The 556735-nt window shown below is 49.5% G+C and overlaps 2 long non-coding RNA genes across 2 annotated transcripts; one reads left to right on the forward strand and one right to left on the reverse strand.

Moving 5' to 3' along the window:
• Positions 1-110622: 110622 nt before the first annotated feature.
• Positions 110623-464179, reverse strand: LOC148147704 (uncharacterized). Its single transcript, XR_015759258.1, has 3 exons — positions 464091-464179; positions 111738-111818; positions 110623-110727 (listed from the first exon to the last, which is right to left on the reverse strand). It is a non-coding gene; the product is annotated as an uncharacterized LOC148147704 (long non-coding RNA).
• Positions 464180-519301: 55122 nt separating this feature from the next.
• Positions 519302-524424, forward strand: LOC148147705 (uncharacterized). Its single transcript, XR_015759259.1, has 2 exons — positions 519302-519436; positions 524252-524424. It is a non-coding gene; the product is annotated as an uncharacterized LOC148147705 (long non-coding RNA).
• Positions 524425-556735: the final 32311 nt, after the last annotated feature.

Genomic DNA, 556735 nt, shown 5'->3' on the forward strand with positions numbered 1-556735 from the left:
GCACCCATCTCCAGCTCCTCCAAGACTGTGTTAGGGAACTGGAGCTGGGGTTGGATGAACTTAGGATCATTCGGGAGGCAGAGGGGGTCATAGATCGGAGCTTTAGGGAAGTAGTAACTCCAAAGATTGCAGACAGATGAGTGACAGTGAGGGGGACTGGGAGGAAGCAGCCAGTGCAGGGACCCCCTGCGGCCATTCCCCTCAAGAACAAGTTTCCCGTTTTGGATACTTGTGGGGGGGACGACTTACCAGGGGTAAGCAATGGGGTTCAGGCCTCTGGCACGGAGCCTGTCCCCGTTGTTTAGAAGGGAAGGGTGGAGAAGAGCAGAGCAATAGTTATTGGGGACTCGATAGTTTGGGGTTTTGTGGGGGTGAGAGAGACTCACGTTTGGTATGTTGCCTCCCAGGTGCAAGGGTACGTGATGTCTCTGATCGTGTTTTCTGGGTCCTTAAGGGGGAGCAGCCCAAAGTCGTGGTCCACATTGGCACCAACGACATAGGTAGGAAGAGGGCTGAGGATGTTAGGCAGGCTTTCAGGGAGCTAGGTTGGAAGCTCAGAGTTAGAACAAACAGAGTTGTTGTCTCTGGTTTGTTACCGGTGCCACGTGATAGAGAGTTGAGGAATAGGGAAAGAAAACAGTTAAATGCGTGGCTACAGGGATGGTGCAGGAGGGAGGGATTCTGGTATCTGGATAACTGGGGTTCTTTCTGGGGAAGGTGGGACCTCTATAAACAGGATGGTCCACACCTGAACCTGAGGGGCACCAGTATCCTTGGGGGGAGGTTTGCTAGTGCTCTTGGGGGGAGGTTAAACTAACTCTGCAGGAGCATGGGAACCCAGACTGTAGCTTTAGGGTGCAGGACCTGGAGTATAGGGAGGTTAGGAACATGACATTAATCTCAAAGGAGGGTGCCTGTAAACAGGAAAGTGGCTTGAAGTGTGTATACTTCAATGCAAGAAGTATACGAAATAAGGTAGGTGAACTTGCAGTGTGGGTTGGTACCTGGGACTTCGATGTTGTGGCTATTACGGAGACATGGGTAGAACAGGGACAGGATTGGCTGTTGCAGGTTCCAGGGTTTAAATGTTTTAGTAGGGTCAGAGGTGGGGGTAAAAGAGGGGGAGGTGTGGCATTGCTTGTCAAAGATAGTATTACAGCGGCGGAAAGGACGATGGATGAAGACTCGCCATCTGAGGTAATTTGGGCTGAGGTTAGGAATAGGAAAGGTGAGGTCACCCTGTTAGGAGTTTTCTACAGGCCTCCTAATAGTCCTAGAAACGTAGAAGAAAGGATTGCGAGGATGATTCAGGAGAAGAGTGAAAATAATAGGGTGGTTGTTATGGGGGACTTTAACTTTCCAGATATTGACTGGGAAAGCTATAGCTCGAGTTCGTTAGATGGGTCGGAGTTTGTTCAATGTGTGCAGGAGGGCTTCCTGACACAATATGTAGACAGGCCAACAAGAGGTGAGGCCATATGGATTTGGTTCTGGGTAACGAACCAGACCAGGTGTTAGAATTGGAGGTAGGTGAGCACTTTGGGGACAGTGACCACAATTCGGTGACTTTTACTCTAGTGATGGAGAGGGATAAGTGTGCACTGCAGGGCAAGAGTTATAGCTGAGGGCAGGGAAATTATGATGCGGTGAGGCACGACCTAGGATGCGTGGCTTGGAAAAGTAAGCTTCAAGGGAAGGGCGCAATTGATATGTGGAGCTTGTTCAAGAAGCAACTATTGAGTGTCCTTGATAAGTATGTACCTATCAGGCAGGGAGGAAAGGGTCGTGTGAGGGAGGCATGGTTTAATAAGGAATTGGAATCCCTTGTTAAAGGGAAGAGGGCAGCCTATGTAAAGATGAGGCGTGAAGGTTCAATTGGGGCGATTGAGAATTATAAGGTAGCCAGGAAGGATCTGAAGAGAGAGCTAAGAGCAGCAAGGAGGGGACATGAAAAGACCTTAGGGAAGGTAGGATTAGGGAAAACCCTAAGGCTTTCTACAGGTATGTCAGGAATAAAAGAATGACTAGGGTAGGAATAGGTCCAGTCAAGGATAGTAGTGGAAAGTTGCGTGTGGAGGCTGAAGAGATTGGGGAGACACTGAATGAATACTTTTCGTCAGTATTCACTCAGGAACAGGACATTGTTGCCGATGTGAATACTGAGTCACAATTAATTAGAATGGACGGCTTTGAGGTATGTAGGGAAGAGGTGTTGGAAATTCTGGAAAGGGTGAAAATAGATAAGTCCCCTGGGCCTGATGGCATTTATCCTAGGATTCTCTGGGAAGCAAGGGAGGAGATTGCAGAGCCATTGGCCTTGATTTTTATGTCCTCGTTGTCTATAGGAATAGTGCCAGAAGACTGGAGGATAGCAAATGTGGTTCCCTTGTTCAAGAAGGGGAGTAGGGATAACCCTAGTAACTATAGGCCAGTGACTCTCACTTCTGTTGTGGGCAAAGTCTTAGAGAGAATTGTAAGGGATAGGATTTATGAACATCTGGATAGGAATAATGTGATCAACGATAGTCAGCATGGTTTTGTGAAGGGCAGGTCGTGCCTCACAAACCTTATTGAATTCTTTGAGAAGGTGACTAAGGAGGTGGACGAGGGTAAAGCGGTAGATGTGGTGTATATGGATTTTAGTAAGGCGTTTGATAAGGTTCCCCATGGTAGGCTACTGCAAAAAATACGGAGATATGGCATTGAGGGTGAGTTGGAGGTTTGGATTAGGAATTGGCTGGCTGGAAGAAGACAGAGGGTAGTAGTTGATGGTAAATGTTCATCTTGGAGTGCCGTTACTAGCGGTGTTCCGCAAGGATCTGTTTTGGGACCATTGCTGTTTGTCATTTTTATAAATGACCTGGAGGAGGGGCTAGAAGGTTGGGTGAGCAAGTTTGCGGATGATACGAAAGTCGGAGGAGTTGTAGACTGAGGAAGGATGTGTCAGGTTACAGCGGGATATAGATAAGCTGCAGAGCTGGGCAGAAAGGTGGCAAATGGAGTTCAATGTAGCTAAGTGTGAGGTGATTCACTTTGGTAAGAGTAACAAAAAGATGGGGTACTGAGCTAATGGTCGGATATTTGGTAGTGTGGATGAGCAGAGGGATCTTGGTGTCCATGTACACAGATCCCTGAAAGCTGCCACCCAGGTAAATAGTGTGGTGAAGAAGACAGATGGCATACTGGCTTTTATTGGCAGAGGAATTGAGTTCCGGAGTCCTGAGGTCATGTTGCAGTTGTATAAGACTCTGGTGCGGACGCACCTGGAGTATTGTGTGCAGTTTTGGTCGCCATACTATAGGAAGGATGTGGAGGCACTGGAACGGGTGCAGAGGAGGTTTACCAGGATATTGCCTGGTATGGTAGGAAGATCGTATGAGGAAAGGCTGAGGCACTTGGGGCTGTTTTCATTGGAGAAAAGAAGGTTTAGGGGTGACTTGATAGAGGTGTACAAGATGATTAGGGGTTTAGATAGGGTTGACCATGAGAACCTTTTTCCACGTATGGAGTCAGCTATTACGAGGGGGCATAGCTTTAAATTAAGGGGGCGTAGGTATAGGACAGATGTTAGGGGTAGATTCTTTACTCAGCAAGTCGTGAGTTCATGGAATGCCCTGCCAGTAATAGTGGTGGACTCTCCCTCTTTATGGGCATTTAAACGGGCATTGGATAGGCATATGGAGGATGGTGCGCTGTATTTTTCTGTTTCTATGTTAGTTTCAGAAATCTCCTGCTTCATCTGTTTGCACTGTCCTTCCAGGCAGAGTGGTCCAGATCACAAATGTTTGCTTTGAAAAACATTCCTCCTCATCTCCCCTTCTGCCGATTGTCTCATGTCTGTTAGCAACTCTCAAGATCTTTACTCCAACTGGAAACAGTTTCTCTTTTGTTTACACAATCCAGACCTCTCATGACATTTCAATTCAATTTCCTTTTAACCTTAATTTTAACCTCAGCTCTAAGGAGTGATTCCCAGTTTCGCCACCTTCACTGAAGTCCCACCTCCCTACTATCATTCTGCAAGTCTCCAATACTTAATTTTTTAAAAAATTCACTCATGGGATGTGGGCATCGCTGGGAAGATCAGAATTTATTGTCCATTCCGAGATGCCCTTGACTGAATAAAAATGCTGGAGATCCCAGTGGGTCAGGCAGCACCCGTGGAGAGGGAGCAAGCTAATATTTCGAGTCTAGATGACTCTTCAACAGAGCTGTGACCTAGTTGCCTTTGAACACCGTTGTTTGTAACAGCCATTGCTGTGGGTCTGGAGTCACGTGTAGCTCAGACGTAAAGAAGGCAGATTTGTGTCCCTAAGCCCTGATGAGTATTTACAATTGATGATGGTTCCACAGTCGCCATTGCTGAGGCTAACTTCCAACTCCAGGTTTCTGTCAGTGAATTCTACCCTTCCTGGGATTGAAACCTGTGTTGCCAATAGACCTTTTTCTTGGGTGATGGGCTCAGTGACTCTGACTGGAGTCCTGTACAAGTCTCTTGTATGTGGCCTAGTGGTATCATTACTGAACTTAATCCAGAGGCCCAGGTATTGTGCTGGGGACCTGGGTTCAAATCCCACCACAACAGAAAGTGGAATTTGAATCCAATAAAAATCTGGAATTAAGAGTTTAATGATGACCATGAATCCATTGTCAGGGAGAAACCTATCTGGGTCAGTAATGTCCTTCAGGGAAGAAAACTGCCATCCTTACCTGGCCTGGCCTACATGGGACTCCAGACCCACAGCAATGTGGTTGACTCTTACTGTCCTGTCTTTTATGGATTGGCCAATCAATGAGGCAGGTTTTCCACTCAGGCAGTGGCAAATTGCTGGTTAAGGGGGATTTGTACTTGATAAACATCGTATTAATGGCCCAACTCACCTCATTAATATTCAACTGCCAAATGTGTTGAAAAAGCAAAACATTGAGAATTGTCAATATGTGGGGAAACTTGCAGGAGCAATAGGGTTGTCATTGTAGGGGATTTTAATTTTCCTAACATAGACTGGGACTGCCATAGCGTTAAGGGAGTGGAATTTATTAAGTATGTTCAAGAACATTTCAAGGCAGGAGAGAGAGGGTCCTATTCGGGAAGGGGCAAAACCCGACCTACTCTTGGGAACTGGGGCAGGACAGATGACAGAGGTGACAGTGGGAGAGCACTTTGGGACCAGTGATCATAGTTCTATTAATTTTAAGATAGTTATGGAGAGTGACAAAACCAGTTTACAGGTTCAAGTTCTAAACTGGGGCATGGGGAGTTTTGATGGAATTAGACAGGAGTTTGCAGGGGGTTGTTTGGAGTAGTTTGTTTGCAGGCAAAGGGACCTCTGGCAAGTGGGAGACCTTTAAAAGTGAGATAGCTAGAGTTCAAGGTCTATATGTTCCTGTGAGGGTAAAGGGCAAGATTGGCAGTAATAGGGAACCCTGGATGACAGGAGATATTGAGGCTTTGACCAGAAAAAAGGAGGGGGCATGGCTCAGGTACAGGCAGCTGGGATCAAGGGAATCCTGGATGTATACAGGGAATACAGGAGTTTACTGAAGAAGGTGAAAAGGGGGCACGGGATGGCCTTGGCTGAGAAGATTAGGGGGTATCCAAAGAGGTTCTTTATGTTTACTGAAGGAAACGGTAGCGAATGTTGTGCTGTTGTTCAAGAAGGGCCACAAAGAAAAACCTGGGAACTATAGACCAGTGAGCCTAACAGCTGTAGTAGGTAGGTTATTTGTGAAGATTCTGAGGGATAGGATATACGTGCATTTGGAAAGACAGTGGTTGATTAGGAATAGTCAGCATGGCTTTGTGGGAGATCATACCTCACAAATTTGTTAGAGTTCTTTGATGAAGTGACCAGGAAGGTCGATGAGGGCAGTGTGGTAGATGTAGTCTATATGGATTTCAGTAAGGCCTTTGATAAGGTCCCACATGGTAGGCAGCACTGGAAGGTTAGATCGCATGGAATTCAGAGGAAGCTGGCAAATTGGATACACAATTGACTTGAGGGTAGGAAGCAGAGGGTAACAGTGGAAGGATGCTTGTCGGACTGGAGGCCTGTGACTAGTGCAGTGTCTCAGGGGTCAGTGCTGGGTCCATTGCTGTTTGTTATCGATATCAGTGATTTGGATGAGATTGTCTAAGGCACGATTAGTACGTTTGCAGATGACACTAGAATAGGCAGAATCATGGACAATGAGGAAGGTTCTCAGAAATTGCAGCAGGACCTTGATCAGCTGGGGAAGTGGGCCGAGAAATGGCAAATGGAGTTTAATACAGATAGGTATGAGGTATTTGGAAAGGCAAATCAAGGCAGGAGTTTCATGGTGAATGGTGGGGCCTTAAGGAGTGCAGCAGGACAGAGAGACTTTGGAGCTCAGGTGCATGGTTCTCTGAAAGTGGAGTCCCAGGTAGACAGGGCAGGGAAGGAGGCTTTTGGCACACTGGCCTTCATCAGTCAGGGCATTGAGTAAAGATGTTGGGAAGTTATGTTGCAGTTGTACAGGATGTTGGTGAGGCCGCACTTGGAGGATTGTGTTCAGTTTTGGTCACCTTGCTACAGGAAGGATCTTATTAAACTGGAAAGAGAGTGCAGGAGAAATTTACAAGGATGTTGCCAGGACTCAAGGATCTGAGTTATAGGGAGAGGTTGGACAAGCTAGGAGCCTTTTCTTTAGAGTGTAGGAGACCAAGGGGAGATCATATAGAGAGGTATAAGATCATGAGAAGCATGGACAGGGTGAATGCACTCAGTCTTTTTCCCCAGGGTTGGGGAATCGAGGACGAGAGGGCATCAGTTTAAGGTTAGAGGGGAAAGAATAAAAAGGAACCTGAGGGGCAACATTTTTACCCAGAGGGTGGGACGTATATGGAATGAGCTGCCAGCGGACGTGGTTGAGTTGGTACATTAGCAACATTTAAAGGCATTTGGATAAACACATGGATCGGAAAGCATTAGAAGGATATGGGCCAATTGCAGGGAAATAGAGATGTGTGGATGGACATTTTGGTCGGCATGGACCAGTTTGGGCCAAATGGCTTGTCTCCCTGCTGTTGGACTCCATGATTTTATGGTTTTTAGCTCACTGTGTGGAGCCTCCTTGTGTCACTGCACCAAACACCATCTCTTTGCACAATCCACGGGCACCAGCCACACATACCCCTCAGCCATTGGACACCCAACATTCTCCGACCCCTCATGACCATCCTGGCCTCTGTCCAATAGATAGCCCTGCAGCACAGGCCAACATTGAGACTAGCATTGGAGGGCTGGAGTAGGGACAGGCTCCCAGCTCACGGAGTGGACCAGACTGTGCCTCAGGGCTACCCACTCGCTCTCTGTGTATAGTGGGAAAGAAAATGGCTGCTCCCTCACTAGGATTGGGTAGATTAGATTAGATTAAATTACATTACAGTGTGGAAACAGGCCCTTCGGCCCAACAAGTCCACACTGACCCGCCGAAGCGCAACCCACCCATACCCCTACATTTACCCCTTACCTAACACTACGGGCAATTTAGCATGGCCAATTCACCTGACCTGCACATCTTTGGACTGTGGGAGGAAACCGGAGCAAACCCACGCAGACACGGGGAGAATGTGCAAACTCCACACAGTCAGTTGCCTGAGGCGGGAATTGAACCCGGGTCTCAGGCGCTGTGAGGCAGCAGTGCTAACCACTGTGCCACCGTAGATGTAAGGTCAGAGCATTCAGAAAGACAGTGTAAAACTATGTACAGTACATTGTCTCTGTGTCATTAAGGTGCTCTCAGTAGGTTTTCTCCCTCCTCTTTCTCTCACTATGTCTCAGAGCACTCCCTCTGAGGGGATCATCCTCAGCTATAGGCACCATTGGGCCTGGAGGTCACCCCCAGGGTGTTTGTGCCCTGACGGATCAGACAGGCCAAGGGTCCTCCTCAGCTTGAACTTGCAGATCTGGGAGGGGAGCAGGCAGGATGGTGATAGAGGGCACGGACACCACTGGAGGGTTCTGGGAAGGGACTCCTGAGAGGCCTGTCTGTGGTTCCTCCTCCACTGGGCACCTCCTGACCCCTCTCAGTCTTCCTCTGAGAAAGAGGAACTTGGAGAGAAAGAGTTCACCCTTTTGTCCCCTTACCCTGCCGCCCCCCCCCCCATTCCCCTGCCCCATTCTCCCCCCTCTTCCCCCATTTACCCATCCCATTCCCCTGCCCCCTGTCCCCCTCTGATCCTAATCCCCCGTACCTTGCAACCCCTGCCTCCAGGTTCCCTCTGCCCCCTGTTCTCCTCTGCCCCTCATTCCCCCGCGCCCTGTTCCCCTGCCTCCTGTTCCCCCTGCCCCCTATTCCCCCTGCCCTCTATTCCCTCTGCCCCTGTTCCCTCTGCCCCGTTCCCTCTGCCCCCTGTTCCCCCGTCCCCTATTCCCCCCTGCCCCTGTTCCCCTCTGCCCCCGTTCCCCTACCCACTTTTCCCCCTGCACCCTGTTCCCTCTGCCCCTTGTTTCCTGCCCCCTGTTCCTCTTCCCCCGTTCCCTCTGTCCCCTTCTTCCCCTCTGTCCCCTGATTCCTGCCCCCTGTTCCCTTTGCCCCCGTTCCCCTTCCCCCTGTTCCCTCTGCCCTCTGTTTCCTCTGCCCCCTGTTCCCTCTGCCTCCTGTTCCTCCTGTCCCCCGTTCCCCCGCCCCCCCTTCCCTCTGCCCTCTGTCCATCCTGCCCCCATTCCCTGCCCCCGTTCCTTCTGCATTCTGTTCCCTTCTGCCTCCTGGTCCCCTGCCCCCTGATCCCCCTGTGCCTCCCATGCCCCTGCCCCGTTCCCCTTTTGCCCCTGGCTCCATGGTTTGTTGCTGAGGGCCGGGAGAGTTATAGCGATGGAGGGTTGGTGTGTGCTCTCCCTCCAGCAGACCCTGAAGCTGCTGATCCTGACTCTCTGTGGTATATCCTGTCCGTCTATTTGCTAATCTTCATAGTTAACGCTCAGCTAACAGATGTATTTTCATAGGAGGATGTAAAATCCCACAAAATTACTTCATCCGGTCACTTTATTTCGCAGCTGAACTTTAACGTTCACTCAATAAAGTGACTTTTGACACTGAATCCAGGGACAGCTTCAAAACAAACTGAAGAGTAAATGATAACCCCATGATTTTTGGCATGAGCATTTTTGGAATTATAAACCGAATTGTCTTGGCTACGGAAGAATAATGTTATTGTGTTTGGATGAAGCAGCCGTACTTATGAGTTTAGATTTAGACTAAACCTCCTTCACTGACCTTGTCTTTATTTTAAAATATTAATTCATCCGCTTGGGGAAGATTAAAGACAGACTTCGATGAGTCATTCGTGTTGTCGAGCTCAATAACAGTAATTCAAATCTAGATCATCCCAGATTGGACAAGGGGATCAAGATAAACAAAACAGAAAGGGCTGTATTTGAGCACTCGATGTTACATAGCCTTTATGTAACCAGTCAATGTGGTGCCACAATTATTCAGGAGATGCTGCTTTCTCTCCAAAACCCACTTGCAAGCACGCGCTGAGCCGCATGCGTATCCTAATCTCTGTTTTAGCAACATCCCCAACAGCAACAACTTGCATTTATATACTGCCAGCCCCACAGCCTACCAACCTCCAAGTCTGTAAGGCCATAAGAAGTAGGAACAGGAGTAGGCCATTTGCCCCTTCGAGCCTGCCCTGCCATTCAGTAGGATCATGGCTGGATGGGTACGTGAGTAGGAAGGGTTTAGAAGGATATGGGCCAAATGCTGGCAAATGGGACTAGATTGGGTTGGGATATCTGGTCAGCTTTGACAGGTTGGACCAAAGGGTCTGTTTCCGTGCTGTACATCTCTATAACTCTGTGGCTGATCCCACATTCCTCACCTCCACTTCCCTGCCCTTTCCCCTCAATTCCCCGACTGATCAAGAATCTCTCTTAATTATCCACAAGGATCCTGCCCCCACAGCTCTCTGTGGTAAGGAGTTCCAAAGACTGTCAACTCTCTGAGAGAAGACATTCCTCCCCATCTCAGTCTGAAACTGGTGCCCCTTTATTCTGAGACTGTGCCCTCTGGTCCCAGACCCTCCCATGAGGGGAACCATCCTCTCAGCATTGACCCCGTCAAGCCCCTTAAGAATCCTCAATGTTTCAGTGAGATAGAACATTGAATAGAACAGTACAGCACAGTGCAGGCCCTTCAGCCCTTGATGTTGTTCCGACCATTTATCCTACTCTAAGATCAAACTAACCTACATACCGTACATTTTACTATCATCCATGTGTCTATCCAAGAATCACTTAAATATCCCTAATGTATCTGACTGTACTCCCACCACTGGCAGTGCATTCCACACACCCACCACTCTCTGTGTAAAGAACCTCCCTCGACACGTACCCTCAACCTTCCAGCAATTACCTTAAAATTATGGTCTCTCATGATAGCCATTTCCACCAATGGAAAAAGTCTCTGGCTATCCACTCTATCTCTGCCTCTCATCATCTTGTCCCCCTCTATCAAGTCACCTCTCACCCTTCTTTACTCCAATGAGAAAAGCCCTCGCTCCCTCAACCTTTCTCCATAAGACATGCCCTCCAGTCCAGGCAACATCCTGGGAAATCTCCTCTGCACCCTCTCTAAAGCTTCCACATCTTTCCTATAATGAGGTGACCAGAACTGAGCATAATATTCCAAGTGTGGTCTAATCAGGGCTTTATAGAGCTACAGCATAACCTTGCAGCTCTTAAACTCAATCCCCCTGCTAATGAAAGCCAACTCACCAGATGAGATCACCTCTCATTCTGCTAAACACCAGTGAGTAGAGTCCCAAACTGTTTAAACTTTGCTCATGACCCTCTTTGACCAATCATCTTGTCGGCTGACCCACTATCCCTGTCTGTGTCTCAGTGTCACATTTTGTTGAGTTGCAGTGAAGCGGGGGATTGTGGGGTCCCCCTTTGGGAGAGATTCCATTTTGTCTGTACTCAGCTCTCACCTCACACTCACCCTGCATTGTGATTCAGTTGTCCTGTGGAGGTGGCTCAGTGGTTAGCACTGCTACTTCATAGTACCAGGGACCCTGGTTCAATTCCAACCTTGGATGACTATCTGTGTGGAGTTTGCACATTGTCTGCGTGGGTTTCCTGCGGGTGCTCTGGTTTTTCTCCCACAATCCAGAGATGTGCAGGTTAGGGTGAATAGGGCAGGGTGTGGACTTTGGTGGGATGCTCCTTAGAGGGTCAGAGTGGACTTGATAGGCCGAATGGCCTGCTTCCACACCGTATGGATTCTATGAACAAGTCCAGCTGGCAAAGACCTCCCTGATGCCACTGTCCATCACCTGATCATGCCCTTCAAAATCCCACCAGGCCACCAACCTCAGGTGCAAGGCGACAGAATGAGTTAACCACGTGTGGCATTACACCCTGATCTAGTCTCGCTATTGAGGGAGAGGGACTGCTCCCAGTCCACCTTAAAATTCAACAGCAGAGGTGAAAAATACACTGTTGAGCATTCCAGCAGAATCTCTGTTTCCTGGCTGGCAAGAGGCTAATGAGCTGGATGGAAATCTAAGGGAAAATCTACCGTATCCCATCCAAAAGGAAGGTGTGACAGGAGACAGGGAGCAGTCTAATCAAACTCAGTCTCGGTCACTTCTACTTTATGAGCAAGTCCTCTGGCACTAAACTTAAAAAATCAGAAATCCAATACAGACACAATGGGTCAGATCGTATTCTTCTGCACAACCCTCCAGCTCAGTTTTGATTTAATCCTCACCCTCCCCTTCCACTTTTTTTTCACGGGTGCATTAATCCCTACCAGAATTTGCTTGTCACTAGTTCGCTGACCACATGGAAGTTTCTCCTGGTGGTGGAAATATTGAATAAAGTTATTTGCACAATGGTATCATCACTGAGTCCCTGCACATGCACAGTCTCACACACACAGACACATACGCACACACACACACGTTCACACAGACACAAACACACACTCTCACACACACACGTACACACACAGACACATACGCACACTCACACACACACGTACACACACAGACACAAACGCACACTCTCACACATACACACAGACACATGCACACACTCTTACACACACGTATACGCACAGACACAACCGCACACTCTCACACACACACGTACACACACACACGCAAATGCACACACACACATACATACACATACACACACTCTCACACACACACATGTAAACACACAGACACATACGCACACACTTACACACACACATACACACAGACACATATGCATACTCTCACACACACGTACACACACAGACACAAACGCACTTTCACACACAGACACACACGCACGCACACACGTACACACACAGACACAAATGCACACTCTCACACATGTATGCACACAGACACATACGCACACTCACACACACATGTACACACACAGACACATACGCACACACGTACACACAGACACAAACGCACACTCACACACACGTACACACAGACACATACGCACACTCTCACACAGGTATGCACACAGACACATACGCACACTCACATGCACACGTATACACACAGACACATACGCAGACTCTCACACTCACTCACACACATGTACAAACACAGACACATATGCACACTCTCACATTCACACATGTACACAAACGCACACTCACACACGTACGCACATAGACACAAATGCACACTCTCACACACACACAGACAGACACATATGCATACTCTCACACACGTATGCACACAAACACATACGCACACTCTCACACTCACACGTAACACACTGACACATACACACACTCTCACACACACACGTGTACACAGACACAAACGCACACACACACACACACACACACACACAGGAACATATGCACACACACACACGTACACACACACACGCAAATGCACACACACACATACATACACATACACACACTCACACACACACATGTAAACACACAGACACATACGCACACACTTACACACACACATACACACAGACACATATGCATACTCTCACACACACGTACACACACAGACACAAACGCACTTTCACACACAGACACACACGCACGCACACACGTACACACACAGACACAAATGCACACTCTCACACATGTATGCACACAGACACATACGCACACTCACACACACATGTACACACACAGACACATACGCACACACGTACACACAGACACAAACGCACACTCACACACACGTACACACAGACACATACGCACACTCTCACACAGGTATGCACACAGACACATACGCACACTCACACGCACACGTATACACACAGACACATACGCAGACTCTCACACTCACTCACACACACATGTACAAACACAGACACATATGCACACTCTCACATTCACACATGTACACAAACGCACACTCACACACGTACGCACATAGACACAAATGCACACTCTCACACACACACAGACAGACACATATGCATACTCTCACACACGTATGCACACAAACACATACGCACACTCTCACACTCACACGTAACACACTGACACATACACACACTCTCACACACACACGTGTACACAGACACAAACGCACACACACACATACACACACACACACACACAGGAACATATGCACACTCACACACACACGTACACACACAGACACAAATGCACACTCACACACATGCGCATGCACACAGACACATACGCACACACAGACACATACGCACACTCTAATACACACGTACACAGACACATAGGCACATTCTCACACACACATACACACAGATACATACGCACACTCACACACACACACATAAAAGCACACACACACACAAATACACACAGACACAAATGCACACACACATAACATACGCACACACTCACATGTATATACACAGAGACAAATGCACACACACGTATACACACAGACACAAATGCATACACATACACACAGACACATACGCACACACACATACACGCAGACACATACGCATACTCACACACACATACAGACAGACACAAACGCACACTCTCACACACACGTACGTACACAGACACAAATGCACACTCACACACACGTTTACACACAGACACAAATGCACTTTCACACACACAGACATGTATGCACACACACACACGTACACACATAAACACAAACGCACACTCTCACACACACGTATGCACACAGACACACACGCACACTCTCACACAAGTACACACACAGACACATACGCACACACTCACACACACGTACACACAGACACAAACGCACACTCTCACACACACACGTACACAGACACATGCACACACTCTCACACACATGTATGCACACAGACACATACGCACACTCACACACACACACACGTACACGCACACACTCACACACGTACACGCACACTCTCACACACACGTATGCACACAGACACATACGCACACTCACACGCGCACGTATACACACAGACACATACGCACACTCTCACACTCATGCACACACACTACAAACACAGACACATATGCACACTCTTACACTCACACATGTACACAAACTCACACTCACACACACGTATGAACATAGACACATATGCACACTCACACACACACAGACAGACATAAATGCACACTCTTACACACGTATGCACACAGACGCATACGCACACTCACATACACAATCACATATGCACACTCTCACACTCACACACATAACACACAGACACAAACGCACACTCTCACACACACACGTGTACACAGACACAAACGCACACACACACATACACACACACACACACACACAGGAACATATGCACACTCACACACACACTTACACACACAGACACAAACGCACATTCTCACATACACACATACACACAGACACATACGCACACTTTCACACACGCACGTATGCACACAGACACATACGCACATTCACACACACACGTATACACACAGACACATGTGCACACTCACACACGTACACAAACCTACACTCTCAGACTCAGACTCACTCACACACATAGACACATACGCACACTCACACACACTCACACAGACAGACACAAACGCACTCTTGCACACATATGCACACAGACACATATGCGCACACACACACAATCACATATGCACACTCTCACACTCACACACATAACACGCAGACACATACACACACTCTCACACTCACACTCACTCACACACACCTACACACAGACACAAACGCACACTCACACTCACACGCGTACGCACACAGACACATACGTACACACACACAGACACATAAGCACACTCTCACACACACACGTACACACAGACACATACGCACACTCTCACACACATACACACAGACACATACGCATACTCTCACACACACGCATACACACAGACACAAATGCACACACACGTATACACACAGACACAAACGCGCACTCACACACATACACACACAGACACACACGCACACACTCACTCACACACGTACACACAGACACATGCGCACACTCTCTCACACACATGTATGCACACAGACACATACGCACACGCACACGTATACACACAGATATATTGAATTGAAACCTTATTGAATTCTTTGAAAAGGTGACGAAGGAGGTTGATGAGGGGAAAGCGGTAGATGTGGTATATATGGATTTTAGTAAGGCGTTTGATAAGGTTCCCCATGGTAGGCTACTGCAGAAAATACGGAGATATGGCATTGAGGGCGAGTTGGAGGTTTGGATTAGGAATTGGCTGGATGGAAGAAGACAGAGGGTAGTAGTTGATGGCAAAGTTTCTTCATGGAGTGCCGTCACTAGCGGTGTTCCGCAAGGATCTGTTTTGGGACCATTGCTGTTTGTCATTTTTATAAATGACCTGGAAGAGGGGTTAGAAGGTTGGGTGAGCAAGTTTGCGGATGATACGAAAGTCGGAGGAGTTGTTGACAGTGAGGAAGCATGTGGCAGGTTACAGCAGGATATAGAGAAGCTGCAGAGCTGGGCAGAAAGGTGGCAGATGGAATTCAATGTAGCTAAGTGCGAGGTGATTCACTTTGGGAAGAATAACAAAAAGATGGAGTACTGGGCTAATGGTCGGATACTTGGTAGTGTGGATGAGCAGAGGGATCTTGGTGTCCATGTACACAGATCTCTGAAAGTTGCCACCCAGGTAAATAGTGCGGTGAGGAAGGCATATGGCGTACTGGCTTTTATTGGTAGAGGAATTGAGTTCCGGAGTCCTGAGGTCATGATGCAGTTGTATAAGACTCTGGTACGGCCGCATCTGGAATATTGTGTGCAGTTTTGGTCGCCATACTATAGGAAGGATGTGGAGGCATTGGAACGGGTGCAGAGGAGGTTTACCAGGATGTTGCCTGGTATGGAAGGAAAATCGTATGAGGAAAGACTGAGGCACTTGGGGCTGTTTTCACTAGAGAAAAGAAGGTTTAGGGGTGACTTGATTGAGGTGTACAAGATGATTAGGGGGTTAGATAGGGTCGACAGTATGAACCTTTTCCCGCGTATTGAGTCGGGTATTACAAGGGGGCATAGCTTTAAATTAAGGGGGGGTAGATATAGGACTGATGTTAGGGGTAGGTTCTTCACTCAGCGAGTCGTTAGTTCATGGAATGCCCTGCCAGTAACAGTGGTGGACTCTCCCTCTTTATGGGCATTTAAGAGGGCATTGGATAGGTATATGGAGGATAGTGGGTTAGTGTAGTTTAGGTGGGCTTGGATCGGCGCAACATCGAGGGCCCAAGGGCCTGTACTGCGCTGTATTCTTCTATGTTCTATGTTCTATATACGCACACACTCACACACACACGTACACACACAGACACATATGCACACTCTCACTCACACATGTACACAAACGCACACTCTCACATTCACACACACGTACACACACAGACACAAACGCACACTCTCACACTCACACGTACGCACATAGACACATACGCACACTCACACACAGACACAAACGCACACTCTCACACACGTATGCACACAGGCGCACACACACAGATACAAACGCACACTCTCACACTCACGCATATGCACACAGACACATATGCACACACACACATGTACACACAGACACATACGCACACTCTCACCCTCACACACACGTACGCACACAGACACATACGCACACTCATGCACACAGACACACACACTCTCTCTCACATACACGCACACACACACGCACACATGGGTGCACACACACACCCACACATACACAGACACGTACACACATGCAGACATGCATACGCACGTGCGCACACACACACACACATTCACATACACACACCGGGTGCAGGGTGTGGGAGGATAAGACCCACTGTTGTGTACCAGTAGTGCGGGGTAACCAATCGAGTATCCAGTTCCCTTCCTCATACCATACTATTGCATAACATCAAACCCAGGAGGAGAAAGTGAGGACGGCAGATGCTGGAGATCAGAGATGAGAGTGTGATGCTGGAAAAGCACAGCAGGTCAGGCAGCTTCCGAGGAGCAGGAGAGTCGATGTTTTAGGCATAAGCCCTTCATCAGGAATTCATCATCAAATCCAGTGCTTTAGCAACAATGGGAGGTATGGATGAAATGCTCTTCAGAGGGTCAGTGCAGATCCAATGGACAGAATGTCCTCTATCTTCAATATAGGAATTCTACCTTTCACAAACTGCTCCCAGAACAACTCGGCACTAGTCTGATATCCTGGAATTCACCATGTCCTTCTGCCTGCGCCATCTTTGAAAGCCTGCTCCCAGAAGATTGCTGTCTGAAGTCTGGAGACACCCTGCACAGTGGCTGATAGTTGCCCCAGACATGGCAAACAGGAGGAAATTAATGCCCCAAACCCCCGCCTTCCAGTGTGGGCTGAGAGCTGGAGCCCCTGCTGGATGGGGAGGTGTACAGGCAGGACGTCCTCTTACCCTCATTACCAGCAGATAAAGACACAAATCACACCCGACCCAGTCTGGTCTGAGGTTGCCCGCCTGGGTCAATGCATCTGGAGGGATGCCCAGTGCTGCAGGGAGAAGGTCAGTATCCTTCTCCACACTGCCAGGGTCAGTGCCACCATCTTCTTTCCCACACCTCACTCTCTCCCGATCTCTGTTCCTGTACCCAACTTCCACCAAGGCTCCTGCTCTATCACTCTCACTATTGCTACAGCACCTCCCGCACTCAATTCCCCCCAACGCCTGGCACCACTGACCCCGTGTGCCCCCTGTACTGCCCACTTGAAGACACCTCCCCTCCCGCACCAACAGAGACAGCTGTGCCACCCACTTCCATCTCCTTCAGTACCCGCCTGTCTCTCATTCCAGAAGGAAAACAGCACCCCTTCCTTTGAGAATAAAGAGTCAAGCTGGGTGAAGGGCTATTTGTCATTCAGCTCCTCACCTCGGAGATGGAGAGGATCCTGACTCCGCCCGCCTGGAGTGGCTGACTGACTGTGTCCAAGCCCCTGGACTAGGATCAGAGGCTGCCCTTGTCTCACTGTGCCAGGAGTGAAGGCCTCTGTGAACTGGCCACTGGCCAATTGTAGACTAGGTGCCACCTCAGAGCAGTATCTGTACCCAATGCGGCCAAGCACTGCGGGTCCTGATTGGCCAATCTGTGCTCCCAAGGTGCACTGCCTGCCCATCAGAGAGGGGCCATGATGGTGGCTGACCGGGGGCTGGGTGCCAGTGGGGATGTGAATGTGGGCAGGTGCCTGTGGGTCATACCCTGGACCGTGGATGACTCGGGGGTGGAGTGGGGGGGGGAGCGCGTGATGTTCAGAGGAATCTGCCAGGTATCCACTCTGGATTCCATGTTGGGTTTTCCTAACGGGTAGCGTGTTTGACGATGTTAGTAAGATCTGAAGCAGAACATTAACGGGATGAGTCAGGCCATCATCAAGTTGATCCCGGTCTATGAGCATCTCATTGCTGCCCTGTGAGAATCTCGCCATGCTGACTATGAAAAGCAGGTACTATGGAGCAAGATGAGCTCAAAGTCAAGATATTCCTCACTGGATTTTTATCTGATTTTGCCAGGAATCTCACCGTAGCCCACCTCTGTCAGACCCCAACAACATTCTGCTCAATTCCGTTCAAAATTCCAAGGATCCCACATTAACACAATCCCTTTCCTTAAAGAACTCCAATAAACTTGTCAGATGTGATTTCCCTTTCTTAAAGCCACATTGACTCTGACCGTATGCATTGCAACTGTCTAAGTGTCCCACAATGACCTCCTTAATAATAGATTGTGGCATGGTAGTGAGAGTGATAGAGCAGGAGCCTTGGTGGAAGTTGGGTACAGGAACAGAGATCGGGAGAGAGTGAGGTGTGGGAAAGAAGATGGTGGCACTGACCCTGGCAGTGTGGAGAAGGATACTGACCTTCTCCCTGCAGCACTGGTACATTATATATCTGATTAGATTAGATTACTTACAGTGTGGAAACAGGCCCTTCGGCCCAACAAGTCCACACCGACCCGCCGAAGCGCAACCCACCCATACCCCTACATTTACCCCCTTTAACCTAACACTATGGGCAATTTAGCATGGCCAATTCACCTAACCCGCACATCTTTGTGACTGTGGGAGGAAACCGGACCACCCGGAGGAAACCCACGCAGACACGGGGAGAATGTGCAAACTCCACACAGTCAGTCGCCTGAGTCGGGAATTGAACCCGGGTCTCTGGCGCTGTGAGGCAGCAGTGCTAACCACTGTGCCACCGTGCCACCCACCGTGCCATCTGGTAACAAATTAAGCCAATTCAACATGCATAGAAAGTGGACTAGAGACATAGTGTTATTGGAAGAGGAGGAACAGACAGGAGGTTGTGAATAAAAACTGAGAGAACTGTGGATGCTGTAAATCAGAAACAAAAATCAAAAATTGCTGGAAAAGCTCAGCAGGTCTGGCAGCATCTGTGGAGAGAAATCAGAGTTAATGTTTTGGGTCAAGTGACCCTTCCCCAGGTTGTGAATCTCTTCTTTTCCCAGGGAGGAATGTCATCTGCTAACCGGTGCTCTGTCCGTCCTTGTGAAGGTGCTGGACAGGTTCCTGGTTGGATTGGATCAAAACTAAGTGGCCTCATTCAGGACACAGTCCCCAAATCCTACGTCTCCATTTCCCAGACTTCATCAGCACTGGCTAGAACCCTTCCGACTACTCTGTGACTCTCAGTTTGGATTTTGCCAGGACCACACATGTCAAAACCTCAAGAACAGCCTTAGTCTAAACATAAACAATAGAGCTGAACTCAGACATTGTACACCAAGGCTGCATTCCAGCGAGTCTGGCATCAAGGAGCCCTGGCTAAACTGAGATCAATGGGTATCGGGGGGAATACTCTCTACTGGTTGGAGTCATACCTGGCACAGAGGAAAATGGTTGTGTTTGTTGGATGTCAGCCATCTCAGCTCCAGGACATCTCTGCAAGAGTTCCTCAGGGTACGTCCTAGGCCCAACCATCTTCAGCTGCTTCATCAATGACCTTCCCTCCAGCATAAGGTCAGAAATGGGGATGTTCACCAATGTTCAGCACCATTCGTCATTCCTCAGATACTGACACAGTTCAAGTTCAAATGCAGCAAGGTCAAAGCTCACACGACATCAGGTTACATTTGAAAACATTAGCTTTCAGGGCTCTGAAGCTAGTGTTTCCAAATCAATCAGTTGGACTATAACCCGGTGTCATGTGACTTTTGGCCTTGTCCAACACTGCCACGTCCACATCACAAATGCAACAAGATCTGGGTAAGATTCACACTCCTGCAAACAAGTGGCAAGTAACATTTGCCCCACGTAAATATGGCAAATGGCTACATTCAACAAGAGAGACACTAACCATTGCTCCTTGACATTGAGCCTGACGTCGATGGTGGGCAAGTTGTTGGAGGGAATCCTGAAGAACAGGATGTACATGTATTTGGAAAGGCAAGGACTGATTAGGGATAGTCAACATGGCTTTGTGCGAGGGAAATCATGTCTCACAAACTTCATTGAGTTCTTTGAAGAAGTAACAAAGAGGATTGATGAGGGCAGAGCAGTAGATGTGATCTATATGGACTTCAGTAAGGCATTCGACAAGGTTCCCCATGGGAGACTGATTAGCAAGGTTAGATCTCATGGAATACAGGGAGAAGTAGCCATTTGGATACAGAACTGGCTCAAAGGTAGAAGACAGGGTGGTGGTGGAGGGTTGTTTTTCAGACTGGAGGCCTGTGACCAGTGGAGTGCCACAAGGATCAGTGCTGGGTCTACTTTTTGTTATTTATATAAACGATTTGGATGCAAGCATAAGAGGTACAGTTAGTAAGTTTGCAGATGACACCAAAATTGGAGGTGTAGTGGACAGCGAAGAGGGTTACCTCAGATTACAACAGGATCTTCATTAGATGGGCCAATGGGCTGAGAAGTGGCAGATGGAGCTTAATTCAGATAAATGTGAGGTGCTGCATTTTGGGAAAGCAAATCTTAGCAGGACTTATACATTTAATGGCAAGGTCCTCGGGAGTGTTGCTGAACAAAGAGACCTTGGAGTGCAGGTTCATAGCTCCTTGAAAGTGGAGTCTCAGGTAGATAGGATAGTGAAGAAGGCGTTTGGTATGCTTTCCTTTATTGGTCAGAGTATTGAGTACAGGAGTTGGGAAGTCATGTTGTGATTGTACAGGACATTGGTTAGGCCACTGTTGGAATATTGCGTGCAATTCTGGTCTCCATCCTATCGGAAAGATGCTGTGAAACTTGAAAGGGTTCAGAAAAGATTTACAAGGATGTTGCCAGGGTTTGAGGATCTGAGCTATAGGGAGAGGCTGAACAGGCTGGGGCTATTTTCCCTGGAGGGTCGGAGACTGATGGGTGACCTTATAGAGGTTTACAAAATTATGAGGGGCATGGATAGGATAAATAGACAAAGTCTTTTCCCTGGGGTGAGGGAGTCCAGAACTAGAGGGCATAGGTTTAGGGTGAGAGGGGAAAGATATAAAAGAGACCTAAGGAGCAACTTTTTCACGCAGAGGGTGGTATGTGTATGGAATGAGCTGCCAGAGGAAGTGGTGGAGGCTGGTACAATTGCAACATTTAAGAGGCAATTGGATGGGTATATGAATAGGAAGGGTTTGGAGGGATATGGGCCGGGTGCTGGCAGGTGGGGTTAGATTGGGTTGGGATATCTGGTTGGCATGGACAGGTTGGACCGAACGATTTGTTTCCATGTTGTACATCTCTATGACTCGATTCAATGACATTACTATCTCTGAACCCCCCCCCACTGTCAACATCCTGGGGGCTACCATTGACCAGAAATGGAACTGGACGTTAACAGGACAACTCTTTGCGAGCTCTCTCCAGCAGAAATTATTCTCACATTTCTTACAATCATTCTCCACTTTTTAACCTCAGTTCTAAGTCTGTAAAAATGACTAACAACATTCTCCTAAGTCTCCAGAGAGTTGTGAACACAGCCCAGACCATCACAGAAGCCAACCTCCCATCTGTGGACTCCATTTACCCTTTTTGTTGTCATGGAAAGGCTGCCAACATCACCAAAGGCCCCTCCCACCTGCTAATGCTCTCCTATAACCTCTCCTGTCAAACAGAAGATACAAAAGCTTAAACACACAGACCAACAGCTTCAAGAACAGATATTAGACTTCTGATTGGACCTCTCAGATTTCAAATCTAATGCTGATCTTGCTTTTGGTGCACCTTCTTTGCAGCTGTAACTGTATTTCTCATTCTGTTCAATCATCCTATGACCTTTGTGTCTTTGCATGCAATAATCTACCTGTACTGCATGCAAAATCACTGTACGCAGATGCATGTGACATTAATAAATCAAATCAAAATCTTCGTCATATAGAACAGTGGTTACAAGAGCAGGTCAGAGGAACACTGCGGTGAGTAACTCCCCTCTTGACTCCCCAGAGCCTGTCCACCATCTACAGACACAAGGCAGGAGTGTGATGGAATACTTTCAATTTGCTTGGATGGGGCAAGTCAGCTCATCAATATTTCGTTGCAGATAGGCACGTGGTGAAGGATAGAACTGGTGTGTAATGTTTTATACATTTCTAAATTCTAAACAAAGATATATGTGCATCTCCTAACCCATCAAGATCCACTAGAGTTAAGCAAACTGCTGAAGAAACTCAGCAGGTCTGGCAGCATCTGCAGAGAGAAAATAGAGTTAACGTTTCGAGTCCAATGACCCTTCCTCAGATTTGGAGGAACTGCAAGTGAATTCCCAATTAATTCTCATTACTTGAACACATGAAAACACTATTAATATATACATTGATAACAACCTTTTTCCTAAGGGCAATCACAGACAGGCAATAACTGGTGGTTTTGTCAACAATGTCCTTATCCCTTGAATGAATAAAAATCACTTTGGCCAATTCGAGGTTCTGGACAGTTTTCAATTGCCTGAGGGAGTCGAAAATAAATTTTCCAGAATAGTTTTCACTCTTTTTAACTTTTGGAGTTTCTTTGATATCTTTCTTGTCTCTCCCCCGAGGCACAGGGCTGCCAGAGGAGGGTGGGGTATGCGTGGGTTCAGAGAGTGGGAGTTGTTACAAAGTCACTGAGCAGCTGGCTCAATGCATAAGGATGAACGCGGTGGAGAAGTTGGGATGAGAAATATTCGGCAACACTCTAACTGTCATCGTGTGGGATCAAGTTAATGGATCTGCTCAAGTGTGCTAGCCCACAGAGCGACAATGTTCATATCTGAAAAGATCAGACAGTGCCTCCCCTATCCCCTCCCTCCCCCACCTCCCCTCCAAGCGATCCAGTTGGCTGTCCACAAAATTCCCCTTCCTTTGATTTTCTCTGGTGCCAGCAGTGAAGTTGCCTGATTTACAAACTGGTCTCCACAATTTGCCTTCGGTGGGATTTGACTGTGACTAACTGGGGCAGAGCCAGCATTGCAATAGCACCTTTCACAACCTTAAGCTATCTCAAGACAATAAAGTCCTTATGAAGTATAGCTGCTCCTATCGTGCAGCGAAACAGCAGCCAATTCACGCACAGTAAGATCCCAGGAACAGCACTATGATAATGTCCAGATCCTGTGTATTTGTGAAGTTGGGAAAGGGATAAATATCAGCCAAGATAATCCTCTGAATGTTTGGCCATGGGATCTCTTACATCCACCTGAGTGTGCCTAAGCGGGTTCATTTATCTCCCACCACCTTGAAGATGTTGTAGTCTAGTTACTCCCCTCCTGACTCCCCAAAGCCTGTCCACCATCTACAAGGCAGAAGTCAGGAGTGTGATGGAATACTCCCCACTTGCCCTGGATGGGTGCAAGAAGTCAGCTCATCAATATTCTGTTGCAGATAGGCACGTGGTGAAGGATAGAACTGGAGTGTAATGTTTTATACATTCCTAAATTCTAAACAAAGATACATGTGCATCTCCTAACCCAATCTGCAGCACTAGAGGATGGGCACCAGACTCATGGATTGACTTGAACTTTTCATCATTAACTTTGTAAAATGTCACAAGGTGGAATTATCAAGTGTAATTTCACACTGTGTTACATTAAGAGACATTGATCAACAAATTAGATTATAGGGAGCTCCTTAAAAGGGAACAAAAAGAAAGACCAACATGTTGTTTCGATTTCTCACAGCCATTGGTTGTCCCAAGCTGCTAACTGATGTGTTAAAGGTGTACTCACTGTTGTAATGTGAAAGTCAGTTTGAACACAGTCACAGAGAAACACAGAAACCAGGGGGAGGAGGAGAAACCATTGGCCATTCGAGCCTGGTCCACCATTCAATATGATTGTGGTTGATCCTCCAACCCAATGTTATATTCCCCCTTGCTCTCCCATGAAGCTTTTATAGTCTCCAACCTCTCTCCCTCTTTATTGAATCTATTCAGTGACTTCTCCTTCACAGCCTCCTGTGCTAGAGAATACCACAGACTGACCACCCTCCGAGGGAAGAAATGTTTCCTCATTTCAGTCCGAAATGGTCTCGCCTGTATCCTGAGACTGTGTCTCTTGGTTCTAGACTCCCGCACCCGGGGAACCACCCTCCCTGCATTCAGTCTGTTAGAATTTTATACTTTACGATCAGATCCCCGTCTCATCCTTCTCAAAGGCCCAGTTGAACCATCCTTTCCTCATCCAATAGCCCTTCCAGCCCTGATATCAGCCAAGTGAACCCCTAATGCACTCTCTCTATGGAAATATATCCTTCCTTCGTTCGGGACAGCAAATCTACATGCAATACTGCAACTGTAGTCTCACCCAGGCCCTGTGGAACTGCAATAAGATATCCTTATTTCTGACCTCGAATCCTTTTGCAATGAAAGCAATATACCACTCACCTTCCTAATCGCTAGCTGCAATTCCGTGGAGTACAAGGACACCCAGATCCCTTTGTACACCCACACTTCCCAATCGACCCCCACTTAAATAAAACCCTCCCTTTCAGTTTTTCACATCAAAGTGAATGTCACATCAACGTCACATTTAGATACGTAAGGTCCCACCAGCAGCAGTGTGATAAGAAACAGACAATCCATTGTAATAATTTGAGTCGGAGATAGATGTTGACCTGGACACTAGTTTGAACTCCCCCTTCACACCCCCCACCCTAAACTTGAAACATTGCTGTGGGACGGCAGATGGGACTTTGGTTTAATATCCTAAATGAGAGACACAGTCTCCAACAACACAGGAATTTGTCATTCTTGATCCTCTGTGCCTGTGCCCTGGAATAGGGCTTAGATTCAGTGCCTTGTGTTAAGAAAGCTAACTCTTGGATAGGCTGATGGTGAAATGAAGGGTTATGTTGGTTAGTTTGATCTTAGGGTAGGATAAAAGGCTGGCAAAACATCGAGGGCTGAAGGGCCTGCACTGTTCTATGTTCTAATTAGACTACAGCTGACATCAACTAGAATGAGCTAGGCAGGGAATTCCAGAGTTCAGTGACTCAAATGCTGAAGGTATTGCCTTCACGCTGTTGTTAAAATCAGGGAGGATCCAGAGGCCAGAACTGGTGAGATGCTGAGATCCAGGGGATAGGGGTGTTGGTAAAGCCGGAGGAGGTTTATAGATCATATAAAAAACAACCTGGCTTGTGGCAATCTAACTGAGAATCGGGAGGCAATCACTCGTGATATTATTGCTAGACTACTAATCCAGCGACCCAGCTAATGTTCCGGGGATCCACCAAGGCCAATGGTGGAATTTGAACTCATTAATAGACTAATAATGACCATTGTCAACTGTTGGGGCCTTAACATAGAATTCTCCAGCTTTTAAATCTCCCCAACCAACAGCTCATTCCAAGTTTACTCCTCCCTCTCCGCCCCCTTCCTCCCCCTTGACCTAACCTACCTGACCATCTTCCTTCCCACCTATCCACTCCACCCTTCCCACTGACCAATCACAATCGCCTCCACCCTGCATCCACCTATCGCCATCCCACCTCCCTTAGCCCTAGCCACACCCCCTCCCTATTTAATACTCAGCACCCCCCCCAACCCTCTGCCAAGTCCTGATGAAAGGGTCTGACTTGAAACGTCGATTCCCCTGTTCCTCTGATGCTGCTTGACCTGCTGTGCTTTTTCCAGCTCCACACTTTATCGGGACTGACTTTCCAGCATCTGCAGTCCTCACTATCTCCAAGACTGTTGTGGAGAAGCTTCATTCAGTTCACTCATACTCTTCAGGGAAGGAAATCTGCCTTCCCATACCTGGTCTGGCCTACACAATGCTATAGTGATGTAGTTCCCTCTCACTTGTCCTCTGAAATGACCCAGCAAGCCCCTCAGTTATGCCAACACCTGCCAATCCTGCTGAGTAATCCATACTAACAGCTGGGGGTTAGTGACAAAATTGGGAGAGTTGTCTCACAAATTCCCTCCCCAAAGGCATTGTGGGTCAACCTATAGCAGCACATGTTCAAGAAGGTGGCTCACCCCCTCTTCTGAAGGGGCAACTGAGCCTAGGCAATAATGTTGGCCAGCGAGTGATGCCCATGTCTCTTGACAGCATTTTTTAAAAAGATTCCTCTGGACAGGTGCACCAACGGACAATGGATTAGATTCCCTACAGTGTGGAAACAAGCCCTTTGGCCCAACTTCAGTCCACACCAACCCTCTGAAGAGTAACCCATCCAGACCCTAACAGTACGGGTAATTTAACATGGCCAATTCACCTGACCCGCACATCTTTGAACTGTAGGAAACCCACACAGACACGGGGAGAATGTGCAAACTCCACACAGACAATCGCCCAAGGGTGGAATCATACCTGGGACCCTGGTACTGTGTGGTAGCAGTGCTAACCACTGAGCCACCATGCCACTCCCAAGGCTGAAGCAGCAGCTGTTTTAAACACCCTCCATTTTATTGACAGCACATAGAAGGGGCCATCATCACTTTCAGGCCTGAACCAGGAATTTGACTCTGACAAGGGATTTGTAAACAGGGCTGGTATTCTCTGGAATATAGCAGGCTGTGGGTTAATTTTGTTGTGACTTTTCGGATGTTGTAGTTTGCTAGAGAATGAAGTCAGGAAGGAAGAGGCAGAAGAACCCAATCAGATCAACCACAATCTAAGTGAATGGTGGAGCAGAGTAGAGGGGCTGAATGGCCTCCACCTGTTCTTATTTCCAATGAACAGTCCTCACTTTCTCCCAGGTGATCATTCAAAGAGCTAGCACTGATATGGCAGGCTGAATGGCCACCACTTGTGCTGTAACCATTCGGCATTCAATGTCTTGCTGCCCATACACACTGCCAATGGATCGCAGAAAATCTCAGCTACTTCAGATTTCCATTCCGATTAACAGTCAACACCTGGACCCATGTGGAGGCCAGACCAGGTAAGCATAGCAAATTCCTTCCCTAAAGGGCATTAGTGACCGAGGTAGGTTTTTATGACAACTGATGACAGTTGCCATGGTCACCTTTACCTGAGGCTAATTTTTCATTCCAGATTAATTGAGTTTAAATTCCTCTCGCAGCCCTGGTGTTCCCAAAGGACATTAGTGGATTAGATGGGTTTTCTTGACTATCGGCAATGGATTACTAGGCGAAAGTGAGGACTGCAGATGCTGGGGAGATCAGAGTCAGGAGTGTGGTGCTGGAAAAGCACAGCCTGTCAGGCAGCATCCGAGGAGCAGGAGAATCGACGTTTCAAGCATAAGTTCTTCATCATCACATTCTTGATGAAGGGCTTACGCTTGAAACGTTGACTCTCCTGTTTCTCAGATGCTGCCTGACAGGCTGTGCTTTTCCAGCGGCACACTCTTGACTTTGAATGATCAGTGCACCATGTGCCACTTCTCCCTGTAATTCAATACATTCTTCCTTTTCGGATAGTAATCCCATTGACTCCAGAATCTCTGAATTGAGCCTGCCTCCCAGACAGAGTATTCCAGACCCTAACTGCTTGCTGCGTGAAAAGGATTTTGCCCATCGCTCGTTTTTGCCAATTACCATCAATCTTTCCCCACTCATGGCCAGTGAATGCCGAGCCTGCTTCCTGATCTTGCTGCTGTTTTTATTTCTCTGGTGAGAGTTATTTTGGAGATGGTTATGCCAGGTCACTGCTGTAAGTGTTGGATCCCATGTCGAACATGCCTGAGTCCAAACTGCTGACAGACTGATTCATGGTCTGTGTATCGTGATCTCTCCGAGCTCCACATTTCACCTTCCAGCCAAGTGCAGAAGTGTCAGAAATGGAAGTTGAATGAGGAGGCAGCTGGTGTCACGTCAAACTGTTCCGAAAAAGTTACACCCAATGTGGCATGGTGGCTCAGAGATTAGCACTGCTGCCTCCCAGCACCAGGGATGTGGGGTCAATCCCTACCTCAGGCGACTGTCTGTGTGGAGTTTGCACATTCTCCCTGTGTCTGTGGGTTTTCTCTGGGTGCTCCAGTGTTTCCTCCCACAATTCAAAGATGTGCAGGTCAGGGTGGATTGGTCATGGGACATGCAGGGGTAGGGTAGGTGGGGTGCTTTTGGATGGTTAGTGTGGACTCAATGGGCTGAATGACTTGTTTCCATCCTGTAGGGATTTTATGAAAGCCTGCTTCTGCAGTTTGCCTTAACTGATAATAGACATCAACTATTAAAAGACAGATGCATGTTTTCTTGTGCTGTTTATAACCTCAGATGGCCCACAACACCTGAGAGCCAATGGTATACTCTCTGAAATGTAGGTCTTGTTGTAATGTATTTAATGTGGCAGCCAATTCATACACAGCAGGATCGTATTAACAGCCATGTAGAGTAATCAATGATGCCTGCACCAATAGATAGATCCTATGCCAGTGATACATTTGGGTCCTCTCCTAGTTACAAGCAATCAGATTAATTGTATTCCTTTACCATCAAGGGGTTTGAATGCACAATCTTTTTAAAATCTTTTTCATGGGATATAGGTGTCGGTGGCTGGGCACAGCATTTATTATCTGTAGTTGCCCCTTGAGAAGGTGGGGGTGAGCTGCCTGCTTGACCCGCTGCAGTCCATGTGCTGTAGGTAGACCCACACTGTGCGCTTGGATCGGCGCAACATCGAGGGCTGAAGGGCCTGTACTGCGCTGTATTCTTCTATGTTCTATGTCCTTAGGGAGGGAATTCCAGGATTCTGACCCAGTGACAGTGAAGGAACGTTGATATATTTCCAAGTCAGGATGGTGAATGTCTTGGAGGGGAACTTGCAGGGGATTGTGTTCCCACGTATCTGAAGGTTTCTGAGGAAGGGTCTCTCAACTCGAAATGTTAGTGCTGATTTCTCTCCACAGATGCTGCCAGACCTGCTGAGCTTTTCCAGCAATTCCTGTTTTTGTATCAGCTGCCCTTGTTCTTCTGGATGGAAGTGGCTGTGGGTCTGGAAGGTGCTGTCTGAGGAGTCTGGTGGGTTACTGGTGTTGTCTGAATTTTACTGAATCTCAGGGTTTCTAAACCATTCTTCTGCACCATAAAACCCTTGCAATGGTTCTGTGATGTTTCTGCTCTAGTGCAATGATTGTGTTTAAATTAATATATTGTTTTAAGGTGAGGAGTATGACAGGGTAAGGCAGATGAACTTAGAATTTGGGTTAATACAAATAACTATGATGCTGTAGCTCTTACAACGACTTGGTTGTGATAGGGACAAGACTGGCAGCTTAACATTCCAGGATTTAGGTGTTTCAGGTGAAATGGAGAGAGGTGTAAAAGAGGTGGGGGAGTTGTGTCACTGATTCGGGAGAATATCCCAGCTTTACTGAGGGTGAACACCTTGGAGTGCTCATCCAGTGAGGCCTTATGGGTATAGCACAGGAAGAGGAAAGGTGTAATCACATTGATGGGATTGTCCTACAGGCCTCCCAACAGCCGGTGGGTGATAGAGCAACATACGTGGAGCAGATTATGGAGAAATGTAAAACAAAAGTCAGGGTTGTTGTGGGTGATCTTCATAAAATTCCCAAGGTGTGGAAGTAGGCCATTCAACCCATTGACCCTCCAAAGCGCATCCCATCCCCTACCCCATCCAGTAACCCTGCATTTCCCATGGCTAACCTACCCTAACCTGCACATCTCTGGATTGCGGGTGGAAACCCATGCAGACACAGGGAGGATGTACAAAGTCTCTCACCTGAGGGTGGAATCAAGCCTGGGTCCCTGGCTCTATGAGGCAGCAGTGCTAACCACTGGGCCACCATGCCACCGTTTAACTTCCCCTCTAGTGACTGGTTTAGTGCCTGGAGCTTGGATGGGGGAGAATTTGTTCGATGTGTCCATGATAGTTTTTTTTAAACAATCTTAAATACTCCAACCAGGAAGGAGCCAAATTAGACCTGGAATGATTCTGGGCTGTGATCAAAGTTTCAGTGGGAGAGCATTTCAGGATCAGAAGGACTGGAGATCTGTGTTCACTGAGGAACGGGAGGTGATGAATGCTGAGATTAGAGATAGAAGTTTGTTTACTCTGGATTACGTTGACATAAGGCGGGAAAATGTGTTGGGTAGGCTCAAGGATGTTAAGGTGGATAAATTCCCAGGACTGGATGGGATCTATCCCAGGTTGCTGAGGCAGGCGAGAGAGGAAATAGCTGGGGCCCTGACAGATATATTTGTAGCATGAAAACATGCTCATGTTGTCCCCCTGTACACAAAGGGTAGGGGAGGGTAACTACAGGTAACTACAGACCGGTGAGCCTAACGTCAGTGGTGACAAAGTTGCTGGAGAAGGTACTGAGGGATAATATCTATTTATATTTGGAAAAGAATGGGCTTATCAGTGATAGGCAACATGGTTTTGTGCAGGGGAGATTGTGCCTTATCAATTTATTAGAGTTCTTTGAGGAAGTGACCAAGTTGATTGATGAAGAAAGGGCTGTTGATGTCATACACGTGGACTTTAGTAAGGCGTTTGAGAAGGTTCCCCCTGGTAAATTAATGGAGAAAGTGAAGTCACATGGTGTGCAGGGTGTTCTAGCTAGGTGGATAAAGAACTGGTTGAGCAACAGGAGACAGAGAGTAGTAGTTGAAGGGAGTTTCTCAAAATGGAGAAAGGTGACCAGTGGTGTTCCACAGGGGTCAGTATTGGGGTCACTGTTGTTTGTGATATACATAAATGATCTGGAAGAGGGCACTGTTGGTATGATCAGCAAGTTTGCAGATGACACAAAGATTGACAATAGATAATAGACAATAGGTGCAGGAGTAGGCCATTCTGCCCTTTGAGCCTGCACCACCATTCAATATGATCATGGCTGATCATCCTTAATCAGTATCCTGTTCCTGCCTTATCTCCATAACCCTTGATTCCACAATCCTTGAGAGCTCTATTCAACTCTTTCTTAAATGAATCCAGAGACTGGGCCTCCACTGCCCTCTGGGGCAGAGCATTCCACACAGCCACCACTCGCTGGGTGAAGAAGTTTCTCCTCATCTCTGTCCTAAATGGTCTACCCCGTATTTTTAAGCTGTGTCCTCTGGTTCGGCACTCACCCATCAACGGAAACATGTTTCCTGCCTCCAGCGTGTCCAATCCTTTAATAATCTTATATGTCTCAATCAGATCCCCTCTCAGTCTTCTAAACTCAAGGGTATACAAGTCCAGTTGCTCCAGTCTTTCAGTGTAAGGTAGTCCTGCCATTCTAGGAATTGACCTCGTATACCTACGCTGCACTCCCTCAATAGCCAGAATGTCTTTCCTCAAATTTGGAGACCATAACTGCACACAGTACTCCAGGTGTGGTCTCACCAGGGCCCTATACAGCTGCAGAAGACCCTCTTGGCTTCTACACTCAATCCCTCTTGTTATGAAGGCCAGCATGCTATTAGCCTTCTTCACTACCTGCTGTACCTGCATGCTTACCTTCATTGACTGGTGTACAAGAACACCCAGATCTCTCTGTACTGCCCCTTTACCTCAATTGATTCCATTGAGGTAGTAATCTGCCTTCCTGTTCTTGCCACCAAAGTGGATAACCATACATTTATCCACATTAAACTGCATCTGCCATGCATCTGCCCACTCACCTAACTTGTCCAGGTTACCCTGTAATCTCCTAACATCCTCCTCACATTTCACCCTGCCACCCAGCTTAGTATCATCAGCAAATTTGCTAATGTTATTGCTGATACCATCTTCTATATCATTAACATATATTGTAAAAAGCTGCGGTCCCAGTACTGATCCCTGCGGTACCCCACTGGTCACTGCCTGCCATTCCAAAATGGAACCGTTTATCACTACTCTTTGTTTCCTATCAGCCAACCAACTTTCAATCCAAGTTAGTACTTTGCCCCCAATACCATGCGCCCTAATTTTGCTCACTAACCTCCTATGTGGGACTTTATCAAAAGCTTTCTGAAAGTCCAGGTACACTACATCTACTGGATCTCCCTCATCCATCTTCAGAGGGACATGCTCAAAAAATTCCAGAAGATTAGTCAAGCATGATTTCGCCTTCATAAATCCATGCTGACTCTGTCCTATCCTGCTACTACTACCCAAATGTGTCGTAATTTCATCCTTTAGAATAGACTCCAGCATCTTTCCCATCACTGAGGTCAGACTAACTGGTCTATAATTTCCTGCTTTCTCTCTCCCACCTTTCTTAAAAAGTGGTACAACATTAGCCACCCTCCAATCCGCAGGAACTGATCCCGAATCTATTGAACTCTGGAAAATAATCACCAACGTATCCACGATTTCTCGAGCCACCTCCTTCAGTACCCTGGGATGCAGACCATCAGGCCCCGGGGACTTATCAACCTTCAGACCTAACAGTCTCTCCAACACTAATTCCTGGCAAATATAAATTCCCTTCAGTTCAGGCCCTTCAGCCGCTGTTACCTCAGGGAGATTGCTTGTGTCTTCCCCAGTGAACACAGATCTGAAGTACCAATTCAATTCTTCTGCCATTTCTTTGTTCCCCGTAATATATTCCCCTGTTTCTGTCTTCAAGGGCCCAATTTTAGTCTTAACCATTTTTTTGCCTTTCACATACCTAAAAAAGCTTTTACTATCCTCCTTTATATTTTTGGCCAGTTTACCTTCGTACCTCATTTTTTCTCTGCGTATTTCCTTCTTAGTAATCCTCTGTTGTTCTTTAAAAGCTTCCCTGTCCTCCGTTTTCCCACTTATCTTTGCTATGTTATACTTTTTCTCTTTTAACTTTATATTTTTCTTAACTTCTCTCATCAGCCACGGCCACCCATGCCTCCTCCTAGGACCTTTCTTCCTTTTAGGAATGAACTGATCCTGCATCTTCTGCATTATACACAGAAATATCCGCCATTGTTCCTCCACTGCCATCCCTGCTAAAGTATTGCACCATTGAACTTTGGCCAGCTCCTCCCTCATAGCTCCATAGTTCCCTTTATTCAACTGAAATATTGTCACTTCCGACTGTACCCTCTCCCTCTCAAATTGCAGATTGAAGCTTAATGTATTATGGTCACTACTTCCCAATGGCTCCTTCACTTCGAGGTCCCTGATCAATTCTGGTTCGTTGCACAATACCATATCCAGAATTGCCTTCTCCCTGGTAGGCTCCAGCACAAGCTGTTCTAAGAATCATCTCGGAGGCACTCCACAAACTCCCTTTCTTGAAGTCCAATACCATCCTGATTCTCCCAGTCTACCTGCATGTTGAAATCCCCCATAACAACTGTAGTAACATCTTTGCGACAGGCCAATTTCAGCTCCTGATTCAACTTACATCCGACATCCAGATTACTGTTTGGGGACCTGTAGATAACTCCCAAGAGGGTCTTTTTATCCTTGGTATTTCGAAGCTCTATCTACACTGACTCTACATCTCCTGATTCTAGGTCCCCCCGCGCAAGTGACTGAATATCATCCCTTACCAACATGGCCACCCCACCCCCTCTGCCCGTCAGTCTGTCCTTACGATAACACGTGTATCCTTGAATATTTATTTCCCAGGCCCTGTCCACTTGAAGCCACGTCTCAGTTATCCCCACAATATCGTATCTGCCAATTTCCAAAAGAGCCTCAAGCTCATCCATCTTATTTCTAATGCTTCATGCATTCATGTATAGTATTTTTAATTTGTTACTGCCCTCACCCTTCCCATCAACTCCTATTTCACTCAACTTTACAGCATGATCCCTTTTTGAGTTTTCTGCCTCATTGATACAGTTGTCTTTCTTGACTTCCCTTGTTCTAACTTTCCCTTCAAGGTCCTTCTTAAACATCCAGTTTGTCCCCTCCCCCCCCCGCTACTTAGTTTAAATGTAGCTGTGTTGCAGTAGCAAACCTGCCTGCCAGAATGCTGGTCCCTAACCTATTAATGTGCAAACCGTCTCTCTTGAATAATTTATACTTACCACAAAACATAGAAGAAAGCATACGGGAATGTCAAAGAATACAGGAGAATATAGATAGACTGGAGAGTTGGGCAGAGAAGTGGCAGATGGAGTTCAATCCAGGAAATTTGTGAGATGATGCATTTTGGGAAGTCTAATTCTAGAGCGAATTATACTGTAAATGGAAGAGCCTTGGGAAAAGTTGATGAGCAGAGAGATCTGGGAGTTCAGGTCCATTGTACCCTGAAGGTTGCTGCACAGGTGGATAGAGTGGTCAAGAAGGCATATGGTATACTTGCCTTCATCGGACAGGGTATTGAGTATAAGAGTTGGCAGGTCATATTAAAATTGTACAAGACTTTGGTTTGGCCGCATTTAGAATACTGTGTACAGTTCTGGTCACCACATTACCAAAAGGATGTGGACGCTTTGGAGACGGTGCAGAGAAGGTCTACGAGGATGTTGCCTGGTATGGAAGGTGATAGCTATGAAGAGAGATTGAGTAGGTTCGGATTGTTTTCATTAGAAAAAAGGAGATTGAGGGGGGGACCTGATTGAGGTTTACAAAATCATGAAGGGTATAGACAGGGTGGATAGAGACAAGCTTTTTCCCAGGGTGAGGGATTCAATAACGAGAGGCCACGCTTTCAAGGTGAGAGGTGGAATGTTTAAGGGGGATACACGCAGTAAGTACTTCACACAGAGGGTGGTGGGTGTCTGGAACGTTGCCAGCAGAGGTGGTAGAGGCAGGCACGGTAGATTCATTTAAGATGCGTCTGGACAGATGCATGAGTAGGTGGGGAGCAGAGGGATACAGATCCCGGGACTGCTGAGTACGTGAGGTAATATATTGGGGCAGTTGCTTTAACCTGCACGAGTTGCTTTAACTGAAACACTACTTAGTTAGTGTCTCCCACCCATCCTCCCCCTCCAACCAAAATTAGAAGGTTCAGAGTGCCAGATTGGTAATTAGCTTTTTTTTTAGTCTTAATTTCTCTACAATCTCTTTGGGAATTTAGAACAATGGGAATGGAGGTTAGGGCAGTTGAATGCTTCTCTTGTAGAATGTGGGAGGTAAGAGTCACTTCTAGTGTCCCTGCTGACTACATCTGCGGGAAGTGCACCCAACTCCAGCTCCTTGGAAACCGCCTTAGGGAACTGGAGCTAGATGGACTCAGATCACTCGGGAGGCGGAGGGGGTTATTGAGAGGAGTTACAGGGAGGTAGTCACACCTCAGGTACAGGAAAAAAGGTAGATGGGTTATGGTCAGGGGACAGAAAGGGAACTGGCAGACAGTGCAGGGATCCCCTGTGACCGTTTCCCTCGATAACAAGTTTACCATTTTGGATACTTTTGGGGGTGGGGAGGAGTTTACCAGGAGTAAGCAATTGGGTACAGGTCTCTGGCACAGAGTCTGTCTTTGTTGCTCAGAAGTGAAGGGGGAAGAGGAGCTGAGCTTTAGACATTGGGGACTCCATAGTTAGGGGGACAGATAGGAAGTTCTGTGGGAACGAGAGAGACTCACGGTTGGTGTGTTGCCTCCCAGGTGCCAGGTTCGTGATGTCTCTGATCATGGTTTCAGGATCCTTGAGGGGGAGGGGGAGCAGCCCAAGCCGTGGTCCATATTGGTACTAATGACATTGGTGTGAAAAGGGATGGGGATTTAAGGCCGAAATTCAGAGAGCTAGGGTGGAAGCTTAGTGCTAGAACAAACAGAGTTGTTACCTCTGGCTCATTGCCTGTGTCACGTGCTAGTGAGTCGAGGAATAGGGAGAGAGAGGAGTTGAACACGTGGCTACCGGTATGGTGCAGGAGGGAGGGATTCAGATAGCTGGATAATTGGGGCTCTCTCTGGGGTAGGTGGGACCTCTACAAGCAGGATGGTCTATACCCGAACCAGAGGGGTACCAATATCCTGAGGGGATAATTTGCTAATGCTCTTCAGGAGGGTTTAAACTAATTCAGCAGGTGGATGGGAAACTGAATTATAGTTCCAGTGTCCAGGAGGTTGAGATGAGTGAAGTTAGAAATAAGGTTTCAAGGTCGCAAGAGTGCACCGGCCAGCAGGAAGGTGGTTTGAAATGTGTCTACTTCAACATCAGGAGCATCCGGAATAAGGTGTGTGAACTTGCAGCTTGGGTTTGTACCTGGGACTTCGATGTTGTCACCATTTCAGAGACAGGAATGGTTATTGCAAGTTCCGGGGTTTAGATATTTCAGTAAGATCAGGGAAGGTGGTAAAAGGAGAGAGGGCGTGGTGTAGCATTGTTAGTCAAGGACAGTATTACGGTTGCAGAAAGAGCATTTGAGAACTTGTCTACTGAGGTAGTATAGGCTGAGGTTAGAAACCGGAAAGGAGAGATCACCCTGTTGGGAGTTTTCTATAGGCCTCCGAATAGTTCCAGAGATGTAGAGGAAAGGATAGCAAAGATGATTCTGGATAGGAGCGAGAATAACAGATAGTTGCATGGGGCCTTTAACTTTCCAAATGTTGACTGGAAATACTTTGAGTACGATAGATGGGTCAGTTTCTGTCAAATGTGTGCAGGAGGGTTTCGTGACACAGTACGTAGACAAGCAAACAAGGGGTGGGGCCACATTGGATTTGGTACTGGCTAATGAACCTGGCCAGATGTTAGATTTGGAGGTAGGTGAGTATCTTGGTGATAGTGGCCACAATTCAGTTAGGTTTACTTAAGCAATGGAAAGGGATAGGTAGGGCAAGAGTTATTGCTGGGGGAAAGGCAATTATAATGTGACTAGGCAAGATTTAGGATGCATAGGGTGTGGAAAGAAAGTGCAGGGGATGGGCACAATTGAAATGTGGAACTTATTCAAGGAATAGCTACTGCATGTCCTTGATAAGTATGTACCTGACAGGCAGGGAGGATGTGGTCAAGCAAGAGAGCCGTGGTTTACTAAAGAAGTTGAATCTCTTGTCAAGAAAAGAAGAAGAAAACCTATGTGGGGATGAGATGTGATTGCTTATTTAGGGGGCTTGAGAGTTACAGGTTAGCCAGGAAAGACCAAAAGAGAGAGCTACAAAGAGCCAGGAGGGGACATGAGAAGTCATTGGGGGATGGGATCAAGGAAAACCCTAAAGCTTTCTATAGGTATATCAGGAATAAAAGAATGACTAGAGTAAGATTAGGGCCAATCAAGCACAGTAGTGGGAAGTTGTGCATTGAGTCAGAGGAGAAAGGGGAAGAGCTAAATGAATATTTTTCGTTTGTATTCTCACTGGAAAAAGACAATGTGGTCGAGGAGGATACTGAGGTACAGGCTATTAGACTGGATGGGATTGAGGTTCACAAGGAGGAGGTCTTAGCAATTCTGGAAAGTGGGAAAATAGATAAGTCCCCTGGGACGGATGGGATTTATCCTAGGATTCTCTGGGACGCCAGGGAGGAGATTGCCAAGCCTTTGGCTTTGACCTTTATGTCATCATTGTCTACAGGAATAGTGCCAGAAGACTGGAGGGTAGCAAATGTTGTTACCTTGTTCAAGAAGGGGAGGAGAGACAACCCTGGTAATTATAGACCAGTGAGCCTTACTTCAATTATTGGTAAAGTGTTGGAAAGAGTTATAAGAGATAGGATTTATAATCATCTAGAAAGGAATAAATTGATTAGGGATAGTCAACACGGTTTGTGATATTTAGGTCGTGCCTCACAAACCTTATTGAATTCTGTAAGGTAGTGACCAACAGGTGGATGAGGGTAAAGCGGTTTGTGGTGTATAATATTTCAGTGAGGCATTTGATAAGGTTCCCCATGATAGGCTATTGCACAAAATATAGAGACATGGGATTGAGGGTGATTTAGCAGTTTGGATCAGAAATTGGCTCACTGAAAATAGACACATGGTGGTGGTTGATGGGAAATGCTCATCCTGGAGTTCAGTTACTAGTGGTGTACCGCAAGGATCTGTTTTGGGGCCACTGCTGTTTGTCATTTTTATAAATGACCTAGATGAGGGTGTAGAAGGATGGGTTAGTAAATTAGCGGATGACAGTAAGGTCGGTGGAGTTGTAGATAGTGCTGAAGGATGTTGTAGGTTACAGAGGGACATAGATAAGCTGTAGAGCTGGGCTGAGAGGTGGCTAATGGAGTTTAATGCAGAAAAGTGTGAGGTGATTCACTTTGAAAGGAGTAACAGGAATACAGAGTACTGGGCTCATGGTAAGATTCTTGGTAGTGTAGATGAGCAGAGAGATCTTGGTGTCCATGTACGTTGATCCCTGAAAGTTGTCACCCAGGTTGGTAGGGTTGTTAAGAAGGCACACGGTGTGTTAGCTTTTATTGGTAGAGGGATTGAGTTTCGGAGCCACGAGGTCATGCTGCAGCTGTACAAAACTCTGGTGCAGCCGCACTTGGAGTATTGTGTACAGTTCTGGTCACCGCATTATAGGAAGGATGTGGGAGCTTTGAAAAGGGTTCAGAGGAGATTTACTAGGATGTTGCCTGGTAATGGAGGGAACAATTTATGAGGAAAGGCTGAGGTACCTGAGGCTGTTTTCATTAGAGAGTCGAAGGTTAAGAGGTGTCTTAATTGAGACATATAAGATAATCAGAGGGTTAGATTGGGTTAGATTTCCTCAGATGGTGATGGCTAGCACGAGGGGGCATAGCTTTAAAATTGAGGGGTAATAGATATAGGACAGACGTCAGAGGTAGTTTCTTTACTCAGAGAGTAGTAGGGACGTTGAACACACTGCCTGCGACAGTAGGAGATTCACCAACTTTAAGGGCATTTAAATAGTCATTGGATAAACATATGGATGATAATGGAATAAAGTAGAATAGATGGGCTTCAGATTGGTTCCACAGGTCGGCACAACATTGAGGGCCGATGGGCCTGTACTGCACCATGATGTTCTATGTTCTATGTTCTATGATGTTGTTGTATAGAACTTCAGTATGGCCGCATTTGGAATATTGTCTCCAGTTCTGATCGCCACACTACCAAAGAATGGGGAGGCTTCAGAAACAATTTCCCAGGGTGTTGCCTGGTTTGGAGGGTATTAGCTCTGAGGAGGAATTGCACAAACTTGGTTTGTTTTCACTTCAACATCAGAGGATGAGGGGGGGGGGGGGGCGACTTGATAGAAGTTTACAAAGTTGTGAGAAGCGTGAATCGAATGTTTTTTCCAGGGAAGGAAGGTCAATTACTATGGACATAGATTTAGAACAAAAGGGGAAAAGTTTAAAGGGAATGTGAGAGGCAGGTTTTTTACACAGAGGGTGGTAAGTGCCAGAGGAGATGGTGGAGGTGGACATTTAATAGTGACATCTAAGAGACATCTGGACAGATACATAAATTGACAGTGAATGGTGGGATACGGACTGTGTAGAGGCAAAAGGTTTTTAGTTTCGAAAGGCATCATGTGTTGGCACAGTATTAGTGGGCCGAAGGGCCTGTTTCTGTGCTTCTCCATTGTTCTTTGTTCATTGTTCAATGCATATTGTACGTTAACTGGCTGTCATCGTTGCCTGAAACGTCGATTCTCCTGCCCCTCGGATGCTGCCTGACCTGCTGTGCTTTTCCAGCACCACTCTCATCTAGACTCTGATCTCCAGCATCTGCAGTCCTCACTTTTTGCCCATTTCCATGTTCCAACCTCCACATTCACACCCACCCATGATAAACTCTGACCCCTGCCTAACAGAAAATATCCATCTCCACCTTAAAAATATTCAATGGTTCCACCTCCATCACTATCTGTGGCAGCATCCCAAGGTTAGGTTGTACACAGCACTCTGAAAGAAAAAACACGCTCTTCATCTCTGTCCAAGAGAGACCATCCCAAAACTATGCCCTTTATCTCTGGACTCTACCACAAAAGGAAACATCCTTTCCCACATCTTCCATGTCAACATCAAAATTCAAAAGAGACAATGGGAGGGGAAAGAAATTCAAATTTGGAACAGCAAACAGGTGATGATGGAGCAACAGCGGACTCTGAAATCTCCTGAACAAACAATATTGAGATTGGAATGTTAGATTCCAATGCCCCAGAGCAAATTACTGGAATAAAAATATTCTCTCTCATCTGAAATAAGTCACAAAGAATCAGAGAACTTTCTCCGCCAGGGGCAAAACGGGGTCAACTTTGATGTTTAGAAAGCTTCCTTTGTTAAAGTTCCAGAAGTAAGTCTTGGAAGAGATGTTGGTATCAGCTGAACTATAGTGACCAAAGGGCTGAGACTGGGCATCATGGTGCCTTTGTGTAACTTGTTTGTTCCTGAGCATATTCCTGATGGGCCAGCACTGAAAATGATTCAGGATCATCCAAAATCTGCTGCTTGTGTCCTCCATTCACCCTTCATCTCTTCGGTCATTAAGACACACTGGCTCCTGAGCCAGCTGTACCCCCATTTTAACATTTCCAATTTTTTCCACCAGCCCCTACACCCCCTCCCTATCTTTGTAACCTCCTCCCTATCTCTGTAAGCCCCTCCAGCCTCTACACCTCCTCACTATCTCTGTAACCTCCTTCAGCCCCTACCACCCTCCCTATCTCTAACCTCCTTCAGCCCCTACCTCCCTCTCTATCTCTGTTACCACCTCCAGCCTCTACACCCCCTCCCTATCTCTGTACCTTCTCCAGCCCCTAAATCCTCTCCCTGTCTCTGTAACCTCCTCCAGCCCCTACACCCATCTCTATCTCTGTAACCCTCTCCAGCCCCTAGATCCCTTCCCTATCTCTGTAACCCCCTCCAGCCCCTACACCCTCTCCCTTTCTCTGTAAGCCCCATACACCCCCTCCCTATCTGTGTAACATCCCCGCTCCTACACCTCCTCCTGATCTCTGTAACCCTCTCTAGCCCCTACACCCCTCCCTATCTCTGTAAACCCCATACACCCTCCCTGTCTCTGTAACCTCCTCCAACCTCTACACCCCCTCCCTATCTCTGAAAACCCCCTACACTCTCTCCCTATCTCTGTAACCCCCTCCAACCCCTACACTCCCTCCCTATCTCTGTAAACCCCCTACACCCCTCCCTATCTCTATAACCCCCTCCAACCCCTACACCCCCTCCCTATCTCTGTAACCCCCTACATCTCCTCCCTATCTCTGTAACCCCCTCCAGCCCCTACACCTCCTCCTTATCTCTGTAAATCCCCTACACTCCCTCCCTATCTCTGTAAACCCCCTACACCCCTCCCTATCTCTGTAACCCCCTCCAGCCCTACACCCTCTCCAGCCCCTACACCTCCTCCTTATCTCTGCAGGGCATCCTTGCCTGCAGCATATGAGATACACAACGTTGGCTGAGTCACATGAGTACCTGCCATGGTGGTGGTGTCCCCATGTGTAATGGTGGCATCCATGTCAACACTCTGACACGTCTTGCAGCAGCTGCTGTGACAGGGTTGTATGGAGTCGTGGTCGATGTTGTCCTGAAGGCTGAGCAGTTTCCTGCAAACAATGGTCTGTTTAAGGTTTGGCAGGTGTTTAAAGGATGGCAAGGTGGCTCAGTGGTTAGCCACACAGTGCCAGGGACCTGGTTTCAATTCCAGCCTCAGGTGAGTGTCTGTGAGGAGTTTGCACATTCTCCCTGTGTCTGTGTGGGTTTCCTCCCACTGTCCAAAGATGTGCAGGTCAGGTGAGTTTGCCATGCTAAACTGCCCATAGTGTTAGGTGCATTAATCAGAGGGAAATGAGTCTGGGTGGGTTCACTTCAGAGGGTCGGTGTGAACTGGTTGGACCAAATGGCCTGTTTCCACACAGTAGGGAACCTAATCTAATTGAAGGTGATAAGTGGAGGCACAGGGCAGGTCTTGGCAAGGTGCTCATCCTCATTGATAACGTGTCGCAGGCTGTGAAGAACATGGTGTCGTTTTTCAGCTCCTAGGAAGTACTGGGTAGTTGTGGTCTCAGCACTGATCCCTGCGGAACTCCACTAGTCACCAGCTGCTATCCTGAAAATGGCCCCTTTATCCCCATCGAGATCAGGCTCACCAGCCTATAATTTGCAGTCTTCCTCCTCCCTCCCTTCTTAAACAGGAGTGTTACATTAGCCATTTTCCTGTCCTCTGGGACCGTCCCTGACACCAGTGATTCCTGAAAGATCGCCACCAATGCTCCAATATTGCCTCGGCTATTTTCTTCAGAACCCTAGGTGGTAGTCCATCTGGTACAGGTGATTTTCCAGATGCCAGCGGCAGGTTTTTTACACAGAGAGTGGTAAGGGGGTGGAATGCCCTACCTGCTAATGTAGTTAACTCAGCCACATTAGGGAGATTTAAACAATCCTTGGATAAGCACATGGATGATGATGGGATAGTGTAGGGGGATGGGCTTAGATTAGTTCACAGGTCGGCAAAACATTGAGGGCCGAAGGGCCTGTTCTGCGCTGGATTGTTCTATGTTCTATGTTCAGATCTTTCAGCTTCTCCTTAGTGGTGGCCACTACACTCACCTCTGCCCCGATTCTCTTGAGGTTCAGGTGCTGCTAGTGTCTTCTACCATGAAGGCTGAAACAAAGTACAGCAAACTTTATTTTAACCAACACCTAATGAACTAGCCCTCTCAATAAACCAGCAAAAACCAGCTGCTCTTTCTGCAGTGTTGTGGAGTCAGTGGACTATGTGTATCTGGGGTGTGGTGTCTGCACTCCTTCTTAGTTTCCTTAAGGACTTTTTTTTCCTGATTTTGGTTGCACTTCAGTCTCACGCTCCTGACCTTTGGGGACCTGGTACGGAGGAGGAATGATAGGTTGGAGGATCTCCTCATGGGTCTGCTCCTGGGCCTGGCCAAACTGGCCATCAACAGGTCCAGGCAGCGGGCCGTGGAGGGGGTCGTTAGGGCCGACTGCCTGCCCCTCTTCCGCGGTTACGTTAGGGCCCGGGTGTCCTTGGAGAAGGAGCACACGGTGTCGACCAACACCCTGGAGTTGTTCAGGGAGAGGTGGGCGCCGCAGAGAGTGGAGTGCATTATTTCTTCCTCCAACTCCAGTTTGATTTAATCCCCGCCCTCCCCTTCACTGTTTGATCACACAGCCCTGCCCTTTGATGTGAAGGGCTCTGCTTGTCACTGACCACTCGGGTGTTTCCTCTCTTCCTGGTGGTGGAAATCGAATAAATATTTGTGCATCTTGTGTCTTTATATGTCGCCACTTACAGCACCGTCTCAGGTCCAAAGATACCTGAATGCAGCTTCTTCAGTTCCAAGATCTTAGAAAATAGAGAAATAAAATGCCCAGCATTGCAGAAACAAGTGTCCAGAACAGCCGTCTTCCAACCCATACAAAGCTGGAACCAAACTCTAGTCCGCCTTGGCTCCAGCCCACACCTTGAAAACCCTGAGGATGGGAGATCACTCTGGTATCGCCTCAAGACCAGGAGACCACACTGAGGCCAGGCCAGGCCAAGAAACCACCACGCTGGGAGGCTGCCATTGAGAGGTTGCTATGCTAGGCCGGGAGGCCTCTGCAGGGACCCCCTTGTCGAGTCTGCACTGAGGCTGGAAGGGAGGGAGTCGACCGGAGGCCGGGAGAGAAGAAAGGAAAACACCAAAGGAAAAAGGAGTGAAGGAAAGGGAGAAGGATGGACAGAGTAGACAATCTCTGGCTGAAGCATTTTACTCCCCAGTGCCAGCTGTAGTATTTAAAAAAGATAGCGAGATTAGATTCCCTACAGTATGGAAACAGGCCCTTCGGCCCAACAAGTCCATACCAACTCTCTGAAGAGTAACCCTCACAGACCCATTCCCCTACCCTATATTTACCATTGACTAATGCACCTAACACTATGGACAATTTAGCATGGCCAATTCACCTGACCTGTATATCTTTGGATTGTGGGAGGAAGCCAGAGCACCCGAAGGAAACCCATGCAGACACGGGGAGAATCTTTAAACTCCACACATTCACCCAAGGCAGGAGTCGAACCCAGGTCCCTCATGCTGTGAGGTAGCAGCACTAACTACTGAGCCACTGTGCCACCCATAGACAAGAGGGGCAGGAGTGGACATTAGATTACTGGGAAATGAGGCTGGAGAAGTAGTAATGTGGAACAAAAAAATGGTGGAGGAACTGATTAGGTACAACAAAGTATTTATTAACCAGCCCCTATGGGACCAGGTGTGTACTGGTTGATCAAGTATTCCAGTTGATCAAGAGGTCTATATAATCAATGTAAAAACATGCACTCAGTAATAGAAACGTAGTGCAGGGGTATACACATCACTGTTATTCTTCATTTACAGCATTAATCACTTAAATAATATTGCAACTTTGTCTTCAATAGAACTTACTGCAGAAAGCCTTTTTACTCACACCCTTACCTGATTACCCAGGCATTGCTGAGATCATAATAATAGAGTAAACATACAGTATTTCAGGAATACAATTTTTGCCTTTTTCTAAACATAAACCCCCACACTACCACCTAACAGCGGTAGTGTCTATTTTTCCCCCAGCACCCATGGTGTGTGTGTGTGTAGCTGTAAGACACAGTGAAGGGCAATGAGCACAGAAACCTTTATTCATATTTCACCACCAGGAAGAGAGGAAACACCCGAGTGGCCAGTGACAAGCAGAGCCCTTCACATCAAAGGGCAGGGCTGTGTGGTCAAACAGTGAAGGGGGAGGGTAGGGACTAAATCAAAATAGAGTTGGAGGGAGAAATAATGCACTCCACTCCCTGCGGCGCCCACCTCTCCCTGAACAACTCCAGGGTGTTGGTGGACACCGCGTGCTCCTTCTCCAAGGACACCCGGGCCCTAACGTAACTGCGGAAGAGGGGCAGGCAGTCGGCCCTAACGACCCCCTCCACGGCCTGCTGCCTGGACCTGTTGATGGTGGACAGTGGACGGTGTGCAGCAGCAGCAGAAGATGCAGAGCCCACCATTTTATGTCCTTGAAGTGGCAAGACTAACATTTCGGAGGCGGCTCAGGTTGTGGGGCACAGGTTAACTGCACTCATTGATTATGTATGACAATAAAGCTCATTCAATTCAATTCAATTCATTGCTTACTCTCAAACTTCCTCTTCTTCCTCCTTCTTGCTTTTTTATTTAGCCTGTGCTCGTTTTTAAAGGCTTCCCAAGCCTTTAGCTTCACACGAGTATTCACCACATTGTATGCTTTTCTCTTGTTCCTAGGCTGATCCTTGGTCAGCTATCGTTGCCTCATCCTTCTCTCAGTAGATTCCTCTTCCTTGAGATGAGTTTCTGCTGAGCCTCCTGAATTACCCTCAGAAATTCCTGCCATTGTTGCTCCACTATCTTCCCTGCTGGGTTCCCATTCCGATCAACCCTGGCCAGCTCCTCCCTTGTGTCTCTGTCTTTACCTTTACTCTATTGTAATACTGTTACATCTAATTCGAGCCTCTTCCCCTCAAACTGCAGAGTGAATTCGATCACTTCATGTTTACTGCCCTTCTTGGGATTCCTTCACCTTAAGCTCCCAAATTACACATCGCCAATAGCATGACTCAATAGTTAGTGGCTCAGATAGAAGGTTTGCTGGGAATGAAAGAGACTCACGGTTGGTGCTGCCTCACAGGTGCCACGGTTCGTGATGTCTCAGATCGTGTCTTTGGGGTCCTGAAGGGAGTGGGTGACTGGCCCCAAGTTGTGGTCCACATAGATAATGACATAGGTAGAAAGGGATAGGGATGTAAGGCAGGAGTTCAGGGAGTTAGGGTGGAAGCTGAGAGCTAGAACAATCAGAGTTGTTATCTCTGGTTTGTTACTCATGCCACGTGATAGTGAGGTGAAGAACAGGGAGAGATATCAGCTGAACACGTGGCTGCAGAGATGGTGCAGGAGGGAGGGTTTCAGGGTTATAGATAATTGGGGCCCATTCTGGGGAAGGTGGGACCTGTACAAACAGGACGGTCTTCACTTGAACCAGAGGGGTACTAATATCCTGGGTGGGAAATTTGCTGGTGCTATTCGGGTGGGTTTAAACTAGCTCAGCAGGGGATGACAACCGGAGGTGTAGTTGCAGTGGACAGGAAAATGAGAGTAGGGAGGACAGGGACAGGATTTCAGGGTCACAGGAATGAGCTGGCAGACAGCAAACTGGTTTGAAGTGTGTCTACTTCAACGCCAACAGTATCTGAAATAAGGTAGGTGAGCTTGCTGCATGGATAGGTACCTGGGACTTCAATGTTGTGGCCATTTCGGAGACATGGATAGAGCAGGGTGAGGAATGGATGTTGTAGGTCCCAGGGTTTAGATCTCTCATTCAGAACAGGCAAGGCAGTAAAAGAGGGGGAAGCGTGGCCTTGTCAGTCAAGGATAGTATAACGGTGGCTGAGAGAGCTTTTGATGAGGACCTCTACTGAGGTAGTGTGGGCTGAGGTTAGAAACAGGAGAGGAGAGTTTTTTATAGGCCTCCGCAGAATTCCAGGATTGGCAAAACGATTCTGGGTAGGAGTGAAAGGAACAGGGTGGTCATTATGGGGGACTTTAACTTCTCCAGCATTGACTGGAAATGCTATAACTCTAGTACGCCAGATGGATCAGTTTTTTGTCCAATATGTACAGGAGGGTTTCCTGACACAGTATGTCAAAGGGCCGACAAGAGGAGAGGCCAAACTGGATCTGGTGCTTGATAATGAACCAGGCCAGATCTTTGACTTAGTGGTATAGTGATGGTATATGATGGTATAGTGTAGGGGGAGTGGGCTTAAATTAGTTCACAGGTCAGTGCAACATCGAGGGCCGAAGGGCCTCTACTGCACTGTATTGTTCGATGTTCTACATTCGATATTCTAAATCCAGAACTGCCTGTTCCCTAGTGGGTTCCACCACACGCTGCTCCAAAAATAACTATCTCACAGACATTCCATGAATTCCTTTTCTTGGGATCTGCTCCCAACCTGATTTTCCCAAACCTCCATATTGAGGGCCCTCATGATTATTGAAATAGTGCCTTTCTTACTGGCCTTTTCCGCCTTGCTCCACATCCTGACTCTTGCTAGCAGGCCTGCACACAATTCCCATCTGGGTGTTTTATCTTTTGCAGCTCTTTGATGCCAATAATCTCAGGAAAAAGAGGGGAAAGGCTCTGCTGAAGGAATATAAGGAGTGAAAGGCTAAATTAAAATGCAGAACGAGAAAACCAATACTTTCTGCATTATGGCCTGAGTCATGAGCAAATTGGCACAGGCTCCACAAGATTAAACAGGCCAACTGAAGAGGTATGGCTCACAGAATGCTGTGGGAGAAACAGGTTCACATCCGTTGAAGGTGGAGTCTGTACCGTCAAAACATCTCCCTCCTTCTCCAGTGACCGGGCCCAGTGTCCCAGGATTTCAAACCTGTTTCTCCCACAGCATTCTTTAAGCTACCCCTCTTAAATCTTGTTTAATATGACCTCTTTAATCTGATTGAGCCTGTCCCAATTTCCTCCTGGGTCAGTACGGAATGCAGAGATTATTAGCTTTTTTGGTTATGCTTTTTATTTTAGCCCCCAGATGCTCATTTTCCCTTCAGCAGAACCACTTTCCTCTCCCTATCGATATCGCTGGTACCTTACACAGACCATGGCAACTGGATCACTCCAGCCCCTACACCCCCTCCCTATCTCTGTAACCTCCGACAGCCCCTACATCCCCTCTCTATCTCTGTAACCCCCGCTAGCCCCTACACCCCCTCCCTATCTCTGTAACCCCCGCCAGCCCCTACACCCCCTCCCTATCTCTGTAACCCCCGCCAGCCCCTACACCCCCTCCCTATCTCTGTAACCCCCGCCAGCCCCACCACCCCCTCCCTATCTCTGTAACCCCCTCCAACCCCTACACCCCCTCCATATTTCTGTAATCCCCACCAGACCCTACAACCCCTCCCTATCTCTGTAACCCCCACTCTATCTCTGTAACCCTCTTCAGCCCCTGCACCTCCTCCCGATCTCTGAAAACCCCTCCACCCCCTTCATCCCGTCCCGATCTCTAACCTTCTCCAGCCCCTACACCCCTCCCTTTCTCTGTAACCTCCTCCAGCCCATATGCCCCTCCCTATCTCTGTAACCCCCTCCAATCCTTACAACCCCTCCCTATCTCTGTAACCTCCTCCAGCCCATACGCCCCTCCCTATCTCTGTAACCCCCTCCAACCCTTATACCCCCTCGCTATCTCTGTAGCCCCCTCCAGCCCCTACAACCCTTCCCTATCTCTGTAACCCCCTCCTTATCTCTGTAACCTCGTCCAGCCCCCTCACCCCTCCCTATCTCTGTCACCTCTTCTAGTCCCTGCATTTCTCCCTATCTATGTAACCTCCTTCTGCCCCTTACCCCATGTTATCTCTGTAACCTGGTCCTGCTTCTACACCCTTCCCTATCCCTATAAATCCTCCATCCCCTACAACCCTCCCCATCTCTGTCACCTCCTCCAGCCTCTACTCCCCCTCCCTTTCTCTGAAACCGCTTCCAACCACAACACCCCTCCCTTTCTGAGGAACTCCCTCCAGCGTTTACACCCCCTCCCTATCTCTGTAACCTCCTCCAGACCCTATTCCCCCTCCCTATTTCTGTAAACCCCTCCAGCCTCTACACCCCCTCCTTATCTCTGTCACTTCCTCTGGCCCCTACACCCCCTCCCTATCTCTGTCACCCCCTCCTGCCCCTACACTCCCTCCCTACCCATGTAACCTCCTCCAACCCCTCCCTATCTCTGTAATCTCCTCAGTCCCCCCCTAAACCACCTCTCAACTTTGTTAACCTCCTCTACACTGTCCTCATCAAATCATGCAAGGTTCCCTCACCCTACCATCCCTTCCTTGCCTCAGTGGGACAATCCTGTCCAGCCCTATCAGCAAGTGCTCCCCAAACAACCTCCACATTTCTGTTGTGCATTTCGCTGAGAACATCTGTTCCCAATTTCGGTACCCCAGATCCTGCCTATTAGCATTCTAATTCCCCCTCCCCCAATTAAATACTTTCCCATACCATCTGCTCCTAACCCTCGACATGAGTATAGCAAATATCAGAAAAGCTCTCTCTACATTGTCCCCATCAAACATTCCTAGGACAGAGATAGCATGGGGCTATACACAGAGTAAAGCTCCCTCTACACTGTCCCCCACCAAACACTGCCCAGGACAGGGACAGCACGGGGTTAGATACAGAGTAAAGCTCCCTCTACACTGTACCCCATCAACACTCCCAGGACAGGTACAGTACGGGGTTAGATACAGAGTAAAGCTCCCTCTACACTGTCCCCATCAATCACTCCCAGGACAGGGACAGCACAGGGTTAGATACAGAGTAAAGCTTCCTCTACACTGTCCTTCATCAACACTCCCAGGACAGGGACAGCACGGGGTTAGATACAGAGTAAAGCTCACTCTACACTGTCCCTCATCAAACACTCCCAGGACAGGAATGCCACATGCAAGTTTGTGCAGAGCTTTGATAAACCATGCAATACTCTACCTGTTTTTTTTACTGGGTGCGCTTTTTGAATAAAGCCGGCTCTTCTTGAGCAGTGAACAGGTCAGTCTGCTATCTGTACAGTTGTTGCTGAGCAGATGATATTCTAGTCAGACTGGGGATCAACAAGAAAAAGTGATGGATGGAGAAGTAATGAAAGCATTCAATGACTAACACAGTCTGTAAAACAAAACCTGTTACCAAGCATTTTGAAGGTGTAAGAGCTTCCGGTGATACGGGAAACCTATCGATAGTTTTCTCAATCATCTGTCTGGCCTGCAAAGAGCTCTGAGTGGGACAGAATTTTTGGAGTCTTGGATGAAGGCTAGCCATCGCAGTGAGTGAATGGTTTAACTTTAAAGAGGGAATACAACTGAGCGTGAAGCTGAGGAAAGGACATGAAACCAACTGGGGAATGAGGGCAACAGGGAAGCCATATCGCCCAATTTAGAGTCATAGAGATGTACAGCACGGAAACAGACCCTTCGGTCCAACCCGTCCAGGCTGACCAGATATCCCAACCCAATCTAGTCCCACCTGCCAGCACCTGGCCCATATCCCTCCAAACCCTTCCTATTCACATACCAATCCAAATGCCTTTTAAATGTTGCAATTGTACCAGCCTCCCTCCACCACATCCTCTGGCAGCTCATTCCATACACGTACCACCCTCTGCGTGAAAAAGTTACCCCTTAGGTCTCTTTTATATCTTTCCCCTCTCACCCTAAACCTATGCCCTCTAGTTCTGGACTCCCCCACCCCAGGGAAAAGACTTTGTCTATTTACCCTATCCATGCCCCTCATAATTTTATAAACCTCGACAAGGTCACCCTTCAGCCTCCAACACTCCAGGGAAAACAGCCCCAGCCTGTTCAGCCTCTCCCTATAGCTCAACTCTTCCAACCCTGGCAACATCCTTGTAAATCTTTTCTGAACCCTTTCAAGTTTTACAGCATCTTTCCAATAGGAAGGAGACCAGAATTGTACACAATATTCCAACAGTGGCCCTAACCAATGTCCTGTACAGCTGCAACATGACCTCCCAACCCCTGTACTCAATACTCTGACCAAGAAAGGAAAGCATACCAAACACCTTCTTCACTATCCTATCTACCTGCGACTCCACTTTCAAGGAGCTATGAACCTGCACTCCAAGGTCTCTTTGTTCAGCAACACTCCCTTGTTTGTTAAATTTGTTAAATTTCACAAACAGAAGAAAGCAGAAAGACTGATGTGCAATGACTGGGCGGGCAGAGGTGTACGACACTGAACTGGTTATTGGTGAGCCTTGCATGAAAATAAATAACGGCCCAAAAACTACCCAATCAAACCGGCCATGCTTCTCAGGAAGAAAGGTTACTCTCAGGTTCCATGTCACAAGGTGCCAACATCCATAAAATAGTGAAGGTGAGTGATAGTGAGATACCTTCCTTATTGAGATCCAGGAGCCAAGTAGCAGTGGGGGAGGCAATGTCCTAATAGTATTATTGCTAGATTATTAATCATGAAATTAGGCTGAAGTTCTGGGGACCTGGGTTCAAATCCTGCCACAGCAGATGGTGGAATTTTAATTCAATAAAAGCAAAATCTGGAATTACGAATCAGCGATAACAGTGAAACCATTACCAATTGTTGTAAAAACCCACCTGGCACACTGATGCCCTTCAGAGAAAGAAATCTGCTGTCCTCCCCTGGTCTGGTCTACATGTGACTCCAAACCCACAGCAATGTGGTTGACTCTCAGTTGCCCTCTGACATGGTCTATCAAGCCACTCAGTTGTACCATTTACTTCAAACCCCTTCAAGGACAACTAGGAATGGACAATAACCGGCCAGCAACAGCCACACCAACAAATGAATTCTTTGAGAAAGTGACTGGGTTCCAGAAATCCAATTCTAAAAAAAACCTATTGTAAAATGGGGCGATAGGTGGGGCAGGGCAGCAGTTTCAGTTCTTTCTGCTACTGAACTGTGGTTTGAGAAACATCGCACATAAAACTACATGGTTCAGGAGGTATAGAGCTGAAAATGTGTTGCTGGAAAAGTGCAGCAGGTCAGGCAGCATCCAAGGAGCAGGAGAATCGACATTTCGGGCATGAGCCCTTCTTCAGGAATCCTGAAGAAGGGCTCATGCCCGAAACGTCGATTCTCCTGTTCCTTGGATGCTGCCTGACCTGCTGCGCTTTTTTAGCAACACATTTTCAGCTCTGATCTCCAGCATCTGCAGTCCTCACTTTCTCTCAGGAGGGAAAGAACTCAGGGTAACAGAATACAACAGTATTCAATAGCAAGCAAATTCACTGAAATGTTCGATGTGACAATGACCCACACTCTTAAAAAGGAGAGCTCATGCCAATGTATCTCTGACTTGTAGGGTCAAGGAACTGGAAGGTTGAGGAGAAAGTGAGGTCTGCAGATGCTAGAGATCAGAGCTGAAAATGTGTTGCTGGAAAAGCGCAGCAGGTCAGGCAGCATCCAGGGAACAGGAGAATCGACGTTTCGGGCATAAGCCCTTCTTCAGGAATGAGGAAAGTGTGTCCAGCAGGCTAAGATAAAAGGTAGGGAGGAGGGACTTGGGGGAGGGGCGTCGGAAATGCGATAGGTGGAAAGGGGTCAAGGTGAGGGTGATAGGTCGGACTGGGGTGGGGGCGGAGAGGTCAGGAAGAAGATTGCAGGTTAGGAAGGCGGTGCTGAGTTCGACTGAGACAAGGTGGGGTTCAACACTTCAACTCCGTCGTGTTGTTGTGGTCTGACGATGGAGGAGTCCAAAGACCTGCATATCCTTGGTGGAGTGGGAGGGGGAGTTGAAGTGTTGAACCACGGGGTGGTTGGGTTGGTTGGTCTGGGTGTCCCAGGGGTGTTCTCTGAAACGCTCCGCAAGTAGGCGGTCTGTCTCCCCAATATAGAGGAGGCCACATCCGCCTACTTGCGGAGCGTTTCAGAGAACACCTCTGGGACACCCGGACCAACCAACCCAACCAACCTGTGGCTCAACACTTCAACTCCCCCTCCCACTCCACCAAGGATATGCAGGTCTTTGGACTCCTCCATCGCCAGACCACAACAACACGACGGTTGGAGGAAGAGCGCCTCATCTTCCGCCTAGGAACCCTCCAACCACAAGGGATGAACTCAGATTTCACCAGTTTCCTCATTTCCCCTCCCCCCACCTTGTCTCAGTCAAATCCATCGAACTCAGCACTGCCTTCTGACCTCTTTCCACCTATCGCATTTCCGACGCCCCTCCCCCAAGTCCCTCCTCCCTACCTTTTATCTTAGTCTGCTGGACAAACCTTCCTCATTCCTGAAGAAGGGCTTATGCCCGAAACGTCGATTCTCCTGTTCCCTGGATGCTGCCTGACCTGCTGCGCTTTTCCAGCAACACATTTTCAACTGGAAGGTTGAGCAAAGTCAAACTAAATACTGCAGGACTGAATTCCACAAACTGTAGGGATTCTATCTCTCACAACCGATTGCAAGTGGAGAAATGGTCATGTTGGAATCCTTAAAGATTGGTTTTACAGAACAAACCCAGGACCTCATAGTAATAAAGAGGAAAGAGCTGGAACTAATGCACAGCGAAGAGGGTTACCTCAGATTACAACAGGACCTTGACCAGATGGGCCAATGGGCTGAGAAGTGGCAGATGGAGTTTAATTTAGATAAATGTGAGGTGCTGCATTTTGGGAAAGCAAATCTTAGCAGGACTCATACAGTTAATGGTAAGGTCCAAGGGAGTGTTGCTGGACAAAGAGACCTTGGAATGCAGGTTCATAGCTCCTTGAAAGTAGAGTCTCAGGTCGATAGGATAGTGAAGAAGGTGTTTGGTATGCTTTCCGTTATTGGTCAGGGTATTGAGTACAGGAGTTGGGAGGTCATGCTATGGTTGTACAGGACACTGGTTAGGCCACTGTTGGAATATTGTGTGCAATTCTGGTTGTAATGAGTTTTGAGGAGGTTTGTAGCTCAGGTTGAGGTTCTGGATGTAGGCTTGCTCACTGGGTAACATCTTCAGTGGACCTCCGGGCGAAGCAGTGCTGATGATTCCTTGAAAGGGTTCAGAAAGGGTTTACAAGGATGTTGCCAGTGTTGGAGGATTTGAGCTACAGGGAGAGGCTGAACAGGTTGGGGCTGTTTTCCCTGGAGCATTGGAGGTTGAAGGGTGACCTCATAGAGGTTTATAAAATCATGAGGGGCATGGATAGGATAAATAGACAAAGTCTTTTCCCTGGGGTCGGGGAGTCCAGAACTAGAGGGCATAGTTTTAGGGCGAGAGGGGAAAAGGGATCTGAGGGACAACTTTTTCACACAGAGCGTGGTACGCGTATGGAATGAGCTGCCAGAGGAAGTGGTGGAGGCTGGTACAATTGCAACATTTAAAAGGCATCTGGATGGGTGTATGAATAGGAAGGGTTTGGAGGGATATGGGCCGGGTGCTGGCAGGTGGGATCCGAAGGGTCTGTTTCCCTGCTGTACGCCTCTTCGACTCTATGACTCTAAATTAACATGTCTCCATTGTAATAGGAGCAGATATGCCAAAGCTAATTGTTGGAAGTTAAATGGGAGAATGATTACTTTATTAGGAACATCTAAGGAATCCTCATTAAAGGGGGCATCAGGAATGGAAATATATATTAAAACTGGCCACAACACAGAGAATATGTTTCCTTAGAATGTACTGAGAAGAGAGAGATTACTCAGGACAGTTTGCCTTCTTCAAATATTGACACGGAAAATCAGAGCACTGGAGCTTCTGAGTAGGTTTCCTGAAAAGGGATAGTATTTCCTTTTGCCTTGAATCAAGGAGAGAGAAAGACACAGAGACAGAGACAGAGAGCAGGTCAGGCACTGATGATTGCTTATGGCACTATTTGCTTTCCGTGCTGGTTAATGAGGAGAAAATATTATGTGGAGGTAAAAATGAGGGTTAAACATCAAAATACTGATTTGGATTAAAGAGTGACTTGGTCGATGGAAACGTTGTGGGAGTAAGTGAAAAAAGTTCCTATTGAAGGATTTACTTTATTTTGGAAATTGACGACTAACTGAAAAATATTGATTTCACTGAGGAAAATGAAACAATAAGTTGATTCGGGATAGTCAGCACGGTTTTGTAAAGGGTAGGTCGTACCGCACAAACCTTATTGAGTTCTTTGAGAAGGTGACCAAACAGGTGGATAAGGGTAAAGTGGTTGATGTGGTGTATATGGATTTCAGTAAGGTGTTTGATAAGGTTCCCCACGGTAGGCTATTGCACAAAATATGGAGGCATGGGATTGAGGGTGATTTAACAGTTTGGATCAGAAATTGGCTCGCTGAAAGAAGACAGAAGGTGCTGGTTGATGGGAAATGTTCATCCTGGAGTTTAGTTACCAGTGGTGTATCACAAGTATCTATTTTGGGACCACTGCTGTTTGTCATTTTTATAAATGACCTGGATGAGGGCGTAGAAGGATGGGTTAGTAAATTTGCGGATTGTGCTGAAGGATGTTGTAGGTTACAGAGAGACATAGATAAGCTGCAGAGCTGGGCTGAGAGGTGGCAAATGCAGTTTAATGCGGACAAGTGTGAGGCGATTCACTTTGGAAGGAGTAACAGGAATGCAGAGTATTGGGCTAATGGTAAGATTCTTGGTAGTGTAGATGAGCAGAGAGATCTCGATGTCCATGTACGTAGATCCCTGAAAGTTGCCATCCACGTTGATACGTTTGTTAAGAAGGCATACGGTGTGTTAGCTTTTATTGGTAGAGGGGTCGAGTTGCGGAACCGTGAGGTCATGCTGCAGCTGCACAAAACTCTGGTGCAGCCACATTTGGAGTATTGCATATAGTTCTGGTCACCACATTATAGGAAGGATGTGGAAGCTTTGGAAAGGGTTCAGAGGAGATTTACTCGGATGTTGCTTGGTATGGAGGGAAAGTCTTACGAGGAAAGGTTGAGGGACTTGAGGCTGTTTTCATTAGAGAGAAGAAGGTTGAGAGGTGACTTAATTGAAACATACACGATAATCAGAGGGTTAAATAGGATGGACAATGAGAGCCTTTTTCCTCGGATGGTGATGGCTAGCTTCCATTTGAGGGATGACAGATGTAGAACAGATGTCAGAGGTAGTTTCTTTACTCAGAGAGTAGTAGGGGCATGGAATACACTGCCTGCAACAGTAGCGGACTCACCAACTTTACGGTCAATGGATAGGCATATGGACAAGAATAGAATGGTGTAGGTTCGATAGGTTTCAGATTGGTTTCACAGGGTAGTGCAACATTGAGGGCTGAAGGGCCTGTACAGTGCTGTAATGTTCTATGTTCTAACCCAATGGAGGTAAAATGAACTGAAATGTTATAAGAGAAAAGTCCTGGATTGTTTCCTGACTGTGTTGTGACTAGATCTTAGATCCATAGAATTAGACAGGAAGAAAAGGAGTCTTTGAAAGCAGGAGATCTCTTGAAAATTCAGTCATCTGATCCAATTTTCAGAAAGGTTGATGGAAAATAATGGAAGTAAGAAAAAGAGTTTGGAATATTCTTTAACAGAAATGTAACAAACAGTTCCTTAATTGAGAGAATTGTACCAAACAACTTCCTCAGAAGTTAAATCAAGATCAATACCCGAGTGTTATTATTTGAAGCGACCACCTCAAATGCTGGCCGATGAGCTGTTTCATTTGATGTAGATTCATCGGAGTAACAAATGGCTCACAGAATTTCAACAGCACATCATTTCGGTACTAGGAAGGGAAAGCCTAAAATATTGAATCATTTTTATTTCCTGAATGACATAAGGATGTGGTGAAATTTTGCCACAAATTTCAATCACGCCGCCTGACCCAAATATCAATTAAACTTGAAATTGCTGGAGAAACTCTGCAGGTCTGTGGGTAGAAAGCAATGTTAATGCTTTGAGTCCAGTGACTCTTCATCAAAATTGGTAGCAGCTGGGAAATACATGGTTTTCATGTTGAAGATGAGGTTGGAAAAGCAGGGGGTAAATGGGCAGAGGTGAGCAGATAGGTGAAGATGGAGCCCAGAGAGAGAGAGAGAGAGAGAGAGAGAGAGATGCAAAGGGTATGTAAACAAGGGAATTATGGATAGCAGATAAGCTGAATAAGTGACAATGAGCTGTGAGTAAAAGTGAATGGGCAGTCTGTGTTGAAAACAACCCGTGTACAAGACGACTAGATATGGGGCTGAGTAAACAACAGAGAAGGATGGAATTAGGCTCTAACATTATTGAACTCCATACTGAGTCCTGAAGTCTGCAGGGACTCCAAGCGAAAATAAGGTGCTTTCTTCCAACTTGTGCTGAGCTTCACTGAAGCACTGCAGCAAGCCTGAGACAGAGATCTCGGCCAGGGAACAGGATGGGGGGTTAAAGTGGCAGGAAACTGGAAGCTCAGATTAGGTTAGATTAGATTAGGTTAGATTACTTACAGTCTGGAAACAGGCCCTTCAGCCCAACAAGTCCACACCGCCCCGCCGAAGCGCAACCCACCCATACTCCTACATCTACCCCTTACCTAACACTACGGGCAATTTAGCATGGCCAATTCACCTGACCTGCACAGGTTTGGACTGTGGGAGGAAACCGGAGCACCCGGAGGAAACCCACGCAGACACGGGAGGAACGTACAAACTCCACACAGTCAGTCGCCTGAGGCGGGAACTGAACCCGGGTCTCTGGCGCTGTGAGGCAGCAGCGCTAACCACTGTGCCACCGTGCCGCTCAGGGGCATTTTTGCGGGCAGAACGCAGATGTTCTGTGAAGTAGTCACCCAATTTACATTTTGTTTCCCCAGTGCAGAGGAGACCACATTGTGAGCAGTGAATGCAGGAGTCTAGATTGTGGGAAGTGCAGGTAAAGTGCTGCTTCACCTGGAAGGTGTGTCTGGGTCTTTGGATAGTGAGAGGGGAGGAGGGAAACGGGCAGGTGTTACACCTTCTGTGGTTGCAGGGGAAGGTGCTGTGGGGCTGTGAGGGGGAGGGATGTTGGGAGTGAAGGAGGAGTGGACCAGGGTGTCCCGGGGAAATAGTCCCTGCGGAAGGCGGACAAAGGAGGGGAGGGGAATATGTGTCTGGTGGTGGCATCTCGCTGGAGTGGGAAAGAAATGGTGGCTAATGATCCTCTCGGTGTGGGTGCTGAAAGGATGGTAGGTAAGGACAAGGGGAATGCTTTCGCTGTTACCGGAGGGAAGAGAGGGGGTGAGGGTTGAAGTGCGGGAGATGGGTCAGACCCAGCTGAGGTCCCTGTCTCAATCCCAGTGCTGGGGAGTCCTCAGGTGAGGAAGAAGGTGGACATTTTGGAAGCTCCTTGTTGAAGTTGGCCTCTTTGTAACAGGTGCCATAGTGATGGAGGAACTGGGAGAATGGAATGGAGTCTTTACAGGAAGCAGGGTGTGAGGATGTAGAGTCCACAGAGCTGTGGGAGTGGGTGGGTTTATAGTGGATATCAGTGGCCAGGCTATTCCCAGAAATGGAAACAAAAATGTCGAGGAAGGGAAGGGCGGAGTCAGAGATGGACCAGGTGAAAGTGAAAGTGGGGAGGAAATTGGAAGCTAAATCAATGTACTTTTCCAATTCTGGACAATAGAGGGAAGCAGCACTGATGATATATCGGAGAAGGAGTTGTGGGTGGGGGCCGGAGTAGGACTGGAACAAGGAATGTTCCGCATACCCCACAAAGAGACAGGAATAACCGGGGCCTATGACAGCAGCCATGGCCGTCTCTCAGACCTAAAGGAAATGGGAGGAGTTAAGAGCAATGTTGTTGAGGGTGAGGACGGGCTGGGCTGGGTGGGGGGGGGGGGGGGGGGGTGGAGAAGGTTCAGGTGTTTGCCCCAGGAAGAGGCAGAGAGCCCTGAGACCATCCTGGTGGGGGATAGACCTGGAAAGGGAATGCACATCTGCGGGAAAGGGGAGGCAACTGGAGCCTGCTAACTAGAAATTCTGAAACTAGAGTAAAGTGTCAGAGGAATCACGGATATATGTGGGAAGGGATGGACAAGGGGAGGGAAAACATCTAGTCAAGGTAGGAAAAACTGGAACTGTGGAAGCAGTGGGTCTGCCTGGGCAGTGCTGTCTGTGGGTTTTGGTGAGGAGGGAGAAGCGAACTGTGTGGGGCAGGGCGACTATCAGTTTGGAGACAGTGTGGGGGGGTGGTGGGGGAGGTGGGGGTTGGGAGATCACTGGATGAAATGAGGTTAGTGATTGTAGTTAATACAATGGCCTGATGTTCCATGGTGGGGCGGTTGTCCGGGAGAGATAGGAGGAAGTGTCAGAGTGCTGGTGCCAGCCTCTGCAATGTCCAGGTCAGTCTGCCGGACTAAAACAGCACCACCCTTATCATCAGACTTGATAAAGTCAGGGTTGGATCTGAGAGTCAAGATTAGAGCGGGGCTGGAAAAGCACAGCAGGTTAGGCTGCATCTGAGGAGCAGGAGAATCGACGTTTCGGGCCTGAGCCCTTCATCAGGAATGGAAGGGCAGAATTAATTGCTGATGAAGGACTTTTGCACGAAACATTGATTTTCCTTCTCCCTCAGATGCTGCCTGACCTGCTGTGCTTTTCCAGCACCACTCTAATCTTGACTCTAATCTCCAGCATCTGCAGCCCTCACCTTCGCCTTGGATCTGAGAGTGTAGAGTGAAGTCAGTTCCAAGGGAGAGAGGTTAGAATGCGTGAGGGGGACAGAGAAATGACCACGTCGAGTGCAGTTGAAAGGCCTGAGGGAGGGGTCCAGGTGGAGGGAGAGTGTTGGAGGTGGGTGAAGGGGCTTTCCCACAGAGGAGGTTTCTCTCTACAGTCACCGCCAGACCTGCTGAGTTTCTCTAACAATTTCTGCTTTTCTTTCAGCTCTCCAGCATCCACAGTTCTTGGTTTAGTTATGTCAGTTAACCCTGGATGTCCAATCCCAATGCCAGCTCTGAAGATCCATTTCACTGCGTCTTTACAGACTATGTAGGATCGCTATCCAAAGCCAGGAATGAAAATCAACATCAGTTAACAAATCTCCAACCAGATTCCTGGAAGAAATCTTTAGGGACAATTACTGCAAAAATGCTGGGGGCGACTTTGACAGATTTGTTAGAGAAATGCATGATATTTGAATGGACACAGGAATGTCAAAGTGCCTCTGATGATTTGAAAATTGTGTTGTACGCCGCAGGGATTTTAGCAAAACCTCAATATGAGAAGCATTCAAACCACATGTTGAAGCCAGTGCTGATTCTGTGGGGGCTGTTTTACAGAGGACATGGGCATGAAACTGCTGCCTGTTATTTTCCAAAGGGATTTAATGTATGTCAACAGGAATATTCGACGACGGAGAAAAAAGCTTTGGGCTGAATTTTCCCAAAAATAGATTTAGTGTCAATTTTGGGAAATCCTCCACGGGTTGTGTGGTAGTTCTCCACCACCCTCACAAAGGGATCACCGTTGGGAACCTCACTCCAGCAAGGGGCAGTGCCTCTGTTTGTCAGACCCACATATTCCTCGTCAAATTCAGTGGGCACTCATGAAGTAGCAGCCGCAAAGCCAACAACACTTTGTGTTCCTGGATGCGTTGGGGGTGGCTCCAGTCAGCTGATGTGGGTAATGTCAGAAACAAAGCTCCACCTGATCAGTCAGCAGTCACAGCACTTAGATTATATTGAAGCATCATTCTCCAAACATCGAAAATAGGAACAGGAGTGGGCCACTCAGCCCTTCGAGCATGCTCCACCATTCAATAGGATCCTGGCTGATCTGACATTCCTCACCTTCACTTCCCTGCCCTTTCTCTTATTCCCAACTGATCCAGAATCTCTCTCTCTCTCAGCCTTAAATATCCACACGGACCCTGCCCCCACAGCTCTCGGTGGTAAAGAGTTCCAAAGACTCACAACCCTCTCAGAGAAGACATTCCTCCCCATCTCAGTCTGAAACTGGTGCCCCTTTACTCTGAGACTGTGCCCTCTGGTCCTAGACCCTCCCATGAGGGGAACCATCCTCTCAGCATTGACCCCGTCAAGCCCCTTAAGACTTTGACATGTTTCAGTGAGATCCCCCCTCATTCTGCTAAACTCCAGGGAGTAGAGCCCCAACCTGTTTAACCTTTGCTCATAAGACAATCCCTCCATCCCAGGGATCATCCCAGTGAACCTTCTCAGAACTGCCTCTCAATGAAATGAGAGCTTTCTTTAAATAAGGAACCGAGGTTGCTCACAGCGCTCCAGGTGTGCTCTCCCCAGCACCTTGTACAGTTGCAGTGAGACTTCCCTACTCTTATACTCCAACCTGTTTCAGAAGGGTGGTAAGGACAAGCCAGGGAACCATAGACCGGTGAGCCTGACCTCGGTGGTGGGCAAGTTGTTGGAGGGAATCCGGAGGGACAGAATATACATGTATTTGGAAAGGCAAGGACTGATTAGGGATAGTCAACATGGCTTTGTGCCTGGGAAATCATGTCTCACAAACTTGATTGAGTTTTTTGAGGAAGTAGCAAAGAGGATTGATGAGGGCAGAGCGGTAGATGTGATCTATATGAACTTCAGTAAGACGTTCAACAAAGTTCCCCATGGGAGACTGGTTGGCAAGATTAGATCTCATGGAATACAGGGAGAGCTAGCCATTTGGATACAGAACTGGCTCAAAGGTAGAAGACAGAGGGTGGTGGTGGAGGGTTGTTTTTCAGACTGGAGGCCTGTGACCAGTGGATTGCCTCAAGGATCGGTGCTGCGTCCACTACTTTTAATCATTTTATAAATGATTTGGATGCGAGCATAAGGAGGTACAGTTAGTAAGCTTGCAGATGACACCAAAATTGGAGATGCAGTGGACAGCGAAGAGGGTTACCTCAGATTACAACAGGATCTTGAACAGATGTGCCAATCGGCTGTGAAATGGCAGATGGAGTTTAATTCAGATAAATGTGAGGTGTTGCATTTTGGGAAAGCAAATCTTAGCAGGACTTATACACTTAATGGCAAGGTCCTAGGGAGTGTTGCTGAACAAAGAGACCTTGGAGTGCAGGTTCATAGCTCCTTGAAAGTGGAGTCACAGGTAGATAGGATAGTGAAGAAGGCGTTTGGTATGCTTTCCTTTATTGGTCAGAGTATTGAGTACAGGAGTTGGGAGGTCATGTTGCGGCTGTACAGGACATTGGTTAGGCCACTGTCGGAATATTGCGTGCAATTCTGGTCTCCTTCCTATCGGAAAGATGTTGTGAAACTTGAAAGGGTTCAGAAAAGATTTACAAGGATGTTGCCAGAATTGGAGGATTTGAGCTATAGGGAGAGGCTGAACAGGCTGGGGCTGTTTTCACTGGAGTATCGGAGGCTGAGGGGTGACCTTATAGACGTCATGGATGGGCATGGATTGGGTAAATAGACAAAGTGTTCTCCCTGAGGTGGGGGAGTCCAGAACTAGAGGGCATAGGTTTAGGGTGAGAGGGGAAAGATATGAAAGAGACCCCGGGGCAACTTTTTCACACAGAGGGTGGTACGTGTATGGAATGAGCAGCCAGAGGATGTGGTGGAGGCTGGTACAATTACAACATTTAAAAGACATTTGGATGGGTATATGAATAGGAAGGGTTTGGAGGGATATGGGCCGGGTGCTGGCAGGTGGGATTAGATTGGGTTGGGATATCTGGTCAGCATGGATGGGTTGGACTGAAGGGTCTGTTTCTGTGCTGTACATCTCTATGACTCTATAACCCCCTTGAAATAAGGGCCAACATTCCATGACCCTTCCTGATTACCTGCTTCCCCAGTGTGCTGGCTTTCTGTGATTCGTGCACAAGTACCCCGAAGTCAAATGACTTTGACAGTCTGCTCAGGGAACAACCCGACAGGATCCATCCTCTCCTTACTGCAAGATCTGGAAGATGCTATGTGCTGACCAATTCCTGACGGACCTTGTGGTCAAAGGGGTTTCTCTTTGTGAACTTTTCCACGCCGTGTGGTATAGTCTGGTGTAGCTATTTGGAGCATTCTGCAATAGTGTGGCCAGACCCATCCTTCGCAACAACAAGGACAGGTCGAATCTCAGTACGTTGTGACACTTGGTGTTTGAGTATCGAGAGTTAAAGTTACAAATACTCAGATGCTGGAACCATCGCACCCGCCCTCATTCAACATCTCCATTCGACCATATACCATTCACTACTAGCAGCTTTTACCTTGAACAGATTTTTACATGCAGGAGACAGTTAAAGCATTCCTGTCAATGACCGTGCATGAAAGCTGCAGTCTAAGTCACTATCCTTGTTTTTAAAACAGCAATCCTTACGCCTTTGCGTATTTGAAACGTCAGCTAAACATTTCCAAACCTGATCTGATTGTGTGGCTCTGTCAGTAACAGGTTTGAGCTGCCTGAAGTCTAATGCTCAATTTTCATACATGGATCTGCCGTGGAAAGGCTGCCGCCATCATCAAAGACCCCTCCCACCCCAGGAATGCGCTCCTACAATCTCCTCCACAGGCAGACGATACAGAAACTTAAACACACGCACCAACAGGTTCAGGAACAGCTTCTTCCCCGCTATCATTGGACTCATGAATGGATCTCACTAATTTCCAATAATGTTGATATTGTTTTACACACCTCTTGGTAAAAACAATGACTGCAGATGCTGGAAACCAGATTCTCGATTAGAGTGGTGCTGGAAAAGCACAGCAGGTCAGGCAGAACCCGAGGAGCAGGAAAATCAACGTTTCGGGCAAAAGCCCTTCACCAGGAATAGAGGCAGAGTACTTGCAGGGTGGAGAGATAAATGAGAGGAGGGTGGGGGTGGGGAGAAAGTAGCATAGAGTACAGTAGGTGAGTGGGGGTGGGGATGGAGGTGTTCAGGACAGGGTTGAAGAGCTTCAGGGCAGAGGAAATGACCTGGGAGTTGCAGTGGGAGAGGGACTCCCTGAGATTCTTGTAGAGAGAGGAGGAAAACTTCTTCAAGGTAGGCATCCTTGCAAGAGGAGTCTTGTACAGCTGTAACCCTGTATACCTCACTGTCTCAGCACCCTATGATCTGTATGTCGTTTGCTATGATCTGCCTGTACTGCTCGCAAAACAAACTTTTCACTGTACTTAGGTACATGAGAGTACAGTAAATCAAATCAAATCAAATCAGAGGAAGTGGTGGAGGCTCGTACAATTACATTTAAAAGGCATCTGGATGGGTATATGAATAGAAAGGGTTTAGAGGGATATGGGCCAAATGCTGGCAAATGGGACTAGATCAGATTGGGATGTCCAGTTAGCATGGACAAGTTGGACCAAAGGATTTATTTCCATCCTGTATGAGTCTAAGACCTATGACTAAGTCCGTTTGTGTCGCAGCTTTCTGCATTTTTTGCATTTAAATAATGCTTATTTCCCTTGGAAAATGAACACCCTCACATTTTTCCACATTATAATCCACTTGCTAACTTTTAGCCCACTTACAAGGGGGAGGAGATGACCCAGTGATATCATCGTCTGACTGTTAATCCAGAGAGCCAGGTAATGTCCTGGGGAGCTGGGTAAGAATCTCACCCGTGGCAGATGATGGAATTTGAATTTAATAAAATAAAATAAAAAGTCTAATGGTGACCATGAACCCATTGTCCATTGTCACAAACAAAACCCACCTGGGTCACTAATGTCCTTTAGGGAAGGAAACTGCCATCCTTACCTGGTCTGGCCTACATGTGACTCCAGACCCACAACAATGGGGTCGATTCTTAACTACCCTCTGGGCAATTAGGGATGGACAATAAATGCTGACCCAGCCAGTGATGCCCTCATCCTGTGAATGAGTAAAAAAAAATAACATATGAACATTCCTCCATAAACTATCTGTACCTCTTTCATAACCTGCCTTTCTACCTATTTTTGTGTCGTCTGCAAATTTGGAAACAGTACATTCACTTCCTTCCTTCAAGACAGCTACCATCAAATCTATCTTTACCGCTCATTATCTTATAAACTACTACCAGGTCGCCTCTCAACCTCTTATGCTTCTGTGAAAAAAAGTCCCAGCCTATCCAGCCTTTCTTAAATCTCAAACCTTCCACACCCGGCAACATCCTGGTAAATCTCTTCCGCACCCTCTCCAGCTGGATAGTCTTGTTCCTATAACAAGGCGACCAGACACAGTATTCCAGATGAGGCCTCACCAATATCCTGTACAGCCTCAACATGATGACTTTGCACGTTCTCCCCGTGTCTGTGTGGGTTTCTTCCAGGTGCTCCGATTTCCTCCCACAGTCCATAGATGTGCAGGGTAAGATGGATTGGTCGTGCTAAATTGCCCTGTAGCATCCAGAGATGTGCAGATTAGGTGGGTTAGCCATGGAAAATGCAGTGTTACAGGGATTGGGTGGAGGGAGGGATCTGGGTGGGATGCTCTTCAGAGGATTGGTGTGGACTCAATGGACTGAATGGCCTGTTCCAAACTGTAGAGTCCTAGAGTCAGAGTCCTACAGCATGGAGTCAGTCCCTTTGGCCCAAACTGGTGCACACTGACCAAGATGTCCCTTTTCCCTGCACTTGGCCCATATCCTTATAATCCCTTCCTCTCCATGTATTTGTCCAAATGCCTTTTAAATGTTGTTAATGTACCCGCCTGAACCACTTCTGCTGGCAGCTCATTCCATGTGCGTCCCACCCTCTGTGTAAAAAGTTGTCCCTCAGGGTCCCTTGTATTCTTTCCCCTCTAACCACAAACTGATGCCCTCTAGTCCTCAATTCCCCAACCCTGGGAAAAAGACTGGGTGCATTGACCTTATCCATGCCTCTCATGATCTTATGCACCTCTATAAGATTCCTCCTCAGTCTCCTATGCTCTAAAGAGAAAGGTCCTAGCTTGTCCAACCTCTCCCTATAACTCAGACCATGGCAGCAGGGATTCTATGATTCTCTGCCATCTGCCCTGGCGCCTAGCACAACTGAGCAGCACACCTCCCAGATGGCAGCCCTCCTGGACGTGAGTGTTAGTTCTGAACATGGGCCCCAAAGGATGCTGGTTCCTCAGGAGGACCAACCCGCCTCCTCTCTGAGATGGGAGTTAACCTGTGAAGGTGGTAAAATGTGAGTGTGGGAATAAGGTGTGATTGTCAACCTGAGGGCACAAACAGTGGCCAGGTTCGGTAAGACATGGTAAGGAAACTCGGCTCACCTTGATACAGAATCACTCCAACAAAGCAGACCTGGTTCACACTTTCCCAAAAAAAAGTAAGATTCCTCCATAAGTTTTACTTTCACTTGTGAGATCTGTGAGAAAGGAACAAGGTGTCTGGAAATCAGTTTGTTTATATGTGTTTTAATGAGTTGCTGAAACCCTTCAGGTGAAGCACTTCAGCACAACAGGAAAAAAAAAGGGAGAGTCCTAAAATACTGTGGTTGCCTAGCGACAGAAGGCCATGATCACTGACAAGCAGAAAGACCCAGGAGCAGTAAGACAGTGTACACATTAACTCAGAGAGCAAGAGTCTGTCACAGTGAGAGTGAGAGCGTAGGAAGGAGTCATCTCCTTCTGTCAGGGACAAGAGAGGTGTCTAGAGGCAGAAAGCTGTGCAGCAGATGAGTTTAAGGAGCAATATATGATCATTGAGGTGTGTGAGCAGTTTGTGTAACGGAATCAGGAAGAAACATTTGTTAAAAATAGCATAAGCTGAACTTAGAATTTCCTGAAAAGGCGAGGACTGCAGATGCTGGAGATCAGAGTCGAGAGGGTGATGCTGGAAAAGCACAGCTGGTCTGGCAGCATCCGAGGAGCAGGAGAATCGACGTTTCGGGCAAGAACCCTTCATACTGATGAAGGGCTCCTGCCCAAAACCTTGATTCTCTTCCTGAAAAAGTGCCATCCCAGCAAGAAATTTTAGTAAAACATTAACACTGGAGATTCAGAAAGAGGATTGAGTTCATTGTGGTGAGTAAAAGGGTTAAGATGTTATTTGCCATGTGAACACTGAAAAGAGTTCTTATTTGATGCAAAGCAGCCTATGTTTTACTTGCAATTTGTAAAGAAACTTTTACATTCTTTTGCTGAAAGTACATTGGCAGCCTCTTGTGAACATGTTCAGTCACAGATCTCCACCATAAACAAATCATAAAAACTAAACACACACTCAATCAAGTCAGTGCTGTTTTAGTCCGGCGGACTTACCTGGACATTGCAGAGGCTGAGCACCAGCACTCTGACACTTCCTCCTATCTCTCCCGGACAACCGCCCCACCATGGAACATCAGGCCATTGTATTAACGACAGTCACTGACCTCATTTCATCCAGTGATCTCCCAACCCCCACCTCCCCCCCCCCCCCCCCCACACTGTCTCCAAACTGATAGTCCCCCTGCCCCACACAGCTCACTTCTCCCTCCTCCCCAAAACCCACAGACAGCACTGCCCAGGCAGACCCACTGCTTCCACAGTTCCAGTTTTTCCTACCTTGACTAGATGTTTTCCCACCCCTTGTCCATCCCTTCCCACACATATCCGTGATTCCTCTGACACTTTACTCTAGTTTCAGAATTTCTAGTTAGCGGGCTCCAGTTGCCTCCCCTTCTCAGGGCTCTCTGCCTCTTCCTGGGGCAAACACCTGAACCTTCTCCACCCCCCCCACCCAGCCCAGCCCGTCCTCACCCTCAACAACTTTGCTCTTAACTCCTCCCATTTCCTTTAGGTCTGAGGGACGGCCATGGCTGCTGTCATAGGCCCCGGTTATTCCTGTCTCTTTGTGGGGTACTCGGAACATTCCTTGTTCCAGTCCTACTCCGGCCCCCACCCACAACTCCTTCTCCGATATATCATCGGTGCTGCTTCCCTCTATTGTCCAGAATTGGAAAAGTACATTGATTTAGCTTCCAATTTCCTCCCCACTTTCACTTTCACCTGGTCCATCTCTGACTCCGCCCTTCCCTTCCTCGACATTTCTGTTTCCATTTCTGGGGATAGCCTGCCCACTGATATCCACTATAAACCCACCCACTCCCACAGCTCTGTGGACTCTACATCCTCACACCCTGCTTCCTGTAAAGACTCCATTCCATTCTCCCAGTTCCTCCATCGCTATGGCACCTGTTACAAAGAGGCCAACTTCAACAAGGAGCTTCCAAAATGTCCACCTTCTTCCTCACCTGAGGACTCCCCAGCACTGGGGTTGAGACAGGGTCCTCAGCTGGGTCTGACCCATCTCCCGCACTTCAACCCTCACCCCCTCTCTTCCCTCCAGTAACAGCGAAAGCGTTCTCCTTGTCCTTACCTACCATCCCTCCAGCATCCACACCCAGAGGATCATTAGCCACCATTTCTTTCCCCCTCCAGCGAGATGCCACCACCAGACACATATTCCCCTCCCCTCCTTTGTCCGCCTTCCGCAGGGACTATTTCCCCGGGACACCCTGGTCCACTCCTCCTTCACTCCCAACATCCCTCCCCCTCACAGCCCCACAGCACCTTCCCCTGCAACCACAGAAGGTGTAACACCTGCCCGTTTCCCTCCTCCCCTCTCACTATCCAAAGACCCAGACACACCTTCCAGGTGAAGTAGCACTTTACCTGCACTTCCCACAATCTAGTCTCCTGCATTCACTGCTCACAATGTGGTCTCCTCTACACTGGGGAAGTCAAGCATTACTGGGTGACTGCTTTGCAGAACACCTACATTCTGCCCGCAAAAAAGACCCTGAGCTTCCAGTTTCCTGCCACTTTAACACTCCACTCTGTTCCCTGGCCGAGATCTCTGTCTCAGGCTTGCTGCAGTGCTCCAGTGAAGCTCAACACAAGCTGGAAGAACAGCACCTTATTTTTCACTTTGGGACCCTGCAACCTTCCAGACTCAATATCGAGTTCATAATTTTAGGGCCTGAACTCCCCCATGGCCTAGCCCTCAACCCCAACACCAGGCCTTGTTATCACGCAGACTGCCATTGCACACTACCGATTGTTAGCCACTAACAGTTTCCATTAGCAGCTAGTCACCCTCCCAGCCCGATCCTTATCGACTCCTTTGCCTGTACAACTGTCCTTCTCTCTCTTTGAGCTCTATCCACACCTATCTTCACTCAGCGAGTCGTAAGTTCATGGAATGCCCTGCCAGCAGCAGTGGTGGACTCTCCCTCTTTATGGGCATTTAAGCGGGCATTGGATAGGTATATGGAGGATAGTGGGTTAGTATAGGTTAGGGGGGCTTGGATCGGCGCAACATCGAGGGCCAAAGGGCCTGTACTGCGCTGTATTCTTCTATGTTCTATGTTCTATCGTTTACTTCTCACCCCCTCCCCCCACCCTATCTCCTGCATGACAACCAACATTTCCCCAGCTACCATCCAGTCTGAGGAATGGTGACCAGATCCAAAACATTCATTTTGTTTCTCTCCCACAGATGCTGCCAGATGTCAAGCTTTTGTTTCTCTATCAAGACAGGCTTCATATGGGAATTTGATTTATCCAATATTATCATCAGCTGGAATTATAACATCACATTCTGGGAACAGGGACAGCACAGGGTTAGATACAGAGTAAAGGTCCCTCTACACTGTCCTAATCAAACATTCCAGGACAGGGACAGCACGGGGTTAGACACAGCGTAAAGCTCCCTCTATACTGTCCTAATCAAACATTCCCGGACAGGGACAGCATGGGGTTAGACACAGAGTGAAACCCCCTTGACACCGCGCTGTCCCCATCCTGGGAATGTTTGTTTGGGGCAGTGTTAGATACGAAGTAAAGCTACCTCTACACTGTCACCCCGTCCATGGAGCATAGAGGGCGGTGCTAAGGTGTGGTTTTACAGGAATTCATGGTTGGATGATGAATGTTTTATTGGGGTGTTTGTAAATCAATGGGGTCAATAGTTAATGTTACGCAACACACAACTGAGCGAGTCACCCAACTGTAATTAAATTCTTTAGCAATTACTGCATGTTCTGAACAAGAACCAAACTGAAACTCTCGCTTTGGCCATCAGATAGATGAAGTGATATGATGTCAAAATGTTAAATCTGATGGAAATATGGGTTGTTGATATTTGTTGCTTTATCACACCGTGTAACAGCTTGTACAAGCAATACAGCAAATCAGACCAATCCAATAACCACAAGGGTCACTAGTGCTGGAAAGACACAAAGGTTTCATTGTGTTTTTTTTCTTGCTGCCCCCAATGATGGCAGGGGCTGGACATTACACTCACCACAAATCCTCAGCATGAAGTAACCCCTTGGACTGGCATTGCCAATCTAAGCACCAACTCATTCCCCAATCACCACAATACAAACTCTTCCAAACAGTGTAGCAGGATGGGTTAGGGTTACTGTCAGACATTGAAAGATCTGAGCGTTTTGTTACATTGAGCTCTTTGCTGCCTTGTCTGTTGGAGAATGGAAAAAAAGTTCAGTCACTACCCACTGCCTGTGGCCCAGCATGTTTTTCATTCCTCATTGGGATGTGTGTGGGCCCAGTATTTATTGTCCGTTCCTAGTTGCCCCTTGAGTGGGGGTTGGCTGCCTTCTTGAACCGCTGCAGTCCATGCACTGTACGTAGACCCACAATGCCCTTAGGGAGAGAAATACCCTTAAGGGAGGTGATGGCCTAGTGGCATTATCGTTCATCCAAAGACCCAGCTAATGTTCTGGGAACCCAGCGGATGGTGGTCGTGAATTGAATAAAACAAATCTGGAATTAAGAATGTAATGATGACCATTAATCCACGGCCAATTGTTGGATTAGACCCATCTGGTCCACTAATGCCCTTTAGGAAAGGAAACTGTCATCTTTACTGGGTCTGGTCTGCTTTTGACACCATGTGGTTTACTCTAACTGCCCTCTGGGTAATTAGGGATGGGTAATAAATGCTGGTCCAGCCAGTGACACCCACATCCTGTGAATTAACTTTTTAAAAATTCCAGGATTCTGACCCAGGGACACTGAAGGAATGGAGATATATTTCCAATCAGGATGATGAGGGGCTTGGAGGGGAACTTGCAGGGGGTGGTGTTCCCATGTATCTGCTGCCCTTGTCCTTCCAGATGGAAGTGGTCGTGGGTTTGGAAGGTGCTGCCTGAGGATCTTTGGTGAGTTTCTGCAGTGCACCTTGTAGCTGGTACACACTGCTGTTACTGAGCGTCGGTGGGGGAGGGAGTGGATATTTGTGGTTGTGGTGCCAATCAAGCGGCTGCTTTGTCCTGGATGGTGTCGAGCTTCTTGAATGTTGTTGGAGCTGCAGCCCCAAGTAAGTGGGGAGTATTCCATCACACTCCTGACATGTGCCTTGTAGATGGTGGACAGGCTTTGGGAAGTCAGGAGGGGAGTTACTTATTGCAGTATTCCCAGCCTCTGACCTGTTCTTGAGCCGCTATGTTTCTGTGGTGAGTCCAGTTTCAAGAAATAGTAGTTTCTGTTCAATAGTAAAGCCCAGGATGTCAAGGGATGGTGATGAGATTGTCTCTTATTGGTGATGGTCATAGCCTGATATTTGTGTGGCGTGAATGTGACTTGCCAGTTGTCAGCCCAAGCCTCGATATTATCCAGATCTCGCTGCATTGGACACAGACTGCTTCAATATCTGAGAAGTTTCTACAAATGATTATCTATCCCTGATGAACTTCGAGCTTAATCTTGACTCTCATCTCCAGCAACTGCAGTACCCACTTTCACCTAGCTGAACTTTGACCACTGCCTAATAAGAATCTATCCATCCCAATGACCCCCATCACCACCGCCTTTTAATGCAGGGCGTTTCCAAATCTCACTACTGACTGAGAGAAAGCCAAATGTCCTCACTCTGTCCTGAAAATGGTGACTCCAAATATTGGAGGTGGCACAGTGGCACAGTGGTTAGCACTGCTGCCTCACAGCGCCAGGGACCCGGGTTCAATTCCCACCTCAGGCAACTGTCTGTGTAGAGTTTGCACATTCTCCCCATGTCTGCGTGAGTTTCCTCCGGGTGCTCCGGTTTCCTCCCACAGTCCAAAGATGTGCAGGTTAGGTGAATTGGCCATGCTCAATTGCCCGTAGTGTTCAGTGCATTAGTCAGGGGTGAATGTAGGGGAATGGGTCTGGGTGGGTTGCTCTTCAGAGGGTTGGTGTGGATTTGTTGGGCTGAAGGGCCTGTTTCCACACTGTAGGGAATCTAATCATAAATCAGTGCCCCCGATTCTGCTCTGACCCACAAGAGGAAACAGCCTTTTCACATCCACCTGGTGAAGATTATTCAGGGTCTGACACATTTCCAATCCCTCCAAGGCTTCGTCTTTCTTGTTCTCTGTGATGTCCCCCATTGATCAGTCGGGGAGTCAAGGGTTACGGGGAAAAGGCAGGCAAGTAGATGTGAGGAATGTTGGATTAGAGCAGGGGTGGAATGGTCTATTCCTGTTCCTATTTCCCATGGCTTTATGGTCATCTGCTTAACCTTCCAAGGTATCTGGTCTCCTATTCCACTCTCTGCCATTATTAACAAACAATTTGCATTTATGTAACCCTTATAAAATAACTAAGATCACATGTTCTTTCACAGGAATATTGAGAGACATCAAGCCACATAAGGAGATGTTAGGGACATGTGAACACACATTTGTGGGCAGGTATGAAGGAGCATTTTAAAGGAGTACTAAGAGGTCAGCTGGTTTAGAGACTGAAATTCCAGAGTTTTGGATCCCAGGCAGCTGACAGCATAGCCACTAAGGGAGGAGCAATGGAAATCAGGGATTGATAACGGGCTCAATTTGAGTGTGCTCATGGCTAGGAAGCTTTCAGGGCTGAAGGAGATTGTGGAGGTTGCAATGTCAATTGCCCAGTGACCACGACCTCCATAACCATGAAGTGCTTCAAGAAGTTAGTCATTGTCCACATCAACTGCAGTCTCCCAGTCTGCCTTGATCCCTGCAATTTACCAACCAACATAACAGGCCCACAGCAGACACCATTTTCCTAGCCCTGCACTCATCCCTGGAACACCTGAGTAATAAGGACCCCAACATCAGGCTCCTATTTATTGACTACATCTCTGCCTTCAACACTATAATTCCAACCAAACTTATCTCTAGACTCAGAGACCTAGGTCTCGGATGCACCCTCTGCTATTGGATCCTCAGCTTCCGGGTCCACAGGCCGCAGTCAGTGAAGACAGACAACAGCACCTCCTCCACGACAATCCTCACCACACTGTCACCCCACACTGCTGCATACCTACTCCCCGTACACTCACAACTGTGCAGCCAAATTCTGTCGAAATTCCAACCACGGTGGCACAGTGGTTAGCACTGCTGCCTCACAGCGCCAACGACCTGGGTTCAATTCCTGCCTCAGGCGACTGACTGTGTGGAGTTTGCACATTCTCCCCGTGTCTGCGTGGGTTTCCTCCGGGTGCTCCAGTTTCCTCCCATAGTCCAAAAATTTGCAGGCCAGGTGAATTGGCCGTGCTAAATTGCCCCTAGTGTTAGGTGAAGGGGTAAATGTGGGGGAATGGGTCTGGGTGGGTTGCGCTTCGGAGGGTCAGTGTGGACTTGTTGGGCCGAAGGGCCTGTTTCCACACTGTAAGTAATCAATCAATCAAGTTCACTGATGACATCGCGATTGTAAGCCGGATATCAAACAATGTCGAGACAGAATACAAGAAAGAGATAGAGTGCGAGGAAGCATGGTGTAAAGATAATCTCTCTCTCAATGTCAGCAAAGAATTGATTATTGACCTCAGGAAGCAAGGAGGAGGACATGCCCCTGTCTACATCAATAGAGCTGAGGTAGAGATGGTCGAGAGTGTCAAGTTGCTGGGAGTGACGATCATCCATATTAATGCCACAGTCAAGAAAGCGCAACAACACCTTTACTTCCTCAGGAGGCTAAGGAAATTCACCATGTCCACAAGGACTCTCACCAAGCTTTATAGATATATCATAAAAGGCATTCTGTCCAGATGCATCACAGCTTGGTAAAGTAAGTGGTCTACCCAGGACTGTTACAAACTGCAGAGAGTTGCATGCATGGCCCAGACCATCACAGAAGCCAACCTTCCACCCACGGACTCCATTTACAGTTCCTGCTGCTGTGGAAAGGCAACCAACATCATCAAAGATGAAGGGCTTTTGCTTGAAACGTTGATTTTCCTGCTCCTCGGATGCTGACTGACCAGTTGTGCTTTTCCAGCAGCACTCTATCTTGACCCCAACGTCATCAAAGACCCCTCTGATCCCGGTAATGCTCTCTTCTAACCTTTTCTGTCAGGCAGAAGATACAGAAGCTAAAACACACACACAAACAGGTTCAAGAACAGCTTCTTCCCCACCATTATTAGACTTCTGAATGGATTTCTTTAATTTCAAATTTCATGTTGTGCACCTTCTATGTAGCAGTAACATTGTATTCCTCGCTCTGTTTTACTGCCCTGATGCACTTTGTGTGGAATGATCTGTCTGTACTACACACAAAACAAAACTTTTCACTGCACTTAGGTAAATGTAAGATAAAGTAATAGGATAGGGGAATAGGTCTGGGTGGGATACTCTTCAGAGGGTTGGTATGGACTTGTTGGGCCGAATGGCCTATTTCCACACTGTAAGGATTCTGGGATTCTAACAATAAACCAAATCAAATTGAAACAAGGCTGAGAATTTTAAAATTGAGCTGCAGCTGAAGTGAACACAAGAGGCTACGGAAACATCCAAAATAGGGGCAGGAGGAGGCCATTCAGCGCTTTGAATCCATCCACCATTCAATATGATCATGGATGGTCATCCAACTCTGTTCCTTCTTCTCACTTCCTCTCCAATCCCTCTCAGCTCTTCAGTCTAAAGAACTCGCACTCATACTGTGGGGAGGTTTGTAACTGATTTGGCGGGAAGCAGGGCACAGAGCAGATGTCAAGTTGGGAGGAAGGCCCAATTAGATGTGGAGGAAATGCTAGGACAGTAGGTGGAGAAGTCATGGGCAGGAGAAGGCACACGGGAGATCCAAAGAGCTAAACTGTATCTACTTTATGCATGGAGTTAAAAATCACACAACACCAGGTTATAGTCCAATTGGAAGCACACTAGCTTTCAGACCGATGCTCCTTCATCAGGTGATTGTGCAGGGCTCGATCGTAACACAGAATTTATAGCAAAAATTTGCAGTGTGATGTAACTGAAATTATACATTGAAGAATTGATTGTCTGTTAAGCCTTTCATCTGTTAGAATACAGTGATAGTTTCACTTCTTTCATGTGTAAATCACAAAACCTTCTTTTAAAAGTTGCATTCTCGGGTTAGCTTTTAACAATGGTGATAGCTAGACAATATGTTGAAGGTGTTAGCCCCCTGTGTTCTCTGTCTATGACCTGATGTTTAGATTGATTCAAATCTAAAAAGTGAGGTAACAGAGTTTTACATAAATTCATGCAGTTTTTGAGCTCAGAGTTCTACATGAATGTATGTGGTTTTTGAGCAAAGTGCAATGTAACTCTGCAAATTCACCACACAAAATATATGTGTGCATGTGGGTCTTTGTCTGTCTGTGTGTGTATGTCTGTCTGGGATGGGGGTTGTGAGTGTGAGAAAGTGTGTGTGTGTGTGTGTGTGTGTGTGTGTGTAGTGAGTGCAGAGTGTCTTAAGTCTGTGAGGGGGTGCATGTGTGAGTGTGGGAGTGTGTGTGTCTATAAGGGTGTGTGTGGGTGTCTGTGTGCGTGTCTGTGCATACCTGTGTCCGTGTGTATGTGAGAGTGTGTGTGTAGGAATATCTGTGTGTGTGTAGTGCAATGGTGATCACCTGTAATGTGACATGAACCCAAGGTCCCGGTTGAGGCCCTCCCTATGGGTACCGAACTTAGCTATCAGCCTCTGCTCGGCCACTTTCCTCTGCTGCCTGTCCCGAAGTCCGCCTTGGAGGATGGTCACCTGAAGGTCCGAGGCTGAATGTCCTGGACCAACACTGTGAACAGTTCATCCACTTTACCAACACCTTCCACCCCGACCTCAAATTCACCTGGACCGTCTCAGACTCCTCCCTCCCCTTCCTAGACCTTTCCATTTCTATCTCGGGCGACCAAATCAACACGGACATTTACTATAAACCGACCGACTCCCACAGCTACCTAGACTACACCTCCTCCCACCCTGCCCCCTGTAAAAACGCCATCCCATATTCCCAATCCCTTCGTCTCCGCCGCATCTGCTCCCAGGAGGACCAGTTCCAATACCGTACAACCCAGATGGCCTCCTTCTTCAAAGACCGCAATTTCCCCTCAGACGTGGTTGACGATGCCCTCCACCGCATCTCCTCCACTTCCCGCTTCTCCGCCCTTGAGCCCTGCCCCTCCAACCGCCACCAGGACAGAACCCCACTGGTCCTCACCTACCACCCCACCAATCTCCATGTACAGCGTATCATCCGCCGTCATTTCCGCCACCTCCAAACGGACCCCACCACCAAGGATATATTTCCCTCCCTCCCCTATCAGCGTTCCGAAAAGACCACTCCCTCCGTGACTCCCTCGTCAGATCCACACCCCCCCCCACCAACCCAACCTCCACTCCCGGCATCTTACCCTGCAACCGCAAGAAATGCAAAACTTGTGCTCACATCTCCCCCCTTACTTCCCTCCAAGGCCCCAATGGATCCTTCCATATCCGCCACAAATTCACCTGCACCTCCACACACATCATTTACTGCATCCGCTGCACCCGATGTGGCCTCCTCTATATTGGGGAGACAGGCCGCCTACTTGCGGAACGTTTCAGAGAACACCTCTGGGACACCCGGACCAACCAACCCAACCACCCTGTGGCTCAACACTTCAACTCCCCCTCCCACTCCACCAAGGACATGCAGGTCCTTGGACTCCTCCATCGCCAGACCATAGCAACACGACGGTTGGAGGAAGAGCGCCTCATCTTCCGCCTAGGAACCCTCCAACCACAAGGGATGAACTCAGATTTCTCCAGTTTCCTCATTTCCCCTCCCCCGACCTTGTCTCAGTCAAATCCCTCGAACTCAGCACCGCCTTCCTAACCTGCAATCTTCTTCCCGACCTCTCCGCCCCCACCCCACTCCGACCTATCACCCTCACCTTGACCTCCTTCCACCTATCGCATTCCCAACGCCCCTCCCCCAAGTCCCTCCTCCCTACCTTTTATCTTAGCCTGCTGGACACACTTTCCTCATTCCTGAAGAAGGGCTCATGTCCGAAACATCGATTATCCTGCTCCTTGGATGCTGCCTGACCTGCTGCGCTTTTCCAGCAACACATTTTCAGCTCTGATCTCCAGCATCTGCAGTCCTCACTTTCTCCCCACTGAAGTGTTCCCCAACTGGGAGGGAACCCTCCTGTCTGTTGATTGTTGTGCGGTTGTCCGTTGTCGTAGCCTTTGCTCGGTTTCGACAACAACGGATGAATGGGCACCGCACAACAATCAACAGACAGGAGGGTTCCCTCCCAGTTGGGGAACGCTTCAGTGGTCCAGGACATTCAGCCTTGGACCTTCGGGTGACCATCCTCCAAAGTGGACTTCGGGACAGGCAGCAGAGGAAAGTGGCCGAGCAGAGGCGGATAGTTAAGTTCGGTACCCATAGGGAGGGCCCCAACCGGGACCTTGGGTTCATGTCACATTACAGGTGATCACCATTGCACTATACACACACAGATATTCCTACACACACACACTCTCACATACACACGTACACAGGTACGCATAGACACGCACACAGATACCCACACACACCCTTATAGACACATACACTCCCACACTCACACATGCACCCCCTCACAGACTTAAGACACTCTGCACTCACTACACACACACACACACTTTCTCACACTCACAACCCCCACCCCAGACAGACATACACACACAGACAGACAAAGACCCACATGCACACATATATTTTGTGGGGTGAATTTGTACTTGCAGAGTTACATTGCACTTTGCTCAAAAACTGCATATATTCATGTAGAACTCTGAGCTCAAAAACTGCATGAATTTATGTAAAACTCTGTTATCTCACTTTTTAGATTTGAATCAATCTAAACATCAGGTCATAGACAGAGAACACAGGGGGCTAACACCTTCAATACATTGTCTAGTTATCACCATTGTTAACAGCTAACCCGAGAATGCAACTTTAAAAAAAAGGTTTTGTGATTTACACATGAAAGAAGTGAAACTATCACTGTATTCTAACAGATGAAAGGCTTAACAATCAATTCTTCAATGTATAATTTCAGTTACATCACACTGTAAGGTTTTGCTATAAATTCTGTGTTACGATCGAGCCCTCCACTATCACCTGATGAAGGAGCGTCGCTCCGAAAGCTAGTGTGCTTCCAATTAAACCTGTTGGACTATAACCTGGTGTTGTGTGATTTTTAACTTTGTACACCCCAGTCCAACACTGGCATCTCCGAATCATTAAGGCATGGAGCTTGACTGGTAAGGCAGATGAACCTAGAGCATTGATCAGCACGTAGGGATATGATTTCAATGCAATCACTGAGACATGAGGGAAGAAAGGGCAGGACCTGCAGCCAGCATTCCAGGGCATACAAGGTTCAAGAGGGATAGAGGAGAATACAAGACAGACGCGAGGGCAGTATAGCATTATTGATAAACAAAGCCATCACTGCAGTAATGAGGGAGGATGTCATACAAGGATCATCAAATGATGCCACCTGGGTAGAACCAAGAGAAAAACAACAGGGCGATAACTTTGCTGGGATAGTATCACAGGCCTCCCAACAGTCAGAGGAGGACAGAGCAGCAGGTAGGTAGGAAATCATTGAGAGGAATAGGATTGTAGATCAAAGGGATTTCAACTTTGCTCACATTGACTGGGGTCACCTCAGTGTGAAAGGATGAGACAAGGTGGAATTTCTAAAGTGAGCCCAGGAGAGGATATGTGCCAGTATGCAGAGAGTCCGACTGGAGATGGGACCATACTGGACTTAGTCACAGGGAATGAAGCTGGTCAAGGGTTGAATGTCTAGTAGGTGAACATTTTGGGGATAGTGACCATAACTCTGTAAGTTTCAAAGTCATTGTGGAAAGGGATAGCATAGCGCAGAAATTAGGTGTCTAAACTGGGGGAAGGCTGATTTCAATATCATTCGGCAGGATCTGGGAAACATAGACTGGGAGTAGTCACTCACAGGGCAGCCTCCATTTGGAAATGGGTGTCTCTTAAAAATAGCACAGTCAGAATTCAGGGCCAGCGTGTCCCTCTCAGAGTGAAGGGCAAGGATAGCAGGTCCCAGGAAACTCTGGATGTCAAAGGATGTCGAGAGATTGAGAAAGAAAAAGAAGGAAGCATATGTCAGGTACAGGGCATTAAAAACAGGGGAGACCCTTCAGGAGGATAGAGAGTGTAAGGCGTCATTTAAAAAGGAAATGAGGAGGCAGAGAGGGGCCACGAGGTATCACTGACCAATGGGATCAAGGAAAGCCCCAGGACTTTTACAAGTATATTAAGAATAAGGGGATTACAGGGAAGGAGTGGAATTCATTAGAGGGAGATGCTGTCTGACTAATTTATTTGAACCTTTGAGCAAGTATTTAAATATATCAATGAGGGTGGTGCATTTGATGTGGTTACATGGATTTTCACAAGGCCTTTGACAAGGTCCCACACGGAAGGCTGGTCCAAAAGGCAAGAACACTTGGGTTCCAAGACAAGTTGGCAAACTGAAGGCACAGGGTGATGATGGAGGCATGTGTTTAGGATTGGAAGCCAGTGACCAGCGGTTTATCACAGGGATTGGTGCTGGAACCTTTGATGTTTATATACGTTAACAACTTGGAGGTGTGCAGAAGGTATCATTCGTAAGTTTGTGGATGACACAATAATCAGTGGATGTTGTTGACATAGAGTCATAGAGATGTACAGCATGGAAACAGACCCTTCGGTCCAACCCATCCATGCCAGCCAGATATCCCAACCCAATCTAGTCCCACCCGCCAGCACCTGGTCCATATCCCTCCAAACCCTTCCTATTTGTATTCCCATCCAGATGCCTTTTAAATGTTGTAATTGTACCAGCCTCCACCACTTCCTCTAGGCAGAAGTGGGTACTGCAGATGCTGGAAATCAGAGTCTAGATTAGAGTGGTGCTGGAAAAGGGATGCTGCTTGACCTGCTCTAACACTTCCTCTGGCAGCTCATTCCATACATGCACCACTCTCTGTGTGAAATATTTGCCCTAGGTCCCTTTTATAACTTTCCCCTCTCACCCTAAACCTATGCCCTCTAGTTCTGGACTCCCCCACCCCAGGGAAAAGACTTTGCCTATTTATCCTATCCATGCCCCTCATGATTTTATAAACCTCTATAAGGTCACCCATCAGCCTCCGACGCTCCAGGGAAAACAGCCCCAGCTTATTCAGCCTCTCCCTGTAGCTCAAACCCTCCAACTCTGGCAACATCCTTGTAAATCTTTTCTGAACTCTTTCAAGTTTCACAGATCCTTCCTGTAGGAGAGACACCAGAATTGAACGCAGTATTCCAGTTATGGCCTCACCAATGTCCTATATAGCTGCAACATGTCCTCCCAACTCCTGTACTCATTGCAGTAAAGGCAAGCATACCAAATGCCTTTTCGTGTTTGTTTGTCAGTATAGACATGGTGGGCCAAAGGGCCTGTTTCAATGCTGTTTGACTCTGAACGATATCTAATTGCTTGTGAAAATAGTCAATGTTTTGTCCTCAACCACTTTGCGGCAGTGAATTCCACAGACTCCCCACTCTCTGGGTGAAGATATTTCTCCTTGTTTCAGTCCTAACCAGATGAATGTGACTTGGGGTTGTGTTAGCACACAGGCAGACAAGGTCTGGGGAAAGACGTTTACAGAGAGCGTGGAGCTCACATTCTGCAGAGTTTAATTAGCATGGTTACTTAAACAACATCACCTCAGCAAAAAAAGCCAGAACCCCCTGACTACCCCTCCGCACTGTCCCACAAACACAGACTCACTCACCTCCTTCCTCCTCCCTCACCTCCTTCCTCCTCCCTCACTGCTCTATGTGCCTGTTGACAATTTCAGCAGTGACCATCCCCTGCATAATGGGGTCTCACACTCACTGGCAAGTCAGGAGGCTCATATGCGGGTGACTGGAAACGCATGAGGCCATTTCCACTCCCACACGCTCTACCCCACCCAATCAGCCAGCACCAATCAGCCAGCCCAAATAAGCCAGCGCCAATCAGCCAGCGACAATTAGCCAGTCCCAATCAGCTAGCCTCAATCAGCCAGCCCCAATCAGCCAGCGCCAATCAGCCAGCGCCAATCAGCCAGCCCCAATCAGCCAGCGCCAATCAGCCAGCGCCAATCAGCCAGCACCAATCAGCCAGCCGCAATCAGCCAGCCCCAATCAGCCAGCACCAATCAGCCAGCCGCAATCAGCCAGCACCAATCAGCCAGCCCCAATCAGCCAGCCCCAATCAGCCAGCCCCAATCAGCCAGCGCCAATCAGCCAGCGCCAATCAGCCAGCCCCAATCAGCCAGCCCAATCAGCCACCCCAATCAGCCAGCCCCAATCTGCCAGCCCCAATCAGCCAGCACCAATCAGCCAGCCTCAATCAGCCAGCCCAATCAGCCAGCCCAATCAGCCAGCGCTAATCAGCCAGCCTCAATCAGCCAGCCCCAATCAGCCAGCCCAATCAGCCAGCCTCAATCAGCCAGCGCCAATCAGCCAGCGCCAATCAGCCAGCCCAATCAGCCACCCCAATCAGCCACCCCAATCAGCCAGCGCCAATCAGCCAGCCCCAATCAGCCAGCCCCAATCAGCCAGCCCCAATCAGCCAGCCCCAATCAGCCAGCCCCAATCAGCCAGCCTCAATCAGCCAGCCCAATCAGCCAGCGCCAATCAGCCAGCCCAATCAGCCAGCGCCAATCAGCCAGCCTCAATCAGCCAGCGCCAATCAGCCAGCCCCAATCAGCCAGCACCAATCAGCCAGCCCCAATCAGCCAGCCCCAATCAGCCAGCCCACTCAGCCAGCCTCAATCAGCCAGCGCTAATCAGCCAGCCTCAATCAGCCAGCCCCAATCAGCCAGCCCAATCAGCCAGCCCAATCAGCCAGCTCAATCAGCCAGCCGCAATCAGCCAGCCCACTCAGCCAGCCCAATCAGCCAGCGCTAATCAGCCAGCCTCAATCAGCCAGCCCCAATCAGCCAGCGCCAATCAGCCAGCCCAATCAGCCAGCGCTAATCAGCCAGCCTCAATCAGCCAGCCCCAATCAGCCAGCCCAATCAGCCAGCCCAATCAGCCAGCCGCAATCAGCCAGCCTCAATCAGCCAGCCCAATCAGCCAGCGCTAATCAGCCAGCCTCAATCAGCCAGCCCAATCAGCCAGCCCAATCAGCCAGCCGCAAACAGCCAGCACCAATCAGCCAGCGCCAATCAGCCAGCGCCAATCAGCCAGCACCAATCAGCCAGCCCCAATCAGCCAGCACCAATCATCCAGCACCAATCAGAGAGCACCAATCAGCCAACCCCAAACAGCCAGCCCAATCAGCCAGCCCAATCAGCCAGCCGCAATCAGCCAGCACCAATCAGCCAGCCCCAATCAGCCAGCGCCAATCAGCCAGCGCCAATCAGCCAGCCCCAATCAGCCAGCCCAATCAGCCAGCCCAATCAGCCAGCGCTAATCAGCCAGCCTCAATCAGCCAGCCCCAATCAGCCAGCATCAATCAGACAGCCCCAATAAGCCAGCACCAATCAGCCAGCCCAATCAGCCAGCGCTAATCAGCCAGCCTCAATCAGCCAGCGCCAATCAGCCAGCGCCAATCAGCCAGCCGCAATCAGCCAGCACCAATCAGCCACCCTCAATCAGCCAGTCCCAATCAGCCAGCGCCAATCAGCCAGCACCAATCAGCCAGCCTCAATCAGCCAGCACCAATCAGCCAGCGCCAATCAGCCAGCGCCATTCAGCCAGCGCCGATCAGCCAGCCTCGATCAGCCAGCCCCGATCAGCCAGCCCCGATCAGCCAGCCTCGATCAGCCAGCCCCAATCAGCCAGCGTCAATCAGCCAGCACCAATCAGCCAGCCTCAATCAGCCAGCACCAATCAGCCAGCCCCAATCAGCCAGCCCCAATCAGCCAGCCTCAATCAGCCAGCCCCAATCAGCCAGCCCCAATCAGCCAGCCTCAATCAGACAGCCCTAATCAGCCAGCCCCAATCAGCCAGCGCCAATCAGCCAGCGCCAATCAGCCAGCCTCAATCAGCCAGCCCCAATCAGCCAGCGCCAATCAGCCAGCGCCAATCAGCCAGCACCAATCAGCCAGCACCAATCAGCCAGCCCCAATCTGCCAGCCCCAATCAGCCAGCGCCAATCAGCCAGCCCCAATCAGCCAGCCCCAATCTGCCAGCGCCAATCAGCCAGCGCCAATCAGCCAGCGCCAATCAGCCAGCCCCAATCAGCCAGCCCCAATCAGCCAGCGCCAATCAGCCAGCGCCAATCAGCCAGCCCCAATCAGCCAGCGCCAATCAGCCAGCGCCAATCAGCCAGCACCAATCAGCCAGCGCCAATCAGCCAGCACCAATCAGCCAGCCCAATCAGCCAGCACCAATCAGCCAGCCCCAATCAGCCAGCGCCAATTCAGCCAGCCCCAATCAGCCAGCCCCAATCAGCCAGCACCAATCAGCCAACCTCAATCAGCCAGCACCAATCAGCCAGCCCAATCAGCCAGCGCCAATCAGCCAGCGCCAATCAGCCAGCGCCAATCAGCCAGCCCCAATCAGCCAGCCCCAATCAGCCAGCACCAATCAGCCAGCCCAATCAGCCAGCGCCAATCAGCCAGCGCCAATCAGCCAGCCCCAATCAGCCAGCACCAATCAGCGCCATTCTTCGGGCTTATGCCCGAAACGTCGATTCTCCTGCTCCTTGGATGCTGCCTGACCTGCTGCGCTTTTCCAGCAACACATTTTCAGCTCTGATCTCCAGCATCTGCAGACGTCACTTTCTCCTCACACGCACAGACCCTTACACACTCACTAACACTCTCTCACACTCACAGACCCTTAACACTCTCTCACACACACAGACCCTTGCACACTCACTAACACTCACACACACACAGACCCTTGCACACTCACTAACACTCTCACACACACAGACCCTTACATACTCACTAACACTCTCTCACATGCAGACCCTTACACGCTCATTAACTCTCTCTCACATGCACAGACCCTTACACACTCACTAACACTCTCTCTCACACACAGACCAGACACACTAACACACTTTCTCACAGACCCTTACACACTCAGTAACACTCTCGCACACACAGACCCTTACACACTCAGTAACACTCACGAATACACAAAACCTTACACACTTAATAACACTCTCTTGCACACACAGACCCTTACACACTCAATAACACTCTCTTGCACACACAGACCCTTACAGTCAATAACACTCTCTCTCACACACAGACCCTTATACACGTGCTAACACTCTCTTACACACACAGACCCTTACACACTCACACACCCTCTCTCTCTCTCTCACACACACACACGCTCATACAAAACAAATATATGGTGATTTGCACTTGCCTGGGGCATTTAGTCCAATTACTGCCCCTCACCTAAAGCCTTTACACATTGGGTACAGAGTTTAGCTGGTTACTGCCTCAGTGTTCCATGAAGTAAATACATCAGTGAGTTATTCCAGCCACACATTGATGGGGTCATGCTAATGACCAGCTGTGTTATGTAAGTTCCACAGTGTAAGTTGGCTGGAGATTAGACACAAGCCCATGCTATAAATGTTGCTGATGTAAAATTCTCTGAATGTTAAATATATCTTCCTCCAAAGAGATCACAGTGAGAATTTTTATAAGACTTCACGTCATGGTCCAGAATCTGAGTGAGGCTGCTTTCCAGGATGTAAAGTGAATTGCTCAGGAATGCTCCAACTGTTTGATTACATTTTCTCTCGGTTTCTGCCCATCTTTACTACAGACTCACAGGTCATCCGTACAGTCCCCAATATCACTGTCTCCCTGTCCCCAGTGAAATGATCACCTCAGTAACATCAGAGCAGGAGATTCACAAAGAAAATGAAGAAAGTTTGTCTTACGGGTAAAGGGATAGAATTGAAAAGCAAAGACGTTCTTGAAGCAGTTGGGATGAGGCCAGGTTAACCTCAGAGAATATGAGGTCCCTGATTGGGGCTGTTAATCTGGCCCAATCAGGGACCCCTGCCTGACAGATATAAACAGAAGTGTGAGGAGGGCAGGTCTGAAGACCTCCTCGTGGGTCTGCTCCTGGGCCTGGCCAAACTGGCCATCAACAGGTCCAGGCAGCGGGCCGTGGAGGGGGTCGTTAGGGCCGACTGCCTGCCCCTCTTCCGCGGTTACGTTAGGGCCCGGGTGTCCCTGGAGAAGGAGCACACGGTGTCCACCAACACCCTGGAGTTGTTCAGGGAGAGGTGGGCGCCGCAGGGTGTGGAGTGCATTATTTCTCCCTCCAATTCTATTTTGATTTAGTCCCTACCCTCCCCCTCACTGTTTTGATCACGCAGCACTGCCCTTTGATGTGAAGGACAGTGTTTGACACTGGCCACCCGGGTGTTTTCCTATCTTCCTGGTGGTGGAAATTGAATAAAGATTGGTGCACTTTGTGTCTTCCACTGTGTCTCACACCTGCACACACACACCATGGGTGCTGGGGAAAAAAATAAGCACTACCGCACTTAGGTGGTAGTAAAAAAAAAATAAATAAATAAATAAATAAATAAATAAACCCCCCCCGGTCTCTCTGGGGAGGAGGCACCGGCCCTTGGAGGGGAGGGACTCTCCTGCAGCGCGCCGGCGGTGCTGCCCCTCTCCGGGGGATGAACCAACGGTGCCCCTCGACTGTCCTGCACCGCGGCCCGACTCGCCCAAACCCCCAGGGGCTACAGCAGGGCCTCCTGCTGCTTCGACTCCTCCGGCCCCTGGGGAGGACCTCAATAACCACGAGGGCCGTGGTGCGGGCGACGACGGAGGACCCTCTGCTGGGTCGTCGAGCGGTGGAGGGGAGGAGGGTGTTATCCTCGCTCCTCCCTCCCAGACTGTTAAAAAAAAAGAAAAAAAAGAAAAAAAAAACTGGCCTGTGAGGAGGGCAGGTCTGAAGACCTCCTCGTGGGTCTGCTCCTGGGCCTGGCCAAACTGGCCATCAACAGGTCCAGGCAGCAGGCCGTGGAGGGGGTCGTTAGGGCCGACTGCCTGCCCCTCTTCCGCAGTTACGTTAGAGCCCGGGTGTCCTTGGAGAAGGAGCACGCGGTGTCGACCAACACCCTGGAGCTGTTCAGGGAGAGGTGGGCGCCACAGGGTGTGGAGTGCATCATTTCTTCCTACAACTCTATTTTGATTTAGTCCCTACCCTCCCCTCCACTGTTTTGATCACACAGCACTGCCCTTTGATGTGAAGGACAGTGTTTGTCACTGGCCACCCGGGTGTTTTCCTATCTTCCTGGTGATGGAATTTGAATAAAGATTCGTGCACTTTGTGTCTTTCACTGTGTCTCACACCTGCACACACACACCATGGGTGCTGGGGAAAAAATAAGCGCTACCGCAGTTATGTGGTAGTGTGGGGGTTAATTAAAAAAATATATAAACAGGACTGTGAAAAAAAAAATAAACAGAAGTGTGAGAGGTTCTGCTCACTCAGAGCTGGCTCTGAGGGAGCTGGATCAGTGTCAGGGACTCTCCACATGTATATAAAGGGGGACTTGGTAATGAGATACCAGCCCAGATTTCCAAAAGGCATTGAACAAGGTGTCATACAAAAGGCTGCTGCTTAAGATAAAGATGCAAAGCATTACGAGCAATGTATTAGTGTGGATAGAGGATTGGTTGACTAATAGGAAACAAAGAGTGGGGATAAATGAGTGCTATTCTGGTTGGTAATCAGTAACTAGTGGTGTGCCTCAGGGATCAGTGTTGGGACCGCAATTATTCACAATTTACATAGAGATTTGTAGTTGGAAACCACGTGGAGGGTATCAAAATTTGCAGATGACACTACAATGAGTGGCAGAGCAAAGTATATAGAGGACTGTGAAACTTTACTGAGGAACATAGATACTTTAAGCGAGTGGGCAGATGGAATACAGTGTTAGTAAATGTGAAGTCATCCATTTTGATAAGACTAAGAGTAAAAAGGATTATTACTTGAAGGGTAAAAAGTTGCAGCAGGCTGCTGTGCAGAGGGACCTGGGTGTCCTTGTACATGAATCACAGAAGGTTGGTCTGCAGGTACAACAGGTAATTAGGAAGGCAAATGGAATTTTGTCCTCCATTGCAAAAGGGATGGAGTTTAAAAGCAGAGAGGTTATGTTACAGCTGTACAGGGTGCTGGTGAGGCCACACCTGGAGCGCAGTTTTGGTCTCCTTACTTGAGAAAGGACGTACTGGCTCGGGAGGGAGGGTGCAGAGGGGGGGGTCACTAGGTTGGTTCCGGAGTTGAGGGGGTTGGTTTATGAGAAGACACTGAGTAGACTGGGATTACATTCATTCGAATTTAGAAGAATGAGCAGGGGAATCTTATAAAAACATATAAAATTATGAAGGGAATAGATAAGATGGAAGAAGAGCGGATGTTTCCACTGGTGGGTGAAACTAGGATAAGAGGGGACAGCCTCAAAATTAGGGGGAGCAGATTTAGGACTGAATTGAGAATGAACTTCTTCACCCAGAGGGCTGTGAATCTATGGAATTCCCTGCCCAGTGAAGGAGTATAAGCTTCCTCAGTAAACACTTTAAAAGCTAAGACAGATAATGTTTTGAACAGTAAAGGAATTAAGGGATACAGTGAGAGGGCAGGTAAGTGGAGCTGAGGCCATGGAAAGACCAGCCATGATCTTATTGAATGGTGGAGCAGGCTCCAAGGGGCCAGACGGCCTACTCCTGCTCCTAGTTCTAATGTTCACTGTGGAATTATTTCAGTTCTGTTAAACTTGTATCAAATCTTGGCCACAGTGCCCTTGAAGTCACTGTGAACAGTTCTCCGTTATAAAAGTTATCGCCAGGCACCGGAAACACACACAGACAATTTACATACACAATGACCAAAACTGACGGGCTGTAACCAATAGGGAACATTAAACATGGCAGGTCTCTTGCCTCATTGTAACTTAGAGAATACTGAGAGGCCAAGATAGAGTGGACACGGAGAAGGTGTTTCCACCAGTAGGAGAGACTCGGAGCCGAGGGCACAACCTCAGAGTGAAGGGATCGCCCTTTAGAACTGAGAGGAGAAGACATTCATCAGCCAGAGGGTGGGGAATCTGTAGAACTCATTGCTGCAGAGGGCTGTGGAGGCCAAGGCATTAAGTGTACTTAAGACAGAGATAGATAGGTTCCTGCAAGTTGCCCTCCAAGCCACTCTCCATCTTGACTTGGAAATATATCATTGCTCCTTCACTGTAGCTGGGTCAAAATTCTGGGATTCCTTCCCTAAAGGCATTGAGGTCTATCCACAGCACATGGACTGCAGCAGTTCAAGAACACAGCTCACCCCCACCTTCCCAAGGGGCACCTAGGTACAGTCAATAAATAGTGGCCCAGCCAGCGATGCCAACATCCCATGAGTGAATAAAGTAAACAGTCTCTCCCACATACATACCCTGACCATCCCACACACACTCTTCACACGCACTCTCTTTCACATACTCACTCTGTCACGTACATTCTCTCTCATTCTCCCTCACAAATACTCTCTGTCCTAAACATGTTCTTTATCACTCTCCCACACGTGAACACACACTGTCTCACATTCTCTCTCTCTCTCTCTCACACTCTGATGTGTCTCTGAGTCTCCCACACAGTCTCCTTCCCACATGCACAAACTGTCTCCACATAAAGCCTCACTCTCACACAAACACATTGTCTCCCATATACATTCTCTCTCGGTCTGACACATTGTCTCTCCCACACACAGTCTTTCTCACACAGACACTCACTCACACGCCCTCCCATTGATATGTTCTCTCACTCTGACACACTCTCTCTCTCACACATACACACACATATAGACACATAGACACATATACACACAGACTCATATACACATGCAAACACACAGTAACACACACATAGAACATAGAACAATACAGCACAGAACAGGCCCTTCGGCCCACGATGTTGTGCCGAACTTCTAACCTAGATTAAGTACTCATCCATGTACCTATCCAAATGCCGCTTAAAGGTCGCCAATGATTCCGACTCTACCACTCCCACGGGCAGCGCATTCCATGCCCCCACCACTCTCTGGGTAAAGAACCCACCCCTGACATCTCCCCTATACCTTCCACCCTTCACCTTAAATTTATGTCCCCTTGTAACACTCTGTTGTACCCGGGGAAAAAGTTTCTGACTGTCTACTCTATCTATCCCCCTGATCATCTTATAAACCTCTATCAAGTCACCCCTCATCCTTCGCCGTTCCAACGAGAAAAGGCCGAGAACTCTCAACCTATCCTCGTACGACTTCCTCTCCATTCCAGGCAACATCCTGGTAAATCTTCTCTGCACCCTCTCCAAAGCTTCCACATCTTTCCTAAAGTGAGGCGACCAGAACTGCACACAGTACTCCAACTGTGGCCTAACCAAAGTCCTGTACAGCTGCAACATCACTTCACGACTCTTGAATTCAATCCCTCTGCTAATGAACGATAATACTCCATAGGCCTTCTTACAAACTCTATCCACCTGAGTGGCAACCTTCAAAGATCTATGTACATAGACCCCAAGATCCCTCTGTTCCTCGACCTGACTAAGAACCCTACCATTAACCCTGTATTCCGCATTCTTATTTGTTCTTCCAAAATGGACAACCTCACACTTGGCAGGGTTGAACTCCATCTGCCACTCCTCAGCCCAGCTCTGCATCATATCTAAGTCCCTCTGCAGCCGACAACAGCCCTCCTCACTGTCCACAACTCCACCTATCTTCGTATCATCTGCAAATTTACTGACCCACCCTTCGACTCCCTCATCTAAGTCATTAATAAAAATTACAAACAGCAGAGGACCCAGAACTGATCCCTGCGGAACTCCACTTGTAACTGGGCTCCAGGCTGAATATTTACCATCTACCACCACTCTCTGCCTTCGACCGGTTAGCCAGTTTTCTATCCAATTGGCCAAATTTCCCTCTATCCCATGCCTCCTGACTTTCCGCATAAGCCTACCATTGGGGAACCTTATCAAATGCCTTACTAAAATCCATGTACCCTACATCCACTGCTCTTCCCTCATCCACATGCTTGGTCACCTCCTCGAAGAATTCAATAAGACTTGTAAGGCAAGACCTACCCTTCACAAATCCGTGCTGGCTGTCCCTAATCAAGCAGTGTCTTTCCAGATACTCATAAATCCTATCCCTCAGTACCCTTTCCATTACTTTGCCTACATACAGATACACACATACATATACAAATACATACACACACATACACATAGACGCTCACACACAAACACACACTCTCTCCCTCTCTCTTCCTCGCATACACACACTGTTGTGATAACGGATCATAACTCTGGACTGCTTTCAGACAGACCGAATTACCAATTCCACCACATGCCTTTTTAAAAAAGACCTACCACTAAACGACGATGTAAACTGAGTGTCTGACTGTTAAAGGCCTGAGAGGATTTGTGGAATATTACACCTGAAAAGATGCCAAGGGGACTTCAATCAGCAGCACATCAAAGGAAGAGATGCAAGTCCAAATAAACTGGACTGTGATGTTCTGTGGCTACAGAGATAATGAAGGGCTGCCTACACAACCTCTCAGCAGAAAGCAGTCATTTGTGGGTTACATACCAAACCACAGATATGTTTATGTTTTATCTTTCCAGGAATCTACAAAAAATGAAATTAAAAACCAATGGGAATCTTTGGTTTGTGTGTATCAGTAGGTAGATGTGCTGGTGTGAAATACTGTGCTGTGAAGGTCACAGCTTGAGGACAACCATTAGACACCCCTGCACTCCAAGTAAAGCAAGACTGACACTTGGTCTGGGTGAAGTCACCATTTGGAGAGGGTTCAGAGGAGGTTTACCAGGACGCTGCCTGGACTGGAGGGCTTATCTTATGAAGAGAGGTTGACTGAGCTCAGACTTTTTTCACTGGAGAAAAGGACGAGGAGAGGGGACCTAATTGAGGTGTACAAGATAATGAGAGGCATGGATAGAGTCAATAGCCAGAGACTATTTCCCAGGGCAGAAATGGCTAACACGAGGGGCCATAGTTTTAAGCTGGTTGGAGGAAAGTATAGAGGGGATGTCAGAGGCGGGTTCTTTACGCAGAGAGTTGTGAGAGCATGGAATGCGTTGCCAGCAGCAGCTGTGGAAGCAAGGTCATTGGGGACATTTAAGAGACTACTGGACATGCATATGGTCACAGAAATTTGAGGGTGCATACAACATCGTGGGCTGAAGGGCCTGTTCTGTGCTGTACTGTTCTATGTTCTATGTTCTCGGTGAAAAGGAAATTGTATAAAAACTGTTAGCTGGCTTACTGAGTAAAGAATCTCAAAATCAGCTGCTTCACTATCAATGTCAGTGTAACCAGGCTCATCCAATTTAATCCTAACCTGAACCTTACTGTAATATTCCACCATCTCCACTTCACAAAACCCAGAGATTCAATGAACTTGACAGTAATCCATTTATTACAGACAAAAGTACTCTTCAAACAAACAGCAAACTGGTATTCGGCCAACTTATGCTGGCAATTAAATGACAGTATATCCCCTACATTTGCAAAAAATTTGCACACAGACAGGTGAGACATACGCAGCTCTCCAGAGTAAATGAGATTGAAGAGAAAGGGAAGAGCCTTCGTTCAAACAAGCAGAATTACGTGACTTTCTCATAGTTCCTTTTGTTTCTTGTTGGTGTGTTCACATGGTCTTAGGTCACAAAATGTTGAGAACCTTCTGAACAGATTTAAGATTAAATTGAGAAACAGGAGTCCCAATACAGTGTATTTGAAAATTTTTCAGGGTTTCAAATACTTCCTGGACAGAGGTACAGAGAGTACTACTTGCAGACACAAGCTGACAGTCTCGAGTAGACTGTAAGTGTTGGTACTACTTGTCCTTGCAAGTTTCTCCAGTAACCAGGTGTGCATTGAAAGAAAGTACCCATTACCACAGTACACCCATTACCACAGTACACCCATTAGCACAGTACACTCATTATCACAGTACACCCATTACCACAGTATGCCCATTACCACAGTACACCCAATACCACAGTACACCCATTATCACAGTACACCCATTAGCACAGTACACCCATTATCACAGTACACCCATTAGCACAGTACACCCATTATCACAGTTCACCCATTACCACAGTACACCCATTACCACAGTACACCCATTAGCACAGTACACCCATTATCACAGTACACCCATTACCATAGTACACTCATTATCACAGTACACCCATTACCATAGTACGCCCATTACCACAGTACACCCATTACCACAGTACACCCATTACAACAGTACACCCATTAGCACAGTACACCCATTACCACAGTACACCCATTATCACAGTACACCCATTACCACAGTACGCCCATTAGCACAGTACACCCATTATCACAGTACACCCATTACCATAGTACACTCATTATCACAGTACACCCATTACCATAGTACGCCCATTACCACAGTACACCCATTACCACAGTACACCCATTATCACAGTACACCCATTAGCACAGTACACCCATTATCACAGTACACCCATTACCATAGTACACCCATTACCACAGTACACCCATTAGCACAGTACACCCATTATCACAGTACACCCACTACCATAGTACGCCCATTACCACAGTACACCCATTACCACAGTACACCCATTATCACAGTACACCCATTAGCACAGTACACCCATTATCACAGTACACCCATTACCACAGTACACCCATTACCATAGTACGCCCATTACCACAGTACACCCATTACCACAGTACACCCATTATCACAGTACACCCATTAGCACAGTACACCCATTATCACAGTACACCCATTACCACAGTACACCCATTACCACAGTACACCCATTAGCACAGTACAACCATTACCACAGTACAACCATTACCACAGTACACCCATTACCACAGTACACCCATTAGCACAGTACAACCATTCTTTAGAGACCGCAATTACCATAGTACACTCATTATCACAGTACACCCATTACCATAGTACGCCCATTACCACAGTACACCCATTACCACAGTACACCCATTATCACAGTACACCCATTAGCACAGTACACTCATTATCACAGTATGCATATTACCATAGTACACCCATTACCAGAGTACACCCATTACCATAGTACGAGGTAAAAACAATGAATGCAGATGCTGGAAACCAGATTCTGGATCAATGGTGCTGGAAGAGCACAGCAGTTCAGGCAGCATCGAGGAGCTTCAGCAAAATCGACGTTTCGGGCAAAAGCCCTTCATCAGGAATAAAGGCAGTGAGCCTGAAGCGTGGAGAGATAAGCTAGAGGAGGGTGGGGGTGGGGAGAGAGTAGCATAGAGTACAATGGGTGAGTGGGGGAGGAGATGAAGGTGATAGGTCAGGGAGGAGAGGGTGGAGTGGATAGGTGGAAAAGGAGCTGGGCAGGTAGGACAAGTCCGGACAAGTCAAGGGGACAGTGCTGAGCTGGAAGTTAGGAACTAGGGTGAGGTGGGGGAAGGGGAAATGAGGAAGCTGTTGAAGTCCACATTGATGCCCTGGGGTTGAAGTGTTCCGAGGCGGAAGATGAGGCGTGCTTCCTCCAGGCGTCTGGCGGTGAGGGAGCGGCGGTGGAGTAGGCCCAGGACCTCCATGTCCTCGGCAGAGTGGGAGGGGGAGTTGAAATGTTGGGCCACGGGGTGGTTTGGTTGATTGGTGCGGGTGTCTCGGAGATGTTCCCTAAAGCGCTCTGCTAGGAGGCGCCCAGTCTCCCCAATGTAGAGGAGACCGCATCGGGAGCAACGGATACAATAGATGATATTAGTGGATGTGCAGGTAAAATTTTGATGGATATGGAAGGCTCCTTTAGGGCCTTGGATAGAGGTGAGGGAGGAGGTGTGGGCACAGGTTTTACAGTTCCTGCGGTGGCAGGGGAAAGTGCCAGGATGGAAGGGTGGGTCGTAGGGGGGCGTGGACCTGACCAGGTAGTCACGGAGGGAATGGTCTTTGCGGAAGGCGGAAAGGGGTGGGGAGGGAAATATATCCCTGGTGGTGGGGTCTTTTTGGAGGTGGCGAAAATGTTGGCGGATGATTTGGTTTATGTGAAGTTTGGTAGGGTGGAAGGTGAGCACCAGGGGCGTTCTGTCCTTGTTACGGTTGGAGGGGTGGGGTCCGAGGGCGGAGGTGCAGGATGTGGACGAGATGTGTTGGAGGGCATCTTTAACCATGTGGGAAGGGAAATTGCGGTCTCTAAAGAAGGAGGCCATCTGGTGTGTTCTGTGGTGGAACTGGTCCTCCTGGGAGCAGATACGGCGGAGGCGGAGGAATTGGGAATACGGGATGGCATTTTTGCAAGAGATAGGGTGGGAAGAGATGTAATCCAGGTAGCTGTGGGAGTCAGTGGGTTTGTAAAAAATGTCAGTGTCAAGTCGGTCGTCACTAATGGAGATGGAGAGGTCCAGGAAGGGGAGGGAGGTGTCAGAGATGGTCCAGGTAAATTTAAGGTCAGGGTGGAATGTGTTGGTGAAGTTGATGAATTGCTCAACCTCCTCGCGGGAGCACGAGGTGGCGCCAATGCCATTATCACAGTACACCCATTACCACAGTACACCCATTATCACAGTACACCCATTACCACAGTACACCCATTACCACAGTACACCCATTATCACAGTACACCCATTACCACAGTACACCCATTATCACAGTACACCCATTACCACAGTACACCCATTACCACAGTACACCCATTACCACAGTACACCCATTACCACAGTACAGAGGCTATTGCTAGGCAATGGAAGCATTGTGTTTTACAGGGCTGTTTGCTCAACAATTAGAGCTATAAAATTCTAACTCTATGTCTTTCAAACACTTTTCAAAACTTTGATTTCCAAAGTCACTTGTGTTTTGGTAAACAGTCCAAAGATGTGCAGGTTAGGTGAACTGGCTATGCTAAATTGCCCATAGTATCCAGGTATGTGTAGGTTAGGTGCATTAGTCAGGGGTAAATATAGGGTAGGGAATGGGTCTGGGTGGGTTACTCTTTGGAGGGTTGGTGTGGACTTGTTGGGCTGAAGGGTCTGAGTCCACATGTAGGGATTCTAATTGGAATAAGCAGATAGAGTGGAACAGTATGAAAATCCATAAAGCAGGGGTATGGTTTGAACAGTGATAGACTGGGAGCATGGTTGGACAAAGCGATGTGGGTGTCCTTGTACATCAGTAATGAGAGTAAACAGCCAGCTGCAGCAAGCAATTAAGAAAGTGAATGCTATGTTGCCTTCATTGCAAGAGGATTTGAGTTCACAGAAAGAATGTCTCACAGTGATCACACAGGGCCTTGGTGAGACCACACTTGCGTGTCGTTTTGTTCTACCAGACTCAGGATATAGTTGCCATAAAGCAAGTGCAGTGGTGGGTCACGAGACTGACACCAGGATGACAGGACTGGCCTATGAGGAGAGATTGGGTTACAGATTATATTCAGTAGTGTTTAGAAGGATGAGAGGGATCTGATTGAAACGTGTAAAACTCTAACAGGGGTGGACAGACTAGATGCAGGGAGGAGGTTTCCACTGGGTGGGGGGAGTCTAGAAACCGGGCACACAGTCTCAGGCAGATACAAGGTGGGCCATTTTGGACTGAGATGAAGGAACATTTCTTTGCTCAGAGAGTGGTCCACCTGTCGAATTCTCTACCAGAGGAGGCTGTGGAGGACAAATCACTGAATAGATTCAAAGCACAAAAGGATTTTTAAATTTCAAAGGATAATCGGATAAATTGGGAATATGGCATTGAGATAGAGGATCAGCCATAATCCGATTGAATAGCACAGCAGGCTCGAAGGGCTGAATGGCCTATCCTGCTTCTTGTTCCTGTGTTTCTACTTCATGGAGTGGAGTGCCCTTTCCATCGCGTTGTTCAGCTGTGTGAGGTCCCCACAGATGTGCAGTGAGTCAGTGTGTTTGGGTTGGGGTACAGTGCCTGAGTGGGTCTCCTTGCAGGTGACACTACCCCCTGGCGCAGTTGTGGTTCAGTTTCTTGTCTCTCATTTTCCAACAGCGAGCCTGGACCCTTCCTCGGAGTAAACCAGTCTGGCACCTGGCCAGAGTGTAATATTATAACCCATTTATAACTTCCCCAGACCCATGAATAGATTTGGAAATTCTTACTTGAATTTCTTCAATTTATCCTAACTGTAGGTTCCACCACCTTGTGGATAGGTTAAAAATCCAAACAAGCTGCCCAGCTTCAGAGTGAGTGCTCCTGATCTGGAATAAGGCAAAGATGCAAACCTTCCATTTCATTAAACTGTCAACATCATCTTCCCTTTCACGTGTGACTTCTGGGCCATGGTATCATATTGTGGGAGACAGGACCAAGTCAGGTTTCAGGTCCTGTACTGAAACTGAAAGAATTGACACTCCGATCCTATGTCTAATTTGAACTCAAAAATCACACAACACCAGGTTGTAGTCGAACAGGCTGATTTGAAATCACAAACTTTCAGATCCTCACTCCTTCTTCAGGTTTTACACGGTGTTGTGTGATTTTTGACTTTGTCCACCCCAGTGCAACACTGGTGCCTCTGTATCATAATGTCCCAAGGATGTCACTCCATGGGCATTTGTAGCTGTGGATGCAATGACCTTGTGGCATTATTACTGGACTGTTAATCCAGAGACCCACACAATGTCCTGGGGACCTGGGTTTGAATCCCACCAGACGGTGGAGTTTGATGCAATCAAAAACTGGAATTAAGAGTCTCATGATGACTGTGAATCTGTTGTTGATTGTCAGGAAAATCCCATCTGGGTCACTAATGTCCTTTAGGGAAGGAATCAGCCATCCTTACCTGGTCTGGCCAACATGTGACTCCAGACCCACAGCAATGTGGTTGACCTTTAACTGGGCTGGGTAATAAATATTGACCAAGCTAACAATGTCTTCACCCCATGAATGCATTTTAAATAATCTTACATTCAGTTAGTCTCCCTTTGAACTTTTGAATTTAAGTTGGGAAATACCTGCTGTAGCTTCCTGCTTTAAAATGCTCTTTCCTCTGACAGGAACAGCACCTTGAGCTCTGGGCCCACCCTATTCTCCACACGTCCCTGCTGCTTGATTAACACAAGAACATAACAACTAGGAGAAGGCCATCCGGCCCATCGAGCCTGTTCCGCCATTCAATAAGATCATGGTTGATCTCTTCATGGCCTCAGCTCCACTTACCCGCCCTCTCACCATAACCCTTAATTCCCTTACTGTTCAAAAATCTATCTTTGCTTTAAAAAAATTCATTGATGAAGCCTCAGCTGCTTCCCTGAGCTGGGAATTCCACAGATTCACAACCCTCTGGGTGAAGGGGTTCCTCCTCAGCTCAGCCCGAAATCTGCTCCCCGTTATTCTGAGGCTATGCCCCCTAGTTCTAGTTTCACCAACCAGTGGGAACAACCTCCCTGCTTCTCTCTTATCTATTCCCTTCATAATTTTATGTGTTTCTCTAAGAATCCCCCCCCCATTCTTCTAAATTCCAATCAGTATAGCCCCAGTCTACTCAATCTGTCCTCCATAGACCAGCTCACTCAACTCCAGAACCCAACCTAGTGAACCCCCTCTGCACCCCCTCCAGAGCCAGTACATCCTTTCTCAAGTAAGGAGACCAAAACTGCACACAGTACTCCAGCACCCTGTACAGCTACAACATAACCTCTCTGTTTTTAAACTCCATCCCTCTAGCAATGAAGGACAATGTTCCATTTGCCTTCTGAATTACCTGCTGCAGCTGCAAACCATAGTTTTGTGATTCATGCACAAGGACACCCAAGTCCCTCTGCTTAGTGGCGTGCTGCAATTTTTCACCATTTAACGATTATTAACCAAAGAATCAAACTTCACCACAGCTCCCTGGGTACCCTTGGTATCGTTTCCCAGGTCCATCAGAACCTCTTAAAACCCAAAGTCTGCAAGTGCACTGCTCCTTCATCAGGGTCACCAAAAGGTTGTGATTTCAAATAAACCTGTTGGACTATAACCTGGTGTCTTGTGACTTCTGACTTTATACACCCCAGCCCAACACTGGCATCTCCACATGATGATCTCCCATCAATATTCCCTACGGAGGGTTAGGTGCCCTGATGGAAGTGTCAACATTCAGGTGAACAGTAAAGGGGGCTGTGTACTGTGGATATTAGGGACCTCACAGCATTATTTAGAGTCTCCCTGGTGATCTGGCTAATACAGTATTTACCCTTCAATCAACAACATTTCCATCAATAGATAACCTAGTCATTTTCATCTTTACTGTTTGTATGAGCTTGCTGTGCAAACATTAGCTGTTGTGTTGTCTATGTTACAACAGTGACTGCATATCAATGGTAATATTCTAGGATGCCTATCACTCATGAAAGGTGCTATAAGAATGCAGATCCTTTCTTAATGGGAATGAATGAAATTTACTTTGGTGGTTTCCTCCTGAATAAACTCTTAGCTTTACACACCTCGCTCTGTGATAAATGAGAATCCTCCTGTCTCACTCAGCTTACCATCCAGGCAGCATTAACTTTACAGACAACATGGTATTAAAGGTAATCATCATCTTGTTAAATGATTGAGGTTTGCGTGGTTACAGTGCAGCAACTTGCTGAACAGGCAGAATATGGACTTGAGGAGCATTGACCTTCATGACCTTAAAGCTCAGTGAGTGCATCATAGCCTGAGGAACTCACTGGAGTTTAGCAGATTGAGAGGTGATCCCATTGAAACATTGAAGATTCTTAAGGGGCTTGACAGGGTCAATGCTGAGAGGATGGTTCTCCTCATGGGAGTGCCTGGGACCAGAGGGCACGGTCTCAGAATAAAGGGGCACCAATTTCAGACTGAGATGGCGAGGAACTTCTTTGTTCAGATCTTTGGAACTCCTTGCCACAGAGGCTGTGGGGGCAGGCTCCTTGTGGAGAGAGAGAGAGAGAGAGAGAGAGGTTCTTGATCTGGTCTGACTGTTTTCGAGACTGCTAAACTACAGTGCAGTTGTTACTGATATTTTCCTTTCTGAATGACCTGCTTCAGTCTAAAAGAAACCTGCACATTCACTGATCCTCTGGATGGTTCGGTCTCTCTTTCTGTATGGAAACTGATTTCTAACTCTCTTACTCATAGGACATTGTGCTGCCTCCCCAGCCCTCTTTTACCTGGGTTTTTTTAAAAATACTGAATTATTCACCCCAGGGAAGCAGCTGAGGCTTCAGGCTTAAATGCAGCAACTATAGAACAGGCCATTTTAGACTCGATAATGTACATTGAGAAATGAAGTGTTAGTAATATAGTTGTGTGAGACTTCTTGGGATAATACGATAGAATTCTTTATCAAGGAGGAGAGTGAGGTAATTGATTCTTAGACTAGAGTCCTAAATCTTAATAAGGTAAACTACAATAGTCTGAGACATGAGTTGGCTATGAAGGATTGGGAAATGTCACTGAAAGGAATGACAATGGTTAGGCAATGGCAAACATTCACAGAGAGAATGGATGAACTACAAAAATTCTTTATTCGTGCAAGAGTGCAAAGTGAACAGTGGCCAAACAGTGGACAAGGTTAGAAACTGTATGAAATGTAAAACAAAAGAGGCATACAAATTGGTAGGAAAAGGAGTAGACTTGAAGATTTGGAATATTTAGAAGTCAGCAAATGGGGACTAAGGGATTGGTTAAAAGGAGCAAGAGTATGTGAGGAAACTTGCAGGGAACATAATAACTGACTGCAAACGTTTCCATAGGCACGCAAAGAGAAAAAGATTGATAAAAACTAACGTAGGGTCAAACCAAACAGAAGTGTGGGGGATCTGAGAATGGGGAACAAGGAAATGGCTGACTTACAAATTCATACTTTGCTTGTGTGTTCACAGAGGAGGTTAGGAATCTCGCCCCAGAAATGACAGGGAACACAGGGTTTAGTGAGAGCAGGAAATGTGTCTTAGTAAAGAAAGAGTGTTCAAGATATTGATGGGATTGAAGGCTGATAAATCCCCAGGGCCCGATAATCTACATCCCAGACTATTTAAGGAGGTGAACCTAGAGATAATGGATGCATTGGTTGTCATCTTCCAAGTTTCTTTAGACTCCGGACCTGTTCCTACAGATTAGAGGGGAACTAATATAATTCCACTTACTCATAAAGAGAGATAGAGAGAAACTAGGGAATTATAGGCCAGTCAATCTGATGTCAGTAGTGGGGGGGACGATAGAGTCCATTATCAAGGATTTTAAAACACAGCACTTAAGAAACCATGGTAGAATCAGTCACAGTCAGCAATGATTTACAAAAGGGAAATCATGCTTGACAAATCTATTCAAATTCTTCAGGGATGTAACTAACAGAATTGATTAGAGGGAGGTAGTAGATTCGGTTAATCTGGACTTCCAGAAAATTTTGACAAAGTCTTACATAAGAGATGAATGCGTAAAATTAAAGCACACAGAATTGGGAGTGGTGTATCGAAATAGATGGAAAGCTGGTTAACAGACAGGAAACAAAGTGTAGGAGTGGCAGGTAGTGACTGGTGAGGCACTCTAGGGGTCAGCACTAGGACCCAGCGATTCACAATATATATTAATGATTGAGATGAAGGACTGAAAAGTGATATCTCAAAATTTGTGGATAACACTTCTTCAATAAAGACAATCTAACTACTGCCCACTAAACATTCAATGGTGTTACCATCACTGAATATCCAACAAACAATATCTTGGGGATTATCTTTGACCAGAAACTGAACTGGAGTCATCACATAAACACAATGCAGGTCAGAGACTAGGAATACAGCTAGGAGAAAGTGAGGACAGCAGATGATGGAGAGTCAGAGTTGAAAAGTGTGGTGTTGGAAAAGCGCAGCAGGTCAGGCAGCATCCGTGGAGCAGGAGAATCGACGTTTTGAGCATAAGCCCTTCCTCAGGAATGTGCGTGGTTGGGGGGGATGGTGGGGCCCAAGGTAGCTGAGAGATAAAGGGGAAGGGGGTGGAGTTTAGGAATACTGCGGTGAGTAACTCTCCTCCTGACTCCCCAAAGCCTGTCCACCATCTACAGACACAAGGCAGGAGTGTGATGGAATACTCCCCACTTGCCCTGGATGGGGGCAGCTCCAACAACACTCAAGAAGCTCGACACCATCCAGGACAAAGTCCACTTGACTGGCACCACATCCACAAACATCCACTCCCTCCCCCACCGACGCTCAGTAACAGCAGTGTGTACTATCTGCAAGATGCACTGCAGAAACTCACCAAAGATTCCCAGGCAGCACCTTCCAAACCCACAACCACTTCCATCTAGAAGGACCAAGGGCAGCAGATACATGGGAACACCACCCCCTGCAAATTCCTTTCCAAGACCCTCACCATCCTAACTTCACTGTCGCTGGATTAAAATCCTGGAATTCCCTCCCTAAGGGCATTGTGGGTCAACCCACAGCACATGGACTGTGTATCAAACAGTTCAATAAATGCTGGCCCCAACCAGAGACACCCATGTTCCAAGAATGATTGGTAAAAGCAGAACATACCAGGACCTTACGTAAGCGGAATGCTGGTGTCACTCTGAACAGTAATTTGTCAAATCTGAAATCCCGCAGTCACACAGCATTCTCAAACTGCATCATGTTGACCAGGGCAGATTTCAAACAGTGATTAGTGGGGAAGGAATGACGCAGTATGTCTTACTTAATAGACTCAATCCAGTATTGTCTCTGACCCAGACATTATAGCAATATTCAGCATCCTTCAGTGTCAATTACTGTCTTGGAGAATTAAATCAACTCCTGAAATTACTACGGAACATTCATGCAGATAGTTAGCTAGAATCGATGATGAGAATTGTGGCCAAGTACTGACTGCATTTATGTAATATTTGTTGTTCCATTATTGTCCATGACAAAGCCTTGAACCATGGATAAGATGGGGGAAGGTCAAGGTATTGTTCTTCTGTCACAAACTCACATTATGTCTTCCCGTTCCAATAACATTTCCCAGACATCTTTCTACTCCAGGCTGTCAGGATCAGTCCCTGTCATTCCCGGGACAGGGACAGCACGGTGTTGGATACAGACTAAAGCTCCCTCTACACTGTCCCCCATCAAACACTCCCAGGACAGGAACAGCATGGGGTTAGGTATAGAGTAAAGCTCCCTCTACACTGTCCCCCATCAAACACTCCCAGGGACAGGGACAGTACAGGGTTAGGTACAGAGAAAATCTCCCTCTACACTGTCCCCCATCAAACACTCCCAGGACAAGGACAGCACGGGGTTAGGTATAGAGTAAAGCTCCCTCTACACTGTCCCATATCAAACACTCCCAGGACAGGGACAGCACGGGGTTAGGTATAGAGTAAAGCTCCCTCTACACTGTCCCCCATCAAACACTCCCAGGAGAGGAACAGCATGGGGTTAGGTATAGAGTAAAGCTCCCTCTACACTGTCCCCCATCAAACACTCCCAGGACAGGAACAGCATGGGGTTAGGTATAGAGTAAAGCTCCCTCTACACTGACCCCCATCAAACACTCCCAGGACAGGAACAGCATGGAGTTAGATACAGAGTAAAGCTCCCTCTACACCATCCCAGCAATGTGCATTAATCTCATTTTGCCAATGATTCTCAGTGCCTGCATCCTTGGCTGGATCATGGCTCTCACTTTGAAGCAGAACCAGTAAAACATTGATCCAGTAAATCAATCCGACATCAATCAAATGGGAGGAATTAAACTAGTAAGGTGGGGGGATGGGGTGGGGGGGGGGGGGGGGATGGGGTGGGGGGGGATGGGGTAGGGGGGGTGGGGGGGGATGGGGTGGGGGGGGATGGGGTAGGGGGGGTGGGGGGGGATGGGGGGGGGGGATGGGGTGGGGGGGGAATGGGGTGGGGGGGGTGGGGGGGGATGGGGTGGGGGGGGATGGGGTGGGACCCAGGGAGATAGTGAGGAAAGAGATCAATCTGAGACTGGTACAGTTGAGAACAGAAGCGAGTCAAACAGTCAGAGCAGGCAGGGACAAGGTGGGACTAATAAATGAAACTACATTTATTTCAATGCAAGGGGCCTAACAGGGAAGGCAGATGAACTCAGGGCATGGTTAGGAACATGGGACTGGGATATCATAGCAATTACAGAAACATGGCTCAGGGATGGGCAGGACTGGCAGCTTAATGTTCCAGGATACAAATGCTACAGGAAGGATAGAAAGGGAGGCAAGAGAGGAGGGGGAGTGGCATTTTTGATAAGGGATAGCATTACAGCTGTGCTGAGGGAGGGTATTCCTGGAAATACATCCAGGGAAGTTATTTGGGTGGAACTGAGAAATAAGAAAGGGATGATCACCTTATTGGGATTGTATTATAGACCCCCCTAATAGTCAGAGGGAAATAGAGAAACAAACTTGTAAAGAGATCTCAGCTATTTGCAATAATAAGAGGGTGGTTATGGTAGGTGATTTTAACTTTGCAAACATCGACTGGGACTGCTATAGTGTTAAGGGTTTAGATGGAGAGGAATTTCTTAAGTGTGTACGAGACAATTTTCTGATTCAGTATGTGAATGTACCTACTAGAGAAGGTGCAAAACTTGACCTACTCTTGGGAAATAAGGCAGGGCAGGTGACTGAGGTGTCAGTGGGGGAGCACTTTGGGGCCAGCTACTTAGTTCTATTAGATTTAAAATAGTGATGGAAAAGGAGAGACCAGATCTAAAAGTTGAAGTTTTAAATTGGAGAAAGGCCAATTTTGACGGTATTAGGCAAGAACTTTCGAAAGCTGATTGGCGGCAGATGTTCGCAGGTAAAGGGACGGCTGGAAAATGGGAAGCCTTCAGGAATGAGATAACAAGAATCCAGAGAAAGTATATTCCTGTCAGGGTGAAAGGGAAGGCTGGTAGGTATAGGGAATGCTGGATGACTAAAGAAATTAAGGGTTTGGTTAAGAAAAAGAAGGAAGCATATGTCAGGTATAGACAGGATAGATCGAGTGAATCCTTAGAAGAGTATAAAGGCAGTAGCAGTATATTTAAGAGGGAAATCAGGAGGGCAAAACGGGGATATGAGATAGCTTTGGCAAATAGAATTAAGGAGAATCCAAAGGGTTTTTATAAATATATTAAGGACAAAAATGTAACTAGGGAGAGAATAGGGCCCCTCAAAGATCAGCAAGGAGGCCTTTGTGTGGAGCCACAGAAAATGGGGGAGATACTAAATGAACATTTTGCACCAGTATTTACTGTGGAAAAGGATATGGAAGATATAGACTGTAGGGAAGTAGATGGAGACATCTTGCAAAATGTCCAGGTTACAGAGGAGGAAGTGCTGGATGTTTTGAAACGGGTAAAGGTGGATAAATCCCCAGGACCTGATCAGGTGTACCCGAGAACTCTGTGGGAAGCTAGAGAAGTGATTGCTGGGCCTCTTGCTGAGATATTTGTATCATCGATAGTCACAGGTGAGGTGCCGGAAGACTGGAGGTTGGCAAACGTGGTGCCACTGTTTAAGAATGGTGGTAAAGACAAGCCAGGGAACTAAAGACCAGTGAGCCTGACATCGGTGGTGGGCAAGTTGTTGGAGGGAATCCTGAGGGACAGGATGCCCATGTATTTGGAAAGGCAAGGACTGATTAGGGATAGTCAACATGGCTTTATGTGTGGGAAATCATGTCTCACAAACTTGATCGAGTTATTTGAAGAAGTAACAAAGAGGAATGATGAGGGCAGAGAGTAGATGTAATCTATATGGAGTTCAGTAAGGCATTCGATAAGGTTCCCAATGGGAGACTGATTGGCAAGGTTAGATCTCATGGAAGTCAGGGAGAACTAGCCATTTGGATACAGAACTGGCTCAAAGGTAGAGGACAGAGGGTGGTGGTGGAGGGTTGTTTTTCAGACTGGAGGCCTATGACCAGTGGAGTGCCACAAGGATCGGTGCTGGATCCTCTACTTTTTGTAATTTACATAAAGGATTTGGATGAGAGCATAACGTGGGTTTCCTCCGGGTGCTCCGGTTTCCTCCCATAGTCCAAAGATGTGCAGGTTAGGTGAATTGGCCATGTTAAATTGCCCGTAGTGTTACTTAATGTAGGGTATGGGTGGGTTGCGCTTCGGCGGATCGGTGTGGACTTGTTGGGCCGAAGGGCCTGTTTCCACACTGTAATGTAATCTAATCTAATCTGAATAAGAGGTACAGTTAGTAAGTTTGCAGATGACACCAAAATTGGAGGTGTAGTGGACAGCGAAGAGGGTTACCTCAGATTACAACAGGATCTGGACCAGATGGGCCAATGAGCTGAGAAGTGGCAGATGGACTTTAATTCAGATAAATGTGAGATGCTGCATTTTGGGAAAGCAAATCTTAGCAGGACTTATACACTTAATGGTAAGGTCCTAGGGAGTGTTGCTGAACAAAGAGACCTTGGAGTGCAGGTTCATAGCTCCTTGAAAGTGGAGTCACAGGTAGATAGGATAGTGAAGAAGGCATTTGGTATGCTTTCCTTTATTGGTCAGAGTATTGAGTACAGGAGTTGGGAGGACATTGGTTAGGCCACTGTTGGAATATTGTGTGCAATTCTGGTCTCCTTCCTATCGGAAAGATGTTGTGAAACTTGAAAGGGTTCAGAAAAGATTTACAAGGATGTTGCCAGGGTTGGAGGATTTGAGCTATAGGGAGAGGCTGAACAGGTTGGGGCTGTTTTCCCTGGAGCGTCGGAGGCTGAGGGGTGACCTTATAGAGGTTTACAAAATTATGAGGGTCATGGATAGAGTAAATAGGCAAAGTCTTTTCCCTAGGGTGGGGGAGTCCAGAACTAGAGGGCATAGGTTTAGGGTGAGAGGGGAAAGATATAAAAGAGACCTAAGGGGCAACGTTTTCACACAGAGGGTGGTACGTGTATGAAATGAGCTGCCAGAGGATGTGGTGGAGGCTGGTACAATTGCAACATTTAAGAGGCATTTGGATGGGTATATGAATAGGAAGGGTTTGGAGGGATATGGGCCGGGTGCTGGCAGGTGGGACTAGATTGTATTGGGATATCTGGTCGGCATGGACGGGTTGGACCGAAGGGTCTGATTCCGTGCTGTACATCTCTATGACTCTAATTGATTATTCATTGTGTCAGATTTTATTTGGATAGTGCTGTGCAGGTATTGGATTACACATTTAATGCATCACATCACTCAACACCTCAGAACTCGTTTGTTTTGTTTCCGACATTGTGAGGTTATGAGAGACAGTGTTTCTGGCGCTAGGATGGTGGGATGGGAAGAGTGGCTGTTGCAATCCAGAGGCACAGGGGGATGTTCTGGGAACATCTGTTCAAATCCCTCCACTGTAGCTCATTAATGAATTTGGAAAGTAACGTAAGAGCCAGTGATGGCCACTGATCCTTGTCACAAACTAACTGGTTCAGTTTGGGAGGAATGTGTCCTCTCCTTCTCTAGACTGGCCTGCACGTGACTCCAGTCCTACAGCAACACAAAGATGATGCAGGAAATGTGTCATAAAAGGTGAAGTTGCTGGAGAAACTCAGCAGGTTTTGCAGCCTCTGTGACCTGGCAAAGCCTTGTTGAGCTTCTCCAGCAATTTCTCTTTTTAATTTCAAGGCAATGTGGTTGATCCTGAAATGGCTGAGCAAGGGACAAAACCAGAGGGGCAAATAAGCCCTCACTATGCCCATTGAAGGGGAACGGCAGAAACAAAACATCACAGACGACAGAAAGCTTTCTGCCTCGAAGGGTGAAACACTTAATGTAGGCGAGATTGTCTTTATTTTAAACACCAAGAGAAATCACCTGTTCCTGGTCTGAGTAATTTGTGGGGTCTTTTATACGTACTTGTGAGAGAGAGTTCAGAAAGAAGGTGCCTGTGTTCACAATAACGTGCTGAATCAGCTGAAGATACTGACTGCTGCAGAATCGAATTCTGGCTCAGTGCCTGGACCGAGTCACTGGAAAGTTGCCAGGGTAGGTGGGGACCGCACCCTTGGGTGAGTCAACACTAAAACAAACTACAGGCTCACCATGCCAATGCATCTTTTGTCCCTCAAGCACTGCCTCGTTGGTTGTTGACTATCAACAACATTTTAGCAAATGTATAGGCAGGAGACACAGCAATTAAATCAGATGGAAGGGAGGGTGCTGACATGCCAAAGTGATCCTAGCTGTCTCCCACAGGTTCTCCCATTCTTCACAGCAAGTGCACCAGCAGACCAGCAGAAGCCAGCCCAGAAAGCAGACTGACGACATGCTCTTTCACATCCTTACAAAATGCTAACCAACTTTGCAGCCAAACATGTTCATTTAGAATGCAGACAATGCTTCAAGGTATCGCTATGGTAACTATGGCAAATAACTTGGACAAAGAAACCTTCCACAGCCAGCAATGGGACAAAAACCTAGCAGTGCCACTCCTTACTATCAAAGGTTACATTTGCTGCTCCTCTTTGACTATTAACTATTGGGTATTGTACATCTTTCCGAAGGACAGGCAGTTTCAATCTGAAAATCCAACTGCACTCTCGCAGCACTGACCCTCTGACAGTGCGGCACTCCCTCAGCACTGACCCTCCAACAGTGCGGCACTCCCTCAGCACTGACCCTCCAACAGTGCGGCACTCCCTCAGCACTGACCCTCCAACAGTGCGGCACTCCCTCAGCACTGACCCTCTGACAGTGCCAACTCCCTCAGTACTGACCCTCTGACAGTGCAGCACTCCCTCAGCACTGACCCTCTGACAGTGCAGCACTCCCTCAGCACTGACCCTCTGACAGTGCCAACTCCCTCAGCACTGACCCTCTGACAGTGCAGCACTCCCTCAGCACTGACCCTCTGACAGTGCCAACTCCCTCAGTACTGACCCTCCGACAGTGCTGCACTCCCTCAGCACTGACCCTCTGACAGTGCCGCACTCCCTCAGCACTGACCCTCTGACATTGCCACACTCCCTCAGTACTGACCCTCCAACAGTGCAGTACTCTCTCAGCGCTGACCTCTGACAGTGCGACACTCCCTCGTACTGACCCTCCAACTGTGCCCCTCCCTCAGCGTTGACCCTCTGACAGTGCGGTACTCCCGCAGCACTGACTCTCTGACAGTGCGGCACTCCCTCAGCCCTGACCCTCCGACAGTGCGGCACTCCCTCAGCACTGACCCTCCGACAGTGCGGCACTCCCTCAGCACTGACCCTCTGACAATGTAGACAGTGTGGGAACAGAAGTAGACTATTCAGCCCGTTGGATCTGCTGCACCATTCAGTGTGGTCATAGCTGATCCAATAATCCCCACTCCAATTCCCACCCATTCTCCCCATAACCCTCAATTCCACTATTGTGTAAAAGTCTGTGTGTTCTCAGCAGAGTATATACTTAACCAGCCAGCCTCAACAGCCCACTGCAGTTGAAACTTCCACAGATACACTCCCTTCTGAGAGAAAATCCTCTTTATCTCTGTCTTAAATGGGTGATCCCTCTGGTCCTAGACTCTCTCTGGAGAGGAAGCCACTTCTCCCCATCGCCACATCGCCTGTTCAGGCTCAATTGAGCAGCATGAGACTCAGAGAGGAGACACAGAGAGAATGAGTGGGTGCGTCTCCAGAGTTGACTCCAAAATGGTCTGTTTATTTGTACTTTATTGAAGCAGCTTTGGAAATCTTTAACAAAATTGTGCAATGAAAATATCAGAGCATCAGTAATTGGCAGCTGATGAACAGAGGAAGGAAAGAATCAGTAACCACAAGCTTCAGCACGCTGTTGTCAGTGTGATGTCAACTACACACTCACTATCAAGAAGCACCATGTTGAGGTTATCAATTACCCAGATTCACAACACACAACACAACCTGAATTTAACTGACACAAAGGGATTGCCGCACTGTCGGAGGGTCAGTGTTGAGGGAGTGCCGCACTGTCGGAGGGTCAGTGCTGAGGGAGTGCCGCACTGTCGGAGGGTCAGTGCTGAACTGTCGGAGGGTCAGTGCTGAGGGAGTACCGCACTGTCAGAGGGTTAGTAATGAGGGAGGGCCGCACTGTCAGAGGGACAGTACTGAGGGAGTGCCGCACTGTCGGAGGGTCAGTGCTGATGGAGTGCCGCACTGTCGGAGGGTCAGTGCTGAGGGAGTACCGCACTGTCCTACCTCTGACAGTGCGGCACTCCCTCAGTACTGACCCTCCGACAGTGTGGCACTCCCTCAGCACTGACCCTCTGACAGTGCGGCATTCCTTCAGCAATGACCCTGTGGCACTGGCGGAGGGTCAGTACTGAGGGAGTGCCGCACTCTCAGAGGGTCAGTGATGAGGGAGTGCCGCACTGTCAGAGGGTCAGTACTGAGGGAGTGCCACACTGTCAGAGGGACAGTACTGAGGGAGTGCCGCACTGTCAGAGGGACAGTACTGAGGGAGTGCCACACTGTCAGAGGGTCAGTACTGAGGGAGTGCCGCACTGTCAAAGGGTCAGTGCTGAGGGAGTGCCACACTGTCAGAGGGTCAGTACTGAGGGAGTGCCACACTGTCAGAGGGTCAGTACTGAGGGAGTGCCGCACTGTCAGAGGGTCAGTACTGAGGGAGTGCCGCACTGTCAGAGGGTCAGTGCTGAGGGAGTGCCGCACCGTCAGAGGGTCAGTGCTGAGGGAGTGACGCACTGTCAAAGGGTCAGTACTGAGGGATTGCCACACTGTCAGAGGGTATGTACTGAGGGAGTGCCGCACTGTCAGAGTGTCAGTGCTGAGGGAGTGCTGCACTGTCAGAGGATCTATGAATCACGGGGATCCAAAGGCCTCCAGGTATTTTCACTGGAATATTAATCCAGAAACGGTCTCCGTGGATTGTCACCTTGTCATGGTGGAGAAGCTTGTGTGCGCCTGTGGTCTTGTGAGTGATACCTGGTTGGGTCATCCATGGCGGTAAGGTCAAGGGTCAGGTCCCTGGCAAAAAACAAACCAAACAAGACCTCAATGGGGGAACAGGTGGACGATGTTATTTCAAGCTCAAAGGCTGTGACGGTTGATGTAGGCTGCAACAAATCCATCAGCTCCCATCGTCGTGGCCTCCAAGCCATTGGAATCAGTTGGTTGGTTTGTGAAATATCATGTGCTCCTTGGAGTGCAACATCAAATACACGTTAAACAAATCCACACACAGGCATCTTCATTCTGTGGGCCACTTCTTCAAGTCTTTTGGTGATCGCGGGAGGACAACAGGAGTTGGCGATGTGATGGCTGAAGCTCCGAGTCATGAACCGGTACAATTACGATGAATACTTGGTTCAGTCACTCACCGTTTGGACAGAAGCAGGCGGGTTGTTCAGTAGCCGAATTCACATCTGAGCAGCTCTATTCAGGATCCACTCTGCCCATCCCGAACTGGCAGGGGGCGAGAAAAGGTGCCCTAAAAATAGTCTGCCTCATCCCATCCTGTCTGCAAAGCCACATCCAGAGGAATCACCATTCTGCAGGTGAAAATTATTGAGAAGTGAAACTATGAAATTTGGAATATACAAACTTTGATTGATAACCCAAACTCAAACTGGCCAGAATGGAGAACTACCTTTGTTGCCCAGGAACTCCAAAAATTCAACTTTGACATTGTTGATAAAAGCAAATTACCTTTGATAAAAGGTCAGTTAGACTCAAAACGTCAGCTCTTTTCTCTCCTTGCAGGTGCTGCCAGACTTGCTGAGATTTTCCAGCATTTTCTCTTTTGACATTGTTGACCTGAGTGAGACCTGCAGAGCTGGAGAAGGGCAACTGAAGGAAGTAGCACCTTTTTCTGGAAAGGACTTGCTCCTGAATAACCTGAGGATCCAATGGAGTAGGTTTTGCCATCTGAAACAGCCTACTTCAAAAGCTGACAGAGCGACCGCTGGGAATCAGCGAATGTTTCATGACCCTGCAAATCCAGCTTGTCAAGAACTAGCATGCAACCACCATCAGTGCCTAAGCTCCAACTCTGCACGCTGAAGACAAAACAAAGGAGAACTTCTCCATCCAACTTGACAATGTCCTTTCCTCTGTTCCCAACAATGACAAGATCATTCTCTTGGGAGACTTCAATGCCAGAGTCAAGAAAGAATGTAGGCTCTGGACTGGAATAATGGGCAAGGAAGGAGTTGGCAAGGTCAACGCCAATGGAACACTTCTCCTCACCAAACGTGCTGAACACAATCTGGTGACTACAAACACCTTAGTTCGCCAGAAAAACAGGCATAAAGTTGCCTGGCAGCATCCATGCTCCAAACACTGGCACCTCATCGATTACATCATCACCCACTCTTGGGGCCAACAAGATGTACTGATAACAAGAGCTGTTCCTGGTGCCGACGAGAGCTGGGCACACCAGCGACTCATCTCGTCCATCATGACAATGAAGGTCCAGCCCAAGAGGAAAGACCAAAATCGGAACACTATCAAGAAATTCAATGTTGACATTCTCCAAGACATCAACCACGGAGAGACGTACCCACAAAATCTTCAAGAACAACTGCCTCAACAAATCCGGAGAAGAATGCTGGAATCAATTGAAGAATGCGATCATCACCTCCTGCAAAGAAACAATTGGGTTTAGGACAATAAAAACATCAGGATTGGTTAAATGATAATGACAAACTACTCCAACAGCATATTGACGAAAAGAGAAAAGCTTTCATCACCTTACAAAATGACCAACAATCAGTTACCAAAAGGAAATCTATCAGGAATGCAAGGCTGCAGTGCAGAAGAGCACCTGAAATCTGAAAAATCAATGATGGAGGAAGAAAACTCAGGAAATCCAACAACTAGCAGATGTCAACGACACTCGAGGCTTCTTCAAAGCAACTAAAGCTATTTTTGGCCCATCCACTCACGGTCAAGTCCCTCTCAAAAGCAAAGATGGTTTAACCCCTCATCCCGTGAATGAATAAAAAGACATTGCCCTCAGGGAGGGAAGTTCAGGATTTTGGAATAGGCAGGTGAGATCCCGCGTAAAACCTCATCTGAAAGTATATAATATTATGTCATCTACATCCCTTATTTTGTATCTCCGACCATGAAAAAAACTGGAATGCACAATTGTATAGTGGGAAAATGAGAACACATCAAATACTTCAAATAGGTCATGTAGTGAGGCTATGGGGGTGGAACTCAGGAATAAGAAAGGGCTGATCTCCTTCATGGGATTGAATTACAGTCCCCCCATAGTCAGTGGGAATGTGTAGAGAGATCACAGATATCTATATATATATATATATATATATATATATATATAAATATATATAGATGTAAGCAATATACAAGTTTGCAAAAGTAGGAGATTTTAACTTTCCAAACATAGACTGAGACTGCGATAGTGTTAAGGGTTTGGTTGCTGAGGAATTTGTTAAATTCGTTCAAGAAAATGTTCTTTTTCATTATGTAAATGTACCTCCTGGAGAGGGAGCAAATGTAGACCTTCTCTTGGGAAATGAGGCATGGCAGGTGACTGAGGTGACAGTGGGCGAGCGCTATGGGGCCAGTGACCATAATTCTATTAGTTTTAAAATAGTGATGGAAAAGAATACACCTTGTATAAAAATTAAAGTTCTTAATTGGAATAAGACAAATTTTGACGGTATGAGACAGGAACTTTCAAGAATTAATTGGATGAGACTGTTTGCAGGTAAAGGGACAACTGGCAAGTGGGAGGCTTTGAAAAGTGAGATAATGAGAGTTCAAAGGAAGTATGTTCCTATTTGAGTGAAGGGTAAGGCTGGTAGGATTAGGGAACAATGGATTAATAAAGATATTGAGGTTCTAGTCAAGAATAAGAAGGAGCCATATGTTAGGTATAGACAACTGGGATCAAGTGAATCTCTTGAAGAGTATAAAGGGGGTAGGGGCATTCTTGTGAGGTAAATCAGGCGGGCAAGAAGGGGAATATGAGACAGCCTTGGCAGAAAAGATTAAGGTTAAGAGATTCTATAAGTACATTAAGAGCTAAGGAGCAACTGGGGAGAGAATAAGGCCCCTTAAAGGTCAACAAGGCCATCTTTGTGTTGAACCTCAGGAAATGAGAAATATAAATGAATATTTCATGCCAGGTTTTATGAGGAGAAAGAAATGGAGGCTGGGGAACTCTGGGAATAAATGTTGATGTTTTGAAAACAGTCTGCACTACAGAAGAGCAAGTACTGGAGCTCTTTAAAAAACATAAAGGTGGATATATTGAGTGTAGGAGTTGGGATGTCATGTTGAGGTTGTGTAGGAATTTGATGAGGCCACTTATGGTGTACTGTGTATATATCTAGTCGCCCTGCTATAGGAAGGATACTATTAAATTGGAGACGGTTCAGAAAAGATTTATTAGGATGTTACCAGGACTGAAGGGTTTGAATTATAAGGAGAGGCTGGATAGGCTGAGACATTTTTCACTGCAGCATAGGAGGTTAAGGGGTGGCCTTATAGAAGTTTATAAAATCATGAGGAACATAGATAAGGTGAGTAGCCAAGATCTTTCCTTAGGGTGAGGGAGTTCAAAGCTGGAGGGCATATGTTTGAGGTGAGAGGGGAAAGATTTGAAAGGGACCTGAGCAGCAACTTTTTTACACAGAGGGTAGTACATGCAGGTACAGTCACAACATTTTAAAGAGATTTGAACAGGTACATGAATAGGAGACAGTGAGGACTGCAGATGCTGGAGATCAGAGTCAAGAGTGTGATGCTGGAAAAGCACAGCAGGTCAGGCAGCATCTGTGGAGCAGGAGAATCGACATTTTGAGCAAAAGCCCTTCATCAGGTACACGAATAGGAAAGGTTGAGAGGGAAATGGGCCAAACACAGGCAAATGAGATTAGTTTAGTTTGGGAATGTTGGTTGGCATGGATGAGTTGGACTAAAAGGTCTGTTTCCGTGCTGTATGACTCTATGACTCTGGTTCCACAATATGTGGGACACCTCTGATAAAAAAACACACAGTTTTGTGAAGGGTAGGTCGTGCCTCACAAACCTCATTGAGTTCTTTGAGAAGGTGACGATAAGGTAGATGAGAGTAAACCGGTTGATGTGGTGTATATGGGTTTCAGCAAGGCGTTTGATAAGGTTCCCCACAGTAGGCTATTGTACAAAATACAGAGGAATGGGATTGTGGGCGACATAGCAGTTTGGATCAGTAATTGGCTTGCTGAAAGAAGACAGAGGGCGGTGGTTGATGGGAAATGTTCATCCTGGAGTCCAGTTACTAGTGGGGTACCACAAGGGTCGGTGTTGGGTCCACTGCTGTTCGTCATTTTTATAAATAACCTGGATGAGGGCACAGAAGGGTGGGTTAGTAAATTTGCAGACGACACTAAGGTCGGTGGAGTTGTGGATAGTGACGAAGGATGTTGTAGGTTACAGAGAGACATAGATAAGCTGCAGAGCTGGGCTGAGAGGTGGCAAATGGAGTTTAATGCGGACAAGTGTGAGGTGATTCACTTTGGTCGGAGTAACCGGAATGCAAAGTACTGGGCTAATGGTAAGATTCTTGGTAGTGTAGATGAGCAGAGAGATCTCGGTGTCCAGGTACACAGATCCTTGAAAGTTGCCACCCAGGTTGACAGGGTTGTTAATAAGGCATACAGTGTTTTAGCTTTTATTAATAGCGGGATCGAGTTCCGGAACCATGAGGTTATGGTGCAGCTGTACAAAACTCTGGTGCGGCTGCACTTGGTGTATTGTGTACTGATCTGGTCACCACATTATAAGGAGGATGTGGAAGCTTTGGAAAGGGTGCAGAGGAGATTTACTAGGATGCTGCCTGGTATGGAGGGAAGGTCTTACGAGGAAAGGCTGAGGGACTTGAGGCTGTTTTCGTTAGAGAGAAGAAGGTTGAGAGGTGACTTAATAGAGACATATAAGATAATCAGAGGGCTGGATAGGGTGGACAGAGAGAGTCTTTTTCCAAGCATGGTGACGGTGAGCACGAGGGGGCATAGCTTTAAATTGAGGGGTGATAGATATAGGACAGATGTCAGAGGTAGTTTCTTTACTCAGAGAGTAGTAAGGGTATGGAATGCTTTGCCTGCAACGGTAGTAGATTCGCCAATATTACGTACATTTAAGTCGTCATTGGACAAGCCTATGTACGTACATGGAATAGTGTAGGTTAGATGGGCTTCAGATTGGTATGACAGGTCGGCGCAACATTGAGGGCCGAAGGGCCTGTACTGCGCTGTAATGTTCTATATGTTCAGTGTATCAAGTGGCTGTTATACAGCAAACAAACAGGGCAAGGACAACATAGCTTAGTGAGCTCCAAACAGTCCTCCGTTTAATCTAATTGCTGTTTTCACGCCTGACTAATACAGACATCAAGAAAGAGCGGGATTTACACAGACTTGGTTTAGACTCGTCTGAGAAGGCACCTTTGAACAGGACAGATTAAGAGGAGATTTAATTCAGCTGTTCTAAATGATGTGAGTTTTGACAGAGCAGTAATGGAGCAAATGTTTTCTTTAGAATTTAGAAGGCTAAAGATGATCTGAGCAATGTCTTCATGATATTAACAGGAAATGACATGATAGATGAAGATAAGCTATTCTCACGAGATGGGATTCAATAACAAGGGGACATAGTCTGAGAATGAGGACCAGACCGTTCAGGAGAGATGTTAGGAAGGACTTCACACACACAAAGGGTGGGAGAGGTTTGGAACTCTCTTCCACCAATAGCAGGGGATGATGGATCATCAGCTGGTAATTTTAAATTTGAGGTAGAAACATTTCTGAAGTCACGGATTTGTTCGCTGAGCCGGTGTGTTTTTCTGCAAACGTTTCATCACCTCGCTGGTGATATCACCAGTGCATCTTTGATAAGGTGTCGGTGCTCTGTCCTGGCTGGTATTTATATGTCTTTGTTTGTTGGTATGTCCGGTTCTGTACCTGAGTGCTTTGTATACAGGGACCAGTTCAATGCGTTTATTGATTGAGTCCCGGCTGGAGTGTCAGGCTGCAAAGAATTCAGGAAGAAGGGCTTTTGCCCAAAACGTCGATTCTCCTGTTCCTTTGATGCTGCCTGACCTGCTGCGCTTTTCCAGCAACACATTTTCAGCTCTGATCTCCAGCATCTGCAGTCCTCACTTTCTCCCAATTGAATTTATGTCCTTCATTGTCTGTGTGGTTGGAAATGAGAGAGTGCTGGTTATGTCTGGCAGTGGTGAGCTGATGTTTGTGCACTCGTATGGTCAGTTTTTTTCCTGTTTGTTCGATGTAGTGTGCAAACATTAGCTCACCACTGTCAGACACAAGCAGCACTCTCTCATTTCCAACCACAGACTATGAAGGACACAAATTCAACTGGGACAATGTAAACATCCCAGCATGGACAAAACAGAGACACACCAGAGAATTCCTTGGAGCCTGACACTCCAGCCGGAACTCAATCAATAAACACATTGAACTGGTCCCTGTATACAAAGCACTCAGGTACAGAACCGGACATACCAACAAACAAAGACATATAAATACCAGCTGGGACAGAGCAACGACTTCTGATCAAAGATGCACTGATGATGAAACATCATTTCCAGAAAAACACACCAGCTCAGCGAACAAATCCACGACTTCATCCACAACCTGAGCGAGACATCTGCTCAAGAACTCTAGAAGCATTTTTGTTAAGCAGAGGGATTTGGGCCAAAGGCAGGTGTGTGGAGGGAAGGCAATGGCCTCGTGATGTTATTGCTGGACTGTTGATTCAGAGACTCAGACTGGGGACCTCGGTTTGATTCCCACCACTTCAGTTGGTGGCATTTGAATTCAATAAAAATCTGGAATTAAGAGTCGAATGATGATCATGAATTGATTGTTGGGGAAAACCCATCTGGTTCACAAATATTCTTTCGGGAAGGAAGGAAGGTGCTATCCCCAGCTGGTCTGACCTACATATAACTCCAACAGGCTTTACTTTTAACTGCCTTCTGGGATGGGCAATAAATAGACAATAGGTGCAGGAGTAGGCCATTCTGCCCTTCGAGCCAGCACCACCATTCAATATGATCATGGCTGATCATCCTCAAACAGTATCCTATTCCTGCCTTACCCCCATAACCCTTGATTCCACGATCCTTAAGAGCTCTATCCAACTCTCTCTTGAAAGTGTCCAGAGACTTGGCCTCCACTGCCCTCTGGGGCAGAGCATTCCACACAGCCACCACTCTCTGGGTGAAGAAGTTTCTCCCCAACTCTGTTCTAAGTGGCCTACCCCGTATTTTTAAACTGTGTCCTCTGGTTCGGGACTCACCCATCAGCGGAAACATGCTTCCTGCCTCCAGAGTGTCCAATCCTTTAATGACCAAGCCAGCGAGGCCTTCATCCCATGAGTGGATGTTTTTTAAAAGTATGTATTTCCTATTGCAAGTGGCAGTAATCAGTGGACGCAGATTGAAAATAATTGATGAAAGAATACGTAGAGACAATTTCCCACAAAGAGCAGTGAAGATCTGAAACATGGTGGAGGAATCAGATTCCAATCAAAGTTTGAAAGAACAACTGAACATGTGAAAAGAACATAGAACATAGAAGAATACAGCGCAGTACAGGCCCTTTGGCCCTCGATGTTGCGCCGATCCAAGCCCACCTAACCTACACTAGCCCACTATCCTCCATATGCCTATCCAATGCCCGCTTAAATGCCCGTAAAGAAGGAGAGTCCACCACTGCTACTGGCAGGGGCATTCCATGAACTCACGACTCACTGAGTAAAGAATCTACCCCTAACATCTGTCCTATACCTACCTCCCCTTAATTTAAAGCTATGCGCCCTCGTAATAGCTGACTCCATACGTGGAAAAAGGTTCTCATGGTCAACCCTATCTAACCCCTAATCATCTTGTACACCTCTATCAAGTCACCCCTAAACCTTCTCCAACACGCAGCATTTTCAAATCACACAGGGCAGAATGGTCTCTTGTGCTATAAGGTTTCAGGATTTGATGACGTAGTAGAAAGAGAGGAATTATTTCTGTGGGCGTGTGCGCGTGCATGTACGTGTCTGTGTGCGTGTCTGTGTGTGATAAAGCAAAGAGTACGAGTAATAAATCACAGATAAACTAATCTGCAGGTACAGCAGGTAATAAGGAAGGCAAATGGAATTTTGGCATTTATTGCTAAAAGGAATAAGGTTTAAAACTGAGGAAGTGTTGCTGCAACTGAACAAGGCATTAGTGCAGCCACATCAGCAGCATTGCAGACAGATTTGGTCTCTTTACCTGAGGAGGGGTGTGGTTGTATTGGAGACAGTACAGAGGAGGGTCGCTAGATTGATCCCAGGGATGAAGGGTTTGTCTGATGAAGAGAGATTGAGCAGTTTAGGCCAATATTCCCTGGAGTTTAGAAAAACGAGAGGAGATCTAATTGAACTCTATAAGATGCTAAAGGGGATTGACACATAGAGTCAGAGTCATAGAGATGTACAGCATGGAAACAGACCCTTCGGTCCAACCCGTCCATGCCGACCAGATATCCCAACCCAATCTAGTCCCACCTGCCAGCACCCGGCCCATATCCTTCCAAACTCTTCCTATTCTTATACCCATGTAAATGCCTCTTAAATGTTGCAATTGTACCAGCCTCCATCACATCGTCTGGCAGCTCATTCCATACACGTACCACCCTCTGTGTGAAATAATTACCCCTTAGGTCTCTTTTATATCTTTCCCCTCTCACCCTAAACCTATGCCCTCTAGTTCTGGACTCCCCCACCCCAAGGAAAAGACTTTGCCTATTTATCCTATCCATGACCCTCATAATTTTGTAAACCTCTATAAGGTCACCCCTCAGCCTCCGACGCTCCAGGGAAAACAGCCCCAACCTGTTCAGCCTCTCCCTATAGCTCAAATCCTCCAACCCTGGCAACATCCTTGTCAATCTTTTCTGAACCCTTTCAAGTTTCACAACATCTTTCTGATAGGAAGTAGACCAGAATTGCACGCAATATTCCAACAGTGGCTAACCAATGTCCTCCCAACTCCTGTACTCAATACTCTGGCCAATAAAGGAAAGCATACCAAACACCTTCTTCACTATCCTATCTACCTGAGACTCCACTTTCAAGAAGCTGTGAATCTGCACTCCAAGGTCTCTTTGTTCAGCAACACTCCCTAGGACCTTACTATTAAGTGTATAAGTCCTGCTAAGATTTGCTTTCCCAAAATGCAGCACCTCGCATTTATCTGAATTAAACTCCATCTGCCACTTCTCAGCCCATCTGGTCCAGATCCTGTTGTAATCTGAGGTAACCCTCTTCACTGTCCACTACACCTCCAATTTTGGTGTCATCTGCAAACTTACTAACTGTAAATCTTATGCTCGCATCCAAATCATTTATGTAAATGACAAAAAGTAGAGGGCCCAGCACCGATCCTTGTGGCACTCCACTGGTCACAGGCCTCCAGTCTGAAAAACAACCCTCCACCACCACCCCTCTACCTTTTAGCCAGTTCTGCATCCAAATGGAGACCAGTCCCTGTATTCCATGAGATCTAACCTTGCTAATCAGTCTCCCATGGGGAACCTTGTCAAACGCCTTACTGAAGTCCAAATAGATCACATCTGCCCTTGTCAATCCTCTTTGTTACAGTAGATGTAGAGAGGATGGATCCTCATGTTGGACAATCCAGAACGAGAGGTGATGGTTTTAGGATAAGGGGCAGCAGGTTTAAACCAGAGACAATGGGGAATCCCTTCTCTCAGAGGGACATGGATCTGTGGAATTCACTCCCCCAGAGTGCGGTGGATGCTGGGACACTGAGTAAATGTAAGGAGGAGATAGACAGAATGTTTAATTAGTAACGGGGGGGGGGGTTGTGAAGGGATATGGGGAGCGGCTGGGAAAGTGGAGTAAAGGCTGAGGTGAGATCAGCCCATGATGGTTTTATGGAGCAGGTTCAAGGGGCTGAATGGCCTCCTTCTGCTCCTGGCTCTGATGTCCTGTCCAGATTGGTCTTTGGTGCAGTAAGAATGCATTTCTTCACACAAATGGGAGTGGATTCCCCCTCCCCCAACAGCTGCTCATCCCCCAACCACCAAAAGGCAAAACTGGCAAGGCTGGGGGGTTAACTGTTCACCTCAAAAACTGAGGTTGGTTGGCTTTTGTTGGTTTGTTGGATAATGGTTACGGGTTACAAATCAAGGTAGGAAGAGAGGGTAAAGATACCAATGTAACTAAACAGAAGAAAAGCATCGATGGGCAGAGTGATCTCCTACTGTTTGTATGATTCTGTTTCAAGTATTCAGGGTTTTCAATTACATCACACTTATTGTGGAGGTCGATAACTTGTCTAGAAAGTGCTGGAATCACAGAAGAACAACATGGATGGAGCCCATTTAGAGTCATAGAGTCATAGAAATGTAGAGGGCAGAAACAGACCCTTCGGTCCAACCCGTCCATGCTGACCAGATATCCCAACCTTATCTAGTCCCACCTGCCAGCACCCGGCCCATATCCCTCCAAACCCTTCCTATTCATATACCCATCCAAATGCCTTTTAAATGTTGCAATTGTACCAGCCCCCACCACTTCCTCTGGCACCTCATTCCATACACGTACCACCCTCTGTGTGAAAAAGTTGTCCCTTGGGTCTCTTTTATATCTTTCCCCTCTCACCCTAAACCTATGCTCTCTAGTCCTGGGCTCCCCGACCGCAGGGAAAAGACTTTGCCTATTTGCCCTATCCATGCCCTCTCATGATTTTATAAACCTCTATAAGGTCACCCCTCAGCCTCCGATGCCCCAGGGAAAACAGCCCCAGCCTGTTCAGCCTCTCCCTACAGCTCAAATCCTCCAACCCTGGCAACATCCTTGTAAACCCTTTCTGAACCCTTTCAAGTTTCACAACATCTTTCCGATAGGAAGGAGACCAGAATTACACGCAATATTCCAACAGTGGCCTAACCAATGTCCTGTACAATCACAACACGATCTCCCAACTCCTGTACTCAATATTCTGACCAATAAAGGAAAGCATTTGGCCCATTGAACTCTGCACCGGCTCTTTCATGCAGCAATCCTTGGGCCCAGCCAGCTGACCTATCCTTCATTGGTCTTGAGAAGGTGATGGCAAGCTGGCTTCCTGATCCACTACAGGCCTTGGGCTTTAAGGACATTTCCCTTCAGTGTGGGATTGTGGGCATGGCGGTCTCCGTGCAGTTCCTGTGCAGTCCCAGGTCCCAATCTGCTGAATTGACATGGGGACCTGTACTCCATGGCGCAAACCGTCATCAATTCACCAGCTAAGAGAGAGGGAACCAAGGGTGGGACCTTGACCCCTCTCTCCAGGCGCCCTATCCTTTGGAGAGCTGACAGTGAGGAGGAGAATTCCTGGGAATTCTCACCTCTGCACACTCTAGAAGTGTCCTGCCACGTGACCCTCCCCAACGCTGTAGACCGGGCGGGCCTCCATTAGTTCAGGCTTGTACCCAAGCCCAATGGCCGAGACTCCCTCGAACCCCCGACCACAAGAGAAACCTCGTCAAATTTGATGAGGCAAGTTCCTCGAGCTCAGCAGCAGCTACTCTTGTGACAACACGATATAGAGGGAGGATAAGAGAGATGAATCGATACTGATTGGAATTGGAACAATTGGACGACAATGTGCAAGCACCTTCTGTGCACCGTGGCGTTTGATGCTTGTGGTTCATTTAAAACTGTTTTTTTAAGACACTTTTCCTTGTCAATCACCCGGAGATTAGCCCAGACACTCATTCATGCATCACCTCTCCTGAGCTGAAATCCTGGAAGCTCCTCTCTAACATCCCAAGGACTACATCAGTTCTAGAAGGCAAAAGTGGATACTGCAGATGCTGGAGATCAGAGTCTAGATTAGAGTGGTGCTGGAAACGCACAGCAGGTCAGGCAGCATCTGAGGAGCAGGAAAATCGACATTTCGGGCAAAAGCCCTTCATCAGGAATGACAATGAAGTGTTTTTGCCCAAAAGCTGATTTTCCTGCTCCTCGGATACTGCCTGACCTGCTGTGCTTTTCCAGCATCACTCTAATCGAGACATCGGTTCAAGAAGTCAATCAGCCCATACCCCAAGTACATAATAAGATAAAACTGTGGAGCTACGCAAAGAGCACTTCTGCTAGTCTCTACAAAGTGGGACGTGAAGCGATGACGTTGTGTTTTGTGTCTGATACAGGCTGTCATTATCTCTGATAGATTTGTTTGTTTATTCTCTCACGGGATGAGGGCATCACTGGCTAGACCAGCATTTATCACCCATCCCTAATTGTACAGGGGGAAGTTGAGAGTCAACCAGATCGCTGTGGGTCTGGAGTCATGTGTAGGCTAGACCGGCCATTCCTAAAGACATCAGTGAACCAGATGGGATTTTCCTCAACAATGGATTCATGTTTTTAATGGAATCCAGATTTTTATGGAATTCAAATTCCACTGTCTGTCATAGCAGGATGTGAACCGGTATTCTCAGGACATCGGGGGCGGGCAAGGTGTTGGAGGGAATCCGGAGGGACAGGAGGTACGTGAATTTGGAAAGGCAAGGACTGATTTGGGATAGTCAACATGGCTTTGTGTGTGGGAAATCATGTCTCATGAACTTGAATGAGTTTTTTGAAGAAGTAACAAAGAGGATTGATGAGGGCAGAGCGGTAGATGTGATCTATATGGACTTCAGTAAGGCGTTCGACAAGGTTCCCCATGGGAGACTGATTAGCAAGGTTAGATCTCATGGAATACAGGGAGAACTAGCCATTTAGATACAGAACTGGCTCAAAGGTAGAAGACAGAGGGTGGTGGTGGAGGGTTGTTTTTCAGACTGGAGGCCTGTGACCAGTGGAGTGCCACAAGGATCAGTGCTGGGTCCTCTACTTTTTGTCATTTACGTAAATGATTTGGATGTGAGCATAAGAGGTACAGTTAGTAAGTTTGCAGATGACACCAAAATTGGAGGTGTAGTGGACAGCGAAGAGGGTTACCTCAGATTACAACAGGATATGGACCAGATGGGCCAATGGGCTGAGAAGTGGCAGATGGAGTTTAATTCAGATAAATGTGAAGTGCTGCATTTTGGGAAAGCAAGTCTTAGCAGGACTTATACACTTAATGGTAAGGTCCTGGGGAGTGTTGCTGAACAAAGAGACCTTGCAGTGCAGGTTCATAGCTCCTTGAAAGTGGAGTCACAGGTAGATAGGATAGTGAAGAAGGTGTTTGGTATGCTTTCCTTTATTGGTCAGAGTATTGAGTACAGGAGTGGGGAGGTCATGTTGCGGCTGTACAGGACATTGGTTAGGCCACTGTTGGAATATTGTGTACAATTCTGGTCTCCTTCCTATCGGAAAGATGTTGTGAAACTTGAAAGGGTTCAAGATGGATTTACAAGGATGTTGCCAGGGTTGGAGGATCTGAGCTATAGGGAGAGGCTGAACAGGCTGGAGCTGTTTTCCCTGGAGCGTCAGAGGCTGAGGGGTGACCTTATAGAGCTTTACAAAATTATGAGGGCATGGATAGGGTAAATAGGCAAAGTTTTTTCCCTGGGGTCAGGGAGTCCAGAACTAGAGGGCATAGGTTTAGGGTGAGAGGGGAAAGATATGAAAGAGACCCACGGGGCAACATTTTCACACAGTGGGTGATACGTGTATGGAATGAACTGCCAGAGGATGTGGTGGAGGCTGGTATAATTTGGACCGAAGGGTCTGTTTCCATGCTATACATCTCTATGACTCTATGGCTCTATTACCTGGGTCTCTGGATTAACAGCTCAGCAATAATACCGCTTGGCCATTATCTCCCATTATGGATGCTCCTTGCACTGGGGTCATTAGCTGTACCTTCTGGGGAGAGCTCTATTAACCCCCAAAAAATGAACAGGAACAAGGGACAAACATTGGACACTGGAGAGTCAAGCAGGAGGCAAGGGCTGGGGTAGCTCCTGGGTTGGTGCCCAAACACCTCATTCACCAAGGCCACCATAAACCAAGTATCAATCTGGTGTGATGATGCCAGGGAACACCGTGGGTGGGCCGTCAATGTCCCCTTGTATCTGAGGGAATCCTCCCTTCCCTCTGTGTTTCTGTTTGTGTATTCTGTTTCTCATTGTTAGGTTTGATTCCCTCACTTTGGTGTGTTTCTGCTGCGCACTAAGACATTTACACTGCGCAGACTCTCAGTCCTTACTATGAGGAAACACCACAAGTCGACATGGTTACTGTTAACTTCACTTTCAAATATTTCACCCTCCCTCCCACCCTCAATCTCAATGGCCTCTCCTTTCATTTCCAATTCCCTATGTTCTTTTCCAATCTCTCCTCTGCCCCTTTCCCCATCGCCCTAGATATTCCTGCCCTTACCCCAATCCCATTCCAACTCAGGTCCTGTTCCTTTTGGAAGCAGTTTCACTCTCACACCAACTCCCCTTCACCCTGTCCAGAACAGCTAATTGCCCCATTGTAACCCTCACCCTTAATACACAGCTCCCAACCTTTCATAGCATCATAGAGTCATACAAGGGAGGAGAGGCCCTTTGCACCATCGAGTTGGTACTACAAGCTGCACCAACCCCACTTTCCCACACCAGGCCATAACCCTTGGATGGTACAACATTTCATGTGGCTCATCCAAAACCTTTTTTAAGGTTGTAAGGCTTCCCACTTCAACTCCCCTCCCAGGCAGAGCATTCCAGACACCCATCCCACTGTGGGTGAAAACAAACTTACTTCAAATCCCCTTTAAACCTCCTGCCTTTAATGTTAAATTATCCCCCCTTGTTATTGACCCCTTCACTCAGGGAAACAGGTGCTTTCTCCGCTCCCCGTCCATGCCCCTCATTATTTTATACACCCTAACCTGGTCCTCCCTCATCCTTCTCTCGCTCTATAGATAACAACCTGAGCTAATCCAGCCTCTTTGTCACTGAAATGCTCCATCCCAGGGAACATCCGGGTGAATCCCCTCTGCACTCTCCCCCCACCAGTGTAATCACATCCTTCCTGTACAGCAGTGACGAGAACTGCACACAGGACTCCAGCTGTGGCCTGGCCAGAGTGCTGTACAGCTCCCTGCTCTTCTCACCCATATCCCTGCGGCCTTCAGGGATCAGTTATCTTGCCCCGCCCCCACCCTATCACTGTGACTCTCTGTTTTGTTCGCAGCTTGCTTCCTCCAGTCTCCCAGATTCCCCCATCTCGCTAAAAGCCACACCCTTTAAATTACATTCCAGACAGCCCACTTCATCCTTCCTCTTCACAGTGGCTCAGTGGTAAGCACCGGGTTCGGTCCCAGCATCAGGCGACTGTCTGTGTGGAGTTTGCACATTCTCCCCGTGTCTGTGTGGGTTCCCTCCGGATGCTCCGGTTTCCTCCCACAGTCCAAAGATGTGCAGGTCAGGTGAATTGGCCATGCTAAGTTACCCATAGTGTTAGGAGCGTTAGTCAAAGGGAAATGGGTCTGGGTGGGTTACTCTTCGGAGGGTCGGTGTGGACTGGTTGGGCCGAAGGGCCTGTTTCCACACTGTAGGGAATCTAATCTAATCATATCCCTTTTCCATAGTTCCCACTTGTCTAATTACAGAATCCTTACTGTGTGGAAGTAGGCCATTCAGCTCTTCAAGTCCACACCAAGAACGTCCCACCCAGACCCAACCGGTCTCCATAACCCTGCATTTCCCATGACAAACCCACCTATTCTGCGCATACCTGGACACTATATGTAATTTAGCATGGTCAATCCACCTTAATCAGTGTAGCCCTGGACAGTATGGGGTAATTTCCCATGCCCAATCCACCTGAACCTGCACACCCCAGGACACAATGGGACAATGTCCCATGGCCAATCCACCTGAACCTGCACACCCCAGGACACAATGAGACAATTTCCCATGGCCAACCCACCCTAACCTGCACACCCCAGGACACAATGAGACAATTTCCCATGGCCAACCCACCCTAACCTGCACACCATGGGACAATGTCCTATGGCCAATCCACCCTAACCTGCACACCCCAGGACACAAAGGGACAATGTCCAATGGCCAATCCACCCTAACCTGCACACCCCAGGACACAATGGGACAATTTCCCATGGCCAACCCACCTGAACCTGCACACCCCAGGACACAATGGGACAATGTCCCATGGCCAACCCACCCTAACCTGCACACCCCAGGACACAATGGGACAATTTCCCATGGCCAACCCACCCTAACCTGCACACCCCAGGACACAATGGGACAATTTCCCATGGTCAACCCACCCTAACCTGCACACCCCAGGACACAATGGGACAATGTCCCATGGCCAATCCACCCTAACCTGCACACCCCAGGACACAATGGGACAATTTCCCATGGCCAACCCACCCTAACCTGCACACCCCAGGACACAATGGGACAATTTCCCATGGTCAACCCACCCTAACCTGCACACCCCAGGACACAATGGGACAATGTCCCATGGCCAATCCACCCTAACCTGCACACCCCAGGACACAATGGGACAATGTCCCATGGCCAACCCACCCTAACCTGCACACCCCAGGACACAATGGGACAATTTCCCATGGTCAACCCACCCTAACCTGCACACCCCAGGACACAATGGGACAATGTCCCATGGCCAATCCACCCTAACCTGCACACCCCAGGACACAATGGGACAATTTCCCATGGCCAACCCACCCTAACCTGTACGACTTTGGACTGAGCATCACTAGTTTCCAGATCCCTAAAAATCTTTGAATGGTCAGACCCCGAGCTTTTGCAGTATCCAGTGTTTCTTGATATCATGTGGAGTGAATCGAATTGGCTGAACACCATGATGCTGGCAACCTCAGCAGAAGAGTGACCCCATTTTATAGTCTCAACCTTTGTGTAAGTGAAGTGATCAGTTGGAGGTGGGGCCTGGGAGAGTTGTTGAGTCGACCGTGAGTGGAGGGGGTGATGCTGGCTGAGGTTGGGTGGGGGGGCAGTGAGAACTGCGCAGTGAACATAGAGAAACGTATTTAGACCAAAGGGCGAAATACTACACTTTTCAACCTCACTGCAACAGGAGGTCTCAATGATTTCATTCGGTCACTGTCGGTGGCACCATTAGAAATGAAAGTGAAGACGTTATCGATATGGACAGTGGTGACACTCACATAAAGCTCCATGACAACCAAACTTGCATTAGACTTAGGGACCCAAACATTATCATCTCGTACACCATCGTTTTGGAGACTGTGCCTTGACATCGACCGTGGACATCGTTTTTTAGAGAACATAGAGTATAGGGTATAGAGTATAGAACAGAGAGCATAGAGTATAGGGTATAGAGTATAGAACAGAGAGCATAGAGTATAGGGTATAGAGTATAGAACAGAGAGCATAGAGTATAGGGTATAGAGTATAGAACAGAGAGCATAGAGTACAGGGTACAGACAATAGAACAGAGAGCATAGAGTATAGGGTAAAGAGTAAAGAACAGAGAGTATAGGGTATAGAGTATAGAACAGAGAGCATAGAGTACAGGGTATAGAGTATAGAACAGAGAGCATAGAGTATAGGGTAAAGAGTATAGAACAGAGAGTATAGGTATAGAGTATAGAACAGAGAGCATAGAGTGCAGGGTATAGAGTATAGAACAGAGAGCATAGAGTATAGGGTATAGAGTATAGAACAGAGAGCATAGAGTATAGGGTATAGAGTATAGAACAGAGAGCATAGAGCACAGGGTATAGAGTATAAAACAGAGAGAATAGAGTACAGGGTATAGAGTATAGAACAGAGAGCATAGAGTACAGAGTATAGAGTATAGAACAGAGAACATCGAGTACAGGGTATAGAGTATAGAACAGAGAGCATAGAGTACAGGGAAAAGAGTATAGAACAGAGAGGATAGAGCACAGGGTATAGAGTATAGAACAGAGAGCATAGAGTACAGAGTATAGAGTACAGAACAGAGAGCATAGAGCACAGGGTATAGAGTATAGAACAGAGAGCATCGAGTACAGGGTATAGAGTATAGAACAGAGAGCATCGAGTACAGTGTATAGAGTATAGAACAGAGAACATCGAGTACAGGGTATAGAGTATAGAACAGAGAGCATAGAGTACAGGGTATAGAGTATAAAACAGAGAGCATAGAGAACAGGGTCTAGAATATACAACAGAGAAGACAGAGTACAGGGTATAGTGTATAGAACAGCAAGCATAGAGCACAGAGTATAGAGTATAAAACAGAGAGCATAGAGCACAGAGTATAGAATATAGAACAGAGAGCATCGAGTACAGGGTATAGAGTATAGAACAGAGAGCAGAGATTACAGGATATACAGTATAGAACAGCGAGCATAGAGCACTGAGTCTCGAGTATAGAACAGAGAGTACAGAGCACAAGGTATACAGTGTAGAACTGAGAATATAGAGTACAGTGTATGGAGTATAGAACAGAGAGCATAGAGTACAGGGTATAGAGTATAGAAGAGCAAGCATAGAGCACAGAGTATAGAGTATAGAACAGAGAGCATAGAGCACAGGGTATAGAATATAGCACAGAGAGCATCGAGTACAGGGTATAGAGTATAGAACAGAGAATACAGAGTCCAGGGTATAGAGTATAGAACAGAAAGCAGAGCACAGGGTATAGAGTACAGAACAGAGAGCATAGAGCACAGGGTATAGAATATAGCACAGAGAGCATAGAGTACAGGGCATAGAGTATAGAACAGAGAGCATTGAGTACAGGGTATAGAATATAGCACAGAGAGCATCGAGTACAGGGTATAGAGTATAGAACAGAGAATACAGAGTCCAGGGTATAGAGTATAGAAGAGCAAGCATAGAGCACAGAGTATAGAGTATAGAACAGAGAGCATAGAGCACAGGGTATAGAATATAGCACAGAGAGCATCGAGTACAGGGTATAGAGTATAGAACAGAGAATACAGAGTCCAGGGTATAGAGTATAGAACAGAAAGCAGAGCACAGGGTATAGAGTATAGAACAAAGAGCATAGAGTACAGGGTATAGAGTATAGAACAGAAAGCATAGAGCACAGGGTGTAGAATATAGAACAGAGAATATAGAGTATAGAACAGAGAACATATAGTACAGGGTATAGAGTATGGAACAGAGAGCATAGAGTACCAGGTATAGAGTATAGAAGAGCGAGCATAGAGCACAGAGTATAGAGTACAGAACAGAGAGAATAGAGCACAGGGTGTAGAGTATAGAACAGAGAGTGTCGAGTACAGGGTGTAGAGTATAGAACAGAGAGCATAGAGTAGAGGGTATAGAATATAGCACAGAGAGCATCGAGTACAGGGTATAGAGTATAGAACAGAGAATACAGAGTCCAGGGTATAGAGTATAGAACAGAAAGCAGAGCACAGGGTATAGAGTACAGAACAGAGAGCATAGAGCACAGGGTATAGAATATAGCACAGAGAGCATAGAGTACAGGGCATAGAGTATAGAACAGAGAATATAGAGTACAGGGTATAGAGTATAGAACAGAAAGCAGAGCACAGGGTATAGAGTATAGAACAAAGAGCATAGAGTACAGGGTATAGAGTATAGAACAGAAAGCATAGAGCACAGGGTGTAGAATATAGAACAGAGAATATAGAGTACAGGGTATAGAGTATAGAACAGAGAACATATAGTACAGGGTATAGAGTATAGAACAGAAAGCAGAGCACAGGGTATAGAGTATAGAACAAAGAGCATAGAGTACAGGGTATAGAGTATAGAACAGAAAGCATAGAGCACAGGGTGTAGAATATAGAACAGAGAATATAGAGTACAGGGTATAGAGTATAGAACAGAAAGCAGAGCACAGGGTATAGAGTATAGAACAAAGAGCATAGAGTACAGGGTATAGAGTATAGAACAGAAAGCATAGAGCACAGGGTGTAGAATATAGAACAGAGAATATAGAGTACAGGGTATAGAGTATACAACAGAGAACATATAGTACAGGGTATAGAGTATGGAACAGAGAGCATAGAGTACCAGGTATAGAGTATAGAAGAGCGAGCATAGAGCACAGAGTATAGAGTACAGAACAGAGAGAATAGAGCACAGGGTGTAGAGTATAGAACAGAGAGTGTCGAGTACAGGGTGTAGAGTATAGAACAGAGAGCATAGAGTAGAGGGTATAGAGTATAGAACAGAAAGCATAGAGCACAGGGTATAGAGTATAGAACAGAGAGCATAGAGTACAGAGTATAGAGTATAGAACAGAGAGCATAGAGTACAGAGTATAGAGTACAGAACAGAGAGCATAGAGCACAGGGTATAGAGTATAGAACAGAGAGCATAGAGTATAGGGTATAGAGTATAGAACAGAGAGCATAGAGTATAGGGTATAGAGTATAGAACAGAGAGCATAGAGTATAGGGTATAGAGTATAGAACAGAGAGCATAGAGCACAGGGTAAAGAGTATAGAACAGTGAGTATAGGTATAGAGTATAGAACAGAGAGCATAGAGTGCAGGGTATAGAGTATAGAACAGAGAGCATAGAGTACAGGGTATAGAGTATAGAACAGAGAGCATAGAGTACAGGGTATAGAGTATAGAACAGAGAGCATAGAGTATAGGGTATAGAGTATAGAACAGAGAGCATAGAGTATAGGGTATAGAGTATAGAACAGAGAGCATAGAGCACAGGGTATAGAGTATAAAACAGAGAGAATAGAGTACAGGGTATAGAGTATAGAACAGAGAGCATAGAGTACAGAGTATAGAGTATAGAACAGAGAGCATAGAGTACAGAGTATAGAGTATAGAACAGAGAACATCGAGTACAGGGTATAGAGTATAGAACAGCGAGCATAGAGTACAGGGAAAAGAGTATAGAACAGAGAGGATAGAGCACAGGGTATAGAGTATAGAACAGAGAGCATAGAGTACAGAGTATAGAGTACAGAACAGAGAGCATAGAGCACAGGGTATAGAGTATAGAACAGAGAGCATCGAGTACAGGGTATAGAGTATAGAACAGAGAGCATCGAGTACAGTGTATAGAGTATAGAACAGAGAACATCGAGTACAGGGTATAGAGTATAAAACAGAGAGCATAGAGAACAGGGTCTAGAATATACAACAGAGAAGACAGAGTACAGGGTATAGTGTATAGAACAGCAAGCATAGAGCACAGAGTATAGAGTATAAAACAGAGAGCATAGAGCACAGAGTATAGAATATAGAACAGAGAGCATCGAGTACAGGGTATAGAGTATAGAACAGAGAGCAGAGATTACAGGATATACAGTATAGAACAGCGAGCATAGAGCACTGAGTCTCGAGTATAGAACAGAGAGTACAGAGCACACGGTATACAGTGTAGAACTGAGAATATAGAGTACAGTGTATGGAGTATAGAACAGAGAGCATAGAGTACAGGGTATAGAGTATAGAAGAGCAAGCATAGAGCACAGAGTATAGAGTATAGAACAGAGAGCATAGAGCACAGGGTATAGAATATAGCACAGAGAGCATCGAGTACAGGGTATAGAGTATAGAACAGAGAATACAGAGTCCAGGGTATAGAGTATAGAACAGAAAGCAGAGCACAGGGTATAGAGTACAGAACAGAGAGCATAGAGCACAGGGTATAGAATATAGCACAGAGAGCATAGAGTACAGGGCATAGAGTATAGAACAGAGAATATAGAGTACAGGGTATAGAGTATAGAACAGAAAGCAGAGCACAGGGTATAGAGTATAGAACAAAGAGCATAGAGTACAGGGTATAGAGTATAGAACAGAAAGCATAGAGCACAGGGTGTAGAATATAGAACAGAGAATATAGAGTACAGGGTATAGAGTATAGAACAGAGAACATATAGTACAGGGTATAGAGTATAGAACAGAAAGCAGAGCACAGGGTATAGAGTATAGAACAAAGAGCATAGAGTACAGGGTATAGAGTATAGAACAGAAAGCATAGAGCACAGGGTGTAGAATATAGAACAGAGAATATAGAGTACAGGGTATAGAGTATAGAACAGAAAGCAGAGCACAGGGTATAGAGTATAGAACAAAGAGCATAGAGTACAGGGTATAGAGTATAGAACAGAAAGCATAGAGCACAGGGTGTAGAATATAGAACAGAGAATATAGAGTACAGGGTATAGAGTATAGAACAGAGAACATATAGTACAGGGTATAGAGTATGGAACAGAGAGCATAGAGTACCAGGTATAGAGTATAGAAGAGCGAGCATAGAGCACAGAGTATAGAGTACAGAACAGAGAGAATAGAGCACAGGGTGTAGAGTATAGAACAGAGAGTGTCGAGTACAGGGTGTAGAGTATAGAACAGAAAGCATAGAGTAGAGGGTATAGAGTATAGAACAGAAAGCATAGAGCACAGGGTATAGAGTATAGAACAGAGAGCATAGAGTACAGAGTATAGAGTATAGAACAGAGAGCATAGAGTACAGAGTATAGAGTACAGAACAGAGAGCATAGAGCACAGGGTATAGAGTATAGAACAGAGAGCATAGAGTATAGGGTATAGAGTATAGAACAGAGAGCATAGAGTATAGGGTATAGAGTATAGAACAGAGAGCATAGAGTATAGGGTATAGAGTATAGAACAGAGAGCATAGAGCACAGGGTAAAGAGTATAGAACAGTGAGTATAGGTATAGAGTATAGAACAGAGAGCATAGAGTGCAGGGTATAGAGTATAGAACAGAGAGCATAGAGTACAGGGTATAGAGTATAGAACAGAGAGCATAGAGTACAGGGTATAGAGTATAGAACAGAGAGCATAGAGTATAGGGTATAGAGTATAGAACAGAGAGCATAGAGTATAGGGTATAGAGTATAGAACAGAGAGCATAGAGCACAGGGTATAGAGTATAAAACAGAGAGAATAGAGTACAGGGTATAGAGTATAGAACAGAGAGCATAGAGTACAGAGTATAGAGTATAGAACAGAGAGCATAGAGTACAGAGTATAGAGTATAGAACAGAGAACATCGAGTACAGGGTATAGAGTATAGAACAGAGAGCATAGAGTACAGGGAAAAGAGTATAGAACAGAGAGGATAGAGCACAGGGTATAGAGTATAGAACAGAGAGCATAGAGTACAGGGTATAGAGTATAGAAGAACAAGCATAGAGCACAGAGTATAGAGTATAGTACAGAGAGAATAGAGTACAGGGTATAGAGTATAGAACAGAAAGCATAGAGCACAGGGTGTAGAATATAGAACAGAGAATATAGAGTACAGGGTATAGAGTATAGAACAGAGAACATAGAGCACTGAGTATAAAGTATAGAACAGAGATCATAAAGTAAAGGGTATAGAGTATACAACAGCGAGCATAGAGTACAGGGTATAGAGTATAGAACAGAGAGCATAGAGCACAGGGTATAGATATCGAACAGAGAACACAGAGTACAGGGTATAGAGTATAGAACAGAGAGCATAGAGTTCAGGGTATAGAATATAGAACAGCGAGCATAGAGCACAGGGTATAGAGTATAGAACAGAGAACATAGAGCACAGGGAATAGAGTATAGAACAGAGAACATATAGTACAGGGTATAGAGTATGGAACAGAGAGCATAGAGTACCAGGTATAGAGTATAGAAGAGCGAGCATAGAGCACAGAGTATAGAGTACAGAACAGAGAGAATAGAGCACAGGGTGTAGAGTATAGAACAGAGAGCATAGAGTACAGGGTATAGAGTATAGAACAGAGAGCATAGAGTAGAGGGTATAGAGTATAGAACAGAAAGCATAGAGCACAGGGTATAGAGTATAGAACAGAGAATATAGAGTACAGGGTATAGAGTATAGAACAGAGAACATATAGTACAGGGTATAGAGTATGGAACAGAGAGCATAGAGTACCAGGTATAGAGTATAGAAGAGCGAGCATAGAGCACAGAGTATAGAGTACAGAACAGAGAGAATAGAGCACAGGGTGTAGAGTATAGAACAGAGAGTGTCGGGTACAGGATGTAGAGTATAGAACAGAGAGCATAGAGTAGAGGGTATAGAGTATAGAACAGAAAGCATAGAGCACAGGGTATAGAGTATAGAACAGAGAATGTAGAGTACAGGGTATAGAGTATAAAACAGAAAGCATAGAGCACAGGGTATAGAGTATAGAACAGAGAATGTAGAATACAGGGTATAGAGTACATAACAGAGAACATAGAATACAGGGTAAAGAGGAGAAAAAAACAAGCATAGAGTACAGGGCATCCAGTATAGTTTAGAGTACATAGAGTACAGGGTATAGAGTATAGAACAGAGAGCATTGAGTACAGGGTAAAGAGTATAGAACACCGAGCATAGAGTACAGGGTATAGAGTATAGAACAGAGAACAGAGGGTAGAGGGTAAAGAGTATAGAACAGCGAGCACAGAGTACAGGGTACAGGGTTTCGAATATAGAACAGAGAACGTGGAGGACAGAGTATATAGTATAGAACAGAGAGCATAGAGTCCAGGGTATAGAGTATAGAACAGCCAGCATAGAGCACAGGGTGTTGAGTATAGAACAGAGAGCAGAGAGCACAGGGTATAGATAAAGAACAGAGAACATGTAGTACAGAGTATATAGTATAGAACAGAGAACATAGAATACAGGGTATAGAGTATAGAACAGAGAACATGGAGTACAGGGAATAGATATAGAACAGAGAACATAGAATACAGGGTATAGAGTATAGAACAGAGAACATGGAGTACAGAGTATATAGTATAGAACAGAGAGCATAGAGTCCAGGGTATAGAAGATAGAACAGCCAGCATAGAGCACAGGGTGTTGAGTATAGAACAAAGAGCACAGAGCACAGGGTATAGAGTACAGAACAGAGAGCATCGAGTACAGGGTATAGAGTACAGAACAGAGAGCAATAGAGCACAGGGTGTAGAGTATAGAACAGAAAGCATAGAGCACAGAGTATAGAGCAGAGAGCACAGTGTATAGAGGATAGAACAGCGAGTGTAGAGCACAGAGTATAGAGTATAGAACAGAGAGCACAGAGCACAGGGTATAGAGAATAGAACAGAGCGTAATAGAGCACAGGGTATAGAGTATAGAACAACGAGCATAGAGCACAGAGTATCGAGTATAGAACAGAGTACATAGAGTACAGGGTATAGCGTATAGAACAGAAAGCATAGAGCACAGGGTATAGAGTATAGAATAGCGAGCATAGAGTATAGGGTATAGAGTATAGAACAGAGAGCAATAGAGCACAGGGTGTAGAGTATAGAATAGCAAGCATAGAGCACAGAGTATAGAGTATAGAAAAGCGAGCATAGAGCACAGAGTATAGAGTATAGAACAGGAGCAGAGAGAATAGGGTATAGAGTATAGAACAGCGAGCATAGAGTATCGGGTATTGAGTATAGAATAGCGAGCATAGAGCACAGAGTATCGAGTATAGAACAGAGTACATAGAGTACAGGGTATAGAGTATAGAACAGAAAGCATAGAGTACAGGGTATAGAGTATAGAACAGCGAGCATAGAGTATAGGGTATAGAGTATAGAACAGAGAGCAATAGAGCACAGGGTGTAGAGTATAGAACAGAGAGCATAGAGCACAGAGTATAGAGTATAGAACAGCGAGCATAGAGCACAGGGTATAGAGTATAGAACAGAGTACATAGAGTACAGGGCATAGAGTATAGAACAGAGAGCACAGAGTACAGGGTATAGAGTATAGAACAGAGTACATAGAGTACAGGGTATAGAGTACAGAACAGAAAGCATAGAGCACAGAGTATAGAGTATAGGACAGGAGCAGAGAGTATAGGATATAGAGTATAGAACAGCGAGCAAAGAGAATCGGGTATTGAGTATAGAACAACGAGCATAGAGCACAGGGTATAGAGTATAGAACAGAGTGCATAAGAGCACAGGGCGTAGAGTATAGAACACCGAGCATAGAGCACAGAGTATAGAGTATAGAACAGGAGCATAAAGTATACTGTATAGAGTATAGAACAGCGAGCATAGAGTATAGGGTATAGAATATAGTACAGAGAGCATAAAGCACAGGGTATAGCATCTCGAACAGCAAGCATAGAGCACAGAGTATAGAGTATAGAACAGAGAACATCGAGTACAGGGTATAGAGTATAGAACAGAGAGCATAGAGTACAGGGAAAAGAGGAGAACAGAGAGGATAGAGCACAGGGTATAGAGTATAGAACAGTGAACATAGAGTACTGGGTATAGAGGAGAGAACAGAGAACAGAGAACATAGAGTACATGGTGGAGGAGAAAGTGAGGACTGCAGATGCTGGAGATCAGAGCTGAAAATGTGTTGCTGGAAAAGAGCAGCAGGTCAGGCAGCATCCAGGGAACAGGTTCCGTGCTTTCTGTTCCATGTTCCCTGTTCCATGCTCCCTGTTCCATGCTCTCTGATCCATGCTCTCTGATCCATGCTCTCTGATCCATGTTCCCTGTTTCATGTTCTCTGTTCCATGCTCTCTGTTCCATGCTCTCTGTTCCATCTTCTCTGTTCCATCCTCTCTGTTCCATCCTCTCTGTTCCATCCTCTCTGTTCCATCCTCTCTGCTCCATGCTCTCGGTTCCATGTTCCCTGTTCCATGTTCCCTGTTCCATGTTCTCTGTTCCATCCTCTCTGTTCCATCCTCTCTGTTCCATCCTCTCTGTTCCATGCTCCCTGTTCCATGCTCCCTGTTCCATGCTCCCTGTTCCTTGCTCCCTGTTCCTTGCTCTCTGGTCCTTGCTCTCTGGTCCTTGCTCTCTGTTCCATGCTCTCTGTTCCATGCTCTCTGTTCCATGTTCTCTGTTCCATGTTCTCTGTCTTTGCGCTCTGTTCTATGCTCTCTGTTCTATGCTCTCTGTTCTATGCTCTCTGTTCTATGCTCTCTGTTCTTTGCGCTCTGTTCTATGCTCTCTGTTCCATGCTCTCTGTTCCATGCTCTCTGTTCCATGCTCTCTGTTTTATCCTCTCTGTTCCATGCTCTCTGTTCCATGCTCTCTGTTCCATGCTCTCTGTTCCATGCTCTCTGTTCTTTGCTCTCTGTTCTATGCTCTCTGTTCTATGCTCTCTGTTCTATGCTCTCTGTTCTTTGCGCTCTGTTCTACGCTCTCTGTTCTATGCTCTCTGTTCTATGCTCTCTGTTCTTTACTCCCTGTTCCATGCTCTCTGTTCCATGCTCTCTGTTCTATCCTCTCTGTTCCATCCTCTCTGTTCCATCCTCTCTGTTCCATCCTCTCTGTTCCATCCTCTCCGTTCCATCCTCTGCTCCATGCTCTCTGTTCCATGTTCCCTGTTCCATGTTCCCTGTACCATGTTCCCTGTTCCATGTTCTCTGTTCTATCCTCTCTGTTCCATCCTCTCTGTTCCATCCTCTCTGTTCCATCCTCCCTGTTCCATGCTCCCTGTTCCTTGCTCCCTGTTCCTTGCTCCCTGTTCCTTGCTCTCTGTTCCATGCTCTCTGTTCTATCCTCTCTGTTCCATGCTCTCTGTTCTTTGCGCTCTGTTCTATGCTCTCTGTTCTATGCTCTCTGTTCTATGCGCTCTGTTCTATGCTCTCTGTTCCATGCTCTCTGCTCCATGCTCTCTGTTCCATGCTCTCTGTTCTTTGCGCTCTGTTCTATGCTCTCTGTTCTATGCTCTCTGTTCTTTGCGCTCTGTTCTTTGCTCTCTGTTCTTTGCTCTCTATTCTTTGCTCTCTGTTCTTTGCGCTCTGTTCTTTGCGCTCTGTTCTTTACTCTCTGTTCTATGCTCTCTGTTCTATGCTCTCTGTCCCATGCTCTCTGTTCCATTCTCTCTGTTCGATGTTCTCTGTTCTTTGCGCTCTGTTCTATGCTCTCTGTTCTTTGCTCTCTGTTCTTTGCTCTCTGTTCCATGCTCTCTGTTCCATTCTCTCTGTTCGATGCTCTCTGTTCTTTGCTCTCTGTTCCATGCTCTCTGTTCTTTGCGCTCTGTTCTATGCTCTCTGTTCTATGCTCTCTGTTCTATGCTCTCTGTTCTATGCTCTCTGTTCCATGCTCTCTGTTCCATTCTCTCTGTTCGATGCTCTCTGTTCTTTGCGCTCTGTTCTTTGCGCTCTGTTCTTTGCTCTCTGTTCTTTGCTCTCTGTTCTTTGCGCCTTGTTCTTTGCTCTCTGTTCCTTGCGCTCTGTTCTTTGCGCTCTGTTCTTTGCGCTCTGTTCTTTGCGCTCTGTTCTTTGCGCTCTGTTCTTTGCGCTCTGTTCTTTGCTCTCTGTTCTTTGCTCTCTATTCTTTGCTCTCTATTCTTTGCTCTCTGTTCTATACTCTCTGGTCTTTGCTCTCTGTACTATGCTCTCTGTTCTTTGGTCTCTGTACTTTCCTCTCTGCTCTTTGCGCTCTGTCCTTTGCGCTCTGTTCATTGCGCTCTGTTCATTGCGCTCTGTTCTTTACTCCCTGTTCTTTACTCCCTGTTCCATGCTCCCTGTTCCATGCTCTATGTTCTATGCTCTATGTTCCATGCTCTATGTTCCATGCTCGCTGTTCCATGCTCCCTGTTCTTTGCGCTCTGATCATTGCGCTCTGATCATTGCGCTCTGTTCTTTGCGCTCTGTTCTTTACTCTCCGTTCCATGCTCTCCGTTCCATGCTCTCCGTTCCATGCTCTCCGTTCCTTGCTCTCCGTTCCTTGCTCTCCGTTCCTTGCTCTCCGTTCCTTGCTCTCCGTTCCTTGCTCTCCGTTCCTTGCTCTCCGTTCCTTGCTCTCCGTTCCTTGCTCTCCGTTCCATGCTCTCTGTTCCATGCTCTCTGTTCCATGCTCTCTGTTCCATGCTCTCTGTTCTACGCTCTCTGGTCTTTGCTCTCTGTACTATGCTCTCTGTACTATGCTCTCTGTTCTTTGCTCTCTGTTCTTTGCTCTCTGTTCCATGCTCTCCGTTCCTTGCTCTCCGTTCCATGCTCTCTGTTCCATGCTCTCTGTTCCATGCTCTCTGTTCTATGCTCTCTGTACTATGCTCTCTGTTCTTTGCTCTCTGTTCTTTGCGCTCTGATCCATGCTCCCTGTTCCATGCTCCCTGTTCCATGCTCCCTGTTCCATGCTCCCTGTTCCATGCTCCCTGTTCCATGCTCCCTGTTCTTTGCGCTCTGTTCCATGCTCTCTGTTCCATGCTCCCTGTTCCATGCTCTCTGTTCCATGCTCTCTGTTCCTTGCTCTCCCTTCCTTGCTCTCCCTTCCTTGCTCTCCCTTCCTTGCTCTCCCTTCCTTGCTCTCTGTTCCAGGCTCTCTGTTCCATGCTCTCTGTTCCTTGCTCTCTGTTCCTTGCTCTCTGTTCTTTGCTGTACGCTCAAGGAACAGAGACCATGGAACATAGAGCATTGAACAGAGACCATGGAACAGAGACCATGGAACAGAGAGCATGGAACAGAGAGCATGGAACAGAGAGCATGGAACAGAGAGCATGGAACAGAGACCATGGAACACAGACCATGGAACAGAGAGCATGGAACAGAGAGCATGGAACAGAGAGCATGGAACAGAGAGCATGGAACAGAGAGCATGGAACAGAGAACATGGAACACAGACCATGGAACAGAGACCATGGAACAGAGAGCAAGGAACAGAGACCATGGAACAGAGAGCATGGAACAGAGAGCATGGAACAGAGAGCATGGAACAGAGAGCATGGAACAGGGAACATGGAATGTGGAACAGGGAACGTGGAACAGAGAGCGTGGAACAGAGAGCGTGGAACGGAGAGCGTTGGAACAGAGAGCATGGAACAGAGAGCATGGAACAGAGAGGGCATGGAACAGAGAGCATGGAACAGGGAACAGGGAACGTGGAACAGGGAACGTGGAACAGGGAACGTGGAACAGGGAACGTGGAACAGGGAACATGGAACAGGAAGCATGGAACAGGGAGCATGGAACAGAGAGCATGGAACAGAGCATGAAACAGAGAGCATGGAACAGGGAACATGGAACATGGAACAGGGAACGTGGAACAGGGAACATGGAACAGAGAGCATGGAACAGAGAGCATGGAACAGAGAGCATGGAACAGAGATCAAGGAACAGAGAGCATCGAACAGAGAGCATAGAACAGAGAGCATAGAACAAAGAGCATAGAACAAAGAGCATAGAACAGAGAGCGTGGAACAGAGAGCGTGGAACAGAGAGCATGGAACAGGGAACATGGAACGTGGAACAGGGAACGTGGAACAGAGAGCGTGGAACAGAGAGCGTGGAACAGAGAGCGTGGAACAGAGAGCGTGGAACAGAGAGCGTGGAAAAGACAGCGTGGAACAGAGAGCATGGGACAGAGAGCATGGGACAGAGAGCATGGAACAGGGAGCAAGGAACAGAGAGCATGGAACAGAGAGCGTGGAACAGAGAACGTGGAACAGAGAGCGTGGAACAGAGAGCATGGAACAGAGAGCGTGGAACAGAGAGCGTGGAACAGAGAGCATGGAACAGAGAGCATGGAACAGAGAGCATGGAACAGAGAGCATGGAAAAGAGAGCATGGAACAGAGAACATGGAACAGAGAGCATGGAACAGAGAGCATGGAACAGATAGCATCGAACAGAGAGCAAGGAACAGAGAGCGTGGAACAGAGAGCGTGGAACAGAGAGCGTGGAACAGAGAGCGTGGAACAGAGAACATGGAACAGAGAGCGTGGAACAGAGAATGTGGAACAGAGAGCATGGAACAGAGAGCATGGAACAGAGAGCATGGAACAGAGAGCATGGAACAGAGAGGAAAGAACAGAGAGCAAGGAACAGAGTGCATGGAACAGAGAGCAGGGAACAGAGAACATGGAACAGAGAACATGGAACAGAGACCATGGAACAGAGAGCATGGAACGTGGAACAGGGAACGTGGAACAGAGAGCGTGGAACAGAGAGCGTGGAACAGAGAGCGTGGAACAGAGAGCGTGGAACAGAGAACGTGGAACAGAGAACGTGGAACAGAGAACGTGGAACAGAGAACCGTGGAACAGAGAACGTGGAACAGAGAGCATTGAACAGAGAGAATGGAACAGAGAGCATGGAACAGAGCATGGAACAGAGAGCATGGAACAGAGAGCAGGGAACAGAGAGCATGGAACAGAGAGCATGGAACAGAGAGCATAGAACAGAGAGCATAGAACAGAGAGCATGGAACAGAGAGCATGGAACAGAGAGCTTGGAACAGAAAACATGGAACAGAGAGCATGGAACGTGGAACAGAGAACGTGGAACAGAGAACGTGGAACAGAGAAAGTGGAACAGAGAACGTGGAAAAGAGAACGTGGAACAGAGAACGTGGAACAGAGAACATGCAACAGAGAGCATGGAACAGAGAGCATGGAACAGAGAGCATGGAACAGAGAGCTTCGAACAGAGAGCATGGAACAGAGAGCATGGAACAGAGAGCATGGAACAGAGAGCATGGAACAGAGAGCAGAGAACAGAGAACATAGAACAGAGAGGAAAGAACAGAGAGGAAAGAACAGAGCGCATGGAACAGAGAGCATGGAACGGAGAGCATGGAACAGAGGAGAAAGTGAGGTCTGCAGATGCTGGAGATCAAAGTTGAAACTTTATTGCTGGAACAGCACAGCAGGTCAGGCAGCATCCAGGGAACAGGAGATTCGACGTTTCGGGCACAGGCCCTTCTTCATTCCTGAAGAAGGGCCTGTGCCCGAAACGTCGAATCTCCTGTTTCCTGGATGCTGCCTGACCTGCTGTGCTGTTCCAGCAATAAAGTTTCAGCATGGAACAGAGAGCAAGGAAAAGAGAGCATGGAACAGAGAGCTTGGAACAGAGGCATGGAACAGAGAGCATGGAACAGAGAACATGGAACAGAGAACATGGAACAGAGAGCATGGAACAGAGAGCATGGAAAAGAGAGCATGGAAAAGAGAGCATGGAACAGAGAGCATGGAACAGAGAGCGTGGAAAAGAGAGCGTGGAAAAGAGAGCGTGGAAAAGAGAGCGTGGAACAGAGAGTGTGGAACAGAGAGCGTGGAACAGAGAGTGTGGAACAGAGAGCATGGAAAAGACAGCGTGGAAAAGAGAGCAAGGAACAGAGAGCGTGGAAAAGAGAGCGTGGAACAGAGAGCATGGAACAGAGAGCATGGAACAGAGAACGTGGAACAGAGAGCGTGGAACAGAGAGCGTGGAACAGAGAACGTGGAACAGAGAACGTGGAACAGAGAACGTGGAACAGAGAACGTGGAACAGAGAACGTGGAACAGAGAGCGTGGAACAGAGAGCGTGGAACAGAGAACGTGGAACAGAGAACGTGGAACAGAGAGCGTGGAACAGAGTGCGTGGAAAAGTGAGCGTGGAACAGAGAGCGTGGAAAAGAGAGCGTGGAACAGAGAGCGTGGAACAGAGAGCGTGGAACAGAGAGCGTGGAAAAGAGAGCGTGGAACAGAGAGCGTGGAACAGAGTGCGTGGAATAGAGTGCGTGGAACAGAGTGCGTGGAAAAGAGAGCGTGGAACAGATTGCGTGGAACAGAGTGCGTGGAAAAGTGAGCGTGGAACAGAGAGCGTGGAAAAGAGAGCGTGGAACAGAAAGCGTGGAACAGAGAGCGAGGAACAGAGAGGGTGGAAAAGAGAGCGTGGAACAGAGAGCGTGGAACAGAGAGCGTGGAACAGAGAGCGTGGAACAGAGAGCGTGGAACAGAGAGCGTGGAAAAGAGAGCGTGGAACAGAGAGTGTGGAACAGAGAGCGTGGAACAGAGAGTGTGGAACACAGAGTGTGGAAAAGAGAGCGTGGAACAGAGAGCGTGGAAAAGAGAGCATGGAACAGAGAGCATGGAACAGAGAGCAGGGAACAGAGAGCAGGGAACAGAGAACATGGAACAGAGAGCATGGAACAGAGAGCAGGGAACAGAGAGCATGGAACAGAGAGCAGGGAACAGAGAACATGGAACAGAGACCATGGAATAGAGAGCATGGAACAGAGAGCTTGGAACAGAGAGCATGGAACAGAGAGCATGGAAGAGAGAACATGGAACAGAGAGCAGGGAACAGAGAACATGGAACAGAGAGGAAAGAACAGAGAGCATGGAACAGAGAACATGGAACTGAGAGCAGGGAACAGAGAACATGGAACAGAGAACATGGAACAGAGAACATGGAACAGAGAGCATGGAACAGAGAGGAAAGAACAGAGAGGAAAGAACAGAGAAGAAAGAACAGAGAGCATGGAACAGAGAGCATGGAACAGAGAGCATGGTACAGAGAGCATGGAAGAGAAAACATGGAACAGAGAGCATGGAACAGAGAGGAAAGAACAGAGAGCATGGAACAGAGAGCATGGAGCATGGAGCATGGAACAGAGACCATGGAACAGAGAACATGGAACAGAGAACATGGAACAGAGAACATGGAAAAGAGAGCATAGAGCAGAGACCAGGGAACAGGGAGCAGGGAACAGAGAGGATGGAACAGAGAACATGGAACAGAGAGCATGGAACAGAGAGCGTGGAACAGAGAGCATGGAACAGAGAGCATGGAACAGAGAGCATGGAACAGAGACCAGGGAACAGGGAGCAGGGAACAGAGAACATGGAACAGAGAACATGGAACAGAGAACATGGAACAGAGAGCATGGACCAGAGAGCATGGAGCTTGGAGCATGGAACAGAGACCATGGAACAGAGAACATGGAACAGAGAACATGGAAAAGAGAGCATAGAGCAGAGACCAGGGAACAGGGAGCAGGGAACAGAGAGGATGGAACAGAGAACATGGAACAGAGAGCATGGAACAGAGAGCATGGAACAGAGAGCATGGAACAGAGAGCATGGAACAGAGACCAGGAAACAGAGACCAGGGAACAGGGAGCAGGGAACAGAGAACATGGAACAGAGACCAGGGAACAGAGAACATGGAACAGAGAACATGGAACAGAGAGCATGGAACAGAGAGCTTGGAACAGAGAGCATGGAACAGAGAGCATGGAACAGAGAGCATGGAAGAGAGAACATGGAACAGAGAGCAGGGAACAGAGAACATGGAACAGAGAGGAAAGAACAGAGAGCATGGAACAGAGAACATGGAACCGAGAGCAGGGAACAGAGAACATGGAACAGAGAACATGGAACAGAGAACATGGAACAGAGAGCATGGAACAGAGACCAGAGAACAGGGAGCAGGGAACAGAGAGGATGGAACAGAGAACATGGAACAGAGAGCATGGAACAGAGAGCATGGTGCAGAGAGCATGGAAGAGAAAACATGGAACAGAGAGCATGGAACAGAGAGCATGGAGCATGGAGCATGGAACAGAGACCATGGAACAGAGAACATGGAACAGAGAACATGGAAAAGAGAGCATAGAGCAGAGACCAGAGAACAGGGAGCAGGGAACAGAGAGGATGGAACAGAGAACATGGAACAGAGAGCATGGAACAGAGAGCGTGGAACAGAGAGCATGGAACAGAGACCAGGGAACAGAGACCAGGGAACAGAGACCAGGGAACAGAGACCAGGGAACAGAGACCAGGGAACAGAGACCAGGGAACAGAGAGCATGGAACAGAGAGCATGGAACAGAGAGCATGGAACAGAGTGCGTGGAACAGAGTGCGTGGAAAAGAGAGCGTGGAACAGAGAGCGTGGAAAAGAGAGCGTGGAAAAGAGAGCGTGGAACAGAGAGTGTGGAACAGAGAGTGTGGAACAGAGAGTGTGGAAAAGAGAGCATGGAACAGGGAGCAGGGAACAGAGAGCAGGGAACAGAGAACATGGAACAGAGAGCATGGAACAGAGAGCATGGAACAGAGAGCATGGAACAGAGAGCCGGGAACAGAGAGCAGGGAACAGAGAGCAGGGAACAGAGAGCAGGGAACAGAGAGCAGGGAACAGAGAACATGGAACAGAGAGCATGGATCAGAGAGCATGGATCAGAGAACATCGAACAGAGAGCAGGGAACAGAGAGCGTGGAACAGAGAACGTGGAACAGAGAACATGGAACAGAGAACGTGGAACAGAGACCATGGTACAGAGAGCATGGAAAAGAGAGCATGGAAAAGAGAGCATGGAACAGAGAGCTTGGAACAGAGAGAATGTGGAACAGAGAACGTGGAACAGAGAACGTGGAACAGAGAGCGTAGAACAGAGAGCGTGGAACAGAGAGCGTGGAACAGAGAGCGTGGAACAGAGAGCGTGGAAAAGAGAGCGTGGAAAAGAGTGCGTGGAAAAGAGAGCGTGGAAAAGAGAGCGTGGAACAGAGCGCGTGGAACAGGGCGCGTGGAACAGAGCGCGTGGAACAGAGAGCATGGAACAGAGAGCATGGAACAGAGAGCGTGGAACAGAGAGCGTGGAACAGAGAACGTGGAACAGAGAACGTGGAACAGAGAACGTGGAACAGAGAACGTGGAACAGAGAACGTGGAACAGAGAACATGGAACAGAGAGCATTGAACAGAGAGCATGGAACAGAGAGCATGGAACAGAGAGCATGGAACAGAGAGCATGGAACAGAGAACATGGAACAGAGAGCGTGGAACAGAGAACGTGGAACAGAGAACGTGGAACAGAGAACGTGGAACAGAGAACATGGAACAGAGAACGTGGAACAGAGAACGTGGAACAGAGAACGTGGAACAGAGAGCGTAGAACAGAGAGCGTGGAACAGAGAGCGTGGAACAGAGAGCGTGGAAAAGAGAGCGTGGAAAAGAGAGCGTGGAAAAGAGAGCGTGGAAAAGAGAGCGTGGAACAGAGCGCGTGGAACAGAGCGCGTGGAACAGAGCGCGTGGAACAGAGCGCGTGGAACAGCGAGCATGGAACAGAGAGCATGGAACAGAGAGCGTGGAACAGAGAGCGTGGAACAGAGAACGTGGAACAGAGAACGTGGAACAGAGAACATGGAACAGAGAGCAAGGAACAGAGACCATGGAACAGAGAGCATGGAACAGAGAGCGTGGAACAGAGAGCATGGAACAGAGAGCATGGAACAGAGAGCATGGATCAGAGAACATCGAACAGAGAGCAGGGAACAGAGAGCGTGGAACAGAGAACATGGAACAGAGAGCAAGGAACAGAGAGCATGGAACAGAGAGCATGGAACAGAGAGCATGGAACAGAGAGCATGGATCAGAGAACATCGAACAGAGAGCAGGGAACAGAGAGCGTGGAACAGAGAACGTGGAACAGAGAACGTGGAACAGAGAGCATGGTACAGAGAGCATGGTACAGAGAGCATGGAAAAGAGAGCATGGAAAAGAGAGCATGGAACAGAGAACGTGGAACAGAGAACGTGGAACAGAGAACGTGGAACAGAGAACGTGGCACAGAGAGCGTGGAACAGAGAGCGTGTAACAGAGAGCGTGGAACAGAGAGCGTGGAACAGAGAGCGTGGAAAAGAGAGCGTGGAAAAGAGTGCGTGGAAAAGAGAGCGTGGAAAAGAGAGCGTGGAACAGAGCGCGTGGAACAGGGCGCGTGGAACAGAGCGCGTGGAACAGAGAGCATGGAACAGAGAGCATGGAACAGAGAGCGTGGAACAGAGAGCGTGGAACAGAGAACGTGGAACAGAGAACGTGGAACAGAGAACGTGGAACAGAGAACGTGGAACAGAGAACATGGAACAGAGAGCATTGAACAGAGAGCATGGAACAGAGAGCATGGAACAGAGAGCATGGAACAGAGAGCATGGAACAGAGAACATGGAACAGAGAGCAGGGAACAGAGAGCAGGGAACAGAGAGCGTGGAACAGAGAACGTGGAACAGGGAACGTGGAACAGAGAACATGGAACAGAGAATGTGGAACAGAGAACGTGGAACAGAGAACGTGGAACAGAGAGCGTAGAACAGAGAGCGTGGAACAGAGAGCGTGGAACAGAGAGCGTGGAAAAGGGAGCGTGGAAAAGAGAGCGTGGAAAAGAGAGCGTGGAAAAGAGAGCGTGGAACAGAGAACGTGGAACAGGGAACGTGGAACAGAGAACATGGAACAGAGAATGTGGAACAGAGAACGTGGAACAGAGAACGTGGAACAGAGAGCGTAGAACAGAGAGCGTGGAACAGAGAGCGTGGAACAGAGAGCGTGGAAAAGGGAGCGTGGAAAAGAGAGCGTGGAAAAGAGAGCGTGGAAAAGAGAGCGTGGAACAGAGCGCGTGGAACAGAGCGCGTGGAACAGAGCGCGTGGAACAGAGGGCGTGGAACAGAGAGCATGGAACAGAGAGCATGGAACAGAGAGCGTGGAACAGAGAACGTGGAACAGAGAGCATGGAACAGAGAGCCTCGAACAGAGAGGAAAGACCAGAGAGCATGGAACAGACAGCAAAGAACAGAGAGCATGGAACAGAGAGCATGGAACAGAGAGCATGGAACAGAGAGCATGGAACAGAGAGCATGGAACAGAGAGCATGGAACAGAGAGGAAAGCACAGAGAGGAAAGAACAGAGAGCATGGAACAGCGAGCGTGGAACAGCGAGCGTGGAACAGAGAGCGTGGAACAGAGAGCGTGGAACAGAGAGCATGGAACAGAGAGCATGGAACAGAGAGCATGGAACAGAGAACGTGGAACAGAGAACGTGGAACAGAGAGCATGGAACAGAGAGCGTGGAACAGAGAGCGTGGAAAAGAGAGCGTGGAAAAGAGAGCGTGGAAAAGAGAGCGTGGAAAAGAGCGCGTGGAACAGTGCGCGTGGAACAGTGCGCGTGGAACAGAGCGCGTGGAACAGAGCGCGTGGAACAGAGCGCGTGGAACAGAGAGCATGGAACAGAGAGCATGGAACAGAGAGAGTGGAACAGAGAGCGTGGAACAGAGAGCATGGAACAGAGAGCATGGAACAGAGAGGAAAGCACAGAGAGGAAAGAACAGAGAGCATGGAACAGAGAGCATGGAACAGAGAGCATGGAACAGAGAACGTGGAACAGAGAGCGTGGAACAGAGAGCGTGGAACAGAGAGCGTGGAACAGAGAGCGTGGAACAGAGAGCGTGGAACAGAGAGCGTGGAACAGAGAGGATGGAACAGAGAGCGTGGAACAGAGAGCGTGGAACAGAGAGCGTGGAACAGAGACCAGGGAACAGAGAGCATGGAACAGAGAAGAAAGAACAGAGAGCATGGAACAGAGAGCATGGAACAGAGAGCGTGGAACAGAGAGCGTGGAACAGAGAGCGTGGAAAAGAGAGCATGGAACAGAGAGCGTGGAAAAGAGAGCGTGGAAAAGAGAGCGTGGAAAAGAGAGCGTGGAACAGAGCGCGTGGAACAGAGCGCGTGGAACAGAGCGTGTGGAACAGAGCGCGTGGAACAGAGCGCGTGGAACAGAGAGCGTGTAACAGAGAGCGTGGAACAGAGAGCGTGGAACAGAGAGCGTGGAAAAGAGAGCGTGGAAAAGAGAGCGTGGAAAAGAGAGCGTGGAAAAGAGAGCGTGGAACAGAGCGCGTGGAACAGAGCGCGTGGAACAGAGCGCGTGGAACAGAGCGTGTGGAACAGAGCGCGTGGAACAGAGAGCATGGAACAGAGAGCGTGGAACAGAGAGCGTGGAACAGAGAGCATGGAACAGAGAGCATGGAACAGAGAGCATGGAACAGAGAGGAAAGCACAGAGAGGAAAGAACAGAGAGCATGGAACAGAGAGCATGGAACAGAGAGCATGGAACAGAGAGCATGGAACAGAGAACGTGGAACAGAGAGCGTGGAACAGAGAGCGTGGAACAGAGAGCGTGGAACAGAGAGCGTGGAACAGAGAGCGTGGAACAGAGAGGATGGAACAGAGAGCATGGAACAGAGAGCGTGGAACAGAGAGCGTGGAACAGAGACCAGGGAACAGAGAGCATGGAACAGAGAAGAAAGAACAGAGAGCATGGAACAGAGAGCATGGAACAGAGAGCGTGGAACAGAGAGCGTGGAACAGAGAGCGTGGAACAGAGAGCGTGGAACAGAGAGCGTGGAACAGAGAGCGTGGAACAGAGAGCGTGGAACAGAGAATTTGGAACAAGGAATTTGGAACAGAGAGGATGGAACAGAGAGCGTGGAACAGAGAGCAGGGAACAGAGAGCATGGAACAGAGAGCATGGAACAGAGAACATGGAACAGAGAGCATGGAACAGAGAGCATGGAACAGGGAACATGGAACAGAGAGCATGGAACAGAGAGCGTGGAACAGAGAGCGTGGAACAGAGAGCATGGAACAGAGAGCATCGAACAGAGAGCTTGGAACAGAGAGCTTGGAACAGAGAGCTTGGAACAGGGAGCATGGAACAGAGAGCAAAGAACAGAGAGCATGGAACAGAGAGGAAAGCACAGAGAGGAAAGAACAGAGAGCATGGAACAGAGAGCATGGAACAGAGAGCATGGAACAGAGAGCATGGAGCAGAGAGCATGGAACAGAGAACGTGGAACAGAGAACGTGGAACAGAGAGCGTGGAACAGAGAGCGTGGAACAGAGAGCGTGGAAAAGAGAGCGTGGAAAAGAGAGCGTGGAAAAGAGAGCGTGGAAAAGAGAGCGTGGAACAGAGCGCGTGGAACAGAGCGCGTGGAACAGAGCGCGTGGAACAGAGCGCGTGGAACAGCGAGCATGGAACAGAGAGCATGGAACAGAGAGAGTGGAACAGAGAGCGTGGAACAGAGAACGTGGAACAGAGAACGTGGAACAGAGAACGTGGAACAGAGAACATGGAACAGAGAGCAAGGAACAGAGAGCATGGAACAGAGAGCATGGAACAGAGAGCGTGGAACAGAGAGCATGGAACAGAGAGCATGGAACAGAGAGCATGGATCAGAGAACATCGAACAGAGAGCAGGGAACAGAGAGCGTGGAACAGAGAACATGGAACAGAGAGCAAGGAACAGAGAGGATGGAACAGAGAGCATGGAACAGAGAGCATGGAACAGAGAGCATGGATCAGAGAACATCGAACAGAGAGCAGGGAACAGAGAGCGTGGAACAGAGAACGTGGAACAGAGAACGTGGAACAGAGAGCATGGTACAGAGAGCATGGAAAAGAGAGCATGGAAAAGAGAGCATGGAACAGAGAGCTTGGAACAGAGAGCATGGAACAGAGAGCGTGGAACAGAGAGCATCGAACAGAGAGCATGGAACAGAGAACATGGAACAGAGAACATGGAACAGAGAGCATGGAACAGAGAGCATGGAACAGAGAGCATGGAACAGAGAGCATGGAACAGAGAGCATGGAACGGAGAGCGTGGAACAGAGACCAGGGAACAGAGAGCATGGAACAGAGAGCGTGGAACAGAGAGCGTGGAACAGAGAGCGTGGAACAGAGACCAGGGAACAGAGAGCATGGAACAGAGAAGAAAGAACAGAGAGCATGGAACAGAGAGCATGGAACAGAGAGCGTGGAACAGAGAGCGTGGAACAGAGAGCGTGGAAAAGAGCGTGGAACAGAGAGCGTGGAAAAGAGAGCGTGGAAAAGAGAGCGTGGAAAAGAGAGCGTGGAACAGAGCGCGTGGAACAGAGCGTGTGGAACAGAGCGCGTGGAACAGAGCGCGTGGAACAGAGAGCGTGTAACAGAGAGCGTGGAACAGAGAGCGTGGAACAGAGAGCGTGGAAAAGAGAGCGTGGAAAAGAGAGCGTGGAAAAGAGAGCGTGGAAAAGAGAGCGTGGAACAGAGAGCGTGGAACAGAGACCAGGGAACAGAGAGCATGGAACAGAGAAGAAAGAACAGAGAGCATGGAACAGAGAGCATGGAACAGAGAGCGTGGAACAGAGAAGAAAGAACAGAGAGCATGGAACAGAGAGCATGGAACAGAGAGCGTGGAACAGAGAACGTGGAACAGAGAGCATTGAACAGAGAGCATGGAACAGAGAGCATAGAACAGAGAGCAGGGAACAGAGAGCAGGGAACAGAGAGCATGGAACAGAGAACATGGAACAGAGAACGTGGAACAGAGAGCGTAGAACAGAGAGCGTGGAACAGAGAGCATGGAACAGAGAGCGTGGAAAAGGGAGCGTGGAAAAGAGAGCGTGGAAAAGAGAGCGTGGAAAAGAGAGCGTGGAACAGAGCGCGTGGAACAGAGCGCGTGGAACAGAGCGCGTGGAACAGAGCGCGTGGAACAGAGGGCGTGGAACAGAGAGCATGGAACAGAGAGCATGGAACAGAGAGCAAGGAACAGAGAGCGTGGAACAGAGAACGTGGAACAGAGAGCATGGAACAGAGAGCCTCGAACAGAGAGGAAAGACCAGAGAGCATGGAACAGACAGCAAAGAACAGAGAGCATGGAACAGAGAGCATGGAACAGAGAGCATGGAACAGAGAGCATGGAACAGAGAGCATGGAACAGAGAGGAAAGCACAGAGAGGAAAGAACAGAGAGCATGGAACAGAGAGCATGGAACAGAGAGCATGGAACAGAGAGCATGGAACAGAGAGCGTGGAACAGAGAGCGTGGAACAGAGAATGTGGAACAGAGAACGTGGAACAGAGAGCGTGGAACAGAGAGCGTGGAACAGAGAGGGTGGAACAGAGAGCGTGGAACAGAGAGCGTGGAAAAGAGAGCGTGGAAAAGAGAGCGTGGAACAGAGCGCGTGGAACAGAGCACGTGGAACAGAGCGCGTGGAACAGAGCGCGTGGAACAGAGCGCGTGGAACAGAGCGCGTGGAACAGAGCGCATGGAACAGAGAGCGTGGAACAGAGAGCGTGGAACAGAGAGCATGGAACAGAGAGCATGGAACAGAGAGCATGGAACAGAGAACGTGGAACAGAGAACGTGGAACAGAGAGCATGGAACAGAGAGCGTGGAACAGAGAGAAAAGAACAGAGAGCGTGGAACAGAGAGCGTGGAACAGAGAGCGTGGAAAAGAGAGCGTGGAAAATAGAGCGTGGAAAAGAGAGCGTGGAAAAGTGCGCGTGGAACAGTGCGCGTGGAACAGTGCGCGTGGAACAGAGCGCGTGGAACAGAGCGCGTGGAACAGAGAGCATGGAACAGAGAGCATGGAACAGAGAGCATGGAACAGAGAGCGTGGAACAGAGAGCGTGGAACAGAGAGCATGGAACAGAGAGCATGGAACAGAGAGGAAAGCACAGAGAGGAAAGAACAGAGAGCATGGAACAGAGAGCATGGAACAGAGAGCATGGAACAGAGAGCATGGAACAGAGAACGTGGAACAGAGAGCGTGGAACAGAGAGCGTGGAACAGAGAGCGTGGAACAGAGAGCGTGGAACAGAGAGCGTGGAACAGAGAGCATGGAACAGAGAGCGTGGAACAGAGAGGATGGAACAGAGAGCGTGGAACAGAGAGCGTGGAACAGAGAGCGTGGAACAGAGAGCGTGGAACAGAGACCAGGGAACAGAGAGCATGGAACAGAGAAGAAAGAACAGAGAGCATGGAACAGAGAGCATGGAACAGAGAGCGTGGAACAGAGAGCGTGGAACAGAGAGCGTGGAAAAGAGAGCGTGGAACAGAGAGCGTGGAACAGAGAGCGTGGAAAAGAGAGCGTGGTAAAGAGAGCGTGGAAAAGAGAGCGTGGAACAGAGCGCGTGGAACAGAGCGTGTGGAACAGAGCGCGTGGAACAGAGCGCGTGGAACAGAGAGCGTGTAACAGAGAGCGTGGAACAGAGAGCGTGGAAAAGAGAGCGTGGAAAAGAGAGCGTGGAAAAGAGCGCGTGGAACAGAGAGCGTGGAACAGAGCGCGTGGAACAGAGCGCGTGGAACAGAGCGCGTGGAACAGAGCGTGTGGAACAGAGCGCGTGGAACAGAGAGCATGGAACAGAGAGCATGGAACAGAGAGCGTGGAACAGAGAGCGTGGAACAGAGAGCATGGAACAGAGAGCATGGAACAGAGAGCATGGAACAGAGAGGAAAGCACAGAGAGGAAAGAACAGAGAGCATGGAACAGAGAGCATGGAACAGAGAGCATGGAACAGAGAGCATGGAACAGAGAACGTGGAACAGAGAGCGTGGAACAGAGAGCGTGGAACAGAGAGCGTGGAACAGAGAGCGTGGAACAGAGAGCGTGGAACAGAGAGGATGGAACAGAGAGCGTGGAACAGAGAGCGTGGAACAGCGAGCATGGAACAGAGAGCATCGAACAGAGAGCTTGGAACAGAGAGCTTGGAACAGAGAGCTTGGAACAGGGAGCATGGAACAGAGAGCAAAGAACAGAGAGCATGGAACAGAGAGGAAAGCACAGAGAGGAAAGAACAGAGAGCATGGAACAGAGAGCATGGAACAGAGAGCATGGAACAGAGAGCATGGAGCAGAGAGCATGGAACAGAGAACGTGGAACAGAGAACGTGGAACAGAGAACGTGGAACAGAGAACGTGGAACAGAGAGCGTGGAACAGAGAGCGTGGAACAGAGAGCGTGGAACAGAGAGCGTGGAACAGAGAGCGTGGAAAAGAGAGCGTAGAAAAGAGAGCGTGGAAAAGAGAGCGTGGAAAAGAGAGCGTGGAACAGAGCGCGTGGAACAGAGCGCGTGGAACAGAGCGCGTGGAACAGAGCGCGTGGAACAGCGAGCATGGAACAGAGAGCATGGAACAGAGAGCGTGGAACAGAGAGCGTGGAACAGAGAACGTGGAACAGAGAACGTGGAACAGAGAACGTGGAACAGAGAACATGGAACAGAGAGCAAGGAACAGAGAGCATGGAACAGAGAGCATGGATCAGAGAACATCGAACAGAGAGCAGGGAACAGAGAGCGTGGAACAGAGAACGTGGAACAGAGAACGTGGAACAGAGAGCATGGTACAGAGAGCATGGAAAAGAGAGCATGGAAAAGAGAGCATGGAACAGAGAGCTTGGAACAGAGAGCGTGGAACAGAGAGCGTGGAACAGAGAGCATCGAACAGAGAGCATGGAACAGAGAACATGGAACAGAGAGCATGGAACAGAGAGCATGGAACAGAGAGCATGGAACAGAGAGCATGGAACAGAGAGCATGGAACGGAGAGCGTGGAACAGAGACCAGGGAACAGAGAGCATGGAACAGAGAGCGTGGAACAGAGAGCGTGGAACAGAGAGCGTGGAACAGAGACCAGGGAACAGAGAGCATGGAACAGAGAAGAAAGAACAGAGAGCATGGAACAGAGAGCGTGGAACAGAGAGCGTGGAACAGAGAGCGTGGAACAGAGAGCGTGGAAAAGAGAGCGTGGAACAGAGAGCGTGGAAAAGAGAGCGTGGAAAAGAGAGCGTGGAAAAGAGAGCGTGGAAAAGAGAGCGTGGAACAGAGCGCGTGGAACAGAGCGTGTGGAACAGAGCGCGTGGAACAGAGCGCGTGGAACAGAGAGCATGTAACAGAGAGCGTGGAACAGAGAGCGTGGAACAGAGAGCGTGGAAAAGAGAGCGTGGAAAAGAGAGCGTGGAAAAGAGAGCGTGGAAAAGAGAGCGTGGAACAGAGCGCGTGGAACAGAGCGCGTGGAACAGAGCGCGTGGAACAGAGCGTGTGGAACAGAGCGCGTGGAACAGAGAGCATGGAACAGAGAGCATGGAACAGAGAGCGTGGAACAGAGAGCGTGGAACAGAGAGCATGGAACAGAGAGCATGGAACAGAGAGGAAAGCACAGAGAGGAAAGAACAGAGAGCATGGAACAGAGAGCATGGAACAGAGAGCATGGAACAGAGAGCATGGAACAGAGAACGTGGAACAGAGAGCGTGGAACAGAGAGCGTGGAACAGAGAGCGTGGAACAGAGAGCGTGGAACAGAGAGGATGGAACAGAGAGCGTGGAACAGAGAGCGTGGAACAGAGAGCGTGGAACAGAGACCAGGGAACAGAGAGCATGGAACAGAGAAGAAAGAACAGAGAGCATGGAACAGAGAGCATGGAACAGAGAGCGTGGAACAGAGAGCGTGGAACAGAGAGCGTGGAACAGAGAGCGTGGAACAGAGAGCGTGGAACAGAGAATTTGGAACAGAGAGGATGGAACAGAGAGCGTGGAACAGAGAGCAGGGAACAGAGAGCATGGAACAGAGAGCATGGAACAGAGAACATGGAACAGAGAGCATGGAACAGAGAGCATGGAACAGGGAACATGGAACAGAGAGCATGGAACAGAGAGCGTGGAACAGAGAGCGTGGAACAGAGAGCATGGAACAGAGAGCATCGAACAGAGAGCTTGGAACAGAGAGCTTGGAACAGAGAGCTTGGAACAGGGAGCATGGAACAGGGAGCATGGAACAGAGAGCATGGAACAGAGAGGAAAGCACAGAGAGGAAAGAACAGAGAGCATGGAACAGAGAGCATGGAACAGAGAGCATGGAACAGAGAGCATGGAACAGAGAGCATGGAGCAGAGAGCATGGAACAGAGAACGTGGAACAGAGAACGTGGAACAGAGAACGTGGAACAGAGAGCGTGGAACAGAGAGCGTGTAACAGAGAGCGTGGAACAGAGAGCGTGGAACAGAGAGCGTGGAAAAGAGAGCGTGGAAAAGAGAGCGTGGAAAAGAGAGCGTGGAACAGAGCGCGTGGAACAGAGCGCGTGGAACAGAGCGCGTGGAACAGAGCGCGTGGAACAGCGAGCATGGAACAGAGAGCATGGAACAGAGAGCGTGGAACAGAGAGCGTGGAACAGAGAACGTGGAACAGAGAACGTGGAACAGAGAACGTGGAACAGAGAACATGGAACAGAGAGCAAAGAACAGAGAGCATGGAACAGAGAGCATGGATCAGAGAACATCGAACAGAGAGCAGGGAACAGAGAGCGTGGAACAGAGAACGTGGAACAGAGAACGTGGAACAGAGAACGTGGAACAGAGAGCATGGTACAGAGAGCATGGAAAAGAGAGCATGGAAAAGAGAGCATGGAACAGAGAGCTTGGAACAGAGAGCATGGAACAGAGAGCGTGGAACAGAGAGTATCGAACAGAGAGCATGGAACAGAGAACATGGAACAGAGAGCATGGAACAGAGAGCATGGAACAGAGAGCATGGAACAGAGAGCATGGAACGGAGAGCATCGAACAGAGAGCTTGGAACAGAGAGCTTGGAACAGAGAGCTTGGAACAGAGAGCTTGGAACAGTGAGCATGGAACAGAGAGAAAAGAACAGAGAGCATGGAACAGAGAGCATGGAACAGAGAGCATGGAACAGAGAGCAAAGAACAGAGAGCATGGAACAGAGAGCATGGAACAGAGAGCATGGAACAGAGAGCGTGGAACAGAGAGCGTGGAACAGAGAACGTGGAACAGAGAGCGTGGAACAGAGAGCGTGGAACAGAGAGCGTGGAACAGAGAGCGTGGAACAGAGAGCGTGGAAAAGAGAGCGTGGAAAAGAGTGCGTGGAAAAGAGAGCGTGGAAAAGAGAGCGTGGAACAGAGCGCGTGGAACAGAGCGCGTGGAACAGAGCGCGTGGAACAGAGAGCATGGAACAGAGAGCATGGAACAGAGAGCATGGAACAGAGAGCGTGGAACAGAGAACGTGGAACAGAGAACGTGGAACAGAGAACGTGGAACAGAGAGCATTGAACAGAGAGCATGGAACAGAGAGCATGGAACAGAGAGCAGGGAACAGAGAGCAGGGAACAGAGAGCATGGAACAGAGAACATGGAACAGAGAGCAGGGAACAGAGAGCGTGGAACAGAGAACGTGGAACAGAGAACATGGAACAGAGAATGTGGAACAGAGAACGTGGAACAGAGAACGTGGAACAGAGAGCGTAGAACAGAGAGCGTGGAACAGAGAGCATGGAACAGAGAGCGTGGAAAAGGGAGCGTGGAAAAGAGAGCGTGGAAAAGAGAGCGTGGAAAAGAGAGCGTGGAACAGAGCGCGTGGAACAGAGCGTGTGGAACAGAGGGCGTGGAACAGAGAGCATGGAACAGAGAGCATGGAACAGAGAGCAAGGAACAGAGAGCGTGGAACAGAGAACGTGGAACAGAGAGCATGGAACAGAGAGCCTCGAACAGAGAGGAAAGACCAGAGAGCATGGAACAGACAGCAAAGAACAGAGAGCATGGAACAGAGAGCATGGAACAGAGAGCATGGAACAGAGAGCATGGAACAGAGAGCAGGGAACAGAGAGCATGGAACAGAGAGCATGGAACAGAGAACATGGAACAGAGAGCGTGGAACAGAGAGCGTGGAACAGAGAGCAGGGAACAGAGAGCAGGGAACAGAGAGCAGGGAACAGAGAGCATGGAACAGAGAACATGGAACAGAGAGCATGGAACAGAGAGCATGGAACAGAGAGCGTGGAACAGAGAGCGTGGAACAGAGAGCGTGGAACAGAGAGCGTGGAACAGAGAGCGTGGAACAGAGAGCGTGGAACAGAGAGCGAGGAACAGAGAGCGAGGAACAGAGAGCGTGGAACAGAGAGCGTGGAACAGAGAGCGTGGAACAGAGACCAGGGAACAGAGAGCATGGAACAGAGAAGAAAGAACAGAGAGCATGGAACAGAGAGCATGGAACAGAGAGCGTGGAACAGAGAGCGTGGAACAGAGAGCGTGGAAAAGAGAGCGTGGAACAGAGAGCGTGGAAAAGAGTGCGTGGAAAAGAGACCGTGGAAAAGAGAGCGTGGAACAGAGCGCGTGGAACAGAGCGTGTGGAACAGAGCGCGTGGAACAGAGCGCGTGGAACAGAGAGCGTGTAACAGAGAGCGTGGAACAGAGAGCGTGGAACAGAGAGCGTGGAAAAGAGAGCGTGGAAAAGAGAGCGTGGAAAAGAGAGCGTGGAAAAGAGAGCGTGGAACAGAGCGCGTGGAACAGAGCGCGTAGAACAGAGCGCGTGGAACAGAGCGCGTGGAACAGAGCGTGTGGAACAGAGCGCGTGGAACAGAGAGCATGGAACAGAGAGCATGGAACAGAGAGCATGGAACAGAGAGCGTGGAACAGAGAGCGTGGAACAGAGAGCGTGGAACAGAGAGCGTGGAACAGAGAGCGTGGAACAGAGAGCGAGGAACAGAGAGCGTGGAACAGAGAGCGTGGAACAGAGAGCGTGGAACAGAGAGCGTGGAACAGAGACCAGGGAACAGAGAGCATGGAACAGAGAAGAAAGAACAGAGAGCATGGAACAGAGAGCATGGAACAGAGAGCGTGGAACAGAGAGCGTGGAACAGAGAGCGTGGAACAGAGAGCGTGGAAAAGAGAGCGTGGAACAGAGAGCGTGGAAAAGAGACCGTGGAAAAGAGAGCGTGGAACAGAGCGCGTGGAACAGAGCGTGTGGAACAGAGCGCGTGGAACAGAGCGCGTGGAACAGAGCGCGTGGAACAGAGAGCGTGTAACAGAGAGCGTGGAACAGAGAGCGTGGAACAGAGAGCGTGGAAAAGAGAGCGTGGAAAAGAGAGCGTGGAAAAGAGAGCGTGGAAAAGAGAGCGTGGAACAGAGCGCGTGGAACAGAGCGCGTGGAACAGAGCGCGTGGAACAGAGCGTGTGGAACAGAGCGCGTGGAACAGAGAGCATGGAACAGAGAGCATGGAACAGAGAGCGTGGAACAGAGAGCGTGGAACAGAGAGCATGGAACAGAGAGCATGGAACAGAGAGGAAAGCACAGAGAGGAAAGAACAGAGAGCATGGAACAGAGAGCATGGAACAGAGAGCATGGAACAGAGAGCATGGAACAGAGAACGTGGAACAGAGAGCGTGGAACAGAGAGCGTGGAACAGAGAGCGTGGAACAGAGAGGATGGAACAGAGAGCGTGGAACAGAGAGCGTGGAACAGAGAGCGTGGAACAGAGACCAGGGAACAGAGAGCATGGAACAGAGAAGAAAGAACAGAGAGCATGGAACAGAGAGCATGGAACAGAGAGCGTGGAACAGAGAGCGTGGAACAGAGAGCGTGGAACAGAGAGCGTGGAACAGAGAATTTGGAACAGAGAGGATGGAACAGAGAGCGTGGAACAGAGAGCAGGGAACAGAGAGCATGGAACAGAGAGCATGGAACAGAGAACATGGAACAGAGAGCATGGAACAGAGAGCGTGGAACAGGGAACATGGAACAGAGAGCATGGAACAGAGAGCGTGGAACAGAGAGCGTGGAACAGAGAGCATGGAACAGAGAGCATCGAACAGAGAGCTTGGAACAGAGAGCTTGGAACAGGGAGCATGGAACAGAGAGCAAAGAACAGAGAGCATGGAACAGAGAGGAAAGCACAGAGAGGAAAGAACAGAGAGCATGGAACAGAGAGCATGGAACAGAGAGCATGGAACAGAGAGCATGGAACAGAGAGCATGGAGCAGAGAGCATGGAACAGAGAACGTGGAACAGAGAACGTGGAACAGAGAACGTGGAACAGAGAGCGTGGAACAGAGAGCGTGTAACAGAGAGCGTGGAACAGAGAGCGTGGAACAGAGAGCGTGGAAAAGAGAGCGTGGAAAAGAGAGCGTGGAAAAGAGAGCGTGGAACAGAGCGCTTGGAACAGAGCGCGTGGAACAGAGCGCGTGGAACAGAGCGCGTGGAACAGCGAGCATGGAACAGAGAGCATGGAACAGAGAGCGTGGAACAGAGAGCGTGGAACAGAGAACGTGGAACAGAGAACGTGGAACAGAGAACGTGGAACAGAGAACGTGGAACAGAGAACATGGAACAGAGAGCAAGGAACAGAGAGCATGGAACAGAGAGCATGGATCAGAGAACATCGAACAGAGAGCAGGGAACAGAGAGCGTGGAACAGAGAACGTGGAACAGAGAACGTGGAACAGAGAACGTGGAACAGAGAGCATGGTACAGAGAGCATGGAAAAGAGAGCATGGAAAAGAGAGCATGGAACAGAGAGCTTGGAACAGAGAGCATGGAACAGAGAGCGTGGAACAGAGAGCATGGAACAGAGAGCATGGAACAGAGAACATGGAACAGAGAGCATGGAACAGAGAGCATGGAACAGAGAGCATGGAACAGAGAGCATGGAACAGAGAGCATGGAACGGAGAGCATCGAACAGAGAGCTTGGAACAGAGAGCTTGGAACAGAGAGCTTGGAACAGAGAGATTGGAACAGGGAGCATGGAACAGAGAGAAAAGAACAGAGAGCATGGAACAGAGAGCATGGAACAGAGAGCATGGAACAGAGAGCAAAGAACAGAGAGCATGGAACAGAGAGCATGGAACAGAGAGCATGGAACAGAGAGCATGGAACAGAGAACGTGGAACAGAGAACGAGGAACAGAGAACGTGGAACAGAGAGCGTGGAACAGAGAGCGTGGAACAGAGAGCGTGGAACAGAGAGCGTGGAACAGAGAGCGTGGAAAAGAGAGCGTGGAAAAGAGTGCGTGGAAAAGAGAGCGTGGAAAAGAGAGCGTGGAACAGAGCGCGGGGAACAGAGCGCGTGGAACAGAGCGCGTGGAACAGAGCGCGTGGAACAGAGAGCATGGAACAGAGAGCATGGAACAGAGAGCATGGAACAGAGAGCGTGGAACAGAGAACGTGGAACAGAGAACGTGGAACAGAGAACGTGGAACAGAGAGCATTGAACAGAGAGCATGGAACAGAGAGCATGGAACAGAGAGCAGGGAACAGAGAGCAGGGAACAGAGAGCATGGAACAGAGAACATGGAACAGAAAAAAAGGGAACAGAGAGCGTGGAACAGAGAACGTGGAACAGAGAACATGGAACAGAGAATGTGGAACAGAGAACGTGGAACAGAGAACGTGGAACAGAGAGCGTAGAACAGAGAGCGTGGAACAGAGAGCATGGAACAGAGAGCGTGGAAAAGGGAGCGTGGAAAAGAGAGCGTGGAAAAGAGAGCGTGGAAAAGAGAGCGTGGAACAGAGCGCGTGGAACAGAGCGTGTGGAACAGAGGGCGTGGAACAGAGAGCATGGAACAGAGAGCATGGAACAGAGAGCAAGGAACAGAGAGCGTGGAACAGAGAACGTGGAACAGAGAGCATGGAACAGAGAGCCTCGAACAGAGAGGAAAGACCAGAGAGCATGGAACAGACAGCAAAGAACAGAGAGCATGGAACAGAGAGCATGGAACAGAGAGCATGGAACAGAGAGCATGGAACAGAGAGCGTGGAACAGAGAGCGTGGAACAGAGAGCGTGGAACAGAGAGCGTGGAACAGAGAGCGAGGAACAGAGAGCGAGGAACAGAGAGCGTGGAACAGAGAGCGTGGAAAAGAGAGCGTGGAACAGAGAGCGTGGAAAAGAGAGCGTGGAAAAGAGAGCGTGGAAAAGAGAGCGTGGAAAAGAGAGCGTGGAACAGAGCGCGTGGAACAGAGCGTGTGGAACAGAGCGCGTGGAACAGAGCGCGTGGAACAGAGAGCGTGTAACAGAGAGCGTGGAACAGAGAGCGTGGAACAGAGAGCGTGGAAAAGAGAGCGTGGAAAAGAGAGCGTGGAAAAGAGAGCGTGGAAAAGAGAGCGTGGAACAGAGCGCGTGGAACAGAGCGCGTGGAACAGAGCGCGTGGAACAGAGCGTGTGGAACAGAGCGCGTGGAACAGAGAGCATGGAACAGAGAGCATGGAAGAGAGAGCGTGGAACAGAGAGCGTGGAACAGAGAGCATGGAACAGAGAGCATGGAAAAGAGAGGAAAGCACAGAGAGGAAAGAACAGAGAGCATGGAACAGAGAGCATGGAACAGAGAGCATGGAACAGAGAGCATGGAACAGAGAGCATGGAACAGAGAACGTGGAACAGAGAGCGTGGAACAGAGAGCGTGGAACAGAGAGCGTGGAACAGAGAGCGTGGAACAGAGAGGATGGAACAGAGAGCGTGGAACAGAGAGCGTGGAACAGAGAGCGTGGAACAGAGACCAGGGAACAGAGAGCATGGAACAGAGAAGAAAGAACAGAGAGCATGGAACAGAGAGCATGGAACAGAGAGCGTGGAACAGAGAGCGTGGAACAGAGAGCGTGGAACAGAGAATTTGGAACAGAGAGGATGGAACAGAGAGCGTGGAACAGAGAGCAGGGAACAGAGAGCATGGAACAGAGAGCATGGAACAGAGAACATGGAACAGAGAGCATGGAACAGAGAGCATGGAACAGGGAACATGGAACAGAGAGCATGGAACAGAGAGCGTGGAACAGAGAGCGTGGAACAGAGAGCATGGAACAGAGAGCATCGAACAGAGAGCTTGGAACAGAGAGCTTGGAACAGAGAGCTTGGAACAGGGAGCATGGAACAGGGAGCATGGAACAGAGAGCATGGAACAGAGAGGAAAGCACAGAGAGGAAAGAACAGAGAGCATGGAACAGAGAGCATGGAACAGAGAGCATGGAACAGAGAGCATGGAACAGAGAGCATGGAGCAGAGAGCATGGAACAGAGAACGTGGAACAGAGAACGTGGAACAGAGAACGTGGAACAGAGAGCGTGGAACAGAGAGCGTGTAACAGAGAGCGTGGAACAGAGAGCGTGGAACAGAGAGCGTGGAAAAGAGAGCGTGGAAAAGAGAGCGTGGAAAAGAGAGCGTGGAACAGAGCGCGTGGAACAGAGCGCGTGGAACAGAGCGCGTGGAACAGAGCGCGTGGAACAGCGAGCATGGAACAGAGAGCATGGAACAGAGAGCGTGGAACAGAGAGCGTGGAACAGAGAACGTGGAACAGAGAACGTGGAACAGAGAACGTGGAACAGAGAACATGGAACAGAGAGCAAAGAACAGAGAGCATGGAACAGAGAGCATGGATCAGAGAACATCGAACAGAGAGCAGGGAACAGAGAGCGTGGAACAGAGAACGTGGAACAGAGAACGTGGAACAGAGAACGTGGAACAGAGAGCATGGTACAGAGAGCATGGAAAAGAGAGCATGGAAAAGAGAGCATGGAACAGAGAGCTTGGAACAGAGAGCATGGAACAGAGAGCGTGGAACAGAGAGTATCGAACAGAGAGCATGGAACAGAGAACATGGAACAGAGAGCATGGAACAGAGAGCATGGAACAGAGAGCATGGAACAGAGAGCATGGAACGGAGAGCATCGAACAGAGAGCTTGGAACAGAGAGCTTGGAACAGAGAGCTTGGAACAGAGAGCTTGGAACAGTGAGCATGGAACAGAGAGAAAAGAACAGAGAGCATGGAACAGAGAGCATGGAACAGAGAGCATGGAACAGAGAGCAAAGAACAGAGAGCATGGAACAGAGAGCATGGAACAGAGAGCATGGAACAGAGAGCGTGGAACAGAGAGCGTGGAACAGAGAACGTGGAACAGAGAGCGTGGAACAGAGAGCGTGGAACAGAGAGCGTGGAACAGAGAGCGTGGAACAGAGAGCGTGGAAAAGAGAGCGTGGAAAAGAGTGCGTGGAAAAGAGAGCGTGGAAAAGAGAGCGTGGAACAGAGCGCGTGGAACAGAGCGCGTGGAACAGAGCGCGTGGAACAGAGAGCATGGAACAGAGAGCATGGAACAGAGAGCATGGAACAGAGAGCGTGGAACAGAGAACGTGGAACAGAGAACGTGGAACAGAGAACGTGGAACAGAGAGCATTGAACAGAGAGCATGGAACAGAGAGCATGGAACAGAGAGCAGGGAACAGAGAGCAGGGAACAGAGAGCATGGAACAGAGAACATGGAACAGAGAGCAGGGAACAGAGAGCGTGGAACAGAGAACGTGGAACAGAGAACATGGAACAGAGAATGTGGAACAGAGAACGTGGAACAGAGAACGTGGAACAGAGAGCGTAGAACAGAGAGCGTGGAACAGAGAGCATGGAACAGAGAGCGTGGAAAAGGGAGCGTGGAAAAGAGAGCGTGGAAAAGAGAGCGTGGAAAAGAGAGCGTGGAACAGAGCGCGTGGAACAGAGCGTGTGGAACAGAGGGCGTGGAACAGAGAGCATGGAACAGAGAGCATGGAACAGAGAGCAAGGAACAGAGAGCGTGGAACAGAGAACGTGGAACAGAGAGCATGGAACAGAGAGCCTCGAACAGAGAGGAAAGACCAGAGAGCATGGAACAGACAGCAAAGAACAGAGAGCATGGAACAGAGAGCATGGAACAGAGAGCATGGAACAGAGAGCATGGAACAGAGAGCAGGGAACAGAGAGCATGGAACAGAGAGCATGGAACAGAGAACATGGAACAGAGAGCGTGGAACAGAGAGCGTGGAACAGAGAGCAGGGAACAGAGAGCAGGGAACAGAGAGCAGGGAACAGAGAGCATGGAACAGAGAACATGGAACAGAGAGCATGGAACAGAGAGCATGGAACAGAGAGCGTGGAACAGAGAGCGTGGAACAGAGAGCGTGGAACAGAGAGCGTGGAACAGAGAGCGTGGAACAGAGAGCGTGGAACAGAGAGCGAGGAACAGAGAGCGAGGAACAGAGAGCGTGGAACAGAGAGCGTGGAACAGAGAGCGTGGAACAGAGAGCGTGGAACAGAGACCAGGGAACAGAGAGCATGGAACAGAGAAGAAAGAACAGAGAGCATGGAACAGAGAGCATGGAACAGAGAGCGTGGAACAGAGAGCGTGGAACAGAGAGCGTGGAAAAGAGAGCGTGGAACAGAGAGCGTGGAAAAGAGTGCGTGGAAAAGAGACCGTGGAAAAGAGAGCGTGGAACAGAGCGCGTGGAACAGAGCGCGTGGAACAGAGAGCGTGTAACAGAGAGCGTGGAACAGAGAGCGTGGAACAGAGAGCGTGGAAAAGAGAGCGTGGAAAAGAGAGCGTGGAAAAGAGAGCGTGGAAAAGAGAGCGTGGAACAGAGCGCGTGGAACAGAGCGCGTAGAACAGAGCGCGTGGAACAGAGCGCGTGGAACAGAGCGTGTGGAACAGAGCGCGTGGAACAGAGAGCATGGAACAGAGAGCATGGAACAGAGAGCATGGAACAGAGAGCGTGGAACAGAGAGCGTGGAACAGAGAGCGTGGAACAGAGAGCGTGGAACAGAGAGCGAGGAACAGAGAGCGTGGAACAGAGAGCGTGGAACAGAGAGCGTGGAACAGAGAGCGTGGAACAGAGACCAGGGAACAGAGAGCATGGAACAGAGAAGAAAGAACAGAGAGCATGGAACAGAGAGCATGGAACAGAGAGCGTGGAACAGAGAGCGTGGAACAGAGAGCGTGGAACAGAGAGCGTGGAAAAGAGAGCGTGGAACAGAGAGCGTGGAAAAGAGACCGTGGAAAAGAGAGCGTGGAACAGAGCGCGTGGAACAGAGCGTGTGGAACAGAGCGCGTGGAACAGAGCGCGTGGAACAGAGCGCGTGGAACAGAGAGCGTGGAACAGAGAGCGTGGAACAGAGAGCGTGGAAAAGAGAGCGTGGAAAAGAGAGCGTGGAAAAGAGAGCGTGGAAAAGAGAGCGTGGAACAGAGCGCGTGGAACAGAGCGCGTGGAACAGAGCGTGTGGAACAGAGCGCGTGGAACAGAGAGCATGGAACAGAGAGCATGGAACAGAGAGCGTGGAACAGAGAGCGTGGAACAGAGAGCATGGAACAGAGAGCATGGAACAGAGAGGAAAGCACAGAGAGGAAAGAACAGAGAGCATGGAACAGAGAGCATGGAACAGAGAGCATGGAACAGAGAGCATGGAACAGAGAACGTGGAACAGAGAGCGTGGAACAGAGAGCGTGGAACAGAGAGCGTGGAACAGAGAGGATGGAACAGAGAGCGTGGAACAGAGAGCGTGGAACAGAGAGCGTGGAACAGAGACCAGGGAACAGAGAGCATGGAACAGAGAAGAAAGAACAGAGAGCATGGAACAGAGAGCATGGAACAGAGAGCGTGGAACAGAGAGCGTGGAACAGAGAGCGTGGAACAGAGAGCGTGGAACAGAGAATTTGGAACAGAGAGGATGGAACAGAGAGCGTGGAACAGAGAGCAGGGAACAGAGAGCATGGAACAGAGAGCATGGAACAGAGAACATGGAACAGAGAGCATGGAACAGAGAGCGTGGAACAGGGAACATGGAACAGAGAGCATGGAACAGAGAGCGTGGAACAGAGAGCGTGGAACAGAGAGCATGGAACAGAGAGCATCGAACAGAGAGCTTGGAACAGAGAGCTTGGAACAGGGAGCATGGAACAGAGAGCAAAGAACAGAGAGCATGGAACAGAGAGGAAAGCACAGAGAGGAAAGAACAGAGAGCATGGAACAGAGAGCATGGAACAGAGAGCATGGAACAGAGAGCATGGAACAGAGAGCATGGAGCAGAGAGCATGGAACAGAGAACGTGGAACAGAGAACGTGGAACAGAGAACGTGGAACAGAGAGCGTGGAACAGAGAGCGTGTAACAGAGAGCGTGGAACAGAGAGCGTGGAACAGAGAGCGTGGAAAAGAGAGCGTGGAAAAGAGAGCGTGGAAAAGAGAGCGTGGAACAGAGCGCTTGGAACAGAGCGCGTGGAACAGAGCGCGTGGAACAGAGCGCGTGGAACAGCGAGCATGGAACAGAGAGCATGGAACAGAGAGCGTGGAACAGAGAGCGTGGAACAGAGAGCGTGGAACAGAGAACGTGGAACAGAGAACGTGGAACAGAGAACGTGGAACAGAGAACGTGGAACAGAGAACATGGAACAGAGAGCAAGGAACAGAGAGCATGGAACAGAGAGCATGGATCAGAGAACATCGAACAGAGAGCAGGGAACAGAGAGCGTGGAACAGAGAACGTGGAACAGAGAACGTGGAACAGAGAACGTGGAACAGAGAGCATGGTACAGAGAGCATGGAAAAGAGAGCATGGAAAAGAGAGCATGGAACAGAGAGCTTGGAACAGAGAGCATGGAACAGAGAGCGTGGAACAGAGAGCATGGAACAGAGAGCATGGAACAGAGAACATGGAACAGAGAGCATGGAACAGAGAGCATGGAACAGAGAGCATGGAACAGAGAATGTGGAACAGAGAACGTGGAACAGAGAACGTGGAACAGAGAGCGTAGAACAGAGAGCGTGGAACAGAGAGCATGGAACAGAGAATGTGGAACAGAGAATGTGGAACAGAGAACGTGGAACAGAGAACGTGGAACAGAGAGCGTAGAACAGAGAGCGTGGAACAGAGAGCATGGAACAGAGAGCGTGGAAAAGGGAGCGTGGAAAAGAGAGCGTGGAAAAGAGAGCGTGGAAAAGAGAGCGTGGAACAGAGCGCGTGGAACAGAGCGTGTGGAACAGAGGGCGTGGAACAGAGAGCATGGAACAGAGAGCATGGAACAGAGAGCAAGGAACAGAGAGCGTGGAACAGAGAACGTGGAACAGAGAGCATGGAACAGAGAGCCTCGAACAGAGAGGAAAGACCAGAGAGCATGGAACAGACAGCAAAGAACAGAGAGCATGGAACAGAGAGCATGGAACAGAGAGCATGGAACAGAGAGCATGGAACAGAGAGCAGGGAACAGAGAGCATGGAACAGAGAGCATGGAACAGAGAACATGGAACAGAGAGCGTGGAACAGAGAGCGTGGAACAGAGAGCAGGGAACAGAGAGCAGGGAACAGAGAGCAGGGAACAGAGAGCATGGAACAGAGAACATGGAACAGAGAGCATGGAACAGAGAGCATGGAACAGAGAGCGTGGAACAGAGAGCGTGGAACAGAGAGCGTGGAACAGAGAGCGTGGAACAGAGAGCGTGGAACAGAGAGCGTGGAACAGAGAGCGAGGAACAGAGAGCGAGGAACAGAGAGCGTGGAACAGAGAGCGTGGAACAGAGAGCGTGGAACAGAGACCAGGGAACAGAGAGCATGGAACAGAGAAGAAAGAACAGAGAGCATGGAACAGAGAGCATGGAACAGAGAGCGTGGAACAGAGAGCGTGGAACAGAGAGCGTGGAAAAGAGAGCGTGGAACAGTGAGCGTGGAAAAGAGTGCGTGGAAAAGAGACCGTGGAAAAGAGAGCGTGGAACAGAGCGCGTGGAACAGAGCGCGTGGAACAGAGCGCGTGGAACAGAGCGCGTGGAACAGAGAGCGTGTAACAGAGAGCGTGGAACAGAGAGCGTGGAACAGAGAGCGTGGAAAAGAGAGCGTGGAAAAGAGAGCGTGGAAAAGAGAGCGTGGAAAAGAGAGCGTGGAACAGAGCGCGTGGAACAGAGCGCGTAGAACAGAGCGCGTGGAACAGAGCGCGTGGAACAGAGCGTGTGGAACAGAGCGCGTGGAACAGAGAGCATGGAACAGAGAGCATGGAACAGAGAGCGTGGAACAGAGAGCGTGGAACAGAGAGCGTGGAACAGAGAGCGTGGAACAGAGAGCGTGGAACAGAGAGCGAGGAACAGAGAGCGTGGAACAGAGAGCGTGGAACAGAGAGCGTGGAACAGAGAGCGTGGAACAGAGACCAGGGAACAGAGAGCATGGAACAGAGAAGAAAGAACAGAGAGCATGGAACAGAGAGCATGGAACAGAGAGCGTGGAACAGAGAGCGTGGAACAGAGAGCGTGGAACAGAGAGCGTGGAAAAGAGAGCGTGGAACAGAGAGCGTGGAAAAGAGACCGTGGAAAAGAGAGCGTGGAACAGAGCGCGTGGAACAGAGCGTGTGGAACAGAGCGCGTGGAACAGAGCGCGTGGAACAGAGCGCGTGGAACAGAGAGCGTGTAACAGAGAGCGTGGAACAGAGAGCGTGGAACAGAGAGCGTGGAAAAGAGAGCGTGGAAAAGAGAGCGTGGAAAAGAGAGCGTGGAAAAGAGAGCGTGGAACAGAGCGCGTGGAACAGAGCGCGTGGAACAGAGCGTGTGGAACAGAGCGCGTGGAACAGAGAGCATGGAACAGAGAGCATGGAACAGAGAGCGTGGAACAGAGAGCGTGGAACAGAGAGCATGGAACAGAGAGCATGGAACAGAGAGGAAAGCACAGAGAGGAAAGAACAGAGAGCATGGAACAGAGAGCATGGAACAGAGAGCATGGAACAGAGAGCATGGAACAGAGAACGTGGAACAGAGAGCGTGGAACAGAGAGCGTGGAACAGAGAGCGTGGAACAGAGAGGATGGAACAGAGAGCGTGGAACAGAGAGCGTGGAACAGAGAGCGTGGAACAGAGACCAGGGAACAGAGAGCATGGAACAGAGAAGAAAGAACAGAGAGCATGGAACAGAGAGCATGGAACAGAGAGCGTGGAACAGAGAGCGTGGAACAGAGAGCGTGGAACAGAGAGCGTGGAACAGAGAATTTGGAACAGAGAGGATGGAACAGAGAGCGTGGAACAGAGAGCAGGGAACAGAGAGCATGGAACAGAGAGCATGGAACAGAGAACATGGAACAGAGAGCATGGAACAGAGAGCGTGGAACAGGGAACATGGAACAGAGAGCATGGAACAGAGAGCGTGGAACAGAGAGCGTGGAACAGAGAGCATGGAACAGAGAGCATCGAACAGAGAGCTTGGAACAGAGAGCTTGGAACAGGGAGCATGGAACAGAGAGCAAAGAACAGAGAGCATGGAACAGAGAGGAAAGCACAGAGAGGAAAGAACAGAGAGCATGGAACAGAGAGCATGGAACAGAGAGCATGGAACAGAGAGCATGGAACAGAGAGCATGGAGCAGAGAGCATGGAACAGAGAACGTGGAACAGAGAACGTGGAACAGAGAACGTGGAACAGAGAGCGTGGAACAGAGAGCGTGTAACAGAGAGCGTGGAACAGAGAGCGTGGAACAGAGAGCGTGGAAAAGAGAGCGTGGAAAAGAGAGCGTGGAAAAGAGAGCGTGGAACAGAGCGCTTGGAACAGAGCGCGTGGAACAGAGCGCGTGGAACAGAGCGCGTGGAACAGCGAGCATGGAACAGAGAGCATGGAACAGAGAGCGTGGAACAGAGAGCGTGGAACAGAGAACGTGGAACAGAGAACGTGGAACAGAGAACGTGGAACAGAGAACGTGGAACAGAGAACATGGAACAGAGAGCAAGGAACAGAGAGCATGGAACAGAGAGCATGGATCAGAGAACATCGAACAGAGAGCAGGGAACAGAGAGCGTGGAACAGAGAACGTGGAACAGAGAACGTGGAACAGAGAACGTGGAACAGAGAGCATGGTACAGAGAGCATGGAAAAGAGAGCATGGAAAAGAGAGCATGGAACAGAGAGCTTGGAACAGAGAGCATGGAACAGAGAGCGTGGAACAGAGAGCATGGAACAGAGAGCATGGAACAGAGAACATGGAACAGAGAGCATGGAACAGAGAGCATGGAACAGAGAGCATGGAACAGAGAGCATGGAACAGAGAGCATGGAACGGAGAGCATCGAACAGAGAGCTTGGAACAGAGAGCTTGGAACAGAGAGCTTGGAACAGAGAGATTGGAACAGGGAGCATGGAACAGAGAGAAAAGAACAGAGAGCATGGAACAGAGAGCATGGAACAGAGAGCATGGAACAGAGAGCAAAGAACAGAGAGCATGGAACAGAGAGCATGGAACAGAGAGCATGGAACAGAGAGCATGGAACAGAGAGCATGGAACAGAGAACGTGGAACAGAGAACGAGGAACAGAGAACGTGGAACAGAGAGCGTGGAACAGAGAGCGTGGAACAGAGAGCGTGGAACAGAGAGCGTGGAACAGAGAGCGTGGAAAAGAGAGCGTGGAAAAGAGTGCGTGGAAAAGAGAGCGTGGAAAAGAGAGCGTGGAACAGAGCGCGGGGAACAGAGCGCGTGGAACAGAGCGCGTGGAACAGAGAGCGTGGAACAGAGAGCGTGGAAAAGAGAGCGTGGAACAGAGAGCGTGGAAAAGAGTGCGTGGAAAAGAGACCGTGGAAAAGAGAGCGTGGAACAGAGCGCGTGGAACAGAGCGTGTGGAACAGAGCGCGTGGAACAGAGCGCGTGGAACAGAGAGCGTGTAACAGAGAGCGTGGAACAGAGAGCGTGGAACAGAGAGCGTGGAAAAGAGAGCGTGGAAAAGAGAGCGTGGAAAAGAGAGCGTGGAAAAGAGAGCGTGGAACAGAGCGCGTGGAACAGAGCGCGTAGAACAGAGCGCGTGGAACAGAGCGCGTGGAACAGAGCGTGTGGAACAGAGCGCGTGGAACAGAGAGCATGGAACAGAGAGCATGGAACAGAGAGCATGGAACAGAGAGCGTGGAACAGAGAGCGTGGAACAGAGAGCGTGGAACAGAGAGCGTGGAACAGAGAGCGAGGAACAGAGAGCGTGGAACAGAGAGCGTGGAACAGAGAGCGTGGAACAGAGAGCGTGGAACAGAGACCAGGGAACAGAGAGCATGGAACAGAGAAGAAAGAACAGAGAGCATGGAACAGAGAGCATGGAACAGAGAGCGTGGAACAGAGAGCGTGGAACAGAGAGCGTGGAACAGAGAGCGTGGAAAAGAGAGCGTGGAACAGAGAGCGTGGAAAAGAGACCGTGGAAAAGAGAGCGTGGAACAGAGCGCGTGGAACAGAGCGTGTGGAACAGAGCGCGTGGAACAGAGCGCGTGGAACAGAGCGCGTGGAACAGAGAGCGTGTAACAGAGAGCGTGGAACAGAGAGCGTGGAACAGAGAGCGTGGAAAAGAGAGCGTGGAAAAGAGAGCGTGGAAAAGAGAGCGTGGAAAAGAGAGCGTGGAACAGAGCGCGTGGAACAGAGCGCGTGGAACAGAGCGTGTGGAACAGAGCGCGTGGAACAGAGAGCATGGAACAGAGAGCATGGAACAGAGAGCATGGAACAGAGAGCGTGGAACAGAGAGCGTGGAACAGAGAGCATGGAACAGAGAGCATGGAACAGAGAGGAAAGCACAGAGAGGAAAGAACAGAGAGCATGGAACAGAGAGCATGGAACAGAGAGCATGGAACAGAGAGCATGGAACAGAGAACGTGGAACAGAGAGCGTGGAACAGAGAGCGTGGAACAGAGAGCGTGGAACAGAGAGGATGGAACAGAGAGCGTGGAACAGAGAGCGTGGAACAGAGAGCGTGGAACAGAGACCAGGGAACAGAGAGCATGGAACAGAGAAGAAAGAACAGAGAGCATGGAACAGAGAGCATGGAACAGAGAGCGTGGAACAGAGAGCGTGGAACAGAGAGCGTGGAACAGAGAGCGTGGAACAGAGAATTTGGAACAGAGAGGATGGAACAGAGAGCGTGGAACAGAGAGCAGGGAACAGAGAGCATGGAACAGAGAGCATGGAACAGAGAACATGGAACAGAGAGCATGGAACAGAGAGCGTGGAACAGGGAACATGGAACAGAGAGCATGGAACAGAGAGCGTGGAACAGAGAGCGTGGAACAGAGAGCATGGAACAGAGAGCATCGAACAGAGAGCTTGGAACAGAGAGCTTGGAACAGGGAGCATGGAACAGAGAGCAAAGAACAGAGAGCATGGAACAGAGAGGAAAGCACAGAGAGGAAAGAACAGAGAGCATGGAACAGAGAGCATGGAACAGAGAGCATGGAACAGAGAGCATGGAACAGAGAGCATGGAGCAGAGAGCATGGAACAGAGAACGTGGAACAGAGAACGTGGAACAGAGAACGTGGAACAGAGAGCGTGGAACAGAGAGCGTGTAACAGAGAGCGTGGAACAGAGAGCGTGGAACAGAGAGCGTGGAAAAGAGAGCGTGGAAAAGAGAGCGTGGAAAAGAGAGCGTGGAACAGAGCGCTTGGAACAGAGCGCGTGGAACAGAGCGCGTGGAACAGAGCGCGTGGAACAGCGAGCATGGAACAGAGAGCATGGAACAGAGAGCGTGGAACAGAGAGCGTGGAACAGAGAACGTGGAACAGAGAACGTGGAACAGAGAACGTGGAACAGAGAACGTGGAACAGAGAACATGGAACAGAGAGCAAGGAACAGAGAGCATGGAACAGAGAGCATGGATCAGAGAACATCGAACAGAGAGCAGGGAACAGAGAGCGTGGAACAGAGAACGTGGAACAGAGAACGTGGAACAGAGAACGTGGAACAGAGAGCATGGTACAGAGAGCATGGAAAAGAGAGCATGGAAAAGAGAGCATGGAACAGAGAGCTTGGAACAGAGAGCATGGAACAGAGAGCGTGGAACAGAGAGCATGGAACAGAGAGCATGGAACAGAGAGCATGGAACAGAGAGCATGGAACAGAGAGCATGGAACAGAGAGCATGGAACAGAGAGCATGGAACGGAGAGCATCGAACAGAGAGCTTGGAACAGAGAGCTTGGAACAGAGAGCTTGGAACAGAGAGATTGGAACAGGGAGCATGGAACAGAGAGAAAAGAACAGAGAGCATGGAACAGAGAGCATGGAACAGAGAGCATGGAACAGAGAGCAAAGAACAGAGAGCATGGAACAGAGAGCATGGAACAGAGAGCATGGAACAGAGAGCATGGAACAGAGAGCATGGAACAGAGAACGTGGAACAGAGAACGAGGAACAGAGAACGTGGAACAGAGAGCGTGGAACAGAGAGCGTGGAACAGAGAGCGTGGAACAGAGAGCGTGGAACAGAGAGCGTGGAAAAGAGAGCGTGGAAAAGAGTGCGTGGAAAAGAGAGCGTGGAAAAGAGAGCGTGGAACAGAGCGCGGGGAACAGAGCGCGTGGAACAGAGCGCGTGGAACAGAGCGCGTGGAACAGAGAGCATGGAACAGAGAGCATGGAACAGAGAGCATGGAACAGAGAGCGTGGAACAGAGAACGTGGAACAGAGAACGTGGAACAGAGAACGTGGAACAGAGAGCATTGAACAGAGAGCATGGAACAGAGAGCATGGAACAGAGAGCAGGGAACAGAGAGCAGGGAACAGAGAGCATGGAACAGAGAACATGGAACAGAAAAAAAGGGAACAGAGAGCGTGGAACAGAGAACGTGGAACAGAGAACATGGAACAGAGAATGTGGAACAGAGAACGTGGAACAGAGAACGTGGAACAGAGAGCGTAGAACAGAGAGCGTGGAACAGAGAGCATGGAACAGAGAGCGTGGAAAAGGGAGCGTGGAAAAGAGAGCGTGGAAAAGAGAGCGTGGAAAAGAGAGCGTGGAACAGAGCGCGTGGAACAGAGCGTGTGGAACAGAGGGCGTGGAACAGAGAGCATGGAACAGAGAGCATGGAACAGAGAGCAAGGAACAGAGAGCGTGGAACAGAGAACGTGGAACAGAGAGCATGGAACAGAGAGCCTCGAACAGAGAGGAAAGACCAGAGAGCATGGAACAGACAGCAAAGAACAGAGAGCATGGAACAGAGAGCATGGAACAGAGAGCATGGAACAGAGAGCATGGAACAGAGAGCGTGGAACAGAGAGCGTGGAACAGAGAGCGTGGAACAGAGAGCGTGGAACAGAGAGCGAGGAACAGAGAGCGAGGAACAGAGAGCGTGGAACAGAGAGCGTGGAAAAGAGAGCGTGGAACAGAGAGCGTGGAAAAGAGAGCGTGGAAAAGAGAGCGTGGAAAAGAGAGCGTGGAAAAGAGAGCGTGGAACAGAGCGCGTGGAACAGAGCGTGTGGAACAGAGCGCGTGGAACAGAGCGCGTGGAACAGAGAGCGTGTAACAGAGAGCGTGGAACAGAGAGCGTGGAACAGAGAGCGTGGAAAAGAGAGCGTGGAAAAGAGAGCGTGGAAAAGAGAGCGTGGAAAAGAGAGCGTGGAACAGAGCGCGTGGAACAGAGCGCGTGGAACAGAGCGCGTGGAACAGAGCGTGTGGAACAGAGCGCGTGGAACAGAGAGCATGGAACAGAGAGCATGGAACAGAGAGCGTGGAACAGAGAGCGTGGAACAGAGAGCATGGAACAGAGAGCATGGAAAAGAGAGGAAAGCACAGAGAGGAAAGAACAGAGAGCATGGAACAGAGAGCATGGAACAGAGAGCATGGAACAGAGAGCATGGAACAGAGAACGTGGAACAGAGAGCGTGGAACAGAGAGCGTGGAACAGAGAGCGTGGAACAGAGAGCGTGGAACAGAGAGGATGGAACAGAGAGCGTGGAACAGAGAGCGTGGAACAGAGAGCGTGGAACAGAGACCAGGGAACAGAGAGCATGGAACAGAGAAGAAAGAACAGAGAGCATGGAACAGAGAGCATGGAACAGAGAGCGTGGAACAGAGAGCGTGGAACAGAGAGCGTGGAACAGAGAATTTGGAACAGAGAGGATGGAACAGAGAGCGTGGAACAGAGAGCAGGGAACAGAGAGCATGGAACAGAGAGCATGGAACAGAGAACATGGAACAGAGAGCATGGAACAGAGAGCATGGAACAGGGAACATGGAACAGAGAGCATGGAACAGAGAGCGTGGAACAGAGAGCGTGGAACAGAGAGCATGGAACAGAGAGCATCGAACAGAGAGCTTGGAACAGAGAGCTTGGAACAGAGAGCTTGGAACAGGGAGCATGGAACAGGGAGCATGGAACAGAGAGCATGGAACAGAGAGGAAAGCACAGAGAGGAAAGAACAGAGAGCATGGAACAGAGAGCATGGAACAGAGAGCATGGAACAGAGAGCATGGAACAGAGAGCATGGAGCAGAGAGCATGGAACAGAGAACGTGGAACAGAGAACGTGGAACAGAGAACGTGGAACAGAGAGCGTGGAACAGAGAGCGTGTAACAGAGAGCGTGGAACAGAGAGCGTGGAACAGAGAGCGTGGAAAAGAGAGCGTGGAAAAGAGAGCGTGGAAAAGAGAGCGTGGAACAGAGCGCGTGGAACAGAGCGCGTGGAACAGAGCGCGTGGAACAGAGCGCGTGGAACAGCGAGCATGGAACAGAGAGCATGGAACAGAGAGCGTGGAACAGAGAGCGTGGAACAGAGAACGTGGAACAGAGAACGTGGAACAGAGAACGTGGAACAGAGAACATGGAACAGAGAGCAAAGAACAGAGAGCATGGAACAGAGAGCATGGATCAGAGAACATCGAACAGAGAGCAGGGAACAGAGAGCGTGGAACAGAGAACGTGGAACAGAGAACGTGGAACAGAGAACGTGGAACAGAGAGCATGGTACAGAGAGCATGGAAAAGAGAGCATGGAAAAGAGAGCATGGAACAGAGAGCTTGGAACAGAGAGCATGGAACAGAGAGCGTGGAACAGAGAGTATCGAACAGAGAGCATGGAACAGAGAACATGGAACAGAGAGCATGGAACAGAGAGCATGGAACAGAGAGCATGGAACAGAGAGCATGGAACGGAGAGCATCGAACAGAGAGCTTGGAACAGAGAGCTTGGAACAGAGAGCTTGGAACAGAGAGCTTGGAACAGTGAGCATGGAACAGAGAGAAAAGAACAGAGAGCATGGAACAGAGAGCATGGAACAGAGAGCATGGAACAGAGAGCAAAGAACAGAGAGCATGGAACAGAGAGCATGGAACAGAGAGCATGGAACAGAGAGCGTGGAACAGAGAGCGTGGAACAGAGAACGTGGAACAGAGAGCGTGGAACAGAGAGCGTGGAACAGAGAGCGTGGAACAGAGAGCGTGGAACAGAGAGCGTGGAAAAGAGAGCGTGGAAAAGAGTGCGTGGAAAAGAGAGCGTGGAAAAGAGAGCGTGGAACAGAGCGCGTGGAACAGAGCGCGTGGAACAGAGCGCGTGGAACAGAGAGCATGGAACAGAGAGCATGGAACAGAGAGCATGGAACAGAGAGCGTGGAACAGAGAACGTGGAACAGAGAACGTGGAACAGAGAACGTGGAACAGAGAGCATTGAACAGAGAGCATGGAACAGAGAGCATGGAACAGAGAGCAGGGAACAGAGAGCAGGGAACAGAGAGCATGGAACAGAGAACATGGAACAGAGAGCAGGGAACAGAGAGCGTGGAACAGAGAACGTGGAACAGAGAACATGGAACAGAGAATGTGGAACAGAGAACGTGGAACAGAGAACGTGGAACAGAGAGCGTAGAACAGAGAGCGTGGAACAGAGAGCATGGAACAGAGAGCGTGGAAAAGGGAGCGTGGAAAAGAGAGCGTGGAAAAGAGAGCGTGGAAAAGAGAGCGTGGAACAGAGCGCGTGGAACAGAGCGTGTGGAACAGACGGCGTGGAACAGAGAGCATGGAACAGAGAGCATGGAACAGAGAGCAAGGAACAGAGAGCGTGGAACAGAGAACGTGGAACAGAGAGCATGGAACAGAGAGCCTCGAACAGAGAGGAAAGACCAGAGAGCATGGAACAGACAGCAAAGAACAGAGAGCATGGAACAGAGAGCATGGAACAGAGAGCATGGAACAGAGAGCATGGAACAGAGAGCAGGGAACAGAGAGCATGGAACAGAGAGCATGGAACAGAGAACATGGAACAGAGAGCGTGGAACAGAGAGCGTGGAACAGAGAGCAGGGAACAGAGAGCAGGGAACAGAGAGCAGGGAACAGAGAGCATGGAACAGAGAACATGGAACAGAGAGCATGGAACAGAGAGCATGGAACAGAGAGCGTGGAACAGAGAGCGTGGAACAGAGAGCGTGGAACAGAGAGCGTGGAACAGAGAGCGTGGAACAGAGAGCGTGGAACAGAGAGCGAGGAACAGAGAGCGAGGGACAGAGAGCGTGGAACAGAGAGCGTGGAACAGAGAGCGTGGAACAGAGAGCGTGGAACAGAGACCAGGGAACAGAGAGCATGGAACAGAGAAGAAAGAACAGAGAGCATGGAACAGAGAGCATGGAACAGAGAGCGTGGAACAGAGAGCGTGGAACAGAGAGCGTGGAAAAGAGAGCGTGGAACAGAGAGCGTGGAAAAGAGTGCGTGGAAAAGAGACCGTGGAAAAGAGAGCGTGGAACAGAGCGCGTGGAACAGAGCGTGTGGAACAGAGCGCGTGGAACAGAGCGCGTGGAACAGAGAGCGTGTAACAGAGAGCGTGGAACAGAGAGCGTGGAACAGAGAGCGTGGAAAAGAGAGCGTGGAAAAGAGAGCGTGGAAAAGAGAGCGTGGAAAAGAGAGCGTGGAACAGAGCGCGTGGAACAGAGCGCGTAGAACAGAGCGCGTGGAACAGAGCGCGTGGAACAGAGCGTGTGGAACAGAGCGCGTGGAACAGAGAGCATGGAACAGAGAGCATGGAACAGAGAGCATGGAACAGAGAGCGTGGAACAGAGAGCGTGGAACAGAGAGCGTGGAACAGAGAGCGAGGAACAGAGAGCGTGGAACAGAGAGCGTGGAACAGAGAGCGTGGAACAGAGAGCGTGGAACAGAGACCAGGGAACAGAGAGCATGGAACAGAGAAGAAAGAACAGAGAGCATGGAACAGAGAGCATGGAACAGAGAGCGTGGAACAGAGAGCGTGGAACAGAGAGCGTGGAACAGAGAGCGTGGAAAAGAGAGCGTGGAACAGAGAGCGTGGAAAAGAGACCGTGGAAAAGAGAGCGTGGAACAGAGCGCGTGGAACAGAGCGCGTGGAACAGAGCGCGTGGAACAGAGAGCGTGGAACAGAGAGCGTGGAACAGAGAGCGTGGAAAAGAGAGCGTGGAAAAGAGAGCGTGGAAAAGAGAGCGTGGAAAAGAGAGCGTGGAACAGAGCGCGTGGAACAGAGCGCGTGGAACAGAGCGTGTGGAACAGAGCGCGTGGAACAGAGAGCATGGAACAGAGAGCATGGAACAGAGAGCGTGGAACAGAGAGCGTGGAACAGAGAGCATGGAACAGAGAGCATGGAACAGAGAGGAAAGCACAGAGAGGAAAGAACAGAGAGCATGGAACAGAGAGCATGGAACAGAGAGCATGGAACAGAGAGCATGGAACAGAGAACGTGGAACAGAGAGCGTGGAACAGAGAGCGTGGAACAGAGAGCGTGGAACAGAGAGGATGGAACAGAGAGCGTGGAACAGAGAGCGTGGAACAGAGAGCGTGGAACAGAGACCAGGGAACAGAGAGCATGGAACAGAGAAGAAAGAACAGAGAGCATGGAACAGAGAGCATGGAACAGAGAGCGTGGAACAGAGAGCGTGGAACAGAGAGCGTGGAACAGAGAGCGTGGAACAGAGAGCGTGGAACAGAGAACGTGGAACAGAGAACGTGGAACAGAGAGCGTAGAACAGAGAGCGTGGAACAGAGAGCATGGAACAGAGAGCGTGGAAAAGGGAGCGTGGAAAAGAGAGCGTGGAAAAGAGAGCGTGGAAAAGAGAGCGTGGAACAGAGCGCGTGGAACAGAGCGTGTGGAACAGAGGGCGTGGAACAGAGAGCATGGAACAGAGAGCATGGAACAGAGAGCAAGGAACAGAGAGCGTGGAACAGAGAACGTGGAACAGAGAGCATGGAACAGAGAGCCTCGAACAGAGAGGAAAGACCAGAGAGCATGGAACAGACAGCAAAGAACAGAGAGCATGGAACAGAGAGCATGGAACAGAGAGCATGGAACAGAGAGCATGGAACAGAGAGCAGGGAACAGAGAGCATGGAACAGAGAGCATGGAACAGAGAACATGGAACAGAGAGCGTGGAACAGAGAGCGTGGAACAGAGAGCAGGGAACAGAGAGCAGGGAACAGAGAGCAGGGAACAGAGAGCATGGAACAGAGAACATGGAACAGAGAGCATGGAACAGAGAGCATGGAACAGAGAGCGTGGAACAGAGAGCGTGGAACAGAGAGCGTGGAACAGAGAGCGTGGAACAGAGAGCGTGGAACAGAGAGCGAGGAACAGAGAGCGAGGAACAGAGAGCGTGGAACAGAGAGCGTGGAACAGAGAGCGTGGAACAGAGAGCGTGGAACAGAGACCAGGGAACAGAGAGCATGGAACAGAGAAGAAAGAACAGAGAGCATGGAACAGAGAGCATGGAACAGAGAGCGTGGAACAGAGAGCGTGGAACAGAGAGCGTGGAAAAGAGAGCGTGGAACAGAGAGCGTGGAAAAGAGTGCGTGGAAAAGAGACCGTGGAAAAGAGAGCGTGGAACAGAGCGCGTGGAACAGAGCGTGTGGAACAGAGCGCGTGGAACAGAGCGCGTGGAACAGAGAGCGTGTAACAGAGAGCGTGGAACAGAGAGCGTGGAACAGAGAGCGTGGAAAAGAGAGCGTGGAAAAGAGAGCGTGGAAAAGAGAGCGTGGAAAAGAGAGCGTGGAACAGAGCGCGTGGAACAGAGCGCGTAGAACAGAGCGCGTGGAACAGAGCGCGTGGAACAGAGCGTGTGGAACAGAGCGCGTGGAACAGAGAGCATGGAACAGAGAGCATGGAACAGAGAGCATGGAACAGAGAGCGTGGAACAGAGAGCGTGGAACAGAGAGCGTGGAACAGAGAGCGAGGAACAGAGAGCGTGGAACAGAGAGCGTGGAACAGAGAGCGTGGAACAGAGAGCGTGGAACAGAGACCAGGGAACAGAGAGCATGGAACAGAGAAGAAAGAACAGAGAGCATGGAACAGAGAGCATGGAACAGAGAGCGTGGAACAGAGAGCGTGGAACAGAGAGCGTGGAAAAGAGAGCGTGGAACAGAGAGCGTGGAAAAGAGACCGTGGAAAAGAGAGCGTGGAACAGAGCGCGTGGAACAGAGCGCGTGGAACAGAGCGCGTGGAACAGAGAGCGTGGAACAGAGAGCGTGGAACAGAGAGCGTGGAAAAGAGAGCGTGGAAAAGAGAGCGTGGAAAAGAGAGCGTGGAAAAGAGAGCGTGGAACAGAGCGCGTGGAACAGAGCGCGTGGAACAGAGCGTGTGGAACAGAGCGCGTGGAACAGAGAGCATGGAACAGAGAGCATGGAACAGAGAGCGTGGAACAGAGAGCGTGGAACAGAGAGCATGGAACAGAGAGCATGGAACAGAGAGGAAAGCACAGAGAGGAAAGAACAGAGAGCATGGAACAGAGAGCATGGAACAGAGAGCATGGAACAGAGAGCATGGAACAGAGAACGTGGAACAGAGAGCGTGGAACAGAGAGCGTGGAACAGAGAGCGTGGAACAGAGAGGATGGAACAGAGAGCGTGGAACAGAGAGCGTGGAACAGAGAGCGTGGAACAGAGACCAGGGAACAGAGAGCATGGAACAGAGAAGAAAGAACAGAGAGCATGGAACAGAGAGCATGGAACAGAGAGCGTGGAACAGAGAGCGTGGAACAGAGAGCGTGGAACAGAGAGCGTGGAACAGAGAATTTGGAACAGAGAGGATGGAACAGAGAGCGTGGAACAGAGAGCAGGGAACAGAGAGCATGGAACAGAGAGCATGGAACAGAGAACATGGAACAGAGAGCATGGAACAGAGAGCGTGGAACAGGGAACATGGAACAGAGAGCATGGAACAGAGAGCGTGGAACAGAGAGCGTGGAACAGAGAGCATGGAACAGAGAGCATCGAACAGAGAGCTTGGAACAGAGAGCTTGGAACAGGGAGCATGGAACAGAGAGCAAAGAACAGAGAGCATGGAACAGAGAGGAAAGCACAGAGAGGAAAGAACAGAGAGCATGGAACAGAGAGCATGGAACAGAGAGCATGGAACAGAGAGCATGGAACAGAGAGCATGGAGCAGAGAGCATGGAACAGAGAACGTGGAACAGAGAACGTGGAACAGAGAACGTGGAACAGAGAGCGTGGAACAGAGAGCGTGTAACAGAGAGCGTGGAACAGAGAGCGTGGAACAGAGAGCGTGGAAAAGAGAGCGTGGAAAAGAGAGCGTGGAAAAGAGAGCGTGGAACAGAGCGCTTGGAACAGAGCGCGTGGAACAGAGCGCGTGGAACAGAGCGCGTGGAACAGCGAGCATGGAACAGAGAGCATGGAACAGAGAGCGTGGAACAGAGAGCGTGGAACAGAGAACGTGGAACAGAGAACGTGGAACAGAGAACGTGGAACAGAGAACGTGGAACAGAGAACATGGAACAGAGAGCAAGGAACAGAGAGCATGGAACAGAGAGCATGGATCAGAGAACATCGAACAGAGAGCAGGGAACAGAGAGCGTGGAACAGAGAACGTGGAACAGAGAACGTGGAACAGAGAACGTGGAACAGAGAGCATGGTACAGAGAGCATGGAAAAGAGAGCATGGAAAAGAGAGCATGGAACAGAGAGCTTGGAACAGAGAGCATGGAACAGAGAGCGTGGAACAGAGAGCATGGAACAGAGAGCATGGAACAGAGAACATGGAACAGAGAGCATGGAACAGAGAGCATGGAACAGAGAGCATGGAACAGAGAGCATGGAACAGAGAGCATGGAACGGAGAGCATCGAACAGAGAGCTTGGAACAGAGAGCTTGGAACAGAGAGCTTGGAACAGAGAGATTGGAACAGGGAGCATGGAACAGAGAGAAAAGAACAGAGAGCATGGAACAGAGAGCATGGAACAGAGAGCATGGAACAGAGAGCAAAGAACAGAGAGCATGGAACAGAGAGCATGGAACAGAGAGCATGGAACAGAGAGCATGGAACAGAGAGCATGGAACAGAGAACGTGGAACAGAGAACGAGGAACAGAGAACGTGGAACAGAGAGCGTGGAACAGAGAGCGTGGAACAGAGAGCGTGGAACAGAGAGCGTGGAACAGAGAGCGTGGAAAAGAGAGCGTGGAAAAGAGTGCGTGGAAAAGAGAGCGTGGAAAAGAGAGCGTGGAACAGAGCGCGGGGAACAGAGCGCGTGGAACAGAGCGCGTGGAACAGAGCGCGTGGAACAGAGAGCATGGAACAGAGAGCATGGAACAGAGAGCATGGAACAGAGAGCGTGGAACAGAGAACGTGGAACAGAGAACGTGGAACAGAGAACGTGGAACAGAGAGCATTGAACAGAGAGCATGGAACAGAGAGCATGGAACAGAGAGCAGGGAACAGAGAGCAGGGAACAGAGAGCATGGAACAGAGAACATGGAACAGAAAAAAAGGGAACAGAGAGCGTGGAACAGAGAACGTGGAACAGAGAACATGGAACAGAGAATGTGGAACAGAGAACGTGGAACAGAGAACGTGGAACAGAGAGCGTAGAACAGAGAGCGTGGAACAGAGAGCATGGAACAGAGAGCGTGGAAAAGGGAGCGTGGAAAAGAGAGCGTGGAAAAGAGAGCGTGGAAAAGAGAGCGTGGAACAGAGCGCGTGGAACAGAGCGTGTGGAACAGAGGGCGTGGAACAGAGAGCATGGAACAGAGAGCATGGAACAGAGAGCAAGGAACAGAGAGCGTGGAACAGAGAACGTGGAACAGAGAGCATGGAACAGAGAGCCTCGAACAGAGAGGAAAGACCAGAGAGCATGGAACAGACAGCAAAGAACAGAGAGCATGGAACAGAGAGCATGGAACAGAGAGCATGGAACAGAGAGCATGGAACAGAGAGCATGGAACAGAGAGCGTGGAACAGAGAGCGTGGAACAGAGAGCGTGGAACAGAGAGCGTGGAACAGAGAGCGAGGAACAGAGAGCGAGGAACAGAGAGCGTGGAACAGAGAGCGTGGAACAGAGAACGTGGAACAGAGAACGTGGAACAGAGAACGTGGAACAGAGAGCGTGGAACAGAGAGCGTGGAACAGAGAGCATCGAACAGAGAGCATCGAACAGAGAACATGGAACAGAGAGCATGGAACAGAGAGCATGGAACAGAGAGCATGGTACAGAGAGCATGGAAAAGAGAGCATGGAAAAGAGAGCATGGAAAAGAGAGCATGGAACAGAGAGCTTGGAACAGAGAGCATGGAACAGAGAGCGTGGAACAGAGAGCATCGAACAGAGAGCATGGAACAGAGAACATGGAACAGAGAGCATGGAACAGAGAGCAGGGAACAGAGAGCATGGAACAGAGAGCATCGAACAGAGAGCTTGGAACAGAGAGCATCGAACAGAGAGCTTGGAACAGGGAGCATGGAACAGAGAGCAAAGAACAGAGAGCATGGAACAGAGAGGAAAGCACAGAGAGGAAAGAACAGAGAGCATGGAACAGAGAGCATGGAACAGAGAGCATTGCACAGAGAGCATGGAGCAGAGAGCATGGAACAGAGAACGTGGAACAGAGAACGTGGAACAGAGAACGTGGAACAGAGAGCTTGGAACAGAGAGCGTGTAACAGAGAGCGTGGAACAGAGAGCGTGGAACAGAGAGCGTGGAAAAGAGAGCGTGGAAAAGAGAGCGTGGAAAAGAGAGCGTGGAAAAGAGAGCGTGGAACAGAGCGCGTGGAACAGAGCGCGTGGAACAGAGCGCGTGGAACAGCGAGCATGGAACAGAGAGCATGGAACAGAGAGCATGGAACAGAGAGCGTGGAACAGAGAGCGTGGAACAGAGAACGTGGAACAGAGAACGTGGAACAGAGAACGTGGAACAGAGAACATGGAACAGAGAGCAAGGAACAGAGAGCATGGAACAGAGAGCATGGATCAGAGAACATTGAACAGAGAGCAGGGAACAGAGAGCGTGGAACAGAGAACGTGGAACAGAGAACATGGAACAGAGAACGTGGAACAGAGAGCATGGAACAGAGAACATGGAACAGAAAAAAAGGGAACAGAGAGCGTGGAACAGAGAACGTGGAACAGAGAACATGGAACAGAGAACATGGAACAGAAAAAAAGGGAACAGAGAGCGTGGAACAGAGAACGTGGAACAGAGAACATGGAACAGAGAATGTGGAACAGAGAACGTGGAACAGAGAACGTGGAACAGAGAGCGTAGAACAGAGAGCGTGGAACAGAGAGCATGGAACAGAGAGCGTGGAAAAGGGAGCGTGGAAAAGAGAGCGTGGAAAAGAGAGCGTGGAAAAGAGAGCGTGGAACAGAGCGCGTGGAACAGAGCGTGTGGAACAGAGGGCGTGGAACAGAGAGCATGGAACAGAGAGCATGGAACAGAGAGCAAGGAACAGAGAGCGTGGAACAGAGAACGTGGAACAGAGAGCATGGAACAGAGAGCCTCGAACAGAGAGGAAAGACCAGAGAGCATGGAACAGACAGCAAAGAACAGAGAGCATGGAACAGAGAGCATGGAACAGAGAGCATGGAACAGAGAGCATGGAACAGAGAGCATGGAACAGAGAGCGTGGAACAGAGAGCGTGGAACAGAGAGCGTGGAACAGAGAGCGTGGAACAGAGAGCGAGGAACAGAGAGCGAGGAACAGAGAGCGTGGAACAGAGAGCGTGGAACAGAGAACGTGGAACAGAGAACGTGGAACAGAGAACGTGGAACAGAGAGCGTGGAACAGAGAGCGTGGAACAGAGAGCATCGAACAGAGAGCATCGAACAGAGAACATGGAACAGAGAGCATGGAACAGAGAGCATGGAACAGAGAGCATGGTACAGAGAGCATGGAAAAGAGAGCATGGAAAAGAGAGCATGGAAAAGAGAGCATGGAACAGAGAGCTTGGAACAGAGAGCATGGAACAGAGAGCGTGGAACAGAGAGCATCGAACAGAGAGCATGGAACAGAGAACATGGAACAGAGAGCATGGAACAGAGAGCAGGGAACAGAGAGCATGGAACAGAGAGCATCGAACAGAGAGCTTGGAACAGAGAGCATCGAACAGAGAGCTTGGAACAGGGAGCATGGAACAGAGAGCAAAGAACAGAGAGCATGGAACAGAGAGGAAAGCACAGAGAGGAAAGAACAGAGAGCATGGAACAGAGAGCATGGAACAGAGAGCATTGCACAGAGAGCATGGAGCAGAGAGCATGGAACAGAGAACGTGGAACAGAGAACGTGGAACAGAGAACGTGGAACAGAGAGCTTGGAACAGAGAGCGTGTAACAGAGAGCGTGGAACAGAGAGCGTGGAACAGAGAGCGTGGAAAAGAGAGCGTGGAAAAGAGAGCGTGGAAAAGAGAGCGTGGAAAAGAGAGCGTGGAACAGAGCGCGTGGAACAGAGCGCGTGGAACAGAGCGCGTGGAACAGCGAGCATGGAACAGAGAGCATGGAACAGAGAGCGTGGAACAGAGAGCGTGGAACAGAGAACGTGGAACAGAGAACGTGGAACAGAGAACGTGGAACAGAGAACATGGAACAGAGAGCAAGGAACAGAGAGCAAGGAACAGAGAGCATGGAACAGAGAGCATGGATCAGAGAACATTGAACAGAGAGCAGGGAACAGAGAGCGTGGAACAGAGAACGTGGAACAGAGAACATGGAACAGAGAACGTGGAACAGAGAGCATGGAAAAGAGAGCATGGAAAAGAGAGCATGGAAAAGAGAGCATGGAACAGAGAGCTTGGAACAGAGAGCATGGAACAGAGAGCGTGGAACAGAGAGCATCGAACAGAGAGCATGGAACAGAGAACATGGAACAGAGAGCATGGAACAGAGAGCATGGAACAGAGAGCATGGAACGGAGAGCATGGAACGGAGAGCATCGAACAGAGAGCTTGGAACAGAGAGCTTGGAACAGGGAGCATGGAACAGAGAGAAAAGAACAGAGAGCATGGAACAGAGAGCATGGAACAGAGAGCATGGAACAGAGAGCATGGAACAGAGAGCATGGAACAGAGAGCGTGGAACAGAGAACGTGGAACAGAGAACGTGGAACAGAGAACGTGGAACAGAGAACGTGGAACAGAGAGCGTGGAACAGAGAGCGTGGAAAAGAGAGCGTGGAAAAGAGTGCGTGGAAAAGAGAGCGTGGAAAAGGGCGCGTGGAACAGGGCGCGTGGAACAGAGCGCGTGGAACAGAGAGCATGGAACAGAGAGCATGGAACAGAGAGCGTGGAACAGAGAGCGTGGAACAGAGAGCGTGGAACAGAGAACGTGGAACAGAGAACGTGGAACAGAGAACGTGGAACAGAGAACGTGGAACAGAGAACGTGGAACAGAGAACATGGAACAGAGAGCATGGAACAGAGAGCATTGAACAGAGAGCATGGAACAGAGAGCATGGAACAGAGAGCATGGAACAGAGAGCATGGAACAGAGAACATGGAACAGAGAGCAGGGAACAGAGAGCGTGGAACAGAGAACGTGGAACAGAGAACGTGGAACAGAGAACATGGAACAGAGAATGTGGAACAGAGAACGTGGAACAGAGAACGTGGAACAGAGAGCGTAGAACAGAGAGCGTGGAACAGAGAGCATGGAACAGAGAGCGTGGAAAAGGGAGCGTGGAAAAGAGAGCGTGGAAAAGAGAGCGTGGAAAAGAGAGCGTGGAACAGAGCGCGTGGAACAGAGCGCGTGGAACAGAGGGCGTGGAACAGAGAGCATGGAACAGAGAGCATGGAACAGAGAGCAAGGAACAGAGAGCGTGGAACAGAGAACGTGGAACAGAGAGCATGGAACAGAGAGCCTCGAACAGAGAGGAAAGACCAGAGAGCATGGAACAGACAGCAAAGAACAGAGAGCATGGAACAGAGAGCATGGAACAGAGAGCATGGAACAGAGAGCATGGAACAGAGAGCATGGAACAGAGAGGAAAGCACAGAGAGGAAAGAACAGAGAGCATGGAACAGAGAGCATGGAACAGAGAGCATGGAACAGAGAGCATGGAACAGAGAGCGTGGAACAGAGAGCGTGGAACAGAGAACGTGGAACAGAGAACGTGGAACAGAGAGCATGGAACAGAGAGCGTGGAACAGAGAGCGTGGAACAGAGAGCGTGGAACAGAGAGCGTGGAACAGAGAGCGTGGAAAAGAGAGCGTGGAAAAGAGAGCGTGGAAAAGAGAGCGTGGAACAGAGCGCGTGGAACAGAGCGCGTGGAACAGAGCGCGTGGAACAGAGCGCGTGGAACAGAGAGCGTGGAACAGAGAGCATGGAACAGCGAGCGTGGAACAGCGAGCGTGGAACAGAGAGCGTGGAACAGAGAGCATGGAACAGAGAGCATGGAACAGAGAGCATGGAACAGAGAACGTGGAACAGAGAACGTGGAACAGAGAGCATGGAACAGAGAGCGTGGAACAGAGAGAAAAGAACAGAGAGCGTGGAACAGAGAGCGTGGAACAGAGAGCGTGGAAAAGAGAGCGTGGAAAAGAGAGCGTGGAAAAGAGAGCGTGGAAAAGAGAGCGTGGAACAGAGAGCATGGAACAGAGAGCATGGCACAGTGAGGAAAGCACAGAGAGGAAAGAACAGAGAGCATGGAACAGAGAGCATGGAACAGAGAGCATGGAACAGAGAGCATGGAACAGAGAACGTGGAACAGAGAGCGTGGAACAGAGAGCGTGGAACAGAGAGCGTGGAACAGAGAGCGTGGAACAGAGAGCGTGGAACAGAGTGCGTGGAACAGAGAGGATGGAACAGAGAGCGTGGAACAGAGAGCGTGGAACAGAGAGCGTGGAACAGAGACCAGGGAACAGAGAGCATGGAACAGAGAAGAAAGAACAGAGAGCATGGAACAGAGAGCATGGAACAGAGAGCGTGGAACAGAGAGCGTGGAACAGAGAGCGTGGAAAAGAGAGCGTGGAACAGAGAGCGTGGAAAAGAGAGCGTGGAAAAGAGAGCGTGGAAAAGAGAGCGTGGAACAGAGCGCGTGGAACACAGCGCGTGGAACAGAGCGCGTGGAACAGAGAGCGTGTAACAGAGAGCGTGGAACAGAGAGCGTGGAAAAGAGAGCGTGGAAAAAAGAGCGTGGAAAAGAGAGCGTGGAAAAGAGAGCGTGGAACAGAGCGCGTGGAACAGAGCGCGTGGAACAGAGCGTGTGGAACAGAGCGCGTGGAACAGAGAGCATGGAACAGAGAGCATGGAACAGAGAGCGTGGAACAGAGAGCGTGGAACAGAGAGCATGGAACAGAGAGCATGGAACAGAGAGGAAAGCACAGAGAGGAAAGAACAGAGAGCATGGAACAGAGAGCATGGAACAGAGAGCATGGAACAGAGAGCATGGAACAGCGAACGTGGAACAGAGAACGTGGAACAGAGAACGTGGAACAGAGAGCGTGGAACAGAGAGCGTGGAACAGAGAGCGTGGAACAGAGAGCGTGGAACAGAGAGGATGGAACAGAGAGCGTGGAACAGAGAGCGTGGAACAGAGAGCGTGGAACAGAGACCAGGGAACAGAGAGCATGGAACACAGAAGAAAGAACAGAGAGCATGGAACAGAGAGCATGGAACAGAGAGCGTGGAACAGAGAAGAAAGAACAGAGAGCATGGAACAGAGAGCATGGAACAGAGAGCGTGGAACAGAGAACGTGGAACAGAGAGCATTGAACAGAGAGCATGGAACAGAGAGCATGGAACAGAGAGCAGGGAACAGAGAGCAGGGAACAGAGAGCATGGAACAGAGAACATGGAACAGAGAGCAGGGAGCAGAGAGCGTGGAACAGAGAACGTGGAACAGAGAACATGGAACAGAGAATGTGGAACAGAGAACGTGGAACAGAGAACGTGGAACAGAGAGCGTAGAACAGAGAGCGTGGAACAGAGAGCATGGAACAGAGAGCGTGGAAAAGGGAGCGTGGAAAAGGGAGCGTGGAAAAGAGAGCGTGGAAAAGAGAGCGTGGAAAAGAGAGCGTGGAACAGAGCGCGTGGAACAGAGCGCGTGGAACAGAGGGCGTGGAACAGAGAGCATGGAACAGAGAGCATGGAACAGAGAGCAAGGAACAGAGAGCGTGGAACAGAGAACGTGGAACAGAGAGCATGGAACAGAGAGCCTCGAACAGAGAGGAAAGACCAGAGAGCATGGAACAGACAGCAAAGAACAGAGAGCATGGAACAGAGAGCATGGAACAGAGAGGAAAGCACAGAGAGGAAAGAACAGAGAGCATGGAACAGAGAGCATGGAACAGAGAGCATGGAACAGAGAGCAGGGAACAGAGAGCATGGAACAGAGAGCATGGAACAGAGAACATGGAACAGAGAGCATGGAACAGAGAGCGTGGAACAGAGAGCGTGGAACAGAGAGCGTGGAACAGAGAGCGTGGAACAGAGAGCGTAGAACAGAGAGCGAGGAACAGAGAGCGAGGAACAGAGAGCGTGGAACAGAGAGCGTGGAACAGAGAGCGTGGAACAGAGAACGTGGAACAGAGAACGTGGAACAGAGAACATGGAACAGAGAGCATCGAACAGAGAGCATCGAACAGAGAACATGGAACAGAGAGCATGGAACAGAGAGCATGGAACAGAGAGCATGGTACAGAGAGCATGGAAAAGAGAGCATGGAAAAGAGAGCATGGAACAGAGAGCTTGGAACAGAGAGCATGGAACAGAGAGCGTGGAACAGAGAGCATCGAACAGAGAGCATGGAACAGAGAACATGGAACAGAGAGCATGGAACAGAGAGCAGGGAACAGAGAGCATGGAACAGAGAGCATCGAACAGAGAGCTTGGAACAGAGAGCATGGAACAGAGAGCGTGGAACAGAGAGCATCGAACAGAGAGCATGGAACAGAGAACATGGAACAGAGAGCATGGAACAGAGAGCAGGGAACAGAGAGCATGGAACAGAGAGCATCGAACAGAGAGCTTGGAACAGAGAGCATCGAACAGAGTGCTTGGAACAGGGAGCATGGAACAGAGAGCAAAGAACAGAGAGCATGGAACAGAGAGGAAAGCACAGAGAGGAAAGAACAGAGAGCATGGAACAGAGAGCATGGAACAGAGAGCATGGAACAGAGAGCATGGAGCAGAGAGCATGGAACAGAGAACGTGGAACAGAGAACATGGAACAGAGAACGTGGAACAGAGAGCGTGGAACAGAGAGCGTGTAACAGAGAGCGTGGAACAGAGAGCGTGGAACAGAGAGCGTGGAAAAGAGAGCGTGGAAAAGAGAGCGTGGAAAAGAGAGCGTGGAAAAGAGAGCGTGGAACAGAGCGCGTGGAACAGAGCGCGTGGAACAGAGCGCGTGGAACAGAGAGCATGGAACAGAGAGCATGGAACAGAGAGCGTGGAACAGAGAGGGTGGAACAGAGAACGTGGAACAGAGAACGTGGAACAGAGAACGTGGAACAGAGAACATGGAACAGAGAGCAAGGAACAGAGAGCATGGAACAAAGAGCATGGATCAGAGAACATCGAACAGAGAGCAGGGAACAGAGAGCGTGGAACAGAGAACGTGGAACAGAGAACATGGAACAGAGAACGTGGAACAGAGAGCATGGAAAAGAGAGCATGGAAAAGAGAGCATGGAAAAGAGAGCATGGAAAAGAGAGCATGGAACAGAGAGCTTGGAAAAGAGAGCATGGAAAAGAGAGCATGGAACAGAGAGCGTGGAACAGAGAGCATCGAACAGAGAGCATGGAACAGAGAACATGGAACAGAGAGCATGGAACAGAGAGCATGGAACAGAGAGCATGGAACAGAGAGCATGGAACGGAGAGCATCGAACAGAGAGCTTGGAACAGAGAGCTTGGAACAGAGAGCTTGGAACAGGGAGCATGGAACAGAGAGAAAAGATCAGAGAGCATGGAACAGAGAGCATGGAACAGAGAGCATGGAACAGAGAGCATGGAACAGAGAGCAAAGAACAGAGAGCATGGAACAGAGAGCATGGAACAGAGAGCATGGAACAGAGAGCATGGAACAGAGAGCATGGAACAGAGAACGTGGAACAGAGAACGTGGAACAGAGAACGTGGAACAGAGAACGTGGAACAGAGAGCGTGGAACAGAGAGCGTGTAACAGAGAGCGTGGAACAGAGAGCGTGGAACAGAGAGCGTGGAAAAGAGAGCGTGGAAAAGAGTGCGTGGAAAAGAGAGCGTGGAAAAGAGAGCGTGGAACAGAGCGCGTGGAACAGGGTGCGTGGAACAGAGCGCGTGGAACAGAGAGCATGGAACAGAGAGCGTGGAACAGAGAGCGTGGAACAGAGAACGTGGAACAGAGAACGTGGAACAGAGAGCAAAGAACAGAGAGCATGGAACAGAGAGCATGGAACAGAGAGCATGGAACAGAGAGCATGGAACAGAGAGCAAAGAACAGAGAGCATGGAACAGAGAGCATGGAACAGAGAGCATGGAACAGAGAGCATGGAACAGAGAGCATGGAACAGAGAACGTGGAACAGAGAACGTGGAACAGAGAACGTGGAACAGAGAGCGTGGAACAGAGAGCGTGTAACAGAGAGCGTGGAACAGAGAGCGTGGAACAGAGAGCGTGGAAAAGAGAGCGTGGAAAAGAGTGCGTGGAAAAGAGAGCGTGGAAAAGAGAGCGTGGAACAGAGCGCGTGGAACAGGGCGCGTGGAACAGAGCGCGTGGAACGGAGAGCATGGAACAGAGAACGTGGAACAGAGAACGTGGAACAGAGAGCATGGAACAGAGAGCGTGGAACAGAGAGAAAAGAACAGAGAGCGTGGAACAGAGAGCGTGGAACAGAGAGCGTGGAAAAGAGAGCGTGGAAAAGAGAGCGTGGAAAAGAGAGCGTGGAAAAGAGAGCGTGGAACAGAGAGCATGGAACAGAGAGCATGGCACAGTGAGGAAAGCACAGAGAGGAAAGAACAGAGAGCATGGAACAGAGAGCATGGAACAGAGAGCATGGAACAGAGAGCATGGAACAGAGAACGTGGAACAGAGAGCGTGGAACAGAGAGCGTGGAACAGAGAGCGTGGAACAGAGTGCGTGGAACAGAGAGGATGGAACAGAGAGCGTGGAACAGAGAGCGTGGAACAGAGAGCGTGGAACAGAGACCAGGGAACAGAGAGCATGGAACAGAGAAGAAAGAACAGAGAGCATGGAACAGAGAGCATGGAACAGAGAGCGTGGAACAGAGAGCGTGGAACAGAGAGCGTGGAAAAGAGAGCGTGGAACAGAGAGCGTGGAAAAGAGAGCGTGGAAAAGAGAGCGTGGAAAAGAGAGCGTGGAACAGAGCGCGTGGAACACAGCGCGTGGAACAGAGCGCGTGGAACAGAGAGCGTGTAACAGAGAGCGTGGAACAGAGAGCGTGGAAAAGAGAGCGTGGAAAAAAGAGCGTGGAAAAGAGAGCGTGGAAAAGAGAGCGTGGAACAGAGCGCGTGGAACAGAGCGCGTGGAACAGAGCGTGTGGAACAGAGCGCGTGGAACAGAGAGCATGGAACAGAGAGCATGGAACAGAGAGCGTGGAACAGAGAGCGTGGAACAGAGAGCATGGAACAGAGAGCATGGAACAGAGAGGAAAGCACAGAGAGGAAAGAACAGAGAGCATGGAACAGAGAGCATGGAACAGAGAGCATGGAACAGAGAGCATGGAACAGCGAACGTGGAACAGAGAACGTGGAACAGAGAACGTGGAACAGAGAGCGTGGAACAGAGAGCGTGGAACAGAGAGCGTGGAACAGAGAGCGTGGAACAGAGAGGATGGAACAGAGAGCGTGGAACAGAGAGCGTGGAACAGAGAGCGTGGAACAGAGACCAGGGAACAGAGAGCATGGAACAGAGAAGAAAGAACAGAGAGCATGGAACAGAGAGCATGGAACAGAGAGCGTGGAACAGAGAAGAAAGAACAGAGAGCATGGAACAGAGAGCATGGAACAGAGAGCGTGGAACAAGAACGTGGAACAGAGAGCATTGAACAGAGAGCATGGAACAGAGAGCATGGAACAGAGAGCAGGGAACAGAGAGCAGGGAACAGAGAGCATGGAACAGAGAACATGGAACAGAGAGCAGGGAGCAGAGAGCGTGGAACAGAGAACGTGGAACAGAGAACATGGAACAGAGAATGTGGAACAGAGAACGTGGAACAGAGAACGTGGAACAGAGAGCGTAGAACAGAGAGCGTGGAACAGAGAGCATGGAACAGAGAGCGTGGAAAAGGGAGCGTGGAAAAGGGAGCGTGGAAAAGAGAGCGTGGAAAAGAGAGCGTGGAAAAGAGAGCGTGGAACAGAGCGCGTGGAACAGAGCGCGTGGAACAGAGGGCGTGGAACAGAGAGCATGGAACAGAGAGCATGGAACAGAGAGCAAGGAACAGAGAGCGTGGAACAGAGAACGTGGAACAGAGAGCATGGAACAGAGAGCCTCGAACAGAGAGGAAAGACCAGAGAGCATGGAACAGACAGCAAAGAACAGAGAGCATGGAACAGAGAGCATGGAACAGAGAGGAAAGCACAGAGAGGAAAGAACAGAGAGCATGGAACAGAGAGCATGGAACAGAGAGCATGGAACAGAGAGCAGGGAACAGAGAGCATGGAACAGAGAGCATGGAACAGAGAACATGGAACAGAGAGCATGGAACAGAGAGCGTGGAACAGAGAGCGTGGAACAGAGAGCGTGGAACAGAGAGCGTGGAACAGAGAGCGTAGAACAGAGAGCGAGGAACAGAGAGCGAGGAACAGAGAGCGTGGAACAGAGAGCGTGGAACAGAGAGCGTGGAACAGAGAACGTGGAACAGAGAACGTGGAACAGAGAACATGGAACAGAGAGCATCGAACAGAGAGCATCGAACAGAGAACATGGAACAGAGAGCATGGAACAGAGAGCATGGAACAGAGAGCATGGTACAGAGAGCATGGAAAAGAGAGCATGGAAAAGAGAGCATGGAACAGAGAGCTTGGAACAGAGAGCATGGAACAGAGAGCGTGGAACAGAGAGCATCGAACAGAGAGCATGGAACAGAGAACATGGAACAGAGAGCATGGAACAGAGAGCAGGGAACAGAGAGCATGGAACAGAGAGCATCGAACAGAGAGCTTGGAACAGAGAGCATCGAACAGAGTGCTTGGAACAGGGAGCATGGAACAGAGAGCAAAGAACAGAGAGCATGGAACAGAGAGGAAAGCACAGAGAGGAAAGAACAGAGAGCATGGAACAGAGAGCATGGAACAGAGAGCATGGAACAGAGAGCATGGAGCAGAGAGCATGGAACAGAGAACGTGGAACAGAGAACATGGAACAGAGAACGTGGAACAGAGAGCGTGGAACAGAGAGCGTGTAACAGAGAGCGTGGAACAGAGAGCGTGGAACAGAGAGCGTGGAAAAGAGAGCGTGGAAAAGAGAGCGTGGAAAAGAGAGCGTGGAAAAGAGAGCGTGGAACAGAGCGCGTGGAACAGAGCGCGTGGAACAGAGCGCGTGGAACAGAGAGCATGGAACAGAGAGCATGGAACAGAGAGCGTGGAACAGAGAGCGTGGAACAGAGAACGTGGAACAGAGAACGTGGAACAGAGAACGTGGAACAGAGAACATGGAACAGAGAGCAAGGAACAGAGAGCATGGAACAAAGAGCATGGATCAGAGAACATCGAACAGAGAGCAGGGAACAGAGAGCGTGGAACAGAGAACGTGGAACAGAGAACATGGAACAGAGAACGTGGAACAGAGAGCATGGAAAAGAGAGCATGGAAAAGAGAGCATGGAAAAGAGAGCATGGAAAAGAGAGCATGGAACAGAGAGCTTGGAAAAGAGAGCATGGAAAAGAGAGCATGGAACAGAGAGCGTGGAACAGAGAGCATCGAACAGAGAGCATGGAACAGAGAACATGGAACAGAGAGCATGGAACAGAGAGCATGGAACAGAGAGCATGGAACAGAGAGCATGGAACGGAGAGCATCGAACAGAGAGCTTGGAACAGAGAGCTTGGAACAGGGAGCATGGAACAGAGAGAAAAGATCAGAGAGCATGGAACAGAGAGCATGGAACAGAGAGCATGGAACAGAGAGCATGGAACAGAGAGCAAAGAACAGAGAGCATGGAACAGAGAGCATGGAACAGAGAGCATGGAACAGAGAGCATGGAACAGAGAACGTGGAACAGAGAACGTGGAACAGAGAACGTGGAACAGAGAACGTGGAACAGAGAGCGTGGAACAGAGAGCGTGTAACAGAGAGCGTGGAACAGAGAGCGTGGAACAGAGAGCGTGGAAAAGAGAGCGTGGAAAAGAGTGCGTGGAAAAGAGAGCGTGGAAAAGAGAGCGTGGAACAGAGCGCGTGGAACAGGGTGCGTGGAACAGAGCGCGTGGAACAGAGAGCATGGAACAGAGAGCGTGGAACAGAGAGCGTGGAACAGAGAACGTGGAACAGAGAACGTGGAACAGAGAGCAAAGAACAGAGAGCATGGAACAGAGAGCATGGAACAGAGAGCATGGAACAGAGAGCATGGAACAGAGAGCAAAGAACAGAGAGCATGGAACAGAGAGCATGGAACAGAGAGCATGGAACAGAGAGCATGGAACAGAGAGCATGGAACAGAGAACGTGGAACAGAGAACGTGGAACAGAGAACGTGGAACAGAGAGCGTGGAACAGAGAGCGTGTAACAGAGAGCGTGGAACAGAGAGCGTGGAACAGAGAGCGTGGAAAAGAGAGCGTGGAAAAGAGTGCGTGGAAAAGAGAGCGTGGAAAAGAGAGCGTGGAACAGAGCGCGTGGAACAGGGCGCGTGGAACAGAGCGCGTGGAACGGAGAGCATGGAACAGAGAGCATGGAACAGAGAGCGTGGAACAGAGAGCGTGGAACAGAGAGCGTGGAACAGAGAACGTGGAACAGAGACGAGGAACAGAGAACGTGGAACAGAGAGCATGGAACAGAGAGCATTGAACAGAGAGCATGGAACAGAGAGCATGGAACAGAGAGCATGGAACAGAGAGCATGGAACAGAGAGCATGGAACAGAGAACATGGAACAGAGAGCAGGGAACAGAGAGCGTGGAACAGAGAACGTGGAACAGAGAACGTGGAACAGAGAACATGGAACAGAGAATGTGGAACAGAGAACGTGGAACAGAGAACGTGGAACAGAGAGCGTAGAACAGAGAGCGTGGAACAGAGAGCATGGAACAGAGAGCGTGGAAAAGGGAGCGTGGAAAAGAGAACATGGAAAAGAGAGCGTGGAAAAGAGAGCGTGGAACAGAGCGCGTGGAACAGAGCGCGTGGAACAGAGGGCGTGGAACAGAGAGCATGGAACAGAGAGCATGGAACAGAGAGCAAGGAACAGAGAGCGTGGAACAGAGAACGTGGAACAGAGAGCATGGAACAGAGAGCCTCGAACAGAGAGGAAAGACCAGAGAACATGGAACAGAGAATGTGGAACAGAGAACGTGGAACAGAGAACGTGGAACAGAGAGCGTAGAACAGAGAGCGTGGAACAGAGAGCATGGAACAGAGAGCGTGGAAAAGGGAGCGTGGAAAAGAGAACATGGAAAAGAGAGCGTGGAAAAGAGAGCGTGGAACAGAGCGCGTGGAACAGAGCGCGTGGAACAGAGGGCGTGGAACAGAGAGCATGGAACAGAGAGCATGGAACAGAGAGCAAGGAACAGAGAGCGTGGAACAGAGAACGTGGAACAGAGAGCATGGAACAGAGAGCCTCGAACAGAGAGGAAAGACCAGAGAGCATGGAACAGACAGCAAAGAACAGAGAGCATGGAACAGAGAGCATGGAACAGAGAGCATGGAACAGAGAGCATGGAACAGAGAGCATGGAACAGAGAGGAAAGCACAGAGAGGAAAGAACAGAGAGCATGGAACAGAGAGCATGGAACAGAGAGCATGGAACAGAGAGCATGGAACAGAGAGCGTGGAACAGAGAACGTGGAACAGAGAACGTGGAACAGAGAGCATGGAACAGAGAGCGTGGAACAGAGAGCGTGGAACAGAGAGCGTGGAACAGAGAGCGTGGAAAAGAGAGCGTGGAAAAGAGAGCGTGGAAAAGAGAGCGTGGAACAGAGCGCGTGGAACAGAGCGCGTGGAACAGAGCGCGTGGAACAGAGCGCGTGGAACAGAGAGCGTGTAACAGAGAGCGTGGAACAGAGAGCGTGGAACAGAGAGCGTGGAACAGAGAGCATGGAACAGAGAGCATGGAACAGAGAGCATGGAACAGAGAACGTGGAACAGAGAACGTGGAACAGAGAGCATGGAACAGAGAGCGTGGAACAGAGAGAAAAGAACAGAGAGCGTGGAACAGAGAGCGTGGAAAAGAGAGCGTGGAAAAGAGAGCGTGGAAAAGAGAGCGTGGAAAAGAGAGCGTGGAACAGAGAGCGTGGAACAGAGCGCGTGGAACAGTGCGCGTGGAACAGAGCGCGTGGAACAGAGCGCGTGGAACAGAGTGCATGGAACAGAGAGCATGGAACAGAGAGCGTGGAACAGAGAGCGTGGAACAGAGAGCATGGAACAGAGAGCATGGCACAGTGAGGAAAGCACAGAGAGGAAAGAACAGAGAGCATGGAACAGAGAGCATGGAACAGAGAGCATGGAACAGAGAGCATGGAACAGAGAACGTGGAATAGAGAGCGTGGAACAGAGAGCGTGGAACAGAGAGCGTGGAACAGAGAGCGTGGAACAGAGAGCGTGGAACAGAGAGGATGGAACAGAGAGCGTGGAACAGAGAGCGTGGAACAGAGAGCGTGGAACAGAGACCAGGGAACAGAGAGCATGGAACAGAGAAGAAAGAACAGAGAGCATGGTACAGAGAGCATGGAACAGAGAGCGTGGAACAGAGAGCGTGGAACAGAGAGCGTGGAAAAGAGAGCGTGGAACAGAGAGCGTGGAAAAGAGAGCGTGGAAAAGCGAGCGTGGAAAAGAGAGCGTGGAACAGAGCGCGTGGAACAGAGCGCGTGGAACAGAGCGCGTGGAACAGAGAGCGTGTAACAGAGAGCGTGGAACAGAGAGCGTGGAACAGAGAGCGTGGAAAAGAGAGCGTGGAAAAGAGAGCGTGGAAAAGAGAGCGTGGAAAAGAGAGCGTGGAACAGAGCGCGTGGAACAGAGCGCGTGGAACAGAGCGTGTGGAACAGAGCGCGTGGAACAGAGAGCATGGAACAGAGAGCATGGAACAGAGAGCGTGGAACAGAGAGCGTGGAACAGAGAGCATGGAACAGAGAGGAAAGCACAGAGAGGAAAGAACAGAGAGCATGGAACAGAGAGCATGGAACAGAGAGCATGGAACAGAGAGCATGGAACAGAGAACGTGGAACAGAGAACGTGGAACAGAGAACGTGGAACAGAGAGCGTGGAACAGAGAGCGTGGAACAGAGAGCGTGGAACAGAGAGCGTGGAACAGAGAGGATGGAACAGAGAGCGTGGAACAGAGAGCGTGGAACAGAGAGCGTGGAACAGAGAGCGTGGAACAGAGAGCGTGGAACAGAGACCAGGGAACAGAGAGCATGGAACAGAGAAGAAAGAACAGAGAGCATGGAACAGAGAGCATGGAACAGAGAGCGTGGAACAGAGAAGAAAGAACAGAGAGCATGGAACAGAGAGCATGGAACAGAGAGCGTGGAACAGAGAACGTGGAACAGAGAGCATTGAACAGAGAGCATGGAACAGAGAGCATGGAACAGAGAGCAGGGAACAGAGAGCAGGGAACAGAGAGCATGGAACAGAGAACATGGAACAGAGAGCAGGGAGCAGAGAGCGTGGAACAGAGAACATGGAACAGAGAACATGGAACAGAGAATGTGGAACAGAGAACGTGGAACAGAGAACGTGGAACAGAGAGCGTAGAACAGAGAGCGTGGAACAGAGAGCATGGAACAGAGAGCGTGGAAAAGGGAGCGTGGAAAAGAGAGCGTGGAAAAGAGAGCGTGGAAAAGAGAGCGTGGAACAGAGCGCGTGGAACAGAGCGCGTGGAACAGAGGGCGTGGAACAGAGAGCATGGAACAGAGAGCATGGAACAGAGAGCAAGGAACAGAGAGCGTGGAACAGAGAACGTGGAACAGAGAGCATGGAACAGAGAGCCTCGAACAGAGAGGAAAGACCAGAGAGCATGGAACAGACAGCAAAGAACAGAGAGGAAAGCACAGAGAGGAAAGAACAGAGAGCATGGAACAGAGAGCATGGAACAGAGAGCAGGGAACAGAGAGCATGGAACAGAGAGCATGGAACAGAGAACATGGAACAGAGAGCATGGAACAGAGAGCGTGGAACAGAGAGCGTGGAACAGAGAGTGTGGAACAGAGAGCGTGGAACAGAGAGCGAGGAACAGAGAGCGAGGAACAGAGAGCGTGGAACAGAGAGCGTGGAACAGAGAGCGTGGAACAGAGAGCGTGGAACAGAGAACGTGGAACAGAGAACGTGGAACAGAGAGCGTGGAACAGAGAGCGTGGAACAGAGAGCGTGGAACAGAGAGCATCGAACAGAGAACATGGAACAGAGAGCATGGAACAGAGAGCATGGAACAGAGAGCATGGAACAGAGAGCATGGTACAGAGAGCATGGAAAAGAGAGCATGGAAAAGAGAGCATGGAACAGAGAGCTTGGAACAGAGAGCATGGAACAGAGAGCGTGGAACAGAGAGCATCGAACAGAGAGCATGGAACAGAGAACATGGAACAGAGAGCATGGAACAGAGAGCAGGGAACAGAGAGCATGGAACAGAGAGCATCGAACAGAGAGCTTGGAACAGAGAGCATCGAACAGAGTGCTTGGAACAGGGAGCATGGAACAGAGAGCAAAGAACAGAGAGCATGGAACAGAGAGGAAAGCACAGAGAGGAAAGAACAGAGAGCATGGAACAGAGAGCATGGAACAGAGAGCATGGAACAGAGAGCATGGAGCAGAGAGCATGGAACAGAGAACGTGGAACAGAGAACGTGGAACAGAGAACGTGGAACAGAGAGCGTGGAACAGAGAGCGTGTAACAGAGAGCGTGGAACAGAGAGCGTGGAACAGAGAGCCTGGAACAGAGAGCGTGGAAAAGAGAGCGTGGAAAAGAGAGCGTGGAAAAGAGAGCGTGGAAAAGAGAGCGTGGAACAGAGAGCGTGGAACAGAGAGCGTGGAACAGAGCGCGTGGAACAGAGCGCGTGGAACAGAGCGCGTGGAACAGCGAGCATGGAACAGAGAGCATGGAACAGAGAGCGTGGAACAGAGAGCGTGGAACAGAGAGCGTGGAACAGAGAACGTGGAACAGAGAACGTGGAACAGAGAACGTGGAACAGAGAACATGGAACAGAGAGCAAGGAACAGAGAGCATGGAACAGAGAGCATGGAACAAAGAGCATGGATCAGAGAACATCGAACAGAGAGCAGGGAACAGAGAGCGTGGAACAGAGAACGTGGAACAGAGAACATGGAACACAGAACGTGGAACAGAGAACGTGGAACAGAGAGCATGGAAAAGAGAGCATGGAAAAGAGAGCATGGAAAAGAGAGCATGGAACAGAGAGCTTGGAACAGAGAGCATGGAACAGAGAGCGTGGAACAGAGAGCATCGAACAGAGAGCATGGAACAGAGAGCATGGAACGGAGAGCATCGAACAGAGAGCTTGGAACAGAGAGCTTGGAACAGGGAGCATGGAACAGAGAGAAAAGATCAGAGAGCATGGAACAGAGAGCATGGAACAGAGAGCATGGAACAGAGAGCATGGAACAGAGAGCATGGAACAGAGAGCAAAGAACAGAGAGCATGGAACAGAGAGCATGGAACAGAGAGCATGGAACAGAGAGCATGGAACAGAGAACGTGGAACAGAGAACGTGGAACAGAGAACGTGGAACAGAGAGCGTGGAACAGAGAGCGTGGAACAGAGAGCGTGGAACAGAGAGCGTGGAACAGAGAGCGTGGAAAAGAGAGCGTGGAAAAGAGTGCGTGGAAAAGAGAGCGTGGAAAAGAGAGCGTGGAACAGAGCGCGTGGAACAGGGTGCGTGGAACAGAGCGCGTGGAACGGAGAGCATGGAACAGAGAGCGTGGAACAGAGAGCGTGGAACAGAGAACGTGGAACAGAGAACCTGGAACAGAGAACGTGGAACAGAGAACGTGGAACAGAGAGCATGGAACAGAGAGCATGGAACAGAGAGCATGGAACAGAGAGCATGGAACAGAGAACATGGAGAGAGCAGGGAACAGAGAGCGTGGAACAGAGAACGTGGAACAGAGAACGTGGAACAGAAAACATGGAACAGAGAATGTGGAACAGAGAACGTGGAACAGAGAACGTGGAACAGAGAGCGTAGAACAGAGAGCGTGGAACAGAGAGCATGGAACAGAGAGCATGGAACAGAGAGCGTGGAAAAGGGAGCGTGGAAAAGAGAGCGTGGAAAAGAGAGCGTGGAAAAGAGAGCGTGGAACAGAGCGCGTGGAACAGAGCGCGTGGAACAGAGGGCGTGGAACAGAGAGCATGGAACAGAGAGCATGGAACAGAGAGCAAGGAACAGAGAGCGTGGAACAGAGAACGTGGAACAGAGAGCATGGAACAGAGAGCCTCGAACAGAGAGGAAAGACCAGAGAGCATGGAACAGACAGCAAAGAACAGAGAGCATGGAACAGAGAGCATGGAACAGAGAGCATGGAACAGAGAGCATGGAACAGAGAGCATGGAACAGAGAGGAAAGCACAGAGAGGAAAGAACAGAGAGGAAAGAACAGAGAGCATGGAACAGAGAGCATGGAACAGAGAGCATGGAACAGAGAGCGTGGAACAGAGAGCGTGGAACAGAGAACGTGGAACAGAGAACGTGGAACAGAGAGCATGGAACAGAGAGCGTGGAACAGAGAGCGTGGAACAGAGAGCGTGGAACAGAGAGCGTGGAAAAGAGAGCGTGGAAAAGAGAGCGTGGAAAAGAGAGCGTGGAACAGAGCGCGTGGAACAGAGCGCGTGGAACAGAGCGCGTGGAACAGAGCGCGTGGAACAGAGAGCGTGGAACAGAGAGCATGGAACAGCGAGCGTGGAACAGAGAGCGTGGAACAGAGAGCATGGAACAGAGAGCATGGAACAGAGAGCATGGAACAGAGAGCATGGAACAGAGAACGTGGAACAGAGAACGTGGAACAGAGAGCATGGAACAGAGAGCGTGGAACACAGAGAAAAGAACAGAGAGCGTGGAACAGAGAGCGTGGAACAGAGAGCGTGGAACAGAGAGCGTGGAAAAGAGAGCGTGGAAAAGAGAGCGTGGAAAAGAGAGCGTGGAAAAGAGAGCGTGGAAAAGAGAGCGTGGAAAAGAGAGCGTGGAAAAGAGAGCGTGGAACAGAGCGCGTGGAACAGTGCGCGTGGAACAGAGCGCGTGGAACAGAGCGCGTGGAACAGAGAGCATGGAACAGAGAGCGTGGAACAGAGAGCGTGGAACAGAGAGCATGGAACAGAGAGCATGGAACAGAGAGCATGGAACAGAGAGCATGGAACAGAGAGGAAAGCACAGAGAGGAAAGAACAGAGAGCATGGATCAGAGAGCATGGAACAGGGAGCATGGAACAGAGAGCATGGAACAGAGAACGTGGAACAGAGAGCGTGGAACAGAGAGCGTGGAACAGAGAGCGTGGAACAGAGAGCGTGGAACAGAGAGCGTGGAACAGAGAGCGTGGAACAGAGAGGATGGAACAGAGAGCGTGGAACAGAGAGCGTGGAACAGAGAGCGTGGAACAGAACCAGGGAACAGAGAGCATGGAACAGAGAAGAAAGAACAGAGAGCATGGAACAGAGAGCATGGAACAGAGAGCGTGGAACAGAGAGCGTGGAACAGAGAGCGTGGAACAGAGAGCGTGGAACAGAGAGCGTGGAAAAGAGAGCGTGGAACAGAGCGCGTGGAACAGAGCGCGTGGAACAGAGCGCGTGGAACAGAGCGCGTGGAACAGAGCGCGTGGAACAGAGAGCGTGTAACAGAGCGCGTGGAACAGAGCGTGTGGAACAGAGCGCGTGGAACAGAGAGCATGGAACAGAGAGCATGGAACAGAGAGCGTGGAACAGAGAGCGTGGAACAGAGAGCATGGAACAGAGAGCATGGAACAGAGAGGAAAGCACAGAGAGGAAAGAACAGAGAGCATGGAACAGAGAGCATGGAACAGAGAGCATGGAACAGAGAGCATGGAACAGAGAGCATGGAACAGAGAACGTGGAACAGAGAGCGTGGAACAGAGAGCGTGGAACAGAGAGCGTGGAACAGAGAGCGTGGAACAGAGAGGATGGAACAGAGAGCGTGGAACAGAGAGCGTGGAACAGAGAGCGTGGAACAGAGAGCGTGGAACAGAGACCAGGGAACAGAGAGCATGGAACAGAGAAGAAAGAACAGAGAGCATGGAACAGAGAGCATGGAACAGAGAGCGTGGAACAGAGAGCGTGGAACAGAGAGCGTGGAACAGAGAACATGGAACAGAGAACGTGGAACAGAGAGGATGGAACAGAGAGCGTGGAACAGAGAGCAGGGAACAGAGAGCATGGAACAGAGAGCATGGAACAGAGAGCATGGAACAGGGAACATGGAACAGAGAGCATGGAACAGAGAGCGTGGAACAGAGAGCGTGGAACAGAGAGCGTGGAACAGAGAGCGTGGAACAGAGAGCAGGGAACAGAGAACATGGAACAAAGAGCATGGAACAGACAGCATGGAACAGACAGCATGGAACAGACAGCATGGAACAGAGACCAGGGAACAGAGACCAGGGAACAGAGAGCAGGGAACGGAGAGCAGGGAACAGAGAGCATGGAACAGAGAGCATGGAACAGAGTGCATGGAACAGGGAACATGGAGCGTGGAACAGAGAGCGTGGAACAGAGAACGTGGAACAGAGAACGTGGAACAGAGAACATGGAACAGAGAGCATGGAACAGAGAGCAAGGAACAGAGAACATGGAACAGAGAACATGGAACAGAGCGCAGGGAACCGAGAGCGGGGAACAGAGAGCGTGGAACAGAGAGCGTGGAACAGAGAACGTGGAACAGAGAACGTGGAACAGAGAACGTGGAACAGAGAGCGTGGAACAGAGAGCGTGGAACAGAGAGCGTGGAAAAGAGAGCGTGGAACAGAGCGCGTGGAACAGAGCGCGTGGAACAGAGCGCGTGGAACAGAGCGCGTGGAATAGAGCGCGTGGAACAGAGAGCATGGAACAGAGAGCATAGAACAGAGAGCAAAGAACAGAGAGCATGGTACAGAGAGCATGGAACAGAGAGCATGGAACAGAGAGCATGGAACAGAGAGCATGGAACAGAGAGGAAAGCACAGAGAGGAAAGAACAGAGAGCATGGAACAGAGAGCATGAAACAGAGAGCGTGGAACAGAGAGCGTGGAACAGAGAGCGTGGAACAGAGAGCGTGGAACAGAGAACGTGGAACAGAGAACGTGGAACAGAGAGCGTGGAACAGAGAGCGTGGAACAGAGAACGTGGAACAGAGTGCGTGGAAAAGAGAGCGTGGAACAGAGAGCGTGGAAAAGAGAGCGTGGAACAGAGAGCATGGAACAGAGAGCGTGGAACAGAGTGCGTGGAACAGAGTGCGTGGAACAGAGAGCGTGGAACAGAGAGGGTGGAACAGAGAGCGTGGAACAGAGAGCGTGGAACAGAGAGCGTGGAAAAGAGAGCGTGGAACAGAGAGCGTGGAACAGAGAGCGTGGAACAGAGAGCATGGAACAGAGTGCGTGGAACAGAGTGCGTGGAACAGAGTGCGTGAAAAAGAGAGCGTGGAAAAGAGAGCGTGGAAAAGAGAGCGTGGAACAGAGAGCGTGGAACAGAGAGCGTGGAAAAGAGAGCGTGGAACAGAGAGCGTGGAACAGAGAGTGTGGAACAGAGAGTGTGGAAAAGACAGCGTGGAAAAGAGAGCATGGAACAGGGAGCAGGGAACAGAGAGCAGGGAACAGAGAACATGGAACAGAGAGCATGGAACAGAGAGCATGGAACAGAGAGCATGGAACAGAGTGCGTGGAACAGAGTGCGTGGAACAGAGTGCGTGGAACAGAGTGCGTGGAACAGAGTGCGTGGAAAAGACAGCGTGGAAAAGAGAGCATGGAACAGGGAGCATGGAACAGAGAGCATGGAACAGAGAGCGTGGAACAGAGAGCGTGGAACAGAGAGCGTGGAACAGAGAGCGTGGAAAAGAGAGCGTGGATCAGAGAGCGTGGAACAGAGAGCGTGGAACAGAGAGCGTGGAACAGAGTGCGTGGAACAGAGTGCGTGGAACAGAGAGCGTGGAAGAGAGAGCGTGGAAGAGAGAGCGTGGAAAAGAGAGCGTGGAACAGAGAGCGTGGAACAGAGAGCATGGAACAGAGAGCATGGAACAGAGTCCGTGGAACAGAGAGCATGGAACAGAGAGCATGGTACAGAGAGCATGGAAAAGAGAGCATGGAACAGAGAGCTTGGAACAGAGAGCTTGGAACAGAGAGCATGGAACAGAGAGCATGGAACAGAGAGCGTGGAACAGAGAGCGTGGAAAAGAGAGCGTGGAACAGAGAGCGTGGAACAGAGAGCATGGAACAGAGACCATGGAACAGAGTGCGTGGAACAGAGTGCGTGGAAAAGAGAGCGTGGAAAAGAGAGCGTGGAAAAGAGAGCGTGGAAAAGAGAGCGTGGAACAGAGAGCGTGGAACAGAGAGTGTGGAACAGAGAGCATGGAAAAGACAGCATGGAAAAGAGAGCATGGACCAGGGAGCAGGGAACAGAGAGCAGGGAACAGAGAGCATGGAACAGAGAGCGTGGAACAGAGTGCGTGGAACAGAGTGCGTGGAACAGAGTGCGTGGAACAGAGTGCGTGGAAAAGAGAGCGTGGAACAGAGAGCGTGGAAAAGAGAGCGTGGAAAAGAGAGCGTGGAAAAGAGAGCGTGGAACAGAGAGAGAGTGTGGAACAGAGAGTGTGGAACAGAGAGCATGGAAAAGACAGCGTGGAAAAGAGAGCATGGAACAGGGAGCAGGGAACAGAGAGCAGGGAACAGAGAACATGGAACAGAGAGCATGGAACAGAGAGCATGAAACAGAGAGCGTGGAACAGAGAGCGTGGAACAGAGAGCGTGGAACAGAGAGCGTGGAACAGAGAGCGTGGAACAGAGAACGTGGAACAGAGAACGTGGAACAGAGAACGTGGAACAGAGAACGTGGAACAGAGTGCGTGGAAAAGAGAGCGTGGAACAGAGAGCGTGGAAAAGAGAGCGTGGAACAGAGAGCGTGGAACAGAGTGCGTGGAACAGAGTGCGTGGAACAGAGAGCGTGGAACAGAGAGCGTGGAAAAGAGAGCGTGGAACAGAGAGCGTGGAACAGAGTGCGTGGAACAGAGTGCGTGGAACAGAGAGCGTGGAACAGAGAGCGTGGAACAGAGAGCGTGGAAAAGAGAGCGTGGAACAGAGAGCGTGGAACAGAGAGCGTGGAACAGAGAGCGTGGAACAGAGTGCGTGGAACAGAGTGCGTGGAAAAGAGAGCGTGGAACAGAGAGCGTGGAACAGAGAGCGTGGAAAAGAGAGCGTGGAACAGAGAGCGTGGAACAGGGAGCAGGGAACAGAGAGCAGGGAACAGAGAACATGGAACAGAGAGCATGGAACAGAGAGCATGGAACAGAGAGCGTGGAACAGAGTGCGTGGAACAGAGTGCGTGGAACAGAGTGCGTGGAAAAGACAGCGTGGAAAAGAGAGCATGGAACAGGGAGCATGGAACAGAGAGCATGGAACAGAGAGCATGGAACAGAGAGGAAAGCACAGAGAGGAAAGAACAGAGAGCATGGAACAGAGAGCATGAAACAGAGAGCATGGTACAGAGAGCATGGAACAGAGAGCATGGAACAGAGAGCGTGGAACAGAGAGCGTGGAACAGAGAGCGTGGAACAGAGAGCGTGGAACAGAGAGCGTGGAACAGAGAACGTGGAACAGAGTGCGTGGAAACGAGAGCATGGAACAGAGAGCGTGGAAAAGAGAGCGTGGAACAGAGAGCGTGGAACAGAGAGCGTGGAACAGAGAGCGTGGAGCAGAGAGCGTGGAAAAGAGAGCGTGGATCAGAGAGCGTGGAACAGAGAGCGTGGAACAGAGAGCGTGGAACAGAGTGCGTGGAACAGAGTGCGTGGAACAGAGAGCGTGGAAGAGAGAGCGTGGAAAAGAGAGCGTGGAACAGAGAGCGTGGAACAGAGAGCATGGAACAGAGAGCATGGAACAGAGAGCATGGAACAGAGTGCGTGGAACAGAGAGCATGGAACAGAGAGCATGGTACAGAGAGCATGGAAAAGAGAGCATGGAACAGAGAGCTTGGAACAGAGAGCTTGGAACAGAGAGCATGGAACAGAGAGCGTGGAACAGAGAGCGTGGAAGAGAGAGCGTGGAAAAGAGAGCGTGGAACAGAGAGCGTGGAACAGAGAGCATGGAACAGAGACCATGGAACAGAGTGCGTGGAACAGAGTGCGTGGAAAAGAGAGCGTGGAACAGAGAGCGTGGAAAAGAGAGCGTGGAAAAGAGAGCGTGGAACAGAGAGTGTGGAACAGAGAGTGTGGAACAGAGAGCATGGAAAAGACAGCGTGGAAAAGAGAGCATGGAACAGGGAGCAGGGAAGAGAGAGCAGGGAACAGAGAGCATGGAACAGAGAGCATGGAACAGAGAGCATGGAACAGAGTGCGTGGAACAGAGTGCGTGGAAAAGAGAGCGTGGAACAGAGAGCGTGGAAAAGAGAGCGTGGAAAAGAGAGCGTGGAAAAGAGAGCGTGGAACAGAGAGAGAGTGTGGAACAGAGAGTGTGGAACAGAGAGCATGGAAAAGACAGCGTGGAAAAGAGAGCATGGAACAGGGAGCAGGGAACAGAGAGCAGGGAACAGAGAACATGGAACAGAGAGCATGGAACAGAGAGCATGGAACAGAGAGCAGGGAACAGAGAGCAGGGAACAGAGAGCAGGGAACAGAGAGCAGGGAACAGAGAACATGGAACAGAGAGCATGGAACAGAGAGCATGGAACAGAGAGCAGGGAACAGAGAGCATGGAACAGAGAGCATGGAACAGAGAGCATGGAACAGAGAACGTGGAACAGAGAGCGTGGAACAGAGAGCGTGGAACAGAGAGCGTGGAACAGAGAGCGAGGAACAGAGAAGGTGGAACAGAGAAGGTGGAACAGAGAACGTGGAACAGAGAGCGTGGAACAGAGAACGTGGAACAGAGAGCGTGGAACAGAGAGCGTGGAAAAGAGAGTGTGGAACAGAGAACGTGGAACAGAGAGCATGGAACAGAGTGCATGGAACAGAGTGCATGGAACAGGGAACATGGAGCGTGGAACAGAGAGCATGGAACAGAGTGCATGGAACAGGGAACATGGAGCGTGGAACAGAGAGCGTGGAACAGAGATCGTGGAACAGAGAACGTGGAACAGAGAACGTGGAACAGAGAACATGGAACAGAGAACATGGAACAGAGAGCATGGAACAGAGAGCATGGAACAGAGTGCATGGAACAGAGAACGTGGAACAGAGAACATGGAACAGAGAGCAGGGAACAGAGAGCATGGAACAGAGAGCATGGAACAGAGTGCATGGAACAGGGAACATGGAGCGTGGAACAGAGAGCGTGGAACAGAGAGCGTGGAACAGAGAGCGTGGAACAGAGAGCGTGGAACAGAGTGCGTGGAACAGAGTGCGTGGAACAGAGAGCGTGGAAGAGAGAGCGTGGAAAAGAGAGCGTGGAAAAGAGAGCGTGGAACAGAGAGCGTGGAACAGAGTGCGTGGAACAGAGAGCATGGAACAGAGAGCATGGTACAGAGAGCATGGAAAAGAGAGCATGGAAAAGAGAGCATGGAAAAGAGAGCATGGAACAGAGAGCTTGGAACAGAGAGCATGGAACAGAGAGCGTGGAACAGAGAGCATGGAACAGAGACCATGGAACAGAGTGCGTGGAACAGAGTGCGTGGAAAAGAGAGCGTGGAACAGAGAGCGTGGAACAGAGAGCGTGGAAAAGAGAGCGTGGAAAAGAGAGCGTGGAACAGAGAGTGTGGAACAGAGAGTGTGGAACAGAGAGCATGGAAAAGACAGCGTGGAAAAGAGAGCATGGAACAGGGAGCAGGGAACAGAGAGCATGGAACAGAGAGCATGGAACAGAGAGCATGGAACAGAGAGCATGGAACAGAGTGCGTGGAACAGAGTGCGTGGAACAGAGTGCGTGGAAAAGAGAGCGTGGAACAGAGAGCGTGGAAAAGAGAGCGTGGAAAAGAGAGCGTGGAAAAGAGAGCGTGGAACAGAGAGCGAGGAACAGAGTGCGTGGAACAGAGAACGTGGAACAGAGAACGTGGAACAGAGAGCGTGGAACAGAGAGCGTGGAACAGAGAACGTGGAACAGAGAGCGTGGAACAGAGAGCGTGGAAAAGAGAGTGTGGAACAGAGAACGTGGAACAGAGAGCATGGAACAGAGAGCATGGAACAGAGTGCATGGAACAGGGAACATGGAGCATGGAACAGAGAGCATGGAACAGAGAGCATGGAACAGAGTGCATGGAACAGGGAACATGGAGCGTGGAACAGAGAGCGTGGAACAGAGAACGTGGAACAGAGAACGTGGAACAGAGAACATGGAACAGAGAACATGGAACAGAGAGTGGAACAGAGAGCATGGAACAGAGTGCATGGAACAGAGAACGTGGAACAGAGAACATGGAACAGAGAACATGGAACAGAGAGCATGGAACAGAGAGCATGGAACAGAGTGCATGGAACAGAGTGCATGGAACAGGGAACATGGAGCGTGGAACAGAGAGCGTGGAACAGAGAGCGTGGAACAGAGAACGTGGAACAGAGAAAGTGGAACAGAGAAAGTGGAACAGAGAACATGGAACAGAGAACATGGAACAGAGAACGTGGAACAGAGAGCGTGGAAAAGAGAGCGTGGAAAAGAGCGCGTGGAAAAGAGCGCGTGGAACAGAGAGCGTGGAACAGAGAGCGTGGAACAGAGAGCGTGGAACAGAGAGCGTGGAACAGAGAACATGGAACAGAGAGCGTGGAACAGAGAGCGTGGAACAGAGAGCGTGGAAAAGAGAGTGTGGAAAAGAGAGTGTGGAAAAGAGAGTGTGGAAAAGAGCGCGTGGAAAAAAGCGCGTGGAACAGAGAGCGTGGAAAAGAGAGCGTGGAAAAGAGAGCGTGGAAAAGAGAGCGTGGTACAGAGAGCGTGGAACAGAGAGCATGGAACAGAGAGCGTGGAACAGAGAGCGTGGAACAGAGAGCGTGGAACAGAGAGCGTGGAACAGAGAGCGTGGAACAGAGACCAGGGAACAGAGACCAGGGAACAGAGACCAGGGAACAGGGAGCAGGGAACAGAGAACATGGAACAGAGAACATGGAACAGAGAGCATGGAACAGAGAGCATGGAACAGAGTGCATGGAACAGGGAACATGGAGCGTGGAACAGAGAGCGTGGAACAGAGAGCATGGAACAGAGAGCGTGGAACAGACAGCGTGGAACAGACAGCGTGGAACAGAGAACGTGGAACAGAGAACATGGAACAGAGAACATGGAACAGAGAGCATGGAACAGAGAGCATGGAACAGAGAGCGTGGAACAGAGAACGTGGAACAGAGAACGTGGAACAGAGAACGTGGAACAGAGAGCATGGAACAGAGAGCATGGAACAGAAAGCATGGAACAGAGAGCATGGAACAGAGAGCATGGAACAGAGAGCATGGAACAGAGAACGTGGAACAGAGAACGTGGAACAGAGAGCATGGAACAGAGAGCATGGAACAGAGTGCATGGAACAGGGGACATGGAGCGTGGAACAGAGAGCGTGGAACAGAGAGCGTGGAACAGAGAGCGTGGAACAGAGAGCGTGGAACAGAGAGCGTGGAACAGAGAGCGTGGAACAGAGAGCGTGGAACAGAGAACGTGGAACAGCTAACATGGAACAGAGAACATGGAACAGAGAGCATGGAACAGAGAGCATGGAACAGAGAACGTGGAACAGAGAACGTGGAACTGAGAACGTGGAACAGAGAACGTGGAACAGAGAGCATGGAACAGAGAGCATGGAACAGGGAACATGGAGCGTGGAACAGAGAGCATGGAACAGAGAGCTTGGAACAGAGTGCATGGAACAGGGAACATGGAGCGTGGAACAGAGAGCGTGGAACAGAGAACGTGGAACAGAGAACGTGGAACAGAGAACATGGAACAGAGAACATGGAACAGAGAGCATGGAACAGAGAGCATGGAACAGAGTGCATGGAACAGAGTGCATGGAACAGGGAACATGGAGCGTGGAACAGAGAGCGTGGAACAGAGAGCGTGGAACAGAGAGCGTGGAACAGAGAAAGTGGAACAGAGAACATGGAACAGAGAGCATGGAACAGAGAGCATGGAACAGAGAGCATGGAACAGAAAGCGTGGAACAGAGAGCGTGGAACAGAGAGCGTGGAACAGAGAGCGTGGAACAGAGAACGTGGAACAGAGAGCATGGAACAGAGAGCATGGAACAGGGAACATGGAGCGTGGAACAGAGAGCATGGAACAGAGAGCTTGGAACAGAGTGCATGGAACAGGGAACATGGAGCGTGGAACAGAGAGCGTGGAACAGAGAACGTGGAACAGAGAACGTGGAACAGAGAACATGGAACAGAGAACATGGAACAGAGAGCATGGAACAGAGAACATGGAACAGAGAGCATGGAACAGAGAGCATGGAACAGAGTGCATGGAACAGAGTGCATGGAACAGAGAGCGTGGAACAGAGAGCGTGGAACAGAGAGCGTGGAACAGAGAACGTGGAACAGAGAACATGGAACAGAGAGCGTGGAACAGAGAACGTGGAACAGAGAACGTGGAACAGAGAACATGGAACAGAGAACATGGAACAGAGAGCATGGAACAGAGAGCATGGAACAGAGTGCATGGAACAGGGAACATGGAGCGTGGAACAGAGAGCGTGGAACAGAGAGCGTGGAACAGAGAGCGTGGAACAGAGAAAGTGGAACAGAGAACATGGAACAGAGAGCATGGAACAGAGAGCGTGGAACAGAGAGCGTGGAACAGAGAGCGTGGAACAGAGAGCGTGGAACAGAGAGCGTGGAACAGAGAGCGTGGAACAGAGAACGTGGAACAGAGAACATGGAACAGAGAGCATGGAACAGAGAGCATGGAACAGAGAGCATGGAACAGAGAGCAGGGAACAGAGAGCGTGGAACAGAGAGCGTGGAACAGAGAACGTGGAATAGAGAACGTGGAACAGAGAGCGTGGAAAAGAGAGCGTGGATCAGAGCACGTGGAACAGAGCGCGTGGAACAGAGCGCGTGGAACAGAGAGCATGGAACAGAGAGCATGGAACAGAGAGCATGGAACAGAGAGGAAAGCACAGAGAGGAAAGAACAGAGAGCATGGAACAAAGAGCATGGAACAGAGAGCATGGAACAGAGAACGTGGAACAGAGAGCGTGGAACAGAGAGCGTGGAACAGAGAGCGTGGAACAGAGAGCGTGGAACAGAGAGCGTGGAACAGAGAACGTGGAACAGAGTGCGTGGAACAGAGTGCGTGGAACTGAGAACGTGGAACAGAGTGCGTGGAAAAGAGAGCATGGAACAGAGAGCGTGGAAAAGAGAGCGTGGAAAAGCGAGCGTGGAAAAGAGAGCGTGGTACAGAGAGCGTGGAACAGAGCGCGTGGAACAGAGAGCGTGGAAAAGAGAGCGTGGAACAGAGAGCGTGGAACAGAGAGCGTGGAACAGAGAGCGTGGAACAGAGTGTGTGGAACAGAGAGCGTGGAAAAGACAGCGTGGAACAGAGAGCGTGGAGCAGAGTGCGTGGAACAGAGAGCGTGGAAGAGAGAGCGTGGAACAGAGAGCGTGGAACAGAGAGCGTGGAACAGAGAGCGTGGAACAGAGAGCGTGGAACAGAGTGTGTGGAACAGAGAGCATGGAAAAGACAGCGTGGAACAGAGAGCCTCGAACAGAGAGGAAAGAACAGAGAGCATGGAACAGAGAGCGTGGAACAGAGAGCGTGGAACAGAGAGCGTGGAACAGAGAACGTGGAACAGAGAACGTGGAACAGAGAACGTGGAACAGAGAGCGTGGAACAGAGAGCGTGGAACAGAGAGCGTGGAACAGAGAACGTGGAACGGAGAGGAAAGCACAGAGAGGAAAAAACAGAGAGCATGGAACAGAGAGCATGGAACAGAGAGCATGGAACAGAGAGCATGGAACAGAGAACATGGAACAGAGAACGTGGAACAGAGAGCGTGGAACAGAGAGCGTGGAACAGAGAACGTGGAACAGAGCGCGTGGAAAAGAGAGCGTGGAACAGAGAGCGTGGAAAAGAGAGCGTGGAAAAGAGAGCGTGGAACAGAGAGCATGGAACAGAGAGCGTGGAACAGAGAGCAGGGAACAGAGAGCATGGAACAGAGAGCGTGGAACAGAGAGCAGGGAACAGAGAGCATGGAACAGAGAGCATGGAACAGAGAACATGGAACAGAGAACGTGGAACAGAGAGCGTGGAACAGAGAGCGTGGAACAGAGAGCGTGGAACAGAGAGCGTGGAACAGAGAGCGTGGAACAGAGAGCGTGGAACAGAGAGCGTGGAACAGAGAGGATGGAACAGAGAGCGTGGAGCAGAGAGCGTGGAACAGAGAGCGTGGAACAGAGACCAGGGAACAGAGACCAGGGAACAGAGACCAGGGAACAGGGAGCAGGGAACAGAGAACATGGAACAGAGAACATGGAACAGAGAGCATGGAACAGAGAGCATGGAACAGAGACAAGGGAACAGAGACCAGGGAACAGAGAGCAGGGAACGGAGAGTAGGGAACAGAGAGCAGGGAACAGAGAGCATGGAACAGAGTGCATGGAACAGGGAACATGGAGCGTGGAACAGAGAGCGTGGAACAGAGAACATGGAACAGAGAGCATGGAACAGAGAGCATGGAACAGAGAGCATGGAACAGAGAACATGGAACAGAGAGCAGGGAACAGAGAGCGTGGAACAGAGAACGTGGAACAGAGAACGTGGAACAGAGAACGTGGAACAGAGAGCGTGGAACAGAGAGCGTGGAACAGAGAGCGTGGAACAGAGAGCGTGGAACAGAGAACGTGGAACAGAGAACGTGGAACAGAGAACGTGGAACAGAGAGCGTGAAACAGAGAGCATGGAAAAGACAGCGTGCAAAAGAGAGCATGGAACAGAGAGCATGGAACAGAGAGCAGGGAACAGAGAGCAGGGAACAGAGAGCATGGAACAGAGATCGTGGAACAGAGAGCGTGGAACAGAGAGCGTGGAACAGAGAGCGTGGAACAGAGAGCGTGGAACAGAAAGCGTGGAACAGAAAGCGTAGAACAGAGAGCGTGGAACAGAGAGCGTGGAACAGAGAACGTGGAACAGAGAACGTGGAACAGAGAACGTGGAACAGAAAGCGTGGAACAGAAAGCGTAGAACAGAGAGCGTGGAACAGAGAGCGTGAAACAGAGAGCATGGAAAAGACAGCGTGGAAAAGAGAGCATGGAACAGAGAGCATGGAACAGAGAGCGTGGAACAGAGAGCGTGGAACAGAGAGCGTGGAACAGAGAGCGTGGAACAGAGAACGTGGAACATAGAGCGTGGAACAGAGAGCGTGGAACAGAGAGCATCGAACAGAGAGCATGGAACAGAGAACATGGAACAGAGAGCATGGAACAGAGAGCATGGAACAGAGAGCATGGAACAGAGAGCGTGGAACAGAGAGCGTGGAACAGAGAGCGTGGAACAGAGAGCATGGAACAGAGAACATGGAACAGAGAGCATGGAACAGAGAGCATGGAACAGAGAGCATGGAACAGAGACCTTGGAACAGAGAGCTTGGAACAGGGAGCGTGGAACAGAGAGCAAAGAACAGAGAGCATGGAACAGAGTGCATGGAACAGAGAGCATGGAACAGAGAGCAAAGAACAGAGAGCATGGAACAGAGAGCATGGAACAGAGAGCATGGAACAGAGAGCATGGAACAGAGAACGTGGAACAGAGAGCGTGGAACAGAGAGCGTGGAACAGAGAACGTGGAACAGAGAACGTGGAACAGAGAGCGTGGAACAGAGAGCGTGGAACAGAGAGCGTGGAACAGAGAGCGTGGAAAAGAGAGCGTGGAAAAGAGAGCGTGGAACAGAGAGTGTGGAACAGAGAGTGTGGAAAAGACAGCGTGGAAAAGAGAGCATCGAACAGAGAGCATGGAACAGAGAGCATGGAACAGAAAACATGGAACAGAGAGCATGGAACAGAGAACATGGAACAGAGAGCATGGAACAGGGAGCATGGAACAGAGAGCATGGAACAGAGAGCATGGAAAAGAGCATGGAAAAGAGAGCATGGAACAGAGAGCTTGGAACAGAGAGCGTGGAACAGAGAGCGTGGAACAGAGAGCATCGAACAGAGAGCATGGAACAGAGAGCATGGAACAGAGAACATGGAACAGAGAGCATGGAACAGAGAGCATGGAACAGAGAGCATGGAAAAGAGCATGGAATAGAGAGCATGGAACAGAGAGCTTGGAAGAGAGAGCGTGGAACAGAGAGCGTGGAACAGAGAGCATCGAACAGAGAGCATGGAACAGAGAACATGGAACAGAGAGCATGGAACAGAGAGCATGGAACAGAGAGCTTGGAACAGAGAGCTTGGAACAGAGAGCTTGGAACAGAGAGCTTGGAACAGAGAGCTTGGAACAGGGAGCGTGGAACAGAGAGCAAAGAACAGAGAGCATGGAACAGAGTGCATGGAACAGAGAGCATGGAACAGAGAGCAAAGAACAGAGAGCATGGAACAGAGAGCATGGAACAGGGAGCAGGGAACAGAGAGCAGGGAACAGAGAACATGGAACAGAGAGCATGGAACAGAGAGCATGGAACAGAGAGCATGGAACAGAGAGCATGGAACAGGGAACATGGAGCGTGGAACAGAGAGCGTGGAACAGAGTGCGTGGAACAGAGTGCGTGGAACAGAGTGCGTGGAACAGAGTGCGTGGAAAAGAGAGCGTGGAACAGAGAGCATGGAACAGAGTGCGTGGAACAGAGTGCGTGGAACAGAGTGCGTGGAACAGAGTGCGTGGAACAGAGTGCGTGGAAAAGAGAGCGTGGAAAAGAGAGCGTGGAAAAGAGAGCGTGGAACAGAGAGTGTGGAACAGAGAGTGTGGAACAGAGAGCATGGAAAAGACAGCGTGGAAAAGAGAGCATGGAACAGGGAGCAGGGAACAGAGACCAGGGAACAGAGAACATGGAACAGAGAGCATGGAACAGAGAGCATGGAACAGAGAGCATGGAACAGAGAGCCGGGAACAGAGAGCAGGGAACAGAGAACATGGAACAGAGTGCTTGGAACAGAGAGCATGGAACAGAGAGCATGGAACAGAGAGCAGGGAACAGAGAGCGTGGAACAGAGAGCATGGAACAGAGAACATGGAACAGAGAGCATGGAACAGAGAACATGGAACAGAGAGCATGGAACAGAGAGCGTGGAACAGACAGCGTGGAACAGAGAGCGTGGAACAGAGAGCGAGGAACAGAGAGCGTGGAACAGAGAGCGTGGAAAAGAGAGCGTGGAACAGAGAGCATGGAACACAGTGCGTGGAACAGAGTGCGTGGAACAGAGTACGTGGAACAGAGTGCGTGGAAAAGAGAGCGTGGAACAGAGAGCGTGGAAAAGAGAGTGTGGAACAGAGAGCGTGGAACAGAGAGCATGGAACAGAGAGCGTGGAACAGAGTGCGTGGAACAGAGTGCGTGGAAAAGAGAGCGTGGAATAGACAGCGTGGAAAAGAGAGCGTGGAACAGAGAGTGTGGAACAGAGAGCGTGGAACAGAGAGTGTGGAACAGAGAGCATGGAAAAAACAGCGTGGAAAAGAGAGCATGGAGCAGAGAGCATGGAACAGAGAGCAGGGAACAGAGAGCAGGGAACAGAGAACATGGAGCAAAGAGCATGGAACAGAGAGCAGGGAACAGAGAGCAGTGAACAGAGAACATGGAACAGAGAGCATGGAACAGAGAACATGGAACAGAGAGCATGGAATAGAGAGCATGGAACAGAGAGCAGGGAACAGAGAGCATGGAACAGAGAGCATGGAACAGAGAGCATGGAACAGAGAGCATGGAACAGAGAGCATGGAACAGGGAGCAAAGAACAGAGAGCAAAGAACAGAGACCAGGGAACAGAGACCAGGGAACAGAGAGCATGGAACGGAGAGCAGGGAACAGAGAGCATGGAACAGAGATCATGGAACAGAGTGCATGGAACAGGGATCATGGAGCGTGGAACAGAGAGCGTGGAACAGAGAGTGTGGAACAGAGAACGAGGAACAGAGAATGTGGAACAGAGAAGGTGGAACAGAGAACATGGAACAGAGAACATGGAACAGAGAGCATGGAACAGAGAGCATGGAACAGAGAACATGGAACAGAGAACATGGAACTGAGAGCAGGGAACAGAGAGTGTGGAACAGAGAGCATGGAACAGAGAACGTGGAACAGAGAGCGTGGAACAGAGAGCGTGGAACAGAGAGCGTGGAACAGAGAGCGTGGAACAGAGAGCGTGGAAAAGAGCGCGTGGAAAAGAGCGCGTGGAACAGAGAGCATTGAACAGAGAGCATGGAACAGAGAGCATGGAACAGAGAGCATGGAACAGAGAGCAAGGAACAGAGAGCATGGAACAGAGAGCGTGGAACAGAGAGCGTGGAACAGAGAGCGTGGAACAGAGAGCGTGGAACAGAGAGGATGGAACAGAGAGCGTGGAACAGAGAGCGTGGAACAGAGAGCGTGGAACAGAGAGCAGGGAACAGAGACCAGGGAACAGGGAGCAGGGAACAGAGAACATGGAACAGAGAACATGGAACAGAGAGCATGGAACAGAGAGCATGGGACAGAGTGCATGGAACAGGGAACATGGAGCGTGGAACAGAGAGCGTGGAACAGAGAGCGTGGAACAGAGAGCGTGGAACAGAGAATGTGGAACAGAGAACGTGGAACAGAGAGCATGGAACAGAGAGCATGGAACAGAGAGCATGGAACAGAGAGCATGGAACAGAGAACGTGGAACAGAGAACGTGGAACAGAGAACGTGGAACAGAGAGCATGGAACAGAGAGCATGGAACAGAGAGCATGGAACAGAGAGCATGGAACAGAGAGCATGGAACAGAGAGCATGGAACAGAGAGCATGGAACAGAGAACGTGGAACAGAGAGCATGGAACAGAGAGCATGGAACAGAGTGCATGGAACAGAGTGCATGGACCAGGGAACATGGAGCGTGGAACAGAGAGCATGGAACAGAGAGCATGGAACAGAGAGCATGGAACAGAGAGCATGGAACAGGGAACATGGAGCGTGGAACAGAGAGCGTGGAACAGAGAGCGTGGAACAGAGAGCGTGGAACAGTGAACGTGGAACAGAGAGCATGGAACAGAGTGCATGGAACAGAGTGCATGGAACAGAGTGCATGGAACAGAGAGCGTGGAAAAGAGCGCGTGGAAAAGAGCGCGTGGAACAGAGAGCATTGAACAGAGAGCATGGAACAGAGAGCATGGAACAGAGAGCATGGAACAGAGAGCAAGGAACAGAGAGCATGGAACAGAGAGCGTGGAACAGAGAGCGTGGAACAGAGAGCGTGGAACAGAGAGCGTGGAACAGAGAGCGTGGAACAGAGAGCGTGGAACAGAGAGGATGGAACAGAGAGCGTGGAACAGAGAGCGTGGAACAGAGAGTGTGGAACAGAGAGCATTGAACAGAGAGCAAGGAACAGAGAGCATGGAACAGAGAGCATGGAACAGAGAGCGTGGAACAGAAAGCGTGGAACAGAGAGCGTGGAACAGAGAGCGTGGAACAGAGAGCGTGGAACAGAGAGCGTGGAACAGAGAACGTGGAACAGAGAGCATGGAACAGAGAGCATGGAACAGGGAACATGGAGCGTGGAACAGAGAGCATGGAACAGAGAGCTTGGAACAGAGTGCATGGAACAGGGAACATGGAGCGTGGAACAGAGAGCGTGGAACAGAGAACGTGGAACAGAGAACGTGGAACAGAGAACATGGAACAGAGAACATGGAACAGAGAGCATGGAACAGAGAGCATGGAACAGAGTGCATGGAACAGGGAACATGGAGCGTGGAACAGAGAGCGTGGAACAGAGAGCGTGGAACAGAGAGCGTGGAACAGAGAAAGTGGAACAGAGAACATGGAACAGAGAGCATGGAACAGAGAGCGTGGAACAGAGAGCGTGGAACAGAGAGCGTGGAACAGAGAGCGTGGAACAGAGAGCGTGGAACAGAGAACGTGGAACAGAGAACATGGAACAGAGAGCATGGAACAGAGAGCATGGAACAGAGAGCATGGAACAGAGAGCATGGAACAGAGAGCATGGAACAGAGAGCAGGGAACAGAGAGCGTGGAACAGAGAGCGTGGAACAGAGAACGTGGAATAGAGAACGTGGAACAGAGAGCGTGGAAAAGAGAGCGTGGATCAGAGCGCGTGGAACAGAGCGCGTGGAACAGAGCGCGTGGAACAGAGAGCATGGAACAGAGAGCATGGAACAGAGAGCATGGAACAGAGAGGAAAGCACAGAGAGGAAAGAACAGAGAGCATGGAACAAAGAGCATGGAACAGAGAGCATGGAACAGAGAACGTGGAACAGAGAGCGTGGAACAGAGAGCGTGGAACAGAGAGCGTGGAACAGAGAGCGTGGAACAGAGAGCGTGGAACAGAGAGCGTGGAACAGAGAGCGTGGAACAGAGAACGTGGAACAGAGTGCGTGGAACAGAGTGCGTGGAACTGAGAACGTGGAACAGAGTGCGTGGAAAAGAGAGCATGGAACAGAGAGCGTGGAAAAGAGAGCGTGGAAAAGCGAGCGTGGAAAAGAGAGCGTGGTACAGAGAGCGTGGAACAGAGCGCGTGGAACAGAGACGGTGGAAAAGAGAGCGTGGAACAGAGAGCGTGGAACAGAGAGCGTGGAACAGAGAGCGTGGAACAGAGTGTGTGGAACAGAGAGCGTGGAAAAGACAGCGTGGAACAGAGAGCGTGGAGCAGAGTGCGTGGAACAGAGAGCGTGGAACAGAGAGCGTGGAACAGAGAGCGTGGAACAGAGAGCGTGGAACAGAGAGCGTGGAACAGAGTGTGTGGAACAGAGAGCATGGAAAAGACAGCGTGGAACAGAGAGCCTCGAACAGAGAGGAAAGAACAGAGAGCATGGAACAGAGAGCGTGGAACAGAGAGCGTGGAACAGAGAGCGTGGAACAGAGAACGTGGAACAGAGAACGTGGAACAGAGAACGTGGAACAGAGAGCGTGGAACAGAGAGCGTGGAACAGAGAGCGTGGAACAGAGAACGTGGAACGGAGAGGAAAGCACAGAGAGGAAAAAACAGAGAGCATGGAACAGAGAGCATGGAACAGAGACCATGGAACAGAGAACGTGGAACAGAGAACATGGAACAGAGAACGTGGAACAGAGAGCGTGGAACAGAGAGCGTGGAACAGAGAACGTGGAACAGAGCGCGTGGAAAAGAGAGCGTGGAACAGAGAGCGTGGAAAAGAGAGCGTGGAAAAGAGAGCGTGGAACAGAGAGCATGGAACAGAGAGCGTGGAACAGAGAGCAGGGAACAGAGAGCAGGGAACAGAGAGCATGGAACAGAGAGCGTGGAACAGAGAGCAGGGAACAGAGAGCATGGAACAGAGAGCATGGAACAGAGAACATGGAACAGAGAACATGGAACAGAGAGCGTGGAACAGAGAGCGTGGAACAGATAGCGTGGAACAGAGAGCGTGGAACAGAGAGCGTGGAACAGAGAGCGTGGAACAGAGAGCGTGGAACAGAGAGCGTGGAACAGAGAGGATGGAACAGAGAGCGTGGAGCAGAGAGCGTGGAACAGAGAGCGTGGAACAGAGACCAGGGAACAGAGACCAGGGAACAGAGACCAGGGAACAGGGAGCAGGGAACAGAGAACATGGAACAGAGAACATGGAACAGAGAGCATGGAACAGAGAGCATGGAACAGAGACAAGGGAACAGAGACCAGGGAACAGAGACCAGGGAACAGAGAGCAGGGAACGGAGAGTAGGGAACAGAGAGCAGGGAACAGAGAGCATGGAACAGAGTGCATGGAACAGGGAACATGGAGCGTGGAACAGAGAGCGTGGAACAGAGAACATGGAACAGAGAGCATGGAACAGAGAGCATGGAACAGAGAGCATGGAACAGAGAACATGGAACAGAGAGCAGGGAACAGAGAGCGTGGAACAGAGAACGTGGAACAGAGAACGTGGAACAGAGAACGTGGAACAGAGAGCGTGGAACAGAGAGCGTGGAACAGAGAACGTGGAACAGAGAGCGTGGAACAGAGAGCGTGGAACAGAGAGCATGGAACAGAGAGCGTGGAACAGAAAGCGTGGAACAGAGAGCGTGGAACAGAGAGCGTGGAACAGAGAGCGTGGAACAGAGAACGTGGAACAGAGAGCATGGAACAGAGAGCATGGAACAGGGAACATGGAGCGTGGAACAGAGAGCATGGAACAGAGAGCTTGGAACAGAGTGCATGGAACAGGGAACATGGAGCGTGGAACAGAGAGCGTGGAACAGAGAACGTGGAACAGAGAACGTGGAACAGAGAACATGGAACAGAGAACATGGAACAGAGAGCATGGAACAGAGAGCATGGAACAGAGTGCATGGAACAGGGAACATGGAGCGTGGAACAGAGAGCGTGGAACAGAGAGCGTGGAACAGAGAGCGTGGAACAGAGAAAGTGGAACAGAGAACATGGAACAGAGAGCATGGAACAGAGAGCGTGGAACAGAGAGCGTGGAACAGAGAGCGTGGAACAGAGAGCGTGGAACAGAGAGCGTGGAACAGAGAACGTGGAACAGAGAACATGGAACAGAGAGCATGGAACAGAGAGCATGGAACAGAGAGCATGGAACAGAGAGCATGGAACAGAGAGCAGGGAACAGAGAGCGTGGAACAGAGAGCGTGGAACAGAGAACGTGGAATAGAGAACGTGGAACAGAGAGCGTGGAAAAGAGAGCGTGGATCAGAGCGCGTGGAACAGAGCGCGTGGAACAGAGCGCGTGGAACAGAGAGCATGGAACAGAGAGCATGGAACAGAGAGCATGGAACAGAGAGGAAAGCACAGAGAGGAAAGAACAGAGAGCATGGAACAAAGAGCATGGAACAGAGAGCATGGAACAGAGAACGTGGAACAGAGAGCGTGGAACAGAGAGCGTGGAACAGAGAGCGTGGAACAGAGAGCGTGGAACAGAGAGCGTGGAACAGAGAGCGTGGAACAGAGAGCGTGGAACAGAGAACGTGGAACAGAGTGCGTGGAACAGAGTGCGTGGAACTGAGAACGTGGAACAGAGTGCGTGGAAAAGAGAGCATGGAACAGAGAGCGTGGAAAAGAGAGCGTGGAAAAGCGAGCGTGGAAAAGAGAGCGTGGTACAGAGAGCGTGGAACAGAGCGCGTGGAACAGAGAGCGTGGAACAGAGCGCGTGGAACAGAGAGCGTGGAAAAGAGAGCGTGGAACAGAGAGCGTGGAACAGAGAGCGTGGAACAGAGAGCGTGGAACAGAGTGTGTGGAACAGAGAGCGTGGAAAAGACAGCGTGGAACAGAGAGCGTGGAGCAGAGTGCGTGGAACAGAGAGCGTGGAACAGAGAGCGTGGAACAGAGAGCGTGGAACAGAGAGCGTGGAACAGAGAGCGTGGAACAGAGTGTGTGGAACAGAGAGCATGGAAAAGACAGCGTGGAACAGAGAGCCTCGAACAGAGAGGAAAGAACAGAGAGCATGGAACAGAGAGCGTGGAACAGAGAGCGTGGAACAGAGAGCGTGGAACAGAGAACGTGGAACAGAGAACGTGGAACAGAGAACGTGGAACAGAGAGCGTGGAACAGAGAGCGTGGAACAGAGAGCGTGGAACAGAGAACGTGGAACGGAGAGGAAAGCACAGAGAGGAAAAAACAGAGAGCATGGAACAGAGAGCATGGAACAGAGAGCATGGAACAGAGAACGTGGAACAGAGAACATGGAACAGAGAACGTGGAACAGAGAGCGTGGAACAGAGAGCGTGGAACAGAGAACGTGGAACAGAGCGCGTGGAAAAGAGAGCGTGGAACAGAGAGCGTGGAAAAGAGAGCGTGGAAAAGAGAGCGTGGAACAGAGAGCATGGAACAGAGAGCGTGGAACAGAGAGCAGGGAACAGAGAGCATGGAACAGAGAGCGTGGAACAGAGAGCAGGGAACAGAGAGCATGGAACAGAGAGCATGGAACAGAGAACATGGAACAGAGAACATGGAACAGAGAGCGTGGAACAGAGAGCGTGGAACAGATAGCGTGGAACAGAGAGCGTGGAACAGAGAGCGTGGAACAGAGAGCGTGGAACAGAGAGCGTGGAACAGAGAGCGTGGAACAGAGAGGATGGAACAGAGAGCGTGGAGCAGAGAGCGTGGAACAGAGAGCGTGGAACAGAGACCAGGGAACAGAGACCAGGGAACAGAGACCAGGGAACAGGGAGCAGGGAACAGAGAACATGGAACAGAGAACATGGAACAGAGAGCATGGAACAGAGAGCATGGAACAGAGACAAGGGAACAGAGACCAGGGAACAGAGAGCAGGGAACGGAGAGTAGGGAACAGAGAGCAGGGAACAGAGAGCATGGAACAGAGTGCATGGAACAGGGAACATGGAGCGTGGAACAGAGAGCGTGGAACAGAGAACATGGAACAGAGAGCATGGAACAGAGAGCATGGAACAGAGAGCATGGAACAGAGAACATGGAACAGAGAGCAGGGAACAGAGAGCGTGGAACAGAGAACGTGGAACAGAGAACGTGGAACAGAGAACGTGGAACAGAGAGCGTGGAACAGAGAGCGTGGAACAGAGAGCGTGGAACAGAGAACGTGGAACAGAGAACGTGGAACAGAGAGCGTGAAACAGAGAGCATGGAAAAGACAGCGTGCAAAAGAGAGCATGGAACAGAGAGCATGGAACAGAGAGCAGGGAACAGAGAGCAGGGAACAGAGAGCATGGAACAGAGATCGTGGAACAGAGAGCGTGGAACAGAGAGCGTGGAACAGAGAGCGTGGAACAGAGAGCGTGGAACAGAGAGCGTGGAACAGAGAGCGTGGAACAGAAAGCGTAGAACAGAGAGCGTGGAACAGAGAGCGTGGAACAGAGAACGTGGAACAGAGAACGTGGAACAGAGAACGTGGAACAGAAAGCGTGGAACAGAAAGCGTAGAACAGAGAGCGTGGAACAGAGAGCGTGAAACAGAGAGCATGGAAAAGACAGCGTGGAAAAGAGAGCATGGAACAGAGAGCATGGAACAGAGAGCGTGGAACAGAGAGCGTGGAACAGAGAGCGTGGAACAGAGAGCGTGGAACAGAGAGCGTGGAACAGAGAACGTGGAACAGAGAACGTGGAACATAGAGCGTGGAACAGAGAGCGTGGAACAGAGAGCGTGGAACAGAGAGCATCGAACAGAGAGCATGGAACAGAGAACATGGAACAGAGAGCATGGAACAGAGAGCATGGAACAGAGAGCGTGGAACAGAGAGCGTGGAACAGAGAGCGTGGAACAGAGAGCGGGGAACAGAGAGCATGGAACAGAGAACATGGAACAGAGAGCATGGAACAGAGAGCATGGAACAGAGAGCATGGAACAGAGAGCTTGGAACAGAGAGCTTGGAACAGGGAGCGTGGAACAGAGAGCAAAGAACAGAGAGCATGGAACAGAGTGCATGGAACAGAGAACGTGGAACAGAGAGCAAAGAACAGAGAGCATGGAACAGAGAGCATGGAACAGAGAGCATGGAACAGAGAGCATGGAACAGAGAACGTGGAACAGAGAGCGTGGAACAGAGAGCGTGGAACAGAGAACGTGGAACAGAGAACGTGGAACAGAGAGCGTGGAACAGAGAGCGTGGAACAGAGAGCGTGGAACAGAGAGCGTGGAAAAGAGAGTGTGGAAAAGAGAGCGTGGAACAGAGAGTGTGGAACAGAGAGTGTGGAAAAGACAGCGTGGAAAAGAGAGCATCGAACAGAGAGCATGGAACAGAGAGCATGGAACAGAAAACATGGAACAGAGAGCATGGAACAGAGAACATGGAACAGAGAGCATGGAACAGGGAGCATGGAACAGAGAGCATGGAACAGAGAGCATGGAAAAGAGCATGGAAAAGAGAGCATGGAACAGAGAGCATGGAACAGAGAACATGGAACAGAGAGCATGGAACAGAGAGCATGGAACAGAGAGCATGGAACAGAGAGCATGGAAAAGAGCATGGAATAGAGAGCATGGAACAGAGAGCTTGGAAGAGAGAGCGTGGAACAGAGAGCGTGGAACAGAGAGCATCGAACAGAGAGCATGGAACAGAGAACATGGAACAGAGAGCATGGAACAGAGAGCATGGAACAGAGAGCTTGGAACAGAGAGCTTGGAACAGAGAGCTTGGAACAGAGAGCTTGGAACAGAGAGCTTGGAACAGGGAGCGTGGAACAGAGAGCAAAGAACAGAGAGCATGGAACAGAGTGCATGGAACAGAGAGCATGGAACAGAGAGCAAAGAACAGAGAGCATGGAACAGAGAGCATGGAACAGGGAGCAGGGAACAGAGAGCAGGGAACAGAGAGCAGGGAACAGAGAACATGGAACAGAGAGCATGGAACAGAGAGCATGGAACAGAGAGCATGGAACAGAGAGCATGGAACAGGGAACATGGAGCGTGGAACAGAGAGCGTGGAACAGAGTGCGTGGAACAGAGTGCGTGGAACAGAGTGCGTGGAACAGAGTGCGTGGAAAAGAGAGCGTGGAACAGAGAGCATGGAACAGAGTGCGTGGAACAGAGTGCGTGGAACAGAGTGCGTGGAACAGAGTGCGTGGAAAAGAGAGCGTGGAAAAGAGAGCGTGGAAAAGAGAGCGTGGAAAAGAGAGCGTGGAAAAGAGAGCGTGGAACAGAGAGTGTGGAACAGAGAGTGTGGAACAGAGAGCATGGAAAAGACAGCGTGGAAAAGAGAGCATGGAACAGGGAGCAGGGAACAGAGAGCAGGGAACAGAGAACATGGAACAGAGAGCATGGAACAGAGAGCATGGAACAGAGAGCATGGAACAGAGAGCCGGGAACAGAGAGCAGGGAACAGAGAACATGGAACAGAGTGCTTGGAACAGAGAGCATGGAACAGAGAGCATGGAACAGAGAGCAGGGAACAGAGAGCATGGAACAGAGAGCATGGAACAGAGAACATGGAACAGAGAGCATGGAACAGAGAACATGGAACAGAGAGCATGGAACAGAGAGCGTGGAACAGACAGCGTGGAACAGAGAGCGTGGAACAGAGAGCGAGGAACAGAGAGCGTGGAACAGAGAGCGTGGAAAAGAGAGCGTGGAACAGAGAGCATGGAACACAGTGCGTGGAACAGAGTGCGTGGAACAGAGTACGTGGAACAGAGTGCGTGGAAAAGAGAGCGTGGAACAGAGAGCGTGGAAAAGAGAGTGTGGAACAGAGAGCGTGGAACAGAGAGCATGGAACAGAGAGCGTGGAACAGAGTGCGTGGAACAGAGTGCGTGGAAAAGAGAGCGTGGAATAGACAGCGTGGAAAAGAGAGCGTGGAACAGAGAGTGTGGAACAGAGAGCGTGGAACAGAGAGTGTGGAACAGAGAGCATGGAAAAAACAGCGTGGAAAAGAGAGCATGGAGCAGAGAGCATGGAACAGAGAGCAGGGAACAGAGAGCAGGGAACAGAGAACATGGAGCAAAGAGCATGGAACAGAGAGCAGGGAACAGAGAGCAGTGAACAGAGAACATGGAACAGAGAGCATGGAACAGAGAACATGGAACAGAGAGCATGGAATAGAGAGCATGGAACAGAGAGCAGGGAACAGAGAGCATGGAACAGAGAGCATGGAACAGAGAGCATGGAACAGAGAGCATGGAACAGAGAGCATGGAACAGGGAGCAAAGAACAGAGAGCAAAGAACAGAGACCAGGGAACAGAGACCAGGGAACAGAGAGCATGGAACGGAGAGCAGGGAACAGAGAGCATGGAACAGAGATCATGGAACAGAGTGCATGGAACAGGGATCATGGAGCGTGGAACAGAGAGCGTGGAACAGAGAGTGTGGAACAGAGAACGAGGAACAGAGAATGTGGAACAGAGAAGGTGGAACAGAGAACATGGAACAGAGAACATGGAACAGAGAGCATGGAACAGAGAGCATGGAACAGAGAACATGGAACAGAGAACATGGAACTGAGAGCAGGGAACAGAGAGTGTGGAACAGAGAGCATGGAACAGAGAACGTGGAACAGAGAGCGTGGAACAGAGAGCGTGGAACAGAGAGCGTGGAACAGAGAGCGTGGAACAGAGAGGATGGAACAGAGAGCGTGGAACAGGGAGCATGGAACAGAGAGCAAAGAACAGAGAGCATGGAACAGAGTGCATGGAACAGAGAACGTGGAACAGAGAGCAAAGAACAGAGAGCATGGAACAGAGAGCATGGAACAGAGAGCATGGAACAGAGAACATGGAACAGAGAACATGGAACTGAGAGCAGGGAACAGAGAGTGTGGAACAGATAGCGTGGAACAGAGAGCGTGGAACAGAGAGCGTGGAACAGAGAGCGTGGAACAGAGAGCGTGGAACAGAGAGCGTGGAACAGAGAGGATGGAACAGAGAGCGTGGAGCAGAGAGCGTGGAACAGAGAGCGTGGAACAGAGACCAGGGAACAGAGACCAGGGAACAGAGACCAGGGAACAGGGAGCAGGGAACAGAGAACATGGAACAGAGAACATGGAACAGAGAGCATGGAACAGAGAGCATGGAACAGAGACAAGGGAACAGAGACCAGGGAACAGAGAGCAGGGAACGGAGAGTAGGGAACAGAGAGCAGGGAACAGAGAGCATGGAACAGAGTGCATGGAACAGGGAACATGGAGCGTGGAACAGAGAGCGTGGAACAGAGAACATGGAACAGAGAGCATGGAACAGAGAGCATGGAACAGAGAGCATGGAACAGAGAACATGGAACAGAGAGCAGGGAACAGAGAGCGTGGAACAGAGAACGTGGAACAGAGAACGTGGAACAGAGAACGTGGAACAGAGAGCGTGGAACAGAGAGCGTGGAACAGAGAGCGTGGAACAGAGAACGTGGAACAGAGAACGTGGAACAGAGAACGTGGAACAGAGAGCGTGGAACAGAGAGCGTGGAACAGAGAGCGTGGAACAGAGAACGTGGAACAGAGAACGTGGAACAGAGAACGTGGAACAGAGAGCGTGAAACAGAGAGCATGGAAAAGACAGCGTGCAAAAGAGAGCATGGAACAGAGAGCATGGAACAGAGAGCAGGGAACAGAGAGCAGGGAACAGAGAGCATGGAACAGAGATCGTGGAACAGAGAGCGTGGAACAGAGAGCGTGGAACAGAGAGCGTGGAACAGAGAGCGTGGAACAGAGAGCGTGGAACAGAAAGCGTAGAACAGAGAGCGTGGAACAGAGAGCGTGGAACAGAGAACGTGGAACAGAGAACGTGGAACAGAGAACGTGGAACAGAAAGCGTGGAACAGAAAGCGTAGAACAGAGAGCGTGGAACAGAGAGCGTGAAACAGAGAGCATGGAAAAGACAGCGTGGAAAAGAGAGCATGGAACAGAGAGCATGGAACAGAGAGCGTGGAACAGAGAGCGTGGAACAGAGAGCGTGGAACAGAGAGCGTGGAACAGAGAGCGTGGAACAGAGAACGTGGAACAGAGAACGTGGAACATAGAGCGTGGAACAGAGAGCGTGGAACAGAGAGCGTGGAACAGAGAGCATCGAACAGAGAGCATGGAACAGAGAACATGGAACAGAGAGCATGGAACAGAGAGCATGGAACAGAGAGCGTGGAACAGAGAGCGTGGAACAGAGAGCGTGGAACAGAGAGCGTGGAACAGAGAGCATGGAACAGAGAACATGGAACAGAGAGCATGGAACAGAGAGCATGGAACAGAGAGCATGGAACAGAGAGCTTGGAACAGAGAGCTTGGAACAGGGAGCGTGGAACAGAGAGCAAAGAACAGAGAGCATGGAACAGAGTGCATGGAACAGAGAACGTGGAACAGAGAGCAAAGAACAGAGAGCATGGAACAGAGAGCATGGAACAGAGAGCATGGAACAGAGAGCATGGAACAGAGAACGTGGAACAGAGAGCGTGGAACAGAGAGCGTGGAACAGAGAACGTGGAACAGAGAACGTGGAACAGAGAGCGTGGAACAGAGAGCGTGGAACAGAGAGCGTGGAACAGAGAGCGTGGAAAAGAGAGTGTGGAAAAGAGAGCGTGGAACAGAGAGTGTGGAACAGAGAGTGTGGAAAAGACAGCGTGGAAAAGAGAGCATCGAACAGAGAGCATGGAACAGAGAGCATGGAACAGAAAACATGGAACAGAGAGCATGGAACAGAGAACATGGAACAGAGAGCATGGAACAGGGAGCATGGAACAGAGAGCATGGAACAGAGAGCATGGAAAAGAGCATGGAAAAGAGAGCATGGAACAGAGAGCTTGGAACAGAGAGCGTGGAACAGAGAGCGTGGAACAGAGAGCATCGAACAGAGAGCATGGAACAGAGAGCATGGAACAGAGAACATGGAACAGAGAGCATGGAACAGAGAGCATGGAACAGAGAGCATGGAACAGAGAGCATGGAAAAGAGCATGGAATAGAGAGCATGGAACAGAGAGCTTGGAAGAGAGAGCGTGGAACAGAGAGCGTGGAACAGAGAGCATCGAACAGAGAGCATGGAACAGAGAACATGGAACAGAGAGCATGGAACAGAGAGCATGGAACAGAGAGCTTGGAACAGAGAGCTTGGAACAGAGAGCTTGGAACAGAGAGCTTGGAACAGAGAGCTTGGAACAGGGAGCGTGGAACAGAGAGCAAAGAACAGAGAGCATGGAACAGAGTGCATGGAACAGAGAGCATGGAACAGAGAGCAAAGAACAGAGAGCATGGAACAGAGAGCATGGAACAGGGAGCAGGGAACAGAGAGCAGGGAACAGAGAGCAGGGAACAGAGAACATGGAACAGAGAGCATGGAACAGAGAGCATGGAACAGAGAGCATGGAACAGAGAGCATGGAACAGGGAACATGGAGCGTGGAACAGAGAGCGTGGAACAGAGTGCGTGGAACAGAGTGCGTGGAACAGAGTGCGTGGAACAGAGTGCGTGGAAAAGAGAGCGTGGAACAGAGAGCATGGAACAGAGTGCGTGGAACAGAGTGCGTGGAACAGAGTGCGTGGAACAGAGTGCGTGGAACAGAGTGCGTGGAAAAGAGAGCGTGGAAAAGAGAGCGTGGAAAAGAGAGCGTGGAAAAGAGAGCGTGGAACAGAGAGTGTGGAACAGAGAGTGTGGAACAGAGAGCATGGAAAAGACAGCGTGGAAAAGAGAGCATGGAACAGGGAGCAGGGAACAGAGAGCAGGGAACAGAGAACATGGAACAGAGAGCATGGAACAGAGAGCATGGAACAGAGAGCATGGAACAGAGAGCCGGGAACAGAGAGCAGGGAACAGAGAACATGGAACAGAGTGCTTGGAACAGAGAGCATGGAACAGAGAGCATGGAACAGAGAGCAGGGAACAGAGAGCAGGGAACAGAGAGCATGGAACAGAGAGCATGGAACAGAGAACATGGAACAGAGAGCATGGAACAGAGAACATGGAACAGAGAGCATGGAACAGAGAGCGTGGAACAGACAGCGTGGAACAGAGAGCGTGGAACAGAGAGCGAGGAACAGAGAGCGTGGAACAGAGAGCGTGGAAAAGAGAGCGTGGAACAGAGTGCATGGAACACAGTGCGTGGAACAGAGTGCGTGGAACAGAGTACGTGGAACAGAGTGCGTGGAAAAGAGAGCGTGGAACAGAGAGCGTGGAAAAGAGAGTGTGGAACAGAGAGCGTGGAACAGAGAGCATGGAACAGAGAGCGTGGAACAGAGTGCGTGGAACAGAGTGCGTGGAAAAGAGAGCGTGGAATAGACAGCGTGGAAAAGAGAGCGTGGAACAGAGAGTGTGGAACAGAGAGCGTGGAACAGAGAGTGTGGAACAGAGAGCATGGAAAAAACAGCGTGGAAAAGAGAGCATGGAGCAGAGAGCATGGAACAGAGAGCAGGGAACAGAGAGCAGGGAACAGAGAACATGGAGCAAAGAGCATGGAACAGAGAGCAGGGAACAGAGAGCAGTGAACAGAGAACATGGAACAGAGAGCATGGAACAGAGAACATGGAACAGAGAGCATGGAATAGAGAGCATGGAACAGAGAGCAGGGAACAGAGAGCATGGAACAGAGAGCATGGAACAGAGAGCATGGAACAGAGAGCATGGAACAGAGAGCATGGAACAGGGAGCAAAGAACAGAGAGCAAAGAACAGAGACCAGGGAACAGAGACCAGGGAACAGAGAGCATGGAACGGAGAGCAGGGAACAGAGAGCATGGAACAGAGATCATGGAACAGAGTGCATGGAACAGGGATCATGGAGCGTGGAACAGAGAGCGTGGAACAGAGAGTGTGGAACAGAGAACGAGGAACAGAGAATGTGGAACAGAGAAGGTGGAACAGAGAACATGGAACAGAGAACATGGAACAGAGAGCATGGAACAGAGAGCATGGAACAGAGAACATGGAACAGAGAACATGGAACTGAGAGCAGGGAACAGAGAGTGTGGAACAGAGAGCATGGAACAGAGAACGTGGAACAGAGAGCGTGGAACAGAGAGCGTGGAACAGAGAGCGTGGAACAGAGAGCGTGGAAAAGAGCGCGTGGAAAAGAGCGCGTGGAACAGAGAGCATTGAACAGAGACCATGGAACAGAGAGCATGGAACAGAGAGCATGGAACAGAGAGCAAGGAACAGAGAGCATGGAACAGAGAGCGTGGAACAGAGAGCGTGGAACAGAGAGCGTGGAACAGAGAGCGTGGAACAGAGAGGATGGAACAGAGAGCGTGGAACAGAGAGCGTGGAACAGAGAGCGTGGAACAGAGAGCAGGGAACAGAGACCAGGGAACAGGGAGCAGGGAACAGAGAACATGGAACAGAGAACATGGAACAGAGAGCATGGAACAGAGAGCATGGGACAGAGTGCATGGAACAGGGAACATGGAGCGTGGAACAGAGAGCGTGGAACAGAGAGCGTGGAACAGAGAGCGTGGAACAGAGAATGTGGAACAGAGAACGTGGAACAGAGAGCATGGAACAGAGAGCATGGAACAGAGAGCATGGAACAGAGAGCATGGAACAGAGAACGTGGAACAGAGAACGTGGAACAGAGAGCATGGAACAGAGAGCATGGAACAGAGAGCATGGAACAGAGAGCATGGAACAGAGAGCATGGAACAGAGAGCATGGAACAGAGAGCATGGAACAGAGAACGTGGAACAGAGAGCATGGAACAGAGAGCATGGAACAGAGTGCATGGAACAGAGTGCATGGACCAGGGAACATGGAGCGTGGAACAGAGAGCATGGAACAGAGAGCATGGAACAGAGAGCATGGAACAGAGAGCATGGAACAGGGAACATGGAGCGTGGAACAGAGAGCGTGGAACAGAGAGCGTGGAACAGAGAGCGTGGAACAGTGAACGTGGAACAGAGAGCATGGAACTGAGTGCATGGAACAGAGTGCATGGAACAGACTGCATGGAACAGAGAGCGTGGAAAAGAGCGCGTGGAAAAGAGCGCGTGGAACAGAGAGCATTGAACAGAGAGCATGGAACAGAGAGCATGGAACAGAGAGCATGGAACAGAGAGCATGGAACAGAGAGCAAGGAACAGAGAGCATGGAACAGAGAGCGTGGAACAGAGAGCGTGGAACAGAGAGCGTGGAACAGAGAGCGTGGAACAGAGAGCGTGGAACAGAGAGGATGGAACAGAGAGCGTGGAACAGAGAGCGTGGAACAGAGAGTGTGGAACAGAGAGCAGGGAACAGAGACCAGGGAACAGGGAGCAGGGAACAGAGAACATGGAACAGAGAACATGGAACAGAGAGCATGGAACAGAGAGCATGGGACAGAGTGCATGGAACAGGGAACATGGAGCGTGGAACAGAGAGCGTGGAACAGAGAGCGTGGAACAGAGAGCGTGGAACAGAGAATGTGGAACAGAGAACGTGGAACAGAGAGCATGGAACAGAGAGCATGGAACAGAGAGCATGGAACAGAGAGCATGGAACAGAGAGCATGGAACAGAGAACGTGGAACAGAGAACGTGGAACAGAGAACGTGGAACAGAGAGCATGGAACAGAGAGCATGGAACAGAGAGCATGGAACAGAGAGCATGGAACAGAGAGCATGGAACAGAGAGCATGGAACAGAGAGCATGGAACAGAGAGCATGGAACAGAGAACGTGGAACAGAGAGCATGGAACAGAGAGCATGGAACAGAGTGCATGGAACAGAGTGCATGGACCAGGGAACATGGAGCGTGGAACAGAGAGCATGGAACAGAGAGCATGGAACAGAGAGCATGGAACAGGGAACATGAAGCGTGGAACAGAGAGCGTGGAACAGAGAGCGTGGAACAGAGAGCGTGGAACAGTGAACGTGGAACAGAGAGCATGGAACAGAGTGCATGGAACAGAGTGCATGGAACAGAGTGCATGGAACAGGGAACATGGAGCGTGGAACAGAGAGCGTGGAACAGAGAGCGTGGAACAGAGAACGTGGAACAGAGAAAGTGGAACAGAGAACATGGAACAGAGAACATGGAACAGAGAGCATGGAACAGAGAGCGTGGAACAGAGAGCGTGGAACAGAGAGCGTGGAACAGAGAGCGTGGAACAGAGAACGTGGAACAGAGAACGTGGAACAGAGAGCATGGAACAGAGAGCATGGAACAGAGAGCAGGGAACAGAGAGCGTGGAACAGAGAGCGTGGAACAGAGAACGTGGAACAGAGAACGTGGAACAGAGAACGTGGAACAGAGAGCGTAGAACAGAGAGCGTAGAACAGAGAGCGTGGAACAGAGAGCGTGGAACAGAGAGCGTGTAACAGAGAGCGTGGAAAAGAGAGCGTGGATCAGAGCGCGTGGAACAGAGCGCGTGGAACAGAGCGCGTGGAACAGAGAGCATGGAACAGAGAGCATGGAACAGAGAGCATGGAACAGAGAGCATGGAACAGAGAGGAAAGCACAGAGAGGAAAGAACAGAGAGCATGGAACAAAGAGCATGGAACAGACAGCATGGAACAGAGAACATGGAACAGAGAGCGTGGAACAGAGAGCGTGGAACAGAGAGCGTGGAACAGAGAACGTGGAACAGAGTGCGTGGAAAAGAGAGCGTGGAACAGAGAGCGTGGAACAGAGAACGTGGAACAGAGAACGTGGAACAGAGAGCATGGAACAGAGTGCATGGAACAGGGAACATGGAGCGTGGAACAGAGAGCATGGAACAGAGAGCATGGAACAGAGAGCAAGGAACAGAGAACATGGAGCGTGGAACATGGAGCGTGGAACAGAGAACGTGGAACAGAGAACGTGGAACAGAGAACGTGGAACAGTGAACATGGAACAGAGAGCATGGAAGAGAGAGCATGGAACAGAGTGCATGGAACAGGGAACATGGAGCGTGGAACAGAGAGCGTGGAACAGAGAGCGTGGAACAGAGAACGTGGAACAGAGAGCGTGGAACAGAGAGCGTGGAACAGAGAACGTGGAACAGAGAACGTGGAACAGAGAACATGGAACAGAGAGCATGGAACAGAGAGCATGGAACAGAGAGCATGGAACAGAGAGCATGGAACAGAGAACGTGGAACAGAGAACGTGGAACAGAGAGCATGGAACAGAGAGCATGGAACAGAGAGCATGGAACAGAGTGCATGGAACAGAGTGCATGGACCAGGGAACATGGAGCGTGGAACAGAGAGCATGGAACAGAGAGCATGGAACAGAGAGCATGGAACAGAGAGCATGGAACAGGGAACATGGAGCGTGGAACAGAGAGCGTGGAACAGAGAGCGTGGAACAGAGAGCGTGGAACAGTGAACGTGGAACAGAGAGCATGGAACAGAGTGCATGGAACAGAGTGCATGGAACAGAGTGCATGGAACAGGGAACATGGAGCGTGGAACAGAGAGCGTGGAACAGAGAGCGTGGAACAGAGAACGTGGAACAGAGAAAGTGGAACAGAGAACATGGAACAGAGAACATGGAACAGAGAGCATGGAACAGAGAGCGTGGAACAGAGAGCGTGGAACAGAGAGCGTGGAACAGAGAGCGTGGAACAGAGAACGTGGAACAGAGAACGTGGAACAGAGAGCATGGAACAGAGAGCATGGAACAGAGAGCAGGGAACAGAGAGCGTGGAACAGAGAGCGTGGAACAGAGAACGTGGAACAGAGAACGTGGAACAGAGAACGTGGAACAGAGAGCGTAGAACAGAGAGCGTAGAACAGAGAGCGTGGAACAGAGAGCGTGGAACAGAGAGCGTGTAACAGAGAGCGTGGAAAAGAGAGCGTGGATCAGAGCGCGTGGAACAGAGCGCGTGGAACAGAGCGCGTGGAACAGAGAGCATGGAACAGAGAGCATGGAACAGAGAGCATGGAACAGAGAGCATGGAACAGAGAGGAAAGCACAGACAGGAAAGAACAGAGAGCATGGAACAAAGAGCATGGAACAGACAGCATGGAACAGAGAACATGGAACAGAGAGCGTGGAACAGAGAGCGTGGAACAGAGAGCGTGGAACAGAGAACGTGGAACAGAGTGCATGGAAAAGAGAGCGTGGAACAGAGAGCGTGGAACAGAGAGCGTGGAACAGAGAACGTGGAACAGAGAGCATGGAACAGAGAGCATGGAACAGAGAGCATGGAACAGAGAGCATGGAACAGAGAGCATGGAACAGAGAACGTGGAACAGAGAACGTGGAACAGAGAGCATGGAACAGAGTGCATGGAACAGGGAACATGGAGCGTGGAACAGAGAGCATGGAACAGAGAGCATGGAACAGAGAGCATGGAACAGAGAGCAAGGAACAGAGAACATGGAGCGTGGAACATGGAGCGTGGAACAGAGAACGTGGAACAGAGAAAGTGGAACAGAGAACATGGAACAGAGAACATGGAACAGAGAGCATGGAACAGAGAGCGTGGAACAGAGAGCGTGGAACAGAGAGCGTGGAACAGAGAGCGTGGAACAGAGAACGTGGAACAGAGAACGTGGAACAGAGAGCATGGAACAGAGAGCATGGAACAGAGAGCAGGGAACAGAGAGCGTGGAACAGAGAGCGTGGAACAGAGAACGTGGAACAGAGAACGTGGAACAGAGAACGTGGAACAGAGAGCGTAGAACAGAGAGCGTAGAACAGAGAGCGTGGAACAGAGAGCGTGGAACAGAGAGCGTGTAACAGAGAGCGTGGAAAAGAGAGCGTGGATCAGAGCGCGTGGAACAGAGCGCGTGGAACAGAGCGCGTGGAACAGAGAGCATGGAACAGAGAGCATGGAACAGAGAGCATGGAACAGAGAGCATGGAACAGAGAGGAAAGCACAGAGAGGAAAGAACAGAGAGCATGGAACAAAGAGCATGGAACAGACAGCATGGAACAGAGAACATGGAACAGAGAGCGTGGAACAGAGAGCGTGGAACAGAGAGCGTGGAACAGAGAACGTGGAACAGAGTGCGTGGAAAAGAGAGCGTGGAACAGAGAGCGTGGAACAGAGAACGTGGAACAGAGAACGTGGAACAGAGAGCATGGAACAGAGTGCATGGAACAGGGAACATGGAGCGTGGAACAGAGAGCATGGAACAGAGAGCATGGAACAGAGAGCAAGGAACAGAGAACATGGAGCGTGGAACATGGAGCGTGGAACAGAGAACGTGGAACAGAGAACGTGGAACAGAGAACGTGGAACAGTGAACATGGAACAGAGAGCATGGAAGAGAGAGCATGGAACAGAGTGCATGGAACAGGGAACATGGAGCGTGGAACAGAGAGCGTGGAACAGAGAGCGTGGAACAGAGAACGTGGAACAGAGAGCGTGGAACAGAGAGCGTGGAACAGAGAACGTGGAACAGAGAACGTGGAACAGAGAACATGGAACAGAGAGCATGGAACAGAGAGCATGGAACAGAGAGCATGGAACAGAGAGCATGGAACAGAGAACGTGGAACAGAGAACGTGGAACAGAGAGCATGGAACAGAGAGCATGGAACAGAGAGCATGGAACAGAGTGCATGGAACAGAGTGCATGGACCAGGGAACATGGAGCGTGGAACAGAGAGCATGGAACAGAGAGCATGGAACAGAGAGCATGGAACAGAGAGCATGGAACAGGGAACATGGAGCGTGGAACAGAGAGCGTGGAACAGAGAGCGTGGAACAGAGAGCGTGGAACAGTGAACGTGGAACAGAGAGCATGGAACAGAGTGCATGGAACAGAGTGCATGGAACAGAGTGCATGGAACAGGGAACATGGAGCGTGGAACAGAGAGCGTGGAACAGAGAGCGTGGAACAGAGAACGTGGAACAGAGAAAGTGGAACAGAGAACATGGAACAGAGAACATGGAACAGAGAGCATGGAACAGAGAGCGTGGAACAGAGAGCGTGGAACAGAGAGCGTGGAACAGAGAGCGTGGAACAGAGAACGTGGAACAGAGAACGTGGAACAGAGAGCATGGAACAGAGAGCATGGAACAGAGAGCAGGGAACAGAGAGCGTGGAACAGAGAGCGTGGAACAGAGAACGTGGAACAGAGAACGTGGAACAGAGAACGTGGAACAGAGAGCGTAGAACAGAGAGCGTAGAACAGAGAGCGTGGAACAGAGAGCGTGGAACAGAGAGCGTGTAACAGAGAGCGTGGAAAAGAGAGCGTGGATCAGAGCGCGTGGAACAGAGCGCGTGGAACAGAGCGCGTGGAACAGAGAGCATGGAACAGAGAGCATGGAACAGAGAGCATGGAACAGAGAGCATGGAACAGAGAGGAAAGCACAGACAGGAAAGAACAGAGAGCATGGAACAAAGAGCATGGAACAGACAGCATGGAACAGAGAACATGGAACAGAGAGCGTGGAACAGAGAGCGTGGAACAGAGAGCGTGGAACAGAGAACGTGGAACAGAGTGCATGGAAAAGAGAGCGTGGAACAGAGAGCGTGGAACAGAGAGCGTGGAACAGAGAACGTGGAACAGAGAGCATGGAACAGAGAGCATGGAACAGAGAGCATGGAACAGAGAGCATGGAACAGAGAGCATGGAACAGAGAACGTGGAACAGAGAACGTGGAACAGAGAGCATGGAACAGAGTGCATGGAACAGGGAACATGGAGCGTGGAACAGAGAGCATGGAACAGAGAGCATGGAACAGAGAGCATGGAACAGAGAGCAAGGAACAGAGAACATGGAGCGTGGAACATGGAGCGTGGAACAGAGAACGTGGAACAGAGAACGTGGAACAGAGAACGTGGAACAGTGAACATGGAACAGAGAGCATGGAACAGAGAGCATGGAACAGAGTGCATGGAACAGGGAACATGGAGCGTGGAACAGAGAGCGTGGAACAGAGAACGTGGAACAGAGAGCGTGGAACAGAGAGCGTGGAACAGAGAACGTGGAACAGAGAACGTGGAACAGAGAACATGGAACAGAGAGCATGGAACAGAGAGCATGGAACAGAGAGCATGGAACAGAGAGCATGGAACAGAGAGCGTGGAACAGAGAGCGTGGAACAGAGAGCGTGGAACAGAGAACGTGGAACAGAGAACGTGGAACAGAGAACATGGAACAGAGAGCATGGAACAGAGAGCATGGAACAGAGAGCGTGGAACAGAGAGCGTGGAACAGAGAACGTGGAACAGAGAACGTGGAACAGAGAACGTGGAACAGAGAACGTGGAACAGAGAGCGTAGAACAGAGAGCGTAGAACAGAGAGCGTGGAACAGAGAGCGTGGAACAGAGAGCGTGTAACAGAGAGCGTGGAAAAGAGAGCGTGGATCAGAGCGCGTGGAACAGAGCGCGTGGAACAGAGCGCGTGGAACAGAGAGCGTGGAACAGAGAACGTGGAACAGAGAACGTGGAACAGAGAACGTGGAACAGAGAACGTGGAACAGAGAGCGTAGAACAGAGAGCGTAGAACAGAGAGCGTAGAACAGAGAGCGTGGAACAGAGAGCGTGGAACAGAGAGCGTGTAACAGAGAGCGTGGAAAAGAGAGCGTGGATCAGAGCGCGTGGAACAGAGCGCGTGGAACAGAGCGCGTGGAACAGAGAGCATGGAACAGAGAGCATGGAACAGAGAGCATGGAACAGAGAGCATGGAACAGAGAGGAAAGCACAGAGAGGAAAGAACAGAGAGCATGGAACAAAGAGCATGGAACAGACAGCATGGAACAGAGAACATGGAACAGAGAGCGTGGAACAGAGAGCGTGGAACAGAGAGTGTGGAACAGAGAGCGTGGAACAGAGAACGTGGAACAGAGAACGTGGAACAGAGAGCGTGGAACAGAGAACGTGGAACAGAGTGCGTGGAAAAGAGAGCGTGGAACAGAGAGCGTGGAAAAGAGAGCGTGGAAAAGAGAGCGTGGTACAGAGAGCGTGGAACAGAGCGCGTGGAACAGAGAGCGTGGAGAAGAGATCGTGGATCAGAGAGCGTGGAACAGAGCGCACGGAACAGAGTGCGTGGAGCAGAGTGCGTGGAACAGAGAGCGTGGAAGAGAGAGCGTGGAAAAGAGAGCGTGGAACAGAGAGCGTGGAACAGAGAGCGTGGAACAGAGAGCGTGGAACAGAGAGCGTGGAACAGAGAGCGTGGAACAGAGTGTGTGGAACAGAGAGCATGGAAAAGACAGCGTGGAACAGAGAGCCTCGAACAGAGAGGAAAGAACAGAGAGCATGGAACAGAGAGCATGGAACAGAGAGCATGGAACAGAGAGCATGGAACAGAGAGCATGGAACAGAGAACGTGGAACAGAGAACGTGGAACAGAGAGCATGGAACAGAGTGCATGGAACAGGGAACATGGAGCGTGGAACAGAGAGCATGGAACAGAGAGCATGGAACAGAGAGCAAGGAACAGAGAACATGGAGCGTGGAACATGGAGCGTGGAACAGAGAACGTGGAACAGAGAACGTGGAACAGAGAACGTGGAACAGTGAACATGGAACAGAGAGCATGGAACAGAGAGCATGGAACAGAGTGCATGGAACAGGGAACATGGAGCGTGGAACAGAGAGCGTGGAACAGAGAGCGTGGAACAGAGAACGTGGAACAGAGAGCGTGGAACAGAGAGCGTGGAACAGAGAACGTGGAACAGAGAACGTGGAACAGAGAACGTGGAACAGAGAACATGGAACAGAGAACATGGAACAGAGAGCATGGAACAGAGAGCATGGAACAGAGAGCATGGAACAGAGAGCATGGAACAGAGAGCATGGAACAGAGAACGTGGAACAGAGAGCATGGAACAGAGAGCATGGAACAGAGTGCATGGAACAGAGTGCATGGACCAGGGAACATGGAGCGTGGAACAGAGAGCATGGAACAGAGAGCATGGAACAGAGAGCATGGAACAGAGAGCATGGAACAGAGAGCATGGAACAGGGAACATGGAGCGTGGAACAGAGAGCGTGGAACAGAGAGCGTGGAACAGAGAGCGTGGAACAGTGAACGTGGAACAGAGAGCATGGAACAGAGTGCATGGAACAGAGTGCATGGAACAGAGTGCATGGAACAGGGAACATGGAGCGTGGAACAGAGAGCGTGGAACAGAGAGCGTGGAACAGAGAACGTGGAACAGAGAACGTGGAACAGAGAACATGGAACAGAGAACATGGAACAGAGAGCATGGAACAGAGAGCGTGGAACAGAGAGCGTGGAACAGAGAGCGTGGAACAGAGAGCGTGGAACAGAGAACGTGGAACAGAGAACGTGGAACAGAGAGCATGGAACAGAGAGCATGGAACAGAGAGCAGGGAACAGAGAGCGTGGAACAGAGAGCGTGGAACAGAGAACGTGGAACAGAGAACGTGGAACAGAGAACGTGGAACAGAGAGCGTAGAACAGAGAGCGTGGAACAGAGAGCGTGGAACAGAGAGCGTGTAACAGAGAGCGTGGAAAAGAGAGCGTGGATCAGAGCGCGTGGAACAGAGCGCGTGGAACAGAGCGCGTGGAACAGAGAGCATGGAACAGAGAGCATGGAACAGAGAGCATGGAACAGAGAGCATGGAACAGAGAGGAAAGCACAGAGAGGAAAGAACAGAGAGCATGGAACAAAGTGCATGGAACAGACAGCATGGAACAGAGAACATGGAACAGAGAGCGTGGAACAGAGAGCGTGGAACAGAGAGCGTGGAACAGAGAACGTGGAACAGAGTGCGTGGAAAAGAGAGCGTGGAACAGAGAGCGTGGAACAGAGAGCGTGGAACAGAGAACGTGGAACAGAGAGCATGGAACAGAGAGCATGGAACAGAGAGCATGGAACAGAGAGCATGGAACAGAGAACGTGGAACAGAGAACGTGGAACAGAGAGCATGGAACAGAGTGCATGGAACAGGGAACATGGAGCGTGGAACAGAGAGCATGGAACAGAGAGCATGGAACAGAGAGCATGGAACAGAGAGCAAGGAACAGAGAACATGGAGCGTGGAACATGGAGCGTGGAACAGAGAACGTGGAACAGAGAACGTGGAACAGAGAACGTGGAACAGTGAACATGGAACAGAGAGCATGGAACAGAGAGCATGGAACAGAGTGCATGGAACAGGGAACATGGAGCGTGGAACAGAGAGCGTGGAACAGAGAGCGTGGAACAGAGAACGTGGAACAGAGAGCGTGGAACAGAGAGCGTGGAACAGAGAACGTGGAACAGAGAACGTGGAACAGAGAACATGGAACAGAGAGCATGGAACAGAGAGCATGGAACAGAGAGCATGGAACAGAGAGCGTGGAACAGAGAGCGTGGAACAGAGAGCGTGGAACAGAGAGCGTGGAACAGAGAACGTGGAACAGAGAACGTGGAACAGAGAACATGGAACAGAGAACATGGAACAGAGAGCATGGAACAGAGAGCATGGAACAGAGAGCAGGGAACAGAGAGCGTGGAACAGAGAGCGTGGAACAGAGAACGTGGAACAGAGAACGTGGAACAGAGAACGTGGAACAGAGAGCGTAGAACAGAGAGCGTGGAACAGTGAACGTGGAACAGAGAGCATGGAACAGAGTGCATGGAACAGAGTGCATGGAACAGAGTGCATGGAACAGGGAACATGGAGCGTGGAACAGAGAGCGTGGAACAGAGAGCGTGGAACAGAGAACGTGGAACAGAGAACGTGGAACAGAGAACATGGAACAGAGAACATGGAACAGAGAGCATGGAACAGAGAGCGTGGAACAGAGAGCGTGGAACAGAGAGCGTGGAACAGAGAGCGTGGAACAGAGAGCGTGGAACAGAGAACGTGGAACAGAGAACGTGGAACAGAGAGCATGGAACAGAGAGCATGGAACAGAGAGCAGGGAACAGAGAGCGTGGAACAGAGCGTGGAACAGAGAACGTGGAACAGAGAACGTGGAACAGAGAACGTGGAACAGAGAGCGTAGAACAGAGAGCGTAGAACAGAGAGCGTGGAACAGAGAGCGTGGAACAGAGAGCGTGGAACAGAGAGCGTGTAACAGAGAGCGTGGAAAAGAGAGCGTGGATCAGAGCGCGTGGAACAGAGCGCGTGGAACAGAGCGCGTGGAACAGAGAGCATGGAACAGAGAGCATGGAACAGAGAGCATGGAACAAAGAGCATGGAACAGAGAGGAAAGCACAGAGAGGAAAGAACAGAGAGCATGGAACAAAGTGCATGGAACAGACAGCATGGAACAGAGAACATGGAACAGAGAGCGTGGAACAGAGAGCGTGGAACAGAGAGCGTGGAACAGAGAACGTGGAACAGAGTGCGTGGAAAAGAGAGCGTGGAACAGAGAGCGTGGAACAGAGAGCGTGGAACAGAGAACGTGGAACAGAGAGCATGGAACAGAGAGCATGGAACAGAGAGCATGGAACAGAGAGCATGGAACAGAGAACGTGGAACAGAGAACGTGGAACAGAGAGCATGGAACAGAGTGCATGGAACAGGGAACATGGAGCGTGGAACAGAGAGCATGGAACAGAGAGCATGGAACAGAGAGCATGGAACAGAGAGCAAGGAACAGAGAACATGGAGCGTGGAACATGGAGCGTGGAACAGAGAACGTGGAACAGAGAACGTGGAACAGAGAACGTGGAACAGTGAACATGGAACAGAGAGCATGGAACAGAGAGCATGGAACAGAGTGCATGGAACAGGGAACATGGAGCGTGGAACAGAGAGCGTGGAACAGAGAGCGTGGAACAGAGAACGTGGAACAGAGAGCGTGGAACAGAGAGCGTGGAACAGAGAACGTGGAACAGAGAACGTGGAACAGAGAACATGGAACAGAGAGCATGGAACAGAGAGCATGGAACAGAGAGCATGGAACAGAGAGCGTGGAACAGAGAGCGTGGAACAGAGAGCGTGGAACAGAGAGCGTGGAACAGAGAACGTGGAACAGAGAACGTGGAACAGAGAACGTGGAACAGAGAACATGGAACAGAGAACATGGAACAGAGAGCATGGAACAGAGAGCATGGAACAGAGAGCAGGGAACAGAGAGCGTGGAACAGAGAGCGTGGAACAGAGAACGTGGAACAGAGAACGTGGAACAGAGAACGTGGAACAGAGAGCGTAGAACAGAGAGCGTAGAACAGAGAGCGTGGAACAGAGAGCGTGGAACAGAGAGCGTGTAACAGAGAGCGTGGAAAAGAGAGCGTGGATCAGAGCGCGTGGAACAGAGCGCGTGGAACAGAGCGCGTGGAACAGAGAGCATGGAACAGAGAGCATGGAACAGAGAGCATGGAACAGAGAGCATGGAACAGAGAGGAAAGCACAGAGAGGAAAGAACAGAGAGCATGGAACAAAGAGCATGGAACAGACAGCATGGAACAGAGAACATGGAACAGAGAGCGTGGAACAGAGAGCGTGGAACAGAGAGCGTGGAACAGAGAGTGTGGAACAGAGAGTGTGGAACAGAGAGCGTGGAACAGAGAACGTGGAACAGAGAACGTGGAACAGAGAGCGTGGAACAGAGAACGTGGAACAGAGAGCATGGAACAGAGAGCATGGAACAGGGAACATGGAGCGTGGAACAGAGAGCGTGGAACAGAGAGCATGGAACAGAGAGGAAAGCACAGAGAGGAAAGAACAGAGAGCATGGAACAGAGAGCATGGAACAGAGAGCATGGAACAGAGAGGAAAGCACAGAGAGGAAAGAACAGAGAGCATGGAACAAAGAGCATGGAACAGACAGCATGGAACAGAGAACATGGAACAGAGAGCGTGGAACAGAGAGCGTGGAACAGAGAACATGGAACAGAGAGCATGGAACAGAGAGCATGGAACAGAGAACGTGGAACAGAGAACGTGGAACTGAGAACGTGGAACAGAGAACGTGGAACAGAGAGCATGGAACAGAGAGCATGGAACAGGGAACATGGAGCGTGGAACAGAGAGCGTGGAACAGAGAGCATGGAACAGAGAGCTTGGAACAGAGTGCATGGAACAGGGAACATGGAGCGTGGAACAGAGAGCGTGGAACAGAGAACGTGGAACAGAGAACGTGGAACAGAGAACGTGGAACAGAGAACATGGAACAGAGAACATGGAACAGAGAGCATGGAACAGAGAGCATGGAACAGAGTGCATGGAACAGGGAACATGGAGCGTGGAACAGAGAGCGTGGAACAGAGAGCGTGGAACAGAGAGCGTGGAACAGAGAAAGTGGAACAGAGAACATGGAACAGAGAGCATGGAACAGAGAGCATGGAACAGAGAACATGGAACAGAGAGCGTGGAACAGAGAGCGTGGAACAGAGAGCGTGGAACAGAGAGCGTGGAACAGAGAACGTGGAACAGAGAGCATGGAACAGAGAGCATGGAACAGGGAACATGGAGCGTGGAACAGAGAGCATGGAACAGAGAGCTTGGAACAGAGTGCATGGAACAGGGAACATGGAGCGTGGAACAGAGAGCGTGGAACAGAGAACGTGGAACAGAGAACGTGGAACAGAGAACATGGAACAGAGAACATGGAACAGAGAGCATGGAACAGAGAGCATGGAACAGAGTGCATGGAACAGGGAACATGGAGCGTGGAACAGAGAGCGTGGAACAGAGAGCGTGGAACAGAGAGCGTGGAACAGAGAAAGTGGAACAGAGAACATGGAACAGAGAGCATGGAACAGAGAGCGTGGAACAGAGAGCGTGGAACAGAGAGCGTGGAACAGAGAACGTGGAACAGAGAACATGGAACAGAGAGCATGGAACAGAGAGCATGGAACAGAGAGCATGGAACAGAGAGCATGGAACAGAGAGCAGGGAACAGAGAGCGTGGAACAGAGAGCGTGGAACAGAGAACGTGGAACAGAGAACGTGGAACAGAGAGCGTGGAAAAGAGAGCGTGGATCAGAGCGCGTGGAACAGAGCGCGTGGAACAGAGCGCGTGGAACAGAGAGCATGGAACAGAGAGCATGGAACAGAGAGCATGGAACAGAGAGGAAAGCACAGAGAGGAAAGAACAGAGAGCATGGAACAAAGAGCATGGAACAGAGAGCATGGAACAGAGAACATGGAACAGAGAGCGTGGAACAGAGAGCGTGGAACAGAGAGCGTGGAACAGAGAGCGTGGAACAGAGAGCGTGGAACAGAGAACGTGGAACAGAGTGCGTGGAACAGAGTGCGTGGAACTGAGAACGTGGAACAGAGAGCGTGGAACAGAGAGCGTGGAAAAGAGAGCGTGGAAAAGAGAGCGTGGAACAGAGAACGTGGAACAGAGAGCGTGGAACAGAGAGCATGGAACAGAGAGCGTGGAACAGAGAGCGTGGAACAGAGAGCGTGGAACAGAGAACGTGGAACGGAGAGGAAAGCACAGAGAGGAAAAAACAGAGAGCATGGAACAGAGAGCATGGAACAGAGAGCATGGAACAGAGAACGTGGAACAGAGAACATGGAACAGAGAACGTGGAACAGAGAGCGTGGAACAGAGAGCGTGGAACAGAGAACGTGGAACAGAGCGCGTGGAAAAGAGAGCGTGGAACAGAGAGCGTGGAACAGAGAGCATGGAACAGAGAGCGTGGAACAGAGAGCAGGGAACAGAGAGCATGGAACAGAGAGCGTGGAACAGAGAGCAGGGAACAGAGAGCATGGAACAGAGAGCATGGAACAGAGAACATGGAACAGAGAGCGTGGAACAGAGAGCGTGGAACAGAGAGCGTGGAACAGAGAGCGTGGAACAGAGAGCGTGGAACAGAGAGCGTGGAACAGAGAGGATGGAACAGAGAGCGTGGAGCAGAGAGCGTGGAACAGAGAGCGTGGAACAGAGAGCGTGGAACAGAGACCCGGGAACAGAGACCAGGGAACAGGGAGCAGGGAACAGAGAACATGGAACAGAGAACATGGAACAGAGAGCATGGAACAGAGAGCATGGAACAGAGACAAGGGAACAGAGACCAGGGATCAGAGAGCAGGGAACGGAGAGTAGGGAACAGAGAGCAGGGAACAGAGAGCATGGAACAGAGTGCATGGAACAGGGAACATGGAGCGTGGAACAGAGAGCGTGGAACAGAGAACATGGAACAGAGAGCATGGAACAGAGAACATGGAACAGAGAGCAGGGAACAGAGAGCGTGGAACAGAGAACGTGGAACAGAGAACGTGGAACAGAGAACGTGGAACAGAGAGCGTGGAACAGAGAGCGTGGAACAGAGAGCGTGGAACAGAGAGCGTGGAACAGAGAGCGTGGAACAGAGAGCATGGAACAGAGAACATGGAACAGAGAGCATGGAACAGAGAGCATGGAACAGAGAGCTTGGAACAGGGAGCGTGGAACAGAGAGCAAAGAACAGAGAGCATGGAACAGAGTGCATGGAACAGAGAGCATGGAACAGAGAGCAAAGAACAGAGAGCATGGAACAGAGAGCATGGAACAGAGAGCATGGAACAGAGAGCATGGAACAGAGAACGTGGAACAGAGAGCGTGGAACAGAGAGCGTGGAACAGAGAACGTGGAACAGAGAACGTGGAACAGAGAGCGTGGAACAGAGAGCGTGGAACAGAGAGCGTGGAACAGAGAGCGTGGAACAGAGAGCGTGGAAAAGAGAGCGTGGAAAAGAGAGCGTGGAACAGAGAGTGTGGAACAGAGAGTGTGGAAAAGACAGCGTGGAAAAGAGAGCATCGAACAGAGAGCATGGAACAGAGAGCATGGAACAGAAAACATGGAACAGAGAGCATGGAACAGAGACCATGGAACAGAGAGCATGGAACAGGGAGCATGGAACAGGGAGCATGGAACAGAGAGCATGGAACAGAGAGCATGGAAAAGAGCATGGAAAAGAGAGCATGGAACAGAGAGCTTGGAACAGAGAGCGTGGAACAGAGAGCGTGGAACAGAGAGCATCGAACAGAGAGCATGGAACAGAGAGCATGGAACAGAGAACATGGAACAGAGAGCATGGAACAGAGAGCATGGAACAGAGAGCATGGAACAGAGAGCATGGAAAAGAGCATGGAATAGAGAGCATGGAACAGAGAGCTTGGAAGAGAGAGCGTGGAACAGAGAGCGTGGAACAGAGAGCATCGAACAGAGAGCATGGAACAGAGAACATGGAACAGAGAGCATGGAACAGAGAGCATGGAACAGAGAACTTGGAACAGAGAGCTTGGAACAGAGAGCTTGGAACAGAGAGCTTGGAACAGAGAGCTTGGAACAGGGAGCGTGGAACAGAGAGCAAAGAACAGAGAGCATGGAACAGAGTGCATGGAACAGAGAGCATGGAACAGAGAGCAAAGAACAGAGAGCATGGAACAGAGAGCATGGAACAGGGAGCAGGGAACAGAGAGCAGGGAACAGAGAACATGGAACAGAGAGCATGGAACAGAGAGCATGGAACAGAGAGCATGGAACAGAGAGCATGGAACAGGGAACATGGAGCGTGGAACAGAGAGCGTGGAACAGAGTGCGTGGAACAGAGTGCGTGGAACAGAGTGCGTGGAACAGAGTGCGTGGAACAGAGTGCGTGGAAAAGAGTGCGTGGAACAGAGAGCATGGAACAGAGTGCGTGGAACAGAGTGCGTGGAACAGAGTGCGTGGAACAGAGTGCGTGGAACAGAGTGCGTGGAACAGAGTGCGTGGAACAGAGTGCGTGGAAAAGAGAGCGTGGAAAAGAGAGCGTGGAAAAGAGAGCGTGGAACAGAGAGTGTGGAACAGAGAGTGTGGAACAGAGAGCATGGAAAAGACAGCGTGGAAAAGAGAGCATGGAACAGGGAGCAGGGAACAGAGAGCAGGGAACAGAGAACATGGAACAGAGAGCATGGAACAGAGAGCATGGAACAGAGAGCATGGAACAGAGAGCCGGGAACAGAGAGCAGGGAACAGAGAGCAGGGAACAGAGAACATGGAACAGAGTGCTTGGAACAGAGAGCATGGAACAGAGAGCATGGAACAGAGAGCATGGAACAGAGAACATGGAACAGAGAGCATGGAACAGAGAACATGGAACAGAGAGCATGGAACAGAGAGCGTGGAACAGACAGCGTGGAACAGAGAGCGTGGAACAGAGAGCGAGGAACAGAGAGCGTGGAACAGAGAGCGTGGAAAAGAGAGCGTGGAACAGAGAGCATGGAACACAGTGCGTGGAACAGAGTGCGTGGAACAGAGTACGTGGAACAGAGTGCGTGGAAAAGAGAGCGTGGAACAGAGAGCGTGGAAAAGAGAGTGTGGAACAGAGAGCGTGGAACAGAGAGCATGGAACAGAGAGCGTGGAACAGAGTGCGTGGAACAGAGTGCGTGGAAAAGAGAGCGTGGAATAGACAGCGTGGAAAAGAGAGCGTGGAACAGAGAGTGTGGAACAGAGAGCGTGGAACAGAGAGTGTGGAACAGAGAGCATTGAAAAACCAGCGTGGAAAAGAGAGCATGGAGCAGAGAGCATGGAACAGAGAGCAGGGAACAGAGAGCAGGGAACAGAGAACATGGAGCAAAGAGCATGGAACAGAGAGCAGGGAACAGAGAGCAGTGAACAGAGAACATGGAACAGAGATCATGGAACAGAGTGCATGGAACAGGGATCATGGAGCGTGGAACAGAGAGCGTGGAACAGAGAGTGTGGAACAGAGAACGAGGAACAGAGAATGTGGAACAGAGAAGGTGGAACAGAGAACATGGAACAGAGAACATGGAACAGAGAGCATGGAACAGAGAGCATGGAACAGAGAACATGGAACAGAGAACATGGAACTGAGAGCAGGGAACAGAGAGTGTGGAACAGAGAGCATGGAACAGAGAACGTGGAACAGAGAGCGTGGAACAGAGAGCGTGGAACAGAGAGCGTGGAACAGAGAGCGTGGAACAGAGAGCGTGGAAAAGAGCGCGTGGAAAAGAGCGCGTGGAACAGAGAGCATTGAACAGAGAGCATGGAACAGAGAGCATGGAACAGAGAGCATGGAACAGAGAGCAAGGAACAGAGAGCATCCAACAGAGAGCGTGGAACAGAGAGCGTGGAACAGAGAGGGTGGAACAGAGAGCGTGGAACAGAGAGCGTGGAACAGAGAGGATGGAACAGAGAGCGTGGAACAGAGAGCGTGGAACAGAGAGCGTGGAACAGAGAGCAGGGAACAGAGACCAGGGAACAGGGAGCAGGGAACAGAGAACATGGAACAGAGAACATGGAACAGAGAGCATGGAACAGAGAGCATGGGACAGAGTGCATGGAACAGGGAACATGGAGCGTGGAACAGAGAGCGTGGAACAGAGAGCGTGGAACAGAGAGCGTGGAACAGAGAACGTGGAACAGAGAGCATGGAACAGAGAGCATGGAACAGAGAGCAAAGAACAGAGAGCATGGAACAGAGAGCATGGAACAGAGAGCATGGAACAGAGAGCATGGAACAGAGAACGTGGAACAGAGAACGAGGAACAGAGAACGTGGAACAGAGAGCGTGGAACAGAGAGCGTGGAACAGAGAGCGTGGAACAGAGAGCGTGGAACAGAGAGCGTGGAGCAGAGAGCATGGAACAGAGAACATGGAACAGAGAGCATGGAACAGAGAGCATGGAACAGAGAGCATGGAACAGAGAGCTTGGAACAGGGAGCGTGGAACAGAGAGCAAAGAACAGAGAGCATGGAACAGAGTGCATGGAACAGAGAGCATGGAACAGAGAGCAAAGAACAGAGAGCATGGAACAGAGAGCATGGAACAGAGAGCATGGAACAGAGAGCATGGAACAGAGAACGTGGAACAGAGAGCGTGGAACAGAGAGCGTGGAACAGAGAACGTGGAACAGAGAACGTGGAACAGAGAGCGTGGAACAGAGAGCGTGGAACAGAGAGCGTGGAACAGAGAGCGTGGAACAGAGAGCGTGGAAAAGAGAGTGTGGAACAGAGAGTGTGGAAAAGACAGCGTGGAAAAGAGAGCATCGAACAGAGAGCATGGAACAGAGAGCATGGAACAGAAAACATGGAACAGAGAGCATGGAACAGAGAACATGGAACAGAGAGCATGGAACAGGGAGCATGGAACAGGGAGCATGGAACAGAGAGCATGGAACAGAGAGCATGGAAAAGAGCATGGAAAAGAGAGCATGGAACAGAGAGCTTGGAACAGAGAGCGTGGAACAGAGAGCGTGGAACAGAGAGCATCGAACAGAGAGCATGGAACAGAGAGCATGGAACAGAGAACATGGAACAGAGAGCATGGAACAGAGAGCATGGAACAGAGAGCATGGAACAGAGAGCATGGAAAAGAGCATGGAATAGAGAGCATGGAACAGAGAGCTTGGAAGAGAGAGCGTGGAACAGAGAGCGTGGAACAGAGAGCATCGAACAGAGAGCATGGAACAGAGAACATGGAACAGAGAGCATGGAACAGAGAGCATGGAACAGAGAACTTGGAACAGAGAGCTTGGAACAGAGAGCTTGGAACAGAGAGCTTGGAACAGAGAGCTTGGAACAGGGAGCGTGGAACAGAGAGCAAAGAACAGAGAGCATGGAACAGAGTGCATGGAACAGAGAGCATGGAACAGAGAGCAAAGAACAGAGAGCATGGAACAGAGAGCATGGAACAGGGAGCAGGGAACAGAGAGCAGGGAACAGAGAACATGGAACAGAGAGCATGGAACAGAGAGCATGGAACAGAGAGCATGGAACAGAGAGCATGGAACAGGGAACATGGAGCGTGGAACAGAGAGCGTGGAACAGAGTGCGTGGAACAGAGTGCGTGGAACAGAGTGCGTGGAACAGAGTGCGTGGAACAGAGTGCGTGGAAAAGAGAGCGTGGAACAGAGAGCATGGAACAGAGTGCGTGGAACAGAGTGCGTGGAACAGAGTGCGTGGAACAGAGTGCGTGGAACAGAGTGCGTGGAACAGAGTGCGTGGAAAAGAGAGCGTGGAAAAGAGAGCGTGGAAAAGAGAGCGTGGAACAGAGAGTGTGGAACAGAGAGTGTGGAACAGAGAGCATGGAAAAGACAGCGTGGAAAAGAGAGCATGGAACAGGGAGCAGGGAACAGAGAGCAGGGAACAGAGAACATGGAACAGAGAGCATGGAACAGAGAGCATGGAACAGAGAGCATGGAACAGAGAGCCGGGAACAGAGAGCAGGGAACAGAGAGCAGGGAACAGAGAACATGGAACAGAGTGCTTGGAACAGAGAGCATGGAACAGAGAGCATGGAACAGAGAGCATGGAACAGAGAACATGGAACAGAGAGCATGGAACAGAGAACATGGAACAGAGAGCATGGAACAGAGAGCGTGGAACAGACAGCGTGGAACAGAGAGCGTGGAACAGAGAGCGAGGAACAGAGAGCGTGGAACAGAGAGCGTGGAAAAGAGAGCGTGGAACAGAGAGCATGGAACACAGTGCGTGGAACAGAGTGCGTGGAACAGAGTACGTGGAACAGAGTGCGTGGAAAAGAGAGCGTGGAACAGAGAGCGTGGAAAAGAGAGTGTGGAACAGAGAGCGTGGAACAGAGAGCATGGAACAGAGAGCGTGGAACAGAGTGCGTGGAACAGAGTGCGTGGAAAAGAGAGCGTGGAATAGACAGCGTGGAAAAGAGAGCGTGGAACAGAGAGTGTGGAACAGAGAGCGTGGAACAGAGAGTGTGGAACAGAGAGCATTGAAAAACCAGCGTGGAAAAGAGAGCATGGAGCAGAGAGCATGGAACAGAGAGCAGGGAACAGAGAGCAGGGAACAGAGAACATGGAGCAAAGAGCATGGAACAGAGAGCAGGGAACAGAGAGCAGTGAACAGAGAACATGGAACAGAGATCATGGAACAGAGTGCATGGAACAGGGATCATGGAGCGTGGAACAGAGAGCGTGGAACAGAGAGTGTGGAACAGAGAACGAGGAACAGAGAATGTGGAACAGAGAAGGTGGAACAGAGAACATGGAACAGAGAACATGGAACAGAGAGCATGGAACAGAGAGCATGGAACAGAGAACATGGAACAGAGAACATGGAACTGAGAGCAGGGAACAGAGAGTGTGGAACAGAGAGCATGGAACAGAGAACGTGGAACAGAGAGCGTGGAACAGAGAGCGTGGAACAGAGAGCGTGGAACAGAGAGCGTGGAACAGAGAGCGTGGAAAAGAGCGCGTGGAAAAGAGCGCGTGGAACAGAGAGCATTGAACAGAGAGCATGGAACAGAGAGCATGGAACAGAGAGCATGGAACAGAGAGCAAGGAACAGAGAGCATCCAACAGAGAGCGTGGAACAGAGAGCGTGGAACAGAGAGGGTGGAACAGAGAGCGTGGAACAGAGAGCGTGGAACAGAGAGGATGGAACAGAGAGCGTGGAACAGAGAGCGTGGAACAGAGAGCGTGGAACAGAGAGCAGGGAACAGAGACCAGGGAACAGGGAGCAGGGAACAGAGAACATGGAACAGAGAACATGGAACAGAGAGCATGGAACAGAGAGCATGGGACAGAGTGCATGGAACAGGGAACATGGAGCGTGGAACAGAGAGCGTGGAACAGAGAGCGTGGAACAGAGAGCGTGGAACAGAGAGCGTGGAACAGAGAGCATGGAACAGAGAGCATGGAACAGAGAGCATGGAACAGAGAGCATGGAACAGAGAGCATGGAACAGAGAACGTGGAACAGAGAACGTGGAACAGAGAACGTGGAACAGAGAGCATGGAACAGAGAGCATGGAACAGAGAGCATGGAACAGAGAGCATGGAACAGAGAGCATGGAACAGAGAGCATGGAACAGAGAACGTGGAACAGAGAGCATGGAACAGAGAGCATGGAACAGAGTGCATGGAACAGAGTGCATGGACCAGGGAACATGGAGCGTGGAACAGAGAGCATGGAACAGAGAGCATGGAACAGAGAGCATGGAACAGAGAGCATGGAACAGGGAACATGGAGCGTGGAACAGAGAGCGTGGAACAGAGAGCGTGGAACAGAGAGCGTGGAACAGTGAACGTGGAACAGAGAGCATGGAACAGAGTGCATGGAACAGAGTGCATGGAACAGAGTGCATGGAACAGGGAACATGGAGCGTGGAACAGAGAGCGTGGAACAGAGAACGTGGAACAGAGAACGTGGAACAGAGAAAGTGGAACAGAGAACATGGAACAGAGAACATGGAACAGAGAGCATGGAACAGAGAGCGTGGAACAGAGAGCGTGGAACAGAGAGCGTGGAACAGAGAGCGTGGAACAGAGAGCGTGGAACAGAGAACGTGGAACAGAGAACGTGGAACAGAGAGCATGGAACAGAGAGCATGGAACAGAGAGCATGGAACAGAGAGCAGGGAACAGAGAGCGTGGAACAGAGAGCGTGGAACAGAGAACGTGGAACAGAGAACGTGGAACAGAGAACGTGGAACAGAGAGCGTAGAACAGAGAGCGTAGAACAGAGAGCGTGGAACAGAGAGCGTGGAACAGAGAGCGTGGAACAGAGAGCGTGGAACAGAGAACGTGGAACAGAGAACGTGGAACAGAGAAAGTGGAACAGAGAACATGGAACAGAGAACATGGAACAGAGAGCATGGAACAGAGAGCGTGGAACAGAGAGCGTGGAACAGAGAGCGTGGAACAGAGAGCGTGGAACAGAGAGCGTGGAACAGAGAACGTGGAACAGAGAACGTGGAACAGAGAGCATGGAACAGAGAGCATGGAACAGAGAGCATGGAACAGAGAGCAGGGAACAGAGAGCGTGGAACAGAGAGCGTGGAACAGAGAACGTGGAACAGAGAACGTGGAACAGAGAACGTGGAACAGAGAGCGTAGAACAGAGAGCGTAGAACAGAGAGCGTGGAACAGAGAGCGTGGAACAGAGAGCGTGTAACAGAGAGCGTGGAAAAGAGAGCGTGGATCAGAGCGCGTGGAACAGAGCGCGTGGAACAGAGCGCGTGGAACAGAGAGCATGGAACAGAGAGCATGGAACAGAGAGCATGGAACAGAGAGCATGGAACAGAGAGGAAAGCACAGAGAGGAAAGAACAGAGAGCATGGAACAAAGAGCATGGAACAGACAGCATGGAACAGAGAACATGGAACAGAGAACATGGAACAGAGAGCGTGGAACAGAGAGCGTGGAACAGAGAGCGTGGAACAGAGAACGTGGAACAGAGTGGGTGGAAAAGAGAGCGTGGAACAGAGAGTGTGGAACAGAGAACGTGGAACAGAGAACGTGGAACAGAGAGCATGGAACAGAGAGCATGGAACAGAGAGCATGGAACAGAGAGCATGGAACAGAGAGCATGGAACAGAGAACGTGGAACAGAGAACGTGGAACAGAGAGCATGGAACAGAGTGCATGGAACAGGGAACATGGAGCGTGGAACAGAGAGCATGGAACAGAGAGCATGGAACAGAGAGCAAGGAACAGAGAACATGGAGCGTGGAACATGGAGCGTGGAACAGAGAACGTGGAACAGAGAACGTGGAACAGAGAACGTGGAACAGTGAACATGGAACAGAGAGCATGGAACAGAGAGCATGGAACAGAGTGCATGGAACAGGGAACATAGAGCGTGGAACAGAGAGCGTGGAACAGAGAGCGTGGAACAGAGAGCGTGGAACAGAGAACGTGGAACAGAGAGCGTGGAACAGAGAGCGTGGAACAGAGAGCGTGGAACAGAGAACGTGGAACAGAGAACGTGGAACAGAGAACATGGAACAGAGAGCATGGAACAGAGAGCATGGAACAGAGAGCATGGAACAGAGAGCATGGAACAGAGAGCATGGAACAGAGAACGTGGAACAGAGAGCATGGAACAGAGAGCATGGAACAGAGTGCATGGAACAGAGAGCATGGAACAGAGAGCATGGAACAGAGAGCGTGGAACAGAGAGCGTGGAACAGTGAACGTGGAACAGAGAGCATGGAACAGAGTGCATGGAACAGAGTGCATGGAACAGAGTGCATGGAACAGAGTGCATGGAACAGGGAACATGGAGCGTGGAACAGAGAGCGTGGAACAGAGAGCGTGGAACAGAGAACGTGGAACAGAGAAAGTGGAACAGAGAACATGGAACAGAGAACATGGAACAGAGAGCATGGAACAGAGAGCGTGGAACAGAGAGCGTGGAACAGAGAGCGTGGAACAGAGAGCGTGGAACAGAGAGCGTGGAACAGAGAACGTGGAACAGAGAACGTGGAACAGAGAGCATGGAACAGAGAGCATGGAACAGAGAGCAGGGAACAGAGAGCAGGGAACAGAGAGCGTGGAACAGAGAGCGTGGAACAGAGAACGTGGAACAGAGAACGTGGAACAGAGAACGTGGAACAGAGAGCGTAGAACAGAGAGCGTAGAACAGAGAGCGTGGAACAGAGAGCGTGGAACAGAGAGCGTGTAACAGAGAGCGTGGAAAAGAGAGCGTGGATCAGAGCGCGTGGAACAGAGCGCGTGGAACAGAGCGCGTGGAACAGAGAGCATGGAACAGAGAGCATGGAACAGAGAGCATGGAACAGAGAGCATGGAACAGAGAGGAAAGCACAGAGAGGAAAGAACAGAGAGCATGGAACAAAGAGCATGGAACAGACAGCATGGAACAGAGAACATGGAACAGAGAGCGTGGAACAGAGAGCGTGGAACAGAGAGCGTGGAACAGAGAACGTGGAACAGAGTGCGTGGAAAAGAGAGCGTGGAACAGAGAGCGTGGAACAGAGAGCGTGGAACAGAGAACGTGGAACAGAGAGCATGGAACAGAGAGCATGGAACAGAGAGCATGGAACAGAGAGCATGGAACAGAGAACGTGGAACAGAGAACGTGGAACAGAGAGCATGGAACAGAGTGCATGGAACAGGGAACATGGAGCGTGGAACAGAGAGCATGGAACAGAGAGCATGGAACAGAGAGCATGGAACAGAGAGCAAGGAACAGAGAACATGGAGCGTGGAACATGGAGCGTGGAACAGAGAACGTGGAACAGAGAACGTGGAACAGAGAACGTGGAACAGTGAACATGGAACAGAGAGCATGGAACAGAGAGCATGGAACAGAGTGCATGGAACAGGGAACATGGAGCGTGGAACAGAGAGCGTGGAACAGAGAACATGGAACAGAGAGCATGGAACAGAGAGCATGGAACAGAGAGCATGGAACTGAGAACATGGAACAGAGAGCAGGGAACAGAGAGCATGGAACAGAGAGCGTGGAACAGAGAACGTGGAACAGAGAACGTGGAACAGAGAACGTGGAACAGAGAGCGTGGAACAGAGAGCGTGGAACAGAGAGCGTGGAACAGAGAACGTGGAACAGTGAACGTGGAACAGAGAACGTGGAACAGAGAACGTGGAACAGAGAACGTGGAACAGAGAGCGTGAAACAGAGAGCATGGAAAAGACAGCGTGCAAAAGAGAGCATGGAACAGAGAGCATGGAACAGAGAGCAGGGAACAGAGAGCGTGGAACAGAGAACGTGGAACAGAGAACGTGGAACAGAGAACGTGGAACAGAAAGCGTGGAACAGAGAGCGTGGAACAGAGAGCGTGGAACAGAGAACGTGGAACAGAGAACGTGGAACAGAGAACGTGGAACAGAGAACGTGGAACAGAAAGCGTGGAACCGAAAGCGTAGAACAGAGAGCGTGGAACAGAGAGCGTGAAACAGAGAGCATGGAAAAGACAGCGTGGAAAAGAGAGCATGGAACAGAGAGCATGGAACAGAGAGCAGGGAACAGAGAGCATGGAACAGAGAGCGTGGAACAGAGAGCGTGGAACAGAGAGCGTGGAACAGAGAGCATGGAACAGAGAGCGTGGAACAGAGAGCGTGGAACAGAGAACGTGGAACATAGAGCGTGGAACAGAGAGCGTGGAACAGAGAGCGTGGAACAGAGAGCGTGGAACAGAGAGCTTCGAACAGAGAGCATGGAACAGAGAGCATGGAACAGAGAACATGGAACAGAGAGCATGGAACAGAGAGCATGGAACAGAGAGCATGGAACAGAGAGCATGGAACAGAGAGCTTGGAACAGAGAGCGTGGAACAGAGAGCGTGGAACAGAGAGCTTGGAACAGAGAGCATGGAACAGAGAGCATGGAACAGAGAGCTTGGAACAGAGAGCTTGGAACAGAGAGCTTGGAACAGGGAGCGTGGAACAGAGAGCAAAGAACAGAGAGCATGGAACAGAGTGCATGGAACAGAGAGCATGGAACAGAGAGCATGGAACAGAGAGCAAAGAACAGAGAGCATGGAACAGAGAGCATGGAACAGAGAGCATGGAACAGAGAGCATGGAACAGAGAACGTGGAACAGAGAGCGTGGAACAGAGAGCGTGGAACAGAGAGCGTGGAACAGAGAGCGTGGAAGAGAGAACGTGGAACAGAGAGCGTGGAACAGAGTGCATGGAAAAGTGAGCGTGGAACAGAGAACGTGGAACAGAGAACGTGGAACAGAGAACGTGGAACAGAGAACGTGGAACAGAAAGCGTGGAACAGAAAGCGTAGAACAGAGAGCGTGGAAAAGACAGCGTGGAAAAGAGAGCATGGAACAGAGAGCATGGAACAGAGAGCAGGGAACAGAGAGCATGGAACAGAGAGCGTGGAACAGAGAGCGTGGAACAGAGAGCGTGGAACAGAGAGCGTGGAACAGGGAACGTGGAACAGAGAACGTGGAACAGAGAACGTGGAACATAGAGCGTGGAACAGAGAGCGTGGAACAGAGAGCATGGAACAGAGAGCATGGAAAAGAGCATGGAAAAGAGAGCATGGAACAGAGAGCTTGGAACAGAGAGCGTGGAACAGAGAGCGTGGAACAGAGAACATGGAACAGAGAGCATGGAACAGAGAGCATGGAACAGAGAGCATGGAACAGAGAGCATGGAAAAGAGCATGGAAAAGAGAGCATGGAACAGAGAGCTTGGAACAGAGCGCGTGGAACAGAGAGCGTGGAACAGAGAGCGTGGAACAGAGAGCATGGAACAGAGAGCTTGAAACAGAGAGCTTGGAACAGAGAGCTTGGAACAGTGAGCTTGGAACAGGGAGCGTGGAACAGAGAGCAAAGAACAGAGAGCATGGAACAGAGTGCATGGAACAGAGAGCATGGAACAGAGAGCATGGAACAGAGAGCAAAGAACAGAGAGCATGGAACAGAGAGCATGGAACAGAGAGCATGGAACAGAGAGCATGGAACAGAGAACGTGGAACAGAGAGCGTGGAACAGAGAGCGTGGAACAGAGAGCGTGGAAGAGAGAACGTGGAACAGAGAGCGTGGAACAGAGAGCGTGGAACAGAGTGCGTGGAACAGAGTGCATGGAAAAGTGAGCGTGGAACAGAGAGCGTGGAAAAGAGAGCATGGAACAGAGAGCGTGGAACAGAGAGCATGGAACAGAGAGCGTGGAAAAGACGCGTGGAACAGAGAGCGTGGAACAGAGTGCGTGGAACAGAGTGCGTGGAACAGAGTGCGTGGAACAGAGTGCGTGGAAAAGAGAGTGTGGAACAGAGAGCGTGGAAAAGAGAGTGTGGAACAGAGAGCGTGGAAAAGAGAGTGTGGAACAGAGAGCGTGGAACAGAGAGCGTGGAACAGAGAGCGTGGAACAGAGTGCGTGAAACAGAGTGCGTGGAAAAGAGAGCGTGGAACAGACAGCGTGGAAAAGAGAGCGTGGAACAGAGAGTGTGGAACAGAGAGCGTGGAACAGAGAGTGTGGAACAGAGAGAATGGAAAAGACAGCGTGGAAAAGAGAGCATGGAGCAGAGAGCATGGAACAGAGAGCAGGGAACAGAGAACATGGAACAGAGAGCATGGAACAGAGAGCATGGAACAGAGAACATGGAACAGAGAGCATGGAACAGAGAGCATGGAACAGAGAGCATGGAACAGAGAGCATGGAACAGAGAGCAGGGAACAGAGAGCATGGAACAGAGAGCATGGAACAGAGAACATGGAACAGAGAGCATGGAACAGAGAGCATGGAACAGAGAACATGGAACAGAGAGCATGGAACAGAGAGCATGGAACAGAGAGCATGGAAGAGAGAACATGGAACAGAGAGCAGGGAACAGAGAACATGGAACAGAGAGGAAAGAACAGAGAGCATGGAACAGAGAACATGGAACAGAGAGCATGGAACAGAGAGCATGGAACAGAGAGCATGGAACAGAGAGCATGGAAGAGAGAACATGGAACAGAGAGCATGGAACAGAGAGCATGGAACAGAGAGCAAGGAACAGAGAACATGGAACAGAGAGCATGGAAGAGAGAACATGGAACAGAGAACATGGAACAGAGAGCATGGAACAGAGAGCATGGAACAGAGAACATGGAACAGAGAACATGGAACAGAGAACATGGAACAGAGAGCAGGGAACAGAGAACATGGAACAGAGAACATGGAACCCAGAACATGGAACAGAGAGCATGGAAGAGATAACATGGAACAGAGAACATGGAACAGAGAGCATGGAACAGAGAGCATGGAACAGAGAACATGGAACAGAGAGCATGGAACAGAGAGCATGGAACAGAGAACATGGAACAGAGAACATGGAACAGAGAGCATGGAACAGAGAGCATGGAAGAGAGAACATGGAACAGAGAGCATGGAACAGAGAGCGTGGAAAAGACGCGTGGAACAGAGAGCGTGGAACAGAGTGCGTGGAACAGAGTGCGTGGAACAGAGTGCGTGGAACAGAGTGCGTGGAAAAGAGAGTGTGGAACAGAGAGCGTGGAAAAGAGAGCATGGAACAGAGAGCGTGGAACAGAGAGCATGGAACAGAGAGCGTGGAAAAGACGCGTGGAACAGAGAGCGTGGAACAGAGTGCGTGGAACAGAGTGCGTGGAACAGAGTGCGTGGAACAGAGTGCGTGGAAAAGAGAGTGTGGAACAGAGAGCGTGGAAAAGAGAGTGTGGAACAGAGAGCGTGGAAAAGAGAGTGTGGAACAGAGAGCGTGGAACAGAGAGCGTGGAACAGAGAGCGTGGAACAGAGTGCGTGAAACAGAGTGCGTGGAAAAGAGAGCGTGGAACAGACAGCGTGGAAAAGAGAGCGTGGAACAGAGAGTGTGGAACAGAGAGCGTGGAACAGAGAGTGTGGAACAGAGAGAATGGAAAAGACAGCGTGGAAAAGAGAGCATGGAGCAGAGAGCATGGAACAGAGAGCAGGGAACAGAGAACATGGAACAGAGAGCATGGAACAGAGAGCATGGAACAGAGAACATGGAACAGAGAGCATGGAACAGAGAGCATGGAACAGAGAGCATGGAACAGAGAGCAGGGAACAGAGAGCAGGGAACAGAGAGCATGGAACAGAGAGCATGGAACAGAGAACATGGAACAGAGAGCATGGAACAGAGAGCATGGAACAGAGAACATGGAACAGAGAGCATGGAACAGAGAGCATGGAACAGAGAGCATGGAAGAGAGAACATGGAACAGAGAGCAGGGAACAGAGAACATGGAACAGAGAGGAAAGAACAGAGAGCATGGAACAGAGAACATGGAACAGAGAGCATGGAACAGAGAGCATGGAACAGAGAGCATGGAACAGAGAGCATGGAAGAGAGAACATGGAACAGAGAGCATGGAACAGAGAGCATGGAACAGAGAGCAAGGAACAGAGAACATGGAACAGAGAGCATGGAAGAGAGAACATGGAACAGAGAACATGGAACAGAGAGCATGGAACAGAGAGCATGGAACAGAGAACATGGAACAGAGAACATGGAACAGAGAACATGGAACAGAGAGCAGGGAACAGAGAACATGGAACAGAGAACATGGAACCCAGAACATGGAACAGAGAGCATGGAAGAGATAACATGGAACAGAGAACATGGAACAGAGAGCATGGAACAGAGAGCATGGAACAGAGAACATGGAACAGAGAGCATGGAACAGAGAGCATGGAACAGAGAACATGGAACAGAGAACATGGAACAGAGAGCATGGAACAGAGAGCATGGAAGAGAGAACATGGAACAGAGAGCATGGAACAGAGAGGAAAGAACAGAGAGCATGGAGCATGGAGCATGGAACAGAGAGCATGGAACAGGGAATATGAAACAGGGATCATGGAACAGGGAGCATGGAACAGAGAGCATGGAACAGAGACCAGGGAACAGGGAGCAGTGAACAGAGTACATGGAACAGAGAACATGGAACAGAGAGCATGGAGCAGAGACCAGGGAACAGGGAGCAGGGAACAGAGAGGATGGAACAGAGAACATGGAACAGAGAGCATGGAACAGAGACCAGGGAACAGGGAGCAGGGAACAGAGACCATGGAACAGAGAACATCGAACAGAGAGCATGGAACAGAGACCAGGGAACAGAGACCAGGGAACAGGGAGCAGGGAACAGAGAACATGGAACAGAGAACATGGAACAGAGAGCATGGAACAGAGAGCATGGAACAGAGAGCATGGAACAGAGACCAGGGAACAGAGACCAGGGAACAGGGAGCAGGGAACAGAGAACATGGAACAGAGAGCACGGAACAGAGAGCATGGAACAGAGACCAGGGAACAGAGAGCAGGGAACAGAGAGCAGGGAACAGAGAGCAGGGAACAGAGAGCATGGAACAGAGACCAGGGAACAGAGAGCAGGGAACAGAGAGCATGGAACAGAGAGCATGGAACAGAGCGCGTGGAACAGAGCGCGTGGAACAGAGAGCATGGAACAGAGAGCGTGGAACAGAGAGCGTGGAACAGAGAGCGTGGAACAGAGAGCATGGAACAGAGAGCCTTGAACAGAGAGGAAAGAACGGAGAGCATGGAACAGAGAGCATGGAACAGAGAGCATGGAACAGAGAGCAAGGAACAGAGAGCATGGAACAGAGAGCATGGAACAGAGAGCATGGAACAGAGAGCATGGAACAGAGAGCATGGAACAGAGAGCATGGAACAGAGAGCATGGAACAGGGAGCATGGAACAGAGAGCATGGAACAGACAGCATGGAACAGAGAGGAAAGAATAGAGAGGAAAGAACAGAGAGCATGGAACAGAGAGCATGGAACAGAGAGCATGGAACAGAGAGCATGGAACAGAGAGCATGGAACAGGGAGCATGGAACAGAGAGCATGGAACAGACAGCATGGAACAGAGAGGAAAGAATAGAGAGGAAAGAACAGAGAGCATGGAACAGAGAGCATGGAACAGAGAACGTGGAAAAGAGTGCATGGAAATGAGAGCGTGGAACAGAGAGCGTGGAAAAGAGAGCGTGGAACAGAGAGCGTGGAACAGAGAGCGTGGAACAGAGAGCGTGGAACAGAGAGCGTGGAACAGTGAGCGTGGAACAGAGTGCGTGGAACAGAGTGCGTGGAACAGAGTGCGTGGAACAGAGAGCGTGGAACAGAGAGCGTGGAAGACAGAGCGTGGAAAAGAGAGCGTGGAACAGAGAGCGTGGAAAAGAGAGCGTGGAACAGAGAGCGTGGAACAGAGAGCGTGGAACAGAGAGCGTGGAACAGAGAGTGTGGAACAGTGAGCGTGGAACAGAGTGCGTGGAACAGAGTGCGTGGAACAGAGTGCGTGGAACAGAGAGCGTGGAACAGAGAGCGTGGAAGACAGAGCGTGGAAAAGAGAGCGTGGAACAGAGAGCGTGGAACAGAGAGCGTGGAACAGGGAGCATGGAACAGAGAGCGTGGAACAGAGAACGTGGAACAGAGAACGTGGAACAGAGTGCGTGGAACAGAGTGCGTGGAACAGAGTGCGTGGAAAAGAGAGCGTGGAACAGAGAGCGTGGAACAGAGAGCGTGGAACAGAGAGCGTGGAACAGAGAGCGTGGAACAGAGAGCGTGGAAAAGAGAGCGTGGAACAGAGTGCGTGGAACAGAGTGCGTGGAACAGAGTGCGTGGAACAGAGTGCGTGGAACAGAGTGCGTGGAGCAGAGAGCGTGGAGCAGAGAGCGTGGAACAGAGAGCGTGGAAGACAGAGCGTGGAAAAGAGAGCGTGGTAAAGAGAGCGTGGAACAGGGAGCGTGGAACAGGGAGCGTGGAACAGAGAGCGTGGAACAGAGAACGTGGAACAGAGAACGTGGAACAGAGAACGTGGAACAGAGTGCGTGGAAAAGAGAGCGTGGAACAGAGAGTGTGGAAAAGAGAGCGTGGAAAAGAGAGCGTGGAACAGAGAGTGTGGAACAGAGAGTGTGGAACAGAGAGCATGGAAAAGACAGCGTGGAAAAGAGAGCATGGAACAGAGAGCATGGAACAGGGAGCAGGGAACAGAGAGCAGGGAACAGAGAGCAGGGAACAGAGAACATGGAACAGAGAGCATGGAATAGAGAGCATGGAACAGAGAGCAAGGAACAGAAAGCATGGAACAGAGAGCAAGGAACAGAGAGCATGGAACACAGAACAAGGAACAGAGAGCATGGAGCAGAGACCAGGGAACAGGGAGCAGGGAACAGAGAGGATGGAACAGAGAACATGGAACAGAGAGCATGGAACAGAGACCAGGGAACAGGGAGCAGGGAACAGAGACCATGGAACAGAGAACATCGAACAGAGAGCATGGAGCAGAGACCAGGGAACAGGGAGCAGGGAACAGAGAGGATGGAACAGAGAACATGGAACAGAGAGCATGGAACAGAGACCAGGGAACAGGGAGCAGGGAACAGAGACCATGGAACAGAGAACATCGAACAGAGAGCATGGAACAGAGACCAGGGAACAGAGACCAGGGAACAGAAAGCAGGGAACAGAGAACATGGAACAGAGAACATGGAACAGAGAGCATGGAACAGAGAGCATGGAACAGAGAGCATGGAACAGAGACCAGGGAACAGAGACCAGGGAACAGGGAGCAGGGAACAGAGAACATGGAACAGAGAGCATGGAACAGAGAGCATGGAACAGAGACCAGGGAACAGAGAGCAGGGAACAGAGAGCAGGGAACAGAGAGCATGGAACAGAGAGCATGGAACAGAGACCAGGGAACAGAGAGCAGGGAACAGAGAGCAGGGAACAGAGAGCATGGAACAGAGAGCATGGAACAGGGAGCAAAGAACAGAGAGCATAGAACCGACAGTAAGGAACAGAGAGCAAGGAACAGAGAGCAAGGAACAGAGAGCAAGGAACAGAGAGCATGGAACAGAGAGCATGGAACAGAGAGTATGGAATAGAGAGTATGGAATAGAGAGTATGGAATAGAGAGCATGGAGCAGAGACCAGGGAACAGGGAGCAGGGAACAGAGAGGATGGAACAGAGAACATGGAACAGAGAGCATGGAACAGAGACCAGGGAACAGGGAGCAGGGAACAGAGACCATGGAACAGAGAACATCGAACAGAGAGCATGGAGCAGAGACCAGGGAACAGGGAGCAGGGAACAGAGAGGATGGAACAGAGAACATGGAACAGAGAGCATGGAACAGAGACCAGGGAACAGGGAGCAGGGAACAGAGACCATGGAACAGAGAACATCGAACAGAGAGCATGGAACAGAGACCAGGGAACAGAGACCAGGGAACAGAAAGCAGGGAACAGAGAACATGGAACAGAGAACATGGAACAGAGAGCATGGAACAGAGAGCATGGAACAGAGAGCATGGAACAGAGACCAGGGAACAGAGACCAGGGAACAGGGAGCAGGGAACAGAGAACATGGAACAGAGAGCATGGAACAGAGAGCATGGAACAGAGACCAGGGAACAGAGAGCAGGGAACAGAGAGCAGGGAACAGAGAGCATGGAACAGAGAGCATGGAACAGAGACCAGGGAACAGAGAGCAGGGAACAGAGAGCAGGGAACAGAGAGCATGGAACAGAGAGCATGGAACAGGGAGCAAAGAACAGAGAGCATAGAACCGACAGTAAGGAACAGAGAGCAAGGAACAGAGAGCAAGGAACAGAGAGCAAGGAACAGAGAGCATGGAACAGAGAGCATGGAACAGAGAGCATGGAACAGAGAGTATGGAATAGAGAGTATGGAATAGAGAGTATGGAATAGAGAGTATGGAACAGGGAGCATGGAACAGGGAGCATGGAACAGGGAGCATGGAACAGAGAGCATGGAACAGAGTGCATGGAACAGTGAGCATGGAACAGGGAGCAAAAAACAGAGCGCAAAGAACAGAGCGCAAAGAACATAGAGCATAGAACAGAGCGCAAGGATCAGAGAGCAAGGAACAGAGAGCATGGAACAGAGAGCAAGGAACAGAGAGCATGGAACAGAGAGCATGGAACAGAGAGCATGGAACAGAGACCAGGGAACAGAGACCAGGGAACAGGGAGCAGGGAACAGAGAACATGGAACAGAGAGCACGGAACAGAGAGCATGGAACAGAGACCAGGGAACAGAGAGCAGGGAACAGAGAGCAGGGAACAGAGAGCAGGGAACAGAGAGCATGGAACAGAGACCAGGGAACAGAGAGCAGGGAACAGAGAGCATGGAACAGAGAGCATGGAACAGAGCGCGTGGAACAGAGCGCGTGGAACAGAGAGCATGGAACAGAGAGCGTGGAACAGAGAGCGTGGAACAGAGAGCGTGGAACAGAGAGCATGGAACAGAGAGCCTTGAACAGAGAGGAAAGAACGGAGAGCATGGAACAGAGAGCATGGAACAGAGAGCATGGAACAGAGAGCAAGGAACAGAGAGCATGGAACAGAGAGCATGGAACAGAGAGCATGGAACAGAGAGCATGGAACAGAGAGCATGGAACAGGGAGCATGGAACAGAGAGCATGGAACAGACAGCATGGAACAGAGAGGAAAGAATAGAGAGGAAAGAACAGAGAGCATGGAACAGAGAGCATGGAACAGAGAGCATGGAACAGGGAGCATGGAACAGAGAGCATGGAACAGACAGCATGGAACAGAGAGGAAAGAATAGAGAGGAAAGAACAGAGAGCATGGAACAGAGAGCATGGAACAGAGAACGTGGAAAAGAGTGCATGGAAATGAGAGCGTGGAACAGAGAGCGTGGAAAAGAGAGCGTGGAACAGAGAGCGTGGAACAGAGAGCGTGGAACAGAGAGCGTGGAACAGAGAGCGTGGAACAGTGAGCGTGGAACAGAGTGCGTGGAACAGAGTGCGTGGAACAGAGTGCGTGGAACAGAGAGCGTGGAACAGAGAGCGTGGAACAGAGAGCGTGGAACAGAGAGCGTGGAACAGAGAGCGTGGAAAAGAGAGCGTGGAAAAGAGAGCGTGGAACAGAGAGCGTGGAACAGAGAGTGTGGAACAGTGAGCGTGGAACAGAGTGCGTGGAACAGAGTGCGTGGAACAGAGTGCGTGGAACAGAGAGCGTGGAACAGAGAGCGTGGAAGACAGAGCGTGGAAAAGAGAGCGTGGAACAGAGAGCGTGGAACAGGGAGCATGGAACAGAGAGCGTGGAACAGAGAACGTGGAACAGAGAACGTGGAACAGAGTGCGTGGAAAAGAGAGCGTGGAACAGAGAGCGTGGAACAGAGAGCGTGGAACAGAGAGCGTGGAACAGAGAGCGTGGAAAAGAGAGTGTGGAACAGTGAGCGTGGAACAGAGTGCGTGGAACAGAGTGCGTGGAACAGAGTGCGTGGAACAGAGTGCGTGGAGCAGAGAGCGTGGAGCAGAGAGCGTGGAACAGAGAGCGTGGAAGACAGAGCGTGGAAAAGAGAGCGTGGTAAAGAGAGCGTGGAACAGGGAGCGTGGAACAGGGAGCGTGGAACAGAGAGCGTGGAACAGAGAACGTGGAACAGAGAACGTGGAACAGAGTGCGTGGAAAAGAGAGCGTGGAACAGAGAGTGTGGAAAAGAGAGCGTGGAAAAGAGAGCGTGGAACAGAGAGTGTGGAACAGAGAGTGTGGAACAGAGAGCATGGAAAAGACAGCGTGGAAAAGAGAGCATGGAACAGAGAGCATGGAACAGGGAGCAGGGAACAGAGAGCAGGGAACAGAGAGCAGGGAACAGAGAACATGGAACAGAGAGCATGGAACAGAGAGCATGGAACAGAGAGCAAGGAACAGAAAGCATGGAACAGAGAGCAAGGAACAGAGAGCATGGAACACAGAACAAGGAACAGAGAGCATGGAGCAGAGACCAGGGAACAGGGAGCAGGGAACAGAGAGGATGGAACAGAGAACATGGAACAGAGAGCATGGAACAGAGACCAGAGAACAGGGAGCAGGGAACAGAGACCATGGAACAGAGAACATCGAACAGAGAGCATGGAGCAGAGACCAGGGAACAGGGAGCAGGGAACAGAGAGGATGGAACAGAGAACATGGAACAGAGAGCATGGAACAGAGACCAGGGAACAGGGAGCAGGGAACAGAGACCATGGAACAGAGAACATCGAACAGAGAGCATGGAACAGAGACCAGGGAACAGAGACCAGGGAACAGGGAGCAGGGAACAGAGAACATGGAACAGAGAACATGGAACAGAGAGCATGGAACAGAGAGCATGGAACAGAGAGCATGGAACAGAGACCAGGGAACAGAGACCAGGGAACAGGGAGCAGGGAACAGAGAACATGGAACAGAGAGCATGGAACAGAGAGCATGGAACAGAGAGCATGGAACAGAGACCAGGGAACAGAGAGCAGGGAACAGAGAGCAGGGAACAGAGAGCATGGAACAGAGAGCATGGAACAGAGAGCAGGGAACAGAGAGCAGGGAACAGAGAGCATGGAACAGAGAGCATGGAACAGAGCGCGTGGATCAGAGCGCGTGGAACAGAGAGCGTGGAACAGAGAGCGTGGAACAGAGAGCGTGGAACAGAGAGCGTGGAACAGAGAGCATGGAACAGAGAGCCTTGAACAGAGAGGAAAGAACGGAGAGCATGGAACAGAGAGCATGGAACAGAGAGCATGGAACAGAGAGCATGGAACAGAGAGCAAGGAACAGAGAGCATGGAACAGAGAGCATGGAACAGAGAGCATGGAACAGAGAGCATGGAACAGGGAGCATGGAACAGAGAGCATGGAACAGACAGCATGGAACAGAGAGGAAAGAATAGAGAGGAAAGAACAGAGAGCATGGAACAGAGAGCATGGAACAGAGAACGTGGAAAAGGGTGCATGGAAATGAGAGCGTGGAACAGAGAGCGTGGAAAAGAGAGCTTGGAACAGAGAGCGTGGAACAGAGAGCGTGGAACAGAGAGTGTGGAACAGAGAGTGTGGAACAGTGAGCGTGGAACAGAGTGCGTGGAACAGAGTGCGTGGAACAGAGTTCGTGGAACAGAGTGCGTGGAACAGAGAGCGTGGAACAGAGAGCGTGGAAGACAGAGCGTGGAAAAGAGAGCGTGGAACAGAGAGCGTGGAAAAGAGAGCGTGGAACAGAGAGCGTGGAACAGAGAGCGTGGAACAGAGAGCGTGGAACAGTGAGCGTGGAACAGAGTGCGTGGAACAGAGTGCGTGGAACAGAGTGCGTGGAACAGAGTGCGTGGAACAGAGAGCGTGGAACAGAGAGCGTGGAAGACAGAGCGTGGAAAAGAGAGCGTGGAACAGAGAGCGTGGAACAGGGAGCATGGAACAGAGAGCGTGGAACAGAGAACGTATAAAAGAGAACGTGGAACAGAGTGCGTGGAAAAGAGAGCGTGGAACAGAGAGCGTGGAACAGAGAGCGTGGAACAGAGAGCGTGGAACAGAGAGCGTGGAACAGACAGCGTGGAACAGAGAGCGTGGAAAAGAGAGTGTGGAACAGTGAGCATGGAACAGAGTGCGTGGAACAGAGTGCGTGGAACAGAGTGCGTGGAACAGAGTGCGTGGAGCAGAGAGCGTGGAACAGAGAGCGTGGAAGACAGAGCGTGGAAAAGAGAGCGTGGAAAAGAGAGCGTGGAACAGGGAGCGTGGAACAGGGAGCGTGGAACAGAGAGCGTGGAACAGAGAACGTGGAACAGAGAACGTGGAACAGAGAACGTGGAACAGAGTGCGTGGAAAAGAGAGCGTGGAACAGAGAGTGTGGAAAAGAGAGCGTGGAAAAGAGAGCGTGGAAAAGAGAGCGTGGAACAGAGAGTGTGGAACAGAGAGTGTGGAACAGAGAGCATGGAAAAGACAGCGTGGAAAAGAGAGCATGGAACAGAGAGCATGGAACAGGGAGCAGGGAACAGAGAGCAGGGAACAGAGAGCAGGGAACAGAGAGCAGGGAACAGAGAACATGGAACAGAGAGCATGGAACAGAGAGCATGGAACAGAGAGCAAGGAACAGAAAGCATGGAACAGAGAGCAAGGAACAGAGAGCATGGAACACAGAACAAGGAACAGAGTGCATGGAACAGAGAGCAAGGAACAGAAAGCATGGAACAGAGAGCATGGAACAGAGAGCATGGAACAGAGAGCATGGAACAGAGAGCATGGAACAGAGAGCATGGGACAGAGAGCAAGGAACAGAGAGCGAGGAACAGGGAGCAGGGAACAGAGAGGATGGAACAGAGAACATGGAACAGAGAGCATGGAACAGAGACCAGGGAACAGGGAGCAGGGAACAGAGACCATGGAACAGAGAACATCGAACAGAGAGCATGGAGCAGAGACCAGGGAACAGAGACCAGGGAACAGGGAGCAGGGAACAGAGAACATGGAACAGAGAACATGGAACAGAGAGCATGGAACAGAGAGCATGGAACAGAGAGCATGGAACAGAGACCAGGGAACAGAGACCAGGGAACAGAGACCAGGGAACAGGGAGCAGGGAACAGAGAACATGGAACAGAGAGCATGGAACAGAGAGCATGGAACAGAGACCAGGGAACAGAGAGCAGGGAACAGAGAGCAGGGAACAGAGAGCATGGAACAGAGAGCATGGAACAGAGACCAGGGAACAGAGACCAGGGAACAGAGAGCAGGGAACAGAGAGCAGGGAACAGAGAGCATGGAACAGAGAGCATGGAACAGAGCGCGTGGAACAGAGCGCGTGGAACAGAGAGCGTGGAACAGAGAGCGTGGAACAGAGAGCGTGGAACAGAGAGCGTGGAACAGAGAGCATGGAACAGAGAGCCTTGAACAGAGAGGAAAGAACGGAGAGCATGGAACAGAGAGCATGGAACAGAGAGCATGGAACAGAGAGCATGGAACAGAGAGCAAGGAACAGAGAGCATGGAACAGAGAGCATGGAACAGAGAGCATGGAACAGAGAGCATGGAACAGAGAGCATGGAACAGGGAGCATGGAACAGAGAGCATGGAACAGACAGCATGGAACAGAGAGGAAAGAATAGAGAGGAAAGAACAGAGAGCATGGAACAGAGAGCATGGAACAGAGAACGTGGAAAAGGGTGCATGGAAATGAGAGCGTGGAAAAGAGAGCTTGGAACAGAGAGCGTGGAACAGAGAGCGTGGAACAGAGAGCGTGGAACAGAGAGCGTGGAACAGTGAGCGTGGAACAGTGAGCGTGGAACAGTGAGCGTGGAACAGAGTGCGTGGAACAGAGTGCGTGGAACAGAGAGCGTGGAACAGAGAGCGTGGAAGACAGAGCGTGGAAAAGAGAGCGTGGAACAGAGAGCGTGGAACAGTGAGCGTGGAACAGAGTGCGTGGAACAGAGTGCGTGGAACAGAGTGCGTGGAACAGAGAGCGTGGAACAGAGAGCGTGGAACAGTGAGCGTGGAACAGAGTGCGTGGAACAGAGTGCGTGGAACAGAGTGCGTGGAACAGAGAGCGTGGAACAGAGAGCGTGGAACAGAGAGCGTGGAAGACAGAGCGTGGAAGACAGAGCGTGGAACAGAGAGCGTGGAACAGAGAGCGTGGAACAGAGAGCGTGGAACAGTGAGCGTGGAACAGTGAGCGTGGAACAGTGAGCGTGGAACAGAGTGCGTGGAACAGAGAGCGTGGAACAGAGAGCGTGGAACAGAGAGCGTGGAAGACAGAGCGTGGAAGACAGAGCGTGGAAAAGAGAGCGTGGAACAGAGAGCGTGGAACAGGGAGCATGGAACAGAGAGCGTGGAACAGAGAACGTATAAAAGAGAACGTGGAACAGAGTGCGTGGAAAAGAGAGCGTGGAACAGAGAGCGTGGAACAGAGAGCGTGGAACAGAGAGCGTGGAACAGACAGCGTGGAACAGAGAGCGTGGAAAAGAGAGTGTGGAACAGTGAGCATGGAAAAGAGTGCGTGGAACAGAGTGCGTGGAACAGAGTGCGTGGAACAGAGTGCGTGGAGCAGAGTGCGTGGAACAGAGAGCGTGGAAGACAGAGCGTGGAAAAGAGAGCGTGGAAAAGAGAGCGTGGAACAGGGAGCGTGGAACAGGGAGCGTGGAACAGAGAGCGTGGAACAGAGAACGTGGAACAGAGAACGTGGAACAGAGTGCGTGGAAAAGAGAGCGTGGAACAGAGAGTGTGGAAAAGAGAGCGTGGAAAAGAGAGCGTGGAACAGAGAGTGTGGAACAGAGAGTGTGGAACAGAGAGCATGGAAAAGACAGCGTGGAAAAGAGAGCATGGAACAGAGAGCATGGAACAGGGAGCAGGGAACAGAGAGCAGGGAACAGAGAGCAGGGAACAGAGAGCAGGGAACAGAGAGCAGGGAACAGAGAACATGGAACAGAGAGCATGGAACAGAGAGCATGGAACAGAGAGCAAGGAACAGAAAGCATGGAACAGAGAGCAAGGAACAGAGAGCATGGAACACAGAACAAGGAACAGAGAGCATGGAACAGAGAGCAAGGAACAGAAAGCATGGAACAGAGAGCATGGAACAGAGAGCATGGAACAGAGAGCATGGAACAGAGAGCATGGAACAGAGAGCATGGAACAGAGAGCATGGGACAGAGAGCAAGGAACAGAGAGCGAGGAACAGAGAGCAAGGAACAGAGAGACTGGAACAGAGAGCATGGAACAGAGAGCATGGAACAGAGAACAAGGAACAGAGAACAAGGAACAGAGAGCAAGGAACAGGGAGCATGGAACAGAGAGCATGGAAGAGAGAGCATGGAACAGAGAGACTGGAACAGAGAGACTGGAACAGAGAGAATGGAGCATGGAGCATGGAACAGAGAGCATGGAACAGGGAGCATGGAACAGAGAGCATGGAACAGACAGCATGGAACAGAGAGGAAAGAATAGAGAGGAAAGAACAGAGAGCATGGAACAGAGAGCATGGAACAGAGAACGTGGAAAAGAGTGCATGGAAATGAGAGCGTGGAACAGAGAGCGTGGAAAAGAGAGCGTGGAACAGAGAGCGTGGAACAGAGAGCGTGGAACAGAGAGCGTGGAACAGAGAGTGTGGAACAGTGAGCGTGGAACAGAGTGCGTGGAACAGAGTGCGTGGAACAGAGTGCGTGGAACAGAGTGCGTGGAAGACAGAGCGTAGAAAAGAGAGCGTGGAACAGAGAGCGTGGAACAGAGAACGTGGAACAGAGAACGTGGAACAGAGTGCGTGGAACAGAGAGCGTGGAAAAGAGAGTGTGGAACAGTGAGCGTGGAACAGAGTGCGTGGAAGAGAGTGCGTGGAACAGAGTGCGTGGAACAGAGTGCGTGGAACAGAGTGCGTGGAGCAGAGAGCGTGGAACAGAGAGCATGGAAGACAGAGCGTGGAAAAGAGAGCGTGGAAAAGAGAGCGTGCAACAGAGAGCGTGGAACAGGGAGCGTGGAACAGAGAGCGTGGAACAGAGAACGTGGAACAGAGAACGTGGAACAGAGTGCGTGGTAAAGAGAGCGTGGAACAGAGAGTGTGGAAAAGAGAGCGTGGAAAAGAGTGCGTGGAACAGAGAGTGTGGAACAGAGAGTGTGGAACAGAGAGCATGGAAAAGACAGCGTGGAAAAGAGAGCATGGAACAGAGAGCATGGAACAGGGAGCAGGGAACAGAGAGCAGGGAACAGAGAGCATGGAAGAGAGAGCATGGAACAGAGAGACTGGAACAGAGAGACTGGAACAGAGAGAATGGAGCATGGAGCATGGAACAGAGAGCATGGAACAGGGAGCATGGAACAGGGAGCATGGAACAGACAGCATGGAACAGAGAGGAAAGAATAGAGAGGAAAGAACAGAGAGCATGGAACAGAGAGCATGGAACAGAGAACGTGGAAAAGAGTGCATGGAAATGAGAGCGTGGAACAGAGAGCGTGGAAAAGAGAGCGTGGAACAGAGAGCGTGGAACAGAGAGCGTGGAACAGAGAGCGTGGAACAGAGAGTGTGGAACAGTGAGCGTGGAACAGAGTGCGTGGAACAGAGTGCGTGGAACAGAGTGCATGGAACAGAGTGCGTGGAAGACAGAGCGTGGAACAGGGAGCGTGGAAGACAGAGCGTGGAAAAGAGAGCGTGGAACAGGGAGCATGGAACAGAGAGCGTGGAACAGAGAACGTGGAACAGAGAACGTGGAACAGAGTGCGTGGAACAGAGAGCGTGGAAAAGAGAGTGTGGAACAGTGAGCGTGGAACAGAGTGCGTGGAACAGAGTGCGTGGAACAGAGTGCGTGGAACAGAGTGCGTGGAGCAGAGAGCGTGGAACAGAGAGCATGGAAGACAGAGCGTGGAAAAGAGAGCGTGGAAAAGAGAGCGTGCAACAGAGAGCGTGGAACAGGGAGCGTGGAACAGAGAGCGTGGAACAGAGAACATGGAACAGAGAGCACGGAACAGAGAGCATGGAACAGAGAGCAAGGAACAGAAAGCATGGAACAGAGAGCAAGGAACAGAGAGCATGGAACAGAGAGCATGGAACAAAGAGCAAGGAACAGAGAGCATGGAACAGAGAGCAAGGAACAGAGAGCAAGGAACAGAGAGCATGGAACAGAGAACAAGGAACAGAGAGCATGGAACAGAGAGCAAGGAACAGAAAGCATGGAACAGAGAGCAAGGAACAGAGAGCATGGAACAGAGAGCAAGGAACAGAAAGCATGGAACAGAGAGCAAGGAACAGAGAGCATGGAACACAGAACAAGGAACAGAGAGCATGGAACAGAGAGCAAGGAACAGAAAGCATGGAACAGAGAGCATGGAACAGAGAGCATGGAACAGAGAGCATGGAACAGAGAGACTGGAACAGAGAGCATGGAACAGAGAGCGAGGAACAGAGAGCGAGGAACAGAGAGCAAGGAACAGAGAGACTGGAACAGAGAGCATGGAACAGAGAGCATGGAACAGAGAACAAGGAACAGAGAACAAGGAACAGAGAGCAAGGAACAGGGAGCATGGAACAGAGAGCATGGAACAGAGAGCATGGAACAGAGAGCATGGAAGAGAGAGCATGGAACAGAGAGACTGGAACAGAGAGACTGGAACAGAGAGCATGGAACAGAGAGCATGGAACAGAGAGCAAGGAACAGAGAGCATGGAACAGAGAGCATGGAACAGAGAACAAGGAACATAGAGCATGGAACAGAGAACAAGGAACAGAGAGCATGGAACAGAGAGCATGGAACCGAGAGCAAGGAACAGAGAGCGTGGAACAGAGAACGTGGAACAGAGAGCGTGGAACAGAGAGCATGGAACAGAGAGACTGGAACAGAGAGCATGGAACAGAGAGCAAGAAACGGAGAGCATGGAACAGAGAGCATGGAACAGAGAACAAGGAACAGAGAGCATGGAACAGAGAGCAAGGAACAGAGAGCATGGAACAGAGAGACTGGAACAGAGAGACTGGAACAGAGAGCATGGAACAGAGAACAAGGAACAGAGAACAAGGAACAGAGAGCATGGAACAGAGAACAAGGAACAGAGAGCATGGAACAGAGAGCATGGAACAGAGAGACTGGAACAGAGAGCATGGAACAGAGAGCATGGAACAGAGAGACTGGAACAGAGAGCATGGAACAGAGAGCAAGGAACAGAGAGACTGGAACAGAGAGCATGGAACAGAGAGCAAGGAACAGAGAGCAAGGAACAGAGAGCATGGAACAGAGAGCAAGGAACAGAGAGCATGGAACAGAGAGCATGGAACAGAGAGCATGGAACAGAGAGCAAGGAACAGAGAGCATGGAACAGAGAGCATGGAACAGAGAGACTGGAACAGGGAGCATGGAACAGAGAGCATGGAACAGAGAGCATGGAACACGGACCATGGAACACGGACCATGGAACACGGACCATGGAACACGGACCATGGAACAGGGAGCATGGAACAGGGAGCATGGAACAGGGAGCATGGAACAGGGAGCATGGAACTGGGAGCATGGAACAGGGAGCATGGGACAGAGAGACTGGACCAGAAAGACTGGAACAGAGTGCATGGGACAGAGAGCATGGAACAGAGAGCATGGAACAGAGAACAAGGAACAGAGAGCATGGAACAGAGAGCATGGAACAGAGAGACTGGAACAGAGAGCATGGAACAGAGAGCAAGGAACAGAGAGCAAGGAACAGAGAGCATGGAACAGAGAGCAAGGAACAGAGAGCATGGAACAGAGAGCATGGAACAGAGAGCATGGAACAGAGAGCAAGGAACAGAGAGCATGGAACAGAGAGCATGGAACAGAGAGACTGGAACAGAGAGCATGGAGCAGAGAGCATGGAACAGAGAGCATGGAACAGAGAGCATGGAACAGAGAGCAAGGAACAGAGAGCATGGAACAGAGAGAGTGGAACAGAGAGCATGGAACAGAGAGCATGGAACAGAGAGCATGGAACAGAGAGCAAGGAACAGAGAGCATGGAACAGAGAGCATGGAACAGAGAGCATGGAACAGAGAACAAGGAACATAGAGCATGGAACAGAGAACAAGGAACAGAGAGCATGGAACAGAGAGCATGGAACAGAGAGCAAGGAACAGAGAGCGTGGAACAGAGAGCATGGAACAGAGAGACTGGAACAGAGAGCATGGAACAGAGAGCAAGAAACAGAGAGCATGGAACAGAGAGCATGGAACAGAGAGCATGGAACAGAGAGCATGGAACAGAGAGACTGGAACAGAGAGCATGGAACAGAGAGCAAGGAACAGAGAGCATGGAACAGAGAACGTGGAACAGAGAGACTGGAACAGAGAGACTGGAACAGAGAGACTGGAACAGAGAGACTGGAACAGAGAGCATGGAACAGAGAACAAGGAACAGAGAGCATGGAACAGAGAACAAGGAACAGAGAGCATGGAACAGAGAGACTGGAACAGAGAGACTGGAACAGAGAGCATGGAACAGAGAACAAGGAACAGAGAGCATGGAACAGAGAACAAGGAACAGAGAGCATGGACCAGAGAGCATGGAACAGAGAGACTGGAACAGAGAGCATGGAACAGAGAGCAAGGAACAGAGAGCAAGGAACAGAGAGCAAGGAACAGAGAGCATGGAACAGAGAGCAAGGAACAGAGAGCATGGAACAGAGAGCATGGAACAGAGAGCAAGGAACAGAGAGCATGGAACAGAGAGCATGGAACAGAGAGCATGGAACAGAGAACAAGGAACAGAGAACGTGGAACAGAGAGCGTGGAACAGAGAGACTGGAACAGAGAACAAGGAACCGAGAGCATGGAACAGAGAGCATGGAACAGAGAGCATGGAACAGAGAGCATGGAACAGAGAGCAAGGAACAGAGAACAAGGAACAGAGAACAAGGAACAGAGAACGTGGAACAGAGAGCGTGGAACAGAGAGCATGGAACAGAGAACAAGGAACCGAGAGCATGGAACAGAGAGCATGGAACAGAGAGCATGGAACAGAGAGCATGGAACAGAGAGCAAGGAACAGAGAGCATGGAACAGAGAGCATGGAACAGAGAGCAAGGAACAGAGAGCATGGAACAGAGAGCATGGAACAGAGAACAAGGAACAGAGAGCATGGAACAGAGAGCATGGAACAGAGAGACTGGAACAGAGAGCATGGAACAGAGAGCATGGAACAGGGAGCATGGAAGAGAGAGCATGGAACAGAGAGCATGGAACAGAGAGCATGGAACAGAGAGCAAGGAACAGAGAGCATGGAACAGGGAGCATGGAACAGAGAGCATGGAACAGAGAGCATGGAACAGAGAGCATGGAACAGAGAGCGTGGAACAGAGAGCAAGGAACAGAGAGCAAGGAACAGAGAGCATGGAACAGAGAGCGTGGAACAGAGAGCATGGAACAGGGAGCATGGAACAGAGAGCATGGAACAGGGAGCATGGAACAGAGAGCATGGAACAGGGAGCATGGAACAGAGAGCATGGAACAGAGAGCATGGAACAGAGAGCATGGAACAGAGAGCATGGAACAGGGAGCATGGAACAGAGAGCATGGAACAGGGAGCATGGAACAGAGAGCATGGAACAGAGAGCATGGAACAGAAAGCATGGAACAGGGAGCATGGAACAGAGAGCATGGAACAGAGAGCATGGAACACGGACCATGGAACACGGACCATGGAACACGGACCATGGAACAGGGAGCATGGAACAGGGAGCATGGAACAGGGAGCATGGAACTGGGAGCATGGAACAGGGAGCATGGGACAGCGAGACTGGACCAGAAAGACTGGAACAGAGTGCATGGGACAGAGAGCATGGAACAGAGAGCATGGAACAGGGAGCAAAGAACAGAGAGCATAGAACCGACAGTAAGGAACAGAGAGCAAGGAACAGAGAGCAAGGAACAGAGAGCATGGGACAGAGAGGATGGGACAGAGAGGATGGGACAGAGAGGATGGGACAGAGAGCATGGGACAGAGAGCATGGGACAGAGAGCATGGGACAGAGAGCATGGAACAGAGAGTATGGAATAGAGAGTATGGAATAGAGAGTATGGAACAGGGAGCATGGAATAGGGAGCATGGAACAGGGAGCATGGAACAGAGAGCATGGAACAGAGTGCATGGAACAGAGTGCATGGAACAGAGTGCATGGAACAGTGAGCATGGAACAGGGAGCAAAGAACAGAGCGCAAAGAACAGAGCGCAAAGAACATAGAGCATAGAACAGAGCGCAAGGTTCAGAGAGCAAGGAACAGAGAGCATGGAACAGAGAGCAAGGAACAGAGAGCAAGGAACAGAGAGCAAGGAACAGAGAGCAAGGAACAGAGAGCAAAGAACAGAGAGCAAGGAACAGAGAGCAAAGAACAGAGAGCAAGGAACAGAGAGCATGGAACAGAGAGCATGGAACAGAGAGCATGGAACAGAGAGCATGGAACAGAGAGCAAGGAACAGAAAGCATGGAACAGAGAGCAAGGAACAGAGAGCATGGAACACAGAACAAGGAACAGAGAGCATGGAACAGAGAGCAAGGAACAGAAAGCATGGAACAGAGAGCATGGAACAGAGAGCATGGAACAGAGAGCATGGAACAGAGAGACTGGAACAGAGAGCATTGAACAGAGAGCGAGGAACAGAGAGCGAGGAACAGAGAGCAAGGAACAGAGAGACTGGAACAGAAAGCATGGAACAGAAAGCATGGAACAGAGAGCATGGAACAGAGAACATGGAACAGAGAGCATGGAACAGAGAGCATGGAACAGAGAGCATGGAACAGAGAGCATGGAACAGAGAGCAAGGAACAGAGAGCATGGAACAGAGAGCATGGAACAGAATACATGGAACAGAGAGCATGGAACAGAGAGCATGGAACAGAGAGCGTGGAACAGAGAGCAAGGAACAGAGAGCAAGGAACAGAGAGCATGGAACAGAGAGCGTGGAACAGAGAGCATGGAACAGGGAGCATGGAACAGAGAGCATGGAACAGGGAGCATGGAACAGAGAGCATGGAACAGGGAGCATGGAACAGAGAGCATGGAACAGAGAGCATGGAACAGAGAGCATGGAACAGAGAGCATGGAACAGGGAGCATGGAACAGAGAGCATGGAACAGGGAGCATGGAACAGAGAGCATGGAACAGAGAGCATGGAACAGAAAGCATGGAACAGGGAGCATGGAACAGAGAGCATGGAACAGAGAGCAAGGAACAGAGAGCATGGAACAGAGAGCATGGAACAGAGAGACTGGAACAGAGAGCATGGAGCAGAGAGCATGGAACAGAGAGCATGGAACAGAGAGCATGGAACAGAGAGCAAGGAACAGAGAGCATGGAACAGAGAGACTGGAACAGAGAGCATGGAACAGAGAGCATGGAACAGAGAGCATGGAACAGAGAGCAAGGAACAGAGAGCATGGAACAGAGAGCATGGAACAGAGAGCATGGAACAGAGAACAAGGAACATAGAGCATGGAACAGAGAACAAGGAACAGAGAGCATGGAACAGAGAGCATGGAACAGAGAGCAAGGAACAGAGAGCGTGGAACAGAGAGCATGGAACAGAGAGACTGGAACAGAGAGCATGGAACAGAGAGCAAGAAACAGAGAGCATGGAACAGAGAGCATGGAACAGAGAGCATGGAACAGAGAGCATGGAACAGAGAGACTGGAACAGAGAGCATGGAACAGAGAGCAAGGAACAGAGAGCATGGAACAGAGAACGTGGAACAGAGAGACTGGAACAGAGAGACTGGAACAGAGAGCATGGAACAGAGAACAAGGAACAGAGAGCATGGAACAGAGAACAAGGAACAGAGAGCATGGAACAGAGAGACTGGAACAGAGAGACTGGAACAGAGAGCATGGAACAGAGAACAAGGAACAGAGAGCATGGAACAGAGAACAAGGAACAGAGAGCATGGAACAGAGAGCATGGAACAGAGAGACTGGAACAGAGAGCATGGAACAGAGAGCAAGGAACAGAGAGCAAGGAACAGAGAGCAAGGAACAGAGAGCATGGAACAGAGAGCAAGGAACAGAGAGCATGGAACAGAGAGCATGGAACAGAGAGCAAGGAACAGAGAGCATGGAACAGAGAGCATGGAACAGAGAGCATGGAACAGAGAACAAGGAACAGAGAACGTGGAACAGAGAGCGTGGAACAGAGAGACTGGAACAGAGAACAAGGAACCGAGAGCATGGAACAGAGAGCATGGAACAGAGAGCAAGGAACAGAGAACAAGGAACAGAGAACAAGGAACAGAGAACGTGGAACAGAGAGCGTGGAACAGAGAGCATGGAACAGAGAACAAGGAACCGAGAGCATGGAACAGAGAGCATGGAACAGAGAGCATGGAACAGAGAGCATGGAACAGAGAGCAAGGAACAGAGAGCATGGAACAGAGAGCATGGAACAGAGAGCAAGGAACAGAGAGCATGGAACAGAGAGCATGGAACAGAGAACAAGGAACAGAGAGCATGGAACAGAGAGCATGGAACAGAGAGACTGGAACAGAGAGCATGGAACAGAGAGCATGGAACAGGGAGCATGGAAGAGAGAGCATGGAACAGAGAGCATGGAACAGAGAGCATGGAACAGAGAGCAAGGAACAGAGAGCATGGAACAGGGAGCATGGAACAGAGAGCATGGAACAGAGAGCATGGAACAGAGAGCATGGAACAGAGAGCGTGGAACAGAGAGCATGGAACAGAGAGCATGGAACAGAGAGCAAGGAACAGAGATCATGGAACAGAGAGCATGGAACAGAGAGCAAGGAACAGAGATCATGGAACAGAGAGCATGGAACAGAGAGCATGGAACAGAGAGCAAGGAACAGAAAGCAAGGAGCAGTGAGAAAGGAACAGGGAGCATGGAACAGAGAGCATGGAACAGAGAACATGGAACAGAGAGCATGGAACAGAGAGCATGGAACAGAGAACATAGAACAGAGAACATGGAACAGAGAGCATGGAACAGAGAGCATGGAACAGAGAGCATGGAACAGAGAGCATGGAAAAGAGAGCATGGAACAGCGAGCATGGAACAGAGAGCAAGGAACAGAGAGCAAGGAACAGAGAGCAAGGAACAGAGAGCATGGAACAGAGAACATGGAACAGAGAGCATGGAACAGAGAGCATGGAACAGAGAACATGGAACAGAGAGCATGGAACAGAGAGCATGGAACAGAGAGCATGGAACAGGGAGCATGGAACAGAGAGCATGGAACAGGGAGCATGGAACAGGGAGCATGGAACAGAGAGCATGGAACCGGGAGCATGGAACAGAGAGCATGGAACAGAGAGCATGGAACAGAAAGCATGGAACAGGGAGCATGGAACAGAGAGCATGGAACAGAGAGCAAGGAACAGAGAGCATGGAACAGAGAGCATGGAACAGAGAGACTGGAACAGAGAGCATGGAGCAGAGAGCATGGAACAGAGAGCATGGAACAGAGAGCATGGAACAGAGAGCAAGGAACAGAGAGCATGGAACAGAGAGACTGGAACAGAGAGCATGGAACAGAGAGCATGGAACAGAGAGCATGGAACAGAGAGCATGGAACAGAGAGCAAGGAACAGAGAGCATGGAACAGAGAGCATGGAACAGAGAGCATGGAACAGAGAACAAGGAACATAGAGCATGGAACAGAGAACAAGGAACAGAGAGCATGGAACAGAGAGCATGGAACAGAGAGCAAGGAACAGAGAGCATGGAACAGAGAGCATGGAACAGAGAGCATGGAACAGAAAGCATGAAACAGAGAGCATGGAACAGAGAGCATGGAACAGAGGGCAAGGAACAGAGAGACTGAAACAGAGAGCATGGAACAGAGAGCATGGAACAGAGAGCATGGAACAGAGAGCAAGGAACAGAGAGCATGGAACAGAGAGCATGGAACAGAGAGACTGGAACAGAGAGCATGGAACAGAGAGCATGGAACAGAGAGCATGGAACAGAGAGCAAGGAACAGAGAGCAAGAACAGAGAGCATGGAACAGAAAGCAAGGAACAGAGAGCATGGGGAACAGAGAGACTGGAACAGAGAGCATGGAACAGAGAGCATGGAACAGAGAGCAAGGAACAGAGAGCAAGGAACAGAGAGCAAGAACAGAGAGCATGGAACAGAGAGCATGGAACAGAGAGCAAGGAACAGAGAGCAAGGAACAGAGAGCATGGAACAGGGAGCATGGAACAGGGAGCATGGAACAGAGAGCATGGAACAGAGAGCATGGAACAGGGAGCATGGAAGAGAGAGCATGGAACAGAGAGCATGGAACAGAGAGCATGGAACAGAGAGCATGGAACAGAGAGCATGGAACAGAGAGCAAGGAACAGAGAGCATGGAACAGAGAGCATGGAACAGAGAGCATGGAACAGAGAGACTGGAACAGAGAGCATGGAACAGAGAGCATGGAACAGAGAGCATGGAACAGAGAGCATGGAACAGAGAGCATGGAACAGAGAGCAAGGAACAGAGAGCAAGGAACAGAGAGCATGGGGAACAGAGAGACTGGAACAGAGAGCATGGAACAGAGAGCATGGAACAGAGAGCATGGAACAGAGAGCATGGAACAGAGAGCATGGAACAGAGAACAAGGAACAGAGAGCATGGAACAGAGAGCATGGAACAGAGAGACTGGAACAGAGAGCATGGAACAGAGAGCATGGAACAGAGAGCATGGAACAGAGAGCATGGAACAGAAAGCATGAAACAGAGAGCAAGGAACAGAGAGCATGGAACAGAGAGCATGGAACAGAGGGCAAGGAACAGAGAGACTGGAACAGAGAGACTGAAACAGAGAGCATGGAACAGAGAGCATGTAACAGAGAGCAAGGAACAGAGAGCATGGAACAGAGAGCATGGAACAGAGAGACTGGAACAGAGAGCATGGAACAGAGAGCATGGAACAGAGAGCATGGAACAGAGAGCAAGGAACAGAGAGCAAGGAACAGAGAGCATGGAACAGAGAGCATGGAACAGAGAGCATGGAACAGAGAGCAAGGAACAGAGAGCATGGAACAGAGAGCATGGAACAGAGAGACTGGAACAGAGAGCATGGAACAGAGAGCATGGAACAGAGAGCAAGGAACAGAGAGCAAGGAACAGAGAGCAAGAACAGAGAGCATGGAACAGAGAGCAAGGAACAGAGAGCATGGAACAGAGAGCGTGGAACAGAGAGCATGGAACAGGGAGCATGGAACAGAGAGCATGGAACAGGGAGCATGGAACAGAGAGCATGGAACAGAGAGCATGGAACAGGGAGCATGGAAGAGAGAGCATGGAACAGAGAGCATGGAACAGGGAGCATGGAACAGAGAGCATGGAACAGAGAGCATGGAACAGAGAGCATGGAACAGAAAGCATGGAACAGGGAGCATGGAACAGGGAGCATGGAACAGGGAGCATGGAACAGAGAGCATGGAACAGAGAGCATGGAACAGAGAGCATGGAACAGAGAGCATGGAACAGAGAGCAAGGAACAGAGAGCAAGGAACAGAGAGCATGGGGAACAGAGAGACTGGAACAGAGAGCATGGAACAGAGAGCATAGAACAGAGAGCATGGAACAGAGAGCATGGAACAGAGAGCAAGGAACAGAGAGCATGGAACAGAGAGCATGGAACAGAGAACAAGGAACAGAGAGCATGGAACAGAGAGCATGGAACAGAGAGACTGGAACAGAGAGCATGGAACAGAGAGCATGGAACAGAGAGCATGGAACAGAGAGCATGGAACAGAAAGCATGAAACAGAGAGCAAGGAACAGAGAGCATGGAACAGAGAGCATGGAACAGAGGGCAAGGAACAGAGAGACTGGAACAGAGAGACTGAAACAGAGAGCATGGAACAGAGAGCATGTAACAGAGAGCAAGGAACAGAGAGCATGGAACAGAGAGCATGGAACAGAGAGACTGGAACAGAGAGCATGGAACAGAGAGCATGGAACAGAGAGCATGGAACAGAGAGCAAGGAACAGAGAGCAAGGAACAGAGAGCATGGAACAGAGAGCATGGAACAGAGAGCATGGAACAGAGAGCATGGAACAGAGAGCCTGGAACAGAGAGACTGGAACAGAGAGCATGGAACAGAGAGCATGGAACAGAGAGCAAGGAACAGAGAGCAAGGAACAGAGAGCAAGAACAGAGAGCATGGAACAGAGAGCAAGGAACAGAGAGCATGGAACAGAGAGCGTGGAACAGAGAGCATGGAACAGGGAGCATGGAACAGAGAGCATGGAACAGGGAGCATGGAACAGAGAGCATGGAACAGAGAGCATGGAACAGGGAGCATGGAAGAGAGAGCATGGAACAGAGAGCATGGAACAGGGAGCATGGAACAGAGAGCATGGAACAGAGAGCATGGAACAGAGAGCATGGAACAGAAAGCATGGAACAGGGAGCATGGAACAGGGAGCATGGAACATGGAGCATGGAACAGAGAGCATGGAACAGAGAGCATGGAACAGAGAGCATGGAACAGAGAGCAAGGAACAGAGAGCAAGGAACAGAGAGCATGGGGAACAGAGAGACTGGAACAGAGAGCATGGAACAGAGAGCATAGAACAGAGAGCATGGAACAGAGAGCATGGAACAGAGAGCAAGGAACAGAGAGCATGGAACAGAGAGCATGGAACAGAGAACAAGGAACAGAGAGCATGGAACAGAGAGCATGGAACAGAGAGACTGGAACAGAGAGCATGGAACAGAGAGCATGGAACAGAGAGCATGGAACAGAGAGCATGGAACAGAAAGCATGAAACAGAGAGCAAGGAACAGAGAGCATGGAACAGAGAGCATGGAACAGAGGGCAAGGAACAGAGAGACTGGAACAGAGAGACTGAAACAGAGAGCATGGAACAGAGAGCATGTAACAGAGAGCAAGGAACAGAGAGCATGGAACAGAGAGCATGGAACAGAGAGCATGGAACAGAGAGACTGGAACAGAGAGCATGGAACAGAGAGCATGGAACAGAGAGCATGGAACAGAGAGCAAGGAACAGAGAGCAAGGAACAGAGAGCATGGAACAGAGAGCATGGAACAGAGAGCATGGAACAGAGAGCAAGGAACAGAGAGCAAGGAACAGAGAGCATGGAACAGAGAACAAGGAACAGAGAACAAGGAACAGAGAACAAGGAACAGAGAGCATGGAACAGAGAGCATGGAACAGAGAGCATGGAACAGAGAGCATGGAACAGAGAGACTGGAACAGAGAGCATGGAACAGAGAGCAAGGAACAGAGAGCAAGGAACAGAGAGCAAGGAACAGAGAGCAAGAACAGAGAGCATGGAACAGAGAGCAAGGAACAGAGAGCATGGAACAGAGAGCGTGGAACAGAGAGCAAGGAACAGGGAGCATGGAACAGAGAGCATGGAACAGAGAGCATGGAACAGAGAGCATGGAACAGGGAGCATGGAAGAGAGAGCATGGAACAGAGAGCATGGAACAGGGAGCATGGAACAGAGAGCATGGAACAGAGAGCATGGAACAGAGAGCATGGAACAGAAAGCATGGAACAGGGAGCATGGAACAGGGAGCATGGAACAGAGAGCATGGAACAGAGAGCATGGAACAGAGAACAAGGAACAGAGAGCATGGAACAGAGAGCATGGAACAGAGAGACTGGAACAGAGAGCATGGAACAGAGAGCATGGAACAGAGAGCAAGGAACAGAGAGCAAGGAACAGAGAGCAAGAACAGAGAGCATGGAACAGAGAGCAAGGAACAGAGAGCGTGGAACAGAGAGCGTGGAACAGAGAGCATGGAACAGGGAGCATGGAACAGAGAGCATGGAACAGGGAGCATGGAACAGAGAGCATGGAACAGAGAGCATGGAACAGGGAGCATGGAAGAGAGAGCATGGAACAGAGAGCATGGAACAGGGAGCATGGAACAGAGAGCATGGAACAGAGAGCATGGAACAGAGAGCATGGAACAGAAAGCATGGAACAGAAAGCATGGAACAGGGAGCATGGAACAGGGAGCATGGAACAGGGAGCATGGAACAGAGAGCATGGAACAGAGAGCATGGAACAGAGAGCATGGAACAGAGAGCAAGGAACAGAGAGCAAGGAACAGAGAGCAAGGAACAGAGAGCATGGAACAGAGAGACTGGAACAGAGAGCATGGAACAGAGAGCATAGAACAGAGAGCATAGAACAGAGAGCATGGAACAGAGAGCATGGAACAGAGAGCAAGGAACAGAGAGCATGGAACAGAGAACAAGGAACAGAGAGCATGGAACAGAGAGCATGGAACAGAGAGACTGGAACAGAGAGCATGGAACAGAGAGCATGGAACAGAGAGCATGGAACAGAGAGCATGGAACAGAAAGCATGAAACAGAGAGCAAGGAACAGAGAGCATGGAACAGAGAGCATGGAACAGAGGGCAAGGAACAGAGAGACTGGAACAGAGAGACTGAAACAGAGAGCATGGAACAGAGAGCATTTAACAGAGAGCAAGGAACAGAGAGCATGGAACAGAGAGCATGGAACAGAGAGACTGGAACAGAGAGCATGGAACAGAGAGCATGGAACAGAGAGCATGGAACAGAGAGCAAGGAACAGAGAGCAAGGAACAGAGAGCATGGAACAGAGAGCATGGAACAAAGAGCATGGAACAGAGAGCAAGGAACAGAGAGCATGGAACAGAGAGCATGGAACAGAGAACAAGGAACAGAGAGCATGGAACAGAGAGCATGGAACAGAGAGACTGGAACAGAGAGCATGGAACAGAGAGCATGGAACAGAGAGCAAGGAACAGAGAGCAAGGAACAGAGAGCAAGAACAGAGAGCATGGAACAGAGAGCAAGGAACAGAGAGCATGGAACAGAGAGCGTGGAACAGAGAGCATGGAACAGGGAGCATGGAACAGAGAGCATGGAACAGGGAGCATGGAACAGAGAGCATGGAACAGAGAGCATGGAACAGGGAGCATGGAAGAGAGAGCATGGAACAGAGAGCATGGAACAGGGAGCATGGAACAGAGAGCATGGAACAGAGAGCATGGAACAGAGAGCATGGAACAGAAAGCATGGAACAGGGAGCATGGAACAGGGAGCATGGAACAGAGAGCATGGAACAGAGAGCATGGAACAGAGAGCATGGAACAGAGAGCATGGAACAGAGAGCATGGAACAGAGAACAAGGAACAGAGAGCATGGTACAGAGAGCATGGAACAGAGAGACTGGAACAGAGAGCATGGAACAGAGAGCATGGAACAGACCGCATGAAACAGAGAGCAAGGAACAGAGAGCATGGAACAGAGAGCATGGAACAGAGGGCAAGGAACAGAGAGACTGGAACAGAGAGACTGAAACAGAGAGCATGGAACAGAGAGCATGGAACAGAGAGCAAGGAACAGAGAGCAAGGAACAGAGAGCATGGAACAGAGAGCATGGAACAGGCAGCATGGAAGAGAGAGCATGGAACAGAGAGCATGGAACAGAGAGCATGGAACAGAGAGCAAGGAACAGAGAGCATGGAACAGGGAGCATGGAACAGAGAGCATGGAACAGAGAGCATGGAACAGAGAGCAAGGAACAGAGAGCAAGGAACAGAGAGCATGGAACAGAGAGCGTGGAACAGAGAGACTGGAACAGAGAGCATGGAACAGAGAGCATGGAACAGAGAGCATGGAACAGAGAGCAAGGAACAGAGAGCATGGAACAGAGAGCATGAAACAGAGAGCATGGAACAGAGAGCAAGGAACAGAGAGCATGGAACAGAGAGCATGGAACAGAGAACAAGGAACAGAGAGCATGGAACAGAGAGCAAGGAACAGAGAGCATGGAACAGAGAGACTGGAACAGAGAGCATGGAACAGAGAGCATGGAACAGAGAGCAAGGAACAGAGAGCAAGGAACAGAGAGCAAGAACAGAGAGCATGGAACAGAAAGCAAGGAACAGAGAGCATGGGGAACAGAGAGACTGGAACAGAGAGCATGGAACAGAGAGCATGGAACAGAGAGCATGGAACAGAGAGCAAGGAACAGAGAGCAAGGAACAGAGAGCAAGAACAGAGAGCATGGAACAGAAAGCATGGAACGGAGAGCATGGAACAGAGAGCATGGAACAGAGAGCAAGGAACAGAGAGCAAGGAACAGAGAGCATGGAACAGGGAGCATGGAACAGAGAGCATGGAACAGAGAGCATGGAACAGGGAGCATGGAAGAGAGAGCATGGAACAGAGAGCATGGAACAGAGAGCATGGAACAGAGAGCAAGGAACAGAGAGCATGGAACAGGGAGCATGGAACAGAGAGCATGGAACAGAGAGCATGGAAGAGAGAGCAAGGAACAGAGAGCAAGGAACAGAGAGCATGGAACAGAGAGCGTGGAACAGAGAGCATGGAACAGGGAGCATGGAACAGAGAGCATGGAACAGGGAGCATGGAACAGAGAGCATGGAACAGAGAGCATGGAACAGGGAGCATGGAAGAGAGAGCATGGAACAGAGAGCATGGAACAGGGAGCATGGAACAGAGAGCATGGAACAGAGAGCATGGAACAGAAAGCATGGAACAGGGAGCATGGAACAGGGAGCATGGAACAGAGAGCATGGAACAGAGAGCATGGAACAGAGAGCATGGAACAGAGAGCATGGAACAGAGAGACTGGAATAGAGAGCATGGAACAGAGAGCATGGAACAGAGAGCATGGAACAGAGAGCAAGGAACAGAGAGCAAGGAACAGAGAGCATGGGGAACAGAGAGACTGGAACAGAGAGCATGGAACAGAGAGCATGGAACAGAGAGCATGGAACAGAGAGCAAGGAACAGAGAGCATGGAACAGAGAGCATGGAACAGAGAACAAGGAACAGAGAGCATGGAACAGAGAGCATGGAACAGAGAGACTGGAACAGAGAGCATGGAACAGAGAGCATGGAACAGAGAGCAAGGAACAGAGAGCAAGGAACAGAGAGCAAGAACAGAGAGCATGGAACAGAAAGCAAGGAACAGAGAGCATGGGGAACAGAGAGACTGGAACAGAGAGCATGGAACAGAGAGCATGGAACAGAGAGCATGGAACAGAGAGCAAGGAACAGAGAGCAAGGAACAGAGATCAAGAACAGAGAGCAAGGAACAGAAAGCATGGAACGGAGAGCATGGAACAGAGAGCATGGAACAGAGAGCAAGGAACAGAGAGCAAGGAACAGAGAGCAAGGAACAGAGAGCATGGAACAGGGAGCATGGAACAGAGAGCATGGAACAGAGAACATGGAACAGGGAGCATGGAAGAGAGAGCATGGAACAGAGAGCATGGAACAGAGAGCATGGAACAGAGAGCAAGGAACAGAGAGCATGGAACAGGGAGCATGGAACAGAGAGCATGGAACAGAGAGCATGGAACAGAGAGCAAGGAACAGAGAGCAAGGAACAGAGAGCATGGAACAGAGAGCGTGGAACAGAGAGCATGGAACAGGGGGCATGGAACAGAGAGCATGGAACTGGGAGCATGGAACAGAGAGCATGGAACAGAGAGCATGGAACAGGGAGCATGGAAGAGAGAGCATGGAACAGAGAGCATGGAACAGGGAGCATGGAACAGAGAGCATGGAACAGAGAGCATGGAACAGAGAGCATGGAACAGAAAGCATGGAACAGGGAGCATGGAACAGGGAGCATGGAACAGAGAGCATGGAACAGAGAGCATGGAACAGAGAGCATGGAACACGGACCATGGAACACGGAACATGGAACACGGACCATGGAACACGGACCATCGAACACGGACCATGGAACGGGGAGACTGGACCAGAAAGACTGGAACAGAGTGCATGGGACAGAGAGCATGGAACAGAGAGCATGGAACAGGGAGCAAAGAACAGAGAGCATAGAACCGACAGTAAGGAACAGAGAGCAAGGAACAGAGAGCAAGGAACAGAGAGCATGGGACAGAGAGGATGGGACAGAGAGGCTGGGACAGAGAGGATGGGACAGAGAGGATGGGACAGAGAGCTTGGGAAAAAGAGCATGGGACAGAGAGCATGGGACAGAGAGCATGGGACAGAGAGCATGGAACAGAGAGTATGGAATAGAGAGTATGGAATAGAGAGTATGGAATAGAGAGTATGGAACAGGGAGCATGGAACAGGGAGCATGGAACAGGGAGCATGGAACAGAGAGCATGGAACAGAGTGCATGGAACAGAGTGCATGGAACAGTGAGCATGGAACAGGGAGCAAAGAACAGAGCGCAAAGAACAGAGCGCAAAGAACATAGAGCATAGAACAGAGCGCAAGGATCAGAGAGCAAGGAACAGAGAGCATGGAACAGAGAGCAAGGAACAGAGAGCAAGGAACAGAGAGCATGGAACAGAGAGCATGGAACAGAGAGCATGGAACAGAGAGCATGGAACAGAAAGCATGGAACAGAAAGCATGGAACAGAGAGCATGGAACGGAGAACATGGAACAGAGAGCATGGAACAGAGAGCATGGAACAGAGAGCAAGAACAGAGAGCATGGAACAGAAAGCATGGAACGGAGAGCATGGAACAGAGAGCATGGAACAGAGAGCAAGGAACAGAGAGCAAGGAACAGAGAGCATGGAACAGGGAGCATGGAACAGGGAGCATGGAACAGAGAGCATGGAACAGAGAGCATGGAACAGGGAGCATGGAAGAGAGAGCATGGAACAGAGAGCATGGAACAGAGAGCAAGGAACAGAGAGCATGGAACAGAGAGCATGGAACAGAGAGCAAGGAACAGAGAGCATGGAACAGAGAGCATGGAACAGAAAGCATGGAACAGAAAGCATGGAACAAAGAGCAAGAACAGAGAGCATGGAACAGAAAGCATGGAACGGAGAGCATGGAACAGAGAGCATGGAACAGAGAGCAAGGAACAGAGAGCAAGGAACAGAGAGCATGGAACAGGGAGCATGGAACAGAGAGCATGGAACAGAGAGCATGGAACAGGGAGCATGGAAGAGAGAGCATGGAACAGAGAGCATGGAACAGAGAGCATGGAACAGAGAGCAAGGAACAGAGAGCATGGAACAGAGAGCATGGAACAGAGAACAAGGAACAGAGATCATGGAACAGAGAGCATGGAACAGAGAGCATGGAACAGAGAACATGGAACAGAGAGCATGGGACAGAGAGCATGGAACAGAGAGCATGGAACAGAGAGCATGGAACAGAGAGCAAGGAACAGAAAGCATGAAACAGAGAGCAAGGAACAGAGAGCATGGAACAGAGAGCATGGAACAGAGGGCAAGGAACAGAGAGACTGGAACAGAGAGACTGAAACAGAGAGCATGGAACAGAGAGCTTGGAACAGAGAGCAAGGAACAGAGAGCATGGAACAGAGAGCATGGAACAGAGAGACTGGAACAGAGAGCATGGAACAGAGAGCATGGAACAGAGAGCAAGGAACAGAGAGCAAGGAACAGAGAGCATGGGGAACAGAGAGACTGGAACAGAGAGCATGGAACAGAGAGCAAGGAACAGAGAGCAAGGAACAGAGAGCAAGAACAGAGAGCATGGAACAGAAAGCAAGGAACACAGAGCATGGGGAACAGAGAGCATGGAACAGAGAGCATGGAACAGAGAGCATGGAACAGAGAGCATGGAACAGAGAGCAAGTAACAGAGAGCAAGGAACAGAGAGCAAGGAACAGAGAGCATGGGGAACAGAGAGACTGGAACAGAGAGCATGGAACAGAGAGCATGGAACAGAGAGCATGGAACAGGGAGCATGGAACAGAGAGCATGGAACAGAGAGCATGGAACAGAGAGCATGGAACAGGGAGCATGGAAGAGAGAGCATGGAACAGAGAGCATGGAACAGGGAGCATGGAACAGACAGCATGGAACAGAGAGCATGGAACAGAGAGCATGGAACACGGACCATGGAACACGGACCATGGAACACGGACCATGGAACACAGACCATCGAACACGGACCATGGAACACGGACCATGGAACGGGGAGACTGGACCAGAAAGACTGGAACAGAGTGCATGGGACAGAGAGCATGGAACAGAGAGCATGGAACAGGGAGCAAAGAACAGAGAGCATAGAACCGACAGTAAGGAACAGAGAGCAAGGAACAGAGAGCAAGGAACAGAGAGCAAGGAACAGAGAGCATGGAACAGAGAGCATGGAACAGAGAGTATGGAATAGAGAGTATGGAATAGAGAGTATGGAATAGAGAGTATGGAACAGGGAGCATGGAACAGGGAGCATGGAACAGGGAGCATGGAACAGAGAGCATGGAACAGAGTGCATGGAACAGAGTGCATGGAACAGGGAGCATGGAACAGTGAGCATGGAACAGGGAGCAAAGAACAGAGCGCAAAGAACAGAGCGCAAAGAACATAGAGCATAGAACAGAGCGCAAGGATCAGAGAGCAAGGAACAGAGAGCATGGAACAGAGAGCAAGGAACAGAGAGCAAGGAACAGAGAGCAAGGAACAGAGAGCAAAGAACAGAGAGCAAGGAACAGAGAGCATGGAACAGAGAGCATGGAACAGAGAGCATGGAACAGAGAGCATGGAACAGAGAGCATGGAACAGAGAGCAAGGAACAGAGAGCAAGGAACAGAGAGCATGGAACAGAGAGCATGGAACAGAGAGCATGGAACAGAAAGCATGGAACAGAGAGCATGGAACAGAGAACATGGAACAGAGAGCATGGAACAGAGAGCATGGAACAGAAAGCATGGAACAGAGAGCATGGAACAGAGAGCAAGGAACAGAGAGCATGGAACAGAGAGCATGGAACGGAGAGCATGGAACAGAGAGCATGGAACAGAGAGCAAGGAACAGAGAGCAAGGAACAGAGAGCATGGAACAGAGAGCATGGAACAGAGAGCATGGAACAGAGAACATGGAACAGAGAGCATGGGACAGAGAGCATGGAACAGAGAGCATGGAACAGAGAGCATGGAACAGAGAGCAAGGAACAGAAAGCATGAAACAGAGAGCAAGGAACAGAGAGCATGGAACAGAGAGCATGGAACAGAGGGCAAGGAACAGAGAGACTGGAACAGAGAGACTGAAACAGAGAGCATGGAACAGAGAGCTTGGAACAGAGAGCAAGGAACAGAGAGCATGGAACAGAGAGCATGGAACAGAGAGACTGGAACAGAGAGCATGGAACAGAGAGCATGGAACAGAGAGCAAGGAACAGAGAGCAAGGAACAGAGAGCATGGGGAACAGAGAGACTGGAACAGAGAGCATGGAACAGAGAGCAAGGAACAGAGAGCAAGGAACAGAGAGCAAGAACAGAGAGCATGGAACAGAAAGCAAGGAACACAGAGCATGGGGAACAGAGAGCATGGAACAGAGAGCATGGAACAGAGAGCATGGAACAGAGAGCATGGAACAGAGAGCAAGTAACAGAGAGCAAGGAACAGAGAGCAAGGAACAGAGAGCATGGGGAACAGAGAGACTGGAACAGAGAGCATGGAACAGAGAGCATGGAACAGAGAGCATGGAACAGGGAGCATGGAACAGAGAGCATGGAACAGAGAGCATGGAACAGAGAGCATGGAACAGGGAGCATGGAAGAGAGAGCATGGAACAGAGAGCATGGAACAGGGAGCATGGAACAGACAGCATGGAACAGAGAGCATGGAACAGAGAGCATGGAACACGGACCATGGAACACGGACCATGGAACACGGACCATGGAACACAGACCATCGAACACGGACCATGGAACACGGACCATGGAACGGGGAGACTGGACCAGAAAGACTGGAACAGAGTGCATGGGACAGAGAGCATGGAACAGAGAGCATGGAACAGGGAGCAAAGAACAGAGAGCATAGAACCGACAGTAAGGAACAGAGAGCAAGGAACAGAGAGCAAGGAACAGAGAGCAAGGAACAGAGAGCATGGAACAGAGAGCATGGAACAGAGAGTATGGAATAGAGAGTATGGAATAGAGAGTATGGAATAGAGAGTATGGAACAGGGAGCATGGAACAGGGAGCATGGAACAGGGAGCATGGAACAGAGAGCATGGAACAGAGTGCATGGAACAGAGTGCATGGAACAGAGTGCATGGAACAGTGAGCATGGAACAGGGAGCAAAGAACAGAGCGCAAAGAACAGAGCGCAAAGAACATAGAGCATAGAACAGAGCGCAAGGATCAGAGAGCAAGGAACAGAGAGCATGGAACAGAGAGCAAGGAACAGAGAGCAAGGAACAGAGAGCAAGGAACAGAGAGCAAAGAACAGAGAGCAAGGAACAGAGAGCATGGAACAGAGAGCATGGAACAGAGAGCATGGAACAGAGAGCATGGAACAGAGAGCATGGAACAGAGAGCATGGAACAGAGAGCAAGGAACAGAGAGCAAGGAACAGAGAGCATGGAACAGAGAGCATGGAACAGAGAGCATGGAACAGAAAGCATGGAACAGAGAGCATGGAACAGAGAACATGGAACAGAGAGCATGGAACAGAGAGCATGGAACAGAAAGCATGGAACAGAGAGCATGGAACAGAGAGCAAGGAACAGAGAGCATGGAACAGAGAGCATGGAACAGAAAGCATGGAACATAAAGCATGGAACAGAAAGCATGGAACAGAGAGCAAGAACAGAGAGCATGGAACAGAAAGCATGGAACGGAGAGCATGGAACAGAGAGCATGGAACAGAGAGCAAGGAACAGAGAGCAAGGAACAGAGAGCATGTAACAGGGAGCATGGAACAGAGAGCATGGAACAGAGAGCATGGAACAGAGAGCATGGAACAGGGAGCATGGAAGAGAGAGCATGGAACAGAGAGCATGGAACAGAGAGCAAGGAACAGAGAGCATGGAACAGAGAGCATGGAACAGAGAGCAAGGAACAGAGAGCATGGAACAGAGCATGGAACAGAAAGCATGGAACAGAAAGCATGGAACAGAAAGCATGGAACAGAGAGCAAGAACAGAGAGCATGGAACAGAAAGCATGGAACGGAGAGCATGGAACAGAGAGCATGGAACAGAGAGCAAGGAACAGAGAGCAAGGAACAGAGAGCATGGAACAGGGAGCATGGAACAGAGAGCATGGAACAGAGAGCATGGAACAGGGAGCATGGAAGAGAGAGCATGGAACAGAGAGCATGGAACAGAGAGCAAGGAACAGAGAGCATGGAACAGAGAGCATGGAACAGAGAACAAGGAACAGAGAGCATGGAACAGAGAGCATGGAACAGAGAGACTGGAACAGTGAGCATGGATTAGAGAGCAAGGAACAGAGAGCATGGAACAGAGAGCATGGAACAGAGAGCATGGAACAGAGAGCATGGAACAGAGAGCATGGAACAGAAAGCATGAAACAGAAAGCATGAAACAGAAAGCATGAAACAGAGAGCATGAAACAGAGAGCATGAAACAGAGAGCATGGAACAGAGAGCATGGAACAGAGGGAAAGGAACAGAGAGACTGGAACAGAGAGACTGAAACAGAGAGCATGGAACAGAGAGCATGGAACAGAGAGCAAGGAACAGAGAGCATGGAACAGACAGCATGGAACAGAGAGCATGGAACAGAGAGTTTGGAACAGAGAGCATGGAACAGAGAGCATGGAACAGAGAGCATGGAACAGAGAGCATGGAACAGAGAGCAAGGAACAGAGAGCAAGGAACAGAGAGCATGGGGAACAGAGAGACTGGAACAGAGAGCATGGAACAGAGAGCATGGAACAGAGAGCAAGGAACAGAGAGCAAGGAACAGAGAGCAAGAACAGAGAGCATGGAACAGAAAGCAAGGAACAGAGAGCATGGGGAACAGAGAGACTGGAACAGAGAGCATGGAACAGAGAGCATGGAACAGAGAGCAAGGAACAGAGAGCAAGGAACAGAGAGCATGGGGAACAGAGAGACTGGAACAGAGAGCATGGAACGGAGAGCATGGAACAGGGAGCATGGAACAGAGAGCATGGAACAGAGAGCATGGAACAGAGAGCATGGAACAGGGAGCATGGAAGAGAGAGCATGGAACAGAGAGCATGGAACAGAGAGCATGGAACAGAGAGCATGGAACAGGGAGCATGGAAGAGAGAGCATGGAACAGAGAGCATGGAACAGGGAGCATGGAACAGACAGCATGGAACAGAGAGCATGGAACAGAGAGCATGGAACACGGACCATGGAACACGGACCATCGAACACGGACCATGGAACGGGGAGACTGGACCAGAAAGACTGGAACAGAGTGCATGGGACAGAGAGCATGGAACAGAGAGCATGGAACAGGGAGCAAAGAACAGAGAGCATAGAACCGACAGTAAGGAACAGAGAGCAAGGAACAGAGAGCAAGGAACAGAGAGCAAGGAACAGAGAGCATGGAACAGAGAGCATGGAACAGAGAGCATGGAACAGAGAGTATGGAATAGAGAGTATGGAATAGAGAGTATGGAATAGAGAGTATGGAACAGGGAGCATGGAACAGGGAGCATGGAACAGGGAGCATGGAACAGAGAGCATGGAACAGAGTGCATGGAACAGAGTGCATGGAACAGTGAGCATGGAACAGGGAGCAAAGAACAGAGCGCATGGAACAGAGAGTTTGGAACAGAGAGCATGGAACAGAGAGCATGGAACAGAGAGCATGGAACAGAGAGCATGGAACAGAGAGCAAGGAACAGAGAGCAAGGAACAGAGAGCATGGGGAACAGAGAGACTGGAACAGAGAGCATGGAACAGGGAGCATGGAACAGGGAGCATGGAACAGGGAGCATGGAACAGAGAGCATGGAACAGAGAGCATGGAACAGAGAGCAAGGAACAGAGAGCATGGAACAGACAGCATGGAACAGAGAGCATGGAACAGAGAGTTTGGAACAGAGAGCATGGAACAGAGAGCATGGAACAGAGAGCATGGAACAGAGAGCATGGAACAGAGAGCAAGGAACAGAGAGCAAGGAACAGAGAGCATGGGGAACAGAGAGACTGGAACAGAGAGCATGGAACAGAGAGCATGGAACAGAGAGCAAGGAACAGAGAGCAAGGAACAGAGAGCAAGAACAGAGAGCATGGAACAGAAAGCAAGGAACAGAGAGCATGGGGAACAGAGAGACTGGAACAGAGAGCATGGAACAGAGAGCATGGAACAGAGAGCAAGGAACAGAGAGCAAGGAACAGAGAGCATGGGGAACAGAGAGACTGGAACAGAGAGCATGGAACGGAGAGCATGGAACAGGGAGCATGGAACAGAGAGCATGGAACAGAGAGCATGGAACAGAGAGCATGGAACAGGGAGCATGGAAGAGAGAGCATGGAACAGAGAGCATGGAACAGAGAGCATGGAACAGAGAGCATGGAACAGGGAGCATGGAAGAGAGAGCATGGAACAGAGAGCATGGAACAGGGAGCATGGAACAGACAGCATGGAACAGAGAGCATGGAACAGAGAGCATGGAACACGGACCATGGAACACGGACCATCGAACACGGACCATGGAACGGGGAGACTGGACCAGAAAGACTGGAACAGAGTGCATGGGACAGAGAGCATGGAACAGAGAGCATGGAACAGGGAGCAAAGAACAGAGAGCATAGAACCGACAGTAAGGAACAGAGAGCAAGGAACAGAGAGCAAGGAACAGAGAGCAAGGAACAGAGAGCATGGAACAGAGAGCATGGAACAGAGAGCATGGAACAGAGAGTATGGAATAGAGAGTATGGAATAGAGAGTATGGAATAGAGAGTATGGAACAGGGAGCATGGAACAGGGAGCATGGAACAGGGAGCATGGAACAGAGAGCATGGAACAGAGTGCATGGAACAGAGTGCATGGAACAGTGAGCATGGAACAGGGAGCAAAGAACAGAGCGCAAAGAACAGAGCGCAAAGAACATAGAGCATAGAACAGAGCGCAAGGATCAGAGAGCAAGGAACAGAGAGCATGGAACAGAGAGCAAGGAACAGAGAGCAAGGAACAGAGAGCAAGGAACAGAGAGCAAAGAACAGAGAGCAAGGAACAGAGAGCATGGAACAGAGAGGATCGAACAGAGAGCATGGAACAGAGAGCATGGAACAGAGAGCATGGAACAGAGAGCATGGAACAGAGAGCATGGAACAGAGAGCAAGGAACAGAGAGCAAGGAACAGAGAGCATGGAACAGAGAGCATGGAACAGAGAGCATGGAACAGAAAGCATGGAACAGAGAGCATGGAACAGAGAACATGGAACAGAGAGCATGGAACAGAGAGCATGGAACAGAAAGCATGGAACAGAGAGCATGGAACAGAGAGCAAGGAACAGAGAGCATGGAACAGAGAGCATGGAACAGAAAGCATGGAACATAAAGCATGGAACAGAAAGCATGGAACAGAGAGCAAGAACAGAGAGCATGGAACAGAAAGCATGGAACGGAGAGCATGGAACAGAGAGCATGGAACAGAGAGCAAGGAACAGAGAGCAAGGAACAGAGAGCATGTAACAGGGAGCATGGAACAGAGAGCAGGGAACAGAGAGCATGGAACAGAGAGCATGGAACAGAGAGCATGGAACAGGGAGCATGGAAGAGAGAGCATGGAACAGAGAGCATGGAACAGAGAGCAAGGAACAGAGAGCATGGAACAGAGAGCATGGAACAGAGAGCAAGGAACAGAGAGCATGGAACAGAGAGCATGGAACAGAAAGCATGGAACAGAAAGCATGGAACAGAAAGCATGGAACAGAGAGCAAGAACAGAGAGCATGGAACAGAAAGCATGGAACGGAGAGCATGGAACAGAGAGCATGGAACAGAGAGCAAGGAACAGAGAGCAAGGAACAGAGAGCATGGAACAGGGAGCATGGAACAGAGAGCATGGAACAGAGAGCATGGAACAGGGAGCATGGAAGAGAGAGCATGGAACAGAGAGCATGGAACAGAGAGCAAGGAACAGAGAGCATGGAACAGAGAGCATGGAACAGAGAACAAGGAACAGAGAGCATGGAACAGAGAGACTGGAACAGTGAGCATGGATTAGAGAGCAAGGAACAGAGAGCATGGAACAGAGAGCATGGAACAGAGAGCATGGAACAGAGAGCATGGAACAGAGAGCATGGAACAGAAAGCATGAAACAGAAAGCATGAAACAGAAAGCATGAAACAGAGAGCATGAAACAGAGAGCATGGAACAGAGAGCATGGAACAGAGGGCAAGGAACAGAGAGACTGGAACAGAGAGACTGAAACAGAGAGCATGGAACAGAGAGCATGGAACAGAGAGCAAGGAACAGAGAGCATGGAACAGAGAGCATGGAACAGAGAGCATGGAACAGAGAGTTTGGAACAGAGAGCATGGAACAGAGAGCATGGAACAGAGAGCATGGAACAGAGAGCATGGAACAGAGAGCAAGGAACAGAGAGCAAGGAACAGAGAGCATGGGGAACAGAGAGACTGGAACAGAGAGCATGGAACAGAGAGCATGGAACAGAGAGCAAGGAACAGAGAGCAAGGAACAGAGAGCAAGAACAGAGAGCATGGAACAGAAAGCAAGGCACAGAGAGCATGGGGATCAGAGAGACTGGAACAGAGAGCATGGAACAGAGAGCATGGAACAGAGAGCAAGGAACAGAGAGCAAGGAACAGAGAGCATGGGGAACAGAGAGACTGGAACAGAGAGCATGGAACGGAGAGCATGGAACAGGGAGCATGGAACAGAGAGCATGGAACAGAGAGCATGGAACAGGGAGCATGGAAGAGAGAGCATGGAACAGAGAGCATGGAACAGGGAGCATGGAACAGAGAGCTTGGAACAGAGAGCATGGAACAGAGAGCATGGAACAGAAAGCATGGAACAGGGAGCATGGAACAGGGAGCATGGAACAGGGAGCATGGAACAGAGAGCATGGAACAGAGAGCATGGAACAGAGAGCATGGAACACGGACCATGGAACACGGACCATGGAACATGGACCATCGAACACGGACCATAGAACGGGGAGACTGGACCAGAAAGACTGGAACAGAGTGCATGGGACAGAGAGCATGGAACAGAGAGCATGGAACAGGGAGCAAAGAACAGAGAGCATAGAACCGACAGTAAGGAACCGAGAGCAAGGAACAGAGAGCAAGGAACAGAGAGCATGGGACAGAGAGGATGGGACAGAGAGGATGGGACAGAGAGGATGGGACAGAGAGCATGGGAAAAAGAGCATGGGACAGAGAGCATGGGACAGAGAGCATGGAACAGAGAGCATGGAATAGAGAGTATGGAATAGAGAGTATGGAACAGGGAGCATGGAACAGGGAGCATGGAACAGGGAGCATGGAACAGAGTGCATGGAACAGTGAGCATGGAACAGAGAGCAAAGAACAGAGCACAAAGAACAGAGCGCAAAGAACATAGAGCATAGAACACAGCGCAAGGATCAGAGAGCAAGGAACAGAAAGCATGGAACAGAGAGCAAGGAACAGAGAGCAAGGAACAGAGAGCAAGGAACAGAGAGCAAAGAACAGAGAGCAAGGTACAGAGAGCATGGAACAGAGAGGATCGAACAGAGAGCATGGAACAGAGAGCATGGAACAGAGAGCATGGAACAGAGAGCGTGGAACAAAGAGCATGGAACAGAGAGCAAGGAACAGAGAGCATGGAACAGAGAGCATGGAACAGAGAGCATGGAACAGAAAGCATGGAACAGAAAGCATGGAACAGAGAGCATGGAACAGAGAACATGGAACAGAGAGCATGGAACAGAGAGCATGGAACAGAGAGCATGGAACAGAGAGCATGGAACAGAGAGCAAGGAACAGAGAGCATGGAACAGAGAGCATGGAACAGAGTGCATGGAACCGAGTGCATGGAACAGTGAGCATGGAACAGGGAGCAAAGAACAGAGCGCAAAGAACAGAGCGCAAAGAACAGAGAGCATGGAACAGAGCGCAAGGATCAGAGAGCAAGGAACAGAGAGCATGGAACAGAGAGCAAGGAACAGAGAGCAAGGAACAGACAGCAAAGAACAGAGAGCAAGGAACAGAGAGCATGGAACAGAGAGCATGGAACAGAGAGCATGGAACAGAGAGCATGGAACAGAGAGCAAGGAACAGAGAGCAAGGAACAGAGAGCAAGGAACAGAGAGCATGGAACAGAGAGCATGGAACAGAGACCATGGAACAGAAAGCATGGAACAGAAAGCATGGAACAGAGAACATGGAACAGAGAGCATGGAACAGAGAGCAAGGAACAGAGAGCATGGAACAGAAAGCATGGAACAGAAAGCATGGAACAGAAAGCATGGAACAGAGAGCAAGGAACAGAAAGCATGGAACAGGGAGCATGGAACAGAGAGCATGGAACAGAGAGCAAGGAACAGAAAGCATGGAACAGAAAGCATGGAACAGAGAGCAAGGAACAGAGAGCAAGGAACAGAAAGCATGGAACAGAGAGCAAGGAACAGAGAGCAAGGAACAGAAAGCATGGAACAGAGAGCAAGGAACAGAGAGCAAGGAACAGAGAGCAAGGAACAGAGAGCATGGAACAGAGAGCAAGGAACAGAAAGCATGGAACAGAGAGCAAGGAACAGAGAGCAAGGAACAGGGAGCATGGAACAGAGATCATGGAACAGAGAGCAAGGAACAGAAAGCATGGAACAGAAAGCATGGAACAGAGAGCAAGGAACAGAGAGCAAGGAACAGAGAGCATGGAACAGAGAGCAAGGAACAGAGAGCAAGGAACAGAGAGCATGGAACAGTGAGCATGGAACAGAGAGCATGGAACAGAGAACATGGAACAGAGAGCATGGAACAGAGAGCATGGAACAGAAAGCATGGAACAGAAAGCATGGAACAGAAAGCATGGAACAGAGAGCAAGGAACAGAGAGCAAGGAACAGAGAGCAAGGAACAGGGAGCATGGAACAGAGAGCATGGAACAGAGAACATGGAACAGAGAGCATGGAACAGAGAGCATGGAACAGGGACCATGGAACAGAGAGCATGGAACAGAGAACATGGAACAGAGAGCATGGAACAGAGAGCATGGAACAGAAAGCATGGAACAGAAAGCATGGAACAGAAAGCATGGAACAGAAAGCATGGAACAGAGAGCATGGAACAGAGAGCAAGGAACAGAGAGCATGGAACAGAGAGCATGGAACAGAGAGCATGGAACAGAGAGCATGGAACAGAGAGCAAGGAACTGACAGCAAGGAACAGTGAGCAAGGAACAGGGAGCATGGAACAGAGAGCATGGAACAGAGAACATGGAACAGAGAGCATGGAACAGAGAGCATGGAACAGAGAGCATGGAACAGAGAGCATGGAACAGAGAGCATGGAACAGAAAGCATGGAACAGAAAGCATGGAACAGAGAGCAAGGAACAGAGAGCAAGGAACAGAGAGCAAGGAACAGAGAGCAAGGAACAGGGAGCATGGAACAGAGAGCATGGAACAGAGAGCATGGAACAGGGAGCATGGAACAGGGAGCATGGAACAGAGAGGATCAAACAGAGAGCATGGAACAGAGAGCAAGGAACAGAGAGCAAGGAACAGAGAGCAAGGAACAGAGAGCAAGGAACAGAGAGCAAGGAACAGAGAGCAAGGAACAGGGAGCATGGAACAGGGAGCATGGAACAGAGAGCATGGAACAGAGAGCATGGAACAGAAAGCATGGAACAGAGAGCATGGAACAGAGAACATGGAACAGAGAGCATGGAACAGAGAGCATGGAACAGAGAGCATGGAACAGAAAGCATGCAACAGAGAGCATGGAACAGAGAACATGGAACAGAGAGCATGGAACAGAGAACATGGAACAGAGAGCATGGAACAGAGAGCATGGAACAGAGAGCATGGAACAGAAAGCATGCAACAGAGAGCATGGAACAGAGAACATGGAACAGAGAGCATGGAACAGAGAGCAAGGAACAGAAAGCATGCAACAGAGAGCATGGAACAGAGAACATGGAACAGAGAGCATGGAACAGAGAGCATGGAACAGAGAGCATGGAACAGAGAGCATGGAACAGAAAGCATGCAACAGAGAGCATGGAACAGAGAACATGGAACAGAGAGCATGGAACAGAGAGCATGGAACAGAGAGCATGGAACAGAGAGCATGGAACAGAGAGCATGGAACAGAAAGCATGCAACAGAGAGCATGGAACAGAGAACATGGAACAGAGAGCATGGAACAGAGAGCAAGGAACAGAGAGCATGGAACAGAGAGCATGGAACAGAAAGCGTGGAACAGAAAGCATGGAACAGAAAGCATTGAACAGAGAGCATGGAACAGAGAACATGGAACAGAGAGCATGGAACAGAGAGCATGGAACAGAGAGCATGGAACAGAGAGCATGGAACAGAGAGCAAGGAACAGAGAGCATGGAACAGAGAGCATGGAACAGAAAGCGTGGAACAGAGAGCATGGAACAGAAAGCATTGAACAGAGAGCATGGAACAGAGAACATGGAACAGAGAGCATGGAACAGAGAGCATGGAACAGAGAGCATGGAACAGAGTGCAAGGAACAGAGAGCAAGGAACAGAGAGCATGGAACAGGGAGCATGGAACAGAGAGCATGGAACAGAGAGCATGGAACAGGGAGCATGGAACAGAGAGCAAGGAACAGAGAGCAAGGAACAGAGAGCATGGAACAGAGAGCATGGAACAGAGAGCAAGGAACAGAGAGCATGGAACAGGGAGCATGGAACAGAGAGCATGGAACAGAGAGCATGGAACAGAGAGCATGGAACAGAGAGCAAGGAACAGAGAGCAAGGAACAAAGAGCGTGGAACAGAGAGCGTGGAACAGAGAGCGTGGAACAGGGAGCATGGAACAGGGAGCATGGAACAGAGAGCATGGAACAGAGAGCATGGAACAGAGAGCATGGAACAGAGAGCAAGGAACAGAGAGCATGGAACAGAGAGCATGGAACAGAGAGCATGGAACAGAGAGCAAGGAAGAGAGAGCATGGAACAGAGAGCATGGAACAGAGAGCATGGAACAGAGAGCATGGGGAACAGAGAGACTGGAACAGAGAGCATGGAACAGAGAGTATGGAACAGAGAGCATGGAACAGAGAGCAAGGAACAGAGAGCATGGAACAGAGAGCATGGAACAGAGAGCATGGAACAGAGAATAAGGAACAGAGAGCAAGGAACAGAGAGCATGGAACAGAGAGCATGGAACAGAGAACAAGGAACAGAGAGCATGGAACAGAGAGCAAGGAACAGAGAGCAAGGAACAGAGAGCATGGAACAGAGAGCAAGGAACAGTGAGCATGGAACAGAGAGCATGGAACAGAGAACAAGGAACAGAGAGCATGGAACAGAGAGCATGGAACAGAGAGCATGGAACAGAGAGCATGGAACAGAGAACAAGGAACAGAGAGCATGGAACAGAGAGCATGGAACGGAGAGCATGGAACAGAGAGCATGGAACAGAGAGCAAGGAACAGAGAGCAAGGAACAGAGAGCAAGGAACAGAGAGCAAGAACAGAGAGCATGGAACAGAAAGCAAGGAACAGAGAGCATGGGGAACAGAAAGACTGGAACAGAGAGCATGGAACAGAGAGCATGGAACAGAGAGCATGGAACAGAGAGCAAGGAACAGAGAGCAAGAACAGAGAGCATGGAACAGAGAGCATGGAACGGAGAGCATGGAACAGAGAGCATGGAACCGACAGTAAGGAACAGAGAGCAAGGAACAGAGAGCAAGGAACAGAGAGCATGGGACAGAGAGGATGGGACAGAGAGGATGGGACAGAGAGGATGGGACAGAGAGGATGGGACAGAGAGCATGGGAAAAAGAGCATGGGACAGAGAGCATGGGACAGAGAGCATGGAACAGAGAGCATGGAATAGAGAGTATGGAATAGAGAGTATGGAACAGGGAGCATGGAACAGGGAGCATGGAACAGGGAGCATGGAACAGGGAGCATGGAACAGAGAGCATGGAACAGAGTGCATGGAACAGAGTGCATGGAACAGTGAGCATGGAACAGAGAGCAAAGAACAGAGCACAAAGAACAGAGCGCAAAGAACATAGAGCATAGAACACAGCGCAAGGATCAGAGAGCAAGGAACAGAGAGCATGGAACAGAGAGCAAGGAACAGAGAGCAAGGAACAGAGAGCAAGGAACAGAGAGCAAAGAACAGAGAGCAAGGTACAGAGAGCATGGAACAGAGAGGATCGAACAGAGAGCATGGAACAGAGAGCATGGAACAGAGAGCATGGAACAGAGAGCGTGGAACAAAGAGCATGGAACAGAGAGCAAGGAACAGAGAGCATGGAACAGAGAGCATGGAACAGAGAGCATGGAACAGAAAGCATGGAACAGAAAGCATGGAACAGAGAGCATGGAACAGAGAACATGGAACAGAGAGCATGGAACAGAGAGCATGGAACAGAGAGCATGGAACAGAGAGCATGGAACAGAGAGCAAGGAACAGAGAGCATGGAACAGAGAGCATGGAACAGAGTGCATGGAACCGAGTGCATGGAACAGTGAGCATGGAACAGGGAGCAAAGAACAGAGCGCAAAGAACAGAGCGCAAAGAACAGAGAGCATGGAACTGAGCGCAAGGATCAGAGAGCAAGGAACAGAGAGCATGGAACAGAGAGCAAGGAACAGAGAGCAAGGAACAGACAGCAAAGAACAGAGAGCAAGGAACAGAGAGCATGGAACAGAGAGGATCGAACAGAGAGCATGGAACAGAGAGCATGGAACAGAGAGCATGGAACAGAGAGCATGGAACAGAGAGCATGGAACAGAGAGCAAGGAACAGAGAGCAAGGAACAGAGAGCATGGAACAGAGAGCATGGAACAGAGACCATGGAACAGAAAGCGTGGAACAGAAAGCATGGAACAGAGAACATGGAACAGAGAGCATGGAACAGAGAGCAAGGAACAGAGAGCAGGGAACAGAAAGCATGGAACAGAAAGCATGGAACAGAAAGCATGGAACAGAGAGCAAGGAACAGAAAGCATGGAACAGGGAGCATGGAACAGAGAGCATGGAACAGAGAGCAAGGAACAGAAAGCATGGAACAGGAAGCATGGAACAGAGAGCAAGGAACAGAGAGCAAGGAACAGAAAGCATGGAACAGAGAGCAAGGAACAGAGAGCAAGGAACAGAAAGCATGGAACAGAGAGCAAGGAACAGAGAGCAAGGAACAGAGAGCAAGGAACAGAGAGCATGGAACAGAGAGCAAGGAACAGAAAGCATGGAACAGAGAGCAAGGAACAGAGAGCAAGGAACAGGGAGCATGGAACAGAGAGCATGGAACAGAGAGCAAGGAACAGAAAGCATGGAACAGAAAGCATGGAACAGAGAGCAAGGAACCGAGAGCAAGGAACAGAGAGCATGGAACAGAGAGCAAGGAACAGAGAGCAAGGAACAGAGAGCATGGAACAGTGAGCATGGAACAGAGAGCATGGAACAGAGAACATGGAACAGAGAGCATGGAACAGAGAGCATGGAACAGAAAGCATGGAACAGAAAGCATGGAACAGAAAGCATGGAACAGAGAGCAAGGAACAGAGAGCAAGGAACAGAGAGCAAGGAACAGGGAGCATGGAACAGAGAGCATGGAACAGAGAACATGGAACAGAGAGCATGGAACAGAGAGCATGGAACAGGGACCATGGAACAGAGAGCATGGAACAGAGAACATGGAACAGAGAGCATGGAACAGAGAGCATGGAACAGAAAGCATGGAACAGAAAGCATGGAACAGAAAGCATGGAACAGAAAGCATGGAACAGAGAGCATGGAACAGAGAGCATGGAACAGAGAGCAAGGAACAGAGAGCATGGAACAGAGAGCATGGAACAGAGAGCATGGAACAGAGAGCATGGAACAGAGAGCAAGGAACTGACAGCAAGGAACAGTGAGCAAGGAACAGGGAGCATGGAACAGAGAGCATGGAACAGAGAACATGGAACAGAGAGCATGGAACAGAGAGCATGGAACAGAGAGCATGGAACAGAGAGCATGGAACAGAGAGCATGGAACAGAAAGCATGGAACAGAAAGCATGGAACAGAAAGCATGGAACAGAAAGCATGGAACAGAGAGCAAGGAACAGAGAGCAAGGAACAGAGAGCAAGGAACAGAGAGCAAGGAACAGGGAGCATGGAACAGAGAGCATGGAACAGAGAGCATGGAACAGGGAGCATGGAACAGGGAGCATGGAACAGAGAGGATCAAACAGAGAGCATGGAACAGAGAGCAAGGAACAGAGAGCAAGGAACAGAGAGCAAGGAACAGAGAGCAAGGAACAGAGAGCAAGGAACAGAGAGCAAGGAACAGAGAGCAAGGAACAGGGAGCATGGAACAGGGAGCATGGAACAGAGAGCATGGAACAGAGAGCATGGAACAGAAAGCATGGAACAGAAAGCATGGAACAGAGAGCAAGGAACAGGGAGCATGGAACAGGGAGCATGGAACAGAGAGCATGGAACAGAGAACATGGAACAGAGAGCATGGAACAGAGAGCATGGAACAGAGAGCATGGAACAGAAAGCATGGAACAGAGAGCATGGAACAGAGAGCAAGGAACAGAGAGCAAGGAACAGAGAGCAAGGAACAGAGAGCAAGGAACAGAGAGCAAGGAACAGAGAGCATGGAACAGAGAGCATGGAACAGAGAGCATGGAACAGAAAGCATGCAACAGAGAGCATGGAACAGAGAACATGGAACAGAGAGCATGGAACAGAGAGCATGGAACAGGGAGCATGGAACAGAGAGCATGGAACAGAGAGCAAGGAACAGAGAGCATGGAACAGAGAGCATGGAACAGAAAGCGTGGAACAGAAAGCGTGGAACAGAAAGCATTGAACAGAGAGCATGGAACAGAGAACATGGAACAGAGAGCATGGAACAGAGAGCATGGAACAGAGAGCATGGAACAGAGAGCATGGAACAGAGAGCAAGGAACAGAGAGCATGGAACAGAGAGCATGGAACAGAAAGCGTGGAACAGAGAGCATGGAACAGAAAGCATTGAACAGAGAGCATGGAACAGAGAACATGGAACAGAGAGCATGGAACAGAGAGCATGGAACAGAGAGCATGGAACAGAGTGCAAGGAACAGAGAGCAAGGAACAGAGAGCATGGAACAGGGAGCATGGAACAGAGAGCATGGAACAGAGAGCATGGAACAGGGAGCATGGAACAGAGAGCAAGGAACAGAGAGCAAGGAACAGAGAGCATGGAACAGAGAGCATGGAACAGAGAGCAAGGAACAGAGAGCATGGAACAGGGAGCATGGAACAGAGAGCATGGAACAGAGAGCATGGAACAGAGAGCATGGAACAGAGAGCAAGGAACAGAGAGCAAGGAACAAAGAGCGTGGAACAGAGAGCGTGGAACAGAGAGCGTGGAACAGGGAGCATGGAACAGGGAGCATGGAACAGAGAGCATGGAACAGAGAGCATGGAACAGAGAGCATGGAACAGAGAGCAAGGAACAGAGAGCATGGAACAGAGAGCATGGAACAGAGAGCATGGAACAGAGAGCATGGAACAGAGAGCAAGGAAGAGAGAGCATGGAACAGAGAGCATGGAACAGAGAGCATGGAACAGAGAGCATGGGGAACAGAGAGACTGGAACAGAGAGCATGGAACAGAGAGTATGGAACAGAGAGCATGGAACAGAGAGCAAGGAACAGAGAGCATGGAACAGAGAGCATGGAACAGAGAGCATGGAACAGAGAGCATGGAACAGAGAATAAGGAACAGAGAGCAAGGAACAGAGAGCATGGAACAGAGAGCATGGAACAGAGAACAAGGAACAGAGAGCATGGAACAGAGAGCAAGGAACAGAGAGCAAGGAACAGAGAGCATGGAACAGAGAGCAAGGAACAGTGAGCATGGAACAGAGAGCATGGAACAGAGAACAAGGAACAGAGAGCATGGAACAGAGAGCAAGGAACAGAGAGCAAAGAACAGAGAGCATGGAACAGAGAGCAAGGAACAGAGAGCAAGGAACAGAGAGCAAGGAACAGAGAGCAAGAACAGAGAGCATGGAACAGAAAGCAAGGAACAGAGAGCATGGGGAACAGAAAGACTGGAACAGAGAGCATGGAACAGAGAGCATGGAACAGAGAGCATGGAACAGAGAGCAAGGAACAGAGAGCAAGGAACAGAGAGCAAGAACAGAGAGCATGGAACAGAGAGCATGGAACGGAGAGCATGGAACAGAGAGCATGGAACAGAGAGCAAGGAACAGAGAGCAAGGAACAGAGAGCATGGAACAGGGAGCATGGAACAGAGAGCATGGAACAGAGAGCATGGAACAGGGAGCATGGAAGAGAGAGCATGGAACAGAGAGCAAGGAACTGACAGCAAGGAACAGTGAGCAAGGAACAGAGAGCATGGAACAGAGAGCATGGAACAGAGAGCAAGGAACTGACAGCAAGGAACAGTGAGCAAGGAACAGGGAGCATGGAACAGAGAGCATGGAACAGAAAACATGGAACAGAGAGCATGGAACAGAGAGCATGGAACAGGGAGCATGGAACAGAGAGCATGGAACAGAGAGCATGGAACAGAGAGCATGGAACAGAAAGCATGGAACAGAAAGCATGGAACAGAAAGCATGGAACAGAGAGCAAGGAACAGAGAGCAAGGAACAGAGAGCAAGGAACAGGGAGCATGGAACAGAGAGCATGGAACAGAGAGCATGGAACAGGGAGCATGGAACAGGGAGCATGGAACAGAGAGGATCAAACAGAGAGCATGGAACAGAGAGCAAGGAACAGAGAGCAAGGAACAGAGAGCAAGGAACAGAGAGCAAGGAACAGAAAGCATGGAACAGGGAGCATCGAACAGAGAGCAAGGAACAGAGAGCAAGGAACAGAGAGCAAGGAACAGAGAGCAAGAACAGAGAGCATGGAACAGAAAGCAAGGAACAGAGAGCATGGGGAACAGAAAGACTGGAACAGAGAGCATGGAACAGAGAGCATGGAACAGAGAGCATGGAACAGAGAGCAAGGAACAGAGAGCAAGGAACAGAGAGCAAGAACAGAGAGCATGGAACAGAGAGCATGGAACGGAGAGCATGGAACAGAGAGCATGGAACAGAGAGCAAGGAACAGAGAGCAAGGAACAGAGAGCATGGAACAGGGAGCATGGAACAGAGAGCATGGAACAGAGAGCATGGAACAGGGAGCATGGAAGAGAGAGCATGGAACAGAGAGCAAGGAACTGACAGCAAGGAACAGTGAGCAAGGAACAGAGAGCATGGAACAGAGAGCATGGAACAGAGAGCAAGGAACTGACAGCAAGGAACAGTGAGCAAGGAACAGGGAGCATGGAACAGAGAGCATGGAACAGAGAACATGGAACAGAGAGCATGGAACAGAGAGCATGGAACAGGGAGCATGGAACAGAGAGCATGGAACAGAGAGCATGGAACAGAGAGCATGGAACAGAAAGCATGGAACAGAAAGCATGGAACAGAAAGCATGGAACAGAGAGCAAGGAACAGAGAGCAAGGAACAGAGAGCAAGGAACAGGGAGCATGGAACAGAGAGCATGGAACAGAGAGCATGGAACAGGGAGCATGGAACAGGGAGCATGGAACAGAGAGGATCAAACAGAGAGCATGGAACAGAGAGCAAGGAACAGAGAGCAAGGAACAGAGAGCAAGGAACAGAGAGCAAGGAACAGAAAGCATGGAACAGGGAGCATGGAACAGGGAGCATGGAACAGAGAGCATGGAACAGAGAGCATGGAACAGAAAGCATGGAACAGAAAGCATGGAACAGAGAGCAAGGAACAGGGAGCAAGGAACAGGGAGCATGGAACAGAGAGCATGGAACAGAGAACATGGAACAGAGAGCATGGAACAGAGAGCATGGAACAGAGAGCATGGAACAGAGAGCATGGAACAGAAAGCATGGAACAGAAAGCATGGAACAGAAAGCATGGAACAGAGAGCAAGGAACAGAGAGCAAGGAACAGAGAGCAAGGAACAGAGAGCAAGGAACAGAGAGCAAGGAACAGAGAGCAAGGAACAGAAAGCATGGAACAGAGAGCATGGAACAGAGAGCATGGAACAGAGAGCATGGAACAGAAAGCATGGAACAGAGAGCAAGGAACAGAGAGCATGGAACAGAGAACATGGAACAGAGAGCATGGAACAGAGAGCATGGAACAGAGAGCATGGAACAGAGAGCATGGAACAGAGAGCAAGGAACAGAGAGCATGGAACAGAGAGCAAGGAACAGAGAGCATGGAACAGAGAGCATGGAACAGAAAGCATGGAACAGAAAGCGTGGAACAGAAAGCATGGAACAGGGAGCAAGGAACAGAGAGCAAGGAACAGAGAGCAAGGAACAGAGAGCAAGGAACAGAGAGCATGGAACAGAGAGCATGGAACAGAGAGCATGGAACAGAAAGCATGGAACAGAGAGCATGGAACAGAGAACATGGAACAGAGAACATGGAACAGAGAGCATGGAACAGAGAGCATGGAACAGAGAGCAAGGAACAGAGAGCAAGGAACAGAGAGCATGGAACAGGGAGCATGGAACAGAGAGCATGGAACAGAGAGCATGGAACAGGGAGCATGGAACAGAGAGCAAGGAACAGAGAGCAAGGAACAGAGAGCATGGAACAGAGAGCATGGAACAGAGAGCAAGGAACAGAGAGCATGGAACAGGGAGCATGGAACAGAGAGCATGGAACAGAGAGCATGGAACAGAGAGCAAGGAACAGAGAGCAAGGAACAAAGAGCGTGGAACAGAGAGCGTGGAACAGAGAGCATGGAACAGGGAGCATGGAACAGGGAGCATGGAACAGGGAGCATGGAACAGAGAGCATGGAACAGAGAGCATGGAACAGAGAGCATGGAACAGAGAGCAAGGAACAGAGGGCATGGAACAGAGAGCATGGAACAGAGAGCAAGGAACAGAGAGCATGGAACAGAGAGCATGGAACAGAGAGCATGGAACAGAGAGCATGGAACACAGAGCATGGGGAACAGAGAGACTGGAACAGAGAGCATGGAACAGAGAGTATGGAACAGAGAGCATGGAACAGAGAGCAAGGAACAGAGAGCATGGAACAGAGAGCATGGAACAGAGAGCATGGAACAGAGAACAAGGAACAGAGAGCAAGGAACAGAGAGCATGGAACAGAGAGCATGGAACAGAGAGTATGGAACAGAGAGCATGGAACAGAGAGCAAGGAGCAGAGAGCATGGAACAGAGAGCATGGAACAGAGGGCAAGGTACAGAGAGACTGGAACAGAGAGACTGAAACAGAGAGCATGGAACAGAGAGCATGGAACAGAGAGCAAGGAACAGAGAGCAAGGAACAGAGAGCATGGAACAGAGAGCATGGAACAGAGAGACTGGAACAGAGAGCATGGAACAGAGAGCATGGAACAGAGAGCATGGAACAGAGAGCATGGAACAGAGAGCAAGGAACAGAGAGCAAGGAACAGAGAGCAAGGAACAGAGAGCATGGGGAACAGAGAGACTGGAACAGAGAGCATGGAACAGAGAGCATGGAACAGAGAGCATGGAACAGAGAGCAAGGAACAGAGAGCATGGAACAGAGAGCATGGAACAGAGAACAAGGAACAGACTGCATGGAACAGAGAGCATGGAACAGAGAGCAAGGAACAGAGAGCAAGGAACAGAGAGCAAGGAACAGAGCAAGAACAGAGAGCATGGAACAGAAAGCAAGGAACAGAGAGCATGGGGAACAGAGAGACTGGAACAGAGAGCATGGAACAGAGAGCATGGAACAGAGAGCATGGAACAGAGAGCATGGAACAGAGAGCATGGAACAGAGAGCATGGAACAGAGAGCATGGAACGGAGAGCACGGAACAGAGAGCATGGAACAGAGAGCAAGGAACAGGGAGCATGGAACAGGGAGCATGGAACAGAGAGCATGGAACAGAGAGCATGGAACAGAGAGCATGGAACAGAGAGCATGGAACAGAGAGCAAGGAACAGAGAGCAAGGAACAGAGAGCATGGAACAGGGAGCATGGAACAGAGAGCATGGAACAGAGAGCATGGAACAGAGAGCAAGGAACAGAGAGCAAGGAACAGAGAGCAAGGAACAGAGAGCGTGGAACAGAGAGCATGGAACAGGGAGCATGGAACAGAGAGCATGGAACAGGGAGCATGGAACAGAGAGCATGGAACAGAGAGCATCGAACAGGGAGCATGGAAGAGAGAGCATGGAACAGAGAGCATGGAACAGGGAGCATGGACCAGAGAGCATGGAACAGAGAGCATGGAACAGAGAGCATGGAACAGAAAGCATGGAACAGGGAGCATGGAACAGGGAGCATGGAACAGAGAGCATGGAACAGAGAGCATGGAACAGAGAGCATGGAACACGGACCATGGAACACGGACCATGGAACACGGACCATGGAACACGGACCATCGAACACGGACCATCGAACACGGACCATGGAACGGGGAGACTGGACCAGAAAGACTGGAACAGAGTGCATGGGACAGAGAGCATGGAACAGAGAGCATGGAACAGGGAGCAAAGAACAGAGAGCATAGAACCGACAGTAAGGAACAGAGAGCAAGGAACAGAGAGCAAGGAACAGAGAGCATGGGACAGAGAGGATGGGACAGAGAGGATGGGACAGAGAGGATGGGACAGAGAGCATGGGAAAAAGAGCATGGCACAGAGAGCATGGGACAGAGAGCATGGAACAGAGAGCATGGAACAGAGAGTATGGAATAGAGAGTATGGAATAGAGAGCATGGAACAGAGAGCATGGAACAGAGAGACTGGAACAGAGAGCATGGAACAGAGAGCATGGAACAGAGAGCATGGAACAGAGAGCATGGAACAGAGAGCAAGGAACAGAGAGCATGGGGAACAGAGAGACTGGAACAGAGAGCATGGAACAGAGAGCATGGAACAGAGAGCATGGAACAGAGAGCAAGGAACAGAGAGCAAGGAACAGAGAGCATGGAACAGAGAGCATGGAACAGAGAACAAGGAACAGACAGCATGGAACAGAGAGCATGGAACAGAGAGCAAGGAACAGAGAGCAAGGAACAGAGAGCAAGGAACAGAGAGCAAGAACAGAGAGCATGGAACAGAAAGCAAGGAACAGAGAGCATGGGGAACAGAGAGACTGGAACAGAGAGCATGGAACAGAGAGCATGGAACAGAGAGCAAGGAACAGAGAGCAAGGAACAGAGAGCAAAGAACAGAGAGCATGGAACAGAGAGCATGGAACAGAGAGCATGGAACGGAGAGCACGGAACAGAGAGCACGGAACAGAGAGCAAGGAACAGAGAGCATGGAACAGGGAGCATGGAACAGAGAGCATGGAACAGAGAGCATGGAACAGAGGGCATGGAACAGAGAGCATGGAACAGAGAGCAAGGAACAGAGAGCAAGGAACAGAGAGCATGGAACAGGGAGCATGGAACAGAGAGCATGGAACAGAGAGCATGGAACAGAGAGCAAGGAACAGAGAGCAAGGAACAGAGAGCAAGGAACAGAGAGCGTGGAACAGAGAGCGTGGAACAGAGAGCATGGAACAGGGAGCATGGAACAGAGAGCATGGAACAGGGAGCATGGAACAGAGAGCATGGAACAGAGAGCATGGAACAGAGAGCATCGAACACGGAGCATGGAAGACAGAGCATGGAACAGAGAGCATGGAACAGGGAGCATGGACCAGAGAGCATGGAACAGAGAGCATGGAACAGGGAGCATGGAACAGAGAGCATGGAACAGAGAGCATGGAACACGGACCATGGAACACGGACCATGGAACACGGACCATGGAACACGGACCATGGAACACGGACCATCGAACACGGACCATCGAACACGGACCATCGAACACGGACCATGGAACGGGGAGACTGGACCAGAAAGACTGGAACAGAGTGCATGGGACAGAGAGCATGGAACAGAGAGCATGGAACAGGGAGCAAAGAACAGAGAGCAAGGAACAGAGAGCAAGGAACAGAGAGCATGGGACAGAGAGGATGGGACAGAGAGGATGGGACAGAGAGGATGGGACAGAGAGGATGGGACAGAGAGCATGGGAAAAAGAGCATGGCACAGAGAGCATGGGACAGAGAGCATGGTACAGAGAGCATGGAACAGAGAGCATGGAACAGAGAGCATGGAACAGAGAGCATGGAACAGAGAGCATGGAACAGAGTGCATGGAACAGAGTGCATGGAACAGTGAGCATGGAACAGGGAGCAAAGAACAGAGCGCAAAGAACAGAGCGCAAAGAACAGAGCGCAAAGAACATAGAGCATAGAACAGAGCGCAAGGATCAGAGAGCAAGGAACAGAGAGCATGGAACAGAGAGCATGGAACAGAGAGCAAGGAACAGAGAGCAAGGAACAGAGAGCAAAGAACAGAGAGCAAGGAACAGAGAGCATGGAACAGAGAGGATCGAACAGAGAGCATGGAACAGAGAGCATGGAACAGAGAGCATGGAACAGAGAGCATGGAACAGAGAGCAAGGAACAGAGAGCATGGAACAGAGAGCATGGAACAGAGAGCATGGAACAGAAAGCATGGAACAGAGAGCATGGAACAGAGAACATGGAACAGAGAGCATGGAACAGAGAGCATGGAACAGAGAGCATGGAACAGAGAGCATGGAACAGAGAGCATGGAACAGAGAGCAAGGAACAGAGAGCATGGAACAGAGAGCATGGAACAGAGAGCATGGAACAGAAAGCATGGAACAGATAGCATGGAACAGAGAGCAAGGAACAGAAAGCATGGAACAGGGAGCATGGAACAGAGAGCATGGAACAGAGAGCAAGGAACAGAAAGCATGGAACAGAAAGCATGGAACAGAGAGCAAGGAACAGAGAGCAAGGAACAGAAAGCATGGAACAGAGAGCATGGAACAGAAAGCATGGAACAGAGAGCATGGAACAGAGAACATGGAACAGAGAGCATGGAACAGAGAGCAAGGAACAGAGAGCATGGAACAGAGAGCATGGAACAGAGAGCATGGAACAGAAAGCATGGAACAGAAAGCATGGAACAGAAAGCATGGAACAGAGAGCATGGAACAGAGAACATGGAACAGAGAGCATGGAACAGAGAGCACGGAACAGAGAGCATGGAACAGAGAGCATGGAACAGAGAGCAAGGAACAGAGAGCATGGAACAGAGAGCATGGAACAGAGAGCATGGAACAGAGAGCATGGAACAGAAAGCATGGAACAGAAAGCATGGAACAGAAAGCATGGAACAGAGAGCAAGGAACATGAAAGAATGGAACAGGGAGCATGGAACAGAGAGCAAGGAACAGAAAGCATGGAACAGAGAGCAAGGAACAGAGAGCAAGGAACAGAGAGCAAGGAACAGAGAGCATGGAACAGAGAGCAAAGAACAGAAAGCAAGGAACAGAGAGCAAGGAACAGAGAGCAAGGAACAGAGAGCAAGAACAGAGAGCATGGAACAGAAAGCAAGGAACAGAGAGCATGGGGAACAGAGAGACTGGAACAGAGAGCATGGAACAGAGAGCATGGAACAGAGAGCAAGGAACAGAGAGCAAGGAACAGAGAGCAAAGAACAGAGAGCATGGAACAGAGAGCATGGAACAGAGAGCATGGAACGGAGAGCACGGAACAGAGAGCACGGAACAGAGAGCAAGGAACAGAGAGCATGGAACAGGGAGCATGGAACAGAGAGCATGGAACAGAGAGCATGGAACAGAGGGCATGGAACAGAGAGCATGGAACAGAGAGCAAGGAACAGAGAGCAAGGAACAGAGAGCATGGAACAGGGAGCATGGAACAGAGAGCATGGAACAGAGAGCATGGAACAGAGAGCAAGGAACAGAGAGCAAGGAACAGAGAGCAAGGAACAGAGAGCGTGGAACAGAGAGCGTGGAACAGAGAGCATGGAACAGGGAGCATGGAACAGAGAGCATGGAACAGGGAGCATGGAACAGAGAGCATGGAACAGAGAGCATGGAACAGAGAGCATCGAACACGGAGCATGGAAGACAGAGCATGGAACAGAGAGCATGGAACAGGGAGCATGGACCAGAGAGCATGGAACAGAGAGCATGGAACAGGGAGCATGGAACAGAGAGCATGGAACAGAGAGCATGGAACACGGACCATGGAACACGGACCATGGAACACGGACCATGGAACACGGACCATGGAACACGGACCATCGAACACGGACCATCGAACACGGACCATCGAACACGGACCATGGAACGGGGAGACTGGACCAGAAAGACTGGAACAGAGTGCATGGGACAGAGAGCATGGAACAGAGAGCATGGAACAGGGAGCAAAGAACAGAGAGCAAGGAACAGAGAGCAAGGAACAGAGAGCATGGGACAGAGAGGATGGGACAGAGAGGATGGGACAGAGAGGATGGGACAGAGAGGATGGGACAGAGAGCATGGGAAAAAGAGCATGGCACAGAGAGCATGGGACAGAGAGCATGGTACAGAGAGCATGGAACAGAGAGCATGGAACAGAGAGCATGGAACAGAGAGCATGGAACAGAGAGCATGGAACAGAGTGCATGGAACAGAGTGCATGGAACAGTGAGCATGGAACAGGGAGCAAAGAACAGAGCGCAAAGAACAGAGCGCAAAGAACAGAGCGCAAAGAACATAGAGCATAGAACAGAGCGCAAGGATCAGAGAGCAAGGAACAGAGAGCATGGAACAGAGAGCATGGAACAGAGAGCAAGGAACAGAGAGCAAGGAACAGAGAGCAAAGAACAGAGAGCAAGGAACAGAGAGCATGGAACAGAGAGGATCGAACAGAGAGCATGGAACAGAGAGCATGGAACAGAGAGCATGGAACAGAGAGCATGGAACAGAGAGCAAGGAACAGAGAGCATGGAACAGAGAGCATGGAACAGAGAGCATGGAACAGAAAGCATGGAACAGAGAGCATGGAACAGAGAACATGGAACAGAGAGCATGGAACAGAGAGCATGGAACAGAGAGCATGGAACAGAGAGCATGGAACAGAGAGCATGGAACAGAGAGCAAGGAACAGAGAGCATGGAACAGAGAGCATGGAACAGAGAGCATGGAACAGAAAGCATGGAACAGATAGCATGGAACAGAGAGCAAGGAACAGAAAGCATGGAACAGGGAGCATGGAACAGAGAGCATGGAACAGAGAGCAAGGAACAGAAAGCATGGAACAGAAAGCATGGAACAGAGAGCAAGGAACAGAGAGCAAGGAACAGAAAGCATGGAACAGAGAGCATGGAACAGAAAGCATGGAACAGAGAGCATGGAACAGAGAACATGGAACAGAGAGCATGGAACAGAGAGCAAGGAACAGAGAGCATGGAACAGAGAGCATGGAACAGAGAGCATGGAACAGAAAGCATGGAACAGAAAGCATGGAACAGAAAGCATGGAACAGAGAGCATGGAACAGAGAACATGGAACAGAGAGCATGGAACAGAGAGCACGGAACAGAGAGCATGGAACAGAGAGCATGGAACAGAGAGCAAGGAACAGAGAGCATGGAACAGAGAGCATGGAACAGAGAGCATGGAACAGAGAGCATGGAACAGAAAGCATGGAACAGAAAGCATGGAACAGAAAGCATGGAACAGAGAGCAAGGAACATGAAAGAATGGAACAGGGAGCATGGAACAGAGAGCAAGGAACAGAAAGCATGGAACAGAGAGCAAGGAACAGAGAGCAAGGAACAGAGAGCAAGGAACAGAGAGCATGGAACAGAGAGCAAAGAACAGAAAGCATGGAACAGAGAGCAAGGAACAGAGAGCAAGGAACAGGGAGCATGGAACAGAGAGCAAGGAACAGAGAGCAAGGAACAGAAAGCATGGAACAGAGAGCAAGGAACAGAGTGCAAGGAACAGAGAGCAAGCAACAGAGAGCATGGAACAGAGAGCAAAGAACAGAAAGCATGGAACAGAGAGCAAGGAACAGAGAGCAAGGAACAGGGAGCATGGAACAGAGAGCATGGAACAGAGAGCAAGGAACAGAGAGCATGGAACAAAGAGCATGGAACAGAGAGCAAGGAACAGAGAGCAAGGAACAGAGAGCATGGAACAGGGAGCATGGAACAGAGAGCATGGAACAGAGAACATGGAACAGAGAACATGGAACAGAGAGCATGGAACAGAGAGCATGGAACAGAAAGCATGGAACAGAAAGCATGGAACAGAAAGCATGGAACAGAGAGCAAGGAACAGAGAGCAAGGAACAGAGAGCAAGGAACAGGGAGCATGGAACAGAGAGCATGGAACAGAGAACATGGAACAGAGAGCATGGAACAGAGACCATGGAACAGGGAGCATGGAACAGAGAGCATGGAACAGAGAGCATGGAACAGAGAACATGGAACAGAGAGCATGGAACAGAGAGCATGGAACAGAAAGCATGGAACAGAAAGCATGGAACAGAAAGCATGGAACAGAGAGCATGGAACAGAGAGCATGGAACAGAGAGCAAGGAACAGAGAGCATGGAACAGAGAGCATGGAACAGAGAGCATGGAACAGAGAGCAAGGAACAGAGAGCAAGGAACAGAGAGCATGGGGAACAGTGAGACTGGAACAGAGAGCATGGAACAGAGAGCATGGAACAGAGAGCATGGAACAGAGAGCAAGGAACAGAGAGCATGGAACAGAGAGCATGGAACAGAGAACAAGGAACAGACAGCATGGAACAGAGAGCATGGAACACAGAGGATGGAACAGAGAGCAAGGAACAGAGAGCAAGGAACAGAGAGCAAGGAACAGAGAGCGTGGAACAGAGAGCATGGAACAGAAAGCAAGGAACAGAGAGCATGGGGAACAGAGAGACTGGAACAGAGAGCATGGAACAGAGAGCATGGAACAGAGAGCATGGAACAGAGAGCAAGGAACAGAGAGCAAGGAACAGAGAGCAAGAACAGAGAGCATGGAACAGAGAGCATGGAACAGAGAGCATGGAACGGAGAGCACGGAACAGAGAGCACGGAACAGAGAGCAAGGAACAGAGAGCAAGGAACAGAGAGCATGGAACAGGGAGCATGGAACAGAGAGCATGGAACAGAGAGCATGGAACAGAGGGCATGGAACAGAGAGCATGGAACAGAGAGCAAGGAACAGAGAGCACGGAACAGAGAGCATGGAACAGGGAGCATGGAACAGAGAGCATGGAACAGAGAGCATGGAACAGAGAGCAAGGAACAGAGAGCAAGGAACAGAGAGCAAGGAACAGAGAGCGTGGAACAGAGAGCGTGGAACAGAGAGCATGGAACAGGGAGCATGGAACAGAGAGCATGGAACAGGGAGCATGGAACAGAGAGCATGGAACAGAGAGCATCGAACAGGGAGCATGGAAGAGAGAGCATGGAACAGAGAGCATGGAACAGGGAGCATGGACCAGAGAGCATGGAACAGAGAGCATGGAACAGAAAGCATGGAACAGGGAGCATGGAACAGGGAGCATGGAACAGAGAGCATGGAACAGAGAGCATGGAACACGACCATGGAACACGGACCATGGAACACGGACCATGGAACACGGACCATCGAACACGGACCATCGAACACGGACCATCGAACACGGACCATGGAACGGGGAGACTGGACCAGAAAGACTGGAACAGAGAGCATGGGACAGAGAGCATGGAACAGAGAGCATGGAACAGGGAGCAAAGAACAGAGAGCATAGAACCGACAGTAAGGAACAGAGAGCAAGGAACAGAGAGCAAGGAACAGAGAGCATGGGACAGAGAGGATGGGACAGAGAGGATGGGACAGAGAGGATGGGACAGAGAGCATGGGAAAAAGAGCATGGCACAGAGAGCATGGGACAGAGAGCATGGTACAGAGAGCATGGAACAGAGAGCATGGAACAGAGAGCATGGAACAGAGAGTATGGAATAGAGAGTATGGAATAGAGAATATGGAATAGAGAGTATGGAACAGGGAGCATGGAACAGGGAGCATGGAACAGGGAGCATGGAACAGAGAGCATGGAACAGAGAGCATGGAACAGAGTGCATGGAACAGAGTGCATGGAACAGTGAGCATGGAACAGGGAGCAAAGAACAGAGCGCAAAGAACAGAGCGCAAAGAACAGAGCGCAAAGAACATAGAGCATAGAACAGAGCGCAAGGATCAGAGAGCAAGGAACAGAGAGCATGGAACAGAGAGCATGGAACAGAGAGCAAGGAACAGAGAGCAAGGAACAGAGAGCAAAGAACAGAGAGCAAGGAACAGAGAGCATGGAACAGAGAGGATCGAACAGAGAGCATGGAACAGAGAGCATGGAACAGAGAGCATGGAACAGAGAGCATGGAACAGAGAGCAAGGAACAGAGAGCATGGAACAGAGAGCATGGAACAGAGAGCATGGAACAGAAAGCATGGAACAGAGAGCATGGAACAGAGAACATGGAACAGAGAGCATGGAACAGAGAGCATGGAACAGAGAGCATGGAACAGAGAGCATGGAACAGAGAGCAAGGAACAGAGAGCATGGAACAGAGAGCATGGAACAGAGAGCATGGAACAGAAAGCATGGAACAGATAGCATGGAACAGAGAGCAAGGAACAGAAAGCATGGAACAGGGAGCATGGAACAGAAAGCATGGAACAGAGAGCAAGGAACAGAAAGCATGGAACAGAAAGCATGGAACAGAGAGCAAGGAACAGAGAGCAAGGAACAGAAAGCATGGAACAGAGAGCATGGAACAGAAAGCATGGAACAGAAAGCATGGAACAGAGAACATGGAACAGAGAGCATGGAACAGAGAGCAAGGAACAGAGAGCATGGAACAGAGAGCATGGAACAGAGAGCATGGAACAGAAAGCATGGAACAGAAAGCATGGAACAGAAAGCATGGAACAGAGAGCATGGAACAGAGAACATGGAACAGAGAGCATGGAACAGAGAGCACGGAACAGAGAGCATGGAACAGAGAGCATGGAACAGAGAGCAAGGAACAGAGAGCATGGAACAGAGAGCATGGAACAGAGAGCATGGAACAGAGAGCATGGAACAGAAAGCATGGAACAGAAAGCATGGAACAGAAAGCATGGAACAGAGAGCAAGGAACAGAAAGAATGGAACAGGGAGCATGGAACAGAGAGCATGGAACAGAGAGCAAGGAACAGAAAGCATGGAACAGATAGCATGGAACAGAGAGCAAGGAACAGAGAGCAAGGAACAGAAAGCATGGAACAGAGAGCAAGGAACAGAGAGCAAGGAACAGAAAGCATGGAACAGAGAGCAAGGAACAGAGAGCAAGGAACAGAGAGCAAGGAACAGAGAGCATGGAACAGAGAGCAAAGAACAGAAAGCATGGAACAGAGAGCAAGGAACAGAGAGCAAGGAACAGGGAGCATGGAACAGAGAGCAAGGAACAGAGAGCAAGGAACAGAAAGCATGGAACAGAGAGCAAGGAACAGAGAGCAAGGAACAGAGAGCAAGGAACAGAGAGCATGGAACAGAGAGCAAAGAACAGAAAGCATGGAACAGAGAGCAAGGAACAGAGAGCAAGGAACAGGGAGCATGGAACAGAGAGCATGGAACAGAGAGCAAGGAACAGAGAGCATGGAACAGAGAGCAAGGAACAGAGAGCAAGGAACAGAGAGCAAGGAACAGAGAGCATGGAACAGGGAGCATGGAACAGAGAGCATGGAACAGAGAACATGGAACAGAGAACATGGAACAGAGAGCATGGAACAGAGAGCATGGAACAGAAAGCATGGAACAGAAAGCATGGAACAGAAAGCATGGAACAGAGAGCAAGGAACAGAGTGCAAGGAACAGAGAGCAAGGAACAGGGAGCATGGAACAGAGAGCATGGAACAGAGAACATGGAACAGAGAGCATGGAACAGAGACCATGGAACAGGGAGCATGGAACAGAGAGCATGGAACAGAGAACATGGAACAGAGAGCATGGAACAGAGAGCATGGAACAGAAAGCATGGAACAGAAAGCATGGAACAGAAAGCATGGAACAGAGAGCATGGAACAGAGAGCATGGAACAGAGAGCAAGGAACAGAGAGCATGGAACAGAGAGCATGGAACAGAGAGCATGGAACAGAGAGCATGGAACAGAAAGCATGGAACAGAAAGAATGGAACAGAAAGCATGGAACAGAGAACATGGAACAGAGAGCATGGAACAGAGAGCATGGAACAGAGAGCATGGAACAGAGAGCATGGAACAGAGAGCAAGGAACAGAGAGCATGGAACAGAGAGCATGGAACAGAAAGCATGGAACAGAAAGCATGGAACAGAAAGCATGGAACAGAGAGCAAGGAACAGAAAGCATGGAACAGAGAGCATGGAACAGAGAGCAAGGAACAGAGAGCAAGGAACAGAGAGCAAAGAACAGAGAGCAAGGAACAGAGAGCATGGAACAGAGAGGATCGAACAGAGAGCATGGAACAGAGAGCATGGAACAGAGAGCATGGAACAGAGAGCATGGAACAGAGAGCATGGAACAGAGAGCAAGGAACAGAGAGCATGGAACAGAGAGCATGGAACAGAGAGCATGGAACAGAAAGCATGGAACAGAAAGAATGGAACAGAGAGCATGGAACAGAGAACATGGAACAGAGAGCATGGAACAGAGAGCATGGAACAGAGAGCATGGAACAGAGAGCATGGAACAGAGAGCAAGGAACAGAGAGCATGGAACAGAGAGCATGGAACAGAAAGCATGGAACAGAAAGCATGGAACAGAAAGCATGGAACAGAGAGCAAGGAACAGAAAGCATGGAACAGGGAGCATGGAACAGAGAGCATGGAACAGAGAGCAAGGAACAGAAAGCATGGAACAGAAAGCATGGAACAGAGAGCAAGGAACAGAGAGCAAGGAACAAAAAGCATGGAACAGAGAGCAAGGAACAGAGAGCAAGGAACAGAAAGCATGGAACAGAGAGCAAGGAACAGAGAGCAAGGAACAGAGAGCAAGGAACAGAGAGCATGGAACAGAGAGCAAGGAACAGAAAGCATGGAACAGAGAGCAAGGAACAGAGAGCAAGGAACAGGGAGCATGGAACAGAGAGCATGGAACAGAGAGCAAGGAACAGAAAGCATGGAACAGAGAGCAAGGAACAGAGAGCAAGGAACAGAGAGCATGGAACAGAGAGCAAGGAACAGAGAGCAAGGAACAGAGAGCATGGAACAGGGAGCATGGAACAGAGAGCATGGAACAGAGAACATGGAACAGAGAACATGGAACAGAGAGCATGGAACAGAGAGCATGGAACAGAGAGCATGGAACTGAAAGCATGGAACAGAAAGCATGGAACAGAAAGCATGGAACAGAGAGCAAGGAACAGAGAGCAAGGAACAGAGAGCAAGGAACAGGGAGCATGGAACAGAGAGCATGGAACAGAGAACATGGAACAGAGAGCATGGAACAGAGACCATGGAACAGGGAGCATGGAACAGAGAGCATGGAACAGAGAACATGGAACAGAGAGCATGGAACAGAGAGCATGGAACAGAAAGCATGGAACAGAAAGCATGGAACAGAGAGCATGGAACAGAGAGCATGGAACAGAGAGCATGGAACAGAGAGAAAGGAACAGAGAGCATGGAACAGAGAGCATGGAACAGAGAGCATGGAACAGAGAGCATGGAACAGAGAACATGGAACAGAGAGCAAGGAACAGACAGCAAGGAACAGTGAGCAAGGAACAGTGAGCAAGGAACAGGGAGCATGGAACAGAGAGCATGGAACAGAGAACATGGAACAGAGAGCATGGAACAGAGAGCATGGAACAGGGTGCATGGAACAGAGAGCATGGAACAGAGAGCATGGAACAGAGAGCATGGAACAGAAAGCATGGAACAGAAAGCATGGAACAGAAAGCATGGAACAGAGAGCAAGGAACAGAGAGCAAGGAACAGGGAGCAAGGAACAGGGAGCATGGAACAGAGAGCATGGAACAGAGAGCATGGAACAGGGAGCATGGAACAGGGAGCATGGAACAGAGAGGATCGAACAGAGAGCATGGAACAGAGAGCAAGGAACAGAGAGCAAGGAACAGAGAGCAAGGAACAGAGAGCAAGGAACAGAGAGCAAGGAACAGAAAGCATGGAACAGGGAGCATGGAACAGAGAGCATGGAACAGAGAGCATGGAACAGGGAGCATGGAACAGGGAGCATGGAACAGAGAGGATCGAACAGAGAGCATGGAAGAGAGAGCAAGGAACAGAGAGCATGGAACAGAGAACATGGAACAGAGAGCATGGAACAGAGAGCATGGAACAGAAAGCATGGAACAGAAAGCATGGAACAGAGAGCAAGGAACAGGGAGCATGGAACAGGGAGCATGGAACAGGGAGCATGGAACAGAGAACATGGAACAGAGAGCATGGAACAGAGAGCATGGAACAGAAAGCATGGAACAGAAAGCATGGAACAGAAAGCATGGAACAGAAAGCATGGAACAGAAAGCATGGAACAGAGAGAAAGGAACAGAGAGCAAGGAACAGAGAGCAAGGAACAGAGAGCAAGGAACAGAGAGCATGGAACAGAGAGCATGGAACAGAGAGCATGGAACAGAAAGCATGGAACAGAGAGCATGGAACAGAGAACATGGAACAGAGAGCATGGAACAGAGAGCATGGAACAGAGAGCATGGAACAGAGAGCAAGGAACAGAGAGCATGGAACAGAGAGCATGGAACAGAAAGCATGGAACAGAAAGCATGGAACAGAAAGCATGGAACAGAGAGCAAGGAACAGAAAGCATGGAACAAGGAACATGGAACAGAGAGCATGGAACAGAGAGCAAGGAACAGAAAGCATGGAACAGAAAGCATGGAACAGAGAGCAAGGAACAGAGAGCATGGAACAGAGAGCATGGAACAGAGAGCAAGGAACAGAGAGCAAGGAACAGAAAGCATGGAACAGAGAGCAAGGAACAGAGAGCAAGGAACAGAGAGCAAGGAACAGAGAGCATGGAACAGAGAGCAAGGAACAGAAAGCATGGAACAGAGAGCAAGGAACAGAGAGCAAGGTCCAGGGAGCATGGAACAGAGAGCATGGAACAGAGAGCAAGGAACAGAAAGCATGGAACAGAAAGCTTGGAACAGAGAGCAAGGAACAGAGAGCAAGGAACAGAGAGCATGGAACAGAGAGCAAGGAACAGAGAGCAAGGAACAGAGAGCAAGGAACAGAGAGCATGGAACAGGGAGCATGGAACAGAGAGCATGGAACAGAGAACATGGAACAGAGAACATGGAACAGAGAGCATGGAACAGAGAGCATGGAACAGAAAGCATGGAACAGAAAGCATGGAACAGAAAGCATGGAACAGAGAGCAAGGAACAGAGAGCAAGGAACAGAGAGCAAGGAACAGAGAGCAAGGAACAGGGAGCATGGAACAGAGAGCATGGAACAGAGAACATGGAACAGAGAGCATGGAACAGAGAGCATGGAACAGGGAACATGGAACAGAGAGCATGGAACAGAGAACATGGAACAGAGAGCATGGAACAGAGAGCATGGAACAGAGAGCATGGAACAGAAAGCATGGAACAGAAAGCATGGAACAGAAAGCATGGAACAGAGAGCATGGAACAGAGAGCATGGAACAGAGAGCATGGAACAGAGAGCAAGGAACAGAGAGCATGGAACAGAGAGCATGGAACAGAAAGCATGGAACAGAAAGCATGGAACAGAGAGCAAGGAACAGACAGCAAGGAACAGTGAGCAAGGAACAGGGAGCATGGAACAGAGAGCATGGAACAGGGAGCATTGGAACAGAGAGCATGGAACAGGGAGCATGGAACAGAGAGCAAGGAACAGAGAGAAATGAACAGAAAGCATGGAACAGAAAGCATGGAACAGAGAGCAAGGAACAGAGAGCAAGGAACAGAGAGCAAGGAACAGAGAGCATGGAACAGAGAGCAAGGAACAGAAAGCATGGAACAGAGAGCAAGGAACAGAGAGCAAGGAACAGGGAGCATGGAACAGAGAGCATGGAACAGAGAGCAAGGAACAGAAAGCATGGAACAGAAAGCTTGGAACAGAGAGCAAGGAACAGAGAGCAAGGAACAGAGAGCATGGAACAGAGAGCAAGGAACAGAGAGCAAGGAACAGAGAGCAAGGAACAGAGAGCATGGAACAGGGAGCATGGAACAGAGAGCATGGAACAGAGAACATGGAACAGAGAACATGGAACAGAGAGCATGGAACAGAGAGCATGGAACAGAAAGCATGGAACAGAAAGCATGGAACAGAAAGCATGGAACAGAGAGCATGGAACAGAGAGCAAGGAACAGAGATCAAGGAAAAGAGAGCAAGGAACAGAGAGCAAGGAACAGGGAGCATGGAACAGAGAGCATGGAACAGAGAACATGGAACAGAGAGCATGGAACAGAGAGCATGGAACAGGGAACATGGAACAGAGAGCATGGAACAGAGAACATGGAACAGAGAGCATGGAACAGAGAGCAAGGAACAGAGAGCAAGGAACAGAGAGCAAAGAACAGAGAGTAAGGAACAGAGAGCATGGAACAGAGAGCATGGAACAGAGAGGATCGAACAGAGAGCATGGAACAGAGAGCATGGAACAGAGAGCATGGAACAGAGAGCATGGAACAGGGTGCATGGAACAGAGAGCATGGAACAGAGAGCATGGAACAGAGAGCATGGAACAGAAAGCATGGAACAGAAAGCATGGAACAGAAAGCATGGAACAGAGAGCAAGGAACAGAGAGCAAGGAACAGGGAGCAAGGAACAGGGAGCATGGAACAGAGAGCATGGAACAGAGAGCATGGAACAGGGAGCATGGAACAGGGAGCATGGAACAGAGAGGATCGAACAGAGAGCATGGAACAGAGAGCAAGGAACAGAGAGCAAGGAACAGAGAGCAAGGAACAGAGAGCAAGGAACAGAGAGCAAGGAACAGAAAGCATGGAACAGGGAGCATGGAACAGAGAGCATGGAACAGAGAGCATGGAACAGGGAGCATGGAACAGGGAGCATGGAACAGAGAGGATCGAACAGAGAGCATGGAAGAGAGAGCAAGGAACAGAGAGCATGGAACAGAGAACATGGAACAGAGAGCATGGAACAGAGAGCATGGAACAGAAAGCATGGAACAGAAAGCATGGAACAGAGAGCAAGGAACAGGGAGCATGGAACAGGGAGCATGGAACAGGGAGCATGGAACAGAGAACATGGAACAGAGAGCATGGAACAGAGAGCATGGAACAGAAAGCATGGAACAGAAAGCATGGAACAGAAAGCATGGAACAGAAAGCATGGAACAGAAAGCATGGAACAGAGAGAAAGGAACAGAGAGCAAGGAACAGAGAGCAAGGAACAGAGAGCAAGGAACAGAGAGCATGGAACAGAGAGCATGGAACAGAGAGCATGGAACAGAAAGCATGGAACAGAGAGCATGGAACAGAGAACATGGAACAGAGAGCATGGAACAGAGAGCATGGAACAGAGAGCATGGAACAGAGAGCAAGGAACAGAGAGCATGGAACAGAGAGCATGGAACAGAAAGCATGGAACAGAAAGCATGGAACAGAAAGCATGGAACAGAGAGCAAGGAACAGAAAGCATGGAACAAGGAACATGGAACAGAGAGCATGGAACAGAGAGCAAGGAACAGAAAGCATGGAACAGAAAGCATGGAACAGAGAGCAAGGAACAGAGAGCAAGGAACAGAGAGCATGGAACAGAGAGCAAGGAACAGAGAGCAAGGAACAGAAAGCATGGAACAGAGAGCAAGGAACAGAGAGCAAGGAACAGAGAGCAAGGAACAGAGAGCATGGAACAGAGAGCAAGGAACAGAAAGCATGGAACAGAGAGCAAGGAACAGAGAGCAAGGAACAGGGAGCATGGAACAGAGAGCATGGAACAGAGAGCAAGGAACAGAAAGCATGGAACAGAAAGCTTGGAACAGAGAGCAAGGAACAGAGAGCAAGGAACAGAGAGCATGGAACAGAGAGCAAGGAACAGAGAGCAAGGAACAGAGAGCAAGGAACAGAGAGCATGGAACAGGGAGCATGGAACAGAGAGCATGGAACAGAGAACATGGAACAGAGAACATGGAACAGAGAGCATGGAACAGAGAGCATGGAACAGAAAGCATGGAACAGAAAGCATGGAACAGAAAGCATGGAACAGAGAGCAAGGAACAGAGAGCAAGGAACAGAGAGCAAGGAACAGAGAGCAAGGAACAGGGAGCATGGAACAGAGAGCATGGAACAGAGAACATGGAACAGAGAGCATGGAACAGAGAGCATGGAACAGGGAACATGGAACAGAGAGCATGGAACAGAGAACATGGAACAGAGAGCATGGAACAGAGAGCATGGAACAGAGAGCATGGAACAGAAAGCATGGAACAGAAAGCATGGAACAGAAAGCATGGAACAGAGAGCATGGAACAGAGAGCATGGAACAGAGAGCATGGAACAGAGAGCAAGGAACAGAGAGCATGGAACAGAGAGCATGGAACAGAAAGCATGGAACAGAAAGCATGGAACAGAGAGCAAGGAACAGACAGCAAGGAACAGTGAGCAAGGAACAGGGAGCATGGAACAGAGAGCATGGAACAGGGAGCATGGAACAGAGAGCATGGAACAGGGAGCATGGAACAGAGAGCAAGGAACAGAGAGAAATGAACAGAAAGCATGGAACAGAAAGCATGGAACAGAGAGCAAGGAACAGAGAGCAAGGAACAGAGAGCAAGGAACAGAGAGCATGGAACAGAGAGCAAGGAACAGAAAGCATGGAACAGAGAGCAAGGAACAGAGAGCAAGGAACAGGGAGCATGGAACAGAGAGCATGGAACAGAGAGCAAGGAACAGAAAGCATGGAACAGAAAGCTTGGAACAGAGAGCAAGGAACAGAGAGCAAGGAACAGAGAGCATGGAACAGAGAGCAAGGAACAGAGAGCAAGGAACAGAGAGCAAGGAACAGAGAGCATGGAACAGGGAGCATGGAACAGAGAGCATGGAACAGAGAACATGGAACAGAGAACATGGAACAGAGAGCATGGAACAGAGAGCATGGAACAGAAAGCATGGAACAGAAAGCATGGAACAGAAAGCATGGAACAGAAAGCATGGAACAGAGAGCAAGGAACAGAGAGCAAGGAACAGAGAGCAAGGAACAGAGAGCAAGGAACAGGGAGCATGGAACAGAGAGCATGGAACAGAGAACATGGAACAGAGAGCATGGAACAGAGAGCATGGAACAGGGAACATGGAACAGAGAGCATGGAACAGAGAACATGGAACAGAGAGCATGGAACAGAGAGCATGGAACAGAGAGCATGGAACAGAAAGCATGGAACAGAAAGCATGGAACAGAAAGCATGGAACAGAGAGCATGGAACAGAGAGCATGGAACAGAGAGCAAGGAACAGAGAGCATGGAACAGAGAGCATGGAACAGAAAGCATGGAACAGAAAGCATGGAACAGAGAGCAAGGAACAGACAGCAAGGAAAAGTGAGCAAGGAACAGGGAGCATGGAACAGAGAGCATGGAACAGGGAGCATGGAACAGAGAGCATGGAACAGGGAGCATGGAACAGAGAGCATGGAACAGAGAACATGGAACAGAGAACATGGAACAGAGAGCATGGAACAGAGAGCATGGAACAGAGAACATGGAACAGAGAGCATGGAACAGAGAGCATGGAACAGAGAGCATGGAACAGAAAGCATGGAACAGAGAGCATGGAACAGAGAGCATGGAACAGAGAGCATGGAACAGAAAGCATGGAACAGAGAGCATGGAACAGAGAGCATGGAACAGAGAGCGTGGAACAGAGAGCGTGGAACAGGGAGCATGGAACAGAGAGCATGGAACAGGGAGCATGGAACAGAGAGCATGGAACAGAGAGCATGGAACAGAGAGCATGGAACAGAGAGCAAGGAACAGAGAGCAAGGAACAGGGAGCATGGAACAGAGAGCATGGAACAGAGAGCATGGAACAGGGAGCATGGAACAGGGAGCATGGAACAGAGAGCATGGAACAGAGAGCATGGAACAGAGAACATGGAACAGAGAGCATGGAACAGAAAGCATGGAACAGGGAGCATGGAACAGGGAGCATGGAACAGAGAGCATGGAACAGAGAGCATGGAACACGGACCATGGAACACGGACCATGGAACACGGACCATGGAACACGGACCATCGAACACGGACCATGGAACACGGACCATGGAACACGGACCATGGAACACGGACCATGGAACAGGGAGACAGGACCAGAAAGACTGGAACAGAGTGCATGGGACAGAGAGCATGGAACAGAGAGCATGGAACAGGGAGCAAAGAACAGAGAGCATAGAACCGACAGTAAGGAACAGAGAGCAAGGAACAGAGAGCAAGGAACAGAGAGCATGGGACAGAGAGGATGGGACAGAGAGGATGGGACAGAGAGGATGGGACAGAGAGGATGGGACAGAGAGCATGGGAAAAAGAGCATGGGACAGAGAGCATGGGACAGAGAGCATGGAACAGAGAGTATGGAATAGAGAGTATGGAATAGAGAGTATGGAATAGAGAGTATGGAATAGAGAGTATGAAACAGGGAGCATGGAACAGGGAGCATGGAACAGGGAGCATGGAACAGGGAGCATGGAACAGGGAGCATGGAACAGAGTGCATGGAACAGAGTGCATGGAACAGAGTGCATGGAACAGTGAGCATGGAACAGGGAGCAAAGAACAGAGCGCAAAGAACAGAGCGCAAAGAACATAGAGCATAGAACAGAGCGCAAGGATCAGAGAGCAAGGAACAGACAGCATGGAACAGAGAGCAAGGAACAGAGAGCAAGGAACAGAGAGCAAGGAACAGAGAGCAAAGAACAGAGAGCAAGGAACAGAGAGCATGGAACAGAGAGGATCGAACAGAGAGCATGGAACAGAGAGCATGGAACAGAGAGCAAGGAACAGAGAGCATGGAACAGAAAGCATGGAACAGAAAGCATGGAACAGAAAGCATGGAACAGAGAGCAAGGAACAGAGAGCAAGGAACAGAGAGCAAGGAACAGGGAGCATGGAACAGAAAGCATGGAACAGAAAGCATGGAACAGAAAGCATGGAACAGAGAGCAAGGAACAGAGAGCAAGGAACAGAGAGCAAGGAACAGGGAGCATGGAACAGAGAACATGGAACAGAGAGCATGGAACAGAGAGCATGGAACAGGGAGCATGGAACAGAGAGCATGGAACAGAGAGCATGGAACAGAGAGCATGGAACAGAGAGCATGGCACAGAAAGCATGGAACAGAAAGCATGGAACAGAAAGCATGGAACAGAGAGCATGGAACAGAGAGCATGGAACAGAGAGCAAGGAACAGAGAGCAAGGAACAGAGAGCATGGAACAGAGAGCATGGAACAGAGAGCATGGAGCAGAGAAACAGACAGCAAGGAACAGTGAGCAAGGAACAGGGTGCATGGAACAGAGAGCATGGAACAGAGAACATGGAACAGAGAGCATGGAACAGAGAGCATGGAACAGGGAGCATGGAACAGAGAGCATGGAACAGAGAGCATGGAACAGAAAGCATGGAACAGAAAGCATGGAACAGAGAGCAAGGAACAGAGAGCAAGGAACAGAGAGCAAGGAACAGGGAGCATGGAACAGAGAGCATGGAACAGAGAGCATGGAACAGGGAGCATGGAACAGAGAGCATGGAACAGAGAACATGGAACAGAGAACATGGAACAGAGAACATGGAACAGAGAGCATGGAACAGAGAGCATGGAACAGAGAGCATGGAACAGAGAGCATGGAACAGAGAACATGGAACAGAGAACATGGAACAGAGAGCATGGAACAGAGAGCATGGAACAGAGAGCATGGAACAGAGAGCATGGAACAGAAAGCATGGAACAGAAAGCATGGAACAGAGAGCATGGAACAGAGAGCATGGAACAGAAAGCATGGAACAGAAAGCATGGAACAGAAAGCATGGAACAGAGAGCATGGAACAGAGAGCATGGAACAGAGAGCATGGAACAGAGAGCAAGGAACAGAGAGCATGGAACAGAGAGCATGGAACAGAAAGCATGGAACAGAAAGCATGGAACAGAGAGCAAGGAACAGACAGCAAGGAAAAGTGAGCAAGGAACAGGGAGCATGGAACAGAGAGCATGGAACAGGGAGCATGGAACAGAGAGCATGGAACAGGGAGCATGGAACAGAGAGCATGGAACAGAGAACATGGAACAGAGAACATGGAACAGAGAGCATGGAACAGAGAGCATGGAACAGAGAACATGGAACAGAGAGCATGGAACAGAGAGCATGGAACAGAGAGCATGGAACAGAAAGCATGGAACAGAGAGCATGGAACAGAGAGCATGGAACAGAGAGCATGGAACAGAAAGCATGGAACAGAGAGCATGGAACAGAGAGCATGGAACATAGAGCGTGGAACAGAGAGCGTGGAACAGGGAGCATGGAACAGAGAGCATGGAACAGGGAGCATGGAACAGAGAGCATGGAACAGAGAGCATGGAACAGAGAGCATGGAACAGAGAGCAAGGAACAGAGAGCAAGGAACAGGGAGCATGGAACAGAGAGCATGGAACAGAGAGCATGGAACAGGGAGCATGGAACAGGGAGCATGGAACAGAGAGCATGGAACAGAGAGCATGGAACAGAGAACATGGAACAGAGAGCATGGAACAGAAAGCATGGAACAGGGAGCATGGAACAGGGAGCATGGAACAGAGAGCATGGAACAGAGAGCATGGAACACGGACCATGGAACACGGACCATGGAACACGGACCATGGAACACGGACCATCGAACACGGACCATGGAACACGGACCATGGAACACGGACCATGGAACACGGACCATGGAACAGGGAGACAGGACCAGAAAGACTGGAACAGAGTGCATGGGACAGAGAGCATGGAACAGAGAGCATGGAACAGGGAGCAAAGAACAGAGAGCATAGAACCGACAGTAAGGAACAGAGAGCAAGGAACAGAGAGCAAGGAACAGAGAGCATGGGACAGAGAGGATGGGACAGAGAGGATGGGACAGAGAGGATGGGACAGAGAGGATGGGACAGAGAGCATGGGAAAAAGAGCATGGGACAGAGAGCATGGGACAGAGAGCATGGAACAGAGAGTATGGAATAGAGAGTATGGAATAGAGAGTATGGAATAGAGAGTATGGAATAGAGAGTATGAAACAGGGAGCATGGAACAGGGAGCATGGAACAGGGAGCATGGAACAGGGAGCATGGAACAGGGAGCATGGAACAGAGTGCATGGAACAGAGTGCATGGAACAGAGTGCATGGAACAGTGAGCATGGAACAGGGAGCAAAGAACAGAGCGCAAACAACAGAGCGCAAAGAACATAGAGCATAGAACAGAGCGCAAGGATCAGAGAGCAAGGAACAGACAGCATGGAACAGAGAGCAAGGAACAGAGAGCAAGGAACAGAGAGCAAGGAACAGAGAGCAAAGAACAGAGAGCAAGGAACAGAGAGCATGGAACAGAGAGGATCGAACAGAGAGCATGGAACAGAGAGCATGGAACAGAGAGCAAGGAACAGAGAGCATGGAACAGAAAGCATGGAACAGAAAGCATGGAACAGAAAGCATGGAACAGAGAGCAAGGAACAGAGAGCAAGGAACAGAGAGCAAGGAACAGAGAGCAAGGAACAGAGAGCAAGGAACAGGGAGCATGGAACAGAAAGCATGGAACAGAAAGCATGGAACAGAAAGCATGGAACAGAGAGCAAGGAACAGAGAGCAAGGAACAGAGAGCAAGGAACAGGGAGCATGGAACAGAGAGCATGGAACAGAGAACATGGAACAGAGAGCATGGAACAGAGAGCATGGAACAGGGAGCATGGAACAGAGAGCATGGAACAGAGAGCATGGAACAGAGAGCATGGAACAGAGAGCATGGCACAGAAAGCATGGAACAGAAAGCATGGAACAGAAAGCATGGAACAGAGAGCATGGAACAGAGAGCATGGAACAGAGAGCAAGGAACAGAGAGCATGGAACAGAGAGCATGGAACAGAGAGCATGGAGCAGAGAGCATGGAACAGGGAGCAAGGAACAGACAGCAAGGAACAGTGAGCAAGGAACAGGGAGCATGGAACAGAGAGCATGGAACAGAGAACATGGAACAGAGAGCATGGAACAGAGAGCATGGAACAGGGAGCATGGAACAGAGAGCATGGAACAGAGAGCATGGAACAGAGAGCATGGAACAGAAAGCATGGAACAGAAAGCATGGAACAGAGAGCAAGGAACAGAGAGCAAGGAACAGAGAGCAAGGAACAGGGAGCATGGAACAGAGAGCATGGAACAGAGAGCATGGAACAGGGAGCATGGAACAGAGAGCATGGAACAGAGAACATGGAACAGAGAACATGGAACAGAGAGCATGGAACAGAGAGCATGGAACAGAGAGCATGGAACAGAGAGCATGGAACAGAGAACATGGAACAGAGAACATGGAACAGAGAGCATGGAACAGAGAGCATGGAACAGAGAGCATGGAACAGAGAGCATGGAACAGAAAGCATGGAACAGAAAGCATGGAACAGAGAGCATGGAACAGAGAGCATGGAACAGAGAGCGTGGAAAAGAGAGCGTGGAACAGGGAGCATGGAACAGAGAGCATGGAACAGGGAGCATGGAACAGAGAGCATGGAACAGAGAGCATGGAACAGAGAGCATGGAACAGAGAGCAAGGAACAGAGAGCAAGGAACAGGGAGCATGGAACAGAGAGCATGGAACAGAGAGCATGGAACAGGGAGCATGGAACAGGGAGCATGGAACAGAGAGCATGGAACAGAGAGCATGGAACAGAGAACATGGAACAGAGAGCATGGAACAGAGAGCATGGAACAGGGAGCATGGAACAGGGAGCATGGAACAGAGAGCATGGAACAGAGAGCATGGAACACGGACCATGGAACACGGACCATGGAACACGGACCATGGAACACGGACCATGGAACACGGACCATGGAACACGGACCATGGAACAGGGAGACTGGACCAGAAAGACTGGAACAGAGTGCATGGGACAGAGAGCATGGAACAGAGAGCATGGAACAGGGAGCAAAGAACAGAGAGCATAGAACCGACAGTAAGGAACAGAGAGCAAGGAACAGAGAGCAAGGAACAGAGAGCATGGGACAGAGAGTATGGAATAGAGAGTATGGAACAGAGAGTATGGAATAGAGAGTATGGAATAGAGAGTATGGAATAGAGAGTATGGAATAGAGAGTATGAAACAGGGAGCATGGAACAGGGAGCATGGAACAGGGAGCATGGAACAGAGAGCATGGAACAGAGTGCATGGAACAGAGTGCATGGAACAGAGTGCATGGAACAGTGAGCATGGAACAGGGAGCAAAGAACAGAGCGCAAAGAACAGAGCGCAAAGAACATAGGGCATAGAACAGAGCGCAAGGATCAGAGAGCAAGGAACAGACAGCATGGAACAGAGAGCAAGGAACAGAGAGCAAGGAACAGAGAGCAAGGAACAGAGAGCAAAGAACAGAGAGTAAGGAACAGAGAGCATGGAACAGAGAGCATGGAACAGAGAGGATCGAACAGAGAGCATGGAACAGAGAGCATGGAACAGAGAGCATGGAACAGAGAGCAAGGAACAGAGAGCAAGGAACAGAGAGCATGGAACAGGGAGCATGGAACAGAGAGCATGGAACAGAGAGCATGGAACAGAGAGCATGGAACAGAAAGCATGGAACAGAAAGCATGGAACAGAAAGCATGGAACAGAGAGCAAGGAACAGAGAGCAAGGAACAGAGAGCAAGGAACAGGGAGCATGGAACAGAGAGCATGGAACAGAGAACATGGAACAGAGAGCATGGAACAGAGAGCATGGAACAGGGAGCATGGAACAGAGAGCATGGAACAGAGAACATGGAACAGAGAGCATGGAACAGAGAGCATGGAACAGAAAGCATGGAACAGAAAGCATGGAACAGCAAGCATGGAACAGAGAGCATGGAACAGAGAGCATGGAACAGAGAGCATGGAACAGAGAGCAAGGACCAGAGAGCATGGAACAGAGAGCATGGAACAGAGAGCATGGAACAGAGAGCATGGAACAGAGAGCATGGAACAGAGAGCAAGGAACAGAGAACATGGAACAGAGAGCATGGAACAGAGAGCATGGAACAGGGAGCATGGAACAGAGAGCATGGAACAGAGAGCATGGAACAGAAAGCATGGAACAGAAAGCATGGAACAGAAAGCATGGAACAGAAAGCATGGAACAGAGAGCAAGGAACAGAGAGCAAGGAACAGAGAGCAAGGAACAGAGAGCATGGAACAGAGAGCATGGAACAGGGAGCATGGAACAGGGAGCATGGAACAGGGAGCATGGAACAGAGAGCATGGAACAGAGAACATGGAACAGAGAGCATGGAATAGAGAGCATGGAACAGAGAGCATGGAACAGAGAGCATGGAACAGAGAGCATGGAACAGAGAGCATGGAACAGAGAGCATGGAACAGAAAGCATGGAACAGAAAGCATGGAACAGAGAGCATGGAACAGAGAGCATGGAACAGAGAGCATGGAACAGAGAGCATGGAACAGAGAGCGTGGAACAGAGAGCATGGAACAGGGAGCATGGAACAGAGAGCATGGAACAGGGAGCATGGAACAGAGAGCATGGAACAGAGAGCATGGAACAGGGAGCATGGAACAGAGAGCATGGAACAGAGAGCATGGAACAGGGAGCATGGAACAGAGAGCATGGAACAGAGAGCATGGAACAGAAAGCATGGAACAGGGAGCATGGAACAGGGAGCATGGAACAGGGAGCATGGAACAGAGAGCATGGAACACGGACCATGGAACACGGACCATGGAACACGGACCATGGAACACGGACCTTGGAACACGGACCATGGAACAGGGAGACTGGACCAGAAAGACTGGAACAGAGTGCATGGGACAGAGAGCATGGAACAGAGAGCATGGAACAGGGAGCAAAGAACAGAGAGCATAGAACCGACAGTAAGGAACAGAGAGCAAGGAACAGAGAGCAAGGAACAGAGAGCATGGGACAGAGAGGATGGGACAGAGAGGATGGGACAGAGAGGATGGGACAGAGAGGATGGGACAGAGAGGATGGGACAGAAAGCATGGGAAAAAGAGCATGGGACAGAGAGCATGGGACAGAGAGCATGGAACAGAGAGCATGGAACAGAGAGGATGGGACAGAGAGGATGGGACAGAGAGCATGGAATAGAGAGTGTGGAATAGAGAGTACGGAATAGAGAGTATGGAATAGAGAGTATGGAACAGGGAGCATGGAACAGGGAGCAAGGAACAGACAGCAAGGAACAGTGAGCAAGGAACAGGGAGCATGGAACAGAGAGCATGGAACAGAGAACATGGAACAGAGAGCATGGAACAGAGAGCATGGAACAGAGAGCATGGAACAGAGAGCATGGAACAGAGAGCATGGAACAGAAAGCATGGAACAGAAAGCATGGAACAGAAAGCATGGAACAGAAAGCATGGAACAGAGAGCAAGGAACAGAGAGCAAGGAACAGAGAGCAAGGAACAGAGAGCATGGAACAGAGAGCAAGGAACAGAGAGCATGGAACAGAGAGCATGGAACAGAGAGCATGGAACAGAGAGCATGGAACAGGGAGCATGGAACAGGGAGCATGGAACAGAGAGCATGGAACAGAGAACATGGAACAGAGAACATGGAACAGAGAGCATGGAACAGAGAGCATGGAACAGAGAACATGGAACAGAGAACATGGAACAGAGAACATGGAACAGAGAGCATGGAACAGAGAGCATGGAACAGAAAGCATGGAACAGAAAGCATGGAACAGAGAGCATGGAACAGAGAGCATGGAACAGAGAGCGTGGAACAGAGAGCATGGAACAGGGAGCATGGAACAGAGAGCATGGAACAGGGAGCATGGAACAGAGAGCATGGAACAGAGAGCATGGAACAGAGAGCATGGAACAGGGAGCATGGAACAGAGAGCATGGAACAGAGAGCATGGAACAGGGAGCATGGAACAGAGAGCATGGAACAGGGAGCATGGAACAGAGAGCATGGAACAGAGAGCATGGAACAGAAAGCATGGAACAGGGAGCATGGAACAGGGAGCATGGAACAGAGAGCATGGAACAGAGAGCATGGAACACGGACCATGGAACACGGACCATGGAACACGGACCATGGAACACGGACCATGGAACACGGACCATGGAACAGGGAGACTGGACCAGAAAGACTGGAACAGAGTGCATGGGACAGAAAGCATGGAACAGAGAGCATGGAGCAGGGAGCAAAGAACAGAGAGCATAGAACCGACAGTAAGGAACAGAGAGCAAGGAACAGAGAGCAAGGAACAGAGAGCATGGGACAGAGAGGATGGGACAGAGAGGATGGGACAGAGAGGATGGGACAGAGAGGATGGGACAGAGAGGATGTGACAGAGAGCATGGGAAAAAGAGCATGGGACAGAGAGCATGGAACAGAGAGCATGGAACAGAGAGCAAGGAACAGAGAGCAAAGAACAGAGAGCAAGGAACAGAGAGCATGGAACAGAGAGGATCGAACAGAGAGCATGGAACAGAGAGCATGGAACAGAGAGCAAGGAACAGAGAGCAAGGAACAGAGAGCAAGGAACAGAGAGCATGGAACAGAGAGCATGGAACAGGGAGCATGGAACAGAGAGCATGGAACAGAGAGCATGGAACAGAGAGCATGGAACAGAAAGCATGGAACAGAAAGCATGGAACAGAAAGCATGGAACAGAGAGCAAGGAACAGAGAGCAAGGAACAGAGAGCAAGGAACAGGGAGCATGGAACAGAGAGCATGGAACAGAGAACATGGAACAGAGAGCATGGAACAGAGAGCATGGAACAGGGAGCATGGAACAGAGAGCATGGAACAGAGAACATGGAACAGAGAGCATGGAACAGAGAGCATGGAACAGAAAGCATGGAACAGAAAGCATGGAACAGAAAGCATGGAACAGAAAGCATGGAACAGAGAGCATGGAACAGAGAGCATGGAACAGAGAGCAAGGAACAGAGAGCATGGAACAGAGAGCATGGAACAGAGAGCATGGAACAGAGAGCAAGGAACAGAGAACATGGAAAAGAGAGCATGGAACAGAGAGCATGGAACAGGGAGCATGGAACAGAGAGCATGGAACAGAAAGCATGGAACAGAAAGCATGGAACAGAAAGCATGGAACAGAGAGCAAGGAACAGAGAGCAAGGAACAGAGAGCAAGGAACAGAGAGCAAGGAACAGAGAGCAAGGAACAGAGAGCAAGGAACAGGGAGCATGGAACAGAGAGCATGGAACAGAGAGCATGGAACAGGGAGCATGGAACAGGGAGCATGGAACAGAGAGCATGGAACAGAGAACATGGAACAGAGAGCATGGAACAGAGAGCATGGAACAGAGAGCATGGAACAGAGAGCATGGAACAGAGAGCATGGAACAGAGAACATGGAACAGAGAACATGGAACAGAGAGCATGGAACAGAGAGCATGGAACAGAGAGCATGGAACAGAAAGCATGGAACAGAAAGCATGGAACAGAGAGCATAGAACAGAGAGCATGGAACAGAGAGCATGGAACAGAGAGCGTGGAACAGAGAGCATGGAACAGGGAGCATGGAACAGAGAGCATGGAACAGGGAGCATGGAACAGAGAGCATGGAACAGAGAGCGTGGAACAGAGAGCATGGAACAGGGAGCATGGAACAGAGAGCATGGAACAGGGAGCATGGAACAGAGAGCATGGAACAGGGAGCATGGAACAAAGAGCATGGAACAGAGAGCATGGAACAGGGAGCATGGAACAGAGAGCATGGAACAGAGAGCATGGAACAGAGAGCATGGAACAGAGAGCATGGAACAGAGAGCATGGAACAGGGAGCATGGAACAGAGAGCATGGAACAGAGAGCATGGAACAGGGAGCATGGAACAGAGAGCATGGAACAGAGAGCATGGAACAGAGAGCATGGAACAGAAAGCATGGAACAGGGAGCATGGAACAGGGAGCATGGAACAGAGAGCATGGAACAGAGAGCATGGAACACGGACCATGGAACACGGACCATGGAACACGGACCATGGAACACGGACCTTGGAACACGGACCTTGGAACACGGACCATGGAACAGGGAGACTGGACCAGAAAGACTGGAACAGAGTGCATGGGACAGAGAGCATGGAACAGAGAGCATGGAACAGGGAGCAAAGAACAGAGAGCATGGTGAACAGAGAGACTGGAACAGAGAGCATGGAACAGAGAGCAAGGAACAGAGAGCATGGAACAGAGAACATGGAACAGAGAGCATGGAACAGAGAGCAAGGAACAGAGAGCAAGGAACAGGGAGCAAGAACAGAGAGCATGGAACAGAAAGCATGGAACGGAGAGCATGGAACAGAGAGCAAGGAACAGAGAGCATGGAACAGAGAGCATGGAACAGAGAGCAAGGAACAGAGAGCATGGAACAGGGAGCATAGAACAGAGAGCAAGAACAGAGAGCATGGAACAGAAAGCATGGAACGGAGAGCATGGAACAGAGAGCATGGAACAGAGAGCATGGAACAGAGAGCATGGAACAGAGAGCTTGGAACAGAAAGCATGGAACAGAGAGCATGGAACAGAGAGCATGAAACAGAGAGCATGGAACAGAGAGCATGGAACAGAGAGCATGGAACAGAGAGCATGGAACAGAGAGCATGGAACAGAGAGCATGGAACAGAGAGCATGGAACAGAGAGCAAGGAACAGAGAGCATGGAACAGAGAGCATGGAACAGAGAGCATGGAACAGAGAGCATGGAACAGAGAGCATGGAACAGAGAGCATGGAACAGAGAACATGGAACAGAGAACATGGAACGGAGAACATGGAACAGGGAGCATGGAACAGAGAGCAAGGAACAGAGAGCATGGAACAGAGAACATGGAACAGAGTGCATGGAACAGAGAGCATGGAACAGGGAACATCGAACAGAGAGCAAGGAACAGGGAGCAAGGAACAGGGAGCAATGAACAGAGAGCAATGAACAGAGAGCATGGAACAGAGAGCATGGAACAGAGAGCATGGAACAGAGAACATGGAACAGAGAGCGTGGAACAGAGAGCATGGAACAGAGAGCATGGAACAGAGAGCATGGAACAGAGAACATGGAACAGAGAGCAAGGAACAGAGAGCATGGAACAGGGAGCATGGAACAGAGAGCAAGGAACAGAGAGCAAGGAACAGAGATCAAGGAACAGAGAGCATGGAACAGAGAGCATGGAACAGAGAGCATGGAACAGAGAACATGGAACAGAGAGCATGGAACAGAGAACATGGAACAGAGAACATGGAACAGAGAACATGGAACAGGGAGCATGGAACAGAGAGCAAGGAACAGAGAGCATGGAACAGAGAACATGGAACAGAGAACATGGAACAGGGAGCATGGAACAGAGAACATGGAACAGAGAGCAAGGAACAGAGAGCATGGAACAGAGAACATGGAACAGAGAACATGGAACAGAGAACATGGAACGGAGAACATGGAACAGGGAGCATGGAACAGAGAGCAAGGAACAGAGAGCATGGAACAGAGAACATGGAACAGAGAGCAAGGAACAGGGAGCAAGGAACAGAGAGCAATCAACAGAGAACATGGAACAGAGAACATGGAACAGTGAACATGGAACAGGGAGCATGGAACAGAGCGCAAAGAACAGAGAGCATGGAACAGAGACATGGAACAGAGAACATGCAACAGAGAACATGGAACAGGGAGCATGGAACAAAGAGCAAGGAACAGAGAGCATGGAACAGAGAACATGGAAGAGAGAACATGGAACAGAGAACATGGAACAGAGAACATGGAACAGAGAGCATGGAACAGAGAGCATGGAACAGAGAACATGGAACAGAGAACATGGAACAGACAACATGGAACAGAGAACATGGAACAGAGAACATGGAACAGAGAGCATGGAACAGAGAACATGGAACAGAGAACATGGAACAGAGAACATGGAACAGAGAGCATGGAACAGAGAACATGGAACAGAGAACATGGAACAGAGAGCATGGAACAGAGAGCAAGGAACAGAGAGCAAGGAACAGAGAGCAAGGAACAGAGAGCAAGGAACAGAGAGCATGGAACAGAGAGCAAGGAACAGGGAGCAAGGAACAGAGAGCAATGAACAGAGAGCATGGAACAGAGAGCAAGGAACAGAGAGCATGGAACAGAGAGCATGGAACAGAGAGCAAGGAACAGAGAGCAATGAACAGAGAGCATGGAACAGAGAGCATGGAACAGAGAGCATGGAACAGAGAGCAAAGAACAGAGAGTAAGGAACAGAGAGCATGGAACAGAGAGCATGGAACAGAGAGCATGGAACAGAGAGCATGGAACAGAGAACATGGAATAGAGAGCAAGGAACAGGGAACATGGAACAGAGAACATGGAACAGAGAACATGGAACAGAGAACATGGAACAGGGAGCATGGAACAGAGAGCAAGGAACAGAGAGCATGGAACAGAGAACATGGAACAGAGAGCATGGAACAGGGAACATCGAACAGAGAACATGGAACAGAGAACATGGAACAGAGAACATGGAACAGGGAGTATGGAACAGAGAGCAAGGAACAGAGAACATGGAACAGAGAGCATGGAACAGAGAGCATGGAACAGGGAACATCGAACAGAGAACATGGAACAGAGAACATGGAACAGAGAACATGGAACAGGGAGCATGGAACAGAGCGCAAAGAACAGAGAGCATGGAACAGAGAACATGGAACAGAGAACATGCAACAGAGAACATGGAACAGGGAGCATGGAACAGAGAGCAAGGAACAGAGAGCAAGGAACAGAGAGCATGGAACAGAGAGCAAGGAACAGAGAGCATGGAACAGAGAGCATGGAACAGAGAGCAAGGAACAGAGAGCAATGAACAGAGAGCATGGAACAGAGAGCATGGAACAGAGAGCATGGAACAGAGAGCAAAGAACAGAGAGTAAGGAACAGAGAGCATGGAACAGAGAGCATGGTACAGAGAGCATGGAACAGAGAGCATGGAACAGAGAACATGGAATAGAGAGCAAGGAACAGGGAACATGGAACAGAGAACATGGAACAGAGAACATGGAACAGAGAACATGGAACAGGGAGCATGGAACAGAGAGCAAGGAACAGAGAGCATGGAACAGAGAACATGGAACTGAGAGCATGGAACAGGGAGCATGGAACAGAGAACATGGAACAGAGAGCAAGGAACAGAGAGCATGGAACAGAGAACATGGAACAGGGAACATGGAACAGAGAACATGGAACGGAGAACATGGAACAGGGAGCATGGAACAGAGAGCAAGGAACAGAGAGCATGGAACAGAGAGCATGGAACAGAGAGCATGGAACAGGGAACATCGAACAGAGAACATGGAACAGAGAACATGGAACAGAGAACATGGAACAGGGAGCATGGAACAGAGCGCAAAGAACAGAGAGCATGGAACAGAGAACATGGAACAGAGAACATGGAACAGAGAACATGGAACAGGTAGCATGGAACAGAGAGCAAGGAACAGAGAGCAAGGAACAGAGAGCAAGGAACAGAGAGCATGGAACAGAGAACATGGAACAGAGAGCATGGAACAGAGAGCATGGAACAGGGAACATCGAACAGAGAACATGGAACAGAGAACATGGAACAGAGAACATGGAACAGGGAGCATGGAACAGAGCGCAAAGAACAGAGAGCATGGAACAGAGAACATGGAACAGAGAACATGCAACAGAGAACATGGAACAGGGAGCATGGAACAGAGAGCAAGGAACAGAGAGCAAGGAACAGAGAGCATGGAACAGAGAACATGGAAGAGAGAACATGGAAGAGAGAACATGGAACAGAGAACATGGAACAGAGAGCATGGAACAGAGAGCATGGAACAGAGAGCAAGGAACAGAGAACATGGAACAGAGAACATGGAACAGAGAGCATGGAACAGAGAACATGGAACAGAGAACATGGAACAGAGAACATGGAACAGAGAACATGGAACACAGAGCATGGAACAGAGAACATGGAACAGAGAGCATGGAAAAGAGAGCAAGGAACGGAGAGCAAGGAACAGAGAGCAAGGAACAGAGAGCAAGGAACAGAGAGCATGGAACAGAGAGCAAGGAACAGGGAGCAAGGAACAGAGAGCAATGAACAGAGAGCATGGAACAGAGAGCAAGGAACAGAGAGCATGGAACAGAGAGCAAGGAACAGAGAGCAAGGAACAGAGAGCATGGAACAGAGAGCAAGGAACAGAGAGCAAGGAACAGAGAGCAAGGAACAGAGAGCAAGGAACAGAGAGCATGGAACAGAGAGCAAGGAACAGAGAGCATGGAACAGAGAGCAAAGAACAGAGAGTAAGGAACAGAGGGCATGGAACAGAGGGCATGGAACAGAGAGCAAGGAACAGAGAACATGGAACAGAGAGCATGGAACAGAGAGCGTGGAACAGAGAGCATGGAACAGGGAGCAAGGAACAGAGAGCAAGCAACAGAGAGCATGGAACAGAGAGCATGGAACAGAGAACATGGAATAGAGAGCAAGGAACAGAGAACATGGAACAGAGAACATAAAACAGAGAACATGGAACAGGGAGCATGGAACAGAGAGCAAGGAACAGAGAGCATGGAACAGAGAGCATGGAACAGAGAGCATGAAACAGGGAGCATGGAACAGAGAACATTGAACAGAGAACATGGAACAGAGAATATGGAACAGGGAGCATGGAACAGAGAGCAAGGAACAGAGAGCATGGAACAGAGAACATGGAACAGAGAACATGGAACAGGGAGCATGGAACAGAGAACATGGAACAGAGAGCAAGGAACAGAGAGCATGGAACAGAGAACATGGAACAGAGAACATGGAACAGAGAACATGGAACGGAGAACATGGAACAGGGAGCATGGAACAGAGAGCAAGGAACAGAGAGCATGGAACAGAGAACATGGAACAGAGAGCATGGAACAGAGAGCATGGAACAGGGAACATCGAACAGAGAACATGGAACAGAGAACATGGAACAGAGAACATGGAACAGGGAGCATGGAACAGAGCGCAAAGAACAGAGAGCATGGAACAGAGAACATGGAACAGAGAACATGCAACAGAGAACATGGAACAGGGAGCATGGAACAGAGAGCAAGGAACAGAGAGCAAGGAACAGAGAGCATGGAACAGAGAACATGGAAGAGAGAACATGGAACAGAGAACATGGAACAGAGAACATGGAACAGAGAACATGGAACAGAGAACATGGAACAGAGAGCATGGAACAGAGAGCAAGGAACAGAGAACATGGAACAGAGAACATGGAACAGAGAACATGGAACAGAGAGCAAGGAACAGAGAGCATGGAACAGAGAACATGGAACAGAGAGCAAGGAACAGGGAGCAAGGAACAGAGAGCAATGAACAGAGAACATGGAACAGAGAACATGGAACAGAGAACATGGAACAGGGAGCATGGAACAGAGCGCAAAGAACAGAGAGCATGGAACAGAGACATGGAACAGAGAACATGCAACAGAGAACATGGAACAGGGAGCATGGAACAGAGAGCAAGGAACAGAGAGCAAGGAACAGAGAGCATGGAACAGAGAACATGGAAGAGAGAACATGGAACAGAGAACATGGAACAGAGAACATGGAACAGAGAGCATGGAACAGAGAGCAAGGAACAGAGAACATGGAACAGAGAACATGGAACAGAGAACATGGAACAGAGAACATGGAACAGAGAGCATGGAACAGAGAACATGGAACAGAGAACATGGAACAGAGAACATGGAACAGAGAGCATGGAACAGAGAACATGGAACAGAGAACATGGAACAGAGAGCAAGGAACAGAGAGCATGGAACAGAGAGCAAGGAACAGAGAACATGGAACAGCGAGCAAAGAACAGAGAACATGGAACAGAGAGCATGGAACAGAGAGCAAGGAACAGAGAACATGGAACAGAGAACATGGAACAGAGAACATGGAACAGAGAGCATGGAACAGAGAGCATGGAACAGAGAACATGAAACAGGGAGCATGGAACAGAGAACATTGAACAGAGAACATGGAACAGAGAATATGGAACAGGGAGCATGGAACAGAGAGCAAGGAACAGAGAGCATGGAACAGAGAACATGGAACAGAGAACATGGAACAGGGAGCATGGAACAGAGAACATGGAACAGAGAGCAAGGAACAGAGAGCATGGAACAGAGAACATGGAACAGAGAACATGGAACAGAGAACATGGAACGGAGAACATGGAACAGGGAGCATGGAACAGAGAGCAAGGAACAGAGAGCATGGAACAGAGAACATGGAACAGAGAGCATGGAACAGAGAGCATGGAACAGGGAACATCGAACAGAGAACATGGAACAGAGAACATGGAACAGAGAACATGGAACAGGGAGCATGGAACAGAGCGCAAAGAACAGAGAGCATGGAACAGAGAACATGGAACAGAGAACATGCAACAGAGAACATGGAACAGGGAGCATGGAACAGAGAGCAAGGAACAGAGAGCAAGGAACAGAGAGCATGGAACAGAGAACATGGAACAGAGAACATGGAACAGAGAACATGGAACAGAGAACATGGAACAGAGAACATGGAACAGAGAGCATGGAACAGAGAGCAAGGAACAGAGAACATGGAACAGAGAACATGGAACAGAGAACATGGAACAGAGAGCAAGGAACAGAGAGCATGGAACAGAGAACATGGAACAGAGAACATGGAACAGAGAGCATGGAACAGAGAGCAAGGAACAGAGAACATGGAACAGAGAACATGGAACAGAGAACATGGAACAGAGAGCAAGGAACAGAGAGCATGGAACAGAGAACATGGAACAGAGAGCAAGGAACAGGGAGCAAGGAACAGAGAGCAATGAACAGAGAACATGGAACAGAGAACATGGAACAGAGAACATGGAACAGGGAGCATGGAACAGAGCGCAAAGAACAGAGAGCATGGAACAGAGACATGGAACAGAGAACATGCAACAGAGAACATGGAACAGGGAGCATGGAACAGAGAGCAAGGAACAGAGAGCAAGGAACAGAGAGCATGGAACAGAGAACATGGAAGAGAGAACATGGAACAGAGAACATGGAACAGAGAACATGGAACAGAGAGCATGGAACAGAGAGCAAGGAACAGAGAACATGGAACAGAGAACATGGAACAGAGAACATGGAACAGAGAACATGGAACAGAGAGCATGGAACAGAGAACATGGAACAGAGAACATGGAACAGAGAACATGGAACAGAGAGCATGGAACAGAGAACATGGAACAGAGAACATGGAACAGAGAGCAAGGAACAGAGAGCATGGAACAGAGAGCAAGGAACAGAGAGCATGGAACAGAGAGCAAAGAACAGAGAGTAAGGAACAGAGGGCATGGAACAGAGGGCATGGAACAGAGAGCAAGGAACAGAGAACATGGAACAGAGAGCATGGAACAGAGAGCGTGGAACAGAGAGCATGGAACAGGGAGCAAGGAACAGAGAGCAAGGAACAGAGAGCATGGAACAGAGAGCATGGAACAGAGAGCATGGAATAGAGAGCAAGGAACAGAGAACATGGAACAGAGAACATGGAACAGAGAACATGGAACAGGGAGCATGGAACAGAGAGCAAGGAACAGAGAGCATGGAACAGAGAGCATGGAACAGAGAGCATGAAACAGGGAGCATGGAACAGAGAACATTGAACAGAGAACATGGAACAGAGAATATGGAACAGGGAGCATGGAACAGAGAGCAAGGAACAGAGAGCATGGAACAGAGAACATGGAACAGAGAACATGGAACAGGGAGCATGGAACAGAGAACATGGAACAGAGAGCAAGGAACAGAGAGCATGGAACAGAGAACATGGAACATAGAACATGGAACAGAGAACATGGAACGGAGAACATGGAACAGGGAGCATGGAACAGAGAGCAAGGAACAGAGAGCATGGAACAGAGAACATGGAACAGAGAGCATGGAACAGAGAGCATGGAACAGAGAGCATGGAACAGGGAACATCGAACAGAGAACATGGAACAGAGAACATGGAACAGAGAACATGGAACAGCGAGCATGGAACAGGGAGCATGGAACAGAGCGCAAAGAACAGAGAGCATGGAACAGAGAACATGGAACAGAGAACATGCAACAGAGAACATGGAACAGGGAGCATGGAACAGAGAGCAAGGAACAGAGAGCAAGGAACAGAGAGCATGGAACAGAGAACATGGAAGAGAGAACATGGAACAGAGAACATGGAACAGAGAACATGGAACAGAGAACATGGAACAGAGAACATGGAACAGAGAGCATGGAACAGAGAGCAAGGAACAGAGAACATGGAACAGAGAACATGGAACAGAGAACATGGAACAGAGAGCAAGGAACAGAGAGCATGGAACAGAGAACATGGAACAGAGAGCAAGGAACAGGGAGCAAGGAACAGAGAGCAATGAACAGAGAACATGGAACAGAGAACATGGAACAGAGAACATGGAACAGGGAGCATGGAACAGAGCGCAAAGAACAGAGAGCATGGAACAGAGACATGGAACAGAGAACATGCAACAGAGAACATGGAACAGGGAGCATGGAACAGAGAGCAATGAACAGAGAGCAAGGAACAGCGAGCATGGAACAGAGAACATGGAAGAGAGAACATGGAACAGAGAACATGGAACAGAGAACATGGAACAGAGAGCATGGAACAGAGAGCAAGGAACAGAGAACATGGAACAGAGAACATGGAACAGAGAACATGGAACAGAGAACATGGAACAGAGAGCATGGAACAGAGAACATGGAACAGAGAACATGGAACAGAGAGCATGGAACAGAGAACATGGAACAGAGAACATGGAACAGAGAGCATGGAACAGAGAGCAAGGAACAGAGAGCAAGGAACAGAGAGCAAGGAACAGAGAGCATGGAACAGAGAGCAAGGAACAGGGAGCAAGGAACAGAGAGCAATGAACAGAGAGCATGGAACAGAGAGCAAGGAACAGAGAGCATGGAACAGAGAGCATGGAACAGAGAGCAAGGAACAGAGAGCAATGAACAGAGAGCATGGAACAGAGAGCATGGAACAGAGAGCATGGAACAGAGAGCAAAGAACAGAGAGTAAGGAACAGAGAGCATGGAACAGAGAGCATGGAACAGAGAGCATGGAACAGAGAGCATGGAACATAGAACATGGAATAGAGAGCAAGGAACAGGGAACATGGAACAGAGAACATGGAACAGAGAACATGGAACAGAGAACATGGAACAGGGAGCATGGAACAGAGAGCAAGGAACAGAGAGCATGGAACAGAGAACATGGAACTGAGAGCATGGAACAGGGAGCATGGAACAGAGAACATGGAACAGAGAGCAAGGAACAGAGAGCATGGAACAGAGAACATGGAACAGGGAACATGGAACAGAGAACATGGAACGGAGAACATGGAACAGGGAGCATGGAACAGAGAGCAAGGAACAGAGAGCATGGAACAGAGAGCATGGAACAGAGAGCATGGAACAGGGAACATCGAACAGAGAACATGGAACAGAGAACATGGAACAGAGAACATGGAACAGGGAGCATGGAACAGAGCGCAAAGAACAGAGAGCATGGAACAGAGAACATGGAACAGAGAACATGGAACAGAGAACATGGAACAGGGAGCATGGAACAGAGAGCAAGGAACAGAGAGCAATGAACAGAGAGCAAGGAACAGAGAGCATGGAACAGAGAACATGGAACAGAGAGCATGGAACAGAGAGCATGGAACAGGGAACATCGAACAGAGAACATGGAACAGAGAACATGGAACAGAGAACATGGAACAGGGAGCATGGAACAGAGCGCAAAGAACAGAGAGCATGGAACAGAGAACATGGAACAGAGAACATGCAACAGAGAACATGGAACAGGGAGCATGGAACAGAGAGCAAGGAACAGAGAGCAAGAAACAGAGAGCATGGAACAGAGAACATGGAAGAGAGAACATGGAACAGAGAACATGGAACAGAGAACATGGAACAGAGAGCATGGAACAGAGAGCAAGGAACAGAGAACATGGAACAGAGAACATGGAACAGAGAGCATGGAACAGAGAACATGGAACAGAGAACATGGAACAGAGAACATGGAACACAGAGCATGGAACAGAGAACATGGAACAGAGAGCATGGAACAGAGAGCAAGGAACAGAGAGCAAGGAACAGAGAGCAAGGAACAGAGAGCAAGGAACAGAGAGCATGGAACAGAGAGCAAGGAACAGGGAGCAAGGAACAGGGAGCATGGAACAGAGAGCATGGAACAGAGAGCAAGGAACAGAGAGCATGGAACAGAGAGCAAGGAACAGAGAGCAAGGAACAGAGAGCATGGAACAGAGAGCAAGGAACAGAGAGCAAGGAACAGAGAGCAAGGAACAGAGAGCAAGGAACAGAGAGCATGGAACAGAGAGCAAGGAACAGAGAGCATGGAACAGAGAGCAAAGAACAGAGAGTAAGGAACAGAGGGCATGGAACAGAGGGCATGGAACAGAGAGCAAGGAACAGAGAACATGGAACAGAGAGCATGGAACAGAGAGCGTGGAACAGAGAGCATGGAACAGGGAGCAAGGAACAGAGAGCAAGGAACAGAGAGCATGGAACAGAGAGCATGGAACAGAGAACATGGAATAGAGAGCAAGGAACAGAGAACATGGAATAGAGAGCAAGGAACAGGGAACATGGAACAGAGAACATGGAACAGAGAACATGGAACAGAGAACATGGAACAGGGAGCATGGAACAGAGAGCAAGGAACAGAGAGCATGGAACAGAGAGCATGGAACAGAGAGCATGAAACAGGGAGCATGGAACAGAGAACATGGAACAGAGAGCAAGGAACAGAGAGCATGGAACAGAGAACATGGAACAGAGAACATGGAACAGAGAACATGGAACGGAGAACATGGAACAGGGAGCATGGAACAGAGAGCAAGGAACAGAGAGCATGGAACAGAGAACATGGAACAGAGAACATGGAACAGAGAACATGGAACAGGGAGCATGGAACAGAGAGCAAGGAACAGAGAGCATGGAACAGAGAACATGGAACAGAGAACATGGAACAGAGAACATGGAACGGAGAACATGGAACAGGGAGCATGGAACAGAGAGCAAGGAACAGAGAGCATGGAACAGAGAACATGGAACAGAGAACATGGAACAGAGAACATGGAACAGGGAGCATGGAACAGAGAGCAAGGAACAGAGAGCAATGAACAGAGAGCAAGGAACAGAGAGCATGGAACAGAGAACATGGAACAGAGAGCATGGAACAGAGAGCATGGAACAGGGAACATCGAACAGAGAACATGGAACAGAGAACATGGAACAGAGAACATGGAACAGGGAGCATGGAACAGAGCGCAAAGAACAGAGAGCATGGAACAGAGAACATGGAACAGAGAACATGCAACAGAGAACATGGAACAGGGAGCATGGAACAGAGAGCAAGGAACAGAGAGCAAGAAACAGAGAGCATGGAACAGAGAACATGGAAGAGAGAACATGGAACAGAGAACATGGAACAGAGAACATGGAACAGAGAGCATGGAACAGAGAGCAAGGAACAGAGAACATGGAACAGAGAACATGGAACAGAGAGCATGGAACAGAGAACATGGAACAGAGAACATGGAACAGAGAACATGGAACACAGAGCATGGAACAGAGAACATGGAACAGAGAGCATGGAACAGAGAGCAAGGAACAGAGAGCAAGGAACAGAGAGCAAGGAACAGAGAGCAAGGAACAGAGAGCATGGAACAGAGAGCAAGGAACAGGGAGCAAGGAACAGGGAGCATGGAACAGAGAGCATGGAACAGAGAGCAAGGAACAGAGAGCATGGAACAGAGAGCAAGGAACAGAGAGCAAGGAACAGAGAGCATGGAACAGAGAGCAAGGAACAGAGAGCAAGGAACAGAGAGCAAGGAACAGAGAGCAAGGAACAGAGAGCATGGAACAGAGAGCAAGGAACAGAGAGCATGGAACAGAGAGCAAAGAACAGAGAGTAAGGAACAGAGGGCATGGAACAGAGGGCATGGAACAGAGAGCAAGGAACAGAGAACATGGAACAGAGAGCATGGAACAGAGAGCGTGGAACAGAGAGCATGGAACAGGGAGCAAGGAACAGAGAGCAAGGAACAGAGAGCATGGAACAGAGAGCATGGAACAGAGAACATGGAATAGAGAGCAAGGAACAGAGAACATGGAATAGAGAGCAAGGAACAGGGAACATGGAACAGAGAACATGGAACAGAGAACATGGAACAGAGAACATGGAACAGGGAGCATGGAACAGAGAGCAAGGAACAGAGAGCATGGAACAGAGAGCATGGAACAGAGAGCATGAAACAGGGAGCATGGAACAGAGAACATGGAACAGAGAGCAAGGAACAGAGAGCATGGAACAGAGAACATGGAACAGAGAACATGGAACAGAGAACATGGAACGGAGAACATGGAACAGGGAGCATGGAACAGAGAGCAAGGAACAGAGAGCATGGAACAGAGAACATGGAACAGAGAGCATGGAACAGAGAGCATGGAACAGGGAACATCGAACAGAGAACATGGAACAGAGAACATGGAACAGAGAACATGGAACAGGGAGCATGGAACAGATCCCAAAGAACAGAGAGCATGGAACAGAGAACATGGAACAGAGAACATGCAACAGAGAGCATGGAACAGAGAGCAAGGAACAGAGAGCAAGGAACAGAGAGCATGGAACAGAGAACATGGAAGAGAGAACATGGAACAGAGAACATGGAACAGAGAACATGGAACAGAGAACATGGAACAGAGAGCATGGAACAGAGAGCAAGGAACAGAGAACATGGAACAGAGAACATGGAACAGAGAACATGGAACAGAGAGCATGGAACAGAGAACATGGAACAGAGAACATGGAACAGAGAACATGGAACAGAGAACATGGAACAGAGAACATGGAACAGAGAGCATGGAACAGAGAGCAAGGAACAGAGAGCATGGAACAGAGAGCATGGAACAGAGAGCAAGGAACAGAGAGCAAGGAACAGAGAGCAAGGAACAGAGAGCATGGAACAGAGAGCAAGGAACAGGGAGCAAGGAACAGAGAGCATGGTACAGAGAGCAAGGAACAGAGAGCAAGGAACAGAGAGCAAGGAACAGAGAGCATGGAACAGAGAGCAAGGAACAGAGAGCAAGGAACAGAGAGCATGGAACAGAGAGCAAGGAACAGAGAGCATGGAACAGAGAACATGGAATAGAGAGCAAGGAACAGAGAACATGGAATAGAGAGCAAGGAACAGGGAACATGGAACAGAGAACATGGAACAGAGAACATGGAACAGAGAACATGGAACAGGGAGCATGGAACAGAGAGCAAGGAACAGAGAGCATGGAACAGAGAGCATGGAACAGAGAGCATGAAACAGGGAGCATGGAACAGAGAACATGGAACAGAGAGCAAGGAACAGAGAGCATGGAACAGAGAACATGGAACAGAGAACATGGAACAGAGAACATGGAACGGAGAACATGGAACAGGGAGCATGGAACAGAGAGCAAGGAACAGAGAGCATGGAACAGAGAACATGGAACAGAGAGCATGGAACAGAGAGCATGGAACAGGGAACATCGAACAGAGAACATGGAACAGAGAACATGGAACAGAGAACATGGAACAGGGAGCATGGAACAGATCCCAAAGAACAGAGAGCATGGAACAGAGAACATGGAACAGAGAACATGCAACAGAGAGCATGGAACAGAGAGCAAGGAACAGAGAGCAAGGAACAGAGAGCATGGAACAGAGAACATGGAAGAGAGAACATGGAACAGAGAACATGGAACAGAGAACATGGAACAGAGAACATGGAACAGAGAGCATGGAACAGAGAGCAAGGAACAGAGAACATGGAACAGAGAACATGGAACAGAGAACATGGAACAGAGAGCATGGAACAGAGAACATGGAACAGAGAACATGGAACAGAGAACATGGAACAGAGAACATGGAACAGAGAACATGGAACAGAGAGCATGGAACAGAGAGCAAGGAACAGAGAGCATGGAACAGAGAGCATGGAACAGAGAGCAAGGAACAGAGAGCAAGGAACAGAGAGCAAGGAACAGAGAGCATGGAACAGAGAGCAAGGAACAGGGAGCAAGGAACAGAGAGCAATGAACAGAGAGCATGGTACAGAGAGCAAGGAACAGAGAGCAAGGAACAGAGAGCATGGAACAGAGAGCAAGGAACAGAGAGCAAGGAACAGAGAGCATGGAACAGAGAGCAAGGAACAGAGAGCAAGGAACAGAGAGCACGGAACAGAGAGCAAGGAACAGAGAGCAAGGAACAGAGAGCATGGAACAGAGAGCGTGGAACAGAGAGCGTGGAACAGAGAGCATGGAACAGAGAGCGTGGAACAGAGAGCGTGGAACAGAGAGCGTGGAACAGAGAGCGTGGAACAGAGAGCATGGAACAGAGAGCATGGAACAGAGAGCATGGAACAGAGAGCATGGAACAGAGAGCATGGAACAGAGAACATGGAACAGAGAGCATGGAACAGAGAGCGTGGAACAGAGAGCAAGGAACAGGGAGCAAGGAACAGAGAGCAATGAACAGAGAGCAAGGAACAGGGAGCATCGAACAGAGAACATGGAACAGAGAGCGTGGAACAGAGAACATGGAACAGGGAGCATGGAACAGAGCGCAAAGAACAGAGAGCATGGAACAGAGAACATGGAACAGAGAACATGGAACAGAGAACATGGAACAGAGAACATGGAACAGAGAACATGGAACAGGGAGCATGGAACAGAGCGCAAAGAACAGAGAGCATGGAACAGAGAACATGGAACAGAGAACATGCAACAGAGAAAATGGAACAGGGAGCATGGAACAGAGAGCAAGGAACAGAGTGCAAGGAACAGAGAGCATGGAACAGAGAACATGGAAGAGAGAACATGGAACAGAGAACATGGAACAGAGAACATGGAACAGAGAGCATGGAACAGAGAGCATGGAACAGAGAGCAAGGAACAGAGAACATGGAACAGAGAGCATGGAACAGAGAACATGGAACAGAGAACATGGAACAGAGAACATGGAACACAGAGCATGGAACAGAGAACATGGAACAGAGAGCATGGAACAGAGAGCAAGGAACAGAGAGCAAGGAACAGAGAGCAAGGAACAGAGAGCAAGGAACAGAGAGCATGGAACAGAGAGCAAGGAACAGGGAGCAAGGAACAGAGAGCAATGAACAGAGAGCATGGAACAGAAAGCAAGGAACAGAGAGCATGGAACAGAGAGCAAGGAACAGAGAGCAAGGAACAGAGAGCATGGAACAGTGAGCAAGGAACAGAGAGCAAGGAACAGAGAGCAAGGAACAGAGAGCAAGGAACAGAGAGCAAGGAACAGAGAGCAAGGAACAGAGAGCATGGAACAGAGAGCAAGGAACAGAGAGCATGGAACAGAGAGCAAAGAACAGAGAGTAAGGAACAGAGGGCATGGAACAGAGGGCATGGAACAGAGAGCAAGGTACAGAGAACATGGAACAGAGAGCATGGAACAGAGAGCGTGGAACAGAGAGCATGGAACAGGGAGCAAGGAACAGAGAGCAAGCAACAGAGAGCATGGAACAGAGAGCATGGAACAGAGAACATGGAATAGAGAGCAAGGAACAGAGAACATGGAACAGAGAACATAAAACAGAGAACATGGAACAGAGAGCATGGAACAGAGAGCAAGGAACAGAGAGCATGGAACAGAGAGCATGGAACAGAGAGCATGAAACAGGGAGCATGGAACAGAGAACATTGAACAGAGAACATGGAACAGAGAATATGGAACAGGGAGCATGGAACAGAGAGCAAGGAACAGAGAGCATGGAACAGAGAACATGGAACAGAGAACATGGAACAGGGAGCATGGAACAGAGAACATGGAACAGAGAGCAAGGAACAGAGAGCATGGAACAGAGAACATGGAACAGAGAACATGGAACGGAGAACATGGAACGGAGAACATGGAACAGGGAGCATGGAACAGAGAGCAAGGAACAGAGAGCATGGAACAGAGAACATGAAACAGAGAGCATGGAACAGAGAGCATGGAACAGGGAACATCGAACAGAGAACATGGAACAGAGAACATGGAACAGAGAACATGGAACAGGGAGCATGGAACAGAGCGCAAAGAACAGAGAGCATGGAACAGAGAACATGGAACAGAGAACATGCAACAGAGAACATGGAACAGGGAGCATGGAACAGAGAGCAAGGAACAGAGAGCAAGGAACAGAGAGCATGGAACAGAGAACATGGAAGAGAGAACATGGAACAGAGAACATGGAACAGAGAACATGGAACAGAGAACATGGAACAGAGAACATGGAACAGAGAGCATGGAACAGAGAGCAAGGAACAGAGAACATGGAACAGAGAACATGGAACAGAGAACATGGAACAGAGAGCATGGAACAGAGAACATGGAACAGAGAGCAAGGAACAGGGAGCAAGGAACAGAGAGCAATGAACAGAGAACATGGAACAGAGAACATGGAACAGAGAACATGGAACAGGGAGCATGGAACAGAGCGCAAAGAACAGAGAGCATGGAACAGAGACATGGAACAGAGAACATGCAACAGAGAACATGGAACAGGGAGCATGGAACAGAGAGCAAGGAACAGAGAGCAAGGAACAGAGAGCATGGAACAGAGAACATGGAAGAGAGAACATGGAACAGAGAACATGGAACAGAGAACATGGAACAGAGAGCATGGAACAGAGAGCAAGGAACAGAGAACATGGAACAGAGAACATGGAACAGAGAACATGGAACAGAGAACATGGAACAGAGAGCATGGAACAGAGAACATGGAACAGAGAACATGGAACAGAGAACATGGAACAGAGAGCATGGAACAGAGAACATGGAACAGAGAACATGGAACAGAGAGCAAGGAACAGAGAGCATGGAACAGAGAGCAAGGAACAGAGAGCATGGAACAGAGAGCAAAGAACAGAGAGTAAGGAACAGAGGGCATGGAACAGAGGGCATGGAACAGAGAGCAAGGAACAGAGAACATGGAACAGAGAGCATGGAACAGAGAGCGTGGAACAGAGAGCATGGAACAGGGAGCAAGGAACAGAGAGCAAGGAACAGAGAGCATGGAACAGAGAGCATGGAACAGAGAACATGGAATAGAGAGCAAGGAACAGAGAACATGGAACAGAGAACATGGAACAGAGAACATGGAACAGGGAGCATGGAACAGAGAGCAAGGAACAGAGAGCATGGAACAGAGAGCATGGAACAGAGAGCATGGAACAGAGAGCATGAAACAGGGAGCATGGAACAGAGAACATTGAACAGAGAACATGGAACAGAGAATATGGAACAGGGAGCATGGAACAGAGAGCAAGGAACAGAGAGCATGGAACAGAGAACATGGAACAGAGAACATGGAACAGGGAGCATGGAACAGAGAACATGGAACAGAGAGCAAGGAACAGAGAGCATGGAACAGAGAACATGGAACAGAGAACATGGAACAGAGAACATGGAACGGAGAACATGGAACAGGGAGCATGGAACAGAGAGCAAGGAACAGAGAGCATGGAACAGAGAACATGGAACAGAGAGCATGGAACAGAGAGCATGGAACAGGGAACATCGAACAGAGAACATGGAACAGAGAACATGGAACAGAGAAAATGGAACAGGGAGCATGGAACAGAGCGCAAAGAACAGAGAGCATGGAACAGAGAACATGGAACAGAGAACATGCAACAGAGAACATGGAACAGGGAGCATGGAACAGAGAGCAAGGAACAGAGAGCAAGGAACAGAGAGCATGGAACAGAGAACATGGAAGAGAGAACATGGAACAGAGAACATGGAACAGAGAACATGGAACAGAGAACATGGAACAGAGAGCATGGAACAGAGAGCAAGGAACAGAGAACATGGAACAGAGAACATGGAACAGAGAACATGGAACAGAGAGCAAGGAACAGAGAGCATGGAACAGAGAACATGGAACAGAGAGCAAGGAACAGGGAGCAAGGAACAGAGAGCAATGAACAGAGAACATGGAACAGAGAACATGGAACAGAGAACATGGAACAGGGAGCATGGAACAGAGCGCAAAGAACAGAGAGCATGGAACAGAGACATGGAACAGAGAACATGCAACAGAGAACATGGAACAGGGAGCATGGAACAGAGAGCAAGGAACAGAGAGCAAGGAACAGAGAGCATGGAACAGAGAACATGGAAGAGAGAACATGGAACAGAGAACATGGAACAGAGAACATGGAACAGAGAGCATGGAACAGAGAGCAAGGAACAGAGAACATGGAACAGAGAACATGGAACAGAGAACATGGAACAGAGAACATGGAACAGAGAGCATGGAACAGAGAACATGGAACAGAGAACATGGAACAGAGAACATGGAACAGAGAGCATGGAACAGAGAACATGGAACAGAGAACATGGAACAGAGAGCATGGAACAGAGAGCAAGGAACAGAGAGCAAGGAACAGAGAGCAAGGAACAGAGAGCATAGAACAGAGAGCAAGGAACAGGGAGCAAGGAACAGAGAGCAATGAACAGAGAGCATGGAACAGAGAGCAAGGAACAGAGAGCATGGAACAGAGAGCAAGGAACAGAGAGCAATGAACAGAGAGCATGGAACAGAGAGCATGGAACAGAGAGCATGGAACAGAGAGCAAAGAACAGAGAGTAAGGAACAGAGAGCATGGAACAGAGAGCATGGAACAGAGAGCATGGAACAGAGAGCATGGAACAGAGAACATGGAATAGAGAGCAAGGAACAGGGAACATGGAACAGAGAACATGGAACAGAGAACATGGAACAGAGAACATGGAACAGGGAGCATGGAACAGAGAGCAAGGAACAGAGAGCATGGAACAGAGAACATGGAACTGAGAGCATGGAACAGGGAGCATGGAACAGAGAACATGGAACAGAGAGCAAGGAACAGAGAGCATGGAACAGAGAACATGGAACAGGGAACATGGAACAGAGAACATGGAACGGAGAACATGGAACAGGGAGCATGGAACAGAGAGCAAGGAACAGAGAGCATGGAACAGAGAGCATGGAACAGAGAGCATGGAACAGGGAACATCGAACAGAGAACATGGAACAGAGAACATGGAACAGAGAACATGGAACAGGGAGCATGGAACAGAGCGCAAAGAACAGAGAGCATGGAACAGAGAACATGGAACAGAGAACATGGAACAGAGAACATGGAACAGGGAGCATGGAACAGAGAGCAAGGAACAGAGAGCAAGGAACAGAGTGCAAGGAACAGAGAGCATGGAACAGAGAACATGGAACAGAGAGCATGGAACAGAGAGCATGGAACAGGGAACATCGAACAGAGAACATGGAACAGAGAACATGGAACAGAGAACATGGAACAGGGAGCATGGAACAGAGCGCAAAGAACAGAGAGCATGGAACAGAGAACATGGAACAGAGAACATGCAACAGAGAACATGGAACAGGGAGCATGGAACAGAGAGCAAGGAACAGAGAGCAAGAAACAGAGAGCATGGAACAGAGAACATGGAAGAGAGAACATGGAACAGAGAACATGGAACAGAGAACATGGAACAGAGAGCATGGAACAGAGAGCAAGGAACAGAGAACATGGAACAGAGAACATGGAACAGAGAGCATGGAACAGAGAACATGGAACAGAGAACATGGAACAGAGAACATGGAACACAGAGCATGGAACAGAGAACATGGAACAGAGAGCATGGAACAGAGAGCAAGGAACAGAGAGCAAGGAACAGAGAGCAAGGAACAGAGAGCAAGGAACAGAGAGCAAGGAACAGGGAGCAAGGAACAGAGAGCAATGAACAGAGAGCATGGAACAGAGAGCAAGGAACAGAGAGCATGGAACAGAGAGCAAGGAACAGAGAGCAAGGAACAGAGAGCATGGAACAGAGAGCAAGGAACAGAGAGCAAGGAACAGAGAGCAAGGAACAGAGAGCAAGGAACAGAGAGCATGGAACAGAGAGCAAGGAACAGAGAGCATGGAACAGAGAGCAAAGAACAGAGAGTAAGGAACAGAGGGCATGGAACAGAGGGCATGGAACAGAGAGCAAGGAACAGAGAACATGGAACAGAGAGCATGGAACAGAGAGCGTGGAACAGAGAGCATGGAACAGGGAGCAAGGAACAGAGAGCAAGGAACAGAGAGCATGGAACAGAGAGCATGGAACAGAGAACATGGAATAGAGAGCAAGGAACAGAGAACATGGAATAGAGAGCAAGGAACAGGGAACATGGAACAGAGAACATGGAACAGAGAACATGGAACAGAGAACATGGAACAGGGAGCATGGAACAGAGAGCAAGGAACAGAGAGCATGGAACAGAGAGCATGGAACAGAGAGCATGAAACAGGGAGCATGGAACAGAGAACATGGAACAGAGAACATGGAACAGAGAATATGGAACAGGGAGCATGGAACAGAGAGCAAGGAACAGAGAGCATGGAACAGAAAACATGGAACAGAGAACATGGAACAGGGAGCATGGAACAGAGAACATGGAACAGAGAGCAAGGAACAGAGAGCATGGATCAGAGAACATGGAACAGAGAACATGGAACAGAGAACATGGAACGGAGAACATGGAACAGGGAGCATGGAACAGAGAGCAAGGAACAGAGAGCATGGAACAGAGAACATGGAACAGAGAGCATGGAACAGAGAGCATGGAACAGGGAACATCGAACAGAGAACATGGAACAGAGAACATGGAACAGAGAACATTGAACAGGGAGCATGGAACAGATCCCAAAGAACAGAGAGCATGGAACAGAGAACATGGAATAGAGAACATGCAACAGAGAACATGGAACAGGGAGCATGGAACAGAGAGCAAGGAACAGAGAGCAAGGAACAGAGAGCATGGAACAGAGAACATGGAAGAGAGAACATGGAACAGAGAACATGGAACAGAGAACATGGAACAGAGAGCATGGAACATAGAGCAAGGAACAGAGAACATGGAACAGAGAACATGGAACAGAGAACATGGAACAGAGAGCATGGAACAGAGAACATGGAACAGAGAACATGGAACAGAGAACATGGAACAGAGAGCATGGAACAGAGAACATGGAACAGAGAACATGGAACAGAGAGCATGGAACAGAGAGCAAGGAACAGAGAGCATGGAACAGAGAGCATGGAACAGAGAGCAAGGAACAGAGAGCAAGGAACAGAGAGCAAGGAACAGAGAGCATGGAACAGAGAGCAAGGAACAGGGAGCAAGGAACAGAGAGCAATGAACAGAGAGCATGGTACAGAGAGCAAGGAACAGAGAGCAAGGAACAGAGAGCATGGAACAGAGAGCAAGGAACAGAGAGCAAGGAACAGAGAGCATGGAACAGAGAGCAAGGAACAGAGAGCAAGGAACAGAGAGCACGGAACAGAGAGCAAGGAACAGAGAGCAAGGAACAGAGAGCATGGAACAGAGAGCATGGAACAGAGAGCGTGGAACAGAGAGCATGGAACAGAGAGCGTGGAACAGAGAGCGTGGAACAGAGAGCGTGGAACAGAGAGCGTGGAACAGAGAGCATGGAACAGAGAGCATGGAACAGAGAGCATGGAACAGAGAGCATGGAACAGAGAACATGGAACAGAGAGCATGGAACAGAGAGCGTGGAACAGAGAGCAAGGAACAGGGAGCAAGGAACAGAGAGCAATGAACAGAGAGCAAGGAACAGGGAGCATCGAACAGAGAACATGGAACAGAGAGCGTGGAACAGAGAGCATGGAACAGAGAGCAAGGAACAGAGAGCATGGAACAGAGAGCATGGAACAGAGAGCAAGGAACAGGGAGCAAGGAACAGGGAGCAATGAACAGAGAGCATGGAACAGAGAGCATGGAACAGAGAACATGGAACAGAGAACATGGAACAGAGAGCGTGGAACAGAGAGCATGGTACAGAGAGCATGGAACAGAGAGCATGGAACAGAGAACATGGAACAGAGAGCGTGGAACAGAGAGCAAGGAACAGAGAGCATGGAACAGAGAGCAAGGAACAGAGAGCAAGGAACAGAGAGCAAGGAACAGGGAGCATGGAACAGAGAGCATGGAACAGAGAGCATGGAACAGAGAGCATGGAACAGAGAGCATGGAACAGAGAACATGGAACAGAAAGCGTGGAACAGAGAGCAAGGAACAGAGAGCATGGAACAGAGAGCATGGAACAGAGAGCAAGGAACAGAGAGCAAGGAACAGAGAGCATGGAACAGAGAGCATGGAACAGAGAGCATGGAACAGAGAGCATGGAACAGAGAGCATGGAACAGAGAACATGGAACAGAGAGCGTGGAATAGAGAGCGTGGAATAGAGAGCGTGGAACAGAGAGCAAGGAACAGAGAGCATGGAACAGAGAGCAAGGAACAGAGAGCAAGGAACAGAGAGCATGGAACAGAGAGCATGGAGCAGAGAGCATGGAACAGGGAGCATGGAACAGGGAGCATGGAACAGAGAGCATGGAATAGAGAGCATGTAACAGAGAGTATGGAACAGAGAGCATGGAACAGAGAACATGGAACAGAGAACATGGAACAGAGAACATGGAACAGGGAGCATGGAACAGAGAGCAAGGAACAGAGAGCAAGGAACAGAGAGCAAGGAACAGAGAGCATGGAACAGAGAACATGGAACAGAGAACATGGAACAGAGAGCATGGAACAGAGAGCATGGAACAGGGAACATCGAACAGAGAACATGGAACAGAGAACATGGAACAGAGAACATGGAACAGGGAGCATGGAACAGAGCGCAAAGAACAGAGAGCATGGAACAGAGAACATGGAACAGAGAACATGCAACAGAGAACATGGAACAGGGAGCATGGAACAGAGAGCAAGGAACAGAGAGCAAGGAACAGAGAGCAAGGAACAGAGAGCATGGAACAGAGAACATGGAAGAGAGAACATGGAACAGAGAACATGGAATAGAGAACATGGAACAGAGAGCATGGAACAGAGAGCAAGGAACAGAGAACATGGAACAGAGAACATGGAACAGAGAGCATGGAACAGAGAACATGGAACAGAGAACATGGAACAGAGAACATGGAACACAGAGCATGGAACAGAGAACATGGAAGAGAGAACATGGAACAGAGAGCAAGGAACAGAGAGCATGGAACAGAGAGCAAGGAACAGGGAGCAAGGAACAGAGAGCAATGAACAGAGAGCATGGAACAGAGAGCAAGGAACAGAGAGCATGGAACAGAGAGCAAGGAACAGAGAGCAAGGAACAGAGAGCATGGAACAGAGAGCAAGGAACAGAGAGTAAGGAACAGAGGGCATGGAACAGAGAACATGGAACAGAGAGCATGGAACAGAGAACATGGAACAGAGAGCAAGGAACAGAGAGCATGGAACAGAGAGCAAGGAACAGAGAGCATGGAACAGAGAGCAAAGAACAGAGAGTAAGGAACAGAGGGCATGGAACAGAGGGCATGGAATAGAGAGCAAGGAACAGAGAACATGGAACAGAGAACATGGAACAGAGAACATGGAACAGGGAGCATGGAACAGAGAGCAAGGAACAGAGAGCATGGAACAGAGAGCATGGAACAGAGAGCATGGAACAGAGAGCATGGAACAGAGAACATGGAAGAGAGAACATGGAAGAGAGAACATGGAACAGAGAACATGGAACAGAGAACATGGAACAGAGAACATGGAACAGAGAACATGGAACAGGGAGCATGGAACAGAGCGCAAAGAACAGAGAGCATGGAACAGAGAACATGGAACAGAGAACATGCAACAGAGAACATGGAACAGGGAGCATGGAACAGAGAGCAAGGAACAGAGAGCAAGGAACAGAGAGCATGGAACAGAGAACATGGAAGAGAGAACATGGAACAGAGAACATGGAACAGAGAACATGGAACAGAGAACATGGAACAGAGAGCATGGAACAGAGAGCAAGGAACAGAGAACATGGAACAGAGAACATGGAACAGAGAACATGGAACAGAGAGCAAGGAACAGAGAGCATGGAACAGAGAACATGGAACAGAGAGCAAGGAACAGGGAGCAAGGAACAGAGAGCAATGAACAGAGAACATGGAACAGAGAACATGGAACAGAGAACATGGAACAGGGAGCATGGAACAGAGCGCAAAGAACAGAGAGCATGGAACAGAGACATGGAACAGAGAACATGCAACAGAGAACATGGAACAGGGAGCATGGAACAGAGAGCAAGGAACAGAGAGCAAGGAACAGAGAGCATGGAACAGAGAACATGGAAGAGAGAACATGGAACAGAGAACATGGAACAGAGAACATGGAACAGAGAGCATGGAACAGAGAGCAAGGAACAGAGAACATGGAACAGAGAACATGGAACAGAGAACATGGAACAGAGAACATGGAACAGAGAACATGGAACAGAGAACATGGAACAGAGAACATGGAACAGAGAGCATGGAACAGAGAACATGGAACAGAGAACATGGAACAGAGAGCATGGAACAGAGAGCAAGGAACAGAGAGCAAGGAACAGAGAGCATGGAACAGAGAACATGGAACAGAGAGCAAGGAACAGGGAGCAAGGAACAGAGAGCAATGAACAGAGAACATGGAACAGAGAACATGGAACAGAGAACATGGAACAGGGAGCATGGAACAGAGCGCAAAGAACAGAGAGCATGGAACAGAGACATGGAACAGAGAACATGCAACAGAGAACATGGAACAGGGAGCATGGAACAGAGAGCAAGGAACAGAGAACATGGAACAGAGAGCAAGGAACAGGGAGCAAGGAACAGAGAGCAATGAACAGAGAACATGGAACAGAGAACATGGAACAGAGAACATGGAACAGGGAGCATGGAACAGAGCGCAAAGAACAGAGAGCATGGAACAGAGACATGGAACAGAGAACATGCAACAGAGAACATGGAACAGGGAGCATGGAACAGAGAGCAAGGAACAGAGAGCAAGGAACAGAGAGCATGGAACAGAGAACATGGAAGAGAGAACATGGAACAGAGAACATGGAACAGAGAACATGGAACAGAGAGCATGGAACAGAGAGCAAGGAACAGAGAACATGGAACAGAGAACATGGAACAGAGAACATGGAACAGAGAACATGGAACAGAGAACATGGAACAGAGAACATGGAACAGAGAACATGGAACAGAGAGCATGGAACAGAGAACATGGAACAGAGAACATGGAACAGAGAGCATGGAACAGAGAGCAAGGAACAGAGAGCAAGGAACAGAGAGCAAGGAACAGAGAGCATGGAACAGAGAGCAAGGAACAGGGAGCAAGGAACAGAGAGCAATGAACAGAGAGCATGGAACAGAGAGCAAGGAACAGAGAGCATGGAACAGGGAGCAAGGAACAGAGAGCAAGGAACAGAGAGCAATGAACAGAGAGCATGGAACAGAGAGCATGGAACAGAGAGCATGGAACAGAGAGCAAAGAACAGAGAGTAAGGAACAGAGAGCATGGAACAGAGAGCATGGAACAGAGAGCATGGAACAGAGAGCATGGAACAGAGAACATGGAATAGAGAGCAAGGAACAGGGAACATGGAACAGAGAACATGGAACAGAGAACATGGAACAGAGAACATGGAACAGGGAGCATGGAACAGAGAGCAAGGAAAAGAGAGCATGGAACAGAGAACATGGAACTGAGAGCATGGAACAGGGAGCATGGAACAGAGAACATGGAACAGAGAGCAAGGAACAGAGAGCATGGAACAGAGAACATGGAACAGGGAACATGGAACAGAGAACATGGAACGGAGAACATGGAACAGGGAGCATGGAACAGAGAGCAAGGAACAGAGAGCATGGAACAGAGAGCATGGAACAGAGAGCATGGAACAGGGAACATCGAACAGAGAACATGGAACAGAGAACATGGAACAGAGAACATGGAACAGGGAGCATGGAACAGAGCGCAAAGAACAGAGAGCATGGAACAGAGAACATGGAACAGAGAACATGGAACAGAGAACATGGAACAGGGAGCATGGAACAGAGAGCAAGGAACAGAGAGCAAGGAACAGAGAGCAAGGAACAGAGAGCATGGAACAGAGAACATGGAACAGAGAGCATGGAACAGAGAGCATGGAACAGGGAACATCGAACAGAGAACATAGAACAGAGAACATGGAACAGAGAACATGGAACAGGGAGCATGGAACAGAGCGCAAAGAACAGAGAACATGGAACAGAGAACATGCAACAGAGAACATGGAACAGGGAGCATGGAACAGGGAGCATGGAACAGAGAGCAAGGAACAGAGAGCAAGAAACAGAGAGCATGGAACAGAGAACATGGAAGAGAGAACATGGAACAGAGAACATGGAACAGAGAACATGGAACAGAGAGCATGGAACAGAGAGCAAGGAACAGAGAACATGGAACAGAGAACATGGAACAGAGAGCATGGAACAGAGAACATGGAACAGAGAACATGGAACAGAGACATGGAACACAGAGCATGGAACAGAGAACAGGGAACAGAGAGCATGGAACAGAGAGCAAGGAACAGAGAGCAAGGAACAGAGAGCAAGGAACAGAGAGCAAGGAACAGAGAGCATGGAACAGAGAGCAAGGAACAGGGAGCAAGGAACAGAGAGCAATGAACAGAGAGCATGGAACAGAGAGCAAGGAACAGAGAGCATGGAACAGAGAGCAAGGAACAGAGAGCAAGGAACAGAGAGCATGGAACAGAGAGCAAGGAACAGAGAGCAAGGAACAGAGAGCAAGGAACAGAGAGCAAGGAACAGAGAGCATGGAACAGAGAGCAAGGAACAGAGAGCATGGAACAGAGAGCAAAGAACAGAGAGTAAGGAACAGAGGGCATGGAACAGAGGGCATGGAACAGAGAGCAAGGAACAGAGAACATGGAACAGAGAGCATGGAACAGAGAGCGTGGAACAGAGAGCATGGAACAGGGAGCAAGGAACAGAGAGCAAGGAACAGAGAGCATGGAACAGAGAGCATGGAACAGAGAACATGGAATAGAGAGCAAGGAACAGAGAACATGGAATAGAGAGCAAGGAACAGGGAACATGGAACAGAGAACATGGAACAGAGAACATGGAACAGAGAACATGGAACAGGGAGCATGGAACAGAGAGCAAGGAACAGAGAGCATGGAACAGAGAGCATGGAACAGAGAGCATGAAACAGGGAGCATGGAACAGAGAACATGGAACAGAGAACATGGAACAGAGAATATGGAACAGGGAGCATGGAACAGAGAGCAAGGAGCAGAGAGCAATGAACAGAGAACATGGAACAGAGAACATGGAACAGGGAGCATGGAACAGGGAGCATGGAACAGAGAGCAAGGAACAGAGAGCATGGAACAGAGAACATGGAACAGAGAACATGGAACAGAGAACATGGAACGGAGAACATGGAACAGGGAGCATGGAACAGAGAGCAAGGAACAGAGAGCATGGAACAGAGAACATGGAACAGAGAGCATGGAACAGAGAGCATGGAACAGGGAACATCGAACAGAGAACATGGAACAGAGAACATGGAACAGAGAACATGGAACAGGGAGCATGGAACAGATCGCAAAGAACAGAGAGCATGGAACAGAGAACATGGAACAGAGAACATGCAACAGAGAACATGGAACAGGGAGCATGGAACAGAGAGCAAGGAACAGAGAGCAAGGAACAGAGAGCATGGAACAGAGAACATGGAAGAGAGAACATGGAACAGAGAACATGGAACAGAGAACATGGAACAGAGAGCATGGAACAGAGAGCAAGGAACAGAGAACATGGAACAGAGAACATGGAACAGAGAACATGGAACAGAGAACATGGAACAGAGAACATGGAACAGAGAGCATGGAACAGAGAACATGGAACAGAGAACATGGAACAGAGAACATGGAACAGAGAGCATGGAACAGAGAACATGGAACAGAGAACATGGAACAGAGAGCATGGAACAGAGAGCAAGGAACAGAGAGCATGGAACAGAGAGCATGGAACAGAGAGCAAGGAACAGAGAGCAAGGAACAGAGGGCATGGAACAGAGGGCATGGAACAGAGAGCAAGGAACAGAGAACATGGAACAGAGAGCATGGAACAGAGAGCGTGGAACAGAGATCATGGAACAGGGAGCAAGGAACAGAGAGCAAGGAACAGAGAGCATGGAACAGAGAGCATGGAACAGAGAACATGGAATAGAGAGCAAGGAACAGAGAACATGGAATAGAGAGCAAGGAACAGGGAACATGGAACAGAGAACATGGAACAGAGAACATGGAACAGAGAACATGGAACAGGGAGCATGGAACAGAGAGCAAGGAACAGAGAGCATGGAACAGAGAGCATGGAACAGAGAGCATGAAACAGGGAGCATGGAACAGAGAACATGGAACAGAGAACATGGAACAGAGAATATGGAACAGGGAGCATGGAACAGAGAGCAAGGAACAGAGAGCAATGAACAGAGAACATGGAACAGAGAACATGGAACAGGGAGCATGGAACAGAGAACATGGAACAGAGAGCAAGGAACAGAGAGCATGGAACAGAGAACATGGAACAGAGAACATGGAACAGAGAACATGGAACGGAGAACATGGAACAGGGAGCATGGAACAGGGAGCATGGAACAGAGAACATGGAACAGAGAGCATGGAACAGAGAGCATGGAACAGAGAGCATGGAACAGGGAACATCGAACAGAGAACATGGAACAGAGAACATGGAACAGAGAACATGGAACAGGGAGCATGGAACAGATCGCAAAGAACAGAGAGCATGGAACAGAGAACATGGAACAGAGAACATGCAACAGAGAACATGGAACAGGGAGCATGGAACAGAGAGCAAGGAACAGAGAGCAAGGAACAGAGAGCATGGAACAGAGAACATGGAAGAGAGAACATGGAACAGAGAACATGGAACAGAGAACATGGAACAGAGAGCATGGAACAGAGAGCAAGGAACAGAGAACATGGAACAGAGAACATGGAACAGAGAACATGGAACAGAGAACATGGAACAGAGAGCATGGAACAGAGAACATGGAACAGAGAACATGGAACAGAGAACATGGAACAGAGAGCATGGAACAGAGAACATGGAACAGAGAACATGGAACAGAGAGCATGGAACAGAGAGCAAGGAACAGAGAGCATGGAACAGAGAGCATGGAACAGAGAGCAAGGAACAGAGAGCAAGGAACAGAGAGCAAGGAACAGAGAGCATGGAACAGAGAGCAAGGAACAGGGAGCAAGGAACAGAGAGCAATGAACAGAGAGCATGGTACAGAGAGCAAGGAACAGAGAGCAAGGAACAGAGAGCATGGAACAGAGAGCAAGGAACAGAGAGCAAGGAACAGAGAGCATGGAACAGAGAGCAAGGAACAGAGAGCAAGGAACAGAGAGCACGGAACAGAGAGCAAGGAACAGAGAGCAAGGAACAGAGAGCATGGAACAGAGAGCATGGAACAGAGAGCGTGGAACAGAGAGCATGGAACAGAGAGCATGGAACAGAGAGCGTGGAACAGAGAGCGTGGAACAGAGAGCGTGGAACAGAGAGCGTGGAACAGAGAGCATGGAACAGAGAGCATGGAACAGAGAACATGGAACAGAGAGCATGGAACAGAGAGCGTGGAACAGAGAGCAAGGAACAGGGAGCAAGGAACAGAGAGCAATGAACAGAGAGCAAGGAACAGGGAGCATCGAACAGAGAACATGGAACAGAGAGCGTGGAACAGAGAGCATGGAACAGAGAGCAAGGAACAGAGAGCATGGAACAGAGAGCATGGAACAGAGAGCAAGGAACAGGGAGCAAGGAACAGGGAGCAATGAACAGAGAGCATGGAACAGAGAGCATGGAACAGAGAACATGGAACAGAGAGCGTGGAACAGAGAGCATGGTACAGAGAGCATGGAACAGAGAGCATGGAACAGAGAACATGGAACAGAGAGCGTGGAACAGAGAGCAAGGAACAGAGAGCATGGAACAGAGAGCATGGAACAGAGAGCAAGGAACAGAGAGCAAGGAACAGAGAGCATGGAACAGAGAGCATGGAACAGAGAGCATGGAACAGAGAGCATGGATCAGAGAGCATGGAACAGAGAACATGGAACAGAGAGCGTGGAATAGAGAGCGTGGAATAGAGAGCGTGGAACAGAGAGCAAGGAACAGAGAGCATGGAACAGAGAGCAAGGAACAGAGAGCAAGGAACAGAGAGCATGGAACAGAGAGCATGGAGCAGAGAGCATGGAACAGGGAGCATGGAACAGGGAGCATGGAACAGAGAGCATGGAACAGAGAACATGGAACAGAGAACATGGAACAGAGAACATGGAACAGGGAGCATGGAACAGAGAGCAAGGAACAGAGAGCAAGGAACAGAGAGCAAGGAACAGAGAGCATGGAACAGAGAACATGGAACAGAGAACATGGAACAGAGAGCATGGAACAGAGAGCATGGAACAGGGAACATCGAACAGAGAACATGGAACAGAGAACATGGAACAGAGAACATGGAACAGGGAGCATGGAACAGAGCGCAAAGAACAGAGAGCATGGAACAGAGAACATGGAACAGAGAACATGCAACAGAGAACATGGAACAGGGAGCATGGAACAGAGAGCAAGGAACAGAGAGCAAGGAACAGAGAGCATGGAACAGAGAACATGGAAGAGAGAACATGGAACAGAGAACATGGAACAGAGAACATGGAACAGAGAGCATGGAACAGAGAGCAAGGAACAGAGAACATGGAACAGAGAACATGGAACAGAGAGCATGGAACAGAGAACATGGAACAGAGAACATGGAACAGAACACATGGAACACAGAGCATGGAACAGAGAACATGGAAGAGAGAACATGGAACAAAGAACATGGAACAGAGAACATGGAACAGAGAGCAAGGAACAGAGAGCAAGGAACAGAGAGCAAGGAACAGAGAGCAAGGAACAGAGAGCAAGGAACAGAGAGCAAGGAACAGGGAGCAAGGAACAGAGAGCAATGAACAGAGAGCATGGAACAGAGAGCAAGGAACAGAGAGCATGGAACAGAGAGCAAGGAACAGAGAGCAAGGAACAGAGAGCATGGAACAGAGAGCAAGGAACAGAGAGCAAGGAACAGAGAGCAAGGAACAGAGAGCAAGGAACAGAGAGCAAGGAACAGAGAGCATGGAACAGAGAGCAAGGAACAGAGAGCATGGAACAGAGAGCAAAGAACACAGAGTAAGGAACAGAGGGCATGGAACAGAGGGCATGGAACAGAGGGCATGGAACAGAGAGCAAGGAACAGAGAACATGGAACAGAGAGCATGGAACAGAGAGCGTGGAACAGAGAGCATGGAACAGGGAGCAAGGAACAGAGAGCAAGGAACAGAGAGCATGGAACAGAGAGCATGGAACAGAGAACATGGAATAGAGAGCAAGGAACAGAGAACATGGAATAGAGAGCAAGGAACAGGGAACATGGAACAGAGAACATGGAACAGAGAACATGGAACAGAGAACATGGAACAGGGAGCATGGAACAGAGAGCAAGGAACAGAGAGCATGGAACAGAGAGCATGGAACAGAGAGCATGAAACAGGGAGCATGGAACAGAGAACATGGAACAGAGAACATGGAACAGAGAATATGGAACAGGGAGCATGGAACAGAGAGCATGGAACAGAGAGCATGGAACAGAGAGCATGGAACAGGGAACATCGAACAGAGAACATGGAACAGAGAACATGGAACAGAGAACATGGAACAGGGAGCATGGAACAGAGCGCAAAGAACAGACAGCATGGAACAGAGAACATGGAACAGAGAACATGCAACAGAGAACATGGAACAGGGAGCATGGAACAGAGAGCAAGGAACAGAGAGCAAGGAACAGAGAGCATGGAACAGAGAACATGGAAGAGAGAACATGGAACAGAGAACATGGAACAGAGAACATGGAACAGAGAGCATGGAACAGAGAGCAAGGAACAGAGAACATGGAACAGAGAACATGGAACAGAGAGCATGGAACAGAGAACATGGAACAGAGAACATGGAACAGAGAACATGGAACAGAGAACATGGAACAGAGAACATGGAACAGAGAGCAAGGAACAGAGAGCAAGGAACAGAGAGCAAGGAACAGAGAGCATTGAACAGAGAGCAAGGAACAGGGAGCAAGGAACAGAGAGCAATGAACAGAGAGCATGGAACAGAGAGCAAGGAACAGAGAGCATGGAACAGAGAGCAAGGAACAGAGAGCAAGGAACAGAGAGCAAGGAACAGAGAGCATGGAACAGAGAGCAAGGAACAGAGAGCAAGGAACAGAGAGCAAGGAACAGAGAGCAAGGAACAGAGAGCAAGGAACAGAGAGCAAGGAACAGAGAGCATGGAACAGAGAGCAAGGAACAGAGAACATGGAACAGAGAGCAAAGAACAGAGAGTAAGGAACAGAGGGCATGGAACAGAGGGCATGGAACAGAGAGCAAGGAACAGAGAACATGGAACAGAGAGCATGGAACAGAGAGCGTGGAACAGAGAGCATGGAACAGGGATCAAGGAACAGAGAGCAAGGAACAGAGAGCATGGAACAGAGAGCATGGAACAGAGAACATGGAATAGAGAGCAAGGAACAGAGAACATGGAATAGAGAGCAAGGAACAGGGAACATGGAACAGAGAACATGGAACAGAGAACATGGAACAGAGAACATGGAACAGGGAGCATGGAACAGAGAGCAAGGAACAGAGAGCATGGAACAGAGAGCATGGAACAGAGAGCATGGAACAGAGAGCATGGAACAGAGAACATGGAACAGAGAACATGGAACAGGGAGCATGGAACAGAGAACATGGAACAGAGAGCAAGGAACAGAGAGCATGGAACAGAGAACATGGAACAGAGAACATGGAACAGAGAACATGGAACGGAGAACATGGAACAGGGAGCATGGAACAGAGAGCAAGGAACAGAGAGCATGGAACAGAGAACATGGAACAGAGAGCATGGAACAGAGAGCATGGAACAGGGAACATCGAACAGAGAACATGGAACAGAGAACATGGAACAGAGAACATGGAACAGGGAGCATGGAACAGAGAACATGGAACAGGGAGCATGGAACAGAGAACATGGAACAGAGAACATGCAACAGAGAACATGGAACAGGGAGCATGGAACAGAGAGCAAGGAACAGAGAGCAAGGAACAGAGAGCATGGAACAGAGAGCATGGAACAGAGAACATGGAAGAGAGAACATGGAACAGAGAACATGGAACAGAGAACATGGAACAGAGAACATGGAACAGAGAGCATGGAACAGAGAGCAAGGAACAGAGAAGATGGAACAGAGAACATGGAACAGAGAACATGGAACAGAGAACATGGAACAGAGAACATGGAACAGAGAACATGGAACAGAGAACATGGAACAGAGAGCATGGAACAGAGAACATGGAACAGAGAGCATGGAAGAGAGAGCAAGGAACAGAGAGCAAGGAACAGAGAGCATGGAACAGAGAGCATGGAACAGAGAGCAAGGAACAGAGAGCAAGGAACAGAGAGCAAGGAACAGAGAGCAAGGAACAGAGAGCAAGGAACAGGGAGCAAGGAACAGAGAGCAATGAACAGAGAGCATGGAGCAGAGAGCAAGGAACAGAGAGCAAGGAACAGAGAGCATGGAACAGAGAGCAAGGAACAGAGAGCAAGGAACAGAGAGCATGGAACAGAGAGCAAGGAACAGAGAGCAAGGAACAGAGAGCACGGAACAGAGAGCAAGGAACAGAGAGCAAGGAACAGAGAGCATGGAACAGAGAGCATGGAACAGAGAGCGTGGAACAGAGAGCATGGAACAGAGAGCATGGAACAGAGAGCGTGGAACAGAGAGCGTGGAACAGAGAGCGTGGAACAGAGAGCATGCAACAGAGAGCATGGAACAGAGAGCATGGAACAGAGAGCATGGAACAGAGAACATGGAACAGAGAGCATGGAACAGAGAGCGTGGAACAGAGAACATGGAACAGAGAGCATGGAACAGAGAGCGTGGAACAGAGAACATGGAACAGAGAGCATGGAACAGAGAGCGTGGAACAGAGAACATGGAACAGAGAGCATGGAACAGAGAGCGTGGAACAGAGAGCATGGAACAGAGAGCATGGAACAGAGAGCGTGGAACAGAGAGCATGGAACAGAGAACATGGAACAGAGAGCGTGGAACAGAGAACATGGAACAGAGAGCGTGGAACAGAGAGCGTGGAACAGAGAACATGGAACAGAGAGAATGGAACAGAGAGCATGGAACAGAGAACATGGAACAGAGAACATGGAACAGAGAGCATGGAACAGAGAGCAAGGAACAGAGAGCATGGAACAGAGAGCGTGGAACAGAGAGCGTGGAACAGAGAGCGTGGAACAGAGAGCAAGGAACAGAGAGCATGGAACAGAGAGCAAGGAACAGAGAGCGTGGAACAGAGAGCGTGGAACAGAGAGCATGGAACAGAGAGCAAGGAACAGAGAGCAAAGAACAGAGAGCATGGAACAGAGAGCGTGGAACAGAGAACATGGAACAGAGCGCATGGAACAGAGAGCAAGGAACAGAGAGCACGGAACAGAGAGCGTGGAACAGAGAACATGGAACAGAGAACATGGAACAGAGAGCGTGGAACAGACAACATGGAACAGAGAGTGTGGAACAGAGAGTAAGGAACAGAGAGCATGGAACAGGGAGCAAGGAACAGAGAGCAATGAACAGAGAGCATGGAGCAGAGAGCAAGGAACAGAGAGCAAGGAACAGAGAGCATGGAACAGAGAGCAAGGAACAGAGAGCAAGGAACAGAGAGCATGGAACAGAGAGCAAGGAACAGAGAGCAAGGAACAGAGAGCACGGAACAGAGAGCAAGGAACAGAGAGCAAGGAACAGAGAGCATGGAACAGAGAGCATGGAACAGAGAGCGTGGAACAGAGAGCATGGAACAGAGAGCATGGAACAGAGAGCGTGGAACAGAGAGCGTGGAACAGAGAGCGTGGAACAGAGAGCATGCAACAGAGAGCATGGAACAGAGAGCATGGAACAGAGAGCATGGAACAGAGAACATGGAACAGAGAGCATGGAACAGAGAGCGTGGAACAGAGAACATGGAACAGAGAGCATGGAACAGAGAGCGTGGAACAGAGAACATGGAACAGAGAGCATGGAACAGAGAGCGTGGAACAGAGAACATGGAACAGAGAGCATGGAACAGAGAGCGTGGAACAGAGAGCATGGAACAGAGAGCATGGAACAGAGAGCGTGGAACAGAGAGCATGGAACAGAGAACATGGAACAGAGAGCGTGGAACAGAGAGCGTGGAACAGAGAGCGTGGAACAGAGAACATGGAACAGAGAGAATGGAACAGAGAGCATGGAACAGAGAACATGGAACAGAGAACATGGAACAGAGAGCATGGAACAGAGAGCAAGGAACAGAGAGCATGGAACAGAGAGCGTGGAACAGAGAGCGTGGAACAGAGAGCGTGGAACAGAGAGCAAGGAACAGAGAGCATGGAACAGAGAGCAAGGAACAGAGAGCGTGGAACAGAGAGCGTGGAACAGAGAGCATGGAACAGAGAGCAAGGAACAGAGAGCAAAGAACAGAGAGCATGGAACAGAGAGCGTGGAACAGAGAACATGGAACAGAGCGCATGGAACAGAGAGCAAGGAACAGAGAGCACGGAACAGAGAGCGTGGAACAGAGAACATGGAACAGAGAACATGGAACAGAGAGCGTGGAACAGACAACATGGAACAGAGAGTGTGGAACAGAGAGTAAGGAACAGAGAGCATGGAACAGGGAGCAAGGAACAGAGAGCAAGGAACAGGGAGCAAGGAACAGAGAGCAATGAACAGAGAGCAAGGAACAGGGAGCAAGGAACAGAGAACATGGAACAGAGAGCGTGGAACAGAGAGCATGGAACAGAGAGCAAGGAACAGAGAGCATGGAACAGAGAGCATGGAACAGAGAGCAAGGAACAGGGAGCAAGGAACAGGGAGCAATGAACAGAGAGCATGGAACAGAGAGCATGGAACAGAGAACATGGAACAGAGAGCGTGGAGCAGAGAGCATGGTACAGAGAGCATGGAACAGAGAGCATGGAACAGAGAGCGTGGAACAGAGAGCATGGAACAGAGAGCAAGGAACAGAGAGCATGGAACAGAGAGCAAGGAACAGAGAGCAAGGAACAGGGAGCATGGAACAGAGAGCATGGAACAGAGAGCATGGAACAGAGAGCATGGAACAGAGAGCATGGAACAGAGAACATGGAACAGAAAGCGTGGAACAGAGAGCAAGGAACAGAGAGCATGGAACAGAGAGCAAGGAACAGAGAGCAAGGAACAGAGAGCATGGAACAGAGAGCATGGAACAGAGAGCATGGAACAGAGAGCATGGAACAGAGAACATGGAACAGAGAGCGTGGAATACAGAGCGTGGAACAGAGAGCAAGGAACAGAGAGCATGGAACAGAGAGCAAGGAACAGAGAGCAAGGAACAGAGAGCATGGAACAGAGAACATGGAACAGAGAGCGTGGAACAGAGAACATGGAACAGAGAGCGTGGAACAGAGAACATGGAACAGAGAGCATGGAACAGAGAGCGTGGAACAGAGAGCATGGAACAGAGAGCGTGTAACAGAGAGCATGGAACAGAGAACATGGAACAGAGAGCGTGGAACAGAGAACATGGAACAGAGAGCGTGGAACAGAGAGCGTGGAACAGAGAACATGGAACAGAGAGAATGGAACAGAGAGCATGGAACAGAGAACATGGAACAGAGAGCATGGAACAGAGAGCATGGAACAGAGAGCAAGGAACAGAGAGCATGGAACAGAGAGCGTGGAACAGAGAGCGTGGAACAGAGAGCGTGGAACAGAGTGCAAGGAACAGAGAGCATGGAACAGAGAGCAAGGAACAGAGAGCGTGGAACAGAGAGCGTGGAACAGAGAGCATGGAACAGAGAGCAAGGAACAGAGAGCAAAGAACAGAGAGCATGGAACAGAGAGCGTGGAACAGACAACATGGAACAGAGCGCATGGAACAGAGAGCAAGGAACAGAGAGCACGGAACAGAGAGCGTGGAACAGAGAACATGGAACAGAGAACATGGAACAGAGAGCGTGGAACAGACAACATGGAACAGAGAGTGTGGAACAGAGAGTAAGGAACAGAGAGCATGGAACAGGGAGCAAGGAACAGAGAGCAAGGGACAGAGAGCATGGAACAGGGAGCAAGGAACAGAGAGCAAGGAACAGAGAGCATGGAACAGAGAGCGTGGAACAGAGAACATGGAACAGAGAGAATGGAACAGAGAGTATGGAACAGAGAACATGGAACAGAGAGCATGGAACAGAGAGCATGGAACAGAGAGCAAGGAACAGAGAGCATGGAACAGAGAGCGTGGAACAGAGAGCGTGGAACAGAGAGCAAGGAACAGAGAGCAAGGAACAGAGAGCATGGAACAGAGAGCAAGGAACAGAGAGCAAGGAACAGAGAGCGTGGAACAGAGAGCGTGGAACAGAGAGCAAGGAACAGAGAGCAAGGAACAGAGAGCGTGGAACAGAGAGCGTGGAACAGAGAACATGGAACAGAGAGCATGGAACAGAGAGCAAGGAACAGAGAGCACGGAACAGAGAGCGTGGAACACAGAACATGGAACAGAGAGCGTGGAACAGACAACATGGAACAGAGAGTGTGGAACAGAGAGGAAGGAACAGAGAGCATGGAACAGGGAGCAAGGAACAGAGAGCAAGGAACAGAGAGCATGGAACAGGGAGCAAGGAACAGAGAGCAAGGAACAGAGAGCATGGAACAGGGAGCAAGGAACAGAGAGCATGGAACATAGAGCAAGGAACAGAGAGCATGGAACAGAGAGCAAGGAACAGAGAGCAAGGAACAGAGTGCAAGGAACAGAGAGCAAGGAACAGAGAGCAAGGAACAGAGAGCGTGGAACAGAGAGCATGGAACAGAGAGCAAGGAACAGAGAGCATGGAACAGAGAGCATGGAACAGAGAGCAAGGAACAGAGAGCAAGGAACAGAGAGCGTGGAACAGAGAGCATGGAACAGAGAGCATGGAACAGAGAGCATGGAACAGAGAGCATGGAACAGAGAGCATGGAACAGAGAGCATGGAACAGAGAGCATGGAACAGGGAGCAAGGAACAGAGAGCATGGAACAGGGAGCATGGAACAGAGAGCATGGAACAGAGAGCAAGAAACAGAGAGCAAGGAACAGAGAGCAAGGAACAGAGAGCAAGGAACAGAGAGCAAGGAACAGAGAGCAAGGAACAGAGAGTAAGGAACAGAGAGCATGGAACAGGGAGCATGGAACAGAGAGCATGGAACAGAGAGCATGGAACAGAGAGCATGGAACAGAGAGCAAGGAACAGAGAGCAAGGAACAGAGAGCGTGGAACAGAGAGCATGGAACAGAGAGCATGGAACAGAGAGCATGGAACAGAGAGCATGGAACAGAGAGCATGGAACAGGGAGCAAGGAACAGAGAGCATGGAACAGGGAGCATGGAACAGAGAGCATGGAACAGGGAGCATGGAACAGAGAGCAAGGAACAGAGAGCAAGGAACAGAGAGCAAGGAACAGAGAGCAAGGAACAGAGAGCATGGAACAGAGAGCATGGAACAGAGAGCAAGGAACAGAGAGCATGGAACAGAGAGCATGGAACAGAGAGCATGGAACAGAGAGCAAGGAACAGAGAGCATGGAACAGGGAGCGTGGAACAGAGAGCGTGGAACAGAGAGCGTGGAACAGAGAGCAAGGAACAGAGAGCATGGAACAGAGAGGAAAGAACAGAGAGGAAAGAACAGAGAGCATGGAACAGAGAGCATGGAACAGAGAGCATGGAACAGAGAGCATGGAACAGAGAGCAATGAACAGGGAGCAAGGAACAGAGAGCATGGAACAGAGAGCATGGAACAGAGAGCAAGGAACAGGGAGCAAGGAACAGAGAGCATGGAACAGAGAGCATGGAACAGAGAGCGTGGAACAGAGAGCAAGGAACAGAGAGCAAGGAACAGAAAGCATTGAACAGAGAGCATGGAACAGAGAGCATGGAACAGAGAGCAAGGAACAGGGAGCAAGGAACAGAGAGCATGGAACAGAGAGCAAGGAACAGAGAGCGTGGAACAGAGAGCATGGAACAGAGAGCAAGGAACAGAGAGCGTGGAACAGAGAGCAAGGAACAGAGAGCATGGAACAGAGAGCAAGGAACAGAGAGCGTGGAACAGAGAGCAAGGAACAGAGAGCATGGAACAGAGAGCATGGAACAGAGAGCATGGAACAGAGAGCATGGAACAGAGAGCATGGAACAGAGAACAAGGAACAGAGAGCATGGAACAGAGAGCATGGAACAGAGAGCATGGAACAGAGAGCATGGAACAGAGAGCATGGAACAGAGAGCAAGGAACAGAGAGCAAAGAATACAGAGCAAGGAACAGAGAGCAAGGAACAGTGAGCAAGGAACAGAGAGCATGGAACAGAGAGCATGGAACAGAGAGCATGGAACAGAGAGCATGGAAAAGAGAGCAAGGAACAGAGAGCAAGGAACAGAGAGCAAGGAACAGAGAGCATGGAACAGAGAGCAAGGAACAGAGAGCATGGAACAGAGAGCATGGAACAGAGAGCAAGGAACAGAGAGCATGGAACAGTGAGCATGGAACAGGGAGCATGGAACAGAGAGCATGGAACAGAGAGCATGGAACAGAGAGCATGGAACAGAGAGCATGGAACAGAGAGCAAGGAACAGAGAGCAAGGAACAGAGAGCAAGGAACAGAGAGCAAGGAACAGAGAGCAAGGAACAGAGAGCATGGAACAGAGAGCAAGTAACAGAGAGCAAGGAACAGAGAGCATGGAACAGAGAGCAAGGAACAGAGAGCATGGAAAAGAGAGCATGGAACAGAGAGTTTGGAACAGAGAGCATGGAACAGAGAGCATGGAACGGAGAGCATGGAACAGAGAGCAAGGAACAGAGAGCAAGGAACAGAGAGCATGGAACAGAGAGCAAGGAACAGAGAGCAAGGAACAGAGAGCAAGGAACAGAGAGCAAGGAACAGAGAGCAAGGAACAGAGAGCATGGAACAGAGAGCATGGAACAGAGAGCATGGAACAGAGAGCATGGAACAGAGAGCATGGAACAGAGAGCATGGAACAGAGAGCAAGGAACAGAGAGCAAGGAACAGAGAGCATGGAACAGAGAGCAAGGAACAGAGAGCATGGAACAGAGAGCATGGAACAGAGAGCAAGGAACAGAGAGCATGGAACAGAGCTAAGAATACAGAGCAAGGAACAGAGAGCAAAGAATAGAGCGCAAGTAACAGAGAGCATGGAACATAGAACAAGGAACAGAGAGCATGGAACAGAGAGCAAGGAACAGAGAGCAAGGAACAGAGTGCAAGGAACAGAGAACAAGGAACAGAGAGCAAGGAACAGAGAGCAAGGAACAGAGAGCGTGGAACAGAGACCATGGAACAGAGAGCAAGGAACAGAGAGCATGGAACAGAGAGCATGGAACAGAGAGCAAGGAACACAGAGCAAGGAACAGGGAGCATGGAACAGAGAGCATGGAACAGAGAGCATGGAACAGAGAGCAAGGAACAGAGAGCAAGGAACAGAGAGCAAGGAACAGAGAGCAAGGAACAGAGAGCAAGGAACAGAGAGCAAGGAACAGAGAGCATGGAACAGAGAGCATGGAACAGAGAGCATGGAACAGAGAGCATGGAACAGAGAGCATGGAACAGAGAGCATGGAACAGAGAGCAAGGAACAGAGAGCGTGGAACAGAGAGCGTGGAACAGAGAGCGTGGAACAGAGAGCAAGGAACAGAGAGCATGGAACAGAGAGCATGGAACAGAGAGCATGGAACAGAGAGCATGGAACAGGGAGCAAGGAACAGAGAGCATGGAACAGGGAGCATGGAACAGAGAGCATGGAACAGGGAGCATGGAACAGAGAGCATGGAACAGAGAGCATGGAACAGAGAGCATGGAACAGAGAGCATGGAACAGAGAGCAAGGAACAGAGAGCAAGGAACAGAGAGCATGGAACAGAGAGCAAGGAACAGAGAGCATGGAACAGAGAGCATGGAACAGAGAGCAAGGAACAGAGAGCATGGAACAGGGAGCGTGGAACAGAGAGCGTGGAACAGAGAGCATGGAACAGAGAGCATGGAACAGAGAGCATGGAACAGAGAGCATGGAACAGAGAGCATGGAACAGAGAGCATGGAACAGAGAGCAAGGAACAGAGAGGAAAGAACAGAGAGCATGGAACAGAGAGCATGGAACATAGAGCAAGGAATAGGGAGCAAGGAACAGAGAGCATGGAACAGAGAGCATGGAACAGAGAGCAAGGAACAGGGAGCAAGGAACAGAGAGCACGGAACAGACAGCATGGAACAGAGAGCGTGGAACAGAGAGCAAGGAACAGAGAGCAAGGAACAGAAAGCATTGAACAGAGAGCATGGAACAGAGAGCATGGAACGGAGAGCAAGGAACAGAGAGCATGGAACAGAGAGCAAGGAACAGAGAGCGTGGAACAGAGAGCATGGAACAGAGAGCAAGGAACAGAGAGCGTGGAACAGAAACAATGGAACAGAGAGCAAGGAACAGAGAGCATGGAACAGAGAGCATGGAACAGAGAGCATGGAACAGAGAGCATGGAACAGAGAGCAAGGAACAGAGAGCATGGAACAGAGAGCAAGGAACAGAGAGCAAGGAACAGAGAGCATGGAACAGAGAGCAAGGAACAGAGAGCAAGGAACAGAGAGCACGGAACAGAGAGCAAGGAACAGAGAGCAAGGAACAGAGAGCATGGAACAGAGAGCATGGAACAGAGAGCGTGGAACAGAGAGCATGGAACAGAGAGCATGGAACAGAGAGCGTGGAACAGAGAGCGTGGAACAGAGAGCGTGGAACAGAGAGCATGCAACAGAGAGCATGGAACAGAGAGCATGGAACAGAGAGCATGGAACAGAGAACATGGAACAGAGAGCATGGAACAGAGAGCGTGGAACAGAGAACATGGAACAGAGAGCGTGGAACAGAGAACATGGAACAGAGAGCATGGAACAGAGAGCGTGGAACAGAGAACATGGAACAGAGAGCATGGAACAGAGAGCGTGGAACAGAGAGCATGGAACAGAGAGCATGGAACAGAGAGCGTGGAACAGAGAGCATGGAACAGAGAACATGGAACAGAGAGCGTGGAACAGAGAACATGGAACAGAGAGCGTGGAACAGAGAGCGTGGAACAGAGAACATGGAACAGAGAGAATGGAACAGAGAGCATGGAACAGAGAACATGGAACAGAGAACATGGAACAGAGAACATGGAACAGAGAGCATGGAACAGAGAGCAAGGAACAGAGAGCATGGAACAGAGAGCGTGGAACAGAGAGCGTGGAACAGAGAGCGTGGAACAGAGAGCAAGGAACAGAGAGCATGGAACAGAGAGCAAGGAACAGAGAGCGTGGAACAGAGAGCGTGGAACAGAGAGCATGGAACAGAGAGCAAGGAACAGAGAGCAAAGAACAGAGAGCATGGAACAGAGAGCGTGGAACAGAGAACATGGAACAGAGCGCATGGAACAGAGAGCAAGGAACAGAGAGCACGGAACAGAGAGCGTGGAACAGAGAACATGGAACAGAGAACATGGAACAGAGAGCGTGGAACAGACAACATGGAACAGAGAGTGTGGAACAGAGAGTAAGGAACAGAGAGCATGGAACAGGGAGCAAGGAACAGAGAGCAAGGAACAGGGAGCAAGGAACAGAGAGCAATGAACAGAGAGCAAGGAACAGGGAGCAAGGAACAGAGAACATGGAACAGAGAGCGTGGAACAGAGAGCATGGAACAGAGAGCAAGGAACAGAGAGCATGGAACAGAGCGCATGGAACAGAGAGCATGGAACAGAGAGCAAGGAACAGGGAGCAAGGAACAGGGAGCAATGAACAGAGAGCATGGAACAGAGAGCATGGAACAGAGAACATGGAACAGAGAGCGTGGAACAGAGAGCATGGTACAGAGAGCATGGAACAGAGAGCATGGAACAGAGAGCGTGGAACAGAGAGCGTGGAACAGAGAGCAAGGAACAGAGAGCATGGAACAGAGAGCAAGGAACAGAGAGCAAGGAACAGGGAGCATGGAACAGAGAGCATGGAACAGAGAGCATGGAACAGAGAGCATGGAACAGAGAGCATGGAACAGAGAACATGGAACAGAAAGCGTGGAACAGAGAGCAAGGAACAGAGAGCATGGAACAGAGAGCAAGGAACAGAGAGCAAGGAACAGAGAGCATGGAACAGAGAGCATGGAACAGAGAGCATGGAACAGAGAGCATGGAACAGAGAACATGGAACAGAGAGCGTGGAATACAGAGCGTGGAACAGAGAGCAAGGAACAGAGAGCATGGAACAGAGAGCAAGGAACAGAGAGCAAGGAACAGAGAGCATGGAACAGAGAACATGGAACAGAGAGCGTGGAACAGAGAACATGGAACAGAGAGCGTGGAACAGAGAACATGGAACAGAGAGCATGGAACAGAGAGCGTGGAACAGAGAGCATGGAACAGAGAGCGTGGAACAGAGAGCATGGAACAGAGAACATGGAACAGAGAGCGTGGAACAGAGAACATGGAACAGAGAGCGTGGAACAGAGAGCGTGGAACAGAGAACATGGAACAGAGAGAATGGAACAGAGAGCATGGAACAGAGAACATGGAACAGAGAGCATGGAACAGAGAGCATGGAACAGAGAGCAAGGAACAGAGAGCATGGAACAGAGAGCGTGGAACAGAGAGCATGGAACAGAGAGCATGGAACAGAGAGCGTGGAACAGAGAGCGTGGAACAGAGAGCGTGGAACAGAGTGCAAGGAACAGAGAGCATGGAACAGAGAGCAAGGAACAGAGAGCGTGGAACAGAGAGCGTGGAACAGAGAGCATGGAACAGAGAGCAAGGAACAGAGAGCAAAGAACAGAGAGCATGGAACAGAGAGCGTGGAACAGAGAACATGGAACAGAGCGCATGGAACAGAGAGCAAGGAACAGAGAGCACGGAACAGAGAGCGTGGAACAGAGAACATGGAACAGAGAACATGGAACAGAGAGCGTGGAACAGACAACATGGAACAGAGAGTGTGGAACAGAGAGTAAGGAACAGAGAGCATGGAACAGGGAGCAAGGAACAGAGAGCAAGGGACAGAGAGCATGGAACAGGGAGCAAGGAACAGAGAGCAAGGAACAGAGAGCATGGAACAGAGAGCGTGGAACAGAGAACATGGAACAGAGAGAATGGAACAGAGAGTATGGAACAGAGAGCATGGAACAGAGAGCATGGAACAGAGAGCATGGAACAGAGAGCAAGGAACAGAGAGCATGGAACAGAGAGCGTGGAACAGAGAGCGTGGAACAGAGAGCAAGGAACAGAGAGCATGGAACAGAGAGCAAGGAACAGAGAGCAAGGAACAGAGAGCGTGGAACAGAGAGCGTGGAACAGAGAGCAAGGAACAGAGAGCAAGGAACAGAGAGCAAGGAACAGAGAGCGTGGAACAGAGAGCGTGGAACAGAGAACATGGAACAGAGAGCATGGAACAGAGAGCAAGGAACAGAGAGCACGGAACAGAGAGCGTGGAACACAGAACATGGAACAGAGAGCGTGGAACAGACAACATGGAACAGAGAGTGTGGAACAGAGAGGAAGGAACAGAGAGCATGGAACAGGGAGCAAGGAACAGAGAGCAAGGAACAGAGAGCATGGAACAGGGAGCAAGGAACAGAGAGCAAGGAACAGAGAGCATGGAACAGGGAGCAAGGAACAGAGAGCATGGAACATAGAGCAAGGAACAGAGAGCATGGAACAGAGAGCAAGGAACAGAGAGCAAGGAACAGAGTGCAAGGAACAGAGAACAAGGAACAGAGAGCAAGGAACAGAGAGCGTGGAACAGAGAGCATGGAACAGAGAGCAAGGAACAGAGAGCATGGAACAGAGAGCATGGAACAGAGAGCAAGGAACAGAGAGCAAGGAACAGAGAGCGTGGAACAGAGAGCATGGAACAGAGAGCATGGAACAGAGAGCATGGAACAGAGAGCATGGAACAGAGAGCATGGAACAGAGAGCATGGAACAGAGAGCATGGAACAGGGAGCAAGGAACAGAGAGCATGGAACAGGGAGCATGGAACAGAGAGCATGGAACAGAGAGCAAGAAACAGAGAGCAAGGAACAGAGAGCAAGGAACAGAGAGCAAGGAACAGAGAGCAAGGAACAGAGAGCAAGGAACAGAGAGTAAGGAACAGAGAGCATGGAACAGAGAGCATGGAACAGAGAGCATGGAACAGAGAGCATGGAACAGAGAGCAAGGAACAGAGAGCAAGGAACAGAGAGCGTGGAACAGAGAGCATGGAACAGAGAGCATGGAACAGAGAGCATGGAACAGAGAGCATGGAACAGAGAGCATGGAACAGAGAGCATGGAACAGAGAGCATGGAACAGGGAGCAAGGAACAGAGAGCATGGAACAGGGAGCATGGAACAGAGAGCATGGAACAGGGAGCATGGAACAGAGAGCAAGGAACAGAGAGCAAGGAACAGAGAGCAAGGAACAGAGAGCAAGGAACAGAGAGCATGGAACAGAGAGCATGGAACAGAGAGCAAGGAACAGAGAGCATGGAACAGAGAGCATGGAACAGAGAGCATGGAACAGAGAGCAAGGAACAGAGAGCATGGAACAGGGAGCGTGGAACAGAGAGCGTGGAACAGAGAGCAAGGAACAGAGAGCATGGAACAGAGAGGAAAGAACAGAGAGGAAAGAACAGAGAGCATGGAACAGAGAGCATGGAACAGAGAGCATGGAACAGAGAGCATGGAACAGAGAGCAATGAACAGGGAGCAAGGAACAGAGAGCATGGAACAGAGAGCATGGAACAGAGAGCAAGGAACAGGGAGCAAGGAACAGAGAGCATGGAACAGAGAGCATGGAACAGAGAGCGTGGAACAGAGAGCAAGGAACAGAGAGCAAGGAACAGAAAGCATTGAACAGAGAGCATGGAACAGAGAGCATGGAACAGAGAGCAAGGAACAGGGAGCAAGGAACAGAGAGCATGGAACAGAGAGCAAGGAACAGAGAGCGTGGAACAGAGAGCATGGAACAGAGAGCAAGGAACAGAGAGCGTGGAACAGAGAGCATGGAACAGAGAGCAAGGAACAGAGAGCGTGGAACAGAGAGCGTGGAACAGAGAGCAAGGAACAGAGAGCATGGAACAGAGAGCATGGAACAGAGAGCATGGAACAGAGAGCATGGAACAGAGAGCATGGAACAGAGAACAAGGAACAGAGAGCATGGAACAGAGAGCATGGAACAGAGAGCATGGAACAGAGAGCATGGAACAGAGAGCATGGAACAGAGAGCAAGGAACAGAGAGCAAAGAATACAGAGCAAGGAACAGAGAGCAAGGAACAGTGAGCAAGGAACAGAGAGCATGGAACAGAGAGCATGGAACAGAGAGCATGGAACAGAGAGCATGGAAAAGAGAGCAAGGAACAGAGAGCAAGGAACAGAGAGCAAGGAACAGAGAGCATGGAACAGAGAGCAAGGAACAGAGAGCATGGAACAGAGAGCATGGAACAGAGAGCAAGGAACAGAGAGCATGGAACAGTGAGCATGGAACAGGGAGCATGGAACAGAGAGCATGGAACAGAGAGCATGGAACAGAGAGCATGGAACAGAGAGCAAGGAACAGAGAGCAAGGAACAGAGAGCAAGGAACAGAGAGCAAGGAACAGAGAGCAAGGAACAGAGAGCAAGGAACAGAGAGCATGGAACAGAGAGCAAGTAACAGAGAGCAAGGAACAGAGAGCATGGAACAGAGAGCAAGGAACAGAGAGCATGGAAAAGAGAGCATGGAACAGAGAGTTTGGAACAGAGAGCATGGAACAGAGAGCATGGAACGGAGAGCATGGAACAGAGAGCAAGGAACAGAGAGCAAGGAACAGAGAGCATGGAACAGAGAGCAAGGAACAGAGAGGAAGGAACAGAGAGCAAGGAACAGAGAGCAAGGAACAGAGAGCAAGGAACAGAGAGCAAGGAACAGAGAGCATGGAACAGAGAGCATGGAACAGAGAGCATGGAACAGAGAGCATGGAACAGAGAGCATGGAACAGAGAGCAAGGAACAGAGAGCAAGGAACAGAGAGCATGGAACAGAGAGCAAGGAACAGAGAGCATGGAACAGAGAGCATGGAACAGAGAGCAAGGAACAGAGAGCATGGAACAGAGCTAAGAATACAGAGCAAGGAACAGAGAGCAAAGAATAGAGCGCAAGTAACAGAGAGCATGGAACATAGAACAAGGAACAGAGAGCATGGAACAGAGAGCAAGGAACAGAGAGCAAGGAACAGAGTGCAAGGAACAGAGAACAAGGAACAGAGAGCAAGGAACAGAGAGCAAGGAACAGAGAGCGTGGAACAGAGACCATGGAACAGAGAGCAAGGAACAGAGAGCATGGAACAGAGAGCATGGAACAGAGAGCAAGGAACACAGAGCAAGGAACAGGGAGCATGGAACAGAGAGCATGGAACAGAGAGCATGGAACAGAGAGCAAGGAACAGAGAGCAAGGAACAGAGAGCAAGGAACAGAGAGCAAGGAACAGAGAGCAAGGAACAGAGAGCAAGGAACAGAGAGCAAGGAACAGAGAGCATGGAACAGAGAGCATGGAACAGAGAGCATGGAACAGAGAGCATGGAACAGAGAGCATGGAACAGAGAGCAAGGAACAGAGAGCGTGGAACAGAGAGCATGGAACAGAGAGCGTGGAACAGAGAGCAAGGAACAGAGAGCATGGAACAGAGAGCATGGAACAGAGAGCATGGAACAGAGAGCATGGAACAGGGAGCAAGGAACAGAGAGCATGGAACAGGGAGCATGGAACAGAGAGCATGGAACAGGGAGCATGGAACAGAGAGCATGGAACAGAGAGCATGGAACAGAGAGCATGGAACAGAGAGCATGGAACAGAGAGCAAGGAACAGAGAGCAAGGAACAGAGAGCATGGAACAGAGAGCAAGGAACAGAGAGCATGGAACAGAGAGCATGGAACAGAGAGCAAGGAACAGAGAGCATGGAACAGGGAGCGTGGAACAGAGAGCGTGGAACAGAGAGCGTGGAACAGAGAGCAAGGAACAGAGAGCATGGAACAGAGAGCATGGAACAGAGAGCATGGAACAGAGAGCATGGAACAGAGAGCAAGGAACAGAGAGGAAAGAACAGAGAGCATGGAACAGAGAGCATGGAGCAGAGAGCAAGGAATAGGGAGCAAGGAACAGAGAGCATGGAACAGAGAGCATGGAACAGAGAGCAAGGAACAGGGAGCAAGGAACAGAGAGCACGGAACAGACAGCATGGAACAGAGAGCGTGGAACAGAGAGCAAGGAACAGAGAGCAAGGAACAGAAAGCATTGAACAGAGAGCATGGAACAGAGAGCATGGAACGGAGAGCAAGGAACAGAGAGCATGGAACAGAGAGCAAGGAACAGAGAGCGTGGAACAGAGAGCATGGAACAGAGAGCAAGGAACAGAGAGCGTGGAACAGAAACAATGGAACAGAGAGCAAGGAACAGAGAGCATGGAACAGAGAGCATGGAACAGAGAGCATGGAACAGAGAGCATGGAACAGAGAGCATGGAACAGAGAGCAAAGAATACAGAGCAAGGAACAGAGAGCAAAGAACAGAGCGCATGGAACAGAGAACAAGGAACAGAGAGCATGGAACAGAGAGCATGGAACAGAGAGCATGGAACAGAGAGCATGGAACAGAGAGCATGGAACAGAGAGCAAGGAACAGAGAGCAAAGAATACAGAGCAAGGAACAGAGAGCAAGGAACAGTGAGCAAGGAACAGAGAGCATGGAACAGAGAGCATGGAACAGAGAGCATGGAACAGAGAGCATGGAACAGAGAGCAAGGAACAGAGAGCAAAGAATACAGAGTAAGGAACAGAGAGCAAGGAACAGTGAGCAAGGAACAGAGAGCATGGAACAGAGAGCATGGAACAGAGAGCATGGAACAGAGAGCATGGAACAGAGAGCAAGGAACAGAGAGCAAGGAACAGAGAGCAAGGAACAGAGAGCATGGAACAGAGAGCAAGGAACAGAGAGCATGGAACAGAGAGCATGGAACAGAGAGCAAAGAACAGAGAGCAAGGAACAGAGAGCAAGGAACAGAGACCATGGAGCAGAGAGCAAGGAACAGAGAGCATGGAATAGAGAGCAAGGAACAGAAAGCATGGAACAGAGAGCATGGAACAGAGAGCATGGAACAGAGAGCATGGAACAGAGAGCAAGGAACAGAGACCATGGAGCAGAGAGCAAGGAATAGAGTGCATGGAACAGAGAGCATGGAACAGAGAGCAAGGAACAGAAAGCATGGAACAGAGAGCAAGGAACACAGAGCATGGAACAGAGTGCATGGAACAGAGAGCATGGAACAGAGAGCAAAGAACAGAGAGCAAGGAACAGAGAGCAAGGAACAGAGAACAAGGAACAGAGAGCAAGGAACACAGAGCATGGAACAGAGAGCAAGGCACAGAGAGCATGGATCAGAGTGCAAAGAACAGAGAGCAAGGAACAGAAAGCATGGAACAGAGAACATGGAACAGAGAGCATGGAACAGAGAGCAAGGAACAGAGAGCAAGGAACAGAGACCAAAGAACAGAGATCAAGGAACAGAAAGAAAGGAACAGAGAGCAAGGAACAGAGAGCAAGGAACAGAGAGCAAAGAACAGAGAGCAAAGAACAGAGAGCAAGGAACAGAAAGCATGGAACAGAGAGCAAAGAACAGAGAGCAAAGAACAGAGAGCAAGGAACAGAGAGCATGGAACAGAGAGCAAAGAACAGAGAGCAAAGAACAGAGAGCAAAGAACAGAGATCAAAGAACAGAGAGCAAGGAACAGAAAGCATGGAACAGAGAGCAAAGAACAGGGAGCAAAGAACAGAGAGCAAAGAACAGAGAGCAAGGAACAGAAAGCATGGAACAGAGAGCAAAGAACAGAGAGCAAGGAACAGAGAGCAAGGAACAGAGAGCAAGGAACAGAGAGCAAGGAACAGAGAGCAAAGAACAGAGAGCAAGGAACAGAAAGCAAGGAACACAGAGCAAAGAACAGAGAGCAAAGAACAGAGAGCAAGGAACAGAAAGCATGGAACAGAGAGCAAAGAACAGAGAGCAAGGAACAGAGAGCAAGGAACAGAGAGCAAGGAACAGAGAGCAAGGAACAGAGAGCAAGGAACAGAGACCATGGAGCAGAGAGCAAGGAACAGAGTGCATGGTACAGAGAGCATGGAACAGAGAGCAAGGAACAGAAAGCATGGAACAGAGAGCAAGGAACAGAGAGCATGGAACAGAGAGCATGGAACAGAAAGCATGGAACAGAGAGCATGGAACAGAGAGCATGGAACAGAGAGCATGGAACAGAGAGCATGGAACAGGGAGCAAGGAACAGAGACCATGGAGCAGAGAGCAAGGAACAGAGTGCATGGAACAGAGAGCATGGAACAGAGAGCAAGGAACAGAAAGCATGGAACAGAGAGCAAGGAACAGAGAGCAAGGAACACAGAGCAAGGAACACAGAGCATGGAACAGAGAGCATGGAACAGAGAGCATGGAACAGAAAGCAAGGAACAGAGAGCAAGGAACAGAGAGCATGGATCAGAGAGCAAAGAACAGAGAGCAAGGAACAGAAAGCATGGAACAGAAAGCATGGAACAGAGAGCATGGAACAGAGAGCAAGGAACAGAGAGCAAGGAACAGAAAGCAAGGAACAGAGAGCAAGGAACAGAGAGCATGGAGCAGAGAGCAAGGAACAGAGAGCATGGAACAGAGAGCATGGAACAGAGAACAAGGAACAGAAATCAAGGAACAGAGAGCATGGAACAGAAAGCATGGAACAGAGAGCATGGAACAGAGAGCAAGGAACAGAGAGCAAGGAACAGAAAGCAAGGAACAGAGAGCAAGGAACAGAGAGCATGGAGCAGAGAGCAAGGAACAGAGAGCATGGAACAGAGAGCATGGAACAGAGAACAAGGAACAGAAAGCAAGGAACAGAGAGCATGGAACAGAGAGCAAGGAACAGAGAGCAAGGAACAGAAAGCAAGGAACAGAGAGCAAGGAACAGAGAGCATGGAACAGAGAGCAAGGAACAGAGAGCAAGGAACAGAAAGCAAAGAACAGAGAGCAAGGAACAGAGAGCATGGAACAGAGAGCATGGAACAGAGAGCATGGAACAGAGAGCAAGGAACAGAGAGCAAAGAATAGAGGGCAAAGAACAGAGCGCATAGAACAGAGCGCATAGAACAGAGCGCATAGAACAGAGCGCATAAAACAGAGCGCATAAAACAGAGCGCATAGAACAGAGCGCAAAGAACAGAGGGCAAAGAACAGAGAGCAAAGAACAGAGAGCACGGAACAGAGAGCAATGAACAGCGAGCATGGAACAGAGATCATGGAACAGAGAGAATGCAACAGTGAGCATGGAACAGGGAGCATGGAACAGAGAGCATGGAACAGAGAGCATGGAACAGAAAGCATGGAACAGAGAGCAAAGAACAGAGAGCAAGGAACAGAGAGCAAGGAACAGAGAGCAAGGAACAGAGAGCAAGGAACAGAGAGTAAGGAACAGAGACCATGGAGCAGAGAGCAAGGAACAGAGTGCATGGAACAGAGAGCATGGAACAGAGAGCATGGAACAGAGAGCAAGGAACAGAAAGCATGGAACAGAGAGCAAGGAACACAGAGCATGGAACAGAGAGCATGGAACAGAGAGCAAAGAACAGAGAGCAAGGAACAGAGAGCATGGAACAGAGAGCATGGAACAGAGAGCATGGAACAGAAAGCATGGAACAGAGAGCATGGAACAGAGAGCATGGAACAGAGAGCATGGAACAGAGAGCATGGAACAGAGAGCATGGAACAGAGAGCATGGAACAGACAGCAAGGAACAGAGACCATGGAGCAGAGAGCAAGGAACAGAGTGCATGGAACAGAGAGCATGGAACAGAGAGCAAGGAACAGAAAGCATGGAACAGAGAGCAAGGAACAGAGAGCAAGGAACACAGAGCATGGAACAGAGAGGAAAGAACAGAGAGGAAAGAACAGAGAGCATGGAACAGAGAGCATGGAACAGAGAGAATGGAACAGAGAGCATGGAACAGAGAGCAAGGAACAGGGAGCAAGGAACAGGGAGCAAGGAACAGAGAGCATGGAACAGAGAGCATGGAACAGAGAGCAAGGAACAGGGAGCAAGGAACAGAGAGCATGGAACAGAGAGCATGGAACAGAGAGCGTGGAACAGAGAGCAAGGAACAGAGAGCAAGGAACAGAAAGCATTGAACAGAGAGCATGGAACAGAGAGCACGGAACAGAGAGCAAGGAACAGGGAGCAAGGAACAGAGAGCATGGAACAGAGAGCAAGGAACAGAGAGCAAGGAACAGAGAGCGTGGAACAGAGAGCATGGAACAGAGAGCAAGGAACAGAGAGCGTGGAACAGAGAGCGTGGAACAGAGAGCGTGGAACAGAGAGCAAGGAACAGAGAGTATGGAACAGAGAGCAAGGAACAGAGAGCGTGGAACAGAGAGCAAGGAACAGAGAGCATGGAACAGAGAGCATGGAACAGAGAGCATGGAACAGAGAGCATGGAACAGAGAGCATGGAACAGAGAGCATGGAACAGAGAACAAGGAACAGAGAGCATGGAACAGAGAGCATGGAACAGAGAGCATGGAACAGAGAGCATGGAACAGAGAGCATGGAACAGAGAGCAAGGAACAGAGAGCAAAGAATACAGAGCAAGGAACAGAGAGCAAGGAACAGTGAGCAAGGAACAGAGAGCATGGAACAGAGAGCATGGAACAGAGAGCATGGAACAGAGAGCATGGAACAGAGAGCATGGAAAAGAGAGCAAGGAACAGAGAGCAAGGAACAGAGAGCATGGAACAGAGAGCAAGGAACAGAGAGCAAGGAACAGAGAGCATGGAACAGAGAGCATGGAACAGAGAGCATGGAACAGAGAGCAAGGAACAGAGAGCATGGAACAGGGAGCATGGAACAGGGAGCATGGAACAGAGAGCATGGAACAGTGAGCATGGAACAGAGAGCATGGAACAGAGAGCATGGAACAGAGAGCAAGGAACACACAGCAAGGAACAGAGAGCAAGGAACAGAGAGCAAGGAACAGAGAGCAAGGAACAGAGAGCAAGGAACAGAGAGCAAGGAACAGAGAGCATGGAACAGAGAGCAAGTAACAGAGAGCAAGGAACAGAGAGCATGGAACAGAGAGCAAGGAACAGAGAGCATGGAACAGAGAGCATGGAACAGAGAGTTTGGAACAGAGAGCATGGAACAGAGAGCATGGAACGGAGAGCATGGAACAGAGAACAAGGAACAGAGAGCAAGGAACAGAGAGCATGGAACAGAGAGCAAGGAACAGAGAGGAAGGAACAGAGAGCAAGGAACAGAGAGCAAGGAACAGAGAGCAAGGAACAGAGAGCAAGGAACAGAGAGCATGGAACAGAGAGCATGGAACAGAGAGCATGGAACAGAGAGCATGGAACAGAGAGCAAGGAACAGAGAGCATGGAACAGAGAGCAAGGAACAGAGAGCATGGAACAGAGAGCATGGAACAGAAAGCATGGAACAGAGAGCATGGAACAGAGAGCAAGGAACAGAGAGCATGGAACAGAGAGCATGGAACAGAGAGCATGGAACAGAGAGCATGGAACAGAGAGCTAAGAATACAGAGCAAGGAACAGAGAGCAAAGAATAGAGCGCAAGTAACAGAGAGCATGGAACAGAGAGCATGGAACAGAGAGCAAGGAACAGAGAGCATGGAACAGAGAGCATGGAACAGAGCAAGGAACAGAGAGTAAAGAATAGAGCGCAAGTAACAGAGAGCATGGAACATAGAGCAAGGAACAGAGAGCATGGAACAGAGAGCAAGGAACAGAGAGCAAGGAACAGAGAACAAGGAACAGAGAGCAAGGAACAGAGAGCGTGGAACAGAGAGCATGGAACAGAGAGCAAGGAACAGAGAGCATGGAACAGAGAGCATGGAACAGAGAGCAAGGAACAGAGAGCAAGGAACAGAGAGCATGGAACAGGGAGCATGGAACAGAGAGCATGGAACAGAGAGCAAGAAACAGAGAGCAAGGAACAGAGAGCAAGGAACAGAGAGCAAGGAACAGAGAGCAAGGAACAGAGAGCAAGGAACAGAGAGCTAGGAACAGAGAGCAAGGAACAGAGAGCAAGGAACAGAGAGCATGGAACAGAGAGCAAGGAACAGAGAGCAAGGAACAGAGAGCAAGGAACAGAGAGCATGGAACAGAGAGCATGGAACAGAGAGCATGGAACAGAGAGCATGGAACAGAGAGCAAGGAACAGAGAGCAAGGAACAGAGAGCGTGGAACAGAGAGCGTGGAACAGAGAGCGTGGAACAGAGAGCGTGGAACAGAGAGCATGGAACAGAGAGCATGGAACAGAGAGCATGGAACAGAGAGCATGGAACAGAGAGCATGGAACAGAGAGCATGGAACAGGGAGCAAGGAACAGAGAGCATGGAACAGGGAGCATGGAACAGAGAGCATGGAACAGGGAGCATGGAACAGAGAGCATGGAACAGAGAGCATGGAACAGAGAGCATGGAACAGAGAGCATGGAACAGAGAGCAAGGAACAGAGAGCATGGAACAGAGAGCATGGAACAGAGAGCATGGAACAGAGAGCATGGAACAGAGAGCATGGAACAGAGAGCAAGGAACAGAGAGCATGGAACAGGGAGCGTGGAACAGAGAGCGTGGAACAGAGAGCAAGGAACAGAGAGCATGGAACAGAGAGCATGGAACAGAGAGCATGGAACAGAGAGCATGGAACAGAGAGCAAGGAACAGAGAGGAAAGAACAGAGAGCATGGAACAGAGAGCATGGAACAGAGAGCAAGGAATAGGGAGCAAGGAACAGAGAGCATGGAACAGAGAGCATGGAACAGAGAGCAAGGAACAGGGAGCAAGGAACAGAGAGCATGGAACAGAGAGCATGGAACAGAGAGCGTGGAACAGAGAGCAAGGAACAGAGAGCAAGGAACAGAAAGCATTGAACAGAGAGCATGGAACAGAGAGCATGGAACAGAGAGCAAGGAACAGGGAGCAAGGAACAGAGAGCATGGAACAGAGAGCAAGGAACAGAGAGCGTGGAACAGAGAGCATGGAACAGAGAGCAAGGAACAGAGAGCGTGGAACAGAAACAATGGAACAGAGAGCAAGGAACAGGGAGCATGGAACAGAGAGCATGGAACAGAGAGCATGGAACAGAGAGCATGGAACAGAGAGCATGGAACAGAGAGCAAAGAATACAGAGCAAGGAACAGAGAGCAAAGAACAGAGCGCATGGAACAGAGAACAAGGAACAGAGAGCATGGAACAGAGAGCATGGAACAGAGAGCGTGGAACAGAGAGCAAGGAACAGAGAGCAAGGAACAGAGAGCAAGGAACAGAGAGCAAGGAACAGAGAGCATGGAACAGAGAGCAAGGAACAGAGAGCATGGAACAGAGAGCATGGAACAGAGAGCAAAGAACAGAGAGCAAGCAACAGAGAGCAAGGAACAGAGACCATGGAGCAGAGAGCAAGGAACAGAGAGCATGGAACAGAGAGCATGGAACAGAGAGCATGGAACAGAGAGCATGGAACAGAGAGCAAGGAACAGAGACCATGGAGCAGAGAGCAAGGAACAGAGTGCATGGAACAGAGAGCATGGAACAGAGAGCAAGGAACAGAGAGCATGGAACAGAGAGCATGGAACAGAAAGCATGGAACAGAGAGCATGGAACAGAGAGCAAGGAACGGAGAGCATGGAACAGAGAGCATGGAACAGAGAGCATGGAACAGAGAGCATGGAACAGAGAGCATGGAACAGAGAGCAAGGAACAGAGACCATGGAGCAGAGAGCAAGGAACAGAGTGCATGGAACAGAGAGCATGGAACAGAGAGCAAGGAACAGAAAGCATGGAAAAGAAAGCAAAGAACAGAGAGCAAAGAACAGAGAGCATGGAACAGAGAGCATGGAACAGAGAGCAAGGAACAGAGAGCAAGGAACAGAAAGCAAAGAACAGAGAGCAAGGAACAGAGAGCATGGAACAGAGAGCATGGAACAGAGAGCAAGGAACAGAGAGCAAGGAACAGAAAGCAAAGAACAGAGAGCAAGGAACAGAGAGCATGGAACAGAGAGCATGGAACAGAGAGCAAGGAACAGAGAGCAAAGAAGAGAGGGCAAAGAACAGGGCGCATAGAACAGAGCGCATAGAACAGAGCGCATACAACAGAGCGCATAAAACAGAGCGCATAGAACAGAGCGCAAAGAACAGAGGGCAAAGAACAGAGAGCAAAGAACAGAGAGCACGGAACAGAGAGCAATGAACAGAGAGCATGGAACAGAGAGCATGGAACAGAGAGCATGGAACAGAGAGCATGGAACAGAAAGCATGGAACAGAGAGCAAAGAACAGAGAGCAAGGAACAGAGAGCAAGGAACAGAGAGCAAGGAACAGAGAGCAAGGAACAGAGAATAAGGAACAGAGACCATGGAGCAGAGAGCAAGGAACAGAGTGCATGGAACAGAGAGCATGGAACAGAGAGCAAGGAACAGAAAGCATGGAACAGAGAGCAAGGAACACAGAGCATGGAACAGAGAGCATGGAACAGAGAGCAAAGAACAGAGAGCAAGGAACAGAGAGCATGGAACAGAGAGCATGGAACAGAGAGCATGGAACAGAGAGCATGGAACAGAGAGCATGGAACAGAGAGCATGGAACAGAGAGCATGGAACCCAGAGCATGGAACAGAGAGCAAGGAACAGAGACCATGGAGCAGAGAGCAAGGAACAGAGTGCATGGAACAGAGAGCATGGAACAGAGAGCATGGAACAGAGAGCATGGAACAGAGAGCATGGAACAGAGAGCATGGAACAGAGAGCAAGGAACAGAGATCATGGAGCAGAGAGCAAGGAACAGAGTGCATGGAACAGAGAGCATGGAACAGAGAGCAAGGAACAGAAAGCATGGAACAGAGAGCAAGGAACAGAGAGCAAGGAACACAGAGCATGGAACAGAGAGCATGGAACAGAGAGCAAAGAACAGAGAGCAAGGAACAGAGAGCAAGGAACAGAGAGCAAGGAACACAGAGCAAGGAACACAGAGCATGGAACAGAGAGCAAGGAACAGAGAGCATGGAACTGAAAGCAAGGAACAGAGAGCAAGGAACAGAGAGCATGGATCAGAGAGCAAAGAACAGAGAGCAAGGAACAGAAAGCATGGAACAGAGAACATGGAACAGAGAGCATGGAACAGAGAGCAAGGAACAGAGAGCAAGGAACAGAAAGCAAGGAACAGAGAGCAAGGAACAGAGAGCATGGAGCAGAGAGCAAGGAACAGAGAGCATGGAACAGAGAGCATGGAACAGAGAACAAGGAACAGAAAGCAAGGAACAGAGAGCATGGAACAGAGAGCAAGGAACAGAGAGCAAGGAACAGAAAGCAAGGAACAGAGAGCAAGGAACAGAGAGCAAGGAACAGAGAACATGGAACAGAGAGCATGGAACAGAGAGCAAGGAACAGAAAGCATGGAACAGAGAACATGGAACAGAGAGCATGGAACAGAGAGCAAGGAACAGAGAGCAAGGAACAGAAAGCAAAGAACAGAGAGCAAGGAACAGAGAGAATGGAACAGAGAGCATGGAACAGAGAGCAAGGAACAGAAAGCAAAGAATAGAGGGCAAAGAACAGAGCGCATAGAATAGAGCGCATAGAACAGTGCGCATAGAATAGAGCGCATAGAACAGAGCGCATAGAACAGAGCGCATAGAACAGAGCGCAAAGAACAGAGGGCAAAGAACAGAGAGCAAAGAACAGAGAGCACGGAACAGAGAGCAATGAACAGAGAGCATGGAACAGAGATCATGGAACAGAGAGAAAGCAACAGTGAGCATGGAACAGGGAGCATGGAACAGGGAGCATGGAACAGAGAGCATGGAACAGGGAGCATGGAACAGGGAGCATGGAACAGGGAGCATGGAACAGGGAGCAAAGAACAGATAGCAAAGAACAGAGAGCAAGGAACAGAGAGCAAGGAACAGAGAGCAAGGAACAGAGAGCAAAGAACAGGAAGCATGGACCAGGGAGCATGGAACAGGGAGCATGGAACAGGGAGCAAAGAACAGATAGCAAAGAACAGAGAGTAAGGAACAGAGAGCAAGGAACAGAGAGCAAGGAACCGAGAGCAAAGAACAAAGAGCATGGAACAGCGAGCATGGAACAGAGAGCATGGAACAGAGAGCATGGAACAGGGAGCAAAGAACAGAGCGCAAAGAACAGAGAGCAAAGAACAGAGAGCATGGAACAGAGAGCATGGAACAGGGATCAAAGAACAGAGCGCAAAGAACAGAGCGCAAGGAACAGAGAGCATGGAACAGAGAGCATGGAACAGAGAGCATGCAACAGAGAGCATGGTACAGAGTGCAAAGAACAGAGCGCAAAGAACAGAGCGCATAGAACAGAGCGCAAAGAACAGAGAGCAACGAACAGAGCGCAAAGAACAGAGAGCAAAGAACAGAGCGCAAAGAACAGAGCGCAAAGAACAGAGCGCAAAGAACAGAGAGCAAGGAACAGAGAGCATGGAACAGAGAGCATGGAACAGAGTGCATGGAACAGAGAGCAAGGAACAGAGAGCATGGAACAGAGAGCATGGAACAGAGAGCATGGAACAGAGAGCAAAGAATAGAGAGCAAGGAACAGAGAGCATGGAACAGAGAGCATGGAACAGATAGCGTGGAACAGAGAGCGTGGAACAGAGAACGTGGAACAGAGAACGTGGAACAGAGAGCGTGGAACAGAGAGCGTGGAACAGAGAGCGTGGATCATAGAGCGTGGAACAGAGAGCGTGGAACAGAGAACGTGGAACAGAGTGCGTGGAAAAGAGAGCGTGGAACAGAGAGCATGGAACAGAGAGCATGGAACAGAGAGCATGGAACAGAGAGCAAAGAACAGAGCGCAAAGAACAGAGCGCAAAGAACAGCGCGCAAAGAACAGAGCGCAAAGAACAGAGAGCAAAGAACAGAGAGCAAAGAACAGAGAGCAAGGAACAGGGAGCATGGAACAGGGAGCATGGAACAGAGAGCATGGAACAGAGAGCATGTAACAGAGAGTATGGAACAGAGAGCATGGAACAGAGAGCAAGGAACAGAGAGCAAGGAACAGAGAGCATGGAACAGAGAGCATGGAACAGAGAACAAGGAACAGAAAGCAAGGAACAGAGAGCATGGAACAGAGAGCAAGGAACAGAGAGCAAGGAACAGAAAGCAAGGAACAGAGAGCAAGGAACAGAGAGCATGGAACAGAGAGCAAGGAACAGAAAGCAAAGAACAGAGAGCAAGGAACAGAGAGCATGGAACAGAGAGCATGGAACAGAGAGCAAGGAACAGAGAGCAAAGAATAGAGGGCAAAGAACAGAGCGCATAGAACAGAGCGCATAGAACAGAGCGCATAGAACAGAGCGCATAAAACAGAGCGCATAGAACAGAGCGCAAAGAACAGAGGGCAAAGAACAGAGAGCAAAGAACAGAGAGCACGGAACAGAGAGCAATGAACAGAGAGCATGGAACAGAGATCATGGAACAGAGAGAATGCAACAGTGAGCATGGAACAGGGAGCATGGAACAGAGAGCATGGAACAGAGAGCATGGAACAGAAAGCATGGAACAGAGAGCAAAGAACAGAGAGCAAAGAACAGAGAGCAAGGAACAGAGAGCAAGGAACAGAGAGCAAGGAACAGAGAGTAAGGAACAGAGACCATGGAGCAGAGAGCAAGGAACAGAGTGCATGGAACAGAGAGCATGGAACAGAGAGCAAGGAACAGAAAGCATGGAACAGAGAGCAAGGAACACAGAGCATGGAACAGAGAGCATGGAACAGAGAGCAAAGAACAGAGAGCAAGGAACAGAGAGCATGGAACAGAGAGCATGGAACAGAGAGCATGGAACAGAGAGCATGGAACAGAGAGCATGGAACAGAGAGCATGGAACAGAGAGCATGGAACAGAGAGCAAGGAACAGAGACCATGGAGCAGAGAGCAAGGAACAGAGTGCATGGAACAGAGAGCATGGAACAGAGAGCAAGGAACAGAAAGCATGGAACAGAGAGCAAGGAACAGAGAGCAAGGAACACAGAGCATGGAACAGAGAGCATGGAACAGAGAGCAAAGAACAGAGAGCAAGGAACAGAGAGCAAGGAACAGAGAGCAAGGAACAGAGAGCAAGGAACAGAGAGCAAAGAACAGAGAGCAAGGAACAGAGAGCAAGGAACAGAGAGCAAGGAACAGAGAGCAAGGAACACAGAGCAAGGAACACAGAGCAAGGAACACAGAGCAAGGAACACAGAGCATGGAACAGAGAGCAAGGAACAGAGAGCATGGAACAGAAAGCAAGGAACAGAGAGCAAGGAACAGAGAGCATGGATCAGAGAGCAAAGAACAGAGAGCAAGGAACAGAAAGCATGGAACAGAAAGCATGGAACAGAGAGCATGGAACAGAGAGCAAGGAACAGAGAGCAAGGAACAGAGAGCAAGGAACAGAAAGCAAGGAACAGAGAGCATGGAACAGAGAACAAGGAACAGAAAGCAAGGAACAGAGAGCATGGAACAGAGAGCAAGGAACAGAGAGCAAGGAACAGAAAGCAAGGAACAGAGAGCATGGAACAGAGAGCATGGAACAGAGAGCAAGGAACAGAGAGCAAGGAACAGAAAGCAAAGAACAGAGAGCAAGGAACAGAGAGCATGGAACAGAGAGCATGGAACAGAGAGCAAGGAACAGAGAGCAAAGAATAGAGGGCAAAGAACAGAGCGCATAGAACAGAGCGCATAGAACAGAGCGCATAGAACAGAGCGCATAAAACAGAGCGCATAGAACAGAGCGCAAAGAACAGAGGGCAAAGAACAGAGAGCAAAGAACAGAGAGCACGGAACAGAGAGCAATGAACAGAGAGCATGGAACAGAGATCATGGAACAGAGAGAATGCAACAGTGAGCATGGAACAGGGAGCATGGAACAGAGAGCATGGAACAGAGAGCATGGAACAGAAAGCATGGAACAGAGAGCAAAGAACAGAGAGCAAGGAACAGAGAGCAAGGAACAGAGAGCAAGGAACAGAGAGCAAGGAACAGAGAGTAAGGAACAGAGACCATGGAGCAGAGAGCATGGAACAGAGAGCATGGAACAGAGAGCATGGAACAGAGAGCAAGGAACAGAAAGCATGGAACAGAAAGCATGGAACAGAGAGCAAGGAACAGAGAGCAAGGAACACAGAGCATGGAACAGAGAGCATGGAACAGAGAGCAAAGAACAGAGAGCAAGGAACAGAGAGCATGGAACAGAGAGCATGGAACAGAGAGCATGGAACAGAAAGCATGGAACAGAGAGCATGGAACAGAGAGCATGGAACAGAGAGCATGGAACAGAGAGCATGGAACAGAGAGCATGGAACAGAGAGCAAGGAACAGAGACCATGGAGCAGAGAGCAAGGAACAGAGTGCATGGAACAGAGAGCATGGAACAGAGAGCATGGAACAGAGAGCATGGAACAGAGAGCATGGAACAGAGAGCATGGAACAGAGAGCAAGGAACAGAGACCATGGAGCAGAGAGCAAGGAACAGAGTGCATGGAACAGAGAGCATGGAACAGAGAGCAAGGAACAGAAAGCATGGAACAGAGAGCAAGGAACAGAGAGCAAGGAACAGAGAGCAAGGAACAGAGAGCAAGGAACACAGAGCATGGAACAGAGAGCATGGAACAGAGAGGAAGGAACAGAGAGCAAGGAACAGAGAGCAAGGAACAGAGAGCAAGGAACACAGAGCAAGGAACACAGAGCATGGAACAGAGAGCAAGGAACAGAGAGCATGGAACAGAAAGCAAGGAACAGAGAGCAAGGAACAGAGAGCATGGATCAGAGAGCAAAGAACAGAGAGCAAGGAACAGAAAGCATGGAACAGAGAACATGGAACAGAGAGCATGGAACAGAGAGCAAGGAACAGAGAGCAAGGAACAGAAAGCAAGGAACAGAGAGCAAGGAACAAAGAGCATGGAGCAGAGAGCAAGGAACAGAGAGCATGGAACAGAGAGCATGGAACAGAGAACAAGGAACAGAAAGCAAGGAACAGAGAGCATGGAACAGAGAGCAAGGAACAGAGAGCAAGGAACAGAAAGCAAGGAACAGAGAGCAAGGAACAGAGAGCATGGAACAGAGAACATGGAACAGAGAGCATGGAACAGAGAGCATGGAACAGAGAGCAAGGAACAGAAAGCATGGAACAGAGAACATGGAACAGAGAGCATGGAACAGAGAGCAAGGAACAGAGAGCAAGGAACAGAAAGCAAAGAACAGAGAGCAAGGAACAGAGAGCATGGAACAGAGAGCATGGAACAGAGAGCAAGGAACAGAAAGCAAAGAATAGAGGGCAAAGAACAGAGCGCATAGAACAGAGCGCATAGAACAGTGCGCATAGAATAGAGCGCATAGAACAGAGCGCATAGAACAGAGCGCAAAGAACAGAGGGCAAAGAACAGAGAGCAAAGAACAGAGAGCACGGAACAGAGAGCAAGAACAGAGAGCATGGAACAGAGATCATGGAACAGAGAGAAAGCAACAGTGAGCATGGAACAGGGAGCATGGAACAGAGAGCATGGAACAGAGAGCATGGAACAGGGAGCATGGAACAGGGAGCATGGAACAGGGAGCAAAGAACAGATAGCAAAGAACAGAGAGTAAGGAACAGAGAGCAAGGAACAGAGAGCAAGGAACAGAGAGCAAAGAACAGGAAGCATGGACCAGGGAGCATGGAACAGGGAGCATGGAACAGGGAGCAAAGAACAGATAGCAAAGAACAGAGAGTAAGGAACAGAGAGCAAGGAACAGAGAGCAAGGAACCGAGAGCAAAGAACAAAGAGCATGGAACAGCGAGCATGGAACAGAGAGCATGGAACAGAGAGCATGGAACAGAGAGCATGGAACAGGGAGCAAAGAACAGAGCGCAAAGAACAGAGAGCAAAGAACATAGAGCATGGAACAGAGAGCATGGAACAGGGATCAAAGAACAGAGCGCAAAGAACAGAGCGCAAGGAACAGAGAGCATGGAACAGAGAGCATGGAACAGAGAGCATGCAACAGAGAGCATGGTACAGAGTGCAAAGAACAGAGCGCAAAGAACAGAGCGCATAGAACAGAGCGCAAAGAACAGAGAGCAACGAACAGAGCGCAAAGAACAGAGAGCAAAGAACAGAGCGCAAAGAACAGAGCGCAAAGAACAGAGCGCAAAGAACAGAGCGCAAAGAACAGAGAGCAAGGAACAGAGAGCATGGAACAGAGAGCATGGAACAGAGTGCATGGAACAGAGAGCAAGGAACAGAGAGCATGGAACAGAGAGCATGGAACAGAGAGCATGGAACAGAGAGCAAAGAATAGAGAGCAAAGAATAGAGAGCAAGGAACAGAGAGCATGGAACAGAGAGCATGGAACAGAGAGCGTGGAACAGAGAGCATGGAACAGAGAACGTGGAACAGAGAACGTGGAACAGAGAACGTGGAACAGAGAGCGTGGAACAGAGAGCGTGGAACAGAGAGCGTGGATCATAGAGCGTGGAACAGAGAGCGTGGAACAGAGAACGTGGAACAGAGTGCGTGGAAAAGAGAGCGTGGAACAGAGAGCATGGAACAGAGAGCATGGAACAGAGAGCATGGAACAGAGAGCAAAGAACAGAGCGCAAAGAACAGAGCGCAAAGAACAGCGCGCAAAGAACAGAGCGCAAAGAACAGAGAGCAAAGAACAGAGAGCAAGGAACAGAAAGCAAGGAACAGAGAGCATGGAACAGAGAGCAAGGAACAGAGAGCAAGGAACAGAGAGCAAAGAACAGAGAGCAAAGAACAGAGAGCAAGGAACAGAAAGCATGGAACAGAGAGCAAAGAACAGAGAGCAAGGAACAGAAAGCAAGGAACAGAGAGCATGGAACAGAGAGCATGGAACAGAGAGCATGGAACAGAGAGCATGGAACAGAGAGCTAAGAATACAGAGCAAGGAACAGAGAGCAAAGAATAGAGCGCATGGAACAGAGAGCATGGAACAGAGAGCATGGAACAGAGAGCAAGGAACAGAGAGCAAGGAACAGAGAGCATGGAACAGAGAGCAAGGAACAGAAAGCATGGAACAGAGAACATGGAACAGAGAGCATGGAACAGAGAGCTTGGAACAGAGAGCATGGAACAGAGAGCATGGAACAGAGAGCAAGGAACAGAGAGCAAAGAACAGAGAGCAAGGAACAGAAAGCTTGGAACAGAGAGCAAAGAACAGAGAGCAAGGAACAGAGAGCAAGGAACAGAGAGCAAGGAACAGAGAGCAAGGAACAGAGACCATGGAGCAGAGAGCAAGGAACAGAGAGCATGGAACAGAGAGCAAGGAACAGAGAGCATGGAACAGGGAGCATGGAACAGAGAGCAAGGAACAGAGAGCATGGAACAGAGACCATGGAACAGAGAGCATGGAACAGAGAGCATGGAACAGAGAGCAAGGAACAGAGACCATGGAGCAGAGAGCAAGGAACAGAGAGCATGGAACAGAGAGCATGGAACGGAGAACAAGGAACAGAGAGCATGGAACAGAGAGCATGGAACAGAGAGCAAGGAACAGAAAGCATGGAACAGAGAGCATGGAACAGAGAGCAAGGAACAGAGTGCATGGAACAGAGTGCAAAGAACAGAGCGCAAAGAACAGAGCGCATAGAACAGAGCGCAAAGAACAGAGAGCAAGGAACAGAGCGCAAAGAACTGAGCGCAAAGAACACAGCGCAAAGAACAGAGCGCAAAGAACAGAGAGCAAAGAACAGAGAGCAAGGAACAGAGAGCAAGGAACAGAGAGCAAGGAACAGAGAGCATGGAACAGAGAGCATGGAACAGAGAGCAAGGAACAGAGAGCAAGGAACAGAGAGCATGGAACAGAGAGCATGGAACAGAGAGCAAAGAACAGAGCGCAAAGAACAGAGCGCATAGAACAGAGCGCAAAGAACAGAGAGCAAGGACCAGAGCGCAAAGAAAAGAGCGCAAAGAACAGAGCGCAAAGAACAGAGCGCAAGGAACAGAGAGCATGGAACAGAGAGCATGGAACAGAGAGCAAGGAACAGAGAGCAAGGAACAGAGAGCAAAGAATAGAGAGCAAGGAACAGAGAGCATGGAACAGTGAGCATGGAACAGAGAGCATGGAACAGAGAGCATGGAACAGAGAGCATGGAACTGAGAGCAAAGAACAGAGCGCAAAGAACAGAGCGCAAAAAACAGAGCGCAAAGAACAGAGCGCAAAGAACAGAGGGCAAGGAACAGAGCGCAAAGAACAGAGAGCAAAGAACAGAGAGCAAGGAACAGAGAGCAACGAACAGAGAGCAAAGAACAGAGAGCAAGGAACAGAGAGCGTGGAACAGCGAGCGTGGAACAGCGAGCGTGGAACAGGGAGCATGGACCAGGGAGCATGAAACAGGGAGCATGAAACAGGGAGCAAAGAACAGAGTGCAAAGAACAGAGAGCATGGAACAGAGAGCAAAGAACTGAGAGCAAGGAACAGAGAGACTGGAACAGGGAGCATGGAACAGGGAGCATGGAACAGAGAGCATGGAACAGAGAGCATGGAGCAGAGAGCATGGAACAGGGAGCATGGAACAGGGAGCATGGAACAGGGAGCATGGAACAGGGAGCATGGAACAGAGAGCATGGAACAGAGAGCATGTAACAGAGAGTATGGAACAGAGAGCATGGAACAGAGAACATGGAACAGAGAACATGGAACAGAGAGCATGGAACAGAGAGCATGGAACAGAGAGCATGGAACAGGGAGCATCGAACAGGGAGCATGGAACAGAGAGTATGGAACAGAGAGCATGGAACAGAGAGCATGGAACAGAGAGCATGGAACAGAGAGCATGGAACAGAGAGCATGGAACAGAGAGCATGGAACAGAGAGCATCGAACAGGGAGCATCGAACAGGGAGCATCGAACAGGGAGCATGGAACAGAGTGCAAGGAACAGAGAGCAAGGAACAGAGAGCATGGAACAGGGAGCATGGAACAGGGAGCATCGAACAGAGAGCATGGAACAGAGAGCATGGAACAGAGAGCATGGAACAGAGAGTATGGAACAGAGAGCATGGAGCAGAGAGCATCGAACAGGGAGCATCGAACAGAGAGCATGGAACAGAGAGCATGGAACAGAGAGCATGGAATAGAGAGCATGGAACAGAGAGCTTGGAACAGGGAGCATCGAACAGGGAGCATCGAACAGGGAGCATTGAACAGAGAGCATGGAACAGAGAGCATGGAACAGAGAGCATGGAACAGAGAGCATGGAACAGAGAGCATCGAACAGGGAGCATTGAACAGAGAGCATGGAACAGAGAGCATGGAACAGAGAGCATGGAACAGAGAGCATGGAACAGAGAGCATGGAACAGAGAGCAAAGAACAGAGAGCAAGGAACAGAAAGCATGGAACAGAGAGCAAAGAACAGAGAGCAAGGAACAGAGAGCAAGGAACAGAGAGCAAGGAACAGAGAGCAAGGAACAGAGACCATGGAGCAGAGAGCAAGGAACAGAGAGCATGGAACAGGGAGCATGGAACAGAGAGCAAGGAACAGAGAGCATGGAACAGAGAACATGGAACAGAGAGCATGGAACAGAGACCATGGAACAGAGAGCAAGGAACAGAGACCATGGAGCAGAGAGCAAGGAACAGAGAGCATGGAACAGAGAGCATGGAACAGAGAGCAAGGAACAGAAAGCATGGAACAGAGAGCAAGGAACACAGAGCATGGAACAGAGAGCATGGAACAGAGAGCAAAGAACAGAGAGCAAGGAACAGAGAGCAAGGAACAGCGAGCAAGGAACAGAGAGCAAGGAACAGAGAGCATGGATCAGAGAGCAAAGAACAGAGAGCAAGGAACAGAAAATATGGAACAGAGAACATGGAACAGAGAGCATGGAACAGAGAGCAAGGAACAGAGAGCAAGGAACAGAAAGCAAGGAACAGAGAGCAAGGAACAGAGAGCATGGAGCAGAGAGCAAGGAACAGAAAGCAAAGAATAGAGGGCAAAGAACAGAGCGCATAGAACAGAGCGCATAGAACAGTGCGCATAGAACAGAGCGCATAGAACAGAGCGCAAAGAACAGAGCGCAAAGAACAGAGCGCAAAGAACAGAGAGCAAAGAACAGAGAGCAAGGAACAGAGAGCAATGAACAGAGAGCATGGAACAGAGAGCATGGAACAGAGAGCATGGAACAGAGAGCATGGAACAGTGAGCATGGAACAGGGAGCATGGAACAGGGAGCATGGAACAGAGAGCAAAGACAGGAAGCATGGAACAGGGAGCATGGAACAGGGAGCATGGAACAGGGAGCATGGAACAGGGAGCAAAGAACAGAGAGTAAGGAACAGAGAGCAAGGAACAGAGAGCAAGGAACAGAGAGCAAGGAACCGAGAGCAAAGAACAAAGAGCATGGAACAGCGAGCATGGAACAGAGAGCATAGAACAGAGAGCATGGAACAGAGAGAATGGAACAGGGAGCAAAGAACAGAGCGCAAAGAACAGAGAGCAAAGAACAGAGAGCAAAGAACAGAGAGCATGGAACAGAGAGCATGGAACAGGGAGCAAAGAACAGAGCGCAAAGAACAGAGAGCAAAGGACAGAGCGCAAGGAACAGAGAGCATGGAACAGAGAGCATGGAACAGAGAGCATGGAACAGAGACCATGGAACAGAGACCATGGAACAGAGAGCATGGAACAGAGAGCATGGAACAGAGAGCATGGAACAGAGAGCAAGGAACAGAGAGCAAGGAACAGAGATCAAGGAACAGAGCGCATGGAACAGAGCGCATGGAACAGAGAGCATGGAACAGAGAGCAAAGAACAGAGCGCAAAGAACAGAGCGCAAAGAACAGAGAGCAAAAACAGAGCGCAAAGAACAGAGCGCAAAGAACAGGGAGCAAAGAACAGAGAGCAAATAAAAGAGAGCAAAGAACAGAGAGCATGGAACAGAGAGCATGGAACAGAGAGCATGGAACAGAGAGCATGGAACAGAGAGCATGGAACAGAGAGCAAGGAACAGAGAGCATGGGACAGAGTGCAAAGAACAGAGCGCAAAGAACAGAGCGCAAAGAACAGAGCGCATAGAACAGAGCGCAAAGAACAGAGCGCAAAGAACAGAGCGCAAAGAACAGAGAGCAAAGAACAGAGAGCAAATAAAAGAGAGCAAAGAACAGAGAGCATGGAACAGAGAGCATGGAACAGAGAGCATGGAACAGAGAGCATGGAACAGAGAGCATGGAACAGAGAGCATGGGACAGAGTGCAAAGAACAGAGCGCAAAGAACAGAGCGCATAGAACAGAGCGCAAAGAACAGAGAGCAAGGAACAGAGCGCAAGGAACAGAGCGCAAAGAACAGAGCGCAAAGAACAGAGAGCAAGGAACAGAGAGCAAGGAACAGGGAGCATGGAACAGAGAGCAAGGAACAGAGAGCAAAGAACAGAGAGTAAGGAACAGAGAGCAAGGAACAGAGAGCAAGGAACAGAGAGCAAGGAACCGAGAGCAAAGAACAAAGAGCATGGAACAGCGAGCATGGAACAGAGAGCATAGAACAGAGAGCATGGAACAGAGAGCATGGAACAGAGAGCAAAGAACAGAGCGCAAAGAACAGAGAGCAAAGAACAGAGAGCAAAGAACAGAGAGCATGGAACAGAGAGCATGGAACAGGGAGCAAAGAACAGAGCGCAAAGGACAGAGAGCAAAGGACAGAGCGCAAGGAACAGAGAGCATGGAACAGAGAGCATGGAACAGAGACCATGGAACAGAGAGCATGGAACAGAGAGCATGGAACAGAGAGCAAGGAACAGAGAGCAAGGAACAGAGCACATGGAACAGAGAGCATGGAACAGAGAGCATGGAACAGAGCGCATGGAACAGAGCGCATGGAACAGAGAGCATGGAACAGAGAGCATGGAACAGAGAGCAAGGAACAGAGAGCATGGAACAGAGAGCATGGAACAGAGAGCATGGACCAGAGAGCATGGAACAGAGAGCATGGAACAGAGCGCAAAGAACAGAGCGCAAAGAACAGAGCGCAAAGAACAGAGCGCAAATAACAGAGCGCAAATAACAGAGCGCAAATAACAGAGCGCATAGAACAGAGCGCAAAGAACAGAGAGCAAAGAACAGAGCGCAAAGAACAGAGCGCAAAGAACAGAGCGCATAGAACAGAGCACAAAGAACAGAGCACAAAGAACAGAGCGCAAAGAACAGAGCGCATAGAACAGAGCGCAAAGACAGAGCGCATAGAACAGAGCGCAAAGAACAGAGCGCAAAGAACAGAGCGCAAAGAACAGAGCGCATAGAACAGAGCGCATAGAACAGAGCGCATAGAACAGAGCGCAACGAACAGAGAGCAAAGAACAGAGAGCATGGAACAGCGAGCGTGGAACAGCGAGCGTGGAACAGCGAGCGTGGAACAGGGAGCATGGACCAGGGAGCATGAAACAGGGAGCATGAAACAGGGAGCATGGAACAGGGAGCATGGAACAGGGAGCATTGAACAGGGAGCAAAGAACAGAGCGCAAAGAACAGAGAGCATGGAACAGAGAGCAAAGAACAGAGAACATGGAACAGAGAGCATGGAGCAGAGAGCATGGAACAGGGAGCATGGAACAGGGAGCATGGAACAGAGAGCATGGAACAGAGAGCATGGAACAGAGAGTATGGAACAGAGAGCATGGAACAGAGAACATGGAACAGAGAACATGGAACAGAGAGCATGGAACAGAGAGCATGGAACAGAGAGCATGGAACAGGGAGCATCGAACAGGGAGCATGGAACAGAGAGTATGGAACAGAGAGCATGGAACAGAGAGCATGGAACAGAGAGTATGGAACAGAGAGCATGGAACAGAGAGTATGGAACAGAGAGCATGGAACAGAGAGCATGGAACAGAGAGCATGGAACAGAGAGCATCGAACAGGGAGCATCGAACAGGGAGCATGGAACAGAGAGCATCGAACAGGGAGCATTGAACAGAGAGCATGGAACAGAGAGCATGGAACAGGGAGCATTGAACAGAGAGCATGGAACAGAGGGCAAAGAACAGAGAGCAAAGAACAGAGAGCAAGGAACAGAGAGCAATGAACAGAGAGCATGGAACAGAGAGCATGGAACAGAGAGCATGGAACAGAGAGCATGGAACAGTGAGCATGGAACAGGGAGCATGGAACAGGGAGCATGGAACAGAGAGCAAAGACAGGAAGCATGGAACAGGGAGCATGGAAAAGGGAGCATGGAACAGGGAGCATGGAACAGGGAGCAAAGAACAGATAGCAAAGAACAGAGAGTAAGGAACAGAGAGCAAGGAACAGAGAGCAAGGAACAGAGAGCAAGGAAGCGAGAGCAAAGAACAAAGAGCATGGAACATAGAGCATGGAACAGAGAGCATGGAACAGAGAGCAAAGAACAGACCGCAAAGAACAGAGAGCAAAGAACAGAGAGTATGGAACAGAGAGCATGGAACAGGGAGCAAAGAACAGAGCGCTAAGGACAGAGAGGAAAGGACAGAGCGCAAGGAACAGAGAGCATGGAACAGAGAGCCTGGAACAGAGAGCATGGAACAGAGACCATGGAACAGAGAGCATGGAACAGAGAGCATGGAACAGAGAGCGTGGAACAGAGAGCGTGGAACAGAGAGCATGGAACAGAGAGCATAGAACAGAGAGCAAGGAACAGAGAGCAAGGAACAGAGCGCATGGAACAGAGAGCATGGAACAGAGAGCATGGAACAGAGCGCATGGAACAGAGAGCATGGAACAGAGAGCATGGAACAGAGAGCATGGAACAGAGAGCATGGAACAGAGAGCAAGGAACAGAGAGCATGGAACAGAGAGCATGGAACAGAGAGCATGGACCAGAGAGCATGGAACAGAGAGCATGGAACAGAGAGCATGGAACAGAGAGTATGGAACAGAGAGCATGGAGCAGAGAGCATCGAACAGGGAGCATCGAACAGGGAGCATGGAACAGAGAGCATGGAACAGAGAGCATGGAACAGCAAGCATGGAACAGAGAGCATAGAACAGAGAGCATGGAACATAGAGCATGGAACAGAGAGCATGGAACAGAGAGCAAAGAACAGAGCGCAAAGAACAGAGAGCAAAGAACAGAGAGCATGGAACAGAGAGCATGGAACAGGGAGCAAAGAACAGAGCGCTAAGGACAGAGAGCAAAGGACAGAGCGCAAGGAACAGAGAGCATGGAACAGAGAGCCTGGAACAGAGAGCATGGAACAGAGACCATGGAACAGAGAGCATGGAACAGAGAGCATGGAACAGAGAGCGTGGAACAGAGAGCGTGGAACAGAGAGCATGGAACAGAGAGCATAGAACAGAGAGCAAGGAACAGAGAGCAAGGAACAGAGCGCATGGAACAGAGAGCATGGAACAGAGAGCATGGAACAGAGCGCATGGAACAGAGACCATAGAACAGAGAGCATGGAACAGAGAGCATGGAACAGAGAGCGTGGAACAGAGAGCGTGGAACAGAGAGCATGGAACAGAGAGCATAGAACAGAGAGCAAGGAACAGAGAGCAAGGAACAGAGCGCATGGAACAGAGAGCATGGAACAGAGAGCATGGAACAGAGCGCATGGAACAGAGAGCATGGAACAGAGAGCATGGAACAGAGAGCATGGAACAGAGAGCATGGAACAGAGAGCATGGAACAGAGAGCAAGGAACAGAGAGCATGGAACAGAGAGCATGGAACAGAGAGCATGGACCAGAGAGCATGGAACAGAGAGCATGGAACAGAGAGCATGGAACAGAGAGTATGGAACAGAGAGCATGGAGCAGAGAGCATCGAACAGGGAGCATCGAACAGGGAGCATGGAACAGAGAGCATGGAACAGAGAGCATGGAACAGAGAGCATGGAACAGAGAGTATGGAACAGAGAGCATGGAGCAGAGAGCATCGAACAGGGAGCATCGAACAGAGAGCATCGAACAGGGAGCATCGAACAGGGAGCAAGGAACAGAGAGCATGGAACAGAGAGCATGGAACAGAGAGCATGGAACAGAGAGCTTGGAACAGGGAGCATCGAACAGGGAGCATCGAACAGGGAGCATTGAACAGAGAGCATGGAACAGAGAGCATGGAACAGAGAGCATGGAACAGAGAGCATCGAACAGGGAGCATTGAACAGAGAGCATGGAACAGAGAGCATGGAACAGGGAGCATTGAACAGAGAGCATGGAACAGAGAGCATGGAACAGAGAGCAAAGAACAGAGAGCAAGGAACAGAAAGCATGGAACAGAGAGCAAAGAACAGAGAGCAAGGAACAGAGAGCAAGGAACAGAGAGCAAGGAACAGAGAGCAAGGAACAGAGACCATGGAGCAGAGAGCAAGGAACAGAGAGCATGGAACAGAAAGCAAGGAACAGAGAGCATGGAACAGGGAGCATGGAACAGAGAGCAAGGAACAGAGAGCATGGAACAGAGAGCATGGAACAGAGAACATGGAACAGAGAGCATGGAACAGAGAGCATGGAACAGAGAGCAAGGAACAGAGACCGTGGAGCAGAGAGCAAGGAACAGAGAGCATGGAACAGAGAGCATGGAACAGAGAACAAGGAACAGAGAGCATGGAACAGAGAGCATGTAACAGAGAGCAAGGAACAGAAAGCATGGAACAGAGAGCAAGGAACACAGAGCATGGAACAGAGAGCATGGAACAGAGAGCAAAGAACAGAGAGCAAGGAACAGAGAGCAAGGAACAGAGAGCAAGGAACACAGAGCATGGAACAGAGAGCAAGGAACAGAGAGCATGGAACAGAAAGCAAGGAACAGAGAGCAAGGAACAGAGAACATGGATCAGAGAGCAAAGAACAGAGAGCAAGGAACAGAAAACATGGAACAGAGAACATGGAACAGAGAGCATGGAACAGAGAGCAAGGAACAGAGAGCAAGGAACAGAGAGCAAGGAACAGAAAGCAAGGAACAGAGAGCAAGGAACAGAGAGCATGGAGCAGAGAGCAAGGAACAGAAAGCAAAGAATAGAGGGCAAAGAACAGAGCGCATAGAACAGAGCGCATAGAACAGAGCGCATAGAACAGAGCGCAAAGAACAGAGGGCAAAGAACAGAGAGCAAAGAACAGAGAGCAAAGAACAGAGAGCAAGGAACAGAGAGCAATGAACAGAGAGCATGGAACAGAGAGCATGGAACAGAGAGCATGGAACAGTGAGCATGGAACAGGGAGCATGGAACAGGGAGCATGGAACAGAGAGCAAAGACAAGAAGCATGGAACAGGGAGCATGGAACAGGGAGCATGGAACAGGGAGCAAAGAACAGATAGCAAAGAACAGAGAGCAAAGAACAGAGAGCAAGGAACAGAGAGCAAGGAACAGAGAGCAAGGAACCGAGAGCAAAGAACAAAGAGCATGGAACAGCGAGCATGGAACAGAGAGCATAGAACAGAGAGCATGGAACAGAGAGAATGGAACAGGGAGCAAAGAACAGAGCGCAAAGAACAGAGAGCAAAGAACAGAGAGCATGGAACAGAGAGCATGGAACAGAGACCATGGAACAGAGAGCATGGAACAGAGACCATGGAACAGAGACCATGGAACAGAGAGCATGGAACAGAGAGCATGGAACAGAGAGCAAGGAACAGAGAGCAAGGAACAGAGATCAAGGAACAGAGCGCATGGAACAGAGCGCATGGAACAGAGAGCGTGGAACAGAGAGCAAAGAACAGAGCGCAAAGAACAGAGCGCAAAGAACAGAGAGCAAAAACAGAGCGCAAAGAACAGAGCGCAAAGAACAGGGAGCAAAGAACAGAGCGCAAAGAACAGAGCGCAAAGAACAGAGCGCAAAGAACAGAGCGCAAAGAACAGAGCGCAAAGAACAGAGAGCAAATAAAAGAGAGCAAAGAACAGAGAGCATGGAACAGAGAGCATGGAACAGAGCGCAAAGAACAGAGCGCAAAGAACAGAGCGCAAAGAACAGAGAGCAAGGAACAGAGAGCAAGGAACAGGGAGCATGGAACAGAGAGCAAGAAACAGAGAGCAAAGAACAGAGTGTAAGGAACAGAGAGCAAGGAACAGAGAGCAAGGAACCGAGAGCGAAGAACAACGAGCATGGAACAGCGAGCATGGAACAGAGAGCATAGAACAGAGAGCATGGAACATAGAGCATGGAACAGAGAGCATGGAACAGAGAGCAAAGAACAGAGCGCAAAGAACAGAGAGCAAAGAACAGAGCGCAAAGAACAGAGCGCAAAGAACAGAGCGCAAAGAACAGAGTGCAAAGAACAGAGCGCAAAGAACAGAGCGCAAAGAACAGAGCGCAAAGAACAGAGCGCAAAGAACAGAGCGCAAAGAACAGAGAGCAAGGAACAGAGAGCAAGGAACAGGGAGCATGGAACAGAGAGCAAGAAACAGAGAGCAAAGAACAGAGAGTAAGGAACAGAGAGCAAGGAACAGAGAGCAAGGAACAGAGAGCGTGGAACAGAGAGCAAAGAACAAAGAGCATGGAACAGCGAGCATGGAACAGAGAGCATAGAACAGAGAGCATGGAACATAGAGCATGGAACAGAGAGCATGGAACAGAGAGCAAAGAACAGAGCGCAAAGAACAGAAGCAAAGAACAGAGAGCATGGAACAGAGAGCATGGAACAGGGAGCAAAGAACAGAGCGCAAAGGACAGAGAGCAAAGGACAGAGCGCAAGGAACAGAGAGCATGGAACAGAGAGCATGGAACAGAGAGCCTGGAACAGAGACCATGGAACAGAGAGGATGGAACAGAGAGCATGGAACAGAGAGCGTGGAACAGAGAGCGTGGAACAGAGAGCATGGAACAGAGAGCATGGAACAGAGAGCAAGGAACAGAGAGCAAGGAACAGAGCGCATGGAACAGAGAGCATGGAACATAGAGCATGGAACAGAGCGCATGGAACAGAGAGCATGGAACAGAGAGCATGGAACAGAGAGCAAGGAACAGAGAGCATGGAACAGAGAGCATGGAACAGAGAGCATGGAACAGAGAGCATGGAACAGAGAGCAAAGAACAGAGCGCAAAGAACAGAGCGCAAAGAACAGAGCGCAAAGAACAGAGCGCAAATAACAGAGCGCAAATAACAGAGCGCATAGAACAGAGCGCAAAGAACAGAGAGCAAAGAACAGAGCGCAAAGAACAGAGCGCAAAGAACAGAGCGCATAGAACAGAGCGCAAAGAACAGAGCGCAAAGAACAGAGCGCATAAAACAGAGCGCAAAGACAGAGCGCATAGAACAGAGCGCAAAGAACAGAGCGCAAAGAACAGAGCGCAAAGAACAGAGCGCAAAGAACAGAGCGCATAGAACAGAGCGCAAAGAACAGAGCGCATAGAACAGAGCGCAAAGAACAGAGCGCAAAGAACAGAGAGCAAAGAACAGAGAGCAAAGAACAGAGAGCAAAGAACAGAGCGCAAAGAACAGAGCGCAAAGAATAGAGAGCAAGGAACAGAGCGCAAAGAACAGAGAGCAAAGAACAGAGAGCAAGGAACAGAGAGCAAAGAACAGAGCGCAAAGAACAGAGCGCATAGAACAGAGCGCAAAGAACAGAGCGCATAGATCAGAGCGCAAAGAACAGAGCGCATAGAACAGAGCACAACGAACAGAGCGCAAAGAACAGAGAGCAAAGAACAGAGAGCGTGGAACAGAGAGCGTGGAACAGAGAGCGTGGAACAGAGAGCAAGGAACAGAGAGCAAGGAACAGAGAGCATGGAACAGAGAGCATGGAACAGAGAGCAAAGAACAGAGCGCAAAGAACAGAGCGCAAAGAACAGAGAGCAAGAACAGAGCGCAAAGAACAGAGCGCAAAGAACAGGGAGCAAAGAACAGAGCGCAAAGAACAGAGCGCAAAGAACAGAGCGCAAAGAACAGAGAGCAAAGAACAGAGAGCATGGAACAGAGAGCATGGAACAGAGAGCATGGAACAGAGAGCATGGAACAGAGAGCATGGAACAGAGTGCAAAGAACAGAGCGCAAAGAACTGAGCGCATAGAACAGAGCGCAAAGAACAGAGAGCAAGGAACAGAGCGCAAAGAACTGAGCGCAAAGAACAGAGCGCAAAGAACAGAGAGCAAGGAACAGAGAGCAAGGAACAGAGAGCAAGGAACAGAGAGCATGGAACAGAGAGCATGGAACAGAGAGCAAGGAACAGAGAGCAAGGAACAGAGAGCAAGGAACAGAGAGCATGGAACAGAGAGCATGGAACAGAGAGCATGGAACAGAGAGCAAAGAACAGAGCGCAAAGAACAGAGTGCATAGAACAGAGCGCAAAGAACAGAGAGCAAGGAACAGAGCGCAAAGAACAGAGCGCAAGGAACAGAGAGCATTGAACAGAGAGCATGGAACAGAGAGCAAGGAACAGAGAGCAAAGAATAGAGAGCAAGGAACAGAGAGCATGGAACAGAGAGCATGGAACAGAGAGCATGGAACAGAGAGCATGGAACAGAGAGCATGGAACTGAGAGCACAGAACAGAGCGCAAAGAACAGAGCGCAAAGAACAGAGCGCAAAGAACAGAGCGCAAAGAACAGAGAGCAAAGAACAGAGAGCAAGGAACAGAGAGCATGGAACAGAGAGCATGGAACAGAGAGCAAAGAACAGAGCGCAAAGAACAGAGCGCAAAGAACAGAGCGCAAAGAACAGAGCGCAAAGAACAGAGCGCAAGGAACAGAGAGCATGGAACAGAGAGCATGGAACAGAGAGCAAGGAACAGAGAGCAAAGAATAGAGAGCAAGGAACAGTGAGCATGGAACAGAGAGCATGGAACAGAGAGCATGGAACAGAGAGCATGGAACTGAGAGCACAGAACAGAGCGCAAAGAACAGAGCGCAAAGAACAGAGCGCAAAGAACAGAGCGCAAAGAACAGAGCGCAAAGAACAGAGCGCAAAGAACAGAGAGCAAAGAACAGAGAGCAAGGAACAGAGAGCAACGAACAGAGAGCAAGGAACAGAGAGCAAGGAACAGAGAGCAAGGAACAGAGCACAAAGAACAGAGAGCAAGGAACAGAGAGCGTGGAACAGCGAGTGTGGAACAGCGAGCGTGGAACAGGGAGCATGGACCAGGGAGCATGAAACAGGGAGCATGGAACAGAGAGCATGGAACAGAGAGCATGGAACAGAGAGTATGGAACAGAGAGCATGGAACAGAGAACATGGAACAGAGAACATGGAACAGAGAACATGGAACAGAGAGCATGGAACAGAGAGCATGGAACAGGGAGCATCGAACAGGGAGCATGGAACAGAGAGCATGGAACAGAGAGCATGGAACAGAGAGCATGGAACAGAGAGCATCGAACAGAGAGCATCGAACAGGGAGCATCGAACAGGGAGCATGGAACAGAGAGCATGGAACAGAGAGCAAGGAACAGAGAGCATGGAACAGGGAGCATGGAACAGGGAGCATCGAACAGAGAGCATGGAACAGAGAGCATGGAACAGAGAGCATGGAACAGAGAGTATGGAACAGAGAGCATGGAGCAGAGAGCATCGAACAGGGAGCATCGAACAGGGAGCATGGAACAGAGAGCGTGGAACAGAGAGCGTGGAACAGAGAGCATGGAACAGAGAGTATGGAACAGAGAGCATGGAGCAGAGAGCATCGAACAGGGTGCATCGAACAGAGAGCATCGAACAGGGAGCATGGAACAGAGAGCAAGGAACAGAGAGCATGGAACAGAGAGCATGGAACAGAGAGCATGGAACAGAGAGCATGGAACAGGGAGCATCGAACAGGGAGCATTGAACAGAGAGCATGGAACAGAGAGCATGGAACAGAGAGCATGGAACAGAGAGCATGGAACAGAGAGCATCGAACAGGGAGCATTGAACAGAGAGCATGGAACAGAGAGCATGGAACAGGGAGCATTGAACAGAGAGCAACGAAAAGAGAACAAGGAACACAGAGCATGGAACAGAGAGCAAGGAACAGAGAACAAGGAACAGAGAGCATGGAACAGAGCGCATAGAACAGAGAGCAAGGAACAGAGCGCAAAGAACTGAGCGCAAAGAACAGAGCGCAAAGAACAGAGCGCAAAGAACAGAGAGCAAGGAACAGAGAGCAAGGAACAGAGAGCAAGGAACAGAGAGCATGGAACAGAGAGCATGGAACAGAGAGCAAGGAACAGAGAGCAAGGAACAGAGAGCATGGAACAGAGAGCATGGAACAGAGAGCAAAGAACAGAGCGCAAAGAACAGAGCGCATAGAACAGAGCGCAAAGAACAGAGAGCAAGGAACAGAGCGCAAAGAACAGAGCGCAAAGAACAGAGCGCAAAGAACAGAGCGCAAGGAACAGAGAGCATGGAACAGAGAGCATGGAACAGAGAGCAAGGAACAGAGAGCAAAGAATAGAGAGCAAGGAACAGAGAGCATGGAACAGAGAGCATGGAACAGAGAGCATGGAACAGAGAGCATGGAACTGAGAGCAAAGAACAGAGCGCAAAGAACAGAGCGCAAAGAACAGAGCGCAAAGAACAGAGCGCAAAGAACAGAGAGCAAAGAACAGAGAGCAAAGAACAGAGCGCAAAGAACAGAGAGCAAAGAACAGAGAGCAAAGAACAGAGAGCAAAGAACAGAGAGCAATGAACAGAGAGCAAGGAACAGAGCACAAAGAACAGAGAGCAAGGAACAGAGAGCGTGGAACAGCGAGCGTGGAACAGCGAGCGTGGAACAGGGAGCATGGACCAGGGAGCATGAAACAGTGAGCATGGAACAGGGAGCATGGAACAGGGAGCATGGAACAGGGAGCATGGAACAGGGAGCATGGAACAGGGAGCAAAGAACAGAGCGCAAAGAACAGAGAGCATGGAACAGAGAGCAAAGAACAGAGAGCAAAGAACAGAGAGCAAGGAACAGAGAGCATGGAACAGGGAGCATGGAACAGGGAGCATCGAACAGAGAGCATGGAACAGAGAGCATGGAACAGAGAGTATGGAACAGGGAGCATGGAACAGGGAGCATGGAACAGGGAGCATGGAACAGGGAGCATGGAACAGAGAGCATGGAACAGAGAGCATGGAACAGAGAGTTTGGAACAGAGAGCATGGAACAGAGAACATGGAACAGAGAACATGGAACAGAGAGCATGGAACAGAGAGCATGGAACAGAGAGCATGGAACAGGGAGCATCGAACAGGGAGCATGGAACAGAGAGCATGGAACAGAGAGCATGGAACAGAGAGCATGGAACAGAGAGCATCGAACAGGGAGCTTCGAACAGAGAGCAAGGAACAGAGAGCATGGAACAGGGAGCATGGAACAGGGAGCATCGAACAGAGAGCATGGAACAGAGAGCATCGAACAGGGAGCATTGAACAGAGAGCATGGAACAGAGAGCAAGGAACAGAGAGCATGGAACAGAGAGCATCGAACAGGGAGCATTGAACAGAGAGCATGGAACAGAGAGCATGGAACAGGGAGCATTGAACAGAGAGCATGGAACAGGGAGCATCGAACAGGAAGCATCGAACAGAGAGAATGGAACAAAGAGCATGGAACGGAGAGCATGGAACGGAGAGCATGGAACGGAGAGCATGGAACGGAGAGCATGGAACGGAGAGCATGGAACAGAGAGAATGGAACAGAGTGCATGTAACGGAGAGCATGGAACGGAGAGCATGGAACGGAGAGCATGGAACGGAGAGCATGGAACGGAGAGCATGGAACAGAGAGCATGGAACGGAGAGCATGGAACGGAGAGCATGGAACGGAGAGCAAGGAACAGAGAGCATGGAACAGAGAGCATGGAACAGAGAGCATCGAACATTCTGCAGATTGCAAAGAAAACAGAAAATAGAACATAGAGCAGAGATAAGAGAACAGAGAGCATAGAATAGATAGCATAGAGCAGAGGGCACAGAGCATAGAACAGAGAGAATAGAGCAGACAGCATAAAACATAGAGCACAGGGCATCGAGCATGGAACAGAGAACAGAGAGCAGACATCAAAGAACATAGAACAGATTGCATAGAGCATAGAACATAGCACATAGAACAGAGTGTATAGAGCATGGAGCAGAGAGCATAGAACAGAGAGCACCGAGCATAAAGCAGATAGCAGAGAACATAGAAAATAGAACATAGTGCATCAAACAGAAAGCATAGTGCATAGAGCATAGAGCAGAGCACAGAGGGCATAGAATATTGAGCGTAGAACAGAAAACAGAAGACTGTAGAGCAGATCACAGAGCATAGAACATAGAGCGTAGAACAGGAAGCATAAAGCATGGAACAGAGAGCATAAACCATATAGCAGAGAACAAAAAGCATAGAACTTTGAGCATAGAACAGAGACCAGAGAACATACAACATAGAAGATATAACATAGAGCAGAGAACAGAGAGCAAAAAGGACATAACATGGAGCATAGAATATAGAGCGTAGAGGATAGAGGACAGAATATAGAACATAGAGCAAAGAGCATAGAGCAAAGAGCGAAGAGTATAGTGTGTAAAACATAGTACATAGAGCATAAACATAGAACAGAGAACGGAGAGCATCGAACATTGAGCATAGAGCATAGAACAGAACAGAGAGCATAGAACAGAGAGTATAGAGCATAGAGCAGAGAGCATAAAACATAGAACATAGAGCAAAGAACACAGATCATAGAGTATAGGGCATAGGGCATAGAACGGGGAGCAGACAGCAGAGAGCATAGAATGTAGAACACAGCACAGAGAGCATTAAACAGAGAACAGAGAGCATAGAACATTCAGCACAGAACTCAAAGCATAGAACAGAGAACATACAACATAGAGGACAGAACATAGAACAGAGAACATACAACATAGAGGACTAAGCATAGAACAGAGAACATACAACATAGAGGACTGAGCATAGAACAGAGAACATACAACATAGAGGACTGAGCATAGAACAGAGAACATACAACATAGAGGACAGAGCATAGAACAGAGAACATACAACATAGAGGACTAAGCATAGAACAGAGAACATACAACATAGAGGACTGAGCATAGAACAGAGAACATACAACATAGAGGACTGAGCATAGAACAGAGAACATACAACATAGAGGACTGAGCATAGAACAGAGAACATACAACATAGAGGACAGGGCATAGAACAGAGAACATACAACATAGAGGACTGAGCATAGAACAGAGAACATACAACATAGAGGACTGAGCATAGAACAGAGAACATACAACATAGAGGACTGAGCATAGAACAGAGAACATACAACATAGAGGACTGAGCATAGAACAGAGAACATACAACATAGAGGACAGGGCATAGAACAGAGAACATACAACATAGAGGACTGAGCATAGAACAGAGAACATACAACATAGAGGACTGAGCATAGAACAGAGAACATACAACATAGAGGACAGAACATAGAACAGAGAACATACAACATAGAGGACTGAGCATAGAACAGAGAACATACAACATAGAGGACTGAGCATAGAACAGAGAACATACAACATAGAGGACAGGGCATGGAACATAGAACATAGACCAGAGAACTTAGAGCATAGATCAGAGAGCACAGAGCATAGAAAATAGAACATAGAACAGAGAGTATCGAACAGAGAACAGAGAGCACAGAGCATAGAGCATAGTGCATAGAGCACAGAACAGAGAGAATACAGCACAGAGTTTAGAGCACATAGCATAGAGCACAGAACAGAGAGCACAAGGATAGATGTGTTGTCCCCGTCAAATTGGTATTTTTTTTCTTCCGTGTGTAGGACTACGAGGGAGAGCGGGCCGTGTCTTTTTGCGGCTAGCTGGTGTTCGTGTATCCAGGTGGCATAAAAAAGCCACCATTTCGACTGGGACAACACATCTATCCTGGGACAGGCTAAGCAAAGACATGCCAGAGAATTCCTAGAGGCCTGGCACTCCAACCACAATGCCATAAACAAACACATAAATCTAGATGCCATCTATCAACCCCTCAGAAAATGAACAGGAAATGACATCACCACAAACCCCAGGAACCCCATCCAGGACAAACATATAAATAGAAAGCAGGGGACAACAGCTTCACTTCACTTGGAGGTCGCCACTGATGATGTTACCTAGCCAGGTAATGAAACGTCTGGATATCAAACCTACAGCTCAGCGAGCAAACCTACACCCTAAATCTCAAACTGAGCTACAAACCTTCACAAACCTTGCAAAAGTTTATGTTCTATGTTCTATTTTCTATGCTCTCTGCTCCACGCTCTATATTCTATGCTCTTATTCTATGCTCTCTGCTCTCTGCTCTATGCTCCCCGTTCCAGGCTTTAGCATCTATGTTCTATGCTCTATGCTGTATGCTCTATGCTCTCTGTTCTTTGTTCTTTGTTCTATGCCCTATACTGTATGCTCTCTGTTCTATGCTCAAAGCTCTCTATTCCATGTTCTATGCTCAATGTTCTATGTAATCTGCTTTATGCTCTATCTTATATGATCGATGTTCTCTGTTCTATGCTGTCCGCTTTATGCTCTCTGTTCTCTACTCTCTGCTCACTGTTCTATTCTCTATGCTCTCTGTTCCAAGCACCACTCCAATAGAGCATAGAGCATAGAACAGAGAGCCATAGAGCATATAGCACCAAGCATAGAGCATAAAGCAGAGAGCATAGAACATAGAACAGGGAGCATAGAGCATGGAATAGAGAGCTGCGAGCATAGAACAAAGAGCATACAGCAAAGGGCATAGAACATGGAACAGAGAGCATAGACCACAGACCAGAGAGCATCGAGCAGAGAGCATAGAACCAAGAGTATACAGCAGAAAACAGAGCATAGAATGTACAGCATGGAGCATAGAACCGAGAGCACAGAGGATAGAACATGTAATATAGAAGAGAGAGCATGGAGCAAATAGCGTAGAGCACAGAACAGAGAGCATACAGCATAAAACATAGAACATAGAGCGTAGGATATAGACCAGAGGGCCTAGAGTATAGAGCACAGAACAGAGAGCACAAGGATAGAGCATAGAGCATACAGCGTAAAACATAGAGCATGGAGCATGGAGCATTGAACAGAGAGCATAGAACATGGAACATAGAATATAACATATATAGCCTAGAGCATAGAGCACAGAACAGGGAGCATCGAGCATAGAACAGAGTGCAGAGAACATAGAACTTAGAACATAGAGCAGATATAATAAAGCATAGAGCATAGAGCAGAGAGCATAGAACATAGAACATAGACCAGAGAGCATAGAACACAGAGTATAGGGCATAGAACAGAGAACAGAGAGCGTAGAACATAGAACATAGAGCATAAAACAGAGAGCGTAGAACAGCACATAAAGCATAGAGCATACAGCGAAAGTGGAGATTGGAGTCGAGATTAGAATGGTGCTGGAAAAGCACAGCAGGTCAGGCAGCATCTGTGGAGCAGGAAGATCGACATTTTGGGCAAAAACCCTTCTTCAGGTTCTCTGCTCTCTGTTCCATTCTCTCTGTTCCATGCTCTATGTTCCATGCTCAATGCTCAATGTCCCATGTTCTTTGCTCTATCATCTATGTTCTATGCTCTTTGTTCCATGTTCTATGCCCTTTGCTGTATGCTCTTTGTTCTATGCTCGAAGCGCTCTATACTCCCTGTTCTATGTTCTGTGCTCTGTGGTTTATGTTGTATGGGGTGTAGGTTTGCTCACTGAGCTGTAGGTTTGATATCCAGACGTTTCATTACCTGGCTAGGTAACATCATCAGTGGCGACCTCCAAGTGAAGTGAAGCTGCTGTCTCCTGTTTTCTATTTATATCTTCCTCCTGGATGGGATTCCTGGGGTTTGTGATGATGTCATTTCCTGTTTGCTTTCTGAGGGGTTGATAGATGGCATCTAGATCTATGTGTTTATTTATGGCATTGTGGTTGGAGTGCCAGGCCTCTAGGAATTCTCTGGCATGTCTTTGCTTAGCATGTCCCAACAGCGAGCAAACCTACACCCTAAATCTCAAACTGAGCTACAAACTTTCACAAACCTTGCAAAAGTTTATGTTCTATTTTCTATGTTCTATGCTCTCTGCTCCACGCTCTATATTCTATGCTCTTATTCTATGCTCTCTGCTCTATGCTCCCTGTTCCAGGCTTTAGCATCTATGTTCTATGCTCTATGCTGTATGCTCTATGCTCTCTGTTCTTTGTTCTATGCCCTATACTGTATGCTCTCTGTTCTATGCTCAAAGCTCTCTATTCCATGTTCTATGCTCAATGTTCTATGTAATCTGCTTTATGCTCTATCTTATATGATCGATGTTCTCTGTTCTATGCTGTCCGCTTTATGCTCTCTGTTCTCTACTCTCTGCTCACTGTTCTATTCTCCATGCTCTCTGTTCCAAGCAGCACTTCAATAGAGCATAGAACAGAGAGCCATAGAGCATATAGCACCAAGCATAGAGCATAAAGCAGAGAGCATAGAACAGGGAGCATAGAGCATGGAATAGGGAGCTTCGAGCATAGAACAAAGAGCATACAGCAAAGGGGATAGAACATGGAACAGAGAGCATAGACCACAGACCAGAGAGCATCGAGCATCAAGCAGAGAGCAGAGAGCATAGAACCAAGAGTATACAGCAGAAAACAGAGCATAGAATGTACAGCATGGAGCACAGAACCGAGAGCACAGAGGAAAGAGCATATAATATAGAAGAGAGAGCATGGAGCAAATAGCGTAGAGCACAGAACAGAGAGCATACAGCATAAAACATAGAACATAGAGCGTACCATATAGACCAGAGGGCCTACAGTATAGAGCACAGAACAGAGAGCATACAGCGTAAAACATACAACATAGGGCATAGGATATAGACCAAAGGGCCTAGAGTATACTGCACAGAACAGAGAGCATACAGCGTAAAACATAGAACATAGAGTGTAGGATATAGACCAGAGGGCCTAGAGTATAGAGCACAGAACAGAGAGCATACAGCGTAAAACATAGAACATAGAGCGTAGGATATAGACCAGAGGGCCTAGAGTATACTGCACAGAACAGAGAGCATACAGCGTAAAACATAGAACATAGAGTGTAGGATATAGACCAGAGGGCCTAGAGTATAGAGCACAGAACAGAGAGCATACAGCGTAAAACATAGAACATAGAGCGTAGGATATAGACCAGAGGGCCTAGAGTATACTGCACAGAACAGAGAGCATACAGCGTAAAACATAGAACATAGAGCGTAGGATATAGACCAGAGGGCCTAGAGTATACTGCACAGAACAGAGAGCATAGAGCGTAAAACATAGAACATAGAGCGTAGGATATAGACCAGAGGGCCTAGAGTATACTGCACAGAACAGAGAGCATAGAGCAGAGAACATAGAACATAGAGCAGAGAGCATAGAACATAGAACAGAGAGCGTAGGGCATAGAACGTGGAGCAGAGAGCTTAGGGCATACAGCAGAGAGCATAGAACAGAGAACATACAGCACAGGAGCAGGCCTTTGGCCTATGATTACATCAGATTAACCCATCCCTTCTGCCTGCTCTTAATTCATATCCCTCCATTTTTGAATGTTCATGTGCTTGCCTAAAGGTGCCCTAAATGCCCATATTGTACCCGCCTCCTCTTCCATCCCTGGCTGTTCTAGACTCCTACCACTCCCTGTGTAAAACAAATGCCCCCCAACATCTCCTTTCTTTTAAGATTAGATTACCTACAGTATAGAAACAGCCCCTTCAGCCCAACACTGGCCCCCCTCAAGAGTAACCCACCCAGACTCATTCCCCTAACACTATGGGCAATTTATCACAGCCAATCCACCTGACCTGCACATCTTTAGACTGTGGGAATAAACCCACACAGACACAGGGAGAATGTGCAAACCCCACACAGACAGTCACCAGAGGCTGGGATTGAACCTAGGTCCCTGGCACTGAGAGGCAGCCACTGTGCCACCCATGCCACTTTGAACTCTCACCCCTCTCCTTAAATGCATGCCCCTAGCTTTAGACGGTTATATCTGTCTATGTAGACTGCGACAAATTCTGTCATGATCATTCCTCTGAAGGGTTACATTCTGAAGGGTTCTATGTAAATTCAAGTTTTTGTTGCTGTTAGTTCTGTACAGCTGCTTTAGAAAGTGACGGAAATTCCTCATCACAAGCTATGTTTGAAATTGAGACTGACCACCAACTGGAAAAAGTGAGGTCTGCAGATGCTGGAGATCAAAGTTGAAACTTTATTGCTGGAACAGCACAGCAGGTCAGGCAGCATCCAGGGAACAGGAGATTCGACGTTTCGGGCACAGGCCCTTCTTCAGGATTCCTGAAGAAGGGCCTGTGCCCGAAACGTCGAATCTCCTGTTCCCTGGATGCTGCCTGACCTGCTGTGCTGTTCCAGCAATAAAGTTTCAACTTTGACCACCAACTGGCCACAGCCTCCGTAACACCTCGGAAAAGCAGAACTCCACAGCAATGAAACAGAAACGATACTAGAAACGTCACCACAAAGTTAGGGACAGAAAGTTCAGCTCTGTACAGGATTCAGCAGTCATCCTTCCCCCCGCCCCCCCCCACCACTTCACCCTCAGTGGAAAACAGTCTCCTCCAGACAGATTCCCCACAATAACAACATACATACATTGAAACAATCAGGCATCACACGACATCACAAATCATTCACACTTCCCCTGACAAAGGGGCAGCGCTCCAAAAGCTTGTGATTACACATAGTCCTGTGACACCATAACCTGGTGTCATGTGACTTCTGACTTTGCCCACTCCGGTCCAACACCAGCATCTCCACAGCATGGCTACATTTGTATAGCGTCTTCAGCTTATGGGACTGTTATGAGATAGAAGTTAACACTGAGGCTCATGTGGAGATATTGAGAGAGCTTGTTCGAAGAGGTACATATTCAGGGGCATCTGACAGGTGATGGCAAGAGTGTTGCTGGGTAAGAATCCTGGAATTCCCTCCTTCAGGTCATTGTTATTTTTTCATTCATTCACAGGATGAGGGCATCACTGACTGGACCAGCATTTACTACCCATCCCTAATTGCCCAGAGGGTGGTTAAGAGTCACCACATCACTGTGGTCTGGAGTCACATGTGGGCCAGACCAGGTAAGGATGGCAGTTTCCTTCCCTGAAGGGCATTAGTGACCCAGATTGATCGGCAATGGATTCACGGTCATCATTACATTCTCAATTTCAGATTTTTTTAAAATTCAAATTCCCTCCTGTGGAGGGATTCAAACCTGGGTCCCCAGAACATTACCTGGGTGCCTGGATTAATAGTCCAGCCTGGCTTCATTGTAGGTCAACCTTCAGGATGTGGACTGCAGTGGTTCAAGAAGGCAGCTCACCCCCACCTTCTCAAGGGGCAACTAGCGACGAGCAATGAATGCTGGCCCAGCCAGTGACCCCACTGTTCCTTTAGTGAAGAAATTATTCCCATCTGGTGAAGCCTCTTTGAACATAAAATCTCCTTTGTGTAGCTGGAACTGAACCTGGCTCCTGCTGATGGAGTCTGACCAAGGCTCCCTCATCTTCAGCGTCTCACTGTGCTGATAGGGTGACATGAAGAGGGTTAGGAGGGGGGTATGGGCAAAGCAATTGTCTTTCCGTGTGCTGCAATTTCTACTTAATTCAATGTAACTAAAGATGTGCAGCTTTGGTGAATTGGCCATGCTAAATTGCCCATAGTGTTCAGGAGTGTGCAGGTTAGGTGTATTAGTCAGGGGTCAATGGAGAGCAATAGGTTTGGAGAAAGGGGGGTGGGGGGGAGCGGTGGGAAGGGGTTACCCTTCAGAGGTTCACTGTGGACTTGTTGGGCCGAAGGGCCTGTTTCCACACTGTAGATATTCTATAACCACACAAACCAATCCTGAGAGATGTTTTTCAATTCCCGAACTGATGTTGGACCCTGTGGAAAATGCTGCAGTCTGCTTCGTGTAACATCTTCCCTTCAAATGGTTCCCATATCCCTCGATCGTAACCACATCACATCACTGAACCAGTTAGGTAGAGAGAACTAAAGCAAGCCATAAAAAGAGATTGATGAACATTTGACGCTGGCTAAGAAACACTTGGAATCTTAGTTTGAGAGACCCAGGGTGAGCCAAAAGGAAGACCATATCTTCAGCCAGTGACAGAATCTCTTGTTCTGAGGCCACTGGAAAACAGCTGAGGAAAACGCAGCCTGGAGACTGGGAACAGAATGGTTGGGACAAACTTCTCAGGCTGTTACAGATAGCACCAACTCCATCACACACTAACTGATGCTGATCAGGCACAGTGTCAGAGTTTACAAACAAAGACGCCTCACACAAACAGTTTCACAAAGTCAACTGTGAGACAACAAACCCCCTCACAGCAAGAGACTGCTGGGTTATTGACAATGCTCTCAGGCAACTCAGTGCATTCTGGGTGAGGGACGTCAGTGATGGAGACTAAACAGGACGAATCTCCAATATCACATCAGACAGGGACAGGATTCGATACAGACTGAAGTTCCCTCCACACTGACCCCCATCAAACACTCCCAAAAGCCATCTCTATCTCTATGACCTATCTTCCCCTACACCCCTTTGTACCTCTGTAAACCCCTCCAGCCCCTACACCCCCTCCCCATTTCTGTAACCCCCTCCAGCCCCTACACCCCCTCCCCATCTCTGTAACCCCCTCCAGCCCCTACACCCCCGCCCTATCTCTGTAACCCCCTCCAACCCCTACACCCCCTCCCCATTTCTGTAACCCCCTCCAGCCCCTACACCACCTCCCTATCTCTGTAACCCCCTCCAGCCCCTACACCCCCGCCCCATCTCTGTAACCCCCTCCAGCCCCTACACCCCCGCCCCATCTCTGTAACCCCCTCCAGCCCCTACACCCCCTCCCCATCTCTGTAACCCCCTCCAGCCCCTACACCCCCGCCCCATCTCTGTAACCCCCTCCAGCCCCTACACCCCCACCCCATCTCTGTAACCCCCTCCAGCCCCTACACCCCCTCCCCATCTCTGTAACCCCCTCCAGCCCCTACACCCCCTCCCCATTTCTGTAACCCCCTCCAGCCCCTACACCCCCTCCCGCCCCTACATCCCCTCCCCATCTCTGTAACCCCCTCCAGCCCCTACACCCTCTCCCCATCTCTGTAACCCCCTCCAGCCCCTACACCCCCACCCTATCTCTGTAACCCCCTCCAGCCCCTACACCCCCTCCCTATCTCTGTAATCCCCTCCAGCCCCTACACCCCCTCCCTATCTCTGTCACCTCCTCCAGCCCCTACACCCCCTCCCTATCTCTGTAATCCCCTCCAGCCCCTACACCCCCTCCCTATCTCTGTCACCCCCTCCAGCCCCTACACCCCCTCCCTATCTCTGTAACCCCCTCCAGCCACTTCACCACCTCCCTATCTCTGTAACCCCCTCCGGCCCCCTACACCCCTTCCCTATCTCTGTAACCCCCTCCAGCCACTACACCCCCTCCCTATCTCTGTAACCCCCTCCAGCCCCTACACCCTCTCCCCATCTCTGTAACCCCTTCCGGCCCCCTACACCCCCTCCCTATCTCTGTAACCCCCTCCAGCCACTACACCCCCTCCCCATCTCTGTAACCCCCTCCAGCCCCTACACCCCCACCCTATCTCTGTAACCCCCTCCAGCCCCAACACCCTCTCTCTGTAACCCCCTCCGGCCCCCTACACCCCTTCCCTATCTCTGTAACCCCCTCCAGCCACTACACCACCTCCCTATCTCTGTAACCCCCTCCGGCCCCTTACACCCCTTCCCTATCTCTGTCACCCCCTCCAGCCCCCTACACCACCTCCCTTTCACTGTAACCCCCTCCAGCCACTACACCCCCTCCCTATCTCTGTAACCCCCTCCAGCCACTACACCACCTCCCTATCTCTGTAACCCCCTCCGGCCCCCTACACCTCTTCCCTATCTCTGTAAACTCCTCCAGCCCCTACACCCCCTCCCTATCTCTGTAACCCCCTCCAGCCGCTACACCCCCTCCCCATCTCTGTAAACTCCTCCAGCCGCTACACCCCCTCCCCATCTCTGTAACCCCCTCCAGCCCCTACCCCTCCTCCCCATCTCTGTAACCCCCTCCAGCCCCTACACCCCCCTCCCCATCTCTGTAAACCCCTCCAGCCCCTACCCCCCTCCCCATTTCTGTAACCCCCTCCAGCCCCTACACCCCCTCCCACCCCTACACCCCCTCCCCATCTCAGTAACCCCCTCCAGCCCCTACACCCTCTCCCCATCTCTGTAACCCCCTCCAGCCCCTACACCCCTGCCCTATCTCTGTAACCCCCTCCAGCCCATACATCCCCTCCCTATCTCTGTAACCCCCTCCAGCCCCTACACCCTCTCTCTATCTCTGTAACCCCCTCCAGCCCATACATCCCCTCCCTATCTCTGTAACCCCCTCCAGCCCCTACACCCTCTCTCTATCTCTGTAACCCCCTCCAGCCCTTACACCCCCTCCCTATCTCTGTAACCCCCTCCAGCCCCCTACACCCCTTCCCTATCTCTGTAACCCCCTCCAGCCATTACACCCCCTCCCCATCTCTGTAACCCCCTCCAGCCCCTACACCCCCTCCCTATCTCTGTAACCCCCTCCAGCCCCTACACCCTCTCTCTATCTCTGTAACCCCCTCCGGCCCCCTACACCCCTTCCCTATCTCTGTAACCCCCTCCAGCCACTACACCACCTCCCTCTCTCTGTAACCCCCTCCGGCCCCCTACACCCCTTCCCTATCTCTGTAACCCCCTCCAGCCCCCTACACCCCTTCCCTATCTCTGTAACCCCCTCCGGCCCTACACCCCCTCCCCATCTCTGTAACCCCCTCCGCCCCTATCCCTCCTCCCCATCTCTGTAACCCCCTCCGGCCCCCTACACCCCTTCCCTATCTCTGTAACCCCCTCCAGCCACTACACCACCTCCCTCTCTCTGTAACCCCCTCCGGCCCCCTACACCCCTTCCCTATCTCTGTAACCCCCTCCGGCCCTACACCCCCTCCCTATCTCTGTAACCCCCTCCGCCCCTACCCCTCCTCCCTATCTCTGTAACCCCCTCCAGCCCCTATCCCCCCTCCCTATCTCTGTAACCCCCTCCAGCCCCTATCCCCCCTCCCTATCTCTGTAACTCCCTCCAGATGTTGTGAACCTTCAGGATCGGTGCATTTCTGTAGTCCCTTGATGTTAGTGGATCAACCTTGACCTCAGTTAAGCTGAGTTCACAACCTCCTTTGTATTGACCTTGACCCAGCGCCTGTCCCCCTCACCCTCTCGCTGTCCATTGATGTGTGCTCTTGTGAAGCAGCTCGGAATATTTACAAGGTCAAAGATGCTTCATAAATCTAAGTTGTTGTTGCTGCTGGTACTTGTCAAACAGAATGCTGCAGTGTTGCTAGCAGATTGTGCATGCTTTGATCATGTATTGTTCTGAGAGCTGTCTCCATGCTGACTGATGCTCGAACCACCGGCCTGTATTTATTTAACTTATTCAACAAAGGATTAAATCTCAAGGTGTTTCCTCCAGTTCAGCCCTCCCTGTCCTCATTCCTGATGGGTTATGTTCACCCTTGACTTCTCCGCTCTTGACATACAATGGCTCCTGCTCCAGCAACACATCTACTTAAAAATCCTCATCCTTGTTTACAAACCCTTCCCTCCTCCGTCTCCAACGGCAACTAGGGATAGGCAAAGAATTCTGGTCAGCCAGAAAACCCCACATTTCACAAAAATGAGTCAGAGATGTACAGCACGGAAACAGACCCTTCGGTCCAACCCGTCCATGCCGACCAGATATCCCAACCCAATCTAGTCCTACCTGCCAGCACCCGGCCCATATCCCTTCATATACCCATTCAGATGCCTTTTAAACGCTGTAATTGTATCAGCCTCCACCACTTCCTCTATATATAATTGTTATACATCGATTCACTAAAGTATGGAAACAGGCCCTTCAGCTCAACAGGTCCACATTGACCCTCTAAACAGTAAGCCACCCAGGCCCATTCCCCTGACCAATTCTCCTGACCTGCACATCTTTGGACTGCAGGAGGAAACCAGAGCACTCGGAAGGCGCCCACGCAGACATGGGGAGAATGTGCAAACTCCACACAGGCAGTCACCCAAGGCTGGAATCGAACCCAGGTCCCTGTTGCGAGACAACACTGCTAACCATTGACAGCTCCTCTGGCAGCTCAGCCCACACACGCATCACCGTCTGCGTGAGAAAGCTGCCCCATGGGTCCCTTTTAAATTTTACCCCTCTCTACCTAAACCTATGCCCTCTAGTTCTACTCTCCCACCCCAGGGGAAAAACATTGTCTACTAAAGACTTTGAATTTTTAAAAATTATCAAAAATAGTGACTGTGTAATGTTATTTTAGATGCCTATTAGACCCCAGCTGGAATATTGTGTATAACTGTGGCATCACATTCTGGGGAAGTTGGGAATGCATTGGATAGAGATTGCAGAAGTGATTTACAAGGACGGCTCCAGAGATGAGAAACTTCAGGGACGAGGAGAGATTGGAGGAGTTGGGAATGTTGTTCTCGGAGTGAAGAAGGAGATTTGATGGAGCTTTCCTATCCATGAGCTGGCTCGATAGAGGAGAGAGTGTGAAGCTGTTCCTACTTGCCTCAGGAAGAAGAACGAGAGGGGCAGAGATTTGAAATGGTGTGGACAAGGAGGAAGGGTGATGTGAGGGAAACATTTTTCACCCGGCGAGTGGAAATGTGCTGGAGGCAGCTTTAATTGAAGCATTCAAGAGGGGCACTGGCTGCTTAGTTGAATTGAAATGGTGTGCAGGTTTATCGGGAGAAAGACAGGAGACTGGCAATGATGCTCAGCTGAGAGCTAGTGCAGGCATGGTGGGCTGAGCAGCCTCCTTCTGTACTGGGATTCTGTGATTCAATGTCCTCCTGAAAAGGCAAATGGAGCCTTGGTTTAATGTCTTCCCAGAAGCTGACAGTGCTGCACTCTCTCGGTGTGATGCTGTGAGCATTAAGAACTCAATTCTTGGGAATCCAGAACTACAGGGAATTGGTTTAGGGTGAGTGAGGAAAGATATAAAAGGGGCAGTTTTTTTACTCAGAGGGTGGTGCCTGTATGAAATGAGCTACCAGAAGAAGAGGTAGAGGTTGGTACAATTACAATATTTAAAAGATATTTGGCTATGAATAGGGAAGATTTAGAAGGATATGGGCCAAAAGCAGGCAAATGGAACTAGATTAGTTTGGGAGACCTGGTCAGAGTGGACGAGTTGGGCCGAAGGGTCTGCAGGAGTCCATGAATCTCAGTCTCAGTGATCACAGCCTGAGTGGAAAGGACAATGTCAATCAAAAATGGCATCAGAATTACAGCTGGAGGAGTTTGCATTGACCTTAGACCAGGAGACAGCTCCTCTCTTTGGGGGGGGGGGGGGGTAACAATTTTAATGGAGTTCTCCCTGGGACCAGCACTGGTCCCTTCAAACAGGGCCAGCAAGAGACTGGTGACTTCCTGTCTTGAGGGGGGAGGACTTTAGGCTCATGCTGTGGGGGTTGGTTAGCTTGGATGGCTGGCGTGTGTTACAGAGTGACACCAACAATGTGGGTTCAATTCCACAGGTTACCCCAAAGGACTCTCCTTCTCAACATCTCCCCTCATCTGAGGTGTGGTGACCCTCAGGTTAAACCACCCTTAGTCATCTCTCTCTCTGCTTTAATGGGGAGTAGGACTTTATATTTACCAACACTATAGAATTTCTAAAGTGTGGAAACAGGCCCTTCGGCCCAGCAAGTCCACACCGACCCTCCAAAGAATAACCCACCCAGACCCATTCCCCTACCCTATATTTACCTCTAACTGATTAACCTAACCTACACATCCCTTAACTTGTGGCCAATTCACCTAACCTGCACATCTTTGGACTGTGGGAGGAAACCCATGCAGACGCAGGGAGAATGTGCAAACTCCACACAGACAGTCACCCGAGGCTGGAATCGAACCCGTGTCCCCTGGCGTTGTGAGGCAGCAGTGCTGAGCCACCATACCACCTGATCGTATCACTAATTAGAATCGAGATATTTATTTTCACATTTACTTTTACATGAAAAATACAGTGAAAAGCTTTACAGCACACACCTACATCGATGGCAGAAGTTATACGTAATAATAAGACAAAAGCAAAATTAAGACAGAGTTCATCACAGCTCAGTTAATGGCTCCTGGGATTGGGGAAAGCTGATTAAGGAACAATGGAATACCCGTAACTCACAGCCGGAATGTGACCGACATGCCGGGTCGCTGGAATACTGGGCCGGAAGTCTCTGCTGAAGAAGACTGCTGTGCCGGGCCGAGATCTCCACTCCTGGGCAAGTCACCCTGCCAGGCCAAAACACCTGGACACTACAGACAAAGAAGATCTCCACATGGGGACGAGACCTCCCAGCCCAGGAGAGCACTACTCCTCCTCCTTCAGGCACCAGGGCCTAGCCGCCCAGCTGAAGTCTTGGCCTAGCCTGTGGGTCTGGGTCAGTGGGTGTCAGCCCATGAGCTGCTCACCAGGAGACTCCCCGGGCCGGAGTGGAGATGGGTTAGCACCGGGGGCCTCCTCCTTCCCCCCGCCACTCTCCAGCCTTTAAAGAACAGAAAATGAAGAAAAAAGAAAAAGAACTAAAGAGAAAAGAAAGAAAAGAATAGAAAGAGATCGAAAGCCGACAGGGTCTGACAAGGCCCAAGCTCAGCCCACCTACTCTGCCACCATCTTGGAAAAGAAATTGGGAGATGCAACTTTAAATATTATCAAGGCCTCTTGACAGCCTGACTTGAGCCATAGCTTCAAAGAGGGCCTTCGGTCCAACTCATCCAGGCTGGCCAAGTTTCCCAAACTAAACCAGTCCGATTTGCATGCACTTGACCATATCCTCCCAAACCTTTCCTACACATGTAGCTGTCCAAATGACTGGAGTTTAAAAGCTATGGATTGAAAAGCCAGTATCAGTGCAAGTGATCCATCTCATTCTGATTCAGGAAGGAAACCTGCTGTGTTCATCCACACTGAGCCCATAGGTGACCCCTGACGCAACACCAATGTGGTTGACCCTTGATTGCCCTCTGAAGTGGTCAGGCAAGACATTCAGGTGCCGGTGAGGTCGATAAGCCCCCTCTGCAGGAATGGTGGGCAGCGGACAATAAATTCTGGTTTTACCTGCAAAGCCAACATTAGGCTCGAGAAAGCATTTGGTGCCAATCTCAGCTGTTTTGGATGCAGAGTCTGTACCAGAAACATTAACGTGTCTGTTCTCTTCACAATGTTAACTGGCCTGACCCGTGTTTGTCAAAGAAGACGTCAACACATTGAACTGAAAGAAAGCCCATACGGTTGAACTCTGTGAAATTAGAACACTCTGTTCTTCAATTCACTAATTGTTTCGAGAAGTCAAACAGATAATGAGCTAGGTATTGCACATAATACACACCAAGAGATTGCTTCCTGCCTAATAACAAGCCTGGAGAATTTGTTTAGAAACTTGGGGGAACTATAGTTACAGCTCAATAAGGGAAGAATATTCATCCTTAATTGTTCCTTTCTTGTCAGACACAGGATCAGTATCTATCACTCGAATAATCCTTTCTTCTGGCCTGGTTATAGGCTGACACTAATCACACTGAAAACCATCATTGTTCCAAGGTTGTGCATCGCGCAGAGTCCCAGGCTTGGATCAAGGCCTACAGCACCAAGGGTGAGGCAGGTCAAATCTGGGATCTTCCAACAGTGTTAAATCGTGCGGGGAAGTGGAGGAACGTGAGAATGTTCCAGCGATTTGAGCTAAGAATGATGGGCGATGAGAATGATTAAGTTCTGCACAAGAGTGCCTGAAGGTGGAACAGCAGGAAAGTTATTGAGATGGCTGGGAAATTGGCTGAGCGGCAGGTGACAGAAAATACGGACAATGGGTCAGTACTCAGACTGGATGGTCAGTTGCTCAGGATGTTTTCAATGGCAACTCGCAGGGATCTGTGTTAGGGCCTCAATTATTCACATGATTTATTTTTTAAAATGGATAGTGACATGGGAAGTTGTATGTCCAAATGTGCTGAAGACACAAAGTTAGGCAACATTGTAGACAGCATGAGATAACAACGGGATTTTGATAGACAAAGTGAATGAATGAAACTGAGGCAGCTGTGAGGCTCTCCATGATGGACCAATAAAAGATAGATCAGGGTACTTTCTACATAATGTTAAATATAGGTGTTGCCCAGAGACTTGGGTAGGGGGTGGTAGGGGAGGTCAGGTCCATAGATCACTACAATTGCACAAACAAGTTCAGAAAATTATCAAGGAGGCTAATGGAATGCTGGCTTTTATATCTAAAGGACCAGAGTACAAGTTATGCAGCAGTTTATCAAACGCAGGTTCAACCTCACTTGCGGTACTGTGAGCTGATCTGGGAACTGTACCTGAGGAAAGGTGTGTTGGCCTTGAAAGGTGTGCAACATCAGGTGAGGAGGGGAACAGCCATTGACAACAAGGCTGCATTCAACCAGGTGTGGCATCAAGGAGCCCGAGCAAACCTGGAGTCAATCGATATCAGGGGGCAAACTATCTGCTGGTTAGAGCCATATCTGACGCATAGGAAAGTAGTTGTGTTTGTTGGACATCAGTCTTCTCAGCTCCAGGACATCTCTGCAGGAGTTCCTCAGGGTAGTGTCCTAGGCCCAACCATCTTCATCTGCTTCATCAATGACCTTCCCTCCACCATAAGGTCAGAAATGGGGATCGTGACCAATTATTGCACAATGTTCAGGACCATTCGCATCTCCTCAGATACTGAAGCAGTCTGTGTCCAAATGCAGCAAACTCTGCACAATGTCCAGGCTTAGGCTGACAAGTGGCAAGTAACATTCACGCCACACAAATACCAAGCTATGGCCATCACCAATAAGAGACAATCTAACCACCGCCTCTTGACATTCAATGGTGTTACCAACACTGTACCCCCCACTGACAACATCCTGGGGGTTACCATTGATCAGAAACACAACTGGACTCACCACATAAACACAGCAGCTACGAGCGCAGGTCAGAGGCTGGGAATACTACAGCAAGTAACTCCCCTCCTGACTCCCCAAAGCCTGTACACCATCTATAAAGCACAAGTCAAGAGTGTGATGGAATACTCCCCACTTGCCTGGCTGGGGGCAGTTCCAACAACACTCAAGAAACATGACATCATCCAGGACAAAGCAACCCCCACTTGGTTGGCACCACATCCACAAACACCCACTCCCTCCCCCACCGACACTCAGTAACGGCAGTGTGTACTATCTACAAGATGCACTGCAGAAACTCACCAAAGACCCTCAGACAGCACCTTCCAAACCCACAATCACTTCCATCTAGAAGGACAAGGGCAACAGATTCATGGGAACACCACCCCCTGCAAGTTCCACTCCAAGCCACACACCATCCTGGCTTGGAAAATATCGCCGTTCCTTCAGTGTGGCTGGGTCAGAATCCTGGAATTCCCTCCCTAAGGGGATTGTGGGTCTACCTATGGCACATGGACTTCAGCGGGTCAAGAAGGCAGCTCACCCCCACCTTCTCAAGGGGCAACTAGGGCAATGAATTTTAAAGGAACGTACGTTTATTTATCTGGAATATTGTGTGCAGTTTTGGTCGCCATACTATAGGAAGGATGTGGAGGCATTGGAACGGGTGCAGAGGAGGTTTACCAGGATGTTGCCTGGTATGGAAGGAAAACCGTATGAGGAAAGACTGAGGCACTTGGGGCTGTTTTCACTAGAGAAAAGAAGGTTTAGGGGTGACTTGATTGAGGTGTACAAGATGATTAGGGGGTTAGATAGGGTCGACAGTATGAACCTTTTCCCGCGTATGGAGTCGGGTATTACAAGGGGGCATAGCTTTAAATTAAGGGGGGGTAGATATAGGACTGATGTTAGGGGTAGGTTCTTCACTCAGCGAGTCGTTAGTTCATGGAATGCCCTGCCAGTAACAGTGGTGGACTCTCCCTCTTTATGGGCATTTAAGAGGGCATTGGATAGGTATATGGAGGATAGTGGGTTAGTGTAGTTTAGGTGGGCTTGGATCGGCACAACATCGAGGGCCCAAGGGCCTGTACTGCGCTGTATTCTTCTATGTTCTATGTTCTATGTTCTATGTTTACAGGAATGATACCTGGATTTGAGGGATTAAGTTATGAGGAGAGATTGTACAAGTTAGGCCTATTTTCTATAAGCATAAGGGGGGATCTGATCAAAGTCTTTAGGATATTAACAGGAAAAGAGAGTTGAGAAAGATAAACTATTTTTATTGTTAGGGGATTCTAGAACTAGGGGAATAGTCTGAGAATTAGGGCCAGACCGTTCAGGAGAGATGTTAGGAAGCACTTCCACACACAAAGGGTGGGAGAGGTTTGGAATTCTCTTCCACAAACTGCAGGGGATCAGCTGTTAAATGTAAATCTGAGATAGATGAAATTTTTGTTAAGTAGAAGTATGAAAGGATAAAGGCCTCAGGCAAGTGGGTAGAGTTAGGCCAAGGATCAGCCATGATCTCATTGAATGGAGGGGCTGAATGGCCTACTCCAGTCCCTATGACTCCAAGGCCTCACCAGAGAAATGTTCGGCAAAAATGAAACAATGGGTTTAATGTCATCTTACATGTGACATTAGATCAAGTTTTGATTTACATGAACAAGTACAAATGTTGCATACAAAGTCAGCTGGGACAGATGGATGGTGATATTAGCTCTTCATTCTCTTGGGATTGAATTTCTAAGTGAAAAGCAACAGTAATGGGTTAGATATCTCCACAATTTAAAGATTAATCTTCCGAGTACTGCAAAGGTAAAACCCAGGAGGAACATCGTGGGATTAGAGGCTGTGTGGGAGAGGAGAATTAAACAAACATTCCTCTTATTTGAATATTTTCCACTAAAAGTTCTGGAAATATTTGAAACACTTTTGACAATATTGGGAGAAATGGTTCTCATGCCAATGTTCAAGACTAGTCCAATTGGGTAACAAAGGGATTGCCTTCTGATTGGCTGTGGAGAAGGTGGAGTGCCTGCCAGATGGACCAATGATGGGAGTAAGGGGAGGCGGGGTGGTGTCAGTCATGTGATGAAGCCTCTAGGAATGCAGCTCCATTGGAGTTGGCAACCCCAGCAATAGCTGAAGCGATGGGGTGAGGTGTGGGGAGAAGGAGGTGTCTGTAGGACTGGCGAATTGGGAGCTTCAGTTCACATCAATAGGAAATAGTTATATTGTTTATGGATCTACTTCCAGACCATCTGAAGCCTAAGAACTGGTCAGAGATGTTGAGCTGTTGTCTTGTCCTATCCCTATAAGATCTGCTTCCTGATCATTATTGAGTCAGTGAGAGGTCACTAACTCTCTCCCTATGTCAGAGGGAGTCAATGGCCTAATGGTATTATCACTAGCGTCATGGGTTCAAATCCCACTATAGCAGATAGTGGAATTTAAATTCAATAAAATGTCTGGAAATAAGAGTCTGATGATGACCATTAATCCATTGCTGATTGTCAGGAAAAACCCATCTGGGTCACTAATGTCCTTTAGGGAAGGAATCTGCCATCCTTACCTGGTCTGGCCTACATGTGACTCCAGACCCACAGTGGTGTGGTTGACTCTAACTGTCCTCTGGGTAATTAGGGATGGGCAATAAATGCTGTCTAGCCAGTGAGGCCCTCATCCCGTGAACTATTTTTTAAAAATCTCTCCACATTTCCAGCACCAGGAAAATAATTGGCTCTTTCTGGTTTGCTATTTAGTGCTTTGTACCTACAGCACAGTATGACACCCATGTGACATGTAGAGAGTAACATGTGGACAGTGATATCCAAGTAGGAACAGTTGGAGACGTCACATCTGGGGAGTAACAATCAAAGAAGTAACAGCTGTGGAGTAACATCTGGGGAGTAACAATCAAAGAAGTAACAGCTGTGGAGTAACATCTGCAGAGTTACAGTTGGGGGAGTAACATCTGGGGAATAACATTTGGGAAGTAACAGAGAAGAAAGATCTGGGGAGTAATAGTTGGATAGTATTTGGGGAGTAACAGTTATAGAGTCATAGAGATGTACAGCATGGAAACAGACCCTTCGGTCCAACCCGTCCATGCTGACCAGATATCCCAACCCAATCTAGTCCCACCTGCCAGCACCCGGCCCATATCCCTCCAAACCCTTCCTGTTCATATACCCATCCAAATGCTTCTTAAATTCTGCAATTGTACCAGCCTCCATCACTTCCTCTGGCAGGCCTTCATCAGGAATAAAGGCAGAGAGCCTAAAGCGTGGAGAGATAAGCTCGAGGAGGGTGGGGGTGAGGAGAAAGTAGCATAGAGTACAATGGGTGAGTGGGGGAGGGGATGAAGGTGATAGGTCAGGGAGGAGAGGGTGGAGTGGATAGGTGGAAAAGGAGCTAGGCAGGTCGGACAAGTCCGGACAAGTCAAGGGGATAGTGCGGAGCTGGAATTTTGAAACTAGGATGAGGTGGGGGAAGGGGAAATGAGGAAGCTGTTGAAGTCCACATTGATGCCCTGGGGTTGAAGTGTTCCGAGGCGGAAGATGCGGCGTTCCTCCTCCAGGCGTCTGGTGGTGAGGGAGCGGCGGTGAAGGAGGCCCAGGACCTCCATGTCCTCGGCAGAGTGGGAGGGGGAGTTGAAATGTTGGGCCACGGGGTGGTTTGGTTGATTGGTGCGGGTGTCTCGGAGATGTTCCCTAAAGTGCTCTGCTAGGAGGCGCCCAGTCTCCCCAATGTAGAGGAGACCGCATCGAGAGTAACGGATACAATAGATGATATTAGTGGATGTGCAGGTAAAACTTTGATGGATGTGGAAGGCTCTTTTAGGGCCTTGGATAGAGGTGAGGGAGGTGGTGTGGGCGCAGGTTTTACAGTTCCTGTGGTGGCAGGGGAAAGTGCCAGAATGGGAGGGTGGTCGTAGGGGGGCGTGGACCTGACCAGGTAGTCACGGAGGGAACGGTCTTTGCGGAAGGCAGAAAGGGGTGGGGAGGGAAATATATCCCTGGTGGTGGGGTCTGTTTGGAGGTGGCGGAAATGTCGGCGGATGATTTGATTTATGCGAAGGTTTGTAGGGTGGAAGGCGAGCACAGGGGCATTCTGTCCTTGTTACGGTTGGAGGGGTGGGGTCTGAGGGCGGAGTGCGGGATGTGGACGAGATGCGTTGGAGGGCATCTTTAACCACGTGGGAAGGGAAATTACGGTCTCTCAAGAAGGAGGCCATCTGGTGTGTTCTGTGGTGGAACTGGTCCTCCTGGGAGCAGATATGGCGGAGGCGGAGGAATTGGGAATACAGGATGGCATTTTTGCAAGAGGTAGGATGGGAAGAGCTGTGGGAGTCGGTGGGTTTGTAAAAAATGTCAGTGTCAAGTCGGTCGTCACTAATGGAGATGGAGAGGTCCAGGAAGGGGAGGGAGGTGCCAGAGATGGTCCAGGTAAATTTAAGAGCTGAAAATGTGTTGCTGGAAAAGCGCAGCAGGTCAGGCAGCATCCAGGGAACAGGAGAATCGACGTTTCGGGCATAAGCCCTTCTTCAGGAATGAGGAAAGTTGGTCCAGCAGGCTAAGATAAAAGGTAGGGAGGAGGGACTTGGGGGAGGGGCGTCAGAAATGTGATAGGTGGAAAGAGGTCAAGGTGAGGGTGATAGGTCAGACTGGGGTGGGGGCGGAGAGGTCGGGAAGAAGATTGCAGGTTAGGAAGGCGGTGCTGAATTCACCTTGACCTCTTTCCACCTATCACATTTCTGACGCCCCTCCCCCAAGTCCCTCCTCCCTACCTTTTATCTTAGCCTGCTGGACAAACTTTCCTCATTCCTGAAGAAGGGCTTATGCCCGAAACGTCGATTCTCCTGTTCCCTGGTCAAGGTGAGGGTGATAGGTCAGACTGGGGTGGGGGCGGAGAGGTCGGGAAGAAGATTGCAGGTTAGGAAGGCGGTGCTGAATTCACCTTGACCTCTTTCCACCTATCACATTTCCGACGCCCCTCCCCCAAGTCCCTCCTCCCTACCTTTTATCTTAGCCTGCTGGACAAACTTTCCTCATTCCTGAAGAAGGGCTTATGCCCGAAACGTCGATTCTCCTGTTCCCTGGATGCTGCCTGACCTGCTGCGCTTTTCCAGCAACACATTTTCAGCTCTGATCTCCAGATCTGCAGACCTCACTTTCTCCTCCAGGTAAATTTAAGGTCAGGGTGGAATGTGTTGGTGAAGTTGATGAATTGCTCAACCTCCTCGCGGGAGCACGAGGTGGCGCCAATGCAGTCATCAATGTAGCGGAGGAAGAGGTGGGGAGTGGTGCCGGTTTAATTACGGAAGATCAACTGTTCTATGTAGCCAACAAAGAGACAGGCATAGCTGGGGCCCATACGGGTGCCCATGGCTACCCCTTTGGTCTGGAGGAAGTGGGAGGATTCAAAGGAGAAATTGTAAAGGGTGAGGTCCAGTTCGGCCAAACGAATGAGAGTGTCGGTGGAAGGGTACTGTTGGGGATGTCTGGAGAGGAAAAACGGAGGGTTTGGAGGCCCTGGTCATGGTGGATGGAGGTGTAGAGGGATTGGATATCCATGGTGAAGATGAGGCGTTGGGGGCCAGGTAAACAGAGTCGTGGAGGAGGTGGAGGGCGTGGGTGGTGTCTTGAACGTATGTGGGGAGTTCCTGGACTAGGGGGGATAGGACAATGTCGAGGTAGGTAGAGATGAGTTCAGTGGGGCAGGAGCATGCTGAGACAATGGGTCAGCCAGGGTGGTCAGGCTTGTGGATCTTGGGAAGGAGGTAGAACCGGGCAGTGCGGGGTTCCCGAACTATGAGGTTGAAAGCTGTGGGTGGGAGATCTGAGGTGATGAGGTTCTGAATGGTCTGGGAGATGATGGTTTGGTGATGGGGGGTGGGGTCATGGTCGAGAGGGCAGTAGGAAGAGGTGTCCTCGAGTTGGCGTTTGGCTTCAGCGATGTAGAGGTCAGTGTGCCAGACTACCACTGCGCCCCCTTTATCCGCTGGCTTAATGGTGAGGTTGGGATTAGAGCATTAAGTGTATATAGCCTGCTAAGACTTGCTTTCCTAAAATACAGCACCCACATTTATCTAAATTAAACTCCATCTGCCACTTCTCAGCCCATTGGCCCATCTGGTCAAGATCCTGTTGTACTCTGAGGTAACCTTCTTCGCTGTCCACTACACCTCCAATTTTGGTGTCATCTGCAAACTTACTAACTGTACCTGTTATGCTCGCATCCAAATCATTTATAAAATGATGAAAAGTAGTGGACGCAGCACCGATCCTTGTGGCACTCCACTGGTCACAGGCCTCCAGTCTAAAAAACAACCCTCCACCACCACCCTCTGTCTTCTACCTTTGAGCCAGTTCTGTATCCAAGTGGCTAGTTCTCCCTGTATTCCATGAGATCTAACCTTGCTAATCAGTCTCCCATGTGGAACCTTGTCAAACGCCTTACTGAAGTCCACATAGATCACATCTACTGCTCTGCCCTCATCAATCCTCTTTGTTACTTCCTCAAAAAACTCAATCAAGTTTGTGAGACATGATTTCCCACGCACAAAGCCATGTTGACTATCCCTAATCAGTCCTTGCCTTTCCAAATACATGTACATCCTGTCCCTCAGGATTCCCTCCAACATCTTGCCCACCACCGATGTCAGGCTCACTGATTTATAGTTCCCTGGCTTGTCCTTACCACCATTCTTAAACTGTGGCATCACATTAGCCAACCTCCAGTCTTCCGGCACCTCACCTGTGACTATCGATGATACAAATATCTCAGCAAGAGGCCCAGCAATCACTTCTCTAGCTTCCCACAGAGTTCTCGAGTACACCTGATCAGGTCCTGGGGATTTATCCATCTTTATGCGTTTCAAGACATCCAGCACTTCCTCCTCTGTAATATGGACATTTTTCAAGATGTCTCCATCTATTTCCCTACAGTCTATATCTTCCATATCCTTTTCCACAGTAAATACCGATGCAAAATATTCATTTAGTATCTCCCCCATTTTCTGCGGCTCCACACAAAGGCCGCCTTGCTGATCTTTGAGGGGCCCTATTCTCTCCCTAGTTACCCTTTTGTCCTTAATGTATTTGTAAAAACCCTTTGGATTCTCCTTAATTCTATTTGCCAAAGCTATCTCATGTCCCCTTTTTGCCCTCCTGATTTCCCTCTTAAATATACTCCTATTTCCTTTCTCCTCTTCTAAGGATTCACTCAATCTATCCTGTCTATACCTGACATATGCTTCCTTCTTTTTCTGAACCAAATCATCAATTTCTTTAGTCATCCAGCATTCCCTATACCTAAAAGCCTTCCCTTTCACCCCGACAGGAATATACTTTCTCTGGACTCTGGTTATCTCATTTCTGAAGACTTTCCAGCCGTCCCTTTACCTGCGAACATCTGCCCCCAATCAGCTTTTAAAAGTTCTTGCCTAATACCGTGAAAAGTGGCCTTTCTCCAATTTAGAACTTCAACTTCTAGATTCGATCTATCCTTTTCCATCACTATTTTAAAACAAATAGAATTATGGTCGCTGGCCCCAAAGTGCTCCCCCACTGACACCTCAGTCACCTGCCCTGCCTTAATTCCCAAGAGTAGGTCAGGTTTTGCACCTTCTCTAGCAGGTATATCCACATACTGAATCAGAAAATTTTCTTGTACACACTTAACAAATTCCTCTCCATCTAAACCCTTAACATTCAGCCCATCATGCCTGTCAGTCATTGAATATGATCATGGCTGATTGAACATTTCAATACTTATTCCCAGCCTATCTCCATAACCCTATAGTTTTTTAGAAATCTGATAATCTCTACCTTAAACATATTCAAAAACTGAACTTCCACAGCCCTCTGTGCTCGAGAATTCCAATGATTCAGAACACTCAGATTACAACAGGACCTTGATCAAATGGGCCAATGGGCCAAGGAGTGGCAGATGGAATTTAATTCAGATAAATGTGAGGTGCTGCATTTTGGGAAAACAAATCTTAGCAGGCTATATACACTTAACGGTAAGGTCCTAGTGAGTGTTGCTGAACAAAGAGACTTTGGAGTGCAGGTTCATAGCTCCTTGAAAGTGGAGTCGCAGGTAGATAGGATAGTGAAGGAGGTGTTTGGTATGCTTTCTTTTATTGGTCAGAGTACTGAATACAGGAGTTGGGAGGTCATGTATGGCTGTACAGGACATTGGTTAGGCCACTGTTGGAATATTGCGTGCAATTCTGGTCTCCTTCCTATCGGAAAGATGTTGTGAAACTTGAAAGGGTTCAGAAAAGATTTACAAGGATGTTGCCAGGGTTGGAGAGTTTGAGCTATAGGGAGAGGCTGAACAGGGTGGGGCTGTTTTCCCTGGAGTGTCGGAGGCTGAGGGGTGACCTTATAAAGGTTTACAAAATTATGAGGGACATGGATAGGGTAAATTGACAAAGTCTTTTCCCTGGGGTGGGGGAGTCCAGAACTAGAGGGTATAGGTTTGGGGTGAGAGGGGAAAGATATAAAAGGGACCTATGGGGCAACTTTTTCACACAGAGGGTGGTATGTGTATGGAATGAGCTGCCAGAGGAAGTGGTGGAGGCTGGTACAATTGCAACATTTAAGAGGCATTTGGATGGGTATATGAATAGGAAGGGTTTGGAGGGATATGGGCCGGGTGCTGGCAGGTGGGACTAGATCAATTTAGGATAACTGGTCGGCATGGAACCGAAGGGTCTGTTTCTGTGCTGTACACGTCTATGACTGACTTGAAATAGAGTTCCCACATCTCAGACAGAAGTGACATGCCCTTTTTCTTTAAATTGCAACCCTGATTCTAGACTCCCCAACCAAGGAGAAAAGCTTCTCCGCATCTCTCCTCTCTATCTGCTTCAGTGAGATCATCTCCTCTCCATCTAAACCCTTAACACTATAGCAGTCCCAGTCGATGTTTGGAAAGTTAAAATCCCCTACCATAACCACCCTAGTATTCTTACAGATAGCTGAGATCTCCTTACAAATTTGTTTCTCAATTTCCCACTGACTATTACGGGGTCTATAATAAAATCCCAATAAAGTGATCATCCCTTTCTTATTTCTCAGTTCCACCCAAATAACTTCCCTGGATGTACTTCCAGGAATACCCTCCCTCAGCACAGCTGTAATGCTATCCCTTATCAAAAATGCCACTCCCCCTCCTCTCTTGCCTCCCTTTCTATCCTTCCTGTAGCATTTGTATCCTGGAACATTAAGCTGCCAGTCCTGCCCATCCCTGAGCCATGTTTCTGTAATTGCTATGATATCCCAGTCCCATGTTCCTAACCATGCCCTGAGTTCATCTGCCTTCCCTGTTAGGCCCCTTGCATTGAAATAAATGCAGTTTCATTTATTAGTCCTACCTTGTCCCTGCCTGCCCTGACTGTTTGACTCACTTCTGTTCTCAGCTGTACCAGTCTCAGATCGATCTCTTTCCTCACTATCTCCCTGGGTCCCCCCCCCCCCCCCCACCCCCTTACTAGTTTAAATCCTCCCGAGCAGCTCCAGCAAATTTCCCTGCCAGTATATTAGTCCCCTTCCGATTTAGGTGCAATCTATCCTTCTTGTACAGGTCACTTCTATCCCAGAAGAGATTCCAACGATCCAAAAATGTGAATCCTTCTCCCATACACCAGCTCCTCAGCCATGCATTCATCTGCTCTATCCTCCTATTCCTGCCCTCACTAGCTCGTAGCACCTTGGAACAGTAACATCTGCAATGTCACGCAGAGGGTGGTACGTGTATGGAATGAGCTGCCAGAGGAAGTGGTGAAGGCTGGTACAATTGCAACATTTAAAAGGCAGCTGGATGGGTATAGGAATAGGAAGGGTTTGGAGGGATATGGGACGGGTACTGGCTGGTGGGACTAGATTGGGTTAGGGTATCTGGTCTGCAAGGCCAAGTTGGATTGAAGGGTCTGTTTCTGTGTTCACAGGCAGCCCGACTGGAAAGGAACATTGTTTATTATTGGACACCAAAATACAGCACCCCCCCCCTCCCCCCCCCCCCACACACACACACACACACATCCCACACCCCAACTTGTGGAGTACTTAGAGGTAAAAACCTAATCCCAACCTGGGATAGAGAGTTCTGCAGACCTACTCCACCCAGTCTGAAAAACAACCACCTACAAGACAGGCTACTTTCTGACCTGAAACCAATTTTTTATCTAATTGGACATTGAACCCACATTCCATAAGTCTCCATGTTCCTAACCAGCCTCTTGTATTGAAAATTTTCCAATAGTTTCTCAAAGTCTTTATTGACAACATCCACTGCATCCCCTTCATTAACCTTCTCTGTCACTGCTTCAGAAACATTCTAGGTGAAGGTGGGTACTACAGATGCAGGAGATCAGAGTCAAGATTAGAGTGGTGCTGGAAAAGCTCAGCAGGTCAGGCAGCATCCGAGGAGCAGGAAAATCGACGTTTTGGGCAAAAGTCCTCCCGAGCAGCTCCAGCAAATCTCTCTGCCATTATATTAATCCCCTTCCGATTTAAGTGCAATCTGTCCTTCTTGTACAGGTCACTTCTATCCCAAAAGAGATTCCAACGATCCAAAAATGTGAATCCTACTTCCATACACCAGCTCCTCAGCCATGCATTCATCTGCTCTATCCTCCTATTCCTGCCCTCACTAGCTCGTAGGGCTGATGAAGGGTTTATCCTCAGTAACATCCTGGATGAGTGAAGCTTGGCCCGACCTTTAAAGATCCCAGCCTGAATTCCTCAGATCGGGTTCCCATTCCTGGCCCAGTCCCAAAGCAGCTCTCGCCAAAGTTATAAATAACGCTGTGTGACTGTAATAAAGGGAAACTATCACTCCTTACCCTCTCAGCTTCAAATTTCCCAGGCGTTTGATTGGCTGAGTTTTGGAGAGGGAGGGAAAGGGGCAGAGACAGCTGGATGAATGGTCTCTTATGTTAGTGACAATGGCCCTGGGCTCCTCCTTCCTGGTGATGGTTGTGAGGTTGGATGAAGGGATGGCCAGTGGTTTAAGATAATGGCTTACAATGTAAAAGGGAAGTGACGGATTATCTTTATACTTCCAGGTGATCCTGGAACACTGAGCAGTGTTAGCAATGGAACTGAACATTCTTTATGTGCTCCAGCTTGGTCCAGAAGAACAACCAATCCAATCGTCTGCCAATCCATTTCTGCCCTTGACTTAAGGCAGTCGAGATGAGGGATGTCCCACACAAACAATCCAGAGTGAAGGACAGTCATTCTTTTATTCTTCCATTGACCATGGGTATCCCTGGCTATCCCAGCATTCATTGCTTGTTCCTAATTACCCCAATAAGTGGTAGTTAACCACCCTTTTAAATTGCTGCTGTTAGAGAGGGAATTCCAAGAGTTATATCCCAGTGACAGAGAAGGAACGGTGATCCGTTTCCAAGATGGTGAGTGGCTTGGTGGGGAACTTGCGGGGAATGGTGTTCCCATGTATCTGCTGCCCTTGTCCTTCTAGATGGAAGTGGTTGTGGGTTTGGAAGGTGCTGTCTGAGGGTCTTTGGTGAATTTCTACAGTGCGTTTTGTAGATGGTACACACTGCTGCTACTGAGCGTCGGTGGGGGAGGGAGTGGGTGTATGCAGACGTGGTGCCAATCAAGCGGCTGCTTTCTCCTGGATGGTGTTAAGCTTCTTGAGTGCTGTTGGAGTTGCCCCCATCCAGGCAAGTGGGGAGTATTCCACCAAGCTTCTGGAGTGTTGTTGGAAAATAGGAACGGGGTAGGCCATTCAGCCCATCATGCCTGTCAGTCATTGAATATGATCATGGCTGATTGAACATTTCAATACTTATTCCCACCTATCTCCATAACCCTATAGTTTTTTAGAAATCTGATAATCTCTACCTTAAACATATTCAAAAACTGAACTTCCACAGCCCTCTGTGCTCGAGAATTCCAATGATTCAGAACATTCAGATTACAACAGGACCTTGATCAAATGGGTCAATGGGCCAAGGAGTGGCAGATGGAATTTAATTCAGATAAATGTGAGGTACTGCATTTTGGGAAAGCAAACCTTAGCAGGCTATATACAGTTAATGGTAAGGTCCTAGTGAGTGTTGCTGAACAAAGAGACTTTGGAGTGCAGGTTCATAGCTCCTTGAAAGTGGAGTCGCAGGTAGATAGGATAGTGAAGGCGGTGTTTGGTATGCTTTCTTTTATTGGTCAGAGTACTGAATACAGGAGTTGGGAGGTCATGTATGGCTGTACAGGACATTGGTTAGGCCACTTTTGGAATATCGTGTGCAATTCTGGTCTCCTTCCTATCAGAAAGATGTTGTGAAACTTGAAAGGGTTCAGAAAAGATTTACAAGGATGTTGCCAGGGTTGGAGAGTTTGAGCTATAGGGAGAGGCTGAACAGGGTGGGGCTGTTTTCCCTGGGGCATCGGAAGTTGATGGGTGACCTTATAGAGTTTTATAAAATCATGAGAAACATGGATAGGGTAAATAGACAAAGTCTTTTCCCTGGGGTGGGGGAGTCCAGAACGAGAAGATATAGGTTTGGGGTGAGAGGGGAAAGATATAAAAGGGACCTATGGGGCAACTTTTTCACACAGAGGGTGGTATGTGTATGGAATAAGCTGCCAGAGGAAGTGGTGGAGGCTGGTACAATTGCAACATTTAAGAGGCATTTGGATGGGTATATGAATAGGAAGGGTTTGGAGGGATTTGGGCCGGGTGCTGGCAGGTGGGACTAGATCAATTTAGGATAACTGGTCGGCATGGAACCGAAGGGTCTGTTTCTGTGCTGTACACGTCTATGACTCTGACTTAAAATAAAGTTCCCACATCTCAGACAGAAGTGACATGCCCTTTTTCTTTAAATTGCAACCCTGATTCTAGACTCCCCAACCAAGGAGAAAAGCTTCTCCGCATCTCTCCTCTCTATCTGCTTCAGTGAGATTATCTCCATCTCCAAAACCCAGAGAATCCAGGCCCAGTTTGACCAATCTGTCTTCGTAGGACAGTCCCACCATCTTGCGAACAACTCTGGTGAACCTTTACTGCTCTCCCTCGATGGTAATAATATCCTTCCTGAGTCAAAGACTGCACACCGGTGCCGTCTAACCACCTCTGCTCTGTGTATAGGAATGACCCTGCCCACAATTCAATCATACTCTCGTCCCTCATCACTATCGACCTTTGACAACCTGCTCACGTTTTTGTCATTTTATTTTAATCAGTAATAAAATCAAGAGGAAGGAGGGAAAGAGGAGTTGGGGATTATCAGAGCAGCCATGATCTCATCAAATGGCAGGGCAGACTCAATGGGATTGTTTTTATTCACCTGTGGGTGTTACAGCCTGGCCTGTATGTATTGCCCGTCCCTAGCTGCTATTGAAGGCGTGGCTTACTGTACAATTCATCGGGCAGTTGAGAGTCAACCACATTGCCGTGGATCTGGAGTCACATGAGGGTTTCTTCTCTGAAGGTGATTAGCGAGTCAGACGGGTTTTTTTCTGACAATGGTTTCATGGTCATCAGTGCATTTTTAATTCCAAATTTTATTGAATCAAGTTCCACCAACTGCCATGGCGAGATTGGAGCCATAGGGAGAGGCTGAACAGGCTGGGGCTGTTTTCCCTGGAGCGTCGGAAGTTGATGGGTGACCTTATAGAGGTTTATAAAATCATGAGGAACATGGATAGGATAAATAGACAAAGTGGGGGAGTCCAGAACTAGAGGGTATAGGTTTGGGGTGAGAGGGGAAAGATATAAAATGGACCTATGGGGCAACTTTTTCACACAGAGGGTGGTATGTGTATGGAATGAGCTGCCAGAGGAAGTGGTGCAGGCTGGTACAATTGCAACATTTAAGAGGCATTTGGATGGGTATATGAATAGGAAGGGTTTGGAGGGATATGGGCAGGGTGCTAGCAGGTGGGACTAGATCAATTTAGGATAACTGGTCGGCATGGAACCGAAGGGTTTGTTTCTGTGCTGTACAAGTCTATGACTCTGACTTAAAATAGAGTTCCCACATCTCAGACAGAAGTGACATGCGTCTAATGGACCTGATTATAAGTTAGCCATATTTCATGACATAATATTAAATCTAAAATGGCCTGTCCTCTAGTCAGTTCCTCAACACGCTGCTCTAGAAAACCATCCCCAGCCTACCCCAGAAACTCGCCCTGCACAGTTTTAATGCTCAATTATTTTCCCCAGTCTAGAACATAGAACATTGAACAGTATAGCACAGAGCAGGCCCTTCAGCCCACGATGTTGTGCCAAACATGACGCCAAATTCAACTAATCCCTTCTGCCTGCCCTTAGTCCATACCCCTCCATCCCTTGCATATTCATGCGCTTATCTAAAAGCCCCTTAAACACCACGATTGTATCTGCCTCCACCACCATCCTTGGCAGCATGTTCCAGACTCCTACCCCTCTCTGTGTAAACGTTCTGCCCCTCACATCTCTTTTGAACTTTCCCCCTCTCCCCTTAAATGCATGCCCCTAGTTTTTAGACATTTCAACTCTGGGAAAAAGGTTCTGACTGTCAGCCCTATCTGTGTATCTCATCATTTTATAAACTTCTATCAAGTCTCCCCTCAGCCTCAGTCTATACACAGACTGAAGTCATATATAATAACTGTGTAAAAACAATGACTGCAGATGCTGGAAACCAGATTCTGGATCAATGGTGCTGGAAGAGCACAGCAGTTCAGGCAGCATCGAGGAGCTTCGAAATTGACGTTTCAGGCAAAAGCCCTTCATCAGGAATAAAGCATAATAACTGTGTGTCACCCAATATCATGGCTTACACTATCATCTTGTGGCCAATAAACAATAGACAATAGACATTAGACAATAGGTAGGCCATTCTGCCCTTTGAGCCAGCAACACCATTCATTATGATCATGGCTGATCATCCACAATCAGTATCCTGTTCCTGCCTTATCCCCATAACCCTTGATTCCACTATCCCAAAGAGCTCTATCCAACTCTTTCTTGAAAGTATCCAGAGACTTGGCCTCCACTGCCTTCTGGGGCAGAGCACTCCATAGGAGAAAGTGAGGACTGCAGATGCTGGAGATCAGAGCTGAAAATGTGTTGCTGAAAAAGAGCAGCAGGTCAGGCAGCATCCGAGGAGCAGGAGAATCGACGTTTCGGGCATGAAGAAGGGCTCATGCCCGAAATGTCGATTCTCCTGCTCCTCGGATGCTGCCTGACCTGCTGCACTTTTCCAGCAACACATTTTCAGAACTATCCATACGCAACATCTCTAATCATTGTCTGCTGCCCCTTGCTGTGCCTTAGTCCCACCCAAACAGATTCCACGATCAAAGATCCTTCCCCTCAGATCCAATGATCCCATCCCTCATTATCAGAACAACTCCATCTCCTCTTCCTTCTTGTCCATCCTTCCTGAACGATATTCAGTTCCCAGTCCTGCTCTTTTCATTTTCCACACAGCTTGTTATGTTTGCTGTTTTAACGGGTGTTTCTAGCCTTATGTAACTTCTGACCGTGATCGAACAGCAGAGAGAAGTTGATGGGCTGAATGGCCTAATTCTGCTCCTCTATCTTATGGACTGAGGTGCAGGGGGGATTTGGGAATGGGAGGGAGGTGAGTGTCACTGGCGGAAAGGCGGGTGTTAGGAGTATGGGGTCAGGTGGGACAGTATGCCTCAGGACAGGTCAGTGCCTGTGTGCCCAGTTGGGAAGGAGGGTAGAACGATACCTCCAGCGGGATTGTATTGGGTTAAAGAAACAGAGGAACCTCTGCCAACCCCGTGGTCACAGGAAGGATCTGTGAACTCTGTCATGTGACTCCGGTAGCAACTGGACCATGAAGGGCTTTTGCCCGAAACGTCGATTTTGCCTGTCCTCGGATGCTGCCTGAATTGCTGTGCTCTTCCAGCACCACTGATCCAGAATCAGGAAGTGCCGTGGCCTGAAGTCACAGAGACTAAACACAGTTTAAAACTCGATTCACCACAAGGACTGTTTGCAAAATCCCTCACAGTGCAGTGAACCAGTCCAACCAGATAGATTGCTAACAGGATAAACACAAGCGATTGTTTCAGGCTCCTCTGTCAGTCCTTCCTTTGTTCCGAGACTGTAATTATTCCCAGTTTAATCCCTCTCCTGGCACCAGCCTAGTCAGATGGTTTGGCTCTAAGAACTCACAAGAGTAACTGTGGCTTCGGGATTATTGACATGGTTTCAGTAATACGGCTGGAGAAAGTGGTTGAAGCCAAAACATTGAATGTTTTCAAGAAGGAACTATACATAGTTCTTAGGGTGCAGGTTTTCAAAGGATATGGGGAGAAAGTGGGAACAGGGGACTGTGCTGGATGATGGGCCAGGATTGTATGAAATGGTGGAACAGGCTCGAAGGGCCGAATGGACTACTCCTGCTCCTATGTTCTGTGTAAGTGGGGCATTTCTCTCTATGTATAGTTTAAACCTTTGCTACATCCCCCGACTGCTTTCAAAGACACACACAAAAAAAAATCCTTTACTCTTTTCATTCCACGAGGTCAAGAAACCGTAGAATCTCTACAGTGTGGAGGTAGGCCATTCAGCCCGTCGAGTCCACACTGAAGAGCATCCCACTGAGACCTACCCACCCGAACTTGCATTTCCCACAGGTAACTCACACATCCCTGTGACACTCCAGGGGGCAATTTCCCATGGTCAATCCAGCTCATATCTTTGCACTGTGGGGGGATACCCACACTGACACAGGGAGAACGTGCAAACTCCACACAGACAATTGCCCAAGGCTGGAACTGAACCCAGGTTCCTGGTGCTGTGAGGCAGCAATGCTAACCACTAAGCCACTGTGCCATGGGCTAATTGCCCTCATGAAAGCTGGGAACCCCCAGTCCAGGTCAGGAAATAACCCCAATGCTCTATGTTTGTGTGACAATAGCACAACCCAGTTACATGTCGTCCATCCCTAATTGCCCCGAGCTGAACGGTTAACTGGGCCATTTCAGAGGTCACTACAAATTCGATTGTGTTGAAATGGGTCTGGAATCACATATAGGTCAAAGTGCACAAAGATGGCAGCTTTCCCATTTCAGAAAGGACATCAGAATACCAGATGGATCTTTACAAGAATCAGTCATTGTCCCAGTCCCCATTCCTGAAACTGGCTACAATTCCAGGCCCACCAATTGAAATTAAAAATACAGAAAGTGCTGGAGAAAGTGGTCTGGCAACATCTGTTGGTGAGGAAGAAGAGTCAAATCAGACTCGAAATGGTCACTGTCTCCTTTCCTTTGGACACAGAACCATTTTGAGTCCCACCTGCATTGAGATAATGCCTGGCTTTTCTATTGGTGTGGCTGATTGAGGATAGATATTGACCCAGGGGCCCAGAGAGAAATGCCCCACTTACACAGAACATAGGAGCAGGAGTAGTCCATTCGGCCCTTCGAGCCTGTTCCACCATTTCATACAATCCTGGCCCATCATCCAGCACAGTCCCCTGTTCCCACTTTCTCCCCATATCCTTTGAAAACCTGCGCCCTAAGAACTATGTATAGTTCCTTCTTGAAAACATTCAATGTTTTGGCTTCAACCACTTTCTCCACATATGAGAGCTAACAGGTCCACTCTGTATTCTTAGTCTGTGACCCTCTAGTCCTTGTCCTCCAGTGACACCATAGATCCTTTACATCTACCTGAGAGGGCACAGAGGGTGGGGGAGGTCTCATTAATGTCTCATAGAAAAGGCATTGCCTCAGCCAGTGTCCCACTCCTTGTGCACTGCACTGGGAGCATTAACCTGGAGCATAGGCTGGAACTCACATTGGCAAATATTCGGATACAGAGTATTATTTAAATGGAGCAAAGCTACAGAAAGCTGCAGCAAAGGCACTGGGGAAGGGGGGCTGTAATTGATCCCCCCTTTTTAGGAAAGATATAATTTCACTGGAGGCAGTTCAGAGAAGGTTCACTGGGATGATCCCTGGGATTGAGGGATTGTTTTATGGGCAAAAGTTAAACAGGTTGGGACTCTACTCCCTGGAGTTTACAAGAATGAGAGGTGATCTCACTGAAATATGTCAGATTCTTAAGGACCTTGACAGGGTCAATGCTGAGAGGATGGTTCCCCTCATGGGAGGGTCTAGGACCAGAGGGCACAGTCTCAGAGTAAAGGGGCACCAGTTTCAGACTGAGATGGGGAGGAATGTCTTCTCACAGAGGGTTGTGAGTCTTTGGAACTCCTTACCACAGAGAGCTGTGGGGGCAGGGTCCTTGTGGATATTTAAGGCTGAGAGAGAGAGAGAGAGAGAGAGATTCTGGATCATTCGGGGAATTGAGGGAATTGGAGGTGAGCAATGTTGGATCAGCCAGGATCCTACTGAAAGGCAGAACAGGCTCCTAGGGCAGAATGGCCTACTCCTGTTCCTGTTTCTCATGGTCTTTTGATCTTAAGGGCAAGTGAGAGAGTGACCCATCACAATAGACACTACAACAGTTCTGAGTTCCAGAACCCAGGACCGACCCACGTAACAGGCTGCAAGGTGGACAGGGGAGAGGGGACGGAGGGGAGCTAAACAAGGGTCATGGGCCTCAAAGTTGAAAAATGTGTTGCTGGAAAAACACAGCAGGCCAGGCAGCATCCAAGGAGCAGGAGAATCGACGTTTCGGGCATAAGCCGTTTCAGGAATGGGCCTCAAAGCATTAACTCGGTTTCTCTCTCCACAGATGCAGCCAGACCTGCTGAGTTTCTCCAGCAGTTTCTGATTTTGTGTAATCCAGGCTGACACTCCAGTGCACTATGAAAAGAGACACTAACGTTTTATTGAGATATTAATCCGAGCCACCTCCTGTAACCTCAGTGTATGGAAAGCCCACAACATTATTTGGAAATCTAGCGGAGTTCTCCCTGGCGTCCCGGGCAATACTGATCCCTCAATCAATGTCACAAGATGGACAAACTGCTTGTTGCTTGTCAAGTAACAGCAGGGAATTGTTGCCTTGCTCTTTGTGGGATCTTGCTGTGCACAAGCTGGCTGTTGTGCTTCCACATCACAGCAGTCTCCACACGTCCAGGGTCTTTAATTGGCAGCTGCACAGCACGTGGGGAGGTGCTGAGGTTAGGAAAAATACAATAGAAGTGCAAATTCCCAAGAGTTCAGCTTCCATCTAAATTCCAAAAATTAAAACCAATAACAGGGACAGTTTGAAATTGCCAAAAAATATAATCATCAAACGCAGTCGGAATGTTGCGGGAACTCAGATTATGCGCTAATGAGGGCTTCAAGTGAGTGAAGCTGCCAAACTATGAAACAAAAGTAAGTTCAAGGTTCCTGAACCTTTGAATGCAGTTGTGTGAGAAGGCAATGGAAATCAAGTCCATCTGCATGTTGGGATCTGTTAATTCTGATTAGATTCCCTACAGTGTGGAAACATGCCCTTTGGCCCAACAGGTCCACACCGACCCTCCGAAGGGTAACCCACCCACCCCTTTTCCCTCTGACTAATGCACCTAATTGACAATTTAGCATGGCCAATTCACCTGACCTGCTCATCTCTGGACTGTGGGAGGAACCCAGAGCACCCAGAGGAAACCCACGCAGACACTGGGAGAATGTGCAAACTCCACACAGTCAGTCACCCGAGGTTGGTATCGAACCCAGGACCATGGTGCTGTGAGGCAGCAGAGCTAACCACTGAGCCACTGTGCTACCCCGCTATTACTTTGTGATCCCACTTGGAGCTGGCCAGAGTTGCTCTGCTTCCCCAGTTTTGTTCTTTTGCTCACTCTGTTGTCACTTGGAGGACTGTTTTATTGATGTGGAGGTGCCGGTGTTGGACTGGGGTGGATCAGGTCAGAAGTCACACGACACCAGGTTATAGTCCAACAGGTTGATTTGAAATCACAAGCTTTCGGAGCGTTGCTCCTTCATCCAGTCACCTAATTTCACCACATCCGCAAACATCCACTCCCTCCACCACCGCTCAGTGTGTACTATCTACGAGATGCACTGCAGAAATTCACCAAAGATCCTCAGACAGCACCTTCCAGACCCACAACCACTTCCATTTAGAAGGACAAGGGCAGCAGATACTTGGGAACACCACTCTGCAAGTTCCCCTCCACTTGGAAATATATCACCGTTCCTTCAGCATCGCTGGGTCAGAATCCTGGAATTCCCTCCCTCAGGGCATTGTGGGTCAACCCACAGCACATGGACTGCAGCGGGTCAAGAAGGCAGCTCACCCCCACCTTCTCAAGGGGCAACTAAGGGTGGGCAATAAATGCTGGACCCAGCCAGAGACATCCAGATCCTATGAGTGCATTTAAAAAAGCTAGGTAAACCAGCCCCGCGAAGATGTTCCTAAACTCACTTGAGAGCTTCAGCTATTTTCTCAACAAGCTATTCAGAGATGATAGATACAGACTTTGGAGAGGATGGGGCTGGAACACAGGTGTCCTAGCTCAGAGGTAGGGACATACCCGTAGCAAACAAGAGGCCAAAGCCAACAGCCCAGTCTTCATGATCCTTCCTCCCATTATCCAGTACAATCTCAATGATCAATATCACCAGCAACGTTTCTGCGGGACAGAGATCCTGTTTTCCAAAAGAGATCTTCCCTGGAATCACCCCTCAACGGCCTGGCTCCAATTTTAAGGAATTCCCTCAACTTCCTGAACTCCTGTCTCTAAAGCCATTTCTCTCTATCCACCCTGTCAACACCTGTAATTGTCTTAAACACCTCAGTTAGAACAACTCTTAATCTCCTGTGTGCAAAGGATTACAAGCCTTGTCTGTGTAGCTTGTCCTCATGACCTTTTTAAACTTGGGGTCATTCTGATGACTCAGTGCAACTTCCTGCCAAAACGTTCCTGAATGGAACCATGTGATCAGAGCTTCATGGAACTGGAACACCTTTTGTATTACAACCCTTATCAGACAGGCGAATCACAGCAGCAGCCACTTCAATATTGTTTCTCTACCAGTCCATTAGCGTTTTGTGATTTCTGGACTGAAATCTCCCTGAACATACACAGTTATAGTAGAATAATACACAGCACGGAAACAGGCCCTTCGGCCCCAAACTGGCCCACACTGACCATGATGCCCACTCAGCTAGTTCCTGCAGGTTTAGATTCTGATTTGTACCTTGTACATAAATATTTGCAAAAGTCTAAAGGAAAGTGTCTAATCCCTCCCAATCCCCAGTCCCGTTTCAGGAGTATTAATCATGAAAAACTCACCCAGAGTTACGGAAAGGCTTGTGTAAATTAAGGTGTTTCCTGAATTCTCAATTCTGACAATTTACTGTTTAAATTTTAATCATTACCTGCAATTCATGTAAGAGGTATTCTAACTGGTCTCCCAAAATATTGCCCAAAATTTTAAAAAGCAGCTATTTCCTCACAAATTCGAATCAAATTCATATGATGGCTCAGTGGTTAGCACTGCTGCCTCACAGCGTCAGGGACCTGGGTTCAATTCCAGCCTTGGGCGACTGTCTGTGCGGAGTTTGCCCATTCTCCCAGTGTCTGCGTGGGTTTCCTCCCACAGTCCAAAGATGTGCAGGTTGGGGTGGATTAGCCATGCTAAATTGCCCATAGTGTTCAGGGATGTGTCAGTTAGGTGGATCAGCCATGGGGAATGCAGGGATAGGATAGTGTGGGGGCTGGGATGCTCCTGTATTGGGCTTGATGGGCCAAATAGCCTCTTCCTGGACAGTTAGGATTCTACGTGTAAAAAAAATTTTGATCTGGTTGTCAGTTTGCTCGCTGAGCTGGCAGATTTATTCTCAGATGTTTTGTCACCCTGCTAGGTGACATCATCAGTGAGACTCCAATGAAGCGCCGGTGTTCTGTCCCATTTGCTGTTTGTGTGTCTTGGTCTGTTGTGGCGGGTGATGTCATTTCCGGTTCTGTCTCTGAGAGGTTGGTAAATGGGGTCCAAATCGATGTGTTTATTGATGGAGTTCTGGTTTGAATGCCAGGCCTCTAGGAATTCCCATGCGTTTCTCTGTTAGCCCCTTGTCCCAGGAAGGATGTATTGTCCTAGTCAAACTGGTGCCCCTCTTTGTCTGTGGGTATTGGATACCAGTGACAGTTGGTCATGTCTTTTGGTGGCTCGTTTCCTGTCTGACTCTTCAATGTAATGTTTGTTGCAGTCCTTGCAGGGTATTTTGTACATGATGTTCATTCTACTGGTTGTCGGTATGGGGTCCTTTAAATTCATCAGGAGCTGTTTCGGTGCGTTGGTAGGTTTGTGGATTACCATGATGCTGACTGGCTGGAGTAATCTGGTCGTCATCTCCGAGATGTCTTTAATGTATGGCAGGGTGGCTAGAGTCCCTGGGCGTGTTGTGTCTCCTTGTTTCGGTCTGTTGTGTAGGAATTGGTGGACTGTACTTATTGGGCTGTTCCTGAATATATTGTATAAGGACCTTTCCTTGGCTTCTGGGAGCTGCAGTGTGTTGTAGCTTGTTTAAATAATGTCCTGATATTCTGATCTGTTTTTCTCAGCTCCACTGGGGAGCCCACATTGAAATCCATGATACAGTACTTGATCCACTTGCAAATAAGACCATGTGACATAGGAGCACCAGCAGGCCATTCAGCCCATCCAGTCTGTTCCACCATTCAGTGAGATCGTGGCTGATCTGATCATCCTCAACTCCACTTTCCTGCCTCTCCCCCTTAACCCTCGATCCCCTTCCTGATTAAAAATCTGTCTGTCTCAGCCTTCAGTATCCTGAATGACCCAGCCTCGAGGAACATTTGAGGACTCTGGAGTTTTGAAGGATGAGGGGGAATCTATTTAAACATACAGAATACTGAATGGCCTGGACAGAGTACAGCTTGGGATGAATCCCTGCTGTGTCCCCTGAATTACCCCCAGAAACCCCTGCATTGCTGTTCCACTGCCTTTCCTGCTAAGTCCTCTCCCAGTCAATTCTACCCAGCTCCTCCTCATACCTCTGTAGTTGCCTTTATTCAACGGTAGTACGGTTACCTCTGATTCTATCTTCTCCCTCTCAAATTGCAGAGTAATTTCAATCATATTATGATCACTGTCCCCTAAGGGTCCCATCATCTTAAGCTTCCTTATCAAGTCTGTTTCATTGCACAACACTAAATCTAGTATTTCCTGTTCCCTAGTGGGCTCCAAAAGCCATCTTGTAGCCACTCCATCTATCTCTGTGCCCTCTCCTGTGATCACTTCCAATCACTATAACCCGAGTGAGGCTCCTCCACTTCTGCATTCCCCCCCAATCACAATTCTGAGGTCTCACAGCAATGTTACTGAACCCGTAACCCAGAGGTCCCAGAATAATGTTCTAGAGACACAAACTCAAATCCAACCAAGACAGATGGTGGAGTTTGTTGAAACTTTATTGCTGGAACAGCACAGCAGGTCAGGCAGCATCCAGGGAACAGGAGATTCGACGTTTCGGGCACAGGCCCTTCTTCAGGAATGAAGAAGGGCCTGTGCCCGAAACGTCGAATCTCCTGTTCCCTGGATGCTGCCTGACCTGCTGTGCTGTTCCAGCAATAAAGTTTCAACTTTGATCTCCAGCATCTGCAGACCTCACTTTCTCCTCGAAGATGGTGGAGTTTGAACTCAATAAAGATCAGGAACTGATGTTAATTGTTGTAAATACTCATCTGGGTCACTAATATCTTTCAGAATGGAAAAAGTGAGGACTGCAGATACGGGAGAGTCAGAGTCACAAAGTGAGGTGCTGGAAAAGCACAGCAGGTCAGCCAGCATCTGAGGAGCAGGAGAATCGACGTTTCTCTCAGTCAACAGGGCTGAGAGATAAATAGGAGGGTGGGTGGGAGTGGGGCTGTGGGGGAAGGTAGGTGGGAAGGCGATAGGTGGGACACAGGTGGGGGATAATTGCAATAGTTCAGAGAGGAGGGTGGAGCAGGTAGGTGGGAAGGACAGGTCAAGAGGGTGGTGCTGAGTTGGAGGTTTGGATCTTGGATGAGGTGGGGGGAGGGGAGATGAGGAAACTGATGAAATCCACATTGATATCGTGTGGTAGCAAGGTCCCAAGGCAGAATTTGAGGTGTTCCACCTCCTCCAGGTGTCAGGTAGTAACTGTTTGGCAGTGGAGGAGGCCCAGGACTTGCATGTCTTTGGTGGAGTGAGAGGGGGAGTTGAAGTGGTTGTCCACAGGGCGGTGGGGTTGTTTGGTGCGGGTGTCCCAGAGATGTTCCCTGAAACACTCCACAACGTAGAGGAGACCACATCGAGTGCAATGGACACAGTAGATGAGGATGTGCAGGAATATCTCTGCTGGATATGAAAAGATCCTTCAAGGCCTCAGATGGAGATGAGAGGGGAGGTGTGGGCACAGGAATTACACCTCTCATGGTGGCAGGGGAAGGTGCCAGAGTGAGGAGGGTGGGTTTGGGGGGGTGGGGGGCATGGACCTAATGAGGGAGTCATGGAGGGAATGGTCTCTACAGAACACAGGTAGGGGTGGGGAGGGAAATATATCCCTGGTGGTGGGATCTGACTGTGGGTGGCGGAAATGGCAAAGGATGATGCGATGTATGTGGAGGTTGGTGGGGTGGAAGGTGAGGACCAGGGGGCTCTGTCCTTGTTGCAGTTGGAGGAGTGGGATTCGAGGGCGGAGGTGCGGGAAGTGGAGGACATGCGCTAGAGGGCATTGTTGACCACGTGGGAGGGGAAAGCAATCCTTGAAGTAGGAGGCCATCTGGGATAGACATCTGCTATCCTTACCCAGTCTGGGGGTGTTTTGTCACTTGCAAACCCAGGGTAAAGCTGCTGACTCTCAACGGCCTTCTGGGAAAAGAAACCTTGGTCTGGACACCCACATTCCGCAAATGATTCATTAACTTCCCGACCCCTGACCTCTCCCCCTCCCTCTGACTTTAAAACCTGCCTCACTGTGCTGACGTTAGGCCCTCATTCCTCCTGAGGGAACAGGATGTCAGTGTATGAAGGATAACTTTGCCGTGAGGGGACTTGATTATGTTTGTGGGCTTTCAAAGCTCGGGTATCTTCTTCCTGAAATCACTGCCAACGCCGGAATCTTTCACAACTTGCCACTTGCTATCTCAGCAAAGATCATGAAGGTACCGAAACAATAACAAACCCTTGAGAAATAAACACCTCCAAAACTTTTTAACCTCATTGTGTTCCGTAAGAAAGACACCCTGGCCCTTTGTTAAAAATACCACCCTGACATTAATTTACATTAATTCAGAGTTTGATTACCCAGGAACTGAAACCTTCAAGCGATTAACTGGCAGTCCCAAAACCACCCTGTTTCCCAGCTTCAGCGGATCTCAGCTCAAGGTGAGCGATTTCTATCTCTGCAGCAGAAACTCCGACAGCTGCTTTTAACCTCTCCTGCTCAGAGGCTTGGCTCCCTACACTTTGTAAAAGTGGGCTAAGTGCACAGAGAGTGAGTGACTCATGTCTCCACAGGACGTAAGAAGTTGCATTTTGATGGCACCATCCACATCCCGAGGATGTCACAAAGTGCCTTCCAACCAATTTGAAGTTTTGTGACTGGTATTGGCTGAGAAATAATATTGGACACCGCAGCCAAAAGCCAGGCTGGAGTGGCCTCCTGCTGTTCAGGTGCACTTGACTGAGGTTGTTATAAATTTCAGCACAAAAACAGGCCTTTCAGCCCATCAGCTCCATGCTGTCATTTCAGCTCCACGTTGGCTCCACCATGGGTGGCACAGTGGTTAGCACTGCTGCCTCATAGCACCAGGGACCTGGGTTCAATTCCTACCTCAGGCAACTGACTGTGTGGAATTTGCATACTTTCCCCGTGTCTGCGTGGGTTTCCTCCCACAGTCCAAGAGATGTGCAGGTCAGGTGAATTGGCCATGCTAAATTGCCCATAGTGTTAGGTGAAGGGGTAAATGTAGGGGAATGGGTCTGGGTGGGTTGCTCTTCGGAGGATCGATGTGGACTTGTTGGGCCGAAGGGCCTGTTTCCATATTATAAGTAATCTAAGACAATCTCCTCCCACTATAGCCCCACTCAACATGTTGTTCAATTCATTTTCCCTGTGTTTATCCAGTACCACCTTCAATTAACTCACCTCCGCCACTCCCTGTGTGAGTGAGTTGCTTGTTCTCCTTGTGGGTCTCCTGGATTTTATGTTCCTCCGTGTACTGGTAGTGGGTATGGCTGGCTGGACCAGCGTTGCCAAGTTAGTAATGAGCTGCCTTTGTGAATCACTGGAGCTGGGTAAACTCATGTCAATGTTACATTTACGGGTCCCCTGGGTTCAGGCTACCTCACAAGTAGAAAGATCTTCTCTCTGTATCTGCTCTTTGTCACATTTCAGGAGGTAGCACACTGGAAATCAACGCCCATTGTTTATAAAGTATTCACAAAGTTAACGATGTGAAAATAAGCACACAATTCCTCAATTGACCCAGTGTGATAAAAGAAAACACAGGCCAGCTCTCTGTACTAAAGAAAAAATTCCTATTCATTACCAGTAATTAGACTCTAGCTACAGATAAATAGCAATAAACAATTGGCATATAACATCACTAATTAAAGCTCTAATCTCCTTATAAACTCCCCCTATACACACAGACACGCACACAGCCAAACAGGCAGATAGGAAAGATGGGGGAGGTGAACACTTCAGTAATCTTTGCTCACAAGAGCATGGGGAGTTGGTTCTTACTAATCAAAGTTTGTCTTTGAAGCCATGCACTGTGTTGTGAGAGGCACAGGGTGGCTCACTCAATTGTAAAAGTCTCTTGATTTTATCAAAGTAATGTCTCAGCTTTACAGCAGCTGCTAAAGCAAGATAAACTGGTTTTCTTCAGAATTAAACCAGCTGACTGCAGAGAATGGAAATGGAGCACCTGGCTAGTCAAGTATTACAGTCAGAGAGATGTACAGCATGGAAACCGACCCTTCGGTCCAACCAGTCCATACCGACCAGATATTCCAACCCAATAGTCCCACCTGCCAGCACCCGGCCCATATCCCTCCAAACCCTTCCTATTCATATACCCATCCAAATGCCTTTTAAATGTTGTAATTGTACCAATAGACTAAAGACAATAGGTGCAGGAGTAGGCCATTCTGCCCTTCGAGCCTGCACCACCATTCAATATGATCATGGCTGATCATCCTTAATCAGTATCCTGTTCCTGCCTTATCTCCATAACCCTTGATTCCACAATCCTTGAGAGCTCTATCCAACTCTTTCTTAAATGAATCCAGAGACTGGGCCTCCACTGCCCTCTGGGGCAGAGCATTCCACACAGCCACCATTCTCTGACCTCTACCACATCCTCTGGCAGCTCATTCCATACACGTACCACGCTCTGTGTGAAAAAGTTGCCCCTTAGGTCTCTTTTATATCTTTCCCTTCTCACCCTAAACCTATGCCCTCTTGTTCTGGACTCCCCCACCCCAGGGAAAAGACTTTGCCTATTTACCCTATCCATGCCCCTCATAATTTTGTAAACCTCTATGAGATCACCCCTCAGCCCCCAATGCTCCAGGGAAACAGCCCCAGCCTGTTCAGCCTCGCCCCAAAGCACAAACCCTCCAACCCTGGCAACATCCTTGTAAATTTTTTCTGAACCCTTTCAAGTTTCACAACATTGTTTCAATAGGAAGGAGACCAGAATTGCACGCAATATTCCAACAGTGGCCTAACCAATGTCCTGTCCAGCTCCAACTCCTGTACTCAATACTCTGACTAATAAAGACAGTTTCTCTCACTATCTTGTTTCTAGCTGTTCAGTTACCTGAGAACCAATCATGTGGTTCTTGGCAGGCAAAATGCTTTTATCTTCAATAATTGGTCCCCAGTCCATAAACCAAGTGACTTCTTGTTACCAGTGAAAGCTCCATCTGAATACAGCACCTTTCAGGCCCAACTCATCTGCAAACTAATCTTCGATCTCTGCTTGCTCAAGCAGCTGGTTAAACAATGCTTTCCATGAGGGTCAGGTGACTTGGTGTTCAAAGCATGTAGCAACCCTTAAAAATACTGCTTTTAAAACTGATCATTTGAGTCCACCATTTTATAAAGCGGAACAAAAAGGCATAGTCTATTTTAAATAAATAAGTGCTTTAAACAACCCCTGGTAATAAAACCACTCTGAAATCAAAAGACCTGTATGTTAGTGGAAACCCATGGAACAATAGAGAAACTGATCAATTTCAAAACAAACTTTGATTCCTCAGGCAGTGTTAATGTTCCCTAGCTCTGGGAACTTTACTCTTTAGAGTCACTCAGTGGGGACAGCACCCTCCCTCTCACTGGACAGTTACAGAGTCACCCAGCACGGAAACAGACCCTTCAGCCCAAGCAGCCCATGCTGACCATGTTCCCAAACTAAACTAATCCCACCTGCCTGTGCTTGGCTCATATCCCTCCAAACATTTCTTATTCATGAACTTATGCAAATGCATTTTAAATGTAACCGTTCCTGCATCCACCACTTCCTCTGGCAGCTGTTTTCACACAGGAACCACATTCTGTGTAAAAAAAAATTACCCCTCATGTCTTTTATAATTCTTCTTTTTTAAGATTACTTACAGTGTGGAAACAGGCCCTTCGGCCCAACAAGCCCATACCAACCCTCCAAAGAGCAACCCACCCAGACCCATTCCCCTAACACTACGGGCAATTTAGCACGGCCAATTCACCTGACCAGCACATCTTTGGATTGTGGCAGGAAACTGGAGCACCCAGAGGAAACCCACACAGACACAGGGAGAATGTTCAAACTCCACACAGAGTCGCATGAGCCGGGAATTGAACCTGGGGCTCTCTGGTGCTGTGAGGCAGCAGCGCTAACCACTGTGCCACCGTGCTGCCCTCCTCTCACCTTAAAAATATGCCACTTAATTTTGAATTATCCCACCCTGGGGAAAAAAAATTGTCTATTTACTCTATCTATGCCCCTCATGATTTTATAATGTCACTCTATAACGTCACCCCTCAGCCTCCCACACTCCAGTGAAAAAAGTCCCAGCTTACCCAGCATCTCCCTATAACTCAGACCTTCCATTCCAGTTGGGGTGTCACTAGCCTCCTGCAATACCCATGGCCTGGACATTGACATTCATGTTAGCCAAGCCCAGGAGTAAGCCCGTGGGGAAACCCTCTGATCTGACGTTCATCTCTACACAAGATGCTCATACACCAGGAGCTGGTCATGGGCTGGAGTGTAACCAAACATTGAAAGTAGCCCCTTTCAACAAAAAACAATTGAAACCCCAGCAACGCCACCTGTGGCCTGGCACCCAGTGAGAGGGTTAGGGAAGTGTTCTGATCTGAAACATCCTCTCGCCTACTCCTCTAATGCTGCTGTGACCTGCTGTTGTTTTGTCCAGATCCACACTTCATCCACTCTGGTGCCCACTGGACTGATCCAACCTACTCTGGTGTCCACTAGGCTGACCCAACCTCGATTCATTTAAGATGCATCTGGACAGATGCATGAGTAGTTGGGGAGCAGAGGGGTACAGATGCTTAGGAATTCGGCGACATGTTTACACAGTGGATTTGGATTGGCTCAGGCTTGGAAGGCCGAAGGGCCTGTTTCTGTAAATTTTCTTTGTTCTTTACTCTGGTGCCCACTGGACTGACCCAACCTACTTTTGCATGGACTGCTTTCCTGCAGCCCTCTCCACCCCGGACTCCCAGGGAAAACGGAATGGCCCTCCACTGGGGATCTCCATTGCCAGAGGGTAAAATATTACGCCAAGGCATATTTGAGTGGTGGGTAAAAGGTCAGGAAGTGGGGAGAGTGTAGCTGAAGCCCATACAGGGAACATTGCATACAGTCCATAAAACAATTAGGTATAGGAGGAGAAATTAGGCCATTCAGCCCATCGAGTCTCCTCAGCCATTCAATCATGGCTGATAAATATCTCAACCCCATTCTCCCGTTTTATAAGAGAGTCATAGAGGTTTACAGCATGGAAACAGGCCCTTCGACCCAACATGTCAATGCTGCCCAGTTTTCACAATTTAAATCTAGTCCCATTTGCCTGCATTTGGTCCACATCCCTCCGTACACATCCCATCCATGTACCTGCCCAAATGTTTCTGAAATGATAAAATTGTACTCGTTTCCATGACTCCCTCTGGCAGCCTGTTCCAGACACTCTGTGTGAAACATGCTCCTCTGGGCTCTTTGTATCTCTCCCCTCTCACCTTAAACCTATGCCGTCTGAATTTTAGACTCTCCCACAATTCCATTCTGATTTGAAGGGCATGGGGGAATTTCCCTGAGATGGCAAACGATGCGGGGAGCAGGATTTCGAGAGAGGTGCAACCATGAACTTCTAGGATCCTATCAGAAAGGATCGGAATTGTAATTCCCTGGAATCTTCCCCTGCAGCCAGGTCAGCCCCTTACAGTGTGACCACAGCCCATGACCCCCTGCTGACTCTCACAGTATCTTCCTGAGGGGTCCCTGCTGCTCAGGTCAGATGGTAACTATTCCATGGTCAACAACTGGAGAATGGGAGAGTTCTCCTCAGGATCCTAGCCTGTACATTCCTTCATCCAGCAACCTACAAAAACATAAACAACCTGACCGTTTGCTTCATGTGGGATCTTGCTGTGCCCATGCTTTATGCCTTACAATAGTGGATTCACTCCATTGGCTGTAAGGCACATTGGGACATCCTGAGTGGTTGATGGTGCTAGGGAAATGCAAGATGTTTCTTTGATCACGGGGCTGTTACTGTGCGGGCTGGGGGTTGGTTAGCCCAGTTGGTTGGATAGCTGGGCAGTCACATTACAGTTCAGGGTTCAATTCCCACAGCAGCTGAGGTTCAAATGAAGGACTCTCCCACTCGATCTCTCCCATTTTGCCTGAGATACAGTGACCCCCACAAGTTAAATTCCCACTTGCCGTAACTCTATTGAGAGGGACATTAGTGGCTTTAACACTGGGAACCACAGTCCCCCTTGAACAGTAAACTTTTCCAAATATAAGCACCTAATACGAGTGAGGGAGGTAGGTAGATAGGTAAGTAGATGGGTGGGTAGGGAGAGTTTGTGTTTAAGAGATTTCACTTATGGGATTTTAGACCATAAGACATAGGAGCAGAATTAGGCTATTTGGCCCATCAAGTTTGCTCTGCCATTCCATCATGGCTGATATGTTTCTGAACCCCATTCTCCTGCCTTCTCCCCGTAACCCTTGAACCCCCCTTACTAATCAGAACCTGGTCCCCCTCTGTCTTAAATACACCCAATGGCTTTCCCTCTGCAGCACTGGGTCCCACAGATTCCCTAATCTCAGGCTGAAGAAATTCTTCCTCAGCTCAGTTCTAAAGGGTCGTCCCTTCACCCTGAGGCTGTGCCCTCGGGTCCTGGTCTCTCCTACTAATAAACCTGCTCCATGGTTCAGCTTCCAGGTCTTTCTACACGGAAACTGACTGACCTGTGAGTCCACACCCAGGCATAGCCGATCAAGCACGGTGAACAGCAGTTGTGAATGTCCTCACATAATCTGAACTCCAACATTATGGTAATAGTGTCCCCAGCTCTGGGCCAGGAGATCCAGGTTCAATTTCTATCTGCTCCAGAGGTGTGCCCTAACCTCTCTGAGGTGAGGTTAGAAAATGCCTTGAAACCTACACTCAGCGGTACTCACCATCTGAGTATCTGCAAAACCAAGATGGCCCTACCTCTGTCATCATTGACTTTGTGTGCCACACCTTGACACCCCCAGGTTTGGCATGTAATGCTCTGGGCACCGTGAGGCAGTAGGTAATCTCCACACCCATTCAGGGAGCTCTTCAGCAACATCGGACACCCAGACTATTCAGCCATGACAGGCAGCAAAATGTTTCTGATGTGAGAGGTGGGCATCACAACAGTAGGGGCACATTAGAGACAAGAAAGGGATGTGGCTTCCAGTGCCCGCCAGACTGAGGCAAATTGAAGGCTCCCATTCCCCTCCCTGTGCTACCCCCCTTCCTGGGCACAGCCAGATGGAGAGATCCCCCCCATTCCCTTGTTGGAAAGGCAGCGATTTCTCCCGACGGCTGGGGCAGCCGATGAAGGAGCCAGAGATGGGTTGATCCATTGTCTTAATTGGTGCCAGGTTGAGAAAGTTGTTCAGGGATCAGCCATTATCCTGTTGAATGGGGAGCAGGCTCGAGGGGCCGAATGGCCCATTCCTGTTATTTGTTATGGTCTTATGGATGTGTTTGTCCAGAGTTTAATTACTAAGGTGACAGGAATGAGATGATATATCTGTCTGAGGCCAAAGCCACCCAATTATTTAACATTTGCCCACTTTCCTCTCTACCTCCACAGCTGGGAGAATGGTGACCTTGGTATGTGACTGTGATTGTGAGTGTGAGTGAGTGTGTGAGTGTGAGTGTGTGTGAGTGTGTGTTTATATGGGCAAAAGTGAGGACTGCAGATGCTGGAAACCAGAGTAGAGATCAGAGTGGTGCTGGAAAAGCACAGTCGGTCAGGCAGCATCCGAGGAGCAGGAAAATCGACGTTTCGGGCAAAAGCCCTTCATCAGGAATGGCTGATGTGAGTGTGTGTGAGTGAGTGTGTGTGCGAGTGAGTGTGTCAGTGTGAGTGTGTCAGTGTGAGTGTGTGTATGTGTGTGTATATGTGTAAGTGTGTGTGTGTGAGTGTGTGTGTAAGTATGAGTGGATGTGAGTGAGTGAGTGTGTGTGTGAGTGTGAGTGAGTGTGTGTGTATGTGAGTGTGAGTGTATGTGCGTGCGTGTGTGTGTGAGTGTGAGTGTATGTGCGTGCGTGTGAGTGTGTGTGTGAGTGTGAGTGTGAGTGTATGTGCGTGCGTGTGTGTGTGAGTGAGTGTGTGTGTATGTGCGTGCATGTGCGTGTGTGTATGTGTGAGTGTGTGTGTGTGAGTGTGTGTGTATGTGAGTGTGAGTGTGAGTGTATTTGCATGCGTGTGTGTCCCAGCATGTTCACTGCCCTCTTGCACCTCCCTCACTGATGCCCAACCTGCAGACAGCCTGCGAGGGAGACACAGGCCTTTGGATGGTAATGATGTGTATGGGTAAAGGGGAGCGAGCAGGAGACTAGCACTGGCTACCGATGCTTGTCTGAAGGAGCTAGTACAGGCACAATGAGCTGAATGGCCTCGTTCTGCATTGTGATAATCCTGTGATTGTAGTTCACAGTAAAGAGGAGCTGTGTGCTTTGCCTGGGGCCTTGGGCAGGCCATTGAGTGCTGGGTATATTGCCTGGGCTGGGCAGGGGAGTTCCTTACTCTGTCTCTGCCGATGGAATTAAACAGGTGCTGGTCTTAGCCAGGTCCGGTCAGTGCCCCCATGCCAAATTTGGTCAGTGGTCTGACTCAAAGCATTCTTTGAAAAGCGGCCAAATGTCTGGAGAATATAAAGAGAGACTACTTCACATTCTGAAGCTTGACTTTCATCTTGAGCGCTGTTTGTTTTCAATTCGCAATATTTTCGCACAGAAAGGTGTCTGTTCAGACACAACATTTTGCACGAGAAGGGTTTAGTTGGACAAGGAGCTATTTGAACTGGAATTCATCTCAAAACAAAGCACTATTCTTCATCCCATGTTCAAGCAGGAACATGTTCCCTCAGACCTTCAGAGAATGCAGACAATAGCTGTAGTCTTTCAGCTGCTGTGGTCTCGGTATTCGAAACCCATCAGAGTTTCCACTTACATTCCACCGACTCGGTTCCTGACAAGACTGCCTTTCTGACCTGAACCCCTGCTGTTCAGCCCCAATCCCCCCCCACCCCCACCCCTCCCCCTACCCCATCCATGGGTGTTCATTTACATAAAATACCCCAGCAGTTCTTTAGCAGGACGTTGCTGGGATTGACTAGATTATTGCTCTCTGAAAGTTTGTATCAGTCCCACAACCTCCCCCAGTTCCTGGCTGTACATGAACAGGGAGCAGGGAGATCGTGCTGTGCTACTCATTTGCACAGAAACTAGGAGCAGGAGGAGGCCACTCAGCCTCCTGATGGTTGTGAATCTGGTGGCTATCATTATGGGGATTAATACACTCCTTAACCTTCAGACCCTTCCACTGTTACTCTCCACAAAGCAATAGCACACATTGGCTCATGGACACCATACTATAGACCGGAGCACCACACAGTGATACGTCACCATGACCAACATAGCAATAGCCTTCCTCAGAGCCAGGCTTGAAACATTAACCTGGTTCCTATCTCCTTGAGCTGCTGACAGACCAGCACTCTCTGGTTTCGGTTTCAGATTTCCACCATCTGCATTTCTCTGTTTTGTTTCAATGACCGTAGTGGATCTAGCTCAGCCCATAGTCCCTTGACTTCGTCAGTTTCTGGAAATCTGTCTCTTTTTTGAAAACAGCCAGTAACTCACCCACCAAGCCTCCCCGTGGGAGACAATTCCCAGGTTGACCACCCTCTAAGTTCTCAGTGAGTTTCTGCAGAGTGTCTTTTCGATGGTACACACTGCTGCTACTGAGCGTTGGTGCTGGAAGGGGTGGGTGTTTTTGCTAGTTCAAGGGACATGGGTGTCATTGGCTCAGCCAACATTTATTGTGCATTACTAATTGTTAAGAGTCAACCCCATCGCTGTGGGTCTGGAGTCACGTGTAGGCCAGACCAGGTAAGGATGGCAGATTCCTTCCCTGAAGGATATTAGTGAAACAAATGGGTGTTTAACAATAATTATTGACAGTTTCATGGTCTACATCACTGAGATGAGCTTCAAATTCCAGATTTATTCAACACCAGCCCACCCCCTCCTTTCTTTTCAAATGATTGGACTGGGTTAAATGTAGTCTGTCATTGCACAGGGGTCAGGGTGGGTCAGGGCCAACTCAGGCCAATGCCAACCTTATCAGTGAAGGGAGAGAGCCTCCACCCCAATACAGTGGGAGAGAGGCTGGTGGCCTTATTAATGAACCAATTGACATGGTCTATCTCTGACCGCTGTCGCTCAGGCATGTCTCAGGGTTAAATGGGGAACACCTGGCTATCTCAGACCCTCAGAGGGGAGGGCTGACTCCAAAAATCTGGGGTGTCCGGGAGTGGGTGGGTGTGTGGGTGGGTGTTGTGCCCCTCAACATCACCTCTCTAGTGGCAGCTGACATTGGGCAAGTGTGGGATGGTCCCTCAAAGTCCTTCTCCTGCCCATTGCTTCCAATCCCTGCCCACCCTCACAGCTCTCGTAAACCCCACCCCAAATTAACCCCCACTCACCTGGGGGCATACTCAGGAGCAAGAGTAGGCCCCTTGGCCCTTCAAGCTTGTGATAGCCCCATAGAAAAGGCCAAGAAAATGACTGCAGGGCATTTAAACCCAACTGATCACTGCCTCAGTCCTGAAGGGGGGTAACTGCTGGCTCTCCAGTTGGTGAAAGAGACCCTCAACGGTCCAACAAAATTCCAGAGGACACAGAAGACCATTCATCCCATCACACTTACTCCAGCTCTGTCAAACTCCCACACACCTGCTCCTTTACCAGGACATTGTGTTAAATGTTTTATCCAACTACTTCAGAAATTTATCTTTGAATCTGCCTCCCCCAAATCATTTAAAATGTTCGTTTCAGGAAGTGATATTAACCTTATGACATTGTATTATACAAATCTCATTTCCTCATGTTGTTTTAATCCTTTTTACAGATTTCACCTCAACCTTGCCGTGTTGCTCTTCATTTTTGTCGCTGTGAGTTTCGGGCCTACTTTTACCAAATCCTTCCTTGAAAATTGAGTCTTTTTAAGGGGATTCACTTCAAGTTTGCTGTCTCCCAGTTTACCTTCTGGATGGTGTTATTCTCAGTGTGAAGTCTGGAGGAACCTATAACATTACAGCCTCATAAATGTGATCCTGAAACAGAATAACTTGGAAGACTACAGACGTTGACCACAAACAGTGAGAAAAACCCCTTCTCAGAACAAGCAGACATATGAGCAAGCAATCTAGGAGCAGGCAGAGGCCATTCAGCCCCTCGGATTGGCTCCACCGTTCAGTTAGAATGCTCTGGTCACTCTTCATTCTCACCCTCCCTACCCGATAACTTTCACGCCTCATTTATTAAGAATCTGTGTTAAAAATATCCAAAGATTCGGCTCCCACTGCCTTTTACATAAGAACATCAGAACTAGGAGCAGGAGTAGGCCATCCGGCCCATCGAGCCTGCCCCACCATTCAATAAGATCATGGCTGACCTTTCCGTGGCCTCAGCTCCACTTACCCGCCCTCTCACCGTCTCCCTTAACTCCTTTACATGACGCGGAAATGCCGGCGTTGGGCTGGGTCGGGCAAGGTCAGAAGTCACATGACACCAGGTTACAGTCCAACAGATTTATCTGAAATCACAAGCTTTCGGAGCGCTGCCCCTTCATTAGGTGACTATAACCTGGCATCGTGTGGCTTCAGACTAATTCCTTTTCTGTTCAAAAATCTATCTATCTTTGCCTTAAAGACATGCACGGCTGCTTCCCTGGGCAGGGAAATCCACAATCCTCTGGGTGAAGAGGTTCCTCCACAGCTCAGTCTGAAATCTGCCCCCTCTAATTTTGAGGCTATGGCCCCGAGTTTCACCGCCAGTGGAAACAACCTCCCTGCTTCTACCTTATCTATTCCCTTCATAATTGTAGATGTTTCTACAGTATAAAATTCTCTCTCGTTCTTCTTAATTCCCATGAGTATAATCCCAGTCGCATCAATCTTTCCTCCGTAAGACAACCCTCTCCACTCCAGAATCAACCGAGTGAACCTCCTCCCCGTCCCTCTCCAGTGCCAGGACATCCTTTCCATAGAAAGGAGAAGAGGAAGACTTTTTGAGGAAGTTTTCCAAAGCCTCACCTACCTCTGCGAAAGAGTGAGCCCCAGTTCTGGATTCTGGGGAAAATCTCTCCACACTCCCCCCCCCCAGTCACGGTCTGGTATGTTTCTTACTCCTGAAGATTCAGGTCCTTACCACGTGAAAAGAGGCCATTCTGTCCACTGAGTCTGCACTGACCCTCCAAAGAGCATCCCACCCAGATCCAACCTCCTACACCACGGGATATTCAACTGTAAAAGCATCATCTCCAAGTCTTGGTTCCCATCCAGGCTCCGATCCACAGTTACAAACTAAAATTATCCCGATGCTTTTTGGTGGGATCTTGCTGTTCACAAAATAGCCACCCCATTTTCTCACATAGCGGCTACATTTCAAATGTTGTTCCTTGGCTGTAAATCTTCTTGGAAGTTCCTTATGCAAGGCGCTAGAGAGATGCAAGTTCTTCCATTCTTCTTGATGGATAACATCAGTGGGTTCCTCACTCCCACCGGGCCTCCCTACCAGGGGCACAACGAAGCTTCCCTGACCTGGGTCAGCACAGACAGAGAGGATCCCAACTGAGGAGCGTGGATGAGAAAAGGGTAAAGGTCACCCAATTCAAAATACAAATGTACAAAATAATGAGAGGAATAGATAGAGTCAATAGCCAGAGAGTTTTCCCCGGGCAGGATTGACTGGTACGAGAAGTCATAGTTTGAAGATATTAGGAGGAAGGTATAGAGGAGACGTCAGAGGTAGGTTCTTTACGCAGAGAGTGGTGAATGCATGGAATGCGTTGCCAGCGGTGGTGGTGGAAGCAGAGTCATTGGGGACATTTAAGCAACTGCTGGACCGGCACATGGATGGCAGTGAGTTGAGGGGAGCGTAGGTTAAGTGACTCTATTTTACGTTAGGATTAAACCTCGGCACAACATCGTGGGCCAAAGGGCCTGTTCTGTGCTGTACTTTTCTATGTTCTATGTTCTAATTCACCTTTCACCTTCCTGGGAGTTTCATTTTTTTCTTGGGGAATTGGGTGCTACTGGTATCTGTTGGGTATCCCTAATTGCCCCTGAGCTGAGAGACTTGTTGCCCATTGATTTAGGGAGGTGATGGTATTATCCCGAGATATCAGTCCAGAGGCCCGGGTCGTAGAGTCATGTACAGCACGGAAACAGACCCTTCGGTCCAACCCGTCCATGCTGACCAGGTATCCCAACACAATCTAGTCCCACCTGCCAGCACCCGGCCCATATCCCTCCAAACCCTTCCTATTCATATACCCATCCAGATGCCTCTGAAATGTTGCAATTTTTTTTAAAAAGTGTGGATTTACCATGGAGTCGTGGTGTCTTGTTGGGAAAATCCGTTTTTGTTCATGAATGGCCTTCAGGGAAATGGAAATCTGCTTTTTTTCGGGATTGTTATGTCGGTCAGAGCAGGTAAAGATAACTGACTCTTAACTGGCCTCTGGGCAATCAGGGAAGAGTAATAAATGCTGACCCAAACTGCTTCCTGTGAATTAATTTTTTTTTACATTCGGCCCTTAGACTGGGGCAGGATTGCCTGATCTCCCTGCTGCCGTGGGATGCTACACGGATTACATCCACCCCCCACCCCACTCAGAGTAACAATGGCCCAGCAGTTCTGAAGAAAAGTCACCAGACCCGAAACGTTAACTCTGACTTCTCTCCACTGACACTGCCAAACCTGCTTCCAGCAACTTCGGGTTTTGCTTCTGAAAAGAAGGGGGAGGGGTGGGTGAGATTGGCGAGGGATGGGGGGAGATGGGGCTGATACAGTAAACCCCAATGTGAAATCCCTTTGGAGTTGGGTTCCGTTAGGGCACCACTCCCCTCAATGTTCTGACAATCCCTTGGAAATTCCTGTCCAGTGCAGTCGTTACGTTGATAATGTTTCAGTTGCAAGTATACAGACAAGGAACATGAGTAAGTCCCCTCGACCTTCCAGTCTGCTTAACCTTCATTAAGATCATGGCCAATCTAATTTTTGTGTGATTGTAACGAGGTCAGTCAAGTGGACCTCATAGAATCTGAGGTCCCGGATTGGGCCTTTTAACCTGGTCTAATCAGGGAGCCCTGGCTGACAGATAAGGACAGGAGTGTAACCTGAAGGTGGGTAGGCTATCTCGATGCCAGTCGCTGGAAGGTGGGTAGGCAGTTCTGAGCGCTGTCGTCCGGAAAAGGGGTAATTGGGACGGGCTGTCCTAGAGGTAGTTGGACGGTGTGTCAGAGCAGCCAAGAACCAGAAGGGACATGGGGCAGACCGAGAGGTGGAAGGGGAATGGGGGGGGCGGGGACCGAGGGGTGGAAGGGGAACGGGGGCGGGGACCGAGAGTTGGAAGGGGAAAGGGGGGGGTCGGGGACCGAGAGGTGGAAGGGGAATGGGGGCAGGGACCGAGAGGTGGAAGGGGAATCGGGGCAGGGACCGAGAGGTGGAAGGGGAATCGGGGCAGGGACCGAGAGGTGGAAGGGGAATGGGGGGACGGGGACCGAGAGGTGGAAGGGGAATGGGGGTGGGGACCAAGAGGTGGAAGGGGAATGGGGGGGGCAGGGAACGAGAGGTGGAAGGGGAATGGGGGTGGGGACCGAGAGGTGGAAGGGGAATGGGGGCGCGGGGATCGAGGGGTGGAAGGGAATGGGGGTGGGGACCGAGAGGTGGAAGGGGAATGGGGAGGGGGGGGAATCAAGAGGTGGAAGGGGAATGGGGGTGGGGACCGAAAGGTCGAAGGGGAATGGGAGGTGGGGACCGAGAGGTGGAAGGGTATTGGGAGGCGGGCACCTGAGGGGTGGAAGGGGAATGGGGGCAGGGACCGAGAGTTGGAAGGGGAATGGGGGCGGGAACCGAGAGGTGGAAGGGGAATGGGGGCAGGGACCGAGAGTTGGAAGGGGAATGGGGGCGTGGGGACCAAGAGTTGGAAGGGGAATGGGGGGGGGGGCGGGGACCGAGAGGTGAAAGGGGAATGGGGGCAGGGACCGAGAGTTGGAAAGGGAATGGGGGCAGGGACCGAGAGATGGAAGGGGAAATGGGGGAAGGAACCGAGAGGTGGAAGGAGAATAGGGGCAGTGATCGAGAGGTGAAAGGGGAATGGGGGCGGGAACCGAGAGGTGGAAGGGGAATGGGGGCGGGAACCGAGAGGTGGAAGGGGAATGGGGGCGGGAACCGAGAGGTGGAAGGGGAATGGGGGCGGGAACCGAGAGGTGGAAGGGGAATGGGGGCAGGGACCGAGAGGTGGAAGGGGAATGGGGGCAGGGACCGAGAGGTGGAAGGGGAATGGGGGCAGGGACCGAGAGGTGGAAGGGGAATCGGGGCAGGGACCGAGAGGTGGAAGGGGAATCGGGGCAGGGACCGAGAGGTGGAGGGGGAGTAGGGGCAGTGATCGAGAGGTGGAAGGGGAATGGGGGCAGGGACCGAGAGGTGGAAGGGGAATGGGGGCAGGGATCGAGAGGTGAAAGGGGAATGGGGGCAGGGATCGAGAGGTGAAAGGGGAATGGGGGCAGGGACCAAGAGGTGAAAGGGGAATGGGGTTGGGAACTGAGAGGTGGAAGGGGAGTAGAGGCAGTCTGCCTCAGAGTGTCCAGAAGGTGGGAGGGATGGGAGGCTGGGTGACTGAGGGGGTGGTCTGTGTTCTATGCGCTGTTTCTTATCAAATTGGATTGTTTTGTATGTATCTGTTCGTGTTACTGTTTTGTGATGACTGAAAGTGGGATTTGAAGCTTGTCCTCATTTCCCTGAAGACTGGTTGGACGGTAGGGTTTGGGTCCTGGCCTTGCTACCCCTCTCCCTGTAAAATTGCTATTTCTCTGTATATAGCTGTTCATGTTAATTGTTTGTAAACTGCACTGTTTAATAAAATAAAACAAACAGGAGTGTCAGAGGTTCTGCTCACTCTGAGAGCTGGCTCTGAGGGCGCTGGATCAGTGTCAGGGACTCTCCCTGTGTTAATAAAGGGGACATGGTGACAGGATACTGACCTCTGGGGAGTTATTTCAATTTTAATCTCAATTCTACCTTCTCAAGATCCCCCATTCCATTGGTAATCAAGAGACTATTACCTCTCAAGCTTAGTTTGCAGATAAAGCGAGTAATGAGTAAAACTAATAGAATGTTGTGGTTTATTGTGAGGGGAAATGAATTAAAAAGTATTTAAAGATTCTGCATCTACTTCCTTTTAAGGAAGAGAATTCCAAACTCCAACCCTTGGAGAGAAAATACCTTCCTCAGCTCCGTCTTAAACGGGCGATGCCTTATATTTAAACTCTGATCCCTGGCTCTAGATTCTCCCAGAAGAGGATCCATCCTTCCCACATCCTGCCCTCTGTCAGGTCCCCACAGGATCGGACATGTTTTAATTAGTTTGCAGATTTCTGACTCCCCACATCTCCCTCACCGCTTCCTCCCTCACAATCCTCCAGCAAGGTGCACTCCAACGTGTACGTTCTCCACGTTTCACTCACTCCACCATGGGCAGCCGCGCCCCACTTCCTGAACCCTGGAATTCTCTCTGTAAACCCTCCCACATCCCCCACCCCACCCTCAAAAGACCTTCCTTAAAATTCCAGCCTCTTTGATCTACCTCTTTTGGTCACTGGCCCTTACTTCCCTCTCGTTACTCAGAGTGATAGAGTCATAGAGTCATAGAGATGTACAGCACGGAAACAGACCCATCCATGCTGACCCAGATATCCCAACCCAATCTAGTCCCACCTGCCAGCACCCGGCCCATATCCCTCCAAACCCTTCTTATTCATATACCCATCCAAATGCCTTTTAAATGTTGCAATTGTACCAGCCTCCACCACATCCTCTGGCAGCTCATTCCATACACATACCACCCTCTGTGTGAAAATGTTGCCCCTTAGGTCTCTTTTATACCTTTCCCCTCTAACCCTAAACCTATGCCCTCTAGTTCTGGACTCCCCGACCCCAGGGAAAAGACCTTGGCTCTTTACCCTACCAATGCCCCTCATAATTTTGTAAACCTCTATAAGGTCACCCCTCAGCCTCCGACACTCCAGGGAAAACAGCCCCAGCCTGTTCAGCCTCTCCCTGTAGCTCAAACCCTCCAACCCTGGCAACATCCTTGTAAATCTTTTCTGAACCCTTTCAAGTTTCACAACATCTTTCCGATAGGAAGGAGACCAGAATTCAACATAATATTCCAACAGTGGCCTAACCAATGTCCTGTACAGCTGCAACATGACCTCCCAACTCCTGTACTCAATACTGTCAGATATATGTTTGATTCTTGTACAGTGCCCCTGAATGTTTGAGTTTGTGTAATGTGCTATACAGATACAGGTTGTTGTTGGGATAAAGATGACAGAGGAGACAGAGACAGAGAGAGAGAGACAGAGAGAGGTGAGAGGGTTTACAGAGAGAATTCCAGGATTCAGGAAGTGGGGCGCGGCTGCCCATGGTGGAGTGAGTGAAACGTGGAGAACGTACACGTTGGAGTGCACCTTGCTGGAGGATTGTGAGGGAGGAAGCGGTGAGGGAGATGTGGGGAGTCAGAAATCTGCAAACTAATTAAAACATGTCCGATCCTGTGGGGACCTGACAGAGGGCAGGATGTGGGAAGGATGGATCCTCTTCTGGGAGAATCTAGAGCCAGGGATCAGAGTTTAAATATAAGGCATCGCCCGTTTAAGACGGAGCTGAGGAAGGTATTTTCTCTCCAAGGGTTGGAATGCATTGTACAGGAATTCCCAAGGGAAATGTCTGAACGTTGGGGAGAGTGGTGCAGAGTGCAGTAATGCAGCAAGTGGGGGTCACTTTCAGAGACACCTAATGGAGTTTCATTAAGGTACTCTCCCCAAACCCCATGGCACCAATAACAGGAGGATCTCTCCCCAAACCCCATGGCACCAATAACAGGAGGATCTCTCCCTCAGGATCATCACCATTTCACGACAGAACGTGGATCTGGTAGATCACAAATGGCAGGGAGAAAGCGAGGACTATAGATGCTGGAGATCAGAGTCAAAACGTGTGGTGCTAGATAAGCACAGCCAGTCAGGCAGCATCCAAGGAGCAGGAGAGTCAACATTACGAGGATAAGCCCTTCATCAGGAATGTTGGGTGTGGGGAGTGTGTTCCCAAGGGGAGCTGAGAGATAAATGGGAAGGGGATGGGGTAGGGGGGTGTGATAGCTGAGCGTGTGATAGGTAGATGGAGGTGAGGGAGAAGGTGATAGGTTGGAGGGGAGGATGGAGTGGATAGATGGGAAGGAAGATGGACAGGGAGGACAGGTCAAGTGGACAGTGCCGAGTTGGAGGGGAGAATCTGGGATGAGGTGAGGGGAGGGGAGATGAGGAAACTGGGAAAATCGAAATTGATGCCATGTGATTGGAGGATCCCAAGGCAGATGATCCAAAATGACGCAGACACAGTTAAATCGACAGCCACAGGGTGGGTTGGGGGCGGTGATGCTGGATGGGAATTCGAGAAAGTGACTGGGTTTCAGGCACCTGATTCAGCAAACCCAGGCAGATCCGTGCCCTTCCTGAAGAAACAGCATTCTGGGTGAAGTCCACCTCTCTGGGAGCTCAGCCAAGCCTCCCAAGATGTTAACACGCACATTGGTTCCCTCAGTGACAGCTTGTCTCAGTTTGCCACACTCTCACCTTTAGTCACACATTCGTGATTAATGCTCCAGGCTTAAGCAAGTGAAGTAGGCCGATATCTCCAGGGCAGTGTTACAGAGGTAATTCTGTCTGTTTGTCTCAGTCATTGTATAAACATGTGAACAGGAGGTAAGAAGGATATAATTACAAGGACAATTGTATTGACTCGGTTTCAATTCTCTGAAGTACAGAAGAGTGACCAGTGACCGAGAGTGGTCAAGGGGCTGGCTGGGGTAAGATATGGAGAAAGAATTTCCTCAGGTGCTGGAGCTGGGGGTCTGGCATGGGAGTGGAGGGAGGGAGGGTAGGTGTGGAAGGGGAGGAGTGGGGAGGTGGGAGGGTGTGTTGGGAAGATGGTGTGGAGAGGAGGTGGAGCAAGTTGTGGTTGGGAGAGGTGGGGGTCAGTGTTTCTGTGGGGGGAGTTGGAGGGGAGCTATGAGACAAAGGTGTGAGGGAGGTCAGGGAGGAGGGTATTGGGATGTGGGGGGAGTTGGGAGACGTGTGTGATCATGGATGTGGGTGTGAAAGTAGTTGGGAAGGAGTCTGTGTGGGTGTGGGTGGGGAGGTATGTGTCAGGGTGGGGAGGTATGTGTGCGTGGGGTTGTATGGGTATGTATGGGTGTGGGTGTGGGTATGGTTGTGGGTGTGGGTGGGTGTGTGTGTGTGGGTGTGGGTGTGGGTGTGGGTGGGTGTGGGTGTGGGCGTGGGTGTGGGTGTGGGTGGGTGTGGATATGTGTGGGTGTGGGTGTGTGGGTGTGGGTGGGTGTGGTTGGGTATGGGTGTGGGTGTGGGTGTGTGTGGGTGTGGGTGGGTGTGGGTGTGTGTGGGTGTGGGTGTGTGGGTGTGGATGTGGGTGTGGATGGGTGTGGTTCAGTGTGGGTGTGGGTTTGGGTGTGTGTGGGTGTGGGTGGGTGTGGGTGTGTGGGTGTGGGTGTGGGTGGGTGTGGGTGTGTGTGGGTGTGGGTGTGGGTGTGTGTGGGTGTGGGTGGGTGTGGGTGTGGGTGTGTGTGTGTGTGGGTGTGTGGGTGTGGGTGTGGGTGTGTGTGGGTGTGGGTGGGTGTGGGTGTGTGTGTGTGGGTGTGTGTGGGTGTGTGTGTGTGGGTGTGTGGGTGTGTTTGGGTGTGTGTGTGTGGGTGTGTGGGTGTGTTTGGGTGTGGGTGTGGATGTGGGTGTGGGTGGGTGTGGGTGTGTGTGGGTGTGGGTGTGTGGGTGTGTGGGTGTGTTTGGGTGTGGGTGTGGATGTGGGTGTGGGTGGGTGTGGGTGTGTGTGGGTGTGGGTGTGGGTGGGTGTGGGTGTGGGTGTGGGTGTGTGTGTGTGTGGGTGTGTGTGTGTGTGTGGGTGTGGATGTGGGTGTGCATGGGTGTGTTTGGGTGTGGGTGTGGGGAGAAAGTGAGGACTGCAGATGCTGGAGATCAGAGCTGAAAATGTGTTGCTGGAAAAGCGCAGCAGGTCAGGCAGCATCCAGGGAACAGGAGAATCGACATTTCGGGCATAAGCCCTTCTTCAGGTGTGTGGGTGTGGGTGTGGATGTGGGTGCGTGTGTGTGTGGGTGTGGGTGTGTGTGGGTGTTGGTGGGTGTGAGTGTGGGTGTTGGTGGGTGTGAGTGTGGGTGTGTATGTGGGTGTGGGTGTGGGTGTGGGTGTGTGTGGGTGTGAGTGTGGGTGTGGATGTGTGTGTGGGTGTGAGTGTGAGTGTGTGTGTGGGTGTGGGTGTGGGTGTGGGTGGGTGTGAGTGTGGGTGTGTGTGTGGGTGTGGATGTGTGTGGGTGTGGGTGTGTGGGTGTGGTTGGGTGTGGGTGTGGGTGTGAGTGTGGGTGTGTGTGTGGGTGTGGGTGGGTGTGAGTGTGGGTGTGTGTGTGGGTGTGGATGTGTGTGTGGGTGTGAGTGTGGGTGTGTGTGTGGGTGTGGGTGGGTGTGAGTGTGGGTGTGAGTGTGGGTGTGTGTGTGGGTGTGGGTGGGTGTGAGTGTGGGTGTGTGTGTGTGTGTGGATGTGTGTGTGTGTGTGTGTGGGTGTGTGTGTATGGGTGTGGGTGTGTGTTGGTGTGGGTGTGGATGTGGGTGTGGGTGTGGGTGTGGGTGTGGGTGTGTGTGGAGCAGAAATCTAAAGGAAATTTAGATTGGGTTGGGATATCTGGTCGGCCTGGACGGGTTGGACCGAAGGGTCTGTTTCCGTGCGGTACATCTGTATGACTCTAAATTAGAGCCAGAGAGCTCAGGTGTGAGATTGATCGATTTAGTGACAGCATGGGTTCATATCTCACAGCAGCTGAGGTGACAATGAAGGACTCTCCATCTCCCCCTCTCCCCCTAACCTACGACCCTCCGGTTACATCACCATGAGTTGTCTTGCCCTCTAATGAGACACCAGCCCTCGGGTCTGGTATGACTTTAATTCTTATTCTTGTATATTCAAAGCAAGGAGAAAACACAAACCATTCCTGTCATCCACATACTGAATCAGAAAATTGTCCCGTACACACTTAACAAATTCCTCTCCATCTAAACCTTTAACACTATGGCAGTCCCAGTCTATATTTGGAAAGTTAAAATCCCCTACCATAACCATTATTCTTCTTACAGATAGCTGAGATCTCCTTACAAGTTTGTTTCTCAAGTTCCCTCTGACTGTTGGGGGGTCTATAATACAATCCCAATAAGGTGATCATCCATAAGACCATAAGACCATAAGACATAAGAGTGGAAGTAAGGCCATTCGGCCCATCGAATCCACTCTGCCATTCAATCATGGCTGATGGGCATTTCAACTCCACTTACCCACATTCTCCCCTTAGCCCTTAATTCCTTGTGACATCAAGAATTTATCGATTTCTGCCTTGAAGACATTTAGCGTCCCAGCCTCCACTGCACTCTGCGGCAATGAATTCCACAGACCCACCACTCTCTGGCTGAAGAAATGTTTCCGCATTTCTGTTCTGAATTTACCCCCTCTAATTCTAAGGCTGTGTCCACGGGTCCTAGTCTCCTCGCCGAACGGAAACAATTTCCTAGCATCCACCCTTTCCAAGCCATGTATTATCTTGTATGTTTCTACTAGATCTCCCCTTAATCTTCTAAACTCCAATGAATACAATCCCAGGATCCTCAGCTGTTCCTTGTATGTTAGACCTGCCATTCCAGGGATCATCCGTGTGAATCTCCACTGGACACGCTCCAGTGCCAGTATGTCCTTCCTGAGGTGTGGGGACCAAAACTGGACACAGTACTCCAAATGGGGCCTAACCAGAGCTTTATAAAGTCTCAGTAGCACAACAGTGCTTTTATATTCCAACCCCCTTGAGATAATTGACAACATTGCATTCGCTTTCTTAATCACGGACTCAACCTGCATGTTTACCTTTAGAGAATCCTCGACTAGCACTCCCAGATCCCTCTGGACTTTGGCTTTACGAATTTTCTCACCATTTAGAAAGTAGTCCATGCTTGTATTCTTTTTTCCCTTTCTTATTTCTCAGTTCCACCCAAATAACTTCCCTAGATATATTTCCAGGAATTTCCTCCCTCAGTACAGCTGTAACGCTATCCCTTATCAAAAATGCCACTCCCCCTCCTCTCTTGCCTCCCTTTCTATCCTTCCTGTAGCATTTGTATCCTGGAACATTAAGCTGCCAGTCCTGTCCATCCCAAGTCCCTCCTCCCTACCTTTTTTCTTAGCCTGCTGGACAAACTTTCCTCATTCCTGAAGAAGGGCTTATGCCCGAAACGTCGATTCTCCTGTTCCCTGGATGCTGCCTGACCTGCTGCGCTTTTCCAGCAACACATTTCCAGCTCTAATCTCCAGCATCTGCAGACCTCACTTTCTCCTGTCCATCCCTGAGCCATGTTTCCGTAATCGCTATGATATCCCAGTCCCATGTTCCTAACCATGCCCTGAGTTCATCTGCCTTCCCTGTTAGGCCCCTTGCATTGAAATAAATGCAGTTTTATTTATTAGTCCTACCTTGTCCCTGCCTGCCCTGACTGTTTGACTCACTTCTGTTCTCAACTGTACCAGTCTCAGATTGATCTCTTTCCTCACTATCTTCCTGGGTCCCACACCCAACCTCCCCCCCCCACCTTACTAGTTTAAATTCTCCTGAGCAGCTCTCGCAAATTTCCCTGCCAGTATGTTAGTCCCCTTCCAATTTAGGTGCAATCCGTCCTTCTTGTACAGGTCACTTCTACCCCAATGATCCAAAAATGAATCCTTCTCCCTTACACCAGCTCCTCAGCCATGCATTCATCTACTCTATCCTCCTATTCCTGCCCTCACTAGCTCGTAGCACCGGGAGTAATCTAGATATTACTACCCTCGAGGACCTCCTTTTTAAATTTCTGCCTAACTCTCTGTAATCTCCCTTCAGAATCTCAACCTTTTCCCTTCCTATGTCGTTGGTTCCAATGTGGACAATGACCTCCTGCTGGCCCCTCTCCCCCATGAGAACATTCTGCACCCTCTCTGAGACATCCTTGATCCTGGCACCAGGGAAACAACACACCATTCTGCTTTTTCTCTGCTGGCCACAGAAACGTTTGTCTGTACCTCTGACTACAGAATCCCCTAACACAATTGATCTCTTGGAAGCCGACGTACCCCTCGTTGCATTAGAGCCAGTCTCAATACCAGAAACTTGGCTGTTCGTGCTACGTTCCCCTGAGAATCCATCACCCCCTACATTTTCCAAAACAGCATACCTGTTTGAAATGGGTATAGCCACAAAAGACTCCTGCTCTAGCTGCCTACCTCTCTTACCCTTCCTGGAGTTAACCCATCTATGTGACTGTATCTGAGACTTTTCCCACCCCCCTTCCTATAACTGCCATCCATCCACATACTACTGCTGTTGCAAATTCCTCATCGCTTCTAACTGTCTCTCCAACCAATCCACTCGATCTGACAAGATTCACATCCAACAGCATTTATGGCAGATATAATCGCAGTAACCCTTAAACTCTCTTTAAACTCCCACATCCTTCACAACCTACAGACCCAGAAAATAACACTGTCTTATTCCTCTACAAACACTGCCCCAGGTTAAATTAATAGCTGTGGCTTATATTTTAAGTTTAATCAAGAGATTTATCTCCAAAAACATATAATCAAGAAAGAATCCACTGTACTCACTACTGCAGCCTTTCTCTTGGACAGACTTATAACAACAATTAACTTATCTGATTCTGTGCTGTGAACTTCGCCCAACTGTTCCTCCAAGATTAGTTGTGAAATTCACTTTGTTCATTTTCCCAGATGCACGCCGATGTCCAGCGATACACGAATTCAAACAGCAAAGGCGGTAACTGTGCAGGTTCTCTCTCTCTCTCTCCTACACTGTCCTCACCATGTGCTTCCTTCCTCTGCTCTTCTCCCTTTTAAACTGCTGTTGTTTTGACTTTTTTTCCCCAAAGTTCTAAAACAATGCGACAGCATATAAAACAATAATTGCTGCTCCTGGAATTCGAGGAAATCACCTCCAACACCTAAAATACCTCAAAAAAAGGAGCAGCTGTTACAGACAGAAATTTTTCCTGTCCTCCATTAGGAGTTGGGAGGTCATGTTGTGGCTGTACAGGACATTGGTTAGGCCACTGTTGAAATATTGCATGCAATTCTGGTCTCCTTCCTATCGGAAAGATGTTGTGAAACTTGAAAGGGTTCAGAAAAGATTTACAAGGATGTTGCCAGGGTTGGAGGGTTTGAGCTACAGGGAAAGGCTGAACAGGCTGGGGCTGTTTTCCCTGGAGCATCGGAGGCTGAGGGGTGACCTTATAGAGGTTTATAAAATTATGAGGGGCATGGATAGGATAAATAGACAAAGTCTTTTCCTTGGGGTGGGGGAGTCCAGAACTAGAGGGCATAGGTTTAGGGTGAGAGGGGAAAGATATAAAAGAGACCTGAGGGGCAACTTTTTCACCCAGAGGGTGGTACTTGTATGGAATGAGCTGCCAGAGGAAGTGGTGGAGGCTGGTACAATTACAGCATTTAAAAGGCATTTGGATGGGTATATGAATAGGAAGGGTTTGGAGGGATATGGGCCGGGTGCTGGCAGGTGGGACTAGATTGGGTTGGGATATCTGGTCAGCATGGACGGGTTGGACCGAAGGGTCTTTTTCCATGCTGTACATCTCTAGGACTCTCTGACTGCTGTCTGTTCTCTCATTATGGTCACAGTGTGAGATAATCCCGGGGCAATGATGGTTCAGTGTGGTGTCCATTCTTCTGTTTTAAATTCATCCCTTGAGCTTCCAAGGCAGCATTCATCGCCCATCCCTAATTACCCAGAGGGCAGTTAAGAGTTAACTATTGCTGTGGGTCTGGAGTCCCATCTGGGCCAGACCAGGTAAGGAGGGCAGTTTCCGTCCCTGATCCAGATGGGTTTCCCAGCAATAGACAATGGATTCATGGTTCCCATTTAATGACCTTTTCGGTAAAAACCTTACTCCAGAGGAATTGAAGTTGCACCATCTGTGACAGTAGAACTCGAAACCTTTCACTCTGCCACTTTGTTGGAAATTGCACTCAGTGAAAGAGAAATGATCGTGTGAAGTTTTTTATGCTGTCCTGCTCACCTTGTGGATACGTTACAACAGAAAGGAATGTGACAGACAGAACTTGCAGTTCAGCAGATTCTTTCATTGCCTCCAGGCTTCACAAATTTGAAGATTTAACCTGGAGAGATGCAGCAGCCTAAACACACACAGCAAGATCCCATACACAGCAACAAAATGAATGACCCAAATAATTTGTTTCCAGCCACATCGATTGGCATGAACAGCTCACCTTCTCCACTGCAAGCAGATTTATCATTTATCTGACTGGGCAAATCTACCCTCATTCCTTCATCTCAGCTCAAAGGCAATTCCTCTGGTACCGCTGCACCCCCTCAGTACCGCTACACCCTCTCAGTACTGCTGCACTCTCTCAGTACGGCTGCACCCTCTCAGAACTGCTGCACTCCCTCAGTACTGCTGCACCCCCTCAGTACTGCTACACCCCTCAGTACAGCTGCACTCTCTCAGTACTCCTGCACTCCCTCAGTACTGATGCACTCTCTCAGTAACGCTGCACTCCCTCAGTACCGCGACACCCCCTCAGTACCGCTGCACCCCCTCAGTACTGATGCACTCCCTCAGTACGGCTGCACCCCCTAGTACCGCTGCACTACCTAAGTACTGCTGCACCCATCAGTATGCTGCACCCCTCAGTACTGCTGCACCACTCAGTAGTACTTCACCCCCTCAGTACTGCTGCACTCTCTCAGTACGGCTGCACTCCCTCAGTACTGCTGCACTCCCTCAGTATGGCTGCACTCCCTCATACCGCTGTTCTCCCTCGGTACGGGTGCACTCCCTCAGTAATGTTGCACTCCCTCAGTAACGCTACACCCCCTCAGTACCACTGCACTCCCTCAGTACTGCTGCACTCCCTCAGTACTGCTGCACTCCCTCAGTATGGCTGCACCCCCTCAGTACTGCTGCACTCCCTCAGTATGGCTGCACTCCCTCATACCGCTGCACCCCCTCAGTACGGCTGCACCCCCTCAGTACTGCTGCACCCCCTCAGTACGGCTGCACTCCCTCAGTACTGCTGCACTCCCTCAGTACGGCTGCACTCCCTCAGTACGGCTGCACTCCCTCAGTATGGCTGCACTCCCTCATACCGCTGTTCTCCCTCGGTACGGGTGCACTCCCTCAGTAATGTTGCACTCCCACAGTAACGCTACACCCCCTCAGTACCACTGCACTCCCTCAGTATGGCTGCACTCCCTCATACCGCTGTTCTCCCTCAGTACGGGTGCACTCCCTCAGTAATGCTGCACTCCCACATTACTGCTGCACTCCCTCACTATTGCTGCTCTCCCTCAGTACTGCTGCACCCCCTCAGTACCGCTGCACCCCCTCAGTACCGTTGCACCCCCTCAGTACTGCTGCACCCCCTCAGTACCGCTACACCCCCTCACTAATGCTGCACCCCCTCAGTACTTCTGTTTCCCCTCAGTACTGCTGCACCCCCTCAGTACTACTGCACTCCCTCAGTACCGCTGCACCCCCTCAGTACTGCTGCAGCCCCTCAGTACTACTGTACCCCCTCAATACCGCTGCACCCCCTCAGTACCGCTGCACTCCCTGAGTAATGCTGCCTCCCCTCAGTACTGCTGCACCCCCTCAGTACTGCTGCACTCCCTGAGTAATGCTGCCTCCCCTCAGTACTACTGCACCCCCTCAGTACTGCTGCACTCCCTGAGTAATGCTGCACCCCCTCAGTACTGCTGCACCCCCTCAGTACCGCTGCACCCCCTCAGTACTACTGCACCCCCTCAGTACCGCTGCACCCCCTCAGTACCGCTGCACTCCCTCAGTACCGCTGCACTCCCTCAGTACCGCTGCACCCCCTCAGTACCGCTGCACCCCCTCAGTACTGCTGCACCCCCTCAGTACTGCTGCACCCCCTCAGTACTGCTGCACCCCCTCAGTACTGCTGCACTCCCTCAGTACCACTGCACTCCCTCAGTACCGCTGCACCCCTTCAGTACTGCTGTACCCCCACAGGGCGAGACTCTCGGATGGTTTGTTGCCTCCCGCGTGCCAGAGTCCGAGACATCTCGGACCGTGTCTTCAGAATCCTTAAGGGGGAGGGTGTGCAGCCAGAAGTCGTGGTGCACGTTGGCACCAATGACACAGGCAAGAAGAGGGGTGGGGAGGTCATTCAGGAGCTCAGGGAGTTAGGCTGGAAGCTAAAAGCTAGGACGGACAGAGTCGTCATCTCTGGGTTGTTGCCGGTGCCACGTGACAGTGAGGCAAGGAATAGGGAGAGAGTGCAGTTGAACACGTGGCTGCAAGGATGGTGTAGGAGGGAGGGCTTCAGGTATTTGGACAATTGGACTGCATTCTGGGGAAGGTGGGACCTGTATAAGCAGGATAGGTTGCACCTGAACCAGAAGGGCACCAATATCCTGGGGGGTAGGTTTGCTAGCACTCTTCGGGGGGTTTAAACTAATTTGGCACGGGGATGTGATCCGGACTTATAGTCCAGCAAGTAGGCTAGCTGTTTGTCAAGATGTCCAAGAATGTAGGGAGGCTGTGGAGAAGGTAGCACTGACAGGGAGTACTTGCGGACACAGAGAGGGGTTCAAGTCTGTATACTTCAACGCAAGGAGCATCAGAAATAAGATGGGTGAACTTAAGGCGTGGATTGGTACTTGGGACATCACAGAAACGTGGATAGGAGAGGGACAGGAATGGTTGTTGGAGGTTCCTGGTTACAGATGTTTCAGTAAGATTGGGGGGGGGTGGTGGTAAAAAAGGAAGGGAGTGGCATCGATAATTAGAAATGGTATAACGGCTGCAGAAAGGCAGTTCGAGAGGGATCTGCCTTTGGAGGTAGTATGGGCTGAAGTCAGAAATAGGAAAGGTGCAGTCACCTTGTTGGGTGTTTGCTATAGGCCCCCCAATAGCAGCAGAGATGTGGAGAAACAGATTGGGAAACAGATTTTGGAAAGGTGCAGAAGCCACAGGGTCGTAGTCATGGGCGATTTCAACTTCCCAAATATTGATTGGAAGCTCTTTAGATCAAGTAGATTGGATGGGGCAGTGTTTGTGGAAGCTTTTCTAATTCAGTATGTAGATTGTCTGACCAGAGGGGAGGCCATATTGGATTTGGTACTTGGTAACGAACCAGGACAAGTGGTGGGCTTGTTAGTGGGTGAGCATTTTGGTGATGGTGACCACAATTCTGTGACTTTCACCTTGGTTATGGAGAGAGATAGGTGCGTGCAACAGAGCAGGTTTTACAATTGGGGAAAGGGTAAATACGATGCTGCAAGACAGGATCTGAGGAGCATAAGTTGGGAGCATAGGCTGTCAGGGAAGGATGTCGTGGAAATGTGGAACTTTTTCAAGGAACAGCTACGACGTGTCCTTGATATGTATGTACCTGTCAGGCAGGAAAGAGATGGTCGTGTGAGGGAACCTTGGTTGACGAGGGAGGTTGAATGTCTTGTAAAGAGGAGGAAGGAGGCTTACATAAGGTTGAGGAAACAAGACAGAGCGTTGGAGGGATACAGGATAGCCAGAAGGGAGCTGAAGAAAGGGATTTGGAGAGCTAAGAGAGGGCATGAAAAATCTTTGGTGGGTAGGATCAAGGATAACCCCAAGGCATTTTATGCGTATGTGAGAAACATGAGAATGACGAGAACGAGGGTAGGTCCGATCAAGGACAGTGGTGGGAGACTGTGTATTGAGGTGGAGGAGATAGGAGAGGTCTTGAATGAGTACTTTTCTTCAGTATTTACAAATGAGAGGGATCCTATTGTTGAAGAGGAGAGATGGTCATGTGAGGGAACCTTGGTTGACGAGGGAGGTTGAATGTCTTGTAAGGAGGAAGAAGGTACTTGACTGGTAAGCTAGAGGAGATATTTGTTAGGAAGGAAGAGGTGTTGGGCATTTTGAAAAACTTGAGGATAGACAAGTCCCCCGGTCCTGACGGGATATATCCTAGGATTATGTGGGAAGCAAGAGAGGAAATTGCAGAGCTGTTGGCAATGATCTTTTCGTCTTCACTGTCAATGGGGGTGGTACCAGGGGACTGGAGAGTGGCGAATGTTGTGCCCCTGGTCAAAAAAGGGAATAGGGATAACCCCGGGAATTACAGGCCAGTTAGTCTTACTTCGGTGGTAGGCAAAGTAATGGAAAGGGTATTGAGGGGTAGTATTTATGAGTATCTGGAAAGACACTGCTTGATTAGGGACAGCCAGCACGGATTTGTGAAGGGTAGGTCTTGCCTTACAAGTCTTATTGAATTCTTTGAGGAGGTGACCAAGCACGTGGATGAGGGTAGAGCAGTGGATGTAGTGTATGTGGATTTTAGTAAGGCATTTGATAAGGTTCCCCATGGTAGGCTTATGCGGAAAGTCAGGAGGCATGGGATAGAGGGAAATTTGGCCAGTTGGATAGAGAACTGGTTAACTGGTCGAAGTCAGAGAGTGGTGGTAGATGGTAAATATTCAGCCTGGAGCCCAGTTACAAGTGGAGTTCCGCAGGGATCAGTTCTGGGTCCTCTGCTGTTTGTAATTTTTATTAATGACTTGGAAGAGGGAGTCGAAGGGTGGGTCAGTAAATTTGCAGACGATACGAAGATTGGTGGAGTTGTGGATAGTGAGGAGGGCTGTTGTCGGCTGCAAAGGGACTTAGATATGATGCAGAGCTGGGCTGAGGAGTGGCAGATGGAGTTCAACCCTGCCAAGTGTGAGGTTGTCCATTTTGGAAAGACAAATAAGAATGCGGAATACAGGGTTAACGGTAGGGTTCTTAGTGAGGTGGAGGAACAGAGGGATCTTGGGGTCTATGTTCATAGGTCTTTGAAAGTTGCCACTCAGGTGGATAGAGCTTGTAAGAAGGCCTATGGTGTATTAGCGTTCATTAGCAGAGGGATTGAATTCAAGAGTCGTGAGGTGATGTTGCAGCTGTACAGGACCTTGGTAAGGCCACATTTGGAGTACTGTGTGCAGTTCTGGTCGCCTCATTTTAGGAAAGATGTGGAAGCTTTGGAGAGGGTGCAGAGGAGATTTACCAGGATGTTGCCTGGAATGGAGAATAGGTCGTACGAGGATATGTTGAGAGTGCTAGGCCTTTTCTCATTGGAATGGAGAAGGATGAGGGGTGACTTGATAGAGGTTTATAAGATGATCAGGGGAATAGATAGAGTAGACAGTCAGAGACTTTTTCCCTGGGTACAACAGAGTGTTACAAGGGGACATAAATTTAAGGTGAAGGGTGGAAGGTATAGGGGGGATGTCAGGGGTAGGTTCTTTACCCAGAGAGTGATGGGGGCATGGAATGCGCTGCCTATGGGAGTGGCAGAGTCAGAATCATTGGTGACCTTTAAGCGGCAATTGGATAGGTACATGGATGGGTGCTTAAGCTAGGACAAATGTTCGGCACAACATCGTGGGCTGAAGGGCCTGTGCTGTGCTGTATTGTTCTATGTTCTATGTAGTACTGCTGCAGCCCCTCAGTACTACTGCACCCCTTCAGTACTGCTGCACCCCTTCAGTACCGCTGCACCTCTTCAGTACCGCTGCACCCCTTCAGTACCGCTACACTCCCTCAGTACCGCTGCACTCCCTCAGTACCGCTGCACCCCCTCAGTACCGCTGCACCCCTTCAGTACCGCTGCACCCCTTCAGTACCGCTACACTCCCTCAGTACCGCTGCACTCCCTCAGTACCGCTGCACTCCCTCAGTACCGCTGCACCCCCTCAGTACCGCTGCACCCTCTCAGTACCGCTGCACTCCCTCAGTACCGCTGCACCCCCTCAGTACCGCTGCACCCTCTCAATACCGCTGCACTCCCTCAGTACCGCTACACTCCCTCAGTACCGCTGCACCCTCTCAGTACCGCTGCACTCCCTCAGTACCGCTGCACCCCCTCAGTACCGCTGCACCCTCTCAGTACCGCTGCACCCCCTTCGAACCGCTGCACTCCCTCAGTTCTGCTGCACCCCTTCAGTACTGTTGCACCCCCTCAGTACCGCTGCACTCCCTCAGTTCTGCTGCACCCCTTCAGTACTGTTGCACCCCCTCAGTACTGTTGCACCCCCTCAGTACTGTTGCACCCCCTCAGTACCGCTGCACCCCTTCAGTACCGCTGCACCCCTTCAGTACCGCTGCACCCCTTCAGTACCGCTACACTCCCTCAGTACCGCTGCACTCCCTCAGTACCGCTGCACCCCCTCAGTACCGCTGCACCCCCTCAGTACCGCTGCACTCCCTCAGTACCGCTGCACCCCCTGAGTACTGCTGCACCCCTTCAGTACTGCTGCACCCCCTCAGTACTGCTGCACCCCCTCAGTACTGCTGCACTCCCTCAGTACCGCTGCACCCTCTCAGTACCGCTGCACCCCCTTCGAACCGCTGCACTCCCTCAGTTCTGCTGCACCCCTTCAGTACAGCTGCACCCCCTCAGTACTGCTGCACCCCCTCAGTACTGTTGCACTCCCTCAGTAACGCTGCACCGCCTCAGTACCGCTGCACTCCCTCGGTTCTGCTGCACCCCTTCAGTACTGCTGCACCCCCTCAGTACTGTTGCACCCCCTCAGTACCGCTGCACCCCCTCAGTACTGCTGCCCTCCCTCAGTACCGCAGCACTCCCTCAGTACCGCTGCACTCCCTCAGTACTTCTGCACCCCCTCAGTACCGCAGCACTCCCTCAGTATCGCAGCACTCCCTCAGTACTGCTGCACCCCATCAGTACTTCTGCACCCCCTCAGTACAGTGCTGCAAGGGGTTAGCCTTTGATCTCTCTGTACGCATGGGGTAATTGAGCTCTCCACTGAAGCAACTGGCACTTTTTTTCATTAATTTTGGAGACATCGGCATCTCTGGCTGGGCCCAGTATTTATTGCCCGTCCCTAGTTGTCCCCTTGAGAAGGTGGGGATGAGCTGCCTTCTTGACCCGCTGCAGTCCATGTGCTGTGGGTTGACCCACGATGCCCTTAGGGAGGGAATTCCAGGATTTTGACCCAATGACTCTGAAGGAATGGCAATATATTTCCAAGTCAGGATGGGGAGTGTCTTGGAGGGGAACTTGCAGGGGATGGTGTTCGCATGTATCTGCTGTCCTTGACCTTCTAGATGGAAGTGATTGTGGGTTGGGAAGGTGCTGTCTGAGGATCTTTGGTGAGTTTCTGCAGTGCATCTTGTACATCGTACACACTGGAGCTACTGAGCGTCGGTGGGGGAGGGAGTGGGTGTTTGTGGATGTGGTGCCAATCAAGCGGCTGCTTTGTCCCTGGATGGTGTCGAGCTTCTTGAGTGTTGTTGGAGCTGCCCCCATCCAGGCAAGTGGGGAGGATTCCATCACACTCTGGACTTGTACCTTATAGATGGTGGACAGGCTTTGGGGAGTTAGGAGGGGAGTTACTCACCGCAGTATTCCCAGCCTCTGACCTGCTCTTGTAGCCACAGTATTTGCATATTTGTTAGCAGGACCTGAAATCTATAATATATGCAATACAAAAGCCTCATATTTGACTGCTGCACAGATATAACATTGCCACTTGCACTGTTTCACCTCAGCAATTGTGACCCATATAAAAGAAATTTGATTAAATATTAATCTGTTTAGGTTGTATCATTTCACAATACAACTCAGTTTTCTCTCACACTCATCAATTTCCATATATGCCTTATCCTAGCAGGTGCTCAATTGTAAAATTCGGTCTGCTATGGTTTAGAGTCATAGAAATATGCAGCACGGAAACAGACCCCTTCAGTCCAACTCATACAAACTGACCACATTTCCCAAACTAATCTCGTCCTGTTTGCATGCACACCTCTCCAATTCAAGTTTCCTATTCATGTTCCGACCCAAATGTCTTTTAATTTTTTAGTGGTACCTGAACCCACATCCTCTGGCAGCTCATTCCACACACAAACCACCCTCTGTGTGAAAAAGTTGCCTCTCCAGTCCCCTTTAAATCGTTCTCCTCTCACCTCAAAAATATGCCCCTCCTTTAAAAAGTGTGGGAGTGGAAACCCAGGAATCAAGTCTGTTGTTAAACAGTAACCAGGGTTGCAAAATCAGAGTGAAAGTGCAGCTTGAAATATGCAGCCAATCAGAAAGTGAGAATTCAGAAACAGGAGGTGACATCTGAGAAATCTGACTGAAATTTGTGAAATCGTGTCGAAAGTAAACGAAGAGGAATTTCTGAAGATATTACTGAAACAGAATCACAGAAGGTGTTTGGGAAAGTCCTGCTGGTTAACACACAAACTCATGAAGGGGAATATTGGCCTGATAAAGAGATGTGAAAGATTGTCAGGGCAGAGCGAGTATGCATTTGAGAGTGTACTCGGAACAACTCTTAAAGAACACAGGGAGGTAGTGAGGTTGTAATAATCACACTCAGCTAGTAATCCAGTCAAACCATTGCTTGGGGAATGTGAGTCTAATCACACCATAGCAAATACTTTTTTGGTATCTATACAAATGATTTGGATGTGAGCATAAGAGGTATAGTTAGTAAGTTTGCAGATGACACCAAAATTGGAGGTGTAGTGGACAGCGAAGAGGGTTACCTCAGATTACAACAGGATCTTGATCAGTCCAAAGATGTGCAGGTTCGGTGAATTGGCCGTGCTAAATTGCCCGTAGTGTTAGGTGAAGGGGTAAATGTGGGGGAATGGATCTGGGTGGGTTGCTCTTCGGAGGGTCGGTGTGGACTTGTTGGGCCGAAGGGCCTGTTTCCACACTGTAAGTAATCTAATCAAGATAAGTCAATGGGCTGAGGAGTGGCAGGTGGAGTTTAATTCAGATAAATGTGATGTGCTTCAGGGAGAAGGTACACAAGCCTGAACACTCGCACCAGCCGGTTTCATAAGTTTCTCTCCTCCTGTAGTTAGAATACTGGATGGACTCACAAACTCTTAACATTCGCCTGTACCTGTGATTTTGTTTTTGCCGCTGTTTACCTATTATTTACTATCTATGCTGTTTAACTCGGTGAGCTGCCTGGATTGCTCGTAAGACAAAGCTTTTCACTGTGCCTCGGGACACGGGACAATAAATTCCATTCCATTCAGTTTGGAAAGATAGGACAAATACACTTAATGTTTAGATCACAGTGGTGCTGGAAAAGCACCGCAGGTCAGGCAGCATCCGAAGAGCAGGATGCTGCCTGACCGGCTGTGCTTTTCCAGCACCACTCTGATCTAAACTCTGGTTTCCAGCATTTGCAGTACCCACTTTTGCCTAGTTGAAATACATTTAATGGCAATGGGGAGTGTTGCTAAACAAAGAGACCTTGGAGTGCAGGTTCAGAGTTCCCTGAAAGTGGAGTTGCAGGTTGACAGGATAGTGGGAAATAGAAGGTGACATCTTGAGAAAAATGTCCATATTACAGAGGAGGAAGTGCTGGATGTCTTGAAATGCATAAAAATGGATATATCCCCAGGAGCTCATCAGGTGTCCCCTAGAACTCTGTGGGAAGCTAGAAAAGTGATTGCTGGGCCCCTTGCTGAGATATTTGTATCATCGATAGTCACAGGTGAGGTGCAAGAAGACTGGAGGTTGGCTAACGGGGTGCTACTGTTTAAGAAACTTGGTGAGGACAAACCAGGGAACTATAGACCAGTGAGCCTGACCTCGGCGGTGGGCAAGTTGTTGGAGGGAATCCTGAGGGACAGGATGTACATGTATTTTGAAAGGCAAGGAATGATTAGAGATAGTCAACATGGCTTTGTGCGTGGGAAATCATGTCTCACAAACTTGATTGAGTTTTTTGAAGAAGTAACAAAGAGGATTGATGAGGGCAGAGTGGTAGATGTGATCTATTTGGACTTCAGAAGGGCGTTCGACAAGGTTCCCCATGGGAGACTGATTAGTAGGTTAGATCTCATGGAATACAGGGAGAACTAGCCATTTGGATACAGAACTGGCTCAAAGGTAGAAGACAGAGGGTGGTGGTGGAGGGTTGTTTTTCAGACTGGAGGCCTGTGACCAGTGGAGTGCCACAAGGATCAGTGCTGGGTCCATTGCTTTTCGTCATTTACATAAATGATTTGGATGTGAGCATAAGTTAGTAAGTTTGCTGATGACACCAAAATTGGAGGTGTAGTGAACAGCGAAGAGGGTTACCTCAGATTACAACGGGATCTTGACCAGATGGGCCAATGGGCTGAGGAGTGGCAGATGGAGTTTAATTCAGATAAATGCGAGGTGCTGCATTTTGGGAAAGCAAATCTTAGCAGGACTTATACACTTAATGGTAAGGTCCTGGGGAGTGTTGCTGAACAAAGAGACCTTGGCGTGCAAGTTCATAGCTCCTTGAAAGTGGAGTCACAGGTAGATAGGATAGTGAAGAAGGCGTTTGGTATGCTTTCCTTTATTGGTCAGAGTATTGAGTACAGGAGTTGGGAGGTCATGTTGCAGCTGTACAGGATATTGGTTAGGCCACTGTTGGAATATTGTGTGCAATTCTGGTCTCCTTCCTATCGGAAAGATGTTGTGAAACTTGAAAGGGTTCAGAAAGGATTTACAAGGATGTTGCCAGGGTTGGAGGATCTGAGCTACAGGGAGAGGCTGATCAGGCTGGGACTGCTTTCCCTGGTGCGTCGGAGGCTGAGGGGTGACTTTATAGAGGTTTACAAAATTATGAGGGGCATGGATAGAATAAATAGACAAGGTCTTTTCCCCAGTGTGGGTGAGTTCAAACCTAGAGGACATAGGTTTAGGGTGAGAGGGGAAAGATATAAAAGGGACCTAAGGAACAACTATTCCACGCAGAGGGTGGTACGGGTATGAAAGGGGTTGCCAGAGGATGTGGTGGAGGCTGGTACAATTACAGCATTTAAAAGGCATCTGGATGGGTATATGAATAGGAAGGGTTTGGAGGGATATGGGCCGGGTGCTGAGAAATAGGACTAGATTAGGTTGGGATATTTGGGTTGGCATGACTAGTTGGACTGAAGGGTCTGTTTCCGAGCTGTACATCTCAATGACTCTTTGACTCTAAACGGTGAAATTTAAATCCAAATAAAAGCGAAGCTAATTGTTGGGAAAAAACCCATTGGGTTCAATAATATCCTTTAAGGAAGGAAATCTGCCGTCCTTACTGGGTCTGGTCTACACGAGACTCCACACTCCAGCTCCTGGAAAATAAAGGCTGTCCAAATCAGGAATGCAATCCTCCCAAGGCCGGATGATTTATTGAGGGGCCGAATGGCCTGTGGTTGTTCCGTGTGGGAATGTTGGTAAATTGACTAGGGGACAGGAGACAGGAAGGAAAATGGGTGTGGAATGTATTGGCTGGTTGTGACAAGCAGTATTCCACAGAATACAGTGTTGGTAACTCAGGTGTTCAATGGACTGATACAAGGAAATGGGCAAGACAGGACCAAATGGATCTCAGTGTCACCAGGAGTGAACTCATCAACTTCGAACTGATAAAGAATAGAACTGGGCACTTTCCAATTGGTGAAATGCTAGAGAAAGTAGCAAGTCAAAGGATGTTGAGGGACCAAGGTCATAGATCATTCTGACTCCAGTGGAGTGTTGGGCTTTACATCAAAAGGACTGGAACACAACAGGAAGGATCATCAGCTTCAACAATCCAGGGGCCTACCTGCAGGTGTTCAAGCGCAGCACTGAGGGAGTGCCGCACTGTCAGAGGGTCAGTGCTGAGGGGGTGCCACACAGTCAGAGGGTCAGTGCTGAGGGAGTGCCGCACTGTCAGAGGGTCAGTGCTGAGGGAGTGCCACACAGTCAGAGGGTCAGTACTGAGGGAGTGCCGCACTGTCAGAGGGTCAGTACTGAGGGAGTGCCGCACTGTCAGAGGGTCAGTGCTAAGGGGGTGCCGCACTGTCGGAGGGTCAGTGCTGAGGGAGCGCCGCACTGTCGGAGGGTCAGTGCTGAGGGGGTGCCGCACTGTCGGAGGGTCAGTGCTGAGGGAGCGCCGCACTGTCAGAGGGTCAGTGCTGAGGGAGTGCCGCACTGTCAGAGGGTCAGTGCTGAGGGAGTGCCACACAGTCAGAGGGTCAGTACTGAGGGAGTGCCGCACTGTCAGAGGGTCAGTGCTGAGGGAGTGCCGCACTGTTAGAGGGTCAGTGCTAAGGGGGTGCCGCACTGTCAGTGGGTCAGTACTGAGGGAGTGCCGCACTGTCAGAAGGTCAGTGCTGAGGGGGTGCTGCACTGTCGGAGGGTCAGTGCTGAAGGGGTGCTGCACTGTCAGAAGGTCAGTGCTGAGGGGGTGCTGCACTGTCGGAGGGTCAGTGCTGAAGGAGTGCTGCACTGTTGGAGGGTCAGTGCTGAGGGAGTGAGTGCCGCACTATCAGAGAGTCAGTACTGAGGGAGTGCCGCACTGTCAGAGGGTCAGTAGAAAGGGAGTGCTGCACTGTCAGAGGGTCAGTGCTGAGGGAGCAATGAAGGCAGTGCCACCCATTTCAAGAGAAAATGTCTTTAATCACGAATTACGGTTTGATGTCTGCTTTCTGTTCCTGTTCTGTCCAAAGAAAAGTTCAAACACAGAAGCTGCCTGTTGTTCTCCAAGAATGTTACTATGGAGACAGGAACTCGCTCTCCAGGACACGTGGGATTCGAGGTATTGTGTTCAGCACAGTGAGATGATGGATTGGAGCCCAGTGTGATTAGAATGTACAACTTTGTGTTAATGGAAGGATCAAATGTTCCCTACAATTCATTTTTAGCAGTGAAATTGTGGAAGTAGGAGTTACTAATTGACTAGCTTGGGCCGTGCTCCTCCAGAACTACAGAAGAAATTGAACTGAAGCAGGAACATAAGATTGAACCAAATCAAATTTGCAAAGCCAAGGGCAAAACGATGGGCTTATTTGGAAGGCTCCTTCAAGGAGCCTGCGCTGGCAATATGGGCTGAATGGCCTTCTCCTGTGATACTATCTGATGTAGTAAGATCAGCCTTTGTTGAACAAATAGCCAGTGATAAACAGCGGTGATGAGATGTGTGAAGAAAGTAGTATTCTCCACATGGAGATGGCTAACCACAGAGTGAGCTCCTGGGGAAAGTTGCATTTGGGTGAACAAGAAATATTGCATTTTCATAGCCCCTTTTACCACCTTGTGATCCCCAGTGGAACGTGGCAGCTAAGGAAGCACATTTAGACTGTCGTCACCTAGGTAATATAGGAAATATGGCCAACCTGCGCACAGCAAGATCCAACACACAGCAAGAAATAATCTGCTTCTGCAATGTTGAAGGAATAAAGACTTACCAGCATTCAGGAGCAAATCCCCCCCTTTGTCATAGAGATGTACAGCATGGAAACAGACCCTTCGGTCCAACCCGTCCATGCCGACCAGATATCCCAACCCGATCTAGTCCCACCAGCCAGCACCCGGCCCATATCCCTCCAAACCCTTCCTATTCATATACCCATCCAAATGCCTCTTAAATGTTGCAATTGTACCAGCCTCCACCACATCCTCTGGCAGCTCATTCCATACACGCACCACCCTCTGTGTGAAAAAGTTGCCCCTTTGGTCTCTTTTATATCTTTCCCCTCTCACCCTAAACCTATACCCTCTAGTTCTGGACTCCCCAACCCCGGGGAAAAGACTTTGTCTAGTTATCCTATCCATGCCCCTCATGGTTTTATAAACCTCTATAAGGTCACCCCTCAGCCTCCGACACTCCAGGGAAAACAGCCCCAGCCTGTCCAGTCTCTCCCTGTAGCTCAAATCCTCCAACCCTGGCAACATCCTTGTAAATCCTTCCTGAACCTTTTCAAGTTTCACAACATCTTTCCGATAGGAAGGAGACCAGAATTGTACACAATATTCCAACAGTGGCCTAACCAATGTCCTGTACAGCTGCAACATGACCTCCCAACTCCTGTACTCAATATTCTGACCTATAAAGGAAAGCATACCAAACGCCTTCTTCACTATCCTATCTACCTGCGACTCCACTTTCAAGGAGCTATGAACCTGCACGCCAAGGTCTCTTTGTTCAGCAACACTCCCTAGGACCTTATCATTAAGTGTATATAGCCTGCTAAGATTTTCTTTTCCAACATGCATTTATCTGAATTAAACTCCATCTGCCACTCCTCAGCCCATTGGCCCATCTGAGGTAACTTTCCTCGCTGCCCACCATACCTCTAATTTTAGTGATATCTGCAAACTTACTTACTCCTATGTTCACATCCAGATCATTTATATAAATGTAACAACTTGCAAGAGCGATGGCACTTCCAACAGGGTGGCACTCCTGCTGTGTGGTGCCAGGTTGGATTTGTACACTGAAGCTCTCTGCAGTGGGATTGGAAGCCATCATTTTCAGACTGCAAAGTGCCAGACCTCCCCACTGAATGGCAGCTGGGAGAACCTTCTGCAGGGAAGCTGTCGAAGGGTGTGAGATCTGGAATTGTACCTGTAGCTCAAATAAAAGCAAAACACTGCAGGTGCTGGAATTCTGAAACAAGGATACGGGCGAGACTGAGGTGAGGAGAAATTTCCCATCTCTCCCCGAGAGTGGGGAGCCTGTGGAATTCTCTATCACGGAAAGTGGTTGAGACCAAAACACACTGAATATTTACAAGGAGTTAGATGTAAATCTGAGGGTCAAAGGGTAGGAGGAGAAAGCAGGAAGAGGGGACTAAGCTGGATGATCAGCTTTGATCATGTTGAATGAAATTGTTTATTATCTCAGAAATAACATAATTGGGAATCTATTTAAAGAAAATCCCAGAGTTGGATACTGGGATTCCTGCTTTTCCTGCTATTTATTACTGATCGAGCAGGGGATAATTTCCAAGTATCTAGATTACAGTAAACTTGGAAGAATTGTAAACTGTGTAAGTATAAAATAGGGGGGACAATTCTAAAGGGGGTGCAGGAGCAGAGGGACCTATGTGGATGTATATGTCCAGGACAGGGGGAGAGCGAGCAGTAAATAAAATATACAATGTCCTCAGCTGAAGATTATGGCACTGGAAAAGCACAGCAGGTCAGGCAGCATCCAAGGAGCAGGAGAATCGACATTTAAAACATAAGCTCTTCATCAGGAATGAGGGGTTGGCCGAAGGGGGCTAAGAGATAAATGGGAGTGGGGTGGGGCTGAGAGTGCAATAGGTGGATGGAGGTGGGGTAATGGTACTAGGTCAGAGAGGAGGGTGGAGCAGATAGATGGGAAGGAAGATGCTTTTCTAGCACCACTCTGATCTAAACTCTGGTTTCCAGCATCTGCAGTCCTCACTTTTGCCTAGTTGATTTTAATCTTACTGCGAATCCTCTTGCAAGGATGCCTACGTTGACGAAGTTCTCCTCCTCTCTCCACAAGAGTCTCAGTGAGTCTTTCTCTCACTGCAACCCTCAGGTCATCACATATTGTACTCTTTGCTACCTTCTCCCCAGCCCCACTCCCCCCCCCCCATTTATGTCTCCACTCTGGAGGCTCCCTGCCTTAATTCCTGATGAAGGACTTTTGCCCAAAATGTCGATTTTCCTGCTCTTCGGATGCTGCCTGACCTGCTGTGATTTTCCAGCACCACTCTGATCCAAACTTTGGTTTCCAGCATCTGCAGTCCTCACTTTTGCCCGGAAGGAAGATGGACAGGTGGGACAGGTCAAGAGGGTGGTGCCGAGTTGGAAGGTTGGATTTGGGATAAGATGCGGGGGGGGGGGGGGGTGCGGAGGGGAGATGAGGAAACTGGTGAAATCCACATTGATGCCCTGAGGTTGGAGGGTCCCAAGGCAGAAGATGAGGTGTTCTTCCTCCAGGCGTCGGATGCTTAGGGTGTGGCGATGGAGGAGGCCCAGCACCTGCATGTTCTTGGTGGAGTGGGAGGGGGAGTTGAGTTGTTCAGCCACGGGGCAGTGGGGTTGGGTGGTGTGGGTGTCCCAGAGATGTTCTCTGAAACGATCCGCAAGTTTCCCACTTTCTCCATACAATGTCCTCAGCTTTACAAATAGGATCATAGTGTACAAGACAAGGAGACAATGTTGTACTTGTTAGATCGTAGCTGGAGTATTGTGTACAGGAGAATACACTCCCTGGAAAATCCGTCTCTGTCGGTTTTGGAACAGTTAAATTGCTCAGCAACATCTGAATCAGAACCAATCGAAATATACAACTGGTTAACTGGTGACTGGGTTCTGATGGAGGTTGCAGTGGCTCAGTGGTTAGCACTGCTGCCTCACAGCGCCAGAGACCCGGGTTCAATTCCCGACCCAGGCAGCTGTCTGTGTGGAGTTTGCACATTCTCCCCCCTGTCTGCGTGGGTTTCCTCCGGGTGCTCCGGTTTCCTCCCACAGTCCAAAAATGTGCAGGTTAGGTGAATTAGCCACGCTGAATTGCCTGTAGTGTTAGGTGTAGGGGAATGGGTCTGGGTGGGTTGCTCTTTGGAGGGTTGGGCTGAAGGGCCTGTTTCCACACTGTAAGTAATCTAATCTGTATGGCTGTTTCAGTGATCACAGAATCGGTCTCTCACAAAATTCACTCTGGACTCCAACCCTTAAGTTTGCACAGCATTGCAGCGAGACTGTGAACCTATCAGTTTAAGGGGACAACTTTCATTCCGGTCTCTCGAGAAGCAGCTGCTTCTGTTCCCACTGACTGTAGTAAAAGGCTCAGGCCCAAGCTTCACCTGGATTGGCTCAACATTTTTCAATTAGCAAATGGCTGCCTGAGTGAAATTTTTCAGGAAGGCCTAGGGACTATCAAAAGAACCAAGGCATGTTGATTAGGAAGTAATTCCAGGATTCCGCAACTCCTGCTCAGTGCCATTTGCCTTCGGGCAGAAGTAGAGGAAGAAATCAGGAGGCTGGAAAGTGAGGGAATCACCAAACCAGCGCAATGGTTATTAAGCCTGATGGGTTGGTTTGCCTTTGTGGGGATTTTAAACAAACGGTAAACCGCTTTTTGCAGCTAGATAAATACCCAGCCCTCGCCTAAAGGATTTATATGCAAAGCTGGCAGGGGCTGTCCGTCATGAAGCTGGACATGAGCCATGAGTACTTCCAATTGCGTTTGGATGAGGATTCCCAGAGGTACACTACAATTAGTACCCATAAGGGTTTGTACCAATATACGAGACTGCCATTTGGGGTATCATCAATGGACATCAATGGAGAATATTTTACAAAGTCTACCTCAGGTCGCCATTTATCTAGATGGCAAGTTAATAACAAGGAAGACCATAAGGGGCACGAAGAGAACTTGAAGAAGAGAATGAATTTCTTCTGAGATGCTCTGGGTGCAAGAAGTGAGCTCCTGTGTGTGTTACACGCCACTCATATCAGAGGAAGAGGAAGAGGAATCTCAGCCGGTGTTAAAACACCCCAGGTGGAGCGACAAAAAAAAAATCCCCGGCCAACATCCTCAGATTCAGAGGTGAAGCGATGTCATGTCTGTAAGGGGTCAGTCAGGTGGACCTCAGGGAATATGAATTCCCAAATTGGGGCTGTTAATCTGGTCTAATCAGGGAGCCCTGGCTGACAGATATAAACAGGAGCATCAGAGGTTCAGTTCCTAGAGTCATACACAGGGAAACAGACCCTTCGGCCCAACCAGTCCATGCTAACCATAATCCCAAACTAAACTAGTCCCACCTGCCTGCTCCTGGCCCATATCCCTCCAAACCTTTCCAATCCATGTCCTTATCCAAATGTTTTTCAAATGTTGTAACTATAACCACACCTCTGGACATTCATTCCACACACAAACAACCCTCTGTGTAAAATAATTGCCCCTCATGTCTTTTTAAAATCTTTCTCCTCTCACCCTAAAAATATGTCCCCTAGTCTTGAACTCCACTACCCTCAGGTAAAGATACCCCTCATGATTTTATAAACCTCTATAAGGTTACCTCTCAACCTCCTACCCTCCAGTGAAAAATGTCCCAGCCTATCCTGCCTCTCCCCAAAACACAAGGCCTCCATTCCCAGCAACATCCTGGTAAATCTCATCTGAACCTTCTGCAGTTTAATAATTTCCATTGTATGGCAGGGCGACCAGAAGTGGACATAGTTCACCAAGGTCCTGTACAACTTCAACATGGCGCCCCAACTCCGATACTCAAAGGTCTGAGCAATGAAGGCAAACGTGGTAAACGCCTTCTTCACCGCCCCCCCCCCCCCCCTGTCTACATGCAATGCAACATTCAAAGCTTTATGTACCTGAACCCCATGGTCTCTCTGTTCTACAACACTGCCCAAAGCCGTCCTTTTAATTGTATTAATCTTGTTTATTTGTTTGTTTTACCAAAATGCAATACCTCTCATTTATCCAAATTAAACTCCACCTGCAACTCTTCAGTCCATCGACCCAACTGATCAAGATCTCTTTGTAATCTTAGATAACCTTCCTGACTAGATGGCTCTGAGGGAGCTGGATCAGTGTTAAGGACTCTCCCCATGTAAATGAAGGGGGGACTTGGTGACAGGATACTGGCCTCTGGGGAGTTATTCCAGCCTTATGCTCAGGACAGGGACAGCACGGGGTTAGATACAGAGTAAAGCTCCCACTCCACTGTTCCCCTCAAACACTCCCAGGACAGGGACAGCACGGGGTTAGATACAGAGTAAAGCTCCCTCTACACTGTCCCCCTCAAACTCTCCCAGGACAGGGACAGCACGGGGTTAGATGCAGAGGAAAGCTCCCTCTACACTGTCCCCCCATCAAACGCTCCCAGGACAGGGACAGCACGGGGTTAGATACAGAATAAAGCTCCCTCTACACTGTCCCCCATCAAACGCTCCCAGGACAGGGACAGCGTGGCGTTAGAAACAGAGTAAAGCTCCCTCTACACTGTCCCCCCATCAAACGCTCCCAGGACAGGGATAGCACAGGGTTAGATACAGAGTAAAGCTCTCTCTACACTGTCCCCATCAAACACCCCCAGGACAGGGACAGCATGAGGTTAGATACAGAGTAAAGCTTTCTCTACACTCTGCCCCATCAAACAATCCCAGGACAGGGATAGCACAGGGTTAGATACAGAGTAAAGCTCCCTCTACACTGTTTCCCTCAAAAACTCCCAGGACAGGGACAGCACTGGGTTAGATACAGAGGAAAGCTCCCTCTACACATTCCCCCCATCAAACGCTCCCAGGACAGGGACAGCACGGGGTTAGATACAGAGTAAAGCTCCCTCTACACTGTTCCCCATCAAACACTCCCAGGACAGGGATAGCACGGGGTTAGATACAGAGTAAAGCTCCCTTTCCACTGTCCACCCATCAAACGCTCCCAGGACAGGGACAGCACGGGGTTAGATACAGAATAGAGCTCCCTCTACACTGTCCCCCATCAAACGCTCCCAGGACAGGGACAGCATGGGGTTAGATACAGAGTAAAGCTTCCTCTACACTGTCCCCCCATCAAACGCTCCCAGGACAGGGATAGCACAGGGTTAGATACAGAGTAAAGCTCTCTCTACACTGTCCCCCATCAAACGCTCCCAGGACAGGGATAGCACAGGGTTAGATACAGAGTAAAGCTCCCTCTACACTGTCCCCATCAAACACTCCCAGGACAGGGACAGCATGTGGTTAGATACAGAGTAACGCTTCCTCTACACTCTGCCCCATCAAACAATCCCAGGACAGGGACAGCACGGGGTTAGATACAGAGTAAAGCTCTCTCTACACTGTCCCCCATCAAACGCTCCCAGGACAGGGATAGCACAGGGTTAGATACAGAGTAAAGCTCCCTCTACACTGTCCCCCATCAAACACTCCCAGGACAGGGACAGCATGAGGTTAGATACAGAGTAAAGCTTTCTCTACACTCTGCCCCACCAAACACTCCCAGGACAGGGGCAGCACAGGGCAAGATACAGAGTAAAGCTCCCTCTACACTGTCCCAGTGATGTGCATTAGCCTTCCTCTGCCAATATCAAATCTTAGTCTGATACACTTTGTGGTTGATTGAATCCATCAATAACAGCCTGGAGCTTTGACCCTTAAATGTTGGTTCTACAATTCATTGCAATATGAAGGAGCTAAGAGTTGTGTGGATTGTGCTGCTGCCCATTTGTACAGATCCTCCTCATAGTCAGCTCTCTGAAGGTGCACAGGAACTTTACCAGGAAACTCATGGACTGGAGGCTCTCTGACCTCAACCTGCCCTGTCAATAGTAGGTCCCTGGAGAGTAGTGTCGAGCAGAGACACCGAGAAGTTCAGGCAAATAGTCCTTTGAACGTTGCATCTTAGCTAGACAGGCTGGTAAATAAGGCATTTAGCACGCGTGCCTTCATTGCTCAGACCGCTGAGTATGGGAGTTGGGGATGTCACATTGAGGTTGTACAGGACATTAGTGAGGCCTCATCTGGAGTGTTGTGTGTCGCTCTGTTAGAGGAAAGATGTTATTAAACTGGACAGGATTCAGAAAGGATTGACCAGGATGTTGCCGGAAATGGAGGGTTTGAGTTATAGCGAGAGGCTGGGACATTTCTCCACTGAAGGGTAGGAGGTTGAGGGGGGGTGACCTTCTCGAGGATTATAAAGTCAAGAGCAGCATGGGTAAGGTAAATGGCAATGCAGGAGTTCAAAGCCAGATGAGAAGGGAAAGATTTAAAAGGGACTGGAGAGGCAACGTTTTCATACTGAGAGTGGTTTATGTGTGGAATGAACAGCCAGAGGAGATGTAAAAGCAGGAACAATTACAACACTTAAAAGATATTTGGGTAGGCACAGGAATAGGAAAGGTTTGGAGGGAATGGGGCCAAACGCAGGCGATTGGGACTAGTTTAGTTTGGAAATCTGGTTGGCATGGACGTGTTGGACCGAAGGGTCTGTTTCCGTGCTGTATGACTCTAAGACTCTTATCAAAACTATAAAATGGATAGTGTTGACCTGACATATAGCAGCAACTTGCAGTAGATAACAATACAGGACCAAGGGGGAAGACAATTGTCCTTTTGAACCTTTGAAGAAATGTTTCTTCATTTCTCTGCTGAGTTGAAAGTGTGTCCTCTTGACTTGCACTTACTGAACCAACAGGAACACAAACTGAGCTATCAATCTCTTTCAAGAGCCTACAGCACCCCATCCAAACATCCTGCAACCTTCGACATTCCCGGGAATACATGTACAGTTTTTGGAATTTCTTCTCTTTAATCTAATCCTTTGAGCTCTGGTAACTTTTTGATAAATCTGCACGATATTTGTTCCAAGGTCACTGCACTGTTCCTGAAATGCATTGTACAGAGCAAAGGTACCGGCACCAGTGTCCCACTCTCTCGTTAGAGAGAGAGAGAGGGAGGGAGATGACTGGCAGTGGTTTAACCTGAGGGTCAGCATGCCTCAGAATCCTTCATGGTAATCTCAGGCAGCATTGGAACCGTTGGCATTCATCTGCATTGCAAACAGCTGTCCAACCAACCAAGCTAACCAATGCCCTTAAGCAAATGGGCGCTTTCCTCCAGGGGTAGTCTCTGGCCAAGTAGGGCTCCTCTTTTGGGAGAGAACACCTTGAGAAGCACATTATAGAATTTTCATAGATTCCCTACAGTGTGGAAACAGGCCCTTCGGCCCAACAAGTCCACACTGACCCTCTGAAAAGTGACCCACCCAGACCCATTCCTCTATCCCTATATTTCCCCCTGACTAATGCACCTAACCTACACATCCCTGAACATTATGGACAATTTAGCACGGCCAATTCACCCTAATCTGCACATCTTTGGATTATGGGAAGAAACCAGAGCACACAGACACGAGGAGAATGTGCAAACCCCACACAGACAGTTGCCTGAGGCGGGAATTGAACCTGGGTCTCTGGCGCTGTGAGGCAGCAGTGCTAACCACTGAGCCACCGTGCCGCCCCAGATACATCTATCCTCCATGTTTGGATCTAAAACCAGTGACAAAGCTCATAAAACCCAACTCCAAGGGGGTTTCACACTGGGGCTTACTGTATCAGCTCCATCTACCCCCAACCCCTCACTGAGCTCACCCTCCCCTCCTCCTTTTCAAAAACAAAAACAGAAGTTGCTGGAAAAGCTCAGCAGGTCTGGCAGCATCAGTGAAGAGAAATCAGAGTTAATATTTTGGGTTAGGTAATCCTTCCTCACAACTGATGGGAGCCAGGGAAATGTTGATTTTTATTCAGAAGACAGGGTGGGGGAAGGGGATGGAGTAAACAATAGGTGGGGATAGATCTCAGAGAGAGAGAGGACAGTTGGACAGACTAAGGGAGTGGGTAACGATCTGGCTGGGAGGGTGACTAACTGCTGACTGTTAGTGACTAACAATGGGTGGGGTGTAATGGCGGACTATGTGATCACAAGGTCTTGTGTGTAAGGGGGGGTGGGGTAAGGACGTCAGAGAGGTTCAGTCCCCTAATCTCCATACTGAGTCCTGAAGGCTGCAGGGTCCCCAAGCTGAAAATGAGGTGCTGTCCTTCCAGCTCGTGCTGAGCTTCACTGGCGCCCGGCAGTAAACCCGAGACAGAGGTCTCGGCCAGGGGACAAGGTGGGGGGGTTAAAGTGGCAGGAAACTGGAAGCTCAGGGTAATTTTTTTGTGGACAAAATGTCCCCTCCCCTTCTTTTCTTTGAAAGATATTCCTCATTCACTCTCCCTGCCAGTGATGATGCATTCAATAGGAGTGTCCTTGTTTAACAAATAATAACTCTCGAGTGAAGGGGGAGGGGGGAGATGATTGACACTCATGGTTGATATCTTCTTTTTCCACTTTAGTTTCCCCGTTATTTTCAACATTTGATCTTCCACCAGTAATTGATCCTTGCCTTGACTGACTAAACTCCTACGGAGAACAGAACCTGTGAATGCTTCCCTGGAAAGTCCCTTCCAATCCATTGTTTTCCTGTGAATTGGGTTCGGCCTTTAGATCGGAATGGGTTTCACTTCTTCTCTTTGCACCAAGTGTTTCAGTCCACTCTGTGTTGGCACAAGCTGCCTTCCACTCCACCCAGCCGCTGGTGTCTCTGGGTTAATGCCTCCTGCAACATCCAATAGACTCAGCAAACACCCCCCACTCCCCCATCATTGTCTCTGTCCAGCTCAGCTGCACTGCACTCTCGCCATCCAGACACAGTCCTCAGCTCACTGACGGCACTCCGTACGTAAAGGAGGGAGCTGAGATGGGGCTGAGACTGAGACGGGGCTGTCACGGGGCTGAGACGGGACTGAGACGGGGCTGAGACGGGACTGAGATGGGGCTGAGACGGGACTGAAATGGGACTGAGACGGGACTGAGACGGGGCTGAGACGGGGCTGAGACGGGACTGAGATGGGACTGAGACGGGACTGAGAGGGAGTTGATACTGAGACGGGACTGAGACGGGGCTGAGACGGGACTGAGACGGGGCTGAGACGGGACTGAGACAGGACTGAGAGGGAGTTGATACTGAGACGGGACTGAGACGGGGCTGAGACGGGGCTGAGACGGGACTGAGACGGGACTGAGATGGGGCTGAGACGGGACTGAAATGGGACTGAGACGGGGCTGAGACGGGGCTGAGACGAGACTGAGACGGGGCTGAGACTGAGACGGTACTGAGAGGGGGCTGAGACGGGGCTGAGACGGGACTGAGATGGGGCTGAGACGGGACTAAGACGGGGCTGAGACGAGACTGAGACGGGGCTGAGACTGAGACGGGACTGAGATGGGACTGAGACGGGGCTGTGACGGGACTGATGTGGGACTGAGACAGGGATGAGAGGGGGCTGAGACTGAGATGGGACTGAGACTGAGACGGGACTGAGACGGGGCTGAGATGGGGCTGAGAGGGGGCTGAGACGGGACTGAAATGGGACTGAGACGGGGCTGAGACGGGGCTGAGACGAGACTGAGACGGGGCTGAGACTGAGACGGTACTGAGAGGGGGCTGAGACGGGACTGAGATGGGGCTGAGACTGAGACGGGACTGAGATGGGATTGAGACGGGGCTGTGACGGGACTGATGTGGGACTGAGACAGGGATGAGAGGGGGCTGAGACTGAGATGGGACTGAGACTGAGACGGGACTGAGACGGGGCTGAGATGGGGCTGAGAGGGGGCTGAGACTGAGACGGGACTGAGATGGGACTGAGACGGGGCTGTGATGGGACTGATGTGGGACTGAGACAGGGATGAGAGGGGGCTGAGACTGAGATGGGACTGAGACTGAGACGGGACTGAGACGGGGCTGAGATGGGGCTGAGAGGGGGCTGAGACTGAGACGGGACTGAGACGGGGCTGAGACGGGACTGAGACAGGACTGAGATGGGGCTGAGACGGGACTGAAATGGGACTGAGACGGGGCTGAGACTGAGACGGGACTGAGACGGACTGAGACAGGGCTGAGAGAGGGCTGAGACTGAGATGGGACTGAGACGGGACTGAGACGGGGCTGAGACGGAACTGAGAGGGGGCTGAGACTGAGATGGGACTGAGATGGGACTGAGATGGGACTGAGAGAGGGCTGAGACTGGGACGGGGCTGAGACAGTACTGGGACGGGGCTGAGATGGGACTGAGAGGGAGCTGAGACTGAGACGGGGCTGAGACAGGACTGAGATGGGACTGAGACGGGACTGAGAGGGAGCTAATACTGAGACGGGGCTGAGACAGGACTGAGAGGGAGCTAATACTGAGACGGGGCTGAGACGGGACTGAGAGGGAGCTAATACTGAGACGGGGCTGAGACGGGGCTGAGAGGGAGCTGATACTGAGACGGGGCTGAGACGGGGCTGAGAGGGAGCTGATACTGAGACGGGGCTGAGACGGGGCTGAGAGGGAGCTGATACTGAGACGGGGCTGAGAGGGGGCTGAGAGGGAGCTAATACTGAGACGGGGCTGAGACAGGACTGAGATGGGACTGAGATGGGACTGAGACGGGACTGAGACGGGGCTGAGACGGGACTGAGAGGGAGCTAATACTGAGACGGGGCTGAGAGGGAGCTAATACTGAGACGGGGCTGAGACGGGGCTGAGAGGGAGCTGATACTGAGACGGGGCTGAGACGGGGCTGAGAGGGAGCTGATACTGAGACGGGGCTGAGACGGGACTGAGATGGGACTGAGAGAGGGCTGAGACGGGGCTGAGACGGGGCTGAGAGGGAGCTGATACTGAGACGGGGCTGAGACGGGGCTGAGACGGGACTGAGATGGGACTGAGAGAGGGCTGAGACGGGGCTGAGAGGGAGCTGAGACTGAGATGGGACTGAGACGGGACTGAGACGGGACTGAGATGGGACTGAGAGAGGGCTGAGACGGGGCTGAGACGGGGCTGAGAGGGGACTGAGATGGGACTGAGAGGGAGCTGAGACTGAGATGGGACTGAGACTGGACTGAGACGGGACTGAGATGGGACTGAGATGGGACTGAGAGGGGGCTGAGACAGGAATGAGATGAGACCGAGATGGGCTGAAACAGGACTGAGACGGGGCTGAGACGGGGCTGAGACAGAGCTGAGAGGGAGCTGATACTGAGACGGGGCTGAGACGGGGCTGAGAGGGAGCTGATACTGAGACGGGGCTGAGACGGGGCTGAGAGGGAGCTGATACTGAGACGGGGCTGAGACGGGGCTGAGAGGGAGCTGATACTGAGACGGGGCTGAGACGGGGCTGAGACGGGACTGAGATGGGACTGAGAGAGGGCTGAGACGGGGCTGAGAGGGAGCTGAGACTGAGATGGGGCTGAGACAGGACTGAGATGGGACTGAGACTGGACTGAGACGGGACTGAGATGGGACTGAGATGGGACTGAGAGGGGGCTGAGACAGGAATGAGACGAGACCGAGATGGGCTGAAACAGGACTGAGACGGGGCTGAGACGGGGCTGAGACGGAGCTGAGACGGGACTGAGATGGGACTGAGACGGGGCTGAGACCGAACTGAGACAGAGCTGAGACGGGGGTGAGACGGGGCTGACACAGGGCTGAGACGCGACTGAGATGGGACTGAGATGGGACTGAGACAGGGCTGAGACGGGACTGAGAGGGAGCTGAGACTGAGACGGGGCTGAGACGGGACTGAGACAGGACTGAGATGGGACTGAAACAGGACTGAGACGGGGCTGAGACGGGGCTGAGACGGAGCTGAGACGGGACTGAGATGGGACTGAGATGGGACTGAGACAGGGCTGAGACGGGACTGAGAGGGAGCTGAGACTGAGACGGGGCTGAGACGGGACTGAGACAGGACTGAGATGGGACTGAGACTGGACTGAGTCGGGGCTGAGACTGGGCTGAGACGGAGCTGACACAGGGCTGAGATGGGACTGAGATGGGACTGAGATGGGACTGAGAGGGGGCTGAGACAGGAATGAGACGAGACCGAGATGGGCTGAAACAGGACTGAGACGGGGCTGAGACGGGGCTGAGACGGAGCTGAGACGGGACTGAGATGGGACTGAGACGGGGCTGAGACCGGGCCGAGACAGAGCTGAGACGGGGGTGAGACGGGGCTGACACAGGGCTGAGACGCGACTGAGATGGGACTGAGATGGGACTGAGACAGGGCTGAGACGGGACTGAGAGGGAGCTGAGACTGAGACGGGGCTGAGACGGGACTGAGACGACTGAGATGGGACTGAAACAGGACTGAGACAGGGCTGAGACGGGGCTGAGAACGGAGCTGAGACGGGACTGAGATGGGACTGAGACGGGGCAGAGACCGGGCTGAGACAGAGCTGAGACGGGGGTGAGACGGGGCTGACACAGGGCTGAGACGCGACTGAGAAGGAGCTGAGACTGAGACGGGGCTGAGACGGGACTGAGACAGGACTGAGATGGGACTGAGACTGGGCTGAGACGGGGCTGAGACGGGACTGACACAGGGCTGAGATAGGACTGAGATGGGACTGAGATGGGACTGAGAGAGGGCTGAGACGGGACTGAGAGGAAGCTGAGACTGAGACGGGGCTGAGACGGGACTGAGACGGGGCTGAGACAGAGCTGAGACGGGACTGAGATGGGACTGAGATGGGGCTGAGACAGGGCTGAGACGGGGGTCAGACGGGGCTGACACAGGGCTGAGACGTGACTGAGATGGGACTGAGATGGAACTGAGACAGGGCTGAGACGGGACTGAGAGGGAGCTGAGACTGAGACGGGGCTGAGACGGGACTGAGACAGGACTGAGATGGGACTGAGACTGGACTGAGACGGGGCTGAGACGGGGCTGACACAGGGCTGAGACGCGACTGATGGGACTGAGATGGGACTGAGACGGGACTGAGAAGAAGCTGAGACTGAGACGGGGCTGAGACGGGACTGAGATGGGACTGAGATGGGACTGAGACGGGACTGAGAAGAAGCTGAGACTGAGACGCGACTGAGATGGGACTGAGATGGGACTGAGATGGGACTGAGACGGGACTGAGAAGAAGCTGAGACTGAGACGGGGCTGAGACGGGACTGAGACGGGGCTGAGACGGGACTGAGACGGGACTGAAATGGGACTGAGAGAGGGCTGAGACGGGGCTGAGATGGGACTGAGACTGGACTGAGACAGGACTGAGACGAGACCGAGACGGGCTGAAACGGGACTGGGACGGGACTGAGACGGGGCTGAGACGGGACTGAGACGGGGCTGAGACGGGACTGAGACGGGACTGAAATGGGACTGAGAGAGGGCTGAGACGGGGCTGAGATGGGACTGAGACGGGACTGAGACAGGACTGAGACGAGACCGAGACGGGCTGAAACGGGACTGGGACGGGGCTGAGATGGGGCTGAGACAGGACTGAGACGGGGCTGAGACAGGAATGAGAGGAGGCTGAGACGGGGCTGAGACAGGACTGAGATGGGACTGAGATGGGGCTGAGATGAGATTGACGTGGGACTGAGACGGGACTGAGATGGGGCTGAGATGAGACTGACGTGGGACTGAGACGGGACTGAGACGGGACTGAGACGAGACTGAGACGGGGCTGAGACGAGACTGAGACGCGACTGAGAGGGGGCTGAGACTCAGATGGGACTGAGATGGGACTGAGACGGGACTGAGACGAGACTGAGACGGGACTGAGACGGGACTGAGACGGGACTGAGACGGGACTGAGACGAGACTGAGACGGGGCTGAGACGAGACTGAGACGGGACTGAGACGGGACTGAGAGGGAGCTGAGACTGAGACGGGACTGAGACGGGGCTGAGACGGGACTGAGATGGGACTGAGACGGGGCTGAGACGGGACTGAGACGGGACTGAGACGGGACTGAGATGGGGCTGAGACGGGGCTGAGACGGGACTGAGACGAGACTGAGACGGGACTGAGACGAGACTGAGACGGGACTGAGACGGGACTGAGACGGGACTGAGACGAGACTGAGACGGGACTGAGACGAGACTGAGACGGGACTGAGACGGGACTGAGAGGGAGCTGAGACTGAGACGGGACTGAGATAGGACTGAGACGGGACTGAGACGGGACTGAGACGAGACTGAGACGGGACTGAGACGAGGCTGAGACGGGACTGAGACGGGACTGAGAGGGAGCTGAGACTGAGACGGGACTGAGACAGGACTGAGACGGGACTGAGACGAGACTGAGACGGGGCTGAGACGGTACTGAGACAGGACTGAGACGGGGCTGAGACGGGACTGAGACAGGACTGAGACGGGACTGAGACGGGGCTGAGATGGGGCTGAGATGGAACTGAGAGGGAGCTGAGACTGAGACAGGACTGAGACAGGACTGAGACGGGGCTGAGACGGGGCTGAGACGGGACTGAGATTGGACTGAGAGGGAGCTGAGACTGAGACGGGACTGAGACAGGACTGAGACGGGACTGAGACGGGACTGAGACGGGGCTGAGACGGGACTGAAACAGGACTGAGACGGGACTGAGACGGGGCTGAGACGGGACTGAGACGGGACTGAGAGGGAGCTGAGACTGAGACGGGACTGAGACAGGACTGAGACGGGACTGCGACGGGACTGAGACGGGGCTGAGACGGGACTGAGACAGGACTGAGATGGGACTGAGACGGGGCTGAGACGGGGCTGAGATGGGACTGAGAGGGAGCTGAGACTGAGACGGGACTGAGACGGGACTGAGACGGGGCTGAGACGGGACTGAGACAGGACTGAGACGGGGCTGAGACGGGACTGAGACAGGACTGAGACGGGGCTGAGACGGGACTGAGACGGGGCTGAGACGGGACTGAGACAGGACTGAGACGGGACTGAGACGGGACTGAGATGGGGCTGAGATGGGGCTGAGATGGGACTGAGAGGGAGCTGAGACTGAGACGGGACTGAGACGGGGCTGAGACGGGACTGAGACGGGACTGAGACAGGACTGAGACGGGACTGAGATGGGGCTGAGATGGGGCTGAGACGGGGGTGAGACGGGGCTGAGACTTTCTGTAAAGTCCGTGTCTAGCAGACCTAACCAGCCGAGCAGAAGAGGCAAATCTGAATAGTGCGGCATTAAAATATTTCTTTGTGTCTTGTCTCTGAAGCCAAGCTCAGCACCAGAGCAGAGACTCTCTCTGGCACAGGAGCACAGCCCGTACTCCCTGTGGTTCAGGATATCACCAAATTCCTGACTCAGCGAAAATCCCAAACACCACCTCAGCATTTCACAGAAACTCCTCACAGCCGGCTGTCAGAACTGGGGCATTAACTTTTAAGAGAGAACCCTGTTTTTATTTTATCTTTATTTTCAAAATGTCATTGTATATTCATTAACAAAATCCTTTGAGTGTTCTCAACCATGTTTCCATTTGTTACTGAGAAATCTATCTCATGACATTGTATCAAGACCCAAAGGGGCTGGTCCAGTATTTCGCCCAATATAATCCCGGCACCAAGTCACGTCACCATGGAAATTCTTTTCCCTATTCTCTTTAAGCCACTGACCCATAGACACTGGATGCCATGCACTAACTCACACAAACAGCTTGACCATTCAACCGTACCTAGCTGGTCTGATCTGTCCCCTTCTGAACACCATACCAGTGCATTTTTGGGTTTGAGACAGAGTGATTCTTGACCGAGGGAGTTGTGACTCTCCCTGACCTCTGGGCCCCACGCTGATGGGGAGTTGTGCTTTTCAGGAGAGGTATGAGCTGGCCTGCGGTTAGCCCTGAGGGAGTGCTGCACTGTCTGTGTAAACCCTTACTGTAGTGCTGAACCATTGCCCTACCAGGGAGGACACAATCAATCCTCAGGCACTGTTTTGAGGAAGGGCAGCTGATTCTCCCTGGTGATGCGATTGTTGGAAATGCCTGCAGATTCTCAGGTCATTCTCGAGAAGGTGAGGAGTGGACAGTTACAGTTGGTGGGAGCTCCAATCAGGTTCCCAGTCCCTGCCCTGGGACTGAAATGGCTCTGATCTAAATTGCAAACAGTGTCCCGTGTGACTGGGAAAGCATTAAATGTTCACTCCTCACCTTCTCAAACTGTTCGACCAGACTAACCATAACATCATCCTTTAGCTCCTCCTCCTGTGTTCAGCTACAAAAACAGAAATTTGCTGGAAAAGCTCAGCAGATCTGGCAGCATCTGTGGAGAGAAATCAGAGTTAATGTTTCGGGTCCGGTAACCCTTCCTTAGAACAGTGTGTGTTGCAGTTGGGCAGTGGGACTGTGTCTCTGTCTCTGTCTCTGTCTCTCTCTCCTTCTCAAACTCTATCTCTCTCTGTCTCTCTCTCTCTTTCTAGCTGTCTGTCCTTGTCTCTGTCCTCTGCTTCCTGTCTCTCTCTCTCTCTAACTCTTTGTCTCTGTCTCTCTGTCTCTCTAACTATCTCTCTGTCCTCTGTCTCCTTGTCTCCCTCTCTCTCTCATTCTGTCTCTCTCTCTAGCTGTCTCTCTCTCCCTGTCTCCGTCTCTCTCTAAATCTCTCTGTCTTCTGTCTGTCTGTCTGTCTCCCTTTCTAGCTCTCTCTCCCTCTCTCTCCCTGTCTGCCTATGTCAAACTGTGTGTGTGTAGGGGTGGGTGGGGAGTGGGGGGTGGAGAAAGTGGGGAGTTAGGAACAGAAATTGCTCTTTTCTGGTTCCATTCTTATCTGTTCAGAGAATCATGGTCACTGCTTTATCTCCCTGCTCCTGAGCTGTTGTATGTGGTACACACACACACACACACACACACACACACACACACACACACACACACACACACACACACACACACCCCTGAGAATCTGTAATCTATTCCTGGCCCCACCTGTTGCTCACCTACACCCTGTCCCTCAGCACCATCATCTGCAAACACACAGTCTCAGTTTCCATGTGTCTGCTGCTGACATTGAGCTCTCCCTCCCCACCAGCTTCTCCCATCCTCCACCCTCGCTGCATTATCAACTGACTATCCAGCAGGACAGACCGGACCAGCAAACATTTCCTCCTGTTAAAAATCAGGAAGAGGGAAAACAGTTGGTTATTCATTGTGTGTGCAAACTCTGTCCCCTAAACCCTGACACTGCTCTGTGCTGTTTAAAACCTCAGTTTCATGCTTCACTTTGTCATGAGATTCTATCCTGAGAGTCAGTCCAACACAAAATCCAGTATTTACTTCTGTCCTTTCCCAGCTGATCAGCTGCTGAAATGTTCATCTGGGGCTCAATCATCTTCAGATTAAGGTAAAGTCATTATGGACTCAGACTTTCATTAGAGGGAGATAAATTACTGCTGGTGAGTTTAACCTGAGGGTCCCTTTACTTCAGCTGAGATTGAGGAATGTCAGCCAGTGTCAGCTACACTATAGAATCAGAGACCAGCTATCCAGCCAACTGAGCTAACCACTCCCTTCTCCACATGTTTCCAGGATTCTGCAGCCTCCCACATTCCACCTGGTTAGTAAGTTTGCAGATGACATCAAAATTCGAGGTGCAGTGAACAGCGAAGAAGGTTACCTCAGATTACAACAGGATCTTGACCAGATGGGCCAATGGGCTGAGAAGTGGCAGATGGAGTTTAATTTAGATAAATGCGAGGTGCTGCATTTTGGGAAAGCAAATCTTAGCAGGACTTATACACTTAATAGTAAGGTCCTGGGGAGTGTTGCTGAACAAAGAGACCTTGGAGTGCAGGTTCATAGCTCCTTGAAAGTGAAGGCTCAGGTGGTGAAGAAGGCATTTGGTATACTTGATTTGATTGGTCAGAGCATTGTGTACAGGAGTTGGGAGGTCATGTTGTGGCTGTACACGACATTGGTTAGGCCACTGTTGGAATATTGCGTGCAATTCTGGCCTCCCTGCTGCTGGCAAATGGGACTAGATTAATTTAGGATATCCGGTCAGCATGGACATGTTGGGCCGAATGGTCTGTTTCCTTGCTGGATGACTCTATGACTCCACTTTTGTGAACACATTCAAAACTCTACTTCCTTTGTCCTAATAAATGTCAACTTTCATTCACATATCTAAAGTATTCACTCTTGGCAAAGTTGAGCTCTTGGATTAATTTGAAAATACTTGTCTTCATTTCCAAATGCCATGCTCCTGTTAATCTAATCTCCTCCAACCGCACTGCTCCCTGACATTGTCATGGTCCCGTAATTCCAGCTCACTGAGCTTCCCATCGCTCCATGACCATGCCTTCAGCTGCCTGGACCCCAGGCTCAGGAATTCCCTCTATAAAGCGGCCTGTTCCCTGCTGGATTAGAGACAAAAAAGCTCAGATGCTGGAATCCGAAATAGACAGGCTGGAGGCTGGAACAACACAGCAAGGCAGGCAGCATCAGGAGGGGGAGAAGTCAGCGTTACGTGTGTAACCCTTCTTCAGGACTGGGGATGGGTGTGGGGGGGGGTGGAGCTGCAGATAAAGGGGGTGGGGATGCAGGGTGGTGAGGTGGGGATAGGTGAAGACAGGTAGAGGGTGCGACCTGGTTGGTCAATGGGAGGAATGAATCCGATTGGTAGCAGGGAGGAGTGGAAGGGAGTGGGAGGGGCTGGGAAGGGAGTTGGGGGATGGGGAAGGGGAGGTTATTTGAAATTGGAGAACTCAATGTTGAGTCCTCTGGGCTGTAGGCTGCCCAGGCGGAAGATGAGGTGTTGTTACTCCAATTTACGCTGTGGTTCATTGTGGCGATGGAGGAGGTTGAGGATGGTCCTGTCGGAGAGGGAGTGGGAAGGGGAATTGAAATGGGCGGTGACAGGGAGGTCCGGTCGGCTCCTGTGGGCCCGGCTGAGATACTCGGTGAACCGTTCCCTAAGTTTACGTTCGGTCTCCCCGATGTAGAGAAGACCACATCGGGAGCACCTGATGCAGTAAACTCGGTTGGAGGAGAGGCAGGGGATCCTCTGTCTCCCCTGGAAGGAGTGTTTGGGGCCCTGGATGGAGGTGGGGGGGGGGGTGGGGTACCAGCAGGTTTGGCATCTTTCCGGTTGCAGGGGAAGGTACCGGGGGATTGGGGGAGGGGTGGCGTGAACCAAGGTCTGTCGAAGGGAACGGTCCTTGTGGAAGGCAGAGAGGGGTGGGGGAGGGGAAGGTGTTCTTGGTGGTGGGGTCTAGTTGGAGTTGGCGGAAGTGTTTAAGGATGTTCCTTGTTGGTACCCCACTGCAATCAGCACCAGTCCTCCATACCTCTCTCAACGGTTTGCTCTTTGATCCTTTTTGAGAATATCTACTTAGGATTTTTATTAAAGTTTCTATATAAATGCAGGTCCTTTCTCTTACTCTGTCTGTGATGTAGGATTCTCTAGGAGAGGGCAAAATGGGACCTGTCTCTAATGTCTCATCTAAACATGTGCTCGCAGCAGGGATCTGCAAGTGGAGGCTTTTCCACAGAAAGGCAGAAACTAGGAGCAGGAGAAGGCCATTCGGCCCTTCGAGCCTGCTCCACCACTGAATATGATCACCCAACTCAGTCGCCTGCTCCTGTTTTATTCCCCACACCCATTGGTCCCTTTAGCCCTAAGAACTATATTTAACTCCTTCCTGAAAACATTCAACGCTTTGAGTCAACAGATGTGAAGCTGTAAAAACACAGCAGGTCAGGCAGCTTCCGAGAGGCAGGAGAGTCAACATTTCGGCCCGAAATTCTTCACCAGGACAGCTCAGCGAGCAAATATACATCCACAGATTCCTCCTGCTCTGTGGCTGAAGACATTTCTCCTCATCTCAATCCTATCACACCCTTAAACTGTGACTCCTGATTCTGGACTCCCTGGTCATTGGCACCGTCCTTTCCTCATTACCCCTGTCTAGTTCTATTAGAATTTAATCCATTTCTACAAGACTCCCCCCTCATTCTTCTAAACTCCAGTCCTAACCAGTCCAGTCTCTCTTCAGTCCCACCATCCCAAACATCAGTCTCTGGGGGTGGGGGGGAGACTCTTACCCTGCACATGGTTCTGTCTGAGGAGCAACATCTCTCCCACTCCTACCATTAGCACATCAGGAAGGTTTACACATTAATACTCAAGCTGATTGGTGGTATTATGAAATACATTCTATGGATCTCCAGTCCTGGGATGGGGTTTTGATCCAGAGCTTCTCTCTCAGAGGCAGGGACATTACCCATTGCCCCACAAGACCTCCTGCATCCAGAAGACAACATCTCCAATAGTGCAGCCCCCTCAGAACAGTTTAGATGACACTGTCAAGTCGTACTGTCCTAGAGATGTACAGCACGGAAACAGACCCTTCAGTCCAACCCGTCCATGCCGACCAGATATCCCAACCCAATCTAGTCCCACCTGCCAGCACCCGGCCCATATCCCTCCAAACCCTTCCTATTCACATACCCATCCAAATGCCTCTTAAATGTTGTAATTGTACCAGCCTCCACCACATCCTCTGGCAGCTCATTCCATACACGTACCACCCTCTGTGTGAAAAAGGTGCCCCTTAGGTCTCTTATATTTTTCCCCTCTCACCCTAAACCTATGTACTCTAGTCTGGACTCCCCGACCCCGGGGAAAAGACCTGGTCTATTAGCCCTATCCATGTCTGCCTTAGTTTCAGTCTAACTGTCCCTTGCTTCTCCCTTTCTGGAACTTTTCTACCTTACCTTCATTCTCTCTCTCCTTGCAGATGTGGCAATGGTCAGATATGTTTCAGATACGAGCGAGAAAAGTTTTGAGGGACTTGGAGAGAAAGTATAGCTGAGAACAATCTACACAATAGTCTTGAACCAGTTTAGATCTAAGTGTTCCGATTTATAAACTGTTCTCAACAAGACAGTGTTTGGGATATCAAACTGAAAAATGTTGGCGTGATTCTGTAACTGGGTGGCACTTACTGAGCAATCCTGAGTCTGCTAATAGTTACACCAACAGGCAAGATATGTTGATCATAATATGGCTTAGTTACAATACGAGAAGTGACATACATTCATCCACAGGGATGTACTCTCTGCACATAAAAGGAATATGTCCAAACCTTGCATCTTTTTTGCATTACTCTGGAATCTGAGTGGACTATAGTTCCCTATTCATTTCTCCATGGCAACACCTCAGCCAACTTGTTACCCAGAACCCCCTTTCCTCCTGTACAGTGTTGTGATAGGTTGAAATGGGTCATTCTTGCATTTGTCCTGATGACTGCCAGATGAAAAGAAAACTGGGACCCACATCTCTATTTCAACAAAACAGCTTTTTCCTTAAACCCAATCCGTTATCTGTACGATCGGTTCTGCTATAACATGTGTACCTTCGACGCAAATTGGCTTTAACGTGATTGAAGAATCTAGGCCATTATTTGTAGAATGTGAACTCTCTGTACTTGTACGGGCCATTACACAATTCTAGCTTAAAAATGTGTTGCTGGAAAAGCGCAGCAGGTCAGGCAGCATCCAAGGAGAAGGAGAATTGACGTTTCGGGCATAAGCCCTTCTTCAGGAATGAGGAGGGTGTGCCAAGCAGGCGAAGATAAAAGGTAGGGAGGAGGGACTTGGGGGAGGGACGTTGGGAATACGATAGGTGGAAGGAGGTCAAGGTGAGGGTGATAGGCCGGAGAGGGGGTGGGGGCGGAGAGGTCAGAAAGAAGATTGCAGGTCAAGAAGGCGGTGCTGAGTCTGAGGGCTGGGACTGAGACAAGGTGGGGGGAGGGGAAATGAGGAGGCTGGAGAAATCCGCATTCATCCCGTGTGGTTGGAGGGTTAGACAATTCTAGCCTTATTGGTTTAAATGGCGCAACTCACGCTCGATTTTCTTATAACGCGAGATTGTGCGAGAACAGAACCATCACGTTATATCACGTTCCAACTGTAATTGGAAGTTCTCCTTTGAAGGTTGATGTAGGAACATGAACATTGTGTGTTGGTCATTTATTGAGAGTTGGGTATTGATTAATCATTAGGAAGCTATGATTGATCCTGTGGCATATTGCCAATAGATTGATCCTGGATTGACAATGGTTGTAGAATGTGACATCGGGTCCTGGTAAAGATAATGAGATGACTTGAGAAATCCAACAAATTGTTAAGCATTGTCGATGTTTTTCTCAACCAGGTCATCACTACGTTACTTAATAACTGGATAAACTGGAACTCTTGAGTAATGGCAGCTTTCCAGAGGGGCTTGGCTCTTTTAATGAGAGGATCATGTCCAGTTGAACTGCATTTGACACTGCCTTCAGACTTGTTTGTGCTTTTCTGCAATAAATTAGTTAATGTTGAAAGAGAGCAGATTCTGACCTGCTTATCTGTTAATAAATTAATAACATGTAAAAAAGGAGGGAGAATCTTCAGTAATGCAATCATCTTCATTCCTTGAAAGGGAAGTGTTAGTGTCTCCCCCGCAGCCTCTCACTCACCACTGGGACAGAGCCACACACACACACTGTTTCTGCTGTTTGTAGGTTCATGCAGGATACAAGGTGGTCCACGGCAAAGGACAGAGAAACCTAAAGGAGAAATTGAAACAATTTTCATTCCTGGATCATGGCTCCCCCAGCTACAGGTTGACAGCAATTGAAGTGAGTCACTGTAGTGATCAGGGTAGGTGGGTGTCAGCGCAATTTTAACACAGTAGGATCCCACAAGCAGACCCACATCTACCTGCCATGTTGGTGTTGAGGTTGACTTGAGGTGGGTGAGATTGTTGAGCCTGGCTAGTGATGCCTTCATGGTTAAATAGCCACCTGGCCTCACAGCCTGAGCTCGGAGGCACAGCATGTGGAAGGAGCCTTGTTCAATTGTCCACAGCAAGGGTCAAGCAATAAACATGGAATTAAATGCGTGCAGGAATGTAAACAGAACTGTTTTAGTTCGCCAATTGGCAAGAGATGGGTCAGTCCCTGTAAACTAATCTTTTGGGATTGTCTACATTCACAGAACCAGCTGAGCTCCTTGATTACAGTGAACTGTCACTCTGTTCAGCCATCAATCTACATCAGTTTCACACACTGTATCTTCCTGATGTGCCATGAGTGGCAAGCCCTGCTCCTGAGACCCACCCCCTCCAGTTAGACCCATTCCTTTTAAAGTCTTTTAACCTCAACCCTCCAAGCATCTTCCAAGATGTGGATCTCACTAGTAAAGGCTCACATTTATGACTCATCCCCTGAGTCATTCAGAGTCATCCTGGGGGTTAGTGTTGACAAGAAACTGAGTTGGACTTGTCATATTTAATACAGTAGCTTCAAGAGCAGGTCAGAAACTGGGAGTACTGTGGCGAATAACTCACCTCCTGACTCCCTAAAGCCTGTCCACCATCTACAAGGTTCCTGACGAAGAGCTTTGACTTGAAACGTCGATTCTCCTGCTCCTTGGATGCTTTTCCAGCAACACACTCTCAATTCTGATCTCCAGCATCTCCAGACCTCACTGTCTCCCACCATCTACAAGGCACCAGGCAGGAGTGTGATGGAATCCTCCCCACTTGCCCTGGATGGGGGCAGCTCCAACAACACTCAAGAAGCTTCACACCATCCAGGAGAAAGCTGCTCAGCGTGGAGAGTCAAGGGGTGACCTTATAAAGGTGTATAAAATCGCAAGGGGCATAGATAAGGTGAATAGCTGAACTTTGTTTCTCAAGGGTGGGACATATTTTTAAGGTAAGAGAAGAAAAATTTAAAAAGGATCTAAGGGGCAATTTTTTCACACAGAGGGTGGTTCAGAGGAAGTGACAGATACAGGTGTAGTTACAACAGTTAAAAGACAGTCTCAGACAGGTATATAAATAGGAAAGATTTAGAGAGATATGGGCCAAATGCAGACAAGTGGGACTAGTTTAGTTTGGGAAACTTGGTTGGCAGAGAGGGTCTGTTTCTGTGTTGTATGACTCTATGACTCTTTAACCACTTCCAGCTAGAAGGACAAGGGCAACAGATAGATGGGAACACCACCCCCTGTAAGTTCCCCTCCAAGCCCTTCGCCATCCTGACTTGGAAATATATCACCGTTCCTTCAGTGTCACTGGGTCAGAATCCTGGAATTCCCTCCCTAAGGGCATTGTGGGTCTACCGTACAGCACATGGACGGCAGCAGGTCAAGGAGGCTGGCCCATAGGTTCAAGTTCTAAACTGGGGCATGGGGAGTTTTGATGGAATTAGACAGGAGTTTGCAGGGGGTTGTTTGGAGTAGTTTGTTTGCAGGCAAAGGGACCTCTGGCAAGTGGGAGGCCTTTAAAAGTGAGATAGCTAGAGTTCAAGGTCTATATGTTCCTGTGAGGGTGAAGGGCAAGATTGGCAGGAATAGGGAACCCTGGATGACAGGAGATATTGAGGCTTTGACCAGAAAAAAGGAGGCAGGACTCAGACACAGGCAACTGGGATCAAGGGAATCCCTGGATGTACACAGGGAATACAGGAGTTTACTGAAGAAGGTGAAAAGGGGGCACGGGATGGCCTTGGCTGAGAAGATTAGGGGGAATCCAAAGAGGTTCTTCAAGTAGATTAAAGGAAAAAGAATAACTTGAGAGAGAATAGAACCCTTCAAGGACCATGGATGTGTAGGACCGCAGGAGATGGGCGAGGTCCTCAATGAATATTTCTCCTCTGTGTTTACCGTAGAGAAAGACAATGAAGATTTGGGAACTTGGGGAAGTTAGTCGTGATATCTTGGGGACAGACCTGAAAATGTGTTGCTGGAAAAGCGCAGCAGGTCAAGCAGCATCCAAGAAGCAGGAGAATTGACGTTTTGGGCATGAGCCCTTCTTCAGGAATGAGGAGGGTGTGCCAAGCAGGCTAAGATAAAAGGTAGGGAGGAGGGACTTGGGGGAGGGGCGTTGGGAATGCGTTAGGTGGAAGGAGGTCAAGGTGAGGGTGATAGGTCAGACTGGGGTGGGGGCGGAGAGGTCAGGAAGAAGATTGCAGGTTAGGAAGGCGGTGCTGAGTTCGAGGGATTTGACTGAGACAAGGTGGGGGGAGGGGAAATGAGGAAACTGGAGAAATCTGAGTTCATCCCTTGTGGTTGGAGGGTTCCTGGACGGAAGATGAGGCGCTCTCCTCCATTTCTTGCGGTTTCAGGGGAAGGTGCTGGGAGTGGAGGTTGGGTTGGTGGGGGGTGTGGACCTGACGAGGGAGTCGCGGAGGGAGTGATCTTTCCGGAACACTGATAGGGGAGGGAAGGGAAATATATCCCTGGTGGTGGGGTCTGTTTGGAGGTGGCGGAAATGACGGCGGATGATACGCTATATATGGAGGTTGGTGGGGTGGTAGGTGAGGACCAGTGGGGTTCTGTCCTGGTGGCGATTGGAGGGGGCGGGGCTCAAGGGCGGAGGAGCAGGAAGTGGAAGAGATGCGGTGGAGGGCATCGTCAATCACGTCTGAGGGGAAATTGCGGTCTTTGAAGAAGGAGGCCATCTGGGTTGTTCGGTATTGGAACTGGTCCTCCTGGGAGCAGATGCGGCGGAGACGAAGGAATTGGGAGAATGGGATGGCATTTTTACAGGGGGCAGGGTGGGAGGAGGTGTAGTCCAGGTAGCTGTGGGAGTCGATCGGTTTATAGTAAATGTCCGTGTTGATTCGGTCGCCCGAGATAGAAATAGAGAGGTCTAGGAAGGGGAGGGGGGAGTCTGAGACGGTCCAGGTAAATTTGAGGTCAGGGTGGAAGGTGTTGGTAAAGTGGATGAACTGTTCAACCTCCTCATGGGAGCACGAGGTAGCGCCGATACAGTCATCGATGTAGCGGAGGAAAAGGTGGGGGTTGGTGCCAGTGTAGCTGCGGAAGATGGACTGTTCCACATATCCTACGAAGAGGCAGGCATAGCTGGGGCCCATGCGGGTGCCCATGGCTACTCCTTTGGTTTGGAGGAAGTGGGAGGATTGGAAAGAGAAGTTGTTCAGGGTGAGGACCAGTTCAGTCAGTCGAAGGAGGGTGTCAGTGGAAGGGTACTGGTTGGTACGGCGGGAAAGGAAGAAGCGGAGGGCTTTGAGTCCTTCATGATGGGGGATGGAGGTGTACAGGGACTGGATGTCCATGGTGAAGATGAGGCGTTGGGGACCGGGGAAGCGAAAATCATGGAGGAGGTGGAGGGCGTGGGTGATGTCCCGAACGTAGGTGGGGAGTTCTTGGACTAAGGGGGACAGGACCGTGTCGAGGTATGCAGAGATGGGTTCAGTGGGGCAGGAGCAGGCTGAGACGATGGGTCGTCTGGGGCAGTCAGGTTTGTGGGTTTTGGGCAGGAGGTAGAAGCGGGCGGTGCAGGGTTGTGGGACTATGAGGTTGGAGGCGGTGGATGGGAGATCCCCCGAGGTGATGAGGTTATGGATGGTCTGGGAGATGATGATTTGTTGGTGGGGGGTGGGGTCATGGTCAAGGGGGCAGTAGGATATCTTGGGGACAGTCTATATCATGTAGAGGAGGTGTTGGATGTATTAGAATGGATGAAGGTGGGTAATTCTCCGGGTCCTTACCTGATATATCCAAGATCACTCCAAGAGGCCAGTGAAGAAATTGCAGGGGGCCCTGGGTGATATTTTTGTATCATTGTCAGCCATGGGTAATGTCCCGGAACACTGGAGGGTGGTGAATGCTGTGCCTTTATTCAAGAACATCGGCAAAGAAAAAGCTGGGAACTACAGACCAGCAAGCCCAACAACTCTGGTGGGTAAGTTACTTGAGAAGATTTTGAGAGATAAGATTATACATGCATTTGGGAAGACAGGGTTTGATTAGGTATAGTCAGCATGGCTTTGTGCATGGGAGATCTTGCATCACAAATTTGTTCGAGTTCTTTGATGAAGTGACCAGGAAGGTTGATGAGGGCAGTGTGGTAGATGTAGTCCATGTGGATTTCAGTAAGGCCTTTGATAAGGTTCCACATGGTAGGCTGCTCTGGAAGGTTAGATCGCATGGAATCCAGGGGGAGCTGGCAAATTGGATATACAATTGGCTTGAGGGTAGGAAGCAGAGGGTAACAGTGGAAGGATGCTTGTCGGACTGGAGGCCTGTGACTAGTGCAGTGCCTCAGGGGTCAGTGCTGGGCCCATTGCTGTTTGTTATCGATATCAGTGATTTGGATGAGATTGTCTAAGGCATGATTAGTACGTTTGCAGGTGACTCTAAAATAGGAGGAATCGTGGACAGTGAGGAAGGTTCTCAGAAATTGCAGCAGGACCTTAATCAGCTGGGGAAGTGGGCCGAGAAATGGCAAATGGAGTTTAATACAGATAGGTGTGAGGTCTTGCATTTTGGAAAGTCAAATCAAGGTAGGAGTTTCATGGTGAATGGTGGGGCCTTAAGGAGTGTAGTGGAACAGAGGGACCTTGGAGTTCAGGTGCACGGTTCTCTGAAAGTGGAGTCCCAGGTAGACAGGGCAGGGAAGGAGGGTTTTGGCACACTGGCCTTCATCAGTCAGGACATTGAGTATAGACGTTGGGAAGTTATGTTGCAGCTATACAACATAATGAGGCCATAGTTGGAGTAATGTGTTCAGTTTTGGTCACCTTGCTATAGGAAGGATGTTATTAAACTGGAAAGAGAGTGCAGAAGGAATTTACAAGGATGTTGCCAGGACTCAAGGGTCTGAGTGAAAGGGAGAGGTGGGCCAAGCTAGGAGTCTTTTCTTTAGAGCGTAGGAGTCCGAGGGGAGACTTTATTGAAGTGTATGAGATCATGAAAGGCATGGACAGGGTGAATGCATTTAGTCTTTCCCCAGGGTTGGGGAATCGATGAGGGCATCAGTTTAAGGTTACAGGGGATAGAATACAAGGGACCCTGAGGGGCAACGTTTTTACCCAGAGGGTGGGACGCATATGGAATGAGCTGCCAGTGGATGTGGTTGAGGTGGGTACATTAACAACATTTAAAGGCATTTGGATAAACACATGGAGAGGAAAGGATTAGAAGGATATGGGCCAAGGGCAGGGAAATGGGGTTAGTGTGGATGGACATTTTGGTCGGCATGGACCAGTTTGGGCCAAAGGGCCTGTCTCCGTGCTGTAGGAATCTATGACTCTATAAGGCAGTTCCCTCACACTGGAACAAGGGTAACTCAGGATGAACAATAAATGCCAGCCCAGCCAGTGATGCCCACATCCATGAACAATTGTTTTAGTAAGACCATCAAAAAAAACCATATCATCCTTCCTGGTGAATTGGTCAAAACTTTCAATAGAATTAGCCAGACATGATTTCCTCTTCACAAATCCTCCTGGACATTTTTTGTCTGATCAGTTGATCACATTCCAGGGAGTCAGTCCCTAAGGATAATTCCAGTAACTGGAGTGAATTATCATGATGAATGGAAAGATTTAATGGGCTTTTGATCTTTGTTCCTTCAAACTTTCATGAGGGAGCTTTGGAATTTGTTCACGCATGTAACAGATCCGGGAGCTGGTTTCTCAGAAAGTCCTGTCATGACTTCAGTGAAATATTTTCAACATCCACTGATTTTAATGCCTGAGACCTTTAAAAATTAAAATGGTTTTTAAATTTGGACCTAAAATGGCCACAGCAATCACCTGACCACAAATAGAAACAAGTTGAGGAAGTCAATGTGAGTCAAACAAAATTATCTGAGTTAAAATGATCGACTGAATCAGGTGTTAAGCAGCTCTCGACTCCTTTTGTAATTCACATTCACACATATTAGACATTAAAGGACAGACTACCTGCATCTATCCAGCTTTAGAACACAATGGAGCCAGACTCAGGAATACACGCATGAACCTTATGACACTAACTGCTTGGCAGAGTAACGGCCAGAGGGAAAGTGCGATGGATTGGTAACGATAAAGACTGGAAGTGTCTGTTTCCTTCACAACCTCTCAGAAGTTAGCACCAGTGATTGAAAAATAAAATGGGCCAATCATTCATACAACGAAAATACAAGGATCCAACAAATTTTGCAACTGGTGAGAGTACAAAACACTGAATAAACTGTGAAGGTCTTAGACTTAACTATGACAATCAAGGACTTAATAATTTTTTTTAATTGCATAATCTTGATCTTCCAATTGTACTGGACAACCACCCCTTTTTAAACTTTATTCCTGTACTGTGACTGTCTGTCATATTTTACTATTTTTACTCCGGCTTGTAGGTAATAAAATTTCTCTTCCTTTCACTGAAGTAAACCTTTTTATGGTCTCCTTAACCCTGACAAGTTGTGGCATTTAATTGAAGTGAGATATAGCTGCATGTTTTAAAACATGTCAAAAATCTTTGAAGCAACCAACTGAGAGGGGCTTAAAAAGGGCAATGGTTTATCCTCCTGTCTCCAAAGTGTAATGGTGCCCACAGACTGCCCTTCTTAAAAAGAGCAGACCTCCTGAGTTGGTGCATTCTCTGGGTCTCTGGCTTCCACACGTAAGGATTGCAGTACAAGGTTGTTTGAGACTGCAGGAAATATCTGGCTTTTTGTTTTGCAAGCCTGGTTTGGTTCCTTCCAGAGTGTTCTGTGACCCAAGCAGGGTCAAGTCTATGAGGCAAATACCCTTATTAAAGTTTCCCCTAGGCCTCTCCCTGTAACTTCACCACCAAACACAGGAAAGGTATTATTATTGGCCTTGTGTTGCGTGACCAAGATGATTTAGAAGGTCAGGAATTTCAGGACAGAGGTTAGAGGTTGTTTTTGTTTTCTTTGAAGAAGAGGTTTCAGTGGGAGCCCATTGGTGAAGTCAGCCGTGGTAAATTATTCTCCATCCTAACACGGCCCGTCAATCAGAGAGAGGTTAAGAGGAAGAAGCAACAAGGTTTCTCACTCAGCAAGGGAATGGTCTTGTCAAATAAAGTGGGACCCCCGTCTTAGAGACGGGTATTAATACAGCCTGACAGTAACGACAAGAGAATGGAGAGTGGGAGGCATATGATGGCTACAGTGGAAATTGTGCACAGATAACTCCCACTAACTCATAACAGGTCATCCCCGTTAACCAACATCAGCCTGCTAATCACCATTAATCAATTCTAAACAAGCAGATAATCCCCACTAACCCCGGTCAACTGTTACCCTGTGACTCCCAATGTAGGCAATTGGATGTAGGTCAATGGGAGTAATTTACTGCCCTTCCAAGGGTCAGCTGAGAGTTGGGGGACAGTTACTGGGCAGGAAAGACGCAATAGGAACTCACAGCCTGGATAGCAAAACCAGTGCCTGTGATCGCCCCCTCAGGGTGACGGGACGGGGGTCTGTGTCTGTGATTCCCCCACACGGTGACGGGACGGGGGTCTGTGATTCCCCCACACGGTGACGGGACGGGGGTCTGTGTCTGTGATTCCCCCACAGGGTGACAGGACGGGGGTCTGTGTCTGTGATTCCCACACACGGTGAGGGGACGGGGGTCTGTGTCTGTGATTCCCCCACACGGTGACAGGACAGGGGTCTGTGTCTGTGATTCCCACACACGGTGAGGGGACGGGGGTCTGTGTCTGTGATTCCCCCACACGGTGACAGGACGGGGGTCTGTGATTCCCCCACACGGTGACGGGACGGGGGTCTGTGTCTGTGATTCCCCCACACGGTGACGGGACGGGGGTCTGTGTCTGTGATTCCCCCACACGGTGACGGGACGGGGGTCTGTGTCTGTGATTCCCCCCCCACACGGTGACGGGACAGGGGTCTGTGACTGTGATTCCCCCCCCACACGGTGACGGGACGGGGGTCTGTGTCTGTGATTCCCCCCCCACACGGTGACAGGACGGGGGTCTGTGTCTGTGATTCCCCCACACGGTGACGGGACGGGGGTCTGTGTCTGTGATTCCCCCACACGGTGAGGGGACGGGGGTCTGTGTCTGTGATCCCCCCACACAGTGACAGGACGGGGGGTCTGTGTCTGTGATTCCCCCACACGGTGAGGGGACGGGGGTCTGTGACTGTGATTCCCCCCCCACACGGTGACGGGACGGGGGTCTGTGACTGTGATTTCCCCCCCCACACGGTGACAGGACGGGGGTCTGTGACTGTGATTCCCCCCCCACACGGTGACAGGACGGGGGTCTGTGACTGTGATTCCCCCCCCACACGGTGACAGGACGGGGGTCTGTGTCTGTGATTCCCCCACACGGTGACGGGACGGGGGTCTGTGTCTGTGATTCCCCCACACGGTGAGGGGACGGGGGTCTGTGTCTGTGATTCCCCCACACGGTGAGGGGACGGGGGTCTGTGTCTGTGATTCCCCCCACACGGTGACAGGACGGGGGTCTGTGTCTGTGATTCCCCCACACGGTGACGGACGGGGGTCTGTGTCTGTGATTCCCCCACACGGTGATGGGACGGGGGTCTGTGTCTGTGATTCCCCCACACGGTGATGGGACGGGGGTCTGTATCTGTGATACCCCCACACAGTGACAGGACGGGGGTCTGTGTCTGTGATTCCCCCACACGGTGATGGGACGGGGGTCTGTGTCTGTGATTCCCCCACACGGAGACAGGACGGGGGTCTGTGATTCCCCCACACGGTGACGGACGGGGGTCTGTGTCTGTGATTCCCCCACACGGTGAGGGGACGGGGGTCTGTGTCTGTGATTTCCCCACACGGTGAGGGGACGGGGGTCTGTGTCTGTGATTCCCCCACACGGTGACAGGACGGGGGTCTGTGATTCCCCCACACGGTGACGGGACGGGGGTCTGTGTCTGTGATACCCCCACACGGTGAGGGGACGGGGGTCTGTGTCTGTGACTCCCCCACACGGTGACGGGACGGGGGTCTGTGTCTGTGATTCCCCCACACGGTGACAGGACGGGGGTCTGTGTCTGTGATTCCCCCACACGGTGAGGGGACGGGGGTCTGTGACTGTGATTCCCCCACACGGTGAGGGGACGGGGGTCTGTGACTGTGATTCCCCCCCCACACGGTGACGGGACGGGGGTCTGTGTCTGTGATTCCCCCACACGGTGAGGGGACGGGGGTCTGTGACTGTGATTCCCCCCCCACACGGTGACAGGACGGGGGTCTGTGTCTGTGATTCCCCCACACGGTGAGGGGACGGGGGGTCTGTGTCTGTGATTCCCCCACACGGTGACAGGACGGGGGTCTGTGTCTGTGATTCCCCCACACGGTGAGGGGACGGGGGGTCTGTGTCTGTGATTCCCCCACACGGTGAGGGGACGGGGGGTCTGTGTCTGTGATTCCCCCACACGGTGACGGGACGGGGGGTCTGTGTCTGTGATTCCCCCACACGGTGACAGGACGGGGGTCTGTGTCTGTGATTCCCCCACACGGTGACAGGACGGGGGTCTGTGTCTGTGATTCCCCCACACGGTGACGGGACGGGGGTCTGTGTCTGTGATTCCCCCACACGGTGACGGGACGGGGGTCTGTGTCTGTGATTCCCCCCCCACACGATGACGGGATGGGGGTCTGTGTCTGTGACTCCCCCACACGGTGAGGGGACGGGGGTCTGTGTCTGTGATTCCCCCACACGGTGACAGGACGGGGGTCTGTGTCTGTGATTCCCCCCACACGGTGACGGGACGGGGGTCTGTGTCTGTGATTCCCCCACACGGTGACAGGACGGGGGTCTGTGTCTGTGATTCCCCCACACGGTGACAGGACAGGGGTCTGTGTCTGTGATTCCCCCACACGGTGACGGGACGGGGGTCTGTGTCTGTGATTCCCCCACACGGTGACGGGACGGGGGTCTGTGTCTGTGATTCCCCCACACGGTGACAGGACGGGGGTCTGTGTCTGTGATTCCCCCACACGGTGACGGGACGGGGGTCTGTGTCTGTGATTCCCCCACACGGTGACGGGACGGGGGTCTGTGTCTGTGATTCCCCCCCCACACGGTGACGGGACGGGGGTCTGTGTCTGTGATACCCCCACATGGTGAGGGGACGGGGGTCTGTGTCTGTGATTCCCCCCCCCACACGGTGACGGGACGGGGGTCTGTGTCTGTGATTCCCCCCCCCCACACGGTGACGGGACGGGGGTCTGTGTCTGTGATTCCCCCCCCACACGGTGACGGGACGGGGGTCTGTGTCTGTGATACCCCCACATGGTGAGGGGACGGGGGTCTGTGTCTGTGATTCCCCCCCCCACACGGTGACGGGACGGGGGTCTGTGTCTGTGATTCCCCCACACGGTGACGGGACGGGGGTCTGTGTCTGTGATTCCCCCACACGGTGAGGGGACGGGGGTCTGTGTCTGTGAATCCCCCACACGGTGAGGGGACGGGGGTCTGTGTCTGTGATTCCCCCACACGGTGACGGGACGGGGGTCTGTGACTGTGATTCCCCCCCCACACGGTGACGGGACGGGGGTCTGTGTCTGTGATTCCCCCACACGGTGACAGGACGGGGGTCTGTGTCTGTGATTCCCCCACACGGTGACGGACGGGGGTCTGTGTCTGTGATTCCCCCACACGGTGACGGGACGGGGGTCAGTGTCTGTGATTCCCCCACACGGTGATGGGACGGGGGTCAGTGTCTGTGATTCCCCCACACGGTGACAGGACGGGGGTCTGTGTCTGTGATTCCCCCACACGGTGAGGGGACGGGGGTCTGTGTCTGTGATTCCCCCACACGGTGACAGGACGGGGGTCTGTGTCTGTGATTCCCCCACACGGTGAGGGGACGGGGGTCTGTGACTGTGATTCCCCCCCCACACGGTGACGGGACGGGGGTCTGTGTCTGTGATTCCCCCACACGGTGAGGGGACGGGGGTCTGTGTCTGTGATTCCCCCACATGGTGATGGGACGGGGGTCTGTGACTGTGATTCCCCCCCCACACGGTGACGGGACGGGGGTCTGTGTCTGTGATTCCCCCACACGGTGAGGGGACGGGGGTCTGTGTCTGTGATTCCCCCACACGGTGACAGGACGGGGGTCTGTGTCTGTGATTCCCCCACACGGTGACAGGACGGGGGTCTGTGTCTGTGATTCCCCCACACGGTGACAGGACGGGGGTCTGTGTCTGTGATTCCCCCCACACGGTGACGGGACGGGGGTCTGTGATTCCCCCACACGGTGACAGGACGGGGGTCTGTGTCTGTGATTCCCCCACACGGTGACAGGACGGGGGTCTGTGTCTGTGATTCCCCCACACGGTGAGGGGACGGGGGTCTGTGTCTGTGATTCCCCCACACGGTGACAGGACGGGGGTCTGTGTCTGTGATTCCCCCACACGGTGACAGGACGGGGGTCTGTGTCTGTGATTCCCCCACACGGTGAGGGGATGGGGGTCTGTGATTCCCCCACACGGTGACGGACGGGGGTCTGTGTCTGTGATTCCCCCACACGATGACGGGACGGGGGTCTGTGTCTGTGATTCCCCCACACGGTGACAGGACGGGGGTCTGTGATTCCTCTACTAGGTGATGGGACATTAACTGAAATAATGAATTGTAAATCTGTTTGTCAGTTCTCAAACGTCCGTTTCACACGAACTCACCCCCAAAATTACGACATTTGTTTCTAAAACAATTGACCTGAGAACAAATATACACCCTTGGAAATTATATTTCAAAATCACACGCTATCCTAATTTGATTAACTGCTCATTAGTTCCAGAAGAAAGTGCTTGCCCTTTTCATTAATTCCTTACTTGCTGCATTCATTAGCCCGATTTATGGAAAAGCCTAAATTCTCACTGAGTTACCGCGATGATTGGACAGAGAGAGCAGAGAGAATTTCACCAACGTGTCAAACAGCACGGTGGCCCAGTGGTTAGCACTGCTGTGCCACAGCGCCAGGGAGCCGGCTTCAATTCCACCCTCGGGCAATTGTCTGTGTGAGTTTCCCCCCACAGACCAAAGATGTGGATTGCTGCTAAAAATGTGTTGCTGGAAAAGCGCAGCAGGTCAGGCAGCATCCAGGGAACAGGCAAATCGACGTTTCGGGCCCGAAACGTCGATTCTCCTGTTCCCTGGATGCTGCCTGACCTGCTGCGCTTTTCCAGCAACACATTTTCAGCTCTGATCTCCAGCATCTGCAGCCCTCACTTTCTCCTCAAAGATGTGGATTGGCCATGGGAAATTGCCCATAGTGTTCAGGGATGTGTACGTTAGTTGCATTAGTCAGGGGCACTGTAGAGTTACAGGGTAGGGAATGGGTCTGGGTGGGTTATTCTTTGGTGGGTCAGTGTGGACCTGTTGGGCCGAAGGGCCTATTTGCACACTGTAGGGAATCCATTCTATGAAAAACATGTGACTGCCGTTGATACAAAATGGAAGTGAACATTAGTCTCAGATAAAGATGCAACAGTATCAGTATTGCCTTTTTGGGGATTTCTGCAGCCCTTCTCCAAACTGGGCCATATGTAACTCCAGGCCTTGTATCAAGATGGTGGATCTTAATAAACAGGAGTTTATTGGTTTAAAATGGGAACAATACATCTGTGAAACTGTCTCAGTCCTATCGGCTGGACACCCTAATGATGGACAGGGAAGGAGATTATAGGAACCAAATCTTTCTCTCCTGATCCTCACACCACGTCAACCCCACCAGCAGGTGTAGATCCACAATAAACAGTCCAGACCCTGAGGAAATGTTTTTATCAAACTGATGGTGATGGAGAGAGTCAATCAAGTCAAGAACCTGCCAGGAACCTCTGAGACTGAAAAATCCAAAACCCTGCAGAAATCTGGAATAAAACCAGAGAATGCTGGAGAAACTCAGCAGGTCTGACAGTGTCTGTGGAGAGAGAAACAGAGTTAATGTTTTGAGTCCAGCATCTTTAGAAACGTTCCAAAACATCAGGCTGAAACGTGAGCACTGTGTATCTCTCCATACATGCTGCCAGGCCTGCTGAGTTTCCCCAGCACTTGTGTAAGAACATCAGAACTAGGAGCAGAAGTAGGCCATCCGGCCCATCGAGCCTGCCCCCACCATTCAATAAGATCATGGCTGCCTCTTCATGACCTCAGCTCCAGTTACCCGCCCTCTCACCATAACCCTGAATTCCCTTACTGTTCAAACAAAATCTACCTCAGCTTTAAAAACATTCACGGAGGAGGCCTCAGCTGTTTCCCTGGGCAGGGAACCCCACAGATTCACCCACTGGGTGAAAAAGCTCCTCCTCAGCTCAGTCCGAAATCTGCTCCTTCTTATTTTGAGACCATGCTCTCTTGACCTGCCAGCAGAAACAACCTCTCTACTTCTCTCGTATCTATTCCCTTCATAATTTTAAATGTTTCTGTAAGATCCCCCCTCATTCTTCCACATTGTAATGAGTATAATCCCAGTCTACTCAGTCTCTCCTCATAAACCAACCCCCTCAACTCCAGAACCAACCTAGTGACCCCCCTCTGCACCCCCTCCAGAGCCAGTACATCCTTTCCTCTGTCTATCTCTGGGATGGAGCAGGGAGCAGCGTTATCTGCCACTTGGTAATGCCGAACCAAAGAATTCCTGCAAACTTTGCTGTCATACTTTGTTGAAGGATGCACCTTGCACTCATCAGGACAATTCACAAGAATGCCAATTCAAGGGGAAACCGAACATTTATACTGCATGGAATATTGTGTTCAGTTCTGGTCACGTCATTATAGGAAGGATGTGGAAGCTTTAGACAGGGTGCAGAGGAGATTTACCAGGAAGCTGTCTGGACTGAAAGGGCATGTTTTATGAAACATAAAGAAAGTGGGGACTGCAGATGCTGGAGGTCAGAGTCGAAAAGTGTGTTGCTGGAAAAGCGCAGCAGGTCAGGCAGCATCTGAGCAGCAGGAGAGTCAATGGTTCGGGCATAAGCCCTTCATCAGGAATGTGTGGGGGCATCTGAAAAATTCCGCAAGTTGGCGTCCTGTCCCCCCAATGTACAGGAGACCACATCATGTGCAACAGACACAGTAGATGAGGAGGGTGGGGGTGCAGGAAAATCTCTGCCGATTGGGGAATGCTCCTTTGAGGCCTTGGATGGAGGTGAGTGGGGAGGTGTTGGCACAGGGTTTGCAACTCCTGCGGTGGCAGGAGGAAGGTGCCGGGAGGGGAGGGTGAGTTGATGGGGGTGGGGGGAGCGTGGAACTGACAAGGGAGTCGCAGAGGGGGATGCAGATAGGGGTGTGGAGGGAACTATATCCCTGGTGGCGGGGTCCCTTTGTAGATGGTGGAAATGGTGGAGGATGATGCGATGTATATGGAGGTTGGTGGGTTGGAAGGTGAGGACCAGGACGGGTTCTATCCTTTTTGTGTTGGGAGGGGAGGGGTTTGAAGACGGAGATGTGGGAAGTGGTGGGGATGCGCTGGAGGGCATCATCAACCACGTCGGAGGGGAAATTGCGGTCTTTGAAGAAGGAGGCCAGCTGGGATGTACTGGAGTGAAATTGCTCCTCCTCGGAGCAGGTATGGCAGAGGTGGAGGAAATGGGAGTAAGATATAGTGTTCTTCCAGGGGGCAGAATGGGATGAGCTGTAGTCCAGGTAGCTGTGGCAGTCGGTGGGTTTGAAGTTAATGTCCCTGCTCCCACGAGGAGGTTGAACAGTTCATCAACTTCACAAATACCTTCCACCCTGACCTTAAATTCACCTGGACCATCTCGGACACCTCCCTCCCCTTCCTGGACCTCTCCATCTCCATCTCCATCAGTGGTGACAGACTCAACACAGACATCTACTTCAAAACCCACTGATTCCCACAGCTACCTGGACTACACCTGCTCCCACGTCTCCAACCAATCGGATTGGGAGCCTCCAACCACACGATATCAATGTGGATTTCACCAGTTTTCTCATCTCCCCTCCGTCCACCTTATCCCAGATCCAACCCTCCAACTCAGCACCACCCTCTTGACCTGTCCTACCTGTCCATCTTCCTTTTCACCTATTCGCTCTATCCTCCTTTCCGACCAATCACTATTACCCTCCACCTCCATCTACCTCTCACTTTCCCAGCTACCTTCCCCCCAGCCCCATCCCCCTCCCATTTATCTCTCAGCCGCCTTGGGACCCCCCAACTTTCCTGATGAAGAACTTTTGCCCGAGACATCGATTCTCCTGCTCCTCGGATGCTGCCTGACTGGCTGTGCTTTTCCAGCACCACACTTTTTGACTCTTATGCAGAAAGGTTGAGGGAGCTAGGGTTTTTCTCATTGGAGCAAAGAAGGATGAGAGGCGACCTGATAGAGGGGGACAAGATGATGAGAGGCAGAGATAGAGTGGATAGCCAGAGACTTTGTTTCCCCAGGGCAGAAATGGCTGTCACAGGTGGACATAATTTTAAGGTGATTGGAGGAAGGTTTAGGGGAGATGTCAGAGGGAGGTTCTTTACACAGAGAGTGGGGGGTACATGGAATGCAGTACCAGTGGTGGTAATAGAGTCAGAGACATTAGGGACATTTAAGCCACTCTTGGATAGACAGATGGGTGAGAGTGAAATGTACAGTATGTAGGTTAGTCTGATCTTAGGGTAGAGTAAAAGGTCGGCACAACATCGAGGGCCGAAGGGCCTGTACTGTGCTATACTGTTCTTTGTTCTATGTTCCCTGACAGGCGAGTGCTGATTGGTGGATTCTGATTCATAGAGGTGTTGCCATGGAGAATACGCTTAATGCAGTTAACAGCCAGGTTTTGGTAAAGGTAAAAGGGGGCAGATTGACTGTGACTGACCAGGACATTGATCTGAGAAATTGGTAATCTTCTTATTCGTTCACGGGGTGTGGGTGTCACTGACTGGGTCAGCATTTATTGCCCATCCCTAATTGCCCAGAGAGTGGTTAAGAGTCAACCACATTGCTGTGGGTCTGGAGTCACGTGTAGCTCAGACCAGGTTAGGACGGCAGATTTCCTTCCCTAAAGGACATTTGTGACCCAGATAGATTTTCTTTTCCCCAACAACTGACAATAGTCGTTGAATTCCAGATTTTGATTGAATTCAAATTCAAATAAGTGCTCTGGCAGGGATTGGATCCAGGTGCCCAGAACATTACCTGGGAGTCTGGATTGATAACTATCCTGTTCCCTTAACGTGAAGATGGTCCTGTTCGTGTATGTGTTCCTTCTGCCAACTGCACATCGCTGAGTAATAATGTGGGCAGTTTCCAGCAGCAATCGAGTGCAAACTTGACAGACAATCCAAGGGTAATTCTTCACACATTTGGGATTATCCAGCAAATGTTGCCCAACTGCAGAATCACAGTGAATATTGGACACTTTGTTTGAGTTTTGTAAGTCTTAGTTGGTTTGGGTACAGTCAGTATCTTGTTTGTTGTAAACAGCTGAAGGGGGAACACACTGTTGGCCGACACACCTGGCATCACACTGCCACTGAAACTCATAGACCACATGACCCATGCAGGTGCTAGGCAGGGATGATGGGAGGAACAGCCACTTGTGTTGCGACTGCAGCGAATAGCTTCATCTGTCCCTCAAACATCCCCCAGGGTAATTTGAGGTTAACAGGACCTTCCTCAGGAGCAACAGTGACCACTATTGGGTAATCCGTGAGTTTGTGTGATACACAGGGAGAGACGATCTGCTCGGGGTAGACACTATCCTACAGGATGGCTTTGTTGGCCCCCATTTCAGCATCAAGTGGCACAAACCCGAATAATGAGGTTTCCAATGTTGCCAGCCTTGTAGTGTGTGGAACTGCAGAAATCCCGGTGTGTGTACTGACCAGTGAACGGAGGTCTGTGATCAACAGCATGAAGGAACCACTGAACCCCCATGGGAGATTTATCAGCTGGGACACCGAGGAAAGCAATTTCATTTGACTGCTCCATTTCAGAGGTGAATGTCAGACTAGGATGGAGCTCATGCAGAGATGGGGAGGCGATGGCTTAGTGGTATTATCACTGGACCGTCAACCCAGATAATGTTCTGGGGCCCTGGGTTCAAATCCCACCAATGCAGATAGTGGAGTTTGATCACAATTTTAAAAACATCTGAAAGTTAGAGTCTAATGATGACCATGAATCAATTGTTGGAAAACCCATTTATTTCACTAATGTCCATCCTTACCTGGCCTGGCCTACATGTGACTCCAGACCCACAGCAATGTGGTTGACACTTAATTGCCCTCTGGGGAATGGGCAATAAATGCTGCCCAGCCAGAGACACCCTCGTCCCATGAATAAATGACAGGAAACCCATCACCTGTAGGAAGTTTGCAATGGGAGAGAGGCTAGGTGACATTTCATCAAAGGTACATCTCTCATGAAACCCAATGTTTGTATTGGCTGATCCTAGTGGGGAGTCCATGGTCAACACCATCTGTTTGGGTGAACATGGAAACAAACCTCAACCAAGCAAATAGCTGGGTCTGTAAGTCCCACCAATGACGATGGGTCCAGAGACCGTGGTCTGGCACTACAAGGTGATGTCTATGTCTGCTCCATTACTGATTGGCTGGCTGTGAGAAACAAGCAGATGTGCCCCGCATTGTTATTGAAATCCAGGTCCCGGCCTTCACAAAGGTAACATTCTGTTTCAAAACTGGTAAGTCTCTTTGTTGGGTCCCACGAGAAATGTTTCCTTAGTGGAGTATCACGTAACCTCCTGTCGCTTACCGTGTTTCCCATCTGGAGGTGATTTGCTTTACTTGAATCCGCAGCTGCGTGTCGAAAATTCCTGACATGTCCTAACCGATCAGAGTCAACCTGCTTGGTTTAAACTTATAACAAAACCTGGCTGTTGACTGTCAATCAGCAATAATGGGTGCATTCTCCAGGGTAAAACCTTCACCAATCAGAGTCCACAGCCAACCAGATCCACCAATCAGCACTTACCTCTCACCCAGTGTAAATATTAGTTTTGCCCTTGAAGTGGCATTCTTACAAATGGTCCTGATGACTGCAAGACGCAATTTATCTTTTCTTATGATTTGGAGATGCCGGTGTTGGACTGGGGTGGACAAAGTTAAAAATCACACAACACCAGGTTATAGTCCAACAGGTTTAATTGGAAGCACACTAGCTTTCGGAGCGACGCTCCTTCATCAGGTGATAGTGGAGGGCTCGATCGTAACACAGAATTTATAGCAAAAATTTGCAGTGTGATGTAACTGAAATTATACACTGAAGAATTGATTGTCTGTTAAGCCTTTCATCTGTTAGAATACAGTGATAGTTTCACTTCTTTCATGTGTAAATCACAAAACGCTTTTTTTAAAGTTGCATTCTCGGGTTAGCTGTTAACAATGGTGATAGCTAGACAATGTGTTGAAGGTGTTAGCCCCCTGTGTTCTCTGTCTATGACCTGATGTTTAGATTGATTCCAATCTAAAAAGTGAGATAACCGAGTTTTACATAAATTCATGCAGTTTTTGAGCTCAGAGTTCTACATGAATGTAGAGCGTTGCTCCGAAAGCTAGTGCTTCCAATTAAACCTGTTGGACTATAACCTGGTGTTGTGTGATTTTTATCTTTTCTTAGCAATCAGCTGGGTGGCTCAGTGGTTAGCATTGCTGCCTCACGGCACCAGGGACCTGGGGTTCAATTCCAGCCTTGGGTGACTGTCTGTGTGGAGTTTGTACATTCTCCCCGTGTCTGCGTGGGTTTCCTCCCACAGTCCAAAGATGTGCAGGTCAGTTAAACTGGCCATGCTAAATTGCCCCATTGTGTTTGGCGCATTAGTGAGGGGTGAATATAGGTTAGGGGAACGAGTCTGGGTGGGTTACTCTTCGGAGGGTCAGTGTGGACTTGTTGGGCCAAAGGGCTTGTTTCCACACTGTAGGGAATCTAATCTAAAGCTGTATTGTCCTGGTCACATAATCCAGAGGGCAGGGAGTTCAAATCTTACTGTGGTAGCTTGAATTTAAAAAAAACTAAAAGAAATCTAGGAGTTGCAGGTTGGTAATGGGAAACATGACCTTGAGATTGTTAGATACTTATCAAAATCTGAACTGGTTTATCAATTTTCTTTAGGCCAGCCTAATGCCCATTCTTGGACTGATATGTGACTCCAGTAGTCCCCTCCAGTCTATCCAAGGCCAATTTGTATTGGAGAAAGTGAGGGCTGCAGATGCTCGAGATCAGAGCTGAAAATGTGTTGTTGGAAAAGCGCAGCAGGTCAGGCAGCATCCAAGGAGCAGGAGAATTGACGTTTCGGGCATGAGCCCTTCTTCAGGAATTGTATTGGGCCCAGTCATGGCCCACCTTACTAGCAGCTTCATAAACGTTTTGACAAAATTCAATAGGCTTCAGTAGAAATTTCTGCAGAACCAGAGGCCAACACACGCTGTGGGAAACAGGAAAGGTAAAGCTGACCTACAATGCAGATTATCAAGTGATTAAATCAGCCAAGTGAAGGGTGCATAATTTTGCAAGTGTTGCCAATGCCCTTTACAAGTCAATTAATGAGCTTTGACGTGTTAGGAATTGACTAATTGCTTTCAAAAGAAGGAAATACAAAATAAAACTGGCATGAAACTCTCCCTGAAAACACATTAGCATTGCCCCATAGACTGACTGCTTCAGTCAGAATCACTCAGCAAAAAGCATGCATTTCAAACAAGTCCTGCCTCCTACACACGTTACTCTCACAAACCCTTGCTCTGGTATTTTGAAAGTGGCATTCTCAGGATGTGGGGCAACACTGGACAGACTGTGACTCAACTACCCCTGAGCCTGAACCCTGCTCCCCACACACTGCGGAGGATGGGATTACACAGAAAGGGGGTGCAGAGGAGATTCACTGGGATGTTGCTTGGGTTGGAGCCACGCTATGATGAAGAGAGGAGCTCAGATGAGATTACCAACAATGAGGAAACAAGTCCACACCGACCCTCTGAAGAGTAACCCTCCCAGACCCATTCCCTACCCTATCTTTACCGCTGACTAATACACCTAACACTATAGAACATAGAACATTGAAAAGTACAGAACAGAACAGGCCCTTTGGCCCACGATGTTGTGCCGAGGTTTAATCCTAATGTAAAATAGAGTCACTTAACATACACACCCCTCAACTCACTGCTCTCCATGTGCATGTCCAGCAGTCGCTTAAATATCCCTAATGACTCTGTTTCCACCACCACCGCTGGCAACGCATTCCATGCATTCACCACTCTCTGCATAAAGAACCTACCTCTGACGTCTCCTTTATATCTTCCTCCTAATATCTTCAAACTATGACTTCTCGTACCCGTCAATCCTGCCCTGGGGAAAGGTCTCTGGCTATTGACTCTATCTATTCCTCTCATTATTTTGTACACCTCGATCAGGTCTCCTCTCTTCCTCCTTCTCTCCAGAGAGAAAAGTCCAAGCTTATTCAACCTTTCTTCATAAGGCAAGCCCTCCAGTCCAGGCAGCATCCTGGTAAACCTTCTTTGCACTATGGGCAATTTAGCATGGCCAATTCACCTAATCTGCACATCTTTGGATTGTGGGAAGGAACCCACACAGACAGTTGCCTGAGGCAGGAATTGAATTCAGGTCCCTGACGCTATGAGGCAGCAGTGCTGACCACTGAGCAACCAACGGCAAACCTGCCGCTTGCGAACTCTCATGCAACATTTGGTCAGTGTGGGGATTGAACACATGACCTTGACTTGCTGAGCACCACACTCTAACCATCTGAGCTAACTGACCCACACGCTGTGTTCTTTAGAGCAGACATGCTTAAGGGGGGAACCTGACAGAGGGTGTAATGGAGGCATAGAGTGAGGGGATAGAAAGCAGCTGTTCCCATTAGTCAGAGGGTCAGTAACAAAGGGGAATAATTTTCAAGTGAAAGGCAGGAGGTTTAAAGGGGATTTGAAGAAAAGTTTTCTCACTCACAGGGGGCTGGTGGTCTGGAATGTGCTGGCTCGGAGGGAGTTTGAAGCAGGAAGCCTCACACACTGTAAAAAGTACTTGAACAAGCATCTGAAATAGCATAACATTCGGAAAGTGGGTCCAAATGAACACTTTTGGCAGTACAGACTCAATCGGCCAAAGCATTGCACAATCCATGATTTTAATTGCCCCCTTGAGAAGGTGGGGGTGAGCTGCCTTCTTGACCCGCTGCAGCCCATGTGCTGTAGGTAGACCCACAATGTCCCTTAGGGAGGGAATTCCAGGATTCTGACCTAGTGACACTGAAGGAACGGTGATATATTTCCAAGTCAGGATGGGGAGGGGCTTGGAGGGGAACTTGCAAAGGGTGGTGTTCCCATGTACCTGCTGCCCTTGTCCTTCTAGATGGAAGGGGTCCTGGGTTTGGGAAGGGCTGCCCCTTAACTGCTCTTGGGCAATTCAGGATGGGCAATAAATGCTGATCTAGCCAGACACACCCTCATCCTGTGAATGAATATTAGGAAAATGCACAGGGACTGGCCAGGAGGGGCTTTTAAAGAAGGTAATAAACTGTCAGTATGATAAAACGAATGGGTTTACCATGTCACAGTCTGAAATAACAGAATAGGTGCTGGAGAAGAGTGAGAAACGTCATTATAATCGGACACAAGGCAACCACACCTGGAGCGATTGGTCCAGCAAGAAGCTGTACATCGATCTGGGGAATTGGGGTCCTCTGCTGTCGCTCCATTTCGGACACGCTCCTCGATTACCCCACAGCCAGTGTGTGCCATCACTAGCTCACCATCCTGTCTGTCCCAGCAGAGGAAAACCTCTTCACCCAAAGAAAGCATGGAAGTCACTACCATGGTGGGGTGGAGGAGGTGGACAGTATGGATGTGATGGATAGGGAGAAATTGGACAAACATAGGAGGGAGAACTACATTGAGAACTATGGTGAAGGGAAGAAGGGAAGGTGGCCAGGTTATAAACACCACCAGATGGGCCAAATGGTCTCTCTCCAACAATTTTCCACTTTCCTTTCTGACCCACAAGGTAGTGGAGGCTGCATCTGTGAATTTATTTGAGGCGGAGTTAGATTGATTTTTAATAGACAAGGGAATGAAAGGTTAAAGTGGAGGGGGCAAGCAGGAAGGTGGAACTGAGATTACAACCTGAGAAACCATTGTGTTAATGAATGGTGGGGGTTAGGCTCAAAGGGGCTGAATAACCCAATCCTGCACCCATGCCCTCTGTTCCACCCTTTGATCTAGAACTTCTCCCGTGTTTGTGCAACTTCTAGAATAGAACCTTCAAGGGCCAGGGCCTGCACTTCCACATCTTTAAAATGTGAGTTCTGATTGGCCAAGAGCTGGATCCAGAGGCTGTTTCAAGCAGCCAATTGCGTGCTAGGACACTGAGGCTGGTTTTGGTTGTGTCATCGAACAGGAGCCAGGTTGAGATCATGACAACTAAAGGGTGCAGCGTACACCACTCACTGAATAACTTCATCAAGTAAAAACCCCTGGGCCAGATGTCACGAACATGAGAGAGGGGTCATCGTCACAACGCCCAGTTTCAAATACCACATCAAAAGCAGGTACATCCGAGTTCCTTCTGGCAGAGTTTCACTAGAACAAAATGGGGAATGGGCGGGGGAATGACAACAAGTAGGAGGCGCATCGAGACAGTCAGGCCCAATTCGATGGGCTCAATGTCCTCCTCCAGTACAGTAACTGGTCTTTGAATTTGCTCTCCTTTGGCAGATGAAACCTGGAGACATTCAACTTAAATCTTTTCATTGTGATGTCACAAAAGGACCTGGCGCCAACTCTTTGGGCAGATCAACAAATGTAAGTCATCTAGTGAACAATCGAGGGCTTCTATTACCCACCATTATCTTCAGATTCTTTTCTTTAACCTGTCACAACAGTTACTGAGATTTTTTCTGAGGCAGTTTTTAAGTGAAATGCCTCTAAAACCTTCTGTGAAACACTGGTTTGGCCTAAGCCACCGTAATATGTTCAGTTCTGGGCTTTACACCTCAGGAGGGATGTCTAACCCTTGGGGAAGGTGCAGAGGAGATCTACCTGAACAGTACCAGGGATGAGGAGCGTTGGACCCAATGGAGAGGCTGGTATTGTTTTCCTTCAAAGCTTAAGGGGAGGTTCTTGTGAAGATGATGGGTTTTTTTATTATAAAGTAACAAATCAGAAATTACTTCCACTGAAAGGTTCACCAAGGGACGTGTTAACTAGCCAAGCCAATGGGGAGAGTTGAGCAGAGAGAGAGCTCTCTGGACTGAGTCTTTGGGGTCTGGGAATGTGATGCCTGAAATGGTAGCCATGATGTGGTGGTGCTGGTGTTGGATGGGGTGGACCAGGTCAGAATGCACACGACACCAGATTCCAGTCCGATAGGTTTATTTGAAATCACAAGCTTTCAGAGCACTTTCAAAGTGACAAAGGAGCAGCGCTACAAAAGCTTATGATTTCAAATAAACCTGTCAGACTCTAACCTGAGGTCATGTGACTTTGGACAAGGTTTGACTAGGACTTTCAAAAGATGGTGTAAAATAGGCAATACTTGAAAGTGACTTGCTTGTGGGGAGGCTACGGAGTGAGGGTAGGGCTAGTGTTGGACATCATTCAAAGGGCTAGCACACCGACAATGGGCTGAATGGAAACCATCTGTGCAGTCAGGTTGATTCTGCTATTACAATGGGAGAGGTTGGTTTAACTTCTCCCAGATGTGTGAGGAGCTAGGGGGAGCAGGCAGACACATTCCTCAGATACATGCTGTTCTAGAAGTGATGGGGATCTCTCCCCCTGTCCTTCATCTTGCCAGCCACTAAGTCCCCACGGTTGGTATGGGAACCAGTGTGTTGGTAAACTCTGACAGAACAATGCCTTGCTCACAACCCCCAGACTAACTCAAATGGACAGGCTTCAGCTGGAGAAGTTCCTGTAACTACAAAACACCACAGCAGAAACATGAACCCTTTGAAAGGAGGCTTGAACAGTGACTGGATGGGAATGGGAGAGTGGGAGAGAGGGGCATTGGAACACCCGAGGTGGGAAGGGGAACAACAATGAGGAGGTCCCTTTGCCGCTATGTGAGAGAATGGGATTGGGCAAGGGTTGAGTGTGGGGATGGAGAGATGTTAACCAGGTACATGAGGAAAGGACCATTTGGCCCATCCAGTCTCTGCTCGTGCCTCCCCATTGCAATAGTTTCCTCCCAATAGAGTTCAGCCTTTCGGAGCGATGTCTCTGCTGTTTTCTCTCGTCCACTCAGCCAATGGCATGGACAGAAATCACTGTTCCTAACCCAGGGCTCTCCTCCCCTGACCCCCGACAGCACAGCCCTCCCCCCCCCACCCCGAGCCCCAGACCCTGATTATTGCACCCTGTTGCACAGTATTCACTTCAGCCACTTCCTGTGACAAAGAGGCCGCACATTGAAAGCAGAGATCTCACCCTATTTCTCCCCGCCTTCCACAGTGGAAACATTTCCTCACTTATAGAGTCATACAGTCACAGAGATGTACAACATGGAAACAGACCCTTCAGCCCAACCCGTCCATGCCGACCAGATATCCCAACCCAATCTAGTCCCATTTGCCAGCACCGGGTCCATATCCCTCCAAACCCTTCCTATTCATCTACCCATCCAAATGCCTCTTAAATGTTGTAATTATACCAGCCTCCACCACTTCCTCTGGCAGCTCATTCCATACACATACCACCCTCTGCATTAAAACTTTGCGCTTTAGGTCCCTTTTATATCTTTCCCCTCTCACCTTAAATTTACACCCTCTAGTTTTGGACTCCCCCACCCCAGGGAAAAGACTTTATCTATTTATCCTATCCATGCCCCTCATGATCTTATAAACCTCTATAAGGTCCTCAGCCTCCGAAGTTCCAGGGAAAACAGCACCAGGCTGTTCAGCATCTCTCTCTCTATGGCTCAAACTCTCCAACCCTGGCAACATCCATCCACCATTTTAATGTCCACATTTTGGTTATTTGGGATAGCATTGATGGGGTACTGTAAGACCACTGGACTGACGCTTCAGGCTAATGTTCCTGAGGAATCATTATGAATCCCCACCCAGCAGTGGGGGGAGTTTCAACAGAGACAGTAAAGTCAGGAATTGAAAGCTGATCTCAGTGACAGTGACCATGACACTGTCCTATTGTTGGAAAAACCCATCTGATTCACTTTAAGGAAGGAAACTGCGATCCTTACCTAGTCTGGCCTACATGTGACTCCAGACCCACAGCAATGCCATTTGAAATGGCCAAGTGAGACACTCTATTCCAGGGCAATGAGGGATGAGCACTAAATGTCCACATTGTATGAAGGAATGAACAATGTAAGAATTATTTCCCACCCAATGTCTGACCCATGGGAGGTGCCAGCTAACGCAGGGCCACTTTTACAGGAAGGGTAGGAAGGATGGGCCAGGGAACTACAGACCAGTGAGTCTCTCATCAGTGAGTGGGAAACTGTTGGAGAAAATAATGAAGGGGAAAGTTGATCCCCACTTGATGAGGGAGATCATGCCTGACAGAATTGGTTTATTTTTTCAAGGAGATGGACTGGGTGTGGAGAAATGGGTAGGAACGTCGATGGAGTTTGTATGGATTTCAGCAAAGCCTTTGGCAAGGTTCCTACATGGGAAACTGATAAAGAACTGATAAAGCACACAGGATCCAGGGTAACTTGACAATATGGATCCAAAACTGGCATAATGGCAGGAGACAGAGGCTGGTGGGAGGAGCTTGGTCTACAGTAGTGTTCTACAGGGATCAGTCTGGGATCCCTTATCATTTGTGATGTTCGTAAATGATGGAGATAGGAATTTTCGAGGGAGGGGTGTGATGAGTAAATTTGTAGATGACGCAAAGATTGTCGGGGGGGGGATTGACAGAGGGGAGGAAGGTCTTAGTTTACAGGAGGATGTAAACAGATTGATCAGATGGGCAGATCAGTGGGAGATGGAATTTCACCCGTGATAAATGTGAGGTGATGAGCTTTGGAACAAGAGAGTCCTCAATGAATGGCAGAACACCGGGCGTAATGATTGTAACGGGGGCAGCCAGGGGACCTCATAGAATGCGAGTTCCCTGATTGGGGCTGTTAACCTGGTCCGATCAGGGAGGTCTGGCTGACCGATATACACAGGAGTGTCAGAGGTTCTGAGGGAGCTGGCTCTGAGGGAGCTGGATCGGTGTTAAGGACTCTCCCCGTGTAAATAAAGGGTACCGGCCTCTGGGGAGTTATTTCACTCGGCAGCTCAGAAGAGCATAGGGACCTTGGGAAGGTTGCGCACAGATCTTTAAAGGTGGCAGGGCAGGTTAATGGCATGGTAAGTTAAGAAGGAATACGGGCACTTGTCTTTATCAGTCATGGTATAGATGATAAGAGCAGGGAGGTTGTATTGGAGCTGTACAGGACTTTGGTGAGGCCACAGTTGGAGTACTGTGTGCAGTCCTGGTCTCTGCACTATCGGAAGGATGTGATTACACTGGGGGGGGGGGGGGGGTGCAGAGGAGATTCACCGGGATATTGCTTGGGATGGAGCAGTTTAACAATGAAGAGACTGGATAAGCTCGGACTGTTTTCTATTGAGCAGAGAAAGCTGAGAGGGGACCTGATGGAGGAGTCACAGGCAGAGACAGAGGGGAACAGGAAGCAGCTGTTCTCCTCAATCAGAGGGTCAGTCACAAGGGGGGATAAATTTAAAATGAAAGGCAGGAGGAGGTTTAGAGGGGATTTGAGCAGAACCTTTCTCACCCAGAGGGTGGTGGGTGTCCAGAATTTGCTACCAGGGAGGGCAGTCGAGGTGGGAAATCTCAGTACCTTTAAAAAGTTCCTAGATGAGCATTTCAAATAGAATAACATTGAGACTATGTGCAGGGAAGTGATGTCGGTAATATACTTGTGCCAGTCTCGACTCGATGGGCTGAATGACCTCTTAGATTTATTGTCACATGTGTATGTCACTGTTTACGTCACATGTGCATTGAAAAGCAGTGAGAAGTGCTGTACTGTATGATTCTATGATGCTATCTAGGAATCTTTGTGATTATTACCCGTGTGAGACTGGAACGTGCACTCAATGCTTCAAGTGTAACTTAAGGGCCCTATACACATTTAACATAACTTTACTGAGTGTTCTGGAACTTTCTGCTGGTGGCCTTGGGTGAGGGATGGGTTGAAGTGGGGGCAGTTGGGGGAGAGTCAATGACACACAAGCCTCTGTGAAGTGGGAGTTTGTACTGGCCACGGTCAACACACCTGTATGAACTAGGCGTAGGAGGAGGCCATTCAGCCCCTTCCAGCTTATTCTACCTCTCAATAAGATCATGGCTGCTCTGACTGTGGCCTCACACTCCCTGTCCCCGCACGATACTGGTTGACTCACGTGCCATTCATGAATCTATCTAACTCTGTCGTGAAACAGCATCCGCCACTCTCTGATAGGGAAGATTTACAAAGATGTTGCCAGTGTTGGAGAATTTGAGCTACAGGGAGACGTTGGGGCTGTTTTCCCTGGAGTGTTGGAGTCTGAGGGGTGACTTTTTTTTCAATATTCAAACATGGGACATGGGCATCGCTGGTTGGCCAGGATTTGTATCTCGTCCCTCGTTGCCTTTGAACTGAGACGCCTGCTCGGTCATTTCAAAGGCAGATAAGAGTGAACCCCATCGCTGTGGGTCTGGAGTCACATATAGACCAGACCAGGTAAGAATCACAGTTTCCTTCCCTACAGGACGTTAGTAAGCCAGATCTCTTCACTCAGAGGATAATAAACCTTCAAAGTTCCCTGCTCGAGAGGGCTGTGGGAGTTCAGTTGCTGAGTCTGTTTAAGACAGAGATGGATAGATTTCTAACATAGCAAAGGTTTGGGGATAGTGTGAGAGAATTGTGTCGAGGTACGATGATTAAACATGGAGACTGTAGCAAACGTGATCTAGTTGGATAGTGGAGCAAGTCCAAGGGGTTACATGGCCTACTCCTGCTGCCATTTCCTATGTAACTTGATGGGCCAAATGGCCTTCTCTTATTCTGTCCATATCTGAGTTCTACTGAAGTCTGAGAGGATGGTAAAGAAGGGAATTATTGCATGGAGGCTTTTAATGCAAACCTTGCCTCACTGGTTCCCATCCCCCCTGACAGGCCCCTGTCGGTGTATCCCTTCATTGGCTGGAGAGCAGGCTCTCTCTGGTAAGGAGAACTGGAAGGGAGTACTTCAGAATCAGACTCCCATACAGTGTGGAAACAGGCCCTTCAGCCCAACAAGTCCAAAGAGTAACCCACCCAGACCTATTCCCCTAACCTATACTTGCCCCAGACTAATGCACCTGACTACACACTCCAGAACACTATGGGTAATTTCCCATGGCCAATCCACCCTAAGCTGCACATCTTTGGATTGTGGGAGGAAACCCACGCAGACACGGGGAGAATGTGCAGACCCCACACAGACAGTCGCCCGAGGGTGGAATCAAACAGGGTCCCTGGTGCTGTGAGGCAGCAGTGAGCCACTGTGCCACCCAGACACTTGTGTTTCTGTAGTACCTGACACAACCTCAGGATACCCCAAAGCACATTACAGCCAATGAAATGCTTCTGGAGTGCAGGAAATGCAATTTTCTGCACAGCAAGATCCCACAAAAAGTCATGTGATATTCTATCTCGATACTCTGTCTCTCGGTGATATTGGATTGCGAAATACACATTAGGCCCCAGGACATAAAAACATAGAGGGAGACAGCAGCCCACTGGGATTATTGGGAACTGGTAATCCCACACGGCAGGTGGCAAAATTTGAATTTAATGAAGAATCTGGAATTAAGAATCTAATGATGACCATGAATTGATTGTCAATCGACGTAAACACCCACCTGGTTCAGAAGGAAATCTGCCATCCTTACCCGTCTGGCCTACATGTGACCCCAGACCTACAGCAACTGGATTGGCTCGTTCCTTCCCTCTGGACAATAAAGGATGGACAATAGATTCTGGCCCAGCTTGAGACACAGCCCATTAATTAATTTAAAAAACTGGTGTAGGCCACTCTGCCCCTCAACCCTGTTCTGCCATTCATTGGCTGAGCTGACTGCTGCCTGTCCCCGATAACCTTTAACTCCTCGCTAATCAAGAATGTATCTACCCCGCCTTAAAAATATTTAAGGAACTTTGTTTTTGACATCTTTGAAGGAAAAGAGTTCCAAATAATCACAATCCTCTGTGTGAGAAAGCTTCACCTCTTCTGTTTTAAATAGGTGATCCCTTATTATAAACTGGGAGCACTGGGCTGGGAACTGTGTGTGTGTGTCTGTGTCTGAGACTGTGTGTGTACATGTCTATGTGTCTGCGTTTGTGGGTCCATGTGTGCATTTGTGTTGTGTGTGTGTGCCTATGTGATCTGTAAGTGTGTATATGTATCTGTATATGTGTGTGTGTGTCTATGTGACTGTGTCTATGTGTGTGTGAGAAAGACTGTCTGTGTGTGACAGACTGTGTGACTGTGTGTGTATCTGCCTGTCTGTATCTGTGTGGACGTGTGTGTGTGTGTGTGAGAGAGACTGTGTGTGTGACTGTCTGTGTGTGTGAGACAGATTGTGTATATCTGTGTGGATGTGTGTGCCTGTGTGTGTGTGTCTGTCTGTGTGTGACTGCCTGTGTGTGTGTGAGACAGACTGTGTGTATCTGTGTGTGTGTGTGTGTGAGAGAGAGAGACTGTGTGTGTGACTGTCTGTGTGTGTGAGACAGATTGTGTATATCTGTGTGTGTGTATCTGTGTGTATGTGTGTCTGTCTGTCTGTCTGTGTGTGACTGCCTGTGTGTGCGTGAGACAGACTGTGTGTATCTGTGAGACTGTGTGTGTATCTGCATGTGTGTGTGTCTGTGTGTGTGTCTGTGTGGATGTGTGTGTCTGTGTATATGGAAGCTCTGAATGAAGACAGGATTGAAACCTGGAGAGCTCTCCGTGCTCCACCATCCCCTCACTCACTGCCTGCACTCAAACACGTTGAGGCTGGATGGACAGTGAGTGTCCTGCTCTCTCAGCAATGGGAGCAGGAGCACATTGGGAATGTTGCTGTGGTCATAATCTCAAAACAGCAGATGGGGAAAACTTAATTTTAATTCTGAATTTAAAAACTATTCACAGTAATCATTACTGCCAACTCCCCTCTGGTTCACTAATACCCTTTAGCAAAGGAATTCTACTGTGCTGCCTCAGTCTGAGTCCAGACTCACTGCAATCTGGTTAACTCTTAGCTGTTCTCTGAAATAACCCCGAAAGCCACTCATTTGTATCAAATTGGAACAGCAAAGTTAAGTCTGTATACATCCAGATGGATCACTTGAGATCAGCGTAAGCACCAGAAATTACACCAGCACACACTGCACAGTCCATCCTGCAAATTATTCCTCACACACATCTCATCCCTTACAACAACACTGGGAGAGCTGTCTCACAGACCAGTCAAGCAACAGCAACATACTCACGGAATCCTACCTTACAGACAATGTCCCAGACCCCACCATCACCGTCCCTGGATATGTCCTGTCCCGTCGCCAGGACAGAGCCAGCAGAGAGGGGTTGTTGGGGGGGGGGGCGGACATTAGGATACAGTCGGGAGGGAGTTGCCCTGGGAGTCCTCAACATTGACTCCAGACCCTGTGAACTCTCATGGCTTCAGTCTGTGTGAGACAGACTGTGTGTATCTGTGAGACTGTGTGTGTGTGAGAGACTGTGTGTGTATCTGCATGTGTGTCTGTGTGTGTGTCTGTGTGTATCTGTGTGGATGTGTGTGTCTGTGTATATGGAAGCTCTGAATGAAGACAGGATTGAAACCTGGAGAGCTCTCCATGCTCCACCATCCCCTCGCTCACTGCCTGCACTCAAACACGTTGAGGCTGGATGGAGGGTGAGTGTCCTGCTCTCTCCATGGGCACAGAAACCTCCTGCTGATTGCCATGTACCACCCTCCCTGGGCTGATGATGAAGCAGTATCCTCCATATTGAACAACACTCAGAGGAAGCACTGCGGTTGCCAGGGGCACAGAATGTACTCTGGGTGGGGGATATCAATGTCCATCACCAAGAGTGGCTCGGCAGCAGTAATACTAATCGAGCTGGTCGGGTCCTAAAGGACATCGCTGTTAGGCTGGGTCTGTGGCAGGTGGTGAGGGAACTAACAAGAGGGAGAAACATACCTGACCCCATCCTTACCAATCTGCCAGCTGCAGATCCATCTCTCCATGACAGTATCGGTAAGAGTGACCACCGCACAGTCCTTGTGGAGACAAAGTCCCACCTTCACATTGAGAATACCCTCCAGGTGTTGTGTGGCACTATCACTGTGCTAAATGGGACAGACTTCAAACAGATCGAGCAACTCCAGACTAGGCATCCATGAGGCGCTGTGGGCCATCAACAGCAGCAGAACTGTACTCCAGCACAATCTGTAACCTCATGGCCCGGCATATCCCCCACTCAACCATTACCATCAGGCCAGGGCATCAACCCTGGTTCAGTGGAGAGTGCAGGAGGGTATACCAGGAGCAGCACCAGGCATACCTGAAGGTGAGTCAGGAGTGTGGTGCTGGAAAAACACAGCAGGTTAGGCAGCTAAGGATGGGGATATTTGTGGAGTCTCCTCCTCCAGTGAGTTGCTTAATTATTCACCATGATTCACGACTGGATGTGGCAGGTCTGCAGAGCTTAGTCTGATCTGTTGGTTGTGAAGTTGCTTAGCTCGGTCTATCACTAGCTGAGTATGTTGTTTGGTCTGCAAGTGGTCCTGTTTGGTAGCTCCACCAGGTTGACACCTCATCTTCAGTTAGGAGAAAGTGAGGACTGCAGATGCTGGAGATCAGAGCCGAGAATGTGGTGCTGGAAACAGGCCCTTTGGCTCACCTAGTCCACACCAACC

The sequence above is a fragment of the Chiloscyllium plagiosum genome, unplaced genomic scaffold, assembly GCF_037043375.1.
Source record: "Chiloscyllium plagiosum isolate Xiang-an unplaced genomic scaffold, Cpla_swu_hap1 HiC_scaffold_14, whole genome shotgun sequence".
In the NCBI taxonomy this organism is placed as follows: Eukaryota; Metazoa; Chordata; class Chondrichthyes; order Orectolobiformes; family Hemiscylliidae; genus Chiloscyllium; species Chiloscyllium plagiosum.